Source organism: Mytilus edulis, chromosome 6 (assembly GCF_963676685.1).
Source record: "Mytilus edulis chromosome 6, xbMytEdul2.2, whole genome shotgun sequence".
NCBI classification, from domain to species: Eukaryota; Metazoa; Mollusca; class Bivalvia; order Mytilida; family Mytilidae; genus Mytilus; species Mytilus edulis.
The window spans coordinates 85,602,140-86,178,855 of NC_092349.1; the positions used below are offsets into that span (position 1 = coordinate 85,602,140).

The 576,716-nt window shown below is 31.5% G+C and overlaps 24 protein-coding genes and 1 long non-coding RNA gene across 71 annotated transcripts; 16 read left to right on the forward strand and 9 right to left on the reverse strand.

The window, feature by feature from the left end:
• Positions 1-11,411: 11,411 nt before the first annotated feature.
• Positions 11,412-23,053, reverse strand: LOC139528761 (INO80 complex subunit E-like). The gene is made up of 8 exons (XM_071324955.1): positions 22,928-23,053; positions 21,431-21,516; positions 20,686-20,756; positions 19,548-19,658; positions 18,508-18,598; positions 13,227-13,284; positions 12,767-12,911; positions 11,412-11,814 (listed from the first exon to the last, which is right to left on the reverse strand). The coding sequence occupies exons 1-8, from the start codon at positions 22,941-22,943 to the stop codon at positions 11,760-11,762; spliced, it is 633 nt and encodes a 210-aa protein (XP_071181056.1). The 5' UTR covers positions 22,944-23,053; the 3' UTR covers positions 11,412-11,759.
• LOC139528763 (uncharacterized) lies at positions 15,330-16,755 on the reverse strand. Its single transcript, XR_011665672.1, has 2 exons — positions 16,480-16,755; positions 15,330-16,039 (listed from the first exon to the last, which is right to left on the reverse strand). It is a non-coding gene; the product is annotated as an uncharacterized lncRNA (long non-coding RNA).
• On the forward strand, positions 22,780-28,967 carry LOC139528760 (large ribosomal subunit protein eL6-like). Of its 5 annotated transcripts, none has more exons than XM_071324950.1 (6): positions 22,780-22,800; positions 23,596-23,691; positions 24,578-24,718; positions 25,164-25,212; positions 27,809-27,993; positions 28,777-28,967. In XM_071324950.1, the coding sequence occupies exons 1-6, from the start codon at positions 22,795-22,797 to the stop codon at positions 28,936-28,938; spliced, it is 639 nt and encodes a 212-aa protein (XP_071181051.1). In that variant the 5' UTR covers positions 22,780-22,794; the 3' UTR covers positions 28,939-28,967. The 5 variants fall into 5 exon arrangements, with proteins under 5 accessions (XP_071181051.1, XP_071181053.1, XP_071181054.1 ...); XM_071324952.1 differs by lacking the exon at positions 22,780-22,800 and adding an exon at positions 23,003-23,021; XM_071324953.1 differs by lacking the exon at positions 22,780-22,800 and adding an exon at positions 23,029-23,040.
• A 2,263-nt stretch (positions 28,968-31,230) lies between these two features.
• LOC139528752 (cytochrome P450 4A4-like) lies at positions 31,231-54,673 on the reverse strand. 6 transcript variants are annotated; one of them, XM_071324934.1, is made up of 13 exons: positions 54,468-54,673; positions 53,059-53,228; positions 52,116-52,317; positions 51,709-51,836; positions 51,202-51,326; positions 48,762-48,824; positions 48,019-48,142; positions 45,162-45,294; positions 42,643-42,766; positions 40,227-40,422; positions 35,154-35,236; positions 33,558-33,623; positions 31,231-32,405 (listed from the first exon to the last, which is right to left on the reverse strand). In XM_071324934.1, the coding sequence occupies exons 2-13, from the start codon at positions 53,221-53,223 to the stop codon at positions 32,303-32,305; spliced, it is 1,512 nt and encodes a 503-aa protein (XP_071181035.1). In that variant the 5' UTR covers positions 53,224-53,228; positions 54,468-54,673; the 3' UTR covers positions 31,231-32,302. The 6 variants fall into 6 exon arrangements, with proteins under 6 accessions (XP_071181035.1, XP_071181030.1, XP_071181033.1 ...); XM_071324929.1 differs by lacking the exon at positions 40,227-40,422 and adding an exon at positions 39,976-40,171 and having other exon boundaries at positions 53,059-53,244; positions 54,512-54,656; XM_071324932.1 differs by having other exon boundaries at positions 53,059-53,244; positions 54,512-54,642.
• Positions 54,674-63,930: 9,257 nt separating this feature from the next.
• LOC139526706 (uncharacterized) lies at positions 63,931-65,880 on the forward strand. The gene has a single exon (XM_071321868.1). The coding sequence runs from the start codon at positions 63,931-63,933 to the stop codon at positions 65,878-65,880; it is 1,950 nt and encodes a 649-aa protein (XP_071177969.1).
• A 4,592-nt stretch (positions 65,881-70,472) lies between these two features.
• On the reverse strand, positions 70,473-81,676 carry LOC139528748 (uncharacterized). 4 transcript variants are annotated; one of them, XM_071324922.1, is made up of 7 exons: positions 81,345-81,676; positions 77,858-78,102; positions 77,107-77,436; positions 76,083-76,394; positions 74,323-74,364; positions 73,085-73,168; positions 70,473-72,703 (listed from the first exon to the last, which is right to left on the reverse strand). In XM_071324922.1, the coding sequence occupies exons 2-7, from the start codon at positions 78,066-78,068 to the stop codon at positions 70,620-70,622; spliced, it is 3,063 nt and encodes a 1,020-aa protein (XP_071181023.1). In that variant the 5' UTR covers positions 78,069-78,102; positions 81,345-81,676; the 3' UTR covers positions 70,473-70,619. The 4 variants fall into 4 exon arrangements, with proteins under 4 accessions (XP_071181023.1, XP_071181021.1, XP_071181022.1 ...); XM_071324920.1 differs by having other exon boundaries at positions 77,858-78,139; XM_071324921.1 differs by having other exon boundaries at positions 81,303-81,670.
• A 9,616-nt stretch (positions 81,677-91,292) lies between these two features.
• Positions 91,293-99,818, reverse strand: LOC139528753 (uncharacterized). The gene is made up of 7 exons (XM_071324936.1): positions 99,681-99,818; positions 97,982-98,174; positions 97,354-97,544; positions 95,492-95,612; positions 94,823-94,983; positions 93,719-93,883; positions 91,293-93,224 (listed from the first exon to the last, which is right to left on the reverse strand). The coding sequence occupies exons 1-7, from the start codon at positions 99,693-99,695 to the stop codon at positions 92,646-92,648; spliced, it is 1,425 nt and encodes a 474-aa protein (XP_071181037.1). The 5' UTR covers positions 99,696-99,818; the 3' UTR covers positions 91,293-92,645.
• Positions 99,819-99,852: 34 nt separating this feature from the next.
• Positions 99,853-106,974, forward strand: LOC139528762 (tRNA-specific adenosine deaminase 2-like). Its single transcript, XM_071324956.1, has 3 exons — positions 99,853-99,894; positions 100,220-100,306; positions 106,327-106,974. The coding sequence occupies exon 3, from the start codon at positions 106,340-106,342 to the stop codon at positions 106,862-106,864; it is 525 nt and encodes a 174-aa protein (XP_071181057.1). The 5' UTR covers positions 99,853-99,894; positions 100,220-100,306; positions 106,327-106,339; the 3' UTR covers positions 106,865-106,974.
• Positions 100,373-119,392, forward strand: LOC139528754 (uncharacterized). Its single transcript, XM_071324937.1, has 10 exons — positions 100,373-100,505; positions 106,981-107,372; positions 108,493-108,718; positions 110,155-110,325; positions 110,952-111,111; positions 112,126-112,256; positions 112,776-112,883; positions 113,746-113,893; positions 116,970-117,997; positions 118,680-119,392. The coding sequence occupies exons 2-9, from the start codon at positions 107,122-107,124 to the stop codon at positions 117,098-117,100; spliced, it is 1,326 nt and encodes a 441-aa protein (XP_071181038.1). The 5' UTR covers positions 100,373-100,505; positions 106,981-107,121; the 3' UTR covers positions 117,101-117,997; positions 118,680-119,392.
• Positions 119,393-122,743: 3,351 nt separating this feature from the next.
• Positions 122,744-163,354, reverse strand: LOC139528728 (AP-1 complex subunit beta-1-like). Of its 7 annotated transcripts, XM_071324864.1 has the most exons (24): positions 163,252-163,339; positions 154,774-154,833; positions 154,212-154,317; positions 153,438-153,573; positions 152,733-152,978; positions 151,738-151,862; positions 151,059-151,194; positions 150,555-150,709; positions 149,932-150,072; positions 149,353-149,518; positions 148,469-148,557; positions 145,966-146,068; positions 145,351-145,449; positions 136,969-137,228; positions 136,700-136,720; positions 134,882-135,113; positions 134,196-134,291; positions 133,468-133,613; positions 129,434-129,563; positions 126,935-127,106; positions 126,212-126,366; positions 125,748-125,765; positions 123,726-123,802; positions 122,963-123,143 (listed from the first exon to the last, which is right to left on the reverse strand). In XM_071324864.1, the coding sequence occupies exons 2-23, from the start codon at positions 154,808-154,810 to the stop codon at positions 123,728-123,730; spliced, it is 2,844 nt and encodes a 947-aa protein (XP_071180965.1). In that variant the 5' UTR covers positions 154,811-154,833; positions 163,252-163,339; the 3' UTR covers positions 122,963-123,143; positions 123,726-123,727. The 7 variants fall into 7 exon arrangements, with proteins under 7 accessions (XP_071180968.1, XP_071180971.1, XP_071180966.1 ...); XM_071324867.1 differs by lacking the exon at positions 125,748-125,765 and having other exon boundaries at positions 122,744-123,143; XM_071324863.1 differs by lacking the exon at positions 123,726-123,802 and having other exon boundaries at positions 122,885-123,143.
• On the forward strand, positions 159,706-162,636 carry LOC139526707 (uncharacterized). Its single transcript, XM_071321869.1, has one exon. It carries the CDS (start codon positions 159,706-159,708, stop codon positions 162,634-162,636), a length of 2,931 nt encoding a protein of 976 aa, XP_071177970.1.
• Positions 163,355-163,646: 292 nt separating the features above from the next.
• LOC139528756 (peroxisome assembly protein 12-like) lies at positions 163,647-169,660 on the forward strand. The gene is made up of 8 exons (XM_071324942.1): positions 163,647-163,919; positions 165,184-165,292; positions 165,757-165,872; positions 166,628-166,711; positions 166,966-167,189; positions 167,531-167,702; positions 168,277-168,365; positions 169,060-169,660. The coding sequence occupies exons 1-8, from the start codon at positions 163,797-163,799 to the stop codon at positions 169,175-169,177; spliced, it is 1,035 nt and encodes a 344-aa protein (XP_071181043.1). The 5' UTR covers positions 163,647-163,796; the 3' UTR covers positions 169,178-169,660.
• Positions 169,661-178,100: 8,440 nt separating this feature from the next.
• On the forward strand, positions 178,101-287,089 carry LOC139528746 (cingulin-like). Of its 25 annotated transcripts, none has more exons than XM_071324898.1 (36): positions 178,101-178,233; positions 210,565-210,640; positions 212,014-212,168; positions 213,260-213,362; positions 213,750-213,917; positions 218,348-218,446; positions 220,531-220,626; positions 221,762-221,881; positions 224,190-224,297; positions 224,948-225,187; positions 225,784-225,816; positions 226,502-226,616; positions 252,346-252,532; positions 252,957-253,391; positions 253,812-253,880; positions 255,747-255,824; positions 257,057-257,163; positions 257,858-258,029; positions 258,953-259,117; positions 259,573-259,713; positions 260,157-260,341; positions 261,168-261,273; positions 262,279-262,437; positions 264,665-264,766; positions 265,515-265,697; positions 275,274-275,405; positions 275,762-275,979; positions 276,848-276,908; positions 277,404-277,439; positions 279,100-279,204; positions 279,758-279,841; positions 282,217-282,389; positions 283,112-283,211; positions 284,097-284,273; positions 285,738-285,923; positions 286,542-287,089. In XM_071324898.1, exons 2-36 carry the CDS (start codon positions 210,574-210,576, stop codon positions 286,605-286,607), a joined length of 4,731 nt encoding a protein of 1,576 aa, XP_071180999.1. In that variant the 5' UTR covers positions 178,101-178,233; positions 210,565-210,573; the 3' UTR covers positions 286,608-287,089. The 25 variants fall into 25 exon arrangements, with proteins under 25 accessions (XP_071180999.1, XP_071181009.1, XP_071180994.1 ...); XM_071324893.1 differs by lacking the exon at positions 178,101-178,233 and adding an exon at positions 183,863-183,997; XM_071324904.1 differs by lacking the exons at positions 178,101-178,233; positions 282,217-282,389 and adding exons at positions 184,138-184,431; positions 280,732-280,775.
• On the forward strand, positions 242,225-246,267 carry LOC139528975 (serine-rich adhesin for platelets-like). The gene is made up of 2 exons (XM_071325218.1): positions 242,225-242,670; positions 243,081-246,267. The coding sequence occupies exons 1-2, from the start codon at positions 242,225-242,227 to the stop codon at positions 245,956-245,958; spliced, it is 3,324 nt and encodes a 1,107-aa protein (XP_071181319.1). The 3' UTR covers positions 245,959-246,267.
• Positions 287,090-298,291: 11,202 nt separating the features above from the next.
• Positions 298,292-300,229, forward strand: LOC139526708 (uncharacterized). The gene has a single exon (XM_071321870.1). It carries the CDS (start codon positions 298,292-298,294, stop codon positions 300,227-300,229), a length of 1,938 nt encoding a protein of 645 aa, XP_071177971.1.
• Positions 300,230-307,131: 6,902 nt separating this feature from the next.
• Positions 307,132-309,429, forward strand: LOC139528729 (uncharacterized). Its single transcript, XM_071324871.1, has 2 exons — positions 307,132-307,179; positions 308,252-309,429. Exon 2 carries the CDS (start codon positions 308,257-308,259, stop codon positions 309,088-309,090), a length of 834 nt encoding a protein of 277 aa, XP_071180972.1. The 5' UTR covers positions 307,132-307,179; positions 308,252-308,256; the 3' UTR covers positions 309,091-309,429.
• A 60,046-nt stretch (positions 309,430-369,475) lies between these two features.
• LOC139528730 (uncharacterized) lies at positions 369,476-372,409 on the forward strand. The gene is made up of 2 exons (XM_071324872.1): positions 369,476-369,551; positions 371,253-372,409. The coding sequence occupies exon 2, from the start codon at positions 371,258-371,260 to the stop codon at positions 372,089-372,091; it is 834 nt and encodes a 277-aa protein (XP_071180973.1). The 5' UTR covers positions 369,476-369,551; positions 371,253-371,257; the 3' UTR covers positions 372,092-372,409.
• Positions 372,410-386,749: 14,340 nt separating this feature from the next.
• On the forward strand, positions 386,750-404,755 carry LOC139528764 (uncharacterized). Its single transcript, XM_071324957.1, has 7 exons — positions 386,750-386,858; positions 389,585-389,734; positions 390,154-390,372; positions 392,645-392,926; positions 393,919-394,524; positions 397,777-397,998; positions 400,406-404,755. Coding segments are annotated over exons 1-7 (1,920 nt in total). The 5' UTR covers positions 386,750-386,857; the 3' UTR covers positions 400,846-404,755.
• A 2,583-nt stretch (positions 404,756-407,338) lies between these two features.
• LOC139528765 (protein MTO1 homolog, mitochondrial-like) lies at positions 407,339-497,176 on the reverse strand. Of its 3 annotated transcripts, none has more exons than XM_071324958.1 (17): positions 497,089-497,176; positions 494,866-495,109; positions 494,059-494,154; positions 493,338-493,393; positions 492,773-492,944; positions 492,058-492,234; positions 491,448-491,560; positions 489,508-489,620; positions 421,810-421,883; positions 418,634-418,756; positions 415,997-416,127; positions 412,544-412,748; positions 411,962-412,124; positions 410,282-410,397; positions 409,001-409,097; positions 408,321-408,378; positions 407,339-407,521 (listed from the first exon to the last, which is right to left on the reverse strand). In XM_071324958.1, exons 2-17 carry the CDS (start codon positions 495,068-495,070, stop codon positions 407,420-407,422), a joined length of 2,001 nt encoding a protein of 666 aa, XP_071181059.1. In that variant the 5' UTR covers positions 495,071-495,109; positions 497,089-497,176; the 3' UTR covers positions 407,339-407,419. The 3 variants fall into 3 exon arrangements, with proteins under 3 accessions (XP_071181059.1, XP_071181061.1, XP_071181060.1); XM_071324960.1 differs by having other exon boundaries at positions 494,866-495,087; positions 497,089-497,162; XM_071324959.1 differs by having other exon boundaries at positions 494,866-495,104; positions 497,100-497,156.
• Positions 445,129-472,199, forward strand: LOC139528766 (sphingosine 1-phosphate receptor 2-like). Of its 2 annotated transcripts, none has more exons than XM_071324963.1 (2): positions 445,129-445,305; positions 470,607-472,199. In XM_071324963.1, exon 2 carries the CDS (start codon positions 470,679-470,681, stop codon positions 471,954-471,956), a length of 1,278 nt encoding a protein of 425 aa, XP_071181064.1. In that variant the 5' UTR covers positions 445,129-445,305; positions 470,607-470,678; the 3' UTR covers positions 471,957-472,199. The 2 variants fall into 2 exon arrangements, with proteins under 2 accessions (XP_071181064.1, XP_071181063.1); XM_071324962.1 differs by lacking the exon at positions 445,129-445,305 and adding an exon at positions 449,156-449,435.
• Positions 497,177-501,488: 4,312 nt separating the features above from the next.
• Positions 501,489-519,238, forward strand: LOC139528734 (hydroxylamine reductase-like). 2 transcript variants are annotated; one of them, XM_071324875.1, is made up of 10 exons: positions 501,489-502,042; positions 505,478-505,685; positions 506,549-506,736; positions 508,137-508,297; positions 508,825-509,007; positions 510,759-510,893; positions 511,548-511,754; positions 513,807-513,914; positions 517,535-518,031; positions 518,990-519,238. In XM_071324875.1, exons 1-10 carry the CDS (start codon positions 501,862-501,864, stop codon positions 519,087-519,089), a joined length of 1,968 nt encoding a protein of 655 aa, XP_071180976.1. In that variant the 5' UTR covers positions 501,489-501,861; the 3' UTR covers positions 519,090-519,238. The 2 variants fall into 2 exon arrangements, with proteins under 2 accessions (XP_071180976.1, XP_071180977.1); XM_071324876.1 differs by lacking the exon at positions 518,990-519,238 and having other exon boundaries at positions 517,535-518,214.
• A 9,135-nt stretch (positions 519,239-528,373) lies between these two features.
• On the forward strand, positions 528,374-530,713 carry LOC139528732 (ATP-dependent DNA helicase RecQ-like). The gene is made up of 2 exons (XM_071324874.1): positions 528,374-528,979; positions 529,508-530,713. The coding sequence occupies exons 1-2, from the start codon at positions 528,519-528,521 to the stop codon at positions 530,631-530,633; spliced, it is 1,587 nt and encodes a 528-aa protein (XP_071180975.1). The 5' UTR covers positions 528,374-528,518; the 3' UTR covers positions 530,634-530,713.
• Positions 530,714-531,822: 1,109 nt separating this feature from the next.
• On the reverse strand, positions 531,823-539,707 carry LOC139528731 (uncharacterized). The gene is made up of 9 exons (XM_071324873.1): positions 538,984-539,707; positions 538,005-538,445; positions 537,351-537,510; positions 536,831-536,953; positions 536,146-536,412; positions 535,180-535,661; positions 534,647-534,901; positions 534,122-534,220; positions 531,823-533,746 (listed from the first exon to the last, which is right to left on the reverse strand). The coding sequence occupies exons 1-9, from the start codon at positions 539,527-539,529 to the stop codon at positions 532,661-532,663; spliced, it is 3,459 nt and encodes a 1,152-aa protein (XP_071180974.1). The 5' UTR covers positions 539,530-539,707; the 3' UTR covers positions 531,823-532,660.
• A 7,474-nt stretch (positions 539,708-547,181) lies between these two features.
• LOC139528735 (hydroxylamine reductase-like) lies at positions 547,182-551,792 on the forward strand. The gene is made up of 4 exons (XM_071324877.1): positions 547,182-547,334; positions 547,989-548,195; positions 549,477-549,584; positions 551,038-551,792. The coding sequence occupies exons 1-4, from the start codon at positions 547,227-547,229 to the stop codon at positions 551,278-551,280; spliced, it is 666 nt and encodes a 221-aa protein (XP_071180978.1). The 5' UTR covers positions 547,182-547,226; the 3' UTR covers positions 551,281-551,792.
• Positions 551,793-556,874: 5,082 nt separating this feature from the next.
• Positions 556,875-566,670, reverse strand: LOC139528736 (uncharacterized). The gene is made up of 5 exons (XM_071324879.1): positions 566,569-566,670; positions 563,990-564,220; positions 563,388-563,605; positions 561,274-561,412; positions 556,875-560,415 (listed from the first exon to the last, which is right to left on the reverse strand). Exons 2-5 carry the CDS (start codon positions 564,216-564,218, stop codon positions 557,579-557,581), a joined length of 3,423 nt encoding a protein of 1,140 aa, XP_071180980.1. The 5' UTR covers positions 564,219-564,220; positions 566,569-566,670; the 3' UTR covers positions 556,875-557,578.
• Positions 566,671-576,716: the final 10,046 nt, after the last annotated feature.

Here is a 576,716-nt window from a genome sequence, read left to right on the forward strand (position 1 = left end):
TCTACGAACTTAAAAGATGGCCATTGTTATATTATTGTTCGTTTCTGTGTGTGTTGCATTTTAACGTTGAGTCGTTTGTGTTTTCTCTTATTTTTGAGATATTGAGATCAGACGTGGCACGGTACTTGTCTATCCCAAATTCATGTATTTGGTTTTCATGTTATATTTGTTATTCTCGTGGTGTTTTGTCTGATGCTTGGTCCGTTTCTGTGTGTGTTACGTTTCGGTGTTATGTCGTTGTTCTCCTCTTATATTTAATGCGTTTCCCTCGGTTTTAGTTTGTTACCCCGATTTTGTTTTTTGTCCCTGGATTTATGAGTTTTGAACAGCGGTATACTACTGTTGCCTTTATTTAGAGGTAGAAGATACTTTGCTTGCAAAGTTAAATAAAGATCTTGTGATTTTGCAATTTGTCAATTTGGCAGCCCATTAGTTCAAATAGCAATCTGATAGTTTCACTTATAATTTTATTTAATATTCAATTCGAATGGAAAATCTCATTGTAATTATTTTAAAGTAGAAAAAGAACATCTTGAAACTGTTAAATCTATTTGTTACCTTGGAATAACTATAAATTGTTCAGGAAGTTTAAGTCATTAAAAAAAAATCTTATGGAAAAAGGAAGAAAAGCTTGGTTTAAAATTAAAAAAACAGTCTCTTTAGATAATTCCTGCAGTATGCTTGAAAAATTATTTGATACTTTAGTTGTTCCAATAACTCTTTATGGAAGTGAAGTTTGGGGTGTAAGCCAAGTGTTCAAAGATTCAGATCCATTTGAACATTTACATATTAAATTTATTAAAGAAATTTTAGGAGTACAGTGCAAAACAACAAATGTAGCCTGTTTAACTGAGACAAACAGAATCCCTTTGTACTTTAAAATTCACCTTTCAGCTATAAAATTTCTAAACCATATTGTAAACTCGCCTAACACTTTAGTCCATAAAATATATAATAATGTAGAGAAAACAAGTAAATGGGTTAACATTGTAAAAGACTGGTTAAATAAATTAGGTTTTGGTCATCTCACTTTTAATACTTTTAGTTTAAAATATCACATTCATAGTATCCAACAAAGAATCTATGACCAGGCTTATCAAATTATAAATTGTTCTATCAATAAATGTGATAAATTAAATTTCTTTTGTCATACTAAAAGAATTAGAAAAAGGCCCCCATATATTGATATATGTAAATTCAAAACCGACCGATCAGTTTTCAGTAAATTTAAACTAAGTGCGCATTCCCTAGCAATTGAAAGAGGGCGTTATACCAACATTGAAAGAAGTAAACGCATTTGCTTATCCTGTAACAGACAAGAAATTGAGGATGAATACCATTTCTTCTCAATCTGTCCATGCTATAAATCATTAAGGGATACCTATATACAAAATATTAATAAAAATCTTAATTTCAATTTTATTAAATTGCAGTCCACTATAACACTAAATCATTTGACGGTACTTTTAAATAGCAGTCTACCAGTCATTATAAAAATCACCATAAAGTATATTAATGATTGTCTTTTATTAAGAACATCTGAATAACTTTTTTTTATATGCAACCTAATTTTTGTTTGTGTTCCTTTTTTAATTGTTCATGAACATTAACAATGTGTTAACTGTTGATATTTATAGCCTTTTTCTTCTTCGTTGTGAAGACCACTGTCACTCTAATATAATTATAATCAATTTAACTATTGTCAGTTTATTGTCTTCATTTTGTATGCCATAACCATTTAATGTAAATGTGTTTGTGCGAATAAAATATTGTCTATTGTCTATTTAAGGTGGTACAATAAGCTTTAAAATTTAGATGAACATTTTGATCACGTTCCAACTGTAATAATTCGGTTGGGAATGTTTCTATTTCATGCAATATCCTCTAATTTTTATATAAATCGACGGTTTTTAATTATTCACTGCTGAAAAATCCTGAACCACACCTTGAAAAGATTTATATAAATGTATTTAAGTCTTAGATGGATGATTTATTAAGTGTTGATGGCTTTGAACTACCCGTCAATAACCATGCGAACTCTCAGATTTAGACTTAGTCTCTTCTTGTTATAGGGTTGTATGAATACCCTGCCATCATTATAACCTGGATACCAAGGTATAGACGAACTCGCCTTCTTTGAAGTCTGTTAGTCCAATCCAGTGATTGCGGACGCTAAAATATACGATAAAATGAATTGTTTCTGTGATTAAAATTTGTGATTGTCTAAATTCCTCTTTTTTTATGAAAACCCTAAAAGCAGTCTAATAAACAATAAAACTGAAAAGTCACAAACAGATTACGGTACTGTATAGGTGATTTTTCCTCAAGTTTGAATCATGATTAATCAAACAAAGATATGATTTCCTGCAATGCCAAACTGAAATACTAGCAGTACATATAAATATATGAGATCAGAATTCATAATTAAGTAGATAAAAATCAAAGACTATTCTGCCTAATAGAAATAACCAAAAAATAAAAAAAATGCTGTTGATTTTGATGTACTAAATATTCTTATTTTCAAACATTTTTTTTCTTCGAGCTTTGCTGAAAAGACATTGATTGTCGAAATGCGCATCTGGTGTAGAAATATTGGTACGGTTTATGTTATTAGAGAGTGATGAAGCAGATTGTTACCTCAACTTAGGGAAAGCCAATGTTGACAATATTCAAAAGGGTGATAATCTGCTCTATGTTTTATCTAATTCATTATACTGAGTATTCTGTCATTATTGGTTTTTTTTAATTTTAAATAAAAAGTTATTTAAAGGGGCACTAGCTGCCGAATTCATGTTCACCGATTTGACTCAAATTCTAATATATTGTTTATAACAATGTATAACATTTTTCCAAACTATAAAAAGTATAAACTAAACAATTATCAGGACATGGTCTAAATAAGATGAAGCAAACTAGTATATCAGTACCGTAGTGGTTACAATGTCCATTGTATTTATACCACTTACCATTAGCATGCGTGTCTGCAATTAAGGAATAACAGTACTGCAGTTGAAAAGTTGCCACCGTCAATCAGTTTTACTGGCGACGCGTAGCGTACTCTTCAACTACAGTACTGTAATTCCGATTCTAATGCATTACAAAAAGAAAAAATACGATAAAACTTGAAAAAATGTCTAAATTTGACAAATAGAAAAAAATCCGCGAAACTTCATGAATGATTTTGGCACAAAGACGTCATGGCTAAAACTTACAAACTGGAGGTTATTACGTTGTACTTGTACGCTTCAAATTCGGATAAAATTACATTAAAACGGCGAATTCGAGGTATGTGTTGTTTTATTTTCGATTATATAGTAGCAATCGGACATTTGTTGATTCAATCAATTCAAAATGGCGGGTCCTTCCTTAGTTACGCCTAGTCAACTGTGGATTTGACGGCAACTTTTAGCCAATGAAAAAATTGTTACATCCAAATTGCATTAGAATGTCAAATTTACTGATTTAAGAAAAGTGAATAATTGTAGGGTGCCCAAACAATTTTTTTTTATCGATTTGCCTTAACGGAATAACACACGGCTATATTTTAAATCATTGGAAAGAGGAGGATAAGCCTCATCGAAATAGCGTTGTCGTCGTTGTCTACCGTGGTCACGATTTTTTTAAATCAGGGTCAAAGGTCAAAGCAAAAATTCAAGAAAAAATGCAAAGTCACATTCAGATAGCTTGATTCTCCTAGATCTATGCGTTTGGAGCAAAATTAAAACAATTAATTTATGGAAAAATATCTTTTGTATCTATTTAATAGAGGAAAATTCAATCGGGCAGTCCCTAATCACATGGCAAAATCAAATTACAAAACACATCAAAAACGAATGGACAACAACTGTCATATTCCTGACATGGTACAGGCATTTTCAAATGTAGAAAATGGTGGATTGAACCTGGTTTCATAGCGCTAAACCTCTCACTTGTACTTATGAACCCATTAGATCAGAACATCTGTATCTTGTGACTTTATCATTAGCCTACCCTTGATTCCTTTCACACCGAACCCTTTGTCTTCATGAATAGCATGTAAAATCATGCGAGTATCTACTTCATCGTGTGTACAAAATAATTCTTAAAACCTGAATACTCCGTCTGAGCTGATTTAGGGTCCTTGGAAGTGCTAAATAGAATATGACTTCTTCTTGTATCATAGTAGTAAAATTAACGTTGATATATCATGATGCCGAACAATCAATTCACCAAGAAATCTGATTAAGGCCTGCTGGTTCTCAGTGAACCAAAGAAACTTTGTCTAGTCAGGAATTTGACGACCTTCTATATATGACCTGAAACACTTCACAAACGAACAAGAACTTGATTCAGCTTTAAAATAACTGCAGTTGTGTCTGCTAGTGTAAGATTTATAGCAAGAATGATGGTACAACATTTTGTAATCATCAGTACGAAGATACTCTAGGTCTGAAGCAACGTGCAATATACTAAAACATACATGATCTTTCCGTCCTCCCATAGCCTCGATAAAGCTTGAGTTTTAATTCCTCGCATATTAATAAGATAATAATGTATGAGAACCACCCTATTATTACCAAACAACATATAATTTTAAAGTTACAGAACAGAACTTATTAGCGACAGACGCACGGACAATCTGATTACTGTATTATGACATTTTGAATTTTGAAAAAGTAGCTCAAATTCCTTTGGCATTGCAAATTTTAATCTCAAAATGGTTTTTCCAATTTCTATCTTAATTCATGTAAGCAATATCGGTCTGTGAACTTCGTCAATTTGGAAAGAATGTAATAATACCAAGAGGCTCTCAAGAACCTTGACTTTTTTGGCATTTGTCTTTCGTTTAAGATTTTAAGTGTCCAATTTCATCGCAGTTTTTGTTTTTGTTTAATGTATTTTAATAAGTTTTTGAAAATGCAGTGTTTTGTCATACTTTCTTCAAGAGCAAAAGAAATTGGTGTTTGGTGTGAGATTTTGAATTTTGTTAGGTTTTAAAATGATGATTAAATGCAGTTGACTTGAAGATGCTTACGTCAAAATTGATTCATCTGTAGCAAATAACTGTCTCATTGATTCAAGATTACAAAAAACAGCAAAAATCATATCATTTAACGTAAGTTTGGTTGGAATTGGTGCAAGTACCAAGTCAGGAATATGGCAGTTCTTGTCCATTCGTTTTTTATGTGTTTTGTTATTTGATTTTACCATGTGATTATGAACTTTCCAATTGGATTTTCCTCTGAGTTCAGAATTTTGTGATTTTACTTTTTTCAGTAGTTTTTTTTAAAGATTTTTTAAAGTTTGAAAACATGATAAACAAATAGTGTAAACTTGTCTTTAAAGGGCAATAACTCCTTCGGGGGTCAATTGATGGTTTTGGTTATATAAATGTTTTTGTAGATCTTACTTTGCTGAAAAATTTTGTTGTTTACAGTTTATCTTTATCATTAATAATATTCAAGATGATAACCCAAAACTGCAAAATTTCCTTAAAATTACCAATTTAGTGGCAGCAACCCAATAATGGGTTGTTAGATTCATCCGAAAATTTCAGGGCCGATAGAACTTGACCTAATGAACACTTTTATTCATATCAGATTTGCTCTAAATGCTTTGGTATTTGAGATATAAGCCAAATAAAATTGAGAATTGAAAACTGCATTTTACCCCTATGTTCTATTTTTAGCCATGGCGGCAATGTTTTTTGACGAAACAGAAAATAAAATCAAAGAGCTGTATAGCTCTGAGGGGAAAGACGGCCCTTGTTTCTATTTTATTATGTTTTTGGAAAGGGGGGTATCTTTTGATAGTTTACATATGAAGAATGAAAAAGAGAACCGCTAGAACATGTAGAAAGGTTGACAATATTGAAATCAATTGTTGTTTATGTAATTTCATTTCCTTAGTTTAGGATTCAATTTGGACCAATGGAAGTGATCTGCATCTTCTAAATCTAAACATTTGATTAAAGTTGATAGCTAATTATCTAAAACTCAACTGAATTCTGTCATTTCACAACAACTACAATATTTTTTGAAATCTTGATTGTGTACCACTGAACTGCAGGCTAGGGCCATTTTCCATTTTTTGTGACAGTACTCTTGGATTTTAAAGTTTTTTCTTTAGAAAGTGTGGACTGAAAAATCTATTCAGTTTTAAATTTCCATTGTTAAAGTTCTTAGTTACAACTCTCATCACAGGGAAACAGGTACTAATAAAAAAAAAACAATATGAGTGATGTAAACTGTGTGAAGCTTGTTTCCAAATCATAATTTTGAAATATTTGTAAATATAAATATGTTAAAACTATAAAAATGCAAATTTTTTTTTTATTTTTTTTTTTACCATTACAATGATTATGTAGGTACACAAAAATTTAGTTTTAATAGAAGACTAATAATCCAATGAAATGTCACATTTGAAGTGTTTAAATACTTTAACTTTTATTTTTATTAGTGGATAATTACTCATCAATTGAGGTGCTCCTGAATTGGAGGAAGATTCTCAGAATTTTTACAGAAACAAGTGGTCTCACTAATTAACAACAAAAAGAATTTTAGCGACAAGAAGCGACAAGAAGAATATGTTTTTCTTGTCGCTAAATAGTCTTCTTGACGCTTCTTGTCGCTTTTTGACGCTTCTTGTCTCTAATTAGTGAGACCCGAAAAAAGTAATAAAATCGTTTCTTTCCCCTGTGTCATGTCACCCCACGATCTTTGTTTATTTTGAAAGTTGTTGACCTACAAATTAAAGTATTGCATGTCGATGTTTAAATCATCTACAGTAAACAATATTATGTTTAGATTTAACAAATACAAATTTGTGATTAGTGCACGATCTCTAAGAATGATTTAAATAACCAGTGAACTGGTGAAGGATATCCCTGCTTCTTCCAAGAATGACGTCACTATAAAATACAATGTAGGTTGGATATATTTAGAATATCTCGTCATACTAATTTTTCCGGATTGTTAAATAAACGTAAATAGTGTAAAGGAGAGTTCAAGATACGATAATTTCGTGAGAAACAGAAGGGAAATGTGTAAAAAAGTGTTTAAAGTCAAACTATTCATTTCTGGGTCTCCTTCTCTTCAATCTAAGTAAGATTTGTTGGGGGTTTTCCCACACTATAACATGTATAAAAACAAAATGAATGATGTGAGGGAGTGTCACTCTGGTCAACCCCATAGGGGATTGACGGCTTGAAGCCGTCTTTCCCCAAAAACAAACTTTATTCTAGATACCCTGAGGATCATTTAGCTTAACCTTGGTTGGACCGGTTTAGTAGTTTAAGAGGAGAAAACATGATAAACAAATTGTGTAAAATTGTCCTTAAAGGACAATAACTCTTTGAGGGGTCAATTGATCATTTTAGTCATATGAACTTATTTGTAGATCTTACTTTGCCTAACATATTTGCTGTTAACAGCTTATCTTTATCATTAATACTATTCAAGATAATAACCTAATACTGCAAAATTTCCTTAAAATTACCAATTTAGTGGCAGCAACCCAACAATGGATTTTTAGATTCATCTGAAAATTTCAGGACTGATAGAACCTTACCTTATGAACACTTTTACCTCATGTCCGATTTGCTCTAACTGCATTGGTTTTTGAAATATAATCTAAAAAATGCATTTTCCCCCTGTGCTCTATTTTTAGCCATGGTGGCCATGTTTTTTGACGAAACCGAAAATAAAACACAAACTTTATTCTAGACACTCAAAGGATCATTCAGCTTAAGTTTGGTTGGAATTGGTTAACTGGTTTCAGAAAAGAATATTTTTTAAAGTTAGAAAACATGATAAACAAATTGTGTAAAATTGTCCTTAAAGTGCAATAACTCTTTAAGGGGTCAATTGACAATTCTTGTCATATGAATTTATTTGTAGATCTTACTTTGATGAACATATTTACTGTTTACAGTTTATCTTTATTATTAATAGATAATTCAAGATAATAACCCAAAATTGCAAAATTTCCTTATAATTACCAATTCAGTGGCAGCAACCCAACAATTGGTAATTAGATTCATCTGCAAGTTTCAGGGCTGATAGAACGTTACCTTATGAACAATTGAACCCAATTGGTTTTTGAGATATAAGCCAAAAACTGCATGTTACCCCTATGCTCTTTCTTTATCCATGGCGGTCATGGACGCTAAGTGATGGAGCTAGACACACAATGAACTCTATTCATCGACCACCTTCAGACCCAGTAAATTTATGAACAAATAAGTCATTAAGTGGTTGTCGTTTGTTTTATGCGTTACATATTTGTTTTTCGTTCATTTTTTTACTTAAATAAGGCTGTTAGTTTTCTCGTTTGAATTGTTTTACATTGTCTTATTGGGGCCTTTTATATCTGACTATGCGGTATAGGCTTTGCCGTTGAAGGCCGTACGGTGACCTATAGTTATTAATGTCTGTGTCATTTTGGTCTTTTGTGGATAGTTGTCTCATTGGCAATCATACCACATCTTCTTTTTTATATCACCATCGTATGACAATTCCTCTACATGCCACATATTCAGAAGCAAGGTCAACTAAAAATTATATTTTGAGGTCAAGGTAATATACCAAGGAACACACTGTATCACGATGGCACACCTAACATGCATGTCAAGAGTCAAATAGTCATAGTCTTGTCAATAGTTCCATGTTCAAAATACACACAGCAGTCCTGCACGAAAGTTCATCATGGTACATGTAACAATGTCTTTTGTCATGATGCACTACACATGCCAAATACACCTAGGTCAGAGACAGAAACACAAGACATATAACTAAACTCAATTGAACAGTACTTGTATTGCAGGACACTACAATTGCCTTCAACATAGAACATAAACTCTTGCAACACTGCAAAGTTAAAACCTGTCTTTCACAAAAGTTTGAGCAGGATTCTTTGCAACAATTATCTTAATGTTAATTGATAATCGAGTCGTGCAGTTATGTCAATAAATTAAAACGGTAAGATAAGACATTAAAACACTAAAAACTAGGGTTGACCATTAATTTCTAACCTAACCATGTGCAAGTACTATGATAAACTGATAGAAACACATGATACAGTCATGAAATTGAATATTTGAAATAGTAAGACCAGAACAATACAAGACCGAGTTGTTAACAAAAATACAAATTTTTAATCACAATGCACAAATAAGGAACCGTATTTATTCATCTAAAATGTACCCTTGCATTAAACAATGCAAATTAACACTGCATATTTATATAAACGATCAAGAAATTAATCAGAAATAAATAACTTTAAAAAAAGAAAGTTCAGTGCTGACACTGCCACAGACACCAATGCTTTATCTACATTGTAGCTAGACAAAATGATTTTAAAACAAGGAATTATTTAAATCTGGAATAATTTTGAATGCGCTCATAGCTAAAGGGGTTAAGTTAGTTCGTACTGATATGATAGTGGAAGTAAAATTAACCTCAGCCATGCATGCATGGTTTACCCTATTTAGTTGGGTTAGTTTTCATCATACATTTCTCATCAATTTTCCAAAATTAAACATTATTCCAGATTCAAATAATTCCTTGTTTTAAGGGTATTTTTTTGTTTTTACTGTGTCTTATTAAGGGGACAGTAGAAAACTGCTGTTTAAATCTCGCTATTTGATTAAAAAAAACAACAATCATGAAAATCCAGCACAGCATTACTTCAACATTTGGTTAATATGAAAAGACAATGTATCAACATCAAATTTTACCCCAGATTTATAACAAATCAGTATAGATAAAGCCTTGATTATTGGTTCACATACTTTTAAATAAAACAAGAGGCTGTCACAAGGACAGCAAACCGGATTTATTAACATTTATTTGTGTCCTGGCAATATCACAAGAACCATTACTGATGAATGTGAAAGTGAAAATCGTCAATATCAAATTTGACCTCCATTTTGTCATCAGTATCAACATATTAAAATTTGAAAAGCTTAGATTGAATGGTTCATGAGTAAATGCAACAACGTGAATGGAAACGCCATTTTACGATCTCTCAAGAACCATAACTCCTGAACGGTAAAAGTCAAAATCGTCATTATTGAACTTGACCTCTATTTTGTCATCAGTAACAACATATAAAAATTTCATAAGCTTTGGTTGAATGGTTCATGAGAAAATGCACGGACACGACTGGAAACACCATTTTTCAATCTTTCAAGAACCATAACTCCTGAACGGTAAAAGTCAAAATCGTCATTATTGAACTTGACCTCCATTTTGTCATCAGTAACAACATATTAAAATTTGGGAAGCATTGGTAGAACAGTTCATGCGTAAATGCACAGACACGACTGGAAACTCCATTTTTCAATCTTTCAAGAACCATAACTCCTGAACGGTAAAAGTCAAACTCGCCATTATTACTCTTGACCTTCATTTAGTTGTCAGTAACAACATATTAAAATTTTTAAAGCTTTGGTTGAACGGTTCCTGAGTTAATGCAGGGACACGACTGGAAACTCCATTTTTCAATCTTTCAAGAACCATAACTCCTTGAACGGTAAAAGTCAAACTCGCCATTATTGAACTTGACCTTCATTTAGTTGTCAGTAACAACATGTTAAAATTTTAAAAGCTTTGGTTGAACGGTTCATGAGTTAATGCACGGACACGACTGGAAACTCCATTTTTCAATCTTTCAAGAACCATAACTCCTGAACGGTAAAAGTCCAAATCGCCATTATTGAACTTGACCTTCATTTAGTTGTCAGTAACAACATATTTAAATTTTAAAAGCTTTGGTTGAATGGTTCATGAGTAAATGCACGGAAAACATTTGATTGCCACCCGCCTGACCGACCGCCCGACCGACCGACCGCCGTACATCCCCAAATCAATAACCGACATTTTTGTCACAAAACTCCGGTTAATAAAATGATGAAATACAAAACCCTTATGATAACTTGGTTAAGATTGGACCAGTTTAGTGGAAGCATGATAAATGCCAAGTTGTAGAACTGTTTACCCTTAAAAAATCATCAAGAGGGATACAAGCAAATGAAAGGCATAAAACAATTACCCAACCTGACCACCAACAATATATAAGGCAGCCCAAATTTTGCAAGAAGAGGGCTGATTTGATAGGTTTTACAATACATTGAAGATTTAAATGACAAAGAAAACAGAAATATGTGCCTATGGACTTGCACTATGCCTTTCTAATGTTTGATTAACTGCAAATTCAGGGTCAAAACCCTAATTTGGCATTTATTTTAAAATGAAAATGAAAATGTGTAATAATTTTCATGTTGATGTAACCAAAATTCTAACTTGAAACAGAAAAGAGGAAAGGATGGAAAAATTAGCAGATGCACATCCTTGAAAACAAAATGTCTGCTGCTATCATACTAGGTGAAGCATAGATAAAATCAAAAATTATATTGTAAATTGCAAAATTAATCAATTTTATATCAGTTTATTAAAAAAGTACACATAACTAACACAACAGATTATGAATTGTATAGTTAGTAACTACACTTAATTTAATGTAACAGTTCTACTGTGTTAAATAAAATAAACAATGTTCTCTTTCATAATCACTATTAAAAGAGGAGTACACCAACGCACTTAAGCATTCCAACATAAACATTTCATGTTTGTTCAGTCTTGTCAGGATTTTAATGAAAATAAACACATAAACAAATACATTTTGATAACTATGTACTTGAACACATCTGGCATATAATCCAACATGGTATAAAATCAAACATGGTAAATAATCCAACGTGGTAAAGAATTCAACGATTTCTATTGTGTGTCTATCACTAAATCTGAGTCATCATCATCTCTGTCATTTCCTTCACTGAAAATAAATAGGATTCATATATAAATAAATAAATTTGGTGTTTTTACTGTCTTCTGATTGGTTAAAATTATTAGTTTTATTTTCAATGTTGTCAATTTTGATGGTGACACGCCCACTCTGACTTTGTGTATTCATACGCCAACATGTGTGTACGTTGTTATTGTTAATATAAATAATATAAAAAGTTCTTTGAGCCTTATTTTTGATAAAAATTTATTTATAATGAATGGCAATAATTTATTTTGATTTTATTGAACCATAAAACTAATTTTTGACTCTTCTCATTTTACATAATCTGCTTCGCGGATTATTCAATGTGAAGTGTCAAAAATTAGTTTGATGGTTCAATAAATTCAAAATAGATAATAGCCATTCATGAATTATTACTTTGAGTTTCAAGGCGCAATTCTCATAAGTAAGTCGCCTACCAAAACCAATAACAAGAACTTCGAAATTATCAAACCCAAATAGCAAGAGGTTCTCTTAAAAAGTAAAATCCATGATGAAAAAGGGTGGTTTATGGTCTACAATTTCACAATACTTACATTCTACATGCACTGTTAAAAACCTAATGCTAAGAAACTACAAATGTATTGAAATATGAAAAGAGGCAATGTTTGTTGTTCCAACCCACAAGATAGTAGTTTATAGAAATATGTGCCAGCCTACTCAAATTGCAAATTAAGTGCATAATCAGGGTGGGAGCATGACAATGTGATATCAATATGAACCCTGCTTTGTCATGCAGGTTTGTACTAGACCGGCTAATGAGCCTGATTTTTTATGTGCAAGTTCAAAAGAAGCAACAAATACAAATGTTTAAGTCTTTGGTTTGAACCTGCCAATATAAGACCCACAGCATTCCTACACTTGAGACGATCAGGCTACCATGATCAATTGAGGCAAGAGTTGTTGCATGAATGTTGATGTCACTTTAACAGCATTATACCTGTCTTGATTAGAGTTATCATGGCTGAATATCTCCATTGGTAACATCATTGGTGCCTTCTCAATACCAAACGATATCTGACGAGATTCTAGTCGCTTTTCTACTTCTTCTCTTGTTAACTGTGGCTCTTGATGTGATAATTTACCTAACAAAACATTATACAATACTTAGAATTAATATTTCCAATCAATGTCACAGAAGCATAAATTGCCTACAATTTTAGTTGGTGTTTATAGCTTTTAAGTGCATATTCTTAATTCCTTTTTATTTCTATTCATCCTAAAATTGGTGATTCATTTACAAGTCACTTCTGGCCATGGAATTTTTAATGGAATTAAAGTAGAAAATAAAATAATCTCTTTTTCCTTAATCTCAGATTGTTTTTGTACATCAGAGGAGTCAATTTATCGGTTTAATACACACAAAACACTTTACATGAGTGAGTTTTAAATACACAAACCTCCTTTCCCTTTCTTTGCACTTGGTTTGGATCTTTTCTTCACAGGTTCTGATGAAGTCTAAAATTCATCAAAACTAATGATATTATATTTCTTTGATTATTAATATTCAACCATTTTCTTATACAGACCATCCTTAATTAACTAAAGGCAAATATTTCTTTTTTTTTTATATTTTTTAAAATCATATACATCATTGAGCTGTACTTTTACAATGAGCAAAGTATTATTACTCTGATATCTGTTTGTTGTAAAATGCAAAAATTTAATTTGTACAATATTAAGCGACTAATTTCAATATCATTCTGCTAGAATGATATTTAGATCTATTGTGTTAAAACATAAATAGAGAATATCATATGGCTTTTTCAATATCACATCCGTATCAACCCGAGACACCATTATAATCCCAAGAGCTCTGCTCGAGGGATTATATTGGTTGAGGGTTGATACGGTGTGTGATATTGAAATCAAAGCGCCAAAGCGCTGTAAAGGCAGTTAATTACAGGTTGTGTGTATTTCTAGTCCAGTTATATCATTATCTTCCATAGAACAGAGGTGGTTTGTAGTATTTAAGATTTAGAGTTCTCTTGTACCTAGTTCACCTATATCTATAGTCTACTGTTTACAGTATATTTTCTGTACCTCGCCATGAAATGCATTTTTAAGACATGAGAACTTTTCCTTTTTAATGTAAATAAAACTATTTTTAATTATTGATTATATACACATATTCAATTACTCCTATCCTATGAAAAATAATTCACAAAGATTGACTAGTCTCCGTTCTGTGTGTATTGCTAGAACATCAAGTAACATAATGGTTAATGTACAAAGAAACATGTCAACTCTTTTGAAGACAGAACTTTTTTAAAATTCTCCCTCCAAGCAAAATTATTTTTCAGTATAAACATGATTAAGTTATCTACCTGTATTAATGACCTAGAGACTCTCAAGAGCCTGTGTCGCTCACCTTGGACGGTCTATGTGCATATTAAACAACGGACACATATAAAATGACAAAATTGTGTTTTTGATGATGGGGATGTGTTTGTAGATCTTTCTTTACTGAACATTCTTGGTGCTACAATTATCTCTATCTATAATAAACATGGCCCAGTATTTACAGTTGAAAATATTTTTTAAAAATTAACAAAAAATACAAAAATTTATGAAAATTGTTAAAAATTGACTATAAAGGGCAATAACTTTTTAAGGGGTCAACTTAAAATTTTGGTCATATTGACTTATTTGTAGATCTTACTTTGCAGAACATTATTGCTGTTTACAGTTTATCTCTATCTATAATAATATTTAAGATAATAACCAAACTCTGCAAAATTTCCTTGAAATTACTAATTTGGGGGCAGCAATCCATCAACGGGTTGTCAGATTTGTCTGAAAATTCCTGGGCAGATAGATCTTCACTGAAGAGACAATTTCACCCTATGTCAGATTTGCTCTAAATGCTTTGGTTTCAGAGTTATAAGCCAAAATCTACATTTTACCTGTATGTTCTATTTTTGGCCATAGTGGCCATCTCGGTTGGTTGACCGGGTCTAACCACACATTTTTTAAATTAGATACCGCAATGATGATTTTGGCTAAGTTTGGTTAAATTTGGCACAGTAGTTTCAGAGAAGATTTTTTGTAAAAGTTTATGGACGACGAAACCAAGTGATGAGTCAGGTCAGGTGAGCTAAAAAGGAGTTTTTAATCAAGGTAACAATGACATCTGGTGGCCATAAAAGCTGTCTCATTAGCATTTTAACCACGTCCCATATTTGTTTTTAAGACAATAGAAGAAAATTATTCAATGCAAAAACAAAACTTACTTGTAAATATGAAATTCTCTTTACAGTATGAGTTTTTCTCATTGTTGGAGATTGTACAGTAGTACAGTCCTGTAACTGCTTATACCCATTTCTTATCCCCTTTAGTTTGATAAACTCACAGAATATCATATATTTACATTGTGCCACATCTCCTTATTTTTATATGCATTACAATAACATGAACAATTGTAATTCAAATCTATATATCAAAGCAAAATGAATTTCACTACTTTCATTCATGCATCCTTTGGAAAAATATAAGTTCTAAAATGACACAATATATGTTTATTTATATAAAAATAATATTTAGTTTTCGACTCTTAACAGGTATAAACAAGAATGTGTCCCCAGTACACGAATGCCCCACTCGCACTATCATTTTCCATGTTCAGTGGACCGTGACATTGGGGTAAAAACTCTAATTTGGCATTAAAATTAAAAAGATCATATCATAGGGAACATGTGTACCAAGTTTGAAGTCGATTGGACTTCAACTTCATCAAAAACTACCTTGACCAAAAACTTTAACCTGAAGATGGACAGACGGACGGACGAACGGACGAACAGACGAACGGACGCACAGACCAGAAAACATAATGCCCCCTACTATCGTAGGTGGGGCATAAAAATGCACAGCTGTGTCATGATTTGTGAAATCTGTGCTGAAAACATAGGCATTTATGGTGTTTGAGTAATTCCATCTGTGAAGCTCAACATTAGCTCGTCAGTTGGTGGTGGACAGTTATAAATCTTTCCTGCAGGATGAATGTACATCTGTTCAGGAAAACCAATTTCACAAATCAAAACTTTCCTCTAGATTTCTCCTACAATATTCATCCAGTTTAGTTCTTTTGGTTTAACGGGACACCGTCCTGATTTTTAATTTTGTAAACCATTCAGTCTCTTGCTTACAAATGGTGCATGAAAATAGGATGGGAATGCATGGCAGTAGACAAGTCTCTATAAAGTGGGTATGTGCCCTGAAAAAAGTTTTATAACATTAGCTTTTTTGAAACTTGTGAAAGACTTGTGCAACACACATACCTAAATAACTATAACATAGGTGGAGAGCATCATTCATGTCAATGTTTTGTTCCTGTTTACATTGTCATTGATATTTTTCAAGAAAGCCCGAGGCATAGCTCATGAATTCTTGTCATTACAACCGAAATTTACATAATTACTGCTAAAATAATTATCAGTATAATATATCTCTTGTAGAAAAACCATACAATTGTAGTATTAACCAAAAAATGTCAAACAGATGATATTGAATCGTAATCCCAAAAGTTATGACGTCTTGAATTCACCCCCCTTTTTATTCTAAAACGATAATTGCGGTTGCAAACAGACTTTGGTTTACTTGCATGGCGATTATATAAATAACAGTATATATTTCTTAAAGAAAATAAAGTTTTACCATGAATAGTTTCCTGAACGTAGTCGTTTTCAGTAAAATGTGCCTTGCAAACAACAGCTGATTGATATGGGTTCTACGATTGCATCGCACATGACAATCTACGTTTGAGCCATGGCGTTGATCCAACTTTTCCTTCTTATTAAGTCATTTAGAAATGCAAGTCCTCCTCTTAAATGACATTCAGGTACACACCAACAAGGACTAGGCATCGTTAATTGTGTGATTGTTTTGCAGTGCAAAAACGGAAGTTAAGGACGGAACTGACTGGTCTCACTAATAAGAGACAAGAAGAATTTTAGAGACAAACAGCGACAAGAAGTTTAATTTAGTGACGAAGCGACAATAACTAACAAGGGACAAGCGAATCGTAATTCTCTCATGAGGCTATTCTCATTTGATGTGATAGGGTGAAGCTACACCTATCAAATATGTCCCTATGAAAAAGAAGAATTTCACTGTTAGAAAGGAAATGATATTGCATGGTTTTGATTCAATAAATTCTTTAAAAGGAAATTGAAATTTTTTTTGTTTTGATGGCCAATTTTTAGCGTGTGCATAAAATATATTTTTTTTTATATCTAATAAAAACTAATCCCTTTCTTCTTTATAAAAACATATTTTTATCTATCAATGTACAGTAATATAAAAAATGTTTTATAACCGCCCCTATAATAAAAAATAATGCATGTTTTTTTTAATATCTATGGGGAATAAGTTGTTGCAATGACATTTTTTTTTATTTATGTATAGTCGCTATATAGTCTTCTTGACGCTTCTTTTCGCTAAATTAATTATATTGTCGCTTCTTATCGCTATTTTAATTTTATTGTCGCTTCTTATCACTTTTTGACGCTTCTTGTCTTTAATTAGTGGAACCCTATTCAGGAACGATAATTTCATATTTTACATAACTGAGACCGAAATAACTATAACGTCATACGGCTTCACGTACAGAAATACTTTAAATTGTATATTATGCAATATAATTCACGGTCAGTCGACTTTTAATTATAATATCATGTTATATCAACGAGTGAAATGATTTTAAAATATCTTTAGATCGCAAATAGTACTCGAAATTGAACGGACCTCTTTCCACACGGAATTCGAATAATGATAGTTTGTAATCAGATTGACTGCTTATAATGCAAAAGACACATTAATAAACAGATTTTTAAAACGAACAATACACACGGATCGTTTCTTTATTTCCCAATGTAAATGAAAGGAACAAAAACCAATACATACCACAAAAAGTAGAGGAGAAATTTAAACATTTCCGGATCTATTTCTTGCAAAATGACCCCCAGCAAAGATTTGCGTAAGGAAAGATGAACCTCATGACTTGAAAGTCAGGCCTTAAAGCACTGCCTTTAAAAACCATATCATATACACTTTATTATATACATATACTTCAAGTAGATTTTTTTATGTGACATGACGTCATATAGATAAGGAGGTTTAAAATGACGTCATACAGATTATAGGTTTGACATGACGTCATACAGATTATAGGTTCGACATGACGTCATACAGATAAGGGGTTGATAAAGCCTTTGCAACAGTGACTACAATCGATGATGTGAGGTCATACAGATTAAAGGTGTGTTAAAGCCTTTACAACCGTGCTGATATCAATATCATCACGGGTGGTTGATACAGCACGCTTGCCAATGATTTATTACACATACAATTTATCTGTATTTACTACTAAGTATATAATAATACAAACTATTACAAGTTCCAGAATTATTAAGACCCTTATACTTTAACAGTCCAGCTAAATGACACAATAAACCATGATCATCTGTTCAATGAAAAAATATTGAAATACATAATGGAGATTGATTTCATTCAAATTCTATTAAAATCAAGAAAAGTCCAGCAAATATCGTGTCAATTTCATTAAAATTCAATTGAAAACAAATATGACCATCTTTAAACATGTACAACATGGCAATATTCCCCCCCCCCCTCCTAAAATGTTCATTTTCATTCCCACTTTCAATTTATTCTAAACAAACTTACTGGTATGTTTGCTCTACTTTGTGCACTAGCTGCCATGTATAATGTGGGATCTGTACCAAACTCAAATCCTAAACTCTCCAGGGCTTTTCTCCTGTAACAAGGCATAAACATGCAGCTAAATCTTCATAATTATACATAATTCTTTATTTATATATAGAAAAGACACAAATTTACATTTTATTTACAGAAAAGCTTCATAAATGTTCATAACTTTATATTTATAGAAAAACTTAGTAAATGTACCTAACTTTTTATTACAGCAGCAAAAATATGAAAAGTCAGTAGCATGATACAAGATAGGTTCAATAGGACATAGATACAAAACGTTATCAAAGCTTTTAATACATGAAATATAGGTCACATCAAATGACATTTGCTCTGTAATACCAGCTTTATCTTAAAGTAGAACACTGCAGAGTTAAACTTGAAGCACCATACTTAGAAATGGATCCCCTTGCAGAACTTCACAAAAATCTTTAAGTGAATTAAGTCATATCATGCAAGTTATAGAGACCAAAAACGTGTTAACAGATGTTACAATAATATACATGTACAAAAATAACTGTTGTGGTAAAAATTAAATCATTGCTTATTTTTCAGAATTGGGACATAATAAAAAAGAATCCAAACTGGACACAGGTACATACATGATACAAGCATGAATCTTAATGGCCCTTGCATGATGCAGGGGTGCATAAAGTCAAGATATAATGTGAGGTACCTTTAGTTTACTTTTACTTTTGCCCTAGCCTTTGATTGAGATAAAATACAGGTAGTGTATAACACAATGATTTTTATTTTCATTAGTGCCAAATATCATGTAGCTCTGATTGGTAGTCAGTAATGAAAAATGAGATACATTGAGTTTTTATTCCTTATCAATACTTATGTACTCAGTTCTTATATTTGCTATTTAAATAACAGCAAATATAATAAAGACAGAATACAGCACTTACTTTAACCTAAAATGTGTCAATCATTTTCTGCTACAGTGTATTTAGATAACAACAAATATGATGGTGAAGGCATAAAGCACTTACTTTTTACCTGCACTGTGCCCATCATTTTCGCTATCACTGGATGCTGTAGCATCTGAATCATCTGATGAATCGTCTAATTTTTCATACTGTAGCAATCTGTCTAGCAAGAAACTGAAAAACAAAAATCACATTGTAACAATCTGTCTAGCAAGAAACTGAAGAAAAAAAAACATAGTCTAGTTAGAAGCTAAAAACAAAGTTTATACTGTAAAACCTGTCTAGTAAGAAACTAAAAACAATGTTTATACTGTAAAACCTGTCTAGTAAGAAGCTAAAAACAAAGTTTATACTGTAAAACCTGTCTAGTAAGAAGCTAAAAACAAAGTTTATACTGTAAAACCTGTCTAGTAAGAAACTAAAAACAAAGTTTATACTGTAAAACCTGTCTAGTAAGAAACTTAAAACAAAGTTTATACTGTAAAACTTGTCTAGTAAGAAGCTAAAAACAAAAGTTTATACTGTAAAACCTGTCTAGTAAGAAACTTAAAACAAAGTTTATACTGTAAAACCAGTCTAGTAAGAAACTAAAAACAAAGTTTATACTGTAAAACCTGTCTAGTAAGAAGCTAAAAACAAAGTTTATACTGTAAAACCTGTCTAGTAAGAAACTTAAAACAAAGTTTATACTGTAAAACCTGTCTAGTAAGAAGCTAAAAACAAAGTTTATACTATAAAACCTGTCTAGTAAGAAACTTAAAACAAAGTTTATACTGTAAAACCTGTCTAGTAAGAAACTTAAAACAAAGTTTATACTGTAAAACCTGTCTAGTAAGAAACTGAAAACAAACTTTATACTGTAAAACCTGTCTAGAAAGAAACTTAAAACAAAGTTTATACTGTAAAACCTGTCTAGTAAGAAACTTAAAACAAAGTTTATACTGTAAAACCTGTCTAGTAAGAAACTAAAAACAAAGTTTATACTGTAAAACCTGTCTAGTAAGAAGCTAAAAACAAAGTTTATACTGTAAAACCTGTCTAGTAAGAAACTAAAAACAAAGTTTATACTGTAAAACCTGTCTAGCAAGATAATGTAATTTTAAAGTTCATAAATTAAAAAAAAAAAGAAAACATGCATTGGCCTATAAATTATATTTTTATATATATTTAAAAGATAAGAAGACTGGTTGTATTTGATTACCTTCTATCTCTAGTGATCTTTAGAAGTTTTCTCTGTGATTTCCTTAACTCTTCTAAGAAGCACTCTTGTTCCTAAATAGAATTCAATTATCATAAGACTCCATATCACAAAAAAATTTACAAAAATATATCCACAAAATGACAATATTTTGTTGTAAACAGTTCACATTCATTTCTTTTGACAATTTGGTTTCATAGCTCTAGATAATTGTCTAGATAATATATATATATATTGTTGGCATTGTGTATTATTTGTTTTAAAGTTTCCTGCATGTTATATTTTGTTGGTTTTCCTTCTTCCATTGTTTTATATGTACCACAGGCATGATTTTTGTTCCACAGAATTTGGTAACTGTAAGCAGACCTTGTTATACTGAGGCAATCAATATGTTTTAATTTTTGTTTGGAGTCATTTTATCAATAAAAGTATAATATATGGAACTAATTGTACATTTTTTGTGTACTTGCACAATTAAATATATTGAACCAAAATAAATTACATGTTTCAATTCATATTAAGAATTTTACTTTATCTTTCATGTGTAAGACAAACATAAATTTATTAACAAAGATTTGCTATTATAGTACATGTATATATATAATTGAGAAAGGAAATGGGGAATGTGTCAAAGCGACAACAACCCGACCATAGAGCAGACAACAGCCGAAGGCCACCAATTGGTCTTCAATGTAGCGAGAAATACATGTATGATGTGCAAAATCTCTTTTTCATAAAATGTACTCACATATACCAAAAACTTTAATTTCTTTTTCAGTGCTTTGTATTTTTCTCTATATTCAACCTGGTGTTCTTGGTGGTGAATTTGTCCTTCTGAAGAAAAAAATTTACTTTATAATCAAAAATACAGTTTGCACAGGAATATCAATAAATTTTAAAAAGCTCCTAAAGTGAAATGATTATTTGATTAGATCTATGGAACTACATTGTACCAACAAAAAAATGAAGATTGACCTACACAGAAGGCCTGCAACAAATAATTCTGACAGAAATAAGAGTATCATACATCATTTTGCGAATAATTTAATGAAGATTAACTACATATATCTAAGTTTCAGTGGGATAAACATATAACAAAAGTTCATCACTGAGTGCCACTTTTCTAAATGTTAGTTGGGTACATGTACATTTTTGTATCTTGTGTTATATAATTAAGTATGTATGTAGGTATTTTTTTCAGAGTAAGAGTTTAGACTGTGAGTGACTGTGTAGGATGCAAGATAACTTGTACAGTCCACAAAAATGTCAACTCAGACCATTTCTAATGCTACATTAACTCAAACAAAATATAAAATTAGAGTTAAATTTAATATTTAATGATACAGACATTGTCTTTAGAGAAGTCATACATTGTGTATTGTCTATAGTGTAATGGAAAGAAAAATGGGAAATTTTGGACTCCCTTTTACAAATGATGTAAAAGAGACAGTCACAGTTCTGGATCACACCTTAAAAGACTTGGGATAAGTTGTATTATAAAAAAGAAGATGTGGTATGATTGCAAATGAGACAACTCTCCACAAATAAATACTTTTATTTGAACCTTTTTGTGACCGAGTCCCTGTCTTCTTGTATATATAAACTCTTTGTTTTACTTGATATTCCCGATTTAGTATACACATTAAGGATATAATTGATTAACGGCTTTTAAAAAAGTATTTCTTGACGATCCCTGCCATGTGTTTGAATTTTATTTGAAAAATACCGAGCACGCAAAATAAGACTTTGAAAATCACGACGCACGTAAAATTAAATATGCAGAACACGTTGAACGAGGCACCCGTCTTGCACGACTGAACGTCAAATAAAAAAGTAAAAACATGTTGAACGTGAAATAAAAAACGGTGATCACGTTGCACGAAAATAACCCTTTACCACCCTCCTAAAACACTTTTATGACTATGTTTTTATAATAACATCAATTTGTACTTCCTTTACTATTTATTGACAAAAGCCTAATCAATACTTATGGTCATCAAAGAACAAATAGCAAGTAATTAACAGTCTTCTTTAATTTTAAAATTAATCATTTTCTGAAACTACAACTACTTGAACAAGACTCCAAGAACCAAAGGCACAGCCTGAAAGAAGATGATGGTGTGCAGAAAATAAGTCTCTGTCTTTGCATGTTGTAAAAAAAAATCCCTTGGAATTAATGAATCTTATGGTTAACTAATAACTTATATACTGCTTGTTTTAAAAGGCGAAAGAATTAAGAAAATACCTGGAATTGGCATCATGATGTGATGGTAAACATTAAAATTTCGATTTTCTCCCTTTGATACTTCCTGTCGTTCTTTTACTTCCGGTTAACCAAAGTAAGCTAACGAAATAAACGTGAATGGAAAATAAATCGAAAAACATCTCAATAAAGACCGATCATCAATCCTAATTTAATAGACGATCATAAACTTTGAAACCTTTTCTCAGTAAAGAAGATCTTTTATTCTCCAAATCAATCTGACTTGCGTGAAGATATATTTACGTAGCTGACCTGTCCAACATAAACATACATTCTGTACAACTGAACTGAATGTGTATCTTTATTGTGAAATTCAACCTTATTTATGATATATCATAGGATAAACAATTCGTTTCTGCACGAGTTTTCGATCTTGGGTTTCTGGGATTACCATTTCTCACTCCATAGCTTTAATATTTACAATCCATTTGTTAAAATACAATGTATCAGCATGCAGGTCCATGGTGTGCATGACTATTTCATCTGACTTTTTGCACAAATAAGATGCAACTTATGAAGGTTCTTTGACGACTTTTGAATTAATGGACTTTCCTAATAATTTTCTACATAAAGTGAGAGGGTGGTAAAAAGTTTGTTTATATATATATATATTTAAATTCTTGTTTACCTTGTATGTTTTATTCTTTCAGATGGCACCAAAAGCGAAGAAGCCGGCCCGTATGGTCACCAAAGAAGTTGGTGGGGATAAAAATGGAAAAAAACGTTTAGTTAGGATTAACAGATTGGTAAATATTTTTTTGAAATTTAGATATATATATAAATGCATACCAGACATAACACAGTTAAATTTTCAGGATTGTAATTGATAAGGAAATACAACAAAGTCGGAAAAGATTGATTGCAATTGAGATTTCTTCTTTTTTTTCCCCTAGAAGGATGAAAATGTAATTAATCAATTTTGGTTGAAAATTCAACTTCAAGTATTTTGGCCCTCAATCAATTAATATATTTCTTATTTTCACTATAAAATTATTTCCAAAGTGTTTCATACATGTTGTTTCCAAAGTTTAAAAAATAGTTTTGTAAACCATGCATGAAAACTTCAGAGTGAATTGACAATTTTACATGTTGGATGGAAACTATAATTTTTACAATCCAATCTCCTTTATGTCGAATGCTCTGATAAAATGATGTAGAAATGTATTGTGTATGTCATCCCTTTTCTACACTTGTCTACCCTAAAGATTTGTTACCATATCTGTAAATTCAATTCTGGTTTAATTTGTAAGGTTCGTCTACTATTTTTTTCGTCTTGTAAATGTATAAATGCATTCACTCAAACAAGACCTTTTAAAGGATTTAATATGAACATAGATATAGGAAGATGTGGTGTGAGTGCCAATGAGAACTCTCCATTAAAATAACAATTTATAAAAGTAAACCATTATAGGTCAATGTACGGCCTTCAATACGGAGCCTTGGCTCACAACGAACAACAAGCTATAAATTAAAGGGCCCCAAAATTACTAGTGTAAAACCATTCAAACAGGAAGACCAACGGTCTAATATATATAAAAAAAACCTGAGAAACACGTATAAATTGCATAAACAAACAAAAATTACTGTACATTAGATTTATTATGATTTTACATGATATCATTTTATTTTCAGCCAAGGTTTTATCCAACAGAAGATAAACCAAGAAAACTGAGATCCCGTAGGAAGCCATTCAGTCAACACAAACACAAGATTAGGTCCAGCATCACCCCTGGCACTGTTCTCATCATTGTGGCTGGACGTCATAAGGGAAAGGTCAGTTATATTTAAATTGAAAAGATATATTCATTACTCAAGTATAGATTTTGGTCACATTTCAATATTAACATGATAAATGACAATATATCAAAATGGGTCTATTTCTGCAGTTGTTGGTGTAAAGCACTAAGATACAACAAAAAAAAGTTTCAGTTCTTAAAACCAATATTTAAGACAAGTTTCAAATAATAATTTTGATGATTTTCTGAATGAAGGGGCCGAAATAGTGTTTCATATACCTTTTAGTTTAACAATAAAATTGAGAATTGAAATGGGAAATGAGTCAAAGAGACAACCCGACCATAGAACAGACAACAGCAGAAGGTCACCAACAGGTCTTAATGCATTCTTAAAATATATTTTTTTCAAAATTTTAAGATTAAATAAAGTAAAAGTGGCAAATTTAGATTTCTTGAACCTCACTCTATAATTTCTTTTTCAGAGAGTAGTATATCTAAAGGACCTACCATCTGGTCTTCTCCTTGTTACTGGTATGTATATATAGTAAAATATCTTTCTTCTGATAACAAAAATCGCAGATTGATTTAAAGATCTAGAATGTCAATTCTAGTAATAGTTATTAACTGAAATCATCAACCCTTCTTTGTTTATGTTCTTCCTCAAGTCCAATTTTATTGACAAATATTTGTGTAGATGGACTAGTTACAAAAAGTACTTAAAAGTTAAATCCAAATCAGAAATTTTATGCATTCTTACAAAAAAGAATTTGTGAATAATCTTGTAACTTAGCAGAAAGGCTATATTTGTTTAAACCTGTAAATATCAACTGTATTCACTATTTGTATATAACTTGTAACATATAAAAAATCAAGCAATTTAAAGACAAGTCTAACAAAAAAAATACATATTCAAAGTTGATGCCATTGGCCACTCGTCCAATGCCCAAGACTAGTAAAATTTATTAGGACTGGTAAGTTTGCTAAACTTTGTTCAGCAAAATAAGAAAAATGTTGGAATTTTAGTCTTAGAAGTAGAAGTCACAAAATATTTTGGTGCACTATTCATTTAAAAGAGAGCTGTGATGTCTATCAGGGGTCACCACACCAGGCGAAGTGAGCGACAAAGTCGCTCTAGGTCTCCCCACTTCGCTCTAGAGAAGCTCCAGGGAGAAGTTTATGTCGCCCTCGATTTTCAGTAAAATTCCCCAATGTCGCCTCATGATTTTTGAGAAATTCTCGATTCAAACGTAAATGACCGATATTGAAATACAAAGCATGTTTTCCCCAAATTCAGAACTGATTTCTCCGGGATAGTAACATATTTCAACATAAAAATTGCTTTACCGGGTGTACTACAAGCAAGAGAAAAGAAAATCTCGATTTTGTTATGATTGTTTATTGTCCGCCATCTTTGTTATTGAAAATTGTAGATGGCGCTATTTCATCTTTTCAACTCTCATCATTTTAAAACCTAATCCATATTGATACATGTATGTACTATTAATTTTGATTTTCTTATATTTACTGACAATATGTGATGCCCCATAAAAAAATTCATATTTCTTTTCAAAAACTTAATATTATCAACTGGTATCCGCTTGTATTTTTGCTATGTTACGTAGTTTAGTACACTGCCGGGGAACCAACACAACGATTATAAACTACAAAACGCAGTCGGTTTTTCGTTCAGGATTTTGTTTTACAGACTGATACATGTGCTTTGTTTCAGCTAAAGGTCCTTTAAACAGTATTTCAATGAATATCTGCTCATTAATTTGATTAGGATTGGCAATATTTACTTCCAAAGTCGTATATTTTTGAAAAATATAAAGTAGAATTTTTTACGCGGATCGCACCGTACTTGTTTTTGATTTACAAGTACCTATTCAAATCCGGTTATGAAAAATACGACTTTTCCGATGTGACTTTTTGTGATTTAGACTTAAATGCCTGTTAATCGTTAATTACTTAGTACGTTTAACCACTTTAGGTGTTTAAGAATCAATTACATACATTTCTAACGGCAAGTTGATTTTGGAAATCGGCATTTCCATGGAAATAACTCAAACATGTGCGATTACATGTACACGATTTGAAATTTATAACAGTTTCACTTTACGTTTTCAACACATGTCAAACAGTTTTCTCTCTGATTTCTTATTAAATATTATTTTAATAACAAATACATTTTTGAATCACGATCTTAGCTATGAAAGACAGTGAAACCGTATTTTAACTTTTCTTAATTGATAATTATTTTTGTTTTAAAAGGTTCTTAGACTTGGTTTAATTTTAAAATCTTTGAAATGCAGCATAATTTGATCCATGTCAAATCTTCAATTCATCCAGACCTACCAGAATAAATATAGCTCTTATGCCATTAACTTATAGTCCTTATGTCATGATATTTTTTGACACATGTACACATGTAAATAAAAAAGTATTTCAGACTACAAGCATGGCAAGACAAGGACTTACAAAATGTTACCTCCTTTGCAATTGTCATGCAAAAATGATTCAAATAGTAACAAACAGACAAAAAGGATAGATTCTTTGAAGATTTTGTTTATAAAAAGTATAAACGCGATCTGTCGATTTTCTCTGAAGTCTCCCTGTTGGGCCTTCACATCTCCCTGAAGTCTCCCTGTTGGGTCTTCACTTCTCCCTGTTTTGCTGCCAGGGAGAAGTGACTTCTCCCTATAATTTTGAAGTGTGGTGACCCCTGGTCTATGTGAATTTCTTTTAATTATTCTATTTTTGGGCCAGCTGTTCATATAAGAGGGAGGGTAGGAGGGGTCCTGATCCCGAAATCCCGGACTTAAAAACACCAGATCCCGAAATCCCAGCTTAAAAACACAAAATCCCGAGGTCCCGAAATTCGAAAAAAAGAATTCCCGGATCCCGAAGGAGTCAATCCCGAAATCCCCAGCTTAAAACACCCGATCCCGGAGTCCCGATAAAGGTCCTACCCCCCCTCATACAAAAGAATATTGCAGAGCTCATAATAATCACAAGTGTAAAGACTGCATTAAAGAGCTTGAATTTTCACAAACTTGCTGTTTATTTTTTATCCTTATTCACATTTATATGTAGCTAAATTATAAAATTACATTATATTATGTTTTAGGACCATTCCATTTGAATGGTTGTCCTTTGAGGAGAATAAACCAACAGTATGTCATTGCCACTAAGACAAAGATTGACATTGGATCCATCAAACTGCCTGAGAGAGTAAATGATAAATACTTTGCAAGACAGAAGTTGAGGAAACCAAGACACACTGAAGGAGAAATATTTGACACCAAAAAGGAGGTTTGTACAGTACAGTTTGTTGCTCACAGTTGATAGTTGATCATAGAAAAATCCAATCTGTTTTAACTTATCAATTTGGGTTCCAATTCTGTGCATGTTAAACATTGGGTTAAAAATTCATAATGAAATGTCAGTCTTATTTTTTATGAAATGATTGATTTTAATATATCAGATATATAGCAATTTAATTATCTTGATTTTTAACTAGCAATAAGTTTTACTCTTGTCCATCCATACATCCCCACATTGGTTTCTGTTCTCTTACTTCTGAAACGTATACACAATGTTCATTACATGTCATCAGAACACAGATAAAAGTTTGAATTTTGGTGGGTCCTACAACAGTTCTAAAGTTACTTCCCTTTTCAAATAAAAGAAATGCTGATTTGTTCATTTCCCTTATCTAACTTTAGTTTGGCATAAACAAATGTTATGAAACTTCTGCAAAATGCTTATTGCCACAAAATCAGATCAAATACAAATTTGGGATGGCATCACTTTTATCGTTCTTCAGTTATGTCCCTTTATAAATTTAAATGTTCTGCAGGTGGGGGCATCATCTGTAAGTCTGAAACTGATGAACTTGTTTGCAATGGGGTTAAACATGCTGTGTCAGATCTCAACCCTCCCCTATACCTCTAGCCAATGTACAATAAACAAACACATGGCAATACGTACAATAAAACTGTTAAAAGAAGTCTGTATGATGTCAGAATAGTTAATAAGTATGTTTTATGTGTTTTACAATCCGAATAGTTAATAAGTATTTTATGTGTATTACAGGTGTATCAAGTAAGTGATGAGCGTAAGGAGGATCAAGTTTCTGTAGACAAACAAGTCCTGGATGCTATCAAGAAGAACAAGGACAAGAAGTACCTGTTTGGTTATCTGGGAGCCATGTTTTCATTACAGAACAGACAATTCCCACATCAAATGGTCTTCTAAACAGCTTTCATTAAATTATCTTGAAGAGATTTCTAGTTTTGTGTTTATTGTAAAAAGAAAAAAGGGAAGGATGTAAAGTGAAGTGAATGTACACAAAACAGAATATTTATTTTATACTGAGAAATATTTAAAAGGAGGAATCAATTATATATTTGGAAACAAAGATAAGAGCTTATTACTGGCAGTTAATTAAGGGAGACAACTTGATATAATTGCCATTGAGACCAGTATACACACCAGTTTAAAATTTCTTGATATAAGCAACTATAGGTCACTGTTCAGTGTTTTATTTACAAAGAGTAAATATTATTCCTTATTAAAGGCCGAAAATGTAAAAACATTTAAACAAGAAAACCAACTGCCTGATTTTTATCAAGAAAACAAATCTCAAACAAATATGATAAAACAGCAACCAATAAAACTCAATTACAGACAAGACTTTGAACTCAGACATCAAGTAAATACAACACATTTACCAGAATTTTAATGAACCCTGCGAAAGTCAGTTTTGTTACTTCCCACAATTATTTTCTGCTGCCATATTGATTCCAAAAACTTTTCAATTTTTACAATATCATTGAGAGAAATACAGCAACAGCCCACCTTTAAAAAAGTTTGTGTCCAAACTTGCCCCAATAGTTCAAGGTTTCGACCTCAGGCTGTGCTGGATGGGGCATTTTATTCCAATTTTAATTGCAATTGGTCAATTATATTTGGTGTATGTAATGATTGTTAGGTATATATGTCTGTCAATTATCTTCTAACCATGACCTCATTTTCATGGTTCATTGGTCAATTTTAAGTTTTCCTTGCCTAGTCTGTTTCTTGGATACTAGATACAAAAGGTCATCTATATTTAAAGTATGTAATGATTGTAAGATGCACATGTCTTGTCTGGCAAGGTTCATCTAACCTTGTTCTCATTTTCATGGTTGATTGATCAATGCTAAGTTTGTTTCTTTGATGTGCAATAGGTCAACTATATTTAAAGCATATTTGGTATATGGAATGATTGTAAAGTGTACATATATTTCCAGTTTGGTTTATCTGACCATGACCATATTTTCTTTGATCATGTTAAATTGATATGATAGTTGTTGAAAAGCTTTATATTTAAGACTACCAACATAAGTACAGAAGATGAAATATTTCAGCATGTGCACTCTTATTGCCTATTGCAATGTATTTTGAGAACTATAATAGATCAAAAGAATTTTTAAACAGTTGCTGAAATCATCAGGAATTATTGACCTCTAATAGAAAGTCACTTATTTTCATTTCATGAGTTATCTCCACTTAGTCATGAAAAATAGAAATCACTAAATCTTCAAAGTGGTAGGTGGTGATCCTTTTGGGAGTTGAGAATTTGTAAGTGCTGGCTTTTAATATACCATTAATAATGAGAATTGTAATATGGAATACATGGGCATTTAATTTGGCTGATGAATGGACGGTCTAGGTATTGCCTGATGATTAAACTAGACTGGTACCGATTGAAGCTGTAAATGAGTGATATAGTGGTTTGGATTTTTTCTTCTTCTGGACCTGCAGATTCACATATGGTATATAATTAGTATTATCAAAATGCCAGAATGAAAACTTTTTTTGAATGTCCTTATTTGGCATTGGAAATGTATTTCCATAATTACAAGGAGTCAACATTTTGTCCATCCGAATTAATCAATGAATTATGGGATTTTCCAATTGGAATTTAAAGTTCCACAGAGAACAATAGCTTTTGTATCTATACTATGGAATGGTTCTACTTACAAAAGTTTATAAATGTCTGGAGCAGACCAACTGATTTTGGGGAAGATTTTATATCTTTCACGATACATGTTCCTTAAAAAAAAAATTAGATAAATTCATGTTTATGATACCAATATAAAACTTCTTTAAGAAAAAATAAAATCCCAACTTCACAATACCATACTCAAAAAGAATATGAGATCTCCTGAGTGAAAATGTGCCATATGTGTGTACATGCATTGATCATCTATAAAAGGACCTGCATTATAGCATTATGCTGTGTAAATTAAAACATGAAAAAAGTCTCATAGACTCCTTTAATTTTTAAGTGGAATTGGCTTCTAGATTATTTTATTTTAGTAAGTTTATATACTGTTCACCTTGGTCTCATTCTGGGACTCTTTTCACAAAACATCTTATGACATTAAAAGTTGTACAATGTATTGAAATGATCACTTGTTTTTTTTTTGTGAAATGAATCACTGAAATGGCTAGATCATTGTCAGTAAAGTTTGAACTTTAAAATCAACAACACAAATTAAATTTTATAATATAACATTTTATTTAACTAATTGATTGTATTTATACATGATTGTTTGCAAATAACATATGAAATAAAAATGTATACATATGTATAAAATAATGTAAAGTTTAATACTTTTCATTACAATTAAGCATTATCAACGTTATTACAGCATAATAAATCATAATAAAATCCAATAGTACTAGCAAGCTTTAATTTTTATAACAATGATTGTATAAAGCATATAAATTTGGAAAGACAAAAACGCCTGGGTAAACATACAAATTTAGAAATGGGTCTGGAAAAGTTTATACATGTACAATAGAAAAACTAAGGCTGCATTTTACAATGCAAAAACAACAAAATCTAGGATAACAACCATAGAAATCATGTACTAAATATAACAAAATAACTTCAAATTAACTATCATGCAGGAGTACATGACAATAGACAGCACTTGGTTTCATACACTTTTAAAACTGGATTGTGTCCCATCCACACTATCATTTTCAATGTTTAATGGACCGTGTAAATGGGAAAAAATCTCTTATTTGGCATTAAAATTAGAAAGATCATATCATAGGGAACATGTGTACTAAGTTGCAAGTTATTTTGATTTCAACTTCATCAAAAACTACCTAGACCCAAAACTTTAACCTGAAGTGGGACAGCCAGACAGAAGCAGAGAAGGACAAACAAACGAACAGACGGACGCACAGACCAGAAAACATAATGCCCATAAATGGGGCATAAAAATATTAATTAATACAAGTGAACAGGGAATAGTATGTATGTATGTCTGATAAATATAAAATCATCATATGACAAAATACTGATTCAGATATAACTTTACATAGCAGTTACAAAATTGATTAAAAAACATTTTGAATAAAATTACAATAATAACGATCATAACAAAACAAATGTCATTCTACTTGTAATACATCTTAGGATTAACTTAAATATACAACAGCTTGTGTATGACTAAAACTACCGGTAATGCCCTTTTAAAAGAAAAATGCACTATTATAAGTTATATGGTTTCACTACGGATCCATAAAGGGTTAGTCAAATTCATAGGGGGGGTCCTCTTTAGCTTCTTTCTTTGAAATTGACCATAATTCCATTCTTTGCTCTCATGACAACCTCCATGAAATGTTCAACTTTGTGATCAGGATCTAAGGAAATCTCAAATCTGAAAATTAAAGTTCACATATATTATGCTTAAAATATGGCCAAATTCCACTGATCACAGAATATAATCCTTCTGTAAGAATCAGTGGAAGGATGACGTAAAGGGCTTTTATTAATGATTTTGAAAACAAATAATAACCCTTTCCTCCATAATGACGCCTTTTGACGCCACCCCTTTTACTCCATAATGAAGCCTGTGTAGTGACTCAGTTGAAACGTATAACCTATGAACAAACTTTATCAGTCTTAAAAAAAATTGGGTCTAATATAAAAAGGATATTCATGAAAATATCTGACTGGAATTTCATTGATGAAATATTTGTTTTCGAAATGCATTAATACTGTACTTTAAAACGGATGATTTTTTTTTATTTAAAAAATCCTATGAGAATCAAGTATGTAAAAAAACCATTTCCATGGAGAAAGCCGTTAATTAATCTGTATAAAAGATATTTATATAAAGGAGATGATGAGTGTACAACAACTCATCAACATAAAAAACATATATAGCCTTAAAAAAAAGTCTTTGTCAAGCTTTAAAAAGCTCACTTTAATAAATTTTGTGGAGAATGTGTCTATGGGCAAGTCATTTGTAAATATGCATGAGTCAACTTCCACAAATAGAATGATGCAGGATTCAGGTAGTTAAGACAATTTTGTGATTATAATCATTGTGTACAAGTTCAACATATTTGGTTGAGGCAAACTGAAGTTAATAGAACAAAAACGAAACATTCAGCAATTTTTATGTTTATAAAGGGGCATAACATATAAATGGTATAAGTGACACCACCTAATTTCGAACTTGATCTGTGTTTTGTGGTTATAAGTATTTTTATAACATTTGTTTTAGGCAAACTTAAGTTAGAGAATGGAAACCAATTTTTGGGATGTACACAATGCACGGGACAGGACATAAAAGGATAACACTTAAAATGTTGTTATTTTTAACAGAGTTTGTATAATCCTGCCTATAAAATCAAATTACCCCAAATAGCAAAAAAAAAAACCCTTGAAGAGGGAATAAATACAACCACTGCAAGGTTTCTGACTTGAGATAAAGCACCTGAAGATGTGACAGTTTGGAAATATTTTTTTTATAATCCTAACCCATATGATATATACATACCATTAAATTATACAGAAAACATACCTGTTAACTATTCTTGCGATGAGAACTTTTTCTTCATGCTGGGCAAAGGCTTGTCCAATACAATTCCTAAAGAAGAAACAAACATATAAATATGAATAATTACATTGCAAGTATGTTTCGTTATATTAAGCTATTTGATTGGCTAACAGCAATCTCAAGTCCTTCTGAAATTGACATTCATTACACAATAAAATTTGACATTCATGATGACACGATCATCATGAGGGCCCACAATAAAGTGCACAGGTAAATTAGATAAAAACTTGATAGGAATCATGTTTTCTAGATCCTAGGAAAAAAATGTAATTATAAGTATTGAATGCTTCTTTTTATAATTTCAGAGGGTTGTAAAAGGGTTGACCTTGCGCACATTGTAAGAATGAAGCCCTTTTGCGCTTGATACAAAATGTACTTGGGTCAACCCTTTTACAACCCTATGAATTTACAAAAAGAAGCATTCAATACTTAAGTAAAAGGTGATGATGGGTGTACTGTATTTCTAAAATATTGAAACTTTTTCTATGCTTTACAATATAAAAGAGATCTGTCATACTTTTACACTGACCACATGCTAGAATGTCTTGTCAACTTTACAAATCATTCTATTTAAAGTCAATAAATTTTCACATTATCTCTACTATATCAATAATCCATGTTAAAAATGATATTTTCTTGGTTCAGTAAAGTTTTTAATTTTCTAAAACTTAAGATGCATTAGAAATCTATTTATCTAGAATATGCTTTGCCTTAAAAAAAAATCCAGATGTGCCAGTTTGTCTTGAGGGGAAATTGCAGCATTTTAGCCAATGTGTCCACATGAACCTTTAATATATTGTGAGGAAAAAGTTTGAGTTGGTTTAGTTTGCTGTGATGCAACTTGAACTCAAGTGTGTATTCTTGTGTTTGTGCTGTGTTGTTTGGTGTCGTACATGAACAACAAATGCCAAGTATTCTCTTTAACAGGATTACCCTAAAAATCTCTGGTAGCGTGATTAAAGGAATCCTGGTCACATAAATAAATAAATGGATCCTGGTGTAGTCTGAACGAAGTCTTGCAAGTTAACATAAACACAAAGTCGATTCAAAGTTCAATACTGTATTATTCAAAATCCAAGGTACATGTAACAGTAATACAAGTTTACAACCTCTAAACTGAAGGCTCAACAATACGGTGACATAATCCTAAATCTCCTACGAACACTCCTCTCGTATATCGTCAATCTCTCACTATCTATTTCTCTCTTTTATACTACTCTAGTTACCAGATTACAATATGGTTAAATGACTCTTAACAAAGAAATATTTTATAGAAGCTATATTACAGGAGCCCAGAGCTAAGGTCAACCGAGGCACCTGTATAAACAAAGCAACGGGCACCAGCTGATTAACATGATTGATTTGACATTTAACAAGTACAATCTGATTGAAGGCGATATACATAGATTGTAAGGAATTACTTTATAACGGTTAATGAGAATAAGTAATCTAATTATACCATGATAGATCATGATAAAAAAACCCAGTGATGCATGTAATAAACGAAAAACGTTACAATATGTTTGAAATCAGAATCATGGGGAGATAACTCATGTTTACCTTGGCCCAGCTGAAAAAGGTACAAAACTGTAAGGGTCCATTTCATGGTGTTTGTCTTCTTCAAATCTTTCAGGTTTAAATTCCTGTAGAAATAGTAATGTTTTAAAATATGACATGACAAATTTGTACAATGATTAATTTAAACTAAACTCTTAAAGATTTTAAACATTTGCAGTATATTTAAGCTATATTTAAATATAAAAATGCAGCAGAGCTTAACTAATACTACCTGCTTCCTAGATTGATAAATAAATGTATTTGAGACAATATCTGAAAAAGTCTAATTTCCATGTCCCGCACTTCACCAGCAATTATTTTTTTATTCAACCATCTTTTTTGAAAATTTTAAGTTTTAGTATAAACTAAATTATATAATGCACCATGGCCTGCCAATTAAACACTCATTCTTATATTTCTTCCAATAAAATATTGTAATTTAAATGTTCAACCCCCCCTAAAATCATGTTGTCCCCTGTGTTTTTTTGAAAACTAAATCATTCAAATAATATCCAAATTAACTAAACAGGCGTCCGATTCTCACATATATGATGTATTATTTAATAAACTTGCCCCTAATTTGTCTTTTTATATTATAACTATAGCATGTAATAAAATTTTGCAAATTTTAAGAGAAAAAAAATTTGTCCCCAGGGGTGATTTCCCTCCTGTTACCACTGGGTTTTTTTTACCTGTGGAAACGTTTACAAGACCAAAAGTTATTTTCCCATTATGTATTGTGAAGAGCATCATTCCCTGAATGTATTAGTACAAAGAAATAGTTGGAAAGGCGGCCAGGTTTGAAAATTCAAGCCCATCCAAGGTAAGAATTTATAGAAAAATACTTATTGGTGTTCTATCCTGTTATAGCCTTTTTTTACACTTTCTGAGAATATTTTTAAGTGTGCACCACAACATTAAGTGTGTTTTTATATCATCTTTTTAAAAGTTATATGTCACAGGAAATACACTTACATTTAATGTGATAAAAAGGACAAAAACTATCGCGTAATTCCTTTCTGTTACGTTCTGTCATGTTACCTGATCAAAAGTAACAGCATAACCATCATCAGTAACAGGACGGATGTTCAAGACAATTTCACTGAAGAATCGAACAGTTAATCTACTATATGCCAACCATTTCATTTAATATAAGTTATCACCCCCATATCAAATAAATTTCAAAATAATATACAGTATATTGAATAAAAAAATAGGTTTTTTGCTTTTGATAACAGCAGAGAACATTGTGCAATTCTAGTATAGTAGATAGTAACAGAAAGGAATTTATTTTAGAATTTTTCATTACCTGGGCAGATTTTTCATCTTGCAAATACAGTTTCAAAGGATAAATGACATTGTTTGCTGTTATCTTCCAATTGTGACCAATCTAAAATGATTTATTTTTCTTAAACTTTAAAATAAAGCAGAAAAATCCTTTCTGTTACCAACTCTGTCCTGTTACCGTTGTCCTGTTACTCAAGATTCTTTCATGTTACCGACATATCTGACTATATTTAAGTATATTTCTAAACCTTTTGTATTGCAAATGCTAAAATCAATAATTGGCATTTGATAAACTATTGCAGGATATACTAGTAAACCACAAATAGTGTCTTAAACTTATTCCTTATTCCCATTAGAAACTTTTTAAAATTGATTCACTTTGGTAACAGGAAAGAACTGGATTTTTTTTGTACCATTTTTTAAATTGCCATTGTTTCCTTATTAAACAAGTATTTGAATTACAGACAACAGTTCCTATATCCCCAATGTGTGTTCTTCGATTTGTGCTATTAAAATACCGGGTCTAAAGAATTTTTTTTGTTTTTTTCTTATTGCCAAAAACTAGACTTTTTCAGATATTGTCTCATTTACACTTTGGGTATTTAGCTATATTTTGCCTCCATTAACATTTTTCACGTCAAGCAACAATCACTTTTTAATTGTGACGTCAAATGTTTTAAATTATGATGTCAAAGTTTACCGGTGTCATATGGTATTTTGAACCCCCTTAAAAGTGAACCCGGGGTCAAAATACCATGCGGTAAAATGACCCCGGGGTCATTATTCACATATGGTATTTTGAACCCCCCTGTGGTATATTGAACCCCCCTGTTTTTAATAGAGAGTATTGCAGATAATCTAATTTACAATTTATTGCCTATCCTTTTTTTTAATTTGTGGTTTTAAATAGGGGGTTCAATATACCGCAGGGGGGTCAAAATACCATGGCTAAGCAAAATTTTCAAAATATCTTTTCCAGCATGTTTAATACACACAAACCACTTATTGGAGTATTATAACTATGTTAAGGAGTTAGAATAGCTTGAATTTTTGAAATTCTAGGTCTATAGTAGGGGGTTCAATATACCGCGGGGGGGGGGGGGGGGGGGGGGGGGTTCAAAATACCATGACTAAGTAAAATTTTCAAAATATCTTTTCCAGTATATTAGATACATACAAACTACTAACTGGAGTATTATAACTATGTTAAGGATTTAGGATAGCTTGAATTTTTGAAATTCAAGGTCTATAGTAGGGGGTTCAATATACCACAGGGGGGTCAAAATACCATGGCCAAGTAAAATTTTCAAAATATCTTTTCCAGTATATTAAATACATACTAACTACTAACTGGAGTATTATAACTATGTTAAGGATTTAGAATAGCTTGAATTCTGGCAATTCTAACTCTTTTATGTAGTTAGAATTCACCACCAAGTAGTTTGTATTTATTAAACTTGCTGGAAAAGATATTTTGAAATTTTACTTTGTCATGGTATTTTGACCCCCTGCGATATATTGAACCCCTTACTCCAGACAATTCAAAGAATTCTGGCAATTTTAACTCTTATATGTAGTTAGAATACACCAACAAGTAGTTTATATGTATTAAACTTGATGGAAAAGATATTTTGAAAATTTTACTTAGACATGGTATTTTGACCCCCCTGCAGTATATTGAACCCCTTACTCTAGACCTTTAATTTAAAAAATTCTGGCAATTCTAACTTTTGTATGTAGTTCGATACACCAATAAGCAGTTTGTATGTATTAAACTTAAATACCATGACTAAGTAAAATTTTCAAAATATCTTTTCCAGTATATTAGATACATACAAACTACTAACTGGAGTATTATAACTATGTTAAGGATTTAGGATAGCTTGAATTTTTGAAATTCAAGGTCTATAGTAGGGGGTTCAATATACCACAGGGTGATTTTACGTAATGGAGGACAAATGTGAATACAAGTGTAAATACGTCTATAAATATACAAACGACTAAAAACAGGGTATCAAAGAAGTTGATAATATAAATTTGGTAATTGTTTTAGTGTTTTAGTTGATGTTGTCTCAGATGTATGTACATACTACATGTTTGATGGTAGTTGAGTCTTCCATACAAATTATCTACTAACAAACTACTGTCCTTTATAATAGGGAGAAACATTGTCTTATTAATGTGACTATTAATTTGATTAACCATGTATTAAAAACTGAAAACAGGTCATTAATACAGAGCTAATGCAAAAGTAATTGATTAATAAATGTGTTACAAAATGATTGTGTTCATAATTTCCTGTATTATGTCCTCGTAAAGTCGTATTGGGTGTTGATCAACTGAATAGAGGTGTTTATATTCTAATGGACATTTCACAACATCTTGTTTCCAATGAATAAGTAGTAATTCATCATATGAAATAACTTACAGGTTTTTATCATTATATTTGTGTAAGATAATTCGTCATATGAAAAAACTTACAGGTTTTTATCATTATATTTGTGTAAGATAATTCGTCATATGAAAAAACTTACAGGTTTTTATCATTATATTTGTGTAAGATAATTCGTCATATGAAAAAACTTACAGGTTTTTATCATTATATTTGTGTAAGATAATTCGTCATATGAAAAAACTTACAGGTTTTTATCATTATATTTGTGTAAGATAATTCGTCATATGAAAAAACTTACAGGTTTTTATCATTATATTTGTGTAAGATAATTCGTCATATGAAAAAACTTACAGGTTTTTATCATTATATTTGTGTAAGATAATTCGTCATATGAAAAAACTTACAGGTTTTTATCATTATATTTGTGTAAGATAATTCGTCATATGAAAAAACTTACAGGTTTTTATCATTATATTTGTGTAAGATAATTCATCATATGAAATAACTTACAGGTTTTTATCATTATATTTGTGTAAGATAATTCATCATATGAAAAAACTTACAGGTTTTTATCATTATATTTGTGTAAGATAATTCATCATATGAAATAACTTACAGGTTTTTATCATTATATTTGTGTAAGATCATAAAAGCACTGTATTTTGTAGACCTGTTTTTCAAATAGTTTTCTTTACTCTCTATCTTTACTCACCAAAAAGTGGTTCATTATCACGGAATTTCCAATTTTTCTGTAGCCTTGGGTCACAACTTGACATAAATTATGGTAATATAGATCCGATTATGTACTAATATATACAAATCAGTTCCGGTAATCTCTTAATCATTAACGAATTCAGTAACTTCAGAATTTATTTTATTTTGGCAATTATAAATATATAAGAAAACGATAAGGGTTTTTGAACATTTGACATCGGTTTTAATCAACCCATAGATAGATTTTAATTCTACCAGGTAGAATTCTAGAAATTTGCCTATACATTTAGTTCTGTCTGAAATTGTTCCCAGCATGCCATTTTTTGTTTATGAATGCCAAAACCAAATAAACATTGAAGGTACTGAAGTCATTAATGGTTCAGTTAATGAATTCGGTAATTGGGAGATTTCCAAAACTGAAATACTTACCCATGGTTCTGGCCAAATGTGTGAATTATGGTGAACATCAAACATACTCAGACCAAAAAGACTGCCTTCTGGGAATTCTACCCCCTCTACAACACAAGGTTCCTTTATCATCCTACTAACTGAAGGGACTGGGGAATGGCATCGTAATACTTCTTTTACAAACATACTTAAGTACTTCATTTTGGAAATATCATCACTGAAAAATATGGGTTAAATAAAAAGAAACGTACTAATATATACAAACTACTAACCCATGGTTCTGGCCATACATGTGAATTATGGTGAACATCAAACATACTCAGATCAAAAATGCTGCCTTCTGGGAATTCTACCCCCTCCACAACACAAGGTTCCTTTATCATCCTACTAACTGTAGGGACTGGGGAATGGCATCGTAATACTTCCTTTACAAACATACTTAAGTATTTCATTTTGGAAATATCATCACTGAAAAACACGGATGTAATGAAAAGAAACAACATAATTTATGATTTAACAAACTTTTTCTAAAATTATCCTTTTATAAATTTTGAAATTTATATTAAGAAACTAAGGTTTCAACTCCCTCAGGCAAAGTTGACTTTAGATGAATTTGGCTATTTATTTTAGGTATTTTTGTCATATAGCTCTTCAACGGGTTTGGTACTTATACATATCGAATTTCAAATGTTTGGCTTTGAGCGTTCCTGATGAAGGTAAATCCAGAAAAGCGATTCGGACGCATCAGTTTTAATGTTTTAAAAAATAAAAACATGAAAAACGTTGAATAAAATATTTTAGCAAATATGTGTGAGAAAATTGCCTAAGAATTTCTTTCAAAAACTCATTCAGTAATTCATTTCTAAAGCATCAAAAACGGAAAGAATCAACATGCACTGTTACCTTATGCAAATTGGATACCAGTTTTTATGTTATTGAAACATAAAATTCGTGAAAAAAGTGTGTTACTGTGACATTATTGACCAAAGAGAGCATTCTTTAACAAACTATTTTGTTTTTACTGGTGTTTTCACCAGTACACACCTATATAATAGTTATGAGCTTTTCCTGTACTAATTTTTTGTATTTTTTTTCTCATTTGCTAGTTCTAATGATTGAATTCAAAAGGAGGGGCTGTAAATTAAAACAACAAGTTTAACCCCAATATGTAAATTATTCATTTAAGTGCATGTCCAAAGTTTGGAACCTGTGATGCCTATGGCAATTATTTACAATTTTTTTCATTATAAAAATGTTCATCATGTTTCATGAAAAAAAACAGAATAACTATTGTTGATAGGAAATTTTTTTGTTTAAAAGGACTGCGTTACCTTTTATTTTGTCTAAATAAAGCAAAGATATACAATGTATACCCCGGTATATAATTCATCTAAACAACAGCCAAACAATGTTAGATCTGTAAATTTGCAGTAGCAAATTTTTGTTCTTTCCTCACTGGGATTCAAACTCATGCTACTGAGATATCTTGGCACCAAATCACATTCATTTGCACTATGCAAGACGCACTAGACCACTCAACCACCTAGGCTCTTAAAAATAGAGCTTTTGGTGGCATGGTGTTACCTTTCCTCATCAGTTTTAATCTAGCGTTGTTGCACAGTACATGATATATATAAGGCATAAAGATGGAATTGTTATAGATCAGCTGAATTATCTATTTTAAAGGATCCTACAAATTAATGTAAGATGCAGTCACAGAAATAATTATATTATAAGTACGTCTGAACTAGTGACAACTCTACAACAGATTTTATCCATCGGATCACCAGCAGTGATTGTGATAAAAGGCTGAAAATACATTCTCAGCCATTTTCTACATTTGAAAATGCCTGTACATGCGTTTTGTTATTTGATTTTGCCATGTGATTATGGACTTTCTGAATTGATTTTCCTCTGAGTTCAGTATTTTTGTGATTTTACTTTTTTCTGTATATATAATTCGTCTAAACATCAGCCAAACAATGGTAGATCTGTAAGGTTGCATTATATATTTGAATGTTTAAAATATTTACAAGTCACATTACCTGAAGATCTGCGGAAGCAGTGAAAGTACTAGTAAAAAAGTGATGCATTGAAACCGTTTTTATCTTTTAATAATTTTCTTATATATATATATATATATATATAAGTGCCTATAAATAGCAGCACATGACATACTATGGGAGTGTGGATTAATCAGTACAGAGATTAATTCAATTACAAAAATAAAATTATAGATTGCCTAACAATGTAATTTTAACACACTATTTAGTGTGTAAATATAAGAATGTTTAAAATATTTACAAAATGATGAAAATAAACGCAATATTTCGCTAGACCAACTAGCTTTATCAAGCGTGCATCTATCCAGGTGAAATCGGATGTAGATGATAATTATTATTTATATATATATATATATATATATATATATATATATATATATATATATATATATATATATACAAATTGACTTCTACAACGACATAAAAAGCTTTGAAAATGGTTCAAGTGAAGACCATTGCACTTCAGCATTACTGCACCATCACACTTCAGCATAGCTATCAACAAAATAACATCACAATGCAACCATCACACCTCAGCGTGACCATTGCAGTTCTGAGTACCATTGGGGTTCAGAGTCCTACATATATATTTATCAATATCAAAACTATATATTCCAATAAGTACCTGTCAATATATTGTTTATCTCCAACGACCTCTCTGACCTCTTTATAAACTTTCTCCTGTATATCTTTATGTTTACCTAAACTGTACATACTCCAACTTAGGGCACTAGCTGTTGTGTCATGACCTTTAAAAAAATAATCAACAGTTACAGATTCAATCAAAGTGCTGTAAGCGCTGAAGGCAGTTAACCAAAAACCAAGGCAAACATAATTATGAAACCTGAGGTGCTTCAACATTAAACATTCAAATATAGTACATTTATGTTTATCTAATGAATTAATTATTAAGGCAAATACTTTATATATTATCAAGGTTTCAAATGCAATGCATATATCAATATATATTTTTTATGGTGAGTCTGCAGTGGTACAAGTTCACAATAATTGCAGTTGTTCTACTTGGTAGTTAACGTTGGTTTAAGTTGACTGCTAGTAGTACAAGTTGACTTAGTACGAACATGTAATAGTATGAATAGACTGGTTTCCCTGGAAAGAAAACTGAGTTTGTGTGTTCTATAGTACAAAAGTTATGAGACACGAATCAGACAAATGTTCACTACTACAGGGATCAAAGGTTAGGTCTGACTGACCTGCCCATAGTAAATGTAAATGATTTGTTATTTTGTCCCATACATTAATATATATGGTTTAGGGGTGGGGATCTTGACGGTTTTCAAGTTCTCAAACAGAAAGGGGTAGGGTAACCCTAGGGACTTCCCCTACATTTCATTTGATTTGTTATATTGTCCCATACATGAATATATATGGTTTAGGGGTGGGGATCTCATTGGTTTCCAAGTTCTCAAACAGGAGGGGGTAGAGTGACCCTAGGGACCCCCCTATATTTCATTTAATTAGTTATATTGGCCCATACATGAATATATATTGTTTCGGTGTGGGGATCTCAGCCATTTCCAAGTTCTCAAACAGGACCTCAAACAGGACAGTGACCTCCAGCGACTCTCCCTGCATTTCATTTGATTTTTCATAGTGTCACAAACATGAATATGTATGGTTAATGGGTGGGGATCTCAACCGTTTCCAAGTTCTCAAACAGGAGGGGGTGGGGTGACTCCATTTGACATTAAAATTTGTCAAAAAGTAATTTTGAGTGTCTGTATAAAATATTTTCTGCTTTTTCTATCTTTTACATATATATCTTTTGGTTTTCAATTCTAGTGTTTATACTCATTTACCATGCATAGATCTATGTATTTTGTCACTTGCCTGGATTTTTTTGTAGTTGATCACCAAAACCCGGAATTACCCTTATCTGCTTCCAGAATCATTTCCGTTATTGTAAAATTTTGTGCAGCCATTGTTATTGTGTTAACTATGTTGTTTTTGTCAATCAGATACGATTTTACTTGAATTTACACATTATTTGTCGGCGATTTTCTGTAGAAAGCTAGCGGTTGAACAAAATGAATATTGCTGTCGAATAATAATGATGAAAATAAGAGTTTATTTGGAGACTGTTGAAAAGGTTTGCAAAGTTATTTCTTATTTTCTTTCAAGTGGAAGGTGACTCCGTCGGGCGTAGCTAGAAACCAAGTCGAAATTACGCTTGCAAAAGTGGAAGGTCGCGGACCTCGGACCACAGCTTATTTGCACCCCTGTCTCCAAATTGAAAAGATCATAATTTCGTCTTCTAATTTGAAATTGCCGCCAACAGCATGAACAGTTGAACTTATTATATAATAGACTACTAACGTAGTTGTACTACGTATTGATGACAAACAATATTCCTACGACTTTTGCCATTTGGGAAATCTAAACTACTTGTCTTAAGAGATTTTCGGTGATTAAATATTTCATACAATTGTTCTTTGACATCTTAGCCAAAAGCACAGGTCATAATAAACTACACAAGGATTCCTAATGAGCATTACTTCCTATGTGTAACTTCAAAATTTTTGGGTGATTGGACGATCATTTAAGGTTTTTCTGGTCATATTTTTTGTAATCCAGAATAAAAAGTATTAAAAAAGTGTTCAATTAGTTATATATAACATAGTAGCCAGCTAGATAATAACAATGGCAAGTATTTCAGCATTTATTGGGTAGAACACAAATCTAGGGTGTTCACATAATGCAGCTTAACTGCATAATAACTGCATAATAACTGCATAATAATAAAAATAAAAGAAGAATGTTTCTGAGGACTCAAGCTTCACAATTTCTTAAGTTATGGACAGATACAGTGGATTCATTTATTTTCTTGGGTGTCAATTTTTGTGGATTAAGGAAAACTTGTTTTTTTGTGGGTGTAAGATTTTGTGGTTTTGCCAATCTCTGTATATAAAGCCTTTAGAAAATGTGTATTTCGTTGATAATTTGAATTCGTGGTTCACCTGTTCAAGTAAACAAAAAGACAGAAGAACAGGCAATAGAAATGTACACTCTCTACCTTATAGTGTTCGGTTAACTAGACAAGACAGACAAACTTAGTTTTCCATGAAAAAGAGTGATATCCTGGACTCTTCTAGACACATTTATAAATCCTACATTAAAATATACCTGCAAACATAAATGTGTCTACTTCATTTCTGATCTCCTCGTTTGTCAGGCCATTACCATTATCATCTGTAGCGGTTAATAAAATGTCCAAAAAATCTAACTGTTTTTTCTTCTCAGAATCTTGATTATTAGCCTGTAAATGAAAAGAACTTTTATTTAATGAGTTAATCACTTTCTCATTTACGAATGAATGATCTAAAAATATCTTGATGAAACTTTGATAAATACGTTTTATCACTATTTTATGAAGTTTTCCTTTGATATTACTGACTGATAATTTCCTTTCTCTGAGTGGAGTTGAGTGATATGAAAACAGAGTCAAGTGATATGAAAATTGTCGCTAGAAACAAGTGGGCACATGGCTTTGCTAATGAAATTGACATTAAATTGACAATGTCGTCATAGGTAAAATAGCGATAAACAGATTATCATAGGTCATCTCAACTAGATTGCTTTTCTCACTTTCGCCGTACTGGCTCAAGCAAGAAAATCAATCTCTTTGAGATGATCAACAATAACCTTGATTATCGCTATTTTATGAAATCTTCCTTTGATATTACAGACTTATAATTTTCTTTCTCAGTACAGTAGAGTAATATGAAAATTTATCGCTAGAAACTAATGATGCACCTGACATTGTCACTGAAATTACATTGAGTTGACTGTTAGGGTTGCTCTCCACCAATTGCAACTCATTCAAAATTTTGACCAAATTGCAATTTGTTTTTTAAAATCAAATTGTTCAACTGGTCAGAAATTTGAACCAGTCAAGTCATGAAAGTGCAAGGTGATAAAATAAAACATACTTACAATCCTATAAGACTTTAACTCCACTTTAATGATGTTGTGACAAAATTAGTTTATCAGTTTGTATAGTTATATTATATTCATTTCCATGCTGAAGGGTAACTGTTTATTTTGAATTGCTATTAAATTGTCCAAACTAAGCTTTCATATAGTTTTTCTTTCTAAAAGTATTCTATATTTATAAGAATCAGATATTGTTCAACTGGTCAGAATTTTGAACAAATTGTTCAGTCAAAATATGAAAGTGCAAGGTGATAAAATAAAACATACTTACAATCCTATAAGACTTTACCTCCACTTTAATGTTGTTGTGACAATATGAGTCTATCAGTTTGTATAGTTATATTATATTCATTTCCATGCTGAAGGGGAACTGTTTATTTTGAATTGCTATAAAAAGGTCCAAACTAAGCATTAGTTTTTCTTTCTAAAAGTATTCATCAGATATCATTTTAAATAAAATATCATATATTCAGAAAAAAATGTGTGAAATAACAATATGCTATTGATAAGTTTCCATGGAAAGATAACCTAAAATATTATTCTTTTGAATAAAAACTTTTTGAAAGAAAAAATGATTATCTCCCCATGGACACTTCCTACAAACATATTGCAATTTTACACATATTTTACTGAATACAAAATGTTTTAATTCACATAATGTCTGATTCTTATTATTGCGAACCCTATGATAGTTTTCCATAGATTCACCTGCAAGTTACCTGTCGATTTAAACTTTTGTAAGTTCTATTGTCCCATCTAACAAATACAACAGGTATTGTTTTCTGTATAGTTCATTCACCAGGACCTTTAAATTTCTTCTAGGAGAAATATATCACTCATTGATTAATTTACCTGACCAAAAAATTATCTGTTTTTTTATTGAAATACTTCTATAAACTCACATAAACTGTATGTAATATTGTATTTATTCAATATATCATTAATATATTTTCAATCTGTTCAATATAAAATCTGATTTAATAATAAAAAGTTTATTTTAGACACATTTTTTAGTATTTTCCAATGAATTTGCATGTTTTTTGTTGTTGTTAATTTATAGACTATGTTTATGAAGACCTTAATTTAAAAATAATAATATTCAAATTTTTATTTATCAAACACACAAAAATATTTATTGAATATTTGATCAGAAATCAACGTTTAATTTTTAAATCATTATTAATATTGAACACATTAAAAACGAGTTTTTGGTATTGAATAAATACAACACCACATGCAGTTTTGTGAGTCCTTTCTTAGTATTGGTATAAGTATTTTTTCATCATTGACAGTTCAATTTTTTGTTCAGGTATATTAATCAATGAGTGATATATTTCTCCTAGAAGAAATTTAAAGGTCCTGGTGAATAAACTATACAGAGAACAATACCTGTTGTATTTGTTAGATGGGACAATAGAACTGCCAAAAGTTTAAATCGACAGGTAACTTGCAGGTGAATCTATGGAAAACTATCATAGGGTTCGCTATAATATAGAATACTTTTAGAAAGAAAAACTATATGCAAACTAAGTTTGGACATTTTTTAATATAGCAATTCAAAATAATAACAGTTCCTTCAGCATGGAAATGACTATAATATACCTATACAAACTGATAGACTGATTTTGTCACAACATCATAAAAGTGGAGATAAAGTCTTATAGGGTAATAAAGATAAAAAAAAAAAAAAAAAAGTCTTAATGTTTAATTTATCACATTGCTCTTTCACTACTTGACTGTGGTTTTCTACAGCAGTTAGTTCAAATTTCTGACCAGTTGAACAATTTGATTTTATAAAACAAATTGCAATTTGGTCAGAATTTTGAATAAGTTGCAACTGGTGGATAGCAACACTGACAGTCAAGTCACTGTAAAAAACCAATTGCAATTTGGTCAGAATTTTGAATAAGTTGCAACTGGTGGATAGCAACACTGACAGTCAAGTCACTGTAAAAAACCAATTGCAATTTGGTCAGAATTTTGAATAAGTTGCAATTGGTGGAGAGCAACACTAACAGCCATTTATAGATGATTGTTTTATACCTACCAATTCTTTTCTCCTCTTTGCAATTATATCTTCAGAAAACTGATGAACAAAGTCACAAAGTTTGTAGAATTCTCGTCCAGTAGAAGACAACCTGAACAGTATTGGATTGTACAGAAAAATATTCCTACAAACAAAATAATATTTTAAAATGAAATAAAACTTAATTTTGTACAATGCTAAAGTAACTCAGTAAATTTTGTATAATATTCAATTCTTGTAAATAGATATAAGAATATGTGGCATGAGTGCCAATGAGACAACTCTCCATCCATATCACATTTTGTAAAAAGTTAACCACTATAGGTCAAAGAACGGACTTCAACATGTAGCCTTGGCTCACACTAAATAGCAAGCTATAAAGGGCCCCAAAAATGACTAGTGTAAAACCATTCAAACAGGAAACTTGAAACCTGTATCATATTTTGGAATATTTTGCTTTTTTTATGATTGATGCCATTGTTTTAAATGCAGTGAAAGGAAATATGTCAATGAGAAAAACAAGAACTATATATGGCTACTGAAAAAAATAAATATCCTATGATTGATTGATGGTTGGTTAATGTCCAGTGGCAATCATTACAAGAACATTCAGGATGATAAAATATAAATGAATCATATACTATTATACCCAACTTTGTCCCCAACAGACGATTCTTACAGCTCATTTACTGTTGTTCCTTCTTCTTTCTATCAAAATCAAATAAAAATAACAGTCACAAATCATTGTGTCGTCTGTAACTTACAGTGCTCTAGCTAAAACCAGTGTCACCAATCTTTTCACAGCTTTTACATAAGGATGATTTTCACTGAAAATACAAATGTAAATTTGTTAAATCATTTTGCTTCGATTGATTTTTTTAAGTTTTCAAAAAAAATCTTTGATTCACAGCCAATCTGGAAATCAAACTTTGAACTTTAGAAAAAAATTATTACAATATTTGAACATGGAAGTAATATTTAAAAGGAATAACAAAGTGGTCACTTCAAAAGTTTCATCTGTGTTACCACCCATCTTTCTATAACTCGTTAATTGGTTTAATATCTGGCATGGAAGTTGATTCTGCGCATGTGATCGATCAAATCACTGACACTTTTCGGTCATTTTCATGTTCATGGAAAATTACAAACAGACAAATTTTTGTCGTAAATACATGCAAAGTAACCCAAAAAGTCCATTCGTTACATTCCATTGATGTATGCTGCCAAATAGAGTCATTCGTTCAATTTTTATTTTAGTTCAATTTTCCTATTTCTTGTTAGTTTGATCTTAATAGTTTCAACTGACAGCTATCACATTATATTATGACATATGAAATTGGATACATGGCTGAGTTATTTTCAATTTTAATATTTATAGACAGTTAAAAAGCCATTTCCTTCAGTTAAGAAGATGATTGCACAAAAAATATGTTTGGACCCCCTTTTATTAAATAATAATAATCTAAGTCTTTCGTGTATTAAACAATTAAAATATTCACAATTCTAAACGGTTCTATCCTTTAATTTACAGTTCTTGATACATAAACTAATTCGTGTAAGAATGAATTTGCCGTAAGACAGATAGCGTCAAGCTCATTTTGTCCCTTTGTTTTAATTTTTGTTGTACCGTAGCTTGTTATATAAATACAAGTATTCCACAATAAACATGTTATAAAAAAATATATATTTACAAACATATTAACCCAATTTTAGTTGTCCAGTTTCAATAAAGTGATCAATGACATTTATGACATATACATAAATTTAGAATACTTGAAAGTAAATATCCTTTTTTAAATCTCAATTAACTTTGCACATTTCAACAGTAAAAAAATCCATGTCTAGATTTGTCTACATTATTTTGTTAAACATCATGTGAAACCTGATCAATTCATCAGTATTTTACTGCTTTACTCAGAATCCGCTTTTAACCGGAAAATACTTTTAGAACAGTTTAAAACAAACAGTAAAAAGCAAAAATATGCTAAATCAAATACAATTTTCCATGCTAAACTGTTGTAGTTTGAACAATTCTCATCCATTTTTCAAGTTTTTTTTACATCATACGACTTCTTTCTGAAGGTAGAGATTCTATATGATACAGTGCCACCTTCTTATTAATAAACCTCGGATTTCACACTGGTACTTTATAATTACCGGACTAGATAAAATCATGTGACTGATAAGAAATGTCAGATGCCAATTTACAACTGCGGTATCACAGATAGTAACTAAAGGGGTCTTGCCACTGAGACTATAATTGGATAAAATCATATGACTTTAGTACAGAGCTCTGCAGGCCGTTAATACATATGCTAATTAGTTGTTGTTTTTCCTTTTTAATATTACTTCCATGATTTGAACAACTCCTGATTTTATTATGATTAATTTTCTTTAATGTTTGTGAACCAATTTAGACTAGAATTAGGACAATAAAATTGAGAATGGAAATGGGGAATGTGTCAAAGAGACAACAACCCAACCATAGAACAGACAACAGCAGAAGGTCACCAATAGGTCTACAAAGCAGCAAGAAATTATATATACAAAAAATAAGGACTAAATTGATATCAATTTGATATCAAGATTCATCCTAAATCTCTTTCAGGTTGATTCATCAATTCAACATTCAGAACATAAAGTTTTTGACTTTTGGGCAATATGTATGAGGGTGGTATTGGGGGTACCTTCATGACGAATAAACCTTAAAAAATTCTTGCCAAGTGACATTAACAGTAATTTTTGGTGCATGACGATAAAATGTGCACTTTTTTTGAGACGATAAAAATATTGAATGCCTTTGACGAATCATGCTAATTTTTTCCAAAATTAATGGCATGATAATTATTTGAGAACTCTGACAAATCTTGTAAAGGATATTATGACAAATCAAGGTAAAATTTCAAAAAATTCTGCAATTTCACGCTAACAGTAGCTGAAAATGACTGTTTAACGTCTGACAGTAAAGAGCAATACTACCCTCATTTATAAGTTTATGTCCAATCACTAATTATCACCGAAATGATCTGATCCCTTGAAGGCTTCAATCAAAATAAAAATGTTGATTAACCATTATATCCAGATTTAAGGTCAATATATGCACTTTTTTCTGTAAGTTCATTTCTTAGTATGTATATGTATTTGTTGTACAATGTATATATATATCCAAGTGACAGGAAGTCATAATCCTGTAAATAACCTTACCCAACAAGTTGGACATTCCCTTTATATGACAAGGAACATTGCAGTAAGGTATCCAGAGTAGCCAGGCTGGCTAGTTTGAAAATTTCTATATATTTACCATCTTTACAGGAACTGGCAAATTTTTCCTAAAGAATAAATAAATTAAAATGTGATATTTTGAAAAGAATGGTAAATTCATAGTAAAACATAGAATATTGATTCATTTAAGCATGCACTTTCATTTTTTTTATGTCCGCTTTTGTATGGCTAAATTGACAACACTTAAAGTACAAGGGACCAATGAAGTTTGCAGTGTAGCATAGCGTTGTAATCAATTCAGCCATTTTTAATAGTTTTATTTAATGATCCTGAAAACTATCAGTACCTACTAGAGCAAACTCTACCAAAATGAAATTAAGGGAGGTTTGGTTCAACAATACTTTTTACTAGCTTTTTATATTTTTTTAATGAAAATGTCAATCAAAAATGTTTTAGGAGAATAGGATTAATACATGAACGCGTACTAACCAATAATGTATCAGCCACATCATTATAAACCTCGAAGTAACCATTCAGTACACTAAAGTGAAAACCAGGTGTCAGCAAACGTCTATTTCGTTCCCATTTTGGTCCATCTGACACTAGTAAACTGTCTCCTGTAAAATTAGTATACACTGATTCTTTACACTTATCTTTTACCACCATTCTAAAACAAACGTATGGTAATGTTTTATTTTAACCTTTAGTTTTACACTAGATTCTTAAATTACTCACTGATCAATGATAGCAAAACCAAAGTTTGTCACCAAATATAACTGCAAACCAATTAGTCATATGGTAACATATACAAAAGTCCTTCATAATATTTTAACTACAATAAAAGCAATGATTACATAAACAAGAATCCTTCACAAGATTTAGCTATTAAAACTCACCAAGCCATGGTAAGACAAATAAATATCCTGCCCCAGACTTGGCTTTAGGTGCATTTGACTTCATTAAAACTTTGATAGTATCAGGATGTGTAAGTTGAAGAATTGGACGGTTAATAAACAACCAGAAAGTGTAAGCTTTAGCATTCTGTTTCTCTACATACTCTTCATGATTTCTACACACAAAATCGTGGAAACATCCTATCTGCAATAAAATTCAACTTGTAATATGATTTTAAAAAAGATGGGTATATACATGATACAATTCAAATGAGTAGAAAGTTTCATTAAGATGCAATTACTCATGTAGGGCCAAATGTTTTATGTTGAAAAGGTCAATCTTTGCAAAGTAAGAAGTCAACTAAACAAAGGATAAAGATGTTGGTCCAGACTAACAGAGGGACGGAATCTAGAATATGTATGGGTTGATTGGTATATACTTTCTCCACAGATGTTGGCCCAGACTAACAGAGGGACGGAATCTAGAATACGTATGGGTTGATTGGTATATACTTTCTCCACAGATGTTGGCCCAGACTAACAGAGGGACGGAATCTAGAATATGTATGGGTTGATTGGTATATACTTTCTCCACAGTCATAATATATACAGAAAATAAACTTTGGAACCCTTACTAACCTGCAGGGTCTGAAAGGCACATTATCAATAACATTTATTTACTGAAAAATTAAACAAAATAGTTCTATTTCAAGATGTAACCGGAGAGCAAGATTCTACTTGCAAAATCGACATCTACTACATGTTCTAAGGGAAGCAATCCCATCACAAAGAGAATGTATCTCATGTATCTAGTCTGGTGAAATTTAGATAAATATATACAGCTGTCATTTGTTAAAAAAAAAGTTTGCTTGAGAACCTTGATATACATTAGCCCCCTTTAAACATATACTAGGAGCTTAATAGAGAGTCAATGTCAAGTGCCTACCTGCAATGCATTACCAAACAGCCAGTGAGGTTTGGGTCCTGGAAAATGTGACAATACTTTTTTTATTTTCTTGTACCATCTTATAAATGTGAACAACCTTATGACAACATATGACAAAATCAGCACAACCAGACCAACTAGTATTGACATCAGCATCACACCCATTCTGTCTAGATCACAAAATATCTGTAGAAATGGAAAAAAGTAATTTTAGATAATATATTTACCATGTTTTCATATCATTCAAATACATATAATTTGTTCCATAGTGTAAATAATTGATGTATTGTGAAGTTGTTATGTTCTATAAATCTGAATAGTATAGCTGTTAAAGTGGAGAAATCGGCCTTATAAAATTTGCCTGAATTTGTGTCCGCCATATTGGGATGATCATAATTGCAGTTTTGATCATCATGTTGACACAACTGATATATGAGGGACTTATTAACCCTCAATCTTATGGCCTGTTGGCACAAATTGATTCAAATGTGCAGATTTACTCCTTCGTGCCTTTTGCTAAATATGCTTTTCCTCTCTATGCTTTTAAAGGGTATATATATGGGTTTGAGGAACTGCAGCATCAAATCTACCAGTGATGTCAATATAATTTGTCACTATTTGTAGTTTGGGGTTCGATGTTCTTGTTTTCTATCAAGTTATAGTCTGATTAATATGGTAGCTGGTATGGTCTGGGTTAGGAGGGGTCTGTGATTTTTTCTGCATTATTCAATATATTGTTTGCCATTTTCCTCTATTCTTTAATTTTTAATTCTAGCACATTAATCCTTTAAACGTCTATACCGTCTACAGATAAAGATAAAGATAAAGATATTTTATTTCCTAATCATAGGGCTTATAACAAACATGTAATCACATAAAGTAAAAATAAAAAGCCTTTCTCTCCCACTCGCATACACTCACACATACAACTATCGTTCTGATTAAGGATGATTGATTTAACAGTACAACATGTAAATGAAAAATAAAATACAGATAGAAATACAGACACAAATGTATTTTTATTTTTTTATGAGGAGAGTCAGTTGCCTACATTGTACATATGGAACAAAGGATAACTCTTACTGCCCAGAAAAGAAAAAAAAATCTATATACATACCTAGGTCAATGTCAGAAAGACGTAAAAAAAAAATTGGCACAAAACTGGGGAAGGGAACCTCCCTCGCCCTTCCTGAGTTTCTCAGCCTCACATAAAAAAGTTTATATCTTTATTCTCGTGACATTGACCTTATATTGTATATTTATTTAATAGTGTCAGACCAGATGAACGAAAAGCAAATGTGTATCCCTCCCGCCCCCCCCCTTTTTTTTTTTATTTAACCTATATATATATATATATATCGGCTGTTGTTTGCTCTATGGTCGGGTGGTTGTCGCTTTGACATATTCACCATTTCCTTTCTCAATTTTATTTGCTTTTTAAATATAGAATTACTCTTTTTCTGGCGCCCTGTTGAAACTTTGATTATTGGTCAAGATTTTCAACAGTTCAACGACGATGAAGAATTTAGTTGTAGATGAAGTGTATTTGCAAACTTGTTCTCTGTCATGTGTCAAAGAGAAAGTGAAACCAATGTTGTAACTATTTTCGCCCAATGAAAATTGGCGTATTATCAAGAGTGTGGCTAACTGTTCAGGGTTCAGAGTTCGAGTTGAAGTTGCAGTTCGAAGTAATACGAATTCGAATATTTGATTAAACCATTTAATCGGCCCATAGCGCATGTTACAAATAATTATTACAAATAGACATTAGTAATAAAAAAAACAATAATCGGTTAATGTTTTTGATTTGATACCATAAATTAACCATAGCAATTGTTTTCTTAGTATAAAACATTTTTAACAACCATGAAATTTGAAATAAATAGGCAGAAAAGTCAAGTTTTTAGTAAAAAAAAGATACGATGAGCATAACTAAGAATTATTTTTTGAGGATCGAATCAGTCAAAAGATTAACCTTTGTTTCACTTTCAATGTTGACATTCTTTTCCTATTGATAACTGAACATATACATAATCCATAACTAGAACTTTAAGAGGTTAGATTGAATGTCAGAATACGGATTCATGATGGCGAAAGTCGAATTATTCACTTGCAAGTAAATAATTCATCACGTTTCGATTTTCTTAGCTTATTGTGACAAAATTAAACCATACTGGCTGCTAAAAACGAATTATCATTTCACTATTTCGCTTTCATTTTAAAATAATTGAACCCCCCAAAAACACATTTAAATTGGTATTTTTTATCTTTAACGTAGCTAATGCCCCTATAAATTTGACATAAATTCGCAATTTACCCTTTTTCCAGTTGATTCAAAATATATTTTCTGTCATTTGTGTTATGAAAGCCGAATGAGGCAAATTTCGCGTTTAAGCGTTTGTTTTTTCCGCAAAGGCAAAACCACGAAATTGCGAAAGCAAAAACGGATTTATTTTGTGATTTCGCGTTTCGCTTTCAAACACAAAATAAAAAGTCTTTAAGGCGAAGTGTACGTAATTGCACGCCTCTAGCGGAATACGGGATTAAAAACGTTCGTCGTTAGTTACGCAAGTTATCTCCCTTACTCCAAGAAAGGACACACAAAAGAGAAACTACTTTCTGCGGTCTATAATAAATCCAACAAGCACTCTTAAGCTGTCTTAAACTTCATAGAAATTATCTAAATAACTCCAATTACAAATCATTATGTATGTTGTTCTGTGTGCAGCTTGACTTATTTAAAAACACTGGTTTTTTGTTTTGTTTTAGACGCGTAGGAGAAGGCATTTCGTGTTTATGATATCAACAGAAAGAAAAAAACGCCTCACAACAAAATTATAAACAAATAAACAAATAAACATGTAACAATTTTCTTCTATTGATATCAAATTAATTATAATGAACCTGAATTGACCCAACAATCTCGTTTTAAAAAGCCGTAGTCTTGAACGGAAAACACAACGTAAAGTTTTATAATAGGTTACAAATAATTAATGAAAAACGTGTGTATTTAATTGTTTAATTTAAAAGACGTTGAAATGTTCGTATTTTGTGCAATTGAAAATTTAAGGACATGATTTATATTCATATAAAAAATCAGACGATACCAAGAGAATAATTTGACTACTAGTGCAACACTTACAGCTGGTCGGAAGAACAAATACGGAAAACAAACAAAAAATAAACAAATTAGGCCCCAAAAATTATTCAGTAACTTAAAAGTTGTCTCACTCTAACATTTATCTTAAAAGTAAGTAAAAATTATGTCATTCCACTCCCAGTTTTCAACTTTTTCTACATGTGCAGAAAGTAAACAGGTGTCTTCTATTCCGTCCGCAATTTATGGGAAAACTAAATCTAAATTAAGAACCATATTGAAATTGAAAGTACACATGTAAGATAAAATATAACATGTCATTTCTCCTTTCACAAATTCCAATTTCGAAGAGATATATAGCGAAATCTGTTTTCTTTTATTGTGTCTAGCTGTGTGCATCATTCAAAATTAGAGAATGTAATTTTGAAGTATCAAGTCTCAATTGAAGATTATGAATGAATAGAATATAGAACTACGGGGGGAAAGGGGGGGGTAGGACCTTTATCGGAACTCCGGGATCGGGTGTTTTTAAGCTCGGGATTTCGGGATTGACCCTTTTGGGATCCGGGAATTCTATTTCCGAATTTCGGGTAGTCGGGATTTAATTTTTGTTTAATTCAGAACCTCGGGATGTCGTGTTTTTAAGCCCGGGATTACGGGATCTGGATCCCTCCGCCCCCTTTCCCTCTATTATGGTTAAAGAAAAGAGGTCAGGGAAGTTTTGTAATACTTGTAACTGCAATTTGATATTTAGTGGAATGAGAGGTGAAATATGTTCAGACTATTACATTTCGATTTTTTTTTAAATTTAACCCAAGTTTACGGCAAGGTGTGTTTAACGACCTCGATGATTATCCATGAGGATCTCGCATTCGGTCAGCTATAGGTTTTCACCTAGTTCATGATCATACAAGAATTGAGAAGCCTGTGGTTTACTAGTCTTATAATATGAGACTTTGGAGTTCATATAATTTACATTCAACGTTTTTTATCGAATATTTCAAGGCTTTTTGACTATCAATGTTGACCCCCCCCCCCCCCCCAAAAAAAAAAAAAAAAAAATTGGATAAAATGAATGGATTACCGCGCCTATTTCAAACTAAAGTCCTATAAACTGACTAGTATTCGAATTTGTTAAAAGAAAAAATTGGTATCTCTCATATTGATTCAATACCGTAATGCCGAAAAACAATCATTTGTTTCCGCGAATTCCGAACAGCTAGAAATATATTCCCGAGTTTCAATTTGAGTAGCTCGAATAATTCAAGCCCTTTCCATGTCCGATTTTCTCCCACACGAGAAATGGAGTATTCGTACATTAGCTGAATAATACGACTGAATTATTCGGGTTACAATTTGTGTAAATCCCGAATGCACATAAAAGTAAAGGTCCAGCCCTACTTTCGGGAAAGGACTGTTGTAGATTTCAGATTGATTTCCAGAAATAAAATTCATACAAAAATGTTTCACGCAAATATTCGTCTTCAGACGTGTAAAGTTATACAACGGTTACTAGACGGTCTGGATTGGGATAAAAAGAAGCGCATGCAATGCATAAAATATATAATGTCGTGGCTCAGCGATGTGTTGAATTTTAGAGATGCACAAAGATAAGATTAATTTACCCAAATGTACTAAGAATTGCCACACAACTTAAATTTGCTTAAATATTGATTTGTTATCCTGTGTCAGACAGTTTTCTAGCTTGGCGATCTCCGCACGCACCCGAATATAAAAGACAAATACAATACAATAGTACACAAGACGTAACATAAAGAACTAAAGACCGAGCAACACAAACTCCAACAAAACGGTATATATTTCATACAAGTATAGAACTATATGAAGCGTCGTAACTGTTGCGGCGACGTCAATAACGTTGTCGTTGTTTTTTGTTTTTTTACACTCAAGATTCAACTTGAACAGGTTATAGCTTGAAAAGTAGCACGGTTGCTAAGGACTTTCTTTGCACCAATCGATTCCTCAGACATTTTAGAATCGTCTCATAAATTTAAAAAAAAATCGATTGTCTAATATAATAGAAAATCTTGAAAATGTAACAATTCCTGCCGAATTTCACGATTTTCCCTATATATCCTTTGTAATTTTGGTGTGTGATGCTGTTAACTTCAACAGCTCGTATCTCAAAAACGAAAACGGTTACCCCCTTTTTTTATTTTATTTTCCGATTTATTTTTACAAGCAGAATCTACATGTAAAATTTTTAAAAAATCCATTGTGTAGTTTAATTACGTACACTTCGCCTTAATTAATTCAAATGTATATATCTTTTTTTATCAGAGCATATGCTATATGTTTTATTACCAGAACATCCAAATGAATGTGTTGCTGTTAATAATTGTTTGTCTACAAATTGAACGTATAGACCACTTTGTATTATGCTTAATGTCAATACATACTAATATGTGTTTTTAAGAATATATGTACTGTTCTTGTTTTGCAGAAATGCACTCATGGAAGTACAAAATGATTCGTTAATTCAGATAGGATCTCCCCTTGATGACCTTTGCATTGTTGTGATGTAAAAGTCCCTCACTGCTGTGCACTGGTCATGAGGAGAACTACTGCAGAATGAGATACTATATTCCTCGTTCTATTTTTACTTTTTTTTCCGTATTAATAAACTTCATATCATATTCTTTTAATATTAAATCGGCCTCATTACACTCAATGCCTCTGATCATAATTATATCATGGCCTACATTGCTCATTTTACCAATTTATTATTTGTGTATTACTTATTGTGTATTTCACGAATGTTTATATAATCATTGTATTATAATGTTTTTGTATCTTGCCTGACAAGGGTCCACGATTGGTATAATAAAATAATGTATAATGTATAATGTCTAATGTCACTTGAAGAAAAGAGGACTGAATTGTGGGTTCGTCAATTGGACCATACAGTACGGTGACAAATAAGGTAAATTTTAAAGTTTAATGGACCGAAATACCTCACAGCTAATTTTGGTCTTATTTTGTAGATAAATATAATACCCTTTGATTAAGGCATATCGTAGAGGGCCAAAGTGGCGCAGATTTTTGATAACTGCGGTCAAAGGTCAACAGGGGGATTTTAAAAAATCGTAAATTATAGACATTTTGTACAATTTCTCGGTAGTCTCTCATGTTAACTGAGAAATTATTTTTATGGAAGCTTGTTCAGGGATGTTCTACGAATGCAAATAGACATATTTATGTCTTATTGCCAGACATTAGTGATACATACTCTCGCTTGCAACATGTACGAAAATGAAAAATATCTCTATTTGTTACGGAAGTTATCGACGAAAAATATTTATAATTATGATTAAGCTTTGCAATGATATATAGCCTCATTTAAAGGTATTTTGGGGAAAGTTTGGTTAAAATGCCATAAAGAACAGAAGACAAATAAGAATTGTAAAGTTAACACCATGATGTGATGAAAAAATTGATGAAATTGTTGGCTTATTTATTAAACTTAAAAGGATGTTACAACTATAAAAATAGTCTTCATGTTCATGGCACTATAGTATATGAAGTTTGTTTTATGTTGATAAATAAATCAGTATTATAGCAATAGCAGCAATAGCACAATGAGAAGATGTGTCCCGACTTAATTTTGTTTTATAAAACAACAACAGACGTGGTTGTCGTTTGTTGATTTGGTTTATAAATGTTTTTCGTGTCTAGTTTTTTTTTTTATAGATATGACCGTTGCAATAGTTTTCCAGTTTGAATGGTTTTACACTAGTCATTTTTGGGGACCCTTCATAACTTACAGTTCGGTGTGATCTGTGTTGAAGACCGTACTTTGACCTATAATGGTTTACTTTTACAAATCATGATCTGGATGGAGAGTTGTCTCATTGGCACTGCTCATATCACATCTTCTTATATCTATAAACAATGGCATATATAGCCGAATTGAAAGCCAGATATATATCTATATATATATATACGAATTACAAACAAACACGATTTACAGAGATATTACGCTTCAAAAGAAGCTGTCTATGTATACTTATAATACACTAACACTAGACATCAACGTAATACTAGAAAAAGTGGATGTCAATGTATGGCGTTGACAATACTCATCAGTTTATTCAGATCACCATGAACTGATGATTGACCTTTACTTCTGCGGACATTTTGCCAATTTCGAGTATAAACACGTGTCGCATTCTAAATAAGAACGCGAACTGCTGTTGGTGTGGCAGACATCAGGGGTCTAATAATTTAAAAAAAAAAAACCAGTTGCATATATCGTGAATAGGTAAAAACTGTATGTGGCTTAGGTTGAAGAAACGCCTCATGTCTGAAATCACAACTCATAATGTTTAACATCTCAGGAAAAGACCTTATTAGAAAATATAGAAATAAAACATAACTGTCTTGATTTTAATATGATACAACCCCTGGAATAATTTTTCAATATCTGTTTGTTGGCAAACAGAGGCGGCAGAATAATTCTTCTGCTTCAGTCACTTACAATTACTCCCTCCAATTTAGAACGTATGTAAAAGTAGCCCTACTCTGACACAAAATAGTGCTTTTGATGTCCTTGTTTTCTGAATTTTGGGTTTCACCGCATTTCTCCTGGTTTTCTGGAAATCTAAAATTAGTATACTATGGAATATTTAGAAAGGCTGTGAAAATTGCAAAATTTGGTTGAACAGATAGGGATTTTTAATTGGTGGTCTGACACCTTAAGAGAAATGAGGTGAAACCCAAAATTCAGAAAACAATTGATTTTTTGGTCTTAACTGATCATTTGAAATAATAGTAGCCAGATTTTAATCTTTTTTGGAGCAAAAAGTCACAAATTGCAAATTTAGAGCCTTAAACCTGAAAGTGTGCTATGGAGTGCAAAAACAACTTACTGTGCATTTATAACAATTTATAACATTTTTTATATGAAAGCATATTGTCAGGGTGGGAAAAGCTAAAAAAAAAGCACACATTCAGGTTTAAGGCTCTAAATTTCAACCAAATTTTGCAATTTTCACAGCTTTCTAAATATTTTACCTTAAGTTTGACTTCATAGAAACCAGGTATATCCTTAATTGTACATGTATCAGCTTTCTACATGCCAATTTTCACCATACCTTTAAAGCCTTCTAACAAAATAACTGACCATCAAACAGTTGTACTCCAAAACAAAAACCTGGTTTTCTGGAAATCTAAAATTAGTATACTATGGAGTGCATTAATCCTCAATTTTTAATGCAAACTCATAGACAAGTAAATTTTGGCTCAAAATGATCTAGATATATTTCTCTTTCACCAAAAGTTTCATTTCTGCAAATTTGTTGGTTAGTTTAAGTAAACAAGGACATCAAAAGCACTATTTTGTGTCAGAGTAGGGCTACTTTTACATACGTTCTAAATTGGAGGGAGTAATTGGTGGTCTGACACCTTATAGATGGTTTTAAAGCCGTACGTCATTGTATCACACGAAAGTCAGTGCATTGTAATCATTATCCATATGGAAATTATTGTTATCTACTAACCGGCCAGGCAAAATATTCATCAGAGAGGTTGGAATACATTGTAAAATTAGAAATACATTTGTTAATGTAATTTGAAATTTCGAACGATCGTAAACAGCTTTTCACAATTTTTCGCAACAAGAAAGATCTGTAAACAAATGTAACTGGCAAACTATACGACAACGTAAATGTTTTTTCCCCTCTGTTTTGATAACAAATCACCATGTTGACCTTCTATTCGTTTTTGAAAAGCAACATCATGCTCAAACTAATTTGAAGCATCAGAAGCAAATTCAATTTCATAAAGTAATTAATACTCAGCGGCGCTGAATTTTGAAGAGGGTTGTCCTTGAAGTTATGTATGAAGAGTAAACTCACCACTGGATGGCCTGTCTGATAACTTGCGTCATTTAAAACGATATCGACTCGCTCAAATGATTTGATATTGCTTAGCTTGTTGTATGACTTTTGCCACGGACATTTTTACTAGTCATGGTAAGGCCATGGAGCGTGTTTTAATTAAAGTTGATTCATAACCACACGCATTCTTTTTTCCTTAAACCAAATGCATCAAAATGTTTTCTTCTTGTAAATGTAAAGGATTAAATAATAACACGACCTAAGTCTTATTTAATGGAATTAGGACTGCAAATAATTTTCCGGAATATTTCAGATGTGTTCCAATGTGGTTTATAAATTAGGCTTTTCGGACACAAATTTTGATACAAATCAATGTTTTTATCTATAAAACTTTTTTAAGAAAATTCATTGTGAAAAACAGCATTGCATATGACAGGGGAAAATAGGAAAAGGGAGCGTTACATGACTTATTGAGGTGAAAATTGAATAGTAATAGCACTAATGTGATGAGTATGGACAGTATTATAAAAAGGCTTGTAAAAGTTGATTTTTATGTTCTATCAAAATAATTATTGTATAAAAAATCAAAACTTCTTAATTAAATATTGGTTGTTCCACTCTTTTTGTGAAAATTTACTGTTATATTTATACTTTGACAGACGAGAAGACCAAATAAATGTTACATGCATTTTAAAATCGTCCAATTCACTCAATCTATATTCATATGATAGTAAAGTTTGATGTCAAATGAAAGCTGATACATCATTCTTTCGTCTGATACCTTTTTTTAATGATAATATCTTCATTCGGGAATTTATTATAAGCGTTCCCGTGTTTGAAAATATAAAAGAACAAAATCCGAAAGTCACACTTTAACGCGATTTTACAAAAAAAAATGCACCGTGGGAAAACTCTATGACAGGGCTAAAATGAAAATATATTGATTGATTGTTGGTTGCTTAACGTCCAGTGGCAAATATTTCATGCATGTTCAGGACGAAAACAAGCGGTTAACAATAAATACAATAGGTAGGTTTTGTAATTAAAGAGGCCAATGAAAGTATATAATGTTTACTCTGAGTGATTTCTTTCTAACCAAAATTTTGTAAACGATGTGTAACGTTTGTTGTTGTTTTCTAAACGCTACAAACGTATTAACAAATACACCGTTTAATCAGTGTTTACTGACCCTGTTTGAATTTTCAATAATGCATGTACATGTTGTTGGTAAACAGACTTTTTTTACAAACGTAGAAACAAATACAACGTTTAATCAGGTTAGAAAGAAATGGAGATGAACGACAAACTGTAGACGCATTTCTAGCTAGTGCATAGTTTGTCAAAGTTTACGGCGTAAATTTTGCAAACGTATGTTAGAAACAAATTATCAAAACATTTGCGCGCTTAGCCGTTTGCATAGTTAGAAAGAAATGCACTCTCTATCTTCATGTGGATTTTAAGCTGTGAGAGGTATTTCGGTTCATTAAACTCTTTAAATAAGCGTATCAATATATACCTATATTATGTATATTCAAAACCAGACTGCATGAAGTTTATAAATAGCGCATTTAAATCATAATTTTTTAGAGTTATTTCATAAAAGATAAATATTTTCAATAACAGTAACAGTAATGACGGGTGCTTTTTCGTCCTTATTTTTGACCACGACAATGCTATTTACACAAGATTTTTTATTTATTTTTAATTATACAATTACCTAAACGTGAGAACAGGGTGAATGGATTTACACTTGTTATAAAGAAAAAAGTGGCCTTTAACAAATGAAAACAGGTCTTTTTCACAATGGGTGATCCTCCTACAAGATCGTTTTCATGGATTATAAAAACTAGTTCATTAATGTGCATTTTACTTTCGAGTTTTTACATATTTTTATACAGAAATAGTATAAATCTATACATGGGAAGGAATATTTCTTTAGATTTTTCAACCCAAAAATATAAAGAATCCAAAATTACTAGTTTTTCTTTACGAGCAATAGGAGATTCGAAGGAAGTACATCAATTTAATTCTACAACCAACGTTTCAAGCAAAAGTTATAATGGATTTAATGAAAACAATCAGTCAGCAAAGCAAGGGTCTTGGAAATTTCTTGTGGATTCAGAAAATTGCAAAATTCCTGACCTGGATCCATTCGATGATAAAATTAAAGATTTGTTGATACTTCATTCCGAACCTTACAAGTGCGATGATAGCGATTTTATAACATATATTCAAAATGACACGTTATTTCTCAATTTGACGAAGAAAGCACGACAACACGTATCATACTGCCGGTTCAAACCGATTTATTTTAACGGCATTACTGGCAAGGCAAGTGAACCATTTATATATTTTATTGATATAGAAGATGAATTCTTAAAGGTGGAATGCTTTGATCATTCTGGAGATTTAGTTGTTGAAAATTTCCACATAAATTTTAAACCAAAAATTCCAAAATTGTACGAAGCAGACGACAGGAGTAAATTTGACAAAGAGAATAATAAAAATATTACAGAGTCAACGAAGAACACTATGTATTCTAAACGACAGTCGGTGACCGACAAGAAAATGGATTTTGCAATAACTGATCGCTTGAATATAATGTTGATAATGATTGATTCAACATCGCGTATTAATTCTTTACGATATTTCACCAATACCCGTCGTTATCTGACTGAGACATTGGGAGCAGTGGAGCTGCTGGGATACAACAAACTAGCAGACAATACAATGGTCAACATGGTCCCATTTCTGACAGGAGAATTTGCCAAAAATCTGACATGTTTAAAAAGTCAGCAAGGAGTAGATAATTGCTCTTTTATTTGGCAAAAATATTCACAAAATGGATATTTAACACATTTTGGTGAAGACATGACATTTGCAGGAACATTTCATTACACACTAAATGGATTTAAAGAGCAACCTACAGATTATTACGACAGACCGTTTTATTATCACAACGAAAAGTCTTCCGATGGCGTGGCAGATACATGCTTTCATGGAAAATCCTCGTCCGAATCTCTGTACCAAAGGATGTATGACCTGGCTTATAATCTGAGAAACCAGCGTTACTTTTCCCTCAATATTCACTCACGAAATACACATACTTATCTCGAGGGTCTTGCAGATATGGACAATTTGACACTTGACACAATATCAAAATTATATGAGAATAATTTGCTTAATAATACTTTCATGGCAATTTTTGGTGATCATGGTTTACGTTTTGGTGAAGTTAGACAGACTTTTGTTGGTCAGTTAGAAGAAAGGTTGCCTATGCTGTTTCTATACCTACCCGAGTGGTTCAGAAACAAATATAGTGACCACATGACCAATTTAAAAACAAATTCTAGACGTCTAACAACCCACTTTGATATGTTTTACACTCTATTAGATTTGTTAAACTTGGACAAGAAGGGACCGGTCAAGAGAGGAATTTCCCTTTTTCGTGAGATTCCACGTGACAGGACATGTGAAGATGCTTATATAGACCAACATTGGTGCACGTGCAATTATCATCTTAACGTAATGGATAATGATACAGTTAAAAACACATTATCAAACATTTTGATAGAACATCTCAATTCTTTGTTGGAAAATTATGATAAAGAGACAAAATGTTCCAACTTGACTTTAGTGTCTGTAGTTTCGTCTGTAACAGTAACATCTAAATCAGGACAAGATAAGGGTCACAGAATTGTAATTAAAACAGAACCAGGAAATGGAGTATTTGAATCCACTCTTAGATATCAATCTAGTTCCGGTTCATTTCAAGTGAAAGGAGATGTCAGTAGACTGAGTAAATATGGCGACAATTCAAAATGCGTTAAAGGGAAAACCTTACGAAAAATATGTTTTTGTATTTAATTAGATGATTCCATTGACATTTTTGTATAGCGGCTACTCTACTAAAAAAAATAAAGGTACTATAGTAGGTCTACGAAATTTCATACATTATTACTAACCATTTAAGAATCGAAAATGAATGCTTTCATCCTCAGATATTAATATGATTAGAAAAGAAATCCAAATTTTGGAACTAAATTCAGTGAAGAAAATCTGTAAGCTGTTACACCTGTATCTGAATTATCATATGAATCCTGCAAATAAGTTACAACTTGTAGATTATCTATTGAAGTCCATAGCGCTTATAACATGAATCATAATATGGTGTTAATATAAATTTGTTAGTAAATTTTCTTTGATATTTCAACTCCCCGCTTATCTAATATGTTCTTGCTCTTATTCATACATTTATACATGTATATTTGAAAAAGTTTTCTGTATTACACTAAATATAATAATAATAAGATGCACTGGTCAGTGGCGGATCCAGAAATTTTCATAAGTGGGGGCCCACTGACTGACCTAAGAGGGGGCCCGCTCCAGTCACGCTTCAGTGATTCCCTATATAAGCAACCAATTTTTTTCCCAAAAAGGGGGGGGGGGCTGCCCCCCCCCCCCCCTTAATCCGCCTCTGTTGGTATTATTGCCAATCGCCATAGTCCAAATGACGAAGAAGTAATTATAAGCAACTGTGTTTTATATTTACTATTCTTCAGTACGTCTGTTTTTTGTTTGGTATATACTGTTGTGACCTTCTGCTGTTGTCTGTTCTATGGTCGGGTTGTTGTCTCTTTGACACATTCCCAATTTCCATTCTCAATTTTATGTTGTTTTTCTTTCAGTCGTTTTTATATTTTGCCATGGCATTTCTGTAACTTTTTTAAATTTTAAATTGAATATATCCTTTTGGTATCAATCGCCTCTCCTCTTTTTATACCATGACATGCTAATAAAATCGGCTCTATTTCTGATAGGTGATCTAAGAATGTTTTCCTAACCAAGTAAACTTATTAAGTCAAATGTATTTCAACTCACAACACACATATTATCCCGATATATATGCGACTGCGACTGGCAAAAAGGGCCAATTTTTGCAGCATTTACGATTTCGTATTATGACGTACGGTAAAGTTGACGTTGTCAAATCTAAACGAGCACCTGTATTTCGTACCTACATGTTACATATTTATATTATATGTTATTAATCAGTGCACTATTAATGTCTAAATATCAGCTTCTATATATCAACAAGCGATAGGGTCTATGATAAGTAAAGAAAACATTCAGTATGGTGACTTTTTAAAGTGTAATGGCTGTATACGATAAAAGTTTGTCAAGCAGTTCACTGCCTCTGTATCAATAGTAAACACAATCTTCCCCGAAGCCATTCAACAAGTACACATCTAAACAAATTGAATACAAATAAATTTACTTAATACAAATCTTTATTCTTAAATTTAAAATAAATAGAAGATTTTCTTGTTTATATATAAGATTTTCTTTGAAAAGATTTCTTTCAACATTTTCTTTAAAAGTATCAATATGTTTCACTTTTTAGACTAGGTGATAAATATTGACGAAAATGGTACCTGAAGAATAGAAAGTTTTCTTTATAAAAATTTGAATACAGTCTCGGAACAAATAATTAAGTTTCAATTATTTAATATGAGAAAAAAATGTGTTAAAATCTAATTGGTGCATGTCATATTTTGTGTAATACATGTATCTAATTTCGACAAAAAGACACAATTTAGCTAATGTTGAAACTGTTTAAATATTAAGCGGAATAAAAACTAACGCTCTGTATTGTCATTATGTTGCTTAGGCCTCGGTTTAGACATTAGAAGGAACGGTTATATCTTTGTCGTGTTCACGGTTTAGATCGGACGGTTTTATCTTCGTTGTGTTCACGCTTTAGGCTTTAGATCGGACTGTATGGTATATATTCGTTGTGTTCTCGGTTAATTTTTTTTAATTCAGAAACAGATGAATAAATACGTACATGGTATGCAAATATCAAAAATCATCAAAGGGACCTTAAGAGCTACGTTTTCGCAGCTACATATGACGTGGATCTGTACTTTACATCCCGTCATTGTGTTTATGTGTTATTTGTTGTTAATATATTGTTAATTTTTGTATTCTTGTCTTTGTTTTCTCTATTGTGCTTTGTCTATATGCCTAATTTTTGTGCTTCTTTGTTACATATTTGTTTGTTTTTACAGTGATGAAGATTATAACACAATGTTGACTGATGTACCCCTATTTTTAATTTTCCGTTTTGAATTTTTCTCTGAGTTCAGTATTTTTGTGATTTTAGTCCTATTTTGACAATTACATAGACAACACTGAAAAGGCTTTCCTTAAAATTCGCTTCGTGTGGTTTTGGTTAAACAACTACAAACGGCATATTCTTTAGATCCAATGATTTGGCTGAATAAATGGAAGAAATATCACTCAAAATATAAGGAGATAAACTAGCCATGTCTTGAGGAAACGATGATAGTCGGCCGGAAGGTGAAGATAAATGGCTTACCCGTGGTAAGAAAGAGCCATTGTCTCTTCCTCGTAAAAGATATCCTTGTAGATTTCGAAAAAGAGTAGGCCAATGCCGCTACAAGGCAGCACTTGCACCCGCAAAGTGGAAAGGGATTAATATATGTTTCAAAACTTGTTTCCCAATCCACTATAAATAAATATATTTAAACTAAATATATATAAATACATAGTTTTTTTTTAACATTCCTAACAAATGATCTTGTAAGAGAATAATCACCCATCGTGTTCTTGAGACCAAATGTGGTCTAATTGGCAATGGCACAACTCTCTACATACAATAGACGACAATGAGATAGAGGTTTACAACTATAGGATGTTTGCTTGTTATGTTTTGGAATTTTTATCAGATTTTCGAAATCCTCTGGTTTTATCCATTTGAATGCATTAAAAAATTTTGCCCATGGACCCCCATTTTTCTTTTTTTAAATCTTTTACATGTAAAATTATAAGCCATGTGTAAAAGTCTTAAAAAATCTTATTTATTTTTTAATTGTTTTTTAGAACTTTAACTGGTTAATGATAAAGCTATGAAAAATCAAGAGAAAACATTTTCCCGCCAAAATGTCAATGGCTAATATCTTGAAAACAAGCACATCGACCGCTATATTTCTGTTGCTTTTTTATTCCTCAATTAATCCCCTATCAATATATACTAGTGTTATGAAAAGCAATATATTTTCAAACTGAGCAGCGAACTTCCTTAAACAATGAAAAAAGCCCATACCACATAATCAGCAATAACAAGCATAGATATGACAAAAGTAAAACAAACAATTCAAACGAGAAAAACTTACTGCCTCATGTAAGTACGAAACAATGAAAGAAAACAAATATTATATACAGTAACAAAAGACAACAACTGAATTACAGGCACATACAGCATGTGGAGGATTTTAAGTAGGTTGTTGTTGCCAAAACATAACCTGGTACTGTGGTGTAACAGTACAACGTCGAACAAACTATAAATCAAAGCATCATCGATGTTGTAATCCAGCCAATCGTAAAGCTATTCTGATATTTTTTCTGACTATACTTTTCATTTCCATAATCTTACTGTATGCTGTTGTCTAAAAGTGGAGAATTTCGCAATATTAATGCAAATATATATCTTGATATTTCAATTTTAGACACTGTCAGATTTATTAAAATCCTTTTTTTTTATATATACCCCTGCAACTGTAATGTACATTGTTTTACCCCTGTCTGTCCGTCCGTCCGTCCCATTAAGGGTTTATATAGATATTCCGCATAATTACTCCTACAGTTTGAATCCTTTCACTTTGCTGTCTGTATGTACATATATTGAAGGTGTGCATGTGATCAGGGTTTTGATTTTAATTAATATTTGCTCTTTTGGGAGATGATTGAACTTTCATAGGAGGAGCGATTCCGGGTATAATAGTTTGAATACTAGGAAGTTTTCACGTTGCTGGCTGTTGGTACATTTATTGAAGCTGTACATGTGGTCAGGGTTTTGATTTTTATGCTCTTTTGGGAGATAGTTGAACTTTGTCAAAATTAACACTTTGCATCAGCGTTGGAATCAATTGTGTCTCCCAGACACAATAATATCCCAAAGAAAGTCCTACAGTGTCTTTGTTATACTATAGTTACTTCAGAGAGGAATGCAGGAGCAGCACTCTGTCTAAATTGTCTAGTCTGGCTATGCCTATGGTCCTTTTGGGCTTAGCAGCTCTATAACCTTGTAAACGTTATTGACCATCATTGAAGATTATTCAGTATTTGTCGAAATGCTCATCTGGTGCAGTAAAACTGTATTGTTAATGTAACGCACGACGTCTTGCTTTAACTTCAGTAAACATTAGATAAAAAAATATGTAAATTTGTCTGTTAAATACAAAACCAACCAGCTATAACGATTAAAAATACATATAATGTCATTGTGACGTCATCAATTTGCAAATTTATCAAGAAAATATTAATTTTGACAAACTGTTTACCTAAATTTTGATAGTTTTGGCTACAAACGTGATTGGCTTCATGCTTGGTCCACCATATTTTGTTTTGTTAAAATGTGTATCTGAACTATTTACTTGTTTTTAAAACAATTTTATTTTGTCCACCTGTAACATAATATAGTTTTGAAGCTGTTAACATCTTTAAACAACGAGTTGAGACCTTCGTTGCCCTTCTCCCTTGCGTTGATTAAGCCATTAAAGTAAAAAAAAAACAATAAACTATTACTGTTTCTTTGAATGTTCTTCCAATACCATCACTATAGATCTATGACCATTGTCCGATGCGATGTCCAGCGGAGATTTCCCATCTGTCCGCTGCATCCATATGTTAGCATTTCTCTCTAACAATAAACAAACGATATCCCCATGTCCGACTTCACATGCATAGAATAACGGTGTTGTTCCATCAGTTTTTGTAACGTTCACATTTACATTGTGATCCAGAAGGATTTGGACTACTTCTTTATGTCCCATTAAACTAGCAAGGTGTAGTGGGTATGAACCAGCAAACATATCAAAAACATATTCTGGTAATGCAGTTTTCACGAACTCTTTAGCAACTAATGAACCGTATTTATTTGCAACTTTCAGCCAACTTTGTTGTACACTTTTAATAGTCTTTGGGGGATGTTTAGCAACAAAATCTACTATTATCTGTTTGTTTTGTAGGCATTTGTTACAGTCAGCTTTTTTAGCTAATAAAATTTCTACAATATCTGTAAAACCATTACGGGTGGCTGTCAAAAGCGGATTGTCACCATCATACATTTGTGCATCTATGTCCGCGTTATGTACAATTAATAAACGGACAACATCAAAATGATTTTGCTGAGCGGCCATTCTAAGAGGTGTGCCTCCTGCATTCTTACTCAAATTGACGTCTGCTTTCTTTTTCAATAACATTCTAACGATGTCTGTGTGACCATCTTGCGCCGCCATGAAAAGCGGAGTTACGCCATTGGCTCTACTCATATTGACATTACCATTGTTATCCAACAGCCACTCCACTATATCAGAATAACCACCACGACAAGACTTTATAAGAGGAGTATTGCCTGCTGCAAAGTCTTCTCGTTCATTATCCCTCTTATTGGCAAGATCAATTCGTTGAGATTTATCAAGTTGGTTAAGATTTTGCAACAATTGTTGCCTAAATTCAGGTATTCTCATGCTATCATTGTAGAAAACATTTGTGACTTTTCCGTTTGACCAATCAGAAATAAGTCTTTTTAAATAAAATTGAAGTTTTTGGTCAGGAAGTCTGATTGTAAACTCGACATCATTCTTGTGATCCTCTTGTGTTGGCTTCCACACGACACGTTCACTTAAGAAAGCACTGTCGCCATGCTTTATGATTAAATGTATCATCTTGTGACCAAAGTAGTGAGCGAAGAAGTCAAATAACCTGTCATGCAAACTACTATAAACATTATTCTCTTCAGAAATATAGCTACCAACTAAAGTGTCAATAGCACTTTTCAGCTTCATTTTAGATGTTCCTCTTTCCAGTAGACACGCTTCAAAAGTGTCATCTAGGAGATTTCTTTGTTCGTCAGTAATATCTCCAGAAAATAATTCTCCATCCAGTTTGTTATTATAGAGGACTATCATTACTAATGAACAAATTTCCATCAATCCAGAACAATATAATATATCTAGTTCGTCTTTATACACTTCAAATGGACTTTTGAAAAACTTGTACACATCCATTTTCGGCTTCAGATGACATAAAGAACAGAGGAGTGGGAAAGATTGTTCTGATACTTCAGTTAAGTCCAATTCATCCATTTGTTTTCCAAAATATGATTCTGCCATCTTTGTTTTTTCTGATCTTGTTAGACGCAATTCGTCAGATATCAAATTGCACACACACGACTTGAATGGTCGAGATAGAACTCCAAACTGTCTGTCCTTATAAACTTGTAACCGGCACGTTACAATAATCTTACAATATTTATCTTCTAATATGCTTTTAATCACAGGTAACAACTGTTGCCACTTTTCAATCTGTTGTTGACTAGCAGTGAATTTTCCACAAATATCATCTACAACAAAAACTGTCTTCCTACCAGGTTGGTAGTAATTTCTAATGTCTGTTGGCTCTATCACAGGTATAATTATGTACCCATTTGTCTTCAAATTTAGCGCAACATGTCGGGAAATATATGTCTTCCCTACACCGGCACTGCCTGTTATGGTCACACAATTGCTGTCCTGTACGCAGTTTCTAACATGTTCACTGCCCCTTGTAGAAATAAATGATCTATCCTTGAGTACCCATTCCTCAATCTGTGATCTCATTTGATCTGAGAAAAGAAAACATCTAACTTTTCACATAAAATTCCATAATTTAGTTCATTTTTGTATAGTTTCTTTTGAATATGGTAATCCTTTGTTTTTGTATTATCATTCAATAATTATTTCTAAAAAGAAATGTTCGATACCAGGTAAATAAGCAACAAATCAGTTTATAATCAGAATAAAAATAATTAAGACTCATTATTAGTTACTTTTTTAAATAATAACAGATTTGTTGAAATGGAAATGTTCTCTTGTTCATGTACATCAAATATAATTAAGATATTTCACAAATATACATAAAAGATAGATCAGACTTTATGTATTGGTAAAATAGACAGAAATGATTCTTTTAAGTTAGATTAATCAATAAAATGAAATCCAATTACCTCGTATATTTGCAGGAATAACTTTTTGAAGTTCACTTTGTATCTTTGTTAAATTCTCTTCTACTTGGGATATCATATCTAGTCCTAAATGAGAATAATTAAAAAAAAAAAAAAGTTTTCATATACATCCTGTACTTTCAACTATTGCAATTAATCAATGTTATTTATGCTCTTGCTTGTTTGTGTGTGTTGTTTTTTTACAACTTATTTAAAATTATACTATATATATAAGTGATATATGCCTTCCTGATGCCTTAAGGAGGTAGAACTAGGTTAAGGGAAATAACTCTTAACATCATCAGTACGTTTGTGTCAACCATTTTCAAAAATATATTCTAAGCTTCTAGGTTACATAGATTGTTTTCAATCTGTTTCAGGTAAATGCTTAAAATACATTGATGAACTTGACTTTTAAAAACGCTTAACTGATTTAAAGAGTTGTCTCCCTGAGCCAAGGTCTACCCCCTTAATGTGGGGAATAATTATATTCTTATAAGTTCTATTTTAAAAGCGTCATTGTTTATTATAGCATGTTTCTGTGATGGTGGTAGACATAATACAACTATTTATATCCAATACAGCTTGGAATTTCTATTGGGTGAGCGAAATGTTCAGACTGAATTTTAATAGAAAGGAAAATGCTAAATACTTGAAAATAATAATGGTGAAATGATTCTGTCCGGCGCTTCTATAGAACATTATTTAGAGATATAACTGAAGAATGACAAAAGTGACGCCACCCAAATTCGCACTAAATTTGAATTTTGTGGTAATTTTAATACGCATTGTGTCTAAGTTTCATAACATTCTGTTGAGACTAACGTAAAGTAGACATGAGGAACGAAAAATTCAGCACTTTATCCGTTTGTGAAGGAGCATAACCCTTAGGCTAGAAAGGTGAAGGGTGATGCCAATCACATCCAAACTTGATCTTTGTTTTATTATAATAAGCATTGTGTATAAGTTTCGTAACATTTAGTTTAGGCAAAGTAAAGTTTGGAAATGTAAAACAATTTCGGGACGTATGCACATATGGACGGACGAACATACATACAGACGAACAAGGTTAAAATTCAATGCCTCATCCGCTACAGCGTGGGCATAAAAAACTTTGGCGAGGTCTTAACAGGAGTGATAATAATATTAGTCACGATTCTTAACCTTGATCTTACATTAAATACTGAACTCAAGGAGGTATATCGGTGAACAACACCATTATAATAGTATGCTTTATATACCTTGTTCCTTCTTCCTTTGTCTTTCTCTAAATTTCATCATTCCTGTAAATAAGTGAATGGAAATTTTATCTGACAGAGTCGTGTGAACGTTATGAAATTCAAATTGCATAAGATATATACAAACGGAAATAATAATTTAAATACAATGAATGTATAAATATAGGCAACAGTAGTATAATATCTCTGTTCAAAAGTCATAAATCGATTAAGAGAAAACAAATCCGAGTTACAAACTAAAACCAAGGATAACACATCAACTATAAGAGGAAAACAACGAGAGAGAAAAACGAAAACTTAAGTAAAAACCTGAATTATCCTGTATGATACAATGAGGTGCATGTACAGATTTATTCCAATATGAATTGACGACTGCACAATATAACATTCTAAGCGGATGATCTCCTGCATTATCATTAGTTAATTATATAGTGCACAATTGACAGTTTGCACGTTCAACAATATAGTAGAATATTGTAGACACTGAAACCGTTTAGGAATTAGGAGCCCAAAAGGGGTCAAAAACAAGCGTTTTTCTAGTTTCAGGATTATAACTTGTGTACAAGAATTTCAATTGCTCTGAAATTATACAGCAATGTTTAAATCACAAGAAGAAGGTTTTGGATTCATTTTAGGGGTTATGGGGCCAAAGGTTAGGAATTAAGGGCCAAAAAGGGGCTAAAACAAGCATTTTTCTAGTTTCCAGACAAGAACTTGTGTGTAATTGTATGGATCTCTCTGAAATTGTACCGCAATTTACCATATAACTAAAGGGAGGCTGGGATTAAGTTTTCAGATAATTGCTCAAAATATGTAGGAATTAGGGGCCAAAAAAGGGCCAAAAAGAAGCATGTTTCTAGTTTCCAAACAATCATGACAATAACTTGTGTTTAAGTGTATGGATCTCTCTGAAATTATACTACAAGGTTCAATACTACAAAGGAAAGCATGGGATTGAGTTTAAGGGTTATTGCTCCAAGGGGATTTCAAAAAATTGGGGGGGGGGGGGGGGTGGTTGTTAACCATTATTTTAAGAGCTTTTTTTTTCAAAATTTCAAATTTTGAAATGTTTCAAGAAGAAATCTTCAATTGTACAGTATTATGCAATAGATTTGTTAGATCTTTGACCACATTAATTTTGTGACAAAAAACTATATTATGTCAAAAATTTTATCACAATCCAAATTCAGTATCAAGCTTCAATATTGTGACCAAATATGCCCCAACTGTTCAGGGTTCGACCACTGGGGTCGTATAAAGCTGCGCCTTGCGGAGCACCTGGTTTAAAATAAAGTTACTCCAATTACACCTATATTTTCACATTTCAATTAAAACGTGAAAAATACCCTTTTTACTCATGTAAAGTTCATGTGAAATTCACGTATGAGATCGTTTAATGGTGAATTTCCCGTGCAATGTTTACTTGAATTTCATATGTCACGTGAGCATAGGAAAATTACATTCACAAAAGCAAAGATAAAGATAAAAGCAAAATACTGAAAAATCAAACGGCAAAATCAAAAGACAGACGGTATCATACCAAAAAGGAAATATATGAAAACAAATAAAATGAAACAAATCTATTAGTTCTTCAACTTCGTAATTCATTTTGACCTGCTAATTCTTTTTTATTTGATCGTCACTGATGAGTCTTTTGTTGACGAAATGCGCATCTGGCATATAAATGTTAAGACTGGTGTCTGTGATTACGCAGAGGGCAATAAAAAATATAAAGTTTGCAATATGTTATTTTTGTAAATTACCTATATGACATAACTCCTTGTCATGCGTTGTCACCTCCGTATTTTCAAGGGCATCTAAAACATGTTCATGAGATGCATGTCGAATAGCTTCTAGAAACATATTGTAAGCATTTTTATCTTTGTACACTAATTTAGCCAAAAGACGTCTATTACTCTCGTGTTTAGTAAGGTTAAGAGTACATATTTCCTCTCGATCTTCTGGTTCCAGGACTTCTGATTGTAGAAGATGGTCAACTACATCTGTGGTACAATCCATATCTTCTACCAACAATTTGTAGTTTTTCTGTAATTTTATGTTATTTGCATTTACAACTGCAAGATAAAGAAAAAATTCTCATAAAATAAACAGTTTTTTGTACTATATAAGATGATTGTCAGCTAATGATCAGCAAATGGATAAGCCAATACTGAGTTCCACTGGTACCAAAACATACATGAACATAGGGCAAAATCCATAAAGCATATATGCATCATCTTTCTAGTAACGCATGTACAATTCCGAAAGTGTCGAATTACACTTACCGCACCAGAAGTGCAATTCGAATTTTCCGTCCCTCCGGAAGATGAATTGTCTCCTAAAACATCGAACAGGTATGTTAGGAACATCGAGAAGATAATCCTTAAAGTCTTATGCATTCCAATAACATCATTTTCTGGTCTTTGAGATTCAATTCACAATATATATAGAATCACAATAATACCAAGACCAGGAGATCAAAAACCCGTAAACAAACATGTAAAATCATACTAATAAACAAATAAGTTTCTGGAGGATTACTCTTATTGTCGATCTCGATATCAATATAAAATAAAAGAAGAATTAAACATGATTTTGGAACTAAAAGTCAAATACAGAAATACAAACCAACAATAGTTAAGCTTCTACTTGGAAATGCACATCTATATTACGACTTTTTTTTTTATTGTGTGCATCAAAACCTCTTTTATTGCAGCATTGTAATAAATCCTTGTTTTCTTTAATTTTGTGTAAGGTATATGCTCAAAATTATATTTAACTACTTACTAGTTTCAGTGTGTGAAATATTGGAAGGTGCTTCGCTGTTCACCCTAATTTTAATTCTATTAAAGAGTTCTTGGACATCAGGTTCAGAAGCACGCGGGTCCAACTGTATCAGGACATCTTTAAATATCTCGAAACACTCATATGGACGTTCAATGAGAATTTCCAACAGCAATTTATTACGTTCAAACTGTGTTGTCGGTTTAATTATTTCTTCCCTGTCCTCTATCGTTATAATACATTTAGAAATAAGGTTATCCAAGACCTGTTTGTCAAGTACTGTTTTATTGGCTAATTCAACAAGATGAAGATGATGTCCATGTTGAGATTGACCTGAAAACAATAAAATATGCACAGCAATGAGAGAACAAATAAAAATAAAACAGTTCTGGAACACGCAGAGTTTTAAACATTTTTTTTTTTTTATCGTATTCAACATTTAACAATCATTTCTATATGATCAAAAACTGAACTAGTTTGTTAATATTCTTCTGAAGGGTTTGCGAACTCTTAAAAAATGGTTCATGTCGATAATCTAAACACTAGGCTTTGACTTTTCATTTTAATAAGGTGAAGTGTAGTAAGAAGTTGTTTGAAAATGATTTACTCGGATGACGGGTAACTTCATCATCACAAACGACCATCATGAAATTGTACGAGTGAACAGAAATTAACGAACAAATTATTTAAGTTGCATATCGTTAAAAATATAAAATAAACCATTGTGTACGCTAATCAGAGATTAAAAACCAACCTATAGTTGCACTAGACTGTTTTTCCGTAAATGTGCGTTTTGGCACAACGTCTTCATATGCTTCTGTTTGGACATCAACACCATTAAATTCTATCGATCCATGTTGACGAACATCGTTATTGCCTTTGCGAACATTGTTTGTCTCTGGTTGTGCGTGAACTTTAGAAATATTACTGCTGTCTGGCTTGACATCTGGTGAAGCCATATCCATGGGTTGTTTCGAATTTTTTTTTATGTTCGTTAAGCTGGAATGTGCAATTAAGTGAGTTACTTTTATATTATCTGCAAATAAAAGGATAGAATTATGTTACTTATTTCTAAATTATAGCATTTAAATGTATCTGTTATGACTTATAAATGCTTACTCCGTTTATGTTTATTTATCTACATGTGTTTAGTCTTTAGTTATACAATGATCGTATTTAGCTTTTACATATACTTGTGATATGCATACGTCCAGTATTTATTGATCAACATTTAGCATAATCAGTCATTTGCAGCTTTTTTGTTTGTTTGTTTGTTTTAGTATTTCATTTAATCAAATGTTCAATTTTTATACCAGGTTAAAAGAGGGACGAAAGATACCAAAGGGACAGTCAAACTCATAAATCTAAAACAAACTGACAACGCCATGGCTAAAAATGAAAAAGACAAACAAACAACAGCACACACGACACAACATAGAAAACTAAAGAATAAACAACACGAACCCCACCAAATAACTAGGGGTGATCTCAGGTGCTCCGGAAGGGTAAGGATCTGTTTGCCACAAACTACATGTTTTTCGTTTTTGATGATATATTGGTCCATTACCAAATGCAATAATTTATTAAACATGTTAGAATGGAATTCATTTGATAGTTCAGATTTTTTAAATTTTAATTGAAATATATATTTCCAACCCGCCGAGTTCATTGTTCACTCTTTTGAACGCCATTGGTTATAATGTAGTAAGGTTAAACTATAGTATTAATGAATGGGTGTTTTTATAATGGCCCTGTTATATGTCCAAGGTCTGTAATAATGGTCGAGGAAGTCGGTAATGGCCCGAGGCAACGCCGAGGGCCATTACAGACATCCGAGGCCATTATTACTGACCGAGGTCATATAACAGGGCCGTTATAAAACACCCATTTCTTAATACATTTATTAACCAACTGAACAAAAGTATATGTGTTGCTACCAACTTGATGTACTCTCTTACTCTTTTAATGACAGTTTAGTTAAATATACCAAATATCCAAGATATAAAGTTGAAAGAAGTTATGTGTTGAAAAACAGGATGAACAGTGATCCCTTTATATGGTTCTTTATAACTCTTTAATGTTTGTTGCTGGTTACTAAATTAAACAAAATACAAAAAGGTATTATACTCTTTACAACTTAATTTTATTAACTTTATTAAAAACCCTAACTGGGCTTAATACAGACAAACTGGGCATTAATACAGGGCCATTACAGAAAAACAGGGCCATTACAGAAAAACAGGGCCATTACAGATAAACAGGGCCATTACAGAAAAACAGGGCCATTACAGAAAATATGTAATTTTTAATAAAAAGTCATTTTTGGCAATAATGTACTTAGTTGGTTAATAAAATGTGTTGTTTAATAAAATACTATAATTTTCCTCGGTGTTAGTTGTAACCTGGATTTGTTTTTTTCTCATAATCGATTTATGACTTTTGAACAGGGTAAACTAACTATTTTGGGCTACCGTCTAGTAAATAAGGCAACAGTAGTTTACCGCTGTTCAAAAGTCATAAATCTAAATGGTTGGAACAAATATAGGCTAATATCAAATTCGTCCGACGCACATTCGACATGCAAGAGACTCACCTGGGAGGCTTATATCAAGGAACGTTTTTACCGTTAAAGACTTTCGCTCATAAAGGGTTACGATACAGTCCCTGAGGAGGGAGCCAAATTGTTACCCTTGGCTAGAATTTGTTTTCGTCGCACTGAAAAGGGGGGTTTGGTGATAGTTATCAAAGGTACCAGGAATACAATTCAACACGCCAGATGCACGTTTCGTCTACATAAGACATAGTATATGGTGTTTTATTTTTGAAACAAACTCCTCACATGTACATGTGAAAGTCAATGCAGAAGCATTATAGTAGCACTTTAAAAAAAATCCGCTACTATCATACTCAAGATAACAGCACATTTGGCTAAAAGAAAACATGTTTCCGTTAATGTGGGTTTGCCTTGAAGTTCGGTATCTTTGCTATTTCACCTTTGATTATGTTTATACAGCTTGTGTTAAAATAACAACACTATATTACATGTCTTACATTGCTTGAAAGATGATAACAATACGCCTTCGTGTGGAATTTTACAAATAAGACGCAATAAGGTATATCATCCAAATAAACAGAACATATATTGAGAGAGATACAAATAAAAAAAAGGGTGAAGATGAATTTTCTTGTCTGGAAAGAACTGACAATCATATCTTTTTATTATCCTCCCTCCCCCTCCGAAATTTCTAATGGTCGTTCACTCCGAGTATCCACTACTTTAATGTAGATGATCAAAATAATTCCGGATGCACATGTATCCTCATTCGAAAAACAAACCAGTTGTACTTTTTGTTTGGTCGCCAAGGTTGCATTTTGTAACATGGTAAAATCATAACCTCCATTATTTTTGTGTTATTAACCCCTGACTACAGCTCTCGTAGCCATCTGTGACATTCGATCGGAATTCCATTCCCTAGTAATAACATTAGTCTTACGATAAAAATATTTAGTTGAATTGTTAAGGAATATTTTAGACTTACGTTAAATCTTATTGATTTTTTTGTGAAAAGGGCTACTGATAAACATTAACCATCTTAGCATGCTTAGTAAATACGTACTTTCATCTATCTTATCAATAGTTATTATAATGAGGGTGGTAAAGGGTTATTTTCGTGCAACGTGATCATCGTTTTTTATTTCACGTTCAACGTGTTTTTACTTTTTTATTTGACGTTCAGTCGTGCAAAACGGGTGCCTCGTTCAACGTGTTCTGCTTATTTAATTTTACGTGCATCGTGATTTTCAAAGTCTTATTTTGCGTGCTCGGTATTTTTGTAATAAAATTCAAACACTTGGCAGGGATCGTCAGGAAATACTTTTTTTAAAGCCGTAAACCAAATATATCATAAATGTGTATACTAAATCAGGATTATCAAGTAAAACAAAGAGTTAATATAATATATACATGATATACAAGAAGAGTTCTTAGACAGTGACTCAGTCACAAAAGGTTCACATAAAAGTATTTATTTTTCGTGCAATGTTCATTACAGAAACTATTTCACGTTCAACGTGAAATTATGTCTTATTTCACGTTTTTTTTCGTGAAAGCACCCCCCCCTCTCTTACCACCCTCTATAATGTATGTATTGCACTGAATCATAACTTATGTTAATATACTTATACATTTATACATTTACCTTTCGTTTTCAATATTATTCCTAATCTCGTAGAAAACTTACATGAATGCTGGTGTTAAATTATATCAGTTCAAAATTTCCACTATTACGTTCCGGTTTTGAAGTACTGTCATCATATGATCAATTTCCTGTGTGTTTCATTCTTAGTCTGGGTGCAGCATTAATATATATATATATACGCTTTCTTTCTAATTGTTACGTGGACATGGTGACATTCAAGTCATTTTAAAACTAATTATTGTTAATTCTGTGTAATATAAATCTTTCAGTAGCAGATCAAGTCTCACAAGTTCGTTTAAAGATCTTTGAAATGTCTCCTTTTCTCAACGAACCTCAACGAACACGTCAAAGACGTTAGTCACAAATCTAAAAATAAACTTCTATATTTAGATTTCAAAATTCCAATCGAACGGAAATAAGATAAGATAAGATAAGATAAGAATTTAATTAATCTAATCAAGAACCCATAAAGGGCATCATTTTACAACACAATATGATAGGAAAAAGCAAAACAGAAAACTAATACCATACTATAACGTTATGGACAGGATCAGAGCCTAACACAACATGTGTTTTATATAACTATAATATCAGATCACTGTCCTATCAGTTGCTCTTTACTTACTTGCTTTCACAAATGTAAAACTATAGAGACAAAATTAGATCCTCTCCCTGGTAAATTTATTTGGGATAACAAAGCAATTGATTGTTATACTACAAACATTCAAAACTCACATGTAAAACAAAGACTAGATGAATTTGTAAATGATAAACAGATTGATTGTAATTCAGCTGTTGAAAAATTCAATGCTATTTTGTGTGATACAGCACTTTTATCCACTAAATTTGTTCAAAAGAAAATCATGAATAGGCCTATTAAGAAAAATAAAAAACCATGGTTCTCAGACTCTTGTCATGACCTCCATACTACAGTTAAAAAGTACTGTTTACTTGTAAATAAGTTTCCAGACAATGGATCCTATAGAAAATCATTTTACTCATTCAAATCTAAATTAAGAAGAAGGTGTAAACAAGAAGAAAGAAGTTACAAGAGTCAAATCTGTGACCAAATTTCACTAAATATGAAAAAAGACCCAAAGACATTTTGGAATTTACTTAACAAATTAAGTTCTCTTTCAGAAATAAAAGAGGAAAACAATTTTGATCAAGAATTATTAATAAACTACTTTAAAAAAATGAACAGTACTTCTAATATCCAAAACAATAAATTCCATGACATAATTATTGAAAAATTAACAGCCTTAAAAAAGACACTAAATACATGCAACTCTGACAACGAATTTAATAAACACATTCAGCCAGCTGAAATTTTAAATGCAGTTAAAACACTTAAAAATGGTAAATCATCAGCTGAAGACTTAATTTCTAACGAAATGATTAAATGCGGTATGCCAGTATTATTAGAACCCCTATTAAAACTTTTTAACCTAGTATTTATGAAAGGCAGCTTCCCAAAATTATGGAACAAAAGTCTGATTACTTTAATTCATAAAAAGGGGAACAAATCTGACCCCTCTAATTATAGAGGTATCTCATTGACTTCTAATTTGGGAAAATTATTCAATAAAATTATACACACTAGACTTATGAAGTTTATTAACACCAATAATTTGATAAGTGAAAATCAGATTGGCTTCAAAGAAAAAGCTAGAACAGCAGATCATATATTCTCATTAAAGTCTATTGTAGACAAATATAAAACTAAAAAAAAGAAAATTTTTGCAGCATTTATAGATCTGCGAAAAGCCTTTGATACTGTCTGGAGGGAGGGTTTATTCTACATTCTACTCCAAAACAGACTTCCAGGCAAACTTTTTAACGTCATCCAATCAATGTATAATGACAACAAATGCAGAATTAAATTTCAAAATGGTATTAGCCATGAATTTATATCAAATTGCGGAGTAAAACAAGGGGATGTACTTAGCCCCACTTTGTTTAATATTTATATAAATGGCCTTGTAAATGACCTTGATCATGCAAACACTCAACCAATTATTATAGGAGATGTTAAACTAACATCATTATTATATGCAGATGACATTATTTTATTGTCTGAAACCCAAGAAGGGCTTCAAAATGCACTAAATGAGTTAACTAAATTTTGTTCCCTATGGAAACTTGATGTTAACAAACAAAAATCAAAAATTATAATATTCAATTCTAATGGAAAATCTCATTGTAATTATTTTAAAGTAGAAAAAGAACATCTTGAGACTGTTCAATCTATTTGTTACCTTGGAATAACTATAAATTGTTCAGGAAGTTTAAATCATTCAAAAAAAAATCTTATGGAAAAAGGAAGAAAAGCTTGGTTTAAAATTAAAAAAACAGTCTCTTTAGATAATTCTTGCAGTATGCTTGAAAAATTATTTGATACTTTAGTTGTTCCAATAACTCTTTATGGAAGTGAAGTTTGGGGTGTAAGCCAAGTGTTCAAAGATTCAGATCCATTTGAACATTTACATATTAAATTTATTAAAGAAATTTTAGGAGTACAGTGCAAAACAACAAATGTAGCCTGTTTAACTGAGACAAACAGAATCCCTTTGTACTTTAAAATTCACCTTTCAGCTATAAAATTTCTAAACCACATTGTAAACTCTCCTAACACTTTAGTCCATAAAATATATAATAATGTAGAGAAAACAAGTAAATGGGTTAACATTGTAAAAGACTGGTTAAATAAATTAGGTTTTGGTCATCTCACTTTTAATACTTTTAATTTAAAATATCACATAAATAGTATCCAACAAAGAATCTATGACCAGGCTTATCAAATTATGAATTGTTCTATCAATAAATGTGAAAAATTAAAATTCTTTTGTCATACTAAAAGAATTAGAAAAAGGCCCCCATATATTGATATATGTAAATTCAAAACCGACCGATCAGTTTTCAGTAAATTTAAACTAAGTGCGCATTCCCTAGCAATTGAAAGAGGGCGTTATACCAACATTGAAAGAAATAAACGCATTTGCTTATCCTGTAATAGACAAGAAATTGAGGATGAATACCATTTCTTCTCAATCTGTCCATGCTATAAATCATTAAGGGATACCTATATACAAAATATTAATAAAAATCTTAATTTCAATTTTATTAAATTGCAGTCCACTATAACATTAAATCATTTGACTGTACTTTTAAATAGCAGTCTACCAGTCATTATAAAAATCACCATAAAGTATATTAATGATTGTCTTTTATTAAGAACATCTGTGTAACTTTGTTTAATATGCAACCTAATTTTTGTTTGTGTTCTTTTTTATAATTGTTCATGAACATTAACAATGTGTAAACTGTTGATATTTATAGCCTTTTTCTTCTTCGCTGTGAATACCACTGTCACTCTAATATAGTTATAATCAATTTAACTATTGTCAGTTTATTGTTTTAATTTTGTATGCCATAACCATTTAATGTAAATGTGTTTGTGCGAATAAAATATTGTCTATTGTATTAAATCTTATAACAATAACATCAAATTACTTCATATATTTTGTTTACATCTGGATCTTATTTCTAAACCTTTAATAATGTAATTTCCTAGGCACATGAGAGTTGGTAAATGCTCATTTGTGAACAGCCAGAAATATTTCTTATCATTAGGTAGTTCTTTAAAATTAGTACAAAGAGTGATAACTTAACCAAATAATAATTGCCTCTGTTCATCATATGATGTACAATTTACTGTAAAATGGGTCTCATCTTCAATAGAATTTGATCCATAAGATAAGCAGTGATGACATAGACGTTGAGTTCTCTCTATGTATTTTTTACTATATCTATCTTTCTCAATTCTAAGATCATGAGCACTTATTCTCATTTTACATATAGCTCTTCTTATACTAAAATATTTAATTGATAAATAAGCCTCCTTTACAAAGTCAGTCTTGAGGTTGAAATAATTTTCTAATTTACTATTACCTTGTGAAAAGGTTTCAGATCTTTTGACCAACCAAAGTTTACATTTTACTAATTTAATTAATTTATTGAGCTTTGTATCTAAATTTTGTATATCAAGTGATTGAAGTTCATATTTCATAGATGAATACCAACAATTAATGTTTTCTGCATCTAAAATTTTATTTCAAACATAAGCATCATACAGTAACCCTTTGTCCATCTTGTTAAGCATGTGTACATATTTAACCATAGATATAATGACAGAAAAATAAAGAGGAAATCTTGCAACCTCTGATAACACTGCTAAATTTGAGGCTTTCTTATTTACACCAAGAATATACTTTAAATATCTGAAATGTGATTTTTCCAAATAATTATTTATGTAGATTAATTCAAAAAGATAATCACTTTTTTTTCTTGCAATCAGCAGAGTTAATTTTAAATGAACCCCAAATTTCACTACAATATAATAAAATTGGTTTTATTGTGTGATCATATAAATGAATTGCAGTATCAATACTTGGATTACAAGCTGACATGGATTTTTGTAATTTAAATTTTGCCTTTAAGGATTTTTTGAATAGCTCTTCTTTCCCCTGTTGAAAAAGACCACTAGAAGTAAAGACTATCCCTAAATATTTACATTTATTTACTCATTCTATAGCCTCTTTATATAAATAAAATGATTCCTTCAAAAATTTTCCAGGCTTGTTAAAAATTAGAACTTTTGTTTTGGATATATCTACCTAGCTGTTGCAATAACTTCTGAAAAGTAAGACTTTAATGAATTACTTTTCAGAAGTTATGATGCTTATGTTTGTAATAAAATTTTAGATGCAGAAAACATTAATTGTTGGTATTCATCTATGAAATATGAACTTCAATCACTTGATATACAAAATTTATTAAAGTCACAAGAAACCTCAAAAAACAAAAAAAATATGCAAATGTTTTTTATAACTAAATGGATAGTTTCCATTATCCAACTTATGTACATATACTTTTTTTCTGAAGAAAGTTCTTTAATTTGTCCACATTTAGAAGAAGTTGACTTATTTTTTAATTGCTTCCTTTCCAGGAACACGTACTTAATACCCATGCTTTTTGTTATTTGTTTACTATAAGGTGACAATCGGTAAACTTCGGCTTCAAAACACGGCATCTAATGAGCAGCCATATTTGTTGAATCATAACACTTGTAACAGACAGTGAGAAAAAAAATTGACGATTATACGATATATTTGCGTAAAAAATGAGAAAATCGTACACAGAGGACTAAGTTTATGATATTACATGCATTGGTTCAAGAATTAGATAAACATTATTTTTCACCACTCACTCGTTTCATATGACTTTAAATCAAATTATCGTTCGAACCGAAATATTTCAGCGGAATACTGCAGCGCAAAAAATAATAAATATAATGTTGTCTAGAATTGCAAAAGTTAATACATTGTATGACAGCTAGCTTTATAATTAAAAATTCCGCTCGGCCTGAAAGTATCTGCATGATGAATTTAATAATTTGATTATGATTTGAACTGTCAATTTTCTACCAAATCTACATTCAGTGTGTCTCATCCAATACGAAACTGTGACCATGGAAACACCAAAATGTGTAGATTGAAAAATTATGTTCCATCTCTTTGACCTTGTACAGCATTTTTCAATTACACACTCATCGTAATAGAAATGTAGAATTTTAATACGAAATAAGATGATCCCAGGAGTCATATCAATACACTGCCATTTAAGAATGTTCTAATGTCTTCAATATCGTTCACAACACCACCTATAAACCATAAACGTGTGAAATCCATTTCAATTTGCTTGACATATTATTTCAAGATGCATTGAATGATATATAGGGTGAGCCTCAAGGGGGCATTCCCAGCCATTGCCGTTCGTTATCAAAAGATGGTTGTTTACTACGGAAACCTTCGGTATTATAATATTGGTAAAAGAGGTACGAAAGATACCAGAGGGACAGTCAAACCGTTCATAAATCGAAAATAAACTGACAACGCCATGGCTAAAAATGAAAAAGACAAACAATAGAACACATGACACAACATAGACAACTAAAAATAAGCAACACGAACCCCATCAAAAACTATGGGTGATCTTAGGTGCTCCGGAAGGGTAAGCAGATCCTGCTCCACATGTGGGACCCGTCGTGTTGCTTATGTTATTACAAATCCGGTAAATAGTCTAAATCGGTAGGTCACATTCATGAACGGGAAGGGGATTGTAGTTACTTGTAGGTAAGATTCCATGTCTTTTATATAATAATATCAATTGAGCAAAACACCTGGCAACAGTTTAAAACAAAAATACAATTACACAATCTTTGACAAGGAAAATAAAAATTGAAAGGATGGGATTCAAATATTGGTAAATTTCCTTGGAAGTCTTTAAAAATAATGATTCGAAAAAGCACCTTGTAAACTTGGTTGGGGAAAAACATTATGACCTTTATTTTTATGGATATATTAAATTACAAATGGAAATGTTAATTGTAATTGCTTGAAAGATTCTCTGATCAACATTTTTTAGAAAGCTCATTAGAAACCATATATTTGTAACCTATTGTCAAAGCTTCTATTTGGAACAGTTTCTTGTGGTCCTCAGAGAAGATGCTCTGTTCAAAAACAAAAATAACAAAAATAATGAACTCCGAGGAAAATTCTAAATGGAGCAGTCTCTTATCAAGTGGCAAAAACAAAAGCTCAAACACATACAAAAATGGAAAACAGCTGTCATATTTCTGACTAAGGCAGTTTCTTGTGTAGGAAATGGTGGATTGAATCGAGTGTTATAGCTAGCTAATACTCGTTAATTTCCAAAAAGTCTGTTAGAATACTATTTATTGAGAAATACACATAGCAACCATATTTTTGGTTGAAAATATGACTAAATTTTGTGATTCACATTTTAGTAAATTTACTTGACTCTCAGAAACAAAATATTTTGAAGAAAGAAACATAGCTATCATATATGTTTCAGTTTGGACACATTTTGGCAGAAACATTTATATTGAAATTTATCATGTTTAGAACTTTAGATTCCAATGTTGGTAAGTCTCCTGAAAGACTCAAAGTCCCATAGTTTTTAAAGATAAACGCATAACAACAAAATGAAACTGTTGTATTCTTTTAGAAAAGAACCTAGCAACCATACATCCGTAGATAGTGTTCTACATCTCTGCCAAGGTCCAGCCGATCCTGAAGGTTTATGCTTACAAAGCACATGAACAAAAAGATGGCTTGACAAAAGAAGTGGTGGTTTCTGTCCAATAAACAATCTTAACTTTGTATTTAAGGAAGCACAATACCAAGATTTTTCATCCACAATCAGACATCTTTAAACTGATGTAATTCCACTCACCCTTCTTTAAATTTTATAAATGAGGTACCAAGAGAAAGAAGAAAGATTAATCTTTCAAATTGTGATAATTCCATTATGACATAATTATTACATAATTAATTGTTATGTAATTCTTTGCTATAATGTGATGTCCACACTTGAATGAATTTAACTTCTTTGTTATTCATAGCATCCCAAAATATTTTATGGATTCTTGCACAACACAGTTTAACTTCCAAAACTGGGTCTCAGATTTTTCCTATTGTATTTCATTCTCTCATAAATCTTCAATGAAGTTTGCAACATCAATTCATAAGAGATCACTAAATTCAATTGGGTATAAAATTTGTTCTATTGATGTTTTTGGAAATCTGAGACACGGATTTGGAGGTCAAGCTGTGTTGTACAAGAATCCATTTTTGGGATGCTATGAAGAACAAAGATGCTAAATTCATTCAAGTGTGGACATCACAATATAGCCAACTAATTCCATAACAATTATGTCATAATGAAATTATCACAATTTGAAAGATTAATCTTTCTTCTTTCTTTTGGTACCTCATTTAAAATATAAAGAAGGATGAAATAAATTATGTCATTTCTACCTACCATGAGTTGTATCTATAGTAGAACCTTGTAACATTTGACCATTTCTACCTACCATGAGTGTTATCTATAGTAGAACCTTGTAACATTTGAACATTTCTACCTACCATGAGTTATATCTATAGTAGAACCTTGTAACATTCGATCATTTCTACCTACCATGAGTTATATCTATAGTAGAACCTTGTAACATTTGATCATTTCTACCTACCATGAGTTATATCTATAGAAGAACCTTGTAACATTTGATCATTTCTACCTACCATGAGTGTTATCTATAGTAGAACCTTGTAACATTTGATCATTTCTACCTACCATGAGTTATTATCTATAGAAGAACCTTGTAACATTTGATCATTTCTACCTACCATGAGTGTTATCTATAGTAGAACCTTGTAACATTTGATCATTTCTACCTACCATGAGTTATATCTATAGTAGAACCTTGTAACATTTGATAATTTCTACCTACCATGAGTATCTATAGTAGAACCTTGTAACATTTGATCATTTCTATACCTACCATGAGTGTTATCTATAGTAATTAGGAAGCATTCCTCAGTTGCATGATATTTTCCTTGCTTTTAATTAAGATAACTGATAATCAACTTTTACATGGTGTTCCTTGTTAATTATCTATACAATTAAACGAGAAGACCTCATTTTGTGTGTCGCTTCTCTTCTTTCCACAAAAAATTAATCAACACGCTTCTGTGTCCTAGGTACAGTGCATAGTCGCATTTGTCATCCATTCAAATGATTATTCAGATTGAGTTATTTTGGGAGAAAAACAAGAAAAAAGGCATCCGGATATTGTCCAATCATTGGACGAAATTTTAAGTCGGATTAGACTTCCGGTTTGCGTTTTTCTGTATATTTTGAACATACATATACTACGAATAAAGTGTTTTTTTCAGAATTCTATCTGCTATCATTTTCAAGTTTACTATCCACAGTGGTCACAAAGTTTATTAAATAGAGAGGGTCTGTATACTATACATATCAATGACCACCATGGATTGATTAGTAAACTTAGAATTGAGAGTAAATACACTTTATTCATATAGTAATGATTGCAAAAAAAAGAAGATGTAGTATGATTGCCATGTTGAGACAACTCTCCACAAGAGACCACAATGACACAGAAATTAACAACTATAGGTCACCAGACGGCCTTCAACAACGAGCAAAACCCATACTGCATACTCAGCTTTAAAAGGCCCCAAAATGACAATATAAAACAATTCAATCGAGAAAACTTATTTATGTACAAACAAGAATGTGTCCACAGTACACGGATGCCCCACTCTCACTATCATTTTCTATGCTTAGTGGACCGTGCAATTGGAATAAATTCTCTAATTTGGCAGTAAAATCAGAATGATCTTATCAAAGGGAACATGTATACTAAGTTTCAAGTTGATTGGACTTCTACTTTATCAAAAACTACCTTGACCAAAAACTTTAACCTGAAATTTGCACTATCATTTTCTATGTTCAGTGAACCGTAAAATTGGGGTCAAAACTATAATTTGGCATTTAAATTAGAAAGATCATATCATAGGGCACATGTATACTAAGTTTCAAGTTGATTGGACTTCAACTTCATCAAAAACTACCTTGACCAAAAACTTTAACCTGAAGCGGGACAGACGGACGAACGAACGAACGAACGGACGGACGGACGGATGAACGAACGGACGCACAGACCAGAAAACATCATGCCCCTCTACTATCGTAGGTGGGGCATAAAAATGAACGAAAAACAAATATGTAACACATAAACAAACGATCACCACTGAATTACAGGCTCCTTTCTTAAATGTTAATAACATACTACATTTTGTAAATGTATGATTATATTGAAATTGATAGAAAACCAAATATTGGGATTTTTGGAAATAAAGGAGGAGGGATAAAAAAAACCCAACATTTTCCTATCTCCAATAACCTATGATACTTTTGCTGAAATTCTCCAGTCATTCAATATTTTACAAAATTCTTCCAACAACACTTTACTTACTTTAAACTACACTCTGAATGCCCGCAATTTCGTCGGTGTGTTCTAGTTCATATTGAAATTAAAAATAAGAGAAAAATATTTTTATTTTACAATCAAACAAAGGACATGGTTTAACAAAATAATAGTAAATAATAAATAAACAATGCAAGTATAACTGGCAATAACAACTTGAAAAGGATTTCTGACTGAATGTGTAATCACTTACAAGTTATTTGAAAAAGTTTAATTTCAGCCTCTTTCATTTGGAGGAAGCAGGATAAAATGTAAAACTGCCTGTGAAATACAGCCTATTACAGTAAATCAGGTTATTTGGTTGGAGTGTTATTTCTGTGCTTTTACCCAAAAACAATTGGTTATCAGTTTATCCAAAACTCTGTCTGACAAACAAAATGTCAGAAAAAAAATCATTCAGTCAGATAATTTTTTTTAGATTTTTGATGACAATAAGAAAAGGTTGAATTCTTTTTTAATCAGACAAACCCTAAAACAGTTTGGCACAGACTGCCGTCGGTTTAGTTTGGGTACATGTATATTAAATTTGGCACTTGTGGAAAGTCTTAAATTTATCAGCTCTTATTTTAAAATTCATTTGTCATGTTTGTAAATGGATATTACCAATGGCTTTGGTTAAGTCAATATTAGACATTATGACCATACATAATTTTTCATCACAAAATTACAATTTTTTTTACTAAAAACAGCAAAATATCTATGAATGTCTGGTACTTTAGTAGAAGCCACATTGAGATTAAAAATAGGTCTCTGGAATGGGACTCAGTTGTAACTAATCAATATACATCATAAAACAATATTCACAAAGTAACAACCCAATTTTATTAAAACATTATTCAAGTTATTACCATCACATCGAACTGAGGACATAAAATAAGAAAATCAAAGGGACATAACTCATCTTTTCAGATGTAATGTTTAGGTGTTATGAATCAAAAATAATATTTGTAACTTTTAAAGCCAAACAAATCTTTCATGTTACAATATGAAAACAGAGATAATGATTTCCAGGAGAATACCACCAAAATATTGATTCTGTAAAAATTAAAAATGGGCTGTTTAAAATGTTTGTAAAATGAAAGATAATTTAAAAAAAAAAAGAGTGAATAAAATACAAGATCCTAATGAGTTTTTTATATTTTAATTCAATATTTGTCTTACGATGAGTATTTTTTGGTGTCTATTTCACCATGGTTAGTTCCCTTTACAATGGAAGAATGGTTCAGTCTTACCAATAAAATAAATGCATAGATAAAATGTCACACAGCTCTCTGATGATTCAATACATTTTATTTCTTGTAAATATTTTTCCAACCTTCAATATGAAGATTTGATATATTTTATTTCTTTTAGATGTCATTCCAACCTTCAATAAATGTATTATAGTATTATTTGTAATGTTTTGATCATGAAATCTTGACACGTTTGACCATTGGTTCACCGATTGTTTCTACACTATCATCTGTCGCCATTTCTACCATTACATTAGCACACTTAGGATCACCAGTGTCTTCATACTGTATACACACAACGAAAGGATCACCCGAACCACTTTTCTCAAAGTGAACTTTAGTACCCTCTATTCTATGTTCAGAGGATTCGTCAGTAATATCATTATTGCCATTACATATGTTTTGTGTGATAGTCTCCTCTAAGTTCATACTTGTTGGCATATCTAAGTTAGAACTTGAGACATTGTCTGTAGAGGAACACATACTAGTGGCAGGGGACACTTCCTGTACAAGTTCTATACTGTTTTGTGGCAGGTATTGATGGTTCTCAGTTGACATTGTATTTAATATTAAAGGAACAGGTTTATATTCACGTTTAAGATTAAGTAAATGTTGATGAAGTAAACTCCGGTGTTGATTTTCCATTTGTTTAAGAATATTTTCTATATTTTTGTCCAGCGGTACACTCAATTGTTCTAAATAATCTTGTTCACGCTTCTGATAGTCAGCTATTTCATTTCGTAATTCATTAACCTACAAAAAAAATGTTAATAATGAAACAAACTTTATTAATAGAGGTTAAATTGTACGTAAGAATGATTAACCCCGAAAAAAATAGCCATAAAACGTAGAAATGTGATAAGATTGTAAGTAAGACAAATTTCCACTAGATTCAAAACAACTCGGATACAAACAACTGTAGACCAGTAAGCCTTCACATACTCAGGTTTATTAGTTAAAATTTCTGCCTTGTAAAAATATTTTACCAGTGTTTGTAATTTTTCACTTTTAAGTTGTAAGATTTTGCCTGTCTAAACTTACCCGTGTTTATTATTAAAATATTCGTTCTAACTTGTATGATTGTTTTACCCATCCAAGCTTACCTGTATTTGTAATCTAAATATTTTTTTCTGGTACAACTGTTTTGCCTGTCAAAAAGATTTTTTTTATTTGTTTTGCTTTACTTACTTGTGTTTGCAATTCAAATATTTCTAACTTGTAGAATTGTTTTTACTGCCTTGACCTACCTGAGATTGTAATTCTGATATATCTGATTTATAAGATTGTTCCAATAAGATTTTCTCCACCTCTAGTTTTTTATATTTCTGTTTAAGATCTTCTAATTGATTGTCCGTATTCTGATCCTCAGCGATCTCTTTTTCTTCCTCTATATTAACTTCTATGTTCACTTCCTAAAAAATAAGGGAGATAATTCAATTAACATCAGAACTTTAGGAAGAGGGTGTATGACATATATGAATGGTGCAAAACCACTGCAACCCATCAATTTTGAACTGGTGACCAAATATGAATCATTATGTTTAATAGCATCAGAGAACAGTATTTCAATTTTTTTCAAAGTTCTTTTTACACATTGAAAATTCAGTGTTGGGAAAACATTCAGTAGGTTTCTGACAGCTCATGCCTTACAAATCTTTATTTTCAAGTAAATGATTGAGTATGAAGTCATTCTGTATATGCATGTAGATGATGATTTTTTTTTTTACACACTGAAAGAAGAAAACGTGATTGCCATCTCCTTAAGTAAAATTTATCACATTAAGCAAACTATAATTTTTCATTATAAATCATGCCACTTGTTTTCTCAGTTAAATTGTTTTATATTTGTTATTTTGGGTCTTTATAAAGCTTGCTATGTGGTATGTGTTTTGCTCATTGTTGAAGGCTGTAGGGTGACCGAAATGTGATAACTTTAAAATCATTTGGTCTCTGTCAGAGAGTTGTCACAATGGTAATCATACCATATCTTCTTATTTTAATATATATGCAAGAACTAATTATATAAGTATCCATAGATTTGCCTTTTATCTTTATTGGACAAGGATTTCTGTGTTATGTAGAGCATGCAGTTTTGGGCATGATGAGTAATATTTATAGTTCACTTGGTAACAGTCAGCAGAAAGACATGTCAATCCTACTGCAGGCAATATTCTGACTCATAGCCAACCACTCCTTGCTCTTGCTCCTTAATGTCACAAACTTAGCCAAGCAAATACCAATTTTAAAGTCTTTGGTTGAACTTGGCTTGTTGGAACCCAAGATCTCTAGCACTAAGCAAAACAAATAACCACATGACCACTGAGATGGTTCATTAGATACAAGATACTTACATCATTAGCTATAACTTGTGTAGGTGGTTCCTCTTGTATTATCATTATATGATGTGTCTGACCATTAGAACTATCTACAGTTTCCTCAGCAGCAACAGATGTATGAATTTCACCTGACTTTACATTAGTTAAACTCACTTGGGTAGGATGGCTTATTGCCGCTGGAAGATAAAAGTAAATATTTGAAGCATTATCAATGCTGTAATCCAGTCAATTAGACTTGAACAACCTCAATGTTAACTAAATATAAAACTACATATGAGTTATATGTTAAACATCAGGCTTTTTAAATATTACTTATATACGTTTTTTTTTCTCCAGAGGTGTCAATTCATACTAATTTTACTAATTTAAACAATTTTTCTCTCCAACCAACTAGTAATTTTTCTAAAGAAAGGAGATGGTTAACTATTTAAAAATATTTTCTTATATATATATATAAACCGTATATAAACTACCCGGGGTATAGCGAAAAATATTACGTGTTAGTGTTGCCCCATACTGTTAGAAAACTTCTTTCAATGTATATACTGTCAATCAGGGGTACTACTTGTATAAGTAATTTTTACTCCTGACTCACTGTGTTTTTCTAAAAAAACCCACAAAACAGAGAGGATTCATATAGATAAAACCATAGCTGTTGACACGTGTTACATGGTTGTTACTGACCTAGTTCATGTCCAACCGATGTAGACATGACAGCTTCTGTAAGGGCTGGATGGATAGAAAGACCGGTACTATCAACAACTGTAGAGGTCATCTCATCTTCATATTTAGGAGGATACACTTCCTGAAAACATAAAATCAAACAATAGAAAATGTTAAATATCTTTTTGTAATCATTCACTTAACACTGCTAAAAAGTATTCAATACTACAAAAAAATTTAAACAAGATACATCATTTACAAAAATTTTGATATACTTTAGCTAAAGGTATTTCTACTATAAAGAAGTATGTTTCTTTAAGGTGTCTCATGTGGAATAGGTTTTGAAAACCCTGATGGAGCACCTGAGATCACCTTAAGTTTTGGTTTGGTTCATGTTGCTAAATCTTCAGTTTTCTACATGTTGTATGTAGAGTTTTGTGGACTTTCATTTTTTGCAATGACTTAGTCATTTTCTCTTTAGTAGTTTTTTTTTTAGTTTTGAATGTACCCTTGGTATTGTTTAAAATTGAGAATGGAAATGGGGAATGTGCCAGAGACAACAACCCGACCATAGAAAAAAACAACAGCAGAAGGTCACCAACAGGTCTTCAATGTAGCGAGAAATTCCCGCACCTGGAGGCGTCCTTCAACTTGCCCCTAAACAAATATATACTAGTTCAGTGATAATGAACGCCATACTAATTTCCAAATTGTATACAAGAAACTAAAATTAAAATAATACAAGACTAACAAAGGCCAGAGGCTCCTGACTTGGGACAGGCGCAAAAATGTGGCGGGCTTAAACATGTTTGTGAGATCTCAACCCTCCCCCTATACCTCTAGCCAATGTAGAATTTTGCTTATTTTTTTTTTAGTTATTATCATGATCAACATAAGGGCTGTTCCAAAAATAAATGTATGGGGGAAGGAAGGCACTTTTTATTTGACTCCACTATGCATACATTTTAAATTGGATATTTAATTAAATGTTCAAGCAATCTTTCTTAAATAACCACCACCAATCAAATTTTAATAAAAGTGCCTTCCTTACCCCCATACAATTAATTCTTGAAAAACCCTTAATACTTTAAGCATAAAAGATATGTCTACATATTAAAATAAGAAATGTCTTCTTTTTTTATTTTACTTTGTAACCTTCTGTTTTATTTTCCCCAGAATTTGTGCAAACTCTCATTTTAATATTTTCCCCAGAATTTGTGCAAACTCTCATTTTAATATTTTCCCCAGAATTTGTGCAAACTCTCATTTCTTTATTTAAATTTTGTTTTAACATACACATTTCCCATTGATCTTTTCATAAATCACATTCTTGAATTTCGAAAAAAATTACCATTTCTTTCTTTTATTAATTTTCATAAATATTCTTAAATATTTGCAAGTTATAAATCTGAGTCCTATGCACTTTAATCTAATTATATTTCACATATTTACCTGAGCAATTTATAAGTTATAAATCTGAGTCCTATGCACTTTAATCTAATTATATTTCACATATTTACCTGAGCAATTTATAAGTTATAAATCTGAGTCCTGTGCACTTTACTCTAATTATATTTCACATATTTACCTGAGCAATCTGAGTCCTGTGCACTTTACTCTAATTATATTTCACATATTTACCTGAGCAATTTATAAGTTATAAATCTGAGTCCTGTGCACTTTACTCTAATTATATTTCACATATTTACCTGAGCAATCTGAGTCCTGTGCACTTTACTCTAATTATATTTCACATATTTACCTGAGCAATCTGAGTCCTGTGCACTTTACTCTAATTATATTTCACATATTTACCTGAGCAATTTATAAGTTATAAATCTGAGTCCTGTGCACTTTACTCTAATTATATTTCACATATTTACCTGAGCAATTTGAATCTGAAAAGTGGTTTGTGGATTTCTGAAGTGGGTTTTGTAATGTTTAATAGCTTCATCTCTCCTGTTGAATCCATTACGACATTTATAACAATGCCAATGTGCTCCTTTAAATTTTTTCTCTCCTTTTATTATACCAACTATGTCACAATGATCACAGCATCGTAGAATTTTCAAACCTGGAATTATAAAATAGAAATTGTCAATACAGATTTGATGTTCAAAGTTTAACTGATATTAAAACAAATATACATGTCTGCATGTATTGTACAGTTTCTATTACATACATACAGTCTTTAGAATTCTTATTTTTTCCCCCTCTTAGACTCAGTTTTGTGTGGAGCTTTTTTTTTCAACTTGAACTTTTGAGTTACAGATCAGAGTGAAATATTTAAGCCGTATGAAATGTAATTATGTTATTTACATGTTAAAAGTGTTTGTAAATTTGAAAATTCAGTAATGCAAATATTTTATTCACATAATTTATTTTGCACAAAAAGTTTATTAACCCTTGTACAGGTTTCCAATGGTTAAGGTATGTGAATCCAGGGAAAATATTTTATGGTGTTTTTTTTTTATAGTATCTATACAGTACAATCATGACAATTATATTTACCAGCAAAATCAATTCCTTTATCTACATGTTTAACTCTATAATGAGCCTTGAGTATGACTGGGTCATGATACAGTTCTGTCTTCACACAGAATGGGCAATGCATGTGTAATGTACCATCACCACACCTTTGATCTGCACATCTCAAAGGAGTCAAATTATTTTCTGTACCTTTAATCCGAACACTTGGATGAGTCTGAAATATAAAACAAATCACAACTCATTTATATATTATAGATTTTTACAACTTTATTGATATCACTATTATTTCATCCTTACTTTTGAATATTTACAAAAATGTATATATCTAGAAAAATTTTACGCAAAAATTTCTAGCTGTCAATTACATGGTAAAATTGTGTCTCTCTCAAAGGCAACAAGATGATGAAAATGGCTACAGCGATATGATATTGTAAAAATTGTTGCAGAACTTTTGTTTAGAGATAACAAATTTAAAACACATGTAGCCTTTTCAAGAAGTCATAATTATTTGGACTGGGTGATATTTTGTTTCTGACTACATAGTGTCTAGCCTAGTATCCTGGCTCACTGCTTGACAGCAGAGCCAGGCGGAATAAAAAGACATAGTTTTGTCAATTGGATGTAAGAAAGATGCAAATGAGATAGCGTCAATACTTGCCACTGCGGGAAATATTTGTACTGCCACAAATTTGTTTAAAATTATTTTTATTTCATAAGAAATGTATGATGCAGTCCCGCATATCCACACACCTAAGACTTATGACTTCACTTCATTCAACTAATATAACCAATAATTGGATAATATTGTGTTAACACATTCATAACATACTTTTATTTCATAAAATCTTCTGTTTGTATGCTTTCACTCTCAAGATTTTGTGTAATGTGTTTCTAAAATTAGGGAAACTCCTGTTCTAAGAGTTTCTCCAATTTCCGGTGATTTCGCGCATGTCTTCCAAAAATGGCTTATTTTGAATAATGGAAAGATTTTTTTCTACGAAACAAAGCTGAATTTGAACCAAGTACACTGCCAAGGATGCAGAGCAAAAAGTATTTCAATCTGATTTAAATATGACTCAAATAGAAGTTTTATCTGATGATGTATTTTTTTTAATGGAAATTGGCCAAATATTGAAAATCACAGGATTTCAGTTATTATTCAACTCTTGAACTTATCAATTTTATTCTTATTTACCCCTCGGAAGGCTAAAACAATAACAAGAACGATTTTATTTGTGCTACTGTTGTGATATGACAAAACCAGCTAATGTGCGGTATCAACGGTTGCGCGGACACTGGGGACTCCACTGTACATTTAAAATAATTTAGCAAATCTAACCCAAACGTTGTTGATTAACATTGTCATTCATTGTAAATCACCAGTTAATTAACGATGCGGTTGATTTATTTCTAGAACACACGCTTAAAGAGTGTCCTTCCAAGTAGTTATTTCCCTTTGTCCTTGATGGAAAGATGTGTAAAATTGAAACAAATTGAGAACATTTAATTGAAGTTATTTTTTTCTGGTTAATTGTTGTTATGTCCACCATTAAGCTACATTCTATGAATTGCATATCCAGAAAGTGTTTCCCCCAAATAAGAGATCATGCAAAAATGCATGGCTGGATTTCTGAATAAAATCATAAATTGTTAGCAAAATTCACCATCGATTTACAATTTTGCATGAACTATAAAGGACTTTAACATGTTACTCGCTTACAACATAAGTATTCATTGTCAAAGACAATGCTTCTGTCAGCTAGAAGCAAATTCAGTTTGGAAAACTATGAGATTAGTGTCTCCTTCTTTCTTTCCTTGTGTTCACGTCACCAATATATGTCGACAAGCGCAGAAGGATATGAACGTCACTTCCTGAAATTTCAAAGTCATAATCTAGGACGATATAGTTTCCTTTGCCGGGATCTCACGCTGACGTCTTCAGAAGTTAAAAACTCAGTTCCACACAAAAGAGGAATCCCAAATTATAAACATAAGAAAGGTACCATAACATTTATCAGAACACGAAGGAATATCACAGATAATAATGAGGAGGAGGAAAAAGACTTTGAAGCCTTTTCAGGTTCAGGTCAAATGTTAAGGAAGAAAGAAAGGAAATGAAAGCTTTATTTTTGTATGACTTGGGACTTTTGAACTGGCCATAAGATGTGCAGAGGACATTTATTTATTTTTTTTGTTAGAAAGAACTGTTGAACCTCCTATACAAATTTTCTTTGTCTTGCAATTAACTGTGAATTAACTGTCTTCTATCGGATTTTGGACGCTTCTTCAACATCGTTTCAATACTAGTCAATAGAGTAAGACACAAGAAACAAGCTTTTCTTTTAGGTATTTATAATCTTTGTCAATTTCACAATGTTATCTGACGCAAGGCTCCTTCAAATTTCTACTGCCGAACTGGTTTTACCAGGATATCTCAGATGACCCTAATGATTTAAAAGGCATTATATACACAATCCTGATGGTAAATCTTAGATCCTCTTGTGTACGTACCTGCAAAGAGGACTCACTTAATCTCTTCACTCAGGTATATATATAGTTAATAGTTATGTTTGAAATCATGTAATTTGGTTGCACATCTTGAATACACCCTATCGCTACATGTATTTTGAAATCTGCTCAGGTTGAACCCAGAATTTGTGCCGGTTGAGGCATCATATATTTTGTATTATGATGCAAAATTTTACTGGAACCTTTGTGATGTCCTGCAATAATAGCAGACAAATAGCGATAATGTGTATACATAAGCATTGATAAGATAAGATATCTATACTATTAAACGAGAATAGCTCATTTTGTGTGTCGCTTCTCTTCCTTCCACAATAAATTAATCATCATGCCTCTGTGTCCTAAAGGTACCATGTATTGTCGCATTTGTCATCCATTCTTATGATTATTCAGTTTGGGTTATTTTGGGAGAAAAACGAAAAAAACTGCGTCCGGAAATTTTTCCGTCATTGGACGAAATTTAAGGTATCCGGTCGTTCCGGCCCCAAACCGATCCGGCCCCAAGTCAATCCGGCCCAAAGTCGATCCGGCCCAAGTCGATCCGGCCCACGTCGATCCGGCCCCAAGTCGATCCGGCCCCATAATAAAATAAGAAATAACTATATTGATCTTGGAGGAATTTGTGACACAGTATAAATGGAATTTGCAAAAAGTGTCCAATGATGGATGACAACAGGTATTAAGTGAAGTATTGGAGTACCAGTTAAAGAACTATTTTAAATCGATACGAAAATGATTGTTATTGTGTCGTTGGTTGTATAGCAGCTTCAACATATTTTAAAATATGAAGTTATTTTCCATGATAACTTTAACTCATGGCGATTTCATTTTCTTTTTTTTTCATACACAGAATATCTAAATAAATATTTAGTCCACTGGAACCTATTAAATTTAACTCATCATAATGACTTGATTAATCAAATCATTAGTCTATAATTGGTTTGTTTATTCAACAATTGTCTGATGATTGTGAACTAAGGTGATGCCACTTGTAATCACTTAATTAAATCAAATCCTGATTAATTGATGTTCTGGTTAAGGTTGGTGTATATAATAATTATAAATTGTATTTTTTTCAGGTAACATCACAGGCTTCTATTTACTTGTTGTTTTTTTTTATAATATCAACGAGGTCTTTAAAGATTGATATTTTGTTTGGTGTATATAATAATAACCTATAATGGTTTACTTTTATAAACTGTTATTTGGATGGAGAGTTTTCTCATTGGCAATCACACCACATCTTCCTATATCGATATATTTTTCATAAATTTGACAGTATTTTGAATAGTTGTGTGTAGAAAAAACACAAGTTATATGAGTATCCATTATTCTTTATTGCAAGAAAATAACAAAACAATGACACTGAATGCACGTTTTCACACTCTAAAATAAAATATCAGCACTACTAAAATATAACAATAACATCATACATACTAACTATCTCTGACACTCACATAAATACACATAACCTTTTAATAAATCATTTACACTAACAGTTTTACACTGTCACTTACCTAAAGGAATTGTTTTAATATAATTATACCCAATAATCTTGAAAACTTGTAATAAAAACATAATCAACCTAGTTGTTTTATACTCATCTGAAGAATTTTTTTTTTTTACCGTACACCTTTAACATTGTAATAAAAATCATAAACATTTATGAATTACTTTAATATATATCTTTATTTTTATTCCTTATAAATATATTTTTTTATTGGGGCCGGATCGACTTTACATTTGGGCCGGATCGACGTGGGGCCGGATCGACGTGGGACGGATCGACTTGGGCCGGATCGACGTGGGGCCGGATCGACGCGAAAGCAAATTTAAAGTCAGACTAGACATCTGGTTTTTGTTTTTTCTGTACTTTGTACATACCAAGGATTATGAATAACGTTGATTTGCTATCTGCTATCATTTTCAAGTTTACTATCCACGACAGTAACTGGGTTTATTAAATAGAGAGGGTCTATATATTATGTCAATGACTGCTGTGGATCGATTAGTAAATTGAGAGTTGATATAGTAAAAAGCAAATACACTTTATTTATAGTAATGTATGTTCATAATATACACATAAACGCTAACATTATTTAAATCAATTAAAAAAAATTATAAGAGTTTTGGAGGAAAAAAATTAGGAGTCGGGCTAAAAAAACAATTGTCCTGTCCCAAAGTACTTATAACTTTTATTATCTTTCCTGAAATTCTCCAGTCATTATTTTTTTTACTAACATTCATCCTACAAAACTTTACATACTTTCAACCATGTTCTGGATGCCCGCGATTTCGCGGGTGTGTTCTAGCATTTATCATCCTTGTTTAAAGTATTTCAGTTTTGGTTATTTTTGGAGGAAAACGAAAATATAGGCGTCCATATATTTAACTGGGGTGACTTTTAATATATTAGTGACCGATTTATATAGTACTTAGGGTATATATATATATATATATATATATGTTTGTTCATAGTATACAGAAAAACAGAGAGAATAAAAATCAGTATTTGGAAAAAATAGGGAAGGCAAAAAAAAATGTGCCCAGTCCCCAAGTTCCTTCGAATTTTGATACCTCTCCTGGAATTCTCCAGTTATAATTTATTTTACAGTTTATATACGCTCTATTTCCCTGCGATTTCGCGGGTGTGTTCTAGTATTTATTTAAAATAAGAGGAATTTATTAACCATTTTTGGACCCTGAGGGACATAATATTAATGGTATCGGGTCTGCTCGCTCTGTAAACACATTTGCATCTGTCCTAAAAAGGGGGTGGGGGCTCCAGTCATGCTTCAGTGATTCCCTATATAATCAACCAATTTTTTCCCATGAAGGGGAATCACAGAAGCATGACTGGATAAGTAAGATATCTCTGTTTCTAGTGCTAAACCATATTGTCACATCTGGTGCATTTTTTTTTTATCTTAACTCCCTTAGATGTATGCACATTCTCATTTTATTAAATGATCAATGCGTTTCTTATCAATTTCAATTCAAACATTGGATATAAGTATAATTATTTTAAAAGATTTTTAAAATATAATTATTTTTTTTGTCCTAACATTCCTAAGGCATACTTAATCATTTAATTGCAATCCTTTAATGATTCTCTGTTCACTTTGTATTCAATTCACATTGTTTTATCTTCTATATTTGCAGGGTCACCGCATTAAAAATATACTAGTTTAGATAATTTTTTAAAATACGTATTCTTTATAAAATATTAAAATTCTATTAAGTTTAAATATGTCATGTATGTAACTTAATTTGTTTATTAAAACAAAAATAATATGGATAAAAGGTAAAACTTGTATTAACACTGTACAGATCATACTGCCATGAGCTTAAAATATTTTAAAATTCAAAAAAATGGATTGTCAGTTTTCCTATTGAAGGTCGTGGTTTTCTTGGGGCACTCCAGCTTCCTCCACCAATAAAAACTGGCTGCCAAAATGGCCTAAATAAGGTGCTTAAAAACACCCAAAATCAAATCAAAATCAAATCACATGTACAATTCTTGCTAGATTTAAAAAAAACTTATATCCTAGGTTCATATCACCAATTTCTTGGACAAAATGGAAAATCAGTGCAAATCAACATTTTGATAAATTAAAAAGAGTTCTGCCCCTAAGGAATGTTTATTATATCAGAAAATGCATTGCATTTGCTCTATATAGCCTTTATTCTCAAAGATATTTATAAAATCTTTAAAACCAAAACAACAGTATTTTTAAATAGTTGGACAGATAAAAATGTACAAATAGGCCAGGGGGACATGTATCAGAAAATTGCTCTGGTCTGAGAATACCAATATGGAATCTGTTAGCTTAAAAAAAAATTTCTCTAAAGGTCAAGACTTTGGCGTGCCTATTATTTTGTGTTTTTTCAATTTTTGGAAAGATTAGAACTTGTTCTAAATCTTTACTTACTTAGGCACCAGCCTCCCTAACAACAGGACAGGTTAGCTACTGTTACTAAATGTATTCACACTGAAATATAGTTCTCTATGGTTCTGATGTATGTGCACATAATACACATATAAACTGAAAAAAACTGGGTATATTATTGGAGCAGTTCATTCAAGAATGTATGTCATTAAGGTGTGTTGATGTGCAGGCTTTTAAAAAACATTTTGATTAGGTAACTGGGTATTTATTCAACTAGTATGATTGACAACTGTCATTATCACTAAACAATCAGAGACAAGGTGAACCTTTAATTACAATGCCCCACCTCCTAAACTGCCAATCAAATTGACCACATTACCTATCAACCTCAGTCTTGCATAATTATACAGACCACTCAGTATAATTCTTAATACACAAGTATTTGACCTCTTAATTGAATACACAAATGTGTATATTAGATGTTTGATATTTATAAGGATGATAGATTTATTTATTGCCAATTACTTTTGATCGACATTACATAAAGTGATTCTGTAAATTATATCTGAAAGATAAATGATTAATGGATTAACAAGATCTTAAAAAAAATGAAATATGAATATAAATATGAATAAATAAAAGGTATTCAAGTAAGGCCTATAATTTACTTGATAAATTTCCAATATTCATCTGTAATTAATCAACAATTAAATTAGTACACTTTTTTTATTAGGAATTGGCTTGAAACAGTTTAAAAATTTTAAAACTTTTAATTATAACAAACCATTGTTTATTAGTTTATTTCCCATCAATCATTATGTCTATTTTTGTCATTTGAATTTTTATTAGAAGTGAATATATATTTTTGCAATCAAGAAAGAATCCACATTTTAATAAGATAAGTTTTTTAATTGGTTTACGTTGAAAACATACATTTTCAATGCCCTGTGTTGAAAAATACTTTAAAAATTGATAAAAAGGCACTCTAAAACTCTTCAATGCCCTATAACCTCTGTTTCAACTTACAAAATGCCCCATAACAACATTTTTCAATTTTTTTTTTGACACTTTAAAGTTTTAAGCTGTTGGTCCAGATTTATGTCTTACAAGGATAGTTGGTTACATTTACTAAAAGAATTTTTGCATTTTTTTGTGTTTTTGAAACATGTTCAGAACCGGCAACATAATTTCGATAAGATATAAACTGCAGTTTAAATAAAATTGTGCAAATTAAGAGACCCATATTATTTAATTTGAGCTAATTTTATCCTCATACTGGAAAAGCAAGTTTCCTTCTAAAGACCTGCTTTATAAATGTTCATTTTTCCCCACCATACCTTAATATGAAATAATTCAAACTACTCTTCTAATCTTTCCATGAGTGATTTCCATCACTTTGATTATATGTTTTCTTTTAGTATGCATTAAAAAGAACACAAAAAAACGAAAAAACATTAATTATATCAGAAAACGCATTGCTTTTGCTCTATAGCCTTTATTTGAAGATGTTTATATAATGTTTAGAACCAAAACAACAGTATTTTTAGTTGGACAGATAAAATAATGTGCAATGGGGGACATTGAAAAAATCTGTTCTTTTATTCATATTCATTGAAATAATATGTGGACCAATTTTCTTATCCTATGCCAGGGAGCTCATTATATCAGAAAATTGCTCTGGTCTCAGAATTCCCATAGGGAATCCCGTAGCTTGAAATGATTTTTTTTGTTCTCAAGGTCAAAACTTTGGGATGCTGATTCCAGTGGAGGGGCATTGGCAATTTGTTTAAATTTTGTGATTAGGTTAGTTGATATTTAATATGCAGATTATTATTATTGGTGTATTAGCATTGATATAAAATTCTCTTGTTGAGACCTCGAGTTGTCTCATTGGCATTCTTATTTTTAAATGTTTATCTGATAGTAAAGAAAACAACATAAATTTTACAGCATAGGCAATAGAATGGTAACAATGGATAATGAGCATATTACTTGGATGGAAAGGACATTTGACCTTGCAGAAGAAGCATTAAAATCAGGAGAGGTTCCAGTAGGGTGTTTGCTAGTGTATGATGGGAAGGAAATTGCTGTAGGCAGGAACGAAGTGAATGAAACCAAAAATGCAACAAGACATGCTGAAATAGTTGCCATTGATAAAGTTTTAAAATTCTCTGAAGAAAATAAATTGGATTCAAAAGCAGTTTTTAGACAGTGTGTTCTATACGTAACAGTTGAACCCTGTATTATGTGTGCTGGAGCACTTAGACAAGTAGAAATCCCCTTAGTAATTTATGGATGTGCTAATGATAGATTTGGTGGATGTGGATCCATTTTGCCAGTTCATAGTGCAGAGTTACCTTCCCTTGGACCATCATTACAGTGCATAAGTAATGTGATGGCTGAACGGGCAATACAGTTACTCAAAGATTTTTACAAGGGGGAAAATCTGAATGCCCCAGAAAATAAACGTAAAGTTAAAAACAGTTAAACAATAAAGTACATGTAGATTAACATAAATAACAAAAGACATATGTGTGTGCTAGTTTGCTGTAAATGCAGTTTATTATATTTTAAAAGTATTGAATATTTGTTTTCTATTTGTAGACAATTAAGAGGAGAAATCCTTCCTAATCTGATTTTTAAATGTTTGATCCATGTACATTTGACATAACATTAGTATGAAACAAGGTGTCAGGGATATTTTATACATTTGATGACATAATTGAAGAAGAATAGTGTGTAGAAATGGCTTTAAGAGCAGTTAGACAGCTAGTTAGCAGAGGAAAGACTAACTTAGCTAAAATAAATGACATTACAAATCCAACATCGACAGAAAAACGTGAAAGATTAGTTATTCTAGGAACAGGTTGGGGCAGCTACAGTGTATTGAAGACAATAGACAAAAACAAATTTGATGTGATAGTCGTCAGTCCGAGGAACCACTTCCTGTTTACACCATTGTTATGTAGTACAACTGTGGGGACTCTAGAATTTAGGTGAGTTTTAACAATGTCTTATAGTTTGATGTATACAATTATTTATCAGAAGGGAGATAACCACACATTTATACATTTAAAATACAATTTTCGCATCAGGTTCACACTTCAACAAATTGATTAAAATTCTTTGCTGCTGAAAACATACACAATCATTTACTGGGATTTAATATTTTGTAGTTATCAATATGCAGATTTTGGAGAAAAAAAAATGCATTTTAGTTGATACTTTTTTATACTGTTATTGCTTGATTTCTTAATAAAATTGAGAAAGGAAATGGTGAGTATGTCAAAGCGACAACCACCCGACCATAGAGCAAACAACAGCCGAAGGCAACCAATGGGTCTTCAATGTAGCGAGAATTCCCGCACCCGTAGGTGTCCTTCAGCTGGCCCCTAAAATATGCATAATAGTACAGTGATAATGGACGTCATACTAAACTCCGAATTATACACAAGAAACTAAAATTTAAAATCATACAAGACTAACAAAGGCCAGAGGCTCCTGACTTGGGACAGGCGCAAAATTGCGGCGGGGTTAAACATGTTTATGAGATCTCAACCCTCCCCCTATACCTCTAGCCAATGTAGAAAAGTAAAAGAATAACAATACGCACATTAAAATTCAGTTCAAGAGAAGTCCGAGTCTGATGTCAAAAGATGTAACAAAAGAAAATAAATAAAATGACAATAATACATAAATAACAACAGACTACTAGCAGTTAACTGACATGCCAGCTCCAGACCTCAATTAAACTGATTGAAAGATTATGTCTTCATCATATGAATATCAGGTACAATCCCTCCCGTTAGGGAGCTACTTGCCAACATATAACTAATTCCTGAATATATATTGAAAAATGGAACAATTAAGGTCAATAATACCAGTGTCTTAGACATGTTAACTGAAAAAAACCCAGTTTGATAGAAGAAACATTATCACAATAAAAAGTCCAAGTCTTAAAACTTAGACTCATCATATCTTGGATGAAATATGAAACAAAAAATGGATTTTATACACAATCATTGACAATAAGCATGATAAGATTATAATTTATGTAAAGCTAACTAAATTCCAAGTCTTTCTGTTAATCTAGTTAATGTCCTGTTATCATTTCAGATCTGTGATAGAACCTGTCCGGAACACAATATTTCGTCAGCCTGATCATTTCCACTTATCATTTGCTACAAAACTAGATATTGAAAATAAAAAAATACATTGTGAAAGTGTATTGAAATCTGAGCTTAAATATACCATAGACTTTGATAAATTGGTGATTGGTGTAGGAGCTTTGAGTAATACATTTAATGTGCCTGGTGTTCAAGAACATTCATTCTTTCTCAAGGTAAGACTGTTACTTTTAACGTCCCTGGTGTTCAGGAACATTCCTTCTTTCTCAAGGTAAGACTGTTACTTTTAACGTCCCTGGTGTTCAGGAACATTCCTTCTTTCTCAAGGTAAGATTGTGTTACAACCAGTCCAGGATGTCTTTGCCTCATCTGGCCACAGACCACAATTAATTCCTCTATCAGTTCTTTATAACCTTTTGCATCATTAAAAAAATTGCACCATGCACTTTTGTCAAATTTTTTGTGTGTGTAATGTATAGTCCTAGTCAAAATATATATCCAAAATTCAGAAAGATTGCAGCAATCACTTTTACAAATTTAGCCAATACACATCCATACCCCTATTGACCTTTTTGCACTTGGCCTAATCACTCATTCCATATCAAAATCAGTTAAAATACAACATGCAAAAATTTATTTCACCTCTCTTCTTTCATTTCCATCCAAAAAATTTTAAGAAATGAGTGAGGAAGGGAAAGAAAAAAAATTAAGGAAAAATACACTCTAATTAAAAGGAACTATATTCGTGGACAACGAAAAGCGGGGTCATTAATTGTGGTCTTGGGCCATCTGACAAAATATTCAACCCACCTGATAGTTACACTATGTTTGAAAATACCATTGAAAGATAATTATCTGATTAATTACTAATAATATGTACTTTACCTTAACTCACCTGTTACAGATCAGCCCTTGTGGCTGTATTTTACCCCACTTATTCTCTATAAAAAGGTTTTACTGTCCCACATACTGTAATAGGAATTCATCTAAGAATTACTTATGTCTCTCCAAGTCAACACTTTATAAGAAAATAAACCTATAATTTGTTTCCAAAAATTTCTGATTGTATAAAATTAGATATATATGAAAAGAACACTTCCTAAATTTCATGTGTCAACAGTGCTTCTCTGGATTTTTCTTCATCTGGAACGCTCAATACCAAATGTTTGTAAGCCAAGGATGTAAAAGAACAGAAACAGTTGAAGAGCTGTATGACAAAAAAGGACTTCATCTGGAACGCTCAATACCAAATGTATGTAAGCCAAGGATGTAAAAGAACAGAAACAGTTGAAGATCTGTATGACAAAAAAGGACTTCATCTGAAACGCTCAATACCAAATGTTTGTAAGCCAAGGATGTAAAAGAACAGAAACAGTTGAAGAGCTGTATGACAAAAAAGGACTTCATCTGGAACGCTCAATACCAAATGTTTGTAAGCCAAGGATGTAAAAGAACAGAAACAGTTGAAGAGCTGTATGACAAAAAAGGACCTAATAGCCAAATCCATCATAGGTCAACTTAGGAGTTGAAATCTTTGTTCTTTACTGATCGTTTTTGGTTCAGTCAAATTTTAAAAATATTTGATTTTTTTCGAGGAATATTTTTGGAAGGATTAAAATCTTTTTTACGTTTTGATTTTTCTAAATTATAGGAAGTAGCAGATGCCAGGAGAATAAGGAACAGAATATTAAAGAATTTTGAATTATCAGTACAGCCAGGAATAGAAGACTCAGAAGCAAATAGGCTGTTACATACAGTTATAGTAGGAGGGGGACCGACTGGTGTGGAGTTTGGAGCAGAACTTTATGACTTTGTAGAACAGGTACACAAAAGAGGTTACAATCTACACTGGCGGATCCAGAAATTTTCATAAGTGGGGCCCGCTGACTGCCTAAGAGGGGGCCCGCTCCAGTCACGCTTCAGTGATTCCCTATATAAGCAACCAAATTTTTTCCCAAAAAGGGGGGGGGGGGCGGGCCCCCTGCCCCCCTAAATCCACCTTTGATCTATACAATATGCATAATATTTCATGTACATACTATGTAAACTTAAAATCTTGATCTCTGTACAACAGCTGAGCATATGTGAGTTTAACAGGATATGGTCATGTGTAAATGAAATCTGGAAATATGTGTTATTTGGATAAAACATAATAAAAAAAACAAGGAAATATGTTCATAGACATGATAGAAACAAGAAATCAAACTGTAGTTTATAATATTGATGATATCAAAATTTTTGCACAGAACACGAGTAACAAACTAAAAGTCAGTAATTGATAAATAAACATGCATTTTTAGTGAAAGAAAAGTAATTTTATGGCAATTAAATTTATCTATATGGTACTACCATTATTTTATACAAAGGTTATCCACCTGTTATTCCTCAGTTATTTTTCAAGATTTCTAAATTCACACAAGGTTGATTTGAACAATACATGTTTTGTAGGATATCTCCCGTCTGTACAAGCAGAAGAAACATCACGTTAACGTTACACTGGTAGAATCTAACCAGATCCTAGCATCATTTGATGAAAGTCTCAGGAAATATGCAGAGAAAAAGATCAAAGAGAGAGACCGGTTTCAACTGGTCAAGTCAATAGTAACAGGTAAGGTTTCAACTGGTCAAGTCAATAGTAACAGGTAAGGTTTCAACTGGTCAAGTCAATAGTAACAGGTAAGGTTTCAACTGGTCAAGTCAATAGTAACAGGTAAGGTTTCAACTGGTCAAGTCAATAGTAACAGGTAAGATTTCAACTGGTCAAGTCAATAGTAACAGGTAAGGTTTCAACTGGTCAAGTCAATAGTAACAGGTAAGATTTCAACTGGTCCAGTCAATAGTAACAGGTAAGATTTCAACTGGTCCAGTCAATAGTAACAGGTAAGATTTCAACTGGTCCAACTGGTCAAGTCAATAGTAACAGGTAAGGTTTCAACTGGTCAAGTCAATAGTAACAGGTAAGGTTTCAACTGGTCAAGTCAATAGTAACAGGTAAGATTTCAACTGGTCCAGTCAATAGTAACAGGTAAGGTTTCAACTGGTCAAGTCAATAGTAACAGGTAATACAGAGTTATCATTAATGAATATCATGTGGAACATAAATGTTCCAGTACATTAATATTCGTTGTTTACCAATTTGCGTGGATTTCATGGTACAGGGGAATCACAAATTTAAATGTTCAACGAATTACAAATTTTTTTAAGGAATGTTTGCAGACTTTGCAAAAATCTACAACATAAAATATCCATGAATATACAATTTTCCTTAATCCACGAAAGGTGGTACCCATGAAAATAAATGAATTTGCAGTCCATTACAAAAGTCACCAAAAAAATGGAAGTCTGTGTAATAAATTTATAATGTTTTTGAAGTTCACATGTCAGTCAGCAATTTTCAAAGGTCATGTCAACAAGAAATAGGATACTTTGTAACATTTCCGTGCATTCTTGTTTCCAATGGAACTTTTGTAATTTGGATATATGCTTTAGTATGTTAGTTGAGTTGATTAGGTGGGCTTAATTTAGCATCAAATGCTACTTTACGATCTACATACATGATTAAATTTTGATTCAATAAATCTTGTTTTTAAGGTTTGAAAAGAATGAATGTATTTTTTTTTAGAGGTAAAAGAAGATTGTGTTACATTAAGTAATGGAGAGACAATTCCCTGTGGAATGGTCGTATGGAGTGGTGGTATAGCTCCCAGACAGTTTGTTAGAGATTTAGATCTGAAGAAAAATAAACAAGGACAGGTAAAGAAATAAACAGAATGTGAGACACAAAGTTATTAATAAAATAAGTTTGGGCAATCAAATGGGACATCAATCGACAAGGACACAAAAAAAAACCCCAAAAAAAACGAATTGATATCTATTCTGGAGGTCACTATGCAGTCTACAACAATAAACATGTGCCTATGCAATATATTAAGCTCTAAACAGTCTCAAGGTTAAAATATTGTGGATAGATTTAACATAAACTACCATAGATCTGTCATCTACACAACAGTGTCCTAATATCAAGGAAACATTTAGATATAAGGAAAGAGATCTACTAGGTAGGTTTATGACTTGGGACAGGCCTACAGACATGTAATGGGATAAAACTACTTTTTGATCATCTCAACTCTTATTTAATTAACTCAATTTGTTGATTAACAAAAGGTGTGTAAGAGAACACAAATAACAATCAGTACAGGAAAAAATGGGGGCAGTTTAGATATTACTAAAGTCAATATAACACATTGATTTAATGAAAGTTTAAAATTTTAGGTAATGACAGATAAATACCTGCATGTTTTAGGGGATGACAGTAAGAGTGTGTTTGCTATAGGAGACTGTGCTGATGTACAAGACATGCCATTACCATGTACTGCCCAGGTATTGTTGCAAAGTCCTTGAAAACCATTTACCCCAACCCCTAGTAAAAAAGATAAAAATTAAAAACTTATAAAAATACTAGTCATTTGGTGACATGATCTGAATTATGGAGTATAGAACAATGATACAGATAACCTAAAACACAAAGTCAATATAAAAAGACATTAACCCTGGTAGTATTAAATAAGCAAATGTGGAGGGATTGCCAATGAGACAACTCTCCACTACAGGCCCGTAGCCAGGAATTTCCAAAGGGGGGTTCGTTGGCCTCAAAAACTCGACTTTTACAGTCACAATTCGAACAGAACGTTGACTTTAACAGTCATTATTTGTTTTCAAGGGGGGGTTCGTCCGAACCCCCCGAACCCCCCCTGGCTACGGGTATGCACTATATAGACTAAATGACATAGATTAGTTAACAAGCATAGGTCACTGTTAATCCTTTAACAATTGTCAAAACCTACACTGCATAGTCAGCTATAAAAGCCCCAAAAAATTACAAATGTAAAACAAAGCAAACAAGAAAACTAATGATATATGTACAAAACTTTAAAAGAAAAATAAATATGATACATAGCACTGAATTACAGACTTCTGACTTTTTACAATCTCAGCTTTAGATCTGACATCAACAATAAATTATAGAAATAGGCAATTATCAAATTAGAAATGTTTAAGTAGCTCTAATAGATTTTCTAGGTAAAACTGAAATTGATGTAACTTGAAAATCTTTTAATCACATGAGAATGTTTCAGCGCAGACACACTGGAAAAGTAGGTCACAACATGTGATATTTACCTAACTAGTATATCTTGTATAACAATCTATAAATGTTCATAGCTGATGTCGTTTATGATTTTAGGTAGCAGAAAGAGAAGGCAGATACTTAGCTAAGATGTTAAATCATGGTAAAGAATTTGCGGAACCATTTAAATTCCAGAGCATGGGCATGCTGGCTTATATCGGGAAATATCAAGCCCTTACAGATGTTAAGCAAATCAAAATGCAAGGTAGAAAGAAACACTAGCAACAGATTTCAGATTTAGTCAAACTCTTTGAATTTCAAGAAATCTTTTTAGGGATAGCCTCTGTATTGCTATTTTTTTAACTGAATGTTAGTGGTTTTTGTATTTCAGTTCTTTTAAGTACTGGTATCAAATTTTTATGTCAGATTATACAATTTGTTTGGCCAACAGTTGAAGATTCTACAAATACAACAAGTTTGAAACAATATTTGTCCTATTATAACTTTTAACTGTTTTTAGAGAGTAAAGATTGAAAAAAAATAGATATTACCACTATTGATATGGTGTAATGGCAAGGATTATAAATAGACAAATGAAATTGTCATAAATAGATCTTACTTAAAAAAAAATCCTAGTACAAAAACTTAATTGTGGTTTTTAGTATTATAGAATATTTTTGTTTGTTTTCTAAAGTTTGTGTTCTTATATTAGACATTGAAAGTGAAATCATATAAATGTTATATCTGTGTTTTTTGGTGTGTTCCTAGGTTTAACATCATATATAGATCAGCCTGTCTAACAATATTATGACATTTTATTGTGTTCCTAGGTTTCACATCCTGGATAGTATGGAGATCAGCCTATTTAACAATATTATGACTTTTTATTTTGTTCCTAGGTTTTACATCATGGATAGTATGGAGATCAGCCTATCTAACAATATTATGACATTTTATTTTGTTCCTAGGTTTTACATCCTGGATAGTATGGAGATCAGCCTATTTAACAATATTATGACATTTTATTTTGTTCCTAGGTTTCACATCATGGATAGTATGGAGATCAGCCTATCTAACAATATTATGACATTTTATTTTGTTCCTAGGTTTCACATCATGGATAGTATGGAGATCAGCCTGTCTAACAATATTATGACATTATGTTTTGTTCCTAGGTTTTACATCATGGATAGTATGGAGATCAACCTGTCTAACAATATTATGACATTATGTTTTGTTCCTAGGTTTCACATCCTGGATAGTATGGAGATCAGCCTGTCTAACAATATTATGACATTATGTTTTGTTCCTAGGTTTTACATCCTGGATAGTATGGAGATCAACCTGTCTAACAATATTATGACATTATGTTTTGTTCCTAGGTTTCACATCCTGGATAGTATGGAGATCAGCCTATTTAACAATATTATGACATTTTATTTTGTTCCTAGGTTTTACATCCTGGATAGTATGAAGATCAGCCTGTCTAACAATATTATGACATTATGTTTTGTTCCTAGGTTTTACATCCTGGATAGTATGGAGATCAGCCTATCTAACAATATTATGACATTATGTTTTGTTCCTAGGTTTTACATCCTGGATAGTATGGAGATCAACCTGTCTAACAATATTATGACATTTTATTTTGTTCCTAGGTTTCACATCCTGGATAGTATGGAGATCAGCCTATCTAACAATATTATGACATTTTATTTTGTTCCTAGGTTTTACATCCTGGATAGTATGGAGATCAGCCTATCTAACAATATTATGACATTTTATTTTGTTCCTAGGTTTTACATCCTGGATAGTATGGAGATCAGCCTATCTAACAATATTATGACATTATGTTTTGTTCCTAGGTTTTACATCCTGGATAGTATGGAGATCAACCTGTCTAACAATATTATGACATTTTATTTTGTTCCTAGGTTTCACATCATGGATAGTATGGATAGTATGGAGATCAGCCTATCTAACAATATTATGACATTTTATTTTGTTCCTAGGTTTTACATCCTGGATAGTATGGAGATCAGCCTATCTAACAATATTATGACATTTTATTTTGTTCCTAGGTTTTACATCCTGGATAGTATGGAGATCAGCCTATCTAACAATATTATGACATTATGTTTTGTTCCTAGGTTTTACATCCTGGATAGTATGGAGATCAGCCTATCTAACAATATTATGACATTTTATTTTGTTCCTAGGTTTTACATCCTGGATAGTATGGAGATCAACCTGTCTAACAATATTATGACATTTTATTTTGTTCCTAGGTTTCACATCATGGATAGTATGGATAGTATGGAGATCAGCCTATCTAACAATATTATGACATTTTATTTTGTTCCTAGGTTTTACATCATGGATAGTATGGAGATCAGCCTATCTAACAATATTATGACATTATGTTTTGTTCCTAGGTTTTACATCCTGGATAGTATGGAGATCAACCTGTCTAACAATATTATGACATTTTATTTTGTTCCTAGGTTTCACATCATGGATAGTATGGATAGTATGGAGATCAGCCTATCTAACAATATTATGACATTTTATTTTGTTCCTAGGTTTCACATCCTGGATAGTATGGAGATCAGCCTGTCTAACAATATTATGACATTTTATTTTGTTCCTAGGTTTTACATCCTGGATAGTATGGAGATCAGCCTATCTAACAATATTATGACATTTTATTTTGTTCCTAGGTTTTACATCATGGATAGTATGGAGATCAGCCTATCTAACAATATTATGACATTTTATTTTGTTCCTAGGTTTTACATCATGGATAGTATGGAGATCAGCCTATCTAACAATATTATGACATTTTATTTTGTTCCTAGGTTTCACATCATGGATAGTATGGAGATCAGCCTATCTAACAATATTATGACATTTTATTTTGTTCCTAGGTTTTACATCCTGGATAGTATGGAGATCAGCCTATTTAACAATATTATGACATTTTATTTTGTTCCTAGGTTTCACATCCTGGATAGTATGGAGATCAGCCTATCTAACAATATTATGACATTTTATTTTGTTCCTAGGTTTCACATCATGGATAGTATGGAGATCAGCCTATCTAACAATATTATGACATTTTATTTTGTTCCTAGGTTTCACATCATGGATAGTATGGAGATCAGCCTATCTAACAATATTATGACATTTTATTTTGTTCCTAGGTTTCACATCATGGATAGTATGGAGATCAGCCTATCTAACAATATTATGACATTTTATTTTGTTCCTAGGTTTTACATCCTGGATAGTATGGAGATCAACCTGTCTAACAATATTATGACATTTTATTTTGTTCCTAGGTTTTACATCCTGGATAGTATGGAGATCAGCTTATTTAACAAGGTTAGGAAGTTGGAGACTAAGAATGCAGGTTCCAATAGACTGGCTTAAAACATTAATATATGGTAGAGATATATCTAGATTTGATTAAAATCTATAGACTGGCTTAAAACATTAATATATGGTAGAGATATATCTAGATTTGATTAAAATCTACACACAAGCTGTTAATTTGCATTAGATTTGAATAGAACATGTATAAATGGCTTATATTTTTAAAACCGACCGTGCAAGGGCTGTATATCCAGTCAAGGTCGTTAAAAACTTTCATTTGTGTATTTTTAATGCTTTTATGTAGAATTTTGTTAGATTTAAATGATACTAATGACTGTTTTTTACCTCACCTGGCCCAAAGTTATTGTCATTATCATTGTCTGTCTTCACCTTAAGTTTTTGTAAAATAATTTGTCTCTGAAACTATACCAATTTCAACTTAACCATTCCTGAATGATCCTGATGGTATCACGTATAAAGTTTTGTTTTTGTTCCTTTTGGTAAAATGTGTTTATTGTCTAATACCGTAAAACCAATAATAATTAGAAAAAATCTTACATAGACAAAAATGCACAGAATTTCACTATCTATCTCCTTTCTGTCTACAATTACCAGGTATCTTTTTTAGAAGTTATTGCTGTTAAATTGTCATTCTTCACTAAATTCTATGTTGTTGCCTATTATCTTGAAAACTATAATGAATACATAAATAGAAATGATGAACAGCAAAATGAATCACCATTTCAAGATCTGCAAGTACTGGTATGTCAATATGACTGAAACTATTGGACCAATTTTTGCCTTTAAATTAATATATTTTTGACTAATGCAATTTTTTGTCTATAGTTGTAAAAATACAAGTGAGCAATTCAGGCTCTTTGGAGCCTCTTGTTAAATGCTGTTTTACCTGTGCTGTTAACTTATCGTAATTTAGTAATTATATTGTTGAATTTTTACCTGATTATTGTTAAAAGTATTCAGTTGTTCAGTTTTTGTCGAGCCTGCAACTTTTGTTGCAGAAAGCTCGACATAGGGATAGTGATCTGGCGGCAGCGGCTTTAGCTAACTTCTTAAAAGCTTTATATTTTAGAAGGTGGAAGACCTGGATGCTTCATACTTTGTATATAGATGCCTCATGTTACGAAGTTTCCGTCAGTCACATGTCCAATGTCCTTGATCTCATTTTCATGGTTCAGTGACCACTTGAAAAAAAAAGTTCAGATTTTTTGTAATGTTGAATTCTCTCTTATTATAAGTAATAGGATAACTATATTTGATATGTGCATACCTTGCAAGGTCCTCATGTCGGTCAGAAAGTTTTCACTTGACCTCATTTCATGGATCAGTGAACAAGGTTAAGTTTTGGTGGTCAAGTCAATATCTCAGATAATATAAGCAATAGGGCTAGTATATTCGGTGTATGGAAGGACTGTAAGGTGTACATGTCAGGTGTCATCTGACCTTGACCTCATTTTCATGGTTCAGTGGTTATAGTTAAATTGTTGTGTTTTGGTCTGTTTTTCTCATACTATATGCAATAGGTCTACTATATTTGTTGTATGGAATGATTGTAAGGTGTACATGTCTAGGGGGCAGATGTCATGTGACCTTGACCTCATTTTCATGGTTCAGTGGTCAAAGTTAAGTTTTTGTGTTTTGGTCTATTTTTCTTAAAGTATAAGTAATAGATTAGGTCAACTATATATGTTGTGTAGAAGCATTGTTAGCTGTACATGTCTGCCTGGCATGGTTCATCTGACCTTGACCTCATTTTCAAGGTTCATTGGTCTTTGTTTAGTTATCTTGGTTAATGTTAAGTTTATGTGACAGTTGTTATAAAGCTTAGCTTTATACTTAGGACTATCAACATAATATCAATGATTAGTATAGAAGGCAAGACATTTCAGCATGACTGCACTCTTGTATATTTTTGATAGTATGAAAGGTTACAATTAACAAAATTGATAAACTGGATAGGAAATAGTGCCATAAATTAATGATATAAATTGTAATGGGAGCCGGTGTGCATTTTATTCATGCTTTTAAAAAAGATGTACATTATGTTAACTTAAATGAACATGGACAGGTATTATTTTTTATGATAGATCTTATATTTGCTTCTTTGTAGTTTACTAATAAAGATTTAAGTTTTGTTGGCATTAATTTAACAGTTAAGTTTGTGGCAGCTATTTAAATATTGAGAAAAAAAAAATCTTTTTTTTCAACCAAATGATTTCCTTGTTACAGTATAGGCCATTCTGACTGGCAGTTGCTAGTGTAATTGTCTCAATGATTGTTTAAATTGTACATTGTATTTATTAGAATTTCACAGAGACCTATCTCTTATATACATTTGTAATATGTAAATAAAAATATAATTTAATGTATATTTCTATTTTATTGTTTGGGTAACATATTGGTTTTATTCTTGAAACAAGAAGCTTCATTTTGTTTCATGACTATAGTCAGTTACATACATCCATTGGTGTTCAGTCATAAACTTAGTTCATGAAATAGTAGTTATTTTCATGTAACGAGGTGAGTTCTGTTTAAGGGATGTAGTGTTATATTGAAGATTGATGTCTCTACACTAAATCCTTTGGATGTTGGATGTGTACGGATTGATAGTTTAGTCTTAGATGCATGATTTTTTTTATTAGTTGTTAGTGGCTTTGAACTAGCTGTCAGATAACTGGGAGTACTCTCAGATCTGTTCATTGTGTCTTTTTGTGTCGGGATCCACTTGTATTTTTGTCCATCTGATGAGTTAAGCCTTTTTCAACTGATTTTTATAGTTCGTTCTTATGTTGTACTGTTATATCACTGTCCCAGGTTAGGGGGAGGGTTGGGATCCCGCTAACATGTTTAACCCCGCCACATTATTTATGTATGTGCCTGTCCCAAGTCAGGAGCCTGTAATTCAGTGGTTGTCGTTTGTTTATGTGTTACATATTTGTTTTTCGTTAATTTTTTTATATAATTAAGGCCGTTAGTTTTCTCGTTTGAATTGTTTTATACATTGTCTTATTGGGGCCTTTTATAGCGGACTATGCGGTATGGGCTTTACTCATTGTTGAAGGCCATGCCGTGACCTATAGTTGTTAATGTCTGTTTAATTTTGTCTCTTGTGGACAGTTGTCTCATTGGCAATCATACCACATCTTCTTTTTTATATATTGTTTATGGTCCTGAATGGTGCCATGATTTATATTTTTCTTGCTTTTATGGCTTATTATCTTGCCTGTGTCAAAAGAAGAATAATGCAAGATAATAGGATGATAAAGCAGTGGAAGCTATTTGTATAAATCTTTATATTTCAGAATGCAGAAGACAAGAGAATAAATACCTTGTTATGAAGTCTTAGTCCTGCACATGTCCATTTTCCTCATGGTTCAGTAACTGTTTCTCTTTGTATCAATTGAATTTCTCACTTATTATGAGTAATAGTATAACTATATTTGGGTTAACCTGGCCTTTGTCTGATTTCATGGATCATTGATCAAAGTTAATTTTTTTAGGTCAAAGATGAATCTCACACCATACACAATAGGTCAACCAAAGGAGTAGGTCCAGTAAGACCCCTTTTTGGCTCCAAAATATAGCAGTTTTACAAAATTGGTAAAATGTAAACTTTTAGTTATTTATTGGAAAGGAGAATGCTTCTGCTACATAAATATGTGCTGTTTTTTGACAATACAATGCACATATATCGGGTATTATCATCATTAAGTCATGCTAAATAACTGAAACCTTTACAATTTTAGCATTTTAGTCTTAAATGAAAGTGGCCGCATTTGTGTTTATTCTTAATATTGAAATGTAAGTTGTATTTGATGATAATACATAACATAAATAAAGGTTGAGCATTAACACGGATGCGGCCATCTCCATTTTTGACAAAAACCATCTGAAAAGTGCCTTTCTTTGGGCATATTTGATAGATTTTTCATATTTAAGCTTGAATCAGAGCGTTTTTAATGAAGAAATCATTTAAAATCATTCACATCAACTAATTGAATCAACTGAAAAGTGTCCAAAATCTTTCGTCAGATGAACCTGAAATTTGAGGCCAAAATCGACCCTTACCAGACCTACTCCTTTGGTGTTAGGAAATAATGTCAAGTGAACATGTCTTTCAGACAGGGTTCATGTGAACATGACCTTTTTTCATGGTTCAGTATTTGTGGTAATGTTCATATTTCTGATTTTTTATCAATAGGTCAAATATGTTTGGCATATGAAATGGTATTGTAATGTGCAAATGTCTGTATGGCAGATTTGATCTTTCCTTCACCTCAGCAAAACCAATCTTGGAATTTAGTAGTCTACACAAAAATCTTATCCTAGTCTGAAGGCCTATATATATATTGTGACACTTTTCTTGTGTCTAAGAAAGTTTTGCAAATACTATTTTATAAATCTAGAGAATAGGACTAGTGGCTATTGGTGTAGACTGATTCAGACTTATTTGGCTGTGCTGGATAGGAAATCAGAGCCGTTGACAAACTAATTAAGCGGGTTGAATTGAAAACTTTGTGTGACATCGCCATACTCCCCTGACGCATAAAAACTTGGCTTTCACAATACAAGTTGCTACCTATGTCACAACTTCCTAGTCATTTCAGCAATCACATAAAATGAATAAAAGGAGAAGCATGGTATATATCAATGAGACAACTAACAAGACTTAAAACAAAAGATATGGTCTAGTATGGTACAGATTCCTTGCAATCATAATGATAGTCACAGTAAGTCACTGTGAATTCAATTATTTTCGTGGGTACCAGTTTTTTGTTGATTGAGGAAAACTAGCTTTTTGTGAATTTTATATTTTTTGGTTTGGCCAATGTCTCCATGCAGGTCTATATATATAGAGGTTGTAATTTGTTAAACATTTAAATTTGTGGTTCACCGAAACCCATGAAATCCAAAAATATTAATGTCCAAGGAATAATAAGTAATCTACAGTATCCAAGAATAGGTAAGGGAAGTGTAAACCATTCACTGACCATTAAATGATTGACCTCGGGCAACTACAAGCTCTTATGCACAATACAGTTTTGTTTGCAAATGACCGGTGCAATAGACCAGTTCAGAGTTCTTTTTGATAAATGAGCAATGTCACAAGGTCAAGCAGTGTATATGACATCGATCACTGAAAAGTCAACTCTTTATACATACTTGAATGGTTTAAATGGTTTTACACCAGTCATTTTTGGGGTCCTTTATAGCTTGCTGTTTTGTTTGAGCCAAGGCTCTGTGTTGAAAACCGATTTTTTTTTTTCACCTATAATGATTTTTCTTTTAAAAATTGTGACTGGGATGAAAAATTGTCTCATTGGCACTCATACAACATCTTATATCTATTGGCTTATCACTATAAGGAATGAATGATCCAAAATGTACACAGCCTTGGCAATTTAACTGGAGTGATTAGTTTCACTTTTTTTTTTAAAACACTTGGACACTGGCTTCCAGTTAGACTTGCTACATGTCCCTTCCTAATTATGTTTTTTTCTTTTTTTTTCTTCAATTTTGCCCCTTTAATAATTTTACTGCTATAACTAGGAGATTACAATTATACTGACATCTGCAGAAGGAAGGCCTTTCTCCAAGGGCAATCAGTAGGCTGGCACTTATCAGTAAACATATAAATTAGTAAGAGTGAAATAATAGAAAGGGAATTGTAGCAAGTCTAGCTTCCAATATATGATGTAGATTTTCATAAATGAGAGGGAAAAAAGATACCATTTATTTATTTGATCTTTAGTCTGTATAGCTACATGTTCTTTACAAGTATAGAATAATAGAGTATTACATTGTTTATTATGAATTAATATAACAAAAATTGTAACTGACGGCTTATCACAACAATACATTCTTTTAACCAAACCCAGTATTTTTTTTACTCTCATCAGTGAATGTAAACAACACATGTATGAACAATAATAGCGAAGCCTTTTACAAGATACAATGTTTTATAAAGTATGAATCCAGAAAGCTGTCACACTTGGAATGTACTCTCTAACAATTATTTCACACAACATTTAAAATCGGCAAAATCGTTAATTGTGAAGTATCGTGTCGAGAATCTGAAAAATTTCTGGGAAGATGTCAGGTGTGCCACTTCTTAATGAAACCTGAAAAACAGAAAATAATTTATTTGTTAGATACTTTGATTAAGATCCTACAGACCCATGGAAAATATATATTAAAAAATAAGCTCAATCTATACTCTCTTTTGTCGCTATTTTGCACATTTTCCCCTTTGATCTTTGTTTTTAATAAATCATGAACCTTGCCTGAGATCCAAAAAGTTTTGTTAGAAACTAAGGGTACATGTGATATCAATGACTTCAAAGGCAAAATAGCGAAAAAAACAGATCAATAGATTTTCAAAAACTATTTAAAAAAGTGAGAGCTGCATGTTGAAATGAAAATTGTTCAGAAAGGAAAACTATAGAAAGCCATACAAGTCCAGCTTATCCACTTGTGCTTTTCTCAATTCAGAAGCTAAAAATAATAAGAAAAAAAAATGTGACCACCTGGAAAGATTTAAAAATATGTAGGAAAACTGTTAAAAGAAGCATGCTTTCCTTTGATAAAAACGTTTTAAAAATTCCCCTTAATTGACAGGATATATATATATGAAGAACAAACTTGACAAAAAAACTAAAATGATATAGCATGCAATGTGCTTCCTACCACAGAAGGTGACGTACATTTAATTGTGCAGAATGGTATCATAGGCTTTCTGTATAACCGTATATACATCCATAGTTCGCGCCTTCAAGGAAAGCTGTCAAATTAAAATTGATACTATTTAACACTTCTCAAGTGAAAATGATCATTTTACTTTGCATGCAATCTTACTGAAGTTTGAGATAGTTCCTGCACTGGAAAAAAATGTCAATACTTTCAGTTATTCACATCATCATGGTGTTATTTACTATATATTTAGACCAATAATTGAAATAACTCGCACTGATAATAGAGACCAGTGTATCAAAAGGTATACACAAATCTTCATACATGAAAGATTATGAATTGAACATTTACAAGACACGAGTTTTAGAATTTACTTTAACTAGACAATAATTTTGAGCTATTTCATTGGCTGGACACTGACAAAAATGATGTGCAGAACTTCAGATTATTCCAGGCAAGGAACGTCAATAACTAGTTTTAAATGAACTGTTTCAGAAGCCTATGCACTCTGAGTAATATTTCAAAAACATGCAACAAAATATTTTAATCGGTTAATAATGTTGTAAACAACGGGAAAATAAACCAATGGTATAACATTAATATCCTTTTGATGCATGCTTTATGAAATTACACATAATTAATTTAATAAATACTGAAACATTCAAAAATTTGTGAGTGTATTTTTAATTTCAAAAACACAATAGAGAAATGAACCGTAACAACTTAATTTTTTTTCTTTCGTTCAAAATTGAGATTATGCTCTGGTTCATGACTTTATAAGACTTTTATGTGTAATTTATGCTGTTTTTAATTTCAACTTAAAATTCTGATTCCAAGGTGTTATAATGCATAAAAATACATTCACTAACATATTAACATAAACATGATAAACTTAACCATCTACACTGTCTAATGTAACACTGAACAATATAGCAAATCACAAAACACAAAACTATTACATCAATGACTATCTAGAATGTATTTTCTATTTTTCATGCTCAGTGATGTCACAGTTATTTAAAATAATTAAATAAAGTTAAAAATAACAAATAATAACTAGAAATATGGCTGAATTGATTTGAACACTATGAGCTATATCTTGGCAGTCAGTTTTCACTGGTGGAGGAAGGCCAAGAGAACCACATCCTGCTTTATATATCATATTCACTCATCCACAATTAACAAATGGCACCATTTAATCCTTTATTTCAACATTTATTTGGTCAATTTGTGTATTTTAAGGATGTTTGCTACTCTGTTTCAAAATTGCAAGTTTTTTTAAAAGACTGTTATAAATTGATAGTATAGAAAAAAAACGGAACTAAAAAAGCAGAAATAAATGAAGGGTCTGTGTTCTTCTTTTCAAAATATGAGCCATTGAAAAATTAGCAGTAAATGATGCTCTCTAGATTTTCAAAACATTAAATATTATCACCTTTTTTCATTCAAAAACTATTAAAAATAACATGAATTTTAAAAGATTTTCAAATATGGGTTTTAAAAACTTTTAAAAGAAAAAATGTAGGGGTTAGTGAACAAAATCTTTAATGGCATTATGCAGATAAAACCTGAGGACTCCATAATCTGACAAAAATTCTGAAACCCACACTTTTCTTAATTATTAAATGACAAACTGCAAGACACACCACATGTATATTTCACTATTTTCACACTCAAATTAAACCCACTTTTCCTATTATAACCACTTTCCTGATAGCATTTTAGCCAACAAAAGCATACCTCTGGTTAAAATATCTAGCAACAATATCCATTTTTAAAAAGCTATTTCATAAAATCATATAGTTTCTGTTCATAGCTCCAAACATGAACTTAATACAGAAAAATAGCTGAAAAAGGACTAACTGATTAAATTCTAATTGTCAAAAATATATTTTTCCATTTTTTATCTCCCCTTAAAAAACACTTTTTTTTTCTTAAATGAATTCTTTAAAATCCAAAAACATCTTTTTGCAGCTATTTTTCTCCTGAACTTTAAACAACTGCTAGCAATAAATCCAATAAACACATGATCTTACCGTCAATAAATTAACAAACTATTAAAATATCATAATATGATTGATTCAGAGATAGATAGATAATCAATCAAATAAAAGAGAAGGTCATATCAAAAACCCAAGTGGTTGGAGGATGGATACAAAAATAATTCCACATAAAAAATTATTTTCTATGCTTCCCTATTTGATAAATTGCATTGGGACTCATTTATAAATTAACAGATTTCTGTAGATATATATTCTTTTAATATAAATCTCCTTATATTTAAAAATACAAAATCTGTGTACCCAAAGTGTTCTGAATTCAACATGCTGTATGTTTTTAAAGATAATTTCAAATTATTTTCATTAAAAAGGATTTTTTTCCAAATTGTCCTTAATTTGAATTTTTCAAATATCTGAATATACATTGTACATAAGCAAGTCTTTATTTATGAATTCCTGAAAAGGGAAGTAAAAACACTACATAACAAAATATAAATTACCACAAAGTTGGTGTTTGGTGGTTGTATCTTTAGTTCAGCTAATACCCAGATTCCATTGGTCAGTTTAAGCGACTGGTACAACATATCCTGTCCCTCAACATTTCTTTTGGCAACAGTAAATATATTATTGTTTCTTAACTTAGCTGAAACTGTATCTGTAAAGGTAAAGAGGTAAAGGTATTATAATAAAATCATACTTTTTATACTGAATTTGTTGTTTTCAAAGCTTTTTTCTGCAGTCAACTTTATAAGCAACCTGATGGGCAAATCTGCTGAGAGTTTTGGATAGAAAACAATAAAAATTATAAATATATCAATAAAAGAGCATAAATTAGGGAACGGCCAAAGCTGTCAGTGGTCAATTTTGACAATGTTATGTCAGAATACTGTAAAAAAGAATAATGCTGTAAGTATAAAAAAGAAGATGTGGTATGATTGCCAATGAGACAACTATCCACAAAAAACCAAAATGACACAGACATTAACAACTATAGGTCACCGTATGGCCTTCAACAATGAGCAAAGCCCATACTGCATAGGTCAGAATTTTGTGTGTGACTTTATTGTGGAAAAAGCTGAATTAATAATTTCAGGAAATTCTAATACTATCAAAAATTTAAAAAAAATGAAATTTAATTTGGGAATTTGTCTTATGGGAGTTTTAACAGTAATAAAAACATAGCAAAAATTTTTGAACTTATAGAATACAATAAACAAACCTACCAGCATTATGTTCAACATTACTAATTGTGTATTGGACTTCGTTTTGTGCAGGAATATCTTTCCATGTTGCTAAGAAAACACGTTTTTCCATTTCACCATCTTCCGTAAAGAATACATGTATGGGCACATTAGTACTAAAGTAAAATACATCTATATTGTTTTTAACAGCAACCTGAAACAAGAATATACTTAAATTACAAATAACATAAGATAGGTAGTACTAAAGTAAAATACATCTATATTGTTTTTAACAGCAACCTGAAACAAGAATATACTTAAATTACAAATAACATAAGATAGGTAGTACTGCAAAAACACATGTGTTAAATTTCATTATGTAGGATTCCAACAGTTACAGCTATCTTAGCTGGCTTCCTGTAGAACCGAGCTTGAAACTGTTATCCAAATTATGTTCTGACTTTTATTACATTTTACAAGTTAGTATTCATCTTGTTGGTAGCTGGACTGTTTCAGTTTTCAATTGTGTTTATTTTTACGATATAAAATGTATAAGTTTGATAGGCAAGGGATTAGGTTTGTGGACAATAATAATGTTTTTTAAACTCTCCACATTTTCTGTCTGTAACGACTGTGGGTTTGGGTTTTTTATAAGCACCACTTTTTGTGGATTGAGGAAAAATTGTGTTTTGATGGATGTTTGATTTTGTGGTTCTGACAAAGTCTGATTACAAAATTTATACTTTGTTGAATAATTGAAATCATGGTTCACCTTTACCCCATGAAAACTGGTTAACCACACATATAAACCATTAGTAATCACCACACATATAAACCCTTAGTAATCACCACACATATAAACCCTTAGTAATCACCACACATATAAACCATTAGTAATCACCACACATATAAACCATTAGTAATCATCACACATATAAACCATTAGTAATCACCATACATATAAACCATATAAACCCTTAGTAATCACCACACATATAAACCATATAAACCCTTAGTAATCACCACACATATAAACCATTAGTAATCACCACACATATAAACTCTTAGTAATCACCACACATATAAACCATTAGTAATCACCACACATATAAACCCTTAGTAATCACCACACATATAAACCCTTAGTAATCACCACACATATAAACCATATAAACCCTTAGTAATCACCACACATATAAACCATATAATCCCTTAGTAATCACCACACATATAAACCATATAAACCCTTAGTAGTCACCACACATATAAACCCTTAGTAATCACCACACATATAAACCATTAGTAATCACCACACATATACACCCTTAGTAGTCACCACATATATAAACCCTTAGTAGTCACCACACATATAAACCCTTAGTAATCACCACACATATAAACCCTTAGTAATCACCACACATATAAACCCTTAGTAATCACCACACATATAAACCATATAAACCCTTAGTAATCACCACACATATAAACCCTTAGTAATCATCACACATATAAACCATATAAACCCTTAGTAGTCACCACACATATAAACCCTTAGTAATCACCACACATATAAACCATAAAAACCCTTAGTAATCACCACACATATAAACCATATAAACCCTTAGTAGTCACCACACATATAAACCCTTAGTAATCACCACACATATAAACCATATAAACCCTTAGTAATCACCACACATATAAACCCTTAGTAATCACCACACATATAAACCATATAAACCCTTAGTAATCACCACTCATATAAACCCTTAGTAATCACCACACATATAAACCATATAAACCCTTAGTAGTCACCACACATATAAACCCATAGTAATCACCACACAGATAAACCCTTAGTAATCACCACACATATAAACCATATAAACCCTTAGTAATCACCACACATATAAACCATATAAACCCTTAGTAATCACCACTCATATAAACCCTTAGTAATCACCACACATATAAACCCTTAGTAGTCACCACACATATAAACCCTTAGTAATCGCCACACATATAAACCATATAAACCCTTAGTAATCACCATACATATAAACCATATAAACCCTTAGTAGTCACCACACATATAAACCCTTAGTAATCACCACACATATAAACCATTAGTAATCACCACACATATAAACCCTTAGTAGTCACCACATATATAAACCCTTAGTAGTCACCACACATATAAACCCTTAGTAATCACCACACATATAAACCCTTAGTAATCACCACACATATAAACCCTTAGTAGTCACCACACATATAAACCCTTAGTAGTCAACTCACATATAAACCCTTAGTAATCACCACACATATAAACCATTAGTAATCACCACACATATAAACCCTTAGTAATCACCACATACTGTTTGTTGTTTGTTTTTAAGTAGGAGTCAGTTTTAGTGATAGATGTAGTCTGTTATTCTGTAAGACTGTTTTAGATATATATTCCTGTTATATCTTACGTGTATTGTTTAAAAGATTTTTCATGCTTCTTACACTTTTGATTCTCTGATTTAAGTATGTTACCTGTAAACTAGTTAAAGGATCCATTTTCTGTATTGGTCCAGTTGTATTCAGCACTAAAGATGTACTGGCACTCTGATTGGGTGGTAAAGGACTCTGTACTTGTAATGGATTGGCTGGTATTAAACCAAAGCTAAAAATAAAATCATAACCTTTCACAAACTTTTTCAAGAAATTATTTGTCTAATAAAATTTAAGAAATAATTGATGCAAGCTATGCTTTATTTTAGTTTTAACATGGGTAGGCATTATATTCGTGATTTTTTTTGCCCGAGCGATAGTGAGGGCTAAAATAACACAAATATAATGCCTACCCATTTTAAAACTACAATAAAGTTGTTGTTACATAAAAATCAGAAAGTACCAATGATTAAACCAGGCCAGAATTCGTGTTTGGGAAAAGAATAGTGACAGAAGAATAAGCAACCACTTCACCTAAATCCCTCAGTAGCACAAACCCTCATTTCAACCAATAATGAATATTAAATCCCATTTCTTTTAAAGGGAAACTTCGCAAAAAAATCAAAAATTGATATTATGTTCATTCTGTATAAAAATGCTCAAATTCATAGATATTAAAGTTTTATTCCGCTAGATAAGCGATCACCATCGATTTTAAATTTAGAGTATTAATTATCTGCGTTCCGCCATTTTGTCCTTCTTTCCCGATTAATGAAACGGTATGTCTATAAACCACAAAGAAACAAAACTACAGTAACCGATGTAGTCGTAATTGCGTGTCGATATCTTGTCAATCGTACGGTTGTTTTATCCGACTAACTAACCATGGTCTGTTGTTTTTAAACTTGATATTGGAATTAGGTGAAAAGTCAAAGTTGAAATCATAAATAAGTGTTCCGTGAAAATTGTTTTCGAAAATCTAATTTGTTCATAATTCTTTAAAGTAATAAACTGTTTTCAAATAAATTTTGATCTTCCCTCTTCTGATCACCAGCATGGCTAAAGGTATTACTTCCAAAGGTATTGTGAGGGGCTTGCAAGTTCACGCATCGTTTCATACGCTTGTTTATAAATAACATTTCTGGTGTAAAGAATATTATTCATAAAAATATAAATAATACCCAAAAAATAAGATTTGATGAAATTTAAATCTATTTAAATATTTTTTCCAAGGGTGAATTTGGGAAAATGTAATATATACTCATTGTCAAAAGTGAAGGACAGATTGGAACATACCAGAAATATTGATTTAAAAAAATGTACGCACTTGCCGACGATTCGTTTATACGACTGGATAGAAAGTTACGGAACTATAGCGCAATTTAAAATATATACATGTATACATTGAACATAAGAAAAAAACATATATTTTGAATAAATAGGGGTAAAAGTGTTGTAAATAGACTAGTCCACGTATGCCAACAGTATGTAATCATCGAATGTCGATAGACTATTGTATACCAGAAGAAGAAGAGAACCAATTTGATTTAAATACAGGTCGATGTATAACTTTTGCTTTGGTTCATTGAAGTTGTGGACATAGTAAAATCACAGATTTATATTTCAATAAGATTGTTTTCGAACAAAGGAAGGAATTCGTCATCACAATTGTTATATATGCCACTGGAAGAACACTAATTATCCCGAAGGGATGTGAATATTTTGCTGGGAAACTTTTGAGTATCAAAGTTTCAAATTAATTTCGGGATTTTTTTTTTTTCTTGGTATTCAATAATAGAAAAAAGAATAAATAACTTGTCCGCTAAATAGGGGTAATCTTGTCAGATGAAAGACTTTTAGTTATATTTAAAAAAAAATAGGGAAATATGACATTAAATTGGTTCTGTCTTTTTTTTTAAACATCGTTAAAAAGATGTGTGTCTAAGGTGAACGCCACAAGAACCCTGTAATACTAGTACGAGAGTATAGCATGTAAACATTCCTTCTCAATAATATGGTTGTATTGGAAATCTTTTCATACAGATTGACAACTCATTGTACGATATGCATGTAATATTTGCCACATGACGCCCATAGTTCTTTCTACCATCATCATCTTATTCTTTGATATTGCTGTCAACATCGATGGTTCACATCCAAACAAAAGGGGAGTAATGGACCTTCAGAGCTTCTCCGTGTTATACACTTGTGAAATATATAGACGAAATTTCTGTATTGAAATGAATATACATCTCACAAACAGGATTTTCAAATAACGATTTTGAGTAATCACCTTACAAACCAATATAAACGTATGGCAAGATATAACCATGAAGGAATTTAGTTTTTGTCAGACTCAAGAACTCATCACTATCATAAACGTATACGTATATATGCATATAATTTCAAATATCAAGAACAAGCGGTCGATGTCGATAGTCCGTTTTCTAACTGTTCGAGTTAGACATGTCACTTGTTCATTCTTGAAAGCCTTCATATTCCCCGTCTAACGATGGGAACTGTTTCTGATTGTGTTGACTATAAATGCTTGTATGGTAATTCTGTTGTTTAGCTGTACAAGCGGTTGCATTTCATCTCCTTTCCCAACAAAAAAAGGAACGAAACGCTACTAGTCTGCTTTCTCTGGAGCTCATCCTCAATGGCTCTTATACGTCAGGAAACTTACATGTATACTAATAATGATTGTTTCAAGAACAACGATGTATGGACGAACTATTCTAAATTCGTCAATATCAGTTATGCATGACTAAAATATAACTTTTATTACAACTACTGTATTACTTATTTGGATTAATGACGGCTATCATGTTCAACATTGCACAACTATTATCATAGAATTAAAAAAAAAATCCTCAAAAATCCTTAAAAAAAATTAATGCCTTAGCTTAGATAATTGGTATTTTTTCACAAAAAGTTCGTGTAAATGATTGTCAAATGAATTTAATTATGTAAGAATAAAATGTTAAAAAGAAACTAAAAAAAAATCATGTATGTTGTATTTTTTTGTCAATTAAAAACTTTAAAATTGCAATAGTTTTATTAGCATTTAAACACAGCCAGATTTGAATACAAGTTAAGAAATTCCGGTAAAGTCAATGATATCAAACAGATGAACAATGGTATATCAAATTGGGTAATATTGCATTTAGTTTTTATTAAAAGATTAAAACTACTATTTTTTACTTCATATTTGAATCTTTACGCCCGTTAAGAAAGTAATCAAAAATTGTTTCCTTTTATTTTTATACATTTTCGGATTTACGAATCTGAATTTTATTTTCAATTAATTTACACAATTTAATTATTGAATCTTTATTCTCATCGTGTATTAAATCTTAGTGTATTAACATCGTGACATCATACTCTTTCTAATCCTTTCTGGATATCCTTTCCAAATAACAACATTTATACCTGTGTACGCTTGAACTCACACCTGCGGCTAAATAGCTACAAGGTAAACGAATTGACCTCAAGCCGAGAAATATACAGTGACCTTTACAAAATAATATACACACTCTGCTCACACATTAGTTGCATTGAAATGATTATCAAAACAATAACGGTAAATAGACAAGTAAATAGTAAAAATGTTCAATAAATATTTTATGAATAAAATCTCAACAATAATTAATTAAATTTATTCAAAAACATTTACTAGAGACAGAGACATATAATTTTATAGGAGTTTAATTCAATGAATACAAAACGGTATATGCATATTCATTTTCGTTCATTATTATATTGTGGTTAATAACTACGACCATTCGTCAGCTGTGCGCTTTTAATTACGTATATTGTCGATAAGCTATAAGAGTTAAACAGATTTTATTTTTTCCCAGAATTCAATAAATCGGGCTAATACGTCACGACCCACTCGAGAATTCAACCAAAAACGTTACAAATACTTGATTTTCTCCGTTATTAGAAGGAATATAAATTTAAAACTTTGCAAATGTGTTTTTTATGTTAAGATGAACATAATTAGATGATAAGTAAAAAATCGCGGAATTTCCCTTTAAATCCTTTTAATACATTTATAAGGTTGAATACAATTCTTTTAAACTGTTTCCAAGAAATGAAAGTGCTGTATTCAAATAAATTGCTTTCTTTCTTACCTATTTTTATTAAACTGTATAGCAAATCCAGCCATAGGTTGCATGGCTTTATTACTAAACGTCAGATCCATTATAACTTGGTTATTTTTGCGTATAAATGTTCCTGTAACTTCTAAACCTTTTCCCTTAGCTGCAGGTATCCACACCTATAATATAACAATCATTCAGTTAAGTGCTTATTGATTAAAAGAAATTTAAAAATTTATTTTTCTATGAATCTCAAATTCTGAGTTTTGTATAAAAAGAAATCTAGTTATGTTGGAAGATAGTATAAAGCAAAACAATTTAAACAAATAAAAATTGTAAAGTATAAAAAAGTCCAAATACATCAAAACATTCTTCACAATGCAAGCAGATTTATATTCAACAAAATACACCTTTGAATTCTCAGAATAGTATATTCTTGGTTCGTGAGTTAATTTAAAAAAAATTCTCTTTCAAAGTATGTATGTTTTATAAAAAATGTTTATGGCCTAATGTTGATCTTTCAAACTTTATTTTCAAACAATAAATATAAATTTTATTCTTAAACTCTCAGAAGATCTAGTTCTTGTGCGAGTGATTTAACATTGTACATTGTTTATTTACCTCTTTTGTGAGTGATTTAACATTGTACATTGTTTATTTACCTCTTGTGAGAGTGATTTAACATTGTACATTGTTTATTGAGTGATTTAACATTGTACATTGTTTATTGAGTGATTTAACATTGTACATTGTTTATTTACCTCTTGTGGTGGAGTATAAGACTGTGATTGCGACATTCCAAAGATATCTCCTAGTCCACCCAAACCACCATCACCTGCAGGGGCTGGACCTCCAAGCTGTAATAGATAAAAGACAATAACGATATAATGTTAAACATATCACGTGACATTCAAAAGATATCTCCTAGTCCACCCAAACCACCATCACCTACAGGGGCTGGACCTCCAAGCTGTAATAGATAAAAGACAATAACAATATAATGTTAAACATATCATGTGACATTCCAAAGATATCTCCTAGTCCACCTAAACCACCATCACCGGCAGGACCTCCAAGCTGTAATAGAAATCAGACAATAACAATATCATGTAAACATAATATTCTCAAAGTAAAGAGACATTAATTGCACATAATTGATTGATTGTTCGATTGGTGTTAAAAACAACATCCAGTACACTTGTCAATATCATGGTGGTACATTTTTATTGGTGGAGGAAGCCAGAACCCCCCCCCCCACACTTTGAACTTTGAAATTTTGCAGGAAATCTAGCAATCCTACAGGTCCACAAAAAGGAAAAATTGCCTACATTCTTGCCATTGTTATATTTCTCCCAATAAATGTGAGTCAAGTTATCACAAACAGGATTTGATATGAAGAATTTAAAAAAGATAAATCTGTTATTTACAAATTCAGTTTAATTCTTACCAAGGAATCTAACCCTTCTCCTAAGAGGTCCATTGCACCAGAGGTCTGTACTGGTGTCTGTGATGGACCACCAAACATCTGTTGTTGTTGGGCCATTGAAGGACCACCCAGGTCCATATCTAGCAGATCTCCTATCAGTGAGTCCACACCAGGTATCACAGTGGCTTGTGGAGCAGCAGGAGCTCCCATGTTTTCTACCACAGCTTGGGTCTCTTGTTCGGCCAAGTTCCCTCTACAAGAATAAATTCCTGTATATATAACTTACAAAAATACATCATGAATCAAGAAAAAAGAACCCATGTGTTTTTGTGGTAATCCTGTCTATACTCATATCAAAGTAGAACAAACGAAGAAGTAGGTGTCTGTCAGATAAAAAATGCACTTCTAGAGAGGGCTTATAATAATCTGGTTGTATTTCTCAGGTTACTTACGTGCAATTTTATTTCTGCATTTCACTTAATAGATCCTCAGCATTGGGAAATTCTATTTCTATAATTGAACAAGTCGGACATTTAATACATTTTAAATGCGAGGCAGTGTGAGAATTTTTTTCTTGTAATTTAAAAAAAATAAAATCAGAAGGTAACCAATGACCATGTAAACAGCTCAGAATAGAAATCTAATAAAAAACCAGGTGCTCCGCAGGGCACAGCTTTATACGACTGCAGAAGTCAAACCCTGAACAGTTGGGGTAAGTATGGACACAACATTCACGCTTGATACAGCTCTGAATAAGTTTTTGACATAATATGAGTTTCTGACACAAAACAAATGTCGAGATCTTACAAATCTATTGTGCAATATTGTGCAATTAAAGATTTCTTCTTTAAACTTTTCAAAAATTTGGATCAATCCCAAGCTTCCTTTTGTGGTTATAAACATTGTCTTAAAATCTTATTGATTTCTTTTTACTAATTCAAAAGTTATTATCCAGAAACAATCCGTCCAGACGATGCTGACGACGACGCCGGCGCCTTCGTGATAAATATACGACATTTTTTTTTTTATTTTTACGGTCGTATAATGACTAGATGCAAGAAAATAGATTAATACAAGAATATTTTTGGTTGTAACACAAAGATGCAGAGGTAACATATGGTCTGAATATGTAAAATGGATATTGATAGAAAATGAAATTCGTTCATATCAGACTTGAATCACAAATGTGTATACAGTCAATAATATTGGACTGCATGAAAAAGCATCATGCAGTATAAAAAACAGAACATTCACTTCCTAAAATTCACATGGGTGGAAAGAATTAAGATTATTTTCAGTCAGAATTTGTACGTAGTTTGACAATATCATATAATACTGTGTATTCATCTATTTTTGTGGGCATCAATTTTCGTGGATTGCTGAAAACTTGCATTTTCGTGGATATTTGATGGGTTTGCTGTACACAAAGCTTAATGAAAACATGCTATTTGTTGAACATTCATATTCGTTTATCTGTACCCACAAAAATTGGTATCGAATAATAATGAATCCACAGTATTCAGACTTTTTACATAGTTGGACAGAATCATACACAATTTCAGTCAGTACTGTAATGTTCTTTTGTGAGATAAGATCATAAGAGCATTCTTAATCATACACATATAGAAAGTTATATTTCACATTCAATCAGAATTTGTGGTTTTCATGAAAATCTGTAAAGAAAAATGTCATGAGCTTAAATTACCGGTAAGTTTAGAAAAAAAAATTTGTAAAATAAATAAATTCTATTTTCTTCTTATTAATTTCTCACATATTTCCATTAACCACAAAGACTGATAGCATTGATAATAAATAAAAAGAACATTTGCTGCATCCTACCGTCTAGTGTGCTTCCTGTATCTAAAAAGTATTCATAACAAGTTATCTCAAAATTACATAATTTTGTATTTATAGACAGAAACAGGAGAGTTGTTACAAATTTACTTCAGGTAATACGAAAATCATTTAAACAATATTTCTGATATTCCTTTTTATTTGGCTTCATACAGTACAACCTATAATAGATTCGGGTTGATTCTCCTATCAACATTTCTAATATCAATTCTATGCAAAGAAAATACATCTAAAATGATGGGGTCATTACTTACGATGAAGATTTTGGAGGTAGAACTCTCCTCAGTCCACCTTGACGACCTTCAACAAATGAATTAGGAGGTTTGTGATAAACAGAGGCTAGACTAGATATGTGACAAATCAGTTCATCAAGTAATGTTGGTTCTATCAGATCTGTTTCCTCTGAGATCAATGGTTTCTCTGCTAATACCACTTCCTTAGCAGCAGCAGGATCTGTTGATAGCAACCTCCAGTAAATATATCCTCTATCTCTCAAGTCTGGATTGTCACTGTCCTGTTATTGAAAATAAAATATGAAATGTTACATAAATCCTGTTAACTTGAATATTTTTGCAAATCTAGATGTATAAACTTTTGTGCATGGGTTGAATTTGATGCATAAATGATTAATCAACTTTATATAAATATCTTCCTCTTTGAGAAATCAATTCTGCGGGTGTATATTTTATTCAATTTAGATAATGACACAAAAAAATCCTCCATGTTTAGGGTATTACAATTATGAATAAATATAAATGTGGGGTATGCACCTGTATATTATTGTGGACTATATGTTGGTTTTTAGATGTCTTAAAATAACGAGTCAGGTTGAGGTCTGAATGGGGTATAACTTACACCTATTTTTATTCATATATTAAAAACAAATTTATCCAACATTATATGCTGTTTTTGTTTATGTTTGCAAAACATACTGGTCTGAAAATTCTTTCTATCTTAGATATGCTAATTAACTAACTCTGTACTGTAAGAAATAACTATTATTAGCCTAACTCTGTACTGTAAGAAATTACTATTATTAGCCTAACTCTGTACTGTAAGAAATTACTATTATTAGCCTAACTCTGTACTGTAAGATATTATTAGCCTAACTCTGTACTGTAAGCTATTACTATTATTAGCCTAACTCTGTACTGTAAGATATTATTATTAGCCTAACTCTGTACTGTAAGATATTACTATTATTAGCCTAACACTGTACTGTAAGATATTACTATTATTAGCCTAACACTGTACTGTAAGAAATTACTATTATTAGCCTAACTCTGTACTGTAAGATATTACTATTATTAGCCTAGCTCTGTACTGTAAGATATTACTATTATTAGCCTAACTCTGTACTAGCCTAACTCTGTACTGTAAGAAATTACTATTATTAGCCTAACTCTGTACTAGTCTAACTCTGTACTGTAAGAAATTACTATTATTAGCCTAACTCTGTACTGTAAGAAATTACTATTATTAGCCTAACTCTGTACTGTAAAATATTACTATTATTAGCCTTACTCTATACTGTAAGAAATTACTATTATTAGCCTAACTCTGTACTGTAAGAAATTACTATTATTAGCCTAACTCTGTACTGTAAGATATAACTATTATTAGCCTAACTCTGTACTGTAAGATATAACTATTATTAGCCTAACTCTGTACTGTAAGATATTACTATTATTAACCTAACTCTGTACTGTAAGATATTACTATTATTAGCCTAACTCTGTACTGTAAGATATTACTATTATTAGCCTAACTCTGTACTGTAAGATATTACTATTATTAGCCTAACTCTGTACTGTAAGATATTACTATTATTAGCCTAACACTGTACTGTAAGATATTACTATTATTAGCCTAACTCTGTACTGTAAGATATAACTATTATTAGCCTAACTCTGTACTGTAAGAAATTACTATTATTAGCCTAACTCTGTACTGTAAGATATTACTATTATTAACCTAAGTTTGTACTGTAAGAAATTACTATTATTAGCCTAACTCTGTACTGTAAGATATTACTATTATTAGCCTAACCCTGTATTGTAAGAAATTACTATTATTAGCCTAACCCTGTACTATAAGAAATTACTATTATTAGCCTAGCTCTGTACTGTAAGATATTACTATTATTAGCCTAACTCTGTACTGTAAGAAATTATTATTATTAACCTAAGTTTGTACTGTAAGAAATTACTATTATTAGCCTAACTCTGTACTTCTTCTTCTTCTTCTTTAAGTTTTCCAGTTTTCCATCTGAATAAAGATGATTAATAACTGGTGCATACGTGGCCTATTTATTAAAATTAAGTTTTATTTACAAACAGTGCAAAGAACAGATGTAGTGATTAAAACGATGTACATGAGATGAAGTTTTTTAAATAATAGTGGAGAGAACAGCATATGTTAGCTGATCTCTGAGAGAGTCGACTGTCTGTGTATTTTCTACTGTGGTTGGTAAAAGATTCCATTGAGTTATTGTGTATGGGAAGAATGAAAATCTGTACGAGTCTTTTGATGTATAAATATGTCTGAAGGTGTGAGAATGATGTTTTCTGGTTCTTGAGTCTGATGGAATGAGAATTGTGCTAGATGGTATAGCAACAAGTTGATGTGTGATCTTGTACATCATAACCAGTCGTGCACGCAGTCTGCGTTGTGTCAAAATAGGCCAGTTTAGTGTGTTCAGCATGTTTGATACACTACTAGTATTATGATACCTGTTGCAGGCATACCGAGCAGCTCGCCTTTGGACCATCTCTATCTTTGAAATAGATTCTGAAGTGTGGGGGTCCCAAACTGAGCAAGAGTATTCGAGTTTGGGACGGACAAGTGCTTGGTATGCCTGGCTCTTGATGTTTTGATTTGATGTTTTCAGATTTCTTCGAAGGAAGCCGAGAGTTTTGTTGGCTTTTGATATATTGTCATCTATGTGTTTGTCCCATTTAAGGTTTGATTGTAATGTGATGCCTAAGTACTTAGCAGATGTAACAGATTCTAGTATATGATTGTGGAGAGTGTAATTATGTTTTAAAGGTTGACGTTTGGTTGTTACAGAGAGAACATTACACTTGTCTGGGTGGAAGGCCATCAGCCAGTCCTCTTCCCATTTTGCAGCTGCGTCAAGGTCAGCTTGCAGTTTTAGGCAGTCACTCTGGGATTTAACTGGCATGTATAAGATACTGTCATCAGCAAATAGTCTTAGTTTGCTATGTGTAAGGTAGTCTGGAAGGTCGTTGATATACGCCAAGAATAAGACAGGACCTAAGACAGTACCTTGAGGAACCCCAGAGGTGACTGGGACTGTGCTTGATGATCTTCCATCCAGAACAACTGTCTGGGTTCGATCAGAGAGAAATGCAGAGATCCAATTTAAAGTGTTTCCATTAATGCCAAAATAGTGTAATTTGTATAGTAAGTGACGATGCGGAACTTTATCAAAGGCTTTCGCAAAGTCCATTATTACAAGGTCTGTTTGTGTATTTGAATTGTTTGTGGATTGAAGTTCTTGAATGAAGGAGAGAAGTTGTGTCTCACAAGAACGAGAGTGCCGAAAGCCATGTTGAAGGTCGTACAAGATGTTATTTGATTCGAGATGTTTCATAATGTGTGATGTTACTATGTGTTCCATTAACTTGCAGCAAATACAAGTTAATGAAATAGGTCTATAATTGACCGGTTTATGCTTATCCCCTTTTTAGCTCACCTGGCCCAAAGGGCCAAGTGAGCTTTTCTCATCACTTGGCGTCCGGCGTCCGTCGTCCGTCGTCGTCGTCGTCGTCGTCCGTCGTTAGCTTTTACAAAAATCTTCTCCTCTGAAACTACTGGGCCAATTTTTACCAAACTTGGCCACAATCATTATTAGGGTATCTAGTTTAAAAATTGTGTCCGGTGACCCGGCCAACCAACCAAGATGGCCGCCATGGCTAAAAATAGAACATAGGGGTCAAATGCAGTTTTTGGCCTATAACTCAAAAACCAAAGCATTTAGAGCAAATCTGACAGGAGTAGAATTGTTAAACAGGTGAAGATCTATCTGCCCTGAAATTTTCAGATGAATCGGATAACCCGTTGTTGGGTTGCTGCCCCTGAATTAGTAATTTTAAGGAAATTTTGCGGTTTTTGGTTATTATCTTGAATATTATTATAGATAGAGATAAACAGTAAACAGCAATAATGTTCAGCAAAGTAAGATTTACAAATAAGTCAACATGACTGAAATGGTCAGTTGACCCGTTTAGGAGTTATTGCCCTTTATAGTCAATTTTTAACCATTTTTCGTAAATTAAAGTAATCTTTTACAAAAATCTTCTCCTCTGAAACTACTTGGCCAAATTAATCCAAACTTGGCCACAATCATCTTTGGGGTATCTAGTTTAAAAAATGTGTGGCGTGACCTGGTCAACCAACCAAGATGGCCGCCACCGCTAAAAATAGAACATAGGGGTAAAATGCAGTTTTTGGCTTATAACTCAAAAACCAAAGCATTTTGAGGAAATCTGACAGGGGATAAAAATGTTTATCAGGTCAAGAACTATCTGCCCTGAAATTTTCAGATGAATCGGTCAATTGGTTGTTGGGTTGCTGCCCCTGAATTGGTAATTTTGAAGAAATTTTGCTGTTTTTGGTTATTATCTTGAATATTATTATAGTTAGAGATAAACTGTAAACAGCAATAATGTTCAGCAAAGTAAGATCTACAAATAAGTCAACATGACCTAAATGGTCAATTGACCCCTTAAGGAGTTATTGCCCTTTATAGTCAATTTTTAACAATTTTCATTAATTTGGTAAATTTATGTAAATTTTTACCAAATATAGTTCTCTGTTACTAATGGGCAAAGTTCATGATAGATATAATTGTAAGAAGCAAAATCGTTCAGTAAAGTAAGAACTTCAAACACATCACCATCACCAAAATACTATTTTGTCATGAATCCATTTGTGTCCTTTGTTTAATATGCACATAGACCAAGGTGAGCGACACAGGCTCTTTAGAGCCTCTAGTTTATATGCTGGTGCGACTCTAGCGTGTTTCCAGTCGTTAGGTGTAATACCAGTGTTGTATGATTTGTTAAAGATTAAGCATAGTATTGGTGCAATTTCTGTCTTCATTTCTTTCAGTAAGCGGCCACTGATGTTATCTGGGCCGGTGGCTTTATGTGGGTTGATCTTATTTAAGAGTTTTTCGATCCCATTTGGTGTTATATGTAATTCGCTGATATTCGGATGTGAACTGATGCCTTTGTTTGGTATTGGGTCATCTGTAACTGGGGTAAATACAGATTGAAACTGTTCGTTTAAGAGATTTGCTTTCTCTGTGGCATCTGTAATGATGTTGCCGTCTTTCTTTAGTGCAGAGATACCAGATTTGTCAGTTCTTATTGACTTGATGTATTGAAAGAGTTTCTTAGGTTTGCTCTGATTTTGTATTTGAATGTCTGGTTCATTAATTGGAAGATCACATATAAGTTTTTTACTGTAAGATATTACTATTATTAGCCTAACCCTGTATTGTAAGAAATTACTATTATTAGCCTAACTCTGTACTGTAAGAAATTACTATTATTAGCCTAGCTCTGTACTGTAAGATATTACTATTATTAGCCTAACCCTGTATTGTAAGAAATTACTATTATTAGCCTAACTCTGTACTGTAAGAAATTACTATTATTAGCCTAGCTCTGTACTGTAAGATATTACTATTATTAGCCTAACTTTGTACTGTAAGAAATTATTATTATTAACCTAAGTTTGTACTGTAAGAAATAACTATTATTAGCCTAACTCTGTACTGTAAGATATTACTATTATTAGCCTTACTCTATACTGTAAGATATTACTATTTATATCCTCACTCTGTACTGTAAGATATTATTATTATTAACATAACTTTGTACTGTAAGATATTACTATTATTAGCCTAACTCTGTACTGTAAGATATTACTATTATTAGCCTAACTCTGTACTGTAAGATATTACTATTATTAGCCTAACTCTGTACTGTAAGATATTACTATTATTAGCCTAACTCTGTACTGTAAGATATTACTATTATTAGCCTAACCCTGTATTGTAAGAAATTACTATTATTAGCCTAACTCTGTACTGTAAGATATTATTAGCCTAACTCTGTACTGTAAGATATTACTATTATTAGCCTGACTGTACTGTAGCCTAACTCTGTACTGTAAGATATTATTATTATTAACCTAACTCTGTACTGTAAGATATTACTATTATTAGCCTAACTCTGTACTGTAAGATATTACTATTATTAGCCTTACTCTATACTGTAAGAAATTACTATTATTAGCCTAACTCTGTACTGTAAGAAATTACTATTATTAGCCTAACTCTGTACTGTAAGATATTACTATTATTAGCCTAACTCTGTACTGTAAGATATAACTATTATTAGCCTAACTCTGTACTGTAAGATATTACTTTTATTAACCTAACTCTGTACTGTAAGATATTACTATTATTAGCCTAACTCTGAACTGTAAGATATTACTATTATTAGCCTAACTCTGTACTGTAAGATATTACTATTATTAGACTAACTCTGTACTGTAAGATATTACTATTATTAGCCTAACACTGTACTGTAAGATATTACTATTATTAGCCTAACTCTGTACTGTAAGATATAACTATTATTAGCCTAACTCTGTACTGTAAGAAATTACTATTATTAGCCTAACTCTGTACTGTAAGATATTACTATTATTAACCTAAGTTTGTACTGTAAGAAATTACTATTATTAGCCTAACTCTGTACTGTAAGATATTACTATTATTAGCCTAAGGCCAGACTTTTTATTTTATCTGTTTAACGAAAAAATTTGTAAAAAATTAGGGTCGAGGGGGCGAAATAAAAAAAAAAATAAAAGTGCAAAATTGGTCCAGTCGACACTAAACATAAAAATAAAACCATTATAAGTGTCTTTTTTTTTCTTTTTTTTTTTTTTTAGAATTTATTAAAATACAAGAACAATGAAATGAGAAGAGACCAGTATATTAACCCAGAGAAATTTAAATACATATAGTTTATATATGTCTCTGGTTAACCATTCTATTAATATAAACATAAAAACTATGTTTTGATTCTGTATTTCCACTAATATAGATCCATGGCACCACTCAAATATATCAACCTCGCTACACATACACTATATATTTATATACCAGTCACCCAGTCAGGAACCTCTTAGTGTATGCAGAGACATATATACACATGTATATATGTCTCTGGTGTATTAGTCCCAGAGTTAAGCAACTTTAACATATAAATTGAAACAATGCTTATACATGGAAATATATACATTAATCAAGAAGATCTAACCAAAAGTATGTTAATGCGTGTGGAATGCGTAATTTTCCCTTTTGGGATCAATTTTTGTCTGTCAGCAGTGCCATTCATGCGTCTGTAGTCATTATCGCAAGAATCCGGATTTCGGTCATAGCGGGTCCGTTTCCGATGAAATCCCGATTTCGATCTGTAGTTCTACAAATTTAAATGTCGGACGAAGAAAAATTTACAAAAATAAACGATGTTTGATGCGCTATTTGGAAAGGAATATGACGTTTCTAATGCAATACATGGATGACAAGTTTACTTGAGGCTAATTTCATCAAGTTCTGATGAAGTAATAACTGATTTTGCAAATAGTTAGAATGATTTGATACGCTCTCGTGTAACAAGTATGAAAAGCATGCCACCAGCTTAAAAATCTTTTACAAGAAAATATATATCGTTTATGCCTTGAATTTCTTTACTTTTAAATGAAAATTGCTGTTTCATTGACTTGGTAAAAATTAAATTTTACCGATAACGAAATCGACTGAAAGCGAGTATCGTGAACAACACATTAATTTTATTTTTTTCTGAGGATTTCGTAACAGTCGGCGGGAAAAATAATAATAAAAGTAAGAAGCACTACTTTTATTTTTATTCTAAAATCGGGAAAGGTGGAGTCGGCGGATCTCGTTAAACAGATAATAAAAAAAGTCTGGCCTAACCCTGTATTGTAAGAAATTACTATTATTAGCCTAACTCTGTACTGTAAGAAATTACTATTATTAGCCTAGCTCTGTACTGTAAGAAATTACTATTATTAGCCTAACTCTGTACTGTAAGATATTACTATTATTAGCCTAACTCTGTACTGTAAGAAATTACTATTATTAACCTAAGTTTGTACTGTAAGAAATTACTATTATTAGCCTAACTCTGTACTGTAAGATATTACTATTATTAGCCTAACTCTGTACTGTAAGAAATTACTATTATTAGCCTAGCTCTGTACTGTAAGATATTACTATTATTAGCCAACTCTGTACTGTAAGAAATTACTATTATTAGCCTAACTCTGTACTGTAAGAAATTACTATTATTAGCCTAACTCTGTACTGTAAGATATTACTATTATTAGCCTAACTCTGTACTGTAAGAAATTACTAAAGTATAGACTTTACAATACTTAATCTATGTACTGTAAGATATTACTAAAGTATAGACAGTACTTAATCTATTTTCTAAGATCAATAAGATGACTGATGAGAGTTTGTATAATAATACATGTTTCTTAATTTATGTGTTAAGACATTTCCTTTATACCTGTGTAGCTAAGCTGAGAACTTGTTGGACTAATTCCTGTGTGTCTGTTGGCCTCTTTAAAAATAACTTCACTATAGCTGTCAACAACTGCAGTTGTACCTGCAAAAAAAATATTATAGTCTTATGTATGCCTAGATTTGGCTAGAATTTGTTATTTTTGTTTCACTATTTCATGATGATTCAGAATTCAGAAGCTACAAGTAAATGGGACACCGATGAGTGACGATCTTTTTCTAATTTTTTTTTTACCAAAATATTTTTCAAAGCAATTTTTTTATTGACATTAATTTTAATCTCCTATTAAAGCCTGTTGTCCTATTTAAGGTTCTTTCACTTTAGTTTCCTCTTTCCTCAAATCCAAATTTACATATCATTTGATATACATACTCATACTCATACTCAGAAATCAACCTATCAAAATATTGGATTTAGTGGTTCAGCAAAAATTTTGTACTTTGAATACGTACTTAGGAAAGTTTTATGGCCGAGCTATATGGACTGTGTAACCAAAATATTTCTATCCTTGATAATCAGAAGTTTTACTGTTATAAAAATCTTCACAAATTGGAGACAAAACAAGAAGGAAACTATTCAAAATCTACATAATTTTTGTACCTGTGAGTTTTCATCTTGGAATCCTTCTAAGAAGCTTTCTAGTAACTCGTCAGCATTGTCAATTCTTTCAGCATACTCTCCAATAATCCAAATCATAGAGGCTCTGTGATTATAAAACAAAATATCAATGTTTAAATAAAGTGAAGCATTTTCCAGTTAAAGAGGGCTTTATCTGACTTGTTAATTTAACTGAAAACAACCCCAGAAGATAGATTTTAGGGATCATTTAAGGTAGCACTACAGTCTAACAATGATTTTTTGAAGATAATTTTTTATCACATAATTTTGAAATAAGTATAATATTCTAGACAGTTTGTAAAAATCCCAGTCATTATCATATCACAACAGGGAGTAAATTGGTAATGAACTTATGTAAATAAAAGCACATGGTAATTAGTCTAAATATATAGGCATTTGGGAGGGGCTAATATGTCAATCATCTGTTGATACCAGTGTCCAGCTGCTAATCCCTGACCACAAGATACATATTGTAGTCTTATCTCATTTTGCAACAAAAAATATTTATATAACATGGAAGTGAACAAAGAAAAAGAAAAAAACTATAGGGAAAAAATCTACCAAAAATGAAAAAAAAATACTATGGAAAAGAGTGGGAAATTATTTTTAAAAGTCTCTGACTGCCTGTATAAATTTCTACTCTTTGGTCTTCTTCATTTAAATACAGTTTTATGCATTTTTTAATAAATTATTTTTAGTTTATGTGTAATTTATCAGTTCCATTAAATTAAAAAATCATGTGGGGAAGTGTATTTTCAAGAAAACGGTGGTCTTGATCTTTTTATGAACATGTTTTTTGATGCACACTTTTAATGTTCTAGCTAATTTCAGACATAGTTTATTTCTTTTTTTTAAATTCAAATGAAAATCATTTTTTATATTCTGAGAATAATGATGTTAAACATTGATTAAATGCAGCTGGCCAATCATGTTATTCTCTTATCTTAGACTGTCTGGTAAGAGGCGGAGCTTTGTCTATGTTGGTCAAATCTGTGACGTCAAACTCCAGCCAAATGCCAAGTTAGTGTTGGACAGTTCACATATAATGCAAAATTTACAGCATTAGAGCATCAAAGACACAAAGTGTGTGGTTCTATTGATATATTAATGGTATCAGAACACTCCTGGGGTGTTCCCAGTGGAATGTTTGTATTTATATTGACTTTATAGGGTTCTAAGGGGGAAATTCAGTTTTTAGGTCATTTCTCAGAACAATTTTTCATGAGAATTGTAAGGAAAAAATGAAAATAGAAACTTTATGGGTACCCTCTTTGGCTTGACCTTGATATATATGATTAAAGGGTGTATTTTCTACAATACCGTGTCCCAGTTTTTTGGTAATTTGTTTCTAAATGAATTGATAGGTCTCCAAAGATGAAAGGTGAAATGAGGTTTGGCACCCAGCAGTTAAATCAATATATCTTCTTACTGGAGGCATATATCAAAAATCTAAGACACAGTTTTGGAAATTGTATATGGTTGATTAAAGGGATGAAAACAAATGTTTACTACCATTTGACATGAATGTGCCATTTTCATCCAAGTTGGAAGACCACTTTTTTGGCAATTAATGAGCTATATTTTGAAATTAATCAAACCAAAAATAAATTTATATATAGATTACGAAAGAGTTATATTTCAGCTTTAAAATGAGTTAAAGATTTTAAAAATCCATTGAGCAGTTCTGGAGAAAAAAATATTTAAAGACTGTTGATTGGAGTCAGAAATTTCTGACTGTAGTGCTAACTTAAATATCAAAGGTGAACGATCAACCGATTATAAATAAAAAATATATGAACTAAAATTGTCACAAGGACCACATAAATGTTCCATCTTCCATGCCTATCATTAAGTCATAAAATGCTATAAAAATGACAAATCAAAGATACTTTCAAAAAAAGAAATCTCTGAATAAGTTAACTTCCAATTATTTCAAATGTAGTGTACTGTTCGTCTTTCCTTGAGTTGGTTGACCATTATGGAATAACGGTTTCACAAATGATATCAGATATGTTCCTTCATCGTAACTACAATCCCCTTCCCTTTCATGAAAGTGACCTACCGAATTAGACTATTTACTTGATTTGTTATCACGTAAGCAACAAGACGGGTGCCACATGTGGAGCAGGATCTGCTTATCCTTCTGGAGCACCTGAGATCATCCCTAGTTTTTGGTGGGGTTCATGTTGCTTATTCTTTAGTTTTCTATGTTGTGTCATGTGTACTATTGTTTGTCTGTTTGTCTTTTTCATTTTTAGCCATGGCATTGTCAGTTTATTTTCGATATATGAGTTTGACTGTCCTTTGGTTTTTTGTCCCTCTTTCATAATATGCATAAACTATATAATATCAATTTCTGCAATGCACTAGTGAATCTTCTAATTTCTAAATTATCATGAAGTTGACAGTAATACTAGTAATTTTAAAACAGTAATACTAGTAATTAAATCTCATACAATGTATATACTATGGAATTCATATCTACCTTGCTTCTGGCTCATCCAAAGTGTCCAGATTCTCACAGAGTGTTGCAATAATACTCTCATATTTGTTAGGGTACTTTCTGAAGATATCCTGTCAAATAATATAAAGAATAAGTAACTGGTGTTTGGCATGCATTATAATATTTTTTTTTTTTTTTTTTTTTTGAAATTGCTATGAGTATGCCAAAAAAAAAATGTAAAATGTCTTTTATATAATACTAAAGATTTTACAACAACATTTAAATTCTTAGAAAAAATACATTAGATTTCATCAAATCATTTCCAATTCCTTTTTACATTTTAACCCTAGGATTTAAAATGTTGACATGGGATTGTAAGAATTCTATCTATTCTAATTTTTGAATATTTAGTAGAAGATATATTTACATAAACACTAACAGTGTAAACATTGTCACTTGAATGTCAATATCTAACTTATGGATAAGCTTTTAATAAAAGCTATATTATTATATAATTATTGACATTTATGGGGCTAAATATATTTCATGAATTAATTTTACTATGATGATATTATTTCAATTTGTTATGGCAGTTTATTATTTGGATTCTATTTATAAGAGAGCATAATCGGAAAAAATACATTTAATTCGACTTGCTCTCTGCACAATAGATAGCCTTTGCTTCAAATATTCAAGAAGTTTGTAACTGGTTACTGATTAGCAATTTTCCTGACATTATCCAACATAACTGTAATTCTTTACCCTTAATCCAAGTGGGCCTCCTCATATATTTACTAACTTATTGATTGTTTACCTATTTTGAATAAGCATGAAAAATTTGCCACTTGATGTGAAGTAAACTACAATCGATCAATCTTTAACATTTTTTATTTGAAGTGAAACTAATACAAGTACAAGACTATTACCTTAATAACAACAATAGCTTCCTGTACAACATAGTTGACCTTTGTCTGTATAAGGTCAAGTAATGTGCTGACACACTTTTCGGCTGCTGGTTCTACCTTGATGGCACACCGACCAATAGCTCTGACAGACTTCCTGACAAAGTCTACATCAACCTCTGTGGCATATCTATAATAAAAGGAAAACATTACATAACATCAAGATGCACAACATGCTAATTAACATACCCCACTCGTTTTGGTTTATTTATATGTTTCATAGTTTATTGTAATGTCCATTTTTGCTTAATAGTATACATTTTTTAAAGGGATTAGCTGAAGTCTGCCTCCAGATGCAGAATTTTCTCACTGTGTTGAAGACCCATTGGTGGCAGTAATTCAGATATTTTTTTTAATTTAGGCTTAAAATCAATTCATAAGAGTACTATAATACTGACAAAGATAGAGAAGTGCACACTTTCAGAAAATCATTTTCAAGTCAGAATTTTACTACATCAAGAATGTATGACTGTGTTAAATAAACTGTTTAGTACTAAAAATGTGCAAATGTTTATATGAATCAGTTCTATCACACAAACTTACTCTTTCAGTTCCGCCAGAACTTGTGCTATATTAGCTTGGCTTGTCAATCTGATCATTATGTCTAATTTCTCAAGTTTGACATATATAGGATCATTGTACTTCACAAAGAATACTTTCATCTCATTCTTCAGGATGTCTGATCTGAAATAAAAAAAAATAACTGAAACATTAAAGAAGGAAAGGCCACACAGCATCATTAAACTTTATAAAGTGTATCTGATTGTTTAATGTTATGAAGTTTGCCAGAAATATAAGTGCTTGTTTATATTCTTAATCAATTTTTTTTTTGGTCAGTGTTCATATATTTCAATAATTACAATTAATTAAAAAGGAAAATTGCAGTAAGTATCATATATAAAACTCCTAAAAATATCTACATTTCACCCTGAGTTTCATCTGGAAACAGCTGAAAAATTTTGAACCGGGTTAAAACTTTTAGTTAGAATTATGTAGACATAGCAATTTTTTATAACACCAATTTCATTCAGCCAAAAAGAATTACAATTTTGGGCAATTCAAATTTACAATGAAGCATTGTATGATTTTTCAAAACAAATTTTTCAAAGACGATCAATTTTTTTTCCACATTAATCTAATCACCATTAACAACAGTAAATACTCACCTTTTCTGTACAATGAGATTGATATTTCTCAGAGCTACATATTGTATTTCTGCCTCAGCTGACAGAAGAGTAACAAGAGGGGGAGCTAACTTCTTCACAAGTGTCAGAACATATTCTGATGTGGCATCCAACATTTCCATAAATTTCATTATCACCTAAAGAAAACATAAATATGTACAAAATATTAATTTCTTGTTAAATATTTTCATCTTTCTTAAGTTATGTATTACATGTCTGTTGCTTAGTCTTTGGCTTTTTTTGACATTGTTTTTTACAAATGTGTTCTGAATCTCCCCTTTGTAGCTTCTCCTTGTTTTTTTTAAAGACAAATAAATTGTAACCCTGAAAAATACACATTCCTGTTCCTAATGAAAAATTTATAAACAGCATTACACTTTAAACAAATTGACAGTTGTAATGATTTATACCATATGCTTCTGATATATGCTTAAGTCTGTAATTTATGAGTAAATCTATATGTCGGAGGAACATTTATAAACCTACCTTAACAGCTGACAAAACCACAGCAGCATTAGCATGAGCCAGTCGTGGGGTGACTCTCTCACAAATACTCTGTGCCTCTTTATCATCTTTTGGTGTGTAGTTAGATATGGCATCCAGGATAAACACCTGTCCCCATCTGATAAAGAGATTTAGACACAAATTACAGAAAATGTTGGTATAACACAGGAAAATAACATTTGTTTTAATGAAATATTAATCATTTTAATGTTGATTGCTCTTTTGTTGCATTGGGTTGTTGTCTCTTTGACATATTCCCCATTTCCATTCTCAATTTTATTAATGCTCTTTTATATATTATTTTTTTACATGAAATTAATTCATTAGTTCTGTTGGAAGCTATTCATAAACACATTTAATTTTATAAATAAGCCACTTTTGTATGTTTGCCTCAAAGGTTTACAGGTCAATATTTTAAATGAATAAACTTATTTGATTTTTTTTTTTTAATTTCTTAAATTAAAAGCTTCATTCAGAAATTGATGTATTTGATAACGTATCTGTTCATACATTCCTGATAATTATTCTGTGTAGTTATTTACAAACTGGTGTTTTTAATTTTTTTATAATTGGTTTGATTACATGTAAATATATTATAACACCCTGACATGTGTATATAATATTACTTGTTAACCTGTAATAAAATAACTATATAACCTACTCTGTACACTCATTCAATGCTGTTAGTAGTTTATTAATAGTGCTAGCATTCATCTCCAAAACCTGCTGAGCTGTAGGGGATGATTCTAATATCTCAGAGATAGCTGCAACTGCATTGGCAACAACCTGAAAAATATCAGACAATTAATGACCGCATCCTGTTATATAAAAAGTAAAATCACAAAAATACTGAACTTAGAGGAAAGTCAATTCGGAAAAGTCAATAATCACATGGCAAAATCAAATAACAAAACGCATCAAAAACAAATGGACAAGAACTGTAATTTTCCTGACTTGGTACAGGCATTTTCAAATGTAGAAAATGGTGGATTAAACCTGGTTTTATAGCGCTAACCCTATATCATAAAACTATCAATTTGTCATAGATCAGTCATTCTTAATGTTGTTACTTCGTATTATAAAATATTCTTGAAATAATTTAGGAATCTACTTGTACTTCAAACTAAACTTCTCAACACATTCTGATTGAATAAAAAATACTTGAATGCAGTTCTGAAATATAAGAGCTTATGTCTTTGAATTGATGTCCTTTACTTTCATCCCTTAATAGTTTTCAGCATGATTTGTATGGTGGTGTCATTTTTTTGTACATGTAAAGATACTGTCACAGGGTAGATATAGATAAGACACTATCTTAAATATATATATAAATAGTATTAAAATGAACAATGCATGATCTGCAGCATATAAATATAGATTAAATTTAGTGATCTCAACGATATTAATTTTGTCGCTAGAGCCAGTACGGCGAAAGTGATTACAACAATCGAGTTGAGATGACAAATGATAATCTTTTTATCGCTATTTTACCTATGACGACTTGTTATTTTTCATTGACAATGGCATGTGCTCTCTTAGTTTTTAGCAATATTTTTTTCATTTCACTCTACTGTGCTGAGAATGGAAATTATCAGTCAGTTAGATCAAAGGAAAATTTCATAAAATAGCAATAAAATATAATGAAGTTTTTCCTACCATTGGATTAGAATCTGACAGCATGTCACGTAACAGATCCAAGAATCCTTGGTCCTCCACCAGCTGTGCGTTGATATCATATAATTTGGCAACACAAACGGCAGCTGTCTTCCTTACATAGGGATCCTCGTCTTTCAGACAGTTCCTTAGAGGTTGACACAGGTAATCTATAATCTTATCTACTCTGATGCAACCCATTGTTCTCACGGCCAGAGCTCGGATCAATGGATTGGAATCTTCACAGTCCTAGAAAAACAATCAAACAATTCCTTTTATAATCATAAAAGTAGATATTTTCCAAGTTAAATTTGTATCTTTTGTGACAAAGGTTTTTCATACATTTTAATACACTGGTTGTACTTCTACAATGTTATAATGTCAATGAATGCGGTTTTATGTAGATAAAATGTTTCAATCCAATTTTACACATATATTCATTTTCCATTTAAACAGAAGCCTTTTCAAACCATTTATGGAATGACCCTAGGTTTGAAAACAAAGGTGAAGCAAAACCTTTCACTATTTTACACAGGTTAACAGAAATTTGAAGTGAGTTGTTCAACTTCTTTTCTATGTTGAAACCTATAAGCACAATATAATTATAAATCACCAATGTTACAGTGAATGTGTGATCATTCTTTCAATTCAAGACTATCGACAAAAAATGACAAAACCTAGAATGTTCTGTAAAAATGATAAATTTACCTTGACAAATGTATTGACAGCTAGGATTGCCATGTCTGGTTGACTTTTGGCATAATTCATCAGATATAAATATACCAACTTCTTTAATTCTAGATTGTCTGTTTGTATGCAGTTTACAACATCAGGGAACAATGCACTGAAAATGATAAAAAAATAAAAATTTCTGAGAGAAGTTTTTAACACACACATATTTATAACATACATTGTACATGAAAAGAAGTTATAACGTTGGAAACAAATTCCATGACAACCTTTTCAAATACTGAAATATAACCAATACATTTAAAGCAATTCTATGGCTGTTCTTCTGTTTGAAATTTGCTGAAAGGATACGACCCAAAAAAGAATTTGCTATATTTTCATCAGAATGTAAACAGGACAATAAGAAATATCACTATCTCTTAAGGTTGAAATATGTTATCCACTTTCTACAAGAAGAGATAGTTGATATATCACACTGAACAAGCATAAAAGGTGTGATATGAATTAGTGATACTGCAAATGAGTTAATTTGTTGGGCCTTTTCTGCAATATGATATATATACGTTTCTGACTTGTGAATTTGTTATTTGTTAAATTGTATAAAATGTAGGTAAATGCTGATCACTAACAAAGATCAAGACCCGTTAATGATCCTTTCTGGTAATAGTAATACATGTTCTCTTTCAGATATATGCTATGGATATTAAAATCATATTATATTTAACAATTCATCAGTTCTTGTCATTAACTTCAATGTCATTATTTTAATACACATTTAAAATTGCTACAGACCTAACATCTTTACCAACTGTCATGCTGGCTATTACTTTCTTTACTGCTTCCTTTTTCTTTTCTCTTTTCTCACTCTGTAACTCTGACTTCAGTTCAAATATCTCTCCTGGAATTATACAGTTTATGATTGAGGGATGACTCAATTTTGAATTTTGCTTATTTTCCTCCTAACGTTTTTACATATTTATACATGTTTATTTTTGTCCTTTAAGTGTTTGGGTTTGAGCTTCCCAATAAAAATAAATCCATGAATACAGAAAAGCACACCTCATACAAAAAATTTATAAAGTTTTTTTTTCTCTTTTCATTTGATAAAATAGTGGTAACTTAATATTACCAGATAAATAAAATAGACATGTGTATTTATACTACTAGTAAAACCAGATCAATAAAATAGACATGTGTATTTCATTTAAATATCTCTTCTCTGTCTTTTCTCTAATTCTCATACCTGACTTTAAGGTTTGAATATGTCTTCTTAGTTTAATATTAATTCAAAAAGTATATTAATGTGTTAAGACAACCTGACTTCTAACATGTTTAATTAGTAGAACATAATTACCCTTTTTGGTGGTGGTGAAATACTTGGAGTCTGTCATCTTGAATGGTCTTTTTAATCAACCTGCAATTCAAAACACAAATACTGAATTAATCAAAAATCATTTCAGCTTGATGCATTTGCCCAGAAACATCTACCTGTATTGCTTCTTTTTTCTGGATTTGTTTTTCTCAGGGTATTGAATAAACAAGAGGCTGTCACAACGACAGCAAACCGGATTTATTAACATTTGCTTGTGTTTTGGCAATATCACAAGAACCATAACTGATGAACAGTGAAAGTGAAAATCGTCAATATCAAATTTGACCTCGATTTTGTCATCAGTATCAACATATTAAAATTTGAAAAGCTAAGGTTGAATGGTTCATGAGTAAATGCAACAACATGAATGGAAACGTAATTTTTTGATCTTTCAAGAACCATAACTCCTAAACAGTAAAAGTCAAAATCGAAATTATTAAACTGACCTCCATTTTGTCATCAGTAACTACATATTAAAATTTGAAAAGCTTTGGTTGAATGGTTCATGAGTAAATGCACGGACACGACTGGAAACGCAATTTTTCAATCTTTCAAGAACCATAACACCTGAACGGTAAAAGTCAAAACCATCATTATTGAACTTGACCTTCATTTAGTTGTCAGTAACAACATATTAAAATTTTAAAAGCTTTGGTTGAACGGTTCATGAGTTAATGCATGGACAACATTTGATTGCCGCCCGCCCGCCCGCCCGCCATACCTGTCAACTGACCTGGATTCTGCGGGTGTGACCCGAGATTTTCACAATTCTGAGGGATCACCCGGATCACCCGCCGGGTCATTGAAATAACCCGGAAATTCCGAAAATGACCCGATTTCACCCGTATTTCCTAGCCTTGAGATTGATTTTACATAAGTAATATTCCTTTGAAATACCGGCAAATTCGTAATTCTTCCATGAACATGCAGTTCATCTAGCTATGTAAACTGTCAAATTAAGTGACCCATTAAGTGCATGGCTTCACTTGACAGCTTTGGTGTCAAACACACTGTTGATTAACACCAATTACCTTAGCTTTAGTCGTAAATAAATTGCCCTGTTGTTTTACAAAGATATTTCAACTAAGAGTTACTTCCCCTTATTTGTCACCATTCAAAATTATTCCTTATATTTACGTTTTATGGGTGAAAAATATTAAATCATAATAATATAAAATTCAAATACATATTGGAAAATAACTTTTCATTATTGTTATACCTTTATACAATTATTTTTTACATTTATACTTCCTTTAACTGTATTACTATATTTTATCATAGTCTAATTTCCTTGTCAATGGAGAGATGAATGTTCATACATGTAATACCTCTACAGGTATGTTTAAAGGCTACATAGCCAGTAGTCTCATTTTCAAACAACATTTGAAAAAAAATTTAAGATGATGACAAAAAGTAAAGGACATAAGACTGTGGTACACAAGTTTATAAAAATCTTTAAAAGTGTAATGAAATAATAATAAATAAGATTTTAAATGACTTAACCAAGTGAACATGCATTGATGTTTTGGTATCTTTGATATACATTATAAGAAAATGTACCATAAATACTGAAATTCAGCTCGAAAAAGTTCGTACGCGTTATGACCTGAGATTTGATTCTTCAATGCAGGTCATGACCTGCATTTTCATCGTCACAGGTTGACAGGTATGCCGCCCGCCCGTCTGCCGTACATCCCCAAATCAATAACCGACATTTTTGTCACAAAAATCCGGTTAAATATATATAGGAAGGAGTATCAAATGCTTTCTGCAAATTTTGTTGTTTCCAATTAAAAAAAAATATTGGCATTTAAATTGGAATTCACTTGTATTTACTCTAAGCTTAATCAAACTTCATGTCAGGCGTAACTAAGGAGTGACAGTGATCTGGAAGGATTTTTTCTCTATGGGACCAGGGCCCCCTAAAAATAAACTCAATGGGCCATTTTTCGAATTAAAGGGCCATGTTGTCAAATGAGTTGGTCATTTGTTTACAATAAAAAAAAGAAAAAAAAAGTGTATATTTCAGCAAAGAGATTATAAGTGGTTACTGTTATGATTCTAATTGATATCATGGATATTGTTCCTGTGCTTTTATAATTTCACTTCCAGTGTTCTAGCTAGAATTCAAAAGGGGCAGGGCACTTTTATATGATAGGAGAAGGCACTGCTCATTTCTTTTGTCTACGTCCCTGCGTGTATCACAAGTTCACATATTTTTTTACTGTATATATTGTTAATAAAGATGCATAAGTTGTTGTTTTGTTTATTTATTCTATAAAATTTGCATAAGAAAAGTCATTCATACTACATGTTCATACAACATGGCAATACACATTCATAATATTAACCAAAAAAGGCAAAATAAACTTACTTTTCTCCCCCACCCCCTCTCCTTCCAAAAAAAAGAACATAAACTAAACATCTCATAGTTTATCATACATGTTCATGACAGAGTAGTTGTATTTTAAAATTTTCATCTAGAGCTTGGCCTCAAAACCTTTTTTCATATATCAGGAATATATTATTTAGTATAGCTTCATCATGTTGATTTGTGATGAGAGTTTAACTACACACTTCCATTTTTGTAAGTTGATAGCTTGTCACCAATCAAACAAATATATAAACATATTTCTTTCTTAGGAATGGATGATATGGATTGCCAAAAGTATGATTATCAAAAATAAATTGCAATATATTTTTTTTGTATGTTCATAGACAGTTAATAGCCTTAAGGTATCATTCTTATATAATTTTGTATTCAATTGGTTATTTTTTCCTAAATTTAATGCTAGATAATATTTTAGGAGCACAAATTTGTATTAAGCTTTTTCAGGGGAAGTAACTCCAAAATTATTTTCCAACATGTTTACGTCTGCTTGTCGCTCACAAGTTGAGATGGGCATCATTTCTGTGAAGGCATATTTTTATTTTTTTATTACTTCAATTCAATTCTAAATTCATGAAAGTCTTCATTCATACACTCTTCCATTGTGACTTGGAGATCGAAAATGCCCACACATTTCATCAAATTTATGACAAAAAGGTACATTGTCTTAATTAAATTACCTAGTAATTAACACCTTTGAAGTCTTATCCACAATAATTGATTGTAATGACATGATTAACCTCCTTACCAGAGGGCAATCACCAGGTGTCATATATATGTAATTTAACTTCTGATAAGAAATCGATGAAACAAAAGGCAATTTTACCAAAACGGCACAAGTTTTTTTTTTTTGAAAACGGCGTCAGGGCAGAAGGGCGCGGCTAAGGGCACACAGGGCGCAGCTTAGGGCACCCAGGGCGCGGCGCCCTTCTATTTTGGGCTAACGAGACCACTGAATTCCAATGCATAACTTCTTCCAAACAGGGCAAATCATTTATGATAACCTTTATTTACAATGTTAAAACTGGTACTGTTGCCATGTTCATGTTCACGTTTATACTTTACATTAAATTTGGGTCTTCGTCAATTGCCATACTATATTTGAGACGTTCCGTATTAAAGGACGTTTGCACTTCTTATATCATTATTACTTCTTTTCATGGACAAGAATAACAGTAGAGAGTAATGTTAATCAACAATTCGCTGAAGGCATGTTTACAAAATATTCAAACGAGTATTCAAATGAGCCAAAGACCAAAAAATTCAAATTTCACAAATTTAAAGTTGTTTAAAAAAAATTATATCATGAATGATGGTTAATTACATTTTTTGGGTATCAAATACAGTCTTCACGACGAGTGGCAGCCCAGGCAGCCCAGGCTGGTAAAATTGCTCTCGGGCCTGTAAAAATCAGACCTACAGGCCAACAGAATCTAACTAAAAAATTTCAAAAATTGAGCTGCGGGCCTGTAGATTTAGCAGTTCAGCGTGAAGACTGCAAATATACTGCATGCTGCTGTTATTACCATAGAAAACGCCTGAGACGTCTCAAAAATATATAGGCAGTGCTTGTATCATTGTCGGGAACACTACACTGTTTTGAACATACACATGGCGACACGAAACACAATCTGAAATCCATTTTATGATCATGTGATGATATCTAAACTTTTCAAAACAGTGTGCAAAATAATGGCGCCATGTGGGTGCTTACATTTGTCATTCTATGCACCTTTTTTGGTTGAAAAACGCAATTGGCGCACGTCCTTCCCAATCACTGGGTGAATAAATAAAGAGTAATGTAAGTTGGAGCTGTGAGATGTACATCTTTTCAGAAAAAGGGAGAAGGTTTGGATCCATTAAAACGTTTAATCCCGCTGCAAATGTTTGCACCTGTCCTAAGTCAGGAATCTGATGTACAGTAGTTGTCGTTTGTTTATGTAATATATACGTGTTTCTCGTTTCTCGTTTTGTTTATATAGATTAGACCGTTGGTTTTCCCGTTTGAATGGTTTTACACTAGTAATTTTGGGGCCCTTTATAGCTTGTTGTTCGGTGTGAGCTAAGGCTCCGTGTTGAAGGCCGTACTTTAACCTATAATGGTTTACTTTTTAAATTGTTATTTGTATGGAGAGTTGTCTCATTGGCACTCACACCACATCTTCCTATATCTATCTGTACATTGTACCAATAATATGGGGACGAAGTCCCCTATTACCATGATAACAGTAGAAAATTCAATAAAAAAAAAAAAAAAAAAAAAAATCCAGAAAATTTCCCTAATTTTTCATTGTACTAATGAACTCAAAATTGTTTAAAATTTTTTTTGTCGCATTTTTGAATTTCTGGATCTGCGCAGAATTGACCATATTTACCAGTCATTTGCTGACATCATAAATGCAACACAAAAAGAAATGATCCCATATAAAGAAATTAAACCAAGAAAACACCAAAAGCCATGCTGGTGGAGTAGCTCAGTAACATCTGCCAAAAAACACCTAAATCACTGCCAGAAACAATACAGAATGAGGAACATTCCACAAAACAAACAAAGACTCATCATTGCAGAATACAACTTTGACAAGGCAAAGGAAGATGCACAAGAAGAATGGAGTAATAACCTCGTAAACCAACTAAATCAGGCTAAAAACTCAAAAGACTTCTGGAACACGTACAAAAAGATGTCCAGGAAAACAGAAGATAACTCAGTACTCCCATTAATTGTTGAAAATAAAGATCCAATATTTGACAACAAAAGTAAAGTTGAACTTCTACAAAAAATTTTCTTTGGAGGTAGCCACCTAAAGGATGAGTCATTTGATAAAGAATTTTATGATAGTATCAACAAAGAATACAAAGAACTAAATAACATGTATCAGGCAACAAATGAAACAGATCAACATAGAGAAGGCTTTGATAGAGAAATAGACAAAGACGAGGTAGAAGCAGCTATATACCGCCTTCGCACGGGGACTGCCCCAGGACCAGATCAGCAGTTTGCTGAATTCTATAAGCATGCAGGTGACAAATTTACAGAAGCCTTAGTAACAATGATGAACATCATATGGCAAAAAGGGGAATTACCAACAGAATGGAAAATGGCAGATGTAAAATTTCTAAGAAAACCAGGAAAAACCAGCTATTACTCATCCTCTTCTTACAGACCAATCAGCCTAACTTGCATTATATGCAAACTAATGGAGAGAGTCATCCTAGAACGCATTGTGGCATATATTGAGGGTCACAGATTGATTGATTTAACTCAAGAAGGGTTCAGAAAGAATCACTCAACCACCAATGCTCTACTTCGGTTAGTCCAAACAATAGCTGATGGTTACAATGAGGATGAATCAACTCTTGCATGGCTAGTGGACCTTGAAAAGGCATATGACTCAATATGGCGTGAGGGGTTAATGATCAAGCTGCATAAACTTGGGATAAAGGGAAAAACCTGGTTATGGATAAACAGCTTTCTCACAAATCGAACAGCCAGATGTATGCTGAATAACTTCTTTGGAGAACAATTTGATACCAAAATCGGCTTGCCACAAGGGTCAGTACTATCACCCACCTTGTTTAACATATTCATAGCTGATATAATGGATAACACAAAAGGAGAAAATTGCAAGTTTGCAGATGATGGCACTCTATGGCATAAGGGGAAAGACATAAAGGAAATGAAAGAAAGAACTTCAGAGGATGTCAAAACTATTTTAAAATGGACAGAAAAATGGAGAATTAATGTAAACCTGGAAAAGTGTGAAGTATGCCTATTCTCAAAAGGCAACACAGATGCAGAGCAGAAAACATTAAAAGTCAACTCCTTCTCCTATAGATATAGTCCAACACCGAAGCTACTTGGAGTAACTCTAGACGAGAAGCTTAAATTTGACACCCACATCAATCTGATGCAGAAGAGGGCAAATAATGCAATATATGTAATTAGAGATATTAAGGGCATGGGAGGAATATCAAGATCAAAACTACTCCAAATATACAACAGCATGGTTAGATCTATCATGGAGTATGCATGCCCAGTCTGGCAAATAACATCTGCAGAGAATATGAAGAAATTAGAAGCTGTACAAAGAAAAGGCTTGTCAATATGCCTAGGACTACCAGGAACATCAGGTAGAGAGGCAATGGAAGTTGAAGCCAATATACAACCCATAGACCTCAGAATAGAGGAAATATCAGTACGTGAACTGGCAAAAATACAATCAAAGAACATAGCAGAACCAATTAAACAACAACTAGAACAGTATTTAACAAACAACGCAACCTATGAACAACAGGATTCTCCATTTGGTAAAGCTATAAACCAATCCATAGACATGTTCAAAGCCACGAAAGTTGACATCAAACTTATAGAACCAGAATTCACATACAAAGCTGGTGTAGATGTCATGCTAAGGAGATCACCAAGTTATTGGAGTCGTCTAGGTAGCTCAAAGAACAGAACAGCCGAACAAACTGTTGAAAGTAAACAGGTTGTAAAGGACCTATTAGGAGACAGCACAGACTCAACAGTAGTGGCATTCACTGATGGTTCATGTCAAGGTAACCCGGGACCATGTGGGGCAGGAGCAGTAGTATATTCTGGAAATAGCCAAGGCATAAGTCTAAAGAGGCCAGTAGCTAATAGAGGATCGATACTTCTTGCTGAACTAGTAGCCATACTAATGGTCCTGGAGCACTGTATAACGACTATAAAGGACCAGTTTTCTGAGCTTAAAATACTGTCAGATAGCCAGACTGCTGTAGGCATCTTGACTCTGAACTGGAAATCTTCTAACTACATCGACACAATTACTGATATCAAAGAATGCATGGGAACGTTCTTAAGACACGGCATACTAACAACCCTATCTTGGATCCCAGGCCATGCTAATATAGCCGGGAACGAGATAGCGGACCAGTTGGCAAAAGACGCTGCAAAAGAGGCCTCATCACTAAATGATCAGTATAATGTCATAACCATGTCAGATGTAAGATGTGCAGTCAAGATGTCTACAAAACTCAAATGGCAAAGCAGATGGACAATTAGTGAAACTGGAAGACAGCTTTTCAACCTAATTCCTATCGTTGGTAAGGACGCACAACTAGACAAGCCTAACAACCAAATAGGAAGAATATTGTCAGAAATAAGAACGGGCTACAGCAGACTTAACAAATACAGAAACCAAATCGGTCAATCCCTCACGCCATATTGTGAATGCGGAGAAGAAGAAACATCAGAACACTTCCTGCTATACTGCCCAAGATACCAACAAGAAAGAGAGGACATGCGAAGACAAATGGAACTACTTAACATCGATCCAACAAATATACAGTCAATACTAGCACCACCAAAAAGAGAAACCTACGAAGCAACATCGCAAATTGTAGGGGAATATATTACAAAATCAGGGAGATTCCAAGAACTTGCAATCCCTGATTCCCGATCCTGCGCCTAACAAGTATACCAAAGTACCGCGAGATATTACCTCGAGCAACGGTGTACCATAAGAGGAGGAAGATAGCACACAGAGAACAGTAGTGTCAATTATTGACCTTAGGATCAGGATCAGGAACGTTACCTGATGACAGCGTTTCTTTGTTTACATTGAATATGACGTCATAAATTAAATAACATCACACTTAAAATCCCTAACTACAGAACCAAAATCGGAAACGTTACGGTATTTCTGTTTCTCTTTTTAACATGTTTGATTTAAAAAAAATAACCATACAGACTTCGTCCCCATTCACAGGTAATGCCTGCCTCATATTACGAATTATTAGACACTATAAATGTTTAATTCAAAAAGAACACAGAGGTATTGAATCATAATAAGTAATATCTGTATCCATATTTCTCTCATTTTTACGATTTCTAATGGATTTGGCCTTTGCCGGCTTTGGGGGTGTGTCATGGTCTATTCCCAATGTATTTAATTCATTTTTTTCAATTCCACTATCACTTTGTAATGAAATTGGTGTTCACATATTAAAGTTTAACAAATATCTCATCAAACAATGATATATTTATGGATCTTAAGTGAAATTATAACATATTTTGAGCATTTTACCTGCCAAATATATTTATGTTGATGACAAGCCGGAAGTGACAGTGGAAGACTGAGAGCAGCAAGATAACATGAGATTGTTCTTTAAGAGCACTTTATGAAATACGACTAATTAATTGGAAAGATTTTAAAATACAACGCACTCAAACGTTATAAATGAAAACATAATATATTGAATTTTAAAGAATAATATCAACGAAAAATACAAAACATATGTACACAAATTTTTAAAGTTAATTTTTAGGTATGTTTTTTTTTCATGTGAGCATTTTGACCTTTTGGATCATTTTTAATTAAGTTCATTGTTGTGCGTTGTTGTTATTGATTTTATTTTTGTGTATTTAGTTATACTTCTAAAGACTCTAAACAGAAATAATCTGGCTAGACTCTAATAACCTAAAAGCTATTTATGACCATGACCTTTCTCAAAGTCCATGCTCCATACAAAACAAACTACAAATTTGCTTAAAGTTTCTTGATATTTATTGAAAAAAAAAGGGAGCTTAAAATACAAATACTTATTTAAGTTAATAGATCCCTGAAAAACAATGGCCGAAAGTGCAACGCACTTGACATCTGCTATATTCACTTCAAAACCGTCTATTTTTGAAGTTCTTGCCCAGGACAGTCTTATGAGCACAATAAGACCTGCTCTTAAACATGCCATAAAGGCAAGGAATAGTATAGATTTTCACATTGGGTTTAATTGAATGATACTCTTAGCTTAACTACAGATTTTGAATCTCAATACATGTACACCTTATCACTTATCCCGGCTGACCTGGCCGCTTGAACTTTTGACGTCATACACAATCACTTTTCCATTGTGGCGTGAGATATTTTGTTTTACGAAGTCAAAATTTATAGGGAACCTGTGTGATATCCAGAAATGACCGACAAATAGTGATAAGGTGTATAGGTGCAATTAGAGTCTTGAGAGCTAATTCTGTATTCTCCAGTACTGTTAACGAACGACTTAAAGTATCTACAATATATGTGTAAAAGAAGCAATTCCTTTAAGTCGTCTGTTAACATTACTTGAGAATTAAAAATGTTTTTTCTCGCAAGAATCATGCTCTCAAGACTCTGATTACACCTATTGAGATTCAAAATCTGTAGTTAATCAAGTTTAAGAATTGTCGTCTCCTTTTTTCTGAAAAAAAACTATGTCAATTCTTTCCCTCAGTTGAATTAAACAAAACTAATTTGTATAAATGAAATAAATAAACTTAACGGAAGTTAAGCATCACAATTGTCATGATTGTATGGTTTAGGTTCCAAAATCAAATTGAATATCTACATGTACCATCAATTCTAACTAAAAATAAATTCAAAATTTAAATATTTTGACATGGTTTAAGGCCATGAAGGCTACATTTGGTTTCCGATGGATTATTGTCTCATTAACAATCATTCCACTTCATATTTTTATATGTTTTTAAGAATTTAATCCAACAATAAAAGCAATATAAGCATACACATTTTTTATATCCAGATCTGATAGACTCGTGGAGGAAGTTATTGCCCCTAAAAGACATTTTTTTTGTGTTTTTGCAATTTCACAGTCTGATTCAGCCCAAAACACTGTACATTACCGCTGCATGCTGAAATAATCATGAGGGAAGCTGACATATATACTTAGTTAATTTAGCAATCAATAAAATGTTAATCAATACTGTAACAATAATTTTTAACAAATTTATTTTTAATGCTCAATTGCGCCCTGTGAAATTCTTTCCACTGACAATATTTATGTTTTTAATGAAGTATCTGTCTTATGCTTTGATCATGTCTTGAAATTATTTCATAGTTATTCATGTCCCCCTTGAGAACATGTTTTCTTTATACTGTATATATAATAATGAAATTATGTATCCTGTCAAAGAATAGACAAAGTTTCATTTACTTATTATTCATATATATTTGTCTTTTTAGGTTTTAGCAGAGACAAAGCCAGATAAATTTGCATGGATGCTGAGATTTTACGATGAAATATACACAATACTTGATCTAATTCTACAGAATTATTATTTACGTTCATACAGTAAGTCAAATAATTACTTTATTTTTGGATAAGTGGCACAATAATTGATGTAAAAAAAATATGAGAATTTTGTTTTCCTAAACTAAACCCATATATCCATACTTAATTAGATGACACAGTCAAGTCTGAACTTAAAAAATGAATTCAATTATATATATGTTATAAAAATTCTGCCAAAATAACACATAATTTCATATATATATATATATTAACTGTATACTTTTAAATGAAAGCTACTGCAAATATATGGTAAAGTATATATATCCATAACACCAACAAAACCTGCACTGAGACTAACTTTCATTTCAGCCATCATGTTCACAAGTCTTGAAACATTTAAATTAACGTAAAACTACTTTACTTTTTATTAAACATAGAGTTGACCATAGAATTTTATATTCATTCGCTTTAACAGCTATAACCCTATAACCCACATATGATTGTGTCTTCTAATTCTATTTCAGGTGGATCTTTTGCTGAAAACTTTTATGGTATTAAAAGAGTTGATTGTCAGAAGGATCAAAAACAGGAAGATACAAAACTTTCAAAACGTTGTCTAATTAAATCTATCTTATGCTTGGTAAGATTTTGTTGACAGTTAAAATAGGAAATATGTTTTTGTTAACTGTCATTTAAAGTAAAGATGTCATGGTTTTAAGTGTACAAAGAATTCTGTCTAATGGCTTTGTGTAAAATTTTGGATAGTAAGCATTAGATAATGATAATTTATAATACATTGCTTAAATGTGAGCTTTTTGTCATATGGTGCATGAAGTCAAGTTAATCTCATGTAAGATGAAATTACCTGAAAATCATTATCATGATTATGTACCCACAGAATTCTTTGTTCATGTAGGCATGATATTGCTTTAATATCAGAAACTATTGAGAACAATACAAATATGTTTCTGCCTTCCAGTAAAAAGCCTTATGAAATGAATAAGAATCAATTGATCTTTTTGTATTTGGATATCAGTCCAGTATTTATTTTGAAAATGGGAGATAACTCTATAATAAAAAAAGGCAGTTCTGAGTCAAGAATAGCAGACAATGTTTTGTGATGGAAACAGTATGAATAGTAGCTGCTCTTGCCACAACATAACACATATATCTTGACTTGGCTTTTAACCACTACCTTTTAGGAAAACAAGTTGCTTTAGACTACATTCCACCACATGAACAAAATTAATTAAACTTTGTGTACTTAGATGAGTAAGGTCTGCATGATTTTTTTTCTCTTTTTGAATTGTTATTATTTTTTGACAAGTTAGATATAAGATATACAAGTATCAGTATTTTAATGAAAATATTGCAATAATAACTCACTCTTTGTAGGTCATTTTGCCATATATAAAACATAAGTTGGACTTCATTTTTGAAGAATTGAGACACAAAATAAACACAGGAAGACTCAGTCAGGTAAATATGTAATTGTTTAATATTATATAGTTCACATAAAACCTGCTTGAATGAGAATTTTGCTATCCTTTTTTTAAAAACTACAAAAATAACATTAGTAAATTACAATCTGGTATAACATTAAGGCATTCATACTGTAAAAGACAAGAGGTAGCAAAGATCATGAGGTTAATACAGGATGATTATACAGCTAGGTATTCGCCTATGGTTGAGACCATATATTGTCCTTCAGATTTCTTTTCTTTCCATTTCAGAACACGTTGTTATGCAAATTATATAAAGCATTTGTAGCAGTGTATCCCTACATCCATATGGTCTGGGAAGGCAGTATTCTGGTACATTTAATATCTTACATGTTTGGTAAATCAAAATGGCATTCTCCATTTGTCAGACTTTCAGGTGTAGAATTAGTTCATCAAACAGAGGACGATTTACAGTCAACAAATGTTCATAGTCCAGAAGTGTGGCAAGATTTAAGGTGAGTCAAAAGTAGTGTAATGACATAAAATTATGTTATAAAAATATTTTTACCTTGAAATAAAACAAATGAGAAAAAATATGTTTTTTCCTATGCATTTTTTTAATTTATAAAGACTAGGAACATTCTCCATTTTGTAGCATTCATGTTAAACATGTTTAAGGATTGTCAAATAAATCAAAACAGGAAATAGTCCAGTTAAAATTTGATTTGTCCATATCATTAGGGAGCCAAACCAAACTGAAAATAAGACCTGTAAATTTCATCGCCTTATTAATTTTCTAAAAGTTTATCTTGACAAGATGGCAGTTTTGTCTTACAGATTAACATTATCATTTCAGCTTGAATAATAAATTACTGTTTGCATGCAAGAAAGCAGTAAATCTAACCGCAGTGACCTTGTCAACTGGTCTGTCAGTGGGCGTGTTCTTCCTTCAGTTTCTTGATTGGTGGTATACTAGTGATAATAATGCTCCCTCATTACTGGCAATGCCTACTCCAGATCCTCCTAAGGTAAGCAGATGACACCTTATTAGGGTTATTGCCCTTTAATGACAATTTTTAGCAATGTTTTGTGTTGTTGTCTAACATCTTAAAATCTATAATAGATAGATCAAATCTCTAGAAAAGTTAAAAATGATCAGCATGACAGGATCTACAACTAACTGAACATGGCTGAAATCTTCAGTTCACTCCTAAAAGAGTTGTTGCCCTTGAATGATGATTTTAACCATTTATATGTGTTGTGGCTAATATCTATAAAACTATATTAATAGATAGATGGAATCTTTAAAAAAAACTCTAAGGATCAGCAAGAAAAACCACAATATGACCTTGATTGTTAGTTGACCTTTATTGCCCTTAAATGACGATTTTTCAGTTTTTCACATTTTTTAACTTAAAAATTTGGTGAAGTAAACAATAACCAAAAAGAACCTCATTTACTCATACTCTTAAAGAAAATATGTATTGTATAAGCTCCGTTATGTTCAGAGGAAAAAAATTATGCCATATATTTCTTGCAAATTTATGTCATCTTAAATTTTAATATTAGATTTATAATAGAATTATATATTATATATTTTAGTCTGATGTAGATGATACACTCCCACCCCATGATATATGTCCCGTGTGTCTAAAGAGGAGGACAAATGATACAGCTTTATCTGTGTCAGGGTAGGTCTCACTTTATATACATCCAATCTATTAGTTTTAGATGGAGCTACTTAAAATTATGTTTTCTGATATAGTTATAACTGCATTATTAACATAAAACAAGTATATAAACAGTTTTTCAAGTAATAATAAATCTTGAGTCTATAGAATTTGTGAATTAATTTAACAGAATGAATCAAAAAACATATTATATGAGGTTGTCTGATAAATATACAATTCAATGTATACCAGAGATGGGTCCGATTACTTTCAATGAAATTGATTAAATTACAATTACTTTGTCATTTGTACGATTAAATTAAATTAATGATTACATCATTTCTGAAAGTGTGATTAAATTAATGATTACATCTGATTACAAATGTAATCAAAAAGTATCAGGATTACAGGGTGTTTTGATGAAAAGTAATTGAATAAATTAAATTACATGTAATCAGAGTTTTGGCTGATTAATGATTACAATGATTACTTAAAAAAAAATTGTAATCAATTACAGCTGATTAACAATTACAATTACCCCAAGTGTGATGTATACTTACTGTGTATTCATTTATTTACTTGGGTTAAGGAAAATTGTATTTTGGTGGATATTGGATTTTACAGTTTTGCCAAAGTCTGCATACATATTAGTAACCCATGAATAATAATGAACCCCCAGTCATTAAATCATAAGTTTGTTTTAATTACTTTTCAGGTTTGTATTCTGTTATCCCTGTATCTATGAGCATATACAACAATATGGTAGCTGTCCAGTAACCAGTTATCCTGCCAGGAAGGAACATTTAATAAAGCTCTATCCACCAGGGGCATAGTAGCTGAATATACATCTCATCTGTGACAATATTTTATAATGAGCTGGCATACAGCAGGGTGCTATTTATACTATTCCTTGTCAATTATAATATTACTTAAACAGTACACATGTCTATTTAGAGAGAATATATTAGTAGTGTTACCTGTGAATATAAATAGCATCCAGATAAAACAAGGCTATCATTGTATAGAGAATCAACTGTACATTCAACATCTACTTGACAAGAGTTATAACCAGAAAGTACCTGTATTTAGACATTGCCAGAAATGAAGATTAGAAATCCAAATATTCTGATGGAGAATGAAAACCAGCATTGTTTTTTCCTTATTGTGCCAAATATGAATTTAATCAGAAAGAACTAATTTTATGGTAACCATTTTGAATTTTTTGAATTTTATTTTTTGTTGAATGTTGCTGAATGCTGTTGAATGTTGTAATTGTTAAAATGAATTAAATTAATCAGATTGCATGTTATTAGTTAGCTGCATGTTGTTACTTGTTTCTGTGACTAACATTTTTACATTATCCTAATTACAGTCAAACCTGTATATAAAGTTTCAGGTGGGATCAAAGGAAACTTATTTTTAATATGAGCTACAAATTAAACTTAAAAAAAGAGGGGCGAAAGATACAAAAGGAACATTCAAACTCATAAGTTAAAAATTGACTTACAACGCCATGGCTAAAAAAGAAAAAGACAAACAGACAAACAATAGTACACATGACACAACATAGAAAACTAAAGACTAAACTACTGAACCCCACCAAAAACTAGGGGTTATCTCAGGTGCTCAGGAAGGGTAAGCAGATCATGCTCCACATGTGGCAAATAAAAAAAGGCAAAGGTTTACTACAGAGGGACAACAAGAGGATGCCCTTACAACATACAGGACAGGTTTTGGCATAATAAATGTAATTTTAATGACAGGTTTGACTGTACTTTGTTAAACCAAATCAATATTTGGTAACATGTTACAAAAACATTTACAGATATATTAACTACCTTTAGATACCCTTATAAATCACTGTAGAAAGTCATCTGAATGGTGAATCTTTTTTTTAAATAGAAAAAAAGGAGAAAAATGCCAGTGAAAATATTAATGACAAAGAGTCTTACACATACTCAAGACAAAACACACAAAAAAAAACAGGACTTTTTATTATTTTATTACTAATTTTATCTCTAGAGGCAGTAATGCCATCAATGCAGAGGGAAAACTCACACCATACTGCAATTTTTAGCAAGCCTCTTTCAGAGGTGTGATCAAAATCTTTCTAGATGTTGATACATTTTAGATCTGTGGGTTTTAGCAAAAAAAAGCTAGAAAATATCAACAAAATATCAACTTAATATCAACTTTTTTCTGCATACTTTAACAATTATAATGATTTACAGACAACATTTATATTTTGGCTCTACCACTTGTTTCCAGGGATAGAAAGTTTTTTAACTATTCAATCCACTGTACTGTAGTAACAAACATTATTTTTAGCTCACCTGGCCCGAAGGGCCAAGTGAGCTTTTCCCATCACTTGGCGTCGTCATCGTCCGTCGTCGTTAACTTTTACAAAAATCTTCTCCTCTGAAACTACTGGGCCAAATTCTACCAAACTTGGCCAAAATCATCATTGGGGTATCTAGTTTAAAAAATGTGTGGCGTGACCCGGCCAACCAACCAAGATGGCCGCCATGGCTAAAAATAGAACATAGGGGTAAAATGCATTTTGGCTTATAACTCAAAAACCAAAGCATTTAGAGCAAATCTGACATGGGGAAAATTGTTTATCAGGTCAAGATCTATCTGCCCTCAAATTTTCAGATGAATCCGACAACCCGTTATTAGGTTGCTGCCCCTGAACTGGTAATTATAGGGAATTTTTGCTGTATTTGGTTATTATCTTGAATACTATTATAGATAGAGATAAACTGTAAACAGCAAAGATGGTCCGATATCTTCTGCACTTGTAATCATGACTTTATTGTTTTTAGTCACATGTATGGTTTTGGTAATGAGAGGGGAAATGTCATAGCAACTTTCTTTAATTTCCATCACTTCTTTAGGTAATTCAAGTAGTTTAGAGAGTTCACAAGACAAAAGAAGATTCTCAGAGGGTGTTGCAGCTATTGCATAACACCTCATTTTTATGGACGGGGATTTAATCATTCTTTCTTCTAACAGCACAACTTTTGTTAGGGTATCTGCTTCTGTATCGCTAATCCACAATGAATCATCATTACAGCTCACAAAATTATAGAGTAAAGAGTCAGTTTCCCACTGAAAAGCAATTTTAAAATCAACCTCAGTTTCAAATGTCAAAGGGACAAATATATTTATCAAAAATCCATAAAGCAAAGAATTAGATAAATATTCAAAGGGAATATGTTTTGGTATTGTAACTATTATTTTTGGTTTTTCTAGATTTTCTAGTGTTTGGTTGAGAGCCCTTTGATTTACACTAAACACCTTTTTGAGGTTATTGAATTTCAACAAAGTATTTGTCTCATCCAACTCCTGCTTGAGAAAAGCTATACCATTTTGAATTATCTTCTTTTCTTCTTCAAATGTTTGAGTATATTTGTTCTTCTTTGTCTCGAGTTCCTCAAGAAGTTCATTTGTGTTCTCACTTATTTTTTCCTTCAATTCTTTATCTTTATCTAATATTTCTTCTTTTACTTTGTCATAGATTAAAGGGTTAAATTTTTCCAGACTTTTCTCATGAGCAGTTAATTCACACACTTTCTGATTTATACTATTTTCCTTTGTTTTGAGAATTTTAATTTTTTTCATGAAAAGCTTCAGATATTCCTGTCATGTTATGGTTCTTATGAAATCTAGAAATGCAACTTTGACAGACAAGTTCATCACATATAACACAAAATGAGCAACACCACTGTCCTAAGTGTTTGACACATTGGATCTTTGTCATGTCAGTGTTTTGTTCTTGATCTGTTTGATGCTTTAAAAAGTCATTTATGTCTATTAATGTATGCTCCTTGGTTAATTTCGGGTGAACTTTTTCTTGGCAATTTTGACACATTTTCATATTGCACTCAATACATTTCCACTTAATTACAAGCTCTAGTTCACAGAGTTCACAATTTTCCTGATTTTCCATTGCTAAATAAAACAAAAACTTCCACTTTAAAATACAAGATGACTAACTTTCAGTAAAAGCATTAATACTTATGAAGTTACTGAAAGTACTCTGAGGTAAATGATATGGTGTATAATCTTTGATGTGGTCAAAGTTTATGTAACTATCAGTGTTGTTTGCTTACATTTAATAAGAGATAGTTCAATGATAAATATTAATCAATTATATTTGTAGTGTTAGTGCATACAGTATTAATGAACAGTAGTCTGTATAAACTCCTGTCTCTTGTTTAAAACTGCATGTTCAGTGACGTATCAAGAAGGGGGTTTTCAGGGGTTAGCACCACTCTTTTTTGGACGATATGATGAATAAGTAAAAATCTGAAATAAAGTGTTTTTAATAATAATATTTATACTAATCTGAACTTTATCTCATTTGTTTTGTTGGTTTGTTTTGGGCTGCTGTATCATTGTCATTGTCTATTTTACAAATTGAATCTATTTATTTATACAAGGTAAAACATAATGTAAAAAAAAATCAAACCCCAGTTCTATTACAAATTTCGGGAAAGAATTGGCTTGAAGAGCCCAGGGAATAAGTGATAATTACAACTCTGAATGGTCAAAATGTTAATGGCATAATTGAAACAAATTGATGAAATGGAATGAAGTCATATGTTGATATACAAAATTTTGTTTACTCTAACTCCTAACAATGAAGTTAGGAATTTGTTGAGCAGATATCTTTATTATTTGCATTTCATTTCTCTATCTTAATTCCTGAAATATAAAAAAAAACTTTTTTTGACTTCCTACATATCCAATATTAGATATTTTGAATATACATGCATATACATTGAACTCCGTAGGGTGACCTATAGTTGTTTAAAATGTCTGTGTAATTTTGGTCTCTTGTGGACAGTTGTCTCATTGGCATTAATCATACCAAATCTTTTTTTATATGTAATAACAAAACTGCAATTTTAAAGTTACAGAGTTATTTCCCTTTAGATATGAATTCTAGATTATTTGTAAAAATTCATCTTTGACATTCTTAAGATTCTTTCAGTGAGTAGAAAGCTATCTAGGGATGTCTTGTACACAGAATTGAATCACATTGAATACATATTTTTAATTTATAATTATTTAGTTTGACATATGTAATTAAATTTGTTATTAAAATTCAGTTTATGTTTAAAAGTTGTTAAGATTAATAATTTATTTCATTTCCTTTCAAATTAAATTGATTTTTGCTGTGGTAATTTCTGTTATGCATGCGATTAATCAATAAGGCAGTTAACTCTTTTTGCATAAAATAGTGACCTCTTTAAAACAGATTACAGCAATGAATTGACTTAATAATAGTGTAGTTTTTTCCAAGTTTCCTGCATTTTAAGATCAAAGAAAACTTAACAAATTTTTGCCTTAATTGTAATATGAATATATTAATAATGCCCGGACACAAACTAGGAGGTCTTACATTTTGATAAACTGTTCATTATAAAATATCGGTTGAATTTTCAGGGCATATGAAATTTTAAAAAGTGCTCTTTCATATTACAACATAATTTATTAATTATTTCATGTGGAGTTTTCGTTAACCATTTGTTGTTAGCCAAATTAATTATAATACTTAATATTTCCACGCAAGTTTCATCTGAAATTCGAAGGATACAAGTTTTCATTGGAGCTGATGAGGCAGGAAACTTTAATTAACAAAAGCTGTTTGATCAGGGTTAAGTAATAACAGTTTTTGTTCTGTTCAAAATTAAAGAAAAGACAACCAATACTGGCAATAGTGAGAAATTAAATGAGATTGGAAGCTAACGTTACATCATTGAGTTTAAAACCAAACAATATAAATAAAAAAAATAACAAATAGGAGGAAACATATAGTACTCTACAATTTAGAGGCTTCTTACTGTAACTATGTCAAGCACAAACACAAGTCTAAAAACGTAATATTAAAAAGAAAGTTTCGTAGATATACTATCAACAGCAATTTTTTAAATAACAAAAAAATATTAAAAAATGCTGCAAGACAACTATAGAAGAATGTAGACCACTGCCATAACTGTTTTCAAAGAAAATATGAATACAGTGCTTAATCAAAAATGAGAAAACCAAAAAAATAGGGTTAAGATAAAAAAGAAGATGAGGTATGATTGTCAATGAGAAACCTCTCCACAAGATACCAAATGACACAGAAATTATTAACTATAGGTCACCGTACGACCCTAGAGAATGAAGGCAATAAAAGTTGGGGTATGTAAGAGTCAGTGATTTTTTTTTTTTTAGACCTAAGTACTAGTACGTACTCTCTTGCCAGTAATATGTTAATGTTTCTTGTTTCATTGAAAATCACTTTTCTTACGAATTAATGATATAATATACAACTTCTAAACAGTCCAATTCACACTTAATTTATAATCTATCCTTCCAGATTACAGAAGCAAGTCAGTTTATAGACTTCTTAGCATCTTATAAAGTCCTATTTAACTGTTTGTATCTGTCAACTTTATCAGTTATGAGGATGAACACTAAATTTACTGACTTATTTATAAGGCATATCTTATCTCTTATGAGTCTATATGAAACCAAATTGGGTTGTAAAAGTTTGATTGTGTTGACTCTTTAAACTTTTCATTTAGTTAGTGGGGGTAGAAAGTTAAAACGTTACTTTTTGATCTCAGCAATTTTCAAGTGTTTTTTACGATGCAATTTTCATTGAATGTTTGTCACTTTTCCACATATATACCCTCTCATAAAAGTTATTGCGTTTATTAAGTTGAGGAATAAGTCATGGTCATAGCAGTAGAGACATTTCATTAGACATATCAAACAAGATTGGAAGAAATGACAATAGTAAAGTTTAATGTTAGGGTGATAACTCATTTCAATGGAAGATTAATTTATATAGATGAATGACAAATTGCTGGCAGCTGAAAGAGGAAATTCCTGTAAATTATTTAAGAAAAAGGAATACCTTTTAACCTTCAAATAATAGCAAGGGTGTAAATATTTTTTTTGTTCTCTGTTCACTTTCACATATTTTTGCTTAGATTATTTAAATCCAATAATAAATTTATGTAGACTTCTTGAATATTGCTGAACATAGCAGTCAAAAAATTGCATTTGAAACAAATGTTTTTCAGAAGTAAGTTTACAGAAATGTCAGTTTGCTATCATATGGTACTGATGAAATATTTTCTAAAAATTTAACAGGGAAATTCAAGAAATTTTCTGTTTGATTAAATTCCATATACTGAACCTTAATAAACAAACTTATTTACTCTTATCACATTGAGAACAAGATAAATTCAACGTCCAAATCCCGTTGACACATTGATGTAAGAAATGAATTGAATGGCTAATCCTTTCCCCCTATTGTGGTGGAACTAAAGGGAGATAAGTGTCCAGATACTCTCAAGTGTCTCTCTGTTAGTTCATCATAAATAATAACACCAATAAATGGACAGTGTTATGTAAATATAATTAACCATTGAGTGACTATTACCATGTTTGTCTAATACCTTTATTAATAGTTTGTATCCATAACTATATAAAATAACAACTTTACAAGGCATGCGTTAACTACATATTACGAGAGTTACTAAGTAAAGAAAAAGTTTTCCTGTAAAATATTTGTTGATTACATTTTACATTTTAATATGCTTATAAGCCATTATTTACTGTTATAATTGAAAGTGTTAAAATAAATCTTTTATTTTATTGTATTTTGTGCACCCATTCCTCTATTAATTCCATTATGTTACAGTCATATCAAATTCTTTTTATAAATGACCATGAAATTTTAATACACAAAGGCATACATGAAATAATGAACTTTAACCAAAATTGCACTATTGAATATAAAATGTTGAATTTTATGAATAATATTTTTCGTTTCTTTTCAGTGAATCCCACATAATACAGTGTGTATTGATAATAATATACAGTAAAAGATCTTTGAATATGAACTTGAACAAGTTAAAACAAATCCATGTAATTACAGGTAAATAGAAATAGATACTTTACATTAAAGTTTAATACAATATTTAAACAACAAAAGGACATGAAACATATCCAATTTGTGTTGTTGCACTATTGCATTCATTTAAATAGGTTTATGTCAAACCGTTGCATCATTGATGAGAGTAAATAAATCATTCTCATAAATATTTATCAAAGCTAATTTGTACAAATGTTTCAAGTATTTAAGAGGAAATAGTTTGCATTTTCCAGAATGCTTTGTACTTGTGAAAATTCCAATGGAGAAGAACTTATTCCATATGTATTGATTTTTGCATCTTCCTCCAATTCCAACTCATGAAAAATATTTCATTAAATCTATTATGCTTAGATTCAGACATGACCCCAAATCTCGGTGTAAATGTTTGTTAAACTTATAAGTGCTCAAGTAGGGTAAGAATCTTCTACTCCATGTTGCACATATTATAGTCTCTCAGGTATTGATAATAAGATATTTATTTGTTTTTTTACCGAATGAAAGTATAAAAAAAGAAGATGTGGTATGATTGCCAATGAGACAACTATCCACAAAAGACCAAAATGACACAGACATTAACAACTATAGGTCACTGTACGGCCTTCAACAAAACATGTTTTACACTCAAACTCTAGGAATAGGGGTATATTGCATTTCCCCATAAATGTCCAACTGTTTATCTGAAAAATATTTTTATGGAAACTTACTTATTAACTACTGAAATGAATGATTTTATATTTGGTCAGCAGCTAGACAGTGATGAGTTGTAACGATTGAAGACTTGTTGCATCTGTCAGACGCTTCATTCCTGTTTACCAATACCCTTTTTTTCAATGTTTGTTTTCTACTCATACATTTTTTAGGTACTCGTAACTGGATGACTTAGTAACATGTAGTAAGCAGCTTTGCAGTCACTGTGATGAGTTGTATTGTGTGAGTGCTTTTCCCTGATCTTTCAGACACCTACTACCTGTTACATTGAATTACTAATGAGGGTATGCTTATCATGTACTTTCTGATAAAATTAAGTAAAAGAGAGAAAAAAGGTACCAGTGGAACATTCACACTCAGAAGTTGATAATGGTAACGTCATGCTAAAAAGAAAATGACCAACAGACAAACAATAGTTAAAAAAACACAACATGAAGGACTAAACAACATTAACCCCACTAAAACTGAGGGTAAGCTCAGGTGCTCTAAAAGGGTAGGCAAATTCTGCTCCACAAATGGCACCTGTCGTGATGCTCATATGTTAGTACAGATCTGGTGATAATTTAAATTGGGTAAGAAGATGTGGTATGATTGCCAGTGAGACAACCAGAGACCAAATGACATAGAGGTAAACCACTGCAGGACACTGTATATGTACAGCCGTCAAAAAGGAGAGAAAAAACATACCACATAGTTAGTAATGAAAGGCCCTAATCTGACAAAAGCAAAACAATTCAAACGAGAAAACTAACGACCTGTTTTATGTACAAAAAAAAAAAAAAAAAAATATGATATATACAGCACATATGACAACAAATGAATTACAGGCTTGGGACAGACACCTACAGAAGGTGGCAGGGTTAGACATATTTACTGGTGCTTAACTCTTTTCCTAACCTGTGACAGAACAACAAACAAAATACGTTTAATAGTATTTCAATGAAAGCTAGTAGTTTTAAATAGTTTTGTGTTCTAAGAAAAATATATTGAAGTTATTGTAAATTAGTATTTTTATAGTCTTTTTAGCAGAGAAAAATTCCTTATAAATCTAGTAGCAGAATTGTCACAAAACAGACTCCTAACTGTCAAATAGATTTTAGTATTGAATTGATTGAAAGTGACATATATATGGAGAGAAAGGACACAATGAATAAGATGTTGATTGACGAGGACCTTCCCTGCGGAGAAATCGATGAAGATTTGGTGAAGAGCTTGTTGAACTTGAGCAGAGTATAACAGGTGAGCTTAGAGGACAAACATAAGTATTAGTAGATTCTGTCCTTTACCTTAAGACTCAGGTATGTGGGTTACCTGAACGTTACCTTAACGAGATGTTTCTGGTATGTGATAGACGGAAAATCAATAGAAAATATTAACGACTTGTTATCACTAACTGACAGACAATAACTGGTATTGTTTGACATCATATGTCGTTTGAGTAATGATTGATCTTTTGGGAATAATTATAAATTAATGATTTTCTTGGATTAGCTTCTCGTAAAAAATATTCTAAGACAAACAGTTCATTTGAGTACCATATATATTGTTTGATATTTGTATAAGATTTATGAATTTTTAGCATTAACCTTTTTATGTCATGAAAGTTTTCCGATGTCTTAAGGTTTTGTTGCAATCATTAGGGATATAATTGTCTTATTTATTTAAAAACTTGTCTTTGCGAAAAAATCCATGAAATAATCCCCTTAAAATTTGAACCACACATGTAAAGTGTTACCAAAGTTTGTTAGGCCTGGTCAAACCTGGGTACCAAATATTTCTGTGACACTTATCAATAACGAACCCTGAATCTCCGATAAACCTATGCTCTGTGGTAATCAATCTCATTTAAAAATCAATAGCTGTCCAATCAAATCCATTGATCTGCCAATAGTGAAACAAAGTGGGTTATCAAAATTTACAAAAATATTGACATAGTTGATTTGTATTTTTCTGCCCTTCAGTTCATAGCCATCCTATGCTTTTGTTTTCATTTAGCAGTTTCTGCAGTTAAATCTAGTAATAGTTCTTGTCAAAAAATAGAATAATTGTGAAATTAAAAGTGCAATTTTGGTATTTCTACGTTGGGGGGTTTTACGAGCTATACCTGTCCCCTATCCCAGGTGTAAACGATTTGTAATCAGGTGAGACATACTTTGATGATAAGGACTCTATTGAAAGTATAAGTTTGTATAAGGTTTGTTTTACCTACAGTAGAAATATTTAAACTAGCGGTCTATATAAAACTTGTATCAGTGCATGTGCTCTATTGAAATTGTGATTAACTGCCATCTGGTATGAAATTTCAGGTAGGATCAAATTCATTCTGAAAAATAAAAACAAAATTTATTTTTTTTACTTTATACAGGATGTCAAATTTAGTTCATTCTTTACTTAATACTTTAAAAAAAAAAAAAAAACTTTTACAATGTTTTATGGTGGTATTTTGACTAGTGTCCCAGGAATATGCATATTCTTGCCATGAGGAGCAATGAATATGCTTTTACTACTGTCCATAATGGAATGCCATCTTTTTGTTATTATACTGAGCATAGTTTCTGTCTTATCATTTGTGTTATACTGATTGGAAATAGGAAGTCTTTGAAAACCCACTTCTTCCATCACTTTTGTGTGATTCAAATATATCTTTTTGAACAGTTCTGATGGTTTTTTGTTTTTTATGACGGTCAGTTTGTGTGTAGGTATCAAAAGTTTATGATATTAAAGACAAAAACTGGAGTTTTAAATAACCTTGACTTCCCATATACAGATCAGTATTTCCTCAATACACGTAATTACATGTAAGGCAAGTCATCAAATTCATGGTTTTTGCTTGGCTTATGAAAGGTACTGATACAAATTTCAAATTCAAAATTTAAATTCTAGCTTCCACTTAAATCAACATCGCATTAGCCATGATAAGGGTAATAACCCATTTCCTTGTTAGACAAAACAAAGCAGCAAGTTTAAAAACATGACAATACATTATTGTAGAATCTTTGTATCCAATCTATATCCTACTTAATATAACCATATCTATTTATTGGTATCTGTAATTAGTCATTGATTTATATACTTATTGTAACATTGTAATCATTAACTTACATTGTAATCATTAACTTACAAATGGATGTATTAAGTTGAAGGATTTTTATGCTTTGATATTCAATATGTGGACTGTATTTTCGGTAAGCATTGTTTTGAATAAATGTTATTAAATGTTAAATTTTAAAAATCAGGAAATACATAAAACAGCTATAAAAATATATTCCTCATCTTGTACGCGTCAGGAGTATTAATGAGAAGATTTTGTGTGATATCTTTTTTGACACCAGGTGTTGACACTATTCTTTAATTTATGCCAAATTGTTGTAATATTTTAGTTATATTAATTATGCCCCCACTTTAAAGGCTATATTGCAATCACATTAATTGTCAATCTATCTGTTTGTCGACAGCCAAATAAATATTACCATTACAATTGCTTGTTATATATTTTAACAAGTGGCCACTTTTTGGATCTATTCATTGACAGATCAAGGATGATTTCAGGGGGTTGAAACCGTCCTTTTTTGTTGACGATCGATGCTTTTGAACAGGAACATAAGGGTGTGGATCTGTTAGATACTTTCTCAAGGTTTTCCGATACTTGGACTTAATAGCAGGGAGATGCATAGCATGACATTGCGGTGAACTTCTAATTTTGCTTTATTAATTACTTTTGTTCATCTTATGTGTAATTTTTGGTCTTGATGATGTACTTTTAAGAATTAGAACAATATAGAGCTTGTTCGTGTTGAAAGACACCTGTCTTTTGTTGACCTTGGATATCTTTTGTTTTTATGTGTCTTTTGTTTTCTATATGATAAATACCTCACATCTCCTTTATTAGGGGCCTCTGTGGCCGGGTGGTATAAGTAGTGGAACTACTGTATCACTAGCTTGTCAACACTCAGGCTGTATGTTCTAAAACCACACAGGGCAGGTGCACTTGATTCCAATCTTATTTGACTAGGATTATCAGTTTTCCTACAAAAGGTTGGTGGTTCTCTCATGGCACTCCCACTTCCTCCAATTAAAAATAACTGCCACTAAATAGCACAATAGTGTTGAAAGTGGCATTAAACACCTATCAACTTTCTCCTTTATTAATCATCTGATGTAAAAAAGATAAGTAGATTTTGACATAGGTAGTTGATAGATATGAGGATAGGTCATGTTGTATTAAGTTATCCTACCAAGATTTACGAGGATCAGTCGTAGAATCTATGGTATTCTCGTTATCATATTCTCTTATTTACCTTTCTACATTTATACAAACCTACAAATCCATACTCAAATAAAAATTCTGGCATGAATATTTTGTATTTAAAAATCTAGATTTCATACGTTTAAAATTGATATATTTGGAATTTATTCAAAACATTGGACAGTTAATACCTATATTTTATCCAGGAAAAATTATGAGATATTAGGTAAGCCAGATCTAAGATAGATTTTAAGTATATTTTAAAGCTTCTGTTATTCAAAATTTGTTCTTTATCTTTTAGTAGCAATTAATATATTGTTCATGTAAAGGTTTGTTTATTTAATTTGAATCTTGAAAAATTGTGGTTCCATCATGGTCAATCAGACCTGCAAGTAAGTGGAATTTGTGGTCCCACTTGCCACCTGACATCTCATTTAAAAGGACCTGTGACCATTTAAATGTTCAAAATTTTCCTTAAAAGTAACCTGTTGACTTAAGGCACGTCTAAAACACGACTTTGTGACCCATAAAGGTGCCTGACTGAAGCTCCATATATTATTGTAAAATATATAGTTTAAAATTTGATTGCTGGTTTTTACCAAAAACTTTTTAATTAATACATTTTCTAAAGGGCTTAGTCAAGAACCTCACCATAGGGTGTCACTGTCTTTGTATGTTTTTAATAATTAAGGAATTTGGTGTTGACACTGAATCTCAATGTTTGTCTTGGTCAAATTCACAGTAGATGTTACCTTTTTTCCTGTACCAAGAAATTAATAATAATGATCATTTCTGTATGATTTAAAGTAGTAAATGCCAAGGGACAGAAAGTAAACCGGTCAATGGAAAGGGGGAGCCATTGATTAGGAGTATGGAAAAGTAAACAGTGACAGGCTATAATTAGCAATAAACACATAGTAAATCTAACATGATCTCAATGCAGTTGGTCAATAGTAGTCTACATCACAGACCTTATAAAGCTGATGATAGAAGCTTTAATATGATCAAGTTTAATTTATTTGTAAATAAGGCAAAATGAATGTTGGTCTGACTTTGACAGCAATAGAAGAGCTGTTCCTTTGCTTTTTATGAATTTTACCATTCATGAACTGATTTTGTGTCCTGGATGGATACCAACATCCTTTCTTCTGTAGTATGGGTGTTGCTACCAAAACAATTATACCGACTTCCTTTGTCTTTTACAGAAATAACCAGCAAACAAGCAACTCTTAAGCTTACTGAAAGCAATTACAAGATATATACTTGCCATGTTTCAAATTTGATTGGAAAACAGCCTTACACTGCTACTTTTGCAAAGGTACTATTTAAGTACTTAAAATCTGTAGTACTGGAAATTTTCTTTTTATATTTAGTGCTACATGTATTTCTTTACTTTAAAATTATTGTAATATTTAGGTACCTGTATTTTACAGTACTTGATTTGTACTTTAAATATTGGTACAGAAATTATACCAAAAATGATCACAGTATTCCATGTTTGAACATTATAACTTTGAGAGATTTGTAATAGACAAACTTTCAAAATGCTGAAAATGTAATGGTGTAACCAAAAATCTGTAGTACTTAAATTTCAAGTACAATTCAAGTACTGTAAAATACAGGTACCTAATATTACAATAATTTTAAAGTACCGAAATAGTACTGAATATTAAAAGTAGATTTCCAGTACTACAGATTTTGAAATAGTACCTATGCAAAAGTAGCTGTGTAGGAGTTATTTCCCCTCATTAATTTTCTGTACATTAGGTATGTATTTAAATTCATTAATGACTTAACAATCTTGGGTGTAGATTCTTGGCCTCTATTGCTATATTCCCCATTAGACTCTATAAATTATTTGTTTAAATTGACATAAATTATACAACAGTTAATGGACATTATTCAGGGTCCCTCTACGGTAGGTCTGTTTATATTGGCAGGCATCCAGTCATCTCTGCAATAGATACAATAGTATAAATGTAAATTAACATTTAACAAATAGAAATTAGAGAATTACCGTCAACATATTTAATTTGAAATCTTGGTACAAGGAATAGAAAATTATACAATTTGTATTATTATAGTTTTTTTTAAATATCAATTTGGCCTTCACCATTACAAATTGAACATTAACCACAAAATGTACATCTTGTGCATTTAAGATTGGAACTGTTGGATTATTTATATATCTTTGTGGTTTGAAACATCATATAGATGAATAGATCATAAATAAATATTGTGGTTTTTAATGTATTTATATTATTTGGCTTTAATCTGGGCCTCAGCTTAAAACTGAAACCTTTTTTTGTAATTACTTTATGTTGTATTCATTTTCTTAAATCACTTGAATAAATATATTCTAAAGCATGTCGAATGCCAAGTACTTTTTACATCAGTTTGACAAACATTTACACTTTCGACAGTTTTCATTAACATTAAGATATTTTTATCTGAATTCTACCCTTTACTCTACATTGCAATATTTTAATCCTACTTTTTTGACAATTTACTGTTAAAATGAAGAATTTAATCCTTTAAAAATCTTGACTTTAATAGTTTGTCAGATTGACAGCAAATTAAATAGATATTTTTCTGGTTGAATTGTCACACCTGATCAGATAGATCAATACACAGGTGATTTTTACCTTGATGGGTGAGGACGACTTTGGACAGCCCATCCACTACCCCTAATTATATCTGTGGATTTATAACCTTGTCATTATAACCCTTGTGATGGGCTCTCGATCAAAATTAAAGGTAGGATTTTATGTTAAAGGTTACCCACTTTTTATTTGATATCAAATGGTATCCGATGAATGGGCTACGTAATTTGAGCCAAATGCCAATAGTTATAAGAAGTTATAAAAATATATCTTGAATACCTTCAGGTGAGAAGTATGCAGGACTAAATATCAACAAAAGTTAAGCTGTGTGCTCTTGGCTAATTTGTTTTAGGGGTACTTGTCTTTAACGTTACAGATGGAATAAATAGCGATAGATGCGATTCTTTTTTCAATTAGTGATAAATTTCTATACATGAACGTGGTTGGATACTTAAAATTCTGTTGAAATGTTTGGAAAATAAGTTGCATGTATTTTACAAAATTTGGACGATTATCAGGAATTTGTACTAAAGACAATTTAGTGTTTAAGATATGGATGTTATCACTTGGTTGAATGATAGTGAAAAGGTAGGAGAAATTTAAATTTCAAACCTTTGATAAATAAATAAATAAATATTGATTTGTGATTTTGTTAAAATTCGATTTGACAAAATTTTTAATTGATTATACTTAAATTAGTTTTTCAAACAGATTCAAGATGACTTTGCCAAATATAGTGAAAGTTAAAAAAGATTAATAAGAAAAAGTATTTGCGGTACATTCCTTTATTCTCAAATGCTTACAAGTACATGAAAATATTGACTACAACATATTGAGCTAATTTAGTTTTTAAAACTCAATATTAATTTTAAAATTTGTCTTAAATGAAATTTGCAGACAAGAAATGTATTGGAGAATTTTGAAGATTTATTTGTACAATGACATTGAACATTTTGTTTGAATCTGTTCAGATATTGCCCTAGCTGACTTTGATGTATAGTTGTATTCAGTAATCCTTTCATTTTCTGTCTCTGGATCTAGTGACAATTAGGAAGAAATGCATTTCTTTATGAACTTTGTTTTTAGGTTGCTGTCAGTGTTTTGTCCCTAGAGAGACATTGGGCTTTTTCAACATCTTAGTTGTATGCAGTGTACTATTTTATATTTTATTGATGGGTAACAAGAATTTGAGTGTCACATTTATGAATAAGGTTTTTAGTGACTTTTAAAACATACTTAGAGAAATCATCAAAATTCTTGTTTGTTTCATTATAAAAGATATACACTTTACATCATATATATAACACATGGCGGTCAAATTTATGTGTGAAGGGTGTATTTATTGAACTAAGAAAACTAACGAAGATTCATCTATGAGAATTTCCTGAATGTTTCACTTTCAAACACACCACTGCCTCTTACATCCTTGAAAACTTTTCAAAGACTTTCATGATGAAGAACAACAGTCAAAGTTGTGTTCCTTTGGAATGATTGTTGTGCAGACATTACACATTCATCTCATAACCCATTTTTATTGCATTGTATATAGGACAGGACAGTACTGTACAATTACATACAATTTTTGGCAGATTTTCAGTAGAAATGAAGTAGTTTGACTGAAGTACCCAGGGTGCTATAAATCTTCATAGGTACTAATATTTATAGATTAAGTCACAATTATGTGTAGAAGACACTCTTAAGAAGGTAATATTAGAAAGTTATCACATGGTGTCAGAAGTCACTATCGCCCTGTGTAAATAGCTGGTTTCACTAACAACCTTTTAAAGAGTACTTGATACTGTTATAGAAACTTAATATGGACAGTAAAGAAAACTAGTTGTTACATGTAGAGTAAATAGAAGGATGATTTAAATCATTAGTAGATAGAATGATTGCTCATCAGAACAGATAACAAAACAAGAGATTAAAATGGAAGAGAAAGATTATGTCTGTAGTATTTAAGGCAGGATTTATTTATTTTGTATTGTTTTTTCATAAAGTCTTGAATCAATAAAATAAATTTGATTTGCTTAAAAGCTCATCACAATACAGCCTTTTTGTGTGGAAATGGCAAAATAGCAAAAATCAACCACTAATTTCAACAAGTTCAAGGTCTTTCAAATTGTTTAAATTATTTTTGTATACAGTATAAGATTTAACAGATGCAAATGTTTAGGTTTTTTGTGATAGTAAAAAATAGATTGATGTCTGCAATTGCGAAAATATGATATTAGCTGTTCCTTTGATATATGCCTAGAGTTATCCTATATAGATAAAAAAAAAAATTTAAAGTATAATGACTTTTACACAGTTCATATTCCCCAAGGAAAAGTATACATTTCTGAAATGGGCCCAAACTTTTATCAATTAAGTTTTAATCAAGACAATTTCTGGCACATTGACATTTAAATATATAGGTATGAATTTCATTTGATTAATTCTTAAATAATTTATTGTGATCGCATTTCATATTGACATAAAAAATAGAGCTATTTACTTTTCATGTTTTTTTATGAGCTTCTGAGTCTTAAACATGTTAAAAGTTAATTAACTCCTTAGTATCAACCCATATACTTCTTCATTAAGTTCACATCAAAAGGTCTTCTAGACTGGGGATTTTACATTACAAATAAAAGTGTGTGATGTGGCTCAATTTGTAAGGTGGTGATCAACATTACAAGTTAAGATATTAAATTAATGGCATATTTATTGATTAAAGAAATATATAGTCTTTTTGTTCAAAAACAACTTCTATGTTATATTTTGTGTTTACAAGATCTGGAGCTGAATTATGAATTATTTGTTCATAACGATGATATTTACTCCTGTCAAGACCTTTTAAAGCTGGCTATTTTGAATGGATTTTTCTCATTTTTGAAAGTCATACAGTGAGTAAGTTGCTTTAATCCACATCTTTTTGGACTCTATTTGATAGTTGTCTCATGGAAATGATACCACATTTCTTTATTTTATAGTTTCCATCTGACTGATATTATTTGGCAGATAATTGTATAGAAATTACAATTGTTTGGACTATTTTGTTGTGCCTGCAGATTGGAGCTTATTGTTTGATACAATAGAGATAATGATGATTAAGTTTGCATTTCATTCTAGTTGACAAACATTTTGCAAAAAGAATGCAGGTGGGGCATTTATTTATCTTGTTTAACACATGTATAGTTAACTTCGCTATTATAAAGCTGGTTTTTTTTCCCTCCTGGATAAAGCGATCAGTGATATTGATTGTAATATTATCCTCAGATGAAAATGAGAGCTTTCTTCCATAGAATTTTGTTTGTTAGCGTAAAAAGTAGTGGATGAATATATTTAATGATACAATTATCTATCAAAATCTCAATTTACAGACTTTACTGAATTATTACAACTCATTGTTCAGAGCTTTTGGATTATTGAGATCACATTAAAATTGCACTAGAAAAGTTAACAATCATTATATTTTTTAATATTTATTGTAATACATAATTCATAATTTCCAATGCAATATGATTCTGCAATGTCAAATTCGAAAAAGAGTTTTTTTGACATAACAGAACGTTCTATTAACCTTTGTTTTGTTGGAATGTTTTATTGACGAAGTATTGGTATTTTATTATAAACCATTTAGTATCAAGGAGTAGATTGTTTGTAGAAGTACTTGAGCTCACTTGATAATTTATAGTAATGTATTGTCCTGTTAATGTCACTTTTAGATTGATCTGCATTAATATAAAAAACAGAAGATCAAGTTTATTTTTATACAGATAATTCATGTAAGCAGATACTGTTGATTCTTTTGTTTTTGTGGGAACTAATTTTTATTGATTGAATAGTTTTTATTTTGTCATTTCAGAACTTTTTATAGCCTACTATGCAGTTTGGGTTTTGTTCATTGTTGAAGTATGCAGTGATTTTAACAATTTCTACATCATTTGGTCTCTATTAGAAGTAATCTAGTTGCCAATAATACCACATCTTTAAATTTTGATATCATGAAAGGAAGAACTACCAATTTCTTTGTTCATGACTAGCACATAGAATATTATTATGCCATAATATATGTTGGATTTATGGTTAATTTGATTGATTGTTGGTTGCTTAATGTCCTGGTTAATTTGATAGCACCTCTATTACTTTATAAAAACCTTATGAAAACAAGATCGCTCAAGGGCACTTAGAATCAATACTGTTTATTTTGACAATTTTAAATCTTGAATTTGATCTTGAATGTTTCAAATTTTAATTGTGACCACAAGTCACAAAAAATAACCACAGATTTTAAATTTGTAAAATAGATATATTCAATCCTTGATCTCTTTAATAATTTAGAAAATGAGGTCATATCTAGTCTCAGCTTGTAATAATCTGATCACACGACACATTAACTCCTGTTATTTTTGATATTTTTAAAATCTCGGTGAGTTTTAAATTGCTGTCTAACTGAACTCAGATGACCACTTACTATTATTATAAGTCTCATGTTTAGAAAATTGTATTTGAACTGAAGTAGAAATATTGTATTGAATTTTAACTCCTACGAACAATATTGATAAATTCCTATTGTATCAATAACGCTTTATTTTATCATCAATCAGTACTGTTAGCTTTATATAACTAGAATTTAGATGTTTACATTTTTGGTTCATGTTTATGTATAAGTGTGAAATATTTGTTGAGAGGTTCAGTTGTATTTGAACAAATGAAAAATATTTTTCGCACAAACATTTTGTCAACTTTAAAAACATTGTCTTGTAAAAGGTCAGTGGTACGTTACTATCTCAGGTTATTTACAAATCATCTCAGAAATGGCATTGAAAAAACTGAAAATACTTGAAAAAGTTGGATTAATTAGTGTTTACTCTAAATTTAAAATCTTCTCAATTTACACAGTAGTAAAAATGCACTTGCACACCAGGCCCCTAGCCAGGAATTTCCAACGGGGGGGTTATTTGGCCTCAAAAACTCTACTTTAACAGTCACAATTCGAACAGAACATTAACTTTAACAGTCATTATTTGTTTTCAAAGGGGGGGTTCATCCAAACCCCCCTGGCTACGGGTATGCACACATTTCTGAATGAACACCATCTGGGGATCTGTGGAAGGTTTACTGGTCAACTACCATCTTTGCCTATTAACAAATCAAAATAGGTTTGATTGATTGATCGTTGGTTGCTTAAATGTCCAGTGGCAAATAATGAACTCTATAAAAGAGTTTCAGATAGTAATGAGAGGCCTCGGTGGCTAGGAAGACTGAGTAGTTACTATTGTAATCACTAGCCAGTCAACTCTGAGGTTGTGAGTTCTAAACCCCATTCATGCGAGTGCACTTGACTCCAATCTTGATTGACTAAGATTGTCAGTTCTCTGATCGAAGGTCATGGTTTTCTTCAGACAATCTGGCTTCCTCCACCAATAAAAACTGACCGCAACGAAATAGCCCAAAAGCATTGCTTAAAAGTGGTAAAAATGGAAATCAGAAAGTAAAGCCTTAGGTGCCTGGAAGAAGAATGATAACATAGGTAAAACAAGGTCTACCTATGCATGTAGCTAAAAATGGAATAAGCTACCCATTGCCTTGACTTGTAATAAATTATATCCTCTCATGGATTAATCAATTTGTAAGTCCTACAGAATGGTGATTTACAATATATTTTTGGAGTACAGGTGCTTGAATTAATACCTGAAGCTTTGGGTGGTATTACACTATTGATCAAAGTTTATAGATGTCGTGTTGACTTGAGGGTAGATGGCTTGAGGAAATTGGTGCAAATGTTTTAGTTGGTAGATTACGAAGAATTTAGACGTTCTTAAAGAGATTGCTGTCAAACAAAACAAAAAGTAATGAAAATGAAAAAATGGTATTATTGTGGATTGATGAAGAAAAAATTTTAACATTGAATATTGTGGATTCACTATTATTCGTTGGATATCAATTTTTGTGGGTTTCATGGGTAAAGGTAAACCACGAATTTCAATGTTCCATGAATGACAAACTTTAATTAAGGCTTGTAAAAGGACTTTGGCAAAACCAGTAAGTTAAATTTCCACGAAAATGCAAGTTTTCCTCAATACACGAAAATTGGTATCCACAAAAATGAATGAATCAACAGAATAGTAAAAGTGGATTAATAAAAAAGAAAAAACAACATTGAATATACTTTAGCTGCATACCCTTCTAATAGACAAAAAAAAAAGATATTGATTTGTCTTGTTAATTGTTACTGTTGATATTTCGGTAGGAATTTTCAAAATTTCTTTTTGAGTATGAGCAAGTTTATAACTTTTTTTGCAAGTGTTTGCAAATTTATTTATGATTGAAATTGATTTAGTAATGCTATGTTATAATTAAATTTTGATTAAAAGAATTATTTGACACATTTTATGGTTGAATTGATTTCATAATTATAGAAACCAGCTATTGATATGTTTCATTTTTGTTTTAACGGAACATTGAACCCAAGGTTTTGTCAGGAACTATTCAGTTTAACCACTGACTGAAAATCTAGTATTTAGTTCAAATAACATTTGTAATTAAATTTTTCTGCCAGTTTGCAATTTTGAAATGGTTCATAAGCACTTGTCTTTATTAATATTAAAACAAAAACAATATATTGAATTACTAGTATTTTGTTTCATGTAAAGAAATGATTTATTCATTCAGAAGGAAATATACTTTGGGATATTTAAGATCGCTGACATAAAGTGAAAGAAGTGTTTACATTATTTATATATAATTACATTAGATGTATGTTTCATTATAATATTTTATTCTGATTGGCTAACTACACATCACATGTTATTCCGTAAGCAGTTGCATTGCTCAATACAACTTTTCACTCATGATAACACGTGCTCCAACAATAAAGTGCACAGGTGAATTAAATAATAAAATATATAAAATTTGTGTTTTCATGATCATAGCTAAAAAATGTAATTATAAGTATTGAATGCTTCTTTTTGTAACTTTATAGGGGATTAAAAGCGCTTCATACAAAATGTACTTCGGTCAACGCTTTTACACCCCAATAAATTTACAAAAAGAAGCATTCAATTCTCAAATGTATGTCAAATAAAAACCTATGATTTTCAGGAGATTTTTTTAAATTCTGTTAATTCAGAATTGAAGACATGCATTTATCATTGCGAGTCATAGGTCACTTGCAAAAATGTGAAATCCTATGACTAAAATTATAAATGTAAGTTGTAAATATTGCAAAGCTGATACTGTAGCCTATTTTGTATTGATAAAACCATCGTAAGAATTCCTGAATTTTCAACTGATTGTTTTTGTGTTGATGGGTTGCAATACTTCTATTGGAAACATCTCATTTAACACATATAGACATAGATCATGGAACTGCAACACTTCAGGGGATTATTACATAAATTCCTTTCAAATCATAGCTTTGCTTCATATATATGACTGTATCAAGAATGGAATCTCAATAGACATATGTATTGATATGTTTATAATATAAAAGGGAGTTGTCAACTTTAGTAAACACAACAAATTAGGAAATGTTACATTTGTATGAAAAAATAAACCTTGGGCTAGACTATTATTATTTTACAATGACTTAAATACTAATAAGGAAGGTTGAACTAAGCAAAGTATACTTGCATATAGACTGAAGTGAATAGAAAAGTTTAAATTCCTTGGCGTGAGGTTTGAGTATTATGTCAGAGTAAACAACGATTTATGGAAATTAAACATAGAACATTGTCACTCTTAGTGAGACCTCTTTCTATAATTGATAGTTTATTTACTTGATGCATAGTAGGTGATTTTACCCTGTCTGTGTAGTAAACAGTAAGTAAATATTGTTTTAAGTATAAATCAGGCCTTCAGTTTTCTCCTTTGAATAGTTCTACATTTTGTCATGCCCAGGCCTTTTATAACTAACTACTATATATACACAGTATAGGTTTTGTCTGTATCTCAGATACTATAAGCAATAAGTCATTTAATTGATGCATGGAATGATTGTATTAAGTGTACATGTTTGACTGGCAGGTTTCAACTGACCTTGACCTGATTTTCATGGATCATTGGTCTGATAACTGTTACGTGTTTTTGTGGCTTGGTCTGTTTTTCAGCTACTATAAGCTATAAGCAAAAGATCATCTATATATATTCGGTGTGGAATGATTGTTAGGTATACATGTCTGTCATGCAGATTTTTATGCCCCACCTACGATAGTTTAAAAATGATTTAAAAGACCAATGTTATATTTTTGTGTCTATTTATCAAGTTCTATAACTATAAGCATTATAACCACTGTATTTTGTGTATGGAATGATAGAAAGATCCACATGTCTGTCTAGGGTTCACCTGACCTTGACCTAGTTTCAGGGTTCATTAGTCAGTATTAAGTTTTCATTTGTTTTTTGTTTGTTTATCAAAAACCTTAAGCAATGGCCTTGGTCAGCAATATCTATTGTATGGAATGATGGCATGGTGGACACGTTGTCTGACAGGGTGCCTTTAACCTTGAACTGATTTACATGGATCATTGATAATGAATATTATGTGATGCTTCTTATTACAGAATTTCAACATGATTAATTCAATGAGAGCTGTGGTGTAGTGGTTAGGGCATCGGACTATTAACACAAAGGTCCCTGGTTCGATTCCTGTTCCTGGGTAAAATTTCAGGGACTAAATTTTTGGCTCTCCCTTGACACCATTTGCGAGTATGGTCTTAAGAAAACGATGATAGTCCGTCGGAAGGGGATGATGAATTGCTCACCAATGGGTAGAGAGAGCCATATCTCTTGCACTTTAAAGACACCCTTGTAGATTTTGAAAAAGAGCAGGCTAATGCCGCTACACGACAGCACTCGCACCTGCAAAGTGGAAAGGGATAATTATAAGTTGCAAAACTTGTTTCCCAATCCACTATATAAAAAATCAGTAAGTGGATCGGGCGACATTTCAGCATTTGCACTCTTGTACTTCCTTTTAATATAAAGATGTACTTTTATTTTAATCATACAGTGATAAAAAGAACTTTTACCATTATCATTCAATATCTTTCCTCCTGTTGAGATGGGATTTCTTTTGGAAGACATATACAACTTAATTAATATTCAAAAATTTCATTCAAGACCAACATTATCTCTAACATTGTTAAATGTATAGATATCAATCTCTAAAACTTTGTTTCATGACACATTAGAATCTAGTTATAGAACTGAAATATATTATCAATTCCAAGTTTTACACATTTTCTTGCCTGCATGAAAGTGTTAAAAGTCATGATGAAGAAACATAGCTTTTTAATTACTATTGCATGTCTACATTTCATTGATTAGTTGTCCAAAAAAGGTATATCCTTTCATTTCAACACATCTACCAATTATGTTTAGATTAAATGATAAACAAATCAATCAGCTGATGAAAGAGCACCTGCAGTCAAATTGGATATGTATCACCTCATCAATTAGGATTTGATTGACTTGACTATTACCATACATTAATGTAAATCGTAAATTACAAAGAGAAACTGACAGGTAGACATTGATTAGATACCACAGAGACAATAGATATCTGTGGTACATTTAACTTAGAGGAAGTTCACTGGGGGATGGGAACTTCAAGGAATAGAAATGGTTTGTTGCTTAGATATTAAATAAAGTGCAATATTCTGGCTTTCATCACTACAAAACTTCTCAGTTGGATAAAATTGATTTATGAAATCATTCTGGCAGAGATTTTCTTCATTGTAATTTTGTGTCTGGATAATATAAAATTAAAAAGATATGGTATGATTGCCAAAGGACAGTTGTCCATCGAAATCCAAAGCCAAAGGACAGTAATTTTTAACTGATTATTGATTTAGGGATGTACAGGGTGGGTGGGTAGGGTAGGCAAATAGGTAGGCGGCTGCAAAAAAGTGTATGTGCATGCGCATCTAACAATGAACTGTTCAACCAAAGCGTTTCTGAATTTTGAATTTTAAAATGTTGTTTCAGATGACAAAATGGAGGTCAAGTTTGATATTGATGATTGTCACTTTTCCTGTTCACGATTAATGGCCCTAGTGATATTGAAAAATGCCAGGACACAAATAAATGTTCAAAAATCCGGTTTGCTGTCACTCCGACAGCGTCTTGTTATAACTGTTGTGGTTTCCAATAGCCTTCCAAGCTGAGCAAAACATACCTGTTTGATTAAACTTGTTTTACAGCTCTGTTTTAATGTTGAAACATAATATGAAAATTCATTGAGACATACTCTAATCTAGTCAATATTTAGATCATTGAGAATCTGGTAATAAAATATTCAATTTAAGTCTCCCATCAAATTACATGCACAGTAATAAAGTATAAAGCTTTAGTACGCGTTGTATAGCACATGTGTGAGAGTGAGACTTTAATATAATGTGATTATTTGTGTATTGAACAGCATGAGACTCTTTATTTACAAAACATTACCAGATTATACAAAACTTTTGAATACTGGATTATAGACTGAGAATGTATCATGGTTAAATAGTATTACATAGTCTGATGCAGCTGTGTCTATTCATGGATGCATTATAGCTATAATACTTATCTATGGTCTGCTCAATGTTTATAGAAAGCTTTGTAAACACTGTAAAGGAAAGCTTACCGCTATCCTGATACGGAAAAAAAATCTTAATTTTAAAAGTACACTATCAGTTTTGCGGATCGTACTTTAACTATGACTATACATTTAGCGTCAGTAGATTTTTTGTGAAGAAGAAGGGGAGGATTGGTCAATCATCATGAAAAACTGAGAAATCAGCTCTGTGACTCCAACATGGTCAAAATTGACACTCGATCGCCCTTGCAACCTTGCCACCTGATATCTCTGTCATTTAGAGAAAAAGTTAAAAAAACCAGCTTTATTTACATGTATTATATGATTAAAAGTGACCTGGTGACCTGAGGCAGTTTTTAATTTGCCGTTGTGACCTAAGGGGAGATACAAACAATACTGGAGCACACATATTACATTACATTACTTGACTTTTCAGGCAGAGGAATAGATGACTGTATTTTTTTGTAGACTACATGTAAACATGTCAATTAATGTATTATTCTCGCTGTCTCCATATAGATATCAATACTGAAGTCTCTTTTCATGTCTGTATGCAAAACCTGTGATTTCAAACATTCAGAAAGGGGTGGACATGTTTAATCTGATTGTCTGTCTGTTTTATTAGGTTTTCTGCTCTGAAAGGGTCCATCCCTTTGACACAATCCAAGTAAAGACACTATAAATTATCTTTTCAAGGTGGTACTTATTCAAAAATTCAGGTTACACCCCTAAATGTAAACGACAGAGATTTCAATTTTTATTCCTATTTATTTTGTATAGGTGAGAATTGGTTATTATTTTTCTTTTTCATTGTTGAATTTAAGACTGATATACTACCATTTTCTTTCTACTTGAATTCAGTTTGTTGACATAACTTTAAATTTGTAACTTTTTAACTTTTTCCTATAAGTAACATTCAGCAATAATGACAAAACTCTAACTATTTACATACTGTGTTATTAAGTGTATAAACATTACAGTATGAAGTTTATTATTAAAAGTCTTAGTTGTGAGTTGGTACATGGGATATTATACTTATTACTCAAATGTACCTGTTCATATTTAAAAGTAGATATACATTTGAAAATAAGTAAGAAAAGTTGTATGTACAATTGACATTAAATAACCATTTCCAATCTCTTCTCTGAGTAACGGAAAATTAATGAGAAAAGGATGGACCGCTTCTATTTTATGAATTTTTGACTATGTTGTCAGTAGAGTGCAGTTGTGTTAGTTTGTGTTAGTTGGAAATACTTCATGCCCATTTTAGGATTATTTGTGTTTATACCTAGAATATATTGTTTCTGGAAAAAAAGTCATATTATAAAGTATGGCATTGTTATATCTTTACCATGCATGGTATGACAGTCAACAGAACACTTAGGGGGGGGGGGGGGGGGGGGGGGGATTTGGAATTTAATATGTTATATAGACAGTTTTTATGGAAGTTATTGAAGTTAATCTTTAATGACAGTTGTTGAAGTTGACCTTTAATTGAAGATGTGAATACCTTTGATAATAATTCTAATGTTTATTTTTATTGTAAATGGATAAAGGTTAAGGTCAGTGCACATGTTCTTTGGTACCTACCGGTACTCCAAAAAATCAAAGTACTATGTTTGTGATTATACATTACAACATGGAATATTTAAAATGCAATTATATGACAGAGGGACATATCAGTATATATTGACACTGTTTTGTATTGAGAATTAAACAAACAACAAGGTCAAACTTTGGTACAAATTGTTTGTAATGCAAATAGCACAGGTGGTCTACAGCATATTACAATGATATTTGAATAAACAAGATCTTGACATTTTTAAGGTCTTTCCCCTACGTGAGGAAAGACCTTATTGTTTTTCTAATGTTTTTTCTTTTTAAGGTCTTTCCCCTACATGGGAAAGACCTTATTGTTTTTCTAATGTTTTTTTTTTTTTCTTTTTTTTCTTCCAACATTTGTTTGACATGCTAGCCTCTTGTTTCTGTTGAAGTTATTAAGACCAAATATGGACCATCGCTAAACCTCACCAAGATGTATTATCAAATGACCCTGTTAAGGATTTCATCATCCCCTTTAGGAGTTATCTCCCTTTTATTGATTTTTTTCAACATGACCCCCCCTTGTTGGTTTTAAAGATATCATGACCTTAATTGGACATAATGTAGATCTCATAATGATGTATTACCATGTGAGGCTGAAAAGGATTTCATCGTCCCCTATGAGAGTTATATCCCCTTGAAACAATTTCTTTCCTTTGCATTTTTCTCAAAAAGTATAAGAGATAGAATCGATTTGAAAACAGCAACATGTACAGGAACAGATGGCAATATTAATGAACATGTACAATCATTTGTTATTAACCCTTATAAGGAGTTATTCTCCTTGCAAAATTGAACATAATTTTAGAAAAATTGTATTTCGAGAACCAGAAGTCGTAGAGACTTGGGACCTTCACCAATAATCTTTAATTCATATGACCTTTAATATGCAGTCAAGGTCAAAGGTCACTGAGTGCAAAAAAAATTACGCTGCAATTTCAAGCTTACATATTAGGAAAACGATAAGACTTTGCTGCATACATACAGCGTATAAAATGTTCCTCTCGACGAGCTCTACATTTTAGATAATCAGCCCAAAAATGTCCGACCGTCTGTTCAAAAGTTACAACGGGATTATTCTTAAAAGTATAGTATTTTGTGTATATCTTTCTAAAGGTAACAGATATCAATCTACTATAAACTGCAAAGATGATCAGTAATTCAAGACCTTCAATTTGAGGTCAATGTCAGGTCATGATGAAATTTCACCTTGACCTTCACATTATACTATGACCTTGGCCTTGTGATATTTGAAAGGTCAAGTGGTACTGAGTTGAATGGTGGTAATCCCATGTCCCTACGACTTCCGGTTCTCAAGTTTGGTATTGCATCATATATTTGATGATTAATTGTGACCTTGGTGAACTTTGAAATTGTCCCAATTCTTTTTCTATAATGTTGTCCTTTAACTGTAGATCATTTATCATTTAACAGATTTGAGATATCTATTGTCGTTTTAGAGATAATGCAGTTTGAAGTTTTGCGAGCGGAGGCATGTATTTCTGAATCAACAAGAGCTTACCACTTAAAATGTTTTAGAAATTAAAGAGGTTAATATAGTTCTATGTTTGCCCAAATACCAAAAACTTTCCATGGAAAATAACGCCAAAAATTCAATTTGAAATTTTCAAGTTTTGCATTGACTTTGTAAGTTTCATAACTTCTATTTATATAGTTGATATTGCATCATTTTTTGCACTTTGTCAAATGGGGTCATCTGATATATCAAATTGAAGGTCTTAATAAACTCTACTTAAAAATGAATATTTTAATCCCCCTTTTCATCCCAGGGGGACGGGTGGGGTCATTTAGTGCAAATATTCAAATTTCTCAGATGGTAAGGTTGTCGCATATCAAATGAAAGAACATAAAGCGTACATTTCAAATTTCAAATTGACGTCTCCCAAAAATGGGTTGGATGGGGTTATTGAGTGCAAAAAATAAATTTTCTTTTAAGATAGGGTTATTGTATATAAAATTAAAGGTCATGATGTGTACATTTGAAATATCAAATTCCCGACTTCCAAAAATTAGTTGGATAGGGTTATTAAGTGCAAAAATCAAACTTTCTAGAACATGGCGTTGTCACATATCAAATGAAAGCTCATCTACTCTATGTTACATATATCATACTTCCGATCTCAAAAATGTAGCCTGATGAGGTCATTAAGTGTAAAAAGCGAAAAGTTTGAGAAGGTATGCTTGTCGTATATCAAACGAAAGGTCGTAACAAGTACATTACGAACACATCACTTTTATAGGAAAGACCTTTCAATTGTTTTACAAACAATTGAGATACTAGTTTTTCTTTTTTTTCTTCCAACATTTTTTTGGCATGGCCTCCCTATGTTTCTTTTGAAGTTATCAAAACCAAACATGGACCATCGATAAACCTCATCATGAGGTATAACCAGATGACCCTGTTAAGGATTTCATCATCCCCTTGATAAGTTATCTCCCTTTTATTAGTTTTTTTCAACATGTCCCCCTCTCCTTGTTTTTAAAGATATCATTACCTTATTTGGAGGATAGGTAGATCTCATCATGATGTATAACCATGTGAGGCTGAATAGAATTGCATCGTCCCCTATGAGAGTTATATCCCCTTGAAACAATTTCTTTCCTTTGCATTTTTCTCAAAAAGTATAAGCGATAGAATTGATTTGAAAACGGCAACATGTACAGGAACAGATGGCAATGTTAATGAACATGTACAATCATTTTGTTATTAACCCTTATAAGGAGTTATTTCCCTTTGAAAATTAAAAATAATTTTTCAAAAATTCTATTTCGAGAACCGGAAGTCATAGAGACTTGGAACCTTCACCAATAATCTTTAATTCATGTGACCTCTAATATGCAGCCAAGGTCAAAGGTCACCGAGTGCAAAAAAAAAAATACGCTGCAAATTCAAGCTTACATATTAGGAAAACGATAAGACTTTGCTGCATACATACAGCGTATAAATTGTTCCTCTCGGCGAGCTCTACATTTTATACACTGAGCTCAAAAGAGTCCGACTGTCTGTTCAAAAGTTACGACGGGATGATTCTTAAAAGTATAGTATTATGTGTATATCTTTTTAAAGGTAACAGATATCAACCTACTATAAACTGCAAAGATGATCAGTAGTTCAAGACCTTCAATTTGAGATCAATGTCAGGTCATGATGAAATTTCACCTTGACCTTCACATTATGCTATGACCTTGACCTTGTGATATTTAAAAAGGTCAAGTGGTCTTGAGTTGTATGTTGATAGTCCCATGTCTCTACGAGTTCCGGTTCTCAAGTTTAGTATTGCATCATATATTGGATGATTAATTGTGACCTTGGTGAACTTTGAAATTGTCCCAATTCTTTTTCTATAATGTTGTCCTTCAAATGTAGATCATTTATCATTTAACAGTTTTGAGATATCTATTGTCGTTTTAGAGATAATGCAGTTTGAAGTTTTGCGAGCGGAGGCATGTATTTCTGAATCAACAAGAGCTTACCACTTAAACTGTTTAAAAAAATGAAGAGGTTAACATAGTTATATGTTTGACCAAATACCAAAAACATTCCATGGAAAAATATACCAAAAATTCAATTTGAAATTTTCAAGTTTTGCATTGACTTTGTAAGTTTCATAACTTCTATTTATATAGTTGATATTGCATCATTATTTGCACTTTGTCAAATGGGGTCATCTGATATATCAAATTGAAGGTCTTAATAAACTCTACTTAAAAATGAAAATTTTAAACCCCCTTTTCATCCCAGGGGGACGGGTGGGGTCATTTAGTGCAAATATTCAAATTTCTCAGATGGTAAAGTTGTCGCATATCAAATGAAAGAACATAAAGCGTACATATCAAATTTCAAATTGACGTCCCCAAAAAATTGGTTGGATGGGGTCATTGAGTGCAAAAATTTTTTTTTTTTACGATAGGGTTGTTGTATATCAAATGAAAGGTCATGATGTGTACATTTGAAATATCAAATTCCCGACCTCCAAAAAGTAGTTGGATGGGGTTATTAAGTGCAAAAATCAAACTTTCTAGAACATGACGTTGTCGCATATCAAATGAAAGCTCATCTACCCTGTGATACATATATCATACTTCCGATCTCAAAAAATGTAGGCGGATGAGGTCATTAAGTGTAAAAAGCGAAAAGTTTCAGAAGGTATGCTTGTCGTATATCAAACGAAAGGTCATACAAAGTACATTACGAAAACATCACTTTTACAGGAAAGACCTTTCAATTGTTTTACAAACAATTGAGATACTAGTTTTAAATACATTTATTTGAAGTCCATGAATTTTAGATAAGTTAAATGAAATTTTATGTATCCTTTATATTTCATGGTAAATGTCTTCTTCTAATCATTAATAAAAATCACATGTTTCCATATGTATGTTTTGTTCATTACCCGTCTTTCCTAATGTTACAGCCGTCACAGAGGAGATGACACATTTCTACATAGCAACGTCAATACTTCCCACTTATTGACATTTAAAAACTTTCTTTTCATGCAAGTCAAAATTTCCTTTCTTCTGAAGCTTTCCCTACTAGGTCAGTGGTTCTCTCCAAAACACCAGCATCCTCCACTAAAAAAACCTGGCCACCACAATTTAGTCAAATGTGCTGAATTTGCATTTAAACACTTACTACCAACTTTTTCTACTGATTTGGTTCTCTCCTCTGTTCAGACAATTGATTGAGTTATCGTTTAACTTGTGCTTTTCCCACATCAGCCTCCTGATACTATCCACTGTTCTTTGATAAGCAACCAATTAAACCTGAAATAACTGATGATTCCTTGCAAGATGACAATTTAATTTTAATTTTATCAAGTTTATCTTAACTTTTTAGTTTTTGAAATATAAGTTGATTCTCGGGAAAAAGTTAGCTAATGTCACCTTAAAGTTAAACAATAATTTGCAGATAATTAGTTTTCACAAGAAAGATTTTTGTCGTAAACAAACAATTATCATAGACAGGCAAAGGGAGATAATTTGTGTACATGCTACAGTGGTCAGTTTAATTAAATACAGGACATGAGTGTCAAGAATAGACCAACTATCTGTGGGCCAAACTCTGATGATACAAATAGATCAAGTTCACATCGCTAGTTTTCCAAATGAAAATAGTTTTGATCTCTAAGCATTACAGCAGTATTTTATGGTCTACAAAATAGGTGTTTATTAACAAATTTGCAACCTAGACCATATTAAAAAGTAATTATGTTCTGTGGTTTTGTGTTATTAAAATACTATATTTCTCTTCTTTTTTCAATACAATTAATTTGATGTTGATTATTAGGAGGAAGTTAATCAAAATCCAGATTAGACCTGCTTTGAAATAGATATTATATACATGTGCTGTATAATTGTATCAAATCTAATTATGTTACCTGTCAGGTAAGCAGATATACCTATGAAAGGGAAAATTTATATCATTTCATTTACTTTTGAAGGTATACTTTTAGGAATTTTATTCATGTTTGTTTTTGAATTTTTTTGTTGGTTTAAATGTACTTTTACCATAGGTGGCGAGAAACTTTTCTCCAATAAATGGGAATTTAACAGTTAAAATAAAGGATGTTCTTTTACAAAGTCATAATTCTGACTTTCTTTAATATAAAAGATTTTTGCAGCATGAATAAAAACAAATTGGTAAATCCTCCTATGTAGATATTGCTCTTTTAAAACAATTTCTGTGGATATTTCAACACAAAAACTTTGAAAAAATTTCTATTCCATAAAAAATTCCCAGCATAACTTGAGTTATGTACGTGTAAATATGATAGCTTTTTTTTTTACCTAACAAATGTTTTTGCTATTTGTCTGAAAATTCAGTGACAACAAATTATCTGATAAATGATCAAGATTCTAATATAATTGATTGATTTTCATTGAATTCATGTATTATGTCACTCCAGAATACCTCTACGAAGCTCAACACCAGGTTATAAATATGGATATGGTAAGTGTCAATATTGGAACAGTGGGATATCCATATTTTTCTATAGTACATTTTTGACCTAAATTTCACCTAATTCATAAGCATAAACATTGTGAAACCAGAGTTATCTTCTTTATATAAAGTATAGTCATTTTATTGTCTATCTGATATACTAGTATATCTTTTTGGAATTGATCCAAACTAAAACAAGCATTATTTTGCAAAACGAACGATAGGGACAAAAATAGAATTTTTAAGGGGTTCTGATTTCTAAAAAACAATTTACTGGACTCAATTATTAAAGCCCATCTCTTGCATCCTGATATATCTGGTTCTTTTGATTACATCAAGATTAGCTATAGAACTTAGATGCTTCTTTTAGCACTAAGCTTTATCTTGCTATGTTGCTCTTCTTCAGCAGAAATATGATAAAGAACTGAAATATTAAAAGCCAAAATCTGGAAAGAGCTAGCAAAGTGCTTCTTTAGATATTGATCAATGATACAAAAAAATAATAACTGACTGTATTGGTGTCCGAGTTATGATATATTTTGTTAAATTTATTTTCATCATTTTAGAGCATAGACATCACCTGCTTTAATATGTAGTTGTCTATAATGGTATTTCTGAGTTGTTGGGTTGCTATCCAATTGACCAGAGGTAGATTCATGCCAAAAGGGTGGGATTTGGGCAGGTAAAATTTGCAAAGCATGGGATTCCTCAGGTTAATAAAGACTTTTTGATATATTTACCTAAAAAAAAAAAAAATTTGGCTTGCTCTGCTCTGTGAAATATTTAAGTTTGCACCCTACTAACCAAAATTCTGGATTTGCCCCTGTTGACATTTACACATGTAATGTGGTGTTTTTTACTTGAAAAGAAAATGAAATCTTTATTTTGAAACTTTGATTCACGATATATCCTGTTTCATATTGTCTTTTGATGAACCAAAACATGTTCAAACTGCAGATTGAAAATAACTTTTTTTTATTCTTTGCATGCATCTCGATATCTTCAGTGGCACATATTTGTTTTACAATATAATTCCAGTTAAATGATTTAAGTTACATTAAAGTTATCAAAGTTAATCATGCATTCACAGAGAGACAGCCCAGTGTAAAGTAGATTAAATGTTTAGTTTATCTGTAATCTAGTATAAGAAAAAAAAACTTAAATTTAAATTTTAGTCAATTTATGAAACATTTTATATATTTTTAAATCATTGATGTATGTAAACTCCTCAAGGAGATCTATTTTAATTATCTGATCAACTTTAATTGATCAATTATCTGTGATAAAATTGAGGATTTATTTTTACCTTGTAGAATTTAAATGATTTGTTTACATGTAAAACATTGAAAATTGTTGACATTCAAATGTTTGTTTGACCTTTGAGTGAATGTTAGAATAAGTATACATTAGTACCTTTAACAAACAATAAGACCAAATATTCTTGACTTTCTGCAACAAAAAATCAGGTAATATTATACTATTTAAGTGTATTAGCAATACTATGCAATTTGGAAAAGTGTTAAATTTAGAAGACTTTATGTTTCCCTCTAGTTGGCTTTTCTTGTTTAAGAATTTTGTTGGGTTGCTTTCTCAAGGACTCAAAATACACTCCAGGTAAAGTGTTATTTTTTTTACTTAATTAGCAAAAATGACAAGAAATACAAGTGTTTTGACTTTTTTATTTAATGACAATGGCAAGAGATATGTCCATTAGATGTGGTCAGTAGGAACATTTATTTTAAACCATTAGATTCCTCAAATCACATATCAGGAGACGAAATGACAGATTTCCTACTGCTGATACTGAACTATCAAAGACCCTTTTATATGTCTGTAAATTTAATGTTAATGAACTGTATGGACTAACAAGATGACCAGACTTGTAACGCTTGTATAGGAAATAAACTTTTGGCAAATTTGATGTGGTAGTTAAATAACATAGAACAACATCCTAAAAAATAAAATTATGAAAGGAAACAGGAAATGTGTCAAAGAGACCACAACCTGACCAAATAGCAGAAAACAGGCCCCAGGCCACCAAAGGGTCTTCAATGCAGCAAGAAAACCCTGCACTCAGAAATGGACTTAAGCTGCATGGCCCCTAAACAATAATGTATACTTGTTCAGTGAATATGGAATCCTTGTAATAAAATCTGTGGCTTTCAATGTTTTTCTATGTCTTCATATAATGTAAAAAAAAAGATAAAAAAGTATATATTTCCTAAAGTTGTAGATATTACAGAATAATTTCATCAACTGGTGGCTGATTTGATAAATTAATTTACTTTTGTCTGTAAGAATGTCTTGTTTAAAATACCTCCGACTCTCTCTGAAAACATTTCTGATAATTGTTCGTAGCTATACTGAAATGTTTATGACATATTGATATTTTTATATTAAATTTATTTTTTGGAAAAGAGCAGCAGGTTCTCTGAAACAGCAGAATACATTTAATTTCTTTATGGGGTATATTTGTATATTTTCAATTACTGTCTGGGAACTTGTCAGATTTTACACCTATTATAGGAAATTTACAAGACAAATTCCATGACTTCTATCGACTTACAGATAACGTCAATCAAGTTATAATTTCATTTAATCATTTTATATTTGTCATAGAATAGTGGGAAATTGAAATGACTGAACAATATAAACAAGCCGTATTTGGCTTTAATGAAATAATGTTATTATGTGTTACATAACTCACCTGCAATAAATATGATCAAATGCGACGATTTCAAGGACTTTTACATTGCATATACACAATATGTATGTAGGAAAATAATTGCCTTACAAAAGCATACCAGTAGACACTATTGTTACGTGTTATCAAAAATCATGTTTTCTAGGGTGTATTGATAATAATCAGACTGAGACTCAGCCACACATTGTGATAAATGGTTTTCATATATATGTTTCAAAATTGTCCTAAATTTTCACCACCAACATACTGCATTTTAAGAAATAATTGCTTGCATTTTTTTTTTGTGAATTCGTGCCAAACCTCTGAAAAGAGACATTGATAAATTAGAGAAGGATTTTGTAATATAACATTACTTACGTAATAGAAGGTTTCTAGTTAGATGTATAATATCTCCTCGGAAACTGAAGATAACTTTTTACTAAGTTTTGTTTATTTGTAGGAATCATTTAACATATTTTTACAGTTAGGGGTTTTTTGCTTGTGAGAGAGCTGTCTACTTACTACTTCTATTATCATGGGTCTTTTGTGGATAGTTGTCTCATTGGCAATCATACCAAATCTTCTTGTTTATAATATCTATCACCTTTACTTACAAACATTCAAATATAGAGGATCCCTTTAGCATATTTAAAAAAAAAACTGAATTTTCAAATGTTAGCATAATTTCAATTTATATGATGGTTCATATTATAACATTAAGAAATATATTGAAACCTAGCCATTCTAGTCTGACTTTGTATCACATATGTATTGAATAGGGCATTTCAATGAAAAAAAGATAACATTTTCTTTAAAAATTTAAAAGGCACTTATGATTAGAGGTGCCGATCTAGCTATTTTTAAAAGGGGGGTTTCCAACCCAGGATAAAAGAGGTGTTCCAACTATATGTCCCCATTCAAATGCATTGAATGTTCAAAAAAAGGGAAGTCCCAAACCCCAACCCCCCCGGACCCGTCACTGGATTTCATATGCTGTATGTCTCAAGGTTGTCTGTGTTTCTAACCATTTGACAGTACAAGTTTGTATGGTCCTGGATATATATGTCAAGTGACTTTATTCAAACATTTAATTAAAATAATTTTAGACAATGAGATGGCAAAAAAAAAAAAGACAAATCATGGTGCACTAACCATATTTATAATTGAGCACTCCTCCAGCTGTATACTGGGGGTGAACTTGTGTCTATGAATCCATATTTATCAAGTTTAAAACAATGAAGACATGTAAAGATATGACATCTAAGTGTGCAGTTTAAAGATGCAAAAAAATTCCATTCCACCTGCAAGATCATACTTGATTATGCAGAATGGTAAAAATCTCTTTTATTCAAATTCGAGATTAGAATCTATCTTTTGATCAAATTTGTGGACAGGGATAAAGAATTCTTTAAAGAATAATGGTCAAAATCTATAGATCTCAGATAAGAAATTAATCTGTTAATCATATTTCTGGTCAGTGTAGGTAAATTAGTATCTACGATTAAAAAGATTTACGGGTAATTTTGGTACGTTTATAAACAGACAAGAAAATTCAAGATATTCCATATCAAGACCTTTTGTATCTATTGATATATACCATTGACAAACCCATGAAAAGATTTGTGTTTAAATTTGTAACCCCACAAATTATTCACCTGTAAATGTTCAGTTAAACCAACACTGATTTAAAATGGTAGATTGGGTTATATGTTTTAAATCAGAAGATTTTCTCCTATCCGATTGGAATTTCATTTTGACGTGTTAATATAAGGAGACATTAGTACATGTAAATAACAGGGAGAGATTTTGAATGAATCCTTATCTTCTTACATATGCTAAATTAATTTTCTAACAAATGTGACAGGATTTAGGTTTTAAACTTGACTGAGTTCTTCGATAGTTTTATAATGGCACTAACGGAACATTCATGTCAACATTGGAAATCGTGAAAGCCTTCAGGATAGTCGGATCACTTTAGCAAATACACAAATTATATGTATTGGAATAATTACTATTTATTTACAGAATAATACAAAATATTTAGTAAAAATGTGAGAATCAATTTGTATTGTTGAAATTAAATCACCGATTTTTTCGTTAATAGATAGGATTAATGGCAGGTAATTGGATTTTGTATAGCTTCAAGTAGTGGACCATTGATCATTGTATGATCTTTTTAGATATTATATAGTGAGATTTGTTATACAAAAATATAATTCATATTAATTCTATTGGATATTATAGTACTGTGTAGTGAACAAGATGTAAAATATTTGGAATTTTAAAAAAGTAGACCATGTATAGATCAGTAAGTAAAATAAATTCATCTTTAAAATTTAACGTCAGAGTGCATTTATAAGTGCTTTTTATGATGAATGAACAAAAATGTTTGATTAATTATTGCGATTTTTGAAATAGATTGTTACAGACATATGCATCTAATATCAGAATGTAGCTCTTATAATTACAATACAAACCTTTTTTAATTTTATGTAATAATTTCGAGATTTACAGTATATGTAATAAGATTGTTAAAACTATTGGAGAACGAATATATGCAGTTTTAATTTTTATCCCAGGCATAGATTAGCCGTAATTGGCACAACATTTTGGAATTTTGGATCTTCAATTCTCTTCAAATTTGTACTTGTTTGGCTTTATAAATATTTGGATATGATCGTCACTGACGATCAAGTCTTATGTAGACGAAACGCGCGTCTGGCGTACTAAATTATTATCCTGGTACCTTTGATAACTATTTACACCACCGGGTCGATGCCACTGCTGGTGGATATTTTGTCCCTGAGGCTATCACCAGCCCAGTAGTCAACACCTAAGCGATTAAGTGTTGACATGAATATCAATAAATGTGATCATTTATAAAATTCCTGTTTACAAAACTTTGAATTTTTTGAAAAAACTAAGGATTTTCTTAACCCAGGCATAAATTACCATAGCCGTATTTGGCACAACATTTTGGAATTTTGGATCTTCAATGCCCTTCAAATTTGTACTTGTTTGGCTTTATGAATATCTTGATATAAGCGTCACTGATAAGTCTTATGTAGACGAAACGCGAATCTGGCGAACTAAATTATAATCCTGGTACCTTTGATAACTATTAATTCCCCTTCTCTCCTTTCCCAAATGGTACAAATATTACATGAAAATGAAACATTCTTTTCTTATATACAGTCTTATCTATGCACAGGTATAGGGTAATTTATTATATATTTTTGCTTGAATCTGAGAAAAAAAAGGACACACTTTACATAGAAAACAATATGCAATTAAAAGACACACAAAAAATAAGAAGGAGCAAAACAAAAAATGCTTGTATTATTTTCTGTGAGTAAAAAAGTAAAATAAATTAAATGATCCCTTTCTTTAATTAGACCTAATAACCATAGGCACGGAGGTATGTTTACCTATGCTCCTTTTATATGTTACCCTATGTAGATACATTGTCTTCTGAGACAAGTACCTGTGCTTATAATTGTGAAATCAGAAGTATACATGTATTAGTATTATGTTGACACTAATTGTCTGAACTTGCACTGAAATAGTGGGGACCTTTAAACCTTCTATATATGTATGTTGACAGCTAATGGTATTTACTATTATATAAACAAGAATAATAAGTTAACAGGTCCACAATAATACATAGTTATCAGCCATCAACAGGCCCACTGTTTAATATATCTGACAAACTGATTTGTATTATGAGTCTCACGTATGTCACAAAAGTTTGCAAGTTGTTTGGGGACGTATGACCTTCATGCTTACAAATATTTCATAAGTATGTGATAAAATAATCTCTTGTGGAGGTAATTTGATCAGCTGATACAGAATTAATTAAAGCTAAATACCTGCTTCTATTGAACCGCTTACCCTCCCACAGAATCTAAGTTCACTGTCCTATTGATGTGGTTTATGTCCAGTTCTTAGTTTTTTTTGTACATAGTGTTTTGTGGACGGCTGTTTTTCTGTGCATCTTTTTTTCATTTTGCCATGATGTTGTGTGGTTATAATTGACTTATTTTCTTTGATGTTGTCCTTTGTATTTCTATCTTTTTTATGAAATCAATAATGATGTATAAAATACTAATTAGTTAACAGCCTGTTTTAGATCCTAAGAAGTAAAACCCTGGTATTTTTGTATATTAGTTAATGTACCAGACATTTTTGGTCAAACTAGGTCAATCTGTTAACTGTGATAATTTCAAATTTCCAATTGTCAACTTCCCCATTAGCAGCAGTAAGTTTGTCGGTTTTTGTTTTACTCTTTTGGCCAATGTGTTTTTCTACTGATGTACTCTGATCTTCTCCTTGTTGTCTTCTCTCTTTCTAATGAAATCTGATAATTATATCATATTAAACAGGAGGCAAAGTAAACAGCATATTTTATTAAATTTCAAGGAGAAAAACCTTCTATTACATTTCTTTTTTCCAGACTATTGTTGTAAAAATGTGCTAATTTCATGTAAAACAGTGATGATTCCATATATCTATTGAAATGTCAATTTGATTTCCCTTGCCATTGTAAAAATGTCTTAGTACATGTACTATTCTTTCAAGGTTTCAATGTTATTTTTACAATCAATTAAGTAATACAAATAAAAACTTGAGGAACACTCTGTAAGAAGTATTACTAATTCTTAGTCTACAAGATTTACCCATATTGCTTTATTGTATGTAATCCCTATTGCAAACAAGATTTTATAAAGGTTTATATAGTTTTGTACTGGCAGAAAGAGAATGAACTTGACCTTTGGTGTATGTTTATTTTATTAATACAGTAGACAAATCAAAGGGCTTAGTAAGAAAATTGAATCCTGACTTTTACTTAGTGATTGGTATTATATTCAGTGAGGTATAAACTTGAAATGTATTGGAATGGAATGACATGGTAAATACATCCTAGTTTATTTGTATATGGAAAAAAAGATAAAAATGTCAGCTGCTTTGGATAGAAAGTGACCTTATGCAAATGCACATATACATGTACATGAATAAGACTTTGATCAATTTTGAAACATTTAAATAGGAAATAAAAGAAGAATTTTGGTGTGCTTTGAATGGTATTCAACTCAATATTCAAATAGTAACAGACTTTGCATAGAGATTTTTCATCTCAAACATGCTCAACAGATGTATTGATTGATTAAAGGTTGATTTCTATCAGAAGCAGGTCACGCAGGTCAGTTATAAAATTAACTACCTACATACACGTATCAAGAAATATTCATTGACCTCTAGATGTATTGTCTGATTTCCTCATTGACCTTCACCCCTCAGATCCTTTTGTTCAGATTAATTGGCTCTTGATCAATCAGCTATACTTGTAGTAAATTATGTTACAAATGGTTTTGATATTGGAAATAGAATTAAACCATATGAGAAAAAATAAGAAGTTCTTATAAATTCCATGATTCATAAACTTAGATCAGTGTCCTGATTGACCTCAAAACTACATATTTTTTTCAACTTTTAATATATATCCTGGCATGAATTTTAACTTATAGATTATTGATTGTCTTCAATTGATTTCTTGTATTAAAAATAAATATGCAGGTTTAAAATGTTGATTGATTCCTTCTGAACTTCTTTAAAACAAGTATATAGATATGAAAACCAAGAGATTACTTATGTATGTTATTGAGACAGCAAAAAAAACAGATAAGAAGATAAAAACCAAACATATAAAACATGCCAATTTTAGGGCCCTTTATAACTTGCTGTTTAATGTGAGCCGTTTTGAAGACCTATAATAGTTCTTACTTTTTGTTTACTTTTACAAATTGTGACTTGGATGGAGAGTTGTCTCAAAGGCACTCATACCACATCTTCTTATATCTATGATGTTAATTCAAAACATGATTACACTGATTTCATTGTTATTTTCAGAGTGGTAAAATGGTAGTAGAAAGGGGTAGTGTAGAATGGAGTGATGATGATGCTGTCAAGTCTGGCTCTAATACAGGTATTACAGCAGAAAAAAATGATTAGCAATGTAAAAAATCAACAGAATAGAGATATGAGTCATGAGTTATACTCTAGTTTGTTATATTTGAGAATGACCATTGTTGAACATAGATCTATGTGCATGACACAGACTCTTTAGAGATTCTAGTTTCAGCATAGAGTTCAACTCTCACCTTTGTATATTAGTAATTCTGTTAGGTTTTAAAACAGGAAAATAGAATTAGCAATCATTAGCCTAAATCCCACAGTGGCTTTAAAGCAGTAACTTATAAGGCTCTTTGGATTATTATACAATACCATGTACACATTGAAATACATATTAACTTCAATCTAGAGTTATTTAGTTTTTCTTACTTTTTGGAAAATGTCCAATATTTCACTTGAAAGTACAATAGTCAAATGAGATAATGGTTTAATCAAATGCATTGAAAACCAACAAAAGAGGGAGGTCATAGAATTATTAAGACTTTTGTTAACAAACTGAAAATCAAAATTTAAGAAACATTATTTTTGCTTGTAGTTAAGGTTCAATATATAATGAAAAATCATATTTTGGTGAAAATTCTACTTTAATTTGACGAAATTTTTACTCAGTTTGTATACTACCTGATACATGTCTAGTCATAATGTAAATTGATTGTGCATTTATTTTATTGTACCATTGGTGTTCAAGAACACAAGTACATTAAAAAAGTATAATATGATAAGAACAGTATACCAGTAGATTAGTTTTATTGATTTTGTCATAAAGTAGAATCTACCCATTAGGGGAGCTTACAATACAGTGTATAATATACAAAAATTATCCCTTTTTTAAAGAATTGGTTTTAGTATGCGTCTTTCATTGCAAAATTGTACAACCGCAAACAATGAAAACTGAACTAATTTGTTTATACAAAGAAAATCATTAAGTATACCAGAGTTCTCTCCCTTCAATAACTGTTATAGCTTAGAATTAAAATACCGAATGCAGGGGCGGATCCAGCCAATTTAAAAAAGAGGGGTCCCAACCCAGGACAAAAGGGGGGGTCCAACCACCGAACCCCCCTCCCCCTGGATCCACCACTGCACTGTATATTGTAACTGATGGTCATGATTACACATAGATATTGTTTGAAAAAAATAATAAAAAATAACAACTCTAGTAACTGTTGCTCAATTAACATGGGATCTTGACATTTTTTTCTTTCAACTTTTTTCTGTATTTTAGCTTTTAATGCTATGTTTTTGGAGTTTCAGTTTTTTTGACTTTTAAATACATAGTTATGCCTTACGGTAGGTAAAATATATTTATGACTTGTTATGGTTTTCCACATAATTATTTATTTAATGTTTGTGATAAATATATTTCATAGAGTCTTATAATTACAGAAGGTGATGTAGCTGATGACCAACCACCAGAAAGAAAGGGACATAAGAAAAACTTTAAAACCCCCATCACTACACTGAACATGAAATCTGATCCTATATCTACAATACTCCATAAAATAGATGCAGAAATATCATCCTTATCTAGGTCACAGTCGGTAGGCTTAATCATTTTAATTAGGTCACAGTCAGTAGTTTAAGTTAACTAAATTTTATGTTATATATTGTAGCAATAAGTTTCCACAATACTCTTACCAGTATACTTTCAGAATAAAGTTTTCTTTCTGCATGCATTACATTGTAAATCATGTTTGTCTGACTCTACATTAGACAGATAATATACTGGGAGTTTTCTCCTTTGATCAGCAGCTATTAGATTTTTAGGAAAATCTTGTCAGAAATTATTTATTTTCAAAATTTGATAGGCCTAAAAGGTTTCTTTAGTAATATATTGTCAAAAGCAATCATTGTGTCCCTATACTTTATATAAGACTGTATAGAAAATATTAAAAGATATTTTAGAACTTCTGTTCAAGGTTTTAACCACATTTGTTTGTTTAAAAATACAAAATCGATGTGTTTGTGCCATGAAACAAGACAGAAAAGCTAACTGTCTTTCAATTTCCTTCTTTTTCTGAAAGTCTTGCATATGAATTTTATATTTTTCAACAATAAACATCTATAGTTTATGTGTGTTTATTCACCGAACTAAGATCTACATACACATTAGGACTAATGACAACTGACATGATAAATGTATATCTTCTCTGGATTTAGAAATAATTATGTATGGAACCAATTCTATTTAATCACATTATTGTTGGAGCTATTCATTTACGTTTAAATCATTTGACAGCTCTTTGAACTCTTAACACTTAAATGAATTTATTCAGAAAATTTGATATGCAGCTTTACATCTATTAAGAATAATAGTTACGTTTTATGGACATTTGATCATTTTTTGTCATTTTAATCATGGTTGATTACCTTGTGGTTTAGGTTATTGGTAAGATCTGCATATAATGAATTGAAGTAAAGGTCAAACCTACACGGCTCACCTGATATTTTGGTCCAGTGTAAGTTATTCTTGTCATTTGCCTTTCTGGTTTTTAAGCTTTCATCATTTTCTCTTAAACAGTTTAAGCAAACAAACCTATGATATTTCTTATCTTATGTATTAGATATTGCCTTATTTGCATCTGCCCTTTTATGTCATTTGTTTAACGAAAATGAACTTCAATATTTTCAGAGTGCAGGCACAGCTAGTACTGTTATACATCAACCTTCAAGTAGGTCAAGGTCACCTCACAGACCAGATGATGAACTTACCAGGAGTCAACTAGACAGACCAGGTATTAGTTACATATTGTCATTTCTCAAAACAATCCTAAACATACTCTTATTTACACAATCCTGAAAATGGCTTGAAATGAAACAGAAAAATAAATATGATATACAGCAACTAACAACAACCACAGATGCTATCAACTTTGACAACATTCTCAATAGATTATACACATAAATTAATAATAAAAAAAATAATTTGAATGTTTCCTTTTGGTCGTAACATCATTTGCAATTATACTGAAACTAAGTCACGTAATTTGTTTGAATGAATGTTTCATCAGTCTCATTTCTGAAATCTATAAATTTTCTTTTTCCACCATGAAATTATAACAATATGTATTAGTAAACATTATTTTAAAGAATGAACCAATTTGATTGTCTTTGATATTTAGGACCAATGAGAGCTACACACAAATATAATGACAGTTACTCTGGATCATCACGAGGTAGAGAAAGTCCTTTGGTGAATGGTGATATTAAAATCAATGGTGATATTAGAGTCAATGGTGACACCAGACACAATGGTGTGGCATATATGTATAATGATATGACAAACGATAGTAAGTCAAGTTAGAGAGCTGTTTAATCTGTCAATTTAACAGGAAAGTTTGTTGTAGATTGCACTTTAGAAAAACAGCTGTTTCACAAGCCATGCCTCTTTTGGGGAGATATATATGATATTCAAAATTATTTTGATTTGTTTACATACTGGTTCCTTGATATGATTTCTATGTTTCATCTCATAGAGACTAATCTTGGAATGTTACCAGTATAAAAACACTTGTAAGCCTAAAAAATTGAATTCTGAGGAAAACCCAAAGTGAGGGTAGGGGTATTACAGAATTTTAGTATAAATTTAAACTCTAACAAGTTCAGGGCATATAAATATTGAAAATATGCCGCACAGCCCTATGTTTTTAACTTAGAATGAAATAGTAGAGTATATCAACTTTCTGTGCTAGGATATAATTTATTACGAAACTGCATAGTAAAAGTGGCAAAGTTTAAGCTCAAAGGGAGTTCCTATGGGAAATTGCATTGTCTATATTTACATAAGTGTAACCTGTAATCTGTAATTTTTTTATTTTACCCATCATTGGTTCAATCATTGAGTATTACATAACTGGTCTAACAGATTTAACATTGGGTAACATGAAGAAGTCTTAAAAATTATCATATAAGAAATTTAAGATACAAAATCAAAACTTACACAGTCCAACAGAAGGGGTCATTAACCTTAAGATAATTATGAAAAAGTGCAACTATATTACAAAATACTAATATCAAAATGATTGATATTAACATTGCAACCTGTAATCTGTAATTTGTTGATTATGCCAGCATTCGTGTTCTTTACTGCACTAGTGTAGCATGATCCTCATCAAACACTTATTCATCCCTTATAAGGGGAAGAAGTTAATCTATACTTTTTTCATTTAAAACATGTTAGGTTGACAAAGCACATTTGCTCCTCATTTTAAAAGTAACATATTTAAAAATTCTGAAAGTTTTGTAATGATTTGAATATAAGAGGGAAAACATAAAATTGGATTTGAAAGAAACTTTATATTGTTTGGTTTTAATACACAACTCTTTCATGTCATTTTTCATAACGGATCAATAGCCATTAAGATTTTCAATTATTGTTTAGTATTGGTTCAATCATTGAGTATTACATAACTACAGCAAAAAAGATGTATACTCAAAGGATGTTGACTTCACCACTATGCAAATTGTATAGAAAGATGTTAATATCAATCATTTTGATATTAGTATTTTGTAATATAGTTGCACTTTATCATATTTATCTTAAGGTTAATGACCCCTTCTGTTGGACTGTGTAAGTTTTGATTTTGTATCTTAAATTTCTTATATGATAATTTTTAAGGATTCTTCATGTTACCCAATGTTAAATATGTTAGACCAGAAGAAAGTAAGAGTATACATTAGCAAGCCATTACTGAGAGTACAGCATTTTACGAAATTTTTCTCTTGACGTTACTGACTTATAATTTCCTTTCTTAGGAGAATACACTTTATCGCTATTTGTCCGCCATTACTGGATATCACCAGGTTCACGTAAAATTTTGACGTCATAAAACAAAATATCTGATGCCACAATGGAAAAGTGATTGTTGTATGTGTCAAAAGTTCAAGCGGCCGGGTCAGCCAGGATTAGCGATAAGGTGTATAAGAGTGATATGAAAAATTATTGCTAGAATCTAAGGACACACATGCATTTGTCAATGTAATTATAAACGTCTTCAGAGACAAAATAGCAATAAACAGATTATCATTGGTCATCTCAACTCGATTGGTTTTCTCACTTTTGCTGTACCACCTCAAGCGAGAAGATCAAACTAATTAAGATGACCAACCATAATCTCTAAGTACAGCATGTTTCAATGGTGCCTTATTTTTTAATAAATATACATATAGATTTGCTGTCATATTGATTCCCGCGTTGTCTGTAAAATATATTGAAGTATGGAATTTTATAGATGTTAGATGAATTTAGTGGTATAAGGCAGTATTGTTTTTACCTTGCGCTTTGAAAGATAGGATTTTCATGTGATGTCTTTTTAACAATTTTGGTTTCTTGTTTGTTGTTAGTTTAAGAATTTGTTAAAATAAAGACTTTCCATATTGTGGAACACACAGTTTATAGTGAATACAAAAAGTACATAAATTAATCTTATTAAAACTAATAACGACTAGAGTCTCAACTCTCCATTTATTATAGAATGAATGAGAAATACTCAATTGCAGTTTGATTAAAACATTTTGTATTGAAGTGACATGTATTTCTGTAGAGGGTGTGAAATACAACGTTTAAATTATAATGGTAAACTTTTACATGTCAATTCTAAACTCAAACAAAATCATTTAAATTAAATGTAAAGCGATTCTCTGTATAAACGGAATGCAACAATGAACAGGATTAGACTTAATCTGTCATTACTTAATCATGAAATACACCAATGTTTACTAATGCACGAGAATTAAATGTGAATGTTTTGCCGATCTTTTGAAAAAGCACTTTTATAAGACGTAGATTTTATTACGATTTTTGTGACTTATTTGACTTAGGAATTATTGTTATGATTTAATAATGGAGAATAATTGTGTAAAGAGACATGTCAGGTTCAAAGACGGTAAATAATGATACTTATTTTACTATCAAAGGGAAAAAATACTTATAAACTTTCTCCGTTTTTTTTTAATATTATGTTGAAAAAATACCAAAAAAAACCCAATGTACCAGGGTACTGGTAAATTGGTAGATTCTTTTTATCAGATAACTGAATTACAAAAATAGGAAATAGAACTGCGATTATGTATGTTAGTCTAACACTTGCACTCTAGACTTTAATTACTAAAACTGTTAAGATTAATGATAAAAGTTTGTAATTGAAATGTTACAGAAAAAAAATGGTTTCATGAAATGTTATATATAATTTCAATGAAACATTTTCATTCAAATTTTTAGTTGTTAACAAATTAAACAGGTTGCAACTTATGCCGACAATTTTTACCTTAGTCTATCTAATAGAAAATATACTGTGCACACAGAAAGAAATAACATAAGGTTCAGTCATGTTGTCCTGAATCTGTATCTTGAAATGTTTAAAAAAAAAAAAAAAAAAAAAAAATTTGGAGAAAACTTACTGAAAGAATTTCGAATACGATTTTTTAATTATTGTATGTTGAATAATTTATCCTGAACAGAAAATTTCCTCATTTTTGTACAAAAGGGTTCATATAACATGTAAGGGATTGTGTCACTTAATGATGATAAGTATTGAAACCCCATATATTGCTGTATTGAGTATTAGCTACACCAATTATTGGATTGTCCTTGCGTATATGGGTTGATTGACTTCAAGTTGTAGGTTTATGTTCATTGAATAGAGAGTTGATAAGTTTATCATTCTATTCATTGACGTTTTACTAAACAGAATGTTACAGTGATATGTTTAATATTTTTTTCCTGTTTGGAATTGCCCTGCACTCCCCAAATACCCTCCCCCCCCCCCTAGAAGTTTACATGTCAAAGTCTGTTTCCCTGGTACTATAAACAATAGGTAGTTAATGGTATGATTGTAGGATGCACTTGTAGAAAAAACCTTTATAGTCAAGACTTTGAACGAATAAAAAAGAAGATGTGGTATGATTGCCTGTAGGTCACTGTACGGCCTTCAACAATGACCAAAGCCCATACCGCATACATGCATGAACTCAGTTATGATCAGTAAAGCAAGTGACTGTTCAACTATAAGCCATAATAAAACACATCTTTTACATTAGACAAACTCTAAAAACTCCAACTGATCCTTATGAATCAGGAGCCTGTATGGTAATTCATTTGTGTCATGGTTGCAGTCTGTCACATTTATTTTTTCAATTATTTCTTATAATTGTATTGCATTATGTCATGCTGTGGCCTATTATAGCATACAATGCAGTTTAAGTTTTAATCATTGTTGAAGGCCATAGGATGACCTATAGTGGCTTACACCAACAACATTTCGTTTCTGTTAGATAGTTGTCACATTGGCAATCATATCACATTTTCTCCAGATGATTCATGAATATTTACCTGACCAAATGTCTTGTAAAAATCCGAGACTTTCAAAATCTCTACTGCATAGTTGTTGATATTGATGTGCAGATTTTAGTTGTGTTGTAGGTTTGCTGCCTCCAGATTTTAGTTGTGTTGAAGGTTTGCTGCCTCCAGATTTTAGTTGTGTTGTAGGTTTGCTGCCTCCAGATTTTAGTTGTGTTGTAGGTGTGCTGTCTCCAGATTTAAGTTGTGTTGTAGGTTTGCTGTCTCATTGATGTATACTCAACATCTACTTTGATTCATATGAAAAAAGTACAGTAACAACCAGATTAAATTCTAAGATCAAGTTTTGTCAACCATGTTGCACTTCTTGGAATATGTTTCGAGAACAACCAAAAAAATGATGTTTGCTAATTTCGTTTACAGCTGAAGATATACAGAGGAGAAAAGGGCAAAGTGATTTAGACTCTGTTTCTGCTCACGACGTGGACGAAAAATTCAAACAAATTTTACGCAAGAGAACAGGTACTCATATCAAACATGTTTATGACAATAATATGGGGCAAAATAAATAAAAGACATGGCGGGGGCAAAAAAAAGAAAAACATATCTTGTCTGAGCAAAATAATGGTGGTGGGGGATATGAAAAATGAGATAACATTAATTTCAACAATGATAAAAAACTAAAAAAAAACAAGGAAACGATATGTTACAATACACATAGTAACTTTGACCACTTCTTTTGGTTTCTGGAACTTGTGTTTGGATATTTCAAATTGTCATATGATTAATCAATGATGCATATGTATGCTTTTTATTGAGAATTAGATTTCAAGTTTTTGTAATCCACAAAGTAAAAAAAGGTTTGTCACATCAAGAGCAGTGAAATGTTCACAGTATAGTTAATGTGGGAAAAGAAGTACCGCAGAATTTGGAAAAAAGTTTCTTGATGTCAGCCCAACTTTTACACATGTTGTGACAGTAGTTAGCACTTTGGTGTTGTAATAAATATCAATTATATGGTCATTTTGATAAATTTCCTGTTTACTAAACTGATTTTTTTTTAAAAACTAAGGATATTCTTATCCCAGGCATAGATTACCTTAGCCATATTTGGCACAACTTTTGGGAATTTTGGGTCTTCAATGCTCTTCAACTTTGTACTTGTTTGGTTTTATAACTATTTTGATCTGAGCGTCACTGATGAGTCCTATGTAGACGAAACGTGTGTCTGGCCTATTAAATTATAATCCTGGTACATTTGATAACAATTTACACATGTTGTGACAGATCATATACAAAAAAAGTTTATTATTTATTTTGGACTTTAAAAGTCAACGACTTTATGGTCTTATGTAGGAATAGAGTATTATAACCTTGTTAATCCTCAGTTATAATTAGTCTAATCCTATAGTGTGGATTAATGGGTGATAATCTGTAAGCAATACACAAAGATAAATTTTATTGATCATTTTTATTAGAAGTGTTATAGACTAATGTGTTATATTTAAGGGGCACAAGAATAAAAGAATTTTATTAATAGATAAAGGTTTATTTACCAAATATACATAAAGAAGTTTTTGAAAGTATTGCTTGTTTTAAATTGTCATTATCAACCCATATTATACATATTCCATATCATCTTTATAAATTATAATGCATGAAATATTTGCCACTGGATGTTAAGCAAACAACAATCAATCAATCTTTTATATTCTTTGTTTGTTTGTACTGTTTGTCCTTTTTATTAAGTTTTCATTTTTGTAGCATACAAAAATTTTGTGATCCCTGAATGCTCTGTTTTTTACATTTTGTTGTTTGGTTACTGACTACTGTGTCATTTTCCAATTCACTCTTTATAATAAGTTAGAAAAGTTTCATAAGTTTCCTAAAATATTTTAGATTTATTACTTACAGTTGAGAAATATCACACCCAACAAAACAGCCTTAGAATCAGTTTTCTTTATATTTTTTAACAAATAAGACAGAAGTTCAATGACAGAATTTTTATAATAAAATTTATTACATGTATATGAATTAATTAATACTTAAAAAATGTAATCTATGCTTGAAAGGGAAAAACATGAAACAAATAGATTTAAACATTATAAATCAGCTAGGAATATCCAAACTTTTAAAGCATGTTTATGTCTTCTTTCCTGTCTATCATCAGACCTGCCAACTTTTAAAAATCTCCATGGGAGATTTAGCACACGACCAGATTCTTAAGGGTTCCAATTTTTGTGGCCTTTTTGTGTGCACCTTTTTTTACTCTTAAAATAGTCTCATATCTCTTCTTTTTTCTTTTGGTATACTAATTAGCTTATACGTTTTGATTTCTTTTATTTGCATGCTTCTTGTACTTTTAAAATTTTAAAATTGACAAAATAACTTAAGTAGAAGAAATATAGCATTCTATTAAAGATAAAGGATACAAAGTGAAGACCCCCGTTTTCCCCCTCCAATAACCTTCTAACCTTTGAATCATGACTCAAAGAAAATGGATCAAATTTGAGTTATCTTTCTTTGTGTTCAGAGGTGCTCTTTATCATATGCAGAAGATAAGATATTCTTGGAATTCAATATTAATCTTAATAATTTTTTAACAGGTTATCAAGACAAACCATCAGCCCCAAGTGATACAGACACAGTTAAAACAGAAGATTTCAACAGAAAATTCCAAGATTCATTAGTGTATAGTTCAGGTAACAAGCTTGGCTTTGAATTATCTCCCCTTCCCTTAGTTTTATCTGGAATTTATTTATACTTTGTTTTGATTTTAGAAATCTATGATAAAAAAAGTTATCAAAAATGAATAAATGTTGTTTTAAAATTTATTTGGTATAAGATATGTAAATCTGAAATAATAATAGTACTAGGTACAGTTTGTATATAACAATCTTTTCAAAATTCTGTTTTAGTTTGATATATAAACACTTTAAATTTCCTTGTGCACTTATATCTTGCAGAACTTACATATTTAACTTAACATACTCTATTAAGATACCAAAATATTTATGATGCAAGCTTTATCGTTATTACCTATTCAAACATATATCTCTATATGTACACTTCCAATGCTTTTTTAATAAGGAGCAAATAGTCAAGATCTTATAATTTTTAGCAACAGTCTTTAAATGCTACTTTTATTTTTTTCCATTTCTTCTATTTCCAGTATTTTCATTTGCTTTACATAAATGTCCAGTATATTTGTCTTTATTTATTTTGATTAGTTTAAATGTCCTCATATAAAACGACATTTAAGATGCAGGCTTAATATTTTGAACAGAAGAAATTTTCTAAAAATTTTGTTTCTTTTAAAAAATTATATCAGGAATATTAAGGAATTTTTTTTTACAAATATTTTTTATTTACTATTTCATATCTTATTTTTAACAGTGAATTTTTGATTGTGAAACTGTTACATGTAGAGATTAAAAAAAAAAAATTTGCCTGAAAGCTAATGTCCATGTACAATATCTGTGCATTTGCTTAATATATACATCATCATATACGCACTGAAACACTTTTATTAGTAATATCATCTACAAGTGCAATATATATATATATCATTTCATAATCATGGTTCATTCATTTCATTCATTATACATACTTTTCCAATTTTGATATAAAAAAAAATGTTTTTAAATACAAAACTAAAAGCCATTAATAGTAATTGATATAAAAAATTTGAGGTTAAAAGATTAAGAAATTTATAATTTTATAATTTTATGCTAAGTTTTTAATTGATGTGCTTCTGATAGTGAACTATTTGACAGAATGTTAAATGTTGTGATATTTGTTTTAACAATGTTTTGTGAATGCTATGTTGGTTAACAGACGAAACTGTGGAATACAAATCAGACGCTGATGAGAGCTCTTCTGAATCAGAAAAATCGGCCAAAGGCGAGGAGTCGCTACAATGGGATTATTTTGACACCGTCCCAAAGTCTGCTTCAGGTGTGCTGTTGTTTTATGTATTTTGTGGTCTTTGGATGTTGTTTTAGTTCTTACTTCACTGGTTTGTGTCTACCTTCTAACTGAGTAAATAATACAGCAGATGATTTGTCCTTGCCCTTGAAAATGCACAGTTTAATCCAATCACAAGCTTTGACATGTCAAACACATTGTAACACAGTTCAATCAGTTAATTAAAGTCTCCCTTATTAACATATTTTTTTTACACTTATATTAATAACCAAATCCACAGTACCTGAATTTACCTAAATTGAACACGACCTTGCAAAAGTCCAACATTGCCAAGTTTAGAGAGTTTGTCTCTGTATTTTGTTTATTTACAGATCTGTGTTGTTTATATAATTCTTTATTGTAGTTTATTTACTAGATTTCTTTTTAGTAAGAGTGTTTTTTTATTACTTTTATTTCAATATATAAATGTGGCGTAGATAAGATTGTAAAGGATTTGTTTAAATTGACTACCTAACATAAGGTAAATAGAGTTATCTCCCTTTTCATATCATTAATTTTATATCATTGGTTGTGGGACATTCATTTATCAAACTTTATCATGTGACATCAGGTAAACAGAGTTATTTCCCTTTTCAATACCATTACTCATAATCTCATTGGTTACTGGATATTGCGGCAGGTACAGAAGAAATAGCACAGGAGAGGTGGCAAAACAAAATTCTTTATTAATAGTATGCTATTCTTGTGTACAATTTGGAGTTTAGTATGGGGTTCATTATCACTGAACCAGTATATATTTGTTTAGGGGCCAGCTGAAGAACGCCTCCGGGTGTGAGAATTTCTCGTTGCATTAAAGACCTGTTGGTGACCTTCTGCTGTTGTCTGCTCTATGGTCGGGTTGTTGTCTCTTTGTCACATTCCCCATTTCCATTCTCGATTTTACCATGCAGGGCCTTAATACATCATCTTCCAAAAACACATTTTTTGCACCAAAGGGTTTCCATACTTTAAGAGATCAGCTGTAAATTGTATTTATTTTGAAATCAATGCATATTCCCTCATTTGTATTGTCCTCAGTGTTATTGTACCATATGAGCCCAAATTAGATCTTGACAATTGAATTCAAGAGAGAAAAGACAATTCTGAAGTGGTTGGCTTATCTAAGTCTTTGTTTAACCAACGCACAATAGAGGTTCTTGTTGATGCAAATCTAGAAATAAGATGAAAGTAAAACAAATCTTTGAAATTGAAGTTGTTTGCATCAAATTAAATATCTACAGGATTTAGAGGTTTTATAATGAAATTACAGATGAAAGCTCTAAATTGTAAGACTGTTGGTACAAAAGTTTCAGTCACTGCGTTTATTGTGAATTCCTTATGTAGGCCCATTGGTACCTAGTTCACAGCTTGCACTTTTATCACCTTTGTCCATTAAGTTTATACACTCACAATACATAATAATGGTAAATAGAATATCATAATGGTTGCACAATCCTGCTACCAACTTAAAATATATTATTTCATTTAGATTATTACTGTTATTATATTTTATATTAAATGTTAGATAACAAGAATAATATTACTTTTGATCAAAGGTTAAAAATAAAGGTAATCCTCATTAAAAGAAAAAGAAGATTTTTCTTAGGTTGAATAAATGGTTTACAATTTGTATGAAATATTATATGATATATCATATCAAGCTGTTATTGAGTACACATTTTTTCTTCAAATGATTTTAATTTATAGACCATTTTCATATTACTGACTTTTGACTCAGAATTTATATTTTTTCGACAGGTTACCTCACTGTGGTTTGACATTCTGGTACTCGGTCAAGCTAGAGCAACATAAATAAGTAAATTCAAGATTTTAATCTGTATAATTTTGAGGTAAAGTTTACTGTTTAAAGGTTTGTATACATGACTAAATCATCAGAAAGCAGTAAAGGTTCCCCCCAAATTGCACCGTTTATATATTTGATTTTATTTCTTTTGGTTGCTCCTAATTGACAGAGTACCAGGATGTCTTACCACAGAGAAGTAAATTTGTTAAAAGAAGTAGAACACAGAGTCAAAAGTTGGTAATATGAAATAAGACTATTGACTATACATTTTGAACTCAGTGAAGAAAGTTGTAAAAACACTTTTATTTTTTGTGCATTTAGGACCAGTCATAACTCACTTTTTAGTGTCTAAACCAGAACTTAAATCCTACTAGATTAAAAAAAAATTAAAAATACAACATAGACTTTAACAATTTAGATTTCAACAAAAGAGGTATATTAGGAGAGTGATGATTATAAAACTTTTGATGAGAATTGTTGGTCAATTTATTTTAGGATTCAAAGAGGATGATTCCGTATCAAATGACAGCAGGACAAGAACTCCACAACAGAATGGGGATGATAGAGAGGCTAAAAGTTTAATTGATCGCTTACGTCCTAAAAGTAGGTAGAAGAGCAAATTAAGTCATCAGATATATTTTACATACTACAAATGTAGTTGTTTTGAGAAAGTAATACTTGCTGAGTCAAAATTTCTTTTGGTCATAAACAAATGTGCTGAGTCTATGGATATGTCTTAATTCACTCTCAGTATTTGGAAAATTATAATATAATAATGCAAGGGTTATTCCATGCAAAAAGCATGTAACATATTTCTGATTTTTGTATACTGAGCCTTAGTTTGAAACATATCATGCAAAAAGGTTAAGGTCTAAGGTAAGAATATACTGTTCAGGTCTAAAGTTATTTAAAATTTATCATGCAATGAAATCCAAAGGACTCTCCATTTATAACTAATGTTGGTTGTTTGTACTAAGGCAGTACAGTGAAATGAAGAAGACCAGATAGCAAGATCAACGGCCAAATATTCACACTTCGAATAAATTATTTATAAAAATTTATTCTGGTGTTGGTTTGATAAAATGTGTTTTCATCCATTGCAGGTCCAGAGTCTGTTATAGAAGATAATGTAAAATCTATTTTATCCAAAAAGCGTGAAAATGGCACTGTACTTCCCAACCAATCACAGCGTTCTGTGTTCATCCAAAAACTTTATTCTAAAGCCTATAAAACTGTTTATTCTATCCTTACAGGGTCTAAATCTTCACCACCTGTCTATAACAAACAAAAACCTACTAACAATCACCTCTCGTCACCTTACAATTCACTGCGTAAACCAATCTATGTCAGCGATGCTGAGTCGGTCAGGACAGAAGACTTTGAGTTCCGCTTCAAAGATTTGATCGTGAATCAGATGGACAGCGAGACAGATGTCACAGATAATGATCCTTTACATGCGAAGGTCAAGGAGATATTACAGGTCACACTGCCTTGTAAGTTAAAAAGTTATATGATGAATTTTAGATATTAAATTTAATTTTTAGATTAAATATAGTATATATGTCAATTTGTAGAGCCAAAGTTATGCTTTAAGGCTCTAATATTATCTCAACTTCTGTAGTCTACATTATATATAACAACATATTTGTCTTTTTTTTGGCCAGATTAGCCTTAAATTGAAACTTCTCCAAATTTCTGTATGTTGCACTTATGATTATGAACGCTTCTATGTAGTTTAGCTCTGAGCAGTTTTCTTATTAATCAGAAAAACCATGCACATCAAATTAAGGGGGGGGTGTGAATTTGGACTCTGGTGGATAAAGAGAGAGAAAAATAAAAACAAAACCATACACCCATGTCATTTGTACTCTAATGTATAGTTGCCTCATTGGAATTATACCACATCTCCTTATTTTATATTTATATTTTTAATAACAAAATAAAAATGATAAATATCTGTCAATTGTTTTCTTTATGCATTAAATCTACCTGTAAACAATATATTTTTTTTTAATTCTAAAACAACACGGTCCTAAACATAGCTACTAAAATGAAAGTAAATTAACTGTTTAATGTTGATAACTAACAGCAATGATCCTACAAGGACATATCTCTATAATGGGTAAGTGTTTGGTTGAATTATCTCCCTTTGAAGAGGATAATAATCACATCTTTGATTTGTGTGGGCACTTATGTGTGAGGTTTATTTGTAAATTTGTAAATTTTTTCTGTAAACTCTTCTGCAGTGGTAGTTAGAATTTCTGGTTATTAATATCCCATTTTGGTGTCAAAAAATTGAATTAATTAAGGTTGAAATGATATTTATTAATATGAAGACATAAATATATGTTGGCTGTAAAAATTACATTGCTTGCCAGATAAATTATTTTTATATATAATACACATTATGGTTAATTTGTTTTTATTTTTGCACTGTTTTGCTTTTATCTGACTTTTGAGCAATGGTGGATTGAATAATAGGGACACTCAATTTGAGAACTGTTTTGTGACTTCTTGCACCAATATGAAAATCCCAATTATTGAAAATTAATGCATTGTTCAGTATTCTATTTGGTTGATGATTTGTCTACAGATATTTTTATCATAAGAAGATATATGTTTTATGAGAGATCAGATCTTTTTTCTGTAAGGAAATCTTAATCTAAAAAACAAAAGCAATGTCAAAGACTTTTAGAGCAGAAACATTACAAAAATGTGTAAACGTATAAAATAAAACAGATTAAATGTGGTCAGTTTGAATAGTGAAAATAAGCAAGCAGAAAAGGTACAGAATTTTGATTTTTCAGATCGTAAGAATGAACGAGAGAGAAGCCAGTCAGAGACTGATGTACGACTGAGAGATAGAAGAACAGAAATGATAAATGGTGATGCCCAGTCTTCACCAAGAGACCAGAACAACAGGTAGGGTTTTAATTTTTAAAGGAAGAGCTCCCTGAATGTAATCCCTTTTTATACCCTTTAGGTATGTGTTGTATTATTTTGGTGCCATACAGCTTATTGTTCTATGAATGTAAGAAGTCTTTTATCACCCACTCACCTTCCAGAGAAAAAAATATTATTTACACCAATTTTTTCATGTTTCAACAAAATTTCTGAATGCTTTTAATTTTTTGAAAACAGTATTTTACAATAAAAACTGCTGTAATTTTAAGAATTTTTTACATTGTAATAATACGTTTTATAAATCTAGAATTAGTATCTGAATATTGATGTTCATGTATATGTATTGTAACATTTCCAAGGTATTTCATTCTTAAGAGAATAATTTCCCTATTGATTTGTGAGTGGTCACAAGAACACCAGTTGATCAAATATATCTGTAATTATTATCTGTTATATTTAAACATGAGAATGTGTTGGGTGTGAACAATACCTCAGTTAGAAAATCATTTGACATGTAATTAGGTTTCTAAGGCCAAAAAGGTAATTTTATTGTCAAAAGCCACTCAATTTACCAATTTTATCGATGAAAAAGGATATTTAAAGCTTTCAAGACAAAATTAAAAAGGATCAGCACAATTTTATAGCAAAATATGATCTATAAAAATATGATATTCTTTTCTGACCGTCAATTCCCTGAAAGATCATTTTAGTGGCTATTAGTAATTTGTGGTGGATTTAAATAATCCCAGGTGAATGATTAATGACAGAATTTTGAAATATGTTTTTTTAATAGTCAATGATTAGTTGTTGAAACCCATTGTTTCAATACTATTTCCCCTAATGAGCGCCGGTAGTGTCAGCACTTTGAGTGGGTGTAAATCGGATGAAGATACATTAGAAGACGAGGTTTTTGACAGTTTTTGTAAAGATTATGAGACAAGAGTTCCTGTTAATATACAGATCCGTTTTGAAGAATATACAGCTGATGGTCAAGTCATTTGTTTTGAAGAAAAGACGGAGAATATAGAGGCCTGGATCGGTACAAATAACTCAACGCAAGACACACAATCACACTATAAGTAAGTTTATTTATGTAGATTAGAGATAAAAGATTCAGTTTTAGCAATGCAATTCATTGAAGTGAGAATAATACATACTGTTTCTATCATCAGAATAATACATACTGTTTCTATCATCAGAATAATACATACTGTTTCTATCATCAGAATAATACATACTGTTTCTATCATCAGAATAATGCATACTGTTTCTATCATCAGAATAATACATACTGCTTCTATCATCAGAATAATGTATACTGTTTCTATCATCAGAATAATGCATACTGTTTCTATCATCAGAATAATGCATACTGTTTCTATCATCAGAATAATGCATACTGTTTCTATCATCAGAATAATACATACTGTTTCTATCATCAGAATAATGCATACTGTTTCTATCATCAGAATAATGCATACTGTTTCTATCATCAGAATAATACATACTGTTTCTATCAGAATAATGCATACTGTTTCTATCATCAGAATAATACATACTGTTTCTATCATCAGAATAATACATACTGTTTCTATCATCAGAATAATACATACTGTTCTATCATCAGAATAATACATACTGTTTCTATCATCAGAATAATGCATACTGTTTCTATCATCAGAATAATGCATACTGTTTCTATCATCAGAATAATGCATACTGTTTCTATCATCAGAATAATACATACTGCTTCTATCATCAGAATAATACATACTGTTTCTATCATCAGAATAATGCATCCTGTTTCTATCATCAGAATAATGCATACTGTTTCTATCATCAGAATAATACATACTGTTTCTATCATCAGAATAATGCATACTGTTTCTATCATCAGAATAATGCATACTGTTTCTATCATCAGAATAATACATACTGTTTCTATCATCAGAATAATACATACTGTTTCTATCAGAATAATGCATACTGTTTCTCTCATCAGAATAATACATACTGTTCCTATCATCAGAATAATACATACTGTTTCTATCATCAGAATAATGTATACTGTTTCTATCATCAGAATAATACATACTGTTTCTATCATCAGAATAATACATACTGTTTCTATCATCAGAGTAATACATACTGTTTCTATCATCAGAATAATACATACTGTTTCTATCATCAGAATAATACATACTGTTTCTATCATCAGCAGTGTTACAAGTTTTGTCATTAGAATTGACAGTTGAGACATATCTGTGCGAATAGTTTGTTTTAAAAATTCTGGATAAAATATTCTTAATTTTGTTTTATTTCAATATCTTTACAAGTGGTATAGGTAAAACCATGTCAGACTTTAAAACAGGTACTATGCCCCTGAATAATTGTTGTTGGACTTTTACAATAATCATTGTTTTTACACTAAAATGTTTTAAGTTAATTGTTGTGGTAATGGTTTGATTGCAAATTGACATTTATTATTTGTTTTCTTTGAGTTAATTAGATGCTTGACAAAGATTTATTACCTAACAATGTAACTGATCGCACTAGGTGCCAAAGAAGCTAAATTATACCACAAAAAAACTCACAATTGCAGGTCTAACAATAAGGTTTTTACGAATAATTGTGGTTAAGCATATGTTAGTTTTATCATATTTTAAAAAGTACTTTTATATAAAGAATAACTAATATGTCAAGAATGTTATACTATTTCTGAAGTTGAAGAACTTGGACAGACAAATGGGCCAATGGTAAAAAAGGAGGGGGAAGTAAATAAAACAACAGACCAATACACGGACATCTACACATTTTACAAGTTCAAAACTTTATATAATTCCAGTTCAAAACTGGTTGTGTACCTGGGGGTGGAGGAGGGATATGGTTATGGAATGGAAACCAGTACCTACTGTTCCCTTGAATTTCTGATGACAAGTCTTGAACAGTAAGGGGTCAGGACAGGATTGTCAGATTGCTGCTGCTAGTTGGTTTAACTTCTATAGAAATGCAGAAGGTCAAATAAATTTATATTTTTATTTGAACAATTTTTATTTGATTTAAAGTGTTTCATCTTCCATGTATCATATACTATATTTTGAAGCTGTCTATTTGTCTCTGGAAACAAAGGCTTCAAGCTTTGATGCTTCTAATCTTTTTTATTTATTTTCTCTGATTGTAAGTTGAAGCTGTATTTTATTATTTGACAGAGTAAAGAATAATGACATAATCCTCTCAAGATTTCAATGTATTTCAATGCCTTTGATATATTTAGTTTTATTTCATATTTTAATTAATCTGCTGTTGAGAAGTTTTTTCCTGAAATTGATTTACCTTTCCAAACAAGATTAAATAAACTTATTAGGAAATATTATAAAAAAATAGTTTGATTTAGAGGTTTGAATTTGAAGGAAGTAAAAAAATATTATCTTCAAGCTTCAAATTTCAAGAATGTTTACCTTTGATTATTAGAATTATGTCTTGAAAATATCAAGTCGTGTAAGTACATTTAAATGATTTAAACTTAATTAGTGATAAGTAGACGGATTTTGATGAAATTTGTCTTATGTAACTGGAATACTGGATTTATTATTAATAACTAGGTATCATATCTCTGTCTTTTCACTCTATATTCAAGTGGAAACACTTTGGAACCTACCTATTTGATGTATAGTTTCCAGTTGGCTAATGGGGAAAGAAGAGACATTAAATGGAGTTATCTCCCTTGATATATCAAATTCTTTGATGCATTTCAGTAGGGGGATTATATATAGTGTAGTACGACTGTGATCTCAATAAAACCAATTACTAGTATGTTATGAGTCCAAGTTAAATGGGTAGGGTGTCATGCCCGTCTAGAGACTGTTGCAGAGAGACCTTTTTTGGGGTTGTCAGGATGGGACCTTAATTCGAGGAATTCGCAGGAATTCGAGATTAAGCTTTTTTTTGCAGGACTTTGGAATTTCCTTTTTTCAGGACTCTTGAATAAATGATTAAATTTTTTTTTCGTAAAGTTAGGATGAAACCCTCTCCTACTCTTGTAAGTTAGGAAGTTAGAAAGGTAACTCAGTGATTTATATGTTCAGTTCTTATTTAGTGATTAGAAATATTTTGTCTTACAATAACTTAGATTCTCCACAAATGTCAATAATTAGTTTTATCATGTTCCTCAAACGAGAGTCTCAGTAACCATCTCATTGACGTCAGAAAGTCGTGCTATGAAATGTAAAGCGAAAAGAAATATCTTTAAGTTTGAAAAGACCATTTACAATCTTTTTTCATAGGCAAAATCATTGACATATTGGCTTTCTGGCTATGTGATATGGGGTTTGCTCATTGTTGAAGGACATACAGTAACCTATAGTTAAATTCTGTGTCGTTTGGTCTATTGTGGAGGGTTGTCTCATTGGCAATCATTCCATGTCTTCTTTTTATTTTTATTATGTTCATTAGTGTTCTTTCTAATTGTAAAAAAAAAAATCACTGGAGCAGCATAAAATGGGAAATTATTATACAAGAAGATGAAAGAAATTAAAAAAAAAAATAGCAATAAAAGTAGATTTAATTGGTCTTCTTTAAAATTATTTCTGACTTCTCAGAATATAAGTTAATATGAAACATTAATACAAATACATGAAAATAATTTGTCTCTTTCTTTAATAACTGCTTTTTCTGTAATTCCACTGACGGTTGTACTGTAATTCCACTGATGGTTGATCTGTAATTCCACTGACGGTTGTTCTGTAATTCCACTGACGGTTGTTCTGTAATTCCACTGACGGTTTTTCTGTAATTCCACTGACGGTTATTCTGTACTTCCACTGTCGGTTTTTCTGTACTTCCACTGACGGTTGTTCTGTACTTCCACTGACGGTTGTTCTGTAATTCCACTGACGGTTGTTCTGTAATTCCACTGACTGTTGTTCTGTAATTCCACTGACGGTTGTTCTGTAATTCCACTGACGGTTGTTCTGTAATTTCTCTGAGAGGTTGTTTTCTCAAAAGACTAATTGTTTCCCCTTTCTGTTTTATACAGCATGTATGTTCCCCGTAAGATTTTGTCTTGATATATCATCAATGATTTAATCAAATAGACAATAAAGTTTGATTATATAAAAACTTATATTATGATACTATTCACAGATTCTGGTTAAGATACACGAAGCAAGCTGATTAAAAATTGATTTATTAATGAACGTGTTTTCTAGGATGTAAACTATAGGCTTTTTTTCTTGACAGAAATAAATTCCTTCGTTCTATTTATGTGACATGTTTCTTTAGGAATAATGATGAGTCGACTGAGAACTAATAACAATAAATGGCTCAGGTTCACAGAAAGTTTATGATTTTTTCAATCTAATGGGGAAATATAAAATCAGAAATGTAAGTATTGTGATGTTTTTACCTGAGAATAAAATTAATTACACGTTTTTGTATGACAAGATTCAGAAAATATCTGTTTATATAAAATATCTGTGTTGTATTGTAATTTACTTGTAAGGTCTGTATTGATTCAGAAAAACATCGGGGATTAACATAAGGTTCATTGAAAATTATATATTGTCTATCACATTTTCAAGCACTACCTGTAATCTTAAAGTTTTCTGTTAGATTTTGATATTATACCTCCACTGAAGTAAGAGTTCTGGGTGCAGGATTTCCTTGCTGAGTCTAGAGCCATTGGTGGACTTCTGTTGTTTTATGCTCTTTGTTGGGTTAATGTCTCTTTCACACTTTCCTGATTTCCATTGTCAATTTAAGAGTTGGTACTATACTGTAAATACCTTGTCAATCTATATGTTCTTCTAGCCATCTGTTCATCATATTTTTCTTAAAAATAATTTAGTAGAATAACTATGTTTGTTGAGGAGCTTGCGAGTGATAAATGGTAATGTGTAGATCTGTTATATACTTACTTCCTGTATGCTTATATTAAGAAAATTATATGTGAAACGGAATTGAAATATTAGTTATATAACATTTTACCAATAATTTTGAACAAAATATATTCAATTTCTTACATTTTCAATTCACATTAGAATTGAATAAAATTTATTTCAAAGGTTAGCATCATCAATATTTTGTATGAGTTGCAAAATCAGGCCTGATCAGCTAAAAATAGTGGAGTTTAAGGCTGACTGAAAAAGTGAATGATATAGAATATGACATAGTCAACTCACTTTATTTGTGGTCATTCTCATTAAAGTTTATTGAAATTGCGCCAAAGGTACACATCAGCAATATCTTGGAACAGTTCAAAAACCAGGGAGAATCAATTTTTTTGGGAGAGTTATGTCCCTTAGGGTTGTAAATAATAGGCCTATTGACATTGTAAGTCCACCCACACCAACAGTTTACAGATTTTCTTTACATTAAATTAGCAATATTTTGGACAAGTTTGAAATCTGGTTTTATCAATAATTTATACAGAGGTTATTTCCCTTAGAAATATGAATAATATGGGTTTCGACATAATTAGCATTCTTTTATCATTATTTCTACATTCCACACCTTCTTTTCTCAACAGAGTTAAAAGAAATTAATGTAAAATTTTACATCAGCATTGTCACATAGGAATAAGAAATCATTGCAGATTGATTATTTTCAAAGAAGTTATTAGAATCAAGACTGTAATAACATACAAAGTCATTCTCTATACATTTGTAAATTTTATCAATTAAGATTGTTGGAGTTCATAGGTCAATCACATTCATGTCAGAGAGAAACAAACTGAATAATGTTTACTTAGGCAAATAATTATGTAGCTATTAGAATAACAGCAAAAATGTTTGAGAATGATATTTGAAGTGATGGCGACAGTTAGGTCTTTGAATGTCTAAGTATTGATTGTATACTCAGGAGGATTAGGAGCTATTAATATTGTATAGGCACCTGTCTATTGTTAAAGACCTGTGAGCCTCTTGATAAATTGGTTATTTGTTTTTGTGTTGCTGGGTCACTGTCTCATTGATATAACATTTTACCCTATATTATCTGTTATGCATATGTCTTCCTATGGACTCTTAGCAAGCACCTGGAACATCAGGCTTGTTATTGAGGGTTCATACCACATCAATAAGTGCTCTTCGGAAAATAATTAAAGAATTGCTTGCAGTAACATATGCATCACCTGACTATGACAATTACATGTCAATGTGAGCTATACTGATTTGGATTTCTGATTGATCTAAACAATTAGTGTTGTGTGTGAAAAACAAAGTCCAATGAGAATTTATATTACAAAAGATTTCCCATATCATATATCAATAGTTTATAATAACTTGGAGTATGATATTGTGTTACATATGTGTCTTTGCTGGATACACCATTTTATTTCCTGAAGAACAAGGGAAATATTTGGGAAATTTAGCTTTATCTTAATGTAAGTAAATGTTATTTTGTTACTGTTATTTATAAACAATCATTGGTATGTTCCCATGACAATTGAGGTCTCAGGGAATATCAGCTTAAGATGAAATTTTGAATTAAATTAAATTTAAAAAGGTTGAAAAATTAAAAAAATAAATGATTATTTTATCTGGCAGCAGAATAGATGGCTATAAGTCTTTCATTGGATATATCTACAATTGAGACAACCACATGGTAATATTCACATTTTGTCTATTTATGTTTGATTTTCTGAGGATTTCTGAAATTATGAGGATTAAATAAATGTTTAACATTAAACAATCTCTGGCTACATGAGAAAGCAATCACAATAACCTTTATGGAACTGTGTGTGCATACTTAAATATTACATAGGAAAGCTAGCTAGCCTATTAAATCCTTTAAAATTTAAAAATATAGGAACTTTGGATTCCTTCATTTTCTTGGGTACTAATTTCCGTAGTTATGAAATGCTGTATTTTCATGGTTATTGGATTTCAGGGTTTTGCCCACAATATACATGACTTCCTCACATACATTTGTACTTTGTTGTTCATTTAGATTTTTCCAGGAAATCTTTGACAATTTGTATCCCTCAAATAATAACTAATCCACAGTATTAACTTCATTTAAAAATTGATAGACAAAATAAGCATTAAATCTATTTCATCACTTTTAGATCAAATAAGAAAAAAACCTGCATGGCACTTTCTTTTATAAGTTAAATGGTATAAGTCCCTGACATGTGTTATCTTGTTAGGTTTGAATATGCAATAATATCTTTTTGCTGGTAGTTTTTTATTTACTTTATACATTTTAAATGCAAATTAAAGTACTTTTTGTGACATAGACCTGGTGTAGAGAGTTTACACATTTTTTTTATTCTTACCAGTCAGACTGAATAATATATTATAAGGTGGTATCAAAACTGGTGATGCTTATTCATTTCTATCTTAACAATCTGGTGAATTTTTAATTACTTATTGAGTCAAAGAATTTGTTTATTAATCCATTTGTTTGTTATGGACAACCAAATATGACTAATTTTTATTTTGAAGAAAAGTTATTTCAAACTTTCCGTACTTCAAATTATTCAAGTTGTCAAGTTATCCATCATTTACATTTTTACTCCAATTAACTAAATCTGCCCAAAAGTATGGATAAACTCAATATGGACCAATTAAGATCAAAATGATGATGTTGAGAGTAACTTGTATCATTTCATTTTAACTAGTATTTTAAGTACCTAAGAAACCACAGTAAATCCAAATTGAAGTCAATCTAGTATGTAACATTTCTGCATCCATATTAACATTGATTTAATAAGAAATTAAAGCTCAGTTTTAATCAACATGTTGATCTGGATTTTTAACATAGCTAACCCAGAAAGATGACAGTTGATAGGAAGAACAGCTACAAGACACATTATTCTCATTAAGAACTGTCATTGATAAAAAAAAAAGAACCATAATTCCGTGAACAAATTTCCAGTATGTGAACCTGAAATATAAATATTGAAAATTAATTGAAAACATTTTGTGATTCATTTAAGAGTTCTAAAATTATAAAGCCAAGCTTAAAGAATTTTAGATACTTTCATAAATGAAAAAATATCATGGATTGTAATTGTAATTAAATACTTAATTGAAATTGCAGACGTTGACAGTTAATTGTTATGAAAAAATTAAATATCATAAAACTTGATGTCATTGTTTTAGCCGTATCTTCAAACCTCGATTCATATCATTGCTCACAGACAAAACTAAATGCTTTCTTGCAAACAAATTGAAAAAAAAATGTTTCCATGGAAATGTAATTTTTACCTGAAAGCAATCTATTGAAAGTAATAACAGTATTAAATATGACATTTAATCACCTGTTAAGTCTATTAAATATAGATATTAGATGTAAGGATTTCTCAATTCATTGTTTCAATATATTGAAGTGTTTTTTCCACTGTGTAAAGTATGAATGATGTCGATGATATTGGAGGATGGAGGTACAATAGATAGGTCAGCATTATATTTTCTCATTTAAGCAGGTGCTAAAAAAATATTCTGTAAAAATCAGGTCAGCATGGTATTCATTGTAATGTCTATTGAATTTGTCTGTCTTTTGTTCAGGAAATTGAAAAGTTGTTGTATAATGATTCATTGCCAGATACTTGTTATTATGAAAAAATATCCTACCTTGCAAGATGCCCATGGGGGTGGTAGATGGCTGTCTTAGTCCTTCAAAGGAGCCTTCAAATTTATTGTTCTTTATTTGCTTCTTTATAGTTTTACAATCATAAAGCCATGATAAAATTGATTGCTTTGTTTTTAATTGTGAACATGTTTGTTTTAGTTTCTTGTGTACAATTTGGAAATTAGTATGGCGTTCATTATCAATGAACTAGTATATATTTGTTTAGGGGCCAGCTGAAGGACCTTCTGCTGTTGTTTTTTTCTATGGTCTGGTTGTTGTCTCTTTGGCACATTCCCCATTTCCATTCTCAATTTTATCTTTCAATATACTAAACAGGGAGCCTCCATGGGGGAAATTCCCCTCAAATAGTGACAGTCAATTGTAGGTATGAAAAATTACAAATTTGTAACATAAAAAAACAGCACATTTAATTACCAAAAACTTGAGGGATTAACACTAACAAAATCTTGTTACATGTGCCTAATTACCCAATATTTCTATGGAACTTAACTGCGCTTTACAGCATAGAAGAAACTTAGTTTATTGAAAGACAGTATTGAACACATTCTAAGACATCCAAAAGTATACGTTGATAAAGCATTTCTTAAGAATTATTTTATCATCGCTATACACAAGAGCCTACAATTCATTTGTTATACCACAGTCATTCATATTTGTTTATAAATCAGGTCATTGGTTTTAGATTTTGTCATGCTGTCTTTGAAAGCTTTCTATATCATATGGGTTTTGCTTATTGTTGAAGTTGATAGGATGACTTATAGTTGGTGACATCCAAGTCATGTGATCTCTTATAGATAGTTGTCTCTTTGGCTATCATACAGCATATCCTTATTTTTATTTTAAAATCTCCCGTATTTTGAGATTTTAAAAGATGAAACATTTGAAACTTCTTAGATTGACGGAACCTGTTTAATTTTTTCTATAAATTTCAGAACTAAAACACATGTGCTTATTGATAAATTAAAAACATGTTCTCAAATCCTTTCTTTTAACAAAAGTGACAAGTGCATCCGTTTTTGCCCGCAGAGGTTAAAACTCCTGCATCAAAAACGTTTAATTTAATGTGCAATAATTTCAAAGTCTTCTGTATCATTAGATTTAGAATTATTTCTAAAGGAAGGTCTCTGCGCACAAAAACGGATGCATTTAAATCAGAAAAAAAATCAAGAGTATGTAGGTTCCTTACAAGATTGTTTATTAATAGAATATTAATTCTTCTATGTTGTATAGCAGGAAACTTCAGTATGTGGTGTTAGGTAGGAGTAAATTTTTTTACATTTTCCCTATGCTTAATTAGATAGTAGGTGTAAAATTACCTGCAAATTTCCGAGGACACCTGATGTTTCTCAAAATAAATAGTTAACAGTTCCATATTGAACACTCTGAGTATTATTGGTCAATTAGCACATGATAGTTTCCATGGTTTTCTGTCATTTTCCCCGTGAGATACCTGATTTTAATCATTGATTTGTATTTGAATTACATTGGTTAAATTCTGTTATGAAATGAGCCGTAAAAAGTATACTAATCTTCATGGATTTTATAAAAGTCATCCTTACTATCTCAAGTAAGTTAACATTAATCTTACCTAAATTACTAATCTTCAGGGATTTTATAAAAGTCATCTTTATTATCTCAAGTAAGTTAACATTAATCTTACCTAAATTATACTAATCTTCAGGGATTTTATAAAAGTCATACTTATTATCTCAAGTAAGTTAACATTAATCTTACCTAAATTATACTAATCTTCAGGGATTTTATAAAAGTCATACTTATTATCTCAAGTAAGTTAACATTAATCTTACCTAAATTATACTAATCTTCAGGGATTTTATAAAAGTCATCCTTATTATCTCAAGTAAGTTAACATTAATCTTACCTAAATTATACTAATCTTCAGGGTTTTTATAAAAGTCATCCTTATTATCTCAAGTAAGTTAACATTAATCTTACCTAAATTATACTAATCTTCAGGGATTTTATAAAAGTCATCCTTATTATCTCAAGTAAGTTAACATTAATCTTACCTAAATTATACTAATCTTCAGGGATTTTATAAAAGTCACCCTTATTATCTCAAGTAAGTTAACATTAATCTTACCTAAATTACTAATCTCCAGGGATTTTATAAAAGTCATCCTTATTATCTCAAGTAAGTTAACATTAATCTTACCTAAATTATACTAATCTTCATGGATTTTATAAAAGTCATCCTTACTATCTCAAGTAAGTTAACATTAATCTTACCTAAATTATACTAATCTTCAGGGATTTTATAAAAGTCATCCTTATTATCTCAAGTAAGTTAACATTAATCTTACCTAAATTATACTAATCTTCAGAAATTGCATAGAAATGTTTTTTTTTCTTTTATTATAAAACCTAATATATTTGTATTATTAAAAACAAAAGGTGGTATGATTGCCAATGAGACAACTCTCCACAAGATACAAATTGACACAGAAATTTTAAACACCTATATATAGATATAGGAAGATGTGGTGTGAGTGCCAATGAGACAACTCTCCATCCAAATAACAATTTATAAAAGTAAACCATTATAGGTCGTAATACAGACTTCAACATTGAGCAAAACCTATGTTAATTCTTACATATTCAGAAAATATGATAAAAAATTTACTACTGATAATAATTATTTTTTTCTAGCAATGTTTTATCAATGCAGAAATAATGCTGATATGTGTATTCTGCCTTAAAGAAGTAGGTTCAGTAAGACCACTTTTTTGGCCCTTAAATATAGCAGCTTTACAAAATTGTCAAAATTTAAACTTTTAGCTATTTATTGGAAAGTAGAATGCTTCTGCTACATAAATATCATGGCTATTTTTGATAATACAATACACATATATTGCGTACTAGCATCCTTAAGTCATGCTGAATTACTGAAATCTTCATAATTTTAGTATTTGAGTTAAATTTTAAATGGTGTCCATCTTAAATGGAAGTAGCCACATTTGTGTTCATTCTTAATAATTAAATGAAAGCTGTATTTCGTGATAATACATAACTTATATAAAGGTTGAGAGTGAACAAGATGCGGCCACTTTCATTGACGCTTTTTGCACCTGATGACCATCTTTTGGGCAATTTAATGTGAAATTTAAAAAACCTTTACATTTTTATAGTATATTATATTACTCTGCTTCACACTAAAATACTATACAATTATAGCCTTTGTATGAGGTCAATACAAGGATATATTGACCTGTAAGAAGTATATTGACTGAGGATCAAGTCCGAGGTCGATATACTTCTTTGGGTCGATATATCCTGTATTGACCTTAAATAGGCTATAATTGTTATATTGTTAATTTTCGATTTTTGTATCAAAATAGTAATTTGATTTTGTTGGAATTTTATAATATCATATTGGCCCTTGACAATAATAACATATTAGTTGCTATTTCATTTTTTTTTTAGTTTTTTTTGTTGTTGATCTTATATGTATTTGAAGATTTTTTTCTTCAAATAATCGATCATAGATATTTTTCTTATAAAACTTTTAACAGCATCATGCAATTCATTACTTGACGTCACTAAGTATATTGGTTTTCAGATGTTTTAAAAATATCAGTGCAGTATGCTTTTTGCTAAGATTAAAACCAGCAAGTATGTCAGTTTTAAAATCTGATACCAAGCAGCTCTTTTGGCAAACCATTTACCGATTTGTGCAAATACAAAGCTTTGAAAAATGCACAGTAAAAGTTTTATATGCAAGTTTTCTTTTTTTAGGGTAAATTTCCTCTTTGCTTGTTTTCTTATTGACTTTCTCCTCTAATTCTGTTATATATAGGCTGGAAATACTTATATTAATCATTTTCCTGGTAAATTCCAATATATCAGCAATAATGAGTTAATATAAACCACAGATTGGTTTTTAAACTAAAGACTCCATCTAATGTCAACATTCAAAGTCATTAATTTGTCTTAGTAATGGAAATTTGATGTAAAAGTTATTTAAGGAGTTAATCGGTATTCAATTAAAGCTACAATAAAAGTTAGATTCTAACTTCAAAAGTAAATATTTTAATGTCTTTCACATTCAATATTTTGCTACAAGGTAAATCATACACAAAGCACTGTGCATATGTTATTGTAGACACAAACTGACACACTTTAGGATAAATTCCTCATTAGATCATTCTTATCTTTATAAAAAATCTCCTGTGAGACAATTACAGGGTAGATAAATTTGTTACAAATTTGGTCTGCATTTCAATTCAATTTTATATCAGAAATGATATGTGGTATCCATCCATGACTCAAAAAGCAAAGGAACAGCTCTTTTATTGCTGTTCTTCATCTGAAAGTCACAGTGAGGCCTTCAAAATGGAGTCAAAAAAGTCTCACCTTAATGCAAGTTTAAGACTGCCCCGAGCATGTTTAAGTTTTTATAGACATCACTAGCTTTGTCAATTCGTTATACAATTATACAAAACTTGGACAAAAAGTTTATCCATCATCTCGATACAGGATCATTATGTAAAACTTTAAATATAAAACACATGTTTTTTTATTTTTCATATCTTTCATATTGAGAAACGGACAGTTTTGTTGCAGTTAATATTTAGATACCATACAGTATTGGGCTAAAAGTTTTCAATCATCAATTTCATTTTCAAATAGTCTTTGAAATTTATTATACTTTAGCAGAAGCATCTTGATGATCAGGAGATATAACTTCCAATACAGTTGACCTACTTAAGATGCAATAGACCACTTTCGAGTTCATCCGTCACCGGAAAAAACTCGTCAATTATACACGCTTTTATCACTGTCATTTGTGCGTTTTGGGGCGTCGTCACTTCCCTTCCAATGTTGAGCGAGTGGTTGGAAAACTATAATTCTATATTATACGAATTATTCGGCAAATTGAATTTTCAAAATTGACAATCAACACTGCTGTCATTAGGGAATTGTCAGTAAGTACCTACAGAGCAACCATTATTTCTAGTTTATCCTGCACAAAGACGATCACTCAGACGCTTGATGAACAAAAATAGTGCAGGGATACAGGCGACCCCCTCTATCTGGTAAATGACGTCATAAAGGCGTGCATAATTGACGAGTTTTTGCCGGTGACGGATGAACTCGAAAGTGGTCTATTAGACTTATATTTACTGTTGTGTTTGAATAGAAACTGTGTGACCTTGAAACTTACCTATATGACCTTGAATTTTAACTGTATGACCTTAAAATAGTTACTGTAGGAAACTTTGGCCTTGAAATAGAAACTGTATGACCTTGAAACATAACTATGACATTAAACTTAATGTATGACCTTGAAATAGTAACTGTATGATATTAAACTACAAACTGTATGGCCTTGAAATTAAAACTGGATGACCATGAAATAGCAAATGGATGACCTTGATATAGAAACTGTATGACATTGAAATAGAAACTGTATGACCTTAATTAAAACAGAAACTTTATTAGCTTAAAATGGGAACAATGTCAAGAATTGATGTTTGTAACCAATTCCTTACCTACTAGAAATGAAATATTCTGATTTCAAAATCAATTATACATATAATCTCTTTAGATGATTTTTAGTATTTATCAGGGATTATAGCTTGCAGGTAGAGTAATTGTAATAGTTTCCATTTAGAAATTTTTATTTTTCTGGTCTCTACTGTGTAATTCAACATATTAGATTTAATGTTAGGTTTGATATTAAATATTGATCATGGTAAAATCAATACACTCATTGTAATTCATCCTCTCCTTTTAATGCATGTTTAAAGAAGGGTATGATATTGCAAAAATATTGAAATCTAATTCTATTTTAGACTGAAATGAAACCTGCTTTTGAAAACAAAAGGATTTAAGAAATTCAAATGTCCAAGATTATATAGTCAGTACAATACGACAATCAAAACAATCAGACTATTCAGTACAATACGACAATCAAAACAATCAGACTATTCAGTACAATCAGACGATCAAAACAATCAGACTATTCAGTACAATCAGACGATCAAAACAATCAGACTATTCAGTACAATATGACAATCAAAACAATCAGACTATTCTGTACAATACGACAATCAAAACAATCAGACTATTCAGTACAATACGACGATCAAAACAATCAGACTATTCAGTACAATCAGACGATCAAAACAATCAGACTATTCAGTACAATACGACAATCAAAACAATCAGACTATTCAGTACAATCAGACAATCAAAACAATCAGACTATTCAGTACAATACGACAATCAAAACAATCAGACTATTCAGTACAATACAACAATCAAAACAATCAGACGATCAAAACAATCAGACTATTCAGTACAATACGACAATCAAAACAATCAGAATATTCAGTACAATCAGACGATCAAAACAATCAGACGATCAAAACAATCAGACGATCAAAACAATCAGACTATTCAGTACAATCAGACGATCAAAACAATCAGACGATCAAAACAATCAGACTATTCAGTACAATACGACAATCAAAACAATCAGACTATTCAGTACAATACGACAATCAAAACAATCAGACTATTCAGTACAATACAACAATCAAAACAATCAGACGATCAAAACAATCAGACTATTCAGTACAATATGACAATCAAACCAATCAGACTATTCAGTACAATCAGACGATCAAAACAATCAGACTATTCAGTACAATCAGACGATCAAAACAATCAGACTATTCAGTACAATCAGACGATCAAAACAGTACAATCAGACGATCAAAACTATCAGACAATAAGATTAATTAGAATGAAATAAACACTAGTTTGTAATCATTAGAATAATTTAGTTTCAGTGCTTAAATAAATATTAGAATATAATCACTTACATAATTTAGTTACATTTTTCTCTTCTATTTTTTGCAGGAGGAAAAGGGATAGTGCTGACTACAAGAATTATCCAATAAGTTCTAGTGATTCATATTCTATCACAAGTCGCGACCAGTTGACTAGAAGTTCGACGTTTGATGAGGTAGATAGTGTGAACTCTGCGTCATACGATTCCAAATTTTCTCGTCAATCAAGTTTTGACGGGTACAATCAACCATACTCAAGTCGTAGTAGTCTAAGTACATTTTCTCTGTCAGGATTATCTCGGTCTGCTAGCCAGGATGGAAACTTTTCTGATTCAAGAGCATCATCTCTGACAAGTTTGATTAACAGTGCAGAAGGGTCACACAATTTTTGCCCTGAAAACGCATATTATAGTCCATTGTTAGAAAAACTATTTGAGGATGCAGAAAGTTTGAATTTATTACCGAAACAGAGAATTGGATGCGTTGGTGGTAAGCAAAGTAGGACAGATTCTAGAGGCGACCTGATTCTTCCGGATGATGAAGAGGAAGAAATACCATTTGCAAAATATACCTTTAATAAAAAACCAGAAAGTACTGGGAGTAGATCTCCATCAGAAAAATCAAGTAGTTCAAAAGATTCGAGAGAATCGAGAGAATCTTTTGACAAGTCTGTCAAAAGAGCTCAGTATCTTCAGTCCACAAGTAATGATTCCTTCTTATCCAGCTCTCTGACATCAAGTCACTTTGATCCAGAAAGCCCATCCTCAAGTGGCAAAATGGATGGCAGAACAGATTCCACAGACAGAAATCATGGTGGCAAACAAGTATCATCTCATTGGACATCATTTAATGCTAACAATGAGCCAATGATATATCCAACTCCAATGCCTCATGGGTATCCTGGGCAGCGGCCAAATTTTCCATTTCCTGTCCAGCCAAATCCCCCCTATTTTCCTCCTATGTCGTCAGGACAACAACCACCTGATCAGGTTCTTATGAATCTTGGCTTTGGGGATGATGTAGAAAATTTTCTTCCTGCAAGATTTGCACAAGACTGGAAACAAAAAATCATTCAAAAACAGCAAGAAATGTATCTAAAAGCTCAAGCAGAACTGTACTATCAACCAGTTCATCTGCATCAACGGAATAATTTCACCCGACAAACCTCAGAGATAACAAGCTCTGATTCATCTCCAGAAATGGATTTGACATCTAGAAGCAGTATTTCATCCTTGTCTAGAGCAGGGTCAAATTCTAAAATAACCACATCTAGTACAAATCCAAAACAAGCATTGCTTATTGAAGAGAAAGTTATTGCTGAAAGACAATCTAGTATTCAAAAGCTTAGAGATTTACTACAATCAGACAGTGTAATTTCTTCTGTAAATAAAGAGAAAAATGGAAATGATTTACGGAGGAGAGAGGCAGAAAACAAAGAAAAAGCAATGGACTTTAAACGTAAACAGTTTGCGAGGGCGAGACAGAAGTCACTTCCTATCTATCTGGAGCCTTTGAATGAAGAAGATGAAATTTCAGCCATTAAGAATAAACTGATTAAGGCCAAATTACACATGGATAGCCAATCAAATGGATCGACTAAAAGTCCGTCAGAAAATTCAACTTCAGATCAGAGTGTGTCATCAAGTGCCCGAGGGTCAGTATCATCAAGTACCCGAGGGTCAATTGGCGATTCAAATTTTACAGACTGTGACATAAACACCTATTTGATTGATAAAGAAAATGGAAACAAAAGTGTAGAAAAAGTTGAAGAATTCAAAATAGAGGGAGACGACATTAATAATCCTAATGTGCCTAGCATATGTGTAGAAAATAATACAATGTCAAATGAAAGTATTGAAATAGATGAAATTCTGGGAAACCATCGTAATGAGTTACACGTAGAGCCAGCTATGATCACGGTTGTTTTAAGTGATACAGATTCCAAACACACAGCACCTAGACTTTTGTCTCATTTGACGCCAAATTTTCTTGGTTGGGAGAGTGATGATAAAATGTCGCGACGGAGGTCTTCATCTAGTTTATCCATTTCACCGATGCCTTCTTCCCCAGTTACCGTTATTGAAGTTGGATTAGATAATCAAAACGATAGTTTGGAAAACGTCACAGATAGTATTGATATGGACGATTTTAATCACAAAGATTCGTTGTTACATGATTTTTCTGCTACTCTGGAAGAAAAGATAAATCATCCTAAGGAATATCTGAAAAGAGGGGATAGTTTAGTTTCTCAATCTATTGTAGAGAGTGATGAGAATGTTGAATGTTCTACCATGAAAAAAACATATATTAGTCAAGTGAACCATGTGCTACAGAAAAATTCAATTGAAATTGAGATTCCAAACCTTGAGTGTCAAGATATGTGCATTCAAGCAGATGATGGTTCTCTGTCACCAATTATCAGATTTACTGACTATGAATATCTGTTTCAAAAACTTGTAAATGTGGATGACGGAAACTTGTTTTATTTAGCAAAACACTGTGGAACTCAGTATGAAGCTCAACCTGAAAATATATCTCTGGACTCAGATAAGATTCAGTGTTTTTTTAACAATACACCAGAAGCTTCAAGTAGTCGCAGACAGTCCTTCAGTGGACCAAATTTATCTCTTAGTGGACCAAATTTACAAAAGGTCCACAATACATTTCACAAAGACGTTGAAGTGCAGACGGATTCTGAAAGTAAACAATCCCAGCAAGAAATGGGGATTCAAACAGATGAAGATTTAGCTTCATCCAGACCAAGAGTTAGGGAGATTTCCACATCCACCAGCCAATATATCACACGTTGTAGTTGTTCTAGTCGATTTGATAGGTCAGATTCAGATAGTTCTAATGCCTCAGATATTCAGCTCTCTCTTCAAGCAACTATTGATAGACTGGAGAAAAAGACCAGAAAATATAGAGCTTTGTATGGCAAAAAGGACTAGAAAATATAAGGCTTTGTATGGCAAAAGGACTAGAAAATATAGAGCTTTGTATGGCAAAACGGACTAGAAAATATAGAGCTTTGTATGGCAAAAAGGACTAGAAAATATAGAGCTTTGTATGGCAAAAAGGACTAGAAAATATAGAGCCTTCTATGGCAAAAAGGACTAGAAAATATAGAGCCTTGTATGGCTAAAAATATTAGGAAATAAAGAGCTTTGTATGGCATAAAAGATTAGAAAATATAGAGCCTTGTATGGCAAAAAATACTAGGAAATAAAGAGCTTTGTATGGCAAAAAAGAATAGAAAATATAGAGCTTTGTATGGCAAAAAAGATATCTTTGCCATATTTTTAATACGCCCTACTACGTATACAAAAGTCCAAGGCTTTGTATGTATGTATTTTTGGTCCTGTAACTCTTTAGAGATTTTTTTGCATACAGATTTTTCAAATCAGTCAAAATCCGAGTATAAAGGTCTATCTGGGTATGAACTTTTTTTAATATGTCCCAAATTAGCATTTTGAAAATCCATCCAACTCAAGCATTTAGTTTTTGAGTAGGACATTTTTGTTTATAAGAGTTGTTTTCAGACATGATTAAAAATGGGTTTTGAAATACATTGGTTTCATTTTTGATTTCAGCAGTTATGACCCCTAAATTATGGATTTTTTATGTTGTAATGTCAGTTTTAGATGAATTTTCATAATCAATCAAGTTTTTAGCTGGGCATTGAAAAATTATACTAATTTGTGTCTTTTGACATCTCTGAAATATTTACTTTAAGCATATAATTGACCCTAATGATGAATGAGTTGTTTTACTAAACCTAAAGATTTGGGATACTAATTTTCGTGGTTTTGGGCTGGGTGAACCACCAATTTCAATACTCAATGAAATAGGAATTTTTTATAAGCTTATGTAAAGACATTATGAAAACCACGAAATCAAATATCCATGAAAACAAGATTTTTCAACAATCAACGAAAATTTGTACCCACGAAAAATAAATGAATCCGCAGTATATGAATAGCTCATAGCTGATAGAGTGATAGAGCAGATTGTTACCTGGAGTAATCATTGTCATCTGAGGTGAACCCCAGCTCATAGCTGATAGGGTGATAGAGCAGATTGTTACCTGGAGAAAACATTGTCATCTGAGGTGAACCCAAGCTCATAGCTGATAGGGTGATAGGGCAGATTGTTACCTAGAGAAAACATTGTGATAGGGTGATAGTGAGCAGATAGAGAAAACATTGAATAGCTCATAGCTGATAGGGTGATAGAGCAGATTGTTACCTGGAGAATACATTGTCTGCTCATAGATGATAGGGTGATAGAGCAGATTGTTACCTGGAGAAAACATTGTCATCTGAGGTGAACCAAAGGTTGACAATGTCTTTTCTTGGGGTAACAATCTGTTCTATCATGCTCTCAAGTATGTGTTATTTAACTTTTTATACTGAATGTTCTGTTATTACTGTGTATTAAATTTTAAATTCAAAGTAATTAACTATGTACGTAACCATCATCCACAATAAACAAAGCCCATACTTGATCTCCCTGAAGGATAATAAAGTATTTGCCATTGTCTACCTTGTATTAACCAATCAAAATCAGGCATTTTGACATGAAGTATGATAAAGTTTTTTATTGCCATTTAAAGATGCAGAAACTATATTCAGCATCATTTTTTAGATTCAGGTATAGTAGTGCCTTAAAGTAAACTAACATCACAAAAGATTAAATAAGTGCATTCAATTTTTTTGGCAATTATATTATTCAGCTATTTTGACGAGCTATATATGTTGTAAACCGCCTGTTATTGTTTCTAATTACATGTAATATAATGACCGTAAGTGTTTTAACATTTAAAACTGATGTACATGTATATGTTATATTAAGTATTTTTGCTTTGTTTATCATTTTTATCATATTTATTTTTATAATTGTACATAAAGGATACATTTATCTTCAAATATATTGTTTTTGTGGCTTCAAAAGAATAGACTTGATTGTTTCTTATCATTATTGTCATAAGATACATGGCACAGTTGTAACCTAATAAGGGATGATTTGAAACCTTTCTATTGTATTCATTATGAAAGTCAAGAAATCAATTTCTACAAATAAGGCAAACGTACGTGATGGAAATTGTCAGTTGACTTTTTATTGAAGTTTAGTGCACTTTATTATTTTTTGCATTTTTGCATTTCATTTTGAAACCCATATGAGATACTAGATATAAAATTCATACAGCAAAAATTATCAGCGAGACAAGAACTGCAAATAAGCTTTCACGGTTGAAACCTTTAATCTACTTTTGTTTGAGTTATTTCCCTTTATTTTTTTTATTTTTTTTTACTTTTTGCGTAATATCTTGAAGTGTGTACTAAAGACAAAAATCTTTTAAAGGCAAAAACAATCAGCAGGACAAGATCTACAAATATGTCAATAGGGTTGATATTGTCAGTTATCTCTTTGTAAAGTTATTGCCCTTTTATAATGATTTTTACCTAGAAATAGCTTTTGCCAAAGATGCAGTAAGTTGAATAGATTGCACAGTGAGTTTTTAAATTTTGGCACATTAATTATGAAATCATTTTAATGGATTAATGTTTAAAAAAAATGAGCACTTTCTATTGGAGAACTTTGAATATAAGTGATACCCCCTCCTAAAAAAAAGTTTTATTGACTAATGTTGTGGTTACAGTTTGTTTGTCGTGTTTTTGACATTCCCTGCTTTTATCTGCAACTGTTTTTAAAGAAGGTCGATGAAGTTTTATATTTGTTTGCAACGATAGGAATTTGAAAGTCTATATTTTTTTATTTGCATTAGTTGAGAGAAGGTCTTTAAAGTTTTTACAATGCATAGTATTCATAATTTTATAAGTGTTACAGAGTATGTATAAAGATAAGTGTATATGCTGGATCATATCACATGTTTAGATTGCCTTATATTGTTATTGTGATTTTGTATTTTCCTTTTGTACTAATGTTATTGTATTTATGTTATATATGTAGCTGGTTCTACAATAAACTTATATTTATACAATATTTGTTACTTTTCGGTTATTGCGACTGCTTTTATATCTTACAACAGGGAACAGAGAAAACAAAGGATATTGGGTATCTATCCATGACATAAATATCAGTACATTCACACAAAAAAAGTAAAAGAACAACACTTTAATTGCTCATATCTCAAAGTCAAAGTAAAACCTTCAACGCAGAACAAAAATTCTCACCTTACTGCAAGTTTAAGACAGCCTCTAGCACGTGTTATAGTTAATTGAAGAAGACCCCTCAGTGACCTGATATTGTTCACATCCTTTTGCTTTGATCATTTAATTATCTTATTGCCAATCATACAAATATATCAAATCTTTCTATACAATAGATCTGTATAGAAAAAAAAGTTCAAACTTTACAGGATTTTACAGAATAACAAAACAAATGCTCGACTATACTAGATAATACTGAATCTTGTTAACCTCAAAGCTCTCTATCTATTAGTGATGAAGTATTCTTATACAGACATGTTTAAACTCTCAAACCCTGGTGAATAATATAACGCAGTGAGTATAAAAAGGGAATATTGATCTGATAATCGTGTATATAATCCTAGGATTAAGATCATATGTTATATTCCTGATTCAGTAGTTGTTGTTTGTTGATGTGGCTCATTTCTCGATTCTTTTAATATAGATAAGACTTTTGGCTTTCTTGTTTGAATGGTTTTTCACTAGTCAATTTAGGGGTCTTTTATAGCTTGCTGTTTGGTGTGAGCCCTTAGGCTCTGTGTTGAAGACTGTACTCTGACCTATAATGGTTCACTTTTACAAATTATGACTTGGACAGAGAGTTGTCTCATTGGCACTCGTACCACATCTTCTTATATCTACTATAATAGTAATACTTTGACACTAACAAAACCTGATGAAACATTCAATATAAGGTAGCAAGTACAATTCCAGTAGTAAATGAGAATTTTCTGTATTTTACTCATTTACCGGAAAGCAAATTAGGGTCGACAAACATGACTTTTTATGCCGTTTAATTTCACGGTGTCTTGTTTTAATTATAGCTGACAACCAACTGGTGATACGTAACAAATATTTATGTACTTATGGAATTTGTTCGTATTATGATCGATAGTAAACAGATTTAATAATTTAATTATTATTTAAAAGACATGAACCAATACGATGATATAGCATTTCAATCTGAAACATTTATATCTATTTAATTATACACATTGTATAGTATACATTCCTAGTGACAATCAAAACGCTGCCACACTTTATAATACGTCGTAATAAATATATTCATTCCCGGTAACCGTAGCATGATGTTTATGATAGATTTGTCACTGGCTGGATGAATTATTTCAATGGTTACATTGTTGAAGGTATATTGGGTGTGATAATTCTGACTTCATAACGGTATATTATACACGGTACTTTATTGATAGGAACAAAATAAATCCTTTATACTAACAAATGCAGTGTTGACTTGTTTTCATTGAGGATGTACACGGATAATAGTAAAATATTCAAATCACATACGATTTCCATTTAAAAAGTGTAAGATTTACATTTTCTCTTTAAATTTTAAGTGATATTTTTTTTCTTATTCAATTTAACGCAATACATAAGTACTAGTTACTTTCACTTTATATTATGAAGATACGTCTAGAGATCTATAGATATATTTGTTGTTCAATTATAAGCAGATCTTTAAGACCCTTATGAATGATGCTTTGTTGGTTAATGAAAACGTTAAAAGGAATGTCAATGAAACTCATGTCAGACCATGTTTGATGAACTTATAGTGCTCTCTTGTGTTTAAAAAATTCCTTCTTAAAATATTGTGTTATTACATAGTGTTTCCGTTTTAAATGCAGTCATATTTATACTAGTTTTGTTAAGTTAAGGAATTATTCATGAAGATTCATTAGTGATCTTTTGTATTATGTGTCTGATGGGAAAATTATGAGCTGTTCGTGATACTCATTGGAGAATAATTTGAATGAGATATTTATAAGGATGTTAGGAACAAGAATTAGAAATCATTAAGATTTTACAATGAGTGGACTACGATCTCTAAGCTCCTACCATAGGAGCTATAGTATGTCCTCTTTATCATCAATAAGGTTTGTAATATAATTGTCTGGATATTGTCATTCTGGAATATTGTTACTTGTAAAGCCAGCAATGATGCTGTCTCTTGAAATCATGATTTTCAATCTTAACTATCTTTTGTAATTGTGTAGATTTGTGACAAAATTTTGTATTTCTGTTGATCTTACTGTTTGTCTCGCCAGCAATGAAAGTTGGTGTAAGCATAACATAGCTGGTGTTACTTTTTGGCGTCTGTCGTGTCAACAATGGAAAAGTTGTCTGCTTAAGTTAGTTTGATATAAGAGCTTACTTGTGATAATTCAATGACATTATCTGTAAAGTTGTATTACCATGAGTTTGATGACTATATTTGAGGCCCTACTGCTTGGGTAGTAAGCTTGATAGGAACTACATTTGATAGATCAATGAAATTTTCCACAAAGTTGCATTACTATCAGCAAATATCAGTTTCATGACTATTTCTTAGCCCTAAATCTTAACCATATTTGATGGCATTTCATGATTACATTATGGTTGATAGAGGTCTTTAAAAAATTATCCCATTGCCTGTTTGTTCTATATGAACACATGTACTGCAAAGCTGTATTTAATAATGTGTACAACAATTTAAAAAGAACAAATTACTAGTAAATGGTTTAATTATAGATAAATCTTGTGACTGTATAGGTTTGAAAATTAGTGATTGCATTCTATACACTGTTTGTTATTTAGGTTGTACTTGTTGAATAATTTCATTTACATAAAAGAAGCAAAGAAGCATTAAATAAATCATGTCTTTTTCACCCTTACAGACGTAGATCTCACAACAATGGGTCTGAAAGTCTTAGTTTAATGAAGCAAGTTTAATGCCTTCTGCATATTATTCACTAAGAAAGAGATCCAGATAAATCTATATTTCAAAAAAATTGTCATGTTTTCTTCATGTTTAATACAAGTGTCATATGTCAGTCACACTGTGAAATATATTTTGTGATAATTGTCTAAAATCTCAATTCTCCACACCTTGTATCTAAGGCCTAATCATTCACAATACAAATATACATATAGGTAAAAAAAAATGTGATAATTGATTCAACAATTTACATATTATTTTTCTTGCTCTGTTTCTGGGTTCAATGGACTTTCTAGATTTAACAAGAAATAAAGCAAGGTGTGGCAAAACATCAATGAGGCTGCAACCATATAAGGTCAATCAATATCCACTGTGGGTCTGACAATACTCAATCTATGTTTTGTTTGTTTCAGATCATCCTCTTCCACAAGAAACAGCAGTAGACGGGATAGCTTAGATGACGAACGACGAGAGATACAGAGGGAATCAGAAAGAATCCAGAGAGAAATAGAAATGGAGAGAAGGGGACAGTCGTTCTCACCAAGACTGACAAAGTCTCCTACAAGAGGCATGCTTAGTATTACTGGGGAGCTTCCAAAGGTATGACAAGTTAAATTTGAACACTTAGCCTCTGTTTTCTGCAATATGAGCTATTTTCATTACATGTCAACTGACTTTCATAGAGACTATTTCAAAGGTCATATAACAACACTAATTTCCATGATAGTTAAACTGACAAAATTATAAGGATTTTATCAAAGACAACTATATATGGTATAAGATTTGGACTCACACACATAGAGATACACACATAAACATATCTTGTTTGATTTTTTTTTTCAATGATAAGTTTAAATGAATGCAATGCAATTTGCTGTCATGTTTTACTACTAACAAGAAATCTATTTAAATGCCATTGTACCGCTTTTGTAGTTATACATTAGAAAAATAGCCTCATGTAGTTTTGTGTAATAATATCTATTCTTCTAACATGTTAATAAAAGGAATGCGCTTTATTTTACAGTCTACATCCTACAATGATTTATCTGGAAATGAGGGAAGGAATTCTCCTAGGCTTGACCACAGCAGTTCTAATCAATCAAGGACTAGTTCATTGTTAGAGAGGGCAAGAACTGGACTGTTCCAAGACAGATTTGGCCCCTCTAATGAAGCTTCAAGTCCAGAGAGCCTTGGAAGGTCAAGGTCAAGTTCATCACCTGAGAGACCTAATTCATCTGTGACCTTGACTAATCCTGAAAGGAACAGTTCATTACGGGATAAATTCTCAACTTCTACGCCTAATAGAGCCACATCAAATAGTCCTCTTCGTGATAAAATAAACACCAGAACTGCAATTGAATTGGACTGGTCCAGTCCTATGCATTCTAATCTCAGTAGTCCAAGATATACCTCAAGTCAAAATGATCTGAATAGTCCTAGAAATGGAGAGGATAAACTTGTAAGTACTCTTATATAGTCACATAAATATTCTATGAAAATATTTAAATGATATTTCTATTTAAACAAATCTGACAGTCCACTTCGTTGGTATATTCTTGTTTTAGGGAATTTGCACTGAGAGTAGTTTATAATTAGTTTAAATAGAAAGTTTATATACCGGTTTAACCTATTTCTGATTATTTCTTGCTATCTATGCAATTGTTTTTGTCCTATATTTGTTGGGTCTTTCACCTTTTCAGAAAAGTTTTTAGAAACAATGACTGATAAAGAGAAAATAATAATTATGATTTTACACGTCCTGAACATGCATGAAATATTTGCCACTGGACATTAAACAACCAACAATTGATCAATCAATTAACTTCAGTTCAGTATATTCTACAAGACGTTTATGTGAAACTATAATTTCTCTTTACAGTCTGTTTCGTTTCAAGACTTGCCAAATTCTCCCAACGTATCGCCATCTAAATACTCAGACACAATTAAGGTTAGTATTCTGTGTATTTCTTTCTTTTTTTTTGTAATTACACATTATGCTTTGTTGACCACAACTTAAATTCTGCACAAGTGGAAAAAGCATTGACACTTTAAAAAGTATGATTTTTTTCCCCTGATTCACAAATTAAATTAATATGTACTCTACTAACAAACTTTTGTGTTAATGAACTGTTTTTGTCAGAATTCAATCTCTATTTGTCATCTAAAAATATAACATTAAGTGTTTCAATAACCATGTATGCTTTAGTATTTTTATTGTAAGGTCACATGATTAGTCTTTGATATACATTATACACTTTTATTAATATTGGGTTACTGTATTCACGGAACACACATTTTGTGGGTTTGGTTGGTTAAGGCAAACCACTTATTGAAGTGTTTAGCACAGTATATATTTCTTGTATGCAAACTTTGGTAAAACGAAATCAAGTATCCATATAATACAACTCAATACAAGAAAATTGGTATCCTGGAAAAGAATTGAATTATCAGTAAAAGTAAACAATAAAAGCTGGGCTGCATTTCACCAAAAATCTACTGACAAAAATTGATTATAGGTATACTGAATTGTTCATGAGTTACAATAAATATTAAAGGTAGATTTTTATACCCCACCTACGATAGTAGAGGGACATTATTTTTTATGGTCTGTGCGTCTGTCCGTCCGTCCGTTCGTCCATCTGTTTGTTCATCCCGCTTCAGGTTTTTGGGCAAGGTAGTTTTTGATGAAGTTAAAGTCCAATCAACACACGTGTTCCCCATAATATGATCTTTCTAATTTATTGCCAAATTAAAGTTTTGACTCCAATTCCACGGTCCACTGAACATAGAAAATGATAGTGCAAAGTTCAGCGTAAAGTTTTTGGTCAAGGTAGTTTTTGATGAAGTTGAAGTCCAATCAACTTGAAACTTTGTACACATGTTCCATATGATATGATCTTTCTAATTTAAATGCCATATTAATGTTTTGACCCCAATTTCATGGTCCACTGTACATGGCAAATGATAGTGCGAGTGGGACATCCATGTACGATGGACACATTCTTGTTTTTTTAAATAGAAGCCTGGTTTATGAGCCTAAAGTTGAATTGCTGAGCTCTAATGAAACAGTTATGCAATGAAATGACTATAATTAAAGTAATTAGTAATGTTTATGCCATTGTGTATTGGGGGTATACATTTCTATCATTAAAAATCTTTGAAATTTTCATGTTCATATGTTCATATATTTTATGGCCTTAATTTTGATTTATTTAGATTTTGGATATTTGTTTTTGTTTTAAAATTTCAAGTTTTTTTTAAATTTTTTGTTTTATCTAAAAAAAAGCTCTAAGCATCCAGATGAATAGTTTATATATAATTTGAATATTGAATTTTTTATAGCAGTCTAAAGCTAAAATGTTAAATATTCTACTTTTATATATCTATATGGACATGGTTATTGATCTTACTTGATCATACTCATCTTTTATTACTCAAATTACATGGATACTGAGGAAAAAGTATCAAATGGTGACATTGGCCTTCTCCTCTTATCTCATGTATCTCTGGTAATAATATGACAAAGATCATGGAAGGTTCAATCAGAGACTACCAGTGATCATTAACATGTAAGGGCCAGACAAAACCTGTTGGATAGGATTACAAAGTTAGTTTAACAACCAAAGTCAAAGGGAGACAATTCCAAAACATTGAAAGAAATATATGTATAACAATATTAATATACTTCATTGAAAGCAATGTAAAGATTGGCATTAACCACTGTATTCTAATTTTATTTTTCTCAAAGATAACTGGAGCTATTACTTTTTATTAGATATGATATTTATACACATGAATATTTAATTCCTTGTAGTCACCATCATACATAGACAATTTAGCCACAGAACCCAGAAGAACTACAACAAATTACAGATCTAACAGTCTTGATAGAGTAAGTTTTAAGATGTACATAAAATTATTTGAATTATAAATGTAGAAAAAAACCAGATAATGTGGATTTATTTTTATTTGTTGGATACCAGATTTCATGGTTTTAGTGAGTACAGGTGACCCACGAATTTTAATTGTTCATCAAATTAAACATTTCTATGAGGTTGTGTATAGAATTTGGCAAAACCACTAAATCACATACCCATTTGAAGTAAAAAATTTCCACAATTCACAAAAATTTGGTACCAACGAAAATACATGAATCCACAGTAGCTATATAGTACATCTGACATAATTATACCCTCGCTTTCCCTCTTTGAAAAAGGGGTGGTATACTGTTTTACCTCTGTCAGTCCGTCCGTCCCATGAATATTTTCTTCGCATTTTTCTAACGAACTACAATGCCAGAATTTCTGAAATTTGGTTTCAGGGTTTATATAAGTCAGCCATACTGTGTGATGCATTTTCAGATTCATCATTCGACAACTTCCTGTTAACCGAACACTTGTATCAGTTTACACATGATGGCCAAGTATAAAATTTTCGTCGCATTTTTCTGAGGAACTACAATTCCAGGATTTCTTAAATTTGGTGTCTGGGTTTATATAAGTCAGCTATACTGTGTGATGCGTTTTCAGATTCATCACTTGACAACTTCCTGTTTACCGAACACTTACATATTTTTACACTATTGACATTATCCACTTGCGGCGGGGGTATCATCAGTGAGCAGTAGCTCACAGTTACACTTGTTAAAGACTTTTTAATGGGTAGAAAATATTATGTGAATGATAGAAAATCTGAGGCAACTAAAGTATACTAAATATCAAAAGACATTTAAAAGACAACATATAGTCTTCAATAATAGACAGTAGATTCACCAGCAAAACTTAACCTCAATATCACAGTGGAAGGGTCATTTTTTGTTAAACAAGCAATTAAAAAAACGAGGAATGAATGAAGAGCATTCAAAACTCTTCAGTCAAATAGAAACTTACAACATACTTCATGGCTTAAAAAAAAAGACAAATAAGTCTACAAAACATTTATCGCTTCTGTATATTTTCGAATAAACTTACACAGTTTGCACAGTTTTAATGAGGCTGCCTAATGTACTTCTGGACATAATAATTCATTTTTATATGCTTGTGAATTGTAAGAAATATATGATAACACATAAAAAAAGTAAAATTCCAATCAATTTGGAAGTACATTTAGTGTCTCTATCTTTAGGAGAGACCATCTGAAGGACTTGTGAGTGCCATGAAAGGTTCTAGGTCTGAAGTAAAAGAGGCAGAGAAAAAGTTACAGTTAATTAAAGCACAGACTGATGAGGCCAAGTATGTTAACATAATGGAATAAATAAGTCTCGTGGGGATATACAAAAATCCCGCCCCTCTTAAAAAAAAATGTTAAGATGTTTGGTTCCTTTCTTTTTTTGTTTTCTGTTTTGATAAAAAATAAATAGATGTTGGGTATACATCAAGTAGACAGCAGCCCAAAAACACCAAGAACCTAAAGACATTTAGAAGCCATAAGACAGTCATAAATATTAGCCATAAGACAGTCATAAATATAAGCCATAAGACAGTTATAAATATTAGCCATAAGACAGTCATAAATATTAGCCATAAGACAGCCATAAATATTAGCCATAAGACAGTTATAAATATTGACATTTGTCTATATTGGATGCTGAGTATAACCTGTACTTAAAGATCAACCACAAATCCAGAGAAAAAAGTGACCTATGAATTTAGATTCAAAATGTAAAGGTAATACTACATCAGGTCAAGAAGACTGTGGCTTTATCAGATTGTTTTTGCTTAAAAGAAACAATTTTTATAATAGGTTTAATTCTTCTAAGGCTAAAATGGAAAAATTAAAAAAATAGAATAACATCTCTCGTTGTGTATAATACCCACCCCTACTACCAACTTCTTATAGGGGTACAAAAATGCACCGATACACACCTAAACACTGTACTTTCAAAAGATAGACACCATATGTAAATTTGAATTCTCCATTAAACAGAACCCAGTTGATGTTGACAGAACTGAAGAGAGAGAATATAGTGAAGGATGTCGAGAGAATAGAGGAAGATTTATCTCGGAAGAAAAGACAAGTGAAGAATTATGAAGATCAGTTAAGATCTAGACTTGGAGATATTAGGGCATCTGATAGTTTTATTGACCCTGATGAAAAAGTAAGAGGCCTTCGGAATGTAACATACAGACTTCTTGTGCTATTATGCATGTATTAATTTTTTGCATGAAGTAAATTGAATTTTGTTTTTATCAAGAGCTATCTACCAAACTCAATATAAAAGACCAAAAAATGAAAATTAACATTAAACTACCAAGTTGATTTAGAAATTTATGTGTATAACAATCAAATTCAAGTGCTACCTATGAGCTTTGTCTTATGCTAGAGCAAAAATTAAGGAACATTGCCTTGTTTTGGAATTTTAAGTCATATGCTTGTAATTGCGGGAAATATATTTTGGTTGAATTATTATAATTTTTAAATCTTTGACACATTTTATTCTTTTTTTTCAAAGGATAGCAAGGTATGCCAAATAACAAGCTTAACACACAATATAAATTAACTGATTTTAATAGAAGTGTGAATTGTTTTAATCAAGAAAGTTTTCATAGATGTTGAGGGGAAAATGGTATCTCATTCATATTTAACATATATGCAGTGTGTGTTGTTCATCATACAATATACTAACCTGAGTTACCTCCCATTAATATATGTTTGAATAGATTTAACCATCTCATATCACCTTGTATAAATTCATCATTCTTTTCAACTTTAAGTTTTGAGGTTTCAAGATTTTTGGCTTTAAACAATTAATGTTTGAAATGCAACACCTTATTGAACAATATGTTAGATATATATTTCCTTTGGAAAATATATATCTTACATATTTTAAAATGTGTACAGATATATTTGCACATCTAGAGGGAAGGTTTGCACCTTAAATTTTTAATACAGTCTTAGATAGTTAATGATTTTTATGGTTAAAGAAAAAAAAGACCAAAGTAGAAGAAAAAAAAATGAATAAGAAGCTTTTTTTAGTGAGTTCAAACATTTGCTCATTTAAGAATCTTCAATTTATTTCAGTTGACCTCATTAGAGGAAGAGAATGCCAGTTTGAAAGTGAGGTTACGACACATGGATGGGTTAGAATTGGAGAGAGATGAATTAGTCAGACAACTGGACTCTGCAAAGGAAGATTTATTTAATGAACAAAGACAGTCTAGAAATAAAATAGAGGAATTACAAGAAGTGAGTTATCTATCTTGTTTTATATCTTTTTCTTACTGGTAGATATTTTGATATTTAATTTTTACTAGATATTCATTGAAAAGAGGTTATTAAAAGTATTCCAAGTTCTAGAATCTGATCAAAATATTTATGCATACATAAACATAAACAGCTGCTTTCTGTAAAAAAACAAAACAGTTTGTTTGCCATGAAAAAAAAGTTACAAATAAATTAATTGCAGAGGTCAGACAAGCTCTTGTGCGGCCAGTTATATTTACATTAAAGGTTACATGAATTCCCCTGTTTATTTTATTACCATCAGCTGTTGAATGTTTAATCCAAGTTTGATCATTAAATATTGAAAGAATATTTTTTTCTTCCTGTTGAAAAGTAAAGCTTTAGGTAAATTGTTGATGTATCTGTTTCCATATAGATTACTCCTGATTACATTTGATACAGTGTATTTTATTTTCCAGGAGTTAGAGAATTTAACAGCTCAGGTAGAGGAATATAAATCAGAACCCGGCCATAGACAGAGTAATACTACCTCATTACAGTTCACAAAACTAGAAGATAAAATACATAGACTAGAAAAAGAGAAAGATAACTTAACGCAGGTACTTGCTTACATTTAGTCTAACCAATAGGACTTTGGTTAGATTCTAAATACATAATATATGCCTTAAACCATTGAAAAAAAGAATATAAATATTTGGTAATGCCTTTATGATTAAGGCAGACTTATTTCTCGAAATCACTCAAAAAAAAGTAAGAGGAATGAAAATTTATGTATAGTTATTTCCCTTGACAAATATAAAAAATGCAAAACTGTTTACTTTATTTTCAATAAAAGTTTTATAACAGTGAATAATCCATAATCAAACAAGTTACTTTTAAACTCCCTTTTAATAATACATTTATTCATATTTTCTCATCACAATTATATTTGAAATAAACTCAGATTGATAAAAACTTACACACAATGAACAACATATTTGGCTCATGCATAAATAATATATCTATATTAACAATTTATTTGAGTTAGTTGAATTTTTTGCAGGATAAGAATAAACTAGTAGAAGATTTACGACTGATATCACGTTCACCAAGACCTGAGACAAGTAGACAACAAATATTAAACCGGGATGTTGAGGAACTACGTAATGAAGTGGCCACCCTACATAATAAAATAGGAGCTGGTCAGAGAGAAATTAATAACAAAGAAGATATTATTGGTCGATTAAAGTAAGTTATTTTTTAGATTTTTGTGACATCTCTTTTATTGGTTAATTATTTATCATACATGATTTGAATGGATTGTCGATATAATTTTATCTAATGTTGTAATTAGTAAACATAAATTTAAGATGTGGTATGATTGCAAGTGAGTCAACTATCCACCAAAGAAGGGCAAAGGAGTATGTTCAGCAAGACCCCTTTTTGGCCCCAAAATATAGCAGTTTTACAAAATTGTTAAAATGTAAACCTTTAGTTATTCATTGGACAGTAGAATGCTTCTGCTACATAAATATGGACTGTTTTTGACAATACAATGCACATATATCCGGTAATAGCACCATTAAGTCATGCTAAATTACTGAAATCCTCATAATTCTAGCATTTTAGTTAAATTTTAGACTGTTTTCGTGTAAAACGAAAGTGGCCGCATTCGTGTTCATCCTTAATATTGAAATGTAAGTTGTATTTTATGATAATACATAACATATATAAAGGTTGAGGATGAACACGGATGCGGCCACTTTCATTTTTACCAAAAACCATCTGAAAAGTGACCTTTTTCGGCATATTAGGTAGATTTTCATATTTGAGCTTGAATCGGATCATTTTTAATGACTAAATCTGTTAAAATCTTTCACATAAACTAATTCATTCAAATAAAATAGACACTTAAGTGTTTAAAAAGTGGTCAAAATCTTTCGTCAGATGAACCTGAAATTTGAGGCCAAAATCGGTCCTTACCGGACCTACTCCTTTTGGCCTAAACTTTTAAGAACATTTAATGATAGATTTTTGCCAATTTTGATAAATAAAGTGATTTCAATCATTGCAGACAACAGAATCAAGATTTACAACAAATGTACAGTAAAGAGAAAGGACATAAAGATGGTGTAATGGAAGATCACAAACGATCATTGCAAACTCTCAGGAAAGAAATGGTCAGTTGACTCACAACCTAAATAATCTTTATACTTATTTATGATTTATTATGTATGACATGACAAGCTGTTTATAATAAAATTGAGAATGGAATATTAGACAGTTCAAGGTTGTGTAAATATTTCAATTCTTTTTACACTGATTAATATATCAGGCACCATAAGTTTAGAAGAATTTTGTGTTTTTTTTTTTGTTTTTTGTTTTTTGCAAAAACTGAAAAAGAATAGGTATTGTGGAAGTGTAAATTTGCATACTTATTTTGTTGCATTATTTGTCTACAGCATTTATAAGTTTTGTTAATTACAAAAGATTGTATTTTAATGAATTATAGGAAGATTTCTTCAAGGTGAGTTCCTGCAAAAATTGTTGGAAGAGGATAATAAAATTATATAGTTTGAACTTATTGTGTTTATTATATAGCTTTACATATTAGAGCAAGCAAGGGTTTTTTCGTTGCACAAAATTATATTGATAAGCCATTGAAACAGTGCAAAAAAAAATCCTTATTACCCAGGATTATATTTATCCCTATGAAACCCCAATGTCATAAATTGTGTTCACATATGGCCAGAGTTTGAAATAAATGAGGGCAGTGATACAGTACCTAGATTTACTTTTGGTTATACTAGCACCCATATTGTATGCAACAATTTACATTTTACAAAAGCACTGTATAATTAAGGGGAAGAAGAGTTATTTGTAACCCAATTACACAAATATTAACAGCTAGCATATATTTTGTTCTATTATTTTTTTATAAACTAAAGATACTCTGAAAATATTTGAGAAGGGTATCTTCAAAGATATAAGGGAAAAGACACCAGCTTTCTTGAATTTTTTTTATGACATTTGTAAAAACATAAGGGTGAATACACATTTTACTGTTTTAAGATTGAAATGTGATTTTGTCTCATAAACACATTAGTCTGAGACTAAAAGCAAAAGTTAACTGTTTGTAAATAAAATTTAACCATCTTAGAAATCTGATTCATTTACTTCTACAGGATTCAGCTATGGTTCAAATGAGAGAGAATATGTTTTTAGAAAAGCAGAAATCTTTAGAGGATTTGAGGAGCACTCTGGAGAAGGATAAGCGTGATGCACTTGCACGGGCTGAGGATAAATTTAATCATCATATCAAAAGTCAATCTAATTCTATTAAAGTAAGATGTGCACATGTTTACCACAAATAGAAAACAACCTAGTATCATGAAAATGTAAATGGATTAATTGGAAAGATGCTCTCTTGTTACTAAAATAGATGTTTGACAGAGAAATTCTTTAACTCTTATTCATATATAAATTGTTTTGTCTTTTGATATCTTTTTAAACAAATTGAAATTCTATTTATATATTTATCCATTTGCATTTATAGATAGCATCAATTAAATTGTGATTCATGCTTATATTGTCTCCCTTGAAATATTGCTGCAGATTTAAATTATCTCCCTTTATTCAGTGAAATTTGTCTAAACCTACCCTTTTGGACTTAACATTGGACTGAACATTTTGTAAAATATTTGTTGCACTTAAGTCTATTGTTCAAATTTGTAGTGCGTTTCTTGACAAAAGAGTTCTGTTATGTCAGGTTTAAGATTTACACAGGATTTGATATTACACATGTTTTACTATTTATAAAAATACTGCAGTTTAATTGAGACGAAAATTATTCTGTATTTGCAGCTTAGTAATAAAAGCCTCTTGAATTATTTACAAAATTGAAGTCCCATCATTTGTTGTGTAACCATAGGGATTACATAACAAATGTATGAATAATTTATAAATTATAGAAAACTTGATCAATTGAAATTTAATCAACAATATGTTCATGTTAGATACATCTAAATTTCCTGATGATTTTAACATTAGTTTACCAAGCATATCATGTTATGTTTTGTAAAGTATGTAGGAAGTCAAAAATGGAATTTTAAATTAAAGATACAGTTTGCAATAGTTGAATATATTATCCTCATTAAATGTTTATTTCTGATGTATATCTGTTTGTCAGACAGTGCAGTAATAAAAGTATTCATTTATAGAACAGTGATCTGTTTTTGAATACATTGCTGGTTTTTGGGATTCATACTTCACAGGAATATGAGATCATATGTAGACTTAAAATGAAAATACATATTTCAATGGGTATTAAATTGGTTGGTTGGAAAGAACCATGAAATTCTGGAAAATTGGGACCCAATGCACAATTATTCCTATAAAAACTTTGAACATCCTAGAAGTTTCTTTTATAAAGGTATAGAAACAGAGGAAAAATTGAAAAAAACTCAAGAAAATTCCATATCTAGTATAGGATTTTGTTACTCTTAACTTAAGCTTCTCAAGCAGTCTTGATAGGGACTATATAGGGCTTTATCCCCGGCTTAGTATATATCTAGGATTTTGATTGGTTAACGCACGTCGTTACAAAACCCATAGCCCCTGGGTGTTGCTAACCCATATCCCCGGACGTTGCTAACCATTATCCCGGGGAACTTCACGCAAGTTTTCCTTAGTTCCATGATTGTTCCTTGTGAAATATTGAAATATGTAGATTATCTATGATGTTTGTAATTAAATATTTAATTCATTAACGATTTTGTCCTATTATGCCGATCATTTACACTCATTTCATTAAATGCATCACTTGACTGCCACATTTTCAAGGAATGGGACTACTGACATGCTATGCAAATTACCCACGTTGACATCACACCATCTATGGCGTAACGCTCACAACATTGAGCGTCAAATTTGACTCAATCCAGTTTCTCTGTCTCCGTATTAAAAACGTCTTATATTTGACTACCTGTAGGGTTCTACCAAAGGTAGTACCCTACACCCCGTAAAAAATATGTAAAATTTCCAAATTTCAATAAAACTTTTTTAGATAATGAAAAAAACGTTGTTTTCGCGTTACACTTTGTACCCGAATTTCCATAAAACTCGCCCGATTCGGACTAAGACCGGGGATTAATTCGTTATCTACGTTCATATCCGTAGATATGGATATTTTAACACCCTTCAGTACCCTGTACACCCTTCGGCTACGCCTCATGGTGTACTGGGGTACTTCAGGGTGTTAAAATATCCATATCTACGGATATGAACGTAGATAACTTATAGTATGTACTGAAATTAAAAGAAGGCATTTAATTATTTATGTCCATTATCACTGAACTAGTATACATTTTGGTATAGGGTCCAGCTGAAACACACCTCCAGATGTGGGATTTTCTCCGTGTATTGAAGACCTATTGGTGGCCTTTGACTGTTATCTGCTTTTTGGTCGGGTTGTTGTCTCTTTGACATTTTCCCCATTTCCATTCTTAATTATGTTGGGCTAGATATCTGTGTAGGTAACTGTTTCTGTATAGCTGTTATATTGTGTTATAGGATAAAGAAGGAGAGTTATCCAGAATGATAGATTTAGTGAAGAAACTAGAGGAGGACCGAAGGGATGTTGAAACAAGAGTCAAAAGTGATTCACAAAAACAGGTACAAATGCACTTTATAAATGGAAAAAATTGATAAATTTGCTATTTTCACTCTCTAACTTTATTTTTGCACAATTAAATTTTCTCAAACTTTTACACAATCAATATAACCACCAAACACAGACCAATTTTAATTTGGGTAACTTCACTTTCCTGTCTTCTAGTTACCCTATTACTGTTTGTTATTGAACAATGAGAGTAATTGAAAAAAAGAGCAGTCTCTAATGATAACAAACAGAAACAAATGATGTTAAGGTGGTACCTAACACTACAGGGAGATAACTCTGTAAAATAAGCTGAACATTTTAATTAGGTTGTGTAGGGAATGTTAAGCTTCGCAATGATCAAAATTAGTGTTTGTCAAACTGCTATATAACCAGTGTAATTTTTGTGATTAATTGGTTGGTTCAAATTTTTTGAAATTTTTATATTTTTGCCAAAGGGTCAAAGTAAATGCTTTGTCAAAATTTTATGAAAATTAAATGAGCCAAATTAATTTTAGTGCAGGTTTTGGGTACCACATTAAGTGTTAAAAATAAAACAAAACTTCAATAAGTCTGATTAGTACTTTTACTCTTACATATTTACAAGGAGAGCATCTGAACACATTTTTCTTTATTTAATAAAAATGGAAAGTTAGATATATAAATCCCACAACATACTTTTTTCAAATAAATATGTTTACAAGTCAGCTGTTAGCATTATTTAATATTATAACTGATAATTTATTGAATGTATAAAACTTTCAGATTGATGATTTTGTCAAAAAGGAGAAATTGAAATTAGAAGCTGACTTTGAATGGCGATTACATAAAGAGAAGGAACAGTTCCAACAGGAATTTAAAGTGAATTTTACTGGATTATCTAAAGAATTGGAGGAGGCTAAGAAGGTCAAGGCTACATTACTGGCACAGATTGAAAAACTTACTACTGTAAGTAATACATTTTTATAACTCACCATTAAATAATTTATGTGTGAAAAACTTACCTGGGTTCCTGCAGAAAGTTGCACTCTTCAAAGTTACAACTCACCAATATTTTAACAAATTCTATAACCTATTATTAAGCATAAATAGTATTTTCATAAGAAGCCGGTTATTTTATTTTATCAGTTTTTCTTCTCCTTGAATAAGAAAATCAAATTCTGTATGATTTTCTATGCTCCATTTATGGGCATTATGTTTTCTGGTCTGTATGCCATTTGTCTGTTTGTTTGTTTGTCCGTCCGTCTGTCCTGCTTCAGGTTAAGGTTTTTGGTCAAGGTAGTTTTTGATAAAGTTGAAGTTCTATCAACTTGAAAAAAAATTGAAAACAACACGTTTAATGATTTCTTGCGTCCGAAGCACTTTTCTGGATTTACCTTCATCAGGAACGCTCAAAGCCAAACATTTGAAATCCTAAGAAACCTAGTACATATGTTCCTTATGATATGGTCTTTTTTATTTCAATGCCAAATTTCAGTTCAGACCCCAATTTCATGGTCCACTGAACATTGAAAATGATGGTGTGATTGGGGCATCTGTGTACTATGGACACATTCGTGTTTAAAGTTAACATGTATAAGCAGCCAATTGAGATTTCTTTTAGATTTGTAAAGTTAACCTCTATAAAGTGTGATTATTAAGACCTTAAGCTTATTGGTCAGCTCACTTGTTTTTATTGTTCTGACCAGTTATAATGTATTCATAAAGCAATATGTTAAATGTTCATATATTATAAAATGAAAATATATTGTAAAAGGTAAATATTGTTCTTGGTGATATTTGACTTATGTGGTTATAATGGGATGATCTGGTAAATATTGCCTTAACTATTTACCACAATGTGTTGTGTAGGAAACATTTAATAAATATAATCCCTACTTAGTTTAAAAATTTACCTTCTTGGTTAAAAGAATTATATAACCAGAATAATACAAACGGGAGAAACATAGAAATATATACTTACAATAGAGTTGTATGTAGATATTGGCTGTTTGGAAACAGAAATATATACTTACAATAGAGTTGTATATACTTACAATAGAGTTGTATGTACTTACAATAGAGTTGTATATACTTACAATAGAGTTGTATGTAGATATTGGCTGTTTGGAAACAGAAATATATACTTACAATAGAGTTGTATATACTTACAATAGAGTTGTATGTACTTACAATAGAGTTGTATATACTTACAATAGAGTTGTATGTAGATATTGGCTGTTTGGAAACAGAAATATATACTTACAATAGAGTTGTATATACTTACAATAGAGTTGTATGTACTTACAATAGAGTTGTATATACTTACAATAGAGTTGTATGTAGATATTGGCTGTTTGGAAACAGAAATATATACTTACAATAGAGTTGTATATACTTACAATAGAGTTGTATGTACTTACAATAGAGTTGTATATACTTACAATAGAGTTGTATGTAGATATTGGCTGTTTGGAAACAGAAATATATACTTACAATAGAGTTGTATATACTTACAATAGAGTTGTATGTACTTACAATAGAGTTGTATATACTTACAATAGAGTTGTATGTAGATATTGGCTGTTTGGAAACAGAAATATATACTTACAATAGAGTTGTATATACTTACAATAGAGTTGTATGTACTTACAATAGAGTTGTATATACTTACAATAGAGTTGTATGTAGATATTGGCTGTTTGGAAACAGAAATATATACTTACAATAGAGTTGTATATACTTACAATAGAGTTGTATGTACTTACAATAGAGTTGTATATACTTACAATAGAGTTGTATGTAGATATTGGCTGTTTGGAAACAGAAATATATACTTACAATAGAGTTGTATATACTTACAATAGAGTTGTATGTACTTACAATAGAGTTGTATATACTTACAATAGAGTTGTATGTAGATATTGGCTGTTGAAAGAAGAACACATGTTTTACTGTGTATGCTCTTTATTGACCCTGTGACATATATGTTACAATAGAAAGTCTTTCTTCAACATTTAGGTTAAGTGAACATCAGCCAATGGCTAGAGTTTTCAGACATCAATAACTTTTTTAATCCTAGTGTATGGAATTTATTGAATTTGGATAAAAAAAAATTGTATCCAGAGCTAATGAGCCTGCTTTATAACATTTTGGAATTAAATTTGTTACACTTCGATTATTTTATCAAACATTCATAGAATTTGATGATACTTTGGCAAAAGCTTTCTTATGATTTCATGGGGAAATCTAAAGTTAACCTCTGAATGTTTTCTAATAAATCGTTAAATCGTTGTATTGTGATGATAAAGACTTTTTTGCTTGCTTGTATTTATAGTTTTAAACACTGCATTCATAAAGTTATATCCTTATTCATATAATTGAAAAAAATAGAAAAGGTAAATATTGTTCTACAATGTCTGAAGCCAAATTAAAAAAAAACTAAAAAATTTGTTTGAAGTATTTTGCTGGTTGTTTTAAATTTTTTTTAAAATTAGCATATGTATAGGATAAATGGACTCACTTTAAACAGTCTAATTTTACACTGAAAGCAGCAATTGCAGAAGAGACACATAGAACTCTACAAATATTACTGCTTGAAATTTAATATTTTACAAATTTATGAAGAAAAAGTCAATGTCTTCAGTATTTTATTTTCAAATCTAGTAAAAGTAATGGTTGTCTTAAAGTAATGGGTGTCTTAAAGTAATGGTTGTCTTAAAGTAAAGGTTGTCTTAAAGTAATGGGTGTCTTAAAGTAATGGTTGTCTTAAAGTAAAGGTTGTCTTAAAGTAATGGGTGTCTTAAAGTAAAGGTTGTCTTAAAGTAAAGGTTGTCTTAAAGTAATGGGTGTCTTAAAGTAAAGGTTGTCTTAAAGTAAAGGTTGTCTTAAAGTAATGGGTGTCTTAAAGTAAAGGTTGTCTTAAAGTAATGGGTGTCTTAAAGTAATGGTTGTCTTAAAGTAAAGATTGTCTTAAAGTAATGGGTGTCTTAAAGTAATGGTTGTCTTAAAGTAAAGATTGTCTTAAAGTAATGGGTGTCTTAAAGTAATGGTTGTCTTAAAGTAAAGGTTGTCTTAAAGTAATGGTTGTCTTAAAGTAAAGGTTGTCTTAAAGTAAAGGTTGTCTTAAAGTAATGGTTGTCTTAAAGTAACAGTTGTCTTAAAGTACAGGAACTATAAAGGATTACTGATAAATTACCAATATCTAGAGTAAAAATATTCTTTTCTGACCATACTTTTCTTTAACTGTCCTTAGGTGACATTTGGAGAATCGGTAAAATACAATAATTGGACAAATTCATTTGTTAAATATTTAAAAAAAAAAACAAATATGTAACTTAATATTTTAAGAACAACCTTGAAAAGAGACTATTGTTTATTTGGAGTTTTCTGAAATAGTACAAGCACAACCAATTACATTGATAGTGGTCAATGCTGTTTCATTTCTGTACAGGTACATATCGTTGATACCAAAAATCTAGTGTCAATGATCCATAAGCTCAGGAAAGACTTGGGCTGGCAATTAACATATTAATCTTATAATGAACCAAATAATGAAATTTTAATTAAATAATAAAGCACCATAAGATAAGTAGTTTACTTTCACTTTTTTACCAACCATAAAATAATTCAAAATTCCATGTAAAAATTAATCTTTTGGTGATTTAATTTGTATTAGGATATATACTGCTACCATCTTCTTTTTATGAATAAAAAATTCAAACCCTGTCATTGCCAGTGTGGATCTGATTATTATCCCTGCCGTTTGTGAATGTGATTTCCATATTTTGAACCATTCAAAAGAAAATGCTGACATGAAATTTGTTTACCCCATGAAATCAGATCGGTTGAAATCTGACTTGTTTATAATACTTTTAAATAAGCTTATTAAATTTTTTATCTGCAAACAATAGAATGCATATATGAGTGTTATAATCCAATTTCATTTTCTATCCGATCTAGGGCAGAATTATTATTCATGCATATAAAACTGGATCAAATTTCAATGAAATTATATTTTTTGTTTATTTTTATACAAATGTGTGTATGGGATCATTGATTTTCATATAAGTATTTATTGTTAGAGTTACAATAAATACAAAAGTAAACTGTTTGTGCTGATATCTGTTTAATATTGGATAACGGTGTACTGACTTTGTATAGTAAATCTATTTAGTGTTTAACTATTAAAGACCTGTGTAAATTTTTGACATTTATAAACTTAGCTAGATAAGACTGAAAGCTAGGTAGATTTTCTTTCAATTAAACAGTATGTTTGCTTAGTGGATAGGATAGCAAAATACTAAGGCGGGTATTTATACCCCTGATATTATACTCGTCAGAACAACGGGACTGTCGCTGGAGAATTTATTGATCACATGGATATTTTAATGACTTGAAATTGATTAGGCATTGCTGATTTCAATTGAAGGAGTGAAATTATATGTGTTTTAAGTGTCGGGACCTAATTGCTGAAATATGCCATGACATGAAGTAGAAAAATAACAATTCTAGTTGACAAATTTTGAACATACCATTGAAAAAGCAATTTGCTTTGTGTGGAATTGTTAAAATCTATTGTTACTTTCATCTAACTAATGTGTTTTTTAAAAAGGAAAGTAATTCACATTATAAAGGACCATTATTGAAGGGCTGTCAATTTGTAGCATTTAACTGTTTAGTTTGATTTTGAATTAGTCACTGCCAATTTATAGTGATATTTAGTTTTGAAACCTTGGTAGAAGCATGATGGATTTGGATTATGATCAGCTTAGAGATGTTAAACAGAGATTCTTTGATTGTTACAAGGTACGATTGTTTGATAACAAATTATATGGAAATAAATTTATAACAAAAATAAATTATATTTTTGTAAAATTATCTTGTACTCCTCATAAATGTATCTTCAATGTAAAGAAAAACATGCAACTTTCTTCTTCAAGTAGTTAAAGGTTTTTTTTAACTTGTGAAAGCTTATTGCAAGCACACAGAGCAGAAAATGCAGTTTGTCTTGTTCATGACTGCCTTAGAGTTTTGTTTGACTGTTTCACTTCAGTTCTATACGGAATGCTGGGATTTAGTTATTTTTGTTGGTACTTATTTTCTTGCACTGATGAAAAATTGTTTCTTTGAGTTCCAGGATATTTTATATCATGGTTGTGCATGAGTTGGCATAAGTTGGCATACAATAAGTGTATAAATGATTTTGACATCGCTGAAAATTTTTTGGGTTCACCTTTACCCACCAAACAACAAAAATTAGAACCCCTCAGATAATAATGAATCCACAGTACCCCTTGCTTTAAGGTTGTTCAGTGTGTAATGTCTGTCAGTCTGTTATCAGGATCACACCTTTATTGATTGTGTCCACTTTTAGCTCCTTTGCTGCATTATAACCTCTTTGTAGTTTCTTTTTAATGCCAAAAAAATTGATATTTTTTGAAGGAATGCAAGTATCAAGTTTGAATTCATTGATTATTACATATGACGACATTACTGATTTATGTCTTTTGTACTTTATTTGGCCTTTTCAACTTTTTTGGATTCAAGCGTTGCTGATGAGTCTTTTGTAGACAAATCGTGCGTCTGGCGTATATACTAAATTTAGTCCTGGTATCTATGATGAGTTTATTTATATTAACAGTACAAATAACAAAAGCATATGATTTATGTTCAAGGCACTTAACCAAAGGCTATGAAATGGGAATTTAATGTTACTAATTATTCGTGCTATTATAGCTAATATACAGGTACAATGTATATTTGAAATATATATAACATGGGAATTTAAAATTGATGCTAAGAATAGATCTGATAACAGACCGTTCTCATTGTTCAAGATATGCTTTTCCAGGCTCAGGCCTGACACTTGATTTTGGTGTTTTGCAAGTCTGGACTAGTGGGTCTGTGACAAAGCTTAAAGATTCGATTCTGATGATATTAAATTTTTTTAGAATAGCTACACTATAGTATAGTACTTTAGCCATATTTCAGTGGCGGATCCAGCCATTTTCAAAAGGGGGTTCCAACCACATATCCTCATTCAAATGCATTGATCATCCCCAAAAAAGGGGGGATTCCAGTCCCATTAATCCCCCTAGGTTCGTCACTGTTATTTTATCATGTGACTAGCACTTTTCATCAGAACTGAGTATCTGTACAACAATCAAGAGATTTATACCAGTGGCAGATCCAGAAATTTTCATAAGTTGGGGCCCACTGACTGCCTAGGAAGGTGTCTGTCTTTTCATGCTTCAGTGATTCCCTATATAAGCAACCAAATTTTTCCTAGACTAAGTAAGGTCCCCTTATAAATCTGCCTCTGTATACTTCTAATTAGTATCATCAATGAGCTATTGACATCATTTGTCCATCCATCTATCCATTTTACTTTTATAAAATGACAATTTTTTGTTGTTTTGACTTCTATGAAACATGCAGAATAAAATACATACTCACTGTCAGGGATGCTTACCTGGCAGACAGTTTCTCAGAAAATTTAGCAACTATGTTTGGTTTATGGAATGATTGAAGGTGTACATGTCTGCCTGGCAGTGTTCCTCTGACCTTAACTTTATTTTCATGGATCCACATCTTGTTAAGTTTAAGAGTTTGGTGTAACAATGTAACAAGCATATTTGATGAATAAATATATATAATGTTGTTAAAAAAAAAAAAAAAAAAAAAAAAGTTTAAGAGATATCTATAGTATATAATACTTTGATCCTAAAGACTTTCAACATGAAATCACCTATACATCATCATGCTTAGTCCCTAGGTTATTTTCGTATCATGACTTTGAGCCATGAGCAGACATTATCAGAGACGTCAAAATGTCTAGTGAAAAATGATTAGCCATCTAATAATGTGTGAGGAGGCATATCAAGATTTCTATGACTACTGTAGTGAGGGAGAAGGACCCATAATTTAAAGACAAACATTTTATCTGTTTTTCTAAGTATATTTATTGCAAAATATCAGCTGCTCAACACAATATGTGACTCTTTAGCTCTTTTGCTACATTCACTCACCAAAAAGGTTCACATTGTGGCTCAATGCTGATATTTTACATATCATTGTATAGAAAACCAGATAATCTATATTGATCAGAAAAAAAGAGACATCATGTTAACTGGAGCACTGTTTTTTAATTGAGTTTCTTTTTTATGTTCAGTTGAAAGTATTACAGCTTTTTTTGTTTGTATATAATGCTTTTTATCTAAACATTTAGAATAAAGTTTATTACTTTAAATTTTTTGATGCATAAAATTTTACTTTGAAGATAACATTGTGAATAACATGATTAGAAATTAATCTGTTTAAACTAGGATTAAACCAGGATTATTGGTGAGTGTAAGGGAATTAATAATATGTTATGGTATTCCTTACTTGATCAAGGGGGTTGTATTATATCATGGAGGTCAACTGATTCAAAATGTTAAAAAATCCTACTTTCAATGAAGCTGAGGTAAAGTGGGTGTGTTTGTGTGTTTGTAATGATATTTCGGTTTAAACTCTAATGTTTTTTTCTAAAGATAAATAAACTGTATAAGATATTATATTACATTGTAATGTTGCTATGATATAACTTATTAAAACAATAAAATATAAGTTTATGTAAATATACACCAGGTTTTTGATAGGTTTATTGTTTATCAAGTATTTAGGTCTTATTTTATGGTGATTTTTTGTTCTAGTTAAATATGTACTAGTACTTGAAATTCCTGAGTAAACATGATTTTTTTATTAAGATAGTTTAATATTTATGACAGTCTCAATCAAGTTAAGACATAGAGTTACATTTTTATATTCTTTTTTACTAGTTCTGATCTGTGGTGATGTAGCCTTTTTTGTGCTTATGTGGCATAAAGCAATCTTCAATCTAATTTGCCAATTCCCCAGACTGGTTGATTTTCTTTTTATAATCAGTGTGTGACACATTTGATCTCAGTTCCTGATCAGTCAAAATTTAATTATTGTTTCAAGTTTTCTTGCTTTCCTCTGAATTTGCTTTTTGTGATGTCAAGAAAAGTCTACCATGGATGTATGCCTTATAAAAAGAACAGGACCTTTTTTATGTATAATTGGAAAAAAAAGATTCAAGTTTGTCTAAGAATTCTATAGAGAAACACATTTCACTCACTACCAAATCTTGTGCAATACATGTACAATATTTTTCTGCTTTCGATAATTTCAATATTTAAAATGTTAAACAAATCTCATGTATAGAATAGTTTAGATTGGAGAAATATTATATTATATTTGATGCATCAGCAGAATCAATATTGAACTCATACATGCATGACATGATAGCTGGGAATTCTTTATTTGGTTTTCATATATGAGACATAGTCAAAACTTAATGTGGTGGCAAGGCTGGTGATTTTTTGTCAGGGTTTAAATCTGACTATGTATAGCAGGTCTAAGACATGGATAAATTAAAAGTAATTTCTTTTATGTTAAGTGAAACTTCATACTTAAATTAAAATGTTAAGTGCCATTAAAATAATCATTAAGGTAAAATTTTAGCACATCAAAATCATTTATTTAAAATTCAAAATTTGGTTAAAATCTGTGAGAGTTTAATATAGTTTAAAATCTCACACCTAAGTGCACAATAAAACACTTATGTTTGATTAATAGTTAGGGACGTTATCATTTTATTAGGCTTTCAGATAGCAAATTAATTTAATGATAACATCCAGTGTTTAAAATCTAAACAACAGTTCCTTTTACTTTGATAAAATGAAATATTATCAATGATTTATAGATTAAATTTAAACACCTTTTGGCAGGTATTTTGTACAGGTATACACATGTTTTCTCTGATTCATAGATCTTTATAGTATACACAGGTCTTATGAATGGAATGCTGTTTCAAAAATAAGTAAAATTAATAACATCAAAAAGTAAAAAGGCATAGGGAAAACATTGTAGTAATCCATCAGTATCTCAGTAGAGTATCTCACTGTGGCAAGACTTCATAAGGAGGGGGCCCACTGACTGCTATAAGAGGAGCCCACTCCAGCCATGTTTAAGTGATTCCCCTTAATAATCAACCAATATGTTCCCACAAAGGGAGGTGGACTGGGCCCTCTGGCTCCCTAAATCTGCCTCTGCATCTTCATTTAATCTTCTGTATTTTATGTGCTAACTGGTATAAACATGAATTACTGTGGATTCATTAATTTTCGTTGGATACCAATTTTCGTGAGTTTCGTGGTTACATGTAAACCACGAAATTAAATGTTCCACGAATGACAAATTTGCTATGGGCTTATAGGAAGACTGCATCAAAACCACGAAATTAAATATCCACGAACATCCATGTTTTCCCTTATCCACGAAAATTGGTACCCACGAAAATAAATGAATCCACAGTATCAGATTTCTAATATTCCTCAAAATAGCCCAAAAGGAGTGCTTAAAAGTTGCGTTAAAACACAGAAAAGCAGAAATCTCACTGAATCAAAGATAATGCTTTTAGTGTGTGATTTTTCATGTTTTTTTTTGCACTAAAATTAAAATATATAATTATACTTTCAGGAGTTAGAAACTCAGCGTCTACAAAATCGCCAATCTGTTCATGACCGTATGTTGGCTGTTGCTAGAGCTAAGGAGTCTATAAAACAAGACATGCAAGTTGATATGGAAAAAGTCAAATCCAAAATGAAAGAAGTAAGTTATTGGTGTTGGAAATAAAATTATGAGTTCCAAAGGGCCCTAGTTAAATTTCAAAATTTCATTCTAAATCAAATGTATTATTTGAATAGTATAAAAGATATAAAAGGTTTCCATAATTGAAAATTTTCTGCTAAAATTTCTGGAATAGTGAGCTTTTTTATCTTTCCAGTGATGACTAATTTTCTTTTTATCCAAAAATATGTTATAGCTATCTGCATGATTTTTAGAAGATCTAAATCCTAATAAAGCTAACTGCATGCTAGACTGATATAACTGGGAACAAGGGAGATAATTCTAACAGGGTGGGGGCTTATTGGATATATACTTGAAAATTCTAGTTTTCACTTCAGGATTTCCAACAAGAGATTGACAAGCTACAGGATACGATAAGAATGCAAGAAGAAGAAATAAAACAATTACGTGGAGAAAGAGCCGAAGTGTTAAAATTAGCTAAAGACAATCAAGGTTCAGAAAGAGTGGAAAGAACTATTATTAATGAAATAAATGAAGAGTGTCGGAAAAATTCACATGTTTTAGGAATTAGTCCTCGCAAAGTTAATATGACAGAGTGAGTTACTATCATAAGGTAGTTTAGTAGCATAGCTGTCACCATGGACCTTAAAAGATCAGTAGATTATTAATTGGAAATAATTACTGTAAACATGCAATTTAATTGCATGGATTATTTAATAACCTTTCATCAAGTAAATGACTTAGTGTGTCTAGCCATTTAAGCAATTAACCAACACAAAATACAAGGACTTAGTCTCTACAAAATGCACATGTGTATATGAACAGTTTAAAATGTATTTGTAGTAAAATGAGTTCAAGTTTAATAATTCAGCGGTAGTAATTTTAATGGTTGGACAAATTGCTTGGTATATAACTGCTATTTTAAACTTTAAGGAAGAATTGCCTATGTATTCTGTTAGTATTCATCATACGTTTCATGAATAGAGATTTGTTGTTAGTTCTTGAAATAATGATATAGAATTAAAAATTAAGTAATTAAACTTTTAAGCTCTGATGAACACTAAGGAAAGTTCTGTAATATCCATTTATAACATACATTACAAAATAAGTTGGTCTCCATTAAGATAGCAGTTGCATATGTGTAAATTTTAGATGTGTAGTATACATAAGTAAGACAGCAACCTAACACCACCATAAAAAAACACATTAACATTATGGTTAACAAATGATCTTCAGTGACAGACAATGGTCTATACCATGTGTCAATTGCTTATAGCCCTGAATGTCTTTCTATAAAAGTAACACATAAGCACCTTCAGTCCAGAAACCCTCAAAATAGAGTTAAAGGATTAATAAACCTATGCAAAACTGATATAACAAATAAATGTAGAATAGTAAAGGGTCAGCAGCTCTTCTTATCCTTTTTTATCAGATTTATCACATTCAAGTATAATGTTTTTCAGTTTTCGAGAAAATGGTTATAACTCTCCTGGGAGAATTAGAACACCAACTACAGCAGCCCTGGTAAGTTTTAGTTACATTTGTGACCTTGACCTTTTTATGGATATTTAATCAGGAATACATATACCAAAAGCACATTGTGTGTTACATTATCACAGACCGTTTTCCTTATATCTTTTCTTTTTATTTCTAGATCATTATCTGAAAAAAGCATGAAAAAGTTGCACTTAATTGCATGTGTTGTCTTTAATTTATTTGACAAAAGCATATATATATTTTGTTTTATTTGATATAGTAACTATAGACTTAATAGTTCATTTGTATTGTGTATTATTACACACAGATTTAATAGTTTACAAACTTTTATTTCATTTTATTTGCCTTTGAATAATCTTTGTGCATGACTCATATTTTCATTTTGCTTTTGAAAAAAAAGTTATGCACTAGCTTTCTGCTTTAATTTCTACCCATGTAAATTTATATGAATAAATACAAATCTAGAAGTTTCTTTAAAAGAAAAAAAGTAGTCTCCCCTTATCATAGAATTTTCATTGTTAGATGGGTAGCCGTAGATTTGAGGATAGAAATTCAGAGGTTTGTTTTTGTATAGAATAAATATATCCATATATTCCATATTGTTCCCTCCTTTCTCCTGACAAACTCTTTATAAAATTTCTTTACTTTAAAACTGCCTGTCAGCTTTTTAATGCATTTTTCCTTTGCTTAATTTGTTCTCTAAGCCTGCAAATTTATCATCCATATGAGTGAAATAGTCTTGTACTGAATGACCAATGATTCAGTATCCACTACTTACATCTATCATAAGAATAAATAAATCAATAATTTTGTAATTCAGGGGAAAAGATAAGCAAGGACCCAGTAGCCTAATGTACCAGAGATGGAAGAAATGTTTTTTCCACTAGCAATAAAAGCTTACTTTATTCTTATGATAGATGTAAATCTTAAATATTATTTAAAGGAGCTTTCTCAAAGATTTGCAACTTCATATATAATTCATTCAAATGCAAGACTTGATGCTGATTGATTGAAACAGCACTATTGTTCTATTTCGTGATGGTCAGTTTTTATCATAGGAAGCAAGAGTGCCCATAGAGAACCAATCACCTTTGCTTATGAAGACAGATAATCCTAGTTAATTAAGATTAGAGTTGCATGCACCTGCCATATGTGGGATTCGAAATCAAAATTTCAGTGTTGACTGGATAGTGAAACAGTAGCTTGACTACTTAGACCACTTACCCACCAAGGTCCCAAGACTTGTTAATGATGTTATTTTCTTAATTCCTCATTAAATCAATTAACTGCATGCTTTCTTTTGTGATTATCTCCAGTAACAATTACTTTTCTGATATTATTAATCTCATAAATCTTGTAATTAATTTAGGAATCTATATATCTTTTGTTTTGAGAAGCTAAATTTTATGTAAAGGTTAACTTCATATATTTAAAAATGTACATGTATGTATAGGTTATATCAATTAATTAAAATAAAAAACTTAGTTCTATACACATGCAAATAGTAGACTCAATATCAGTATAAATACTATAATATATAATTAACAATTGTACTAATTATTTTTTAAAAGTAACAGATATCTCATATACAACTGTTGAAGATCTGTTCACTTCAGGAGTTATTCACCAAAAATTTTAATGTCTATTATTGTTATACAGTGCTGTAATTTAACTTTGTATCATTTGACTTGATATTTAGAGCATCACCATCATGAATGTTTCTGTTGTATATTATGTGTTTGTATAGCTGCAATATTTAGTGTGAATGTCTGATTTATAACACAATTCATATAAGCCATGAAAAAATACTAATGCTTAAGTTTGAATTGCTGCCATTTCTTTCAAAGAAGTAATTTCTTTATTATTCTTCATACTGAAAGTAACTGAAATATGAAACAAAAGGGCAGATGATTTTCAAGAAAAAAGGGATATATTGTATGTTGTATTTATTCCAGATTCTAAATTTTAAAATGCTCTTGACAAATTCAAAGCAAAGGAAATGCACATATCTTTCTGTAAGGTCAACAATACGGAGCAATAGCTTACACTGTAGGTCAAAGAATGCCTCTTGCTGTAGTTAGAGAAGAAATCTATGCTCCATGGTGTAAAAAACTGTATCCTTGCTATCAGAACATTTTCATGGCTTTTAAATTAACATTCGTATTATGTTATATATAGTTAATATATGCATGATTTGAGTGCATGTTTTTAACTGTAGGCTAACTTACGAGCGTGCAATCAAGAACTACGTAACCATGTCCAAGAACTGAAACAGGAAATGGAACATCAAAAGAATGTGTTAATTCAATCACAGCGGGAAAAGGTACTAACACATCATATATCATCTAACAAATATATATATATATGTTCCAGCAAGTTTTAAATGTATGATAAATAGTCTAGTTTTACTGGAAATTAGATAAAGCTACAAATTTGACAACATTTTCAAAATAAATTACTCTGTCTTTGTAACAAGTGGAAAATTTATATGTACATCTCAGTAATATACAGAATAAAGAGAAAGGAAATGTCCACATTTTCTTGCCTTGAGGAAGTGACTTGTCTAGCACACATTGAATCAAGATTTAAGGAGCAAAAAGAGTTAAAATGAAGACCTGTTGCAATCAATTTTTGTTACTGGTAGGCATACAAGCAGAAAAATAAATTCAAAGTATTTGCAATTTTTGGTAATTTTAATGTTTTTACATATTATTACAAATTACAAGCATGCTTTGTTTTCTTTATGCAGCAATATATGCTCAGTGTGTTAATCATTTAACAAATGGGAAAAGGTTTCTAATAGCTGCTGGTTTGCAATTGTTCAAAGCTATGCATTTTGTTATGTTTAATAATTTTGTTAGTTATGTCCCTTGCAGTCAGATATTGTTCAAAGTGTGAAGAGTCAGCTGGAGAGAGAGAAAAGTTATGAACTGGACAAACTGAAAGAAAAATTTGTCAAGGTAGGATGATAAAAAAAATCAAAATGTTTGCCTCAAATTTGTTACCTTATTGTCTGTTGATTATAAAAGGTAATTATGTTTTCTAATGGAATATTTGTCAAAGAAATTTTTGTGCTGTTAGCAACATTTATACATTTTTTACATTTAACTATTATTAAAGACAATATATTCATACATTTTTGCCTGATTAAAACATTTGTTATGGACCTTTGAATTTTATTATTCTTATGCCACCACTGTTTACATTTTATGTATGCATTTGTCCAATGTTTCTCAGTAATCTTAGTAACAACGGATGAATAGTTAAAAGAAATACCATTATATCATGTTGGGCTAAAAGCATTAGTAAATCTAGGAACAAACTACAAATCAATGTTATCAATACATGTAGATTAAAAATGCATACTCTTTATTGTCAGTACTACTTTTGAATTGTTTAGATTTGTATTAATTAATTATGCATGTGGAAGCACTGTCAATGTTAAATGTGTATTGTATTTTTATTGCAACCATTGATGAACAAGACATTTAGTTTCACTGGCTGGGATACATATATTTAGTTTAGTGGTGAAAGTGTATTCTCACGAATCTGTCCATACCAGACATTGCTTGCTTTAGAATTACCGTAGAACAGTACTGCACATAAAAAAAATAATTCATTTACAAAAGATGAAAACGCAAAATTAAAACCAATTGATTTATTTTAAGTAATAGTTATAGATATAGAATTTTTATTCCCTAATATATCCTTTTTGTATTAATTAAAATTCATATTTAGATATTAGTCAGTAGCCAGAAATGGAAACACCTATATACTTTACTTAAATTACTGAGTTAAAATTATATGTATGTCCTCCTATTTATTTATATGTATCTCTCCTTTATTTTAGGGCAACCCTCCCAATGGTTATAAACATCATAATGATGTCAGAATGTAAGCCTTCAGCTAGACCTAGCTATTTGCTTGTTTCCTTTATATAATTCCTACTGTCTAATATGTTTATTCTTCATGGTAAAATTCATACTAGTTATAATCATCAGCTAATGCTTGTCTCCCCTTTTCCAGCCTTTTTTACTCAGACCATAACAGCATGTTTAATTTATTTTTGCATGTGAATTCTATTTCTTATATGAACTGAGACTCTTAAATTTTTATGAAAATTGTACTGCTTGAAAATTATTTGATATTGGAACTTGTGAGTCAGAACTTTAGTCTACTTAATATAAAAATATTTTTTAAAAGAAGTTACTCATAAGAAACTTACAAAAATGTTTTTCCTTCAAAATGGATACCTGTATGGAATGCAAGCAAAAGTTTTATTTCTAAAAATATATTGATATGCTAACATTACCATATGGGCATTGTTCTTACAAAGCTGATTCTTTTTAATTTGATATAAGGAGGCTATCTTCTAGTTCATATAAGAAGTGTCAAATAAAACTTATGCAGTATAATGGATATATATCATGTTTTATTAATATCTTTTTCATGTAAGTAACATTGTTCCAGTTTGAAACAATTTTTTTTGAAATATTTTACATATTTGCTATTTGAGTATAAATGCATATGAGATTAAATGTATGTTTTGTTTTTTTTTATATTTGGAACAATGTTGCTTTATGTTAAAATACATATAATTATAATCAAATTTAAATAATGCATGATCAGAAAGGTCAACAGGGATAGATCTACCATGATAGGAGGAAAGCAGGAAGGGTAAATATAGGAAATATTCTAGGACATAAAAATGAAACTTAATCAATTATTTATTTTTTATATGATGGAAAATTCTCCTAAACAAAGATCTACCTCTGATTGGATCATAACTAATAATATAATATATAGTATAACTTCCAGTGTAAAATATCCTAAGCAACAATAAAAATATTTTCACTTATGTTTTGATTCGTTGTTCTAGTCATTTTGCATCATATATTTGTTATTTTTTAGTGTGTAACTTTAAAATATGTTCATTTTAGCAATTTATTGCAAATTTTTAAGAATGGGGATAAAGAAGGTACTGTAAATTCCAAAATCATTGGTTGCATTTATCATTGTGTATTTGTCATTTAAGTCTAAAACTTGATTTTAATTTTTGCGATATTTAGGAAAATCCTGTTTAATTCATATAAAAAATTACAAACTGCATGTTTATATTATTGCAATTGTAACCCTGTCACAATATCTGCAATAATAAAAACATTGCAATAATTACTGAATTTACAGTAGTACAAATAAAAGCATAAGTTTAGATAATTTATTGTTGCTTTATGTTCAGCTAACATACATGCACCTTTAATGTGGTGGAGGATTTGTTAGTTTTGCTAAGGGGAGATAACTCTTGCTAATTATTTCCCTTGATTTTGCTCTGTAGGATCATGCAGATGAAATAAATAGTATAAACAAGAAGTACATTGACCGTGACAAAAAGTACATGAAACTCATTCAGGACAAGAATGATGAACTTCAGAAATTAAAAGAAAACTTTGACAAGTGGAAAAAAGAAACTGATTCATGGCTACTGCCAAATGGAGATTTTGACCCCAAGTGAGACTGAAAACATATATAACTTCAGCTTAGTTGTCATATCTTCACGCTGCGTTTACATAGATGCACAATTGTTGGTTAATGAAGCAACAATTTTTATTTAGACAGTAGATCTAACTATTTTAAACACAGTTAATACAATGGTCTCACTTAATAGAAAGGTCAAAGGTCAATAAATCTTAAAAAAAAAAAAAAAAGGATTGATGATTGTAAAATTCATGTTTTTTTAATTTGATTTTATTGGTGTATGAACAATATATCTGCAAATCTTTTTAATGCTTTTTGATGGTTTGCAATTAACATTTAATGGGAATGTGCATTCTTGTTTGAATTTTACATGTTTTAGTATACTTTGTAGAATCACAATATTACATATGTGATGTTTGTAGTTTTAATTCTTGATAAACAGTATTCTATAAAAATGTAAAGCAAGAGGATATTCCTACTCAAATGTTTGATATTCTAAATAACTACAACAAGATATAGTATGTTCAAGCACAAGTATAATGTAAAAAAAATATTTTATACTAATTAAGATTTTTAAATTTTGACTTGTGAGCAAGTCTGATTAAAATTCTGTATAAATGCTCTAATATGATATAAGCAATACAATGCTAACTTTTTTTATTAACAGTAATGATAAAGAGAATCGTTTTTGTATTTTTTTAAAAAGATTTTTCGATATGATGATTTTAATCAATTGACTTATTTTTGTTATAAAGGCAATATACAAAGTCCACACCATATGAGTATGGACCAAGAACGACAGCTCAGGAACAAGAGTTAGAAAGATTAGAGAGAGAAATCAAAAGACTCACAACGGTATGTATTTATTGTCATTTAAGTAACTACTTTGTATATATTCTGTCATAACAAAAATATTAATAATGATATTAAGTATATTCCTAACAATACAAGGGGAAAAAATTCAGATGACATAAATTATTAGAACTTATCTTTACAACATATAACATGTTTGCTTTTAAATATATGTTTGATTCCATCCCTTGACTCTGTTAAAATTACTAATTGTGCTTAACTTCCTGAAATGGTTTCATGTTATATTTTTCAATTGAAATACATTATCAAAATATAAAAGATAGTTTGAAAAAACAATTTTTAAAAAATCCTTTCAAGAATATTGACAAGTAATAAGAAAATTAAAATTAATTGTTTCAAGTTTATAATGAATAAATGGTAGGTCTTCTCGTCTTAAGCTACTCAATACATCTGCTTTGCTTTGGTGTTAGTATGTAAATATAGAAATAATATACTGTAATTTTCATATATTCAGAACTATAGCATGCTAGTTTTAAACTTTGTCAGCATGTAATGATATCTTGCTAGTTCTTTACTTCAAACTTACCTTAAGTTGTTAGTGTGTTTAACCTTACAAACTTGCTGAATCTGTTTCAAGTATTTTAGTGACTTGCTGAGATAAATTGCACATTTAGATGTATTCCATAGACGATCAAATCTATGCTTTGTACAAGTTTCAAGACCTTTTAATTACATGTTAATTGAAAGATTATGAAATATGATATGATTGCTAGTGAGACACTTATCCAGTGTTACAGTCAAACAGACAAAGGTTTTACTAACAAAGGCAACTATGATGCAATTTTTAAAAAGTGTGGACACAGATTCGGCATGTTTGTATGTTTGTGTAAATAACTTTTATGTGTGCATGTGTCTCTTCTCTCTCAGAATCAGCAGCCTCCTCCTCCACGGTACTACAACTCTTACGACCAGGATGATATTAGTACGACTAAACTGGTCAATAATTTACGGACAAAAGTAGCAGAACTTGAACATCAAAACAGCAACTTATCTAAATATTCTTATTCTGTTCCGGATCTGTCAAATCCTGTCTATTACAGGAGGGTAAGTTACTATGGTGATTGGAATTTCTCGGTGAAGAAAGTATTTTAAGATTGGCATGTCGCAATGCTGAAAATTGTTTTTGGGTAAACAATATGTACATCTTTTGCTGTCTTTTAAACTAATAATGCCTTTTGGCAGTATTTTTTATAATTTTGTTTGGAAATTTTGTTTAAGTGATAACACTGCTCTTCAAATTTTTACTGAGGAAAAAAATATTTACTGCTAGAAACTAATAAACACAACTTATTTTTTTCAAGACCAGTATCAACTCTTCAGATATAAGAGGTAGTCCTCAAAAACAGTTTACTTTTTGAGTTGCAGTCTGTCAATAAGTATTTCCTGTTAGAATAAAAACAATTATTGCCAAAGCTACTTTACACATAATTGGTTAAAACCTAAATAGATTCTTCTGTTATGCTTTTTAACTCTTATAAATCTATTAATTATCATTAAAAAAAACCAAGACAAGTGTAGTTGACCAAATTTTCTACAAAATACTGGGTTGTTGGGGTACAGAAATTGCATGAGATTCGTTTTTTTGAGAGTTCATGCAACTAATTGTAGTCCTATCCAGCCCAATTCATACAGCTAATAGTATTTTCAAAGAACATTATGATGTGTACAACCTCACATGCCAAGAAAACTATTTTATTAAAAATTGCATGAACCTTATCTGTCTAGATTCAATTACACATAGAACTATAGATAAAGGAAGATAACTCCCATTGCCAAATTATTTTCTATTGCTAAATGCAATGCAATGTTCAATTTAAGGTTACTTTGCAGCACGTTTTGGCATCCCTAGAATATTTGGCTCATTGTAATTTATTTGTGAATTTTTTGTTTTGTACTGAATGCTGTGCCTTAACAAACTTCTAACTTTCTTTCTAGTGACTCTAATAAATAATACATTTAATTTGTTTTAAACTGAACTTAACATACATTGTCTTATGTGTGTAATATTCTTTATTATAATTTTACAAATAATATTATGTGTATTTAGTTGTATATAAAGATTTCTTTCAATTTTCTGTCAAGATATTTAGATATCTGTTAGTGGAGGTGGAAAAGGGACCATCACATCTTAAACTGAATTTTATAAATATTCAGATACAGAATTGATGTTTTGAGTAAGGGAGAAGTTCAAATGGCATCTCCATTTTTGATATACAGATAAATTTTGGGGTTCATGATAACAGTTTGCAAGTTATTTCAAAAGACATCATTGTTTGGGACTGAAATCCATCTGTATAATTCCCTTTGTAATTTTTATTCATTACTCAATGCTCTTCAACTTTGTATTTGTTTGGCTCTATACATATTTTGATATGAGCGTCACTGATGAGTCTTGTGTAGACAAAACGTGCGTCTGGTGTGCTAAATTATAATCCTGGCACTTTTGATAAATATTTACTACCGTACAACCTTACTTATAGTTAGAGGCTTTTTTTTTCTATTTTACAGACAATGAGATCACCTTCTCCTACACCTCAACAAGAGAGAATTGTAAATATTTTAGAACAACGAGCCAAAGAGGCAGATTTTGAATCAGATACTCTATTAGATCAACAACAAAGAAGTCGCAATATGATGTCACAGAAAATGCAAGAAATGACCAAACTACAAACCTCATTAACAACACAAACAAAAGTAAGATAGGTTAAAACTTTGAATTCTTATATTAGCAAAATATTCCCATTGGTTGCCTTTAGCTGTTTTCTACTCTTTAGTCGGGTTGTTGGCACTTTAACATTCTCCGTTTCCATTCTTAATTTTATTTCAGTTTTTAAACAGCTGATAACATTTAGTATATGTCATATATAGTTTCATCTTATATGGATGTATGTTCTGTATCTCAATCCTTAAATAGGAGTACCACCATGGGTTATGGTGAATAGGAGGACATTTAACACACTAGATCAAAACAGATTTAATGTTAGAAACACAAACTAACAGAAATTCAAATTTACCTTCCCAAAAACAGTTTATTCCATAGTAAGAAAACCAGGACAGTTTCAAGCAGAATGATTTTAAAATCAGAGAAAACTATGCACCTTACAATCAGCATGACTTTATCAGATGACAATACCAGTACTTAAAACAGACTAGATATAAAGCATAGGTACTTTAATTCACTAACAGAACCTAGATAGCACAGGTGTGTTTTTGTATTGTCCATTGTTGAAGACAATATTAAACATTTTCTGTTTTCCTTTTAAAAATTGAATAGTGTTTAATTTGATACTGATTTTTCTTCGTCTTTTTCAGGATTTAATTCATTTAGGGCAAGCATATTCTAAATTGAACAACAGTTACAGATATGGGAAGACATGAAGACAATAGACATTAGACTATAGTATTAAAACAATTGTAGCTTTAAGTATGGTGCAAGATATATATACTGTACATTTTGTAAACATATAGCTAAGTATATATCTGTTAATACTAGTTTATATATACTCATGTTTTGTGGTGACAGTGCTGTACCAAGGCTACTATGCAATGATAATGTCAGTACAATGTATAAATATGTTTCTAACTTAAAGTAAGTATACAAAATTCCTTGTAAGAATAATTTATTTACCAAAAATAACTTTAAAGTGGAATTTTTTTTATGTGTCAAGAGTGAAAATTGGCTTGATATTTCAAAATGGCATTTTTAGATCAAATTTGAATCCATCTTGAATATTTCAGTCCTTCAGTCAAATACAGTTGATTATTTGATCATAAAAATTCTGTTAATTTCTGAAATTGGAGAAAATAGTATCAGTATTATATCTTTGTAGAAAATTTATGTGGTGACTTTTTGTGAAAAATAAGTTATTAAAAAAACAATATTATTCAACCATACCTGATACAGTCATAAACAATATTAAACTTGACCTATGAAAACAAATATCATTTCCAAATGTATATTTTATAGTGGCACTGCCAAGTTTATGTATAAGATTTAAAACAAAATCTTGTATGTTTGGAGCCAACAATGTCATTCCATCAAATTTATACAACAGGTGCTTGAATATCACTGTCAAAATAATTTGCATTTCTTATGCATGAAAACATCCCATAACAGTTTGAAATTTACAGAACAAAGATATGATATTACAAGATGAGTGAATATTTGTAGACACATTTATCTGAACAGAATATTGAATGTTTGAAAGAGATATTTCTGCTATCAAATGCAGTGACAGTCTGTTAAGATACTTTATTGTAGAATAAGTGTACACATATTATTTGTAGCAATTTGTGAAAGTCATATTCATGTATATATATTTACTTGTTATGGTTTTCTTTTTATGTTGTTATTGCTATTAATAACCAGGACACCATTTTTCAAAGTACCAACAAAACTTACATGTTCATGTCTTTCAAAAGGTGTAGCACTATCATTTATGTTCTGAAAACTCTAGTTTGGTGAATGATCTTCAATGCATTCATTGGCTGTCTGTACAATGTATGCATTTGAAAGAAAGTTAAAAGTGTATTGTATATTATTTAAGTGACAGTGATTTTGCCTTGAATTTACTAGAGTTCTCCACTTTACAATTTTGTTTTAAACAACAGTCAGTATGTTTTATTTTTTCCAATACAGTTCAAATTAAACTCAGTGATTGCAAAAATCACAGGACAAACATGAGACATTTCTAAAGTACAGCACATCTTTCATATGCCTTGAGGAATGGTGTCCTGGTTATTTAAGAGAATGCAAGTTATCATATTATATAAAAGATGATTTATAATTTATGTTCCTCATTGTAATGTGTAGTTAGTATATATGTGTGGTGTACTAGTTTACCGCTGGAAATCAGATCTGAATTGTAATATATTTGTTTGACTAGAAGTAGTTTATCAATATTAGTACATTGATTTAAGACAGTGATTTATCAGAGTTCTCCCCCTTGCAAATTAAAAAACATTTCCAAAGTACCTCACATCTTACATATGCCTTGTGAAATGGTGTTGTGGCTATCAATTATTTTTAAGGCAAGCAAGTTTGTCATATTATATAAAAGATGAATCATAATGTACCTTCCTCATTGTTATGTGTAAAGGATTGTTGTTAGTATATATGTTTAAATACAGTGTAATGTATCACTAGTTTACCGCTGGAAAGCAGATCTGAACTGTAATATATTTGTTTAAAAAGAAGTAGTTTATCAATATTAGTACATTGATTTTAAGACAGTGATAACTCAGAGTTCTCCCCCTTGCAAATTAAAAGACATTTCCAAAGTACAGCACATCTTACATATGCCTTGTGAAATGGTGTCCTGGCTATCAATTTTTTTTAAGGCAAGCAAGTTTGTCATATTGTATAAAAGATACATAATGTACCTTCCTCATTGTTATGTGTAAAGGATTGTTGTTAGTATATATGTTTGAATACAGTGTAATGTATCACTAGTTTACCGCTGGAAAGCAGATCTGAATTGTAATATATTTGTTTGAATAGGAGTAGTTTATCAATTAGTGCTTTAATTTAATACAAAGTAAGGATCCAAGGATTTCTGTGATAATTTTGTTTTATAGAATTTTTCAAATTTTTATACACACATGTTTAGTTTATTGTACAAAATATACATATTTGAGTGATTTAGTTTTTATAGAACTTTTGAATTTATTTTGAATTCCGTCCATATTTATGTGCCATTTAATGGTTTATTTGATTCCATTTTAAGACCCATCACTTTATTTGAATCCGTCCATTTTTGACCGATCATGATTTTTTTTTTATTTTCATGACTTGTTTTATTATTATTTGTTTTTTTTTCCAATGGTCTTTTAACTAAAAGTTTCATTTGTGTTATTCTCAAGGGAAATAACTCTGTATACATGAAAATTTTATCAAAATTAATGTGCACATTTTATATTGTGTCTGTAGTGAATTTTTTTCTCTGTCTGTTTTTTTCTTTTACATATAAAGTTAAGCCCACTTATATATTTTTTTTCAAATAATAATATGTAAAAACGACTTTTATTTTGAAACTGCCAAGCATTATTTCTTTTACTTTCAATAGTTTTAATGTATCCATTCTTAAAAAAATCAAATTGTTTACTTTAAACATTTTATGGATTTAAAGTTACATTGTATCCTTCACATTAAAGGGAAACTTCGCAAAAAAATCAAAAATTGATATTATGTTCATTCTGTATAAAAATGTTCAAATTCATAGATATTAAAGTTTTATTCCGCTAGATAAGCGATCACCATCGATTTTAAATTTAGAGTATCAATTCTCCGAGATCCGCCATCTTGTCTTCTTTCCCGATGAATAAAAACGATATGTCTATAAACCACAAAGAAACAAAACTACAGTAACCGATGTAGTCGTAATTGCGTGTCGATATCTTGTCAATCGTACGGTTGTTTAATACGACTAACTAACTTGATACGGAAAATATTCTTACTTTTTTTAAATTACCATGGTCTGTTGTTTTTAAACTGTTGATATTGGAATTAGGTGAAAAGTCAAAGTTGAAATCATAAATAAGTGTTCCGTGAAAATTGTTTTCGAAAATCTAATTTGTTCATAATTCTTTAAAGTAATAAACTTTTTTCAAATATATTTTGATCTTCCCTTATCTGATCACCAGCATGGCTAAAGGTATTACTTCCAAAGGTATTGTGAGGGGTGTGAGGTGACACGTCCAGGTATTCAAGCGATTTCCTGTCGGGCTTGCAAGTTCATGCATCGTTTCACTTCTGCAGGTATTGATCAGTGTACACGGCTGATAACTTATAACTTATAACTTTCCATTTTGAACTATCAGATGTATAATATACAACTCTGTCTTACTTGTCATTACTAAACTCATACGCTTGTTTATAAATAACATTTCTGGTGTAAAGAATATAATTCATAATATATAAATAATACCCAAAAAATAAGATTTGATGAAATTAAAATCTATTTAAATATTTTTTCCAAGGGTGAATTTGGGAAAATGTAATATATAGTCATTGTCAATAGTGAAGGACAGATTGGAACCGACCAGAAATATTGATTTAAAAAAATGTACGCACTTGCCGACGATTCGTTTATACGACTGGATATAAAGTTACGGAACTATAGCGCAATTTAAAATATATACGTGTATACATTGAACATAAGAAAAAAACATATATTTTGAATAAATAGGGGTAAAAGTGTTGTAAATAGACTAGCCAACGTATGCCAACAGTATGTAATCATCGAATGTCGATAGACTACAGATGTATACCAAAAGAAGAAGAGAACCAATTTGATTTAAATACAGGTCGATGTATAACTTTTGCTTTGGTTCATTGAAGCTGTGGACCTAGGAAAATCACAGATTTATATTTCAATAAGATTGTTCTCAAACAAAGGAAGGAATTCGTCATCACAATTGTTATATATGCCACTGGACGAACACTAATTATCCCCAGGGGATGTGAATATTTTGCTGGGAAACTTTTGAGTATCAAAGTTTCAAATTAATTTCGGGATTTATTTTCTTTCTTGGTATTCAATAACCGAAAAAAGAATAAATTACTTGTTCGCTAAATAGGGATATTCTTGTCAGATAAAAGAATTTTAGTTATATTTAAAAAATAGGGAAATATGACATTAAATTGGTTCTGTCTTTTTTTAAACATCGTTAAAACGATGTGTGTCTAAGGTGAACGCCACAAGAACCCTGTAATACTAGTACGAGAGTATAGCATGTAAACATTCCTTCTCAATAATATGGTTGTATTGGAAAACTTTTCATACAGATTGACAACTCATTGTCCAATATGCATGTAATATTTGCCACATGACGCCCATAGTTCTTTCTACCATCATCACCTTATTCCTTGATATTGCTGTAAACATCGATGGTTCACACCCAAACAAAATGGGAGTAATGAACCTTCAGAGCTTCTCCGTGTTATACACTTGTGAAATATATAGACGAAATTTCTGTATTGAAATGAATCTACATCTCACAAACAGGATTTTCAAATAATGATTTTGAGTAATCACCTTACAAACCAATATAAACGTATGGCAAGATATAACCATGAAGGAATTTAGTTTTTGTCAGAACTCATCACTATATCATAAACGTATACGTATATATATGCATACAGTTTCAAATATCAAGAACAAGCGTTCGATGTCGATAGTCTGTTCTCTAACTGTTCAGAGTTAGACATGTCACTTGTTCATTCTTGGAAGCCTTCATATTCCCCGTCTAACGATGGGAACTCTTTCTGATTGTGTTGACTATAAATGCTTGTATGGTAATTCTGTCGTTTATCTGTACAAGCGGTTGCATTTCCTCTCCTTTCCCAACAAACAAACGAACGAAACGCAACTAGTCTGATTTCTCTGGAGCTCATCCTCAATGGCTCTTATACGTCAGGAAACTTACATGTATACTAATAATGATTGTTTCATGAACAACGATGTATGAACGAACTATTATAAATTCGTCAATATCTGTAATGCATGACTAAAGTATAACTTTTATTACAACTACTGTATTACTTATTTGGATTAATGACGGCTATCATGTTCAACATTGCACAACTATTATCATAGAATTTTAAAAAAAATCCTCAAAAATCCTCAAAAGATATAATGCCTTAGCTTAGATAATTAGTATTCTTTTCACAAAAAGTTCGTGTAAATGATTGTCAAATGAATTTAATTATGTAAGAATAAAATGTTAAAAAGAAACTAAAAAAAAATTATGCATGTTGTATGTTGTATTTTTTTGTCAATTAAAAACTTTAAAATTGCAATAGTTTTATTAGCATTTAAACACAGCCAGATTTGAATACAAGTTAAGAAATTCCGGTAAAGTCAATGATATCAAACAGATGTACAATGGTATATCAAATTGGGTAATATTGCATTTAGTTTTTATTAAAGATTAAAACTACTATTTTTTGCTTCATATTTGAATCTTTACGCCAATTGCCGCTAAGAAAGTAATCAAAAATTGTTTCCTTTTATTTTTATACACTTTCGGAATTACGAATCTGAATTTTATTTTCAATTAATTTACACAATTTAATTATTGTATCTTTATTCTCATCGTGTATTTAATCTTAGTGTATTAACATCATGACAGCATATACTCTAATCCTTTCTATTTATCCTTTCCAAATAACAACATTTATACCTGTGTACGCTTGAACTCACACCTGCGGCTAAATAGCTACAAGGTAAACGAATTGACCTCAAGCCGAGAAATATACAGTGACCTTTACAAAATAATATACACACTCTGCTCACACATTAGTTGCATTGAAATGATTATCAAAACAATAACGGTAAATAGAACTGAAATATTTTCAGTTCAATATCAGTAAAAATGTTCAATAAATATTTTATGAAAAAAATCTCAACAATAATTAATTAAATTTATTCAAAAACATTTACTAGAGATAATTTTATAGGAGTTTAATTCAATCAATACAAAACGGTATATATATGCATATTCACTTTCGTTCATTCTTATATTGTGGTTTATAACTTCGACCATTCGTCAGCTGTGCGCTTTTAATTACGTATATTGTCGATAAGCTATAAGAGTTAAACAGATTTTATTTTTTCCCAGAATTCAATAAATCGGGCTAATACGTCACGACCCACTCGAGAATTCAACCAAAAAAGTTACAAATACTTGATTTTCTCCGTTATTAGAAGGAATATAAATTTAAAACTTTGCAAATGTGTTTTTTATGTTAAGATGAACATAATTAGATGATAAGTAAAAAATCGCGGAATTTCCCTTTAACTGTGTTTTTTGTAAGTAAGCAAAAGATAATTTTGAGGTGTACATTCTTTCCTTTTATCCATACCCAAGCAATCTCTTAAAAATCTATGGTCATATAACCAATTTACAAAAATGATGTGTGCATGAATAGCATGAAATAAAAGCATATTATTTTAAAAGTTGCACAAATTGCAGAAAGGAGTTATATTTTACTGCCTACAGTTTAATCAACAAAAAGAAAGAACTGAATTCATTCAAGAAGAAGTACCTAGCAAAGTAGGAAGTACATAGTTTCATAATCAGTATAAAGTAAACTATCTTATTACACTATAATTGACATGAAATTATCTCCCTTTATTTACAAAAAGTATTTAAAAATCATATATTTTTTTGGAATCAATACAAGATACTTTATAATATGACACCAAATATTGCTCTTTTTAGTTTACAGTGCAGTTCAAAGATATCTTTTCCCTCCCCTCAAAGATCACATGCACTGAATAAATACATTCATGAATTATTTGTGTTATTTAGCATGCCTTACTAGTTATATATGTATAGCAATGTTAGTCCTCAGGGAAGTTTACTCTGGATGATATGGCCTTGTTTTTATTCTCCAAAATATCTCCTTTAACATGATTAATTTACCATGTTACTATGTATGTAAGAATATTTGTCAAATGTGTTGAATTGAATTTTTTCTACATAAATGAATGTGTATGCATGAAAAGTTGTATCAATTGTCTGTTTATTAAGATTTTTTTATTCCTACAAATGTCTCATTCATATTCAATAACATAAATTTCATTTTATTTCAACTTGAAAAGTTAGTTTCAAGAATAAATCTTTGTACATAAAGATTAACTTTCAGTTATAATCTGGATGATAAAAAATGGGCATATATCTAAATCAACTCTTAAACCAGGGAAAGAAATAGAACATCTAGAAGTTAGTGATATGTCACTTTGTAAAATTATGTGTTGGTCATCATTTGAATCCAAGCTTCTTACATTGAAAAAAAAAGGATGACCAATTATTATCATTTGTTAATCTGGGATTTAGTTACAGATGTTATGGAACTGTGAGTTAAAAAAAAATTATAGGAAATTGTGAATTATTATAACAATTTTTAGAAATACATGTCAATTTTGTGGTATTGTGAAATTTGTGATTGAGCAATTTTGAAATATATTACAAAATTATACTGTGATACAAGGTATTATGTGTATTATATAACTATATATTTATACAAATGATAATAAAATATTTATTGAAGAGCAATTTGTTTTTTTATCACATTCAAGTTGAAGGCTTTGTTGGATGCATGTCATTGGAATGATAATAAACAAAACACAAAGAACACAAACAATATCATATAAAGATTAATATACAGACTTTTTGATTCGTCCAATGTCGAAACATAATGTTGCTATTTATTGTATTTCCTAGTCAGACCCCAACCTTATTGAGCTACATTAATGGTTAATTCAGACTCTTTTGCTGTTCCATTCCCAACTTCATCTTGTATGCCTGTATGAAAACTATTCAAATGAGGTATCTCAGAAATAGGATATGAAAAAAACACTTATTAATGTTTGATGAAAAGAATAAAATCAACTCCTTATAAATTTCATTTGTCTGAAGCTCCTTTCTGGATTTTCCTTCGTCAAGAACACACAAAGTCTATGATGTCAAAGAACCGATTCAGTTGAAGAGTTATATTACCAAAAAGTACCTTGAACAATATTGGACATTATGTAGATTTGGCTTTACATTGCATGTCCCTTTTGGTCGTAAAATTTCTTAAGTATTGTTGGGCCTTTAATGTTTGCAGGTTTCATTCAGAATTTCTATAGAAGACTTACCTAGAAAAAGCTTCGAACTCACGAAATTTAACAAAGTGTTATCAAAACATTGGTTTAGTGTTATCTGATTCAATACATTCGTGGTTTTCCGTTCCTTGATACAAGAATAACCATCTGAAATGAAAACATTCTGATTGTTTTCTATCTTTACATTTTGATTTGTACTCAGAAGACACTTTCCCTAATTATATAGCCGGTGCTCTGGTTTGGATATTGATGCAGTTTCCTCAGTTGAATATTGAATGATTGGCACATTTAAAATGAATTTATGAGATTAAACATCGATTTACTGTTAAAAATGGTGGTTTATAATTCTGTCGGGGTGGAATAAATTACCCAACTGTGAATTTTTGTGTCTGAAGTATATTTTATACGAGTGAATGACAAACCAGTTTATTTGTATTTTTAAAGTCTGAACATTGCATTGCAAGAGACCGCCTTGCCAATTGACTAAGCTGACAAAAAGTCAACACTTATCAAGGATACAACACTTACAGTTTAGAACACCAGTCGCCCGTTTTGTCTACATAACATTTATCCGTATACTCCAAACAAAATACAGTTGAAAACCACATCAAGATTCTAAACATTTATTTTCAAAACAAGTTCAACAAAACTAATACCCATAGTAAAATTGAAGATTAGCGTATGTATATACAACTTCTTATGTATCTTTTCAGTAATTCCTTTCCTTTTGCAGACATTAAGTCTTCGCGCCAGTAAATGATTTTTCAAATGTCTTAATGGGGTGATTGATGACTAATGAATAAGTTGGCAACATTGGCAATGATTGCATTGTCAATATTTAACAAACTAAAACATAGTTTTACAGAGATATCGAACTCATAGTAAATTAAACAAAAAAGTTTAATAAAAGCTAACAAAACCAAGTTCTTGATTATAACAACCAACGGAACAAGTGCAATACAACAACACCATATTCCTTTACTTGGTACATACATATTCCGTACAAAATTGGAGATTTACCAGGTTTTACAGCTAGCTTAACCTACCGCTTGTATTACAAGTTTTTAATATTCCTTCATGATTACAGAATTTAATAAAATTTAAAAAATGTAGTTGATGAAAAAAACGTTTTTGAAGTTCATATAAAATAATTATGAAAGGTACCAGGATTTTAATTTAATACGCCAGACGCGCGTTTTGTCTACACAAGACTCATCAGTGACGCTCAGATCAAATCATTTGTAAAGCCTTTAGGACCCAAAATTCCAAAAAGGTGTGCCAAATACGGCTAATGTAACCTATTCCTGGGTTAAGAAAAACCTTAGTTTTTCGAAATTCAAAAATTGTAACAGGAAATTTATAAAATTGACCATATAATTAATATTCATGTCAACACCGAAGTGCTGACTACTGGGCTGGTGATATCATCGGGAACGAAACGTCCACCAGCAGTGGCATCGACCCAGTGGTGTAAATAGTTATCAGAGGTACCAGGGTTATAATTTTATACGCTAGACGCGCGTTTCGTCTACATAAGACTCATCAGTGACTCTCAGATCAAAACAGTTGTAGAGCCAAACAAGTACAAAGTTGAAGGGCAATTAAGATCCAAAATTCCCAAAAAAAGTTTGCCAAATACGGCTTAGGTAATCTATTCCTGGGATAAGAAAACCCTTAGTTTTTCGAAAATTCAAAAATTGTCAAAGGAAATTTATAAAAATGACCACATAATTGTTATCATGTCAACACCAAAGTGCTGACTACTACGCTGATGATTCCATCGGACACGAAACGTCCATCAGCAATGGTATCGACCTAGTGGTGTAAATTGTTATTAAAGGTACCAGGATAATAATTTAATACGCTACGTAAAAAATAAGAGGTGAAACACCATAAAAAATCCCGTAATCATATAAAACATCAATATAAATAAAACCAATGTCAATAATATGTATTCCATGATCTTTTCAAAAAATATTATCAATGCTAATGAGCATACATATATATGGAAAGCAAAACAAATACTTTTAAAATAACCAGCGCATATGAGCATATTAATATAGAAAATAGATCAATACTTTCTGCTTGGGTGGGTTTGGATGACTTTTAATTAAACATGTATGAACGAAGCCTCGCTCAATTGTCATCCCACTCGTGTATCATAAATTTGATCCCTAGGTAGAGAGTATTTAGATCAGTTTACATCATACGATGCTGAACCGTGGGAATACCTAAACAGCGGTCAAACCTTAAATCACAAGGACCTATATACCGGAAATGCCTACGATTGCAAATGAAACTGAAAATGGCACAAACACATATATCATCACGTAAACATGACAAATTATGATAAGAATCTCGAATACAAAGCAATAAAACATAGTGTTTGGAAATTTTAGCCACAACAATTTTAAGAGTTGAAACAAAATGTACAGAAGTTTAAGTTTAAAAAAGAATAGAAAAGAGCAAGATAGTAAGAAAGACCCTGACTATTTGGATTTATCGGGAGACAAAGATATATCGGAAATCAAATATAGCCCAGAAAAAAACTATGACAGAAACAGAGGGAGAAAATCTTACTCAATTGGATTTGAAGAACACTTCACTAAGTTTGAACTTTAGATCTGGCAAACAGGTAGATATTAAAAGTGGGAAAAGTCAAAAAGATGAAACAACATCACTATTAAGTGAAATAGAGGAACAATTCGAAAAGAGGCACCATATAGCCACGTTAGCTTATACTCTAGAATCAGCAAAAGAAAGACATGTGATACCTAAGTATGTGAACACCAATCTGGAATTTTTTCCATTTTTCGGATCAAATTCGGCTAAAGATTATTTCCAGGAGAAGCTTAAGACAATAAGAGCAAAAGTTAATCAATATGCATTGGATGAATTCATCAAAACATCAGAAGAACTTATAACAATTTTTACTAGCAAAGCAGAGTACGTTAAAGGAAAACTGATTGAGAACTTAAATGACAGTACAGAAGAAGGTAGACAAAAACTATCAGAGGTTCAAGGCCATATCTTAAATCTTATTGAAATATGGGACACAAAATACAATGACTACATAAAAGACTACGACAAAAAGATCAGTGGTCCAAAAGAGGCAGCAAAGAAAACCTTTATTGCAAAAGGCAAGAGAGACGGGAGAAACTTTCCATACAAAAGAAGAAATTGAACTGAACTTATGTAGTTTAACAAAATTGATTTCGTATGAAATGTAATTACATAGAATAAAACAAAGCATTTTTTATGGATTAACGTCTTTTTCAATCATTTACAAGTAAGTTATAGTTTCACTTTAATATAGTCATGGATATCTTAAAAGAATAGCTATCGGTCAATCTGAAGTAAACACGGCCCTCTAGATATTTTCAACCAATCAAAATAGAATATAGAAAGCAAATAAAAATATATTTTCACATTCTAACAGCGCTTATCGTAATGACTAGACGTTTTAAAAAATCTTTAAAAACAAGAAATCGCAAAAGAAAGAGATTATTGAATCTCCGAGAAAGAATAAAAACGTCGATAAAAATTACAAGCATTGAAAAAGCTAAATCTTTTGTCAAAAATCTTTCCCAAAGAGTATTAGAAGACGACGAATGGCTTCTACTTTCAAAAGGGGTAAAATTTATACCTCAACCTAGCTTAAAAGGTTTAAGAAAATCTATCATGAATGACTTTGAGGAATTTGAACGTAAACTTCGCTGTCACTATCTTTTCCACGACAGCAAAAATGATTCAAAGCATCCATTTTATATAAATAGCGGATACAAACCAGCCTATTCATGCGGTACCTTAGAAAATTATTTATTTGCAACAAAGTATGAATTAAGCAAAATTAATCTGAAGAAGATGTCACCAAATCTTAACAAAAATGAACAAAAAGCTCTCAGGAACCTGGTAAAAAATAAAGAAATAATAGTTCGAAAAGCAGACAAAAACTCTACTCTCTGTATTCTCGACAAAAGTACATATATCAAAGAAGGTTTAAGACAGTTAGAAAATGAACTCTATTATGAAGAAATAAATCAATCAAGAATAGCAAATGCCACAAAGCTTATTCACGATCTTATCGAAAAATGGCAAAGGAATGACCAAATAGACAAGATAACATATAAATTTTTATTACAGAATTTATTTAACAAAAAAATAGGAAAATTTTTCCTGTTGCCAAAAATACACAACATTCCACCAGAAATCTTACTTGAAATAGAAAACAATCCAGCAAAAATCATTGAATATGGGTTCTTAGGCAGACCTATATTATCTTTATGTGGTACACCTTTCCATAATCTATCACATTTTATCGATCGTATTTTATTACCATTAGTGCAAAGTCAGAATACATATATCAAAGATACCAAAGATTTTATTCAGAAACTTGAGAATCTAAACCTAAACAACAATATTTTATTAGCTACATTTGATGCAAGCAACATGTATACAAACTTAGAATATTCTGAGATAATTGAAGCTGTCAAAAGAGTAACAAAGAATTTAATATGCAATAATTATCCATTTCAAATCCCTCCTATTGAAGATATAATAAAATCTCTTGAAATCATATTGAAGAATAATGAATTCACATTTAACAGTAAAACATACAGACAGAGAACAGGTGTCCCAATGGGAGGCGCTGCATCAGCAGAATTAGCTGACATAAGAATGTTCGAAATTTTAGAGCATATATTATCAAAGTATTCACATAGAGACAAAATAGCTTTCTGCGGTAGATATAGAGATGATGGATTCATCTTATTTAACGGTAATAAAAACGAACTCCAAGAACTTTTCATAACGGCAAACAAGGCACACAAATATTTGAAGTTCACCTACGAAATATCGTCGGAAAGAATTATATTTTTAGATACTGAAGTATATAAAGGCAAAAGATTGTTGGACTCTGGGATCCTAGATCTCAAGACTTTCAGAAAACCAACAGAAACTTTTCAATACTTAGATAGAAACAGTTGTCATCCTAAAAGCGTATTCAAAGGCTTCATTAAAGGAGAAATTATCCGTAATATAAGAAACACAAACGATATATATGAACGTACCAAGATCATTAATTCATTTAGAGAAAAATTATTACAAAGAAATTATAAGCAAACAGAAATCGATGAAGCGATTATATCTACCTCAAACTTAGAACGAAATGATTTATTGACTAACACTGAAAAACCAGATGTTAAAACGACAATCTTTATCACTAAATATAACCCAGCAGTGAAACAGTTAAAAAGATCAATTATAAAACATTGGAATTTGATAGAAAATGACCCTGAACTCTCAATCATTTTAAGAAGGAAACCAGTCATAGCGTATAAAAGACACAAAAATTTACAAGAAAAGTTAACAAGGCGTGATAAATCATGAAAATGTATCTAAAACTTTATATAAGAAATACGAGTAATACGCATATCAAAACAATAAAGATACACAAACTTGTATACATACATAATAGAAATGATGACATAGATAAAGCCTGAAACGAGGCAAAGAGTTCACCACAGGTTAGAAAAAGAAAAAAAGGCGTGTTACTAAATTCTATCAAACAGTGAAGCAATTGGAACGATCTATCATAAAACATTGATTTCTGACTGTTGGAAACAACCAATGAGAATCATGGTTAAGGAAAATAATAGAATAGCTTGTAAACGTTCAAGACAATCGAGCTGAAAGTTATAAACCCTAATCAAGTACAAATAAATATACTTGTTACAGATCATTTCTTGTAACTGAATAATATTTAGCAACGTATTAAATATCCGGTGTATGGTCCATAATCTATCACAATCTGTGAAACGTGGAGGCCGCTGAAGATCCTCGCCACGTAAAAAATAAGAGGTGAAACACCATAAAAAATCCCGTAATCATATAAAACATCAATATAAATAAAACCAATGTCAATAATATGTATTCCATGATCTTTTCAAAAAATATTATCAATGCTAATGAGCATACATATATATGGAAAGCAAAACAAATACTTTTAAAATAACCAGCGCATATGAGCATATTAATATAGAAAATAGATCAATACTTTCTGCTTGGGTGGGTTTGGATGACTTTTAATTAAACAGTTTAGAACACCAGTCGCCCGTTTTGTCTACATAACATTTATCCGTATACTCCAAACAAAATACAGTTGAAAACCACATCAAGATTCTAAACATTTATTTTCAAAACAAGTTCAACAAAACTAATACCCATAGTAAAATTGAAGATTAGCGCATGTATATACAACTTCTTATGTATCTTTTCAGTAATTCCTTTCCTTTTGCAGACATTAAGTCTTCGCGCCAGTAAATGATTTTTCAAATGTCTTAATGGGGTGATTGATGACTAATGAATAAGTTGGCAACATTGGCAATGATTGCATTGTCAATATTTAACAAACTAAAACATAGTTTTACAGAGATATCGAACTCATAGTAAATTAAACAAAAAAGTTTAATAAAAGCTAACAAAACCAAGTTCTTGATTATAACAACCAACGGAACAAGTGCAATACAACAACACCATATTCCTTTACTTGGTACATACATATTCCGTACAAAATTGGAGATTTACCAGGTTTTACAGCTAGCTTAACCTACCGCTTGTATTACAAGTTTTTAATATTCCTTCATGATTACAGAATTTAATAAAATTTAAAAAATGTAGTTGATGAAAAAAACGTTTTTGAAGTTCATATAAAATAATTATGAAAGGTACCAGGATTTTAATTTAATACGCCAGACGCGCGTTTTGTCTACCCAAGACTCATCAGTGACGCTCAGATCAAATCATTTGTAAAGCCTTTAGGACCCAAAATTCCAAAAAGGTGTGCCAAATACGGCTAATGTAACCTATTCCTGGGTTAAGAAAAACCTTAGTTTTTCGAAATTCAAAAATTGTAACAGGAAATTTATAAAATTGACCATATAATTAATATTCATGTCAACACCGAAGTGCTGACTACTGGGCTGGTGATATCATCGGGAACGAAACGTCCACCAGCAGTGGCATCGACCCAGTGGTGTAAATAGTTATCAGAGGTACCAGGGTTATAATTGTATACGCTAGACGCGCGTTTCGTCTACATAAGACTCATCAGTGACTCTCAGATCAAAACAGTTGTAGAGCCAAACAAGTACAAAGTTGAAGGGCAATTAAGATCCAAAATTCCCAAAAAAAGTTTGCCAAATACGGCTTAGGTAATCTATTCCTGGGATAAGAAAACCCTTAGTTTTTCGAAAATTCAAAAATTGTCAAAGGAAATTTATAAAAATGACCACATAATTGTTATCATGTCAACACCGAAGTGCTGACTACTACGCTGATGATTCCATCGGACACGAAACGTCCATCAGCAATGGTATCGACCTAGTGGTGTAAATTGTTATTAAAGGTACCAGGATAATAATTTAATACGCTAGACCCGCGTTGAAAAAAAGATTTGAAATTAGTATAAATAATGATTTTAAAGTTGATATTATTAGATATAAACTTAACTCAATTTCGATAATGAAATAATTTGATATGGGTCTGTTAATAATAGATTTAGCCACTACACATATTTCCTGTTCCCACGGATATTAGACGCTGAATGATAATCACCGTTACCAATATCATGTTTTCCAAAAAAAAAAAAATGAGCGGTATTTATTGAATATCATATTTCTGTGATTTCTTTACATTATGTTAGTTCATGAAACATGAACATTTATAAATACGGAAATGTGGTATGATCACCAGTGAGAAAACTATCCCCCTGACGTCAATGAAAGTACCTATAGGTCACCGTATGTCCTTCATACTTCATTCCTTATACTCAGCTATTTAAGGCCATAATGTTGACTGCTGTACTCGTATTTTAACATTTTTAACTATTGTATCTGTTTGATTTTGGTAGCACATTGTTGTCAATATAATGAAGTTTTATGCAACTGTCATACAAGTGAGAGGTTTAGCTAATTAAAAAACCAAGTTAAATCCAATATTTTCTACATTTGAAAATCCCGTTCCAAGTCAGGAATATGACAGTTGTTATCAATTGGTTTGGTGTGTTTGAGATGTTGAGTTTGTCCTTTGATTGTAGAAGTTCCTTTTGAGTTTTCCTCAGAGTTTGGCATTAGTGTGGTTTTACTTCAGAACAGTGTTGCATCCACATATATTTTCTTTAAAGCAACTGATGTTTAACAATGAAAATGGCTCAAGAAAAAAAAATCACACTCGCTGACAAAATAAAAACGAAATTTGCCCAGTTCGTAATTTACTATGCAAGGTACAAAATTGAGGCAATGTTTTATATGAAGGAACAGAAGTCAATTGTTTTTTTTAACAACACATTCGAAAAATAAAGGCTTTGAAGCAAATACACGTAGCGTGTCCTGTTCACCAATAATCCTCTTAAATTGTAAACGTTTGTTGCATATTCGTTGTAACACAACCGCGAAGACAAATTTCAATTATGAACAGTTCAAATGAATTTGTTCCACAGAAATATTACGCTTATTTAAATGACAACATGTAAGAAATAATGATGTTCCTAATTTTCTTTATTGAAATACTCCGACATGAGTATCGAGAATTCATATCCATAAAAAACCAATATATATGCATAATTCACACTGGGGTTGTTGGTTAAAATTTATTACACGACAGGTGTCTCCTATTAAGCAGGCTTTTATAACTTTTTCAGAGCAACTGATATCTATACAGTTTTATTGGTGTGATTCCGGTTGCTCTGACTAAAGTTTATAATTTTCTATGTTGTGTTTTTCTCTCTCGATATAAAGGAACAATTAACAACTTTTTTACAAATGGGGGGTTTAGCTATGTTATAAAACCAGATTTAAGCAACTATTTAGTTAGCGTTTGATTTTGTCAGTTTTATGAACTTCCTTTTTTTAATTTGCCTTGGATTTTGATATTTTTGTTATACTTCTTATTTGTAAATTGTTGTTTGTCATTTTTTGCCATGGCATTGTTACTTCGTTTTTGACTTTTGAGTTTGAATATTTCAGGTAATTTCGCCTCTCTTTTATAATTCTACAAATAAGTTGTTGGTGCAAAAGTAAGTCTTTGTTACTAGCTAGGTGTCTATGCAATACGTTTAGCTCTACATTGCATCTAGTCAAGAAAGTTGAGTAAAAATTTAACAGTATCAATCAGAGATCTGTCATCAATACTAAATACTGTTTATAGAAGTTTAAACTATAGTGCCTAACAAGATTTTGTGAGGTAGACGAAATTGACTTTAAAACGATCGTATTGACTTTTGATGTGCAGAAATAGGCAGATCGGACATATTTTGAATTTAGTTACTTACTTCTTAAGTTTGGGATTAATTGTAATCAACATATTCCAATGAGACTGAAAAATGCTTTTTTTTATTATGATAAATAATAATTTTACCTGCCGTAGTCGTGCGTAAAATATATTTCGGTATTTCTCTTACGAAAATGACTTGTTTAATGGAACAAAACGTATTATTTGTAAACTTTCTCTTTACTCTTCACAATAGGCTTTTAAAAAATAACCTTTCCAACTGTATATTCCGAAAATTTTGTGAAAATCGAATAAGTGGCAATTCTTACCTTTCATACCTTAACTTTCATTGATAAAACATAATATTGACTCGTCCAGTGTCCAGTTTGAAGGTCATTTTAGTTACCGGTCACATTCATGCACGTTCTAATTAATCAATAGTCATGTATGAAAAGCATAAACAAGTTTGAAGGTAAACTAATAACAACTTAATCCAATCAAATTGCCTACGATTCAATAACAATGACCAGTCCACATCATAAAAATGTATAGGGGTAAACTGGGTAGGGAGAAAATGTCAGATATATTAAGTTCATAATTTTGCAATAACGAGTAAAAATTTGTTAACCAATAGATTTGTTATAATTTCATAATCATGTCGTTATGTATTGGTATAGTTTTTGGATCTTTCATTAGCGTATTTAAGGCTGTAGAAAGTTTGGCCTTCAAAAGTCAACATAATCATTGACTTTATAAAGAAAATTCGCCTTTTTAAAACATTGAATGCTTCACAAATAATACGCGACAACAAAGCAAAATCATTTCTTAAAACACTGCAAAAAAAATAATTCGGATTGATGCAGTGGTATTGTCATAAATTGCACTGGAGTGAACAGTGGTACATCAAACGTCGAATTCCCTCACACAATGTTATCACACACTATAAATGGTTTTACCGAATACATTGTATTACAACTACGTACATATTTAAAATTTATTTAAATAGCAGACTGATTTGATGATTGGAAACAAATATCGTACATATCTGTGTGCGTTACGGTTACAAGGAAGTAATTATTTACATAGGCGACAATGGTAGCCTTATTTGGTCCTGCCTTTTCACTATCAAAGATCCATTAAAAAAAATTTCGAATTCTGAATTATCAACACCTTTGGGTGTAATTGCAATGGTCAAACACATATGGTGCCGCAGCTTTTTTGATAGAAAAATGGCATTTTTTAAGGGTACTCAACGGTTCCGGAATTTTCGAAATAGTATGAATGAAGAACACCCCTTGCTTAATTTGGCACAGAAAATCTTGCTAGTCTTAGAGAGTTTTCTCTAAATTTCTCGCTATTTCTACACCAATGGCCAACACTCATTTCTCACTATTTCAATTTTAATTTCTAATTACCAAGGCAGCAGAAAATAAATTTACTTCTACCTTTCATCTTGGATGTAAAATCTAGGTGGCGTCAGCGATCTATATTTACTTCCTTTTAACCTTACATTTTATTGTTGTGTCGTTATTCTCCTCTTATATTATATGCGTTTCCCTTAGTTTTAGTTTGAAACCCCGATTTTGTTTTTTTTCTATCAATTTATGAGTTTCGAACAGCGGTATACTACTGTTACCTTTATTTACCAATGAAGATATCAAAACCTACGAGAATGTAAATTTGTAAAACACTGAACTCTTTTTTTTTTATTTTTTTCTAAATTATTAGAATAAACGCATTCCAACAATGTGAAACAAGGATATTTCAACAGGTGCGGAAATAATTGTTGACCTTTTTGTTCATACAATGCAATTTCTAAATTTCACATCAACTTTTAGAAAATACTCAAACCTTGACTGATGTTTGATTATATAAAATTTGAAAACCACTCAACACAAAAACAATCGAAATCACGAGATTTTGCATAAACATGGAAATTGTTATAAGTGTATCACTCAGTGAATGACAAAAATAGGATTTAATAAGGATGTATAAAAATCAAGTGTTAACTTAAAATTTGAACATAGCAGAAATCAAATTATATGCCGGCGGTAGACGATAGACGATGGGAGGGAGAATTGGGGGGAGGGTCTATTTCGTGCGTTATTTGACTTTACAAATCAACTTGATACATGCGCCAATTGTTTACTTTAATGTGCACTTTCATATTATATGGCAGATAACGGTTTTGTCCCCCGACACACGGTTCACTAAACATGAAATGTGATAATTTGAAATAGGTACTTTCTCATGTTAAAGTTTTTGATAATGATAGTTATATTTTTGCGCGTATTTTTAATGTATTTTTTTCACTTTTGTACATATTAATTACCTGTAGTATGATGCGCAAAACATGCATCCGCATCCTGCAGTAGACAAAATTATTTGTCCATCAAAATCACATTCCCCAAGGTCTTTCCTTTACGCCATATAAATGTCATCTGTCAAATAGTTTGACGACGACTATGTTTTAATTATCTTAATCACAACCCGTCCAATTTTCCCCGAATGTGATCTACAGACTAAGACACACATCGGGTTTGTTCTGGTATGAGTAACACGACGCCCAGTTTGAGGTGTTGTTAAGAGTTTCCAAAAACCGAAATGGATTTGCGCGATTTGAAAAGTTTTGATTCTATGTATAAATAAGAAGAGGACAACTAATAACTGGAAAAAAGTTAATAGCTTACATTATTTGTTTTTTTTTCGTATAAAAATCAATAAAAGCATCCCCGAGAGCTTCACCAAAAAACCACACCAAAATAATGATATCAATGATAACAGTAACAACAGTGAAATAAAGAAACAAATAAAAGATATGAATAAACAAAAATCATCAAAAATCAGAAACAAATAAATATTGATTTCTTTGTGCTTGATTTAAATGAAATCCTAAAAAAATTTTAATGTGACGAATTTTGAATATTAATTGGATTTTACAAAAACGAAACTTAGAGGCTGGGTTAAAATTGAAGATATTTCATTTTCATTGGTTATTAGCTATGATGTTTTGGTATATAACTGGACGCTTTTCTGTATTTTTCACTGAACCTGCATACATTTGTATTGATGTAAGTGAATTTTGTTACATTTTGAATTTAGAAGGTGGATCAATGTTAACATAAGAAATATTGATATACTTATGTTTTTGTAAAAAGAAATTGCTCAACACACTTCTAAGTGTTACTGTCAATATAGTTTCGTAGAGAATTAAGGTGTTTTGAGTTTTCTTCTTATCGTACATATATGTCTTTTATTACATGCTAAAAAAAATATTTTTAAATAGCTATTATTGCTTATCAGTCACACAGTTGACCAAAAATTCAATTTTATGCACTGATGGCGGTTTCATTATTCGTGTAAAAAAGAGCAAAGTCGAAAAGAAACAGACAACACCATGGCTAAAAAAAACAGACAAAAAACGTACATAAAACACAACATAGAAAACATTAGACTGAGCAACACGAACTCCACCAAAAACGGGGAGGGATCTTAGCTGCTCCGAAATGGTAATCAGATCCTGCTCCACATGACACTCTTGTTGCCCATGTTAGTACAAACCCGGTATTAAGTATAATTCGGTAGTCACATTCGTGTAAAGGGGCCGAACTTGTACTTACGACATAAGAAACATATATGCTATCACCAGTGAAACGGATACTGCATAACGGTCAACTAACTCGTGATGGCGTTTGTAAAATTTACGAAGGGATGCTTTCAACTTCACCACTCAGAAGTCTTGGTTTAAAATTTCCCTGTGAGCATCAACCCTCTATAAGGGAAATCATATTAGAAAAAACAAGCCCTGCTAAATCGTATCAACTGGGAGATAAATACTCAGTATGCAGACACTGTTGGAATGTTGCTACATAGAAATGTAAAGTTTATAATTAGATAGCTGAAATCATCTATTTTGTCGTAAAGTTTTGCTTTCAAGCGACCCTCATTGTCCATTTCCGGATGTAAGTCAAGATATAAGGTACACTTTACTGTATCTGAAGTATACATATAACATATTTGTATTTATATTTTTAAAAATATATATATAATGGCTTTTTTCTGAGAAGGTCATTGATCTTATAACTTGCATGACGTTTGCAATAGTTGTTAAAGCACCGAAAATATGAATATCTGTCTTTTCAGATAATATGGCAGCAGAAGCATATACAAAATTGTTTAACTCTTTTATAATAAAAGCAGCGATAGAAACAGCACGCGAACAATGTCCAGAAAAGACTTTGGACCAAAACACAGTTGCAAATGCACGGCAAAAGGCTGCATCAACAGTAAATGATATATCTCAAATCTTACATAAAATAAGAAAGGAAGAAAAGAACGGTGAAGAAGTAGTTTCACATTTAACACCTGAAAGGATATCAAAGATAAAGAAAGCCCTCGATATGAAAACTTATCAAATCAATATCAACGAAAAAGAGAAGAAAGCTCAAATTACAAGAAATGAAAAAGATATGTATCCTGTAATTACTCTTGGTTCATTAGGAAATTTGAAGCAGGCAAGTGACTATCAAATAGCGAGCATTGTAGTAGAAGCTATCATTCTGGTCCTGGAGTTGATCGGAGTTGAAATTCCTGATGACGAAGAAGAAATTAAGAAAGTTATTGATATTGTTATAATAGAATTAGATAAAGACCATAAGCTACTGGAAGACGTTGAACAGATTAGGAAGGATAAGGACAATTACCCAGCTATGGCAAAAGATATTTTCGTTCTGGTAGTTGATACCTTTGAAGACGGTATATTCTGGCAGATTGTGAAAGCACTTCTTTCTAACATGCCTTGGTATGAATGGGTGGCGACCTCTGCACAGATTGCTGCCTTCATTGCGATGTTGGTTGCTACCGGTGGAATTGCAGACATCGCTTTATTAGTTGCGAAGTTAGTAAATGCTGCATTCTTTTTGGAAAAGCTTGTTAATCTAGGAACCCTCAGTAAAATGAAGATGTCTCTTTCTGCATCTTAACTTTTCGAATGTAAATCCAACTTAAAAAGAAAGTGGAACAATTGCGGTGACTTTTCATTTAATAATAATAGCTTCGACTCTAGAACTTTCAATATTCTATAAGATACAAATAGATCAATAAAAATTACCATAAGAGAAGTGTACAAAATCAGCTCATATACCGTATCTTAATACATGCAATGTATGTAATATGTGATGATCTGTTACAAAAATCAATGATATGATAATATTTTATCATCCGGTTTTTTTTTTTTAAATTTACATTCTTATATCTACAGTCCTTATGTTCTAATCTTGAAGAAGAAAAAAATAAACATTACAAATAAAATTCTGTGTCAATATTATCATTGATGATTAACATCCGAATTATGAAAAAAAGAAGTGTGTTGTGAACCAATGAGGCAAAAATCCTTGAATACCAAAATGCCAGAAAAAATATTTCGAGAGTAAAAACTAAGGATTTTCTTATCCCAGGAATAGATTACCTTATCCGCATTTGGCACAACTTTTTTTAATTTTGGGTCCACAATGCTCTTCAACTTTTTACCTGTTTGGCTTTATAACAATTTTGGTCTGAATGTCACTGATGAGTCTTAGGTAGACGAAACGCGAGTCTGGCATATTTAATTATAATCCCGATACCTTTGATAACGTAATACACGATGTTTGGAAAGATGATTGACTGTGGTTATGGAATATCACAGTTTCACATTTGACGACGTAATGTTCGAATAACTACAATGTCGTCATGTTACAGATATCGGAGATGAATATCACTATATTTCTGTTTGCCCAGCTTTACAAGATGAAAGAAGACGATTCATTCCAAATAAACTAATACACAGACATAACATTAACACACTGTTTAATTTAAAACAACCGAAAATCTGACAAAATTCACAAACTAGAGGCTCTAAAGAGCCTGTGTCTATCACCTTAGTCTATGTGAATATTAAACAAAGGACACAGATGGATTCATGACAAAATTGAGTTTTGGTGATGGTGATGTGTTTGTAGATCTTACTTTACTAAACATTTTTGCTGCTTACAATTATCTCTATCTATAATGAACTTGGCCCAGTAGTTTCAGTGGAAAATGTTAGTGAAAATATACAAATTTTATGAAAATTGTTAAAAATTGACTGTGAAGGCCAATAACTCTCTATCTATAATAATATTCAAGATAATAACAAAAAACTGCAAAATTTCCTTAAAACTACCAATTCAGGGGCAGCAACCTAACAACCGGTTATCTGATTCATCTTAAAATTCCAGGGCAGATAGATCTTTACCTGATCAACAATTTCACTTTCAGATTTGCTCTAACTGCTTTGTTTATTAAATTATAAGCCAAAAACTGCACTTTACCCCTATGTTTTATTTTTAGCCATGGCGGCCATCTTGGTTGATTGGCCGGGTCACTGGTCACATTTTTTAAACTAGATACCCCAATGATGATTGTGGCCAAGTTTGGTTAAATTTGGCCCAGTAGTTTCAGAGGAGAAGATTTTTAACGACGACGGACGACGGATGCCAAGTGATGAGAAAAGCTCACTTGGCACTTCGGACCAGGTGAGCTAAAAATGACAAAAGAACTTCCTTAAGATTAGTGTACTTATTCTATTATTTCTTTCTTCTTATTTATCCTTTCTTAATTTGTATATAGAAAAAAATCGAAAAAAATCTTAGTTATAGAGGAAATTGAAATAGGAAAAGAACAATGAAACATTTATGGACTAAGTGATACGTACTTTATTTTGCCTTCCGACCATCTTTTATTGAGCGTCGTTATTATCAGCCAAGTAGTCAACATTTCGGTGTTGACATGAATATCAATAATGTGGTCATTTTTATAAATTTCCTGTTTACAAAACTTTGAATTTTTCGAAAAACTAAGGATTTTCTTATTCCAGGCATAGATTACCTTAGCCGTATTTGGCACAACTTTTTGGAATTTTGTATCCTCAATGTTTTTCAACTTTGTACATGTTTGGGTTTATCAATATGTCGATTTGAGCGTCACTGATGAGTCTTATGTAGACGAAACGCGCGTCTGGCGTATTAAATTATAAACATGGTACTTTTGATAACTATTAGTATTTTGTTGACAAAAACGCGTATGACGTTGTATTTATTAACTACTTGCAAAAGAAGCATTTTCAATTTCGAACGTGAAAGACTGGCCATTCCTTTAAATAAATATTCATAAAAATGGTTATATGCGAATTTCTTTTTTCGACAAAAACGAATTCCTGTTTCCGAATTCATAAGAACACATCTGCTACGTGCGAGATTCGAACTCGCAACCTCCGTGTTGACAGACTCTTTCTGTCAACCATTGGCCTCACCAGCCATTTCAATTATCTGATAATCAAGCATTGTTAAGTATATCACCAATTAAAAACCCTATTAGTAGCTAAATTGTTAATACATTTTACATGTTTGTGATTCCTTAATTTCTGGTGTAAAAGTCATAGAAATTTGTATATTTGGACCTCAGGGAAAATTACTTTGTCATCATTCAGATTCGTGTATTCAAAACGCAACGAAAAAGTGCTGTGATTCCTAAAATGTAAACTTTCTAAACCTTATATTTGAAGAGAACAATTTGAATTTATTTTTTAATGAACCTTAATTCTCAATGGTTTCTAGTTGAGAGTTATCAATACATTACGAAACATTAATTGCTAAAAATTTAAATTTGTTAAATATTCCTTACTCTTTAGCTTTACAGTCGTTACACTCAAGCTCTAAAAACAATAAAGTTAAGAGGAAAAGATATAAATAAAGACGTTTTATGGTTTTAGGAATGAACAAATAGAGATATGAGTATAATGTCTCAGTTATCAAGCTCTTGATTTTACAGTAAATTGTTATTCATGAGCTTCAAATAACATGATAAGCCGAATCATTTAATTTGCATGATATGACATAATTTATTTTCTATTTTAAGAAAGAAACATAATATGATCATGAATCTTTTTATTCATTATTCAAAACACTATTCTATTGCACTTTTTAAAATTCGGTGACTCTCCTTGTTCTCGTATTTCTACATGTTTCTGAATGTTTATAATTACAGCAATTGGTAGTAGACATTTGCGGAAACTGTCATACACCTACGATTAGGATAACAATAACACTTATAAGTAGCTTTTAAATCTTGGGCTTTCTCAAAGTGTAAAAATAAACCGTCGATCCAAAACAATGTAACGATAGTAATGTTTTTCTGTAGTTCTGTCCCTATTCAAAAGCATTGGTCGTGAAGAAAAGGGTGTTCCAACCCCCGGAACAGCTTGTAATCTCTCACTGCGATGTTGTTCATTTAGACACAAAGTTTATACGCAAATCTATTCAATTGATTGTTAGGAATTTAAAAATGCAAAAGTGTAGTAGGCGAGCAGAAATTGTTAAAAAAATCACAATCACAAGTCGGCAAGGCAAAAGTTGCGGATACAAAGTTGTAATCGTGCATAACTGAAACGACAACAACATTTCTATTTCAAACGAAATAGTTTGAAGAGTATCCTCTGAACAATACTTTTGCTGGTTTTCGTATACTGATCATTGCATTAATAGTACCCTTTGTCGCGGGGAAAGTCTATTGCTTCTGCTGATAATATATATGTCATACATTTATCTACGGTCCTTATAAATCCTTGTCTTCAAATGTTCGGCTTTGTACGGTCCTGATGGTAAATCCAGAAAAGTGCTTCGGACACATGAAATTTTAACGTGTTTCTTACATCTTTTTATTTTTTTATTTTTTTAATTTTTTATGAGAAGACACCATTTACTATTTTGTATCTGTATTGTTGGTTTGTTGTTGTATTTTGAGATGATCCCTTGTTTTTGTCACCTGTAATCGTAATTTTACAGTGTAATCCTAGGTAAAGACCTAGTTTCCGCAAATGTCTATTAAGAAACTAGCTGCACTTACTATAAGTGTAATTTTTAAAAACGTCAATAAATATGGCGCATTGTTAACAAGAAATTATAGAAGATAGCTGATTTCACTTGCTAACAATGCATCACCCAAGGTGCAAACCCGAACTTTGCAGAATCACGATACCGTTTGTGACAAAATAAAATTCAGACCAGTTAATAATGAAACTAGTAACTGATCTATTGTATATACGTATAAAAATGGTTCATTAAAAACGAATGAATATCCTTTTGATAAAAAAAAAAGGTTGGAAATGATAATCAACGACACTAAAAGATTTGTTATCTTCTAAACATTCCTAAGGACTAAACAATGTTAAATAAAACTGAGGACATTTCCGACTTGCTGCGTGTCTCGGTGTTTTGTACATCCAACATTTATGGATTAATTTTTGATTTTCTGTTATGGTTTCGGTAGAATAATATGTTATATCTTATCGTTTTTAATCCAAATAATTATAGAATCGCCTTTCCATACTATCATTGTCATAAACATTTTTTGGACGAATATTGTAAAATAATGGTTTAAAGTTCGATATTTCATGTTAGTTACGTATGGACGTCACTGTTTTTTTTTGATATTGATATCCTATGGTAGTGGATGGAATATGTTCGTTGTTCATCTGCGGTTTTTATGTTTTATCATATGTTTAGTAATAAATACAGTAGTTTTGCATATGTGATAAATAGCCTGCTGTTTAATCCATATCGCGCAACTTTGATGCGCACCCTTTATCGCATACCCTTTATCACACCCCTACCCTTTATCGCATACCCTTTATCACACCCCTACCCTTTATCACACCCCTACTTTTTTTTTTGTTTTTTTGTTTTGTTTACATAAAGTCAGTTTTGGTTGTTTTTTTTTGCTTAAGAAAAATTTTCCTCAGAATAGGTAAATTTTTGGAATGACGTCACGAACGTCGAGTTTTCATATTGTATGTGACGTCACGAACGTCAAGTTTTCATATTTTTTGGCACACTAAATGCAACTATGAAAAATACAAAACACACTAATTAATACAATAATAAACAAAATATTTTTAAAACAACAGCACGCAAATTGTAAGGTAACCCAGGTGCTTCGGATAAGTAATTGAGCAGTTCTTTTAAGGCCTTTGTAACAAGACAAAAGTAGAACTGAAGGTAACCCAGTGCTATGGATAAGAAAACAGTTCATATAATATAATACTCTTCTGTTGAAATATATGATAAAGTGTATAATACATGGCAAAATCCGTATCACATGCCGTATCACCCTCGACCAATATCATCCCTCGGGCCTAAAGGCCTTTGGGCTGATATTGATGTCTCGGGATGATACGACATATGATACGGATTTTGCCATGTATTATTCTCTATGTATCGACTATTATATTACTTGATTATGCGTTTCTCTGTTATAAATGTTCTTGCGTGTGTCTCTTTTGTATTTCTGTCACGTAGTGTTTTATCGATATATTTGTTTTATCATTTTCATAAAGCAAGATGTTTAGCAAGCCATTAAACCAGGTTCAATCCACATTTTTTTCTTAAAATGTCCTGAACTTAGTAGACAGGAATATGGCAGTTGTTATCAAATAGTTCGTTTCTATTTGTGTTGGCGTTTGTTTTTGTTGCACTTTGGTATTCGTTATACTCAGGCACATGGTTTGGACAACTAGTTTATAATTATCCACTGTTAGAAAAATGGGTGCAGAAATATGCTCAACTCTTGGTCTTCGTCAGACCGGCAGTACAATTTGCCAACAGACTGTGCGGAATGTATTAATGAATAATTTACCGATATAATATTTTATAAATAGCAAATTAACTGTTTATGCCATATAAAACTACATGTATATCGATTACTAACCTCGTGCTTGTAATTCCTGTAGACAAAAATAATATGGAAATAAAGAAATTTAAAAGTATTATAAGAAATAACCAAGGTTGGTTTTGTCCTTTTTAGATTTTTCTTAAAATTGGACAAATATGCCAAATTAGTCCTGTCTAGGCGTTTGAAGATTTTGCTAACTTTGTAACAAAATATTACTCTAGGGTTTTTAAGTTCGCAACATCCTAAAACACCAAAATGTTGCTGCTAAAAGCATTACGTTCACTTTTAGTCTGTGTTAAATTCAGAGGAAATTATTTTTGCTTCAAATTTGAAGTATAGTTGTTGATTGTTCTTTTTACGCATGTGTGATATTACACTGTTTCAAATAGAAATATTTATATTTATTAAAGAGGAAATGTTGTAACAAAGTTCTACTTTGTTTTTATATATTTTGCTTTTGGTAAATACCTGATATTAGATGTTTGAAGCCTGAAAATTCAGGTATTGTGATATTCAATCTACTGCGACAATATAATGTTTTGAAATAATCATTTCGTTGTTTTTGTCAATATTTCATTCTCAACCCATGTTAATTTTTATTTACAATACACAATGTCCGTGAAGATATAATGTTGATTATTTCTGTTCACGAGATGACTTTAATTTTCTATTTATATCTAAAGAAAAAAATCAGATGGATATGAATAATTTACCGATATAATATTTTATAAATAGCAAATTAACTGTTTATGCCACATAAAACTACATGTATATCGATTACTAACCTCGTGCTTGTAAATACACGAATAAGAAACTAGATATCTTTTTGGCGATGGTCTTAGATTACAAATGAGACGACAATTATAAGTTAATAAAACTTTGCATAGAAGGGAATAATTTAATATTCGGTAGACCAAGTTTGGGTTTCTCCTTTTTATGACAAAATAGTTCTGTCTAGGCTTTTTTAGTTGCAAAATGTTTAAAATCATTTTAAACAATGAAATTATTTTGGTTAAGGAAAACAGGACTAAAAAAAAAATTGTGATACAACGTGTTTTGAAAACTGTCAATTTTCTAGTTAACAATTAAAGGAGACATTTTTTTAGAGATTGTATATACAGTATATGAAGATCAAGTCGTCACAGTTGTAATGTCAGACCATCGCTAAATACATATTTTTTTCTTGGAACTACAAGCACGATGTTAGTTACCGAAATTTTAAAATTTATACATGTAATTTTATAAGACACAAATAGTTAATTTCTCAAATATAAATAGGTAAATTATTCAAACTGCATACATCATATCATTTTTTTTAGATAGAAAGTAATAGGTTTTCCCATAAACAACAAAACTTTAAATAATATTTACAGAGACGGACGAAGAACATCGTGTATTGTTAATAAAAAAAACCCACAGTTTTGAGAAAACTGTTGATGAAAGAAATCCTCTAAAATTCCACAACTCACTGATTAATTGTAAACGGAAGAATTACAACTAGATTCATATCTCAATACCCTAAATTTCAGACTTCCAACATCTTCGATCTGGAGGTGTACCAAAAACCCTTTTAAAACACTGCGCAATATGCCTCAAGCTTAGAAGGAACATTCGACACCAATTTCCTCTGAATTTAATGCTATGGTAATAACTAATAGTCCCATAATCTGTTCGTAATTGAATAGTGCAAAAGATGAAACATTGTAAAATGTTTACTAAAAGTGTAATATCACCAAATCAAAGTACGTCACATCTGGTGGCACAGGAAAAAGAGCCGAAAAGGAAATAAATCCCAAATTTCATTACAGTAAACAATTAGTAGCACACAACAACCACTTAACATCAGGTTCCTTACTTATTACAACTGCAATCACAAAGTTTAAGGTAGAGGCTTCAAGGAGCCTGTTTCGCTCACCTGATATTTTTGTTTACGTTTGACTCATGAAATAATGCAACCAGTTGTTGGCGTGACACGGGTTATGTTCTTCTCATATTTTTTTTTGATGGTATAATACTAAATCCCTAGGAGGGATTGTGCCTGATATTCATATTATGATGACATAATTTTTCAATCAGTTTAAATGAGGTCTAGAGCAGGCATGTCAGTAACTGCTGGTAGTTTGTTGTTATTTATGTAGTATTGTCATTTTGTTTGGTTTCATATTCTGACATCGAAACTGAGTTTTACTGTGCGTTTGGTTTTTTTCTACATTGGCTAGAGGTATAGGGGGAAAAGTTTTCTATGGGTACAACCAAACTTCAAAACCAAATTTATATATATCTTTGGAAGAATTTAGTAAAGGTTTAAAAGTAATTTGTGATAACTCAATCCCTGGCTTCATAATTTACATAATACAATACATATATTACCTTCGTTAAAATCAAAAATGTAACAACAGACACGAGCATAGCGAACGAGTTGTGAACTATAAACACCGTAAGATGATGCTTAAGGAACATCACCATCCAAAAAGGGAGATTAAAAATAGGGAACGAAAACTCGTCCCTTTTGACGTAAATTTAAGCGTGGAGTTTCCCGTTTAAAACCGAAATATCTAAATCTAGGAAAGGACGGTTATTACCGTTTAAATTTGATTTATTTAAAGTAAGTTTATCAATTAAATGCAGTTTAGATGGGTCTTTACTGAGTTTGGTCATAAACTTTGATTCATAGCAGTACAAAAAAGAGTATGTTATTAAAGGGGCTCAATTAGTACACATTTGAATACCTATAACCTGTCGATACACTTTAGTGCCAAATCGTACATAAATATTACCAAGGAGAAAATTAACAGCTGCAATTATCTAATCATACCTCCAGTAAGTATATATATCATATTTACCTTTCTCATTAGAGAAGAAGGCTTTATCTAAAACATCCAAAGATTTGTATACACTCAAAAGATAGTTCATTCCGCTATTTTTATATATTTTATTACAACAGATTGTGATAAGCTTTTTGATAGTAGTTAAGGAACTTTTTAAAAGCACTAAAAGATAAGTTGAAGAACACTTACAAGAGGCCGCGATGAAACAATATTTTACTGTTTTTTGTGTACTTTTGGTAACCAATACATATTTGGGACCTTCAAATGTTCAGAAGAAGCCTTAAGTTGTGATGTAATTATGATATGTTGGTTGACTCTCTGTGGAGTGCATGGACAGGCATGTAGAGGAATTTAAAATATCATTCTTAGGAACGTCCGTGTAGTATTTATGGTTTACCACCACCACATTGTTGGCTGCTATGTGGGCCGGTACAAACACAAACCGCTTTGAAGTTATTGAAGTTTATTCTGGAAATAGGCATAGTATGTACTCTTTGATTTACTTCTAAATTATTTATTCTATTATTTACAACATACATACATTTTTTTAAATAAGAATCAAGAGATTTTTTTTCAGATTTTCCCTGTATTCACCACTTTTTACAAAACGAGGAACTAGCATCTTTGGTGACCTGACGACATTGTTGTCGATCTATTTTAGATGTAGAAAGATATTTTCGTCCTTTTTTTAAAAAGCTTTTAACCTCTCTGTCCTCGACAATATTGAGGCGTCCGTAATAACCTGGCCATAGGGAACATGATTCAAGTTAAATGAGTATTATTTTCTATATTGATATCTGATGTTACCGACGTATTATTAAAAATTAAATTTCTACTGTTTTTTTTATATTAGTGTATGAAATAATAGGTGGTTCTGTGTTATCAAAATAGGGAGGTATAAATAGTTTAACAGTATAGTCATTAAATATACTAGATAAGTTGTAGAATCAATACCTCTGCTAAAATAATTTTTTTTTTAGAAAATGACGTTTATGATCTTCAGGTTTTCTATACGCGGGAACAGCCTATGGTGGTAAAAAGCTGGAATTATATGCGATTATTCATACAATGGGCTGAAGAACAAGATGATGTCACTCTCCTCGAAAATATCATGTAATTTACTAATTGGTATTGACCTAGTTTACATAATAATTGATGCCTAACATTGTTTTTTTTAATATAGATAGGAGATCACCCGGACAAAAGGCAATGATGTTCCCATTAGACTACGTTGTCATCATGACAAATATAGTGTAAAACGACATACTTATCACTATTGTTTTTTTGTTTTATTTGTTATGTTCTCGGTTAATTCTATTTGTAGTCGAATTCATACGGAAATTGGAAATGATTTTACTTGCAAAAATTGTTAAATTTTCATGTTAACTCATTAGAAAAATCTCCGGTTAAGGATAAGCAAAAAATGTTGTTTTCGGCGGTAGTCAATTTCTCAAAGTCGTCTGCAACCGGACCGATATTTTGTTCCCAATTTTCACATATTCTAAGTATATTTTTTACTTGAAACGAAAAATTATTTAATCATTCAAACTCTTTGTAGCTTTAATTTATATCATGACTCAACCGGTCTCAGATACACATGAAAATGGCTGTTTATTGTGTGTGCCAAATGCCGATGATACGTTTTCACCATTTGTTTGTTGATCCAAATTGGATAAACACAATCTAGATTGATAAAAAGAAAAAAAATACAATTTGAAGAATGATTGCCAAATCTCAAAACTAAAAACCTCACCTTTGGAAATATTCTTGATGTAGTTGGTGGTGTCTGGTAATCACAGCTGAATGCGGAGTTTTTCAGCCCTTTCTCCGATTTCGCTCCGATTTTACTATTACGGCGAAGTTGTTGTTTTTTTAGGAGATAGTTTTATTCATATTTGAAGGCCTCCGCCAACGTGAGCCAAAAGTTTCTCTTCATTATCTGAAAATTCTGTTTGAATGCTATCCTTATCATCATTCTTTTCTGTGGCTCACGTTGGCGGAGGCCTTTAAAAACGAAGAATTTCAGTCCAAAAATCAACATTTTGCTACCTTTTGGTGTAATTAGGTAACTTTAAGCACCCCAAAATCAGATTTCTGCTTTACCAAAAATTAAAATCCGCATGAGCTTCTAAAGAACAGATATATGCAAATTATTTTCGATTATAATTTCGTTTATTTCATGATGAAAAAAAATTGACAAAAAAGGGGGCCAAATACGGCCCTTAGTGTACCTTGTCCTTTGTACGATGTTTAATACGTTGATTTCGATTGATACGTTTGCCATGAGACCTATTATTTCGTTGTCTTTTATCCATACTATTCAAGATAGCAATAGAAGAAGTAGGTGATTTGTTTCCTAGTCCAAGTAGATTTTCATTTATACCAAGGGGATAACCTGTTTGAAGTCGTTTAATCCCAGACTGATCGATAAATTTTCAGGAATCTTCAAATTGTTTATGCGATTGCCCTTGTTGTTTCTGGATCGTTTCGAGCGGTTGAAATCTAATACATTTTATAATTTAATATTGTGGTTGTGTTTACCTTAATGTTGATAAATTATACTTTTGAATTTCTTATGTTTTCGGAAGCGGTAGAGATGTTCCTGTGTTCGTTTGCAAAAACCACCCATCCTGTTTGTCTAACATGTTGTATACCACACTTTGGCTTTGTTTATGTAACCAGATAAATAAGGCTTTGTTTTTTCTTTATGTTATGTCACAAGAAAAAGAAAGCAAAAAAGTTCTCCTGTTAACACCTTACAGTATTATCAGGAGACAATCTATATCAGATTTGTCATTTTCAGAATTGCAAGGGTATATTTGTGGATACCCACGAGTATATTTATTGAATGATCTGACTGCATCAGCATTGCCACCTTTGACAATATTATAAAGAATGCTAAATTTAGATGGAGAATTTTAATGTTAACGGGTAATTTATGACTTCTTGATTGTGAGGGTTGAATGAGTTTTCTTATTTGACGGATGTTTGAATCTATATCAAACATGTACTCATCGTTTTGCTGAATTTAATGCACAACGTCTTCACCCGAGCTAACTTCCATAATTTGTTATCATTTAGATCTTTTAGAATGTCCCTTTTCTGTACAAAGTCAGGAATATGATAATTGTTTTCCATTCGTTTGATGTGTTAGACCTCTTGGTTTTGCCAATTGATTAGGGTCTTTCCGTTTTGAATTTTCCTCTGAGTACTTTTTGAAATTTCGGGTCCTCAATGCTCTTCAACTTTATAACGTTTTTGAGCTGAGCGTCATTGATGAGTCTTATGTAGACGAAACGCGCGTCTGACGTACTTAATTATAATCCTGGTACCTTTTGGAATTTTGGATCCTCAATGTTCTTCATCTTTATACTTGTTTGGCTTTATAAATATTTTGATCTGATGTTTACTGATGAGACTTATGAAGACGAAACGAGCGTCTGGCGTATTAAACAATAATCCTGGTACCTTTGATATCTATATTCAGTATTTTTGTGATTTTACTTTTTTCTGTAATACCGAATCTAAAACAACTTGGACTTTTTCAATTTCTATATCGAAACTATCTATAATCACGGCACCATAATATCATGACGCGGATGATAGAAATAACAGACGTCTTGACTTTTTGATAAATGTATTAGAGAGCCATAGTAGCAAGTCAAGGTGACGTTTATTAACCATAACATATTGCAAAAAGGGGAATGAAAATGTCACATATTACCCCAAAATTTGGTTCATACTAGAATTTCAATGAATTTAAGTGATACTTTTTTCTGAATGAAACTACTGACATAAATCTACCAAATGAGCAAATATAAAATTGGTGTCTTTCGTATCATTTCTTAATTCAATAATTGTCGGACTAATGTTTTGTTTGGATATGAAAATACGGACTATCATACAGTAAACAGCTCATATTAAATACATAACTTGGTGTTTATATCAACCCACTATGAAGGCTGTTTTAATGTTCAGCTATCCAAAAATGAATTTTATTGCACACTTGCTCTCATATTTGAAAAATCCACAGGGGCCAAAATTCGTAAGTACACACCCAATTGTGAAGTACTACCACATGTAGGATACGGATCAGTTGACAGGTATAGTATGAGAAAGTCCCTTAAATAAAAGTATTTGTTCACTTGAAAAGTTCATATTTATATAAAAAAAAATATTGCGGATTTTTTTTATAAAAAATTATCGTGAAAGATCAGACAACGCATCTTTTTATCGTAAAAAAACAATGATTTTTTTCGTTGTTATCCTTTTTTATACCAATCGATATACTTGTTATTGGTTAAAGCGTGTAATATCTTAGTTAGAACATAAATTGATGCTTTCATTTTTTAAATCATCGAAATTGACATAAGCGATCATCTTATGACTAGAACCTGAGATAAACTAGACGATTTTAATTTTGAAATTATTGAACTAGATATACATTTATTAAAGTTATGTTAACATTACCATGTGTATATTTTTTTTAATTATGCAAGTATTGAAAGTATATAATAATAAGTTAACATTTGAATAAGGTCAATTCAAATATTTCGTGCTGTACTTTTGGCGGTTGATTAAATTTAAGATATTGTCATTCGAGGTTTGCTTATGGTGCAGTAAAGTTTAACACCCTCCGACCCTACTTAATGTATTTTTTTTTTATTAATGTGAATAATAATGTGTGAAGAAACAGAATCTTTAATTTGATTCATCAAATGTATTTGCTTATAGTATACTATATTATAATGAAAATCGTTATACTTTTGTAGATTGGTTTTTGTGTAAGATACCAGTAGCGGACTACGCAGACAGATGAACATTATATTGCATCTGTCTTTGATAAAATTACTGCTTTGCTGCTCAATGTCAGGCGAGTGGATCCCATACAAAGGTGTTGAGTTCATTTTGTAAAAAAATATTTTTTTTACGTGAAGATGACATGAAATGAAATGAAACACAACATCGGTTATTAACTCGTATAAAGAAACTGTGCTTGATTTGGATCTTTGAACTTCGTGTTTCACGATACGATGACACTAAGATTTCCTCAATATTCTTATTTCAAAACAAATTTTTTTCCAGTTTAAATAACAATCCTTTTTGATATTATTTCATAATTACATTTGAAATCATGCATTTATTTAAAAATATGCAATTAAAAGAAATTTGTAAACAATTTTGTTAATTGTTTTCGTCTTTAATAAATGTTTTATCAAACAATTACTTAACTATTTAAACTTTCGCACATATTAAATATAACGGAATTTGATGAGACTTTCGTACAAGTGAGAGGTTTAGCGCTATAATACCAAGTTCTATTTACCATTTTCTACATTTGAAAATGCCTATACCAAGTCAGGAATATGAAATTGTTGTCGATTTGCTTGATGTGTTTTGTCATTTGATTTTGCCATATGATTTGGGACTTTCCGATTGAATTTTCCACGGAGATCAGTTTTTTTGTGATTTTACTTTTTAATACGTCCTTACGTAAGTTTCGTCGAGGAAAGCTTTGAGACACAACTTAGTGTCCTAAGATGATTTTAAGTCCATCCTAAAGTTGGTCCTATCTATCAATTTTATAGTTTCCATCTGGGTTAGATTGAAAATCCATCAAATTAAATTGTCCTCTTTTGTTTAAGTCTTTAGATAAAATGGGCTTAACTAATATATAAAAAATACCATAGAGTTCCCCTATAAAGACATAGATTTTAAAATTTCCCTCGTCATTGTTGTTGACTTTATAAACCCTTCAAATCTGTAATGGTAAAAATGTCATACATTTTTTAATTGTAATAATCTTTTGTTGCCTTCTTTTCTGATGGTTCCAAAAGTTAAATCTTAGCCAAAAGATCATGATATTTTTCTCTAGGGTATATGTTCCTTGTTTTCAAAGAAAATCTACTTATCGAATAATAAATTGGAGAAAATGGTGTAATAAAAACAAATATGTCTTCTTTTGACCAGTTCAAACCAGCTCAAGTGAAGTGTTAAAATTTTAAAATAACTATTATAATTATCATATAAAATTTCCTTTTTTTTTATTGGATACAACAAAGTTCATGAAGTTTGAGTTAGTTCTGTTTTTGAATATGAAAAATACTAAAATTAGAAATTCTGTAAAATCAATGTATATTAATATTAGGAATATTATTCAGACACTATTTCATATAAAGAGTTAATCATTGAATATACATAAATTCCTAAGTTCACTAATTGTCTAAAATTATGTTCGACAATGGGTTGAATAATCATCATCAATTTTCAGGCAATAAGCTTAATGTTTGAAAATTTCAGGCAACATCTTTATGCCTAGGCGTTAGCCTATTATCTAGGATTTAACCTTAATGCCTAATTGTACTTTTTGCCTCTAACATCAATATCAAAATTAGGTATTCTAAGAAAATCAAACATTTGTGACTGAAGAATAAATTCAGAATACATGTATCCAGACTTTTCAGTGACTATCTGCTAAATAAAATATAAAATTATATCCTGACTTTTAAGTGACTATCTGCTTTATAAAATATACAAGAGGCTGTCACAACGACAGCAAACCGGATTTATTAACATTTATTTGTGTCCTGGCAATATCACAAGAACCATAACTGATGAACGGTGAAAGTGAAAATCGTCAATATCAAATTTGACCTGCATTTTGTCATCAGTATCAACATATTAAAATTTGAAAGAGCTTAGGTTGAATGGTTCATGAGTAAATGCAACAACATGAATGGAAACGCCATTTTTTGATCTTTCAAGAACTATAACTCCTGAACGGTAAAAGTCAAACTCGACATTATTAAACTTGACCTCCATTTTGTCATCAGTAACAACATACTAAAATTTGAAAAGCTTTGGTTGAACAGTTCATGCGTAAATGCACGGACACGACTGGAAACGCTAGTTTTCAATCTTTCAAGAACCATAACTCCTGAACGGTAAAAGTCAAAATCGTCATTCTTGAACTTGACCTTCATTTTGTTGTCAGTAACAACATATTAAAAAATTTAAAAAATAAATTTTAAAAGTTTTAGATGAACGGTTCATTAGTAAATGCACGGACAACATTTGTTTGCCGCCCGCCCGACCGCCCGACCGCCCGACCACCCGACCACCCGACTGCCCGACCGTCCCCCGTACATCCCCAAATCAATAACCGACATTTTTGTCACAAAAATCCGGTTTAAAATTATATCCTGACTTTTAAGTGACTGTCTGCTTAATAAAATATAAAATAGAACATCTGCTTAATAAAAGACTACAATATAAAGATTACTATCAAAAATATTAACCATCATACAAACCTATGCTCAAGAATTGTATATTCCATTTAAAGCAATATTTGATACAACTACAAGAAAGCTTAAGACACGTATTATTGTATTTACTCTTTTTGCATTCTTTTTTCGTTGTTCATTATCATCGTTTTTCCGTAAAAGTTTGTTATCCTCTCTATTGGTTCGATCTTTTTTGGCATGATGTATATGTTCATTCCTTGCCAGTGTTATAAGAAGTATGCCAATTGAAATTTGTAACACTATTGATAGGCATGCAAGAAATAAGCCAGCAATACATGTAGCATCATTCAAACAACCATGTTTTTTAAATAAAGTTATCATTACGGTTGTATTTGTCAACAACAAGGCAGTAGTCAGACTTCCCTGTGAACCAGTCTTTTGGTGACCGTAAACAGTACTAGTGCTGGTCGCGTAATATCCTCGTCGGGGAACTTCATTCATTTGATCTTCATTCATTTGAACTTCATTCATCTTAGTTAAAAAAAAAAGTGATCATTCGTATCTATCAAATATATTAAAGAGAAATTAATTATATTTTTATGGTCGCAATATGAATAACAACAACACAGTGTGTCTTGTTAAAAGTAAATGCTGGTCTCATTTGGTAAAATAAAATTAAACAACAATAAGTATAAACAAAACAAAGCTTGCTTGCTTGATTCACGGATTTCCATAAAATGTTCAATATCTGCAACAAGTGTAGTTAACTACTCAAGTTTACATATAGAGTTTATGTTATGAACTATTTCTGACTTAATTAAGGATGCTGTTTGCTTTTGAATAATAGGATAATTACCAAGTTATTCCCGTATGAATGACTCATTGTGTGTGTTTGTTCTCTGTAAAATCAGTGTTCTCGTACACAATAAAGTGTATACATGAATGCCTAGGTTAAAGGACTATAGTTGTTTCATAAATCATTAATGTATTTGTTACAATGGGTCTCATCAATTCATTTAATAGTTTATTTTTCTTTCAGTTGCATTTATATGTGTGTTTAAATGAAAAGTTTGTTTGGATGTGTATTATTTTGTCAATTATGGATAAATTTCTGATCATATACGTTGAACTTATTTTGTCTGGATTTAACCCGATAATGTTATTGTACACTTCTAAAGTATATGTATTATTGCTGCATCTATCAAGATCATTCAAATGCTACTTTAGCTCACTTACAATATAGTATAATTGAAAAAAAAATCTCTCATTAACTTATTAGAAAAATCGTTACAATAGTAGTAAAAGTATAGCGGGTGTCTTTTTCTGAAGGTCCCTTCTTCCCATGTTGTAATTATACTTCTTTTAGTTTAAAATATTTTACAAATTATCATTCAATTAACAAAAGAAACCGCTAAAACGTAAATTACAATGTTTAAAGAAGGTCCATGGCCCCCCAGTTCTTATAATGAAATTTGAAAGAGCATTGACCGAGAAGTGTTTTGAAGAAGTTTAAGACATATCTATCGTCAACCGTTTACACACCCAAGTATCTTCTTCATATAAGCGACACACTAGACTTCTAATTTAAGTTTAAAGTTACGCTTCGTTGAACAATTTCAATCTCAATCTTTTCGTTTCAAACTTAATTTCTTGTTCCTTTGTTTCGTTATATATATGCATCAAAAGATATGAAAACTCAGACACAAGACATGTTGGACCAAGACAACTCAGATGAATGATAAGACAACTAGAACTACCTATTAAGACAGCTCGGACCAGTTTAAAAAGACTCACAGACCACTGATGAATGCACTACAAACATTCAAAAAGATTACTAGGACCATCATTATATTTTCCAGGCAGTGTTCTAGCTAGAAACATAAATATATTTGTTATACCGATACATTAAAAACAGGAACTTAAATCAACGTTTGATTTTCACGAAAAACAACATTTTATTGAACATTTAATTTTTAGATAGTTAAGAAGTGCCGGTGTATTTGTTTTAAAGAGCAGAAAAGGATTTGAAGCGAAAAAATAAAGTGAGACTGATTTTATATAAGTTTAATTAAACTGTAAATAAACAACAAGATAATTCTTCACTAATGTATTACATAATTTACATTCATACTCACACTTAGGACTTTTAGAATTGCATCGTACTGTTTTGTTATGTTTTAATGTTGAAGTCTCTTATTAATCTTTACAGAATGCCTCTCTTTTTATTATGTCTATATTTTTACACTAAATGTTATGTTGTATTATGAATTATTGAGAGATGAGACTTACAAAAAATATTTAAATGAATTGTAATTTTTATTAAAATGACCAAATTTATAAGCAAAATCTTGCTTTTCTCACTTTTATCCTTCCAAAAATGGATAAAAAGAAAGTGAAGCATTATTTATATAAACATGTACTGGCAATGAAACGAAATCTTGATAAAAAATCAACCATCAGATTTTTTGAGACTTAGCTAAAACAATTTACAATATTCTATGTTTGTAAATGAATTTATTGAGGAATCAAAAAAGCAAAAAAGCAAATAAAAAATAAGTAGGGGTCAATGTACTTGTTTTCGAGATTTTAGCAATTGTAACTTGACGGGAAAATGTTCTCTCTTGACTTTTCATAGCTTTATCATTGACCAGTTAAACTCCTCAAAAACCTTAAAAAAATAAATAAGATTTTATTAGACTTTTACAAATGGCTTATAATTATACATGTAAAAGATTTATAAAAAGAAAAATGGGGGCCCATGGGCAAAATATTTTCAGGCATTCAAATGGATAAAACAAAAGGATTTCGAAAATCTGACAAAAAGTCAAAAACATGACAAGCAAACACCCTGAAACTTAAAGACATTATTATTCTAGCAAACTAATAATCTAAATGTATACATTGTTAAACAAATTTGAACACACCTCTTAAAAGTAATTTCAATTAAAATACGATTTAATTCACTTACATTTTTTAATTTTTACCTGTTGTTTGATATATATATATATATAAATATGGAATCTATATCTCAAATGTCGTTAAACAATGTTTACCTCCAAGAAATATGATTTGATGTGAGTGATATATTTTGTTTATTTATAGCAGAGCGATTTCTATCGGGTCCTATATGCATGTAAATACACCCCCATGAATAGAGTAAATATTATGTTTCATTAAACCGAAATTTATGGATTTAAAACCAAAATGTTTCCACCACACCCACACAGATTCTGCATAATACCGAGAAATAAAACAAAATATCAGATTTCGTTAAAACTATACTTTACTGTGCGTTTATCAAATAATTGTCACCGCGCGATTACACTTGTTCAGCATGAACAATTAAAGTCATTTAAACTGTCATTTTACTGACATTTCTTTGAATTCAATTATGTGTTAAAATAAATATAATTTTGTCCCTCTATTGGAAAATATTAAATTCAAAGTCAATAATGAATTTTGGCAAAAATTTATTATAATATTCAAAAGCATTTCAATCAGAAGAAAATACAATGACTCTTGTTTACATGGTACATGAGAATATTCTAATGGATATTAAAAGTATGTTAAATATTACTGTAAAAGTCCCATAATGAACATTTGAACAACCAAATTTTCAAAATCAAAAGTGAAAGATCATTTTTACAATCGCAATAACTGTGTTTGTATTATTTTGATCAAAGAATAATTATAGCAGAGTTAAGCAATTACTTTTCTTATCTGGCGGTCAAAGTCTCTTAACTCTAGAATGAAATATCGGAAAGTATTTAAATTTAAACGTTATAATAATTTTGTAAAGTTTCCAGTAAAAGAATAAAACAAAATCCCCACATTTCTAGATTGGACTTTATCAGTAACGCTCAAATCCGAATTTTATAAAGTAAATGAAGTATCAAACCGAAACGAAGAGCAATGTCATAAAAAATAACCTAAGATAATAGCCAAATCCTTTTACAGCCAACTCTTCCTGATGGAGTTAAAACCTTAATTTCTTACAATTTTAAAATTTATAAACGGGCATATTTTAAATTGTTATTTTGATGGGGAGTTGTCTCATTGGCACTCACACCACATCTTCCTATATTTATATTTAGAAAGGTTTGTTAATAATCATTTAAGTACCAATGTATAGGCTTTTGAGCCGATAACACCCTCGGGGATTGATTGGAGGAAATGCGCAATATGAGAACAATTGCCCTATTTCAAACAGTTATGAAACATTGAAACGACAAACAAAATTGTCGAAAGGAAAATACTGCTGTCTGTCTTTCATAACGTCGTTTGATGGCAATGTATCATTTTTCACTCTCACATCAACACTGTCATACAATTTCGTCAGCATAGTATTTAAGAAATGCTAATTTGTTATCTAACTGAATACAGAGCTAAAACAATCATAACTGTCAAAATATGTCTGATATAAAGAAAAACTTATTTTTATATACCTTCTTGAATTTGAGCTGTTATACTACTGTCCCAGGTTAGGGGAGGTTCAGCGGTTACAAATTCATCAGCATGTAGTGACAACATGAACCAAGACCAAAGACCCAAGATGCTGCGGAGGGGCAGTTTGTTTAGGTTCAAAAGTGACACCTGTCGTATTACAAAGTGGGTGATCAATTTCATTCTGTGAAGTCACAATCGAGGAAACAAATACACGATTGTGATTACGGCAAATTCGTACGGAATCGAAGAGAACGTCAAACATCAAGTTGAATGTTGTTCGTATATAATTTAATGTTGGACGTAATGCGTCTTCTGATTGGCTGACGTTGTTTTGTTTATCAGCTCTTAGACGCAATTTAGTTACGTGATCATGACGTCATCAACGTTTTTTCATGGTTTACCCCGGTTTAAAATGGCATTTAGAATTAAATTATAAGAAATAACTGTAATACTTTTTTTTTTATGCCTATTCGAAATAACATAAAAAATGTGGTGCATACTTTAAAATAACCTGCGTAGTGTGTACCACATTTTTTATGTTATTTCTTCATAGACAGAAAAAAAATATTACAGTTATTCCTTAAATAGTATAAACAGAAAGTATATATAATATATTCGCCACTTCGTGGGAAAATGTATCAAAACGACGAATTTACGAATCTTTAAAAGTGTGCATTATTATTTGTAGCAGACTTTTGTCACATAACACATAGTTACTTTTCCTCATACCATTAAGATGTATAAAAGTTTATTGACGTGCTTTTTTTGCTTTGTAAACAACACCGTGATAAAATACTCGATATATCTTTACTTAGCGCAGACTCAGAAATATACATAAAATAGATGTTACAAAATTCCTCCTACGTAAATCTACATGTATCAAAACCCTTTTGCATACGCTATGCCGATTTTATTGTTTTAAAAATAGCAATTGAAAAAAGACTCCAGAACTTCTGTTCGTATTTTATTGCATTTTTCGCATATTTACTGATTTCAGCAAGTCAACATAGCGGCTCCTCAGTTCCGAAAGGACCGTTGGATTTGACAATAGCTTACGAAAAGAAAATGTAGATTAAAGAGGGCAAATGTTGAGTTTGAGAATTAAAAGAATTAAACACATTTTTTCTAGCGATTATTTACGAATAAACTCATCATAGATACCAGGACCAAAATTTTATATTTACGAAACAATTCATGCAAGCTATGTATTTGTTAGAAGGTTAGTCTTAGCTGTATCTAACAGGGAGTAAAAAAGAATAGCCACACACACGGCATACCCACCTTCGCTTCAGTTTTTAATAACAGTAATTGTCCTATTAGAATCGAAATATTTCGTGGAAGCCATGAATTAAATTCAAGATAAAATTATATTATCACGCCCCAAGCTAAGGCATGTGTAAATTTCCAACAAATCTATGGCTTCAATGAATTATTTACCTAACCCACTAGTTAAATTTAAAAAGTCCTTTAAAACTGACAAATTTAAACGTTATCCACCGGAACTAGTGGAAACAACTGTGACAATTCTTAGATTTAAGCTATATAAACCTTCCACTTGTATGACAGTTGTTTATAGTTTTGTTAGGGTAATCAGAGCCCAAAACAGACCATACTAGGCAAATGAGACAATAGTTGGAATCCTGCAGCCCTAACTTGTGTAAACATAAATCACAGACATACAACAGAAGTGACTGAAAATTGTATGTATGGTATGCGCATATTGGAGAAGTTACATCCCCCTCTTTTTTTATATAATCTCATTTTTGTCAATTGCAATGTTTACTGTTGTGGTGTTCCAAATTGGCCATGTCATTCTGAATTTCCGGGGTTTGCCAATTTACGGGAAAATGATTCACGCTTCGTACCCTGAATATTTAACCACATAATATTTAAAAATGCCTCAGCTTCGAAAGGAGCCATACTACATATCCAAGTTTACTATATGGAATGAGCTACAGACGAAATGGCTGAAATTACCGCCTATGGAAACGCAATTACGCATACTGGCCTAGTTGATCTTTCAACTACTTATCAGTGTACAATCTAAAATAGAGATAATGGTTCGAATCCTGTCTGTGTATGTTACTTTAAACATATTTTATTTAAAAAATCATGTACATGACATATACATATACATAAGTAATACATGTATACTAAGGTTTCCCCTATATTAACCCTGTCAAAAATGAAAAAGAGAAATAACGGAAAAAAGGAAGGTGATTTTTCCGTCTGATATTTCCTCATATATGTACCGGCGGCTGTGTGTGTTTCCAGGACTTTGTGAAGACTGTCTCACCCAAAGCACAGTCCTCACCATGAAGGACGCTACATGCCTAATCGCTTTGAATCTAATAAAAATTGTTAAACTTGTTTAAACATGACTAGATTTTCCTCCCCAACAAACGTGTTTTTATATTGTAGGGAAACGGAATTGTTTCTATCGTACGTTTTCGAATAAGGGAGTAATTATTACACTCGGGAAGAAAATGTTTATTGCTCTCGTTTCTACCGCAGGTACAGATTTTACTTTCTACAAGATTTCTCTTAACAAAATTTTCGTTTAGGATTGCATGTTGGTATAATTTGTTTGTTATTATCAACACCATAAATGACTTAATGTTTTGTAAATACCCCTTCAAAGACTAATATTTTTCTTTGCAGATCGCTAAGTCGATGTCAATCCCGTAAATTTAAACACATAACCAATCGTAAATGCTACAGGTAACGGTTTGTTTTCGATTTGACGATCTTATTTCGGTCTTGTTACGATGTATTTACGATTTATTACGAGTTATAATGAGTACTTCGCGAATAGATACTGTAACTTATTGTATTCTCAAGCATAATTGACGATAAATTTGGGGAAAAGGTATAAAAGCTTACTTGTAACTCCTAAATATAGGTGGTAATTATTACGTTGAAGCTCCAATAAATAGTTGCATTCAATGTTATACTCGTTATATATCTTGGAATTTTGCCATTGGTTCAGTGTTATAACTCGTAAGTGTACCTAACAGGTAGCAAATAAACTCATCATATATACCAGGATCAAAATCAATATTTAAATTGCCCATAAAAACTCATCACAACTCGTAAGCTATTTTTATTAACTCTTATTTATTTCAACTTGTAGCCATATTGTTTTAGCATTATAGTGCTTCATTTATAAGGTTATATTTAAAATTGACATTTGCCAATTCAGGGTCTTTTATAGCTGATAATGAGGTATGGATTTTACTCCTTGTTGAAAATGGAACAATGGTTATTTCTGAGTCATTTGGTCTCTGGTGGAGAGATGTCTCATTCGAAATTATGACACATCTTTTTTTCTGCTTATATATAAGTACATATATATCCAGCACTAGTTGATACAGATTTTTTTTAAATCAAGAAAAGGGACTAATCCTTTTCCTTGCAATCATTAACATTGGCTTATACAGAAAGCATATATTTCAGTGGATGGCAGTTGCAGTATGTTGTACTAGTATATGTTTTCTTATTTTTTGTTTAATCACAAATCAGGCCATTATTTCTCATTTGAATTGTTTTATATGTTGTCATCTCTGGAACTTTTTATTGCTGACTATACATAATAGGTTTCGATCAACGTTGAAGACAATACAGTGACCTGTAGTTGCTTGTATGTACGTCATTTGGTGTCTGGCAAATAGTTACTACTTGGAAATTATACATTACAATACTTTATTTTCAAATAGATTTTTTTATTCCAAAATAGAAAGAAAGATTTCATTGCTTTAAATTTGAAGTATATGTTATAGATTAAAATGTGGTGACATTAAGAACTATAACGGTTACTCATGAATAACAAACATCCTTTAATAGCATTGTTCAACTTAATTAATATTCTAAAATGAAAAATGAAGGAACAAAAAGCTGTAGTGCAGTGAGAAAATACAAGATAAATTCGCAATAATGATAGAGAAAGGAGTTAAAGATTAAGGTAGATTAACTATATACTGCCATCTTGGATTATTATGCAATAGCAGTGCTATATCAATTAATTGATTGTTGACTTTCCTTTTAGAATTTTTTCTCGGAGATCAGTATTTTTGTGATTTTACTTTACACTTTTGGCCTCGTTGTTTTCCTAATTTTGCAAATTTTGAAATAGATTTACAATTTAAGTGTAAGACTGTTAACTTGTACAAAGTAGAATAATTGATTTATTGCATTTTTGAAATAAGATACCAAATATTTGTTTAACAGTTTTAACATCAATCTTTAACTTGACCTTGAAGAGGAATTAACTAGATAACTAGATACCTATTTTATTTCAAAATTCAATCTCATAGAATTTTTTTACTAAAAATGCATTTTTTATTCCTAAAATACAGAAAATGATTGCGAAGATCTTTTAATATTTTCAAGAAATATCGAAAAGTGTTTTCAATTTAATTGGTATTTATATGAATCTGTTTAACAATACGTTTATATGTATGTTGGCATTTGTTTTTGTTGCAATTCAGTTTTCCGGTTATTCCTTTGTTTTCCTTCTATAATAGATGTGTTTCCCTCGGTTGTAGTTTTGTAAATCGGATTTGGTTTATCTAAATAAATTTTTGAACACCTGTATACTACGGTTGCCGTTATTTATATAATATTAATTTGTATGTTCAAAATTATATGATCAAAGCCTTGATTTATTCTTTCTTAGAATGTCCATTAATATATATATATTTATAAATCATCAAAATACAACAGTTTCAAATCCTTTTTGGAAATTTGACCTTAAATTATATTGGATAATTATGATTTTGCCCTATTATGGCATGAATACATGAATATGCTAGGATAACCTTTTCAAAATTAGGATTTATATATAACCGTGATATTTTACAAGGTAACTGTCAATCTTTAATTTGAGCTATGCAATTAGGTTTAACCGTTTAAATTCCAAATATTAGAATAAACAAAAGATATGTATAATTTTCTAAGGCTTCTAAATTACCAGCAGTAATAATTCCATGTAATCTCCTCAATCAAAGATAAACAATCATTGGCGATGCTATGGTTCAACAAAGCAAAATCAGAAATAAAGTTAACTACATTTTGGAAATTATCTGGCTTTTCCGATCGGTATCGTGTCCCCAAAGAAACAAAAGCAAAATTAAAAAGACCGCTTCTTCCAGATTAACTTTGACAGCGAAGACAACAAATACAATACTTAAACCTCACTAAACCAATCAGGACACCGAGCGGATTATGCAGCCAGTCGATGTAGTGAAACAAACCAACCAAAAGCGGTGTCGTTTCCAAAATATAAAAAGGCAGATCGGTCCAAACTTCCGGGGCACCGAAGATCACTCCTAGATTTGTTTAAAATTTAGTTCGCATTGCTTTTGTTTAATTTTCAGTGTTGTTCTTTGCGCTTTTTAATTATAGAATATATGTGATCTTTATACCGGTATCAGACCTGTCTATACCTAGCTATTAAAAGTTACTTCAATTCCAAAATTTTACTTTCGGTCAAGTTTCAGAGGTCGAAAATATTCATGACCAATGAGTTCATAAATTTGGTTATGTCTTAGGGATTGACAGTCCATTACCAATCCGCAATTAAATGGTGCAAAATCACTTGATGTAATTTATCAATATATTAGATAATAGTGACAAAAAAGCCAATGTGATAGCTTGTTGTTGATGACTTTGCATAATTTGTTCAATTAAAAACGTTTCGGACCGACAAAATAACATCGATGGGTGCAATTAAAATCTTTTGGGGTTTGTTAATTATAATATCAACGTCGACAGTTAAAGATGTTTAATCGTGAATGTAGATACAAACATGTATTTTGAATTAGAATTTAAAAAAAAAAAAAAAAATTCTAGATTACAAAATTAATGAAAATGATGTAATTTTACTTTTTGTTTCATTATGAGTTTTTTGGGGCATTGTTATCATCCAAGTCATCATCATCTAATCAACTTGATCGTAAATAATAGTAGTAAAGATTTGTATTATTCTTAAGTAGACAAAATGAAAAACTACATTCCCATTGGAAAGTAGGTTCACATAGTGGTAGAAGTCATTTAATATAAGAAGGTGTGGTATGAGTGTCAATGGGACAAATGTCAATCCAAGTCACGATTTGTAAAAAAAATTATCAAAAATCATGTCTTTTTAAAGCCAAATGAGGAAAATATCTAAATGGATCAACTAGATTAAAGTCTTCCATTGGCTGTTATACTTTTTCTCTAGACTTTTGGTTGTTGATATTAAAATAATTATGAGTTTCAAGATTAAAACTTTGAATTTGGTTAAAATCACCACAAATAATACAAGATTGGTAATCAAAATCCTCAGTAATGTCTGCCACCTTTTGATACAAGCAAGGAGTGTCTACATTTGGCCCATAAATATTAACTATGATAATTCTTTGTTCTTCAATTGTAATATCAAATCCAAGAAGGTTACCACCCTCATATTTTTTAACTTTGAGAGTTTGAAGATCACAGTTTACATTAAAAAAGATGCCCACACCTCTCTGATTGGATGTAAATTAATTGAAAAGTCATTCTCCCTTCCACTGATTTTTAATGTTTAATTTTTCTTATTTGTAAATGTGTGTCCTGAAGACAGTATATATTAAAATTCTTTGACTTTATATAATTCAAAACATCTCGCCGTTTCTCCTTTATATAAAGACCTTGACAATTATAAGAAATTATTTTAAGAATATTACCCTCCATGCATGTGTTTAGCTTTAACAATATTTATCACTCTAATGATGAGTGAGTCTACATGAATGTACCATGATATTTGTGAAATCAAGGGACTTTTAGAATTCTTTTCTTTTATAACTTTATAATTTTTCAAAATATGTGAAACCTTAAGACATATGTGTAATTTACAATAAATGCTTATATATGACAACATGACATACAATAGCAAGACAGAGTCCAACATTTAAATCAAATATTAAATGTGCACTCTGAGACATTTACTGTTGTTGTTTATGATATTCACTCTAAGTAGTCTAATACTGTTATGATGTATACTAAAACATATGAGAATACCAATATACTGGTTATTATTGAAATGATATTCCAGTGTAATGTAAAATAACAAAACTATCGAACTCCGAGGAAATTTCAAAACGGAAAATCCGTTATCAAATGGCAATAACAAATGCTCAAACGTATCAAACAAAATAGATTTCCTGAGCCGTAGTTGGCACAATTTTTTGGATCCTCAATGCTTTTCAACTTTGTACTTGTTTGGCTTTATAACTATTTTGATCTGAGAGTCACTGATGAGTCTTATGCAGACGAAACGCGCGTCTGGCATATTGAATTATAATCCTGGTATCTTTGATAACTATTTACACCACTGCGTCGATGAGACTGCTGGTGGACGTTGCGTCCCCGAGGGTATCACCAGCCCAGTAGTCAGCACTTCGGTGTTGACATAAATATCAATTATATGGTCATTTTTATAAATTTCTTGTAACAAAACTTTGAATAAAAAAAAACTAATCATGTTCTTATCCCAGGAAAAGATTAACTTAGCCGTATTTGGCACAAATTTTTGAAATTTTGGATCCTCAATGCTCTTCAACTTTGTACTTGTTTGGCTTTATAACTATTTTGATCTGAGCGTCACTGATGAGTCTTATGTAGACGAAACGCGTGTCTGGCGTATTAAATTATAATCTTGGTACCTTTGATAACATTATGTTTCCTTAGACCGCAAAATATACTTATCGTCCATAATTCATGGGAAAATTCATGAAATCTAGCCAACCCCGAAGTTTAAGTAGCAGTCCAGCTAAGAATCATGCAAAGGGTGATACATCCATAGTGAAGGATATTCATCTGCTATAGTTTAATTGATTCAACTTGAGGCAAAATTAATATAAATGGCAATTTGCACATGAAGCTGTTGCTATGGAAACGGCTGTTCCTAGCAACAAGGTGTGTAATGGCCTTAAAAACCCAAAATTTGTATATTTTTTCTAATTGGAAAAAATGCAATACTTATGAACTGTATAAAAAGTTTATACCAGGTCTTTCAATCTATAATGTTCAACTTAAATAGGAAACATTTGAAAAGATGGATACAAGAAGGGAAACTTGGTTACCATGACAACCAAATTAACAAATATATTCAAGTTGGAAAATTGTCAAAAATTTAAAATTTTCAAACTCTATTATCTCCCTAGACTCTGATGATAGAATTGATTTGTTTGATCATACTATTTCAGTTGACTCTTGTCTAAAACATATGAAAAATAAAAAATGTAGCCTAGTACATAATTTTCATAAAAATGGTGATCATGTCGTCACGTTTTTTACAATATTTATGCACTTTTTTCTCAATAATTATATAAATAAGCTTTCTGTAGATAACCTTATTTACTTTTTATTGCTAGTTTAATGTAAATAATGTTTTAAAACAATTTTAAAAGATAGTCCGTTGAATTTTGAAGCAAATACATAGATAATTTTTGTGACTATGGACTTTTTAAGGTAAATACGATAGATTTTGCAGGTAAATTGTTTTGTAAAAAAAAACGAAATTGCGATTCAATCAGGGATTTTATCGACAACTTTCAACTGGTCCGCCGGACCATCAGGTGACAAAATATACTGGTCCGACTCAAATTCTACTGGTCCCGGACCACCGGACCAGCGATAATTTCGACCCCTGCTTTTAACCCACATCTCCTTTCTTTCATATAGACTTGAAATAACAGCAAATGCAAAATGGTGACAATAGACCCTTTGGTCAGTTATTTGGTGCGGTAAGGGACAGATAAGTACATTAGCTATAGCTAACAGCTGGTATTATACATGTAATTGACTTTTCTAAAAACCCATTGCAGTATACATGTACAAAAGATTATTCAAAACAAGAGGAAATGAAAATATGTCTTCTCAAAAGATTTATTATTCATTTATAAAGTTAACATTTTGATATCTTTTCAAAACAATGCGAGCAAAAATCTGTATACATTTGTTTATATTATATTCAAATATCATTCAAGTAAACTTTTAGCTCCATATTTTTTTTTTATAATATTTGCTTTGCTTTGTATCTATAGGAAATTATTCTTGTAATTCTTGTTCTGTGTTCTTAAGCTTCGTTCAAACAATCCCTCAATGTTCTGTGTACTGTAAAATGTACATCATTTGTAGATAAAGACAAGCAAGAACTTTCTCCAACAAATCACTTCTTCCTCTCACATGAACCACCATTGTGTGTGTGAAACCTGAAAAAAAGACAGAATTTCCTAATATAAAAGAATAAAGTCAGTGCATAATGTAATTATGTAACTCCCCTTTAAAATATATAAAAGTAATTATGAATGGGAAAACAAATATAGCTTGTTCAAATGTAAAGGGGAGTGGATCGTAATCCTTGGTTAGCAAAGATGTTACAAAATGTACCTAATGAAAACTGAAGTTATTTATTAACTGCTCTTGATCTCATACATACATGAATATACATGCAATCTCCAAATTTAATGTTTTTGTTGAGAAAATCAAGTGACCCTTGAAATCCAAGGGTGGATGTACGATACATGTATGTACAATATTTTGCATAACAAAATTCCTAACATGCTTTAAAGTTCATTGCAAACATGTGCAATGTATAAACCAGTTATTTTTTTAAATATCAAGATAAATGTATATGATGCTTTAATGAAACAATTTCACTGTATACATTGTAGGTACATGAACACATGAATTGTTGAAAAATTTACCATCAGTTTTATAATCCTTTTATTATTTATTAATTAAAAAAATATCACTTACCTTATTCAGTACTTGTTTTCTTGGTAGACTGGTTAGAAATACCTTAAAAAATAAGACATAAAATGTTGAACATAATATCAGTACATGTATAACATAGAAGATACAAGTTTTCATTTTGTTAAACAATGTTAAAAGATAAGGATGATCTTCAATCAGCATGATCAGTAAATACAATAATTTGTAATTATACTCTTTATAACATAACAATTGATAGAATTTATAACATACATGACATATGGGGAGGTTGTTTTTAGTATTTAGTCATTAAAAAATATCATTTGAGTGGTCATGGTACAAATCTAATAAAATTTTAATCAAACAGTTGTAAATCTGTCCCCAACAAAGAAAGGGCATTTAAATTAGCCAGATTTTTTTCTTTTCCTCAACTCTTAAAAATACATGTTGTGTAGCATCAATTTTGTTGCTATGTTAGTTGGGTAGCAGTTTATTTTTTTAATTGCATGACAGGTTCTGAATTTCATATCCATGTACAAATGATGCACATTATTAGATATTATCAGACCTGTAGCACTGTACAGAATAAACACCTCACTGTATTTAAATATTTTTAAAAGGGGAAGAAGGTACCTTTGTAGCTATTTTATTTGTTTGTTTAAATGTATTTAAAAAAGAATGTTGTGTGAGGGGCATTTCATACAATACATGTCATGCATGCTGTTGTCAGAAGGGGTAACCCAAATATGCAAAACTTCAAGAAAATGATTTAAAACTTTGACTCTTTGAGATGATTATACATGTAATGTACATATATACAAATTTTTAATACATGTAACTGATATATTTTTCTGAACTAAATTATTTGATCAAATGTTAATTGGTAGCTTAACCATGTTGTATATGTAGATAAAAACATGTAGTTCATTACATGTACATGTACATGTATGTTTATATGTTTTTATATAAAAAAAACCAATATGTACAAAACAGTTCGCATATAACCATTTTCCTTAAAACTTCTTAGGAGAAAATAGTGAAATTCTTATACTGCAATAAGTGGGGACAGTTCATATTTTCCCAATATTCAATAAAGCACCAAGAAAAATATACTGTGTTCAATGGTTTAATATTACAAATTTAGTTCTTACTTCACAAGATCTTTCAACACAAAAAGTATTGTGGATTTCTGTGATACAGTGTGTATCACTATTTCATCATTTTGCATGATTCTTAGCCAGACTGCTACTTAAGACTTGTTTCTTTATTATAATGAGGCTGACTTCATACAGGAACTTCTTAGGAAGAAAGATAAGAAGTTAGCAATATCCTTTAACTCTACTTTCCGCTATATAGATGATGTTCTTTCACTGAATAATTTACAATTTGGTGACTATGTTGAACTCATCTATCCCATCGAATTAGAGATAAAGGATACAAGAGATACAGTTAAGCCGGCCTCATATCTTGACTTACATCTAGAAATTGACAATGAGGGTCGGTTAAAAACGAAACTTTACGACAAAAGAGATGATTACAGCTTTCCAATTGTGAACTTTCCATTTCCAAGAAGCAACATTCCAGCAGCACCTGCGTATGGGGTATATATCTCCCAATTGATACGATTTTCCCGTGCTTGCATTTCCTATCATAATATTCTTGATAGAGGGTTGCTGCTCACTAGGAAGCTATTAAACCAAGAGTTCCAAATGGTGAAATTGAAAACATTCACTCGTGAATTTTCGGACGCCAACACGAGTTGGTTGGTTTCACAAATGATATCGAATACGTTCCTTCCCTTTCATGAATTTGACCTCCCGAATAAGACTATTTACCGGATTTGTTATCACATAAGCAACACGACGGGTGTCACATGTGTAACAGGATCTGCTTACCCTTCCGGAGCACCTGAGATCACCCCTAGGTTTTGGCTAAAAATGAAAAAGACAAACAGACAATCAATAGTACACATGACACAACATAGAAAACTAAAGAATAAGCAACACGAAACCCACCAAAAACTAGGGGTAATAAATGCCCATACTTCTATATATCTGTCAATAGTGGGCCTATTATAAAGTTAAACTTTCGAGCATTTATAAATAGATTCTTCGGATCAGCCACTAATTCTGCTCCAAGTTTACTTTCATCGATCATTAGGTTTGGTTATCGAGGAAATAGCTTTAAAGGTTAGGACTGCGCCCATGTTTTAGCAACAATTTGAACATTATTCAGGAATCATGAAATTTGAAAGAGAATAATACTTATTCAAGTTAATTATGAAGTTGAATCCTAAGTTAACTTATATAGTTTTAATTCATTAACGGATGTCATAGGACAGTCAAGTTATAAAAGCATACAAATAAATGCAGTTTTTTAGGACATTATGTTCTTTTGATTAACACCTAACTCTTTTCATGTTTCTGAGAAAAATCATTGAAAGAAAATTCCTATAAAACCGACATCTAAACTATAAAGTTTAACGTGAAAAAATGTCAAAGTAGATTTATTATCACAGAACCTGAATTTGAGGTTTCATATTCATGTATCTCCTATCAGATATTATATCCAAGAAGATGACCATACTTTTATATATCTGTTAACTCCTTTGAGTTGTCAGATTAATAAATAAGTTGAAAGAAACTAACGTGAGGCACGCCTCCGATTTCATAAATCTTAATACTTGTCTCGTCTGTCTCGCTCTTGTATGAGTTGAGGCGATTCCTTCTAATCGTTTCGGTGATGTGGAAAATCAAAATAATTTACAACATTGGAACATTAGTAAAGTTATTGTGTGTTTGTCTACAATGCAAAAATTGATTGGCTTTACTGATACTTATGTTAAGTGCATTAGATCATACTACATCTTCTTTTTTTATATTAACCTTCTCCTGTGTAATTTAAGGCCAACACTAGCAAAGATCAGTTTTATTTTTCTTAGGAATACATGACATTCATGAGCATTGTGGCTGAATTGAGTGATGTTATATAGGGCACAATAATTACACTTCGTAAGCATATTTTTTGTTCGTTTCATTAAATATAGAAAAAATATGCCATACCTCTCATTATACACAAACATGTTAATACTTTTATCATTGTTGTTCAATTTACAAAAGATTCATCACAATAATAAATGAGGTATCTGACGTAAATATGAAATTTCAATCCTGGTATCTATGATGAGTTTATTTACAACCACTGGGTCGATGCCACTGCTGGTGGAAATTCATTACCCCGAGGGTTTCCCCAGCCTAGAAGTCAGCACTTCTGTGTGGACTTGAGTAATCATTGATATGTTCAAAATAATAAATTTACCGTTAAAAAAAATGAATTTTTGAAATACTACGTAAGGCTTTTCTACCTCAGGAATAGATGACCTTAGCTGTATTTGGCAAAACTTTGAGGAATTTTGGTCCTCAATGCTCTTCAACTTCGTACTTTATTTGGCCTTTTTAACATTTTTTATTCGAGTTTCACTGATGAGTCTTTTGTAGACGAAACACGCGTATGACGTTAATATGAAATTTCAATCCTGGTATCTATTATGAGTTTATTCATATCTCCTACTTGTTATCGAACAATAAACCATAACACTCAGCATTTAATTACGTCTTCTACTCTTGAATAGCAGTCGATTTATTTCATCTTGAATAACAAAAAATATGACACGTGGTTGTGAATGATTAATTTCAATTATGGGTTGTTATTTTGTCTTAAGTTTAAATTGTATGAGTCCTTTTCATACCAAAACTATATCTTATCCTCAACTGTGCTGAAAAAATTCAACATACATTTTATTGCATATTACAAAGCACTGGTTCCAAGCAGTGGGCTACTACAAAACAGAAAGTATTTCTGTTCTGAGCAACACGGAAGCCGTTCTCTCATAATTTAATTTTCTCTTTATCAAAAAGGGGTGAAGAGTGATCCCTAGTCCTCATGTTTTCCTTTGGTACAAACATTAATGAAATGTTTTAATTTTTGACAAAGTAAAAGCTAGGCATAGGAACTATTTTGTTTAAAATAAGTACTTCTTTCTCCGATATTTTTTGTGACCGGGTCTAGATGAGAGGCTCTATACCTTTTGTCCTCGATCAAAATTTATGAAAGGTTAATTATTGCCAACAACTCAAGTAATAGAAAAACAAATCAAGATGGTTTGGGTATCTTTCACCGTCTTGGATTGTAAAAAACAGAATTCAAGGTCCAGTTTTTCAATCATGTAAGCAAATTTTGATGCAGGAATGCAGATAACTAATGTGAAATTGCATTTAAAAGAACACATAATAAGATTATAACTTACAAATATTAATATTTTCACAAGTGCAGATTGTTTTGCTTGATTTGTAAATGTTTTCAAAATGGCATTTTAAGGAGATGGTAACTCTGAAATAGTGTATAGTTTGCTATTTTGTATTTTAGCTAAAGAAAGACACACGATGACCCAATCTTTTCTTTTGATATTCTTAAAGCATTTTCTAAAAGCTTTCATATAGTATTTATTTTACAATTCTATCATTTAGTTGAAACTTCTAATCACATAATAAGGTTTTTTCCTGTATAAATCACAAAAAAATGTGCCATTTTGTCACAATCTGTAGCTTGAGGAAATGCGCGGTGACCTATCATTTTTATTATATTTTTGAACATATATCAATCTATACTACGTTTTGGCAAAGTATGAACACATTCTATCATTTCTAATATAGAATCCTATACCACCTTAAAAACAATTTTGATATAATCAATCTAGTTTAACAAGTACGCAATCTGCAGTATTTTATGTTTCTGAATAAGAATTGGGTAATTAAAGATTGAACGTTTACTTATTACTTTCTATGTAAAATTGAAATTGGAAATGGGGAATGTGCCAAAGAGACAACAACCCGACCGTAGAAAAAAACACAACAGCAGAAGGTCATCAACAGGTCTTCAATGTAGCGAGAAATTCCCGCACCCGGAGACGTCCTTCAGCTGGCCCCTAAACAAATATATACTAGTACAGTGATAATGAACGCCATACTAATTTCCAAATTGTATGTATAATGTTAAATTAAAAAAAACCCAACATATTCTTGTTTCGAATCTCATCTTTTAAAATGTATCGTTACCATAACATGCACTGTGTTCAAGTTTTGATTATCAGATATGTAAAAAAAAAAGAGCAGTAGCTTACATATTATGTGAATATGGTACAAGTAAGAGTCAAAATATTAAACAACTTCAAAGATTAATCTCACTGAACAGCTATCTAAACTTCAGTCATGAATAAGAGGCTGCTTTAGGTGATTTATATACGAAAAGATATAAAGTTCTAAATAATATTAAATGTTTAGAGCTAGAGACAAAACAATGTAGAGATTAACAAGAATAATTTGGTTAAAGCACGTTAATACCACTATTGTATTTTCCCTATAAGTATTTTGTCAATTAGCACATTTTCAAACATTTGATGGAATTATCTATGTTTCAAATAAAGAAAAAAATGGTGTGAGTCAAGTTTTATGCTGTCCAGTACTACAGAAAAAAATTACGTAGCTTTTCATTGCATATAAGATGATAATCATCTTATGTAGAAGCTTAAACAACCCAATAAGAAAACATAAGCGTGCTTTGAAAAACCCAAGATATATATCTTTATGACTCAGAATTGTTTTTGCAATGCGGTGTAGAATTAATTTAATAAAAAATTAGAACAAAAAAGAACAAAATTTTAGCATCGTTATACACACAAAATGTGAGAATCTTTTGAGTGCAAGAAACTGTCTAATTAAATATATACATATAAAAAAGCAAAATAATAATAAATAACAAACTATACGGAAAATTCAAATCGGAAAACCCCCTACCTAATGAAAATATCAAAAGCTCAAACACATCAAATGAATGGAAAACAACTGTCTTATTCCTGATAAGGCATATGCATTTCCTAATGTAGAAAAGTATGCTTAATATCTGGTTTTAAAGCTAGCTAGGCCTCCATCTGGAATAATAGTCGCATCAAATTCCATTACATTTACAGCAATGGGTGAACATAACAGGTAAAAATTATACAATAAGGGGTACACCAGTCAACATTGTGTAATAATAACCTTTATCACTGTAATACAAACAATAATGTAATAAAAGAAAAACTGAGTAGTATAAGATCAACACACAAAAGAAAAAATGAAAACAATTGGCAAAATGCGTAAGTACCAAGCCACGACAAAAAGATATTGATAAAAAATGTACCGAACAGTAAAGGTAATAATTTACTAATACAAGTTAAAAACCATAACAGCTAACAAAAAGTAATAACAAAAGAAAATATAATGTCTCCTTCAGATTTTTCGCAAACTGACAATTACAGTCATATTATTAGAAAATAAGAAAAAAACAAACATACACAATCCATAAGCTCATATATTTCAGAAAAAGAAGCATGTGCTAAGTCCTTTTCTATGACATGCGAAGTGTAATCAATCGATAAAATCTAAAATTTGTATTAGAAGATTTCAGTTACGACGCCATCAGGAATTGGTTAACCGTTATGGAATATCCGTTTCACAGATGATATCAGATATATTCCGATTATCGTAACTACAATCCCGCTCCCTTTTCCTCGAATGTGACCTACCGAACTAGACAATTTACCAGGTTTGTAATAACGTGAGGAACACGACTGGTGCTACATGTGAAGCCGGATCTGATTACCCTTCCGGGGCACTTGACAACACCTCTAGTTTTTGAAGGGGTTCGTGTTGCTTAGTCTTTAGTTTTCTACTCATAGATCAAAATAACTCATAGATCAAAATAACTGATATTGCACTGGTTAAAATAAAATAAAAAGACTAGCAGACAAATAATAGTTCACAAAACACAACATAGAAAACTAAAGACAAAGTAATACATGCCCCACCAAAATCTTGGGATGATCCCAGGTGCCCCAGAAGGTCAAACAGGCACTAACTGATTCTTTATATGCTATATAAATCGTTGGAAATGTCCTTACATTGATGACATGTAACCAGCACATGTCTTGCTCTTTGTTTCTTAAAATTCTTTATTTTAAATATATTACAGACGACACAAAGTTGAACAACCAGACTAAACTTCTACAGTAATGTCTAATACCTATCAACCATGTTCGTCACATTTTTATATAATTACTCACCAAATTGAAAATGGTATACAACAAATACATAAAGGACTGATCGTATATACATAAAATTCACGAACTGAAAGCGCAATTACTACATAAGTAAGTCGCCTACCAAAACCAACAATACCAAACACAACAATTTATACAAGATAAGACGTAACTAAGATGATAAATTACGTCAACACCTAGAATCTATACTTAAAGATCATCATGTATTTTTCGTGAGGTTGATACGGAATATTTATCATCAAGTTCATGGTATTTTTCGATGAACATTTTTTTTTAGAAATAAAAGACGTGACGTTCTTTAAAATAACCTTGGTTATATATTTACGGCTCTTACACTGAAATCATAGAAACCAATCAAAATGAATCATCTTGACTAACAAAATACACATTTAACATTTTATTTTCACATGCATAACTTACATCTGGGGGTGGGGGGAATATTGTTATATGCTATTGAACAAAAAGTTGACATGCTGATATAATAATGCATGCTGTATGATTCATTAAGTTATTGAGATAGATCGTTTTTGTAAAATGATAAATATCAAGGATGGAGTAGTTTTTATTTTCATAAAGATAGCTCTTTGAAACAAATGAGAAGCAAACATATCAATTTAAATTTTGGTCATGCAAAATCTTTCATTTAGAGAAACTCGCTCTGAGTCCAAATGAAACCAAGCCCACCAAAAATTATTATCGCTATAATAGATGATTTAGTTGTGGGTTCGATTAAATAAGTTTTCTTTAAACATGATAATTTTCATTTTTTTTATATATTCTTTACCCGTCCGTGTAGATATAATACAATGTTTGCTATTATAGGATGATATATTACTTTTTATCTATAGAAAAGAGTAAAGTTTAAATGAAAACATCAACGATTTAATGTACAAATGAAGAGTTCTGCTCCGTCAAACTATATTTATTTGTAAACTGTTTCCGATTCGTGTATTAACCTCGTGTTTGATATAGATCTTTATATGTCGATTACCTAAAACATCAAAGGAGAAGGCTTGGTGTTTATGTATTAGGTGCAGTAGCTATAAGTATATCGAAAGTCTGTGAATTTCATCATTAGAACAGACGAGAAGGGTTTGTATGAATTCTGCTTTATATGCCGACTACAGGTTAAAATTATACTCAAACAAAAAAATAAAAAAAAATTTCAATATTATTTTTGGTCTGCTTGGTTTCATTTGGAATCGGTGCGTGTTTCTTCTAATAATAGATTTTGCATGGCCTAAAAATTAAAATTTATATTTTTGCTTCTCATTTGTTTAAAGAGCTATCTTTATATTGATATTTATTATTTTACAAAATGATCTATCTCAATAACTTACACAACAAACCAGTAACAGTCTGAAATGGCCTATATCCGTACTAGACTGTACTGATTTTTACTCGACCAGTCTGAATTGGTCTGAATTTTACTTGACATTACTCGATCACAGTCTTAACCGTACTCAACTGTACTCATTTGTACTTGACCCTTATCTTTGACATTGAAAATAGTCTGAAGTATTTCTTGACCAGTCTGAAACAGTCTTAACCCGTTCTTGACCTGTACTAGGCCTAATGTTTTTTTTGCAGTCTTAACCATACTCGACCAAAGGTCTGAACAATACTCGACCTGTCTGAACCATTACTTGACCAAACAACCTCCACTTTTTTTTAAATTTAAACTGTTAACATAAATTTCTTTTTAACTGACATGACAAAGGCCACAATGAAATAAAGATATATACTAGTATATATAAAATCAGATTTTTTTATTCTTACATCATGTACATCACTCTCAGATTTATCAAATAGAGAAGGTGAAATCAGATTATCTTATATAATAATTTTATTTAATCAATTTTAAAGTTTGGGAGTTTAAAAAATATAAGATTTTCTTTTACCAAAAAACTACACTTATACTGAGGGTAATAAAACTTTATGAAGGTGCCAACCTTATATTAGGAGCATATCTTTTTATTATAATTTGGAATATATTATATGTGATATAAATCAAATTGAAAAAAAAATTAAAAATTAAAAAAATTAATAAAATAATAAAATTGTTCTTCCGATTAGTGTATAAATTAATAAATCCTGCTTGGAGCAAACTCATTATACAGATCACACCTTGTCAGAGGATATTGAATTCTAAATAACATTCATGCAAAATTGCAAAATCCTGTACAAATTTAATCGCAAGCCCTTTTGAATTCACCAGATAAGTTATACACGAGTTTAAGAAAAGTAGGATTTGCTTTTTAACTGTAAACACACACAAGTACTGATGTAATTAAATCTTATTAATTGCTTCCTGTATGCCATGTCTTTTATTTTGACAAACAATATTTAAATTCAATGAAATAAACGTATATATGTTTTTTTAAAATAACTGCAACTTTGGAACACATTTCCTTTTTAAAAGGTCATCAAGGATTGCTAAGTTTATTCAAAATAATTTTATAAATTCATGGTTTTACAAAACAAAGGTGTAATTTTTTAAATTGATTAAGTTGCTTTATATACTAATTTACATGTATATGCATTTTATTATAAAAACAAAAATTCACTGCATTATTTACATTACTAAACTGACACCCTAAATCTATACTAGGTTTTAGTTTAAATGATTAAAATTGTCCAGTATATATTAAACCATAAAATATATCTGAAGATTCAAAATGTTATAATAACATTGAAAATATTAGTCACAAAGGTTATATAGTGTAACTGTTGATAACTATGGTGTTGAAGTAATATTATGATTATTGTGAAATTTGGTTTTAATGTTATAATGAATAGTTATTACATATATAATTTGAAATTGTTGTTTAAATTTCCAGTTCCTAAATTGATATAAAGTACAATGTATACAGCTACCAAAATAATAGGTCTAGGTTGGTTAAGATTTGGTCGAGTATGGTTCAGACTAGGTCGAGCATAGTTCAGACGCGTTTAAAATGGTTAAGTACAAGTTCAGACTACTATAAATTATGGTTAAGACTACAGTCCAGTATTATTGAGTAAATTTCAGACCAATACAGACAGGTCGAGTAAAAATCAGTACAGTCGAGTACAGATATAGACAATTTCAGACTTTTACTGTTTTTTTTTAGTGTTAATGAAATAACAGTATGCATTATAATATCAGCATGCCAACTTTTTGTTAGAACATATAACAATATCTCCCCCAAAATGTAAGTTATGCATGTGAAAATAAAATGTTAAATATGTATTTTGTTAGTCTAGAGGATTCATTTTGGATGGCTTCTATGATTTCAGTGTATGAGCCGAAAATATTTCATCAAGGTTATTTCAAAGAACGTCACGCCTTTTTGTTTTCTTAAAAAAATGTTCATCGGAAAAGAACACTTTGATGATAAATATTCCGTATCAATCTCACGAATGATACATGATGGTCTCTAAGTATAGATTTTATTTATTGACGTTATGTATCATCTTAATTACGTCTTATCTTGTATTAATTGTTGTGTTTGTTGTTGTTGGTTTTGGTAGACGGCTTACGTATGTAGTAATTGCGCCTTTGGTTCATTTAACATAAATATTAAGTATATACGCTCAGTCCTTTCTGTATTTGTTGTAAAACATTTTGGTGAGTAATTATATGAAACTGTGACGAACATGGTGGACTACATAAAGGAATGTCAGATATATAGAATATATGGTCATCTTTTTTTGAATAACATCTGTTGGAGATACGTTTATATGAAACATGAAACTTCAGGTTCTGTGATAATAAACCTTCTTTAACATTTTTTCACGTTAACATTTATGATGTGGCTTTTAAAGGTATTTTCTATCAATGATTTTCTCAGAAACATGACGAGTTTATTTTTTCATCAATAGAATATAATGTTCTTGCCAGGACGATGTGTATATACACATGTTGTTTAAGGAGTGACATATCACTTTCTATTTTCAAAAAGAAAGAAATATAAGGTATCTGAAAAATTAACTGATATATTTTGTTAACAAATAGCAAATTAACAATGTGTGTCCTATAAAACTGCATTTATTTGTATGATTTTTAAGATCAGGATGCTAACCTCGTGCTTATAAAAAAAGATGTGGTATGATTGCCAATGAGACAGGTATCGACAGATTGTAGATCCATGAACGTGTATATGTATATAACAATAATATTTATAAAAAAGAAGATGTTTTATGATTGCCAATGAGACAACTGTCCACAAGAGACCAAAATGACACAGACATTAACAACTATAGGTCACCGTACGGTCTTCAACAATGAGCAAAGCCAATACCGCATAGTCAGCTATAAAAGGCCCAGATATAACGATAACATTATTTCGTGGTATGTTCGTTTTATGTAATTTACCACGCTAAATAAATTGAAATAGACTGTTTTGGTGTTTTTTTTTTTGCGGTAGAATAGAGATAATAATATTGTATCTGAATCTCGGCCTACGTAAACTGGGGTTTTTGATGTCGGAAATCGAAAATACCTGGTAGTATAAATAATTTGGGCGTGACACGGAACAGCCGGTTTTGTCTATTTATGTTCTTGCGCTTAAAATAGATATACTATGAGTATACTGGTTGACGATAATAGGTCGTCATATTAGAATCTACCCTAACACCTTCATCCAAGGGCAGAATGTTTAAAATTTGAGATTTTTGTCACTGTTACTACCTTCATAACTACTTCAGAAGATTTGGGCCTTACCCTTTATGAAATAACAACCATTAAAACGAGATAGGTATCCTAAACGTTAATAGTAAAAAATCTTTAAATCTATCATAACCGATTTATTTTTGCGTTGTGTACTACGTTTTAGGCATAGCAGGTTTCTTTATTGTTTGTGTAGATATTTACTACTATGATGCATACTTGCTTTAAGCGATGAATGAAAATTTGAAGATTTGTATTTGCACCCTTAATGAACACTCAAATATCACTGATACTTTTAATGAAAAATGTGTTTTGCAAAGGTGGACAACATGTGGCTGTGATCTGTAATCGTAGTTGTTTTACATCTCTCAATTGCAGTGTTTTTTATTTAAAAATTTGTCACAAATTCATTGTTAACAATTAGAAAATTCAGAACGTGCATTCATTTTAAATTCATTTAAAACATCATAAAATGAAGAAAGTATGATCGGCGCATTTACTTGGTACCTAAGGATTAGATAAGTAAAATTCTCCAGTCACTGTAAACTAAATTGGTGTAATTTCTTTATACTTTACTTAAATGTAGTTTAAATCAGGCTTTTAAAAAAAAGTACAAAAATTTGATTACCAAATTTATTTTTAAGTTTCAGAAAATAAGAAAACCAACGATTTTTTTTTTATAAAAAGCAGAGAAACGAGTAACACTTATGAAACAGATCAACAGACCACAACCACTGAATAACGGCTCATTTGTACATTTCTCTATAAAAAAAATTTTCTCTTCTAGTTACCCCCCTGATATACATGTAACGTGTTTAAATCGATGAAAACAATTAAATTTAATTGAAAAAGAAATTAGATATTCAGCTGTTAGATATAATTGGACGTCTCGACGATACATTTCTTTTGCATCCTGTAACTAATGCAGTCTTGAGTAACCATTTTAATTTATTTGCAAACTCCAATGTACTTTAAAAGTATATACATGTTATTGTTATTCAAGTTCAAAAATCAAAGATGTATTTCATCTTGAAGGACCACACACACACATAAAGGTTTCGATGAATCTGCATATGAACAAATATTTGCATAATTTCAGCATAGATATCCTGGTATAAAACGTCTTGCAATTATTTCTATTATGGGTAAAAAATTACGTCAAAATTATTCCTGAAATACTAATAGGTTTTATTTGCTGTACACATAACGCAGTCATACATAACGCGTAATTTTTTTTAATCGTACAATGTTTGTAATGTTGAATTGGTCAAATATACTTTAAATCAACAAATAATGAGAGTATTTTTTTATGAACTATACGTGTGTAATTTATCACAGTGCTTGTCTACATGATGGGTTTCCAATAAGAAGAATAGAGAAAAAATGGATTATTGAGGAATACAAATTTAAGGAACCCGATCCAAAACTTTTAACATGAACAATTTATATTTGACACGCACTTCACATACGTATATGAAAAAACAAACAAGTGTCAAAATTATTCATCTATATGTTCCAGACCATATGAGTGTTTGGACCCTACGCGTACGGTCCGGACCGTATACGTATACTTGTATGGTCCAGTACGAGCTGACCATAAATGTTATTATATGGGTTAAATTTAAACAAACATTTATCACAATCTTTAATTTTAGTTTTACGAATTGTTATTATTTCAATAAGATCGATAAAATGAACAAACGAACAATTGAAATTCAATATTTGTTTAATTCTATATCTGGGGTGGTGTTCTCGAAAGTATCCTAAGATTCGTCCTAAGTCATAGATAACACCAATTTTGAGGAAGGAGTTAGGATCAATTTAGGAAACTCTTAAGTTGTGTCTCGAAGCTATCTCAGACGTATCTTATGTTAGGACGTCGTAAACATATTCTAAGACGAAATTTTAAATCGTCAAATTATTTTTTTGATAAAACATTTATTAATGACTAAACCAATTAATAAAATTGTTGACGAATTTCATAATTACAATCACAGAATTAAATCCATGATTTTAAATGTTATAACTAAAATTATATCAGAAAGGATTGTAATTTAAACTGGAAAACAATTTGTTATGAAATGAGAATTGAATTGGTAGTGTTATCGTAAAAACGAAGTTCAAAGTTTAAATTATGCATTATATTTTTATATACGAGTCAAAACCGATGGTGCGTTTCATTTCATGTTAATCTTCAGGTAACAAAATGAACAAAAAGCGAAATCCAAAATTTATTATGTGTGGATGAAGATGGGATGCTCCTAAAACACCTAATTAGGTGTCCTAAAGTTAGGATGAAAACTGCGATATATCATAAATTAAGAGAGCTTCAAGAACACGACTTTGGACAAATACATGTCATAAGATGGACTTAGGACAGGTCCTAGTCCTAAGATAGCTTCGAGAACAGCTCCCCTGAATCCTATTTTGGTACTCTCGCCCAAGGTGACACAAGTTACGTAATATATTTTTACATTTACATGTTTGCAGTTCATGCATTTGCATATTTTTTGTAAAATTGCTCAATATTCTAAAACAATTGTCCTCCCACATTATGTTTTCCTATATCTTCAATTTCAGTGATCATAATTCAATTAATGTATTACAGATCGACATGCTAAATACAAGAGATTAACAGATTTAAAATTAGCGTGAATTTAAAAAAAAGTTAAAATATAAAGTTTTTATTTCAATAACAATTGAACTATTTTATATTAATTTGAGAGTAAAGTTCTGTTATATGCTTTTGTATCTAATAAACTTGACCAACTTCTTAATATTAGTCAGACCGTACGCGTACGGTCCATATACTCATTCGGTCTGGAACATATATATTCTTTTTTAGCAAAAATATTTTTTGTCTATTTTAATTTGCAACATTACTTTAAATTTAAAGAGATTTGATCGATATTTCAGTTTTTAATTCCCTTCCCTAATTTTATGAAATACTAAGGCTTTTCTACCTCAGGCAAATATTACCTTGGCTGTATTTGGCAACACTTTTAGAAATTTTGGATCTCAATGCTCTTCAACTTCGTACTTTATTTGGATTTTTTTAAAAACTTTTTTGGATTCGAGCGTCACTGATGAGTCTTTTGTGGACGAAACGCGCGTCTGGCGTATATATTAAATTTAGTCCTGGTATCTATGATGAGTTTATTTACAACTACTGGGTCGATGCTACTGCTGGTGGAGATTTATTTCCCGAGGGTATCACAAGCCCAGTAGTCAGCACTTTTTGTGCTGACATGAATTATCATTGATATTGTTATATTTATAAATTAACTTTTGACAAAATTTTTAATTTTTTTAAATACTAAAGCTCTTCTACCTCAGGCATAGATTACTTTAGCTGTATTTTGCAACACTTTTAGGAATTTTGGATCTCAATGCTCTTCAACTTCGTACTTTATTTGGCTTTTTTTTTTTTTTTTTTTTTTTTTAAACTTTTTTTGATTCGAGCGTCACTGATGAGTCTTTTGTAGACGAAACGCGCGTCTGGCGTATATATAAAATTTAGTCCTGTTATCTATGATGAGTTATTTCCACATTCCTACATCATACGATTTTTATCACTTTTCAGTTCAAGTTAAGTCCTGTTTTTTTTCACAATATATTTTTTGCTAATTCATGCATATTTAAATTCGAAGAATTGTAAATTCTCAAAAACCTAATTATTTGTGGTATTTCCTAGAAAATCGGTCGGTAACATTTCAAACATTGGATATTAGACAAGATATTTGGTATATATAAAGGGTATTCAGTCGTTTTGACTTAAAGTCCGACGAATTTTCTGAACGTAAGTACGTACATCTTGCTACTTTTTAGCTGTTTTATTTATTCAATTCGAAATCTAGTAAGACATTTACGATTACATTTCGAAATTGAAAATAGTAAACGGTTTACTAATTACGTTTTATTAATTTGAATATTGTTTTAAATGTTTGTTCTTCCTATCATAAAAGGTACATTTTTATTTTTATTTTGCTTTGATTTAGTTTCGTGTTGTATGCAGTCCTGACATATGTATTAGTACCAATTTTTAGCACCCAAATTTAACACACGACACTACCTTCACTTTTTTTTTTATATTTTCATTCTTTCTTTACAGATTTATCTGGTTTTAATATGGTCTATTTTTGTTTTGAAAACAAATTATATTGGCTTCATTTTTGAATGAAATATACATATTTTGCTTGAAAGTTTGTGACAATACGTAAAACATTGTAACTTTATTTTGATCAGTTCAAATATCTATTATCTACATAATTAATTTATACATGTTTTAAATGGTAACACTTTTAGGGAGAGAGATGCAGGGCCATAGACAAGATCAATTATATCACATTCTATATGTGCTTGTGCCATGTCGGAGTTTCAAAAGAGTGGTTGTCAATGGTTGTTGTATCTTATTTTTGCTTTTTAGTTTATTGCTGTCATAAATTAAGCTGTTTTTTTCGTTGAAAGTGTTTCTCATCTGACAATACGGTATGATCTTGCTCAATTTTGAATTTTCTATGGTGACACAATGTTGCTTAATAGTTATCAAAGGTACCAGGATTATAATTTAGTACGCCAGACGCGCGTTTCGTCTACATTAAACTCATCAGTGACGCTCATATCAAAATATTTATAAAGCCAAACAAGTACAAAGTTGAAGAGCATTGAGGATCCAAAATTCCAAAAAGCTTAAATCTCATTCATTTGGGTAGTTGTCACATTGACATTCATACCACACCTCTCTTTATTAGAAATATTGTAAAATAGGTTTATCTACATTTAATGATAATCGTCATGTTAGAAATTTATTCATTTTTCCATTCTGCTTTAGAAAGAGGTCATTTACTTAATTTATGAAATAACGTTTTGATATTTTGAAAAAAGTAGTCAAACAGAAAAAAAATTCCAACAAAAAAGCTGTTGTTTTCATAGAATAAAAATACAATAAAAGGTCATGAAAATTGTTTTCTCGCTTCAAATCAAAAAAGATAAAGTTACTAAACATTCTTACCATAAAATAGATTATCTGAATTATTTCCCGTTCTATGTTTGAGATTGGAACTATATTCAGTCTGACAAAACATATTCTGTTTAATTTTTAAAGCAGTTTTCATAATACTATAAGTAATCTTTTTAAATTGTCGTACTCCTTGAAAATTTGCATGTTTGATTTAAGATTTATACTGATGACATTCTGCTATTTGAGGTGGCAGAGTAGTATTTCCTGGCCCATCGGAATAATAATTGCCTTCTAAAAATATTCACCACTGCCTAACACGGTTCAAAATGCTACATACACAGTTAATTGAAGTACTTTCATTATAATATTGAAAAAATAATTTTGAATATGTTTCATGACCGTTTACTTTTTTTGCTATCTTTAAAAACCTAAGAACACTTGTGCTTTTATGTCTTTTATCATGCAGTGAAATAGTCATTTTCACCCGTAGGTTAAATTGTTTTATATTTTTCTACACCTGATTTATCCTTTAGTTTGGGAAAGTATTTCAATTGATACTGTATCTTTTGTCAAATCACACTGGTCATATACATTGACTTAAGTAGGGTACCCAAAAAACCAAACTAAATTCCGGAATGCAATAACTTCCGTATTACCTGGACAACTAAAGATAGCTGTAGATATCAAATGTATCTTATTCAGATATAGACATTGTGACTTAGATGGAGAATTCATTACTATTTTTTCCCGAATTGAAAAATCAAATTCACTAGCTATTAACAAATTGCTCTTCCAAGTACAAAATCCAACTCACAGATAGCTGACATATCATTAAACCTTATTTATCTGTAAAAAAGCCTCTCCCAAATAAAAATTTAAAAAATGACAAAAAGATACGTGTTTTCCATATTTTTTTTTACTCCAGTTTTAATGACTAGGTTTGATTATAACGAATAATTGAAATATTTCGAAATTCAAATCAAGGTTGGCGTTCGTTGGTAAATGGTAGTTTCTACCGCATTGTGCTTCTATGTAGATTGTGAACATTCTTTAGACAATAAAACACCTAAATTTTCCCTATATGATCAGTCGTAAATTAAAAAAGGTATATTTCATACTTTCATCTGCATCATCGAAAAATAAACTTAATTTTACTAATGAGATGAATATAATTTCGATGACTTGTTCTTCCTTATGTAGCAACATCATTGTTATTTTTGAGTAAATTTGTAATTACAGGTTTGTGTCTCAAAAGAACGTGTTACCAACAGAATTCTTCCGTAAAGAACAATTGAACATTAGAAGAAACCTCTTAGTCAGGTTTGTACTATACTGTACTGTTATCATAAATACAAAGTTCTACGGTCGTCATCCCTGACTGGTCGATAGTTCTATGGTTAAGTGTATCTAAATTGATTGCTTGAACATTTCTTTCTTTCAGTACTACGAATAACGTACTTCAAATACTACAAACGTTGGGTCCTTAAATGAGCGCGAAGGAATGTTCATTAATTGCAAAGCGTAACTCAGTTTTATTAACCTTATGATTACATTATTCCATTACTTCGGTACTCTTCTCCTTGCATGTCCAATAGTGCTTCACGTTTTTACGACGACAACAATTCTTGTATATTTTAATACAAGTTGTTTATAATTTTAAAAACATGGTATTTCGCCGTTAACCATTTAGAAATTATTAAGAAACTATGGTTAAAATTCTCTCGGGCAAAGTTAACCTTTGTAGGATTTCGAAATTATCAGAGCATGTTTCTATTTCAAAACCCTTTATTGCCCCATCACTTTCACCGTTGCAAGTTAAACAGAAATTCAAGAATCAATCAATGTTTTCATAAGAATGGGGTCTTTCATATTTAAATTTTCTGTCATTTATTGCCTATGGATCTTTATTAAAGTTTATATTGAAAAGAAAATATATTGAGCCCACATGATGCAAATCTATAAGTCAATGTCCATTATTTCGAATAAACAATTCAAATACCATTGTAGCTCACATGGCCCGAAGGCGCGAATGTCCATGGGAGCTTTTCACATCACTTGGCGTCCGTCGTCCGTAGTCGTCTGTTGTCGTCCGATGTCATCGTCTGTCGTCGTTAGCTCTTACAAAAATCTTCTCCTCTGAAACCATTGGGCCAAATTTAACCAAACTTTTGCACAATGATCATTTAGGGTTTTGTTTTTTAAAATGTGTCCGATGATCCCGCTTGCCGACCAAGATGGCAACCATGGCTAAAAATTGATCATAGAGGTAAAATGAAGATTTTGGCTTATATTTCTGGAACAAAGGCATTAAGAGCAAATCTGACATGGGGTTAAATTGTTTATAAGAGCAAGATCTATCTGCCCTGAAATTTTCAGACAAATCAGACAATCTGTTGTTGGGTTGCTGCCCCATAATTGGTGATTTTTAGGACATTTTGCAGTTTTTGGTTATCATCTTGAATATCATGATAAATAGAGATAAACTATAAGCAACTTGATCAAAATTGTCAAATAACCCATTAAGGATTTATTGCTGTTTATAGTAAACTTTTAACAATTTTTCGCAATATTGTAATCTTTTACAAAAATATTCTCATCTGAAACTACATAAACAAATTTAACCAGACCTGGCCACAATTATCATTAGGGTATATGTGTAGAAAAAAATGTGTCCGATGACCCCGCCTGCCAACCAACATGGCCACCATGGCTAAAAATAGAATGTATGGGCAAAATGCAGTTTTTGGGATTGATCTTGGACAGTAAATCATTTAAAGCAAATTAAACAATGAGTTAAATTATACAACAGGTTAAGATCTATCTACCCTAAAATTTGGAGACGAATCAGAAAATCTGTTGTTAGATTGCTGGCCCTGAATTGTTATTTTTCCGTAAATTTTGCAGCTTTTGGTATCTTGAATGTTATTATAGATAGAAATAAACTCTAAACAGCAATAATGTTCAGCAAAGTAAGATCTACAAATAAGTCAAATGACCAAAATTGACAATTGACCTTTTAAGGAGTTATTGCCCTTTATAGTCAATTTTTAACAATTTTTATAAAATGTTTGTAATCTTTTAAATCTACTCCTCTGAAACTTCTAAACTAAGGCCAAAATCAGCATTAAGATAACGAATTTAAAGATTTGACTGATGACCCCGACTGCTAACTAACATGGCTGAGATAGTTAAATATAGATCATAGGGGTAAAAATAAAGTTTTGAGCTTATATCTCTGAAACTAAAGCAAAAGTATAATAGTTGCATTATTTCTTGCATCAGTTGTAAACAAAAATATTTAGTTAGGTAATTGAATCGGAAACATACAATAAGTAACTCATCCAAGAACAATATGGTTTGCACTTCAATAGAGGATAGTTAATCTAATGTTATTTACAATTAGTTTAAACTTAATTTGTTTATGTACTGAATTTCAAAAATTACTTTACAGCAAATATGGCATCTGAAACAACTGATACATTGTTCCATTCCTTCATAACGAAAGCAGCTATAGAGACTGCACGAGAGCAATGCCCCGATAAAACTTTGGACAAAAAAACAGTTGAGGAAATCCGAAATAAAGCCGAATCAACAGTTAAAGAGCTATCGCAAACCTTACATAATATAAGGAAGGGAGGTCAGAAAGGCGAACAGGCAGTTTCACATTTGACACCAAAACGGATAACAAAGATGAAGAAAGCCCTCGATATGAAAACGTATCAAATCAACATCAACGAAAGACAGAAAAAAGCTCAAATTAAGAGGAATGGAAAAGAAATGTATCCAACAATAACCCTTGGCTCATCAGGAAATTTGAAGCAAGCAAGTGATTTGCAAACAGCTAGCATTGTGGTAGAAGCTATCATTCTTGTCCTTGAGATAATTGGAATTGAAATTCCTGATGATGAGAATGAGGTTAAGAAAGTTATCAGTATTGTCATAGAAGAACTAGGGAGAGACAATACCCTGCTTTAAGACGTTGAACAGATACGTAATGATAGAGACGATCTTCCAGCTATGGCGAAAGATATTTTCGTGCTAGTAGTTGATGCCTTTAACGATGGTATTTTCTGGAAGATTGTGAAAGCACTTCTTTCAGATATGCCCTGGTACGATTGGCTCTTGACCGCTGCACAGATTGGTGCTTTCATTGCGATGTTGATTGCCACCGGTGGAATTGCGGACATCGCTTTGTTAGTCACGAAGTTAGTAAATGCTGCATTCTTTGTAGAAAAGCTTGTTAATCTAGGAACTCTCAACAGCATGAAGATGTCTCATTAGGCATCTTTATTTTTCTAATGTAAACCCTACGACTACAATTGAATATTTACGGTGTTTTGCATTTACTATTAATAGCTTATAATTAATTAGAACTTTAAATATTTATTAAGATACAAATAGACCAAACGAAAATGACCATTGTACTTGTGTTTTTATTAAAATAAGTTGTATTCTCTAAACTTATATTTACACTTTGCACTTTAAATTTAAATCATGAAACAAAATAAAGCTGTTTTGTGAATTCAAAGTTATTATTGATGAACATCAGCATTATTATAAAGAAAGAAAAAAACATCTGGAAGTGAATCAATGACACAACAACACAAAAATATAACAATGTCAGGAAAAAACCTGTAAAAAGTAATGGACGATGGGTTATAATAGGTGAGAGCATATACCATAAAACAGGTGACAAGACAACTTTTGAAAAACCATCAGAGATTTACGTATTCCATATAAAGGTTAAAAAACACATCACAATCTAGAAAATGGAAACTAAAATAAAATGGAAAAAAACCTCATGTACGTCATGAATAATTTTATATTTACTGTAAGCAACAATGAGAATCCAACTAAAACACAAGCTCGCTCAAGTTCTCCGGTGGAAGAAACATACTCTCTTTTTAGTGACAAGTAATAGGATAAACATTTGTGACATACATATTCTTTAAATGTCAACGAAGTGATGACGATATTCGTTCATTTATTTCAGACAGAAACCCTCTACCAAAATTTTCCCGATAGACAAACCAAAGCTCTGGTATGATCCAAAATGTAGCCAAATACTTATTTGCAGGCGATGTTTGGATTTTCATAATAAATCATTTAAGCTTCAATTTGGTCAACAATATCGTTTATTGATCAACCATCATATCTGGTATATACTCCAGCTGGAAGCAAAGGAATACTAGTAATTAACACTATCGTACGACAAAATAAAACACAGATAGGGACACACCATACCGCCTTCAACTATGACCAAAGCTCATACCACATAATCAGCAATTAAAGGCTCAGAAGATACGAATATAAAACAATTGAAACTAAAAAACTAACGGCATAACTAATGTAAAAAATATAAGTTCATATTTATATCATTCCTCAGAGATATTCTTTGGAAGAAGGTCACTGGTTAAATCACAGCCATGTCAAACCAAGTACTTTTTATTTTATTTTGGCGTATAAAATATTAAAAGACATGGACGTCTCTGAGTTAGAATAACGTGTCCGTATAGAACCTAGTTCAACTTATTTTATATACAAATGTAGGTGTGTATCGATAAGAAAATTGTATGATAGCAGGACTTATAATAATATTTTTTGTATATAGAGTCCAGTTTAGAAGTGGATTTGAAAATGATTTCATACGAATATTAATACCCAACGGTATAAGCATAATTTGTAGACTGTAAATTATTGAAGCATCATATACTTTAAGTAAAGACAATAACCCTTCTAATGACAATATATTTGATATCGACGTCAAACTTCCACTTACAAAGATGACACAGAACTTATGCCTTTTTAACTATTTTGGATTCGAGCGTCACTGATGAGTCTTTTGTGGACGAAACGCGCGTCTCAAACTAGTATAAGTGATTTGAACAAAATAAATGCAATCACCAGTACATGTATGACTAATGCTGGAAATTTTACAGTGAATGACAATCATTCTGTAGCTGTTACAGAATCTGATAATGGTACTTATGAATCTAATGATGAGTAATTAATTTGCAATGTAATAATACAAATGTTTTATGCAATCCCCCTGAGGCCTAATCACCTGTTGATTTTAAGCTTTGTTTTTCAATTGGATTAAGTGTATAGTGACAGCATGTTTATTTGCCTTACTAAATAATAATTGTTATGAATTACCTAATAAACAAGAAACATCTGAAGGAAAGGATAATGTTTATGACTTTTCTTTAACAAAGGGTATAAAAATATGTGCACATAATGTAAGCAGACTTGAACACAAGCTGGATGAAATCAAATACAACTTAATGTTCTTTTTTGGACAGTAACACCCAGGATAATTTTATACAAATTCCTGGGTTCTTTTTAAACAGAAAAGATAGACTATCACGAGGTGGAGGTGGTTTGGTTGCTTCTTTTTCAGAAAAAGTAACATTAAATAGAAAAGCTGAATTTGAAATAAGTGACATTGAAACAATGTGGTTTGAAATTAAACCAGTTCACAAAAAATCATTTTTATTATGTTCAGTATACAGACCTTCTAGTTCACTAATTAATTGGATTGATGAATTTGAAAAAGAAATTACAACTGCCATCAATCATAATTCAGATATTATTTTAGTTGGTGATTTTAATATAGATTTTTTAAAACCTAATAAACAACCACAAAAATGGCTAAGTTTATTAGAAACCTACAATCTCAACCAGATAATTCAAGAGGCAACAAGAGTTACACCTGATTCTAGTACACTAATTGATCATGTTTATGTCACCAATAAAGATTTGATACTAGAATCACATGTTGCTAAGTTTTCAATAAGTGATCATTATCCAGTTTGTTTAACTAGAAAAGAAAAACATTCCACTTATATAAAAAAGAAATTCATACTACCATTTCTTACAGAAATTAAAAAAAATTCAATGAGACAAATTTTCTAAGTGACTTAGCTATTGCACCTTTTGATAGAATTGAACATGGAAGTCACCGAAATACATGAATTCAGGTGTGGTACGACATATTTAATGCAGTTCTAGATAAACATGCACCAATTGTTACTAAAAGAGTAAAAAGAGACAGACAACCTGAATGGTTCAATAATGAAATTGCATATGCCAGAAAAATGAGAGAGAAATACCATAAATTAGGAATGTGGTCCGAGTTCAAATTTTGGCGAAACAGGTCAAAACACATAATCGATGAATCAAAAAGAAATTTGTATTCACAGATGGTAAAAGATTCAAAAGCTTCTAAAGATTTGTGGAAATGTATTCACAGTTTTAACCCATCACAACAAGAAAAGCCATGTGAACTTTTAAATGAAGATGGTGTTAAAACTAATAATGTCAGTGTCAATTGTAATGTTTTTTACATCTTGTGTTGAAAACCTGAGGACTTACAGATGTATAAGCAAAACTCATGATTATGCAAAATTAAATCAATTTGTACAAAAGAAATTTACTAAGTCAGAACAAGTGAAGTTTTCAATTTCACCAGTCACAATAAATGGTCTATTTAATGAGATGATCAAACTTGACATTAAATAGACCACCGGATCTAATAACATAATACCAAAATTTTTAAAATTGAGTGCTCCTTTCATGACGTCATCTTTAACTTACATTTCTAACAGAATAATAGATACAATTGCATTACCCAGTGTTCTAAAGAATGCAAGAATAACCCCTGTTTTAAAGCTGGTGAAAAATTCATGGCAACAAATTATAGACCAATTTCTGTACTTCCTGTTTTATCAAAACTTTTAGAAAAGCATGATTCAAAACATTAGTATGACTACCTAAAAAGATTAGATCTTTTACACCCAGCACAGTCTGGGTTTCGACAAGAACACTCTTGCCAATCTGCCCTTATCAATATCATAGATAAATGGATACAGGATATGAATTATGGTGATATAAACTTAGCAGTCCTGTTGGATTTTAAGAAAGCTTTTGATGTAGTAGATCATGATATTCTCTGTAAAAACTTGAAATTTATGGATTTGATAATACTGCTGTTTCATTTTACAAATCATATTTGAATGAAAGACCTCAACAAGTACAAATTGGTAATACTCATTCTGAAAAACTTTATATCAAGTATGGTGTCCCTCAAGGCTCAATATTAGGCCCCCTTCTGTTTATATTATACATAAGCGACCTTCCTATTTATATGAAAAATTGTTGCACTGATTTATATGCCGATGATTCAACTTTACATCTTTCTGGTAATTGTTATCAAACTCTACAGTCAAAGGTACAAGCACATTTACATGGTGTAGAGGAATGGTGCAATGATAACAATATGTTCGTCAATAAAAAAAAATAAAAAAATATGTGATTATTGGAACGAAGCAAAGATCATTGTTGTTGTTGTTGTTGTTTTTGTTGTTGTTGTTCTATATATGTTCCTTTTGAATTTCAACCAAAGATGAAGAACTTGATCTTCCATCACTGTATTGGATACCTTAACTACATCAGTCTCCTTACAAACAACGGTGTATTGATGGGTATTCCAAGTGCTCCTTGAAACCTCTTTCTAAATTATTAACATCTATTCTATCAGCAATCAAAGACGGGCTTCAAATTTATTGTGAACTGCCTATTCTAGAGGTGGCGTGAATCAGATTTGGATACTTAAAAATTCCAAAGATCTTTTAGAGTACATACAATCTAACTCTCCTTTATCTTGTAATAGTATTAAAACATTTGACTTTTCTACCCTTTATACAAGTTTTCAACATTCCAAACTAAAAGACAAATTGAAAGAGTTGGTATTGCTTTGTTTCGTCAAAAAGAATGGCCAACGAAGATACAAGTATCTTGTCTTAGGAAGGGATAAATCCTACTTTGTAAAGGATCACTCTGATTCAAACAAAAAATTCTCTGAAACTGACATTATCAAGATGCTTGATTTTTTGATTGACAACATATTTGTTACGTTCGGAGGACGGATTTTTCAACAGACTATCGGCATTCCAATGGGAACGAATTGTACCCTTCTTCTTGTCGTCTTGTTTCTTTATTATTATGAGACTGACTTCATACAGGCACTTCTTGGGAAGAAAGATAAGAAGTTAGCTATATCCTTTAACTCTACTTTCTGCTATATAGAGGAAGTTCTTTTACTAAATAATTCAAAATTTGGTGACTATGTCGAACCCATTGAACTAGAGATAAAGGATACAACAGATACAGTTAAGTCGGCCTCATATCTTGACTTACATCTTGAAATTGACAATAAGCGTCGATTGAAAACAAAACTTAACAACAAAAGAGATGATTTCAGCTTTCCAAGTGTAAACTTTCCATTTCTAAGTAGCAACATTCCAGCAGCACCTGCATACGGTGTATATATCTCCAAATTGAAAAGATATTCCCGTGCTTGCATTTCCTATCATGATTGTTTTGATAGAGGGTTGATGCTCACAAGGAAGCTATTAAATCAAGAGTTCGAAATGGTGAAGTTGAAATCATCAGTTGGTTGACCGTTATGGAATAACCGTTTCACAAATGATATCGGATATGTTCCTTACTTCGTAACTACAATCTCCTTCCCTTTCATAAATGTGACCTACCGAATTAGACTATTTACCGGATTTGTTATATTATAAGCAACACAACGGGTGTCACATGTGGAGCAGGATCTGCTTACCCTTCCGGAGCACATGATATCACTCCTAGTTTTGGTGGGGTTCGTGTTGTTTATTATTTAGTTTTCTATGTTGTGTCATGTGTACTATTGTTTGTCTGTTTGTCCTTTTCATTTTTAGCCATGGCGTTGTCAGTTTATTTTCGATTTATGAGTTTGACTGTCCCTCATACGGAACCGGTAATGTACGTATATCTAACACATGTATATTTCATATGAAATGATATACCACTAAACAAAATCATCCGCAAACTAGTGGGCTCTAACATGCAATTAAAGGTATGTTGACTTTCAAGTCAAGATAAGATATAGTTTTGACATAAAATGACTGGGTAACCTGAAATTAACTTTAACTTTTTAATTGCAGAATTTAACAGAGAAAGCAATGGAATTGTAGTTAATATATAAAAATGACATATGCGGCAAAAAGGAAATATCATGTTTCTATTTGCTCCTATGAAAATAAGAGTAAGGTTTCAAAAACGGACAGTATTTTTTGCCAAGCTATACATGTCTTTGTGTATTGTGCGAATAGCTCCTTCGTTGGCGTATACCTGTCATGTCTTTCATTCATATTTTTAAGTAAAAAACATCAAAGTTTGCTTTATTGATAAAAAACAAGTGTATGTTTGACTTTTTCGGACAAACAGTGCAGTTTAAGTATGAGATCATCATTTTGATTATTATTATTAAACCATTGCAATATGATGGAATTGTGTGAAGCGACATTAAGTACAGACTATGCCGAGGGATATGTGAAAGTGAAATATAACATAAAAATATTAAAACTGGAAACATGTCCATGAAACTGACACGTATTTTAAAAGAAATCATTACCACATAAATATGATTAGGATACGTTTATTATAGATTATGTTTACTCTATTTTTATCTCCTCTTGAGTCATAGTGTTTCAGGTAGAAGTCCATTGCTACTATCGACTTCCTTGTCCCCTTATGTACATACGAAGAGTTACACGTTTTAAACTGGATGAACCATTACTTGATAACAAAAGATATATATGTTTGCACTTTTGTTAAAATTCTTATCCGAAAGCTAGGCAGTGAACGTATCAATGCATTACATAACTTTAAAAATAAACATAAAGTTTTCAGTTCAAGTAAACAGATAATTTTGTGTTTTGTTCTATAACTATTGGTGGCAAATAAATAATCAGTTGTCAGACACAATAAATACGTGACACAATTTGTTCATAATTCAAAATCAGACTGGTAAATGCGCAATAGAAGTGCAGGATTTTCATTTGGTCAAGAGTGCTTTTTATCAAGATCTATTCGATGCTATTTCGCATTAAATGTATTTACAGGGTTTCAAATTCTCATTCCTACATTAAAATAATAAATGGTACATAAGTTTACATTGTGACAGCAATTGATCACTTAATTTTGATAAATATATCCAAAAATAAAATTTGCATTCAAAGCAATAATATACGTGCAATGAAGACATTGCGTTTTTTGAAAAGCAAACATTACAGTACTTAGCAACACGCGCATAAACTCAGTAAAATAAGATCGATTTGGTAAACTTTTTATTATTGTCTTTCGTTTATTCTAATGTGCTTTGTCATTATATGCTTTTGAATTTCTTTATTGCATATTTGTTGTTTTAATAGTGTTTTCAAAAGACTAAAAAACAATGTTGACTGCTGTACCCCTATTTTGACATTTTTACCTACGGTTTGTTTTGGTTTGTTGTCAATATATTGAAGTTTTATGTGACTGTCATACAGGTGAAAGGTTTAGCCAGCTATAGAACCAGGTTTAATATACTATTTTCTACATAAAAAAGCCTGTACCAAGTCAAACATGATAGTTGTTATCCATTCGTTTGATATGTTTGAGCATATACTTTTGCCATTTGGTTACGACTTTTTTAAAATGTATCCTCGGAGTTTTTGTTAATTTATCTTTTTAATCTAATGTATTTAAATGCTTAGACTACGGAACTATTAAATCACATCAGGTTAGTGTCAACATGAAGCATCCTTCAAATTGGAACTAATAGTGAACACCTGCAGTCAAAATATGAAATTGACATCCTGCCTATTCTAGGCATACAAGAGATCTGTAACAGCACAATCACTAAAGATGCTTTGCAGGTATTTACAAAAATGGAATACTACTATGAATTGCAAGTGGAGAAGCTGACATCATCGCATGGAAATTTAACGGACGCAATCATGAGTTGTTATGGAACATATGTGTCACAGGTGAAGAAGTATATGTTGTAATTGTCGTAACCACAAATTCGTGGATATGACCTAACTAAATAGACTTATACTATGCTTTGTGCAAACATGACCGACACACCAGGTTTATTAATTAATAGTTGTCAGTGGTTGCTGCCTTGTTATACATTTTAATGCTTTAGTGAAACTCAGGTCATGGATTGTTTTCTCTTGAACTGCTTCGCATCTTGTCATCCTTGCACTTTAACTGTTTACTATATAATGTGGATTTTGTTCATTATTGATATAAGTTAGGTGACCTGTTTAATTCATATCTAGTTCTTTGTTCGTTTTAATATACTTCTTTCATTGCAAATCACACTATGTCTTTGTATATATCAATCACAATGTAATGAAAGTAAAAAGTGCACAACCGACCGTTAGTTGAGCCAAACACACATCGAACCAGAAAGCAAAATTCTAATCAGACAATACATCTTTTACGTTTATAATTGTTTGAAAGAAAATCTACATTTTAAAAATATGTTTAGATACCACCAAAAAAGGTAACTATCGGTAAGGTAGAAAGATTGTGAAAATATTAAAGAAATTGACAACATTGAAAGACTATTTACAATACAGAGGTAGAAAAATTCTTAAAAAGTTGGAACTGCAGAAAATAATGGTATAACATAGTCTAGATTTTTCATTTCAATGAAAACAGTGCATATCAAAGTACTGAAAATATTAATGATTAAATCTTTATATCTATAATTATAGATTGTAAACACAAAGATTAGAAACGGGTTTGGTTATATTTTAAGATATCTAATTTTCATTGGATATCAAATATAAAGGTTCGTATATAAATAAAGAAATTTCAGTACTTTTCACCGAACGTCAGAGGTAAGTTTATTTTGCTACATTTCTAATGAATTAAATGGAAAGTTATATTTTCACTCAAGTTGAGTATTTGCAGTAATAGCTTTATCAAATTCATAATAATGATATTGTTCTGTTACGTGTTTGAGTGATACATTTTCATTAATATAATAACAGTCTGATAATATTATAAATGGGATTTCACTTTGGCTTTTGCCATAGACGTTTCCATTTTATTTTACCTTTTTTAAATCCATGTATTTTTTCTGAGTGACTTTGTCGGTAAAAGAGGAACAAAAGACACCAGAGGGACAGTCAAACTCGTAGATTGAAAATAATTTGACAACGCTATGGCTAAAAAGAAAAAGACAGAGAAATAATAGTATAGACGACACAACATAGAAACTAAAGACTAAGCAACACGAACCAAACCAAAATCAGGGGGTGCTACGGTAAGGTAAGCAAATCCTGCTCCACATGTAGCACACGTCGTATTGCTTAAGTTATTTCTAATCCGGTAAATACACAATGTAGTCTGATTCAGTAGGTCGTATTTGTGAAAAGGGAAGGGTATTGTACATGTAGTTACGTATACAGCATAAGGAAAATATCCGATATCATCTGTGTAACGGATATTCCATAAAGGTCAACCAACTCGTGATGGCGTCCAGACGTTATTATTGAATTATTTACTCACTTGGTCTATCTTAAAACCACTTTCTTATACTAATGGTATTTTAGGGGACATATAGTAATAACTCATGTTTGTCAAATAAGTTGGAAATTTATAAAAAAAAAGATAGTATTTACACTTTTGAATGTGACATTTTTTGTACTGTTTGCCTTTAAAAAAAATACTTCGATACATAGAAATAAACAATAATCATGTATTTTTTTATATTTAGAAAACTTTCCTTGAAAATTCAAATTGGAATTACTCAATGTGTTTCGTCTGTGGTAACGAAATAAAAGACTTGTGGTAAAAATGTTGTAATAAACTTTGAAATCTAAACCTAAATCTAGTGCACATGTGGTTGATTTAAGTTCTATTTCTTTAAACATTCAGTTGAATAAATAACTAGATTGAATGTAATTATTATTAGAAACTTTGTTCCCTTTACTTGCATTCTTCATAGGTCTATTACTGTTCATTTAGGTTTTTTTTTTATCCTTAATCCGTTTAATGCATTCCTATGTCTGTCCCAAGTCAGGAGCTTTTGGCCCTTGTTGTTAGTCTTGGATGATTTTAAATTTTCGTCCATTTGTATGTTTTGGAGTTTAGTATGACGTCCAGTTTCACTGAACTAGTACATATTTCTAATAGGGGGTAGCTAAGGTACACCTCTGGTGCAGGATTTTCTCGATGCGTTGTAAACCCAAAGAGGGCCTTCGGCTATTATCTGCTCTTTGGTCAGCTTGTGGTCTTTTTGTTCATAAATATAATAGTTATTATATCTATGTTTTGACGTTTTCCTCGATTCAATTCTCATTTTTGTTATTTATGTTTTCGTCTTGTTTATCAATAATTGCAATGTTTGGCTGTGTACTTGCTGTCATCAGCTATCAGTATTCTTATAAATGTTCTTTTTTTTTTCCTGAGTTGTTTAGAATGTTTTGTGTGAATTAGATGAGGCAAGTTCTTTTCAAGTGATGATTTTGTTATGATGCTCGCAAACAAAATTAATGTCACCAAATTTTCAGGAAATGTCTATTCATAACCCTGTAATTTATTGGTTGTAGTTTTTGCTGTCTGTCGTGTTTTCCCGTTATTCAGATTGTTGGTTTTCTTTTTTTAATTGCTAAACATTTTGTCACTTTGTGTGTTGTTACCCGAATGCAACACCAGGACATCTGTCTATAGGAACATTATCACTTATTTGGACATCAATATATATACATTTATTTTCGCAAATATATATATCGAAGTTGACACCGAACCTAAACATCGTCTAAATATATATTTGTATACTGAATATGATTACTACAGGGTAAAATTCTTGAAATTAATGGGAAGACTGACTCTGAGATAAGTATCCACCAAAGTTCAAATGAAGTGGGTGTATGCAATTATATGCAGCCGAAGGCTTTTACCAATGAGAAAAACCTATATCGTATGGTCCATTAAGGCCTTGACACGTAATATATGAAACTATTTAATTGAAAAAACAACAGACATGAAGCAAAGACAACTGCGTACTCAACTACAGATTCCTGACTTTGGACATGCACACACAATGAGTTTGGGTTAGACGAGTTGGTTTTGAATTAACTAGATAAATTTAAGCGTCAGTTGGCCACAAACCTTGTTTATATGTTTATCGAAAAGACCACATTACTTACCATAAACAAAAATGTTAAAATATGACTTGTTTTGGTAATCTGTCGAGTGAAAAATCACTTGAAAGTCTTTTTTCATGTCAGGATTTGAATACAAACTGTAAGCTTAAAAGTCTATGAATCCATATTGACAATCAATCAAATTGATAATTCATCTACCAAGATGAACCGATTCGGGTAATTTAAAACAGTTGTACAAAACGGTTCAAAAAGGACCAAACATTTACCATACTTTAAGGTATAAAACGGCAGGAATAATATTTCTATTAAATTCCTTAAGAGTAAGGAGTATGTTTAAGTATATGCTTTTATGAAGAATACTAACGTTCTAATTTTTTTACAGCAAATATGGAAACAAAAACGTCAAGCAAATTGCTTCAGGAATTCCTAACCAAAGCAGCAATAGAAACTGCACGTGAGCAATGTCCCGACAAGACTTTTGACGAAAAAACAGTGCAAGATATACGAGACAATGCTAAATCAGCAGTAGAAGAGATATCTCAAACCTTACATAAAATAAGAAATGAAGGGAAGAAAGGTGCAGAAGCAGTTGTACATTTAACACCAGAAAGAATAACGAAGATGAAGACAGCCCTCGATATAAAAACCTATGAAGTCAAAATCAATGAAAAAGAAAAGAAAGCACAATTCTTAAGAAATGGCAATGAAATGTATCCTGCAATACCATTAGATTCAGCAGGGCATTTAAACCAGGCAAGCGATTTGCAAATAGCGAGTATTGTCGTTGAATCTATTATTCTTATCCTTGAGATCATTGGAGTTGGTGTACCTGACGACGAAGAAGATGTAAAGAAAGCTATTGGTATTGCTGTACAGGCACTAAGTAAGGATAGTGATCTGCTGCAAGACGTTGACAAGATCAAGAATGATATGAACAATTATCCAGCTATGGCAAAAGATATTTTCCTACTAGTAATTGACACTGTTAACGATGGCGTTTTCTGGGCAGTTGTTAAAGCACTTCTTTCTAATATGCCCTGGTATGATTGGGTACTGACCTCTGCGAAAATTGCAGCCTTTATTGTGACACTTATTGCTACCGATGGACTTGCAGAAATCGCTGAGTTAGTTGCAATTTTAGCAGATGCTTCCTTTTTTATGGAAAAGCTTGCAAATCTTGGAACCTTCAAAAGAATGATGTTGTCATTTACATCATCTTAACTTTTCCAATACATATCTTCCTTTGAAAAAGAATATGTAAATTTGAAGTGTTTTTTGTTTAATTTTTAATTTCAAGATGTTTCCTTGTATGAACATGATGTATAAGATACTAAAGCATTGTAAGGACAATTGTAAGGTGTGCTATTGTTTGAATGTTAGTTTATATAATACATCTATTATTTCAAAACTTTACAATGCACTTTAAAAACGAGTTCAATTTCACCATATTCGTATGTAAAATTATTATAATATAATTATTAATAAAAATGCAATTATGTTTATTCAGAATGTATGCGAAATAAAACTATGATCTATGTATGTCAGTAATTCATGCTACAAGTACATTGTGATTGCTGTACTCTCACTTTTTTCCGTACATATATAATATAAAAAAGAAGATAGGGTATGATTGCTAATAACATAAATCTTCACAACAGATCAAATGACACAGAGACTAACAAATATAAAACTAAATCAAACGAGAAATTTCACGGACTAATTAATGTACAAAAAAGGTAGATAAGTATTTATTACTATATTAAATTGCCAATATTCACAGTTTATATGGGGGAACAGTCATGTACTAAAATAAGGAAACGGGCTCAAATATTCTCAATTGTAATTATAAGAAGAAATTATTTTGCCACTCAAAAGAGAGAAAACAATTACTCTGAAAAAATGTTTAGCATTGAAGATGACCAGTTTTGGAAAGAATATCCTACTTTTAACGTGATCGATAAAATAGGATACAAATGTCTTAAATCTGTATAAATTATTTTATATATCGTTATGATAAAATTGATCATATAATAGATATAAGAAGATGTGATATGAGTGTCAATGAGACAACACTCCATCCAAGTCACAATTAATAAAAGTCAAAAGTCAAAATAAGGTCTTCAACACGGAGCATTGGCTCACATCCAACGGCAAGCTATAAAGGGCCCCAAAAATTACTGATGTAAAACCCTTCAAACGGGAAAAGGGAAAACCAACGGTCTGATCTATATAAAATTACGAGCACTTATGAACCACATCAACAAACGAGAACGTCTGAACATCAGATTCCTGACTTAAGACAGGTGCAAACAATTGAAGCGGGTTTAAATGTTTTAATGGTACCAAACCTTCACCCTTATCTGAAACAATAGGGAAATATTAAAACATAGACAGAATTTGATGATCAATCTGGATTAAGTTCTGTCGATGTTATTATTAACACGAAGTCAAAGAAATCAAGTCACCGGTTTTAAAAAAATCCTCTGCGTTTGCAAAAGTTTGGTCAACAAATTAACAATCAACAATTAATTTAGTCGGGGTGTCAATTTGATTAAAGGGGATGTACTAGGTTCTGTAAACCCCTTCCCGCGTTTGAAATCTATTTTGAAAATGTAGTTGGGCTTTGGATAAAGGATAGATTTGGTCTGTACTACCTACATTTAATTTAGCTTTAGTTTCCAGTAAGAAGTAGGTTGGTCTTATTAGAATTCTAGCGTTCTTAGTTACGCCTGACAATTTCTGAGGCAGTTTTATAAACGGGATGTATTTCTCCTAAACTGAAAGCGTCGGTACTGCCGCATCAAAACATTCATCAAGTCTTAATGTTCAGAAGCACGATATTAGGGCATAATTTGATGCATGGGTTTTACTGATTGTTGGAGGCTTTAATGCGAGAGTTTAGTTTTTAACTTCTATTTAATTTGGTCACTGGTAAAGACTTGTCTCATGGGCAATCATGCCACATCGTCTATGTGTTTACTAATTTGTATTTGTGTAATTCTGCTTCCATATGGATAAAATGCTACTAATGCTGTTACAATTGGAGAACTTGGATAGTTTTCAAAATTGATACATGGTGTCAATCGAGGCATTCACTTGGTAGGAAGTAATAGGCAGATTTCAAGGCTATAAAACAAACCGGGGGATATGCAGATACATTGTTTATGAAATTCTAGGAACGAATATAGTTATCAAAGGTACCAGGCTCATAACGTAACACGCCAGACGCGCGTTTCGTCTAGATGAGACTCATCAGAGACGCTCAGATACAAAAAGTTATAAAGCCAAACAACTACAAGTTGGAGAGTAGTGAGGACCCAAAATTCCAAAACGTTGTGCCAAATACGGATATGGTGATCTATGACTTGGATAAGAAAATCCTTAGTATTTTGAAAAATTCGTACTTTTGTAAACAAGAAATTTATAAGAATTACCATGTTCTTCTTCCGTTAATACCCATATATCAAAACCACATATTATTCTCATAATGATGATAACAAGAAATAGTAAAGTGCAATACCACACGACAGAGCCGATGGCTGGTTTAATTACCATTTAATAATACATCTCATGTACATAATATAAACATCTTTATAATGTCCTCGTATAAATATGTAAATAGTTCATTCAGTGAACCCACACATGTTAAGCAAAAGAATCTCTTAGTGCATGATACAAAATCTATGAAAACCGTAGTATTAAAAAATAAACGTGACAGATCGAGTGGACCCTGTCGTGCCAAATGATTTAACCGCCAAATCAGATGAAACACATAACCTAAAAACGCCACCTATGGGCAGACAATTCAGAAGAAAATAATTTCATTCTAATTCTTAAATTCAACCGATTGAAATTATATTTCTTCTTCCGTTAATACCCATATATCAAAACCACATATTATTCTCATAATGATAATAACAAGAAATAGTAAAGTGCAATACCACACGACAGAGCCGATGTCCGAAACACAAAGAACGGGAAAATTTTAAGAAAGTTGTATATCATGCAATAAAAGAATTCAAAATTAAAGCAAAAAATCTATAACCCTAAATTTTTGGAGACTTTAAGCAAATCTTCTAAGGAGTCTTAACATAACCATCTTTGGCCGTTTCAGAACGCCATCTACCGCTCCTCTTAAAAAGGCGGTCTGGTAAACCCAGATTAGCACACACACTAGCACCCCCAGACCTTAAACTGTGCAATCCATATCGCTTTATGTTATTAACAAAAGGCTTGAAAGCCTCAGTAAAGAGCTCACGCATCCTTGAATACGAACAAGGGGGATTCTCTTTTAGCAAAACATAAACATTTTTACATTTTGATAGATTTCGAAAAATAAACTCATCAGAATCACATGAAATATCAGCCCACTGCAAATATAATTCCATGTTTTAAACGGGACACTTATTTGAATGTGTACGAGCGAGAAATACTGAATTTCCATCTCTATATACATCTGTTTTACTATATTGAATGAGAATTGACATATAACACTCTAAAATGACTATATCACTTCTTCTAATATTAAACATCTCAGAAACTCTTAAAAAAACAGCAAATGCAGTGAAACACGCACAAACTATACGTTGAGGATACAAGTTACCAAAAGAAAACATGGCATCATACATTTTATGCAGCAATTCCACCGAAATAGGTTCCTTTTTATTCGTAGGAGTAGCCAAACTGCGTCAACTGCGTTTCGCACCTTCTAACACATTAATAACTAAAGACGAATCAGTCGGTGAACATAATGATCCAATTAGTGAATGTATCCACTTTAAAGAATAAAACGCCTGAACAACTGGACTAACAGTATTGCTCGACTGTGTCAAAGAAGCTAAATATATAGCTACGTGAAAAGCTTTAGCTGGTAGAATATCACAATGTTTAATTCCGTTCAATATAGCCCATTTTGTCCATCGTAAAAAACTTTGATAATACCCTTTTGTTGTAGATGCTGCTCGAGATTCCGAAAGTAATTCTGGAAGTAAATTCACTTTACTAACTAAAGAGACAGGTAGATTCTGCAATTCTCCAGTGAATGCCTGCAAAAATATATGTGTAATTGAAAGGAAACATTAATAATGAAAATCATTTAAAATCATTACAAGCATCTTAATACCTCAATCTAAATGTCACTGTAATATTCGCCACTGTCAACATAAACACAAAAAAAATCCATGTAAAATAACATTCTATAAGAAAAGATCAAGAGAGATCTATAATACATGCTCACATCAAAAGGAGCTAACTGGATGAAAAATCCATCCGTAATGCTAACATGCGAAAAGTTATATCAACATTGCCAAATATGGCCTTCTTACTCTTACCAGCTATATAAGTATTTTTGTAAGTAGGAAGATCTATAAAATTTACCACCTCAGAAATAAACCCATCACCAAAAGGACAAAGCATTGGCCAAAAACTGGCAGAGGGCCAGTAAAGTAAAATTAAAGTACCAACAGCTTTACACTGCCGCATATACATCAATACACGTGGGATCAAAGAAACAGATGGAACACATAACCCGTTGATCCCTCGCCAATCAACCGTGAAAGCATCAACACCTGATGAATTCACATTCCAAAATCTGGAATAAAACACGAGCAATTTAAAATTGTCGTCAGAGGCAAACCAATCAACCTCATGAGGTCCCCAAAGGGATTCAACTATCTGAAATACAAATTCAGAAATAGCCCCATCATCTGAATCAATAATCCTACTTAGATAATCTGCTTTCTCATTCTCAGTACAAGGGATCCATACCATATCTATATCAACATTGTGTTTAATACATGTGCTAAAAATGTCTAAAGCTAACTTTTGCAGTACTGATTTAGTGCTCCCTTTACTAACAATGCTAATAAACAGCATAGCTGGTAATTCAACATATTCTTTAAAATCATTTACAATGGATACAACTTTACAAAATTACAAATCTGTCCTTCTTTCATTAGTTCTTAACATCAAACAAAGCTATGAATTTTACCAATATCATACTAGATACCAAAACTTCACAAAACTCCGTATTAAGGATGTACTTAGGTGAGGTTTTGGAATTTGTGTCAAATGTTCGGACTCCTTGGTGTTTTTACATACAATACAAAGGAATGTAAAATATTTTGCCCCATAACACCCATTTATTTTTTCATATAAGACTTAATAGCGCATGAAAAGTCATTTACCAAAATTTTAGAAGATTCTTGATTTTCTTTCTTTTGTTTTGAGACCCAAATAATACCAATGCAAATATAAGGTAAAAGTCCGAGTCAGCCTTTTCCCGCTATATTTTAAATCTCAAATATCTCGAAAAGGAGGTCCATGACCTATCAATATTTTTAGCTTATTTTTATCCTTAATTGATGCTCTACCAGCTTATAGTATCAATTTTAATTTCTTAATTTCCTAATTTTTACTTAACCTCACCTAAGTACATCCTTAAGAACAATAAAAAGCTGGATCATCAAGATGTTTGACACTCATTTTTAGAAAGTTTTGACAATTATTCTTTCTACAGTAAAAGATATCCTTCAAAAATATTGTGATGAGATTTTTCCAGCAGTGGTGTCAAAAATTCGGTAGATCTACTACTTACTCTTAGAACTCATTCTCTGTAATTGTGTAGTAACCTTGAGACCTTTGATTTTTCTACACTTAATACTACTATTCTCCATGCTTAATTGAAAAGATCGACTTCACCATCTTATTAAACTGAGCCTGTTCTATAGAAATGGGAATCGTAGATAGAAAGTTATTTTGGGTTATAGATAATTTTTGTACAGAACCGCACTGATTTTATCAGAAAATACAGTGAAGATGATAATAAAATGCTGGACTTTTTAATCGACAATTTTGTTGTTTGTTAGAGAATTGATATTCCCACAGAGAGCCGGTTTTTCAATAGCTACTAATTGTGCACCCCTTCTGGCACAATTCTTTAATTTGACTTTCATATATATATACATTGATCATGTTCTTTCACTAAATTACTCAAATTTAAGTCAGTACTTGCATTTCATATATCCAAATAAACTCAAAATTAAGTAAACTTCTGATACAAGAATAACAACTTCATACCTTGATCTTTTTCTCAAAATTGACATACATGAATGACTTCACACTAAAGTCTATGACATAAAGGATGATTTCAACTTCCCAATTATTAATTTCCCATTTTTCAGCAGTAACATACCTCTGCTCCGTTGTATGGTGTATGGTGTTTATTTATCTCAGTTGATACGTTATGCTCGTGCATGTTCACACAATACAGACGTCATATGCAAGAGTGTGATCGTTATGCAGAAACTGCTCAATTATATTTTTATAGATCAACCAATTCGTGATGGTGTCAATAACATTAACGGATTGTCATTTGTAATGTTTCCTTCTCATTACTCTAATTGTGAACATGCACGAGCATAACGTATCAATTGAGATAAATAAACACCATACAACTAAACTACTAAATATTTCTAACATTTCATATTGAAGTGATATCCTTTTTATCTTTCACGAATAAGGACAACAGTAGTATACAGCTGTTCAAAAGTCATACATAGATTGAGAGAAAAGTAATCCGGGTTACAATTTAAAACCGTGGGAAACACATCAACTATAAGAGAAAAACAAAGAAACAAAAGAAACACTAATGAGCAACAAAAACAATCATACCATTAGACTTTTTGATAATGACTGCCTTATTCCAGAGTTAAAACATGCCATTTTAAGACAAAATGGTTGGTTGAACATGGTTTGATAGCACCAAAACTCCCGCTTACACGGCTATGTAAAATAAATATTACTAAAATGACAATTGACTTTTGAACAGCTGTATACTATTTGCATTATACTAGAAAAGGAAAATTAATCTAAAATAACTTTTGCGTGCAAATTATCACACCGAGACAATAAAATATTGATGTAAAAGCTACTAGAATATCTTCTGATTGTTATAGAAGTTAGCTAAGGTAACATCTCCCTTAGGAAAAATTGACCTTATATTGATTTGGCTATGGTTAGGCCCTTTAGGACATACAGCTCTTCAACTGTCCCTGTTCTTATAATCCTTTACTTTCAAATATTCAGCTTTAGCGTTCACGATGAAGGTAAATCCAAAACTCGTTATTGACGCATGTCATTTATAACGTTTTAAACTTATGTTTCCGCATCAAAGAACCAAACAATTTGATTTCAGTAGCTGTTGATACCATACATTTTCCAACCAGTTGTTGCTTTCTAATTACTTTAAAATCTCCAATGCATTTCTTTATCAACAAAATCATTTTCGGTTTGGGATTACCTTTATTTTCCTCGGGAAATGCCTGAGCCAAGTCTGACAGTTGTTTTCCATTGATTTTTATGGCCTTCCACTTTTTTAAATTTACCTTGCTGTTTAGCTTTTTGATAATACTTGCGGAAAATATGGGCAATATTTTTGCTAAAATTCCCCATTGATGAATCAAATAAATTACTACACACAAAGGTGGTATATCCTTCATGTAAAAGAGGGACGAAAGATACTACAGGAACAGTCAAACTCATAAATCGAAAAAAAACTGACAACGCCATGGCTAAAAATTAAAAAGTCAAACAAACAAACAATAGTACACATGACACAACATAGAAAACTAAAGCATAAACAACACGAACCCCACCAAAAACTAGGGGTGATCTCAGGTTCTCCGGAAGGGTAAGCAGATCCTGCCCCAAATGTGGCACCCGTCGTTTTGCTTATGTGATAAGAAATCCGGTAAATACATGAAGTCTCAATCGGTAGGTCACATTCATAGAAAGAGAAGGGAATTTTAGTTACGACGTAAGGAACATATCCGATATCATTTGTGAAACGGTTATTCATAACGGTCAATCAACTCGTGATGGCGTCCGTAAAATTTACGAAGTGAAGATTTTAACTTCACCATTTGGAACTCTTGGTTCAAAAGCTTCCTTGTGAGCAGCAACCCTCTACCAAGAAAATCATGATAGGAAACGCAAGCACGGGAATATCGTATCAATTGGGAGATATATACAGCGTATGCAGGTGCTGCTGGAATGTTGCTACTTAGAAATGGAAAGTTCACATAAAATCATCTCTATTATCGTAAAGTTTTGTTTTCAACCGACCCTCATTATCAATTTCTAGATGTAAGTCAAGATATGAGGCCGACTTTACTGTAACTGTTGTAACCTTTATCTCTAGTTCGATGGGGTAGATGCGATCGACATAGTCACCAAATTTTGTATTATTTAGTTAAAGAACATCATCTATATAGCAGAAAGTAGAGTTAAAGGATATTGGTAACTTCTTATCCTTCTTCTTAAGACGTTCCTGTATGAAGTCATCCTCGTAGTAATAAAGAAACAAGTCGGCAAGAAGAGGGGCACATTATAGATGAATTTGTTAAGTTTGCGTAGATACCTTTTGTTCATATAGCTTAATTACGTTTTTAAACAATAAAACAGAGATCTGGTAAGGTTTTGGCTATTTATTTTAAGTATTTTTGACACACAGCTCTTCAACGATTTTGGTACTTATACATCCTCGGATTTCAAATGTTTGGCTGTGAGCGTTCCTGATGAAGGTAAATCCTGAAAAGCGCTTCGGAAGCATGAATTTATTAAACGTGTTGTTTTCAATTTTTAACATCACTGGGTCGATAACCTCTGCTGTTGAACGAACTGTACACGAGGGTATTATCAGCTCAATAGTCAGTACTTCGGTACTGACATGATTTAACAAACATTTCTTAAATTGTCCGCTTATAAATTTTGAAATTAATAAGAAACTTAGGTTTCAACTCCTTCATGCAAAGTCGACTTTTGATGAATTTGGCTATTTATTTTAGGTATTTTTGAGGATTTTCGGTAGATGTAAATAACTAATCAGTCTGTGTTAATTCAATAAATAAAAGGGACAATAAAAATGTGGGCCACGTGCTAAATGATTGAGTCTGGTGAAAATATTTTGACGATGTTCGAATCTCTTAAATCAATAAACTTCGTTCTTAGGTTGTGTAACTCACAGTTTAGAGGGTTGAGAACTCACAAAGTGTTTAAGCTCGCCACATTTTGTATGCGCCCGTCTAAATACAGGAGCCTGTGTAGTTGAAGGTTGTCGTCTGTTCATGTCTGTCATATTTGCTGTTTTATAAATTATTCCGTAATTTATAAGGCCGAAAGTTGTTGCGTTTTAAGTTGGTTTTTTTTTAAGACCGTACGGTGGCCTATAATTGTTCATATCTACTTAAATTGAACTATATTGGACGACTGCCTTATTGGCAACAATACCATTTCTCTTTAGTTTTATAAGAAGAGACACATCAATGTCATTTTAACATGTTACCACATATCAAATACTTAACCAAGTCAGATTGTGTAATTAAAAAAATAAATAAAAACCAGGCAGGCAGGAAAATTAAAAAAAAAGAAAAGAAAACTATCTTTTTTTTACTACGACAAAACCTTTTTTTTTGTAATTACTTTTGCAATTGTGAACATTCAGTTAATTTTTTTTTGTTTTTATGTTGTATTAGATGAAAGCATTAAAAAGTAGAGAAATTAAAATAAAATCTACATTTTCCAATTGAATTAGTACAAAAGATAATTTAAATATTATTTTTCAATTAAAAAAAAAACATTTTGTGGTCATATTTTAAAATACAAGAAAAATAAGGTTTATCTTGTACAAACACATATCACTCAAATCAAACAAAACTTGATAACACGGATAGCAATTTTACCAAACTGTCAGATGACCCATGCAGGTTGTCAGAATGGCTTCTCCAGCCCTTAAGAGGTTGGCATAAATTCTTAAGTAAATTTTGTCAGAGCTGATTTATATTCCCGCTTCACCCGGTTCCCATGTTAAAGTAGGTAAGTATTTGTCTTTATAAATATATACAGAGGTAAATAACTAGTAAAATCAACAATCCATTTATTAAGAAATCGTTTTTGATACAAGTCAAACTTGCTGCATGCCGTATCATATTATACATGAAATATCCATCAGAGCTTAAAACTGTTTTCAAAACATTGGTCATTTAAGAATCTATCAAAATGAGGCACAGGAAAGGAAAATTAATCCAAAAACTTTTGTCTGCAAGTTATGACATCGAGTCAATACACTATTAAAGTTTAAGCTACAAATTTATGTTTGTTTGTTAAAAAAATTAGCTAAGGTTACAACTCCAGCAGGAAAATTTAACTTTAGATTGATTTAGCTATTATAGGCCCTTTTGGCCATTTAGCTCTTCAACTGTGTCTGTTCTTATTATCCTTTGCTATCAAATATTTAGCTGTAGCGTTCCTGATAATGGTAAATCTAGAAAACGCTATTGACGCATTCCATTTATTAAGTGTTAACTTATGTTTAAGCATCAAAGAACCAAAGAATAAAGGCAACAGTAGTATACCGCTATTCGAAAGTCATCAATCGATTGAGAGAAAACAAAGTCGGATTACAAACAAAAACCGAGGGAAACACATCAACTATAAGAGGAAAACAACAAAACAACAGAAACACTGAAAGTGCAATAAAAAAAAACCCGACGAAACGAACTATCAGATTACAACTGCGATTTCCCTGACAGCCAAACCTCACGCATTTATGGCAATGTTTGATATAACCCTAAAATGACAACTTTACATGACAGGACTACAGTACAAATAAATGCAAATATTCAGGAAAACGAAATACACAAATAAACAAAACAATAGTACATTTCGATATTGTAATAGTTATCAAAGGTACCAGGCTTATAATTAAATACGCAACGCAAGTTTAGTCTTCATAAGACTCAAAAGTGACGCTCAGATCAAAATAGTTAGAAAGTCAAACAGGTACAAAGTTGAAGAGCATTGCTGATCCAAAATTCCAATATTTTGTGCCAAATGCGGATAAGATTATCTTTGCCCGGGATAAGAAAATCCTTTGTATTAGAATAAGTCATACTTTTGCAAAAAGTTAGTTTATAAAAATTACTATATAATTAATATTCATATCAACACCGAAGTGCTGATTAACCGCAGATTAAAAACGAACACGTAGAACAGCATAGCACAACACATTAGAACAGCACAACAGCACCACGCATTATCTGTCAGACGACTGATCGACGCCACAAAAGTAGCGTCAGAGGTAAATTTCTATAGATTTGACATAGCTCAAGATCCGGTTTGTAGTTATGGTATTTGAATATTTTATAACAATTACAAGACTATAAATATAGAATAGTATTAGTAGTTAAATATTAATAGTATTATCTAGCTATGTCGGTATTTCTACTAAATGTAACTGTTAAACAAATAAATTGTATACGTTGAGTAGCTTGAAACTAAAATCGTATAATGAACTGGGTGATTAATTATCTTTTCTTTTACATTAAAAAGGCCAGCATTTTGATAATATCATCTTCAGTACATTTTCTGGTAGTTTTAGTTTCTGCTAATATCATACATTTTTCTTCTAGTCGCCGTTTTAATTTTCGGTATTGAATAACCTCTATTGTCCCCGGAAAAAACCTGACCCAAACCAGATATAACAGTTGTTTTCCATAGATTTATATGCTCTAACGTAAGTTTGTGTCAGTTAAATAGATTTCCACTTTTTAAAATTTACTTTGATGTTGAGTAGTTTAGCTATACTTTTGTGGACGATATGAACAATACTTAAATATTCTATTATAATCAGGTACTTTTAATTTCATGAAGATGATAAGAGTAGCAGTAATATATCTATTTATCTAGGTAGTATTGAAGAAGGAAGATGAAGGGTAACATCAACACACTATAAACTGTTTATTAACGAATTCAAAAATTATTTTATCAATGAGTAGAAAATCTCACACTTGTAAACTTACCCAGAATACAAAATTCATAAATGTCTTTATTACCAATAATGCAAATATGCAAATATGAATATCAATGAAGATTTGTACCTCCTTTTGTGATTGGTGGTCTTATGAACAATAGGTTTTACAACACATATGTATATATATCTTCAAAGAACAATGACATTGTGTAATTTAATTATAGAGGTAATAACGACAAATTACGTTTTACGGAATGAGATGAATCTTTGTTAAATTGAGAATTGTTTATTAAGTTTAATTCAAATATTTTATTTCAAGTTTAATCAACACATTTTTACTTTTAGCCATCAGAAGCGCTTTTTATGTATTTACCTTCCTTATGAACGCTCAAAGCCGAATATTTGCAAGTCAAGGATGTGCAAAAACCAAATATGTTAAAGAGCTGAATGACCAAAAAGTGCCTAAAATATAGCAAAATAACTTCGAGGTCAACTTTCTGTACTATTATTTGTCTGTTTGTCTTTTTATTTTTAGCCTTGGCGTTGTCAGTGTATTTTCAATCTATGAGTTTGACTGCCCTTTTGGTATCTTTTGTCCGTCTTTTTCCAATAGATGATACTATAAACACCTTTTATGTATTTAATAGAAGTATAAATAAATCTTTTTATCAACCTAATCTCTCCTGCAGCATGATCTACAACATAAGAAGCAAGGACGTTGAGAATGACATTTCAAATTCTTTCCAGTTAATTCAAAAAGTAACATGGGTAAGTGGATAGTCTATTCGCATGACCGTATCTTCTTGGACTGTTTATGTTATAATGTAGCCCAACAACAGATAATACAATACTTCTTCATTGGTTGACTTATATTTATCTATATTGTTTGCTATTTAACAAATTTGGCAGGTATAAGAATGTTTGTTTCATTTATTTAGTTTCGTCTCGACTGTCTGCATATTGTTAAAGTCTGTGCGCTAACATGAAGACAAAACTGAGAATGGAAATGTGGAATTTGTCAAAGAGACAACAACCCGACAAAAGAGTATAAAACAACCGGAGGCCACCAACGAGTCTCCAACACAGCGAGTAAATTCCGCACCAGGAGGTGTGCTTCATCTGGCCCCTTAACAAAAATGTGTAACTAGTTCAGTGCTAATGGATGTCAAACTATATTCCGAAATATATAAATGAACTAGAATTGAAAATCATACAAGACTAACAAAGGCAAGAGCCCGGGAGGAGCTAACGACTATCTAAACATACTCAGTTAAAGATAACAGTTGTTAAAATATGCACATGGAATGACCCTGTTCTAGACCGTATATAATAGATGTTGTTCTAGACCAAGATTCTAGACAGTATCTTAAACAATAAATAAACGATAATGTTCTAGACAAATACTTTTATTAAATAAAGACCCTGTACTCACAAGCAGGGCATGAAAAAGCGACCCTGTTCTAAACACCAGGGCATGAAATAGCGACCCTGTTTTGCGGTACACTCGTACCACTAAAAATATAGTAAGTACCCCCCCCGCGGAGGTTTCTGACTTAGGACAGGCGAGGTTATTGTCTTTTTGTTGTTTTGATGTTGATTAGACGTAGCAATAACGTTTAAATTCACAAAGAGGTGAACAACATTGCCTCTTTTTCTTACATTTTTAACAAACTTATTATGAAAGTCCTTCCGCTTTGTGTGCCACAACATTGTATGCAGATAAACAACATTAAAACATCAAACCGCTAGCGAAACTTTGACAGATCTTTAGATACCATATAATCCGCTTATCAATATTTTGATCAATATTCACGATTGTAACATTTTGACTTAGTGCGGATTCGAATCGATGAAGGCATAACAGGAGACGTATACCCTGTCCACCAACATGTGTCACGCTCCTTTTGAATTCATGAAATTCCTACAATTATCGTTTGTTACCTTGATTGAGATTAGAATATCGGTAAATTACTATTGCAACAAAATGCATGACATAATTGGGTGCAAATTGATAACAAATTGTGTTTTACGTTAAATAATTAAATGCTTAAGAATAAGAGATTCTGAATCTTCGGTCTATTAGAAATCCTCATCCTAACTAAAATAGTCAAATGGTTATCCCAAAAATACAATCTCTATTCAAAATGTATATTGTAACATTTTGAAATTTCATACAAAACAACCGATGAACAAGAAAGAGTCACAGAGTCTGAAACTGACGGATTATTGACAAAGGTTTTAGGTACAATTGTATATATATACTAGAACACACTCGTGATATCGAGGGTCCGTGACTGAATTAAAGTATATAACTATGCGTAAGCCTTATTTTAGTATTGGTATTGTCATCTGATAAAGTCGTGCCGATTATAAGCTACACAGTTTTCTCTGCTTTAAAATCTTTCTGTTTGAACCCGTCGACCTGGAACTTTTCAATTATTGGTAATATTCAGGTCCTGGAATTGAGTATTTTTTAATCAACAGCATTGTCCAATAAAGTTCAAATCTTTGATTCGCTGTTTTACGTCATGCCCGCTAACAAATTGAAAACTGTACCTATACGTCTTAGTCCAAATTTTTAGTATTCGTGTTGTTATCTTAGAAAGTCTTACTAATTAAAAAACTACAATAGGGAACAATTTGACAATGATTGAATTTAGTTGTGTCGACTTTGTGATTATGACCCGTGTATATAGTAAAATCAAATACACACAATTTTCCTATATTAGCTATATATAAAGTTGAATTCTTTGATATGTCGTTTTTACCTGATGCCGGCTGATAAATTGGACCTCGCAATTTTAGTATTATAGATATATGAAGAAAAGACCCTTCAAGTCATTTAAAATGCTCACTTTTGTCAAATGATCCTAAACACTTATACAGAAAGAATGTAGATGAATGAATTATTTGTCAATTGACTTCCTGAAAGTAGTGATAAAATCATTTATCTGTTGCAGTTATCTACCTTTCTTATTAAATTATGTAACATGTGATATCAAAATCTAGATTTTTGGAAAATCAATTTTAACATTTCTATTTTTACTTTTAATTCTGATTCGGTTAAAGTCCAATACATGACTTGCGCAATAATAATTAGGGAAACTATCGACGGACTTGCGCAATGACAACTTAAAAATTCTTTCATAAACTAGGACTAAATCTAAAACTCTCTCAAAAGTAAGGTTTTTTACTAATATTTCAACCGTATTTTCAAGTAATTCCACATAAATACTTGAAAAAAGACATGATATAAGTTTTAAGTTTGTAAATTAAAGCATTTTTATCGCAAAGAGCAGTAACAAAAACTTCAACACATTACGTCATGGAAACCATAACCACCTCGGATGTAGAAACAATTCAAATCATCCATTATGTATATACGACACGTCTTGTTAAAATTATATAAATGATTTCATATGACAATAAAACGTTGATTTACAAACTCGATGATATCTAAACGACTAAATTGGTGAAAAAAATATGTTGTAACATTGATACTAGTATTCAACCTGTCCCGCCCATGAGTGGTAATACATTTTGAATGAATGTAATGTCATTTACTTCTAACCTGTATCATGACTTCTTATTAGAGTGATTTCTTCCATCTTTTGCTGGTATTTTTTTTCTATTAAAAATACCAACAATGAGTACATTTTTATATCTACCTCAACACCGTGTTTCTGCGGTATCTCGGTGAAAAATAAAACGCGGAAGATCAATGGTCCGCCATATTTAAAAAAATAAATGAAAGGAAAGGAACAATAATAAAATTTCTTAAAAATCTTTGAGGGATTGATAGCCCTCATTCTTTGAGAAAAAAAAACCTGAATAATATTGGGAACTTTAGAAAATTAGAATTTTCTTTGGTTTAAAAATACCCATCGATTGACATTGACAATAAGCATGCTACAACATGTTTTAGTGTTCTATCATTATAGTTTGATGCGCCTATCTAATATTAAGGTGTGAAATTTATATACTGGGCAAATATATATTTAGATATGTGACGCCTCCGGGTGCGGGAATTTCTCGCTACATTGAAGACCTGTTGGTGACCCTCTCCTGTTGTTTTCTATTTGGTCGTGTTGTTGTCTCTTTGACACATTCCCCATTTCCATTCTCAATTTTATTTCGGATTGATTAAGGCAGACATTGTTCAAATGTTGAAAATCAACTAAGTTTGTACACATGTTTTGCTGTTAAACTGAATGAGAGAAACCTGTAGTTCATAGGTTGTCATTGGTCCTAGTCTATCACTTTAATTTTAGTAAACTGTTATGTTATACCTATGCTGTTACAAAAATAAATTATAGAGGTCGTGTTTGAATTGTTTCATTTTTTCTTACGATGGAGCTTTCTATAGCCCATGATATTGGGTGAGTTTTCTCATTGTTGAAAAGCTGTACGTTGGCCTGTCTGGATGACATCAGCTTCATTTGAACTTTGGTGGATAGTTGTCTGATAGGCAAGTGTACCACATCTCATTATAATGTTTAACATATAAAAAGCCATATCATAATCACCAAAATTAAATCTTATTCTGTATACCAATCAGAGAAATATATAAAATGAAAATGAAAAACTAATTTTGACTCTGACAAAACCTTGGTATTGTTTAATTTTCTTTGCTATTGTGAACATTAAGATCATATTCCGTCGCATTTTTGTTGTAAAAGATGGAAGCGTTAAAGATAAAAAAAAATAGATATAGAAATCTGCATTCACACATGGTTGATCTAATGGATTGGTACAATGGGTTGGCTCGGCATATTATCATTCAAGATATTATCTTAGTATTTGAACAACAAATTATATATTTTGAAAACATCGCGTTCTGTTGAAACGTTCAAGGAAATAAGATCACAGAAAGTATATTCCAGAACAATTCAAAGTGTAAAATAATCGTAACAAATATAATATGGTCCATAACCTATTTTGGAGAAAACTTATGTCTTATCCTTTTGTCGTTTTAAATAATAAAATATATTAAAACTACCTATACCAGCCTTGTGCTACTTTGTTCAGGTTGTTGTCAACTTGACACATTCTAAATTTCAATTCTCAATCTCATTTAAATTACATGTCTGTTAAAATCTTTCAAATCAGTACGAGTTGATGTACGACTTCTTTTAAATAACTTGTTATCACATTATTTCAATAAACGGTCATATTTTAAAATACCTGACACATAAGGATTATCCTACGCATATTTGAATGAAATAACACGTTCCAATCTTGATAAATTGGACAAACTAAGTTTCCAACTTCTAAAGGTCATTGTTTCCTTCAATATAATTAATCATTATATTTCTTTGATCATACAGCTCCAATGTTTATACGTCCGTTGTTATGGATACCTGACTTCCAAAAGATTAAGTTTGGGCGTTCTTAATAAAGGCACATCCAAAAATTCGCTTCGGACACAAAATATTAAATATATTCTTTCGACTAACTGTTTTGAATCTTCTTTTTATGACGCATTATTTTATCAAAATCACAACTGCAGCATATTGATATTCTTAAAAAAAGCAATTATAAAATATAAATGTTGGTACAAGACTCATATTTTGGTAAATAGTTGTAACTAGCTTTAATTTGAAAGCATTAGATGAGCAGTGTATAAATGAGAAACCAAATTATTCAGCCATATCAAATGCAACTTCATTAACTGAGTTACAAATCATTTAAAATGAACATGAATGCAGAGTTATTGACAACAACAATTCACTTTAAAAACAAAAATCGTCAATTATGAAAAAAATCAAGAATCTATAATCTTTTTTTTTACAATAATAATCATGTGTTATTATCCAAAATGTGTTTTAGAAATTATTGTTTATTCTGAAATAGTTTTTCTATGTCATTCAATTTCAAGATCTTTATTTCAATGTTTTGAATTATAGTGACACAGGAGGAAGCCAACTCCTTCAGGGATGATGAATTTCATTTACCTACACTACCAAGTGAAGACTGGGAGATGAATGTATTCCTGAATGAGTTGGCTGACGATCTGACAAAGGAAGATCTCAAAAAGATGAAATACTTACTAACAGGTGGGTCAGAATATCAAATTATACAATGTTTGTATTTTTCATGATTCGGAAATAGATTTTATTCCTTTTATGTATTTGTTTCAATTTAACAACTTTATTCTAAATATCAGTCATTAATATTGAAAAGAACCAATTTCATTTAAATAACAAAGATAAAAATGACTGCATTTTTATTTGAAAGTCAATGTTTAAAAAGTTGCATATTATAATAAATTTGTATAGAAGATAACAGCCATGCTTTATGTTGCAAACATTTCTACAAAAGGAAATACCTATACCATGTTAAAAATATGACTGTTACATTTGTTTTCCATTTGGATGATGTGTTTGAGCGTTCAATTTGTCATTTTAACAAGTACTTTCCGTTTTGTATTAACATAGAAGTTCTATTTTTTTTGTTATTTCACTCTTTTTAATAGGTTTAAACGGAACCGGTAAAAGAGTACTTGAAGTAATTAACGATGGTCTTGACCTTTTTGAACATCTGAAGCAAAAACAAATTCTCACCAGAGACAATGTTATCTGTCTGCAAGCAATGTTGTGGCACACCAAGCGAAAGGACTTACACAATAAGTTTGTACAATTTGCAAGGAAAAGAGGCAATATTGTTCACTTCTATGCCCCGAATGACAAGCCAGGTAATATTGATAATTGTGTCCGAAATTTGAATATCATATAGTAATTAGGAAATGAAAATATATGAACAAAAAGAAATCAAGAGGACAACATACAAGGAGTTTATACAAAACTGTAAGGTTTTAAATAGTGAATAAATGTAACAAACAGTCGTAGATCTGCAAAACACAAAAAGATATGATACAAGACAACGAATATAAAAAAAAATAATGAAGCATTGTTTTATATGTTGTCGACCTGCATAATTACCCACAGCAACGTCATAAACAGAACACAAAAACACAGCCATGCACAATGCACAGACAGGATTACACAAATGTTTGGGTAGTGATTCAAGCTGTCAATTAAACTCCCTCTCAACAAAATAGGAGAAAAAAAATCAGTCCAATAAAATATCATTACTATATAAAAGACAGGCACCGCTATGATCAATAAAGGAAAAACATGAAAACCTTTACTAAATTTTTCCATAGATATTAAAGATTTGGTTTTGAAGTTTGGATGTACATGTACCTTATTTCAAACGGGATAGCACATCCTCATTTTTACGGAAATGTTGTTAACCGTGCCCGGAAATTTAGAAATGATCCATGTAAACTTATTCTAAAAGGTTACCTATTCAACACTGTAATAAGATCATTGAATATTGTTTTTATTGGAATACATATTGATTTTGTTATCAGTAGATTAAAACTAAAACTAAATTTTACTAGTATGTTATATATACATATTCATGGATCTACAATCAGTCGATACATGTAACTTGGCATTGCACCAGGTCATGTTTTTCTCTGGCTGTTTATGATGTCTTTACACTAAATCCATTGGATGTTGGATGTGTACGGATTGATAGTTTAGTTTTAGATGCATGATTTTTTTATTAGTTGTTAGTGGCTTTGAACTAGCTGTCAGATAACTGCGAATACTCTCAGATCTGTTCATTGTGTCTTTTTGTGTCGGGATGTATAAGTACCCGGCCACGTCCACTTATATTTTTGTCCATCTGATGAGTTAAGCCTTTTTCAACTGATTTTTATAGTTCGTTCTTATGTTGTACTGTTATACCACTGTCCCAGGTTAGGGGGAGGGTTGGGATCCCGCTAACATATTTAACCCCGCCACTTTATTTATGTATGTGCCTGTCCAAGTCAGGAGCCTGTATATTCAGTGGTTGTCGTTTGTTTATGTGTTACATATTTGTTTTTCGTTCATTTTTTTTTTACATAAATAAGGCCGTTAGTTTTCTCGTTTGAATTGTTTTACATTGTATTATCGGGGCCTTTTATAGCTGACTACGCGGTATGGGCTTTGCTCATTGTTGAAGGCCGTACGGCGACCTATAGTTGTTAATGTCTGTGTCATTTTGGTCTTTTGTGGATAGTTGTCTCATTGGCAATCATACCACATCTTCTTTTTTATATATACACTTAAAACATTTTACCAAAAAATCAAACAAAAAATCAAACAACACACGCGCCAGTTTCTCTGTTTTACAATTGGACTATGATGTTGTGCATAGCAAAGCAACTACAAAGATTATTCGTATTCGGCAAAGAGGAATTGAAATACAGACCATCAATATTTAAGATGGGATGTTGAAACAATTTAGTGGGTTGATGGGGGAAAAAAACAAAAAAAAATTTCCGCTTTGAATTTTCCTCTGAGTTCAGTATTTTAGTGATTTTACTTTTTATATCAATTTTATTCTAATCTAATTAAATTAAAAGATCCCCTTAAGATTTTCAGAAACAAGCAAAATATTAATGATAATAGGAATTGTAGTGTTTACTACTTATGGTTTCAAATTGTAGATAAAAATTATGATTTTGAAATAGAACTCGAATCATTTTGTAGAATGGTAAATTTTGTCATCAATACAGTATTGTAGAATATAAAAAAAATTATAGTATTATTGAATTATATGTTTCATTGTCCAGCAAGAGATCGATAAAACCGGTTTTTAATAATGAAAAAAATATATTTTCAGTTTTTTCTAAATTGGTCAGGTAAAGCCTATTGTTTAATAAAAAGAAAAAAGAAAGTCAGACAGACATCTGTTGGATAAAAATTGTCAATAGATTCAGATCTAGATTTGAAATATCGATCTTCAAATAGACGATGGCAAAAGGCCACATCACTTAGAACAAAAACTGATTAATTGGTGATCAAAAGTACCAGAATTATAACAACGTTTTCTTAAACAGCGCATCAGTATCATACATTGTACATATATTTATGTTTTGTAGTCAACCAAATGAATTATTATGTTTACAGAGAATGGTTATGAGTATGTGAAATTTCATATAGGTGGCAAAGAAAAATTAGACCGAAACAAACTCGAGGAACTTCGAATGCTTGTTAGTCGTGTTATTTGTGTGCCACTAAGTTTTATCATTGTTAGTGGAATAGAAGCAACAAATAGCATTCTTATCACGTTCATGGTTCCAGAGGGATACGCAAATGTTCTATCTGATCTAGTAGATAAAGAAAAAGATTATTTAGGTTGTAAAGGGGTAGATGCAATATGGTACAACGGATGTCTAATCAATTGTATAGGTACGATTCCGCCAGTATTATTGTGTTGGTATGAAATACCATTAATTTGTTCATTTTTCTGTATTTTTGAATAATATGATTATAAAATGTTGAATTAGTCCAAATATCTAAGTTTGTCTGCTCGTAGACATAGATCCCTTTAGCCATATTTGGCATGCATTCTCATATTTTGTAATGGTCTTCCGCGACGTGTTTGATTTCGTATTCCGTAAATGGTGTGTATAACTTAATAAAATAATCGGTTTTGTATGTCTCTGTTAATAAAACATATCTAGCATCTATTCAACCCTGGTTTTTAACTTATGTGTAAGTGAATATTCTTGATGAATGGCAAATTCTAGACAGCGCATCAGACGATCAGAATTTATTGTGTGTTATTTTAATTAAAAATTGAAATACCGAAATTCTCATGTTTGTTGTTGAATCTTATTTTAATAACTTACAACTGTCAAATGAAATAAAAAGAAAAGCAGACCTTATTTCTCTATTATTTTCCTAATTTTGAAACATTCACTTGATATCTTTCGTCACTTTTTTTTTAAAGGGGATGTGATGCAAGTCCTTTTACAAAATAATACGTTTAGAATTCTCGTTCATTTGGAGAATATGAAAGATCTTTTAAAAAAGCGGTTAAAAGAAAATAGTAAATGTGCAAAACAGGTTGTTTAAGGTTAAAGATTAAAAGTACTGCATGTTTTTAGTAAACTCAGTGGACAAACAGACAAAAATGATAAGTAGTCACTAGTGAAAAAGGGTCAAGGGTTTTGACACTGTATTAAATTTCAAGTAAAGATGAAACAACGAGACGTCAAACACTTTGTGTTATTGACATGAAAACTCGTCTTTATAACAAAAGCGTAACGGATCAATTAAATATGGTTTTGAACAGCTGTATACTACTGTTGCCTTTATTTAACAAGTTTTTCTTGAAATGGAATGAAGTACTGCACATTGACTTCAGATTAGTAAATGAAATTCATATTTTTTTACAGACGTTAAGTGTCCCGATGAGAATGAGGAAATTGACAAAGACGCAGAGGTTAAAATTCTTCTGGACCAGAAATCCAAACTCAATAAAAATGTTGAAGACCTGCAAATTGAGGTATTAAAACTCCAACAAAAGCTAAGAGGGTGTCAGAAAAGGGAAGGCGACACGCAGAAAAATGCTCAGACCAGAATAGCTACTATTGCCGGTGTTCTTGTCCAACAATTCGTCGGTGCCGTGCATACTCCGGAGAAGATGTCGCTCGAAAATATGGCTTTGAAGAATGCAACTAAACAAATGAGTCATACCCTGAAAAAAATGGAAGGGTTAGGATATGACACAGAATTAATTCAATACTTGCTTGATGCCAATACAATAGTTACGAGAACAAAGATAGGATCTGATGATGCATTAGTTTCAACAATTCAACAACATGAAATCACGAGACTCCAAAACGATTTGTGTGTTCTACAGTACGAACGCGACAAACTTGCATATCTATTAGAAGTTGGAATATCCGAACCCGTATTGACCAGAAATGAGAGTTACCTTCTACATTTCCTTACTTCATTAGTCCCGATGCAGGTTACAGAAACAGTGAAAGTTTCTGTCTGTATGTATATTTTTGTTTTCATACTTACATTTTAATAACATGCTTCAATTAAGATAAAATCGTCTTACTATGTTAAAATAAATGTATTAAAGCTAAGAGAACGTAACATTTTACCGTATAGATAAGTCAACTTAAAAGGTTTTTGTTCCAAATATGAAAGTAAGATCGTATCAAGTGTATACGGCGATACACATTGTCTGAACATTTCTTCTTTTTAAGTAAAACAATTATGTGACTGATTTCGTATGACTTCTCTTGTAATCATATATTCGTGAATTGTGCATTTATATCAAATTTAAAGTCTTATGAAACTTCTATTAAAAACTAGAGGCTCTCAAGAGCCTGTGTCGCTCACCTTGGTTTATGTGCATATTAAACAATGGACACAGATAAATTCATAACAAAATTGTGTTTTGATGATGGTGATGTGTTTGTAGATCTTACTTTACTGAACATTCTTGTTGCTACAATTATCTCTATCTATAATGAACTTGGGCCAGTAATTACAGTGGAAAATATTTTCTAAAAATCTACAAAAATTTATGAAAAATGTAAAAAATTGACTATAAAGGGCAATAACTCCTAAAGGGGTCAACTGACCATATCGGTCGTGTTGACTTATTGTAAATCTTACTTTGCTGAACATTATTGCTGTTTACTGTTTATCTCTATCTATAATATTATTCAAGATAATAACCAAAAACAGCAAAATTTCCTTAAAATTACCAATTCAGGGGCAGCAACCCAACAACAGGTTGTTGGATTCATCTGAAAATTTCAGGGCAGATAGATCCTGACCTGATAAACAATTTAACTACTGCCAGATTTGCTCTAAATGCTTTGGTTTTTGAGTTATAAGCCAAAAACTGCATTTTACCCCAATGTTCTATTTTTAGCCATGGCGGCCATCTCGGTTGGTTGACCGGGTCACCGGACACATTTTTTAAAACTAGATACCCCAATGATGATTGAGGCCAAGTTTGGTTTCATTTGGCCCAGTAGTTTCAGAGGAGAAGATTTTTGTAAAAGATTACTAAGATTTACGAAAAAATGGTTAAAAATTTACTATAAAGGGCAATAACTCCTAAAGGGGTCAACTGACCATTTCGGTTGTGTTGCCTTATTTGTAAATCTTATTTTGTTGAACATTATTGCTGTAAACAGTTTATCTCTATCTATAATATTTTTCAAGATAATAACCAAAAACAGCAAAATTTCCTTAAAATTACCAATTCAGGGGCAGCAACCCAACAACGGGTCATTAGATTCATCTGAAATTTTCAGGGCAGATAGATCTTGACCTGATAAACAGTTTAACCCCGTGAGATTTGCTATAAATGCTTTGGTTTTTGAGTTTTAAGCCAAAAACTGCATTTTACCCCTATGTTCTATTTTTAGCTATGGCGGCCATCTTGGTTGGTTGACCGGGTCACCGGACACAATTTTTTAACAAAATACCCCAATGATGACTTTTGGACAAGTTTGGTTTCATTTGGCCCAGTAGTTTCAGAGGAGAAGATTTTTATAAAAGATTACTAAGATTTACGAAAAATTGTTAAAAATTGACTATAAAGGGCAATAACTCCTAAAGGGGTCAACTGACCATTTCGGTTGTGTTGACTTATTTGTAAATCTTATTTTGTTGAACATTATTGCTGTTAACAGTTTATCTCTATCTATAATATTATTCAAGATAATAACCAAAAACAGCAAAATTTCCTTAAAATTACCAATTCAGGGGCAGCAACCCAACAACGGGTCGTTAGATTCATCTGAAATTTTCAGGGCAGATAGATCTTGACCTGATAAACAGTTTAACCCCGTGAGATTTGCTATAAATGCTTTGGTTTTTGAGTTTTAAGCCAAAAACTGCATTTTACCCCTATGTTCTATTTGTAGCCATGGCGGCCATCTTGGTTGGTTGACCGGGTCACCGGACACAATTGTTAAACTAGATACCCTAATGATGATTGTGGCCAAGTTTGGTTTAATTTGGCCCAGTAGTTTCTGAGGAGAAGATTTTTGTAAAAGTTAACGACGACGGACGACGACGACGACGACGACAGACGCCGGACGCAAAGTGATGGGAAAAGCTCAATTGGCCCTTCGGGCCAGGTGAGCTAAAAACCTGATGCATATATTTTTTTTTAATTAAATGGCTAGTATTTATTATAAAACTTGTGTACATTATTTTTTTTTTATTTGTTGGTTTCCCAGACAACAATTTTCCGTCATATGCAATTAGCGCAGCGTGAACTTTCTCGTAAAAATCAGGTGATCGCAAAACGTAAGTGCAAAGCGGGAAAATCGAATTAGCAGAGAAACTTAACAAACGTAAACATTGCTCTATCATCGAAATAATCTATAAAATATCTCATTGTATTATACATGTTATATATGTGCTTACCTGAATTTCTATTCTTCTCTTTTGATTGTTTACAAAGGTGACAATAGATAAACGTCGGCTTCAAAACACAACAATTTTTCACATATTTTCACAACACTGACCGAGTGAAATATTTTTTTGACGATTATACAAAATCGATGAATAAAAAATGATGAAATCGTGCACAAAAGACTTAGTTCTGATATATGCTTGCATTGGTTCAAGAATTGGAGTAACATTATTTTTCACCAATCACTCGTTTCATATGACTTTAGCAAAACAAGTATCAAACGCCTATGAGACAACCTGATTTGTGCGGTACGTAATGTACACAACTTGTTTTTTTTTTAACAAAACCAAAATACAAAAAAAAGAAATAAGGAAAACTCAAAACGGAAGGTCCTTAATCGAAGGACAAAATAAATAGCTCAAACACATTAAATGAATGGATTTCAATTCATTCGTATTTGTAGAAAATGTGTCACATTTAAAGACAGTGTTAAATATCTGTGCATAATGAAAAAGTTTAACAAATATACAGAATTCCGAGGTAAATTCAAAAAGGGAAGTACATAAATGTACATAAATACTGACAAAAACCTTATCAATCAACCGAAAGAATGGAAAACAACTGTACGCAAACGGTTCTGTTGGATAAGGGTTATCTTACCCTTCAGGATTAATAAATTACATTCTCAGGTGTCGAGTGTCTCCCCTTCAAAGTGTTTCTGTTTTGTCTGTCTATTTTTTTTTCTTCTACTTTTACATATACTTTTTTCATTCCCCTGTCGTAATGTGAAGCAAATTTTATGTTTAGAATACAATATTTTGTATTGTGTAAATCTATTATTATTTTTTTCTCACAGCACAAACTAAAGAAATGAATATTGACATCTTGCAAAATATTCTGACTGGAATTTTCAAGACATGGCAAGACACTCTTAGTAAAGAGGAGAAAGTAATCCTTTGTAACAAATTCCTTCCATCCAGTGATAGTAGAAAGGCTTTTAAAGAATCAAAGCTTCTACTTTTAGAATACTTGTGGCTTAATTATGCAAAATCCAATGGGCTCCAGTCTGCCAACTTTCGTGAGTAAAAGATCGTTTAATTTATTCAAGTTTTTATGAAGTCATTTCGTTTAAGGTATGTTATAGGTAGATATCTATGAGATAGAATTTGAAATAGATTGGAGAAGATAGGTCTTATAATATGTTTAAAGAAAATAAAAAGAAAAAACGGTGTCATCGAAATTGGTTTTTTTTTCAATAACGAACTCCATTCTCTATCATATTAACGCTCATAGTACAAACTTAAAATTACATATTTGAATTACTAAACTTAGTTTGGTACTTGAGATGTAAGATTGTGTTTGCGTTCTGCTTAATTAATGGTAGATTTTGAAACATGTAACCAAAAAAAAACAAGTTTAACAAAGATATCTTCAGTCGTAAAAACCTTAATTTAGATTTAAACATCGCAATTGTACTATTTGGTATCGGTAAGTCTAGTACTTCAAATTTTTGGATTCGAGCGTCACTGATGAGACTATTGTAGAAGAAACGCGCGTTAGGCGTAAATACAAAATTTCATTTTGGTGTCTATAATGAGTTTATTCTTGTGGATATGTTTGAAGATTCAATATTTTATTAAAGTCTCACCACTTGTATAACATTATACATTCCAATAAACATATAAAATATTGCGTATAACATGAAATATTGGATAACATTTATAAATATATTGTATATTAAAACTAACAGTAAAATATCATTAGCTTAAATACTAAAACATATACAAGTGCCATTCTATTAAGAATTATGAGAGACTAATATTAAAGGATTAATTATATACAAAATTTATACAATTTTAAACTACATATATCTAAGATTTAAAATATATCATCAGCTATATACAAATAAAAAATTTGTTCTTCTACATAAAATGTTATAGCAGGTTTTAGCAACTACCTGACATAGTTCTTCGTTTCTGAATAAAAATGAATGTAATATATTGTAAAGGGTGTGCATATTATCACATTTGATCACTAATTCTCTTTTTTTAATTATTGTAATATTATTGTTAATGCAATATTGACATATAAAAAACATATTATTATGAAATACAATTAGTACACTAAGCATGATCATTTAAAATAAAATTGAGAAAGGAAATGGTGAATATGTCAAAGCGACAACCACCCGACCATAGAGCAAACAACAGCCGAAAGCAACCAATGGGTCTTCAATGAAGCGAGAATTCCCGCACCCGTAGGTGTCCTTCAGCTGGCCCCTAAAATATGCATAATAGTACAGTGATAATGGACGTCATACTAAACTCCGAATTATACACAAGAAACTAAAATTTAAAATCATACAAGACTAACAAAGGCCAGAGGCTCCTGACTTGGGACAGGCGCAAAATTGCGGCGGGGTTAAACATGTTTATGAGATCTCAACCCTCCCCCTATACCTCTAGCCAATGTAGAAAAGTAAAACAATAACAATACGCACATTAAAATTCAGTTCAAGAGAAGTCCGAGTCTGATGTCAAAAGATGTAACAAAAGAAAATAAATAAAATGACAATAATACATAAATAACAACAGACTACTAGCAGTTAACTGACATGCCAGCTCCAGACCTCAATTAAACTGATTGAAAGATTATGTCTTCATCATATGAATATCAGGTACAATCCCTCCCGTTAGGGGTTTAGTATCATACTATCATAAAATATATGAGAAGAACATAACCCGTGTCATGCCAACAACTGTTTTTTTAGAAATAAATGTGTTTAGTTCCGATGCAAAGACCCTATCAGTGAATCAATGTTAAAGCCAAAATATGCAATCTTTAATGACCTGACAACAGTATCGTAACTATATCCTCTTTTAATAAGTCTATTTAAAGGTTTTGTTAGTTTCTGAGGAGAATACTGACATTTTTGTGCTTTATAAAGAATATTTCCATAAAATTTTGGATGTGAAATACCTGAACGTATAAGATGTCTGCATGTTGAGTTATATTTACGAATTATTTCCTTATACCGGTGATAAAATTTAGTAAATGTTTTGACCAGTTTGTGATATCGAAAACCCTGGTGTAATAATTTTTCAGTAATACATAAATTTCTCTCGCTAAAATCTAATACATTGTTACATACACGAGCGAATCGTACAAGTTGAGATATATAAACACCATAAGATGGTGACAAGGGAACGTCACCATCTAAAAATGGATAATTAACAATAGGAAATGAAAAATCATCTCTTTTATCATAAATTTTTGTATTAAGCTTCCCGTTTATGATATAGATATCAAGATCGAGGAAAGGGCAGTGGTCATTGTTATCATTAGATTTATTTAAAGTAAGTTCTACAGGATAAATTTCTTTAGTATACATACTGAAGTCGTCATTATTTAGAGCCAATATATCATCCAAATATCTAAAAGTATTGTTAAATTTTTGTATCAAATGTTGTTTTGATTTGTTTTAGATTTGTGGATGGTAAATATACTAGCAACTATCAAAAGAATGGATCTCTGTGAAAGCTGGATATCAAAAGCGTCCGTTTTCATAAAGGCGTTTACAAACGGAGAAAACCAAGAGGATGATGATGTCACGTCCTTAAATTCCACATCGAAAGTAGAAAAGAAGAGTTCCAAGAAGTCCCAACATCCAAGCAATGGGAAAAAGGGCAAACCAAGCAAGCAATCTGCAACACTCCCCATAGAACCACAGCCAAATCGTTCAACATTAGAAGAAGTCAATGAAAGGCTACAACATTTAGAAGAAATAATGGATAGGAACACGAAGATAACAGAAACCTTTGTTTTTAGTAAATGGGACAAAAATAGGAGCTTTGGGTCACATGTTACAGACAATTCATATGATGTGTCAAAGTTATTTAACAGCAAACTTTTTAACAAAATTTAACTCTGCTATACAAATATCTCTCAACAAAATGTAAGTTAAAAAAAACCAGTAAGTTTAATCAAAATGATTGACAAGATAAAACACAAGTCTTGACTGTCATATGCAAATGTTCAATTAAATGGGCAAGAAAGGCGAAATAAAGTCAAAGTGTAGTCACTATTAGCCACAATCAGTTTGATATCTTTAGAAACTCTTTTTAGATAAAAGTTAGGAGATAACTGTATAGTATTTTAAGCTACGACGAATTTGTGATTTGATGGTCGCAAATTAAGTTTACTGGCGATGATTCGGGGAGCCAGTAAACGGGTATTTGCAACTATCAAATCATCAATTGATGCCGTCGGAGCTTAAAATAAAATATTGTTATATCTATTCTAATGAACCTGTCAGAAAACAACGTCAAAGCATACATTTCAAATCTGTCATACGTAGTCTGTGCTTGTGTATACATTTTCATGGCATCAATTGTGAATTTATGTCATGAAAACTGGTGACGTTATCCAATCAAAATAAACATTACAAACGATGTAGCATTAGAATAACCATTTACTGTATCGGAAGATACAACATTATAATTATACACTATATGAAAACATTTGTTTATTAGTCACAGATAAGATACGACAAAGTTTTATTCAACATAGCTTAAATGAACAACTATATGTATAGGTAAGTTTGAATTTACAGCCAAACACAGATCAAAGATCTCATGGGGAGAATAAAACAATAGTCATATATCACTTTTCGTATGATGTATTTTTTATTTGAAAATTCGTTTGCTCTCGTAATTGATTGAAAATCATTAGTTTTACCCATTAATTGGTTGTGTTCATATTCAATGTAAAAGTACAATTCAATTACTTCCTTGTTTCCAATGCTTACAATGTAGAAATACAAGTTAACTACTTCAATGTTTTGATAACTTTAATGTAGAAGACTATTTCAATTACTTCAATGTTTTCAATGCTAAATTGTACATTATGTTGAAGTACATTTCAATTACTTCAATGTTTACATAGCTTTCATGTAGATGTATTACTACTTCAGTTTGTTCAATGCTACAATGTAGTAGTACATTTCAATTACTTCAATGTTTTTCATAGCTTTAATGTAGAAGTACATTTCAGTTATTTCAATGTTTTTCATAGCTTAAATGTAGAAGTAAATTTCAATTACTTCAATGTTTTCCATAGCTACAATGTAGAAGTACATTTCAGTTACTTCAATGATTTCATAGCTTTAATGTAGAAGTACATTTCAATTACTTCAATGTTTTCAATGCTACATTGTACATTATGTTGAAGTACATTTCAATTACTTCAATGTTTCCATAGCTTTTATTTAGATGTATTACTACTTCAGTTTGTTCAATGCTACAATGTAGTAGTACATTTCAATTACTTCAATGATTTCATAGCTTTAATGTAGAAGTACATTTCAATTACTTCAATGTTTTTCATAGCTTTAATGTAGAAGTAAATTTCAATTACTTCAATGATTTCATAGCTTTAATGTAGAAGTACATTTCAATTACTTCAATGTTTTTCATAGCTTTAATGTAGAAGTTCATTTCAATTACTTCAATGTTTTCCATAGCTACAATGTAGAAGTAAATTTCAATTACTTCAATGATTTCATAGCTTTAATGTAGAAGTACATTTCAATTACTTCAATGTTTTTCATAGCTTTAATGTAGAATTACATTTCAATTACTTCAATGTTTTTCATAGCTTTAATGTAGAAGTGCATTTCAGTTACTTCAATGTTTTCATAGCTTCAATGTAGAAGTAAATTTCAATTACTTCAATGTTTTCATAGCTTTAATGTAGAAGTAAATTTCAATTACTTCAATGATTTCATAGCTTTAATGTAGAAGTACATTTCAATTACTTCAATGTTTTTCATAGCTTTAATGTAGAAGTACATTTCAATTACTTCAATGTTTTCATGTTTTCAATGCTACAATGTAGAAGTACATTTCAATTACTTCAATGTTTTCATAGCTACAATGTAGAAGTTCATTTTAATTACTTCAATATTTTTATAGCTCCAATGTACAAGTATATTTTAATTACTTAAATATCTTCAATGCTACTTTGTCATCGCTCTACAATGTTTTAATTTATAGAAGTGTCAACCATTTATAACAAAACCTTGACAAAAACATGATTTATGTCATAAAAGTTTAGAAATTATGAATGTATAAATTAAAAAGAATATCTATTAATCACAGACAAATAATTTTTGAAACAACTGTTGTGATAAAACAAAATAATTTTGAAAGTTCTTTTAGCAGTAATAATGAATCAATTTATATTGTATTCAAACTGTATTTAAATTTATAATGTATAGTCATACTTTCTTTTTATATAATAACATTGAAAATCAAAATGTCTGTTTAAACGTATAATTCTTGCAATGTTGTATTGCATACATGATTATTTTATTTCAAAAAAGGTACGATGAATATGTTTGATCAGTTTTGAAAATTTGAGGAAACTAATCACATGTGAAAGAGTTGTTTTTGTAAAGTATATCTGTCGGTAAGAAGACATGTCCCAACAAAATAGTCGTTGTCCTTACTCTTAAATGTCTATCATTTGGTTTGACACAGAAGGATTCAAATATTTGATCTCCCACACTATCTATGATGAGTGTATAGACTACTAGGAGAATACAGAGTCACTACATCATTTGGAGGGAAGGGCTTTACATGAATTTGTCAGTACTCAATTAGTGTATACCTTCAGTTTTACAACATTACAGTTTTATTATTTTTAAATGTTAAAATATTATTGATCATAAACTTAAAAAAAAATGACATTCTTAATATAAACTAAGAAATTACCAGATATTTTATGATAGCAAGCTTGCCTTCAGTTTAGGAGGTCCTGGTAGAGATTCACAGATGAGTTAAACTTAGATGGAAAATTGGATGTTTGCTGCTACTTTGGCAAACAAATGTTATTCAGGAGTAAGAACAAAGATTGGTCTAAATAAAATATCCTAGTAGGATCTGTCTTTCTGTGGACTGTGATCTTATTAGCTAGCTATGCTATGTTTAAAATCTGTAGTTTATATTTTTTTGTGTCATTTCAACATATTATTGTTTTCAAACATGCATGTAATACTTGCCCCCTGAACATTGAGTAACCACCAATCCATTATTCAAGGTATACAAAGGACAACGTACGATAAGGCCCGTTTTTGTCCCCCCCTATTTTCTCATTTTCTAAATTTTGTTTTGGAGAGCTACTCATCACATTAAATTATTCACTAAGGTTTGAAGTTTGATTTGATGAACTTCAAAACCATTAATTCCAGAAAATGGGTGAGGTTAGGGGGTAAAAGGGCATCAAAAACGTCAAAAGAAGGAAAAATAATGATTTTTGGCCCTTGTTTCTAAAATTTTAGTAGCGTGCGCCTACGTAACCCGAAAAAATTATGGCGATGACATTGGAATAAAAAAAAAATTCCTGGGTCACATTGGTGCAGGCACTAAAAAAATAAAAACAATGTTGTAAAATCACCTGCAAAATGAATAATAATAACAATATTTGAATAATAACAGAAATTTAACCCCCCTCACCTCACCCAGTTGCGAAAATTAGTGGTTTTGAAGTTCATCCAAACAAACTTCAAACCTCAGGGAATGTTTTAACATAATAAGTAGCTTTCCAAACAAGAATTTGAAAAATGGGAAAATAGGGGGGCCAAAAACAGGCCTTATCGTACCTTGTCCTTTGTGATAATCTAATAGGTAACATTTAAGGTCAATGTTATTGAACACGCCAGAGTCAATTTTGTTCAACAGATGATCTTAATATCTATGTATGTCTCTGGTTGTTTTTATAAGATGGAAAATAAAAACAATAAACAATCTAAATAAAAGTTTTTATGCATCAGAAAAGTGATTTTTTTCTTCATTTACAGTAGTACAGTTACTTTCTTATCAGTATTAACATCATTTTGACTACATTATTTTACATTTGTTCCAAAAAGATACATTGCTATGTGATGAGTCTTTTCATACAAATTCCCTTTCACCCCAAGTTGTTTATTGCAAAAATACATAGTACTTGCAGGATGTCCACAAGAACACACTGTCATATGCAAGAAGAGGATGAACACTAAATACATTTCTATTTGCTAACAAAAAGCCTCTTTTTTGGTTGAATAAATGTTCAACAGTCCCACATGTGGACGTCATTAACCTTAATAAGTTTAGAACTGTTCAGGAAATGCTGATGTACAATACATTCAAAACTTCCAAAACTTAAGTAGGCAGAGAGCTCCTATTTTAATTTTTTTGCAAACTAATTCAAAAGGAATGACATGTCACAGAAATCCTATCATTGGTCTTACTCATAAAGAAGCCATGTGTTGACTGTTGAAGACCCTACTTTGCCCTATAATGGTTTACTTTGACAAATTTTGACTTGGATGAGAGTTGTTTCATTGGTACTCATACCGCATCTTATTATTTGTATGTGTTGCTGAAGACGCTGCATGTACCAACTTTCAAGTCTGGTTTAAACAAGATCATAGAGGATTTTTTTAAATAACGAGATGTTGGATAAATGTTAATCAAAATACAACCTAATGACACACGTTACAATAATATATATATACGGAATTTTTGAACAACCTTGACTGGCTCAACAGTCCTTGCACAGTCGGCAAGTAAGCACAAGAAAACTTCCTTTAAATAAATATAACATATGGAAAGAGTAACAAGCTGTATTACTAACCAATCTAATATTTGGACAGTTAACTTCTATATTGACAGGGTATGAGTTACAATTTATGACAAAAATCAGCAAAGACCAATCGAAACAACATCTGATACACAAATTTAATAATACTTTTAGATATTTGGATGATATTTTGACTCTCAATAATGACGACTTCAGTATGAATTCTAAAGAAATTTATCCTGTTAAATAAAGCTAATACTAACAATGACCACTGCCCTTTCCTCGATCTTGATATATATCTCATTAACGGAAGCTTCATACTAAAATATATGATAAAAGAGATAATTTTTCAATAATTTCCTATCGTTATAATTATCCATTTTTAGATGGTAACGTTCCTTTGTCATCATCTTACAGTGTTTATATATCTCAACTTGTACGATTCGCTCGTGTAAGTAACAATGTTTTAGATTTTAACGAGAGAAATTTATGTATTACTGAAAAATTATTACACCAAGGTTTTCGATATCACAAACTAGTCAAAACATTAACTAAATTTTATCATCGGTATAATGACATCATTCATAAATATAGCTCAACATGCAGACTTCTTATATGTTCAGGTATTTCACATCCAATATTCTTTATAAAGCACAAAAATGTCAGTATTCACTTCAGAAGCTAACAAAACCTTTAAATAGACTTATTAAGAAGGGATATAGTTACGATACTGGTGTCAGGTCATTAAAGATTGCATATTTTGGCGTTAATATTGATTAACTTATGAGGGCTTTGCATATAACTAAACACATTTATTTAAAAACCAGTTGTTGGCATGACACAGGTTATGTTCTTTTCATATATGTTATGATGGTATGATACTAAACGGCTAACGGGAAGGATTGTGCCTGATGTTCATATGATGAAGATATAATCTTTTAATCAGTTTAATTGAAGTCTGGAGCTGGCATGACAGTTAACTGCTAGTAGTCTGTTGTTATTTATGAATTGTTGTCATTTTGTTTATTTTCTTTGGTTACATCTTCTGACATCAGACTCGGACTTCTCTTAATTTGAATTATAATTGCGTATTGTTATGCTTTTACTTTTCTAAATTGGCTAGAGTTATAGGGGATGGTTGAGATCTCATAAACATGTTTAACCCTGCCATATTTTTGCGCCTGTCCCAAATCAGGAGCCTCTAGCCTTTTTAAGTCTTGTATTATTTTTAATTTTAGTTTCTTGTGTACCATTTGGAGTTTAGTATGCCGTTCATTATCACTGAACTAGTATATATATTTGTTAAGGGGCCAGCTGAAGGACACATCCCGGTGCGGAAATTTCTCGCTGCATTGAAGACCTATTGGTTATCTTCTGCTGTTGTCTGTTCTATGGTCGGGTTGTTGTCTGTTTGACACATTCCCAATTTCCATTCTCAATTTTATACATATCTCCAAGCTTTTAGTTTTCTATGTATTTTTTGGTCTTTTATTTTATTATTTTTTCCCATGGTGTTGTCAGTTACTCTGCAGTTACTTATGTAAGTTGAATGTTTCATGGTACCTTCAGTTCATATCACCATTTTAACTAAACAATGACTGTAAAACCTATTTATTTATAACTATTTTGTTTCTACACTTAGGAAAGGTATATGATTACCCCTGCACCTTGAAAAAACGAAACTTATGTTATCCACAAAGTACACATTTCTACTGTAAAAAATAGTTTTCGTCAGTTTGTAAATTGCAGTCTCAAATAACTGGCTTCCAAACTCAAAATACAGTACCCAAGACATATTATATTAAAATATTTATTTGCAATATATTGACAGTTTATATCATAAAATTGTTTTTAATTAAGAAGTTGTCAGTATCAAGTTATCTGTTCAATAAGGTTGAAGTCTGCATCATCTTGACATATTTAAGTAGCTGTACAAGGGCAGCTGGAGTCATTCCAGGGATACGACTTGCTGCTGCTATCTGAAAGGGACAAACACCATATTTCTATATAAAATACCAACTCATAATTTACTGCACCATCCCCAAAAACAGCTGACTGATCATTGGTTGCTTAATGTCTAATTTGAAAATATTTCAGTATAAAAAAACAACATAAGTCCTGAAAGTATAAGACATTAAACATTTCATAGTACTCAAATAGCACTCAGTATCCAAATTGCATCTTTTTGGCATAAATAACAGAGGAAATCTTATAGGTTTTCTTAGCGACTAAATAATAAGTCTTTTTTGTTAATTGCCATTATGCACATCTTTCAATATAGATAAATAGGCTTAAATATACACACAACAGTCAACAAATAAAGTATTCAGTGAAAAAAGTAAAATTTAAGAAAATGTCAACATCCAACTTATAAAAAAATTCTACTTTTAAAATGACAAATTAAAATATGTCACAGACATTTATTTCAACCAAAATACATGTAAAAAAAAAGCTTAGATTGTTCCAAATATGTGAATAAATAAAACAAAACAATAACTGCTTGATTTTTAAGGATGTGTTATTAAGCACAGGTGCAATTTAGCTACTCCTTGTTTCCGAATCTTGCATTGTCTATGTTTGTTCATACAAATTTTCTATAATTCAGTATAGATTCATAAAAAAAATTTTTGGAACCATCCAGTAGGAGAATTATTACAGAATAGAAGGTTTTGTCTGTTCAATAAATAAACAGCAGTGATGAAAACACCCTGTTAAAACAAAAACAATTCTTCACCTTAGATTCCATGCTCCATTAACATGAAAATATTTCATACTTACAGTTAAAGGTCTGACTTCTGTTAGTTTTACTCTAGCATCAGTAGATATATCATTCAGGCTGAAAATATCAGATTGTTGTCAAATATAAATAAACAATATAAAATTTTAATTTCTTTTATGAATGAATAAATAAATACAAGACATTGGCACTTTTGTGCTTTTTACAAATGAGGTCTTTGTCAATATTTGGCACACGTTTTGATAATGTAAGAAAGGCTTTCACTTGACAACTACAAAATATAACTTTAAAGTTACCATTCATAATATTTATTCAAATTGAGGATTAAATTTGTAACTCTTTTACAAAACATGCTTAACAAATACCTGAAATGGTAACAAAATGATTTTTGTTTTTTAATGCTCAACTCTGCAATTAACTTGGCTTTCCCACTATTTAATTATTAGTCTAATGTAAATGAAAAGCTTGTCTGGGATTCTAATATCTTATGCCTGGAATCTTTTATAACTTGACTTCTATTTCCTTAGCCAAGCAAACAATAATATTTCAAATCATATGTCCAGTGCAATGAACTAATACCACATCATAACTAACTAGTTTGTACTTTGTCAAAAATGTATACAAAAACACATATTAGCCCTCATTCAATCATTTCATTGATCTAGATAGAGCGGATCATAAAATATAGTATAGTGGTTATTCAGATAAAAGTTTCATTTACCTCATATAGTCTAAACTGTCTGGTAATACAAGCTGTTCATCCTTTCTGACTTCATTTATTTCTTCCATTTGTGCTTCCATCTCATTAGCATATTTAGCTGAAATATTTAATACAGTTTGAAACCAGGGTAATATTTATAAAACCTATCTAAAAGAGTGTCAAAAAATACCAGAGGGAATTCAACATCATAAGTTAAAAATGACAATACTATGTTAAAAAATACAAAAAGTACAAGCCCTGTAACAAGTCTAATTTGGTTGCTCACATTCGTATCTAAATCAGCCTTATCTTTCATTAGTATTGCCTCTGAGATTGTAGGGTTAACTAGGGTACAGACTGACAATGGCATATCACTGTAGCCAATCAACAATAAGTAAGGTGTTCCTTCCCTGAATGTCCATGTAAACATTTGTAAGATACTAATTTTTATGCCCTACCTACGATAGTAGAGGGGCATTATGTTTTCTGGTCTGTGCGTCCGTTCGTTCGTTCGTCCGTCCGTCTGTTCGTTCGTCCGTCTGTCCCGCTTCAGGTTAAAGTTTTTGGTCAAGGTAGTTTTTGATGAAGTTGAAGTCCGATCAACTTGAAACTTAGTACACATGTTCCTTATGATATGATCTTTCTAATTTTAAAGCCAAATTAAACTTTTGACCCCAATTTCACGGTCCACTGAACATAGAAAATGAAAGTGCATGTTTCAGGTTAAAGTTTTTGGTCAAGGTAGTTTTTGATGAAGTTGAAGTCCAATCAACTTGAAACTTAGTACAAATGTTCCCTATGATATTATCTTTCTAATTTTAATGCCTAATTATATTTTTTATCCAATTTCACGGTCCATTGAACATGGAAAATGATAGTGGGAGTGGGGCATCCGTGTACTTTGGACACATTCTTGTTTAAATAGCTTTAATATACATATTTCTTAAATCAATCTTTGATAAGATGCATAATATAAAAACAAGAAGATCTGGCATGATTGAAACAACTATTATCCACCAGAAATATAGGCAATTGAAGGTTACCTTATGGCCTTGAACAATATGAAAACCATACTGTAAAGTCACTAATAAAAGTAACTTGTGTATAACAATGCAATAAACTTTTCACTAAATAAGTGAAAAGTGAAAATGGGGAGGAGTTTTCGTCTATATACTTTAATTCCCCCCCCCCCCCCCTTTTTTCTTTATTCTTAATAATCAAGCTCTTTTTTTTTTATCTGTTTTCAATTTTTTTGACACTTATTCTATTATTTTGCAAACCCCATCCATACTAACATCTTACCTTCTATCTCTAGTTTCCTTTGTAGATATTTGTTATTCTCAAGATGACCAAACTCCTCCGGACAATGTTCAACAAAGTCAGCCATAGTGTACTGATTTAACAACAAATCAAATGCACTGCAAACAAATATTGGGGGAAATTAATTTTTTAGCATGGTATTCCTTGGTTGACAGATATGAAGCATAAAGAAATCATAAATAACAGTATTGGAAGAGTTCAGCTCCAAATTGAAATGGCAGTTTCATTGGCAGATCCAGGAACCCCCCTTTTTTTTTGGCCGATCAATGCATTTGAATGGGAGCATATAGTTGGAAGCCCCCTTTACTCTGGGTTGGGTTGGGAACCCCCCTTTTTCAAATGCCTGGATTCGTCCCTGCAGTTTGATAATTATGAGTGGGGTTTTACCTGTGCAGGTGGAGCAGAACCAGTAAAACGAATATATTTCTGACAATTGTCTATTCCCAAAACAAGTACTTCTTTTCCTCTTATAGTATATTCCAAAAGATACAGTTATAATGAACTCTTAAAAATTTAACAGAAACTAATGAATATTATGGAATTATGTTTTGTTGATTAAAACACATGCCTGTCTATTATCAAGTGAAATATAAGGTTTAAAATGTGATATGTTCATTTCACACAACTTTTAATTTATCAATCTAAATATAGAATATTTGCTATATAAGTGGGGATAACTTAAATAATGTAAAAGTTATAAATAACAAAAGAATGTACGTGTTACAATTTACCTCTATGGTTTTGAAGCAAGAAAACATGTCTCTGACCTCATTTTTTTTCTTTTTCATTTAGAAACATGTTATAAAAGCTTTCTACATACATATCCTAAAATTCTATTGTTTTGTCTTCTGTCTACCACACCAAATTTGGGTTTTCATGCTTAATCTAAACAAAATCTAAATTGACAATTTTACACAATCTGTAGAGTGGGGTGCTCATTTTCGACGGGGACACAATTTCGCCGTTTTATGCTTTTGAGGTATAAAAATTCAAAGGATGGCTGAAATGGAAGGAATATGCCGGTTTATTATATTTTTATAACAAATATGGTTATTTTTAAAATTTAGACAAAATTTCGGCAAAGGACCGATAAACGGACTAGGATTTTCGGACAATTTCCTGAATGAAAAACATGATTCCAAAGAAATATTGCTTAGTAATTCTTTGACTGATTGCCCTATAAATTTCAGTTGTTTACACCTTTGAAATGTCTGCTACTCATCTATAATGAAATTGATTTGATAAATATTGCTTAAAGATGCATTTATTTGGTTTTAAATAGAAGTGTTAAAACGAAGAATATGTGTCCTCCCTTTGACAAAAAATCAGGAATTTTTATGCAGCCTTTGATCTAACTTTTCAGATGATTTGTTTTAAAAGAAACACGTTTTCAAGCTAAGAATATTTTGCTTTTGATGTTATTTTTATATAGAAATATCAGTATACTTCAAAAACATAAAGACCTAAATATAAAGTGCAGAAAACATGGAAACTTGTGGCAAAAATGAGCACCCCACTCTACCTTGAAAAGAGTAATGTGAGCCAACCTTTTGATAACATTTTTGAGAAAAAAGGATGATATAAACAACATTTTGTCAAAATTTTTCATAAAATCCATCAATTTTAATTTAGACTCCCCACCTACCGGGATAAGACCATTACCTTCTCGGGTTAACATTACTGTTGCTTTCTCTTTTCAGAATTGCTCTCCATTTTGTAACTGGTTTGACAATAGATTTTAATAATTCTACATTCTCTACCAGTTCTTGTTCTAGATGTTTAGATCTGTTATATCGATAGTCACTTACACAACCAGCTTTATAACCTAAAATAACAAAGATATAAATTTAATACAAAATTCAAGATAATCTAATAGAGTTATGTCCCTTTGTACACTTTTTACAGATTTCCCACTTGTGTGTTTTGTGTGCATCAACCCAGTATATTTTTTTCTTTCTATTCCTTGTGTTGGTTGATTAATTACAATATACATGGAAAATCTGTGAAAGTTCAAAAAGACACCTGATTGCACCAATCAGTTAAATCTTTTTTGGCCATTAATAATTTATTCATAAATGTTTGAAACAGTCAAGAAGCAAGAAAAATATTGCAACCAGAATCATTATGAAAATTCTTAATTTACAAGCTTGAATAAACTTCATAGTATTTAAAAGAGCTTCTTTGCTATACTTTATAAAAAGCATATGAAAATTGTTTATTTTTATGTATATTTTGTCATTTGACCTTTTTCTGTAAGCCTCCTGTCAGCATTATCAGGTCTAAGAGCCAGTCTGAATTCTGATCGACTTGTAAACATCCTGTATGGTTCATTAGTACCCTGTGTGGTTAGATCATCTATTAGTACTCCAATATATCCCTCAGTCCTGTCTACAATCATAGGAGGTTTGTCTTGTACCTTTAAAGCAGCATTTATCCCAGCCACTAATCCCTGTTAAAGAAAGAATAGATCTATATATATATTTACTTATGCATGTTATATTTGACTTTTGTAGTGGTTAGTTGTTAAATACCATGTTGCGCTGTTATAGGTGAGGGCACCGTGAGGCATGCATTTCAGAAGTTGATATTGGTTGCTCTCTATTGTATATAAACATTTTTAAATAACTTTTTTTTTAACCATTTTATAAGGAAGGGTTCAATTGCCTTTAAACTCAAGTTTTACAAATGGTCCGACTACAGTTATTTCGTAGTGCAGTTCTTTTAGACAATAAATGTTTATAAAAATATTTCACCCGCTTTCTCAGTAATATTTTTACAGAGTGTAGAAAATTATTTAATTTGTTCATATTTACTTTATTTTAATTCCAGGAAGCAATTCCCCGACATATTTTCAGTATGCAAAGTGACCTCAGTGTGACCCATCTCGTAAAAATCCGGTGATCACAATACGCATGGATGTCCTTAAAATAAACTATTATCTGATTGTATATGTTAAACACGTGCACAATATTCATGCTTTTTTGTTGATTGTTGACACACAGGTGACAGTCGTTAAACTTCGGCTTCAAAACACGAACTTAAATTACCTGCCATATTTTCACAACAACACTGAACGATTGAAAAAATTTTTGACTATTTTATGAAATTCATGTGAAACAAGAATGTGTCCAAAGTACACGGATGCCCCACTCACACTATCATTTTCCATGTTCAATGGACCATGAAATTGGATAAAAAATATAATTAGGCATTAAAATTAGAAAGATAATATCATAGGGAACATGTGTACTAAGTATCAAGTTGATTGGACTTCAACTTCATCAAAAACTACCTTGACCAAAAACTTTAACCTGAAACATGCACTTTCATTTTCTATGTTCAGTGGACCCTGAAATTGGGGTCAAAAGTTTAATTTGGCTTTAAAATTAGAAAGATCATATCATAAGGAACATGTGTACTAAGTTTCAAGTTGATTGGACTTCAACTTCATCAAAAACTACCTTGACCAAAAACTTTAACCTGAAACATGCACTTTCATTTTCTATGTTCAGTGGACCGTGAAATTGGGGTCAAAAGTTTAATTTGGCTTTAAAATTAGAAAGATCATATCATAAGGAACATGTGTACTAAGTTTCAAGTTGATTGGACTTCAACTTCATCAAAAACTACCTTGACCAAAAACTTTAACCTGAAACATGCACTTTCATTTTCTATGTTCAGTGGACCGTGAAATTGGGGTCAAAAGTTTAATTTGGCTTTAAAATTAGAAAGATCATATCATAAGGAACATGTGTACTACGTTTCAAGTTGATTGGACTTCAACTTCATCAAAAACTACCTTGACCAAAAACTTTAACCTGAAAAACTTTAACCTGAAAAACTTTAACCTGAAACATGCACTTTCATTTTCTATGTTCAGTGGACCCTGAAATTGGGGTCAAAAGTTTAATTTGGCTTTAAAATTAGAAAGATCATATCATAAGGAACATGTGTACTAAGTTTCAAGTTGATTGGACTTCAACTTCATCAAAAACTACCTTGACCAAAAACTTTAACCTGAAGCGGGACAGACGGACGAACGAACAGACGAACGAACGAACGAACGAACAGACGGACGGACGAACGAACGAACGGACGCACAGACCAGAAAACATAATGCCCCTCTACTATCGTAGGTGGGGCATAAAAATAGATAAAATCGCCCACAAAAGACAAAGTTTATGAAGTTTGTATGCATTGGTTCAAGAATTGGATTAACATTATTTTTCATCAGTCACTTGTTTCATATGACTTTAATGGCTGTAATAAATTTTTCAATTCAATTCTTTCACTAAAATGAAGAGAAAAAAGCTCTACATAGCTAGGTCCGAAAGAAAACTCAAAATATATCCACAATAATTATAGTTAAAGAAGCTAAAGCTAAATTTACCAATCAATAGCATCACACATGAATAAAAAATATATTTTGTTATTCTGAATCATAATCTTTCAATCAAAATTGTACAAAACAATCTATGGAGAAAAGACACAATATAATTCATGGCCAATAAGCTAATGGTATCACTGGTCACCTAATGGTTTTCCTGGACATCTGATCAGTATCTCCTGGAATAATTTACCCTATTATCACCCTACCATCATTTGTTATAATAAAGTGCCAGTACCCCATTGATTTTAAACTGGTTAAATAACTCAACATGTCAAGTGAATCAAGTATGAATGAGAATGTTTTGTTGTTTATTTTATTTACCAGAACAGTTAAGGTCAATCAAGAGATAAACAGTATATTCTTACAGATTTCTAATCAATGAATTTAACCAATAACTCAGTCATTCAACTTTTCTCCTTCTGTTTTCAAAAACATATGTCATTGATAAAATTCTTATACTACAGTCACAATATTAGTAGTGTAAGCAAACACAAGAAGGAGTAACAGAAGGAAGGGAGATCTAGTTAGATGAATGAATAAACAATGTTAGTCTGGTCAGCTGATGACTCTTCATATAACAAAACATTTAAGGTGGTACCACAAACACCTTGACTACAATTAATTTGTCTCGTTTAAATTTTCATAAAGTTTTGAAAAATATTTACTTTGACCATTTGATAAAAATATAAAAAAAATCAAAATTAATTTAAGCCACACACTTTGTGATATTGGATATATAGCAATTTGGGAAACACTAATTTTGATCATTGAGTAATTTTGATCATTGAGTGGCGTAATATTTCCTAAAAAATAGAATGCTTTTTAAACGTTCAGCTAATTTTATAGAGTTATCTCCCTGTAGTGTTATGCTTTTAAAGTATTGTTACAAATCTCAATTTTAAGAAACCAAGAACTTCAATTTGAAAGAATATCAACTGATAAAATTCTATAACAGAACAACAGTTATAGAACAATTTCAGATACATATAATGTCCTTAAAACTGAAACACAAAAAGATGCTGATATTTTAATTTACATTCTTATAAAAAGTGAAAGTTTCCATATAACTGGATAGATTGGAACCAACTCTTAACAGTTTTAACACTGATAATTCAGAGCTATTGGTTTTTCACGTTGGTTTTACACTTGTCATTTTTAGGGCCCTTTACAGCTTGCTGTTTGGTGTGAGCCAAGGATCAGAGTGTTGAAGAACATACTTTGACTTGGATGGAGAGTTGTTTCATTGGCACTAATACCACATCTTCTTATATCTATTCAAATTACGTTAGTTTATCATTAGTATTAACCTGAGCAGCAGCTTCCTCATAACCTGTTGTTCCATTGATCTGACCAGCAAAGTATAAATTTTGTATCCGTAACGTTTCTAAAGTAGGTCGCAGCTGTCTAGGATCCATAAAGTCATACTCTACTCCATAACCTGAAAATGTTAAGATTTGTTAATTATTATTGCATGAGATACAGGTCGCATTTTCAATTTACCCTTATTGGTCTAGCTATCTAGAAACGAAAATACTGATACCCACCTGTGTCTGGTGATCAAATAATTTATCTAATCTGCAAAAAAAAAATAAACAACAACTGCAACAGTCATGAAAAATTCTAAAAATCATTAATCTCTTCATATTTCAACAGCAAGATTTTTATTTTGACAGACTTCCCCATTTGATAAAATTTGCTGTGTGAAACAACCTCAAATACTTCTGATAATAAATGAAAAATTGATGTGAAATTCCACATCATATAAAGAATTTCTGCTAATCGGATTAAAGAGATAAAAATGTATACATTTTGTAAATAAATCTCTTCAGTTTTGTTCCATTTCAATGGAACTTGTAGGATAATTTTTGTCTTGATACACATTTTCTGTAAAAACAAGTCTGTTGAATTTCTTATTATCTTTTTTCATTATCATATTGAGAAGATTTTTTGTCAAGGGGCAAGCTGAAGCCCACCTTCAGGTGTTGGACTGTCTAGCTATGATAGACCCATTGGTGGCCATGGGCTGTTTTCTGCTCTTTGGTTTGGTTGTTGTCTCTTCGACACATTCCCAATTTCAAAATAGAAAGAAGGAAGCACAATACCTATGGTATCACTATGTGGAAGATTGTTTAGCAATGAATTAGGTCAAGAAAGGAAAGTAGGATGTGATATTAACATTTAAACTACTTCATCAACCAACATACAAACTATGGTAATAAAAAGATAAAATATTCTTATTATAGATGACTACTGGATAAATTATTACAAACATAAATTAATAATTTTATGAACAAACTTAAATTGTTGATGGTATAATATCTGTAAAGATGTAAATTATATCAGACTGACATATTAAGTACTGATAGAGGAGATACTAGTCATGATAAATATGCTTAACTGCAACAGAGAAGATACTATGACATAATCTAAGGGCAATAACTCTTCTGATACAAATAAAATATGATTGATGTCTCCATCTGAAGTATTCATGAGGCAACCACAGTCTTCAATAAATGCTGTTCAAGGAAAATAAAAATTGTTAGAATTTTTAATATTTTTGTAAGCCTAGTGCAATAATGAAAAAATAAATTGAAATGATCATGTAGCGCAGCTATTACACATCATTTATCTGTAATTTTAAACTATATTCACTGGTTCTTTACCTCAGCTGATGGATGGATTATTTTATCCGAAGTTACCACAGGAGGATCCAGAGGGCCTGAGAGCCGGGCCCCCCTTTTGTTGGGAAAATTTGGTTGAATATATAGGGAATCACTGAAGCTTGACTGGAGCTTACGTCAGTCCAGAAAAGTTCTAGATCCACCACTGGTTACATTAAGGAGGTTTAATAGAGTTTCACCAAAAGAGGGTCATTCTAATAAACATATATAGCGCTCTATCACATGTATGGTCTCTTTTAAATCAATGTCTTTTTAATACAAAGAGTCAGACATAAAATGATATAATATGCTGTAAGAATGTATCTATTGGAGTAAATGCCTAAGAAAAGACTTTTAATAAGTTAACTATGACCTAATGTTATGCTCCTTTCACTTGTTGAATCTGATGTTTAAGCAATATATTTAGATATTAAAAGTAAAATACAGTCTGCCCAGGAGCCAGTGCTTTCCTATTATTTAAGTGATGTATCTAGACATCAAATAGCAGTAACAGATTATAAAATGTTACTTATACTATGGTAGTAGCTTCTTTAAACAAAGCTGACCTTAGTCTATAATGATCCATTTTACTTTGATGTTAACAATTGAAATGTCTTGTACATTAGACTCCAATTTTATCTCAAGCAGATCTTTCTTTATTTCAGAAAAAGTATAGGTTTTTAAGCTCAATGGATCTAGCAATTCAACAAAAACATAAATTATCCTAACCTACATTTGATTCATTCACTATATGGTTTAATCCTTGATCTTATTTATCACTTCAATCATTTTATAATTTAATAATGTAAATGAAGAGATTGAATCAATAAAACTTTTGGTGTCAACCTAACATACAGCAAAAACTTGTATGAACTACATTGCATTCCTTTATTCATAAAAATAACATCAAAAACATGTATGACCTACATTGCAGTCCTATTTTCATTGAAATAACATCAAAAAAAGTATGACCTATATGGAGGGGAGCCTATATTGCAGTCCTATTTTCATTGAAATCACATCAAAAACAAGTATGACCTACATTGCAGTCCTATATTCATTGAAATCACAGCAAAAACATTATTGACCTATATTGCAGTCCTATTTTAATTGAAATCAAATTGACTATCAACCTAGTTTTGCACATTTGATTGTGGGAAGAGGAGAAAATTAGTGAAAGATAACTTTGTAAAACTTGAAAAGCATGATGTTACAAACTAATATCTCCAATCAAATTTCCAATCAGTATTAATTTCCATAGAAGTAATATATCATTTTACAAACCTGGTTTGACAATTTGAGCCTTTTCCAGTCCTGCAATACTCTGTACCAATCTGACTTGATGTTCCTCTGGCATGGTACAGGATATACCATTAGGGTATATAACATCACTGCTAGTGCTTAAACCTGAAAATATATATCACAAAACAGATAAGTAAAAGGAATCAGCATGTTTATCATAGCGTGAGAACTTTATTATTTTTTTTTTTATCCTTTTTAAGTTGGTAAAATGGAGGTTTTTTTCCTTGCACTTTTTTTATAGACTATTGTAGATTCATTATTATTCATTGGCTACCAATTTTCGTGGTTTTCGTGGGTACAGGTGAACCACGAAATTAGATGTTCAACAAATTTCTATAGGCTTGTATGCAGACTTGAGCAAAACAACTAAAATTTAATATCCACGAACATGCAAGTATTCCTTAATCCAAAAAAAATTGGTACCCATGAAAATAAATGAATATGCAGTATTTGATAAATTGAGTCTCATGCCAGGATTGCCATTTGTATACAACTCACTGATTGTTAGAGCTGTTGAGGATGATGACATTGCAATAAGTATTTTATACAGTCTAATGTCATCCATTGGTCATCCTGTTCAAGTGATCAGAAACTGTTTGTTTCAGGTTTATCTATACCTTTTGGTAAAGGTGTATGGTATTATCATGTCTTGGCCTACCTAAGATTTGTGAAAGGAATGGTTAGGACATCATTCTCTTTAGATAAAAAAAAAATATCCTTCATTAATAAGCTATTAACCCTTAACCACAGATGCAGGAGACTGTGTCATGCAGTCACACACAAAGCAGCTCAGATATAATATCTAAGTTATCTTTCACACTGAGAATAAGATAACATTTACAATGATAGTGCATAACTCTGTAACTATTAAAGGACACGTTTCATTTGCCTTTCATGCTCTCATAAACTGAAGAACACCTGATAAAACAGCAATCATGTATCTACCTCTACATTTCATATTAAATATTATCAGCTATCTTAGCAATACTATACATTCAAACGACCTTCAATGCATGTATGATTGCTGTTTGGTGTGAGCCAAGGATCTGTGTTGAAGTCAGTACTTTGACCTATAATGGTTTACTTTTACAAATTGTGACTTGGTTGGAGAGAGTTGTCTCATTGACACTTATACCACATCTTCATACATCATTTATAACAAAATATAGGTCAGCAGAATTACTTGTCTTTCTATCAGGAGCATTTATGTGACAAAGAACCAAATAACATTGTAATGCTTGACTGAAAATTATCAAAATATGTCCTCGTTAATACTAAGCTTCATTGTAAGCAGCAATTTTCTATGAAGGAAAAATTATGATAAATTAAGAAATGTAAGCTCTGAAATATCTTATCAACTAGCAGATACATACTTCACATGCAGGGTGTGGTATTATGTTATGCTTCATATATAGAAAGGGAAATTTCACAATTGGAAAGTTCACACTTGGGAAGATGAAATAATCTATGTAGTCATAAAGTTTTGTTCTAAACTTCACCTAATTGTCAATTTTTAAATGTAAGTCAAGATATGAGGCAGACGATCCTTTATTTCCAGTTTGATGGAATAAATGAATTCAACATTTGTGTGACACCAAACTTTGAATTATTAAGTGAGAGAACATCATTTTTATAGTGGAACTTTAAGTTGAAGGCTAAATTGCTAGCTCCTTTTTATTCTTCCTAAGAAGCTTCTGTATGAAGGCTGCCACAAATAATTAAAGGAAAAAGTCAACAGGAAGAAGAGCACATTTGTTTCCTATTGGATACTAAGACATAAATAGGACAGATATTAGAAGGCATACAAGCATCACTGACATATAACAAAACGAAGAATAGTTTAAACTATACTAAAAACCTCAGACGAAAAAAACTGTCAAATACTTGGTCATGTTGGTTAGAAAATTGGTCAAGTTTATCATGTATCTTTCAAATATACAACTTGACGAGAAGGCTTTAGATCACCCTAAGCCTAAACATTATTTGTTAACAATAATTTAAAATTTGAATAGATTTCTTCATTACATAATAATTTAACTGACATCTGGAGAACTGCATGTTTTTTGGTTATTAACCGTACAATTCCTGGTACATAAACAAAGATCAAGGCTTTCAGAAGAACATTAAGATATTTTATATCAATATGTTACATAATGACAAAATGGTTGGTTTAATTTAAACATAAGATTTATCTGTTCTCATCAAGCCCAATAAACTGTAGAAGATTATCAGTTACAGAACAATAAATCTGTATGCATCCACTCAGAGGAAGCATGCAGACCTTCCCATTATTAGAAACTCAATTTACTGCATATTCTAATTACAATGTTTATCTTTTCAAAGATGTCCTATAAATCTGATTAGATGGTCTGTAAACGAGAGTGCATTAAATGTGACTCCCATGTAGAACTAATATGCACATTCTGTTTTACAGGTTTGGATGGCTGAACAGAACAATCATGGTAAGACAATGACCTGTTTCCGTCTGGTGAAAACAGAAACTACACTCAAACTCCATGATCTAGTTCTATACTTATATACCTACATGGGTTCCAACATTTGTTGCTTTAATATCTGAATAAATAAACAAATGAAACAAAAGGAAAGGATTATTTCTAACAGACTATGTTTTTTGCTTGTCAGAGAGTTAATATCTACTAGGCAATATTTCAATCTGCTGTTACTCGATAATTTATGTATCATTGTCATTTTGCTTCGTTTCTTCTGTTACCTTTACAGACATCAGACTCAGACTTCTCTTAAACTGATTTTTACTGTATGCATTGCTGTGCATTTGTTTTTTTACATTAGCTAGAGGTATAGGGGAGGGTTGAGATCTCAAAAAACATGTTTAACCCTACCGCATTTTAGCGCAGGTCCCAAGTCAGGAATATCCTGCCCTTTGTTAGTCTTGTATGATTTTAATTTTAATTCATTCACATATTTTGGAGTTTAGTATAATGTCCATTATCACTGAACTAGTACACATTTTTTATTAGGGGCCAGCTAAAGCACTTCTCCTGGTTTGGGATTTTCTCACTGTATTGAAGACCAATTGGTGGCCTTGGGCTGTTTTCTTTGTTTTGGTCAGGTTGTTGTCTCTTTGACACATTCCCATATTTCCATTTTCAATTTTACATAAAGATCTGGTCACATACCTTCAGGTTCAAGCCATATCTGATGTGTTCTTCCTTTAAATCTCAATACTTTAGATTCTAATGAGGGACAAAATCTGAAAATATAAAGTAATTATATATCTAATTTGTTTTACATGTGTATATATTACACTGGGACAATATACCTACATGAAACAAGCTTGTAAATCCAACAGAAATCTTGAAAAAACAGATATTACAGAAACAGGCCACTATAATTAAAACTATTTCTCTGCACTTGCTCTTAATTTTCTTTTGGTTGTTTATAATAAATTGCATCATGCAGTATCAAAACAATTAAACAAAAAAGAGAAGCAAGTCACTGTGGAGTACTCAATTTTAATTATTTTTAAAAATCACAAATACTATGAGAAATATCTATCAAGTAACACCAATAAGATGTTTACACCACATTATATACACAAGAAGATGTGGTATGATTGCCAATGAGACAACTCTTCACAAGAGACCAAATGATACAGAAATTAACAACTAAAGGTCACCTACTGTCTTCAACAGTGAGCAAAAGCCCATACTCACATAGTCAGCTATTTAAGTTCTATGAGTAACAATAGAATTGATACTTGGTTTTTACTGTTTAATATTGTTATATGAGTAACAGTAAAGTTTGGATATTTGGTATTTGCTGTTTTATACCATGTATACAGCATTCAAGTATAAGAGTATCAATTTTTCAATACACCTTATCGCTGATACCGGCTGACCCGGCAGCTTGAACTTTTTGACGCATACAACAATCACTTTTTCATTGTGGCGTCAGACATTTTGTTTTATGACGTTAAATATTACGGGCACCTGTGTGATATCCAGCAATGGCGGACAAATAGCGATAAGGTGTATAAAGGGTCTGATTTAGCATTTTGTGCTAGGATCACAGATCTTCCCACACACTGTTGAAAGGTGAGCCAGCATGTTCAAAATGTGATTAAGCAATGTCAGTCTTGTACAAAGCATGGGATCTTCAAACTGTGACAATCATTAATACTATCATCCTAAATCTACTACTTGTCACTGGACATGAAATCATTAATACTATCATCCTAAATATGCATCTACTACTTGTCACTGGACCTAAAATCATTAATACTATCATCCTAAATATGCATCTACTACTTGTCACTGGACCTACAATCATTAATACTATCATCCTAAATATGCATCTACTACTTGTCACTGGACCTACAATCATTAATACTATCATCCTAAATATGCATCTACTACTTGTCACTGGACCTACAATCATTAATACTATCATCCTTAATATGCATCTACTACTTGTCACTGGACCTACAATCATTAATACTATCATCCTAAATATGCATCTACTACTTGTCACTGGACATACAATCATTAATACTATCATCCTAAATATGCATCTACTACTTGTCACTGGACCTAAAATCATTAATACTATCATCCTAAATATGCATCTACTTCTTGTCACTGGACCTACAATCATTAATACTATCATCCTAAATATGCATCTACTACTTGTCACTGGACCTACAATCATTAATACTATCATCCTAAATATGCATCTACTACTTGTCACTGGACATTTCATTTGGGAGTCAATCCATACAAAAATGGTTGACCAAAATGTCAGAATAAATAACAACATCTTGTAACAGTATTGATGTATTATAACTATCAGAATATCCATTTATCTAAAGCTTGACAAATAAATGACGTAAACTTTGTGCAGTGTCAGTGCAACATGAATAATGTCCAGAATTTCCATTTAAAGTGATTTTATAAAAGTTGATTACAATGAAGGAAATCAATGGAGTATCCAATCAAAATATACATGGATAAAATCTTTGATAAAATCTTTTTCAATACAACCGATCTATGTTTTTAATACTGTTTAATTATCAATGTCTGTCAGGTTCAAAATCAAATGTTTGAACAACGAAAAAAAATAAGCATTTCAGTGGAAAATAAAGAAAAGTTCAGTTGAACTTGTTTTCATTAATTGAGAATGGAAATGAGGAATGTGTCAAAGTGGCAACAACCCGACCAAAGAGTAGAAAAAAGCTAAAGGCTATTCACCAAAATTCCCCAGTTTTAATAGTGTGCATTTAATGTTATTGACATTGTTTGAGATGGACACAAAATCAGATCTCTTTATGTGATTTACTGAAAATGCTACATAAAGTCACAATGCAATAAGACTTCAAAACAAGAGTTCTAATTCATGTGTTATTATTATAATTCTGTTATATGATAAATAAATAAAATAACAGAGTACAAATGTTATTGCAAAAATTTCTTAAATTTCAAAACTTGAATTCATAATACATGTTATTATTATAAACATGTTCTAAATCATCTATAAAATACAATGACTCCATTTCCTTTACTTCATTCAAGAAAATTCCAATTAACAAATAAAATTTGAATCATGGAAGTTAGATGCATGGAGGAAATGGCCTGCAGTGTCATATATTGTAATTAGAATCTTCACCGACAACTATGTCAATAACATTAAGTCCAAAGCAGTGGGTTGGAATTACACTTGAACAGCAGAACAAAAAACAAAGTAAAATGAAATGGTAAAAAATATCAAAGAAGCAAATAATTCTATGGCATCATTAACTGTACTCTTATTTCTCTCCAGTTTTCACATTTAAGTACCAGTTATCAGGTCTTGTGCATATTGTATGAAATCACCTGACAATCACAATATATATCATTTCATATTTTTAGTGATTGATTGGTGTTTAACACCCCTTTCAGCTCTTTCGTGGAAAGTAAGTTTTATTGGTTGAGGAAGCAGGTGCCTAAAATTCAAAGGAATCACAACCTCAAGTAGGAAAACTGACAACCCTATTCAATTAACATTGGAGTTGATTGCACTTGCCATGTGCCGGATTCAAACTCAGAAATGAGAAAAAGAAAGCATGTATCGATGGAGATTCACTCATTCAGATTGAATGTGTTATTGCTTTACAGAAAAAAAATATAATTATGTGATATGATTGCCAATCAGACAACTTTCCTGTGACCAGAGATGATTTACGTACATATAGATATACGAAAAATAAATATGATATTCAGCGGCAACAATTAACAGCCACTGAATCAAAGGCTCATGACTATAAGATACAAACAGAACTCTACAGGGTTAAACATGTTTAGTTGAACATTTTTAGAGAGCTTAACCTTCACCTTAACCTGGAACAATGATGTACCAGTACAACAAAATTTTGACAATTTCTTTATTTTGACAACCATTATGTATGCCACACTTATCTAATTTATAATTCAAATGTACAAAAATAGATTGATTCAATCAACCTTAGATTTAGCAGAGTTATATATTTCTAAGAAATTTGCATTTCAACACCTGCAAAATTTTCAAATGCCTGAGACTTAAAAAAATAATTGACCACTCAAGACACTGGTTAACACTTGTATGATTTACGCTGTAATTATTTAGTAAACTAAAACTGGCACATAGTAGCTATAACTCATACCCAGACAGATTTGTGAAAACTTTCTGAGGCCATGTCTACCTGTAAGAGTAATAGGCAAAACAAACAAACCAATTTGTAAAAGTACTTCAAGCTTCATGTTAAAAATTCTAAAATCATTAATCAGATTGTCAAAACTTAAGTATTTCATAATATGCATATTCTACTTTTACAATAATTTTGGAATCTTTAGAATAGTTTTCAGTACTTTTTATAGAGCAATTATCTTAAAGACTCTCTTTTTTCAGCTCAAAATATATTTGTAATTAATATCAGCACATATCCACTCATAAATCATAATGACCTTGGCACTGCAATATAGTGATAACATATTTTGTTACATAATATGATAAAAACTATGACAATTATGTTCTTCTCTGATCTATGTGAAATGGCTGACACTCAGAATTGGCAAAGTAACATTGGGAAAACCATCTAACATGTTGTTCCTCTTTAGTCAGCTGAGAAAGAAATCATTGAAGGAAAATATGGAAGTTTTTTATTTGTTGGTACCTCCTTGTTTCCAAAGGTGGTAGAAAAATTGTTATAAGCACTATTGGACATTATAGATATAAGAAGATGTGGTATGAGTGCCAATGCGACAACTCTCCATCTAGGTAACAATTTACGTCAAAATACATTCTTCAACATGAAGCCTTGGCTTACACCAAGCAGCTAGCTATAAATGGCCCAAAAAATGACAAGTGTAAAACCAACGGTTTAATCTATATCAAAAACAAGAAACACTTATGAACCACATTAACAAACAACAACCACTGAACACCAGGTTCCTGACTTAGCACAGCTAGTGCAAATAAATGCAGTGGGTTGTTATTGGTATTTAAACTCATTATCATTTAATTGTGTATTTTTGTTCCAACAATTATTGTGCATAATATATGAGTGAACATTAATAGGGTAATTGAATAAGGAAATACAGTGTTTTAGTTTTAAACATGGCAACACTCCTTCAGACCTTTGACTTCATTCAAGAAATTAGTTTACACATTTATTGTAATGCTCTGATGCAAGAAATATTAACTCTGAATGTAATGACTTAATAAATATTATCTGCCAATCATCTGTAGATATTTCATGCAATAAAATGTTAATATCATATGCATTAATCAACCTTATAATTCAATAAAGGTTTAGTTACTATAATGTTATTAATTCATCAGTATCATAGGGTGAAAATTATTAATGAGAATATGAAAAATATGCCTGTAATGAATAAATAAATAAAACAAAAATAAAATAAAATAAACAATATTCAATTCATCATGGTGAGAATTATTAACAAAAATAAGAAAATATGCATGTAATAAACAAATAAATAAAATAAACAATGTTCAATTCATGTTATTGCAAAATTCTCTGATATATAAAAGTTCCACTTGTAGAAGATATAGTAAAGTATTATAACCTTGACAAGTTTTTATCACCAGTCTCGGCAGTCTAAATAGTAATATGCTGAGACTTTCTGTCTTTGAGGTATTGCCAAATACTTTACTCTTTCAAACTGAATGAGAAAAACAAAAATTGAACATTGTCTTTTTACTTGAGAATAGCTTGTATTCTGAAATGCAACTGTTTATTATTTTTATGAATTGTACTGAAGTTGACCTATCCAAAATTTTAGGCTGGAGAGTACATGTTGAAAAATCTAGGTTTCAAATATATATTTAACTATAAATGTGGGGTGAACAGATCTTTATCAAGTACATAACACCATACAAAGGGTATGAATTTCTCATTTTCTTTTCTTTTGATTATAAACATTATAATACATTAACATTTATTGAATTTATTTCCATTATGAAAATGTTAAAGAAAAAAAATTGGCATATCGTGCTAGTATTTTTCTAGAAACCAGAAAGAGTTCTATCATTTTGAATGTCAAAGTGTGCTGCATGCATGACTGACTCTCAAGTTAGCAATCGAATGACAGATGAAGATAAGTGACATCATCTGCCCACATGTCCTCTTCTATTGACTGGATCATTACCTCCAGTAATATATCAATTATCGAATCCACTCACAGTGGATTTATTTTAACTATTTATTATCTTTCACCACTTAAAATTCAATTTAATCATTTCCAAATCAAAAGTGTTCAACATCCACAAATTGGTCATTTTTTTCTAGATATCTTAGCTGTAAAATGAGAAAAGCTGTTATTGATAATTTACATTAGCTTGAGATAAAATGATATGTGCCCTTACTCAACAGAAATTTTAATACATTAATTTGTATCTGTAACAGGTCTAAATAGCTGACAGATTTTGTGTGAAGGCATCAATAAGAAGCATATCTAAGTTTGATCATATTACTTCAACTTGGAACAGTGGTTTGAAAAATTAAGAGAAAATGCTTTAATTTTTTTAAACGATTAAGAATGCCAGATTTCAAAGATTCAAAATAACTCACATTCTCCTGTTTTGTTTTGGTATTGTATTTCAGGTTTTGGTACTGTACTCTTGTTTTGGTATGGTACTTTTAGATTTTCAGTACTTCAAGGTTTTTTATGAACTTTTGGTATTGTAGTCTGAGGTTTTAGTAATATACTTATAGGTTTTGCCATTGTACTTCTATATAGGTTTTGTAATGTACCTTTATATTTTGGTATTGTACTTTTACAGGCTTTGGAGTTGTACTTCTAGGTAACTTGAATCTAAAAGTACTTTTATGGGCTTTAGTTTTGTGCTTTTAGGTTTTTTTGGTATTGTACTTCTAGGTTTTGGTATTGTTCTTTTAGGTTTTGGTATGGTACTTCAGATTTTGGTATTATATACTTTTATAGGTTTGGTAATAAACTTTTATGTTTTGGTATTATACTTCTAGGTTTTGGTATTGTTTTTTTAGGTTTTGGTATTGTACTTCTAGGTTTTAGTATTGTTCTTTTAGGTTTTGGTATGGTACTTCAGATTTTGGTATTATATACTTTTATAGGTTTGGTAATAAACTTTTATGTTTTGGTATTATACTTCTAGGTTTTGGTATTGTTTTTTTAGGTTTTGGTATTGTACTTCTAGGTTTTAGTATTGTTCTTTTAGGTTTTGGTATGGTACTTCAGATTTTGGTATTATATACTTTTATAGGTTTGGTAATAAACTTTTATGTTTTGGTATTATACTTCTAGGTTTTTGTATTGTATTTTTAGGTTTTGTTATGGGAATTTTAGGTTTTGGTATTGTACTTTTATATGGTACATTGAATTGAATTCAATATGATGTTATTTTATATATATTAAAACCTGCATATAAAGTTCACCATAACCAGAAGAAAATGACTTTATATCAAATTTGACCTTTGCATTGAGGTTCAAAGTTTAATTGAAATGGGTTTTTTTAAACTGCAGTTTTCTTAAATTAAACTTAGGATTTAAATAACGGGGCAATATAAATGACTAAAATTCTTATTCTATCAGAAAATTATCAAAATTAAACGGTAATTGTTTTTTCAAGTTTTCAGTACATCAAAAGACTTGTGAAATTCAGGATAAAACAATTGAATTCTAGTTCGAAATTTCAAGCAATCATTTAATTGTTTTAAAGCAAGGTTCTTTACTAGCACATAAATCAAACTACAGAACACCCATTATTTTGTTTGAATAATTTTGAAAAATGATAAAAGGCTGTAAAACACTTAAATATCAATTAAACCCAACTGGAAACGTTAGCAGGGAGAGTAGTTATACACACATCATTAGCTTAGGGAAACATTAGTCAATTTCAACAGTTCTAATGACAGCAGAGTTCATGAACAACATTGAGAAAATTTTAAGAGAAACAACACTTTATACACAAGCAAATCATTATCTATGCCTTTATGAAAGTAAATTTAACATCAAAAGTGATAATTAAGAACTGTTGAAATGTTTGACATGTATTGAATTTCTAACTTTCCTTGACACTATAACCATGTACTGCACACTTAATTGAAATGCAGTTAGATAAATGGTACCAGATTTTAACTGGTAATTAACTGGCTGTCTCAGATTGTATTATAATGATGATAGTGACTTTACAGTGTATTTCAGTTTTTTCAAATCTTTAGGAGCAATTAACCAAATCAATGATCACAGGACTGTTAAATCAACAACATATTGTCTTTAGATTCACTCCTGTTACAATTTCTTATTTTCCTATACAGCTATATCCTGAAGAAGGAGAAGTTAACTCACATACTTAATTGGAACCATGACCAGCAAAGTTGACCAAATGGTTTCAACTGTTTTGTAAGCTTTAGTGCATTCTATATTTTGAAAGTCACTTCAAGATTATAAAAAAACCGTTTTTTTTCTAAAGTGAACATTGATTGGTTAAATATTTCTCAGTCATGTCCTGTGTTTTGAATTTGTTTGTTAGCTTTTTGGTCATGAATGTTTGTCTCTAATATTTAATTAACTGTGCATTTGTATTCAGATATCGCAGATCAAATTTATTCGTTCATTGTTTAATCATAGGTTTTTTGATTGAGTTAAGTCTGCCAATTGATATTTTATCGTATGTTTTTCTTTGTTGTGATGTTATGCTATTGTTTCAGAAAAAGGGAGAAGGTTTGGATCCATTAAAACGTTTAATCTGGCTGCAAATGTTTGCACCTGTCCTAAGTCAGGAATCTGATGTACAGTAGTTGTCGTTTGTTTATGTAATATATACGTGTTTCTCGTTTCTCGTTTTGTTTATATAGATTAGACCGTTGGTTTTCTCGTTTGAATGGTTTTACACTAGTAATTTTGGGGCCCTTTATAGCTTGTTGTTCGGTGTGAGCCAAGGCTCCGTGTTGAAGGCCGTACTTTAACCTATAATGGTTTACTTTTTGAATTGTTATTTGTATAGAGAGTTGTCTCATTGGCACTCACACCACATCTTCCTATATCTACTTAAACTCATCATAGATAACAATTAACATTAAAATTTCGTAAGACAGATGCAAGTTTTGTCTATAAACAATTAACCCATTGGTAATATTGGAATCAAAAAAGATTAAAAGGGCCAAATAAAGGATAAAGTTGAAGAGGCTATTTAGGTCCCAAAAAATTTAGTGTAAGGTTACATTGCTGGATAAACATATCAATCCAGAGGTTACATTGATGGATAAACATATCAATCCAGAAAGTTCCTGCTAGCCCTATTCCTTATATCTTTAATAGTCTCTCTAAATGTCATGCACAATGTTTTAATGCTGATATTACAAACTTGTCATATTCTATAGACATCAATTTATGTACTGAAGCATCTCAATATGTTTTTTTATTTTTTTTATTTCAGAACTGAAATAGGTCCCTGTTTCATTGACTTTCAGCCCATATCTCCTTTTATTCAAAATAAACAATTATTTATAGTGCAAATCTTTGCCTTTTACACAATCTCTCTTTCTCTCTAATCAAAATACCAGAAATTATTCTCATAAAAATCTATTTACCAATATGATATTCTATTTTCAGAAACCTTCCATGCATATGACTTCCGAGGTGAACCCAAACTAAAGTTGCTGTTTCATGTAAACAAGTAGAAGCATTGTTGTGGTAAACAAGAATTATTGTTTAATGACTAAGTATATCTTTGTTTTCAGATCATTACTGGCTGTAAGAAGATGTGGTATGAGTGCTAATGAAACAGCTCTCCATCCAATTCACAATTTGAAAAGAAAAACCATTATAGGTTAAAGTACAGTCTTTAACATGGAGTCTTGGTTCACACCAAACAGCATGCTATACAGGGCCCCAAAATTGCTGTCTGTTCATTACTGTCTGTAAACGAAATCTAGTACACAAATTATATTGCGGATGATGATGGTTGATGAATATCTGAAAGGACAGTAGACTCCTGTATTATTATAGTATTCATGAATGGGTGTTTTTATAATGGCCCTGTTATTTGTGCAAGGTCTGTAATAATTGTCGAAGAAGTCTGTAATGGCTCGAGGCGATCCGTTTTGAAAATCGGCAGCCATGTTAAATTTATTATATTTGATATTTGAACACTGTTTTTCTGTAATGGCCCTGTATTAATGCCCAGTTTGTCTTTAATGGCCCTGTATTAATGCCCATTTGTCTGTACTAATGCCCAGTTTGTCAGTAACGGCCCTGTATTAATGCCCAGTTTTTCTGTATTAATGCCCAGTTTGTCTGTAATGGCCCTGTATTAATGCCCAGTTTGTCTGTATTAATGCCCAGTTTGTCTGTAATGGCCCTGTATTAATGCCCAGTTTGTCTGTAATGGCCCTGTATTAATGCCCAGTTTTTCTGTAATGGCCCTGTATTAGTGCCCAGTTTGTCTGTATTAAGCCTTAAGTTAGGGTTTTTAATACACAGTTATTTTTGACAATAATGTACTTAATTGGTTAATAAAAGGCTGTTATTATTAACTTTCTAGCAGAAAAGACCTGATTTGTAGTATAATTCAAAAAAAATTCACTGAAAGTAAAAAGGATCAGACACAAAACAATATATTACAATAAAAATTGTATGTGAGCTTGCATTATCATAGATTTCATAATGATTGAGAAAATGATATAGCTGATATCAACTCTAGCTTTTTCAATTTCAATATAATTATAAATAAGAACATACATTAACCTTTCATTTCAAATAGTAAATAGATACCAGAAGATGTGGTATGAATGCCAATGAGACAACTCGATCTCCATCCAAGTCTTAATTTGTAAAAGTAAACCATTATAGGGCAAAGTAAAAACTGTATGTGGAACAGATTTGTGTTGTTTGTAGGTATAATATAAATTAATTGAAATAACAATTGATCAAAAAGTTCTTTACAATCTGTCTCTCTTATCACTTGATTGTAGCCAAAATTGTTTGTTTCATCAAATATTTGTATGCAAAGACAATTTGCCAAAAATCTTACATGACATCCAAAATTAATGTCTGTAGAAATTACCATATTATTGGGATAATATCTATTATACAGAGAAACTGAATTACTTTACCATGCTTACTTCACAAGAGTACAATACACAGAGGGTGTTGTGGGGGAGCACCTTTTTATTTTGATAAATAAATCATATTAATAAAAGGGGAAGTAACTATTGTCAAAGGGAGATAACTTGATAATATCTATTATACAGACTTCACAAGAGTACAATACACAGAGGGTGCTATGGGGGAGCACCTGTTTCTTTTGAAGTTTTAAATTATATAATTCAAAGGGGAAGTAACTCACTTATTTACAACAATGGGAGATAACTTGATAATGTTTACTTTATTCACACCAGTTGGTTAACTTTACTATGCTTACTTCACAAGAGTGCAATACACAGAGGGTGTATGGGGGAGTACCTGTTTATTTTGAAAAATAAATTATATTATTTAAAGGGGAGGTAATTGAGTTATCTACATCAATGGGAGATAACTTGATAATATCACTAATTGGTTAACATTGCTATCCTTACTTTACAAGAGTACAATAAACAGAGGGTGTATTTTGGGGAGCACCTGTTTATTATGTAAAATAGACTGAAATATCTAAAAAGAGAAGTAACTGAATAATCTGATTCAAAGGGAGATAACTTGATAATATATGCTGTACAAAGCAACTGAACTGCTTAATTTAAACCAGGCTTATTTAACCTCAAAAGAACAATGCACATTGAGCTTTCTAGCCTTTCTACTAGTATATCTTTTGGCATCTAAATACATAAGGGGACATTACTGAGGTATTTACTCAGTGAAATATATCTCATTAATATCTTTTGTATACTAGGGAATCTGGCTGGACCTCAATTATCATGATGCATGCTAATTTAACAAGTGTATATTATATGTATTATGGCAATGCCAGTGGCAGATCAAGGATTCAAAATCCTATTTCTTATGAGGGTTGCAAACTTTGGCAATGACCTAAAGATAAATATGGCGAAAAAAAAAATTGTTATTTATCAGAAACAAAATTGCAAATCTCTACATGCATGAGCTGAACATTTAATTCTAGATAGATAATCAAAGGGTAAATATAATTGAATTGCATGGTTAGCCTTTCACACATGACTCTGTATCAATAGTAAATTTATCCTTGTTATGACCTTGTTATACATGTAGATACCACAATACACACATATGTCAGTTGTCAGACCCAGATAAATTACTTATTAATAAAGAACATTGACAGGACACTGTCAGATATCTATTATCAGAGAATTCTTCTTTGTCATCAAGATTTATATCATAATCTATATACAGCTATAAATTCAGTCTCTGCTGACCACACAAGCTATTTTATTGGTTGTATTAATTGATGAATACATTTTCTGTTGCAATAAGAAAGACGGAACATTGTTTCCTAGTTTTAGCTAAAATAATTAATCAAGAAACAAGACAGGACATGTGAGGATGTCTGTCCTTTCATACTGATGGAGTTGTATGTTGAAAGTCTTTAGGCTTTAATTACTACAGATCTCATAGACTTAATATGTTTTAAAGATCATTGAAAATAATTAGGTCAAGGTCATATGAACTCTGCAAGAGTGACATTTACACCCAACAGTAATGCCAAACATTAAATATCTAATAGTATCTTAGAAAGGGACCTATTCACAAAAATTTTACATTGACTAATGAACCATGAAAATGAGGTCAAGGCCATTTGAACTCTGCCAAACAGATATAGATATAGGAAGATGTGGTGTGAGTGCCAATGAGACAACTCTCCATACAAATAACAATTAAAAAAGTAAACCATTATAGGTTAAAGTACGGCCTTCAACACGGAGCCTTGGCTCATACTAAACAACAAGCTATAAAGGGCCCCAAAATTACTAGTGTAAAACCATTCAAACGGGTAAACCAACGGTCTAATCTATATAAACAAAACGAGAAACGAGAAACTACTGTACATCAGATTCCTGACTTAGGACAGGTGCAAACATTTGCAGCGGGATTAAACGTTTTAATGGATCCAAACCTTCTCCCTTTTTCTGAAACAATAGCATAACATCACAACAAAGAACTAGAGGCTCTAAAGAGCCTGTGTCGCTCACCTTGGTTTTTGTGAATATTAAACAAAGGACGTAGATGGATTCATGACAAAATTGTGTTTTGGTGATGGTGATGTGTTTGTTCATCTTACTTTACTGAACATTCTAACTGCTTACAATTATCTCTATCTATAATTAACTTGGCTTAGTAGTTTCAGAGAAGATTTTTGTAAAACCCAACAACAGGTTGTCCGATTCACCTGAAAAATTCAGGGCAGATAGATCTGGACCTGATGAACATTTACCCCATGTCAGATTTGCTCTAAATGCTTTGGTTTTTGAGTTATAAGCCAAAAACTGAACTTTACCCCTATGTTCTACTTTTAGCCATGGCGGCCATCATGGTAAGTTGACCGGGTCACGCCACACATTTTTAAAACTAAATACCCAAATGATGATTGTGGCCAAGTTTGGTTTAATTTGGCCACGTATTATCAGAGGAGAAGATTTTTGTAAAAGATAACTAAGATTTACAAATAATTGTTAAAAATTGACTATAAAGGGAAATAACTCCTAAAGGGGTCATTTGACCGTTTCGGTCATGTTAACTTATTTGTAAATCTTACTTTGCTGAACATTATTGCTGTTTACAGTTTATCTCTATCTATAATAATATTCAAGATAATAACCAAAAACGGGAAAATTTCCTTAAAATTACCAATTTAGGGGCAGCAACCCAACAACAGGTAGTCCGATTCACCTGAAAAATTCAGGGCAGATAGATCTTGACCTGATGAACATTTTTACCCCATGTCAGATTTGCTCTAAATGCTTTGGTTTTTGAGTTATAAGCCAAAAACTGCATTTTACCCCTATGTTCTATTTTTAGCCGTGGCGGCCATCTTGGTTGGTTGGCGGGGTCACGCCACACAATTTCTAAACTAGATACCCCAATGATGATTATGGCCAAGTTTGGATTAATTTGGCACAGCAGTTTCAGAGGAGAAGATTTTTGTAAAAGATAACTAAGATCTACAAAAAATGGTTAAAAATTGACTATAAAGGGCAATAACTCTTAAAGGGGTCATTTGACCATTTCCGTCATGTTAACTTATTTGTAAATCTTACTTTGCTGAACATTATTGCTGTTTACAGTTTATCTCTATCTATAATAATATTCAAGATAATAACCAAAAACAGCAAAATTTCCTTAAAATTACCAATTTAGGGGCAGCAACCCAACAACTGGTTGTCTGATTCATCTGAAAATTTCAGGGCAGATAGATCTTGACCTGATGAACATTTTTACCCCATGTCAGATTTGCTCTAAATGCTTTGGTTTTTGAGTTATAAGCCAAAAACTGCATTTTACCCCTATGTTCTATTTTTAGCCGTGGTGGCCATCTTGGTTGGTTGGCGGGGTCACGCCACACAATTTCTAAACTAGATACCCCAATGATGATTATGGCCAAGTTTGGATTAATTTGGCCCAACAGTTTCAGAGGAGAAGATTTTTGTAAAAGTTAACGACGACGCACGCAGGACGCCGGACGACGCCGGACGACGCCGGACGCCAAGTGATGAGAAAAGCTCACTTGGCCCTTCGGGCCAGGTGAGCTAAAAACATACGATAAAATATCAATTGGCAGACTTAACTCAATCAAAAACCGTATGATTAAACAATGAATGAATAAATTTGATCTGCGATATCAGTGAATGTAGAGGAATTGATAATTTCGTTTTGAAGAACTTTCGTGTAGTATATGCGTCACACCACCACTACATTATTTGCTGCCTTGTCTGCCGGTACGAACACAAACCGCTCTGCGAGTACCTTGAGTTTGTTTTTTATTCTAGAAATGGGTATATCATGGTTCCTATTATTTATTTCAGAATTGTTTTCCAAATGAGATATTCGAATATCAACCGTATTCATAATTTTATTCAAATAACTGTCTAAAAAAATTTTATCGGATTTTTCAGGTTTGCACCAATTTTTACAATAGGCAGACAGAGCGTCTTTAATGACCTGACGACACTGTTTCCAATCTATTGTAGATGGAGGACGGTATTTTGGTCCTTTCTTTAGAAAAGTTATGACTTCACGGTCATCGACGATGTTGAGGTCTCCTGTGATAACATGACCATAGGGAACATACTTAAAACTAGATGTTTCGCAATCTCAAGTGGAAGGAACATTATTTTCTATATTGACGTCTGTTGTAATTTACGTATAATTGAAAATCAAATTTCTGCTCGGTTTTTTATAAGAATACGAAATAATGGGTTGTTCTATATTATCAAAATATGGAGGTATTAAGCTATAGACAGAAGAGTCATTTAATATGCTAGACAAATTAATAAAATCAATACCTCTATTTATATATTTTAATTTGAGAAAATGTCGTTTATGATTTTCAGGTTTATCAAAAATAGTGAAATATACCTTATCAAGGGAACTTTAACCTTGATTACTGAACCATGACAATGAGAAGGAAGATGATCACTGCAAGAATGACATAAACACATTACAAGCATTCCATAGACCAAATAACCTTGACCTGACCTTACTGCTTAATTATAGTATTAAACAGAAAACATAACCTGGATCTCAAAGCTTTGATCCAAGAATACAGTCAAGGTCATGTACACCCTGTCCTATAACGCAAATAATAAGTGAAAAATGCACATTGATAAAAAAAAAACGTTCATTTAATGTGGTTGCTGAACCATGAAAATAAGGTCAAGGTCATTCAATGTCATCAGTCTACCAAATGAAATTTAAGAACATAATAATTGTCAAAAATAAAGTCAACAGGTCTTCTAAAAGAATGGCAAAAAATACCAATAGGACATTCAAATCAGAAATTGAAAACAAACTGATACCGCCAATTTAAGCATGGCAAAAAAATGAATAACAACAAACAGACAAACAACAGTATATAATACACAACATTGAAAAACTATTGTTTTTGTTTGTATGTTGGTTTATTCCCATTTCATCTACCTTGGCTTCAAACATGTATCTATCTACCCAGTGCTATAACCAAGAGAGACCTTGGCTTCAAACATGTATCTATCCACCCAGTGCTATAACCAAGAGAGACCTTGGCTTCAAACATGTATCTATCCACCCAGTGCTATAACCAAGAGAGACCTTGGCTTCAAACATGTATCTATCCACCCAGTGCTATAACCAAGAGAGACCTTGGCTTCAAACATGTATCTATCCACCCAGTGCTATAACCAAGAGAGACCTTGGCTTCAAACATGTATCTATCCACCCAGTGCTATAACCAAGAGAGACCTTGGCTTCAAACATGTATCTATCTACCCAGTGCTATAACCAAGAGAGACCTTGGCTTCAAACATGTATCTATCTACCCAGTGCTATAACCAAGAGAGACCTTGGCTTCAAACATGTATCTATCTACCCAGTGCTAAAACCAAGAGAGACCTTGGCTTCAAACATGTATCTATCTACCCAGTGCTATAACCAAGAGAGACCTTGGCTTCAAACATGTATCTATCTACCCAGTGCTATTACCAAGAGAGACCTTGGCTTCAAACATGTATCTATCTACCCAGTGCTATAACCAAGAGAGACCTTAGCTTCAAACATGTATCTATCTACCCAGTGCTATAACCAAGAGAGACCTTGGCTTCAAACATGTATCTATCTACCCAGTGCTATTACCAAGAGAGACCTTAGCTTCAAACATGTATCTATCTACCCAGTGCTATAACCAAGAGAGACCTTAGCTTCAAACATGTATCTATCCACCCAGTGCTATAACCAAGAGAGACCTTAGCTTCAAACATGTATCTATCTACCCAGTGCTATAACCAAGAGAGACCTTGGCTTCAAACATGTATCTATCCACCCAGTGCTATAACAAAGAGAGACCTTGGCTTCAAACATGTATCTATCCACCAAGTGCTATTACCAAGAGAGACCTTAGCTTCAAACATGTATCTATCCACCCAGTGCTATTACCAAGAGAGACCTTGGCTTCAAACATGTATCTATTCACCCAGTGCTATAACCAAGAGAACCTTGGCTTCAAACATGTATCTATCCACCCAGTGCTATAACCAAGAGAGACCTTGGCTTCAAACATGTATCTATCTACCCAGTGCTATAACCAAGAGTGACCTTGGCTTCAAACATGTATCTATCCACCCAGTGCTATAACCAAGAGTGACCTTGGCTTCAAACATGTATCTATCCACCCAGTGCCATAACCAAGAGAGACCTTGGCTTCAAACATGTATCTATCTACCCAGTGCTATAACCAAGAGAGACCTTAGCTTCAAACATGTATCTATCCACCCAGTGCTATAACCAAGAGAGACCTTGGCTTCAAACATGTATCTATCTACCCAGTGCTATAACCAAGAGAGACCTTGGCTTCAAACATGTATCTATCCACCCAGTGCTATAACCAAGAGTGACCTTGGCTTCAAACATGTATCTATCCACCCAGTGCTATAACCAAGAGAACCTTGACTTTAAACATGTATCTATCTACCCAGTGCTATAACCAAGAGAGACCTTGGCTTCAAACATGTATCTATCTACCCAGTGCTATAACCAAGAGAGACCTTGGCTTCAAACATGTATCTATCCACCCAGTGCTATAACCAAGAGAGACCTTGGCTTCAAACATGTATCTATTCACCCAGTGCTATAACCAAAAGAACATTGGCTTTAAACATGTATCTATCTACCCAGTGCTATAACCAAGAGAACCTTGGCTTCAAACATGTATCTATTCACCCATTGCTATAACCAAGAGTGACCTTGGCTTCAAACATGTATCTATCCACCCAGTGCTATAACCAAGAGTGACCTTGGCTTCAAACATGTATCTATCCATCCAGTGCTATAACCAAGAGAGACCTTGGCTTCAAACATGTATCTATCTACCCAGTGCTATAACCAAGAGAGACCTTAGCTTCAAACATGTATCTATCCACCCAGTGCCATAACCAAGAGAGACCTTGGCTTCAAACATGTATCTATCCACCCAGTGCTATAACCAAGAGAGACCTTGGCTTCAAACATGTATCTATCCACCCAGTGCTATAACCAAGAGAGACCTTGGCTTCAAACATGTATCTATCTACCCAGTGCTATAACCAAGAGAGACATTGGCTTCAAACATGTATCTATCTACCCAGTGCTATAACCAAGAGAGACCTTGGCTTCAAACATGTATCTATCCACCCAGTGCTATAACCAAGAGAGACCTTAGCTTCAAACATGTATCTATCCATCCAGTGCTATAACCAAGAGAGACCTTGGCTTCAAACATGTATCTATCTACCCAGTGCTATAACCAAGAGAGACCTTAGCTTCAAACATGTATCTATCCACCCAGTGCTATAACCAAGAGAGACCTTGGCTTCAGACATGTATCTATCCACCCAGTGCTATAACAAAGAGAGACCTTGTCTTCAAACATGTATCTATCTACCCAGTGCTATAACCAAGAGAGACATTGGCTTCAAACATGTATCTATCCACCCAGTGCTATAACCAAAAGAGACCTTGGCTTCAAACATGTATCTATGCACCCAGTGCTATAACCAAGAGAACCTTGGCTTCAAACATGTATCTATCCACCCAGTGCTATAACCAAGAGAACCTTGACTTTAAACATGTATCTATCTACCCAGTGCTATAACCAAGAGAGACCTTGGCTTCAAACATGTATCTATCTACCCAGTGCTATAACCAAGAGAGACATTGGCTTCAAACATGTATCTATCTACCCAGTGCTATAACCAAGAGAGACATTGGCTTCAAACATGTATCTATCCACCCAGTGCTATAACCAAAAGAGACCTTGGCTTCAAACATGTATCTATGCACCCAGTGCTATAACCAAGAGAGACCTTGGCTTCAAACATGTATCTATCCACCCAGTGCTATAACCAAGAGAGACCTTGGCTTCAAACATGTATCTATTCACCCAGTGCTATAACCAAGAGAACATTGGCTTTAAACATGTATCTATCTACCCAGTGCTATAACCAAGAGAACCTTGGCTTCAAACATGTATCTATTCACCCATTGCTATAACCAAGAGTGACCTTGGCTTCAAACATGTATCTATCCACCCAGTGCTATAACCAAGAGTGACCTTGGCTTCAAACATGTATCTATCCATCCAGTGCTATAACCAAGAGAGACCTTGGCTTCAAACATGTATCTATCTACCCAGTGCTATAACCAAGAGAGACCTTAGCTTCAAACATGTATCTATCCACCCAGTGCCATAACCAAGAGAGACCTTGGCTTCAAACATGTATCTATCCACCCAGTGCTATAACCAAGAGAGACCTTGGCTTCAAACATGTATCTATCCACCCAGTGCTATAACCAAGAGAGACCTTGGCTTCAAACATGTATCTATCTACCCAGTGCTATAACCAAGAGAGACATTGGCTTCAAACATGTATCTATCTACCCAGTGCTATAACCAAGAGAGACCTTGGCTTCAAACATGTATCTATCCACCCAGTGCTATAACCAAGAGAGACCTTAGCTTCAAACATGTATCTATCCATCCAGTGCTATAACCAAGAGAGACCTTGGCTTCAAACATGTATCTATCTACCCAGTGCTATAACCAAGAGAGACCTTAGCTTCAAACATGTATCTATCCACCCAGTGCTATAACCAAGAGAGACCTTGGCTTCAGACATGTATCTATCCACCCAGTGCTATAACAAAGAGAGACCTTGTCTTCAAACATGTATCTATCTACCCAGTGCTATAACCAAGAGAGACATTGGCTTCAAACATGTATCTATCCACCCAGTGCTATAACCAAAAGAGACCTTGGCTTCAAACATGTATCTATGCACCCAGTGCTATAACCAAGAGAACCTTGGCTTCAAACATGTATCTATCCACCCAGTGCTATAACCAAGAGAACCTTGACTTTAAACATGTATCTATCTACCCAGTGCTATAACCAAGAGAGACCTTGGCTTCAAACATGTATCTATCTACCCAGTGCTATAACCAAGAGAGACATTGGCTTCAAACATGTATCTATCTACCCAGTGCTATAACCAAGAGAGACATTGGCTTCAAACATGTATCTATCCACCCAGTGCTATAACCAAAAGAGACCTTGGCTTCAAACATGTATCTATGCACCCAGTGCTATAACCAAGAGAACCTTGGCTTCAGACATGTATCTATCCACCCAGTGCTATAACCAAGAGAACCTTGACTTTAAACATGTATCTATCTACCCAGTGCTATAACCAAGAGAGACCTTGGCTTCAAACATGTATCTATCCACCCAGTGCTATAACCAAGAGAGACCTTGGGTTCAAACATGTATCTATCCACCCAGTGCTATAACCAAAAGAGACCTTGGCTTCAAACATGTATCTATGCACCCAGTGCTATAACCAAGAGAACCTTGGCTTCAAACATGTATCTATCCACCCAGTGCTATAACCAAGAGAACCTTGACTTTAAACATGTATCTATCTACCCAGTGCTATAACCAAGAGAGACCTTGGCTTCAAACATGTATCTATCCACCCAGTGCCATAACCAAGAGAGACCTTGGCTTCAAACATGTATCTATCCACCCAGTGCTATAACCAAGAGAGACCTTGGTTTCAAACATATATCTATCCACCCAGTGTTATAACCAAGAGAGACCTTGGCTTCAAACATGTATCTATCCACCCAGTGCTATAACCAAGAGAGACCTTGGCTTCGAACATATATCTATCTACCCAGTGCTATAACCAAGAGAGACCTCGGCTTCAAACATGTATCTATCTACCCAGTGTTATAACCAAGAGAGACCTTAGCTTCAAACATGTATCTATCCACCCAGTGCTATAACCAAGAGAGACCTTGGCTTCAAACATGTATCTATCCACCCAGTGCTATAACCAAGAGAGACCTTGGCTTCAAACATGTCCTATCCACCCAGTGCTATTACCAAGAGAGACCTTGGCTTCAAACATGTATCTATCTACCCAGTGCTATTACCAAGAGAGACCTTGGCTTCAAACATGTATCTATCCACCCAGTGCTATAACCAATTACCAAGAGAGACCTTGGCTTCAAACATGTATCTATCCACCCAGTGCTATAACCAAGAGAGACATTAGCTTCAAACATGTATCTATCCATCCAGTGCTATAACCAAGAGAGACCTTGGCTTCAAACATGTATCTATCTACCCAGTGCTATAACCAAGAGAGACCTTAGCTTCAAACATGTATCTATCCACCCAGTGCTATAACCAAGAGAGACCTTGGCTTCAAACATGTATCTATCCACCCAGTGCTATTACCAAGAGAGACCTTGGCTTCAAACATGTATCTATCCACCCAGTGCTATTACCAAGAGAGACCTTGGCTTCAAACATGTCCTATCCACCCAGTGCTATTACCAAGAGAGACCTTGGCTTCAAACATGTATCTATCCACCCAGTGCTATAACCAAGAGAGACCTTGGCTTCAAACATGTATCTATCCACCCAGTGCTATTACCAAGAGAGACCTTGGCTTCAAACATGTATCTATCCACCCAGTGCTATTACCAAGAGAGACCTTGGCTTCAAACATGTATCTATCCACCCAGTGCTATAACCAATTACCAAGAGAGACCTTGGCTTCAAACATGTATCTATCCACCCAGTGCTATAACCAAGAGAGACCTTAGCTTCAAACATGTATCTATCCACCCAGTGCCATAACCAAGAGAGACCTTGGCTTCAAACATGTATCTATCCACCCAGTGCTATTACCAAGAGAGACCTTGGCTTCAAACATGTATCTATCTACCCAGTGCTATAACCAAGAGAGACCTTGGCTTCAGACATGTATCTATCCACCCAGTGCTATAACCAAGAGAGACCTTGGCTTCAAACATGTATCTATCCACCCAGTGCTATAACCAAGAGAGACCTTGGCTTCAGACATGTATCTATCCACCCAGTGCTATAACCAAGAGAGACCTTGGCTTCAGACATGTATCTATCCACCCAGTGCTATTACCAAGAGAGAACCATCACCTTTACCAAAAATATGATCCTTTGCCCCTATTGTTAAAAAAAAAAAGAAAAAAGAATAGACATATACTAGGGTTGGCATGACACGGGTTATGTTCTTCTCATATATGTTATGATGGTATGATACTAAACCCCTAACTGGAAGGATTGTGCCTGATGTTCATATGATGAAATCATAATCTTTCAGTCAGTTTAATTGAAGTCTGGAGCTGGCATGTCAGTTAACTGCTAGTGGTCTGTTGTTATTTATGTATTATTGTCATTTTGTTTATTTTCTTTGGTTACATCTTCTGACATCAGACTTGGACTTCTCTTGAACTGAATTTTAATGTGCGTATTGTTATGCGTTTACTTTTCTACATTGGCTAGAGGTATAGGGGGAGGGTTGAGATCTCACAAACATGTTTAACCCCGCCGCATTTTTTCGCCTGTCCCAAGTCAGGAGCCTCTGGCCTTTGTTAGTCTTGTATTATTTTAATTTTAGTTTCTTGTGTACAATTTGGAAATTAGTATGGCGTTCATTATCACTGAACTAGTATATATTTGTTTAGGGGCCAGTTGAAGGACGCCTCCGGGTGCGGGAATTTCTCGCTACATTGAAGACCTGTTGGTGACTTTTATTTGGTCGGGTTGTTGTCTCTTTGACACATTCTCCATTTCCATTCTCAATTTTATTCTGCTGTTGTGTTTTTTTCTATGGTCGGGTTGTTGTCTCTTTGGCACATTCCCCATTTCCATTCTCAATTTTATAAAAGAGAACTTTAATAGGTAAGTTTGAGAAAAGTATGATTTGAAAGAAAATTACAAATGCTGTCATTCATATTTTAAGTTTTCGATGTAAATCAGAATTGTACAAATGTTAATGGTTTCTTCTATTCACAATTAGACTCTGACATAATAATTCTTATTATCACTCATGAAACATTAAATTTGAAGAACTACTTCATAAATTTACCTAGCATTAAATAAAAATAAACAAACAAATAAATAAACAAACTATTTTTACATTTTTTGGTTAACCAGCTTCAAAATCAGACAGAAAAATGAAGACAACTGTTTTTCAATATGATGTGAAAAAATTAATTTGTAATATATAGATACCTTACCCAAAACTCAACAGTTGGTAAAGACATTCATTATGTACAAATAGACAAACAGAAATAATAACTGGAAAAATTTCAGGTTGGCTAAAAAAACTACTTTCATTCTTGCCTACACATCAACCAAAAATGTATCAACTAGTGAATTTTAGTCCTTTAAGGGAGAGCCCAAAATTCAATCCCTGAAATTTCCTCCATGGAACAGGGGTCGAACCAGGAACCCTAGTGTTAGTAGTCCGATGCGCTATAACCACTACACCACGGCTCTCAGAGAATTTACAGAGATACCCCTTTTCAAAACATTCATGGGTGAATCACTAATTTAAATTCTCAATAAAATATATATTTTAGATTAGCATTGATAGGTAATTAACCCAAAAATAATATGATAAAAAAGAAATCTGTGAATAAACATGATGGTGAATATTGTAGACCCTCATCTAAATCAATATGTGTCAGACTCACGGGGGGGTTTCAGCCTCATGTCCCATTTCAAATGCATTGATCGTCCAAAAAAGGGGGTGTTCCAACCGCCAGTGCCCCTCCCCACTGGATCCATCACTGCGGATAGTAAATAATTCAAGATATTGTTTGACACGTTATTGAATAATACTATAGTAGACCCTCACCAGGCTAACCAATCAATAGTATAACTAATGTTACACTATGCATGTGACTGTTACCACATTTTATACTATTTAATGCTGTAGACCCTCACCTAACTGTTCCCCTGCTGAATGTTGATACAGTACCAGTCTAAACTGCTCAGTGCTATATCATAATTAAGAATTGAGAATGGATAGGAATATAATTTACATAGAATCATAACTAATATTGGAAATTATTAAATAATTTCATGTTGTGCTACGGAATTTAATAATCTATACATTTATTATTTATTCTGAGGTAAGAATATTACATTTTAATTTTTTGGTTACCATGGTAAAGATGCAATTAGTTAGGAAGACACACAATTTCTTGGAATGCCTGTCCCTAGAGAAAAATTGTGTCAGGAAATTGAAAGAAAAAATAAGTACAATTTTTCACAATCAATGTTAAAGTATGATGAAATTCTGCTGGTCATTTAAAAATAAGGACACTTGAAATAGGTACTTAATATAGTATTATACAATTTCTATAAAATTTAGATAAACAGGTCTTTATTATAAATGTGCTCTGGAAAAAATCAAATTAAAACAAGATTTAAAAACAATTTCCTTTCCATTTATGAAAGCTATACATTTTGTAATGCATTCATTTACACTTGAATACAATGATTTACAGAGCTAGGTCAATACCACTGCTAGTAAAACTATCTGTCCTGAGGGTTATAATCATCAGCTCAGTTAAATCAGTACTTTGGTTCGAATGTAGGCCTATAAACTAGAAATTTTCAAGGTTTCAACTCCCTCAGATAGGGAAAGTTGACCTCAGATAGACTGGGCTATTTTTTTTTGGGACCATTTTGATTGAAAAGTGCTTCAACTGTTTCTATTCATAAAAACCCTTGACTTTCAAATATTCTGTTTTGAGCGTTCCTGATTAAGGTAAATCCAAAAAAGCAATTCTGACGCATAAAAATTATTCAATTGTTGTTTTCATTTTTTACCCTGAAATACATTATTTTCAAATATATAAAGATAATAATTTTTGAATATGTAATTGAATATTAGGACCCTGAGGTGCGGATATCTTGTCAGATTGTCTTATTATTAAAACACAGGGATTTCTAAGTGATAAGATGTCTAAAATTTCTATGATATTAACATTCACAACAGTCTGTATTGAACTCCTGGAGATTTAGTGATAATCAAAATGCTATTTGTGTAATAATCTGAGATTTACCAACCATATACTTATAGTAGCTGCACAAGGGGTGGAGAGATTACAATCCACACCACTAGCTGTTAGTAAACAACTTTGTAAATTATTCATAGGAACTACCAAATAGAAGTGCTTCTTCATTTTTGTTCAACTTCAGGGATATTTTCCTTGAGATTTGTGTATTTAGAAAAGGTGTTTAATTTTTTTTATTTATTCAAATTTTTAAAATAAATTCATCTAATCTCTTATTAATTTGACATCTGTGCTGGCCATCTATGTGATCACAATAATGTTAGTGAAAGGTTCAGGCCAATTGTGGTCACTTCTGCTGATAAAAAAACACTTATATTTCTGGAAACTTTGAATGAGCTCCACTTATATGAAGCAAAATCATTTTGGCCTGCATTATTGCTACTCTCTCATAAAGGTTTGTTCTACTCATTTACAGGGAAGAAAATTAGCTATCCCCTTAATAAACTTGCAATTTAGAATAGGTCTAAAAAAATGCTTAAAGGCTTCTCTATTGTTTCTCGCTAAAATTATACCTATAAGCATATGGGTACTGGCTTATTTTTTCACAAACATTGATGAGTCTATTTCAGAGGAAGTCTGTCTCTCTTATAATGATACTTAAAACATAGTCATTATTTCAAAATTGTAGACTCTATAATCTGTAAAATAGCAACAGAGTCTTGATACCCCTGTAAATCATGCCCTCAAACAAACTTTGTAGCTAACCTAATTAATAGTGCACTGTAACCCATGCTGAACTGATACCGGCTCCTGACATATTAAACAAAATATTCTATTGTGAGCTTCCGTAATGATTTATCATATAATTGGAATAAATTGAATATTGATCGGAAATTAACGATAAATATATATCATTCTGCACTGTATATTCAATGTTTCTAGATAAATATATATCATTCTGTTTTCTATACCCAGAGTTTCTAACTAGCTTTCTGACTTTTGCATACAGCATAAAATTGATTTTTGACATTAAATATGATTGCCTGCACGAGGCTAATAAGAAAACCTTGATTAGAACCAAACCTGCTAATAACATTAGTTCTTGACTAATATTATTACAAGGTAATCAGAATATTTCTTTGTGTCTTTTTAGGTTCAAATTTAATCCTCAAATTCTAAAAGCTTAATTCTTATTTGCTTCAAGAAATTCGGAAAAGGGACAAATTGGATTTAAAAAATGTTAGTAGAAAAATCAAGGCCAATCTCCATGACAGTTCATATATTAATCACTAAATAAGAAATAAGAAAAACTTATTTTAGTAAGGCACTCATAAATATTACCCTGCAAATTCATAAAATTGTATTTATGCTTGAATAGCACTCAATGGAGAACAGTTTAATAATTTGTTCCTTACAGTAGTAATATAAAAGTACTTGAAGATGTTGCACGTACAATAACTGATTGATGAATTCTTTTATTATTCAACCAAAGTGCATTTATATGACATTGTTATGGTCAGTTAAACTATTTTAAGAAAAAGGAGGACTGCATAGTACTTGAAAAGCTGTGTAAATTATGACTAGATGTAACTTATTTTTACTCATATAAGATAAATTGGCATACTTTTTATTGGCAATATACATGTAAAAAGTAGTAAAACATACACGTAATTGATACTTATCATCAACAATATTGGGAGTATAAGGTATGCTGCCTATTGTGTCAAATTGCTTTTTCATGTAGAAGGACCATTTAAAGCTAACTTTATCATTTATGTGGTATGGGTTTTGCTCGTTCTTGAAAAAGACCTGCTCAACTACAGTTTCTTTTTTGCACATCATTGGAGGATAGCTTTCTGATTGGTAATCATGCCTGACAACTCAATATTTTAATATTGCTTGGTGCCCTAGAGGTTATGGGATAAGGTAAATGCAAATTTTGGGTAAGAGCAAGGACTGTTTAGCTCAGACTAAAATGTCATTTCAAAATAGGCTGCAATTTTGCACGATATTAAATTCCTGCTAAGCTAGCACATTTTAGCTCTGTCTGTTCAGCATTAAAAATAGCCTAGAACTTTCTATTAAAGTATTTGCTGTGCCGAATAGACAATGTCATTATGTTAGTGGGAAATTTAGAAAATAGAGGTTTTTAGTGCAGACACCTCTTTAAATCATTTTTCATACAAGATCTTCAAAAATATTTCAGTTCTTTTGGTTCACCTTTTTTATTACTATTCTAAATAAACCCTGGATCCACCCCTGCAAGCAACACTTTTTTGAAGTAGAAAATTTACAATAACATTTTTGTATATAAGAAGAATTTGAAAGAATATATATAATTTATATTAAATACATTACCTATATATCAATGGTGTTTTACCTACATAAAAGGACTGAACAAATTTTAAAATTGTAGGTGTTTCGAGTTTAATAAAAGATCACATTACTTGTATCAATTCAATGTCAAATTAAAGAACTCACTTCAAATTATAATTGAGTATTTCTGTACAAATGTGCTATTCACTATATGAAAACAACATGGTACAAATTTATATATATATATATTGTCAGATGTAAATCCAATAAGACTTGCATTGCTTTCATTACCAGACAATATAATTATATCAAATATCTGTCAATGTAATAAATGGAACCTTTGAACTCCACATGCTTAGCAAACACAAACCACATAAGTTTGAAATTAAATAGATGACATATTATTAACATTAATATAACATGTAATTATCTATAAGATTAAATGGATAAATCGGTATTCCTTAAGTAAATATTCCATCAGTCAGGTCTCATTATTATATATATTCTTTTATTCAACGTAAAAAAACATGTTTATACAACTTTCTTTTAAACGGAAAAGGAAAAGTATTAAATAATCTCAACAATTGGAGTTATACATCAGCTTTTACAATATTCTCTACTTGATGATTCTGTAGTGGATTCTGTAGTCGAAGTCTTACTACAAAGTACAGTGTAATTAAAGCTATTGAAACCAAATTACATCAAAACAAATACTTGAATGGTCTTTACTGTTGCACGCGGCAGGTTTAATGATACGGTAGACTATTAAATCTTTATTGATTGACTTATGTTGTTACTAAAGTCTACCAAATGTTACTGAATGCATTGTGTCACATGGAGGAGAAACATTGATTGTGTGGACTTACTACTCGTTTTATATATTGTGTCTTTTCAGCGGTAAATATTGGAAAAACTTCCTTAAAGTAAGTTGACAGAATGTAGTAATTTAACAATCACTCTTGACAAGAAAGTTCATTTTTTGGGGATTTGTTATGTTAGGACATTTTCTTTAAACGCATGTTGCCGTTTTAAAAAAAATAGATCAAAATCAAAGTCTTCATTTTTCAAAATTGTAAAAACTTTCAGCAGTTTAATTTATCAACTATTGAATGAAGTTTGTTCTCAATGAAAATTGATCATACTACACATTAGTTCATTGATTGTATTTTTAGATACACATATATAAATTGATTACAGTGCATGGGTTATTTTGCAATTTTATAGTAAGCATACAAATATGCAATAAATTCAATCAAATGCACAATTCAGAACTATGCTTCTATTTCAATTTTCAAAATCTAGTTATTTAAAGCCATTTACCTATTACACTGATGAACCTTTAACAGCAGAGGTGTATTACAGGGTGGGGCAGGGGACAGCCCCCATCCCTGATGGAGCTTCATATACGATAAATGTATAGACTTTGTACTAGTTTTACTCCTAACATTGGCTTGATAGATCTCCCCCTTTTTTTCCAAAATGTAACCCCCACCTGGACAGTATGTTACTTTCAATATTTCTTGATCCCAATTTGAACATAAAGGGCAAAATATTCTCAACATATGCAGTATGGCTTTTGCTCATTGTTGAAGACTCTAGAGTGTCCATTATGTTCTTGTATCTTAGTTTTTAGTCTCTGATGGATGGTTGTTTCATTAGGCATTCATACCACATGTATGAATTGAATGACATGTTTTTAAGGTTCTTCATTCATTTAGTTTAGTGGCAGATTAAAATGTGGTGGGGTGATTCTAGGGGTTGGAACCCTCTTTTTTTGGAAAATCAATGCTTTTGAATGGGGACATATAGTTGGAACCTCCCCTTTTATCCTACATGTTCTTAAAGTTGGGAACCGCCTTTTAAAAAGTAGATGGATCAATCCTTGGAGTTTCAATATCAATATATATTGAGGGTGAGGGCCATCCATTCTTTTAAACTAAAACATATTGAACATATTGAATATGCCTGAAGATAAAACATATTGAACATTCAGGACCTCTCCTTCAGCATGCATATTTTGGTAGGGTAAATGGGTATTACATCTATGATCTCTACAAACATATCAAGTATTGAGCACATCAATGACTAGTGTGAAGAACAAAGACACAGCATGTGGTTTCTACAGACCTTCATGTTTTACAAACAAGTTGTTATAAATATATTTAACAGACAACCAATATGTTGTTAATCCTTTATAATCAGGTATTGATCTGTGGAAACAGATGGCTGAAAAATCATTTGTCAATCAAGGCTCTCAATACTTCATTTTTACTTTATACTTTGGGAAATGTTTTGATATTTTAACAATTTTGTAAAGAGAAATGCTAGTGCATAAATCTCAACATTTTTATATTATAATTGAGAGTTTCATTTCACACTATTCACCTGAATGATTCTGAATAAGACAGCTGAGTTAACTGGTATATTGAAAAAAAAGATTAATTACACTTGTTTTAATGTTTTTCCAATTTCTGAACTGTGCAGGGACATGCATAAGGTTTCATGGTTCATTGATTAATGTTAAGTTTAATTAAGTTAATGTTTCTGGTGCATTTTAGCACTCTTGTATGCATCACATTCAGAAAAAACAGCGTCTATGCAAGTTTCATAGTAAATGCTCAACTTGATTTTTGTAAAGTGTACAAGTCTCTCTAACTTCTGGTCATTTAATACAGTTTCAGAAAATGAAAGAAAAAACATTTAAGACTAAAACATTGCATTTCATTATTTAACGAAATCAATGACCATTAATGAGAAAAGAAATTTACATGCTTTAATGTAGAAAGGCCTTTTTGGGAAACAAAATGAATGAAGAATAAAGAAAAGAGAAAACAATGTTTTTGAGTTCAGCAGTGCAAGGAATATGTCTAAAAGTAGAAAGTTTCAGACAAAAACAAGATATTTACAGACCTGTTGACTAACACTTTCTTATTCTCAGAAATTAACTTTCCCGATTAATTCCTGATTCTGTTGAGCATCAGATTTAATTGATCAACCCTACTTCCAGGAAATAAGGATTGACCAATATTAGCATGTTACTTGAAAACAATTGTCACTTAAATTAAATAAGTATTACCATATATCATCATTCTAAGCTATTTTTATATAAATTCAATAACACACAAACAAAAAATGTCATTTCAATTACGAAATTCTATCGCTATATATAAGTCCAGAAAACAATTTCATGAAGTAAAATATAACCTATAGAAATCATCCCTAGGAACCAAACAAACTTTATCCCATAAAACAGTATACAACTTAAAATGAGATGACCAGTGACAATGATGTATATTTATTTAATTCCATAAGGTTTTATTCTATTGTACAAGTGTCAAAAATACAAATATTCCATAAATATATTTGCTAAGATTTTCAACATGTTTTTAAAAGAATAATTGAAGTTTGAACCTACCATATGGAAAAATTAGCCAAAAAACCCCAAGAAACCAATGATTATATCAAGTAAATACTCTTTAAACATTTAAGTCACAATCAGTAATGGTTCATTTTAAATTGAATTTCAGATTATCAAAAAATATACTTTATGTTTATGTTATGATTATAGTGCTCTGAACTCAGTGACATTGACAGATACCGTACTCATGTTATCCCAACCTACTAGATCTTTATACAGATATTATCCAATCAAATAAAACTTACTTTCAAATCTATTTCACTGTGATCAGTGATATAAAAAACCTTAAAAACAAACAAACCCTAAAAAACTTGTTTACATTGTAATCAATGAATGAGATGCTGCTATGATAGTTATGCCATGATAAGTTAATGGCAGTCATACCAGGCCTGTAGCCAGGAATTCCAAAGGGGGGTTCGTTGGACTAACAAACTCGACTTTAAACAGTCACAATTCGAACAGAACATCGACTTTAACAGTGCTTATTTGTTTTCAAGGGGGGGTTCGTCAGAAACCCCCCGAACCCCCCTGGCTACGGGTATGCATACACTAGATACTAAATATGTATATTTTTTTTCTAGCAGATCATGAGTGAATGAAACCAATATAACATGACTATAAAAGTAAAAAGATGATGTATGATGGCCACACCATATGCATAGACCAAATGATATCAATGATAGCAACTATAGGTCAATGTACTGCCTTCAAAAATGAGCAAAACTTGTCTGGACAAATGTTAAACAATTCAAACAAGAAGACTAACAAATATTAAGAATTAAAATCAAAGACTTATGTAGAAAGACATAAAATGAAAACAAATATGATAGTAGGCAACATGGAACCACCACTGATTTATAGGTCACTGACTTTATACAGGCACATGTCAAATGTGATAGGGTTAAAGATGTATGCAGGCACCCAAACCTATCATAACCTTGGACATTGACAATGACTGATGAATCTTTCTCTGTATCATAAGTTTTAAAGTTCAGTGAAAGTTCTGCAATAGTGTCTTCCTATGATGGATGCAGCATTAGATATTCAATGATTGTAATAAGAAACCCAATTTTGAACTTAACATAAACAATACTCTTAGTTACTTATAAAACAAATACAATTCTGAATGAATCAAGTATCTAATTAGGGGGCAATAAGTTTCATATACATTTTATGAGAAACAATTTATCTTATCATGATGAATGTAATGCCTTATGCCTATTTCCATCTGTTCAATCAGCAAATATCATATGGGTACTGAAGTATCTATCAATAAACATTACATTTTCCCCTTCTTCCAACAAAAGAATGTCCTTGAAAATCACAACTGTTATTGACTCACTGCAAAGTAACATGAAATCATGTTGATGAAATGAAATCATCCGTTTACTGCAGTATGAAATCATGTTGATACAATAAAATCTTTCCTTTAATCTTCTATTGATCCTGTAACAGATGGTTACATGTATACAATTAAAAGCATGTCTGACTTGCCAAACTTCTTTCTTTTAATCATAACTTTCTCTGGACACATTGCTTTTTCGTTGATGTGACCTTTGCTTCAATTCAACCTTTTATCAAAGAAATGAAACAGTATATGATATATCTGATTCAATGAACTCTTCCTTCAAATGTAAAAGAACTGCTAATCATGTAAAGTACAAGTAATGTCACAATTTTTTATATCCATTTAAATCTTCTATTTTTGTCAATACAAACAGGGCTTCAATAATTGATTTTGGTTACGTTTATTGAGAGCTTGAATCTCCTTCACAAACCAGGAGCAATTGGCAAGTAATGTTTCAACTTATATGCTATTGAAACTTTTTAAGTTTCCAAACACTGAAATTTCCACTTCTTGACATACAGTACATCAATCTAAGTCAAGACCTTACAGCATGTTATTTATCAATCTAAGTCAAGTTTAAGACCTGACAGCATGTTATTTATCAATCTAAGTCAAGTTCAAGACCTGACAGCATGTTATTTATCAATCTAAGTCAAGTTCTAGACCTGACAGCATGTTATTTATCAATCTAAGTCAAGTTCTAGACCTGACAGCATGTTATTTATCAATCTAAGTCAAGTTCTAGACCTGACAGCATGTTATTTATCAATCTAAGTCAAGTTCTAGACCTGACAGCATGTTATTTTTCAATCTAAGTCAAGTTCAAGACCTGACAGCATGTTATTTATCAATCTAAGTCAAGTTCAAGACCTGACAGCATGTTATTTATCAATCTAAGTCAAGTTCAAGACCTGACAGCATGTTATTTATCAATCTAAGTCAAGTTCAAGACCTGACAGCATGTTATTTATCAATCTAAGTCAAGTTCAAGACCTGACAGCATGTTATTTATCAATCTAAGTCAAGTTCAAGACCTGACAGCATGTTATTTATCAATCTAAGTCAAGTTCAAGACCTGACAGCATGTTATTTATCAATCTAAGTCAAGTTTAAGACCTTACAGCATGTTATTTATCAATCTAAGTCAAGTTCAAGACCTTACAGCATGTTACTGATCAAAATACATGTACTTGGAAAACACAATCAGCTTCCGAATGCCTATTACAAGTGAATATAAAGCATTTGGGACAATATCCCTAATGCTCCTCAAAAGTCACGTGTAAACAAAAAGTCTCTGTGTAGTGATATTTGACACATTTCTATGATAAACAAATGACTGAGCTGAACCATTTGTGTTAATTTAGAACGTAGGGGAGCACAGAACAAATGTGTAAAAACTATGGAGCTATTAAATGTGTTCAAAGTATTAAATTTTCAAAGAACTTATTGTGTTAAAAATGGGATTTTTTACCACGAGGAGCCGCATCACTTGCGGTTTGCTAAGGAGTAGGGGCAAGGCCTGGTTTTGGCCCAAGAAAATAAAATCTTTGACTATTTCAAATTTGCACATATTGTTGGGAAAGCAAAGAGGTAGGAAATATCAACAAAAAATATATATGTTTATATGATGACGTCACAATTACGTCATAGTAGTTACTGTTTTATGAAAACGATGAAAAATGCAGAATTTATGCAGTTTTCCTTCTATATTTTGTTTGCTGAAACATCGTGTGTAGACAAGAAACAACAAAATAAGAGAAGCGTTATTATAACTATTGATATAATCTCACCAAATATAAAGTTGTTTCTTGTGTGCACACATACTTTGCCAATCTAAAATATACTTAGAATTTGATGAAAAACAAGGAAAATCAAGAAATTTTACAAAATATACAGATTTCGTCATTGTTTGTTGCCATGGTAACTTGTTAAACATGATTTTTTTTATTATTTTCTGAATACCTTATAACTAAGTCTATTTATGACAAATTTTATAATATGTTTGAAGATTTTAAATTTGCAGTAATAGTTGGGATAAAACCAGGCCTTAATGCCCCTACTCCTTTACGGAAAAAGTAATCTCACTTCGTACCCAAAAATTTAACCACATATGTGAAAATGTCTCAGCTTCGAAATGAGCCATCACACATATCCAAGATAACGATATGGACTGAGCAACAAAAGAAAACGTTACCATTACCGCCTATGGAGAAACTAATATGCATTATATTGTTACCCATATATGAAAAGCAAAAACGAATTATTTACTCACTAGGCTGAAATTGTTATGAAATTGAATATAATTGATCCATAACGAAAGACTGTATACGAGTAGCAATAATATAGTTTCAAGATTTCTGATTTGCAAGTGACCGATAAAATTTGACAAAAATATTCAAATAACTGTTCTCAGGCTTATAATTTTTTTTATTTTGGCCACTTGAAAACTTATTATGTCTAAACTGTGACCTTTATGTACTGAATAATAAACAATATCCGAAAAAAATCCTCATATGGTTATACAGTCAATTATAATAAAACTAAAACTATATGAATGAATTCTACATTCATGAGAAAATTAGTTTTACGCACAATTTATATGTTTTAAACTTAACAGAAACATGATTCACATTCCAAAGACTTCCCCAGTTACTGTTAATCGGGAACAAATTATAATGATAATTTAATAAGTGTTATTCCATAATCATAAAACACAATAAACTCTATCATTATATAATGAAAATTTGGGATAAATAAGCCATAATATCGTATAATGGAAATTTCATGAAGATTAATTATTACATCATAGTTATATCATAAAATATTGAAAGTGATGTAACTGTTGTTTTGTAATGAAGTGTATAGGGGCATTACGTAATACGTAAAAAACATGATATCCTCATTTGATAATATCTTCACTTGTTCAGTGGCTGACTTTCAATGCTTAGAGAGGACTTTATTATCTTAGGGTAGTTCATATAGAGATCACTAGTCTGTCAATACTGACAGCAGTGGATCCAGGTCTTGGGATTGGAACCCCCCTTTTTTTGACGGTCAATGCATTTGAATGGAGACATATGGTTGGAACCCCTCCTTTATCCTGGGTTGGGAACCCCTCCTTGTGAAAATGGCTGGATCTGCCGCTGACTGAGTTGTGAGTGTTATCCCTGTTGATAACAAGATGTGTTCAATTCCAGCTATAATTGACTTAAATTAACAGTTGACCTCCAAAGGTTTGCAGTTCTCTATAGTTTAGGTTTTCTCTAATAGTAAACATAGGTGACAATGTAGTCTACTATCATCAAATAGTAAACATTGGTGACAATGTAGTCAACTATCATCAAATAGTAAACATTGGTGACAATGTAGTCAACTATCATCAAATAGTAAACATTGGTGACAATGTAGTCAACTATCATCAAATAGTAAACATTGGTGACAATGTAGTCAACTATCATCTAATAGTAAACATTGGTGACAATGTAGTCAACTATCATCGGCATTAAACACTAACAATCTACCCAATGTTCATAAAACACAAATTGGACTTTAAATTTTAAATACACTTGAACGAATAAAGTTGTCAATTGAACCAGGAACTATGTCCACTTGACCATCTTATACTATTCCGAATGCTTAAAGATAGCTAATGCACTAAACATTACCAGTCAGACCATCCAATTTCTATCCTCAAAAAAAGTTTCTGCACTAAACACTTCCTACCAGACCCTTAAATCCCCATCTTAAAAGAGTTGTGCACTAAACACACCCAAAGGACCATGATCTGAAATAGACTGATCCCTATCATCAAAAAAGATTGGTGCAGTAACAATTTCAACCAGACCACTTTAAAATCCCTCTCCTAAAAAAACTAGAGGCTGTTAAGAGCCTGCGTCGCTCACCTTGGTCTATGTGCACATTAAACAAAAAATACAGATGGATTCATGACAAAATTGTGTTTTGGTGATGGTGATGTGTTTGAAGTTCTTACTTTACTGAACATTCTTGTAACTTACAATTATCTCTATCTATAATAAACTTGGCCCATTAGTAACACAGGAAAATATTTTGTAAAAATTTACAAAAAATGTCACAAATTTATGAAAATTGTTAAAAATTGACTATAAAGGGCAATAACTCCTTAAAGGGTATAAACTTAAAATTTTAATCATGTTGACTTATTTGTAGATCTTACTTTGCTGAACATTATTGTTGTTTACAGTTTATCTCTATCTATGAAAATATTCAAGATAATAGCCAAAAACAGTAAAATTTCCTTAAAAATTACCAATTCAGGGGCAGCAATCCAACAACCAGTTGTCTGATTTGTCTGAAAATTTAAGAGCAGATAGAGTCAGAATTGCTCTAAATGCTTTGGTTTAAGAGTTTTAAGCCAAAATCTACATTTTACCCCTATGTTCTATTTTTAGCCATGGCGGCCTATTTGGTTGCTTGGCCGGGTCATCCCACACATTTTTTTAAACTACATACCCCAATGATGATAGTAGCCAAGTTTGGTTAAACTTGGCCTGGTTAAACTTGGCCCTGTAGTTTCAGAGGAGAAAATTTTTGTAAAAGATTACAAAAATTTACAAAAAATTGGTCAAAAATGACTATAAAGGGCAATAACTCCTTAAGGGGTCAACTGACCATTTTGGTCATGGTAACTTATTTGTAGTTCTTACTTTGCTGAACATTATTGCTGTGCACAGTTTATCTCTGTCTATAATAATATTCAAGATAATAACCAAAAACAGCAAAATTTCCTTTTCAGGGTCAGCAACCCAACAACCCGTTGAACATGATCTTGGTTGATTGGCCGGGTCACACCACACATTTTTTAAAAACTAGATACCCCAATGATGATTGTGGCCAAGTTTGAATTAGTTCAATTTGGCCCAGTAGATTTTGTAAAAGTCAATGACGACAGACACCGGACAATGCCGGACGCCAAGTGATGAGAAAAGCTCACTTAGCACTAAATACTGTGAACCAGACCATCATATCCTTTCCTCAAAAAGGTTTGTGTACAAACACTTCCAAGGTGACCATTCAATCCCTTTTCTCAAAACTTAAAGTATATTATAATATACCATCCATGAGTAACCAAAATATTAACTTCCACATTAGACTCCAAAGTGGGAGATTCGATTAAATACCCTCCATAATCCCTTGCCTTCGTAACAAATGACTACACCATACAGGTTCAAACAAACAATTAACTCCCTGACCTACAAAATATGGGATACTAAACATTGTTTATTAGACATGCCACTAAGTTGTTATCGCCAGTAAATGTTGGTTGCTTTCACTATAAACCAAACAATTCAGTTGATCTTCTTCATGATCAAAACAACCAGAAAAGTCAACAATGTCTGCTCTCGTATAATGACTGAAAATTGAAAATGTCTTTAGGATCATCCACTCATTCCTTGATGGTTAAATAGCAGTAAACACTTATCGATAGATGGATAGAATTCAGGACTACATGCCTCAATTAACCTGACTGACAGAGTACTATCTGATACAGATGGACATATAATATGCAGGGGAAATACATCAATGGAAAATACAATAAATTTCCTTGTACTGATTTACTCCAAGGAAGTGAGATTGCAATGCAGTCAAATAACTGTATCTTTAAATGGATTAATTCCCCTGGGATGATTGGAATGTAATATTATGTCATTTGATGTTCTTTCTATTGTTATATTGGTTAAAGTACCAACAAGTTATGTTTGTTGTCTTCACAGAGAGACAAAATAGCATTGACCTATAAAAATATTCACAATAGACGATCTATAATCAACGAAGTAATCTATTTATCATCTGGTCTTGTCTTTCAGGAATAAGACAGAATATGAATACAAGATTGATGTTGATATTCCACCAAATTATAGGCACAAAAGATGTATATGCAATTGATTAAAAGATACATCTCCATACCATATCATTTACATTTCATTTGAATGCAATTCAGTCAGAAGAGTTTATAAATGGTTCCTATCATAATTAAACATGGATAATAATTATACATGTAACGTGAAGGTACCCTAATTGCACCGAGTACCCAAATTGCACCTATTTAGTAAAAATAGCAAGATTTCCTAGAGACTAAACAATTTGTATTTTAATGATTTGATACTATGCACGTCTTTCAACAAAAGTAAAAATATTTAGATATACACAAATTTAAAACATTCACAGTATTTATCAACAGATTGACTGTTTACTGAAAAAGCAAAATGTACGGAAACGTCGTCATGCTCATCATCAAAATGTCACCTTTTAAAATAAGCAAATACAATATGTTACAAGTATGGGGGGGGAGTTGGCATCCCTCCTTTTTTATGGCCCATCAATGCATTTGAATGGGGACATATAGCTGGAACCCCCCTTTTTAAAATGGCTGGATCGGGCCCTGTTATAGTTGGCTTTGAACTACTACTTTCAGTAACTGTCAGTACTCTTATTGAACTACTACTTTCAGTAACTGTCAGTACTCTTATTGAACTACTACTTTCAGTAACTGTCAGTACTCTTATTGAACTACTACTTTCAGTAACTGTCAGTACTCTTATTGAACTTCTACTTTCAGTAGCTGTCAGTACTCTTATTGAACTTCTACTTTCAGTAACTGTCAGTACTCTTATTTTTGGTTGGCTTTGAACTTCTACTTTCAGTAACTGTCAGTACTCTTATTTTGGTTGGCTTTGAACTACTACTTTCAGTAACTGTCAGTACTCTTATTTTGGTGCTTTGAACTACTAGTTTCAGTAACTGTCAGTACTCTTATTTTGGTTGGCTTTGAACTACTACTTTCAGTAACTGTCAGTACTCTTATTTTGGTGCTTTGAACTACTAGTTTCAGTAACTGTCAGTACTCTTATTTTGGTGCTTTGAACTACTAGTTTCAGTAACTGTCAGCAGGGCCGTAACTAGGGTTCGAATTCAGGGGAGGCAGGGGTTTGAGGGCCGCCGATTGAGCCCCCTTTGATTTTTTTTTCTCTCAGTCATTGGCTAAACATTACCCGTTTCCCTTCGATTTCCTTACTTTAAGAAACACCAGTATTGCTTGAACCTGGAAGCAACTTTTATGCAAAAACAAGCTGAGATTGCTGTTCGGGGTGAGCCAAAGCTAGTTCCGTCTTGAAAGCTGTACTTTGACCTATAATTGTTAACATTAGATACATTGTGATCGTGGATTTTTTTCTCAAATGATATGGCTAAAATTACCCGTTTTCCTTCGATTTCCTTACTTTAAGAAAGATCAGTTTTGGCTTGCTGGATCCTTGGAGCAATTTTCATTCAAACAAATATTATCTGTATTTTCTGTATTTAAAAATATTTTTTTTTAGAAACTGGTAAGTTCAAAAAACATATAAAGCAAGATTATAAAATGCAAGATATTTTTTTTTATCGAGGATCTTGAATTTCAATATTGTTGAAAGCTGAACAGACATGTATATAACTACAACCAGGGACTTTCTATGCTAGTCTAGTATATACTTAGTATAGAAAGACCCTGCTACAACAAATGGGAGTGTTTACCTACTAAGGCATTGACCGTAATGTTCTAGTACGATCGGGAAACTTAAAAAAAACGATCCAACAGCCAGTAACGAATTTCCAATATCTTATAAGATTCACAACACAAAAGGAACTTCCTCTGCTTAAATAATTGAGCCCCAAATAAATGTGAAAAGTTAAGTTTTTATTCAAAATTATCGAAAGCAAAGTTTCATATGTGTTCTCATACGAATCTGACCCCCTCAATACTGAAAAACAGACGGCGGTCACCCTGAATGAAAAAAAATAAAACAAATACTGAAAAGGTTTACTTTCGATCGAAAATCCGAAAAATGACAGACATATCACATATCATGATAACACTGTTAAAACTGTTAACTGGAATTGTTTATAATATAAATTCAAGTTCTTCGTGTACATATTGTCAATGTTTTATTTTTTTACTTCAAAAAAAATTGTGTGTAGAAAATTCAGGGGAGGCAGTTGCCTCCCCTGCCTCATAGGTAGTTACGGCCCTGGTCAGTACTCTTATTTTGGTTGGCTTTGAACTACTACTTTCAGTAACTGTCAGTACTCTTATTTTGGTGCTTTGAACTACTAGTTTCAGTAACTGTCAGTACTCCTATTTTGGTGCTTTGTTTCTAATGCTTTATGTTTTTGTGCCTTGTACCTATCTTTTGAGTTAAACCAACTGTTAATGATTTTAACATTTTGTTCTTAGGTTGAGCTGTTAAAGTGGTAAGTTTGAGCGCTTACAAATATGTTTAACCTAGTCACATTTTGTATATACCTGTCCAAGTCTGTCGGGAACCAGCAACTCAGTGGTTGTTTTTGGTTTCTTTTCTTTCTTTTTTTTTAAAAATAGGCCCATTAGTTCTCGTTTGAATTAATTTGTTTTATAGTTTTCATGTAGGGCTCTTTCACAGTAGACTATTAGTATGGGTATTTTCTCATTGGTGAAAGCCATTTGTTTGTGGTCAATTGCTTACATTGACTGCATTAAGTTGCACTTTGTAAATACAGCTGTTTCACAAACCACGCGTGTACACCTCTTTTGGGGAGATATATAACATTCATAGAAATTTTGTTTTGTTTACATACTGGTTTGCAATATATGATCTCTTTGTTGCAACTCAAAGAGACAATAAACTTGAGAATATTACATGTATAAAAATACATGGTACCGGAGAAATTGAATTCTGAGGAAGACCCAAAATGAAGGGAGGGGTACTACAGAATTGTACTAGAAGTTTAAACTCTAAGAAGTTCAGGGCATATAATTGTTTAAAATATGCTGCAAAGCACTGTTCAATGACCTTAGGCTTTGAATAAAATAATAGTGCATATCAACTGTACAATGTATATTCTAGGGTATATATTTTTTAATTTTTATTGTGAAAGTGACACAGTTATGGTCATTGTCTATATTTACAGTATTGTAACTGTAAGTTTAACTCTGTTGGATATATGCTTTCATTGGCAATCGACCTCATCTCTTTATTTCTATAAAGAATACAAAAATGGCTTGAAAGTTGAAGGAATACCTTGATGAAGACTCCCAGTCTCACTATCTAGACCCTTATATTAAATGAAGGTTTCATCAATATGCAATCCTATTATTAGCAGTCATATTGAACAAATCCAATTAAAAACTTATGCCAACATTGATTTAATACTATCAAATGGCAGACATATAATTATGCTTAAAAAATTGACAGAAATAATATTTTCAGAAAAAGTTATTGCAGCACTGCAGCTGTAGCAAAGTATGACTTGAGAATCAGAAAATTAATTCAAGGAAGTTGAATATGTTTAACATTTGGAATAAATATATATGTTACAAGCTTTATTTTACTATAAAAATCCTAAATCAATTCACTCAATAATATTTTTAAATATAATGTTGTGAATGTGCCTTTCAATGTTTTTTAGAGCTATAATCCTGAAGGAGCTATTGTCAGAAAAGTGCATCAAACACACCAACATTTTCATTTAATTTTTAAGAAATACTGAATACTACTAAATTCCAATGCACAGTGCTGTTGGTATCATAAACAAGACACAGCATATCAATCTTATTTCTGATGAAAAGTTAATTTGAAAATGAATTCATAAAAATCAATATGTTACAAATGAGATAAGAGTTAATCAGAGAATAGAATATAAAAGTACATGTGTACCTCAAACCACCTATTTGTTCAAAACTCAATCAATGGGTTGCATCATTATAGAATACACAATTATTAAAAGTTTAAATTTAACAGGTTTGCCTTTCTGGAGAATGACAATCTGCATGCAACTTATGTCAAACAAGAATTTGTGTTCATCAGTAAAATAACTGTCCTTAGGCCTGCTTACACTAATTTTCTGTGATCAGTGAACTGTGAAATCTAGGTAAAAAATTGAGAAAAATTAGAAGTCCCTAACTCTGGGTGCAAGATTTTATCACTATGTTAAAAACCAATTGGTGGCCTTCAATGGGCTGCATTTTGATAATTGGCTGTGTTATTGTCTCTTTGGCACAATCTGTGTTTCCATTCTATCCCCGGCGAGAAGAAATTCATGACTTCATGAACTATCATGAATGGTTCGTGAATGTTCATGAATGGTACATGAAAATTCATAAATAATTCATAAATGAAGGTTCATGAATTTAATTCATGAACTGTTCATTAAAAGTATTTTATGAATGTTCATGAAGTTTTGATGAATCACTAGCTGCTCATAAAATTCATGAAATGTTCATTAAAAGTATTTATGAATGGTCATGAAGTTTTGATGAATCACTAGGTGTAAAATTTATAACTTACATCACACAAAATAAATGAGTATCAAAGATACCGTTTCGACCTTTCAGAGTAGAACATTTTACCTAATTATTCGTGAAATATCATAAATGTATGGTGTTTTTATTTTTTTATTCCTGCAAAATAAAAAAATAAAATAAGATGAAATAGAAGTTGTAGCTGTATTTTAAGATAGATATTATATACAAAACTAAAATTTTAAAAGGAAAACGTATATTTTAATGAAAGTGAAATACATTTTCAAAACATTCTCAAACACCCATATTAAGGGGAAGTAACTCTTGTGATTTTAAATTTTTACAAACCGGCAAACCCCGCAAATCGGCTGTTTCCGTAGTCCAACGGTCGACCGATTTTGAGAAGTTCACTGAAATACCATAACAGGGACGAATCAACTTCGGGCCGATATTATATGGGACGAGATTGACACCTTGACTTAAACGCACTTGCAAATATGACGTCATATGATTACGCTGGATAACAAAAATGGAGAATCCAAACGCAGATGTTTTCAGATAAGTATTTGATTTAACATATAATGATTATGAAATACAATTTGTTGAGGCAATATAAAACATTTAGGATTTTAATCTGAGCAAAACATCAGAAAGTTTAGGCAGACAATAAATTAATGAAGAATGATAAATTGATATATTGTTGTCACATTCATAACAGACATATCGTAATCTGACATGTAAATGGTACATGGGTATATATGATAATCTGATATGTAGAAATTAAATTGTGTGAATAATATTCATCGTAAATTAACTTGGTGAAACGTTAATAATAATTTAAGTCGCCAGTTTCATCTTCAAGGGTTAAAGAGGGGGGGGGGGGGGGGGGGGGGGGGTACTAAATTTGAGTTTAACTTAAACTTCCAATGCAATTTAAGATGCATAATGCTGTTTCTATTGAATGTATTGCTTCATACAATCATTACCTCTTGAACAATTGATTCTTTGTGGATATTTTTGTACTTTTAGGGGATTAAATATGAGCTGCCAGCAATGATATGAAACAGATTTTATGCAGACTCCATTTTAATACCTTTATTCAGCAATTATTGTTGGAAATACAGAGACAGCAAGTTTTGAATTACAGAAAGGAAGAGAAGTTTATATATCACACATAATTTTTATATTAGTTAATCAGTTTGTGGATTTACCAGTGATAATTCCAGTGGAATCTACTGGAACAATTCATGAACAAGAAAGTTCATGAACATTTAAGTGTTCATGAACTTCAATGTTCATGAACAATTTATGAACAAAGTTCATGAACAATTCATGAACAAGAAAGGGTTCATGATCATTGTTGTTCATGAACATTTAAATGCTCATGAACCTTTCTTGTTCATGAATTGTTCATGAACATTAAAGTTCATGAACATTACTGTCGATTTTCAGTTCATGAATTGCTCATCAAATGTTCATGAAGATATGATGAACTGTTCATGAAATCTGTTCATGAACAGTTCATGAAATGTTCATGCATATTCATGAATTATTTATTATCATCTCACAGGGGATCAACTATTAAGGTCATGTATATTGATTTTCAGATTTTTGTCTGGTTTTGTGTGTTGTTGGATTGCTATATTGACCTTTCATTGACCTCCAGATATGTGTTTATCTTACGACAGCTTGCTGTGTCATTGAGGTTTAACCCAACTTCTCCTTTAATTTGTATGATGAGACCAGACAAGTAGTTAAGAGTATCAAATAAAAGAGGGAAGATGATACAGATAGATCAGTGATACCTGTGACTGAAACCATATGTCATATTTACATGTGTTATGCCCCTCCTATTCTACAGATAGATCAGTGATACCTGTGACTGAAACCATATGTCATATTTACATGTGTTATGCCCCTCCTATTCTACAGATAGATCAGTGATACCTGTGACTGAAACCATATGTCATATTTACATGTGTTATGCCCCTCCTATTCTACAGATAGATCAGTGATACCTGTGACTGAAAGCATATGTCATATTTACATGTGTTATGCCCCTCCTATTCTACAGATAGATCAGTTATACCTGTCACTGAAAGCATATGTCATATTTACATGTGTTATGCCCCTCCTATTCTACAGATAGATCAGTGATACCTGTGACTGAAAGCATATGTCCTATTTACATGTGTTATGCCCCTCCTATTCATTAACAGATAGATCAGTGATACCTGTGACTGAAAGCATATGTCCTATTTACATGTGTTATGCCCCTCCTATTCATTAACAGATAGATCAGTGATACCTGTGACTGAAAGCATATGTTATATTTACATGTGGTATGCCCCTCCTATTCTACAGATAGATCAGTGATACCTGTGACTGAAACCATATGTCATATTTACATGTGTTATGCCCCTCCTATTCATTAACAGCTGTTTTACTATTCATTGATATGCAATACTTTCAATTTATTTACTTTGGTCAATAACCTGTTTTCATGAAATGATTAAAATCTATATTCTTATATCTTGCATTGATTTTATAACTATATATGTTAACTTGCAATGTACAATTAAAAAATTATACCAGCTGAACTTTAAATAGAAAAAAATAATCATTTGTAATAGTTATATTGACTTTGTCTTCTACAAATTTTATAATTGGCTTTAAAACTGCATCTGTCCTGAATAATTCAATAAAAAAAATCAGAATGAAGAAATACTTTAATTTTCAAAAGCATATATATATATATTTTTTCATGCAATTCTTTTGTAACAGTTATGTAGAAAACACTTTTTATTGCCCTCCCAAATAAACAAATAAAGAGGATGAAACAAACATTTCTTTTTGTCTAAAAAATAAATGGTTTTGCCAGCCCACAAATATTGCCCTATAATGATAAAACCACTGTATGACCTTGTGATATATGCATTTGTATTAAAAGAAGATTTGTATGACTAAAGCAGATCTTTGTAAGAAATAAGGTCATGGTTTTAATCAAATTACTAATCAGTAGGGAATGATACAATAACCACAAGTATGTGTTAATCACAGATTACATCTGAAGCTATACTGGAAGGCAAATTTAATCAAAGTTATGTTAATTTACATCTTAAATGTGTCATTCTCAATACATGTACAATGCATTCCAAATAAGTATTTGTTTTACTCATTGTTGAAGGCTTTACCTATAGTTGTTAATTTCTATGTCATTGGTCTCTGGTGGAGGTATGCCTTACTGGCAATGGGCAAAGGACGTTTGCGCTTTTTTACCTGTAAATCGATAGGACATTTGCGCTTTAAATTTTGATTCACCTGTATTAAATAGTCCGGACATTTGCGCTTTTTACCTATATAGTCGTCTTCCTGTAATTTTAATCATTACATAAATAAATTCAATTCATATTTGTCATTTAAGTTAGTTCACATTAACACAGTCTTATGCACGGAGTTTAAAGTTATAAAGACTAGTAATGGAAAAAAATGTATGTCATGATGGATTTTTATATCGTTTTGATCAAACCCTCAAAAATGAGGACATTTCATGGAGATGTACCTTGAAAAATTGTAATGTAGTATTAAAATGGACAATGGAACTACTTATAGTTTGAGTCAGAAAAATGAACATAATAAAACAAAATCGTGTTGGATTGAAATATGTAAGAAAGATGTTGGTGAGGATTCTTTGCATCCTAAGAACTTACAGCCTGTATCAAAGGTTATGTACAGAATAAGAAGAAAATCCCTATGTCCAGAGAAGATGTTCACACTCTCTTTGAAGGTTATTCCTTACAGACCTGAAAATCCTCAAAAAATCTCTGCCAGGTCAAATCTACCGGTCTCAAATACGGATAACACAGGAGGAAGTCTTAAACACCAAATATTGCAAAAGCGTAAATGTCCTATGTAAAAAGCGCAAATGTCCTTTTTTTTTTAAATATTACAAATGTCCTGTAATATGAAGCGCAAGTGTCCAAAATAAAAAGCGCAAATGTCCTATGAAAAAGTGCAAACGTCCTGCGCCGCTGGCAATGATACCTCTTCTTCATATTTTTATTTGAAATATTTGCCATTGGACAGTATGCAAAACCAATAAATATAAATTACAACTACAACCACTGTATATTGGTGTATATTGATTGTTGTTGTTTATTAGTGCTATGTTTGGTCATACAATGTTATTACATTAATAATAAACCAACTGTAGCCAATCTTTATTAGATGTCAATGTTAACAAGCCAGTATATATGAGAAAGACCTGAGTGTGTATGAAAGCTAAGAATGTCTGAGAATGGTTCCAATGATATAAAACAGTTCTATTTGTCTTAATTAACAATGACATAGCGACCTTAATGAACTCATGTAAATCAAATTAGAACATAGTTCAACATAATGTATGTTACAACAGAAATAAATAACAAAATCATTTATCATTAGCCTTCAAACCTATTTACCTTAAGGTTACAACTTCAGTATGTGATGTTTGATTTTCATTTAATTGGATATATATATATCAACTGTAATGTTATTTTACTTGACCGTGTTACCAAAAAATATTATGATATATATATATATAGGCTTAGCTGATGAAATCAATATTTGCATGATCTTTGAATAGCATCTCGGCCATGAGGTATCTTTAACAAACAAATGCAAGACATATCTGAGTTTTGTCTGATCAGTTTAACAGTTAAAATGTCTAAACAGCTGTGTGCTATGTTTTAAATTTTGCAATCATTTCAGCTTCAAGCCAAATTCAGTTTAAGTTCTGTCCTTACAAGAATTGTACTGTGCTATAGTGCAAATTCGTTATATATACATATTATATGTCAAAAAGTAATTGAAATCACTAACATTTATAACATCAAAATATTGTATTTCATTTGTATTTTCAGCAATGATTTACTTAGGCATAATTGTCTATGTATACCTATTCTGACCTTTTTATATGATAATAATATATCTTAAGTAAACTTTGTTTGTACAGTGTCTACGGCATTCAATGCAGTTTTCAAGGTTTTTATCCATTAATTTTTACAAAAATATCTAATAAATCCCATAATTTTTATAATAAGTATATTATGTAAATAATTAGGTGATTTTCAATATAAATAATTTTTTTTATACTCAATCTAAATATTTGAATGTACTGTCTCACCAGTATATTTACATGTCAAATTTTAAAATATTATGTAATTCATTGTTGAAACTATCAACATTATAAGAAAGGGACATAAGACCCCCACATAACAATGCTGCAGAGGTTTACTGGTTTTACAGTACAAATCTAAAAATAGTAGTAAATATGAGGGGAGAATTTAGGATCAGACTTTTAAATTACTTTCATTGAACAAAGTTACAAGTAAAGTTATCCTGAAGTTCATAATATCTAACTTTTTTTTTTTTTTAGGTAAATCAAATATTTCTTTATTTTTATATGTTTTTGTATTCAAACAAGGTCAAAAATTATAAGACCTTTATAGGTCTATATACTTTCATAATCCATATGGCAAAAAGTCACAAGCTTCCAACGTAAATAATTTCTGCAATCAGAACTTCAACAGTCAATGTTGTCAAATAAAAAGATTTAAGAGTAGACAAGGAGAGAAAAACCTGAAGTACCACTTTGAAACATGTATGTAAAATTGCCATCACTTTGGTATTATGTTGTATACAAATTATCAACAATTTGTCTTGCATGGTCTTAGGAATTTTTACTTCAACCATTAAGCACACTCTCTTAATTTCCCCACTCAAGTAAGTAATCTTTAAATATATACAATCAGAGCGACAAACAACTTTTTTGTGTGGTATGAATATGGGTGGTCAGACATTTTATGGCCGTTTTACCAAATTTCCATGCCATAGGAAACAAAAAATAAGGGAAAAACACATTCATAGTGAATACAATAATCCATTAATTTGAACACATCATAAGTGTTTTATCAACAATGTAAGTCTTGAGCTGTTAAGATTTGCAAGATGTAAAATTTATTGCTGTTCAAAGCGATACTTATGTTAACTTTAGTTTACAAACATTTTGATGTTTTTGAACAAAAGTATGAAAGGAATGTCTTCCCTATATATATATAAAATCACAGACTTTTAACTAGAATGCATTCTTTTCCCTGATCAGGAATTAAGTAAAGAATTAAAGATCATCTAATTCATGTTTTCATCGCAGTAAGTTACATATGAATTATTTATTCTCTGAAAGCTCAGTACGTAAGTACTTTGATTTTGACAAGCTGACACATCTCTTACATTTATTTATTATTTTTCTGAAGGACGAAAGGGGAGTAGAGGTAATTGTTCATAACAGAAAAGGAGGGAAGATACTTATAGAAAATTATGTCCTTTATATACATGCTTGAATATTTGTCACGACAGTTTCTTTGGATTGGCATCTAGTATCAAATTTATGATATAAAATTAAAAAATCCTTTTATAAAAAAATTCAAAGGTGGAAAAAAAAAATAATGAAGAGGGAGGCATGGGGAAAGGTATATTTCTTATTTAGTTTGTAACTATAGTTTTGAAGAAAAAAAGACTAACATGGTATGGGTTTTGCTAATTGTTGAAGGCTGTACGGTGACCTATAGTTGTTAATCTTTGTGTCATTTTGGTCTCTTGTGGAGAGTTGTCTCATTGGCAATCACTCCACATCTTCTTTTTTATATAACATATCTTAGCTGTTTATACCTTATACATGTATTGTAATTTAAAATGTTTTATACTTGATGCCTTTTTTGCTATTGATTCATGCCTATGTTATTGACAATATGTGACATGTCATTAACATGTTCCCCGTGCGTAATCTTGACTATTTGCATATTGTTTTCCTCCTAAAGAAAACTTAGAATATCTGTCATTGACAACACCTGCACACTCAACGAGCAAAAGCTGTTACAATTAACACGCGAGTCTTCTTCAACAAGAAACATGCCAACTATCTGCTGATTACATAATAAATTAACTATACAAATTGTTATATAACTCTTATCAATATTTTTTTCCATTTGTTGCAGGATATGGAGTAGTGGTAGCATGACGAATCACAGCACAAGAATAAAAACAATCCTTCTGCTGACAAGATCACAATGGTTAACCACTCATATGTGATTCCAGGCCACTACGAAAATTTCCTCCAAGATGACCAAGCTATCCAAACCTATATGGAAAAATCAGTTGAGGATAGAAATGACCATTCCATACAAAATACTTTTCACCAAGAGGCCTACTATCTCTACTTTGTGGCTGTGCTTGGTATATTACTGAACCTTGTGGTGGTATTGTTTGTTTTTATACGACAAACATTGAGGAAAATGACAAGTGCCTTTTTAATACATGCATGCTTTTTGGATTGCCTGAAAGCAGCTTATTGCATTCCAATAGCAAACAATCTTGTAACGCAGAAGAAACCTGCCGACTGTGATTTCTTTGGAGCAACTTACGTATTAATTGTAACTGCCTCTGTGTTTAACATGCTGGCCATGGTTTGTACAGAGGCATACACTTTTGGAGAAATAAATATCGGTGGGAATTCAAGAGGATCATTGTGTTGTATTCTTTTTGGAATAATACTTGTTTACATAGCTAGTACAGTGTTGCATCTTGGTCCAACGTTGATCGGTGGATATTTTGATTTTCATCCTGAAATTGGCAGCTGCTCATTTGTCTTGGGCAAAGAGACAGGATATGTGGCTCATGCAATGTGGATTGCAATATCCACCCTAGCAATAGTAGGAATAATCCACTTCATATGTAAGTTATATAAAGAAATTCAAGTGAATCATACAAATCGTGTATCAATGCTTGTGAGGTCCTCTCTTACAATAACGGATGAAACACTGACTTCTTGTAATGTTCAAAATTTCATAAATGATTCCAGCCATCGTGCAAAAATTTTCATTCTCAACACTATTGCCTTTGTGATTTGTTGGTACCCGCTATTTTTGTTACTATTAATAGATGTGCACTTCAAAGTATCTCCGAAAGTTTACCAATCATTCAGTTTCATCGCGTGGACACAAGGAAGTATTCAACCAATGATCTACATTCTGTTCGACAGACATATTCACTTACTAGCAAAATATATCTATTGTGATCGTTACCGACAATACCGCTTGACAACAATTGCCAATCTGATGAACCAACAAATAACCGCTGCTGCCGCGGCAAACAATGCACCAAGTTCCGTTCCGTGTTATGATATCGAGGACAATGAAATAGTATATGGTGTCTCAAACAACGAAAATCAAAGTTCTCATAGTACTTCTCCCAGTACAATGTTACAACTAAGCCATGAGTCTACACCTTTATCAAATATTCAAATAGAAGACCGAACATTGAACCAAGACATTGGACTACCATGTTAGCTGTATATATATATCCATAATAATCATATCAATTTCGTATGAAAAATTAAAAATTATTCAATTTTCTGAGACTGATTGAATGCATTGCTTGGCAAGAAATATTTTCTGAAACAGTAAAGTTTAAAGGATAAAAGACAGCTTTTTGATTGATTGGTGAATGTTTTACGTCCATGACAGAACACATTTATTGGGTATGGTATATAGCTTTTTTGGTAGCATTTGAAAGTAAAGGCTATAATAAGACATCTAGTTTTTTTTTATATATGAATCAAGCAGTTATTAATCTCTGTTTTAGGAGTTTAAGGTACATCGCTTTGCATTACATTTCTTTTTATATTTGCTAATATCAATTTTATTTTGATGATTGTTAATTATGTTTTACTGATAGAATGTCAGAACTTTTATTACAATCATAAACTGAACACAGCAACAAGAGTTATATCTCCAATGTGTTGTATCTGCCAAAAAAATGAGAAAATCTGAGATTTAATCTACAAATTAAGATTATATTAAGAATATGCATATTATTGAAATCAAATTATTGTCAAAAAATATGTCTTAATTATCAAAATTTAATCCAAGTAACATGAGTAACAAAAAAACTTAACTTATGGATATTCAAAAACATCCAGAAAACTATAATATATATATATATATTTAATATCAATTACAAAAAGAAAAAAGAAAAAAGCAAAAAAAGCAAAACAACAGTCTAAAGCTTATAGTGCTCTAAAAGGGAAGGCATTTCCAGGAGTGTTCTTCTGTTGGCAACCCTTAAAGTGCTCTGGAAGGGTTACTTAGCATTTCTTCTTCTATTGGCAACCCCTTAAAGTGCTCTAGAAGGCTAAGTATTTCCTGTTCTTCTGTTGGCAACCCTTAGAGTGCTCTGGAATGGTTAGCATTTCTGGTTCTTCTAGAGGCAACTGTTCTGCTACTTGTACGGCAAGTAAAAGAGGACCACGTTCTGGCAACATATCTCAACCCTATCAAGATTAAATACCTCTTTTAATTCAGAAGACTGGTCACAAAATCATTCATGTAACAACTGCATGGAAGGAAACAGTAATGGAATCTATACAATAATCTATCAATCTAAAATTGTAATGACTAAATTGAAGTAATTTTTTTCATCCATTTTTTTTTATGAATGAAAAATGAGAATAATTCATCCTGAAACCAACAAATTATCAAATTTGTTATTTATAAGTTTCTGTTACAAGAGATTTCTACAGCATACAACCATCATGGTAATCTCATCTAGATGTTCTGGTGCCAAATCTGGTTATCTCTACTCAAGGACTATTGTAGAATGCCAAGCTTTGGATAACAGATTGTTGTGTCAATATGTTTTGGATTGATCAAATTCCCTGATTTAATTTTATGATTTTTATGAATTTATCAACATCTATCTGAAGTATTTTATCTGTCCCAAAAAAAATTGAACATTGGAAAGATGAATTCTCTGCAATAAAATGATCTTCTTTTCCCTTCTTTCAAGTTAACCATACAAGCATAGACAAGATGCTCCTCATGGATATTCATAAAAAGATCTGCTTCTGTCATTTATAATTTCAGATTTCCATGTAGAATTTAACAAGATTTGATAAATGTAACTGCTAAAAAGCAGTTGTCAAAAATGTAATGCTATTTTACTGCCTTGACATAAAAACAACTAGGTTTCCTTATCAATTCTTTCAATGATAAAGTTTTCTTTTAAACTTAGGTTATGTAATGATAAGAAATTTTTCAATGTTAATATGAATTTGATTTATTCCGTATCAGCTGATTCTCTAATGATGGGATATTGACTTTGTAATAACTAATTTGAATGTAAATCATTCAACAGTAGCAGCTTGGCTTTAACCATTAAAGATAGGAATTTATTACAAACATAAAAACAACTCTTTTTATAGAATTTTTTTTGCCATTTGTAAGAAAAATTTAAACAAACTATATATATGTGTTTTTGTTTTCTAAGATTGATCTTGCATACCAAGGTTAACTGCTCTGACTATGAAAGTTGTTTAATGCAATGTGGCAAATCAAATAACAATTAAAGGTCCAAACTCCTTATGTGGAATGTTATCTGGTGTAACACTGCAATATTTTTGTTGTTTTCTGTTAACCCTTTTTATGCATTATTCCTGAATAAAAAGGAGTGTTACAGTTTAAATATAATTATACAAATTGAAATTTGGATTAAAACTTTCAACGAACTGTGATAAGAACTGAAGTAACAATCAACACAGTGTTCATATGTGGATCCAGGGGCCCCCTTTTGTTGGAAAAACTTGGTTGATTATATAGGGAATCACTAAAGCATGACTGAAGTGAGCCCCCCCCCCCCCTTTTAGGTCAGTCAGTGCCCCTCCCCCTTATAAAAAGTTCTGGATCTGCCATTGGTGTTACACTAGGTCCTGATGTACTACCTTATCAGCTCTCTACTAATTATAAGTACTAGTGCATTTCAAGACCATAGTTGATACTTATAAGTTATCTAGGCTAAATTTAGAGCCCTACCATTGATGAAGGTAGGAATGGTCTTTTTATCAAGTGTCAAATGCCTCTTTTTGCTTTACTGCTAGGGTTAAATGAGGTTAAATTTCTAATTAAATTTAATACAAATAAAACATATTAAAACACTGATTATCAGTGTGATGCAATGTTTAATCTAACATCTTCTACATATCTGTATGCTGTTAATACCTTTAAATAACACTCAAATAGTTTTAAAGTGTTTTTGACTTTGCCCTGTATCCTGAAGGGACAAACCATTTGCAAACTTTCTCAATTATTCTCTACAAATAATGTTTGGAAGTATGCACATGATATATTCACTGCAGATTTAATGCCAATTGATTTACAAAACCATTTGACTAAAACATGTAAAATACAGATTACAAGTTTTAAGCACGAATATGATTTATTATATAGACAGAATCATTGACTAAACACAAATCTTTGAACAGACACTGTAACAGCAATAATCACAGGGCAATAAACTTGTACAAATGTATGGAAAATACCACTAAAGCAGTTGTTACTTAATGTATCTACCTACACACATATTTCTATAGTAATTACTTATATCTGTACTGACACATGTCACATCAAACAATACCAGGAGTTTTTACTTGTCTTTTTTTCTCACATATACTGTAGTATAGACAGTATAGATTGATAGAATTCTGTTAGAATCTGGCAAGATAGAGCAGGATATGATATGATAGATGTTTGTTAATCTGTAAGAAATAAACAAATAGATATCTATTAAATCAATACTAATTTGTTTGATAAATAAACAATTATGAATCCTGAAGATCAGACAGAGGATCAAAGGTATAGAGTATAACAAGGATGATATATAACAACTATCTATTCTGCATGAGTGTAAAGTGCATTATGAATCTAATGGTAGAGAACTTTCGGTATGGGCTTTGATCATTGTTGAAGGCTGTACAGTGACCTATAGTTGTTAATTAATTTCTGTGTCTTTGATCATTGTTGAAGGCTGTACAGGGACCTATAGTTGTTAATTAATTTCTGTGTCTTTGATCATTGTTGAAGGCTGTACAATGACCTATAGTTGTTAACTGATTTCTGTGTCATTGATCATTGATGAAGGCTGTACAGTGACCTATAGTTGTTAATTAATTTCTGTGTCATTGATCATTGTTGAAGGCTGTACAGTGACCTATAGTTGTTAATTAATTTCTGTGTCATTGATCATTGCTGAAGGCTGTACAGTGACCTATAGTTGTTAATTAATTTCTGTGTCTTTGATCATTGTTGAAGGCTGTACAGGGACCTATAGTTGTTAATTAATTTCTGTGTCTTTGATCATTGTTGAAGGCTGTACAATGACCTATAGTTGTTAACTGATTTCTGTGTCATTGATCATTGATGAAGGCTGTACAGTGACCTATAGTTGTTAATTAATTTCTGTGTCATTGATCATTGTTGAAGGCTGTACAGTGACCTATAGTTGTTAATTAATTTCTGTGTCATTGATCATTGCTGAAGGCTGTACAGTGACCTATAGTTGTTAATTAATTTCTGTGTCATTTGCCTTTTGGTCTCTTCTTTTTTATAATTAGTCCAGTACACCATTACATTCAGAGATGTGGTCTGATAGCCAATGAGTCAAAAGGAGGATGCTATAGCTAACCTTACAGCTTTCATCAATGAGTGAAATCCTTACTGTATAGAGGTCTCATAAAGGGTGGTCTGTAGAACCTAACAACTAAATTTTGCAAAGGATTGACACATGTATACAGTTATGGTATTTTGCAATAGAAATAATAGTTAGGATCAGCAGATTTCCTAAAGGTCAATCAGGAATGTTTTTAGAGAACTCATGATACTGACATATCAAGTAAACTATAAATCCTAGAGAGAACTCATGATACTGTATCAAGTAAGCTATAAATCCTAGAGAGAACTCATGATACTGTATCAAGTAAGCTATAAATTCTAGAAATGTATCAAGTAAGCTATAAATTCTAGAAATGTATCAAGTAAGCTACAAATCCTAGAAATGTATCAAGTAAGCTATAAATCCTAGAACTGTATCAAGTAAGCTATAAATTCTAGAAATGTATCAAGTAAGCTACAAATCCTAGAAATGTATCAAGTAAGCTACAAATCCTAGAAATGTATCAAGCTTAAGTAAGCTACAAATCCTAGAAATGTATCAAGTAAGCTACAAATCCTAGAAATGTATCAAGTAAGCTACAAATCCTAGAAATGTATCAAGTAAGCTACAAATCCTAGAAATGTATCAAGTAAGCTATAAATCCTAGAAATGTATCAAGTAAGCTATAAATCCTAGAAATGTATCAAGCAAGCTATAAATCCTAGAAATGACTAAATGAGAAACAATTCAGACAAAAAAAAACTGTCTTCTTTATTTCAGGCATGTTTAAATCTTCTGCTTCGTCTTTAAAATCTATAAAACCAACAAAAATGACAAAGTTGAAAAAAATATCTGAATTGATTTCAAGCTTATTTCCTAATGCATGTAGAGTAAGACTTTTGTTGGCTTGCTTGCTTTGTTTAAATATTGTACAATTGTATTTGCGGGCCAACCAAAGTCTTAGTTTACAAGCATTGAGAAACTAGCCAATGCAATTGCTAATTTGCCTTTTCCATGCACAATATCCTCCTTTTATAACCCTTTTACAAGGAAAATAATTTTTAATGGGTTAAGGATTAACTGTATTTTACAGGATATTATAATTTTGTGCTTTTGCATTAAGTCTGCAAACTTAGCCTATAAAAAATGTACTTTGATGAACATTACATATTGGGGTTCACCTGTTCCAAAAAATGGTATCCCACGGTTTCCCACCAGTAAAATTGAATATCCAGTACATCAAGTACCTGTTTAATCATAACACATTTATTAGTTCAAAAGAAGCATTTCAGAAGAGACAGATAAAGTATATGACAGCAGAGTATAAGATAATATCTAAAATGTATGGAGTGAAAAACAACAGAGGCTAGTTACACTCATGGTGTGTGCATTCCATACTGTAACAGTCTGAGAGTTAATTTGACAAGATTAAAGACTAATTTGTTATTCTAGAAAGCATAAGCCAGAATAAACTGTAAGATTAATTCTCTTAAGATAGTATCTAAAGGAACTACAACAAGAATTCAGATTGTTTCTAAATTACCACATAATACATGTCAATAAATCACAAATTTTTCATCAAGTAATGAAATTTGCAGTTCAAAAGCAAACATTTCACAGAAGATTGTACAAATTGAATTATTCGGCCCATTAAACTTCAATAAGTTTATGATAAATTGGCCATACAAAAGTTGAATCATACCAATCAACATTGAGAATGGATATGGGGAAAATGTCAAAGAGACAACAACCTGACCATAGAGCAGATAACAGCCAAAGGCCACCAAATTGGGTCTTTATTGCAGTGAGAAAATCCTGCACCCAGAGGTGGTCCTTATAGCTGGCACCTAAATAAAATTGTGTACTAGTTCATTGAAAATGGACATCATACTAAACTCCAAAACATATAAATGAACTAAAATTAAAATAATTGTATGGATCATTGCTGGTACTCCATATGTAATAAAGCAGAATTAATATGTGTGTGTTAAAATAAGACAATATGCAACAGAATTAAGCTAAGGCTCTCACATTAAAGACGAGTCCATAACTCATGATTTTCTGACTGACACTCACCAAACTCTGTACTTTCAAGTTTAAAGATAAAGTAAAGATTCTGACAGTTGAGCCATGTAATCTTTACTTATTGGAAAAGATATTTAGGTTACTGATAATTTTCCTTGAAACTTTAAATGTGTAATGGTAAAAAAATAATTTACTTAGATGCTCCAATCCCCTAAAAATTCTCATTAAAGAACTGATTAAATTACTATAAATGCAAAAAGTAATGCTTATTTTAATCAATGCCATATGAAAATTGAGATAGTATATTCATTAATCAAAACTGCATTTTATTAACTTTACCAATGCAATGTTCTTCCATAGGCCTTTATTTAACATCATGGTAATACAATGCTTTATTGCTTGAATATGATGTTATCTGGCCTCGCGGTCATAAAACTTTCGAGCACGATTTTTGTACTCAGACTCACGAATCAACCAATCAAAATACTGGATTTCATGTTTCGAGCATGATTTTTGTGCTCCGAGCACTGAGCAAAGTTTTATGACTTCAACCCCTGAAAGGATTTACTCTTTGTAATGAATGCTACCAATGCTACAAACAAGATGGTATTTCGAATATCATCTTCACTAGAATACTAAATGAATTTATTTAAAATAGTTTTAAATCACAATCTTTAATTAGTAGCGCTAACTTTGAATTTACATTAATTTCTAAATTAACAGCCTATGGTTTTGCTGTAAGAGTTAATATGTCATTCAAGTTCAAATATTTCTCAATAATATAAAATTCTTCTTGTCAATATGTCAAATTAACTTGATGAATGCTGTAAACCAAATTTTAGCTTATTGTCACAGAATCTTTATTTCATATTTAGTGTTTTCTAGTCGAATTCGTGGATATTCATTTAGTAATTTTTCTTGCTTTCTAAAAGTCTTAATATTAGGGAGGACCAATTGATTTTATATATTCCTGAGGTCACCGTATTAAATTTATCAACAATTTGTTTTTTAGTCTCTGTTGACAGTTCAGATAAATTCAACTTACATTAACTGGTTAAAAATGTGTTTGCCATACCATAAGTGCATTTTGTCTAGAAAAGACTCATTAGTGACGCTCGATTCAAAAAAATTTAAAAGACCAAATAAAGGATGAATATTAGAATTTGAATGTTGAATATTATATAACCTGACTATAATTAGAAATGACATTTTGACCTCTAGATGTCCTTTGATTGTTTGTATTGTTGGATAGTTATCATTGACAAATACATCACATCTCTTTATATTCAGGCTTGAATTGGACAAGGGATATTATAATATTGATCAACATTTATCATCTATACATTTGAAGCTACCAACAGCAACACTTAAAAACCTGTTAAAAACATATTTGTATCATATGCTGAATTAATTTAAAATGTAACATATTTCTTTTTCAGTCAATGAATATAAAATCAGACAGATATTATGCTAAAAATAAATCTCATAAATTCCAAAATAAAAATGATATTCTTTTTATGTCATAACAGCCATTCATCAGTATTATCTTGATGTAACTACAGGGAGGATATTTGTAAATACCTTCATTACAATCTCATTAGACAACCACTACAACCTCAATGATTCTCCCTTAACATTCTGGTTTACTTTGGTGTACTGAACGTGATTGTTATGTAATAAAACACTAACTGTGTTCACACCCATACAAACCATAGCAATGGCACTTTTAATTTTTTGTACATTTACCTTCAAGCTAAATAGGCTTTACTTCGAGAGAACATGAAAAAATCAAATGGTTTGGATTGAGCATATTTAAGAGAGAAAAAAATATACCATAGGGATACTAAAACTCATAGTTTTAGTTGATAGAAAACTGACAATATAATGGCAAAAAAACAAAGAACGACTGAAAGACAAACTACAGTATATATATAAGTGATGGCTGATAGCCATGTACACACTCTTACATATTGTCTCAATTATTCTATAGCCATGGACACACTCTTACATATTGTCTCAATTATTCTATAACTCATAGCTGTCATATATAGTGTTCATCTTAAAAGGGTGTTGGTTATAGATAAAATAAAAAAAGCACAATTCCAAGATATATTTTTAGGCCAGCCTTCAGACATCTTGCTGTTCAATGAAGTATATAGAACATCCCCCTTTTTCTAACACTTTTAAGATAAAGTCAAGCTAAAACAAGAGTAAACAGGAATGTGTCCATATCACATAGATGCCTCACTCCTACAATAATTTTCTAATTGAAATTGGAGTCAAAACTCTAATTTTAAGCATTACAGTTAGAAAGATCATACCACAAGAAACATCTGCATTAAGTTTCAAGTTGATTGGAATTTGGACTTCAACCTCATAAAAAAATACCTTGACCAGAACGAAGTAACTGACAAACAGACACACAAACCGAATGGCATCATGCCCCTAGGTGGAGCATAAATTTATGTTTTTTATCATATAACCTTATAATAAGTTCTGGTTTGACAAACTGGTCAAATTTATGACAGCTCTTTAATTATATGCTGACATGACAAAAATGAAAATGGACTTCTGTACTGGATGAATAACAGCTAGCAGGTGCAAAGTGTTTTCATGAAAAACTAGAAACCAAACAATATAATATTATCTACACATTAACAATATCCTATATAATAACATATGCATGAAAGAAGATTCATTAAACATATGGCATTAGCAAGTTTAGTCCATTCATACATCAAGAAATTTAATAAAAACAAGAACAAGAATGTGTCCATAGTACACAGATGCCCCACTCCCACTATCATTTTCTTTGTTCAGTTGACTGTGAAATTAAGGTCAAAAATCAAATTTGGCATTTAAATTAGAAAGATTATATCATTATCATAGGGAACATGTGTACTAACTAGCTTCATCAAAATCATTACCTGAAGCAGGACAGACAGTTAAACTGACAGAATGAGATGGATGAATGGTACAACAAATGGACACACAGACAGGATAACACAATGCCCTTAGATGGGGCATAAACATATATCTCCATAGAACACAGCCTCCCATTGCAGAATTCAAATTATTGTTCAAGTTCAGTGAACCATAAAATCTGGGTCAGAATCATACTTTGACATATGATTTTAAAAGTTCACAATATGACCCAGATGAGTTCTAGCTAGGTTTCAAGTTGATATATGGCATATTTCATGCAAACTACCTTTACCACAACTTTAACCAGAGAATGTATGGATTTAAGGTGTCACATTTCCAAGATAAAAATCATCATTTGAGAGCAATATACTCTTAATATGAAGTCATGTGACAATTTTTGTGAAAATGGACAGCAGGAGCAGATTTCAACAGTTTGAATATATTTATACCTGACAGATTTAAAGCAGTTTTCAAGACATTATTGACAAAATCTATATGTTCTATTAACAGCCATGTGGGCCATGTTGGTAAGACATGAAACTCCAATTAGTGGTGGATCCAGAAAACTGGAGATTTGAACCCCTCCCCTTTTTTTGTACAATCAATGCATTTGAAAGGGGACATATAATTGGACCCCCCTCCCCATTATCCCGGGTTGAGAACACCCCTTTTCAAAATGGCTGGATCTGCCCGTGCTGATATTGATTATTGGCAAAGTAGTTACAGAAGAGACAAAGGATGACAACTGTCATCTGATGAGAAACTTAACCCTTTTGGGTTAGATGAGCTAAAAAGAAGATGTGCTATGAAATGCCAATGAGACAACTGGACAATTTAGTGACCAAAGGACAAAGATGTACACAACTACATGTAATTGTTCAGAATAAAATGATGGGCAAATTATTCTTGCATAGAAAACTATAAAAGTTATGGATTATGAAATGTGAAAAAAAATATATAATCCAAACAAGAAAGGAACCTGGACTGTACCAATGACACAGAAATAGAATTACACAAGGTCATCATAATTACACAAGGTCATCATAATTAGTTTTTGTTCACAATATAAATAAGAAGATGTGGTATGTTTGCCAATGAGACAACTTTCCACTAGAGACCAAATGATACAGAATTAACAGCTAAAGGTCACTGTATGTTCTTCAACAATGAGCAAAGCTCATACCATAAAGTCAGCTAAAAAAGGCAGAGAAATCACAAATGTAAAACAACTCAAACCAGAAAAGAAAAATGGCCTGATTGAATTAATGTATACAAAATAAAGGAAAAACAAATATGTAACAAAAATAATCCAAAAGAAAAACATTATGGTTTGACATGGAACTTAAAAAAGACTGACTGAAAAAAAAAGTTATCTACAGTGGTTATCTCCCTTAACGGTATCCTCACAGGTGTTTAAAATTAATTCTCTTTTATATCTGGATGATTTATACAAAACTTATAAGACATCTGTACAATATAATTATTTGATTGGCTATATATTAACTTGAATTGTGGTATTAATTTGTATTTTGACATTTCAATGTATATCTATATGACTTATCACAAGATAAGTTACTATTAAATATGATAGATTGGAATAATTCAATGATGAACATTGGATACAGATGCTGGTGTATACATGTATACTGTTAATAGTCTGCAGTAGTGAAAGACTTTTAAATCAAAAAATTTAAGGTTCAAGGAGATTAATTGATACATATAACAATCTGCATCAACGTACAGACAAATTACTTGTTAGTTAAATGACATGAAAGTTAGCAATTAAAGGTCATGTTTGGCCTTCAATAATGAGAAAACCCCATGATGTTTATAACCAGCCAGAATGTCTTGTTTACTAACGTGTCCCTTCAGCAACACCACTCCTGAATCATTGTGAATTGCATGGGCAATTAATTAACAATGAAAGAAAAAAACAAGAAGAGAGGAATTTGCTTTTAAGCCTGTCCTTCAAACCATTCTTTGATATCAAAGCCAAACTTTATGAATGACTGATGAACAAATGAATAAATGATCATCAACTAATGATTTGCTTGTCACTGTCAAAACACGGAGGCAAATTAAGAGGGGCCCAGGAGGCCTCCCCCTTTTGTAGGAATAATTTGGTTCATTATAAAGAGAGAATCACTGAAGCATGAATGGCTCCCTCTTAGGCAGTCAATAGAAAAAAGTCATATGAAATTTCTGTTTCCACCACTGAAACAGTTCTCTTTACCTTCATTCAACATATATTTTGCCCTGTACTTTTATAAATTACTTTCTAATGAAGAAACAAGCTATATAATAAAGTACTATCAGCTGTTCCTGAAAACAAAGAGGGAATTCACATGATTGTTGGCATTATGTAATCTACACATGCTTTTGTAACACTTTAACTTGTTGCTTCAGAAACATGCCAAAAAAAAAGACACTTATACTACTGTCTACAGAATAACTGTTGGAGTTGTTTATATAGCTTCGGCTAAAATAAAATAGCATGCTAGGAAGACAGATTGCAACTTAAAGTTAATATTTAAAATGTTAAAATTAAAACAGAAAATGACAAATGTGCTAGGTCCACATTCCCAGATTTGCAATCTTTTAAAAAAGTTGTAATATTTGTCATTCTATCATCATTTGAAACTTTTGCTAACACTCTTCAATTTGAAAAAATATTGCTAACATCATTGTGTATTTGTCATGTGAGTTGACAACACTATTTTGTATGTTTAGTTTAAACAGTATTTATTAATGAAAAATGTCAAGACAAATATTACAATGTTACATAAAGTTCAAATATGGGATTCGGAAACAAGTTTGGAAAAACTTTTATAAATCCGTCTCCCTAAAAAAAAACAAAAAAAAATCTATTTAACATACAATATTACGTGCCAACAGTATATTCATTTTATGGTAGCATATGATACATTGAATAAATAAACACACACACACACGCAAAAAAAAAAATAATAATAAAAAAAAATACAAAAAATACAAAACAAATAAAATAAAGGAAAACAATAAAAAGTGAGGGAAAAAAAACAAAAAAAACAAAAAAAAACAAACAACAAAAACAGTCAACTCTTATTTACTTTTCTAGACAGTCACTGGAACCAACACACACGTTCGACCACAATCAATTACAACGGACAATCCACTCGATTTTACATCATATTTAAAAAAAAAAGTATAAATATATAATATATATATACATATACTAGATTAACTTTCAAAACGTTTTGTTTTATTTATGTATTCAGAAACTTTATGAAATATTTGCATATTGTCCTCGTCAGCTTTTAGACCATCCCCATATAAGATAATCTTAAGATTAAAACAAGAGATCGTCCCGATAGTATCCCTTCGAATTTCATTATATTTTGGACATTTGAAGAAATAATGAGAAGTAGTTTCTACTTTACCACAGGAACACAGTGCGTTCTCGATTAGATTTTTTTAAAATAGATGGTCCCTTAGAACACTACTCTGGAGCCTTATTCTTGCTAAGCATATCTGTTCTCTTCTACAGCCGAAGTGAAAATACAATGGTATTTTATTAATATTTTGAGAGAGATAAGTCTTAAAACCTGATTTTGATTGATTTAGACGGATGTCGTCAGGAATATTGTTCCAAAGGTTTACTACGGCTGGTAGAAATGACTTTTGATAATAGCTTGTTCTGCATAATACAGTTTGTAAATTTGAAGACCCCCTGGTCCTGTGGTCGTGTAGATCTAGTCTCTGATTTGGGACTAACACAGAAAGATAATCAGGACAATCTCCGTGAAACATTTGATGAAATTTTAATAACTTATGTTTGTCACGTCGAGACTGGAGAGTTTCCCAACCGGTTTCATCGTACAGCAACTGTCTCGATGTTATCTTAGTACCACCTGTAACGATTCTTGCTGCTTCTAGTTGTAAGTTTTCCAGAGATGTTTTCAAATAATTAGGTATATTATCCCAGACAATGTCCCCATATTCTAAGACTGGGCGAATGAAAGATAAATAAATAGTTTCTAAATGTTTCCTTTTAAGTTTAAACTTTAACTTCCGGAATAATGCTAATCTAGGAATAGCCTTATCAATAATCATTTTTACATGATTATTCCAGCTTCCATCTTCATTTATAATAACCCCTAAATGCTTATGCGACTCAACTTCTTTTATGATATTAGTATCCATATACACTGGCGGGTGGTGGGGTTTTTGATGCCTTTTTGAAATGGTCATTATTTCTGTTTTGTTTGGATTGAAATTGACAAGCCATTGCTTTGACCAATTATGTATTTTCTCAATATCTTTATTTAACTTTTCTGCCGCTTCATATTCGTTATCAACCACTATATAAATTGAGGTGTCATCAGCAAAAAGTTTTATATCACATTCGATGTCATTAACTATGTCATTTATATAAATGAGAAATAAAATAGGACCCAAGATAGACCCTTGGGGTACCCCAGCTGAGACATGTTCGTTATTGGACATTTCTCCACCAATGACAACCTGTTGCCTTCTTGAGTTTAAATAGCTTTCAAACCAAAGTAACAAGTTACCATTAATTCCTATTTTTCTAAGCTTATATAGTAAGCCTTTATGCCAAACTCGGTCGGAAGCTCGACTAATGTCGCAGAAGATTACCCTGACCTCTTTCCCTTCATCTAATGCTTTACCAAAATCATTAATAATACATAGTAGTTGGTTTACTGTCGAATCACCAGGGATGAAACCAGACTGGAATTTTGTTAATAAAGAATTTGTAATAATAAAGTTAAAAAGGTATTTAAAAATGCATCTCTCCATTGTCTTACCAATGTTAGACAGCAAAGATATAGGTCTATAATTAAGTAAAAATCTGGGCCACCTTTGTTCTTATAAACAGGTATAACATTTGCTAGTTTCCACACATCTGGAACATATTTGTATGTTTGTTAGATGCATTCCTTTTTTCATCACTTTTCAATGTTTTTTAAGCTTCTGTTGTCTTAAACAATACTGATAACTGAAATTTATCCTTTCTATTACATTTCAGCAATTGAAAAACAAATAACTCATGTTCAAATGACAATGACCTTTATATGCACATTTTTAAACTCCACTTTGATGTTTTCCAATTATACAAAGCACTATCTAGCTAACCAAATGCAGTTGGGAAATCTTGTTAAATATAACAAAACAAATTACACTCTGGTAAGTTAAAATTGATCCAATTATTGATTATTCAAAGTGTCAAAAATACTGAATTTCATCGCCAGACATCCTCTATAAAAAGCTTTTGAACCTTTTAACTCTTTGTCTGCACCATAAGGCACCTTTTGACATTTTTTTCATCTCAATGAATTGTTTGTCTCTGGTTTCCATCAAAACAACCAATATAACAGCACCAGTTTTTCACTAAATCAAGACATTTATCATGTCTTTGAACACAAGATTTAATTTAAGTGGACAAAGTCATTGAAAAATGATCTTAATTTAGTTTATAAGCATTGATTTTATTCAGATCATTTGTTATTAATGATTAGGTGTCTACTAAACTGAAGAAGTTGATGGCCAATGCTTTTTAAACGAAAATTTAATTAATTATTGATCTTGAATCTTGTCATCTAACCGGCAGTGTCAGATCACTGGTGAAATAGTTATTTTTCAAAGACCATGACATATGAGTCTTATTTTTTTTTCTAGCTTATGTGTCTTTCAATTTTTCACTCACTTAGTTTAAACATATTTATATATAGTGGATTGGGAAACAAGTTATATTTCAACTTATATTAATCCCTTTCCACTTTGCAGATGCGAGTGCTGCCTTGTAATTGTATTAGTGCGAAAATACATTCTTAATATATATGTTTCATTACAATTTGTTGGCTTTAAAATATTTGTCTTTGAGAGTCTCTAGTGATGGTGAATCTCTACACAAGTCTGTGTTCATCTTTTATCTTGTATTTGAATGTTCCAAAATCCACCAAAGTTTAATATACATGTACATGTATATATGCAATTGCTTAAGGTTGATTTCTAACCGGTGCAGCTCATATTATGATTTGTCCAAGAAGAACTTAGAACTATTTTTTAAACTGAGAGAAGAAATTTATTTTTACAGTAACTGATTAACAAGGGAAGTCATTTTAAACATAAGTGAGAAAAAGCAATGAGACACTATATTTTTGGTACTGCAATAGATCTGCAAAAATCATTATTGCCTTTAATAACATTTTTTTTAGAATATAACAAGAATGTGTCCATAGTACATGGATGCCACACTCCCATTATCGTTTTCTATGTTCAGTGGACCGTGAAATTGGGATAAAAAATATAATTTGGCATTTAAATTAGAAAGATCATAACATAACATGACAAAAAAATACCTTGACCAAAAACTTTAACCTGAAACTTGCACTATCATTTTCTATGTTCAGTGGACCGAGAAATTGGGGCCAAAGTCTAATTTGGCAATTAAATTAGAAAGTTTGAAGTTGATTGGACTTCCACTTCATCAAAAACAACCTTGACCAAAAACTTTAACCTAAATGAACAAATGGAAGGATGGACGGTACAACAAACAGACGCACAGACCAGAAAACATAATGCCCTTCTACTATCGTAGGTGGGGCATAAAAATAAAAAAGGTGGTATGATTACCAATGAAACAAATCTCTTCTAGAAACCAAATGACATAGAAATTAACTACTATAGGTTACTGTATGGCCTTAAACAATGAGCAAAGCCTTTACCCCATAGTCAGCTGTAAAAGGCCCTGAAATGACAAACGCAAAACAAATCAAACCAGAAAACTCCCGATATCCACTTAAAGTAGTCTTTATCTTGACAAATACTACTGCAGGTTCTATTGCCTACAGGACTGATGCTCTGATTTATCAGAGAAATTCTCGTTAGGATATTCAAGGTCCCTTTAACAAAAGATTTGCTATTGATCTTCTTACATCAGCATTACAATCAAGGAATTTATTAATTGTCAAAATAACATTATTTCATACTTATGTAATGAAATTATTGATCAATATCAACTGACTAACAATGACTTATATGATGTAACCAAATATTATCCAAAAAAAAGTTAAAATATTGTTGTAATTGAAATAGTATCTTTTAAAATGACCTTATTTTAGTTGCACTTTTGAATATAGAATTGCAACAGGACCAGTTTCCTGTGACATTTTGAATAGAACTGAACCCTTTGATGAAAGGATGTGGGTCTTTTGTACAACTTTAAGAAGCACATGTCGTTGTTTATCTAGCCATAAACTTCTACCACTAACAATCTTTTACTTTGACAGTTCTGAGGTTTTTATTGGAAAATCAAACTTGCTTTCAACATTTTACATGTAATATAGTGACTCAAATCAAGAAGGTCAAATAAAATATTTAAAAATTTAGACATTTGTTTTTAGTGTAATCAAACATTAAGTTTAAGAACAAATCAAACATTTGCTCACATTGGAAAAATATTTGTATAATGATTCAATAAAATTGTGTTTTTATCAATATTTTGGTTTAAGTCAGAATTTTATTATTATTAAATTTAATTAAACCAGAAATATTGAAACATCAATTAGCTATATATATATTTAGAGAATCATTATAACATAACTCTAGAAATGGTGAAACATAGACAAAAAATACATTTGTCACAGATTTCACTAATGCTATGTACTGATACTTTTATATAATTGATTTAGTCAAGTTTACTGAAAACAGATATATGGTATGACTGTGAAACAAGAAATGAACAAAGAAAGATAATGCAAAATCTCCAACCAAACAACTGAACATTATTACAAGTGAAACAGGTGCTTGGTTATTATATAATGGATATGTTAACATGTATGTTAAGGCATTTAAGTTTTTTTACTAAATAAAACTGGTCTTACTTCAACATATAGCCAAAATATATTGTTTTTCCAACATGCTATTTTAATATATATTACATAAACTGGATGTTTTTCAATCTACAGGTTGCATAAAAAATTTATTTTTACTTTTCACTTCACAATTTACTTCTATAAAAACAGGAATTCTATCAACCATACTTCAATGGCTGAATTAAGTTTGAAGGTAGAAATTGTTTGCCAAATATTTTTTTCCCAAATTGAATGTGTTATTTAACCAATTTACCGGAGTTTGGCAAGGACTCCATTATCATAGAAATAGACTTGAAACCGAAAGACAGAGCTATAAGTGTGTACTGATGATTTGTTAACCCAGAAAAACTTTTTATAACAAGTTTAAAGGACTCTAAATTGGTTATTCAATTTTCATGGTGCCTTCAAGAGAAGAATATAGGTTTTGATTCATAAGCCTTTATTCCATTCATATGCTGATTCCATAATCTGGGTAGTTATTCTGGTTTCATGACTGGCCTTACATTAATTTGAAGTTACACAACTGCTGGTGTTAAGAGTCAATAAAAACACACACACACACAGATCTACAGCTAACACCCAATGTTACCTTGGACCATTTACTTCTTCATGTACATGTCTGTTTAGGTGTAAAGTCTCCATACATATGCTATCTACTTTTTCATTGGTTCTTGTCATGTGACATATCACCTGATCGCTAGCCTATTTATAGAAAAAAATGATAGCAATTATTATTCAATTTTTATATTTCATTACGATCTACCACAAAAATAAAACATCAAAGTCACTATAATGATAATGGGCAAATCCTTTCACAGAAAATCCAAACTAGAGGCTCTCAAGAGCCTGTGTCGCTCACCTGTTACTGTATTCACTGATGTTGGCCATCTTGGCTGGTAGGCGGGGTCATTAGACACTTTTTTAAAATAGATACCCTAGTAATGATTGTGGCCAAGTTTGGTTAAATTTGGCCCATAGTTTTAAAAAAGAAGATTTTTGTACAAGTTACAAAAATGACAAAAAGTTGTTCAATATTGACTATAAAGGACAATAACTCCTTAAGGGGTTCTCTGACAATTTTGGTCATGTTTACTTACTTGTATATCTTACTTTGCTGAACATTATTGCAGTTTACAGTTTATCTCTATCTATAATAGTATTCAAGATAATAACCAAAAACTGCAAAATTTCCTTAAAATTACCAATTTTAGGGCAGCAACCCAACAACAGATTGAAGGATTCAACTGAAAATTTGTGAGGGGATAGATCTTATTCTGATGGACATTTAAATCTTGAAAGATTTGCCCTAAATGTCTTAGTTTCAAAGATATAAAGCAAAATCTGCATTTTGCCACTATGTTCTAATTTTAGCCATGTCGGCCATTTTTTTTGGTAGGTGGGGTCATCGGACACATTTTTTAAACTATATACCACAATTATGATTGTGGCCAAGTTTGGTTTAATTTGGCCCAGTAGTTTCAGAGAAGAAGATTTTTGTATAAGTTCCAAAAAATGACGAAAAAGTTGTTAAAATTGACTATAAAGGGCAATAACTCCTTAAGGGGTTGACTGACAATTTTGGTCTTGTTGACTTATTTGTAGGTCTTATTTTGCTGAACATTATTGCTGTTTACAGATAGATCTTGACCTAATCCACAATTTTACCCCATGTCAAATTTGCTCTCAATGCTTTGGTTTTTGAGTTATAAGCCAAAAACTGTATTTTACCCCTGTGTTCTATTTTTAGCCATGGTAGCCATCTTGGTTTAAATTTGATGGCCAGGTCATCGGACACATTTTTTAAACTAGATACCCCAATGTTGATTGTGGCCAAGTTTGGTTAAATTTGGCCCAGTAGTTTCAGAGGAGAAGACTTTTATAAAAGTTTACGGACGACAGACGCAAGACGACGGACGACAGACGCCAAGTGATGAGAAAAGCTAACTTGACATTTATAATAATAATAATAATAATAAATTCTTTATTTAAAGAGGGTAAACTCAGTTAGTTACAATAAACTAATCTTCCCTGAGGCCCTCACATACAAATTTCAATACAATCAAAACAGATATACACATAGTTAATTTACACATAGTTAATCAGGTAAGGTGAGCTAAAAAAGCTTTAAGGATCCTGCTTACATGTTTAACCCCACCATATTATGTATGTATGTTCCTGTCCCAAGTCAAGAGCCTGTTATTCAGTGGTTGTTGTTGTTGCTGTGTTACATATTTATTTTTTTTCATTTTTTAGGCAGTTAGTTTTCTTGTTTGAATTGATTTACATTTGTTATTTCAAGGCCTTTTATACCCAACTATACAGTATGGGCTTTGCTCATTGTTGAAAATCATATGTTGACTGATAATTATTCATTTCTGTGTTATTTGGTCTGTTGAGGAGAGTTGTTCCATAGTTTGCTGTTGATCAGGACAAAATATATGAATATAAATGCCACACCCATGATTTAAGGAAAACAAATCGATGGCTCCCATGAATTATTTCTTATACTTCAACATATGTCACACTGACCTTAATCCATACTTGATCATTAATGAAGGAGAATGGTTCGGGAGGATCATCACCATACTTTATTTCTGTTTTGGAGAAATCAATCGTCTTACCATCTAATCTAGGTGGTGTACCTATAAATAAAACTATGTTTTGTCACAAGGGAGACAGTAAACATCAAGTTTCTGTCATTAGCATAGCATAGACATTCTCACAATCTAGTCCTAATAATGCTCCTAGGAGTAAATCTGATAATGGTTAAATTTTGATTGAATGATTGATTGATTATTGGTTTTTAATGCCACGTTCGGCACTCTGCGCTATTTGATACAGGCTAGTTTTTACTTGTGGAGGAACCTGGAGAACCACCATCTTCCAATCAAAACTTGAAATTGTAGTTTATTGAGATCTAACACACCTTACTACAAGTGGGTTCCAAACTCACAACTTCAGGTTCATATTTTGAACAAATGAACACTAATAATGAGACTTTACATACTGTTGACTTATCAGTGTTTAGTAAGATTAAGGAAATATTGGATTTTCAGGGATATTTAACCAACATTATCTGTTGACTGGTATAACTTTAAGATATCCACTGCAGTGCATTGCTTACAGAACTATACAGTACCTGTTTTCAGTCTACCCATTGTAAATCCTGCATTTTCAATACTTTTAGCCAGACCAACGGCAGGCTGATCTCCTAGTCGGCCAGCTGGGATAACATCTAAACCAATATTTATACTTCCTCTCAAAAATGTGCCAGCTGTTAGTATTACAGTCTTGCCATATATTTCTTTACCATCACCTGCAAACAATAAAATCTTGAATCTAAACCAGAGGTTATAATGATCAATGACAATTTGTGGTACTTTTATTTATCTCAACAGTGTGATGAACCTATGGCATTTGTCTCCGGTTGAGAGTTTTCTCGTGGGCTAGCATACCAAGTCTTTTTATTTTTCTTGTATAAACAGACAAAGAACAGGATACCTATGTATCATTATATTAATTTGAGGTTGGGAAAAACCCAGAATAAACATGAATAATAATTCATTATATAAAAGCATTACTATATCATTTTACTGATTTAGCCAACAAAATATTCTTTTTAACTTTCATATAAAACTTTAAAGATTTAACGTCTCAGAGATGAGTTAATTTTAGTAATCCTATAATTTGAAAAATTAGTTTGGTTTTTTTTAAAGAAAATGCAGACAAATAGCAGGGAAAATAGTGTGTCTAGTACAATTTTGTTAAGATTTTTGTGTTGTTATGCTAAATGGAGTCTTGCTGACATCAAACACCACTCTCACATTGATTCATTTGTACAATATTGTCATTACCCAGTTTTACACCACAACATTCTTGTTTCATTAAATCATGACTAGGGTGTGTTGCTGTTTTCAAAATCAGATCTTCGACTGGGGACACTTCTATAGCTAGGTTTGCTGTGGTCTCCACTTCTTCTTGGATGTGTTTCTTATATAGCATCCTGTCTATCTGTGCTCTAGGGCCCTTAAAATATAAGGTAGAAAGTTTAATGATTCAATCTAATGAAATGGAAATTTTATCACATATAAAGGTTATTTTTTTATTTCTCAAAATTAAGTCTAAGACTTAATAATTTACTTCCTCTATTTGACACTTCTTGACAAAGTCTCTGCTTGCTCATACATTTTCATAGCATCAATTGTCAAAATGAATGTAACAAACGATGAAGCATTAGAATGCTTAATCATCACTGTGGTTGTTTGAAGCAGAAATAATGGCCAATAATTTTAATTCTCATTTCAAAAATCAGAAATAAATAATCTTGTGAGTCAGTAAAAATGTTTTTGTTTTTTTATAGTTATGTATTATTCAGACCTGACCATAGGTCAATCAGGACGTCTAACAATAACATCTTACCCATACAGCAGGTCCCTTCTTTTTGTTCAGTATTCTATACTGTATTCCTGATTTATCTGAAACAGTGTGAGATATTGTTTGTATTGTAGACATCTAACATGGCGAATCTCTGATATATATAAGAAAATGTCCAGACTTTATAATGGAAATAACAGAGCTTTTTTTCATTTCATAAAAATATTTAACAGAATTGAATTAAATTTGCTTTGCAGTCTCTTTAAAATAAATAATCTGTTAGAGTTATCTCCCCTTATATAGCAACCATAATTGTGTAATGGACATCTTCATTTGCATGTCAATATAAATACTTTTAAAATTCAAATGAAAACTTTAAAATAAAAGTCAAAATTTGATAAAAAGATGAAGGCTGCAGATATTAATGAATACTTAGTGTGTTCAAATTTGTTTAGTTAGCTTAAAGCTTATTACACCCAATTCACCACCTGTTCTTGACCAACTAGTACTGCAACAGGAAATATTCAATACTCAGCAATTGCCTCCAGGCAAGCAAAAAGGGCTCTATTGCCAGTCTAGGCTGTTAAAAACATTATCATCATTCAATCCTATGCTATTTTCTGAATCCTAGGCTATTTCTACCAATCAAGACTTTAAATGCTGAAATGTCTGACTCCATTGTTGGTTCTGTTCAATCTGTTTTTGAAAAACTTTATAATTCAGTATTTCTAAACTCCAAGATGAACTCTGATATACAAGTACCTACCACAGATTCTGGCACACACTCCATCTAAGGCATCTAATTCCTTCATCAGATGACCTTTACCTATTCCTCCAAATGATGGGTTACAGGACATTTCACCTGAATAAAATAACAAAATATTCATAAAATAATAGTTATAGGCATTGAAATTGTTCAAATTATTTAATCTGTCTTGTTTTTTTTATTCTAACAATGCATAGTCAGGCTTTCAAAAAGTGATATCTTCATTCCAATACAATGACAGATAGTAATTTATTTGTAACAAGAAAGTAATTTGAATTGATTGTGTATCTGCCATTTCTATTTGGTTCAATCTCAAATATTGCATGTATTGTATTCTCTAGGTTGAACTTTTTTGTTATCTTTTGTCACTTAGAAAAGAAAAAGAAATTAGAAGCAGACTCTTTATTTCTTGTCATTTTACAAAAAAAAACGCCAAAATTAGTTAATTTTCAGTAATGTCTAAATAAATTATCTCATTGAATTGATTATATTTGTGCAAAATATCTCCCTTATTTTTGTTTACATGTTTACATATTTTGTGCATGCAGGTATCTTTTTGCCAACCTGCTAAAATGGTGAAAGTAATAAGCAATTATTTCTTTAAAACAACAACATAAAATACTGTTAACTAATTTGTTTTCAATTACATGTATACTCTGCCCTTTCTAGCCAACTTCATGGGAATTAATTTTCTTGATTTTCAAATTTTCTTTATGTATTCTCTGATTATATAAAATTAGTATGTTTTCAGTACACATAATAAAATTGCAGCAGTCAGCAATTGTATGTAATGACATTATAATTTACCTATGGTCTCAAACTTGTGTGTAACTAATAAAGTCTGCACTCCCATTCTAGCTGCTGCACAGGCTGCTTCTGTTCCAGCATGGCCCCCACCAACAACTATAACATCATAGGGTAGGGCAGTTGTCCCTTGGGTAGAGCTCAGTAATCGTCTTCCTGTACATCTAGCATACTGACACACATGGCCAAGTTTCAGTGCTGTTCTCATCCTTTGATTAGCTTAAACTGTAAAGGTTATACATCTGAACTGAAAAAGGACACATGTGCTATAGAAAAGTTACAATTAATAAAACTGAAATATACATTTGTTGATTTTGTGCAAACAGTCAATATGTAATTCTTATATTTTACTGAATGAAATAAGATTCAGTTGACATATATTGCTATTTTAGTTGATATTGGCCGAAGAACATAAATAATGGGGTCATGGTCAGATGAACCATTGTTCAGAACTTCCATTTGTAATATATTGTTAACCTTTTGCTTTTAAAAAAGTACTAATATGAAAAATAGACCTAACCACAAAAACCTTAGCATTGACCAATGAACCGTGCAATTTAGGTCAAGGTCAGACAAAATCTGTCAGATAGACAGTTTCTTTGTTACATATTTGTTTGTTTTTATAGTGATTGAGATTATAACACAATCTTAACTGCTGTACCCTTAGTTTTGACATTTTTATTTATTATGTCTGTTTGTTTTCTTCACACATTGTTTATCAATATAATGGAATTTTATGTGACTTTCATATAGTGAGAGGTTTGGCTAGCTATAAAACCAGGTTTAATCCACCAATTTCTACATACATGTACATGTAAGGTCAAATAAAATAAAATGTGTGTTTCCTTTTACATCTCTGAAAAAAAACATAGGGTTGGTAGGCAGGTAGGTCATTGTAGGTAGGGAACATTTTTTTATTTAACAATTTTTTGTTCATTGTGTAAAGTGGAGAGAAATTCTTACTTTTAACAGCGCTTATTGAAAAAAGTCATTTTTTTTAAAAGTCTACAGGCTATTTCTAAGCTTAAAATAGAGGGTAGGTAGGGAAATATGAAACACACATACTTTTTTATTCAGCCTAAGACAATGGCTGCATCAAGTCAGGAATATGACACTTGTTATCCATCTGTTTGATGTGTTTGAGCTTTTGATTTTGACATTTGACTAGGGACTTTCTGTTCTCAATTTTCCTCATAGTTGGATATTTTTGTGATTTTTTTTATACACCTTACAACCATATATACTAGGAATAGGATTGGACCCAGTACACTGCTCTGGGGGAACTCCTGATAGTACAGGTATTGTGTTTTATCTTCAGTTTTGGGGGACCACATGCTGTGTTCTGGTGAGTTGAAAATTCTCCAATCCAGCCGTGAAGACTAACCTGTATTCAGTCAGGGGACTTACTTTTAAATGAATGATTTTTTAATCACTGATTCAAGAAACATTGTCTCAACATTTAGTAGCCAACCATAACAATCAGAAGCATTCAGACATTTAGTTTACTTGCATCATAAATGAACAAGGTGTTAGATTATATGTACATTTGAATTCATATTAACCTAGGGTCATTTGTATAAATCAGCTCCCAAAATCTATAGCGCCTTATATAATTACTTTTTCTCAATGATCACATGACAAATCTTTCAAAATGAAAGTTTAAATACCAGAATCGATGGATCACTGTGAAACCTGTCCAAATATGAGAAAATAAAGGTTGACAGGTAGATGAAACTTACATAAACGAAGAGATATATGAAAAATGAATAAATTGAGGCCAGATATATACAGTTCCAAGGAGGTCAGTTGGCCCCAGAAGCAACGAAACAGTGCATCCATTTTGGATGGGCAAATATCCATTTTTTGATATGGGATGAGTTCTGACATCCCATGGCCCCAACTTGTCTGGCAAAACAGACCTTGTATCAGAGTAATCTGGACTAGTGATAGGATTGCTTCCTTTAGTAAATGATAATTGGTCAGCCGTAAGTAGTTGAGGTAAGGAAGTACTTCTTAACTCAGTCGGTATTCACACTGCCTTATAACCCAGAGGTCTTAGTGAAGACAAGCAATTTTGTGATCAGAAGCATGCTCTCTGGTTACATGGATAAGATTCAATTTTCATTGTAAATTATCATATATATAACACAAATTGTATCGCTATAAATCAGAAACCGTATCGTTCAACAAAATGATAAATAATAAGTCTCTAGGCTTGTGACTTACTATGATTCTACTATGATTTCTTCGGATTAATTTTGCAGACCACTTTTTTCAAGAGACGGTTAGGGTATGGGAAAGACATAAAGGTTTGAGGTTAAGAAAGTTGTTATAATTTAAGTTGAAACCCGGACCGGACATTACAACCCGGACTAAATATATACAAGCGGCGATTTTAAAATCTTGAGGTATAGTAATTTTAAAGAACATTTTGTTCATCAATAGATAGTATATACCTGCAATACAAAATAAGAGATTCCTTGAGTGACTATGTTTTTTTTTTAATTTGGCTCAGGAAAAGCACAGGCACTTGTCTCAGAAATTTTATTCCCTATATACCTTAATATAACAAGGTATATAGGGGGAAATAATCTGAGACAAGTGCCTGTGAGGAAAAGGCTCGGAAAAGTTCGTTTCCATTGTTTCATCTAAGAAAGACGTAAATGAATATTTAAAAAAAAAAAAAAAGAAGAAAGGAATTCAAATGTTGTTCCTGGGTTTTTTTAAATTAAAGTTGGAAAGTCACAAGAAGACAGTAACTTTTTTAAAGTCGTCATATACATGTAAGTACATTGCTGGTTCTACCTCTATTTTTTTTATAGATCTTAATATGAAAACAACGCGTATATCTAGAAGTACATTCAATGCTAGATAAATGTTTAAGCAGTTCCGTAGTCAAATGTAATTATAAAACTTTGAAATTCTTTTAGTGCATATCACTAAATTTCACAGCTGGTTTTAAAATAATTACACGCTACATGTGTCATGGCTTTGTAGGTTTTCTTTCACTATACAGGCATAAAAACTGCTTTATATGGTTCTTAATTTAAAATTTACTGTTATTTTCAATGTCTTCGATTGAGGACTTTTGATTAATGTCATATTCTAGTTTGATTTCAACTCTTTCAGTTCCCTAGTCAAAACTATGTTGCACCATGAAATTCGATTACACAAGTCACTGATACTACCAAATATGACGGCCCAAGTTGTCATGAGAAAAACAGGATAGCAATGATTGCAATTGCGGAGCACCATGTATTACTTCTGCTTTATAAGGATTTGAATGGTCAAAGATTTGTTTTTGTTGGTGATCACACACATTTTCAAATACAAATAAACCAACGAAGACGTGTCAAGCAAAAACTATAAACAGAAAAAAGACCAAACAACAATTGTCTGTACACATGCACACACTAAAGGGTCTTCAATAATTGACCCCATTATTGTTCTACAACTTTTAAATAACAGGGCCATACAATGCAACATACGAAAAGGAGAAATAGATATATAGTATGACGTTAAGCACGTTATTGCGTCAATGCCGTGAAATGCGGCAGAGCAATTTGATAAATAGCTCTTGTATGAAAACTAACTAGTTCAGCTTTATGGAATGTATATCCGTAGATTAGGCAGGTATTACTGTTTCCAAAAATATTAAAAATATTCTTTAACTTTTCATAATAATTTCAAATAATGATACAAATATTACCAAAACGTCAAAAATATGCGTGTCAGACGTAACAAATTATTCGCAAAATAACTTTTGCGGGAATTTTTGTGGTCTAATAAAAAGTTTAAAATCCGCGAAAATTCGCATGAATGATAAAAGTCTAATATAATTTATGATGCCATTGCTGTTTTTTGTGTTGATCGAACGGTAATTTTTTTTTTTTCAAAAATGAATAATCCTCGCCATGGTCAGGTTTCTGAAAATGGTAAGTTATCAAAATTTATCGCTTTTTAAAATATCAGATGATATAAAATTTTGTTTTTATAAATTATTCCTACAAATGTGCTTAGATAGACCATTTCAAATCCGGAATTTTACAGCACTCGCACCTCAAATAAAAACGCATTGGCCTCGGGAAAATGTCTTGCAAGATTGTCCAATGTCGAATTTCGCCGCTTTTTACAAAAACACTGTCAGTTTCAACGTCATTTTATTAAATATCCAATTTGTAGCATATAAGATAGTACTTTTTTGTAATTGTGCTTTCACCCCACAATACGATAACATACTTTTTGATAAGCTGTTAAGTCGAAATGACTTCGTTTTTTAACAAATCAAATGTCTTGCAAGTTTGTCCACTAAGCAATTTTCTTACGTTTTGAACGTTTTCGATTCGGGACGCTATACATATATATATTTTCAAATTATTTCTAAAAGTTTGTTCTTTGTTTTGGTGTTAAAAGTGTCTCATAAGTCAGTCATGGCTGGATACCGATATTTTAACTTCGATTTAAATTCTTATTTGTATTTTTACACTTATATTATTATGTATGATATTGTTCAGTATTGGTATGTGACACTATAATAAAATATTCTGTCTGTCTGTCTGTCTGTCTGTTAAACACCACATCATGTATAAGCGACATTTGTTGTATTTTATTGACCTATCATCAAAGGTATGAGAAGCCGGACATCAGGCGACCTTAAGTTAAAATAGTTGCAATAACTGTCGATTAGGATCGGAGTCGAACAAATCTCGCTACGAGCGTATCTTAAAATTACCATGCTTTTTATCACTTTATATGAACTCATTTGGCCAATCATCCTCCTAGGCCATCGAATTTGAAAGCAGTTCGTATTATCATATGATATGTGAACGATATTTCATTGTTTTTAAATAACAAGTACGGTTCGATTTTATGTTTTAAGATCAGAGGACAAAACAAAATAACCAAATTACAAATTTCGAAAATAGATAGAATCATAGAAACCACGATAAGAACTGCAATATATAAAAGTAGTTATAATCAAATAGAAAATGAATAATTATCTAAAATGAAAAAAAAAACATATGGTAATTTGTCAATAAATAGGTAAAATATTAATTACAGACCAGAAGAATTTCATATCCGAGACAGAGAGAATTAAATATTGTAAAGAGATAAAGAAACTAAAAAGAAAAGTGCAAAAAAATAAAAGTTACAATAAATATAAAGAAAAATACAACACAAGCCGAATCAGAAGTCCGAAAAGTTCATTTGCTTGCGTATCTACCAGTAGCAAATATTTCATACATATTCAAGACTTTGAAGTATCCAATTCGATCAAAAATGATTACAATCAAAACGAACAAAGTATACTCGATTACTGACGTAAAACGTCAAATTTTGACGTTACCAATTGGGACGCAATATCGTGCGTAACGTCTAATATATGATTTACACTGAGACATCTATCCAACAAAATCATACATTGCTATAATAATATGTGGTATGAGTGCCAATGACGCAACTTTCCATCCATGTCACAATTTGTAAAAGTAAACCATTACAGGTCAAAATGGGGCCTTCAACACTGAGCCTTGACTGACACCGAACAGCAAAATATAAAGGGCCCAGAAATGACTTGTGTGAAACCATTAAAACAGGAAAACCATCAGTCTAAATTATACAAAAAACACGAGAAACGGGAAACCCTTATGAACCATATCAACAAACGACAACCACTGACCAAACGAAAACCACTGACCAACAGATCCTAATTTGTTTTGTTATAGATAAGATCGTTAGTTTTTCGTACGAATTGTTACTAATTTTTCATTTTTGGGCTTTTATAGCCGACTAGACGGTGTTTTTTTCTTTTCCCTGTTTGAGGATGTTCTGTTGTCTATGCATGCTTGCTTATATATATCCACTCCATTTGAACTCTGACTGATTGTTGTCTCTTTTGTAATAATACCCCAATTACTTATTTTTAGATAGTTTCAATAATTTTTCTTAAAAATGACACTTAAAAAAAGAGAGAATAAGAGCTTTTTATATATTAAGGAATGCGTTTTAGTTAAATTTCGCTAAATATATGTAATTTGTTGTATTTGATTAGAAATGATTGAATTCATTTCCATGATACGCGGGTTATGTTCTTCACATATATTTAATGATGGTATAATACTAAGGATTGTACTTGCTATTCATATGATGAAGACATAATCTTTCAATCAGTTTAATTGAGGTCTGGAGCTGGCATGTCAGTAACTGCTAGTAGTCCTTTGTTTATTTATGTATCATAGTCATTTTGTTTAGTTTCTTTTGTTACCTATTTTGACATTGGACTCGGACTTCTTTTGAACTGAGTGTTACGGTGCGTAATTGCTGGGTGTTTGTTTTTTCTACATTGGCTGTTCTTTGGTCGTGTTGTTGTCTCTTTGACACATTCTCCATTTCCAGTCTCAATTTTATTTTCATCATAGCCTTGATTGAAATTCTATATTTGCGCAAGACGCGTGCTTCGTCTACAAAAGACTCATAAGTCAATACATTCTAAAATAAATCATAAAAAAAAATAATAATAAACAAAATATTTCATTTAAAAATAATTTTATAAGCCTGACTTAGGTCACGTACAGAAATATAGATGTTAGTTGAACAAATATTGATTGTTTTAAACTTCATGTTTAATCTCTGACACGAAGATTTATAGTTTTAATAATATGTTTTAGCTAGCAATTGCAATATGTCTATAAACATGATAAAGTCAAGTAAAACCTATACTGAAAAAACGCAGAACTATTCCTTTTCATGAAAGTATTTTTATTTTTAAATTTATAAATTTTCTCTATTTTTGTTTATACTGATGGTAAACATCATTATGCTAATTCATCCTCGATCTTATTGAGATAATTCTACAATGGTCTACGCATGACGAACAAGGTCAAGTAAAAATACATTTTTTATCTGTGTACTAAACAATGTTTTGAGGTGAATATTTTTATGACTATTCGTAGTACTAGTGTATATGTATTATATATCCTTTTATGATAATATAATAAAATGAGTATCATGTTAAGACGAAGTTTTCTATCTGGATTGAACAAATGGATATATATAAACAGCGCATACTGCTCTTCTGCATGGAATTTCACGGGAATCCAGTTGCAGTCAAAGAACTATGGTCATAATGTTCGGAAGCTTGGAACTGCTGCTGCTGCAACTTCAGACTTTGTCAAACCGGGTAGGTACTAAATACTGAATATGAGACGCATATATAAATAATAAGTGTGACAGTGTATATGTAAAAATTGAATGTCCCCGTTTTTAGCATCGTTACACGATTAGGAACATGGGAAAAGAGCTGTCGATATTCTGATCAATCATGATCAACAAATATATAAACTCATCTATATATTATTAATAATAACTTTAACTTGATTAGAATTTTTTTTCATTATTTGTACAAACAAACAAACAAACAAACAAACAAACAAACAAACAAACAAACAAACAAACAAACTAATACCTTTATTAGAGTCTCTCCTCTTTAAAATATTTGAGTATACAACTGAATATAATATTAACAGACCAACTCACAAAAAAGCTACTTTAAAATGATTTATTTGAGACTGTAAAACACACATTAAAAATACATTTATATTATACATATCATATATCAATACTCAAATTATTAAAATTACTTTCTACATTACATACACTATTAAAAACATTGCAAATCTGCATATTCTGGGCATTCTAACAACACAATGTATGTTTCTTGTGTATATTATGTTTGCATTTTAACCCGTCAGGGATTGACCATTTTGCAATAAAGTTATGTATATATATATAAAAAGTGAAGTTAACATTTTTGTTAAAAAAAAATATTTAAACTTGAAGCAACATAAAGGTAAGGAACCCCTTAAGGTAATAACGCTCGCCAGTTTGATGAGTCGTTTGTTTGATAAATATACCTTGGGTAAAGAAAAAATGAAATAGAAAAAAAACGTCTTATTTGGAGTCAAAGTTTTTGTGTGGCCTGGTTTTGGTCTCTAGAATTTCATGTTCTCATACTCATATTGGATTCCGTTAGTTGGTAATTCTACTCTCAATATATATTGTTATATGGGCCGTGTAATTTGGTAAATAAAAGTAATTCATTCTATTCTATAGTAGTCAATCGACAACCTGTTTAAAGTTTGTTGTAGAAAATGTAGGAAAGAGACGAGGTAGTAATGGCAAATGTGGCAAATGTGGCAAATGTGGAAATTGATAGAAAATAAATAAAGCTGTACAAAATAAAAACTGATGCAACAAAAACAGGATTTACAAATTCAAATACCTTACTGTCCCTCTATCTTTTAAAAGTTTAATGCACATCAAGTTTGTGAAGTGTATTTAATATATATTCAAATTATTACACCAAGTGATAAACAAACTGTTACAGCATGTTAAAGTCGGTATGATAGAACGTAAATTACAATTTAAATGCGAACTGTATTCTGGTTGAATGCATTTTATCAAATATTCATCCGGGTAGATCAATCAAAATACCATTAAATTAAACGCAGAACTGTTAAATCAGATTACCTATTCATCTTACCAAACCCTTCCCATAAAGTACTTTAGTTGAATATATACAGCATAGGGTGATGTAATACGACAATAAATATCATTGCTTGAGATTAATATACCAAAATGAAGCTACATGTTGGGCTTCTAATAAAAGTTCATTTTTTACTGAAATTTCCTCGTAAGCTTATCTAATACACTGAATATGGAGGTTATCAAGTGATTTATCGATCCTTTTCTTATAAATCCTAATTATAAGCGTATACGTGCCAAGCTTCAGTCACGTACTTGCACTATGCACATTTTGTACCATGACTTGACAATAAATTTTTCATTTCATCTATTTGAGTCACTTAAAAACAAATCGTTGAAGATTTCGTAATTTGAAAAATACAAGAAGCAGAGTTCTTTTTTTAACTAAACATAAAAGATACCTCGAAATAGCTATAATGGTGTAGTTTAAGTTTTCGCTAAGTTTTAAGTACAGATAATACGATGGAACAGGTCCCAATTATTATATGAATAAAAATAAGATTGTCGTCATTGAAGCCTTAAAACATATTTTTGGTAAAAAATATTTTGCTGATTATTTTCGATTTCAACTTGAATACAGATTTTGTTTAAGAGAAGATTTTTAATAAATAGGACAGACACCAAGTGATAGCAATTGCTCACAAATTTCCTACAGGACACGTGTTTAATTAAACCATACATGTATATTGGATTGTAGCACTCATACATATATTCGCAAAACTTCCAACTTTTTTTAACCCCTTTTTCATGTATAATTAGTCAACAGAAAAGGGGGGATCAAAGATTGGTATAGTAACTATACAAATCATTGAACATATCAATAAGTCTTTGATAGCCAACAAATTTATTGTTTATGTATTATTTTTGGTAAGTGCTCCAATGTGTAATGTCGGACTTCTTCTATACTACTAACATGACTAAAGGAAGAGACCTATTTCATTGAGCCGCATCTCCTTTGAAACCATACAAAGTCGGAAGTGATATGAAGTATAAATGTAGTGTTTTGTAATTCCCAAATTTGTCTTTGAAACAATCTTTTTCCACAGAAAACGCCAATTTTTGAGAAATAACCCATTTCGGAGACCGTTATCGATCCGTGTCTTATAAGCTTTCAGTCGAAGTACTGCACGCGAAATTTAAGGTTTATGTACCCTTCTGTAGCCATTTTTGTACGATTTTTTCAAACCTCAATTGTATCAAAACTAAAGATATAATAAATAATAGAGATAGGCCATTTAGTACATGTTCCAAGGGGAAACTTGATGCAAAACATTATTTTTTACTGTTTCATTGCATTTGATAGAAAAAGAGGACTTTGTGGCAAATAAATCAAGATTTTTATAGAAAATCCACAGCCTTTAATACAGAGATTTTTGTTATAAAATTTGAAACATAAATTACTCACTTGATTTTCTATGATGTGCTAGTGTTTATTTTTTACAAAAAGTTCTAAGTAACCTGTAAATTCCAAAACACCTCGTGCTGAGTCACTAAAGTCGAGCGCACCCTAAAAGGTGTACTTGATTTTGGCCATATTTATACTTGTCTTAACCAATAACTACATTTATAAACTTGTTTTAAGGAAATCAATGCTAGCACTGCATGCAATAATCCTATATCTATCAGTCATCAAATTGCCAAATATGAGAGTACAAGGATAAAGGCTGTGGATTTTCTATAAAAATCTTGATTTATTTGCCACAAAGTCCTCTTTTTCTATTAAATGAAATGGAACAGTAAAAAATAATGCTTTGCATCAAGTTTCCCCTTGGAATATGTACAAAATGGCCTATCTCTATTATTCATTATATCTGTAGTTTTGATACAATTGAAGTTTGAAAAGTTCGTACAAAAATGGCTACAGAAGGGTACATAAACCTTAAAAATTCTTTGTTTCAACACATGCCCAATTGTACCACGATTTCGCGGGTTTCATCTAGTGATATACAAATAAACAAGTCATGTTATAAAACCAAAATATCTTAACACGGTTGCTTTACCCGAATATATGTTTAACATCGTTTCCCTTTACTAATTATATTGATTTATTGTATTTGTACTATTATTTCAGACATGTTTTGTTTCCAGTGCGAGCAGACCAAGAGCCGAAAAGGCTGTGTAACCGTAGGAGTATGCGGTAAAACGTCACAGGTATCTGCACTACAAGATCTACTAATGTATGCTGTGCAGGGGTTGTCCATGTATGCCAATAGAGCTATTAAATCAGGCATCACTATGTCTAAAGAATGTGACCTATTTATACAGCAAGCTATGTTTAGGTACATACAATATTCTTAAAGAAGATAGACATAAAGCATGGACAAAGAGAGGAATTTTTTCGATTAAATACAATTTGGGATAGATGAATTTGTTCTAAACATCGGATATGGGAATATACACAATAGAAAAGGATGACCATAATGAAAAAGAATAGATAAAAATGATATAAAATTAAAAAATAGATCAATTGAGTGATAAAATTTAAAGATTAGAAAAATAATTGTCCAACGAATCTTAATAGAGAAAATGGCCTAACATTATAGAATGCAAAAATGAAGACCTACCACCAAGACCCTCTTAACTGACACAAAGTCTCCTATGTCTATATAAATACTATCTATTTCTGCTATAAAGGCAAACGTGAATATAACTAGTCTAATTTAGAATTAACGCCCGTATAAAGCAGAAATAAAAAGTATATGTCTCATAAGTTCTGCATAGCGTAAGGTTACGACAGGGCATATATATTTGGTTTAAGGAGTGTAAGTTGTAATTGAGTCTGAGATCAATTAAGGCACCACGCAAATCCACACAATCTTTTGAAATGATAGCCATCGCGGTTAAGAGTCACTGTCTAAAGAACGAAATCATAGATGCTAGTATTTCAAAGTCTTTATATGGGTGTCTGCCTCGAGGTGCATACTTATTGTTCAGAATATTTAAACATAGGCAATGCATTTGTCTGTACTGACTTTTGCATTCTTTGTTTTTAAGCACCGAACATAAAGATAGGAATATGCAATATTTTCGTCGATAAAGCAATACTTGACACTATGGGGATACACATTAAAATAATATCATTATTTATATATTAAACTACTTTATTGCCTGCTTGAGACTACTATTTGCTCTTACTTTACAGCACATTGACAAATGTGAACTTTGACCAGGATCGCTTTCCGGAATATATCAAAACTGCAATCAAACATCGCGATGCCATCAAGAAAATTATGGAGGAAAAATCATCGCAAACTCTTGACGAAAAACTCAAGCATGGTCCTGCTAGCTGGGTTCCAGAATCATATGATTTGACATATTTAGAAGACGAAGGTAAATTACTAAGGCATGCTACGTACTGATACTAATTTAAGTCTTGTCAACGATTTACAATGGAACTAAGTTTTTGTATTTGCGGAGGTTAAGCACAGGCACTTTGTCTCTGAAAAACAATAATCCATATATAACCATTTATTAAAGTATATCAATCTAATTAAAAACCGATATCTCATCGCTCCCGTTTTCTGATATGTCGGGACGCGACACATCAGAAAACGGGAGCGATCAGAGATCGGTTTGACATATCAGAAAACGGGAACGATGAGAGATCGGTTTTTAATTAGATTGAAGGTATATAGGATTTTTTTCTGAGAAAAGTGCCTGTGGTTTGTGATTGAGATTGGTTCGGTACCACTACCAACTGACTTTGTTATAGAAAATCATGTAAATTTGAGACGTGTTCACTTATCGAAATAAAATATGTATTACATGGTAATCAAGAAAAAGACTTGAGTATAAAAACAACGCGAAACACCGTGTGATCTTTGTTGTGACATGCTTAGCTCGAGTAAGTGAGGTCTTAAGCTGTAATCCAACCTTGGTCAAATCAGTTGTATTATCAATGCTGCTCCATCGAAAACTCGGTAACTACGATTATAAATAAGAACAAATATTGTTTGGCTTCTTGAGTCATTAGCCAAAGGATTGAAGGGTGATATCCCACCTGTGGCCTATTGCAATTTAAGATACGTGCATTTTTAAAAGTTCGACTCAGTGAGTTAGTACAAATGTACCACACGAGAAACTCGGCAGCTTTCCCTACTTAAAAACAAATAATAATACAGAGAAGTTTTATTCGTTTGATATTAAAATGCCATCTTCAAGAATAATTATGCACGTATTTACGGCTTGAAATAGAACAGTCATCATTTATTCATGATCACCAGTTGACCAAGTTAAATCTTTAAAAACGTGCTGTCAATCTGTGGTCAATCGGTAGACGGTTGACTTCTAAGTATCATTTTCCTACTATAAAATTAAGAATGGAAATGGGGAATGTGTAAAAGAGACAACAACCCGACCAAAGAGCAGAAATCAGCCGAAGGTCACGAATGGGCCTTCAACACAGCAAGAAAAAACCCCACCTGCAGGCGGGCTTCAGCTTTTTATGTCTATGACAAAAGACCTCGAAATTTTCTTTATAAAAATCTTATGTAGGCGAAACGCGTGTCTTAGTTGATATAAACAGTACTTATTTTTTTTAAAAATCTTACATTAAAGTAGAACAATTTTTCATAGCACGTGCCTTCATTAACAAATACTATATAACTAATCTGGGATCACTTTATTTTTGAAACTTGATATGCATAATCTCTATAAAAATGAGTGTTGATCATGCATGAATGAATTATAACCGACTTATCTTTACAACTTTGTTTACTTTGTAAATGTAGGTCTAAAAGTTGGTGTATTAGAAAACCAGAGTATTTATGGACCAGACGTGAATGGTGTTCGTTACATGACCATATATGGCATTAAAGGATTATCTGCATACGCCTGCCATGCTAATGCGCTTGGAGAAGAAGACCCTGAGGTTTCCACTTCCTTATACGAGGTATATTGTTGAATAACTCATACTCATCACATTCCAATGGTTAATTTCCCTCGTGGATAAGTCAGAAGACCAAATAAGAAAAAAAAGTGTTTTTTTTTTGTTATCCTGATAACTCTATAAATGAAAATCTCTCATAAGTCAGTGTGGCTACATGTTAACTTAGATTTAAATCTTGTTTGTATGTTTGAGTACACAAATGAAATATTCTGTCCGTCTTTCTGTCTAATATGTTATGAAATTCCCCGAAGTCCTTACGTATACATCCATTCGTTGTCAAACATTTTTGGTAAGCGAATTTTACATAAAAAAGGTTTTTCTTTATTCGGCATTGATGAAAACGGTCACACCTGTACATTTTACATGAACATGGAGCTTATGTACTATAGTATGACTATCTATTACTCGACTAATTAAATAGAACAAACAAAAAAGAAAACGGAGTAATTATAAAGCTATGTTTTATTATTTCTTTTTTCAGCTCACGTTTTCTTTAAAAATGATGATGTCTGCTGATTTTTACAATTCAGGTTTTGGACTTTTTGACTAGTGGAACAGAAGAAGAGCGTCATGATCTGACTACGAATCTAAAACTTGCTCTAAAAGTAGGGGAAATAAACCTCCGAGTGATGGAGCTGTTAGATAAAGGTCACCGGAAGCAGCTTGGTATACCATCTCCCTCAACAGTTAACAGAGCACCTGTCCAAGGAAAGGTACACTCTTAAAGTATTTTATTAGTTACCAATGAGACAGGAGTTTGAGCAAGTTTACAAGAGCACAAACAATTTGTTTTAACGAAAATAATACTACCAATTTCGCGTGTCCGAAGAGATTTTCTGAATTTAACTTCCTTTTTATTTCAAGTTACGAGCAAAAAAAAACAACAACATGTAAGCATTTTTAACCCCTTTTTGACCATTTTTGGTAGCTTGGTACCTTGATACTAATTCCGCTATATATGGGCATGTATTGTCCTATGTCGTTACTTTTGTTGACCAGTATACGTTGACTTAAGTTATAAATGTCGTGTTCTTACCTATAGTAACGTGCTGCGTATAGATTATCGGGTTTTCAACACATTGATATCGTAAAATATCAGCCGCGAGCCACAATGTGAACCTTTTTGGCGAGTAAGCGTAGCGAACGATCTAAAAAGTTTCACATTGTGTCGAGCGGCTGATATTTTACGATATCTATACGTAGAAAACCCGATTATCTGTTTATCGTCTTTTTTCCTCTCCCTAAGACAGTTTTACGCTTGACGAAAGCAAGCTTGATAACGTGTGACGTCTCTGATAACTTCTCCTCTCACATTGTGACGTCGCTGATAATGCCTGGTCTCGTTTTGAAGTTTTGATATGAGAATTACTGAGCGACAGAGCAGGGTGATATAGGCGTAGGGAAGGACAATAATATATATGATATTACATTCATTCATTTCTTTATTTCTTCTAGATCACGAGATTCAATGAACAACTATATGTAATCAGATTAAATTACAAAAGTTTGCAAATCATAATAACACAATATAATATTACAATATGTACAATAAGTACAGTTAATATGTAATTGTTTATAACTAAAGAATTCGAACATGTCGTCAAGAAAATTGCTCTCATTAACGACGGTTCATGCACTGGCACATATACGAATCGTCGTTCTCGCTAGTCTGTTATACATGCAGCGACACAGTGTGCAACGTGCATGTGGCAAAGCTTCCAAAAACTGTCGGTGTCGATATTGATTGTTGTTACGTGATTGCCAAAAACAATGCTTGTCGTATGAATCAAGTTCCACAAATAAATGCAATGGAAGTTTTTCAATTATGAACTCCCACCACACATCTCTGATTGTATGAGTTCCACAACAGCTATAACATGGATGTACATGCATCTAAAACTGACTGTTACATGGCTCGCGCGTGCCTCCTGAGATTGATACAATTCACCTTTTTTCTTTACTTTTGCTTCTTTCACTCAGGTAGCAAATTGTTAGATTCCACTACTAAAAAACTATTATTAGCAAATATAATGTCATCATTAAAGCCTACATTTCATGGTTTCGCGTGTTGCTTTTAAATTTACTTCTTAAACAAATGGATTGACAATAAAGGACTTACCATTAATTTTTTAAATAAAAGCAAGGGAAAAGGCAAATTAAATACTTTCAGATAAACTGGCTTGACAAATAACAACTACAGTTTGTTATTTTACTCCCATTTTTCCCTTTATGATTCAATAAGAAATAATGCATATTTTAAGTTCTTGCTCGTAATATAACACACCAAGGGTGATATGATTGCTCAAATGAAAGGACCAACCGTTCGAAGGTTTCCTTTGTGCAATCCTAGAGGTGGATCCATTTTTTATATCCGATATTACACTGTATGTATGAGCCTAAGCTATGTACATGCTTGTATATTTAAATGTGCATACAAGAAATAACGTTTACATCTGTATTGTAGTGTATACTGGTTTCAGGACATGACCTGATGGATCTTTATGCTATTCTGAAACATACTGAAAAAGAAGGAATAAACGTCTACACTCACGGAGAGATGTTACCAGCACACAGCTATCCCATTTTGAGAGAGTTCAAGGTACATACCCATATACACAAATGACACATATTAACGAATAAAGATCTGAGAAAACTATGTTTTACCTATTATATATATTGTTTAAGGTTTAATGAGTGGAGCTGGAACTGCCTTCTTATCCTACACTTGCAGTTATCCATGTTTCGGTGGGAGTCATGGTTTATGTGGTTTATTGACTATCGTGATCTAATGTGTTTGATTCCTTCCCGTCGGCATTCAATTTTGTTCTAAAACCAAAATGTCACCTTTAACAAGGCAGAATGATAATGCTTTTTTTAAACAAACAAATATCGAAATAGAAATATTTTCTTAATTGACCAATACTAACATAACATACATCTTGGACTATCTGAAGATACATATTGTATTATCTGATTAAGAAATTTCGTTATTCAAATTTTGTCTATGGATTCAAAAATGAAGTAAACTTCATAAACTTTATTCAGGGACCAGCTAAGTCCCACCTCGGTCGCGGGATATTCTCTCTGAGTTGAAGACTCATTGGTGGCCTTCGGCTGTTGTCTGCTATTTGGTCGGGTTGTTGTCTCTTTTACATATGCCCCGTTTTCATTCTCAATTTTATCGTAAAAACTTAGATATGACACTAAACTTCGACTTTGAACTTTTTCTGAAGTACATTTCATCTTCTCGTAGAATCTGGTTGGTCAGTTTGGTAGTGCATGGCAGAATCAGAAGATTGAATTTGGAACTTTTCCAGGACCAGTTGTCATAACAACAAATTGTGTTATCGAGCCTTTGAAGTCTTACAGAGATAGACTGTATACTTTGAACGAGACAGGAATCCATGGAGTTAAACATATCAATTTGGAAAATAAAGAGGAAATTTCTCAATTGATAAACGTAAGCTTAAGGTAGATAGGGTGTCTTCCTCCATCTTGGATTTGGAAATACCAGAAAACAAGGTCTAGATCTTTAATAGAATGTGCAAATTTTTAGAGAAGTAGATAATTCATGTGTAAGAAATTCCACTTCTACATAGAAAATGACATGTTTTATCATATTTATGATTGTATTTTACAAAAAACAGAAATTTTTTGTTCGAACAATTTTTTTCCAACTTTGCCACATAAGGGGATGCAACTCAAATGCAAGGGCAGATAATGCAGATTATGGTATTTTTACAATAGAATGTGTTAGGAATTTCTCTATTTTATTATGTAACAAGAAAACAGGTCCGGTGACCCCATTTTTTCTTTTTCTTAACTGAAAGCATACTATTAAAGCTATCTTCTCATATGTTATCTCAAAATTCTATGGTGTAGTTTACGCTTTATTGCAGAAAATTGGGGTTTCCATGCATAATCTATACAAAATTTGACAATTTTGAACACCGTGTAGCATGAATAAAAGCCCGGTGACCCATTCTTTTTATTACTTTTTTTTAAAAAGCATAATATAAACTTCATTTTGGCAAATTATTAAAAAATTCTATGGATTATAATTTAGACACCCCATCTACCTTAACACGTATATATTTTCACTACTGTGGCAAGTATTGTCTAGAAAGGTTCCCAAGAGTGTGCAATTGAGATTTCATCATAAGATACCTTAATGTATTTTGCCGTATCATAAAATAAGCTTTGTATTTGAAAAACGAAGAACAACGTACAGACAATCAAAATTTCACTATTGCGTTACATAATTTATTTTTGGCAAAGAATGATTAAAAAAAAAAAATGCATCTGGTTAAATATAGTACACTCATCACAGATCTAGTTTGATAATTTGACGCGTGTTTTGTCTTTAAAAGAGTCATCAGTGACGCTAAAATAAAAAAGGAGTAGAAAAGGGCTCAACGAAGAAACAGTTTGCTCCATACACAGACAAAATTGAATTTCACTCGAGTCAATTTCACGTATATTTAATTTCAATGCGAATTTCACATCAAACGGGCTTATTCGTAAAAATCGCGTGATTATTATATTAAAATTGATACCAATTTCAATTTTGAAAAACGACACGTTTTGTAAAATAACTTGCATCAGATATCTCGTGACCTGACCTTGAACCTTACCTCACGTTTGAGAGATTATAACATGAAATGTAGAATGCACCTCAGTCCAGAAGAACTTCAAAAGAACAAGCATAAGACTGATTTTGTGTGAGAGAGTTTTAATACGACACAAGGGTTTACAAACTGAACGATTTCATTAATACTGAATTTTTAATGTAATATTTACAGCATGCTAGTTATGTAGTTATGGTCATTGTGGTCATTGATAAAGTAGAAACCATTTATAATATATCTAAATAACTTTATCATCCATTGAATGCGTGACACGTCCCTGAAGAAAATATTGCAAACAATTAGTTCAATTTTTGACCAAGACTACATTTACCTTTTAAAAAACCTGGTTCAACTCTCTGATACATGAATAGCGTTATATAGTTATAGGAATAGTGCAACTTATCAAAGCAACCTTCATAGGATAAGCTACTTATCAAAATATATCTGTTTAATAATTTGTATGATCGGCTTGGCTTAGACGGATACATAATATTGTAAGGTATTCTACAGTTTGTTTTTCAGAACAAACATTTCTCATGAAATGAAAATGAAAGAAATTAAACACAGAATATGGAAATAAATAAATCCCTAAGGCTCGCACCCCCTTTTAAAAGAGATGAATACGAATGATATAATTTGAAAGTGTAAGTGCGGTGTTTGTAGAAGAGATCTACAATGAAATACATTTTGGAACACATTTTTGAAAAAGAAAATATAAAGAAATTAAACACAGTATATTGTAATATATAGTAGCTTCACATCCTTTTGTTTCAACAACGTTTCAACAAAGGTATGATTATATCATGAATTTTATAAGCGTAAGAGTGAAATGGGAAGGAGGAACCCTACAATGAAATATAAGGATAATACTTCTTCATTTCCAGCATGCAAAATCACTTCCTGGATTCGACGACAAGACAATTCAGAAGTTTGATAAAAATACATTTACTGTCGGCTTTGGAAGAGAGATTATCTTAGATAATGCAGAAAAAGTGAGTTGTGTACAGCTTGGATTGTTTTATTTTTACTTATATTTTTACTCTATTTCATTTGGTGGACTGTAGCAAATAGTCTTACATCAGTATTGTCAAGATTTGTCTTTTACATAATACTTATAGTCATACTAAATAAATATGTTCTGCGGAATGCCGTATAAAAACACATCCACGTCCGTTCATAATTTTAACCATTTGGCTCCCTAAAAATACCAGGCTTATAATCCAGTTCGCAAGATATACGTTTCATTGATTTCAATTAAAATCTGATGTTTGTGTTTGGAAATTTCCGTGCTATGCAGGTTGATCTGCAACTCTTCGTTAGTTTATTGAATTACTTTCTTTCTGTCCCTATCCAACATATTATCTTTTTCACATGGAATGTCACATTTCTTACCTTCAATATGGTCACCTCGTTTTGAAAAATAATCCTGTTTGAAAAATTGTTTAATTTGATCTTGTCCTGTAATATATGTTGTTTAGTTAAATAAATGCAATGTATTTTATGCATGGTTGTTGAGACTCTCGACTCGCATATTTGTTTTGTTACTTCTTCCTTAAACATAATCTTAATCCTTAAATTATGTTTTGAATTACAACATTGCTTATATCATGCTTTTGGCTTCTATTACACAACGATTATCATTTCATCGTGTTTCACATTTTTTAAATCCTAAATTCACGTGACTGATTGTACAGTAATCTCTAATACACATGACTATGTCAGGCTTTTGTTACTTTCTTACTTATTTAAACTTGTACTTGTACCACTCTTTCTATACATTCATCGGGGTTATGGTATATCACGCTGAAACTTCTGTAGGATTTCTTTTTGAGCCGACTTCGTCAAAATTGTCCGTCTACCACGATTGGTATCGATAAACATGTTTTATTATGTTATAACTCAATCGAGCGATGATACACTAGTGATAACATGAAGAAAAGTACATGTAGTTTGTGTAATCCTGATTTTGTTTTTATTCTGCATGTGTAAATATTAGTGTTGTCAAATCGTAAACTTTTGCCTAACCGGTTACAGGGGCGTAGCTAGAATAAAACGATGTGGAAGCAACTATCGCCGAGCGGAGCGAGGCGAACAAATTTTGGGACCCTTTTATGCAGAAATTTTTTTTCGGTTTTCGGTTATCATGGTCATAGGACGCCCGGTTAAAAGTGGAGCTACATGTAGATAAAAATTTATGAACGTTAAACTATTAATAAATCTTCTGAATAAACAAGACATATTTGTGATACAGAATTTACTCAAAATTGTCCAAAATCTGCTCTTCGGGTCTGGGCAGAAACAAACTTCTCTATTACTTTGTCAATATTCACACTGAAATCCCGATGAATATGCAGTAATACTATGTATGTTCTGTCGGTGTTCATTGTTGATCGTACATTTGTTTTCAATAAAATACGTAGTACTGTGACTAATAAATCTCCAGCATGGCATGGTAGCACTCGCGAGATGTTATAAACCAGCTTACGTGTTCGGCATCGAGAGACCTCCCAATTGAATTCGTCAAAATTACATGCCAGATCAGTTTCAAATGTCTCAGACAATATTGAGATTTGTTCGTTTGAAATATAACCTACAACACGATGAAGCAGATTCAGCGCAAAAAAAGAGATTTTCTGATAATACTTGACGCGACTCCACTCTCCAAATCCCTTATCATATGGTCAACGAACTCAAAAATAATGAGACTTTCCAATACTGTTTTGGCGTTGTTGCAGGGTGATTGGCTCCGGTAGTCTGTCGACCACATCGCCTCGGCATATTTTTAACGATATCGAAGGGATCTGATAATTCTAATGCCATTGGTACATCTCATTCAAAACTGATGAACTGTACACTGTTAAATGTGCTTCAAACCTACATGTCTTAGACTGAGTATTACAAATTCAAATATTGTAAAAGATACAAGTTACCTTCCGATGTTGGCATAATCTCAAAAAAAAATAATTTTGAAACCAAATGTCGTTATTTAATGATATTTCATCAATTAAAAAAGTGACAACATAGGTGTTTCCTTTAACATTCAATTTTTATTTTGCCATTTCTTTCTTGCATGCCGAATCAATGTGCACGCAACTGCGTGTTAGCGTATAGGGAGCTATGATATTTTTCTGCATGACTCGAACATCTTCATCAACACTTTTAACTAGGTTGTCAAACTAATATCCGGGATAAACAGAACAGACACCAACAGTCTCCGAACGTTAGATAATACATCACGCTGTCCGATTCCGATTGACCAACTCGTCTCTCTCTCTTCTGTTTTTGTTTTTTTTTTGTTTTTTTTTGTGTGTGAAAACGACGTGGATGCACGTGCTGTCGTGCCTCCGGGTAGCTACGCCCCTGGGTTACTTGTATACTCGTTCGACCGATTAACCGGTTAACCAGCATTTTAAGTTAATGTTTGAAGGACTTATCAATAGTATCCTACACATCGATATAAGAAGATGTGATATGAGTGTCAATGTGACTATATTCCATCCAACTCATACATTTACGTTTTTATAATACGATGAATTGAAGTTTGGCTTTTGGTTTTATAAGGCTTGTCTGTGAAGATTCCTGTCGAAGTTTGACTTTTAATAATCAAATACACGGTATCAACTTAATTTCCGGTACTTCAAGAGAATACAGCTCGAAAACCAGCACGGTTGCTATGGACTGTCTTTGCACCAATGGATTTGTCGTTTATATTTGAATCGCAATTCGAATTTACAAAAAAATCTATTGACCAACGAATTAGAAAATCATTATAAAGTAAAAATATATGCCGTGTTTTTTTAATGATTTCCCCTACATATCCTTTGTACTTCTGGCGTAGCATGCTGTTAGTTTCAACAGCTTGTATCTGAAAAACGGAAACGGTTACCCCCTTTTTTATTTTATATTCTGATGTATTTTTACAAGTAGAATCCACATGTAAAAATTTTTAAAAATCTGTTGAGAGTTATATTACGTACACTTCGCCTTAATCCTGATATTCGTACCATCATGTATACATAGATTACATTCACGTTGGTTTGCTATTTACAGTTTTTGAGTTAGCATTTAGTTTAAAGTATGACAAAGACTTGCACAACGGAGTTTGCATATTTAGATGTAGGTCTACACAATATAAGATTAAAAATGAAATAATGAAGTAAATCATGAATTGAATCGTACTACTGATTAAAAATTACTGTTAAAAAACAGGAACCTAATACTAAATATTAAAGAAGTAAAGCTTCTACAGTCGTCCTGTTGTACTACGTCAGGAATATAACAGTTGTTTTCCATTCGTTTGATGTGTTTGAGCATTTGATTTTGCCTTTTGATTCGGGACTTTCCATTTTGAACTTTCCTTTGTGTTCGGTATTTTTTTTATTTTATTTTTTCACATGTTAAGAATTGAAAAAAATATACTGCAAGTTGTGATAACTTGTGTCCGATTTTTTTGTTAATTATCTCTCTCTCTCTCTGCATACAGCCTACTCTATTCTACTCTGTAATAAGAACGAAATGAACAACATATAAAAAGTAACAAAATCATATTAGTATATGGTGACTTGTAAACTAATAGTTGGTATAGACTTATATTAATCTGGTAATATTTTAGGTTCTTCAAGCAGTAGCCGATGGAGATTTGACGAGAATATTTGTCATTGGTGGATGTGACGGTTCGGAACACAAACGTAACTATTTCAAAACATTGGCACACTCATTGCCCCCACAAACGCTTATACTTACTATGGGTTGCGCTAAATATAGAATCAACGATAAAGACTATGGAACTCTGGGAAATACTGGAATCCCCCGACTTCTTGACCTTGGACAGTGTAATGACAGTTATGGTGCAATAATGGTAGCTCAGGCACTGGCGTCGGCACTCAATACTGACATTAACAGTTTGCCTCTTTCTTTATCATTGTCGTGGTTTGAACAGAAAGCAGTCGCAGTTCTTCTTAGTTTATTGAGTCTTGGAATCAAGAATATAAGATTAGGACCAGTAATGCCGGCTTTTCTGACCCCAACTGTCAGACAAGCGCTCCAGGATCAATATGGAATAATGCCTGTCGATATTAGACATCCACTTGAAGACATGGAAGATATGATGTAACATTGAAACAATAACAATAAATAATTAAAAACCAATTCTTCAGAGAACAATTGAAGGTCTGTTCACCTCGATAAGAATGAAATTTAAAAAACGATGTTAGAAAATTTCACTCCTTGTTGATGTAATGTGGTAAATCAAACTGATATATAAAAAAAAGATTAATAGGTGTATGCATAAGACTTAATTGTTTTATAAGGAACCAGAAAGAATTTTTAGCAAAGGTCAAAATATAGAACGTCAAATTGACCTTTGACCTCAATTTTGAGGTCATAGGTCAGTGATCTCAAATCAAAAGACCCCAGGTCAATCACTTGTATGGTTGTCGAGAAATAATGATTTCAAATACAAAAGGGGAGAAAACTCCTATAAGGGTTAACCAAAACTCTTCGACCTAAATAGGTTGAAGTTGTGCCTTTTTGTATTTTTTTGGCAAACACATCATATCATTTACTGTCACAGTTTCTTTGGAATAACGATAACAAGCAAAATTCAAAATTTATTACATGACCTTGACCTTTGATCTTGACCTCAATTTCCTTCAAATGGACCAAAGACTTCATCTTAAAAGACTGTAGGCCTCTACGACTTATAACGTATGAATTTATCCATCAAATCGTCTATCTTAAATTATCAAAGGGAAATAACTCCCATAAGATGTTTTCCGATCACTTAAGTCAAAATTAACCAAATCATTTTAAGAGAAGACGAACAATTTGGTGAAAACAGTTTGCTAAAATCTTTTACGGTTTATGAGATATAGCGATAACAAAAAAAATGGGACGCGGGGAGATAACTCCTACAAGAATAAGTGTTCGGTCACATAGGTCGAGTTTTGAAACCCCCATTACTGTACAACATCATTGGCCAAAAATCCATTCGATATGTGGTAAGACAAAAAAGCAATTCAGACAGCAGAAGAAGAAGAAAAAAAAATAATGAGAAGAAAAACTAAAGGTTTTTCCACGAAAAGTGGAAAGACCTAATTAAATGGCCAAATTATATAATTAAGTGTTACAGATCTGTCAATAGGTGTAAGGCTGTAATGATGTATTAATCATCACCTTGAATTGTATTAGGGACCATATAACCTGAAGTCTCTTCACAAAGAAAATAATTTTGATATAGATTATTTATATATATCTTTTGATAGCATAATACTATTAATAGGTTTTGTCTAGCATGTCAGTAACGAGTTTATATTAACAACAGTTGACATATAAATACAAATGTATATCATTCGCTTTATATACTTTGCTTGCAAAAGTAGTAGATAAAGACAGTAAAAAAAGTAGTTTACAATTGTTCAAATGTCAATAAATCTACAATATGTCCTTTATAACATACTTAACACCGGTACAGCTTACCGGTGAAACCAATTTCAAGATTTTTTGGGGACATTTAGACTTGTTTAATCGCCATTTTCTGACGTACAGATGTGGTTGAGGGCTCAAATTAATCCTCAGATGACCAGCAATGCGATTTAATGTGCATCAAACCTCTATCATTATTAGTTAATAAACAAGTCGCCCCTTACTGATGTGTAATTTTTCTGTAAAAATCATTTATTTTTCTTCGAATTTTGATGGATATTCTCAAAAAGAAGTGCAAAGAAAACTGCTCTTTTAAGAGGATTTATGTCTTTTTTCAATAACTGTGCAGTGAGTTTTTGAAGAATAGTATTAAACAAATAGTTCTAACTTGTACACTAGTTGCAAATGTAATATTTAGTGTATCAGCGCAATTACAAACTTGAATTACGCTAAAATCTGAAGTCATTTCTTAAAGATATTATGATTATTATATATATTAAAAACCGCTCAAATATTCTGATTTTTTTTGAAAAGTTTCGTAAGTGTTGCGGTATACTAAAGTTGAAAAAGCTTTTGTTTGAATAAAGGAACATGTATATTTTAATGAAAAAATGACAGTTTAAAGAGTGGATTCCTCCTAGATTTGCGTAAAAATCATGCATTTGGCAACAAAAAATTATCATCTGAACACTTAATTCCAAAAAGAAGACAAACTGGGTGAGAATCACTACAATGCCAGTGGGGCAGGGGTACGCTGATCTCTCCCAAGGCGCTAAGGTTGAGAGTTCGAATCTCACTGCCGGAGTTGAAAAATAATTTCCTTTATTAAATGTAAATGTAAATGTAACTTAACTTAACTTAACTTTGAGAGTTCGAATCTCACTGCCGGAGTTGAAAAATAATTTCCTATATTAAATGTAAATGTAAATGTAACTTAACTTAACTTAACTTTGAAAGTTCGAATCTCACTGCCGGAGTTGAAAAATAATTTCCTTTATTAAATGTAAATGTAAATGTAACTTAACTTAACTTAACTTTGAGAGTTCGAATCTCACTGCCGGAGTTGAAAAATAATTTCCTATATTAAATGTAAATGTAAATGTAACTTAACTTAACTTAACTTTGAGAGTTCGAATCTCACTGCCGGAGTTGAAAAATAATTTCCTTTATTAAATGTAAATGTAAATGTAACTTAACTTAACTTAACTTTGAGAGTTCGAATCTCACTGCCGGAGTTGAAAAATAATTTCCTATATTAAATGTAAATGTAAATGTAACTTAACTTAACTTAACTTTGAGAGTTCGAATCTCACTGCCGGAGTTGAAAAATAATTTCCTTTATTAAATGTAAATGTAAATGTAACTTAACTTAACTTGACTTTACTTTCAATTTCAAAAAGGAAACCTGCGAAATTTTTTTTAAAAGAATGTGTGTGTGTAAAATTGCCCCCTTTTTTACCCCCTTTGCTCCATCGGGCTCGGTCAAGGGTGTCCCAGATCAAGCTAGCATTGGTAATTCAATGAATTTTCCCTTGTAAAATCAAAGTTTAGGTTGCTGATTGATTGAAAACAAATTAGACAAATAACTAGGGTCCAAGTTTGAAATCGGACAAAAAGAGCGTCTAAAATCAATTATTTTGAATGTTACGGACATCGATATTTCAAAGCCTATAGCACGTTATGCGTCTATTTATACCACTATGATAACATATATGGCTTCAACAGACTCGAGACATTGTGTTTCCATCAAAACCTGACCCTATTAGCCCACCAATATGTCTCTGCACGACTTTTTGCCCAAGGATTTCGTATTTTTTCACTTTTTCTCCAACGGTCACGTGACTTTTGGAAATATACCACGTGACCAAAAAATGACGAAGTATCTTCAAACTTAATTGTTTGAAATATTTTACCAATTATCTTTCATTTGAGCCCAACATGGCATGTGTATGACCATTAATGCGAATTCTGTATTTATTTAAACTTTGATAATGTATTTTCGATAAGTAAAGGTCTAAAATGCATGAAATGCAGGGAAAGGGTTATATAAAGAATTCCATTAGTACAAGCGCATAGCTCTGGAGTGAAGCACAATGGGCGGACTTAAGTGCCTTGATATCGGCATGATTTGAATTTTCTTGATTCAATAAAAAAAGTATTTTGATATTTAATAATTTCGCTAAAAGGATATATAAACTTTACTCGAATCATATTTATAGTTAAAACAATCCTCGATAACAAGATATATTGCAAAATCTATGGTTACTTAGTCGACTCGTCATATGTCGCTCTTTTTGGAGTTTAAGACAATTTAGAATTTTATACGACTGGTTATCACATAAGCAACACGACGGGTGCCACATGTGGAGCAGGGTCTGCTTACCCTTCCAGAGCACCTGAGATCACCCCTAGTTTTTGGTGGGGTTCGTGTTGTTTATTCTTTAGTTTTCTATGTTGTTTCATGTGTACTATTCTTTTTGTCTGTTTGTCTTTTTCATTTTTAGCCATGGCGTTGTCAGTTTATTTTAGATTTATGAGTTTGACTGTCCCTTTGGTATCTTTCGTCCCTCTTTTAAACAAGGGAGAGGTTAAGCTAGCTATAACACAAGGTTTAATCCACCATTTTATATTTACGAAAATGTCATGAATATGACAACTATTGTCCATTTGTGACTTCTATTTGTCTTCGAAACCGATTTGTCAGACAGAACAGAAAGTAATGAAACAGTGAAAAAATAATTCGAAAGAGGTTCGTAATGACACGTGTTCTAACTTTTATCCTGTTTATTCTGTCAATAATCATAAACGGCTTCATCTCTTTTATGTTAAAATTCATATTACGTTTGTCATAAAACAATTTTAAATCCAATATTTTCTACAAAAGAAAATGTCCGTACGAAGCAAGGAATATTATAATTGTTATCCTTTTGTTTGACGAGTATAAGCTTTTGATATATGCATTCGATAAGGGAATATCCGTTTTTACTTTTCCTCGAGGTTCGATAATTTTGTTATTTTACTTTTTGGTGCAGTTAAATAAGTACCGTGTATGATATTGTAAATGATTGTAATCGTAATAAGTCTCTGTGTTTTAGATTTGGATTTTGCCATTTGATTATAAACTTTTTATTTTGAATTTCCTCGGAGTTTTTGTCACAGCCAGGTCTTAATTGAAAATAATTTTGTAAAAAAACAATGATGGTAAGTCTAACATTTCAAACAATTATACATGGATAACATTTGTTTTACAGATTAGTTTTCCTATATATAAAAACATGCATGATGTAAAAAATATTCATGATACGATTACAATTTTAGTGATACTACTAAAGATTTGATTCGGAAAGTATTAATAAAAGTTACTTTATTCAAACGCAAGGGACATTGTATTCATTTGAACCTACAGCTGATGTTTTGGATAATTTGAGTGATGTACCTGAAGTAAAATGCATCAGAAACTAGACTCTTTAAAGCAGTGTTCTTCATAAGGACAGTACTAAGGAAACGAACAAAATATCACTACGCATCGTTGATAAGACAGTGAAAAACAGTGGAGAAATGGCATTTGACCTATACCTATACGCGTCTAATTCCTTATACAAGTATAAGAACACTCGAAGGTAGGACCGTAAGAGTAAAAGTTAAATGACAACAACAAAAAAACTAACTCAACACCAACAGCTCAAACATATTAAACAAATCAAAAAGCTGATGTTACAAGCCCGACTGAGGTACAGGAGAAGGACCAGCGAGGCGGCTGATGTTACAAGCCCGACTGAGGTACAGGAGAAGGACCAGCGAGGCGGCTGATGTTACAAGCCCGACTTGGGTACAGGAGAAGGACCAGCGAGGCGGCTGATGTTACAAGCCCGACTGAGGTACAGGAGAAGGACCAGCGAGGTGGCTGATGTTACAAGCCCGACTGAAGTACAGGAGAAGGACCAGCGAGGCGGCTGATGTTACAAGCATTTTAAATAATGATGGAGATTGTGTTAATCGCCCTTTCACGTTCAGAGAGACATTTGGTTCAACCAAAGGTTAGTAAAACAAAACCATATACTCAATATCTGCTCTTTCTACAGAAGATAAAGGTTTTAACCCAAGGATTTGTAAAGAAGTTTATCTGATGCATCTATATATATGCTGAGCCGATATTGTGAGATTATAGAATTAAATTATTATGCAATACCCAAGCAGCTTATTATTATATTATACGTTGTGGATCATTGCATATATTTGTAGCCTATTAAGATGTATTATTCAGCTTGTGACAAGCATATTAAAAACAGAAGCTAAATATGTTTGTTTTTATACTTAATTGAATGTGATTATTTCATTGTTTTCAGTATCATACATTTTATTTAGAACCGGTATTTTAATAGCAAAATTCGAAGAACAAACATTTAGGATTCAGGAACTGTTTTCTGTAATTAACAATTTTTTTAACAATTGTTAAATAGTGTAACAAAGGCAATGTAAAACATGGAACTAAAAATTGCTGTTCTTTCCTGTTACTTAAGTGAATCAATTTAAAAAAGTTTCTCATGGGAATTAGGAATAAGTTAAAGAGACTAGTTGTGGTTTACTAGTATATCCTACAATATTTTATCAAATGAAAATTATTTGTTTTAGACTTTACAATACAAAAGGTTAAAAAATATACTAAAATACAGTCCGATATGTCGGTAACACGAAAACAATCTTGAGTAATAGGACATAGTTGGTAACAGGAATGAATTCATTAGTTTTCAAACACCAGTACTATATTATCTAGAAGCAGGACACACTTCCTAAAGTAAGATAGTCTGTCTCTTTTCCGGTTAGGCCGATGCCTTAAGAAAGTTAATTGCTATAGCAAGCTATACCAAACTTTCCGAAAATGGTAGGTATATATTAAAATTTGTCTATTTATATAAACCTTGAATACAAAAAGTATCAAGATACTCAAATAGATCGTTGAATTGTTTTGAAAAAAGTATAAAAATTGGAAATGATTGAAGAATATATGTTTTTGCTGTTTTCCAACTTCACCCTTCTTGACAATTCATCGCACTCTCTTGCTCAACACTAAGCATACACTCTTTCTATATTTAACTATTTTTGATTACAATGCGTACATAGTTATAATGCATCTGACAGATGAGTATTTTCAGTATTTGTCATGTTTTGGGGGATTGTAGAAACCTTTTTTATTTTAATTCTGACAATCAATTTCATACAACAAACCAATCAACGATGATGCTGTAGAACTAAATAGTATATTCGGAATTAAAGTTTTATTAATACCTTTTTAACGTTCATATATACGTTAAAAATATATATGAAAATCATATACTGACATATTTAGTTCTCCCAGTTTGTTAATAAGCTGTAACATAATTAATGACTAAAATTTGCCATACAATCAAAGTCTCTTTGGGGATTTTTTCCACATGTTTCTTAATTTACAGCCATGCTTTCATGGAAAGTTCAGTTGGAAACGTGACTAATATTTAAATGATAACTAACCATTTGACTATATCAAACTGATATCTGGTGTTGACAATTTTACATAACCTCTCGGAGTCACACATGCCAGTGATCTTTAATTGAACAATAGATGTTATAATCATAGAATCCGATGGACACGTGCATACAATCTTTAACAATAGATGTTATAATCATAGAATCCGATGGACACGTGTATAGGGAAAACGGTACTATTTATTCTGCCATAGGCGACAATACTAACATTTTCTAAATTTACCAGTTTTTATAATAAAAACCTGGATAAAACAGTTATGTGTGGTGTAAGTACTTTATTACTCTATTTTAAAAATTGAAGCCAAATAGTATTATGACCAATTTCCAACGGAGCTTGTTTGTGTTATCCATGCCCACCGTCATTTTACACCAAATTTATGAAATTTTGGAGGCCTCTTCGAATAATTCTATAGAAAATATTTCAATAGGTTTTAAAATTTATATTGTAAATTTATCCACTGCAGTTATTCATAGATAAAAAAAAAATATTGTACCCTTACATCCAATCTCAGCCCTCCTAAGTTGACTTCCTTCACCTGTCTTGGGTACACAAAAGGCCAACCTAATGCTGGGAAAATGTAATAGTACCGTTTTCCCTATACAATCTTTAACAATAGATGTTATAATCATAGAATCAGATGGACACGTTATAGACACGTGTATACAATCTTCATAAGGAAAGTCGCTTTAAACTGATAGTTAATATCAATAGACAAGTTTACTATGAAAGCTTTTAAAGTGTGTTGAGACTGCTATCATCATGTGTCTTTTAGTTTAGTACGGAGAATTTTTATGCTTTGTGCAATGATACTTGTCTAATAAGCAACAACATGGTTCATAAATTTGAATACAACTTGGTTGTACTATCGAAACTGAAATCATGGGAAGATAGTTTAGTTGCATCGTATCTTGTATTTGTTGGTAAATAATTATTGATGTTTTATGCAACAAAACATACAATTGATATATTTAAGTTACAATTAACTGTCACTCCATAGTTTTCATTAATTCTTACTATGAGATATATACGACATACGCAAACTTAAAATCATTAAACAGTAAGCACACACATTAATGTAATAATGCCATTTTTTACAAAAGACAAACAAATTCATCGATAGAAACAAATATTGCAAATTTGTATTCATAGACTGAACGCCTATTTTCGTTTTCCTTATTTTAAAACTTCTGGTATTGTAAGTTTACTGATTAACAACGTGTTCTCTAATGGATATTTTTAAAATAATAAATCATTTACACAACACCCTAAAACATAACCCTTTTCTCCTGTCACGGTTTGGTTTCAGCTTTGGTCCTTTTTGGTTTATTAGGACAACAACGTTTGAACTAATGTATCGATATTGTATACTAGATTGTCTACAAGAATTTGAAATTATAAATGATCAATTTTATGATAAACTTGCAGTCAGATATGTTAACAATGAAACCTAAATTTTATATTCTGTTTACTTCATTAATGTCAGTTACAAATCAAGAACTTTATTTAAGGAATGATTGTAATATTTTTTCTGTCTATGAAGAAATAACATAAAAAAATGTGGTGCACTGAATAAAGCGCGGTAGCGGGTTATTTAAAAGTGTGAACCACATTTTTAATATTATTTCGAATAGAGTGACAAAATATTACAGTTTTTTCTTAAAATTTAATTCTAAATTCCATTTTAAACCGGGGTTAATCATGAAAAACGTTGATGACGTCATGTTCACATGACAAAATTGTGTCTATGATATGATAAACAAAACGACGTCAGCCAATCAGAAGACGCGTTACATCTAAAATTAAATTATAATTTGATGTTGCCTAGTGAATGATGTTAATTCTAAAAGTCGCATTTTGATAAATAAAACGGTACATGTATAATACAACTAGTTGTCAGCCTATAATGTACATTTTGCGATTTATTAATAATACACTTAAAACTGCTTCTAAAGGGCTTTTATGGATTTGCCTTCGAAAGGAGCGCTTAAAGCCGAACATTTGCAGCCACGGATGTATACGAACCGCCAATATAAATTAAACCATATGATATATAACATTACACATAAACATGTATATTTTAAATCACCTGTTATGTTATGTTATCATGTTAGTGTTATATTCAACAATGCCATAAAAGCTGAAGGTTTGGCTAGCCGCAAAACCAGGTTCAACCCACCTTTTTTATAGTAAAATGTCATGTACCAAGTCTGGAAAATTGCAGTTGTTATATTATAGTTCGTTTCTGTGTGTGTTGTACTGTCGTTTTGTTTTTTTGTTGCACTTCAGTGTTTCTGTTGTTTCGTTGTTTTCATCTCATAGTTGATGTGTTTACCTCAGTTTTAGTTTGTAACCCGGATTTTTTTCTCTCAATCGATTTATGTCTTCCGAACAGCGGTATACTACTGTTGCCTTTATATATAAACCCCTTCCCAAGAAGTTTAACATGTTTCCGATACAGTTATACGCAAATTCTACTATACACTTAGGGCAATTAATATATTTATGAAAGAAAAACGTATAGAATATGAACAATCCAACTAATTTGGTAGGATGACTAGTTGAAATATACGTGGAAGCTTTCTTGTTTTCCGAATTCCAAATTGAATGAATTAATAACCAGTGATGATGATTAAAATGACCAACGTTGATGTGTATGATAGAGTTAAACTATATTTTATGTGATGAGTGTTTTAAGAGGTTATTTTGAAAGGAGACTGCAATCCAGCAATTATAAAAAAATCCTTTATCAAACTTTTCTGTAAAATAATATTCCTGTAATGCTGATGCAGTCACAAAATAACAACAACAAAATAGTTTTCTCCTGTTTATAACTATCAAACAAAACAACAGCATTCGAACAGTTACAATGTAAATAATTTGACTTCTTTTGTTTCGATTTCGATATAAGCAAAAATCTCAAAGTTTGCTGTAGGAAATTTAAACGCAGTTGATAATCAAAATAGGAGGAGCATTTTACCATAGATCAGGAAAACTAAATGTTACTACAAATATTTATAATGAAAAAAGAGATATTCTAAAATGAATGTAAACGGAGCCCTTCTTTTAACCTGTTACCATCAAGCAAATTGGTTGATCTATATAAGTAGATTTTTATTTTGACATACGTACAGCTTAAGGTCGACGAACCTCATTTGTATTGGTTAACTCATACCTACACCCTGGTACACAGTAGTGGTTTTGCTGGTTGTGTCAGGCAATAATCAATTATGTTCACGTATGTGTGAACTTGCTGTTGTGAAGATGACAAATGTTGCCAACTTACTACACACTTAGACAGAAAGTCAGAAATTGATAACTTTACATAGAATTCAAAGTCTGGTGAATCATTCTCCTCATTATTACTATCATCATTACGATGTAGTATTGGTTAAAACAAGTAAGCTATGTATCTTGTAGTTCACTTTATTTTTAATATTTTTACCGATTATGTCTGTTTGTTTTGTTCACGCATCGTTCTAACTCGAATAATTACAGCGCCCCCTTACGGTCATTGTCCTCCAGAGGGCTTGAAGACAAAGTGATCATTGGACGCGTCAGCCCAATACAAATTGTATTGACCAATCGCGGACAATGACCTTTAGATTATGCGCAGTCCCAATTTCCGGCAACATCACGTTTGTTTACAAACATGGAGATCGATAGCTATCTAAGTGAAATAGAGGATAAATATATGTTTGAATTCAAAGATAAACAAAAAGAATCTATTGAAAATATACTACAGTTGAATGATACAGTTGTCATTTTACCAACAGGCTATGGTAAATCACGAATTTACTTCCATTTACCGGAGCTATTTGAAAAACTGTCCGGTGAAAAATCAACAGTGCTAGTTATTTCACCACTTCAAGCTTTAATGAAGGATCAGATCTCTAAATTAGAACAATTAAATATAAGTGCAACAGTAGTAGGTGAATGTCAACCAGATAAAGGCGTTGTTGAGAACATTGCTGCAGGGAAATATTCCATAGTCTTTTCCTCGCCTGAGGCAGCCCTTACACCAGGATTGTGGCGCACTAGTTTGACCAAAGGACAATTTCATAGTCATATCAAAGCAGTTGTAATAGATGAAGCCCATTGCATCACACAGTGGTAAGATATTATTTTTAACATTGCTACTGTCTATTATGATAATGAGGAAATGTGTACATGTACAGTATGATTGATTTTTTTTTTAATTGCCATTTGTTTGAAATATCCTTCCAAGGCTCTACATTTTTTTCTTGGCTTTCAACAATGAGAAAAAAAAACATATTATATTGTCGGCTATTAAAGAAAAATTTCTTACAAGTTACAGACTAGATTATAACAATGAAACCTATGAAAAAACAAGGCATGCCAGAAACAATTTAACAGACATGAACCAACAACAGCAACTGAAATGCTGGTGTCCATTTTACATGTATATGCTATGTACAACTACATGTACCACTATTAATAGATTAAGTTAAAAAAAAACCAATTGCATTGTAATGTATATTTTTTTTGCCATTATTCACTGAATTCATGCAGTGATGTAGCCTTTCTTGTGCTAATAATATGTTAACGACTAACAATCATTCATTCATTCTTGACAACTTTTTATGTTAATATATTGATTTTTTATTTTTTCTTTGGCAGGGGTGGAGAATTTAGAAGACATTATGACAGACTTGCAGAATTACGTTCAGTTGTGCCAGAAAAAACTCCTTTTGTTGCCCTTACAGCTACCTCAACCAAATCCATGCATTCAGAAATTTTGAAAAAATTGCAGATGAAACCAAATGGGACTAAGACAATTTCAAAATTACCTGAACGCACCAACATAACATATTCATTGAAAAAGTCCAGCAAAAGTGTCCATGAATTAGAGTGGCTGTTAAAAGACTTGAAAACTAACTCTGTAAAAACAAAGAAGACCGTCATATACTGTAGGAGTATTCTTTCATGTGCCGATTTGTTTGAGTACTTCGTAAGTGGTATTGAACACAATAGAGATATTTTGGATAATAGACTTGTAGCAATGTATCATAGGTCTACAGCAGAAACAAACAAGAATCATGTGTTGAATGAGTTCCCAAATGAAGATAGTACCATTCGAATTGTGTTTGCAACAGTTGCATTTGGCATGGGAGTTGATATTCCTGATATTGAAAGAGTAGTTCATTGGGGAGCACCTCGAGGACTTGAACAATTTTCACAAGAAAGTGGTCGAGCAGGCAGGAATGGCAAACCTTCACAATCTTGTATATATTTCTCCAGCTTTGATACTGCTAAAGGACGTTGCAATGAAGGGGTGAGAAATTTGTGCCAAACAAAGGAATGTATTAGACTTGAGTTAAATAGATATTTTGTGCTAGACAATGATGAGCTTCTTGAACAAGGTAACCATGTGAACAGCACAAAACCTTTGTGTCAGTGTTGCAGTAATTGTCGGTTAAATTGCACTTGTGGTTGTTGTGTAGACTTTGAATTCTGTAATATACATATATCACCTGAAAACAATTTTGAATCAGATCCAATTGCCAGACAATTCAATGACCAGAAATTAAAAATTTTGAAGGACAATTTCATTGACTTTAATGATTACTTATGTGAAGAAGGCCTCAACCGTCAGCTGTCATTTGACAGCAAATTCATTGACTGTTTAGTAGAGAATGTTTCTTTCGTATTCTGTGAAGATGATATCATTTCACTTGGACTTTTAGACCATGACCTTGCAACAGAAATTCTCGAATTAATTGAGGAAGTTGATATGGAGTTTTGATAAATGTTAAATTGTGCATTATGATATATTTAATTTGATTAAGTACATGTTTATGTACTTGTATTAAATATTTGACAACATGATGTATCTTTTTTTTGAAGAAAATCAAAATATGAAAATCAGATGACAATGTATGTTGTATATTATTGGCCTTGCCAATGAGCATATGATCTTATATGTAATGAGTATCTAAAAGCCACTGTGTGACCTTTAACAATGAGGATATTCCATAACTTTAGTAGATGTGTCGTCAGTTACACTATAAAACCCAACTTGACAAAATGCAGAACAAATCAATCAACTTATCTATTCGTCTCAGACAAAAACTACCAATGAAATCTTTCAACCCTTTATATTTGATTTATGCATGGAAACACTATAATCAATTGACCAAAAAATAAGCAGATGTCATATGATCGCCAATGAGAACGTAGCCAACCAAAGTAATTTGAAGTGAATATAAATGTTGATTCTTACAAGGTACTGTAACACAACTGTCCAAGGTTACAGTGAGAGTTGGGATCCAGCAAAGTTATTTTAGGTTCAATATAGCTTACTTTGATGTGCGAGTCAAGGTTCCATGTTGAAGGCCCTGTTGTTACGGAAAAATTCTTCTGAGTTCATGTAATTACAACTGTAATATTTGGATGAAAAGTTGTCTCATTGGTCATCATACCACATCTTCTTATGTTTAAATGGTCTTTAAGGGTCGCTGTTCAGTAACTACGTATACTTGTTTACAAAACTCTAGATACATGTAACCATGAAAACATGACTCAGTTATCAGTATCCACATGATCCAACTGCACAACTTTAGTACAAGAACAAAAAATTGGTGTTGAAAGACATTTTATTAACACAACAACTTCATTTTAAAGTAGCATCAAATATATACAATCATATGAGAATTATACATGGAAAATGCCAGAATAATACAAATAAAAATGGTCGACTGAGCGACCAGCAGTTAAAGTACATGTATAGGTACAATGTACATGTATCACTTATAAAATATCAGATAGGTTCTTCAAATAGAAAAATGCATGCATTCAATGCAAAGTTGAAAAAAAGTTTAGAAGACAGCATGGATAAAAATTACAAAAACTTCTGTGGTTCATGATCAACAAATTAAAATCTGAACCAAAAGACTGGACTTACATAAAATGATTAATATTTAATGGATTGATTTTTTAAAGACCTATATGCACAATTATTGAATCATATATATATATATATACTGTTTATCTTAGTCAGCACTAATCTTTTCAATCGTAAAATGGAACAATATACATTTATGCAGATTCATATACACGAAAAAGCACTATTCCTTTAATTTTAACACTGAATTCTGTTTCAATAGATAAACTATTCAGTTATTCCAAAAGTATCTCTTGTTGAAAATATTTCTATACTGGCACTAAATAAAGATGTATGGTCACAATTGGTCAAAACAAGAATATTTACAGCACTATTTAACACAACAATCGCAATTAATGAAAAAAATAACAACTGATTGAATATTAACGATAACAACCTACTTGTATTGATTTAACCAGAGACCGCATAATTCTTCATCACCATCAGTTGAAAAGACAAAAATATTTACAGCACTATTTATTTACAATGATCACAGTTAATTATAAAACAAAAACAAACAAGTATTTGGGATCACAAATTACCAAGCACATCATGTCTTGATTTAACCAAAGGCAGCAGAATTCCAACAAAGCAATAAAATATCACACCTCAAGAGACTGTAAAAAATTGCATATAAGACTAGTAAAAAGAAGTTTCATTGCATACAAAATGAGTATTATTACATGATCACATAAAAAAAAACCCAAGGTACATGTAACACTATATATTTGAATACAAAACATGCAAAATGTAACTCATTAAAAAAAAACATGTAAAAAGGATAACAAACAAAATTGCACTATGGCTTCAAAATATTGCACTGAACTTTCACCATCACAATTAATAACTTCATGTGTACACACAGTATTCTAAGTAAATTTCTACACAGTTCAACACATTTGATATGAACGACTACGCTGGTATTTTGCAAATGTTTCTTTTTTTGATGTTAACCACTGGCTCAGTTTTTGTCCATTTACCTTACTTGTTTCATCATTTATAATATTTTGGAAGGAGTGGTGACAACGTCCTGGAATTTTATCAAACAAATTCTCTTTTGCTAGCTCTTCAACTAAAGAGTTGATGTCCTTTTGAATCGATGGTTTCGAGTTTGATGGTCGACCAAAAAATTGCTGCAAACCTTCTGTGTAGCTGTCAATAAGGTCATTGCAGCCCTGCAAACTTCTACCACATCTTTGAATTAAAGATGATGACAAATTTCCACTTAATGAGTTCAACGAATCTTTTGCCCGCATGTTTAGAAATTCCAGCGCCAAATCACCTGGTACATTTTTTCCTGCCCCACCATGAATGTTCACACCCCTGTTGTGACGCAATTGGTGTGCTAGCTTTGGTGGTAGAAGTGCTAACAGCTGAGCTTGTAGCCGGAATGAAAGAAGACGGTATTTTGTATGGTTATTTTGAGTATATTTAAGAATGTCTAACCTCCACATACGCACTAGACGATCACCATCATTTTCTTTAGATGCATCCTCTCTAATCCAGTCGTAAAGACCATCTCGCAACAAACTACATGAATAATTTAACTTATGGTCTTCTGTTTCAGCTTTATTAGAATCAACTTTTTTGGTTTCTTTCTGCTTTTTGTTTGTTTCTGGTAATTGTAGATGTTGTAAATCTTTGTATAAACAAATATTTATGTGTTTTTCCTTACACTTTCCATTGATGGCAAATGTCTTAGGGCAGCCTGGATATCCGCATGGTACTCTATTATTATCTGCCGTGTCGTGGCCATTCTGTTCAAGGACAAATGGTTTGGCAACAATATATTTATCAACAATGTCTGATGACAACTTTTCCAGAAATTTTTTCTTTTCCTCTTTCTTCATTGTGTCAATTATTTTGTTGATATCATCTACACTTGTCAAATTCAGGATTTGTAACGCTGCTAGGATAATATAGCCCTTTGTCACAAAACGTACAAAATCTCTGCAGTCATTGACAGCATCTTTTACCTAAAATACAAAGTTTATAATTTTAGAACAATTTCAAATATAGGATAGTGTCAATTATAATCATTTATTCTGGTTTTCTTTAATGCAACAATAAATTTTAGGCAGATCTATAAATTAAATAATTTGTTAGTATTCAGAGTAACAGAAACATTAGTTTATTAAGACAGACAATATAACATAGCTTTATAATTTTATGAATTGAACAGATATTTCCAAACATGTTTCTCATCATTTACAATTACAATTATCTCCTGCACAAAAAATTATGGTGAAAAGCAACTTTATTTAATGAATTTAATAGAGTGGCTGAGGAAAAGCAATATATGTAGAAATTTTTATCATTTCATCTTTGTGTTTATAATTAAATGTACTTACAACTGATTTAACACCTCGGTGATCAAATTTGTTCCTAAGCTGAAATAGGGTTCCTTTTTCGGCAGATGATGTTCCTTTAAAATGTAGATTATAAATTTCCTGAAAAATAAACAAATTTTTTAAAAACCCAACAAAACCAAATGATGACTGAAAAAAAAATAACATACATGTAAGTGTTTACAAACATTCTGTAAGTGTCTGTCCCACCTTAGGAGCCTGTTATTCAGTGGTTGACTTTGGTTCATGCTTGTAATTTTTATCCTGCCTGAATTGTTCTGTAATTACTTTGGCGGTTAGTTTTCTAAAATGAATTGTTACATATATTTAAAGCAAACACTACATTATGGATTTTTCTCATTGTTGAAGGCTGTACTTTTGCCTACAGTTGCTAACACCCACTTCATTTGAACATTGGTGGATATTAGTCTCAGTTGCAATCATACCACAGCTCCTTGTTTTTAAATTATCATTTTACATGTACATGAAACATATATTTTTTCATCTTCAATTACATAAGAAACATACCTGTAAAGTTATGACATGACCATGCCAGTCTTCACTCTTCCAAATAAATCCTTCCAGACGGTCCTCTTGATTAACTCCATCAGCTCTTGCCTTTTGTGCCGCATCACCTCTTTCTACACTAAGAGCATCTCCCCCTAACAGAAGTGGCATCATCTTCCGCTGTCCATCTCTCGGCACATACTGTTGCAGATGTTCAATAACTTCAATCATTTCTTCTGTTTTGTTTTCATCTTTTTCCATGATTCCCAGAGGTACCTACAATGAAGATATATTTTTTGAATTTGAAGAAAATATCTTTATCAAAAATCAAAATTACATGGACAATATATATATAAAAGTTGTAATCTAAAACTTAGAACAATTACTAAAATTTCAAAAAAAAGTCTATAAAAATATATCAATTAAATATTCACAAATATATATATATATATATCAGTTGTTTAATTTTGATGTTAACTTTTATTTCACGACAGATGTACAAATGTATTCATTATTTTCATTAATTAGCTACATTGTAAACTGTGCATACTTACAATAACACTTTTTTTCTTCGACTCCTCTGTATACTGGTGGGGAATGTGGTAGGTAACAAATTCTTTACAGTCCTTCAAGGCTGAAATATGGTCGACTAATGCCCTTTGAATAAGTATATTACAGTCTTTGTATAGTGCCTTGTAATCTTCTGCATTTGGAACAAACGCCTCATTTGGGACAGACAGTATGTCTGCTTGTGGGTGAACAGAGTCTAAATCCTCTGATGGTGCTCTGTCTTTCACTGCAACAGAATGGACTAAGTTGAAAACTTTGTTTGATGTGTCCATTGTTTTATGTCGTGCTTTTGTATTCATGTTGAGGTTGTCCATTATAATTTGAAAAGAAGGTTCAGTTGTTGAGTTAATATCCTTGGAATTTACTGTTGTAAAAGGAGAGTCAGCTGCTGTTAGTTCAGTGATAGGTTCTTCATGCTGGGATGTGTCAGCTGGAATTGGTGTAGACTTGACCATGTTGACTGCCTCTATAATACATGTAATACAATTTATTAATAAAATGTCCATTTTTTAAAATATACAAAATATTTAACATTTTCAACACACATCTTTTTGACCACATTCGCATATATCAATGTACAAATATACGGTATACACTAGTAGCTGTTTAAAATTAAAAATTATTTCAATATTAGATTGGTTAAATCTTTCATAAAAATTCCATATGCTTAACTACTTTTCATAATAAAAATATAACATAAGTATGCTAACAGAATAAATATGTTATTCTATTTGTTGTCTAAAGATTTTACCAGAATCAAGATATCCCGATATAATAATAAATGTTTTGTAAAATACATAAAGTGTAACTACATTTGGTTTTACTTGGACAATCATCTCATTGGCAATCATAGTACAACATGTACCACATAATACATCTATATTTTTATAATAAAAAGTATGATTTTGTTTAATTAACTTATAAAAGAAATGAAGCTGGTTTATATGTACCTTTAACTGATTCTTTATAACTGGGTGTTGTCATTGGGCATGGTTCAGCTATGAACATTGGCCACGGTGATCCTTCATTTATAGAACTGGGTGTCGTCATTGGACAAGGTTCAGCTATGTACATTGGCCACGGTGATCCGTCATTTATAGAACTGGGTGTTGTCATTGGACAAGGTTCAGCTATGTACATTGGCCACGGTGATCCTTCATTTAAAGAGCACTCACTCATTATGTTTGCCTCGTTAAATCTTGAACCCTGATGTAATCCTGAAATGCATAATAGGAATATGAGTTTTTTGCATTCTTTCGGTATCAAATAAAATGGAAAGAAAGTCAATCAAACATTAACACAGTCACAGATTCATAAAATGTGCACAGTTACATTGAATCACCTGGAAATAGTAAACATGATAGTTGAAATCTGTATGCTTTAAAATTGACAACTTTCTTAACCAAAAACTTGAATTAAATTTAAACACTCAAATACATTACATACAGTTCATGTAAACCGAAACTCTTGGTTGAAATAAAAAAACAAAAAACTTTTTAATGAATTAATATAGAAATAAAAGCTAAAACTTATCAACACTCTTCTTTTTAAAGTATTGTATATAAAAGCTCAAGAATTAAAGTGAAATCAGTTTCCCCTACGAATGTGCTGATAAAAATGGGCAAATTGTAATACCTGGTTCTGCATGCACTGGTTTCACTAGTACTGGTGTCTGTACAGAAGACAATGAGGATTCCATTGATACATGTACTGTAGAATCATCTTCCAAGAAAGTGGACAAGGCATAATTATGATCATCTGAAATGATGTATAATAATGATAAAATAGTGAATTGCTCATATATGTACATGTAGAAATGTGGTTGACAAATGAGCATATAACTATTTTCCATGTACAAAATATGTATACCTAAACATAAAGTTAAACATAAATGTATACAATCTATTTAAATGTTGAAGCATCCCTAATCATGCCCATGGACTAATTTGTCACTCATAAATCAATTAATGTACATATAGGCATCAAATTATACATGTTATAGTCAGATTAACATGTGATTAAATGGATACTTTTAAACAAAGATGAAGATTGTCTCACTGGTAATACGTAATACCACATCTTCTTTTTGTGCAATTTGTCCAATGATTGGTGTTAGCCTGCCTGCTCAACATACATAATGAAAAATATAACATACCTAATAACGTCATATCTTTGTCTTTATCCTTTGCAGCAGTAGCTAACTTTTGAGACCACATTTTTACTGGCAGGTCAAAGTCCTCACATATAACATCAACATGTCTTACTGCAGATTTGTATGAACTGCTCAAACCAGCTCGGTTGAAGGAAGTGTACACCTAAATAATAGAAAAGTATCTGTTAAATACATGTGCAATGTCATGAATGTGCATACACTAAAATACATATTCATTTCGTAAGATATAAATGTACCAAAGAATTAATCATGTTAATAGGTTAATGTTTACTATATTGACATTTTTGTTTTTAATAAAATTCAACAATGTTGAATATAATTTTACATTTGTGACTGTCTATTCAGTATCTTTCATCCTATATTTTCTAATTTTTTCATGGACATGTATTAATCTAAATGAGGTTTTATTCAAGCTTTATGCTCAATGTTAAAGGTTGCTATGTCGCCTTCAATGATAAATAACTGCTAACATTGTATATCAACAGCATTTGATCTTCCATAACAGTTGTCTCATTCAGCTTAATATCACATATATAAATATACATGTATAATTTATATAAATACATGTACATGAACAAGAACTGTGAAAGATTTAAGTTTTGTGTATGTCCTTAAATTAATCATTTTTGTACATACCTTTGTTCGAACATGACCTCTGAACATCAAAATGCTATTTATCACTTGTAAAGCTCCCATATGCATGTTTCTGTTAAATAACAGTATTGCCACACTTGAAACAACACGAGGAAGCTGCTTCAATTTACTAGGTCCAGCAACTGTATGAAGGAAATCCATTGTCAGAGGACATACACTTTCCAACTGTTTGCAGGCAGTCTTCCATGAAAATTGTTTTATGTTTTTTGTTCGTAGGACACAATCTTTGTATTTGCATATTTGCTGAATCTCTTGACTTATCTTCTTTTTAATGACTTGGTTGAGGTCTTTCTTCAGTTCTTCAATTTGAAGAAGATGATTCAGAGCTGTTTTGTACTGTTTTAATACTAGTGCTCGGCATGCTAGTTTGCTGTGGCCTTTAAGTACAGTATTCCTTGTACTGCCTTTAAATCCAAGTTGCACCTGGAATGAAAATAAATGTATTCAGTATTGGTCTAAAATCCAAACATTGGGTTAACATTAAAAATAATTAAGGAAATACATATACAGATGATTGTACAAAGTACCTACATGTACAAATATTGTAATACATGTACATACATGTAATTCAGACATTTAAAAAAAGGGGGGGGGGTGTTCCAACTTTATGTCCCCCTTACAAATGTATATTAAATTGACTAAATGTACGTTGTCGTTGATCTTTATACCAAAATTTTTGTTAATAATTTTAATGTATTTTTCACGTTTATATTGTACATGTACATATTATTAGAGATACAAGTAAAGTCGTGCACTCTTCATCAAGTAATTGAGTATGATGATTTGGTGCATGTAGACCTAATTTTGTATAGTCATGATAGTGATGTTGCAATATTAAATAAGACTGAGGCTAATTATTTGGAAGGCTAAGCTTACATGCCAAATAAAATAATAAATGTACACAGTTACACTTTTCTGGGTTGTTATATCCTCCTCAGATCATAAATATATTAAAGCATACCTTAACTCTTGGCCCAGGGCTTGCAGATATTTTTTTCTTGGTTGTATTTGGGGTCTTCCTTGGTGAATTTGAGAAATTCAATCTCCTTCTGTTTGCTTTTGGTGTTGATGGGGTAACTAATTTCTTTCCCTTTGGAGTACAACCAGATTTCATTGGAGTTAGGCAACTTCTTGGTCTCTTTTTAATTGATGAAATCACTATCTCCACAGGCACAGACTTATCATGGTGAACTGGCAATGATGTACATTCTAGATCTGTTTTGATGTTCTCAAAATTCAGGGAAGCAGCATTCTTCAAATTCTCTGTAAGATTGTTGAAACGTTTCTGACTCCTACATATACCCTGTAATGTAGCAAAGCACTTGCTGCACACATAACAACTTTCTGCACTGTCAACATAACAACGAAGTGTTTTTTCTGCAATCCCGTATGAAAACGATAGAGTTTTGACAATATCAACATCTCCCTGAAGTTTATCAACATTTCTCCTCACGTCTTTAGATGAACTGAACACGTGTGAACAGTGAAGACAGGTGCTTCGGGCCATCGCTCATGTTTACAAACATTTATTTCAACTCCTCCTACTTTTTGCGCCAATTTCTATAGACAATAAACCACAATGCAACTCGTTAATTTGAACTTCCGGTTGACGCGTTCTGATTGGGTATGCATTCAGGCGTTAATGGAGTGATCGAAGTGATCGTAATATAACGACTGGATTATTCGGGTTAGCATCGTTCACTCCACCATTTTCTACATAAAAAATGCCTGTTACAAGTCAGGAATATAACAGTTGTTATCCATGCGTTTGATGTGTTGGAGCTTTTGATTGTGCCATTTGATTTTCCTCTCAGTTCAGTATTTTTGTGTTTTTGTATTATTTTTTTTTATTATATATTCATGTTTTACATAATGTGTGTTTCTTTTATATAAGATGTCTTATTTTATACTGTAGCAATTCGATTCTCTGAACATGGCATATGAATATTTTTACTTGTCTGTATAATATACATTTCATATAATGTTTGACGCATTTGTGGATACCCTGTCCGTAAGAACTTCCGTTGTATTGGGGTAGTTTGTAAATAAATATATTTATTGCAATTTTCACAAATATAAAGTTTTCTAAAAAGGTTAGACGCAAAAATCAACAAATTACATTTAAAATTGAGAATGGAAATGGGGAACGTGCCAAAGACACAACAACCCGACAATAGAAAAAAACAACAGCATTGTTTGAGTTTATCATCAAACCATTGTTTTTTCAAAAGGTTTTATGGACACCAAACACAATGATCATAAATTAGCTGCAATGTATTTAAACAAGGTATATCTGTACATTATGCCTAGTATCAAACACTTTAAGTATCAAAATTGTTTAAGAATGAAAAGCGAATGCCATAATAATTTTCATCTATGTTCAATTTAACCTCTCGTAAGTTATATTTTAGGAAGGATTGTATATAGTCGACTTTTACTACCAAATATTGTTATATTGATAGCAACACAATTTTCTTTTTGTTAAATATTCATACATAATATATAATTTCTTAGACTTTTCAAGCAAGTTTACTAAAAATTAGATCATTTTCCAATTTTTGTTACTTAAGCAAAGTTTAAGAATATGAAGTTTATTTTACAAACACATAAATGGGTAACTTGCACTCATTTGCACCAATATTCAATTTAACCTCTCGTAAGTTTTTCGAGATTCAGGATTGTAAATAGTCGATTTATACTGCCAAATACTGTTATTTTCATTGATAACAACCTAATTATCTTCTTGTTGATTAATCATATATACTATAAATTTCTGTTGCCATCTATTGGCGTTCGTTACCTTTTACAAAAACCTTTTCCTTCAAACTTGACCGTAGTAATAATTGTGTATCGATTTTAAAATATGTCAGATAGTTACCCTACTAACAAACAAGACCTCCAGTATTAGAACAATAACATAAGACAAGATGAAAAGTAGCTATTATCCTTTTTTGTCTTACATCCATGAGAGATTTTGCAAATTAGTATTGATTTTCTTTTTCTCCAGTTTCGCTATGTTTAGATAGATATAAGAAGATGCGGTGTGAGTGCCAATGAGACAACTCTCCATACAAATAACAATTTAAAAAGTAAACCATTATAGGTTAAAGTACGGCCTTCAACACGGAGCCTTGGCTCACACCGAACAACAAGCTATAAAGGGCCCCAAAATTACTAGTGTAAAACCATTCAAACGGGAAAACCAACGGTCTCATCTATATAAACAAAACGAGAAACGAGAAACACGTATATACTACATAAACAAACGACAGCTACTGTACATTAGGTATACATATAATATTCTTAAGAAGGTATACATAGGGCATGGACAAAAAGAGAGAATAAACAATTTGGACATTTTAAATAACTTAAATCATTTTTTTAACTCAAGGATGATTTTGATCAACTTAAATCATTGTTTTTAACCCAACAATGATTTTGATCTAAAACATTGGTTATGGGAATTTAGAGATTAGAAAATGATAAACCATAATTATAAAGAATCATGAGAGGAAAATGCATATGAAAATTAAAGAATAGATCATTTAATGGGTGATAAAATATAAAGATTCGAAAATAATGGGTAAGTTAAATCTGAATAGAGGAAATGGCTTAAATTATGAAATACAAAAATGAAGACCTACGACCCAGACCCTCATAACTGACACGAGTTTCATATTTATGTGTATTTCTGCTTAATAAAGACAAAAATGATAATAACTAACTTAGAATTAACGCCCGTATAAAGCAGATGTGAAAATACATGTCTCATTAGTTCTGCATAGCGTAAGGTTACGACAGCTAGGGCATATATATATATATTTGGTTTAAGGAGTGCAAGTAATGGAGATCAATTAAAACACCACGCTAATCCATACGATCTTTTGGAAATAATAGTCATGGTGGTTAAGAGTCTGTCTAAAAAACAATATCATAGATTGTAGTTCAAAGTCTTTATGGGTGTCTGCACAGAGGTGCGTTCTAAATGTTCAGAACATTTGAACATTTGAACATAGGTGCAATATTAATGCAATTTTCTGTACAGATTTTTGTCTTCTTTATTTTTAAGTGCCTAAAATAAAAATAAGAATATTATAAAGCAGTACTTTAACTATTGGGAGAAACATTAACAAGTGTCATTATGTTAGAGATAATGCATATTTTAAGGTTTTTCTTGTCGTAGAACCCCCCGAGGGGTGGCAGGATTGATCAAATGAAAGACCGACCGGATGGAGGTCTTTCTTTGAACTATCCTGACACCCCGAGGTGTGTTCTACGACAAGAAAAACCTTAAAATATGCATTATCTGACTTATATACCTTAAAAAAAATTATAATTTTATAAAGATTTGTAAAATTTAGTATCCTATTTTACCGACAATACTAAAGTGGGATTTTCCTTTCTAATGCGTTCAGGTTTCAATACGCCCTGCGACTCATTTAGAATGTGAAATAAAACTCACTAAATAATTTAGATATAAACCTTTTAAAAATTATTATCCATACACAATAAAAATATTACTGTAACTGCATGAAGTAAGAAACAAGTGTATTGTTACCATCCGATAACTGTGTATGACAAATACAAGACACATTGTAAGTAATTTATTGTACCACTTACCTTATGGAAAAGGGGGAGGGGGTATGTTTTTTTTCTATTTGTTATGTTATTTCTAACGCGGAAAAGAGGTTATTTTTTTTAACAATTTTACTTGAATCGAATGAAAAATTCAGAAAGATTGTCTTTTGAATCGCAATACATTTTATTAAAAGATAATCAGGATATAATTATATACCCTCCGCACCCGACCCTTTCGTGAGTTACGTTAATGTTATTCAATAGAATATAAGAATATCTTATTAGTTGATTATTTGATAGAGTAAGAGGTATACATAAATTTAAAAAAAAGTTAAGAACTGACACGAAGACGAATATAAATACATGTAGGTCACAGTATGATTTCCTATTCAGTGTGTACCGTTCTAAACATGCATGAAATATTTGCCACTAGACGTTAAACAAGCAACCAAAAATCAATCAACCTATTCAGTTTGACCCAATAAGATTTTCAAAATCTTACACACGAATATGTTAAATCTTGACTTATTTTATGAAGGTCTACATTAAAATTCATCTGACATATATAGTATTGTCTTGTAGCGATAAATTAACAAAACTCTACGTTATTTGTTTCTAAAATTAAAATGCGGGACTACAATGACGGTTTCTTTTACACCTATCATCGATTGAACTTTAAAAAATAAATTTCCAAATCGGCAACAAAAAATAACAAAAAACTATTAGACGAATAAAGTTTTGAAGTAAATCATAGATTGCATGTTTATCAAGGACAATATTGACCTAACACAGGTCATTATTTTATGCCTTTGAGCATATATCATTGAAATATGGTATCGTCCAGGTTGATTCTGAAAAAGAATGACCTGTCGTTCTGAAAGAAAATAACTCTATATAGGTATATACTTATATATTAAACTACTTCATGACTAATTTGGTCTAGGTTGCGGTGTATTACTTACAAAATTTTGACATTTTTATCATTACAATATTATATTTTACTACATTCAATTTGTATTAACCTTATCTCATAAAAATCGTACTAATCATTAGAAACCAATTATTTTCTAGTTTTTATAGTTCAAATATTATGTTGTATTGTATGCTTTGTTTTGTAATTACAATGATTATTCTGCTCTGTGATTTGCACAATAAAATATCTTGTATCTTGCATCTTGCATCTTGTATCTTGTCTGCTTGGGAATAAAATTTGCTTTTACTTTACAGCACATTGACAAACGTAAACTTTGATCAGGATCGCTTATTAAAAGTTCGACTCAGTGGTTTGGTACAAATGTACCATACGAGAAACTCGGTAGCTTTAACAAAACGTTCCCTATAATTAAACAAAAATAATAATACATAAACGTTTTCTTCGTTTGATATTAAAATCCCATCTTCAAGAATAATTATGCACGTATTTACGGCTTGAAATAGAACAATCATCATTTATTCACTAATTGACCAAGTTGACGAAGATCAACGCACTTCTTAAATGTAACTTAAAATCTTTAAATATGTTCTGTCAATCCGTGGTCAATCGGTAGACGGTTGACTTCTAAGTATCATTTTCCTACTATAAAATTAAGAATGGAAATTGGGAATGTGTAAAAGAGACAACAACCCGACCAAAGAGCAGAAATCAGACGAAGGTCACAAATGGGCCTTCAACACAGCAAGAAAACCCCCAACCTGCAGGCGGGCTGCAGCTTTTTATGTCTATGACAAAAGACTTCGAAATTTTCTTTATAAAAATCTTTTGTAGGCGAAACGCGTGTCTTAGTTGATATAAACAGTACTATTTTTTTTCAAAATCTAACATTAAAGTAGAACAATTTTGCATAGCACGTGCCTTCGTTAACAAATACTATATAACTAATCTGGGATCACTTTATTTTTGAAACTTGATATGAATAATATCTATAAAGGTGGGTGTTGATCATGAATGAATTATAACCGACTTATCTTTACATCTTTGTTTACTTTGTAAATATAGGTCTTAAAGTTGGTGTATTAGAAAACCAGAGTATTTATGGACCAGACGTGAATGGTATACGTTACATGACCATTTATGGAATTAAAGGATTATCTGCATACGCCTGTCATGCTAATTCGCTTGGAGAAGAAGACCCTGATGTTTCCACTTCCTTATACGAGGTATATCGTTGAATAACTCATACTCATCATATTTCAATGGTTTATTTCCCTCGTGGATAAGTCAGAAGACCAAATAAGAAAAAAAAGGTTTTTGTTTTGTTATCCTGATAACTCTATAAATGAAAATCTCTCATAAGTCAGTGTGGCTACATGTTAACTTCGATTTAAATCTTGTTTGTATTTTTGAGTACACAAATGAAATATTCTGTCCGTCTCTCTGTCTAGTATGTTATGAAATTCCCCGAAGTCCTTACGTATACATCCATTCGTTGTCAAACATTTTTGGTAAGCGAATTTAACATAACAAAGTTTTTCTTTATTCGACATTGATGAAAACGGTCACACCTTCACATTTTACACGAACATGGAGCTTATGTACTATAGTATGACTATCTATTACTCGACTAATTAAATAGAATAAACAAAAAAGAAAACGGAGTAATTATAAAATTATGCTTTATTAATTTTTTTTTCAGCTCACGTTTTTTTTTTAAATAATGATGTCTGATGATTTTTACTATTCAGGTATTGCACTTTTTGACTAGTGGAACAGAAGAATAGCGTCATGATCTGACTACGAATCTCAAACTTGCTCTAAAAGTAGGGGAAATAAACCTCCGAGTGATGGAGCTGTTAGATAAAGGTCACCGGAAGCAGCTTGGTATACCATCTCCCTCAACAGTTAACAGAGCACCTGTCCCAGGAAAGGTACACTCTTAAAGTATTTTATTAGTTACCAATGAGACAGGAGTTTGAGCAAGTTTACAAGAGCACATACAATTTGTTTTAACGAAAATAATACTACCAATTTCGCGTGTCCGAAGAGATTTTCTGAATCTAACTTCCTTTTTATTTCAAGTTATAAGCATTTATAACCCCTTTTAGACCATTTTTGGTAGCTTGGTACCTTGATACTAATTCCGTTATACATGGGCATGTATTGTCCTATGTCGTTACTTTTGTTGACCAGTATACGTTGACTTAAGTTATTAATGTCGTGTTCTTACCTATAGTAACGTGCTGCGGGTTTTCTACACATTGATTTCGTAAAATATCAGCCGCGAGCCACAATGTGAACCTTTTTGGCGAGTGAGCGTAGCGAACGATCTAAAAAGTTTCACATTGTGTCGAGCGGCTGATATTTTACGATATCTATACGTAGAAAACCCGATTATCTGTTTGTCGTTATATAAATGGTCTTTTTTCCTCTCCCTAAGACAGTTTTACGCTTGACGAAAGCAAGCTTGATAAAGTCTCCTCTCGCATTGTGACGTCGCTGATAACTTCTCCTCTCACATTGTGACGTCGCTGATAATGCCTGGTCTCGTTTTGAAGTCTTGAAATGAGAATTACTGAGCGACAGAGCAGGGTTATATAGGCGTAGGGAAGGACGATAATATTTGATATTACATTCATTCATTCATTTCTTCATTTCTTCTATCAAGAGATTCAACAACTATATATAGATTAAATTACAAAAGTTTTCAAAACATAATAACACAATATAATATTAGAATATGTACAATAAATACAGTTAATATGTAATTATTTATAACTAAAGAATTCGAACATGTCGTCAAGAAAATTGCTCTCATTAACGGTTCATGCACTGGCACATAAACGAATCGTCGTTCTCGCTAGTCTGTTATATGCAGCGACACAGTGTGCAACGTGCACGTAGCAAAGCTTACAAAAACTGTCGGTGTGGATATTGATTGTTGTTACGTGATTGCCAAAAAGAATGCTTGTCGTATGAATCAAGTTCCACAAATAAATGCAAAACCGGGAAATTTTTCAATTATGAACTCCCATCACACGTCTCTGATTGTATGAGTTCCACAACAGCTATAACATGGATGTACATATATACATCTAAAACTGACTGTTACATGGCTCGCGCGTACCTCCTGAGATTGATACAATTCACCTTTTTTCTTTACTTTTGCTTCTTTCACTCGGGTAGCAAATTGTTAGATTCCACTACTAAAAAACTATTATAAGCAAATATAATGTCATCATTAAAGCCTACATTTCATGCTTTCGCGTGTTGCTTTAAATTTTCTTCTTAAACAAATGGATTGACAATAAAGGACTTACCATTATTTTTTTTAAAACAAAGCAAGGGAAAAGGCAAATTAAATACTTTCAGATAAACTGGCTTGACAAATAACAACTACAGTTCGTTATTTTACTCCCATTTTTCCCTTTATGATTCAATAAGAAATAATGCATATTTAAAGTTCTTGCTCGTTATATAACACACCAAGGGTGATAGGATTGCTCAAATGAAAGGACCAACCGTTAGAAGGTTTCCTTTGTGGAATCCTAGAGGCGGATCCATTTTTATATCAGATATTACACTGTATGTATGAGCCTATGCTACATACATGCTTGTATATTTAAATGTGCATACAAGAAATAACGTTTACATCTATATTGTAGTGTATACTGGTTTCAGGACATGACCTGATGGATCTTTATGGTATTCTGAAGCATACTGAAAAAGAAGGAAGAAACGTCTACACTCACGGAGAGATGTTACCAGCACACAGCTATCCCATTTTGAGAGAGTTCAATGTACATACACATATACACAAATGACCCATATTAAAGAATAAAGATCTGAGAAAACTATGTTTTACCTATTATATATATTTGTTTAGGTTTAATGAGTGGAGCTGGAATGCCTTCTTATCCTACACTTGCAGTTATCCATGTTTCGGTGGGAGCCATGGTTTATGTGGTTCATTGACTATCGTGATCTAATGTGTTTGATTCCTTCCCGTCGGCATTTAATTTTGTTCTAAAACCAAAATGTCACCTTTAACAACGCAGAATGATAATGTTTTTTTTTAAACAAACAAATATCGAAACAGAAATAGTTTCTTGATTGACCAATAATAACATAACATACATCTTGGACTATCTGAAGATACATATTGTATTATCTGATTAAGAAGTTTCGTTATTCAAATTTTGTCTATGCATTCAAAAATGAAGTAAACTTCATAAACTTTATTCAGGGACCAGCTAAGGCCCACCTCGGTCGCGGGATATTCTCTCTGAGTTGAAGACTCATTGGTGGCCTTCGGCTGTTGTCTGCTATTTGGTCGGGTTGTTGTCTCTTCTACATATGCCCCGTTTTCATTTTCAATTTTATCGTAAAAACTTAGATATGACACTAAACTTCGACTTTGAACTTTTTCTGAAGTACATTTCATCTTCTCGTAGAATCTGGTTGGTCAGTTTGGTAGTGCATGGCAGAATCAGAAGATTGAATTTGGAACTTTTCCAGGACCAGTTGTCATAACAACAAATTGTGTTATCGATCCTTTGAAGTCTTACAGAGATAGACTGTATACTTTGAACGAGACAGGAATCCATGGAGTTAAACATATCAATTTGGAAAATAAAGAGGAAATGTCTCAATTGATAAACGTAAGCTTAACACGTATATATGTTCACTACTGTGGTAAGTATTGTCTAGAAAGGTACCCAAGAGTGTGCAACACATTGAGATTTCATCATAAGATAGCTCAATGTATTTTGCCGTATTATAAAATAAGCTTTGTATTTGAAAAGCGAAGAAAAACGTACAGACAATCAAAATTTCCCTATTGCGTTACGTTATTTATTTTTGGCAAAGAATGATTAAATTACTCACAGTTTTAATGATTTCTTAAAGTTAAAATAACATTCACATTTAAGAAAATGCTAAAAAAAAATGCATCTGGTTAAATATAGTACACTCATCACATCTAGTTTGATAATGTGACGTGTGTTTCGTCTTTAAAAGAGTCATCAGTGACGCTCAAATAAAAAAGGAGTAGAAAAGGGCTCAACGAAGAAACAATTTGCTCCATACACAGACAAATTTCACTCGAATCAATTTCACGTATATTTAATTTCAATGCGAATTTCACATCAAACGGGCTTATTCGTAAAAATCGCGTGATTATCATATTAAAATTGCTACCAATTTCAATTTTGAAAAACGACACGTTTTGTAAAATAACTTGCATCAGATATCTCGTGACCTGACCTTGAACCTTACCTCACGTTTGAGAGATTATAACATGAAATGTAGAAAGCACCTCAGTCCAGAAGAACTTCAAAAGAACAAGCATAAGGCTGATTTTGTGTGAGAGAGTTTTAATACGACACCAGGGTTTACAAACTGAACGATTTCATTAATACTGAATTTTTAATGTAAAATTTACAGCATGCTAGTTCTGTAGTTATGGTCATTGTGGTCATTGATAAAGTAGAAACCATTTATAATATATCTAAATAACTTTATCATCCATTGAATGGGTCACAAGTCCCTGAAGAAAATATTGCAAACAATTAGTTCAATTTTTGACCAAGACTACATTTACCTTTTAAAAAACTTGGTTCAACTCTCTGATACATGAATAGCGTTATATAGTTATAGGAATAGTGCTACTTATCAAAGCAACCTTCATAGGATAAGCTACTTATCAAAATATATCTGTTTGATAATTTGTATGATCGGGCTTGGCTTAGACGGATACATAATATTGTAAGGTATTCTACAGTTTGTTTTTCAGAACAAACATTTCTCATGAAATGAAAATGAAAGAAATTAAACACAGAATATGGAAATAAATGAATCCCTAAGGCTCACACCCCCTTTTAAAATAGATGAATACGAATGATATAATTTGAAATATAAGGATAATACTTCTTCATTTCCAGCATGCCAAATCACTTCCTGGATTCAACGACAAGACAATTCAGAAGTTTGATAAAAATACATTTACTGTCGGCTTTGGAAGAGAGGTTATCTTAGATAATGCAGAAAAAGTGAGTTGTGTACAGCTTGGATTGTTTTATTTTTACTTATATTTTTACTCTATTTCATTTGGTGGACTGTAGCAAATAGTCTTACATCAGTATTGTCAAGATTTGTCTTTTACATAATACTTATAGTCATACTAAATAAATATGTTCTGCGGAATGCCGTATAAAAACACATCCACTTCCGTTCATAATTATAACCATTTGGCTCCCTAAAAATACCAGGCTTATAATCCAGTTCGCAAGATATACGTTTCATTGATTTCAATTAAAATCTGATGTTTGTGTTTGGAAATTTCCGTACTATGCAGGTTGATCTGCAACTCTTCGTTAGTTTATTGAATTACTTTCTTTCTGTCCCTATCCAACATATTATCTTTTTCACATGGAATGTCATATTTCTTACCTTTAATATGGTCACCTCGTTTTGAAAAATATACCTGTTTGAAAGATTGTTTAATTTGATCTTGTCCTGTAATATATGTTGTTTAGTTAAATAAATGCAATGTATTTTATGCATGATTGTTGAGACTCTCGACTCGCATATTTGTTTTGTTACTTCTTCCTAAAACATAATCTTAATCCTTAAATTATGTTGTGAATTACAACATTGCTTATATCATGCTTTTGACTTCTATTACATAACGATTATCATTTCATCGTGTTTCACATTTTTTAAATCCTAAATTCACGTGACTGATTGTACAGTAATCTCTAATACACATGACTATGTTAGGCTTTTGTTACTTACTAAAATTCATTGAAGTCTTTAAACTCATTTACTGGTACCACCCTTTCTCTACATTCATCAAGGTTTTGCTTAAACTTTTGTAGGATTTCTTTTTGAGCCGACTTTGTCAAAATTGTCCGTCTACCACGATTTGTATTGTTTTATTATTTTATAACTCAATCGAGCGATGATACTCTATTTAGTGATATCATGAAAAAGGACGCATTTGTAGTTTGTGAAATTCTGAATAATATAATATATATATATCTCTCCTTAATACAAGAATTTCATAATTTGTTTTTATTCTGCATGTGTAAATTTAAAGAAGTTCAGCTTCTACAGTCGTCCTGTTGAACAACGTCAGGAAAGTGACAGTTGTTTTCCATTCTATTGATGTGTTTGAGCTTTTGATGTTGCCTTTTAATTGGGGACTTGCCATTTTAAACTTTCCTTCGAGTTCTGTATTTTATTTTTTCACATACTAAGAAATGAAAAATATACTGTAAGTTGTGATAACTTGTGTCCGACTGGTTTTGTTAATTCTCTCTCTCTCTCTCTCTCTCTCTCTCTCTCTCTCTCTCTCTCTCTCTCTCTCTCTCTCTTTCTCTCCATACAACTCACTCTAGTCTAATCTATAATTAGAACAAACAACATATAAGAAGTTACAAGGTCATATTATTTGTTAACTAGTAGATGGTATAGACTTATTTTACTCTGGTAATATTTTAGGTTCTTCAAGCAGTAGCTGATGGTGATTTGACAAGAATATTTGTCATTGGCGGATGTGACGGTTCGGAGCACAAACGTAACTACTTCAAAACATTGGCACATTCATTACCGCCGCAAACTCTTATACTTACTATGGGTTGTGCTAAATATAGAATCAATAACAAAGACTATGGAACTCTGGGAAAACTGGAATTCCCCGACTGCTTGACCTTGGACAGTGTAATGACAGTTATGGTGCAATAATGGTAGCACAGGCACTGGCGTCGGCTCTCAATACTGACATTAACAGTTTACCTTTGTCTTTATCATTGTCGTGGTTTGAACAGAAAGCAGTGGCCGTTCTTCTAAGTTTATTGAATCTTGGAATCAAGAATATAAGATTAAATCCAGTAATGCCGGCTTTTCTGACACCCACTGTCAGACAAGCACTTAAGGATCAATATGGAATAATACCTGTCGATATTAGACACCCACTTAAAGATATGGAAGAGATGATGTAGCGTTTAAACAAAAAACAAAAGACCACATGACCAACACAGATAACCAACTATTACAGCTCTGTCGATATGTATAGGGCAATATCATTACATTAATCTTCAACTTAAATTAAATCAGGAACCATTTAGTCTAAAGTCTGTTCTCATACAAGATTGATATATATATATATATTGATGCCTTATATATATTTTATAGCATAATAACATTTATAGATCTTTCATGCCATGTCAGTAAAGAGTTTATATTAAACTTGATTATGTCACTTCCAACTCATATTCTTCTTCTTCCGAATACGGGAGTAGACTCCTAGGTAAGAGTGTAAAACTTCCCGGAACTTGTGTGCTATGTACATATGGACCTAATTTAAAAATAATATGACAAAGAAAAATCTAACAATGACATATATACATTATGTACAGTGGCTTTGTAGTTTAATAAGTTTTGTGGATCCTTCAAATGTTAGAGTGAACATGCCACGTTTGACGGATTCCATGGTGTCAAACATACTTATTGCTTCAGGTAGTGAGTTCAAGTCCGAAATAGTGCGAGGATAAAATGAAAATTTATAGAAATCTTTATTTGTTGATATTTGCCTAAATTTATGTTTCCCCCTAGTACGTCTATCAGATATTGTTAAATTGTCCTTAGGAACTTCAACTAACCCCCAATTTATTTTATATAGCATAGTTAATCTAGCTTTTTTTCTTCTTATTTCTAAATTTTCCCTGTCCAATGATTTAATTAAATTTGAAACTGCTCCAGGTGATCTGTCTTGATAATCATTGAAGACAAACATGGCTGCCTTACGCTGTACCTGCTCAACCTGAGTGATGTGTTGCTTTTTGTACAGATCCCAGACAGGGGAAGAGTATTCGACGACTGGACGGACAAGTGATGTGTACGTAAGGTTTGTAACGTTTTTAACCTTACGTGTGCAGTTTTTCAAGTTCCTTCAAAGAAAACCTAAGGTTTTATTTGCCTAACAAGTAATAATGTTTATATGTGTTCCTCAATCAAGATCATGGCTTATAGTTACGCCTAAATATTTACTGTCTTTTACTGCTTCTAAAACATGATTGTGCAATATATAATCAAAAGTGGAAGGTGTACCTTTTTTTTAGAAATATGAATAACATAACACTTCTCAGGATTAAAATTCATTTGCCAGTCCTCCTCCCATTGTACTAAACTAGATAAATCTTTTTGAAGTAATTTGGCATCAGAACTATTATTTACATTCCTATACAATAAACAGTCATCTGAAAAATGTCTTGCATTGCAAGTTACATGTTCGGGTAGGTCATTAATAAAGAGTAAAAATAATGTTGGGCCTAAAACTGTTCCCTGAGGGACACCAGAATCAACAGCTAATTTTGAAGATTTAACACCATTTAATAGTACCTGCTGTTGCCTGCCAGCTAAAAAGTCATTTATCCAATTTCAATTTTGATTCCTAATACCATAAAAGTCTAATTGCTGGGCTAATCTTTTATTGGGAACTTTATCGAAAGCTTTGGAAAAATCTAAAAGTATAACATCTATTTGGTTACCATATCCCAATGATTTTGCAAGATCTTGTAAACTGATGATAAGTTGGGTCTCACAAGACCTTTTACTTCTAAACCCATGTTGACTATCATTTAATATGTTATTAATTGTAAGATGTTTCCTTATGTTGCTTGTTAAAATGTGTTCTAGAATTTTGCAACATATTGCAGTTAATGAAACTGGTCTATAATTAATAGCGTTATGCTTGTCACCTTTTTTAAATATTGGTACAACATTAGCCTGCTTCCAATCAGTATCAATAGATTTTTGGAAAAAGAATGTCAAAAATGGAGACAATTCTTCTGCAAAATTATGTAAAAAATCAGGGCCAGTGGCTTTGTGTTGATTTTAGTTTTTGAGTAACTTTAATAAACCATTATTACCAATAAATATGTCTGGCATAGTGGGGTGGGGACTTGTACCTTTATTTGGCATAGAAGATGTATCGTCGGTAGTAAAAGCCTTTTTTAATTGTTAATTTAGGATGTAAGTTTGTGTATTCGGCTCACTATATAATAAACCATCCTTTCCTCTTAATGGTGAAACTCCAGATGTTTCTGTTTTTTTACTTTTTATAAATTGCCAGAAAGATTTAAGTTTTTCTTCTAACTGGGGGCTAATTATTTCTTGCATGTACGTGCTTTGGGCTCTTCTTATTTCTCTTTGAGCAGTGGCTTTTAACTTTTTATATTTATCTTTATGTTCTTGTTTACCAGGTTTTTTTAGCTTTGTTGTAAGCTTTACGTTGTTTTTTACATAAATAGTCTTTATCCCTATTTTCCCAATGGTTGGTGTACTTATATTTAGTTATTTTGCTTGGTGCATTATCATCTATTATTTTATTACTACCTTCTTTGAATTTATTCCATAATCGGTCAATATTTAAATTTTCATTAGCCTGAGATATAAGTTCAGATATAAAATGAGATGTTACGTCTTTTATCTTTTTAATATCAACCTTTTTCTATAAATTTTATGTTGTGATTGTTTAGATCTTTGGGGCTTGAAGATTGCATTCACTAATACAATATCATGGTCAGATATACCTGGTATAGATTTTATTTTTGTTATCAATGCAGGTTGGTTTTTGCAGAAAAGGTCAAGGATATTATCTTTCCTAGTTGGAAAATCAACCATTTTTTCAATGCCTAACTAAAGTTGTTCATCATATCTATAAATGCTTCATTCAGCTCTTTAGTATACAATGAGCCAGATATATTTTGCTCCAGCCATTTTATGTCTGAAAGGTTAAAGTCACCACCAAGCCAGAAGGTGGAATTTTTAAATTTTAATTTAAGTTCATTAATTTCAATGATAATTTGTTTGAGATAGTCTATATCATTTTTATTTGGTGGTCTATATGCAGAAATAATAACCAAGGATATTACGCCATTATTTTACAACTTACAAATGTTGCAATGTTCCCTAGCAATATTGGAATACAAATAAGGCATTTAAATTTTGCGTTTATTGATCAACATTCAATTTGTAGTTACTACATACGGAGTATATATCTCCCCATTGATACGATATTCCAAGGCTTGTATTTCCTATCATGATTTCCTTGATAGAGGATTGCTGCTCACAAGGAAGCTATAAAACCAAGAGTTCCAAATGGTGAAGTTGAAATCATATCTTCGTAAATTTGACAGACGCCATCACGAGTTGGTTGACCGTTATAGAATAACCGTTTCACAAATGATATCGAATATGTTCCTTATGTCGTAACTACTATATCCTTCCCTATTCATGAATGTTACCTACCGAAATAAACTATTTACTGGATTTGTAATCATATAAGCAACACGACATGTGCCACATGTAGAGCAAGATCTGCTCAACCTCCCGGAGCACCTGATACCACTCCCATTATTTGATGAGGTTCATGTTGCTTAGTCTAGTTTTCTATGTTGTGTCTTCTGTACTATTATTTGTCTGTTTTATGTTTTACTTTTAACCAAGGCGTTGTCAGTTTATTTTCAATCTATGAGTTTGACTGTCTCTCTGGTATCTTTCGTCCCTCTTTTTTACAAGCGAAACTAATCCAAAATTGCATGGTTTAGACTTAAGTTTGTGGAATAACTCAATTTTGCGCCTCATGTGTCTATAGCTACGGAGGACCAAGGTGACTTGTCTCTATTTTTGTATCAGTTCGATATTTCTGTTTTTCATCGTTTTCCTCTTATAGTTATTTTTTTCCTCGATTTCGTTTGTTGTAACCCGGAATTGTTTTTGCTTAATCGATTTATAACTTGAACAACAGTATACTACTGTTGCCTTTAATACAAGATAAGAACAAACGTTGCAAATTATAAATAACGAAATGTTTGCAATGGTTATTTCATTTTAACCAATTGAAATGTACGTGTATAGATTTCCCCCTAAAATGTATAACAACAAGAAGAGATCTTTGAACAGAGATCATATTTAAAGTTTAGAAAAAGAAATAAGATGTCAAGCTTTAATTGTATTTAAAGATCAAAAGACAACAATTTTTCAATCATATTTTTTTTAAACGCAGGACCATTTTTTTTTAACCAAGACCAAAGATAAACAGTTAAACAAACACAATATAGATGGTAGTAACGACAATGGAAACATATACGTTGTCATATGTGCAACGGATATTCCATAACGGTCAATAAACTCGTCATGATGACCGTAAAATTCACGAAGGGATGATCCCAACTTTACCACTTAGATCTCTTGTTTTAATAACTCCCATGTGTGCAGCAATCACCTACAGAAATCATGACAGGAAATACAAGCCTTGGAATATCTAGGAGATATATGTTCGTTATGCAGGCGCTGCTGGAATGTTGCTACATAGAAACGGAAAGTTCATTATTTAGAAGGTTAGCTCATTTCTTTTGCGTAAAGAGTTGGTTTTATCCGAACTTCATTGTCAATATTTTGAGATGCAAGTTAAGATATGAGACCTATTTATCTTATTCTGTTGTATCCTTTATATCAAGAAGGTGTATTTGAATGCGTGCCAAAAATCATTTTACTGTGAATTATTCAGTGAGAAAAAAATTATCTATAAATCGGAAAGCGAAGTTTAAGAATACTGTAAACCCCTGTTTTCTTTCGAAGGAGTTTTTGTATGACGCCAGCCTTATCAGAAGAAAAATATTTAAAGTAAAAAAAAATGAATAAAACGGGAACAATATAATATTTTCCAAGAACACGAACCAACGTTAGGATAAGTACCATTTCTAACAAGCTAAAATGTACATTGACATTTGCTAAAGGTTTTCTCGTTCGTATCAAAATAATACAGCTATCATTTGATAATGGTTTACGTGGAACTTCATAGCTTGAAATGAGATTGTTGCAATTTAAAGGGTAATCTCTTGTTCCAGAATCAATCAATCACAGTAGTCTAGTCAGCACTCCTGTGTTGACATGAATTATCATTGTCATAGTTATGAAGTAACAATTTACAAATCTTTGTTTTTTTCTAAATTCCAAGGACCATCTTTCCCATGAATAGATTACCGTAGCTGTATTTGCAAAACCTATAGGTAGTGTTGGTTTTTAATGCTCTTCCAATTCGAACTTAAGTGATTCGAGCGTCACTGATATAAATGTGTAGATGAAACGAGAGTCTGGCTGTCAAATTGTAAACCCTAGTATCAACATCAGTTTAAGTAACCCTTTTTTACCTGTGGATTCATGTTTCACAAGCAATCATACCCTATCTCATTATATTCTTGTGCGCTGAAAGTAAAGTACAGTTTAAGTTCAACCCTAAATCTGAAGTAGAATGCATTCAATTTTTATTTAACATTATTTTTAACGTAAGCACACACATAATTATACATATATGTAAACATGACACACATACATACATTAAATAATTGAAACAATTCTTTATTAATATATTTAATGATTTGTAGATTGGCTGTATTCATTGCTACCATTAAAAGCTTTCACTCTAGCAATACTAGTGAATTTGGCACCATAATATTCCTTTTTGATATAGTGATTAAAACGAAAACAATGGCATGTAAAAAAAAATTAACTGTCATTTGAATGTCTCATTCGTTGAGATTTGTTTTCTTAAATTTCTATATTAACATATACTACTCACTTAAGTTCCACTTATTATGGAATTCAATTGAGTAACAGCCATTTGGTTTTATAAGGCAAACATAATTTTCCAAACTCAAAAATAAGAACTTTTATATCAATAAAATTGTTATTGAGTCTTCATGTGATTTTCATTGCTAACTACAAAACATTGAGAAGGCAAAAATGAGGCTATTAAACAGATGAAAAACAAGAGACCCTTCATGTTTCTTCTTATGCCATCCGCCAAATAATAGCAGCACCCAAATTGTTAAACATGATTAACGTTTAAGAAGAGCACAAGAGTAACGAAAATAAAACTGCCAAATTTATAAAATCAAAAAAATCTGAAATGTCACAAGAAGGTAAACGTTAAATCTTACAATGATAGAATTACAGCTATAAATACGTCTAAAATATTTTAGTGTACTGATCGTAGACACAGCGGATCAGCATGATGTTTTAAAAGCACCTTCACTATACTGCTGTACTGTTGTGTACAATCTTGTTCAATATCTTTCTCAAATAAATACTGTTGGCAAAATCGTTGCAACAATGATCTTTGTAACATTTTGGAAGCAATATACAATGGTGAAATTATATTTACAACACAACAATTAGGTTCTGCTTTAGACTTTAACAGTACTCTTGCAATATCTAAATGTCCATTTTTGGAAGCTATAAATAACGGAGATTCCAAGAAGTAATTACAAATGTTAGGGTCTCCATTAAACTTTAAAAGAACTCTTACAATATCTAAGTTTCCATTTCTTGAAGCTATATATAATGGCGATTCCAAGTAGTCATTACATATACTTAAGTCTGCATTATACGCTAAAAGTGCTTCAACAATATCTACAAAGCCCCTTTCTGAAGCCGAAAACAATGGCGTTTCGCAATGTGAATTGCATAAATTTGGATCAGCATTATTTTGTAACAATAATTTGACAGTTTTCAATCGAGTCTGTGGATTTTGGATGAACAAGGACTCGCCTGTGTTACCGTCAGGATCAATCATGTTTTCAAAAGGACTTGGAGTCATTTGGGCACACCAAGATACCGCTTGTTTTAAAGGGTATTCAAAATTTTTATTACATAGGTTAGGATCAGCCTTATATTTCAAAAGCAATTCAACAATGTCTGTGTGACCATGTTTAACAGCAATATAAACAGGAGATTCTTCAAAATTATTACCCAAATTTGGATTGCAGTGATGGTCAAGTAACAGTTTCACAATATCAAAGTAACCCATGTACGATGCAATGAAAAGCGGAGACTCAATATGTTTTCGAAAGTAACGGTCAAAGTCTACAAGAAGTTTAGAATCTACTCTTAAAATGTTATTTAAAAAAGCAGGAGTAGGCTTAAACATATCATAGTTATCGAATACTAGTGTCTTCATAACATCATCATATTCACTAGTACTGTCTGCAATGATATCGCAAAGATCTGGATCACTACCGTTTACTAACAATAATTCAACAATGGATGTGTTACCATACCTGCATGCGACTAATAACGGCGGTTTAGAACTCTCTGTACACATATTGGTATTGCAGTTTACATTTAACAATAATCTCACAATGTCTACATGGTTTAAATAACAGGCTGCATAAATCGGGGTTTGTTTATGTTTTGTCTGGACATTTGCATCAAACCCATTTTCCAGATATAATTTTACAATATCAGTATTGCCAAATACTGTAGCAATGTAAAGAGGGGACACACCATTTATAGTAGATATATTCATAACACCTTCTTTTAGAAACATTGCTACTATTTCAGTAAAACCTCTTACCGATGCAATGTATAACGGAGATCGTTCCTTCTTATCGCATATTTTGGCATTCGCATTATGTTTTAATAAAAGTTCAGTTATATCCGCGTGTCCACCATATGAAGCAAAAAACAATGGCGTCCTGCCTTCAGTATCACAAATATTAACATTTAAACCCATATCAATTAGCATCTTCACAAGTGCAAAGTAACCATGACGTGCAACGATAAGAATAGGTGACCAGTCAGTATGGGATAAACTCAATATTTTATCTCTCGCATTATCTCTGTGTTTAAAGTTTTGTACAAACTTTGTTTGAAACTGTACATTTGTCAACTGTGTGTTATTGAAAACATCATCGACACTTCCTTTAGATACATCTTGGCACAGTCTATCAAAGTAGGATTCTTCAAGGGAAATGGGCACTTTTATCATACACGATTGTTGTTGAATAGCGCTATTGTCCACGGTCGACTCAAATTGAAAACGATCTCGTATGACTTCAGGATGGCCGATTGCAAGACAAAGTTCAAAATAATATTTTCCGAAAAATAGAACTAAAATATCAAAAATCTTATCATGAATTATGCTGTAAATATCGTCGGATATCTTTGTAAAACAGCTTATCTGATGTTGTAATTTCTGTTTTACGACAGTAAAATTGAGAGAAGACGCATAATCGAAATATAGAACTATTGTTTCAAGAATTTGTTTGAGATCTGATTGTGAGTTGAGGATTGTGGTTGGTATACAGTTATTGTAAACAACAAATAAAAATAAAGTTGCAATGTTTGTTTGATCAAAATCATCGTTCAAACGAGAAAGTTCAGAAATTATAGCCTCAATTGGAGAAGAAAAAAAATCTTCAATAGACCCCTTCCTGTTTTTGGAATAAAATTCACACAAAAGGGGGAAAAAGTCATAATTCGTATATTGTTTCGACTTCTGCAATGCTATAATGTCATTTTCATCAAAAAACATCCTGGCGATATCAAGTTTTTCTTTTTCAGATAAACAACAATATTCTGATGTAAAGTCTACGCAGTTAGAAGATAAAATGCCAATATTCGCAATTAGGCGTTCTTTAAATATATAGCTACGACATGTTGCTAAAACTTTGATGCGATTATTTTTTGTAAGTGTGTTAATCTGTCCAGCCAAATCACGCCATTCTACTACTTTTTGCTTATCCAAGGTATACTTTCCACAAATGTCATCAAACACGAATACTTGATTACAATGTGGGTTATAATACTGTACTATATCGTTAGCTCTCGTAGCAGGTATCACTTCATACGCCATTGATTTGTTTAGATAGACAGCAACATGATGCGCCGATGTTGATTTCCCACAACCTGGAGGGCCTATTATAGTGATCACTGCTTTTTCGTCAACAGCTTTGATAAGAGTTTGAATAGCTCTTGTTCTTACAACACATTCATCTTTTTGTGACCATTCTTCTAATAGCGTTTCAGTGATGACTGAAAATATACATTTTGAAAGAATTTACTTAGTATATCCTTAATATCTTGTACCTTGTTAAACAATTCTTTTTAACCTTAGGAAAACAAATTGAAACAAAAACAAATCCAAATTTTGCAGACAGGAGTATGAATAAAGAAGTATTTTTATTATGATTATTGATTACGACATTTTGTTATTATCAAATAAGTGGTTTAACATACAATTGTACTCCAGATGATAAATCATATGGTAAAGATGTCATGACACCCCTTTAACCATCAAGGTTTAAATACATTTTTGAAGCTTTCTAAAATCTGTACATTTATTGTTTAAATATTAAAATAGAAAGATACATTTTCATTAAAACCAGTTTAAAGCTGACAAAGGTTATAAAGCTAACAAATTTTATAAATAGTAACTGCAAGTGATTAAAATCACAAACCATAGATTGTAGTTATTGATGATAAGATAAGTCATCGATATCGCAAATAAAATTTCACTACAGGATGAACGTAGGTGTTGACAATCTTTACCACATTTTAATGCAAATTATTTGAAGGTCATACATATATCAATTATAATCATCAAAATGATGTTTAACTATCAATACAAACAAGACCATCGTCAATTAGCAAATGCTTAAATTTTAATTTAAGACTTTCCAGATGATGCCAAGATCTTAAGACCGCATAAGTCTATAATTCATTTACTGGTGAATATAATTAATACTTTTGATATGATTTCATTGAAATAATTTGTAAAAATTCAGATAATAATTTTAAAAGTAGGAAGTATTTTTTTTTTATATTTGCGTCATTATTTATAATGCACAGGTTACACACATGATTCGTTTAGATAACTGCAAATACATGTACCTGCTACACCTTCGGGAATCGTTTGTCTTCTGAGGTTTTTTATTTCATTGAAGAAATCTTTGTCTGTTGTATCTAATTCCTTCTGTTTTAAATCATCACATCGTTGCCGATACGTTGGGCCACCAAGTCTTATAATAGCCTAAATAATAACATAGGCGCAAGTAAGTAATATCTATTCGAATAAATGGCCATTGAAGTATTAAAAAGAAGGAGTTGAACAAAATATCAATATAAGTGCTATAATTTGCTATTGTCAATTTGGTTTAATCAGTTTACCTGAGATCTGGAGCTGGTATGTCAGTTACTACTAGTAGTCCTTTGTTTTTTATTTTTATTATTGTCATTTTTATTTGTTTCTTTTGTTACCGATTTGAAATCGGATTCAGACCACTATTAAACTGACTTTTACGGTGCATTTTGGGGTGTTTTTGTTATAAGTTATACGTGTATTTAATGCTGACAAAATAACTGCTAATTATTGTATTGGTATGTGTATCAGATATAATCAGGTATATATTTTTAAAAACTGATTGAGATATACATAACATACTTAACAGTAACAAAACTTGTTAGCAATATTGCAATATCCACTAGCTTCAGAAGTATCCGATGTTGATCATCCTTTCATTACCAAAAGCCTTGACTTTTGTTTTCTGTTTTTCCTTGAAATATGCCCAGTTATTTTTTTGCGTTTAAACTCTACTGCGAAGATACTAGAACAAAACTACTGCGAAAATCTCTTCATTTGCAGTATATTAGTTAAACATGTCATTTTTATAGATTAATGAGGCTTTTAATGCCATTGTCAATTATTAAAACTGGTATCACTTTATCAATTATTAAAACTGGTATCACTTTATCAATTATTAAAACTGGTATCACTTTATCAATTATTAAAACTGGTATCACTTTATCAATTATCAAAACTGGTATCACTTTACCAATTATTAAAACTGGTATCACTTTATCAATTATTAAAACTGGTATCACTTTATCAATTATTGAAATTGGTAACACTTTATCAATTATTAAAACTGGTATCACTTTATCAATTATTGAAACTGGTATCACTTTATCAATTATTAAAACTGGTATCACTTTATCAATTATTGAAATTGGTATCACTTTATCAATTATTAAAACTGGTATCACTTTATCAATTATTAAAACTGGTATCACTTTATCAATTATTAAAACTGGTATCACTTTACCAATTATTAAAACTGGTATCACTTTATCAATTATCAAAACTGGTATCACTTTACCAATTATTAAAACTGGTATCACTTTATCAATTATTAAAACTGGTATCACTTTATCAATTATTAAAACTGGTATCACTTTATCAATTATTAAAACTGGTATCACTTTACCAATTATTAAAACTGGTATCGCTTTATCAATTATTAAAACTGGTATCACTTTACCAATTATTAAAACTGGTATCGCTTTATCAATTATCAAAACTGGTATCACTTTATCAATTATTAAAACTGGTATCGCTTTATCAATTATCAAAACTGGTATCACTTTATCAATTATCAAAACTGGCATCACTTTATCAATTATTAAAACTGGTATCACTTTATCAATTATTAAAACTGGTATCACTTTATCAATTATTAAAACTGGTATCACTTTATCAATTATTAAAACTGGTATCACTTTATCAATTATCAAAACTGGTATCACTTTACCAATTATTAAAACTGGTATCACTTTATCAATTATTAAAACTGGTATCACTTTACCAATTATTAAAACTGGTATCACTTTATCAATTATTAAAATTGGTATCACTTTACCAATTATTAAAACTGGTATCACTTTATCAATTATTTAAACTGGTATCACTTTATCAATTATTAAAACTGGTATCACTTTACCAATTATTAAAACTGGTATCACTTTATCAATTATTAAAACTGGTATCACTTTATCAATCATTAGGATTGTCATTTACTGTTACCATTACCTAGATTGCTGAAAATCTGAACTAACTTCTGTCGATTGTTAATGTTATCGTTAAGAAAAAAAAAATGTAGTTCCTTTTTTTATTACTGAAAAACTAACTATAATTGAAAATTGAAGGTACATCACTACGAGTTACTTACCTGACTGATATCGACCCAGTATTGATTAAACTCCTGTTGAGAGAGAATTCCTTTATCACAATGTACAACTTTGTTTCTGTAAGTTTTGATTCGGGACAAATCTGCCGCTACACTCTTATCACTGCATGTTGGGAGACAATCTTGAATATCAATATTGGCAAGATTTCTTAAAAGGCAAGTCATCAGTGTTATATCAAATTTTTCCGAACTAACTGGCTCTGCAAGAAATGTAGTTGTCTTTTAGTAAGCTTATAGTTACATTTTTGATATTTCGAAAATAAACATTGTTGATGTGAATATAATTTGAATCGTCTATTAAAGTTTCCTTATAAAGACTGAACATTTGATATAAAGACAAGAAGAACGACTGTGTTTGTTTATAACACGAAAAGTTGACTGTTGCCCCTACCAATGTAACTTGTTTATGATGTCTCTAATTTGACTAGTAAAGTTGAGAACATACATAATTGCAATTTTAGACAATCAACTTCAAACGAACGTTGTGTGATATATAGAGGAATCTGTTCTCATTAAAAAAAAAAAAAAAACATAAGGTAATAAAAAATAACAGATTGATAAAAATGTATGTGGACTTTACTCACCTGAGTTAGGAAACATTAGTTCCCATTGCTGTTTGTCAATGACCCGCTTCTTTCTAAGATCTAGAAGTACATTATGGTTCCGTCTGAATTCAGCCTGCAATTTTGTAGGGTGGAATTCAGTATTAAATGTATCCCTCACAACGGGATTTGCTACTCGAAGTAGTAAATGAAAAATTCGTAAGTAGCAAATTTCCTCATCAGTTATTTCTCTTGGCATATGATCGTCCATACCTGTATATATGTATAAAAAGTAATAACGTTTGAAAAAACTATCAGTAGAAGATAATATAAATAAGACTATGTGGTATGAGGGCAACTACATGTTTCATCCATGTCTCAACAAGTGTACAATTAAAGGCTTAAGTACGGCCTTCAAAACGGTAACTTGACTCACACAGAACAGCCCTACAAAAAGTAGTATAACAATTAAAAAACATTAAAACCAACGGGCAAGTCTATACAAAAACAATAAACGAGAACACCTATCAACGAAAACGAAAACCACTTAAACACAGGCTCTTCATTTAGAACAGGTGCATAAAAATAACACGGGTCTTAACAGGCACCAAACTTCAACTTTACCTGAGACAGTAGTTTTACATTTCAAAATAAAAACACACAATATAAAATATCAATTGAAATGGCTGAACTTAATCAAAGGACAATTTAGTCCTCAAACACTAATGAATGAGCATCACTAAAATCAGGGAATGACTCAATTGATCTAAAAGGATAAGCAATTTCATACCAACTAATGTTACCTGTCATGCTGCTTATTTCAAATAAAATGCCGAAAAAGTAACATTTGGTAAGTACGGTGGGCAGAATTATGACTTAGACAAGAAGAACATATAAGTGGTTCCTCTTAGTGGTTATCTTCCATAGAAATTGTTCCTCATCATCTACATTATCATGACAGCTGCCGTATTTTTAAGCATCACGAAGAATTCAACTTTAGTTGTTTACTTTCTTGTCTTTTTGTCTTATGTAGTTATTTGTCTCATTGACGATTATAGTACATACCCTTGTTTTGATTCAGGTTTGTACAATTAAAACTATATCAGACGTTGTTATCAGCTCGGCAAACAAATATGTAGCCTCAAAAGATAAAAGATGAAAGTTTTGTTTACGAATGATTTAGCGACCTGTTTCCACGTATCGCTTATTTATTTCCCCTTTCTTTTTCATTAAATTCAAAAAGCAATCACTTCGCATTTGTTACTTACAATCTGTCTTTTGTTTGTTACTCCTTTTAATTGTTACGTATTGGTTAATATGTGTCTTCTTAGCTAATCATTAGTAATGAACTGTTTAGTACCGGCAAAAAACAATAATAGACATGCTTAACATTAGGTAACATGACTTGATCCTTACATTGTTCTGTAACGTCTAATAAAATTGAGAATGGAAATGGGGAATGTGTCAAAGAGACAACAACCCGACCAAATAAAAAACAACAGCAGAGGGTCACCAACAGGTCTTTAATGTAGCGAGAAATTCCCGCACCCGGAGGCGTCCTTCAGCTGGCCCCTAAACAAATATATACTAGTCCAGTGATAATGAATACCAGAATGTTGTGAACACTTTAATGTTTCAAACCGTTTCATGAACTTCCCTTTAACTCTATACTTGGAAAAGCAAAGACATTTACATGAAAATTATAACACAAGAAGTCGTAAGATCATAAACATAGATAAATACAACAAAACGTCGACGTTTATCTAAATGTGGTTAATTTACTTTCATTTTGTTAATACAGAAAGTGGACATATTCGTATTTCTATGAGGGTGTAAAGGGTTATTTTCGTGCAACGTGTTTTGCCATTTTATTTCACGTGCAGCCATGCAAACGGTTCGTTATTCGCCGTGTTCGGTAAAAAGGATCAACGTGTAAGACATTTTTAATTATTCGTTCATCGTGAAATGGCAATTTTATTTTTCGTTCTTCCGTGCAGATATCCCCTTTACGCCCCTCTTATAGATATTATATTATATTAACATTAATGTATTTGTTGTAGGGTTTGCAAACGTTTCTCTATAAAACAAAATCAGTCTGACAACACATATATACAGTATTGATTTATGATATCTAAATCAATCTACTATGGAGTATCATTTTGGCCCGGATGAATGATCACAATAAACATAAATGTAACGGTTGACTCTTAAGTTAAGATTCTAAATTTCTAAACGATAAGTAAATACATCATACATCATTACTGATATAATTTTCCAGATCTCCACCCATAAAATTCAAAACAGTTAAGCCATTGTCGTTGAAAAAGAAAGAAAAACAAAAATACTAAACTCCGAGGAAAAATTAGAAATTGAAATTCCCTAATCCAATGGCAAAATTAAAAGCTCGAACACATCAAAGGAATGGACAACAACTGTCATATACACAGGAAAGAAAGCTCCAAATGTAAAATGACTTGCACTTAAAATAAAAAACTTCCTTGTAATTAACTTGTGTCATTTAATATCTGCTAAAAAAAATCCTTTACTATCGTTATGACAATTTTCAGAAACTTTTTCTTCATTATATGACCAAACAGTTTGTTTTTAACTTAAACTCTTACCTTGAGCTATTTAGTTTACATTATATATTGATGTGTTATCATACATATATGATTGCAATATGTCCCGGCAGGATAACATATGTACTATCTTATTGTACGTGGATGGATAATATCGTTATCTATCTCTTTTTGATTGGACGCTATTTAAATATAAAAAGCCTTGACCCAATGACGAAACATTGATATACTGGGATTGCCCTAACGGATTGGTAAAAAATACATTTTCTGAATGGTTCTAAAAGAAGACTCCGTCTGTTTAAAGTTTATCGTGTGTTGTCTATAAATTAAGATTATCTCAAACCAAAAACCCAATAAAAGTGTAATGATGTTTTTTTACATGAATACCTGGCATATTTTATGTGTGGAAAGAGGTGTTTCACAACCAGATTTCTGCACTTGTACCCATCTATAACTGACGGGAGCAAAATAAAGTCTTGTTTTTAGATTTCTAGACTGAAATACATTCATACTTATCGTTATTTGCCTCGTCATATAATAAAACTCATCAAGTGGACAGCCACTGTCAATTTCACCTGTAATAATATTAGAAAAAACATTTGATACCAATATTCCAATATTCAAATTTTTCGTTTTCTTTTAGCTTTTGTAATTGCTTCAAATATGGATAATCGAACTAGTTTTGAAACCCCCCCCATTTTCCGCTCACATTTTCAGATACAGGCTGTGTTTTAGATTCTTCTTGGCGGAATATATAACTGTTTTTCAAAAATGTGAAAGAAGATATTTTTGTTATTATTACGTATTGATAATTTTTTTTTAAATTGTATGCGACCGAAGCATTATTCTGGATTTACCTCCATCAGTAACGTTCAAATCCAGATTAATGAAAGTCAAGAATTAACAATGTTTGCATTCTCGACAAAATTGCTTAAGGTATTTTTACAAAATCACCCCCCCCCCCCCCCCCAATAAAAAGAATAAAAAGATAATAAAAAAATAAAGTAAGAACTTTTTTTTTGCTTCGAATCGCAAAGACATAGTGATTCTTTCACTGCAAGTCAACAGTTGGCGTATGAATGCATACGTATATCAGTCACTTTATATACTTTGTTTGCAGAGGTAGTAGATAACAGTAGTTTAATGGCGTTCAAAATGTCCTTTATAACAGACTTAAAGAATTCCATCAGAACAGACTTATGCCTCTGGAGTGAATCACGGTGGGCAGATTCGAGAAATGCATTCTGCTCTGAACCAGTGCTTTGATATCGGCATGATTTTAACGATACATTATCTGTGTAATTTTATTGTTTCAATAATAAAACGTAATAATACTTTCGCCAATACATTAAAACATTCTTAGATGACAAAAAATGTTGCAAAATCTATGGTAACGTTGTCAAAGCGCCATATGTCGCACTGCAAATCAAACAGTTTTAGTATGTTACTTCGATTTGTCTTCGAAACCAATTTATCAGATTTGTCATTGAAAAACTACAGTTGCATTATTTAATTATTGAGTTGTTACTTCCTCTATTATAGTTGGGTGGTTTTGGTTCTGTTATTTACACCCGTTGTTTGTATGCACACAAGCGCTTTGAATGTCACTATTTTACGTAATTATTATGTACAAAAGATACACATGGTATGTTCACTTAAATCTATTTTTTTTCAATTTCCCGAGGGCATCACCAGGCTAGAAGTCAACAATTTTGTATTGACTTGAGTTATCATTGCTATGTTCATAATTATATATTATCTGCTAACAAAACTTTGAAGTTATGAAAAACTAAGGCTTTTCTACATCAGGAATAGATTACTTTAGCTGTAATTGGCAAAACTTTTAGAATTTTTTGGTCCTCAATGCTCTTTAACTTTGTCCTTTATTTGGCTTTTTTAATATATTTTGATTCGAGCATCACTAATGAGTCTTTGTAGACGAAACGTGTCTCTGGCGTAAATATGAAAATTGAATCCTGGTATCTATGATGAGTTTATATATCATCCGTCTAAGTGTTTTGATCATGGTGGTTGTCAATAATAATGCGCGAATATGCATGGATATCTGTAGACTGCATAAACAGTATTCAGACAGTGAACAAAGAAATCGAAATGTGTTTGTGATTGCCTTCGATAAACTTCTGTCCGTTTTGTTTATTCCGTTAATCACTATAAATGGCTCGAACTCTTTTATGTCCAAATTCATATGACATATGTCATAAAACAAGCTTTAATACAGCATTTTCCTAATAGGAAAATCATGTATCAAGTCAGGAGTATATGACAGTTGTTTGACATGTTTTAGGTTTTTAATTTTGTCATTCGATTAGGGTCTTTCCGTTTGACTTTTCCTTTTACCTTTTGGTGCCATTAACTAAGTATCGTTTATGTTATTGTAAATGATTGTACCCTTTTATGGTTTTAACAGGTGTCTGTGTTTGCAATTGTAGTTTTTGTTTGACCACATATTCTAATAAATCTGTGAATTATGTGTAAAAACGTCATTATAGATACCAAAAATAGTATACGACCGACGCTTGTTTTGTTTAAACACACTATTCAGTTTAATTCGAATCAAAAAATGAAATATTCGAAATAAAGTTTTAGAGCTTTGAAAACAAAATTTCCGAAATTTTTTACCAACTGCAGCTATGGTAATCTACGACTGTGGAAAGAAAAATCAGAGGCGGGTCCAGCCACTTTTAAAAGGGGCGTGCCCTACCAGGAGATGGAGAGGGGGTTCCAACTATATTTCCAACACCAAATAGGTGTAAACAGTTATGACCATATAAATGTATGTCAACACAACAATGCTTGCACTCATCATATATTACATTATTTGATAAAAACATTGGTGAAGACCAAGTCAGCAGCACGTTTATTTAACTTCAAGAACTGAATTGAAAATAATTTGGTAAAAAAACAATGATGGTAAGTCGAACACTTCAATAACAGGCAACAGTAATATACAGCTGTTCGAAATTCATAAATCTATAGAGAACAAAAACCAAATCCGAGTCACAAACTAAAACTGAGGAAAAAGCTGCAAATATAAGAGAACTACGACACAACAGAAATACAACATTAAAATGTAACACACACAGAAACGAACTATAATATAACAATTGCCATTTCCCTGACTTGGTACAGGGGATTTTAAGAAAAAAAATGATGGGTTGGACTTGCTAAGTGGCATGCCAAACCTTCAACAAATATATATATAGATAACATTTGTTGTACGGATTAGTATCGTATATATGAAAAAAATAAAATCACAAAAATACTGAACTTAGAGGGAGATTAATTGGGAAAGTCCATAATCACATGGCAAAATCAAATAACAAAACGCATCAAAAACGAATGGACAAGAACTGTCATATTCCTGACTTGGTACAGGCATTTTCAAATGTAGAAAATGGTGGATTAAACCTGGTTCTATAGCGCTAACCCTCTCACTTTAATGACAGTCGCATCAATTTCCGATATTTTTACATTGATGCGTTAAATAGACACAATAAATAAAATAGTCAAAATATGGGTACATCAGTCATCATCGTTTAACAATTTTAAAAGGGACAATTTAACAAAACACAAAAACATCCACTATCTACGAACACATTTATCGATTTGAGTGTCTGACGTCAGAAAATACGTCACATAAATTTGTCGTTCAATGTGCGTACAAACAATTTTAAAATTTTCATGAGAATGTTAGCATACAGGGTTAAAAAATCAAAAGTATGTAAGAATAAATTTAAGAAATAGACCGAGATTTAAACTAGTCCAAAAGTAATATATAGAATTTATAAGAATCCAAAAATAGTTAATTCCACTACGCGATTGAATGATTTTGACGTTTGTGGTTCAACGTATATTGTAATTCATAATAGAAATATATCATAATGACATATAATAGAACAATATCATATTGACGGGATCTTTTCGGTACAGAGTCACGTTATAATTACAAAAGAAATACAAAAAGTCGCAAATACAAAACAAACCACAAAAAAATGAAAGCCAATACAAACACATTGACGAGATGTATAAGTACCGAGCCACGTGAAACGGATATCACATGAAACCATTCAACAGTAAAAGTAATAATAATAATAGAACAAAGACAAATGAAAGAACTATAAAACACGTTGTTAAGATGATAAACAACATCAGTACGCATAATCTATACATGAAGACCATCGTGTATTATTTGAGAAGTTAATACGGAATATTTATCAACAAGGTCTTGGTACCTTCCGATGAACTTTTTTAGAAAAAGAACGAGACGTTCTTTGACATACCCCTGTTTCATCAACTTTCTACTCAGACACTGATGACGTTTTACAAAGTCTGAGTAGGAGCTGCAAGCTCTTGCATATCGAATAAGTTGGGAAATATATATCCCATATGCAGGTGAAGTTGGTATATTGCTACTAAGGTGGGGGAAATTTATAATTTCAAAATTAAAATCGTCTCGTTTGTCATAGATTCTGGTACTGTGATGACTGTGTAAGTCAAATTCAAAATATAAGTCTAAAAATGAGGCGGAGGAAGCCGTGTCTGTTGTTTCTTTAATCTCTAGTTCTAGGGGATATATTAATGGAACCCAATCAGAAAAGTTCGGATTGTTTATGGAAAGAACATCATCAATATATCTGAAAGTGAAATTAAATAATCTGGCTTCTTTGATTCTCTTGTTTTTTACCAGTGTCTGGAGGAACTCCGATTCATATGAAAATAAGAAGAGGTCGGCAAGAAGAGGCGCACAGTTTGTTCCCATAGGAATGCCGACAATTTGTTGGAAAAGTCTACCTCCAAACTCAAGAAATATGTTGTCGATAAGAAACTCCAGCATACTGACCACTTATTCTTCTGTGTAGCATATTTTACCTTTTTGTTTGTCACTATTTACGAAATATGCCTTATGAAATCCCAAAGTAATACATTTATAGCGTATGCTACCATTTTTATGTTGAAAGGCATTGTGGATTATTTCTTTTAGGCGATTTTTCAATTTCACATGGGGAATGGTGGTATACAGGGTTGAAAAATCAAAAGTTTTGATGGAACTAATTTCAGAAAAAGACCGAGATTTAAAATTGTCTAGAAGTTCTTTAGAATTTTTAAGAATCCACATATGGTTAATACCACTACGCGAGTAAACAGTTTCACAGTATTTCTGAAGACCCTCCTTCACTGCGGACATAATTTTAGTCAATCTAATGGACAATTCTTTAGTGGAACATGAAGATGAGCCAGCAATATACCGTTGTTTGTACGGAATTTTATGAAGCTTTGGTATCCAATACAAACAAGGTAAGTCCTCCGATTTGGTGTTCAATGCAATATTTATTGAAGCCACGAAGGACTTATGATTTGCTAAAACCTCATCCTTGTCAAATGATATGTCTTAGTATGTGGGATTACCTGAGTGCTCCTTTATACCCAATTATTTTACAAGACATTCGTAGTAATGAAAACATGCATGATGTAAAAAAATATATATCCATGATATGATTCAAATTTCAGTGATACTACCCAAGATTTGATCCGGAAAGTATCAATAAAAGTTACTGTATTCAATTTCAAGGACATTGTATTCATTTGAACCTACAGCTGATGTTTTAGATAATTTGAGTGATGTACCTGGAGTAAAATGCAATAGAAACTAGACTCTTTAAAGCAGTGTTCGTCATAAGGACAGTGCTAAGGAAACGAACAACATATCACTACGCATCGTAGATAAGACAGTCTATAAGTGAACAACAGTGGAGAAATGTCATTTGACCTATACCTATACACTTCTAATTCCTTATACAAGTATAAGAACACTCGAAGGTAGGACCGTAGGAAAAAAGTAAAATGACAACAACAAAAAAAACCTATCTCAACACCAAAATCTCAAAGATATCAAACAAATCAAAAAGCTGATGTTACAAGAACCGACTGAGGTACAGGAGAAGGACCAGCGAGGCGGCTGATGCTACAAGCCCGACTGAGGTACAGGAGAAGGACAAGTGAGGCGGCTCATATTACAAGCCCGACTAAGGTACAGGAGAAGGACAAGTGAGGCGGCTCATATTACAAGCACGACTGAGGTACAGGAGAAGGACAAGTGAGGCGGCTCATATTACAAGCCCGACTGAGGTACAGGAGAAGGACAAGTGAGGCGGCTCATATTACAAGCCCGACTGAGGTACAGGAGAAGGACAAGTGAGGCGGCTCATATTACAAGCCCGACTGAGGTACAGGAGAAGGACAAGTGAGGCGGCTCATATTACAAGCCCGACTGAGGTACAGGAGAAGGACAAGTGAGGCGGCTCATATTACAAGCCCGACTGAGGTACAGGAGAAGGACAAGTGAGGCGGCTCATATTACAAGCCCGACTGAGGTACAGGAGAAGGACAAGTGAGGCGGCTCATATTACAAGCCCGACTGAGGTACAGGAGAAGGACAAGTGAGGCGGCTCATATTACAAGCCCGACTGAGGTACAGGAGAAGGACAAGTGAGGCGGCTCATATTACAAGCCCGACTGAGGTACAGGAGAAGGACAAGTGAGGCGGCTCATATTACAAGCACGACTGAGGTACAGGAGAAGGACAAGTGAGGCGGCTCATATTACAAGCCCGACTGAGGTACAGGAGAAGGACAAGCGAGGAGGCTAATAATTCACAAGCATTTTAAATTATGATGGAGATTGTGTTAATCGCCCTTTCACGTTGAGAGAGGTATTTGGTTCAACCAAAGGTCAGTACAACAAAGCCATATACTCAATATCTGCTGTTTCTACAGAAGATAAAAGTTTTAACCCAATGATTTGTAAGGAAGATTATCTGATGCATCTATATATATGTTGAGCCGATATTGTGAGATTATAGAATTAAATTATTATGCAATACCCTAGCAGCTTATTATTATATTATACGTTGTGGATCATTGCATATATGTGTAGCCTATTAAGATGTATTATGCAACTGATGACAAGCATATTAAAAGCAAAAGCTAAATATGTTTGTTTTATACTTAATTGAATGTGATTATTACATTGTTTTCAGTATCATACATTTTTATTTAGAACCGGTATTTTAATAGCAAATATGGAAGAACAAACATTGAGGATTCAGGAACTGTTTTCTGTACTTAAAACAATTGTTAAATAGGGTAACAAAGGCAATGTAAACAAAGGAACTAAAAATTGCTGTTCTTTCCTGTCACTAAAGTGAATCAATTTAAAAAAAAAAGTTTCTAATGGGAATTAGGAATAAGTTAAAGAGACTAGTTGTGGTTTACTAGTATATCCTCCTGCAATATTTTATCAAATGAAAATTATTTGTTTTAGACTTTACAATACAAAAGGTTAAAAAATATACTAAAATACAGTCCGATATGTCGGTAACACGGAAATAATCTTGAGTGAAAGGACATAGTTGGTAACAGGAATTATTTTTTTTTCAAAACAATTCCCTTATTTCATATTTAAAGAAAAATCCACTATTACAAATAGGTCACAATTGGAAGATAATAGCAAACAATGTCATTTATTTGCATGATGAAATCTGCCTAGGTAATGAAAAATTCAAAAATAAATTTCTTTCGGTTACAATCTACTATACTAGAACTGCACAATGTTCTCTGCTGTTATCAAAAGTAAAAAACCCGTCTTTTCATTCAAAATACTGTATATTATGTTAAGATTGTATATATAATGATGAAAATAAACTTAAATTAAACAGTTGGCATACAGTATATCAACTTTGTTTTTCATCAGTTAAATTGTCTAAAACTTCATTCCTGTTACTAATAATGGCTATGCTGTTACATGTAGTTGTTATCAGGTAACATAAACGTTCGTAACAGAAAGGAATTAAACAGTTCTTTTTGTCCTTTTATTCGAATTGTTATGAAGTTTACTTCCACCTACATATCAAATTAATAAATTACTATAAAAAACATTTAATGTTATGGTGCTGACAATCAAATATCTTAGAAAGTAAACCAAAAGGCTGTAACAGGAGAAAACAACAAACAAACAAAACAATTATTGTTCTCCTAATTCTTATCTTTGGTCAGCTCGGATTTTTCAAACTGGCTGCCATTCATACTATACATATGAAAGCGTACATTCAGGAAATGATGTTTTTCTCATTACATTATAAGAAATCAAATCTTGGTTTATGTTTGCGATTGGCCAGCAGACACTAAAGAGTAACCTGACTCCTCAGATCAGACCGCAGCAACAAAAAAAAAAAAAAAAAAAAAAAAACCAACCGAAAAATCTCACAAGATCTTAAGGTAAGTACATGTATGGTATTTGAAAGCTTGCCGAGATTTAATTAAAAAAAAAACAATATTTTTTTTTAAACTAAAATATTACTCAGTTTACACCAATCATGATCAGATTTAGTGAAAAGAAGCCATAACTGTCTACGACAAGTACGATCATGTGCAATGCAAAAATTTAAAAAATCAACCAAGTATGAACATCCAAAACAAAATTATAACAATATTACACGAATGACCTTCTCTAAGGTCGCAAATTTTTCTGTTTAGTCTCTTTTGTAGTCAATTTTAGTGCAATAGATATAATGGATGTCAATTTTAACTTAATATAACCAAAAAAATACGATATGTTGAAACAAACATAAACAATACAAATCAAGAAACCTTGTATTTATGACTGTGATAGAATTATGTTTTGTATTTAACCTTGTATTTATGACTGTGATAGAATACATCAAACAAGAAGAAACATTTCTTTAAAATTTTTATTAATTCAAATCATAAAAAAATTATTGCTGTGCATTCGATGAATAAAACAAAAAAGATTTCTTGGTTACAAGTCAGTATTTCAGTTAGATTGTTTAGTTACGTCGTAACTACAATCCCCTTCCCTTTCATGAATTTGACCTACCGAATTAGACTATTTACCGGATTTGTTATCACATAAGCAACACGACGGGTGCCACATGTGGAACAGGATCTGCTTACCCTTCCGGAGCACCTGCGATCACCCTTAATGTTTGGTGTGGTTCGTGTTGTTTATTCTTTAGTTTTCTATGTTGTGTCATGTGTATTATTGTTTTTCTGTTTGTCTTTTTCATTTTTAGCCATGGCGTTGTCAGTTTATTTTAGATTTATGAGTTTGACTGTCCCTTTGGTATCTTTCGTCCCTCTTTTAAGCATGGTAGGTATATATTTAAATTTATCTATTTATATTATAGTTACCAGGATAATAATTTAGTACGCCAGACGCGCTTTTCGTCTACATAAGACTCATCTGTGACGCTCATATCAAAATATTTATAAAGCCAAACAAGTACAAAGTTGAAGAGCATTGAGGATCCAAAATTTAAGAAAAGTTGTCTCAAATACGGCTAAGGTAATCTATGCCTGGGATAAGAACATCCTTAGTTTTTCGAAAAATTCAAAGTTTTGTAAACAGGAAATTTTCACAAACGACCACATTATTGATATTCATTTAGGTGTTGACTAATGGGCTGGTTATACCCTCGGGGATGAAACTACCACCAGCAGTGGCATCGACTCAGTGGTGTTAATAGTTATCAAACTATACAAACATTATCAAGATACTCAAGTAGAAAGTAGATTTTTGGGGGGAAAAAAGAATAAAAATTTGAAATAATTGATGAATGTATGTTTTTGCTGTTTTCGAACTTCACCCTTCTTCACAATTCATGGCACTGTCTTGCTCAATGCTTAGCATACACTCTTTCTATACTTAACTATTTTTGTTTACACTGCATACATAATTATAATGTTTCTAACAGATCAGTATTTTCAGTATTTTTCATGTTTTGGGAGATTCTAGAAACCGTTTTTATTTCTGAAAATCAATTTCATACAACAAACCAATCACGGACGATGCTGTAGAACTAAATATTATACTAGGAATTAAAGTTTTATTAATACCTTTTTAACATGCATATATACGTTAAAAATATAAGAAAATCATAAACTGACATATTTAGTTCACCCAGTTTGTCAATAAGCTAGAACATCATAAATTACTAAAATTATCCATACAATCAAAGTCCCTTTCTGGAATTTTGTCCACATGTTTGTTATTTTACAGCCATATGTGTTCATGGAAAGTTCAGTTGGAAACGTGACTATAATTTTATTGATAAATAACCATTGGACGATATCAATTGATATCTGGTGTTGACA

What these genes read in the sequence shown, in the direction of transcription:
- LOC139528760 (XM_071324949.1), top strand. An exon ending in CTGGACGTCATAAGGGAAAG is followed by an intron (nt 24,719 to 25,163) that starts GTCAGTTATATT and finishes TTTCTTTTTCAG; the next exon opens with AGAGTAGTATATCTAAAGGA. An exon ending in TGGTCTTCTCCTTGTTACTG is followed by an intron (nt 25,213 to 27,808) that starts GTATGTATATAT and finishes ATTATGTTTTAG; the next exon opens with GACCATTCCATTTGAATGGT.
- LOC139526708 (XM_071321870.1), top strand. Translation starts at nt 298,292, where the DNA reads ATGACTAGACGTTTTAAAAAATCTTTAAAAACAAGAAATCGCAAAAGA.
- LOC139528732 (XM_071324874.1), top strand. Translation starts at nt 528,519, where the DNA reads ATGGAGATCGATAGCTATCTAAGTGAAATAGAGGATAAATATATGTTT. An exon ending in GCCCATTGCATCACACAGTG is followed by an intron (nt 528,980 to 529,507) that starts GTAAGATATTAT and finishes TTTCTTTGGCAG; the next exon opens with GGGTGGAGAATTTAGAAGAC.
- LOC139528754 (XM_071324937.1), top strand. Translation starts at nt 107,122, where the DNA reads ATGGCTTTAAGAGCAGTTAGACAGCTAGTTAGCAGAGGAAAGACTAAC. An exon ending in AGAAAAATAAACAAGGACAG is followed by an intron (nt 112,257 to 112,775) that starts GTAAAGAAATAA and finishes TTAAAATTTTAG; the next exon opens with GTAATGACAGATAAATACCT. An exon ending in TAAGCAAATCAAAATGCAAG is followed by an intron (nt 113,894 to 116,969) that starts GTAGAAAGAAAC and finishes TTTTGTTCCTAG; the next exon opens with GTTTTACATCCTGGATAGTA.
- LOC139528753 (XM_071324936.1), bottom strand. An exon ending in TTCAGATTCAAATTGCTCAG is followed by an intron (nt 95,613 to 97,353) that starts GTAAATATGTGA and finishes TTATGTTTTCAG; the next exon opens with GAAGTGTATCCTCCTAAATA. An exon ending in CACAAGTTATAGCTAATGAT is followed by an intron (nt 93,884 to 94,822) that starts GTAAGTATCTTG and finishes CTTATTTTTTAG; the next exon opens with GAAGTGAACATAGAAGTTAA.
- LOC139528736 (XM_071324879.1), bottom strand. Translation starts at nt 564,218, where the DNA reads ATGGACGATCATATGCCAAGAGAAATAACTGATGAGGAAATTTGCTAC. An exon ending in ACTAATGTTTCCTAACTCAG is followed by an intron (nt 563,606 to 563,989) that starts GTGAGTAAAGTC and finishes CATTTCTTGCAG; the next exon opens with AGCCAGTTAGTTCGGAAAAA. An exon ending in GATTCCCGAAGGTGTAGCAG is followed by an intron (nt 560,416 to 561,273) that starts GTACATGTATTT and finishes GTATATTTTCAG; the next exon opens with TCATCACTGAAACGCTATTA.
- LOC139526706 (XM_071321868.1), top strand. Translation starts at nt 63,931, where the DNA reads ATGGGAAGGAATATTTCTTTAGATTTTTCAACCCAAAAATATAAAGAA.
- LOC139528762 (XM_071324956.1), top strand. Translation starts at nt 106,340, where the DNA reads ATGGTAACAATGGATAATGAGCATATTACTTGGATGGAAAGGACATTT.
- LOC139528756 (XM_071324942.1), top strand. Translation starts at nt 163,797, where the DNA reads ATGGCCGAAAGTGCAACGCACTTGACATCTGCTATATTCACTTCAAAA. An exon ending in CTCTTAAACATGCCATAAAG is followed by an intron (nt 163,920 to 165,183) that starts GCAAGGAATAGT and finishes TTGTCTTTTTAG; the next exon opens with GTTTTAGCAGAGACAAAGCC. An exon ending in TTAAATCTATCTTATGCTTG is followed by an intron (nt 165,873 to 166,627) that starts GTAAGATTTTGT and finishes CACTCTTTGTAG; the next exon opens with GTCATTTTGCCATATATAAA.
- LOC139528728 (XM_071324863.1), bottom strand. Translation starts at nt 154,810, where the DNA reads ATGACAGACTCCAAGTATTTCACCACCACCAAAAAGG. An exon ending in ACAGTTGGTAAAGATGTTAG is followed by an intron (nt 153,574 to 154,211) that starts GTCTGTAGCAAT and finishes TATCATTTTCAG; the next exon opens with TGCATTGTTCCCTGATGTTG. An exon ending in TTGGATGAGCCAGAAGCAAG is followed by an intron (nt 146,069 to 148,468) that starts GTAGATATGAAT and finishes TTATAATCACAG; the next exon opens with AGCCTCTATGATTTGGATTA.
- LOC139526707 (XM_071321869.1), top strand. Translation starts at nt 159,706, where the DNA reads ATGAGGAACATTCCACAAAACAAACAAAGACTCATCATTGCAGAATAC.
- LOC139528761 (XM_071324955.1), bottom strand. An exon ending in AATTAAAGTTTTTGGTATAT is followed by an intron (nt 20,757 to 21,430) that starts GTGAGTACATTT and finishes AATTCTATTTAG; the next exon opens with GAACAAGAGTGCTTCTTAGA. An exon ending in AAGATCACTAGAGATAGAAG is followed by an intron (nt 19,659 to 20,685) that starts GTAATCAAATAC and finishes TTTGTTTTTCAG; the next exon opens with TTTCTTGCTAGACAGATTGC.
- LOC139528731 (XM_071324873.1), bottom strand. Translation starts at nt 539,529, where the DNA reads ATGGCCCGAAGCACCTGTCTTCACTGTTCACACGTGTTCAGTTCATCT. An exon ending in TTATAAAGAATCAGTTAAAG is followed by an intron (nt 535,662 to 536,145) that starts GTACATATAAAC and finishes CATGTATTATAG; the next exon opens with AGGCAGTCAACATGGTCAAG. An exon ending in ACCGAGGTGTTAAATCAGTT is followed by an intron (nt 533,747 to 534,121) that starts GTAAGTACATTT and finishes TTTGTATTTTAG; the next exon opens with GTAAAAGATGCTGTCAATGA.
- LOC139528764 (XM_071324957.1), top strand. An exon ending in GATGAAATACTTACTAACAG is followed by an intron (nt 389,735 to 390,153) that starts GTGGGTCAGAAT and finishes TCTTTTTAATAG; the next exon opens with GTTTAAACGGAACCGGTAAA. An exon ending in GCTCCAGTCTGCCAACTTTC is followed by an intron (nt 397,999 to 400,405) that starts GTGAGTAAAAGA and finishes GATTTGTTTTAG; the next exon opens with ATTTGTGGATGGTAAATATA.
- LOC139528748 (XM_071324922.1), bottom strand. Translation starts at nt 78,068, where the DNA reads ATGGATATGGCTTCACCAGATGTCAAGCCAGACAGCAGTAATATTTCT. An exon ending in TATTTCACACACTGAAACTA is followed by an intron (nt 76,395 to 77,106) that starts GTAAGTAGTTAA and finishes TTTATCTTGCAG; the next exon opens with TTGTAAATGCAAATAACATA. An exon ending in ACAAAGGAAGAAGGAACAAG is followed by an intron (nt 73,169 to 74,322) that starts GTATATAAAGCA and finishes ATTCTCATTTAG; the next exon opens with GACTAGATATGATATCCCAA.
- LOC139528752 (XM_071324934.1), bottom strand. Translation starts at nt 53,223, where the DNA reads ATGGGTGTGATGCTGATGTCAATACTAGTTGGTCTGGTTGTGCTGATT. An exon ending in ATTTGTCTTACCATGGCTTG is followed by an intron (nt 51,837 to 52,115) that starts GTGAGTTTTAAT and finishes CTAATTTTACAG; the next exon opens with GAGACAGTTTACTAGTGTCA. An exon ending in AGACACATTTATGTTTGCAG is followed by an intron (nt 42,767 to 45,161) that starts GTATATTTTAAT and finishes ATTTTTTTAAAG; the next exon opens with GTCATGACACAACAGCTAGT.
- LOC139528765 (XM_071324958.1), bottom strand. Translation starts at nt 495,070, where the DNA reads ATGAGAACAGCACTGAAACTTGGCCATGTGTGTCAGTATGCTAGATGT. An exon ending in CAGGAGGCTTACAGAAAAAG is followed by an intron (nt 412,125 to 412,543) that starts GTCAAATGACAA and finishes TTGTTATTTTAG; the next exon opens with GTTATAAAGCTGGTTGTGTA. An exon ending in CAGAAGTCAGACCTTTAACT is followed by an intron (nt 407,522 to 408,320) that starts GTAAGTATGAAA and finishes TGTCCCTTTCAG; the next exon opens with ATAGCAGCAGCAAGTCGTAT.
- LOC139528735 (XM_071324877.1), top strand. Translation starts at nt 547,227, where the DNA reads ATGGATCTTTATGGTATTCTGAAGCATACTGAAAAAGAAGGAAGAAAC. An exon ending in AAATGTCTCAATTGATAAAC is followed by an intron (nt 548,196 to 549,476) that starts GTAAGCTTAACA and finishes CTTCATTTCCAG; the next exon opens with CATGCCAAATCACTTCCTGG. An exon ending in TCTTAGATAATGCAGAAAAA is followed by an intron (nt 549,585 to 551,037) that starts GTGAGTTGTGTA and finishes GTAATATTTTAG; the next exon opens with GTTCTTCAAGCAGTAGCTGA.
- LOC139528730 (XM_071324872.1), top strand. Translation starts at nt 371,258, where the DNA reads ATGGAAACAAAAACGTCAAGCAAATTGCTTCAGGAATTCCTAACCAAA.
- LOC139528746 (XM_071324892.1), top strand. Translation starts at nt 184,396, where the DNA reads ATGGATGTTATCACTTGGTTGAATGATAGTGAAAAG. An exon ending in GGTTGAATGATAGTGAAAAG is followed by an intron (nt 184,432 to 210,564) that starts GTAGGAGAAATT and finishes TGTTATTTTCAG; the next exon opens with AGTGGTAAAATGGTAGTAGA. An exon ending in TGATCGCTTACGTCCTAAAA is followed by an intron (nt 224,298 to 224,947) that starts GTAGGTAGAAGA and finishes CTATCCTTACAG; the next exon opens with GGTCTAAATCTTCACCACCT.
- LOC139528734 (XM_071324875.1), top strand. Translation starts at nt 501,862, where the DNA reads ATGAGTATCATGTTAAGACGAAGTTTTCTATCTGGATTGAACAAATGG. An exon ending in CCATTTTGAGAGAGTTCAAG is followed by an intron (nt 510,894 to 511,547) that starts GTACATACCCAT and finishes ATCTTCTCGTAG; the next exon opens with AATCTGGTTGGTCAGTTTGG. An exon ending in TCTTAGATAATGCAGAAAAA is followed by an intron (nt 513,915 to 517,534) that starts GTGAGTTGTGTA and finishes GTAATATTTTAG; the next exon opens with GTTCTTCAAGCAGTAGCCGA.
- LOC139528729 (XM_071324871.1), top strand. Translation starts at nt 308,257, where the DNA reads ATGGCAGCAGAAGCATATACAAAATTGTTTAACTCTTTTATAATAAAA.
- LOC139528766 (XM_071324963.1), top strand. Translation starts at nt 470,679, where the DNA reads ATGGTTAACCACTCATATGTGATTCCAGGCCACTACGAAAATTTCCTC.
- LOC139528975 (XM_071325218.1), top strand. Translation starts at nt 242,225, where the DNA reads ATGACAATCAAAACAATCAGACTATTCTGTACAATACGACAATCAAAA. An exon ending in CAAAACAATCAGACTATTCA is followed by an intron (nt 242,671 to 243,080) that starts GTACAATACGAC and finishes TATTTTTTGCAG; the next exon opens with GAGGAAAAGGGATAGTGCTG.